Raw genomic sequence first — 576,443 nt, forward strand, 5'->3', positions numbered from 1 at the left:
CCAACTTCTTTTCACACACACACATGAAGAAGAAACCAAGACAGTATCAAATTTTTCTTTTTATTGTTCCAATCAAAAAAAAGAGGAACACCTCAATATGTAAACAGTTTCCCTAACACAGCGAGTTCTTAAAGATATATATTTTTTATTCTAAAAAAATTTGGCATTGTCGTGATTTCTCAATACATAATTTGTGCTTTCGCATTTAGCATGCTTCTGTCTCACTGTCCGTGCACAGACGTACTTGGAGTTGAGGAGAGGGAGTTACAAGAGGACCAAAAGTTGGGTCAGGAGCCAAACTAGTACTTGAGCCCCACCTGGCTTTCCTTCTCAAAAAACACGATGGGAAGTTTGGCTACGCTGACTTCAGAAGCAAATCTTAGTTACTTATCATGAGGAAACGTCAGAAACCTTGGTAGGATTTTTTGAAAGGTGCATTTCCGAATTTTCTTTCTGTTCATCTCTAAAGGATCGTTGGTTTTGCTCAGATAAAACTTTATTTTGTGTATTGTGTTAATACCTATTAATCTCTTCTGTAATAACCTTGGCTTTCTGATTTTGCTGGACGTGTAGTTTGCTACTAAATGCTATTGAAATTCCGCTAAATGCTATTGAAATTCCACCAATGTTTTATTCTGTTTTGCACAGATTCACTGAGCCATTTCAAAGTGCTTGACAGTTTTGTCCAAGACATTTTGCTTTTTTCTAGTGAAAGTTCTTTTTTTTTTTTTTAAATTCAATCCCAAAGACTTAAGGGCCTTTTAAGTGCTATGGTGGGTTTCTTAATAAGTGCTCCCATGCTATTCCTTCCTTAGGCGGTGTTTCTTAGCCTGGAATCCCGTGTCTTCTACAATTTAGCACCAGTTTTCAAAATGCATATTGTATCAAATCCCACAGTAAGCCATCCCACCCCATCTAGGCTGGCTTAGGTACCACCCCCTTCAGACTGAAAAGAAGGCCCTCCCTCCTGAATCTCTATCTTCCAAATCCCACCCATCTCAAGGAACGCCAGCACGAACGTCCCTTCCTTCCCCAGGAAACCATTCCCGATTGCTTGCATGGAAGCCGATCTGCTTTCCTTATATTTCAGAACAGTTGTTGTATGTTATCTATTAGGTTGTCTTATTCCTAAAACTAGAGTTAGTTAATTTCCCTCTTTATGCCCCAGTTTCTTCCTTTGTAAAGTAGGAGTCAATATTTGCTCACAGGGCTTTTGTGTGGTTCGTTGCACACAGCACAGTGTTGTCACGTGATATGAGCTGGTAGCCATGAGGTTGTAGCCTTGTTGCGGGCAGAGGAAGATGTCACTATTTATTAGAGTCTTCAGAGTAACTTGCCTAGGACTGTATCACAAGTGTTCATGGGCCGATACTCAGTCAAGCAAATGTAGATTTAGGACAATAAAAGAGATGGCATCAGCCAGCTTTCAGATTATTTTGAGTGGAGTTCTGGCCTGGTCTAGTTTTGGCAGGCAGCTTAGATCCCCGAGGACAGAAATACAAGTGTGTGCCTGCTCCCAGTACTGGTGAACTTCATGGTTTTTGGAAAGGAAACATTTTATTTCTGTGTAGGATGTGAGCATTTTATCAAAAACTCAAGTTCTTCAAAGAATTTCTGGGGACAATGTTGAAGATCAACCATGTCTGTGCCTCATCTCTTTTTGGAAGACTTGTATTCTCTGGAAATGGATCCTGGAACTGGAACACCAATGTGCACCCCAATGACACCCCAGCCCGATGACCTGCTCCTGAGAATGACTGGACTTAGTTTTGCTTAAACAGTTCCTGACAGTTCTCTGTGATGGTAAGAGTGAGAACTTCCAGGTCAATGGAAACATGAATGCATGCAAATACGCAACCCTCAAACCAGGTTAAGATTTATCAGTTTCACAGATTCAGGGTTAAAAAGACTTGAGGTTTAAGGCAGTGCTGTGGACTTTGAACTAGTGAACTTTGCAGAATAATTTTCTTTCTAACTTGGGAAACAGCTCACAGAACAACCTTGTATCCTATTGGGTCATAGTAAATATTTTGGGCCTTAGTATTGTGCCATTTTCTTAGGAAAGGCAAATACAATGAATTATCTTTCAGTTAATAGTGGAAAAGAGTGATATGGCTGAAATAAAGCAGTTGAATTAGAATGTTATTGTGGTTTAAGCTTTTTGCCTCCCTAATTATGTTCTGCTTGGTTTAGTAGTAGTAGTATTTTTTGCCTGTGGTCCTAGATGCAGACTTCAGGGAAAATAGAGCTGTATTCAGGTTAAAGCGAGTTGCAGCTCCTGGTGGAGATGACTGAGTGTTTATGGATGAGTTGGCAAGATGTAGCCACACGTTTGTTTTCCATCAAAGATATTAACCTTCCTTGGGCCTTTTCTGCTGTGCAGGAGACTATAGTACTTGTTTAGTAACACTTCGTTTGTCTAAAAGGTGCCTAACTCACAACTCGTCTAGTCACTGTGGGGTTCAGTGGGGGTAGAGGAGAGGAGAGAAGGATGTGGTTGGTGAGGGGATGCTGAAGACAAGCTTATGGCTGGTAGTGAAGTTTCACTGCTGCCCGCAAAGGAATCAGTGAAACTATTAAAAAGAGCTGAGACTTAAAGCTAAAGTGTCTTGGGCCATTTAGTGTAGGGGTGGTGTAGACTAGAACTGATGGTGGTATAGACTGGAACTGATATTGGAACATAGAAGCAGAGACTGTGGGATTCAAATGTTTGCTGAAAAAAATGAGGAAACTAATAGCAGACACATTTTTCTTACATTCATGTGGAAGATTCACCAAGATAAACCACATTCTGGGCCATAAAACACACCTTAAAAACTTGACAGAATGGAAAGCATACAATATCTGCTCTAGACCACAGTGGAATTAAACCGGAAATCAATAAAAGAAAGAGAGATGGAAAATCTTAAAATACTTGGAGATTTGACAGCACACGTCTAAATAACACATTGGTCAAAGAAGAAATCTCAAGAAAATCAAGAAAAATATTCTGAACTAAATGAAAATGAACATACAATTATTAAAATTTGTGAGATGCAGTGAAGATAGAGGGATTGAGAAGGAAGACATAAAATTGTCTTTGTTTGCAGATGACATGATTGTCTATGTAGAAAATCTGAAAGACTCAACCAAAAGAACCCCTGGAACTAATAAGCCATTATAGCAAGATTGCAGGATACAAGATCAATACAGAAAAAGTCAATCACTTTCCTATATACTATCAATGAACAAGTGGAATATGAAATTAAAAACACAATACCATTTACATTAGCATCCCCCCAAATGAACTACTTAGGTATAAACCTAACAAAATATGTGCAAGATTTTCTGAGGAAAATTGCAAAACTCTGATGAAAGATGTCAAAGATGAACTAAATAAATGGAGAGATATTCCATGTTTATGGATAAGAAGACTCAATATTGTCAAGATGTCAGTTATTCCCAAGTTGATCTATAGATTCAATGCAATTCCAATCAAATTCCCAGCAAGTTATTTTGTGGATATCAACAAATGATTCTAAAGTTTATGTGGAGAGGCAAAAGACCCAGAACACACAACTCAATATTGAAGAAGAACAAAGTCGGAGTACTGACACTATCCAACCTCAAGGCTTCCTCTAAGGCTACACTTATCAAGACAGTGTGGTATTAGTGAAAGAACAGACAAGTAGATCAATGGAACAGGATAGAAAGGCCAGAAAGAGACCCCTATAAATATAGTCCACTCGATTGACAGAGGAGCAAAGACAATGCGATGGAGCAAAGATAGTCTTTTGCAAGAAATGGTGGTGGAAAAAGCCTTACATTCACATACAAAAAAATAAATCTAGACACGGACATTATACCCTTCTCAAAAGTTAACTCAAAATGAATCATAGATTTGTAAAATGCAAAACTATAAAACTCCTAGAAGATAATATTTGAGAAAACCTAGATGACCTTGGGTATGGCAATGACTTTTTAAATACAACACCAAAGCCATGATCCATGAAGGAAAGAATTGATAAGCTTGTCTTCATTAAAATTAAAAATTTCTGCTCTTCAAAAGACACTGTCAAAAGAATGAGAAGACAAACCACAAATGGGAAGAAAATATTCGCAAAAGACACATCTGATAAATGACTGTTATCCAGAATAAAGAACTCTTCAAACTCAACCAGTGTGGGTGTTCAGGTGGTGGAAAGTTCTCCTGTATTCTCTAACTCCCCATCCAGACACCGCCAGCTGACCAGGTAAGCTGCACACTCTGGGATCTGATCTGGCCTGACTCGCACAGTGTGGGCATGACTCAGAGACTGAACATTAATGTCCTCATCTTGAGCCCCACCATGTCCAAAATTTCCCTGATTGGTGTCCGGTGGGATTGCTGCAGAGTAGTTCCTGGTTAGCGAAGTTTAATCCTACAGAATTCATGGGCCCAGTCTGAATTTAACTCTGAAAGCCTCAGTGCTGAATTCCACTTCACCTTTTAGCCAACGTAAAGGAGTCTATGCTCAGGTTCAAAGTCAGATGGAAAATGGCAAGTTCAAGGAGAAATAGTATTCTGGAGAATTTGCATCCTGGGGGCAAAAATGAACAGCTCTGATTTGAAACCAGGTTTTCTAAGAGAATTTGTAAGCAAATTTTTAAAATCACTTTCGTCTGTACTTGGGCTTATTATTGAAACATGATTTAATGATTTGTTTTGGACCAATCAAGTTTTAGGCAGCATTTATTTAATGATTAATAAAAGAGTAGCTCTTTGGGCATCCGTTACCTCAGATAATGTGAATTTAGTTTTGGAATCTTTTTTTAAAAGGTGAATGTGGTTTGGGTGTGGGGGTGTGTGTGGTATGGGATGATGGCTTAAAGAGTAGCTTTTTTTAGGAGCACTTTGACCACCTAAGTCCACACCATCCTAGGAAGAAGGGATAGGAATATCCTATACCTGGAGTGCTGAATGAGTACCTATTTGCCTAGGCACTGCCCCATATCTCCTCTGTTTCCTTCAAGGCCTTCTGCAGGTGGAGCAGCCCTGGGGAATGTCAACCCCCTGGGGCCTCTGCTGGTTCTCCTTGGAGACTCCATGGAGAGGTCCATGCTGATAGGCTGCAGGTTGCCATGGCAGCAACCATGCATTGTCCTGGGTCACCAGGCACCACATGGATGCTAGTACTTTTTGCCCGGAGCACAGTTTGTGCTGACATTGGGGTAGGAGACCACATTGCCAACACAGGCAGACATTTGGGTCATCATTTCAGAATCTGATACACATGTGAGAGTTCACCGTTGTCCTTGTATGGCTCTCATTTTAGATGTGGAACCACTGGGCTGAATAAAGATATTCAGGACCATCTTTGGCAAGCTGGCTAGCTTAATCACATGTTGCAAAGGACAAGAAGATTCTCCTGGAAAAGTCCAGTTGTCCCTTTGTCAAAAGACCTCACTTTATGCTCTGCTCAGCTACGGGCTGATGTCATAATGCCCAACCATCACTCATGGGCTTTCAACGTGTCTGTGGAGCAGGAACAAATATTCTACATTTTTGGTCTCAGGCAGTCATACTGTGAACATATTACATGCTCGATTAAAACTGGTGGTGGACAATTGAGTGGTAAGAGGTAGGACGAGCCCCAATAATAGGTCCTTGGCTGCCACTCAAGAATGGAATGAACACTCAGAAGAAGGTGCCAGGCAAGATAACTTTTGGTGGTGAGCCAAGGCATGAAATTAAGGAAGAAGAGCTGGGTAGAATACTTGGATGATTACCTGAGGTGATGTGAAAGCTGTGTGGACACCTGGGGACAGCATAAGTTGTGCCTCCAAGTGTTGCGATCCGGAGGAGTTCCTTGCAATTAAAGAGGAGACTCTTGATGCTGCTGTTCTCCTTTGGTGGCTATGTCAGAAGAAAGGGAAGGGATGTGAAATTTCCTGACCAGGATGGCATTCGTATTGGTTGTATGTGTATGTGGGGGGTTGAGCAGACCAATCCCCTTACTTAAAGAGAGGGAACAGAGGTCATCTAGAGAGATAGCTGGGATTGTCCCATGAGCCAACTGAGTTTGTGCTCATGGCATCATGATACCAAAAAGTGAGAATTTCTAGAGGTTGAAGAATTAGATATGTAGAGGAAAGAAGGAATGAAGTAATCAGCACAGGGAAATGAGGACTTTTTTGGACTTCCTTATGCTTACTCCATTTATGCGTTAGTATTGTTTGATTTTGACTTACGTATGGCAGGGGCACCCCATGCCTAGGGGATTCAAGAGGTCTTACTTCTAGGGAGACTCATCATCCCTGACCTGGTTGGGTGCTCTGTGGGAACAAGAGTGCTGGTCAAGATAAGCTTGAAAGACACAGGGTTCCAGCAGACATTTCTGGAGGATCATTGTCTAGATGGGCAGGAGCCAGACCTAGAGGGAGAGGCTCACCCAGAGAGGTGGGCACGGCCAAGACTTCTGGACTATCGAAGGCTGAGGCAATGGAGGATATTGCTCATACTCTCCCACAGGCAGCAATGCTGAGAGATGATACCAGAACAGCACCTTCTATGGCTGGATCTGAGAAGAGTGCTCCTTCTCCTTCTCTGAGAGAACTGACTGAGGACCCAGAGGTTCCAATCACGCACAGCTATTGGGAACCCAGCTCTCTGCACTCCAGTTTATCCAGTTCTGCTAGTTGTGTTTAGTGGTGATAGACCCAACACTGATGTACTCCATGAGGCATTCAGCCTGGACTGGTGTTTTAGTAGCCAAAGAGGTCTGATCTTAGGCTCATGGGATATCTTGCTCCTTTGGCTGGATATTTTATGATTTTTATCAGAATTTTGGAAATGATGATGAATCACATGTTTATTTCACTAGTGCCTGTTGGTAGCAGATATTTACATTGCCTGAGAAAAACAGCCCTTCATATTCTTATAAAGATTGGCTGGTTGATATCACAGTATTTATGATCACTGTTAATGCAACAGGTGCAAAATCTTAATCCTGAAATGGTCAATTACACTTCGACAATAAGAACATTTCATTCTCTGAAATGAAGATCTGTTGCCCATGTAGTCACAGTTCTCTGGCTGACTACAGAGCACATTAGGATTCACATCTGGGGGGGTGGTGTCTGAAAAGAACTATAAATGCCATTTTCACTGGTGAAAAATTTCCATCACTTAATCATGTTGACCACCTCAATGAGCTAATCTTGCATGCCTTAAAGTATTTTGCCCTCCTTTGCACATGACTCTGCTATTTGAATTAGGTGGATGTGTGAAGATTTCTTTTACCAAGGCAATGAGGCCAAGTAAAAGTTTGACTCCTTTTACATTTATTTAAGTTTTATGGTGTTGAACTTTGAAAATTTTTTTCCTCCCACTTAGTTATTATGCTGTTCCATGCAGTTGAAGTGTCGCAAGCTTTTTGCATGATCTATATTTCAGGTACCGTTACTACTTGGTCTCAGACACAGGACCAAATCCATCTCAATTTCCATCATTTATGTGTCGGCAATACAACATCACAATGATTTATTACAAAATTTTGTCTTTTCCTCCTAATTTCCAGGAAAGCACTCATAAGAAAACTTGATAAATTTTTCAATAGAACTAAAGAGATAAAAAACCTCGCTCGGCTGACCTATGTCTGGTTTTGGAAATGCTTCCTTAGAACGCAAGTGAATTCAGCTTAGTGTACTAAAAAACATAATTTAATACTGACTTATCTCAAAACCCCCTTGTCTGGATGTCTTCCATCCAGTGTTTCTGTAATTACCAAGCTGCTTCTTGTGCTTCCGACTCAGAAAGCCGCAAACAACTCAACAATCCTTTACTCTTCTTCTGTTTCTCCCTGAGCTCTTTTCAAAGAACCTGTTGGTTTTCCAAGAGAAGCATTTAGTTCTTTATTTGCATGTTAAACTTTTAGCCGAGTGGCTAGAGGGAGCCAGAGTTAGTACAATTAAACATGAGCAGTAGTTCAAGATTCATCCTATGGTGTTGATCAACTGTAAGCTAGAGGAAGCTAGCAAGAAAACAGAGAGAGACATCTCAGCAGTCTATTTAGTTCTCCTCCAACAGAGCATAAGAGAGAAGCCAGCTCGGGGAGGGGGAGCTGGTTGGATGTGTGACAACCATTGCAAGTTAGTTCACCCCGCTAAGCAGAGACTCCTGTCCCAGCTATCCACGTATTTAAATGCCTGTGGGTGCCAGCGGAGCACTAGCTCGGTTGCTGGACTGGGAATTCCCATGTCTTTTTTGTTCATGAATGAGTAGTTTTACTCGATCACTTTCTGAGTTGACTACCGAATCCTGGCTGGCTGTTTACTTTATTTACCCCTCTGGGGGAATGGTTTTCAAAAGGGAGGAGTCTTTCTTTGAGACCAAACTAGATGACTGGGCTCTCAGAGTCCTGTGAAGCAGTTGTCCCTCTTACCAAAAACTGCCTTAGTTTTCCCCGAAGAGACCCATGAGTGACTGCAATAGATTTATGCTGGAAAAGGACATCATTATTCTAAGTTACCAAGCAATCTCTTAACAGTACAGTACAATACTTAATAGTTAATTAGTCCTTAAAGGTAGTAATAGTACTTAATAGTACAGTTAAGGGGTCAGCAAATATATCTTAATAAAGGACCAGATAGTAAATATTTTAGTCTTCTGGCCACGTGGTCTCAGTTTTAATTATTCAACTCTGCTAGCATAGTGTGAAAGCAGTCAGAAGCAACACATAATGAATGGGTGTGGCTGTCTTCCAATAAACCTTTATTTATGGACACTGAAATTTGAATTGCATATAATTTTCATGTCACAAAATCTTCTTCTTTGGCTTTTTATCCCCCAACCATTTAAAAAATGTAAAAATCATTCTTAGCTTGCAAGTGGTTCAAAAACCACAGTGGACCAGAGTTTGTGAGCAGATTTGGTTTGCTGACCCTTTTTATAGAAAGAAGATCCTATGTCATAAGCCTCAACATCTGGATTTGAGACCAGGATCTATGATTTACTGGCCTTGTAGCCTTGGGAAAGTTACTCAGTTTGCCCAAATTCTAGTTTTCCATCTATAAAATGTAAATTATAATATTGAGGTTCTCATGGTGGATTAGAGTTAAATGAGAAAAGTTGTGCAAGTGCTCTGAATGCTCCACAATACCACACAATGTAGGATATAATGTTGTTTTGTTATTATTGTAATACTGTGCTTTGTCAAGACTCGGAGTAGGCTGATAGAGTTTTGACTTCTAGATGACACTCTGCACCAGAATCTCTCCAAGATATTAAGGTCAGAAATATTAGGAAGAGAGCTGTTTTACTCCATTTTAAGTTAAAGGATAACATTTTCTTAAATACAGGTTGGCCGTAAAGTCTAGAAACAAGATAATACTATTTTGCTATACTGTAATGCAATGTCAATGAATCATCTATTATGCATATGTTGCCTATGTTTTTCAATTTTGTAGTCATCCATTGAAAGGAAATCATAGAAGATAATCTTTACCACATACCCATGGGACAATTAATTTTCAACCATATTTTTGATTCTTCTGAATCTCATAGAGCGTCATCCAAGTCAAAGAAAGAACGACTTAAAACTGGTCAGACTATTGGCAAGCTGTCTTGGAAATGAGTATGATTATTTTAATTTTTTAAAATCTTGAATTACTCAGCTAATCAAATGATTTCACATGCTTCTGGTGAGTTCAAGTAGCATTTTTATGGTCTGTTACTCTGTCCATCAGCTCCCAACTTGATAAACAGTTTCTGAACATTCCAAAGATATTGACTTAAATTTAAATAAAAAAGCAAGGGGAAAAAGTAATAAAATGTAGGGAGGGAAGACATAAGAATGCTGCTCTGGACACTTCAAAATTTAGACTTTTAAAGGAAGCCATAAATAGTCTTTTAATTAGAGTGCAATGAAAAATAGACATTTCAGAGCCCTAGTTTGGTTAAACCTGCAAGAGAAAATTGTGCTTAAGAAATAGGTTGACGTTTTTGGAGACAGTAGCTGGATTTCTGTTAGGGAACATAAGATACTGACTGAATCAATGGATCTGCAACTGGAGAACCGGGGAAACAGCGAGAGAGGGACAGAGGGAGGAAGGCAGTGGGGGAAGAGAGAGTTCCTTCTCCTGGATACAGAGTGGCTATATGTTGGACCAATCTGGCTGGAATGCCATGTTTTGAAGGAATGAAAAAGCAATGACTGGACATTACAGTGATTGCAAATGTGTTAATCCAAAAGAGTATAGTTCACCCAGGGGACAGCCAAAAAGGTAGACAATTTTATTAGTTACATAAAGTTGACATATAAATGAATAGGTGCTCTTCCAGTTGGAAAGCATGTTGGAGTGGGTGGAAGTGAGAATCTGAGGGTCTCAGCAGCCCTTGGGAAGGTCAAGCTTCCAGCTGAATCTGCCTTTTTCTCCAGATTGGGGTCAACTGTGGCAAACTGCAACCCTTTAGTTTGAAGTTCTTTTCTGGCTAATGGGTCCCACCATATTTTTATGGAAAAGGGACTCAAATACACCAACCAAACAGACCAAAATGTCAAGTTGAGAGTGATCCTAATTTGTTATGGGTATTCTTGCATTAAAATAGGCTTATTTATTTTCACAGCACTTAATTTGATAACAAAGTGACTGAGTGAATGAAGACTGGATATTGTGGGATAGAATGGGTAGAAATTGTGGGGTCATCTTTGTTCAACTGTCCTAATGAAAAACACTGTTCAGTACTTGCTGCTTAGAAAATTCAGTCTTCATAAGCTTCTTTCAGTTCCAAGTTTTAACAGTTGACACAAAATACACTGTTAAACTGTGTTATCAATACTTGTAGAAAAATAGACATGTTTGAGAGGGACATTCTAGTAAAAGGTTTTTCGGGAGCATCCTTGTTTAAAGATTCAGAGGCTCACGTTACAAAAACAAGATTTGGTTCATATTCTGTCTCCAACTACATTGACACTAAAGACAGCAAGAAATAGGGAGAGACTTCATGGCCACGTGCCCTGTCACAGATACAGAACTAACGGGTGTGTGACCAAGGGGTTGTCAAAGCTCTTCGTTCAGTTGTGCTAAAGGGCCCTAAGTTGCTCTTCCAACCAGACAACAAGGTGTGTGTTGTCCTTTAAGCCTTAGTAATGAATTAAAAAAGGCCCACTGAGTCTTCAAGAGCTAAATTAGCAGACTTTTGCAGCCCCTGCTTGATCGTGCTTTGTGCTACCATGCCTTGCCCTGAAACTCTGGTGATGCTGCAGGGTTAGTGCCCCCCAAGCCAAGAGTGCCCTTCATAAGGCTACAGCAAGGTAAGGCCACGGTACCTCCCCAAAGCTGGCAGGAAGGGGATGGGGGCTGTCTCCTCCTCCTTGACTACAACCTCTTCTTTAGATTGTGTGGAATGAATAAATGATTCAACAGATATTCAATGCAAAAAGTGAAATGTTGGCAAACAGGAAAGGCTATGGCCAACAGTTTGTTTTCCATAAAGCGTGTTCCGTGAAGCAGTTGTCCTGATACAAGGTGTCAGAAGTGGGAGAAGGGAGACCTCCACGTTAAACTGAGGGTCCGCTTTCCTTATCACTGGGACATGCTTTTTAGTAGTCAAGGTCCCCAAACTACAGCAAGGCCTATGTGACCCAGTCAGGGAAGGCAAGGGCACAGGGACGGACAGCTAGTTTGAGTTCTGCGGCCTTTGTGGTGCAAAGCCTCAAACTGAGCACAGCTGTAGGAGCTGAAAATGAACTTGGATCTGGTCAGTGAGTATTTATGATAGACGACCGTGTTAGGAAACAAACAGCTTATAAATGTGAAATTAATGTGAAAGATCTGTTACAGTGCAAAATCTCCACCTGCCCCTGAGGTTTTGTCTAAGATTCTCTTTCTTTTCTTATTTTTTCATTTGAATTTTTTTTTCATATTGGAATTTAGATTTTCAGTACAAAAATACTCTCTCCCTCCTTCCTTCCTCTCTCCCTCCTTCCTTCCTTTCCTCCTTCCTTCCTTCTTTCCTTCCTTCTTTTTTTCTATGTTTATCTTTGCAGATTGAAATGAATTAAGGCTGCAGTTTTTTGTTTTCTTTTGATTGGGAGACATTTTGGATTTGATTTCTAACTTGTAGCACACTCTAGAGAAATTTCTTAGGCGGTCACAAGATTGTTGGTCTGGTCTTTGAATATTGAACTCCGGCCATTTCGTAATAAGAATAATAATAAATACCTATGCAGGAAATGCTGATGGATAGGCCCCCAGGGACAGGAAGAGTGCCAGATGGAGTCAAAGTGTGTGAGGTCCATGATTACAATATGAGTTGCCCACTACCTGCCTTCAGGAATCTCATGGATTTAGACCCAAACCTTCTTCTGTTAACTTACTATGTCTCATTTATTTTTCACAGTCTGTAGTTTCTCATGATTACGGAATGGAACAGCTGGAGAATCAATGGTTTTGCAGAAGAAAAGTTTCTCAAACTATTGTACTACAAAGGGTGAGAGCTCATGTGAAAAATATAAACACATTGGTGACATGCCAGAGAATGTCCTCCTCCTAGAATTCTCCCCCAGGCTAGTCAGTGAGGCCCTTGTTATCTTAAAAAAGAGACCTTGGTTTTGTAAACATTTCACAGTATATCAGTGTACTGATGGTGGGTTTTGCCATCTACTGGACCTCCCGACTTCCCCCAGACCTATGGCTTGTTAGATTCAACGAAAGGATCAGCAAGGGAACAGTGAGGTACTGGAACGGATTCCTGTCTGGGACTTGGAACAAAGGCCATGCACTAAAGGGCCAGAGGTCAATGGGACCAACAAAATTTGGAAAAGACATAAGAACAGAAATGCCTACTGTACTTTGGGAATCTTTTTTTTTTTTTTGCATCATATTTCTAAAGTTATGTATCTAAACCTACATTAATTATACATCTATGTACATTATTTAGAAGTTCTGTTCTACAGTACTTTTGTACATGCTGGGTTTTATTACTAACTGCAAAAGAAAATAATTACATAAGGCATATATATGTACAGGCTTTGTCTTCACCTCACCTGGGTCTTATAACAGCAATGCCCGCATGGGACAAGCACCTCGCCCTGTCGATGAAATTTAGAGGGATCTACAAAATTGAGGGCTGTGTTCTACGTCTCACGGCATGAATGAATAGGCACTGGAGACCCTACTGATCATTTCCCAGGTAAAATCTTTGACGCACTCTTTTGAGTGATCTGGTATTGGACAAGACATGCAGGTAAGTGGGTTAAATCTCTAGGAGTTGGATGTATGGTTTTTAGGGAGGAGAGCAGGCTTGGGCCACCGATGAGGGCACATTGCACCTTAACCAAATCCGTGTCTACCTTGTCAATCTGAGTGACTGAGAGAGGGCAGGTAGATATTTTACACCTTGAAGATTTGCTTTCTGGTAATGCCAAAATTAAATAGAAATCAAGAAAGAACAAAGGAAGAGAGACAGAAAAGAAAGAATGAGAGACAAGGAAAGGTTGTGTCGGGGGAGGGGAGAAGGAGTTGCCCAGCTCGGGGACTAAACTTTGGATTCGTTCTCTAGCTTTGCCACATCACCATTCCTTTCTGTCTGTTCCTCCAGGTTTTTCTCTTCCTCTTCGGTCTCCAGTTCTGCATGTTGGTTGAGTTTGCTGGATACAGACCAACTCAGGGGCAGCTCTGCCCTGCTGGCCAGCTCAGCCAGCTCTTTGGCACTGAGAGACGGAGTGCTGGTCTCATAGGTCTCATGGAAGCTGTTGTAGTCGACTTCGTAGAACCCGTCCTCCAGTGTCAGGACGGGCGTGAACCGGTAACCCCACAGGATCTCACTGGTGACGTAGGAGCTCCGAGCTTGGCATGTCATCCCTGCAGAGAGGAGAACGGAGGCTTTAGCACATGCGAGTGTGAGCTTTCCATCGCCGAGGGGACTCAGTGAGCCGGGCAGGGCTGCTGCATGCGGCTCTTCAGTCTGAGACCTGCGTAGGGTGCCACGACTAAGCAGGTGTCCTTCATGCTGTAGACCTACACTAACATGCACAAGAGCGTGTGGTGGAGGTTCCAGGTCTCCCACTGGAGTCCCGGGGAGCACTGTGAGAGTTCTGGCTTGCATCAAGCCACACTCGCCTGCAAGTTCACACACACCTACAGGAAAGCAGTTGTGTACATGCACACAGGTACACACTCATGTGGTTGTACCTCGTCCACTCTTTGCTCTGGGAGAACCCTGAGGCTGTGACTCTAGCCTCCCATTGCTTTCAGAGTCTTTGCCTGACCCTTCCAGGGACTTGAGCTCTACTGCCATAGACTTAGAATGAAGTTTGGCTTGTGGAACTACCTGTAGGATGCCTTTAAACGGGAGGCTATGGATTAGCATTACCCTCCCACCACCCCACCATGCAGACCACGACTGTGGCTCCCAAATGAGGTTGGAAGGGCTGCCTGCCTGAGTTTGCACTTTCCCCAGGCCCAGTGGGGACAGTTGTTCAGAATGTGCAATAATATAATCCTTTAAAGGCTTTCCCCCCTCTTCTTAAAAATAAGAAGCTTTTTCCTAATTTGCACAAAAATCCCGTATGAACTACTGGCAGCCCAGGAGTCAGGAGTAGCTTTCTTTTAAATGTGAAATGACAGAATGAGGGAAACTCCACCAATCTCCTTAGAAAAGAAAACTAGGCAGCAGGCTTGGTATAAAAAATGGGGAGTGTCATTGGTGCATTTTTTTCCTGAGATCAGAGTTCTCTTATGAAACTTCCCAGGACACAGAAGCATTTGTTCAGTCATTCCTTCAGGGCTGTCTTCTCCACTAGCTGGGTTGGCCCGGTGCCTAGACCTACAATTTTTTTAGGGGCCCATGAAAATTTTAATTTCTTTTAAAACCAGAAGAAAAAAATGAACTTTTAGGTAGAAGAAAATGTTCATATATTCGTGTTTATACTAGTACAGTTGTAAAATATAATTTTTAATTTTTTTAGATGGAGTAAAGGGCCCACAAAGGTAAAACTACCTAGGACTCAAGAAAGTCATACTGTGGCCCTATGGTCATCCATCCAGGAAAGCAGCCAGCCAATCAGTTAGTATGTTATCTGTTAGGACAGCCAATAAGATATGTCAGGCAACTGCTTTGTACCAAATGCAGGTGGGGTAGGGAGAAGAGGACACATGTGGGTATTTACACAGAAGAGTTCAGATCTGCAAAATGTTCCCACAGCATTGCACTTGCTCCTTGTGGCTAGAAGAAGAAACTGGGATGGCAGGAATTTAGGGGATGGACCCAACAGCAGCCATCAGAGCCTGAGCCAGCACTGCCGCCCACCTCACTCCAGTCCTGTGCTTTTCCTCTTAATCCCCAAACTGAATACTCCTCTCTCAATGTTTTCCTGGGTGACCCAGAAAGGCCTCCCCTGCCCCATTCCTTATGCCCCTGAGACAAGTGTTACAGGGTGTCTAAGTATTGAAAAGAAAAGAGTGACACTGCCTTGGTTTTATTTCTCAAACAATGTTTCTTTCTGAGTTACCAGCTCTTTATCTGTGTTTGGGAGTGATGGGGGAAGGCAGGTGATGGCAGGGATATAAGGGATCAGAATAAGGCAGAAACAGGAAGTCAAGGGGAAAAGGTGATAAAATAACTTTATAACTTTTTTTTCATAAAGGAAGTACAGGTTATTTGTAAAGTGACTAGAAAATAGAGACAGGAAAATAAAATCCATCTACATGTTCATTTCTGGCCTTATATATAACCAAACAGAGCTAGAAATTTAAAAAAATACAATTATTAAAATTAAAATCAAAACGGAGTTTAACACCAGAAAGGAATTAGCTGAAGAGAGAATTAGAAACTTGGAATATAGATATGAAGAAACAACACAGGATGCAGCCAAGACGAGGACATCATCAGGAAGAGTAGGAAAAGGACCTCCCGGAACCCTCTCCTCCATAAAAGCAATGAGAACACTGGCAAAAATGGACAAAAAGAGCTCTTTCAGAACTCTGTAAATTAGTTCCAGGTGTGTTTACTCAAGTAAAATGGATGAATCTCAGTAATAACTCTGAGCTTTGTGGAGTTTTCACTAACCCCCCTCAGCTTCATGGTAGCCTTTAAAACCAAGAGTCTGCAATCTTGGTGAAAACCAGCAGCCTAACAACCACTGGAGGGGTCATAAAAGAGTTTTGGAGCTCTTTCAAAGCCCCATTCTCAGAACTGTCATTATCGGACGTGTCTGGCAGTTCCCTGGAAAACCCCACTTGCAAGGCTTGTCTTTGTCATCCAATGCAAATAGCTTTCTCCTTTGGGTCATTTGTCAGAAACAACCAGTGGCAGTTGTTTAATCTTGCAGCTTCTTGGAGGCAGTGATAACAGTTGGGAAAAGCAACAAGCTAACCAGAAAACAAAAGGAAAAGCTAGAGAAAGATGCCTGAAGGAGACTCTTTGAAAAACTCTGACATATTCCTGAAAATCTAGAAGACTACATGCATGTTTAGGGCTATGCACATGCCCAGGAAAGACCTGAGAAAGCCTTGAGCTCTCACCTCTGGCTGACCTTGAGGCTCTGAGCAAGTAGGAAGTGAAGGTTAAGGCAGAGTTTTAAAGTGCCTGCCTGAGTGTCAAAGGCATCCCCCACCATGCACAGAGAGCCCATTAGCAAAGACTGGGAGACTTATTGGTTCCAAGTATTTAAGGAAATCTTTGTTCAATCATTAGCTAATTACTGAGCTAAACAAGCAGAGACTTCAGGACCTATACACACAAAGTATATAGACCTTACAGAATCTCAGGAAAGTCACTAAACAAGCAAACAGCAACAACAACAGAAAACCCTGGAGAGGAGGAGAATCTGATTTTCAAGCTTGCCACACTATATTATTTAAAATGCCAGTTTCTAGAAAAATTTAAAATACATGTGAATAAACAAGAAAATACAACCCATATACAGGAAGAAAGGCAGTCAATAGAAACTGTCCAGGAAGAAGCCCAGACATGGGATTCACTAGAAAAAGACTTTAAATAAGTTATTGTAAATATGTTCAAAGAACTAAAGGAAATTATGGGAATGATGTCTCAGCAAATAGAGAATATCAATAAAGAAATACAAATCACATGTAAAAAACCAAATATAAATTCTGAAGTTGAAACATAGAATAAGCAAAAGGAAAAATTCACTAGAGGGACTCGATAGCAGATTTGAGCTGGCAGAAGAAAGAATCAATGAACTTGAAGACAGTTCAGTTGAGATTTTCAGTTGAGAAGAAAAATGAGCTGAGCCTCAGGGACCTGTGGGACACCATCAGGCAAACAACCAGATGCATGATGGACGTCCCAGAAGAAGAGTAGGGAGAGAAAGGGGCAGAAGGTATATTTGAAGACATAATGGTTGAAACTTCCTAAATTTAATAAAAACCATTAATCCCCACATCCAAGAAATTTAACAAGCTTCAAGATTAACTCAAAGAGATTCATACTTAGACATATCATAATCAAACTGTTGAAACACATTGACAAAGAGAAAATCTTGACAGTAGCAAGAGATAATCAACTCATCACACACAAGAGATTCTCAATAATATCAACAGCTGATTTCTCATTAGAAACTATGCAAGCCAGAAGGCAGTAAGAGGACATATTCAAAGCACTGAAAGAAAAAGACTGTACCAAGAACCCTGTATCCAGCAAAAAAAAAAAAAAAAAAAAAAAAAAAAGAAAAACAAAACACAAATGAAGGAGAAATTAAGACATTCCAAGGTAAGCAAAAACTGAGAGAATTCATTTCTAGCAGATCTGTTCTACAAGAAATACTAAAGAGATTCTTTCAGGCTGAAATGAAAGAACATCAGATAGTAACTCAAATCTAGAAATAAAGGGCATTGGTAAAAGTAACTACCTAGGTAATTATAAATGTTTTTGTCCAGTATAATTTTATGGTGACTTTATTTTTATAGCCATTGTACTATTCCATTGTATGGATATACCATAGTTATTTATTCAATAAAACAAGGTGATTCAAAGGTATGTGGGGAGTTATTTGTTGAGGGAAATGTTCAAAATATTGACTTGGTTTGTGGGAGTTGTCCTTGTGTACTGCTGTGGACTGAATTGTTCCCCTCAAAATTCATATGTTGATGTCCTAAGACTCAGTATATCAGAATGGGTCTATATTTGGAGACAGGGTCTTTAAAGAGGTAATTAAGTCAAAATAAGGTCACAAGGGTGGCTCCTAATCCAATATGACTGGTGTTCTTATAGGAAGAGGAGATGAGGACACAGATATGCAAAGAGGAAAGACCATATGAAGACACAGGGAGAAGATGGCCATCTAGAAGCCAAGGAGAGAAGCCTCAGGAGAAACCAACCCTGCTGACACCTTGATCTTGGACTTCCAGCCTCCAGAACTGTGAGAAATCAATTTCCATTGTTTAAAATACCTTTCCACTGTACCATTTTAATAGGATCATTTAATTTATATAATAAAAAGATGAACAAGCAAGATTTAAATAAATGCTCATGGATGCTTTTCCAATTTTTATTCATCTTTTGGTGTTGTAATTCATTTTAAAAGGGGTGAAAAAGAATGTTAATGTATTTGTCTATCAGTACAATATTAAAAAGTATTCCTAGGGTAAATTGATAATTTTCGTTTTCTTCAGAAAGATTCTTGTCTTCCATATTGATGTTGGTCCAAGTCCATTTTTTAAAAATGTGATTTTTACTGAATTTGAAAAAGTAACAAAGTAAAACCAACCGGGTTAACATCATAAGAAAGGCGGAGCTGCCAAGATTATATCAGTGTGTATGCATGTTGTGTTTGTTTTCCATGTCCAGAAGGATCATCATACAGTCCCTCTGAGGTAGGTTTTTTTCAGTGAGTAAAGTGCTCTCTGGAAAAAGAGATGCTTCTTTTGGTGAGAAGCAAAACGTGGAAAATCTGATCTCCAAGTTCTGGTCACACCCTATTCTTTGGGCGTGCTGGCTGTCTTTCCATTTGCATTTCTATTTTTGTGCCTATCTTCATATTGTTTGCTTTATCTCAAATACCCTTCCCCCAGTGGAATCCTGCGCATCTTTCAAGAGCTTGCTAATTTATTATTCCCTTTCTAAGGCATTCTGTGACCCACCAGTCTCTAGCTGGAACTGTTGAGCCCAGGGCCACCATAACGCTTCAGTGACACTCTATCACAGTCCTTATTACATTGTTTGTAGTTAGTGCTGTGCATCTGTTTTTCTTGTTGAATTGTGAATTCCTTGGGGTTTATTTGTTTGTTCATTTCCGTATTCCTGGCATTTAGCACAGTGCTTCAACTTTGGAGGTTCCCAGTACAAAGTTGTTAACTGCAAAAAGTAGACTTAGGAAATGACAGAGAAGCAGCTTAATACTGTTGATTGGAAATGTCTGAAATGAATTATGAAAGAAAAAGATGGCTTGTGAGTCCTTAGAAAGGAAAGTAGGAGAGTTCTGTTTCTAGCATTCTGTCAGACCAGCTATGAAGGACCTCAGCTAAAATACAAACGGGATACTGGAAAATGACAAAATCTGTAATTTGAACCAAAAATAATTTTTTTTTTGAGGAAGGTTAGGCCTGAACTAACATCTACTGCCAATCCTCCTCTTTTTTGCTGAGGAAGACTGGCCCTGAGCTAACATCCATGCTCATCTTCCTCTACTTTGTATGTGGGACACCTACCACAGCATGGCTTGTCAAGCGGTGCCATGTCCTCACCCGGGATCTGAACCGGTGAACCCTGGGCTGCCAAAGCGGAATGTGCGAACTTAACCACTGCGCCACTGGGCCAGCCCCTGAATCAAAAATAAATTTAATAAGAACCAAGGGATGGGACTTCTGGTGCTGGTGAAGATGGAAGAAGTGCAGCCTTTGTCTCCCGCTGATTACAACCAACGCCTCCAGACAAAATACAACCACCTGAAGCCTCTGGAATGTGAACATTAGCAGGAAGATCGAGGAGAGGTACCCAAACTTGAAGAATGAGTTGTTGGGGGTAAATCTCTTCTTTTTACGTTTGTTTTTTCTCCTCTTTTATCATCTGACTTTAACCTGAGAGTGGCCCCAGTGCAGAACTGGGCAGCAGGTGCTGACAACAAAATCTCAGAGAGAAACCCTGTCTTTATGAACAAAGGACAGGGACAAAGTGCCCCTCTGAGCCAGGGAACAGGAGTGGGAAGGCCCTGTTGATTTTTTTCTCTCTGTACCCAGACCTTAGTGCTGCCCTGTCAGGAGCTGCTCTGCAGTGCAGTCGTGGTTTAGCCACTTAAGTCCTGGGAGAAAATCTTTCTGATCAGTGGACTTGGAAAAGGAGACTCTGTGGACTAAAGAGTTCGTGGCTGTGTTTTCCTCCCTTTTCTCACAGGTCGGGGTCTGAGTGGGACCCCCAGTGTGTGAAACCAGGCAGCAGCATGAGTGGCTAACATGCAGAGAGGAATCCTGTCTTTATGGACAGAAGATCAAGCAGAGGCGGTCTGGGAGCTAAAAAGGATGGGGAATCCTACAGAGGACAGAACTGGAGAAGAGGATCCCCTAAGTCTGGGGATGACTTGATACAAGCTTTGCATGCACAGGACAGAAAACAAAAAGAAAAGATGAACTTAAAAAATTACCATGTGTTTCGTAACATGTGATCACACTTCAAAACAACTTCAGTCAAAAAAGAAACCATAATGGAAATTCAATAATACTTGGAATCGAATGATATAAAATTCTAAATGTCAAAATTATGGAATACACAGAAAGTGAGAAGGATGTATAGGCCTAGATGCTTATATTAGAAGAAAAAGAAAAGAAGAAAAGAAAGTCTGAAAATTAATGTGCAGAATATCCCACTTAAGAAATTAGAAAAAGAACAAGAGGATGAATCCATGGGAAATAGGCAATAAAGATCAGTGTATAAATCAATGAAATAGAAAACAAATGAACAATAGAGAGGATCAATAAAGCAAAAGTTGGTTTTTTGAAAAGTCTAATAAAATAGACAAAGCTCAGGTGAGATCAGTCAAATAAAAAAGGCAGAAAGCAAAAATAAATGGTATTGGGAATACAAAGGGGGACATGACTATAGAAACAGCAGAGACTAAAAACACAAGAGGATATTATGAATAACATTAAAGACTTAGATAAAATGGGCAATCTTCTAAAATCATATAACTTACCAATACTATTTTGAGAAGAAATAAATAGCTGAGACATCCTATTACCTATTATGAAATTGAGCCAGTCATTAAAAATTTCCCATAAAGAAATTACAAAGAGCAGATAATTTTAAAGATGAGTTCAATGAAATATTCTAGGAAGAGGTCATGATGATTTTGCAGGAAATAGGAGAAGGATCACTTCCCAACTCATTCTATATAGCAAATAATCTTGATCATAAAGTCATACATATTGTCCAAAGGAAACAAAGGAAAAAACAAAAAAGGAAAATGACAGGTCAATATCATTCACATGTGTAGGTACAAAAATCCTAGATGAAATGTTAGCAAACCAAGTCCAAAAGTTTTAAAAACATTGATATATCAGGGCCTGGCCCTGTGGCCAAGTAGTTAAGTTCATACGTTATGCTTCAGTGGCCTGGGGTTCACGGTTTGGATCCTGGCCGTGGACCTACACAGCACTCATCAACCATGCTGTGGCAGCATCCAACATAGAAGAACTAGAATGACTTACAACTAAGATACACAACTGTGGACTGGGGCTTTGGGGAGAAAAAAAGAAAGAGGAAGATTGGCAACAGATGTTAGCTCAGGGCCAATCTTCCTCACCAAAAAGCATACCTTAAAAAAAAAAAAGATACATATGACCAAGTTGAGTTTATCTCAGGAATGCAAGGATGGTTTAACATTAAGAAGCCCATCATGAAATTTTATCATATTAACAGATTGAAAGATCATTTTAGTATATGCAGAAAATAAGTTTGATACATTCAATACCCACTCATGATAAAACTTCTTAATAAACTTGTAGTATAAAACTAATAGTATATACCAAAAACCTAAGCAAACGTTGTTGTTAATGACCATGATCAAAAGTCAAGATTATTTCATTTAAAATCAGGGCCAATCTAGAAATGCTTGCTATACCTTTTCTGTTCAACACTATACCAAAGGCTCTTGCCAGTGGAAATAGGATAAAACAAGGACATAAAATGATTTAAATCTGAAAGAAAGAAACAAAACTTTCCTTATTTGTAGATTGTACAATTGTATACATGGAAAATCTACAGGAATAGTCAAATTTTTAGAGTTATTAAGAGTATTTAGCAAGGTAGCTGGATTATAAAATCTATACAGAAAACTCATTTATGTTTCTACATACCAGCAACAAACAGAAAATATAGCAACAACAACAAAATCTCACCATTTCCTCTAGCAACACAAGTACATAGGAAAAAAATCCAATAATAGAAGTATAAAATCTTTATGAAGAAAATTATAAGATTTACTTAGACAATAAAGAAGATTTAACTAAATGCAGAGATATACCATGTTCACCAATAGGATGATTAAACATCTGAAAGATGTAGTTTTTCCCAAATTGCTTTGTAGATTCAATGCAACTCCAATAAAATACTTCTTAAAGACTTTTTAAAAACGGAATTTGACAATGGATTAATAAACTATGAAGGAATGCAAAAGTGCTCTAAGGGAGTTCAAAAGAAATTCATGATCTGTCTCCTACTTTTCAACTAATTGTTCATGCTTTTTTATTTCCTTGACAGTGAGTTAGAAATTGGGTGTAAGTGGAATAGGAGACTGTCTACATGGCAGTCTTGACCGCTTTCTATGCAAATAACCATGGAAAATTTCATACCTGTGAGTCAATTTAGAGGCGGACAGGACTAAACTGGGGAGGGTGTGGCATGTAAGACCTATGCCATGAATGATATTCCCCATTTTTCTTCTTATTCTTCAGTATCATTGTCGAGATCCTCTTCATCATCATCTTCATGTGGTATTCCTAAGTAGTTACTATGAGTCAGGGACTTTTCTAAGCCCTTTAATTTCTTTGTTTCATTAAATCCTTGTAACAACCCCATGAGTAGATGCTGTTATTAAGTCCCTGTTTCGTGGATGAAGAAACTGAAGTGTAGAGACTCCCCAAGTCACATCCCTGGGGAATCTGGCCTCACAGTCTCAAAAGAAATGAGTAGACGTTGAGTGGTACAGATGTCTTTGCAGGATAGCATTGAGGCTAGGTGGGGCTGGGGGAAGAGGGACCTCTTGGAGTGTTGTCAGGTCCAGGCATGCCTTTGACTTCATGCTTGGGGAGGCTGCTTGATTTCCATAGCAGCATTGTCTGGTCTAAGTTATTCCCCCAAAGCCAAAAGGTGTGTGTGTACATGAGTGTGTGTGTGTGTGGTGTGTATGTGTGCATATTTTAAAAATTATTTCATTCCCTAATCTCCGCTGAGAGCTTCTCTGTTTGGATCTCTGGTAAATCTTCCAAGTGTTTACCTTGCAAGGAAGTGAATAGGAGCAGCTCATATTTTTGGTGGCATTTCATTCCTTGAGTTAAGACTGTGTAAGAAGTAAGGAATGGGGGAGGGGAGCGCATGTTATTGGTTGTGAATGCAAAGCCCATTCCACCCAGAAGCCACGAAACCAAGCTGAGGCACAGCTCAGGAATCTGTAATAGGCAGTGAGCAAACACAGGGTCAGGCCCCGCAAGATGGGGATGTAACAGGCAAAGCCCTATTTTTAGATTCACAGCAGCAAATGACGACGGGAGACGTTTTGTGCAGAATATCAATACTCTAAAAGCCGTTCTCAAGAGAGAGCCCCTGGATAAAGCCAGAGATCTTCACTCCGTAGGCAGATAATGTATCAAAATTGCCTGGAGAATGTGCTTCCCATAAAATAAAATGGCTGTAAGTGACCCTCAACATTTTTTGAGTACTGTAAAATTAATCTATGTTGTCAATATTCAGAAGCAAAGAACTGACTGTAGACGCTTTGCCTTTCTATTTCAAATACCAGGCTACATGATGTGATGTTTTCCTTTACTCCTTGTTCTCATTCTTAACAAGAACTGCGCTGAATTAGCACAGTAATAAAGTTGTGTTTAGAAGCCCTATGTTTATAAGTCTTCATGTGGGAGAACAATGTTGGTGATTTATCAAGCCCAGTGTCAAAAAGAAGCAGTAGAGTGTCATCTCTGCTGTAAGATAATAACGATTTTCATTCAGTAGGTTCAGCCAACTGCTGATCATTTCAATAACAGAGAGCCCTGCTTTATGCTCAGGTTAAAAATCCCTTTGCTACACCATTGTTCTTCTTCTGTACCCTAACACTTATTGGAGGACCAGTGAGGTTTTCCTCTAGTCATGCAAAAACATATTGAAATGTGCATTTTTTTTAATGTCTAAGAAAACACATTCTACATGTGTACTCCTAATTCTATTTTCACCAAAGTAGTTGATAAATTCACAAATTAAGTATTGAATCAAGTAATAAACATTATTTATTAAATGTTTGTTGTGTACCAGGCACCAAATATTTTAAGCACATCAACCATCTAATCCTGACAACAGTCTTCTTAGGTGGCTACTGTTATGATCCCTATTTTACCTATATGGTAAAATTTAAAATTTCTTTCCAGTTCTTTTTAATTCTAGAATATTCCCAGTGAAATAGGACAGTCAAAGGAGTGTCTTCAAAAGTTCCTTGGATTCATCTTTTCTGTAGCTATTTTATAGCTAGTTAGGTTCATTTTTTTCTATTTGTATTTCCTTTTAGGATTTGTTTTTGTCATCTTTTAAAAATAATTTGTAAACTATTTAAAAGTTTCAAAAATTAAGTCAACATAAAAAGGCGTATTCAGAAACGTCTCTTTCCTATCTCTACCCATTCTAACCCATTCCCAGTCACCTCCTATATGTGGCCATTTTCATTAGTTTCTGCTTTATCCTTCCTGTGTTTCCTTTTGTAAAAATAAACAGACATAGACATACACACATTCTTATTTCCCATTCTGACCCTGTGGAGGGAATATGTTTCAGGACAGGAAACAGAATGATGGTTTCCTTCTGGCTCAAGTAATTTGAAATTACGGGGTGTGCTCATTTCCTTTTATGGTACACGGGCTCCTTAATGTCACAGTGGAGCCCAACAGCGGGTGTGGGGGTCAGACAGGCCCAGGTTTGACTCCAGGCTGCTCAGAGGTGCGGTGTGACCTGGGACCGGCTGCTTAACTTCTCTGACCTCCTCATCTGTCATAACCAGGAAAATAATGACCCGAGTAGAGATATGATGACGGCTACAAGAAATTTCATATGTGAAAGCACTTAACACAGGGCTCTGCCAGAGGACATCACTGGCAATTCTTTGAGTTCCCTTCCTTTCCTTGGTCCTTATAAAAGCAATAAGAATAAAGGCTGACGTTTCTTGTAGAATCAGCAGCATTGATCACTAGCGTTTGTCCCTCACATCAAGGGTTTTGTTGTTTGTTGATTCTTTCAAATGGAATAAAAATCCTACAGGCAAAGATCTGGAGATGTCATGTTTCGGCTTCCTACTGATGTCAGGGTTACTGTTTGCATTATTCTTCTCTGAACATTTCAATATACTCTTTGGTGCTAGATATTTGAAGACACTCTTTTCTTCAGTGTCCCCATTATTCTGCATTTTTCAGGCTGTGGTTCTTAACTTTTTTCAGTCAACAACCCTTTTGGGAATCTGATGAAATTCACAAATCCTCTTGTCTGAAAATACACATACATACAAGAATTTGCAAATGATCAGGTGCGCATGGACTAGCCAGAGCCCATGGGATCCCACGTTCAAACAAAAGAAAAAGAAGCAAAAACAAAAGAAGGAAACAATTCTGCTTGAGGGGGAGGTGTGTGCAGGCATGTGAGAGGAAGAAGTTTAACGAAATACAGGGAAGAATAGGAAGAGAGGACTTATTTAAACTGCAACTGCATTATAGACTGCTAATGTGCTTTCCCAGTGGCCAGTGCTCACCCTACCAGAATCTTCCTCACTGAATTGCAATTGTCAATATTTGTTCATCCCTTCTCAAGTCTGGGGATGGGGGTTCCTGTGGGCAGGAGCTCTGTCTTGGCCACCACTTTATCTCCATCCCCTAGAACAGCATTTGGCAACAGTGTTTGGCAATATGCCCAACAAATACTTTTTAGTGGCTAAATGAATAAAAGGACCCAGGTGATAATAATTCATTTATTCATTCACCTTATATTTATTGAGGGATCTATTATGTGTGAGGCCCTTTGATGGGTTCTGGGGGTATTATGATGACATGGTCCCTGGGTTCATTTGATTTACAGTCTACTGAGAATGAAATAAACATCTAAATAAGTGTAAAATCACAGCTGTGATAAATGCAATGAGGAAAAGGCAGTTCTTCTTTAAGGCCATGAAAAAGAGACCACACTTAGTCTGGTGTGGCAATTAGTGAAAATGTTTCTGAGGATGTGACGTTTGAGCTAAGATTTGAAAGATGAGCAAGGGATGGGTGAGGTAGGGATAAGTGTACCACAGCAGAGGAAACAGCCCTGGCAGAAGGAGGGCCCCTGGGGTGTCCAAGAAACCGAAAGAAGACTAGTGTGTTTGGGGTCTGGGTGAGGAGAGTGGGGTACCAAATGAAAGTCTTGCTCTGGCTGCAGAGGGAAGGAGGGCCAAGTCTATGTAGGAAGAATAGTTAGGAAGCTTCTTCAATAGTACAAAGAAGAAATTACGGTATCAGAACTAGAAGAGAACCATTGGACGTGGGAAGACTGAAAAAGACTCAAGATATATTTAGGAGGCCAAATGGATAGACTTCTCTAATGAATTATTCATGAGAGTGAATTAGAAGGAAGAGCCAAGAATGATGCCCAGATTTCTGGCTTGGGCAATGGGATGGATGATGGTACCATTGGGAATCCTGAGTGCGGAAAGATCACGTTTTTGGTTTTGGGCATGTTAATTTTATTGTGAGTTTGAGACATGCAAGAATATAGATTAGGCCAGTCTCAAACCCACAGAAAAGGTCTGGATTGGATATATAGATTGGGATGTCAGAGACATATGGATGGGATTGAAGCCTGGGGGCAGATGAGATTACCAACAGGAGGACATGCAATGAGAAGGAAAGGCTGAGGATGAGACTGAGCCTTGCAAAAATTTCACATTTGATGGGCAGGTGGAGAAGGATGAGCCTACCCAGGATGCTGAGAGAGAGTGGCTAGAGAGATAGGAAGAAAGCCAGAAGAGTGGAGGGGGCAGAAGCCCAGTGAGGAGAATTTTTCAAGAAGGGCAAGCGGTTAATAGTGCCCAAAACAGATGAGATAAAATTGCCAAAGACTGAAAAATGTATATTGGATTTCAGATGTGGTAGTCATAGTCAACTTAGTGAGAGCTGAGGGTCAAACGAGCCAGTGAAGTGGTTTGAGAAGTGAGTTTAAGGCGAGGAAATGGGGTGAGTGAATTTAGAAAGTTTTTCAGGAATCTGACCATGAAGATGAGGAGAGAAGGCAACCATCAGCGAGGGAGATGGGATTGAGTGAGTTTTAAAGATGTGAGACACCTGACCAGGTTTAATTTCTGATGGGAAGGCTTTGGTTGAGTGGACAGGGCTTGACCTATAGGTGGGAGAAGAGGTAATCAATCACTTTCGGTTCTGGAGAGATGGGTGAGGCTGGGAAAGCAAGGTGGAGGGGCCCCTCCTCTGTCCTCACGGACCATGGGTGCTGGTCATATTTGTGACATGGTGGCAAAGAGTTGAGGGAATTTCTGTCTGAATGTCCCTATTTTCTTCACGAAGTAGGAGATGAGGGGGAAGGGGAAAGATTTGGAATTTTCTGCAGAGAGTGGGTTGATCAGAGAAACAGAGAAGGATTTAGACACTTGGATGATGATGAATTTGCAGTGAATATTTGTTGACTATATACCCCTACATCCATTTCCTTTCCCCCTTCCTAACAGTACTCAGAGTTTCATTAGGTGCCTCCCTCCACTGTAGCCCACGAACTTAGAGGTCCCACTTGGCTTAAGCTTATTGATATAATCCATTTCTTTGGCCACAGTCATTGGTTCTGGAAGGTACAAGAGGCTTTAGTGGTTTGGGGTAAATTTAAAGACGAGTGATTGGCAGAAGTGAGCTCTCCCTGCGATTGTGAACCAGGCACATACAGTCCTGATGGCTGCTGGCGGCCATATTGGGACTGTGAGAGTAGAGAACCAGGGAAAGATGACCAGGACGTATCTGTCCACGGACCTGGCACTTACAAGAGGCAACAAACCCCATGATTGTTCAAATCTGGTTCTCTCCAGCATTCTAAAACAATCCATCTGACCCCAGCACCAATTTACCTTCTCTAGCTAGACTCCTGGGGTGAAGGCATGGGTCCATTGACCTGCCAACTAGACCAAAACCAAATGGAGATTAATATATTCATTTATTCAACAAGAACTTACTTAATGCCTTTAAGGTGCTAGACTCTGTGCTTGGTGATGGGGATCCAGTGGTGAGTCCTTAAACTCAGGGAGTCCACCATTCAGTGGAGGGCTATAATAGGTCCAACAACCCAGCACCATTGATGGTAAATACTCATTACATTGGGATGAACGAACGAATGAATGAGTGAATGAGCTTCCCACTGTTTCTAAGACAATTCAGGGTGATTGGTCCATATTCTCCTGAATGACATATTGCCTTAAAAAAACCCCAAACTTCAATTCCTCTTCAAAGCTCTTCTTGATGTTCATTTCAATTTACTTTTTGTCTTTTTTTTTTTTTTTTGAGGAAAATTAGCCCTGAGCTAACTCCTGCCAATCCTCCTCTTTTTGCTGAGGAAGACTGGCCCTGAGCTAACATCCATGCCCATCTTCCTCTACTTTATGTGTGGGATGCCTACCACAGCATGGCTTTTGCCAAGCGGTGCCATGTCCGCACACACCCAGGATCTGAACCGGAGAATCCCGGGCTGCTGAGAAGCGGAACGTGCGAACTTAACTGCTGCGCCACTGGGGCGGCCAGCCCCATACTTTTTGTCTTATAAAAGTACTGATTTTGAGCAGGTTGGGAAGGAGATAGGGAGAATTTCCTCTGGGTCTCACCCTACCTAGAGATGACATCAAACACCCAAGGATAAACCTGTCCTGATGCGGGTGTCCACAGCCTGGAGAAAACCCCCAGGATTCACTGGCCTTGCTGTTGGTCAAGGTAACATCACTTTAGAGATGATTCCTGCCGTCTGGATTTTCCTGGTGGGACACGTGGACATGCAGAGGGAAAAGAGTTTGGAATGTTGATGGATGTATTTTTACTCCTGATGATCCGGGTTGTTCCTGGCTGCCCGTGTCTTCACACCCACTGAATCAATGCTTTTCAGGGCTTCCTCGGGGTGGGGGTGGGTGGAGAGAGGCCGGAACAAAGGGGTCTGCTCTCAGCTTTGACACATTGTAAATTACATGCTTTATGTCCAAAGTTGCAGCCATGGTCTGGAAAGCAGGGCTTTCATTTACAAGAGCAAAACTTTGTTGGGAGAAAATAAAAAGGATTTGGGAATTCCACAAGCCACAGCTATGAGAACTGAAGTATTCCTGCACTGCTGGGGGAACAGCAAAAATGAGAGCAGCTGGGGAGAGGGGCAAGGGGGGCTGGGAGATGTGACCAGGGTTTGGATGCTGCCCAGGTTTGCAAGAAGAGGCTCAGCAACCCTCTGCCCTGAGCCTGACCGAGGTGTAGGAAGAGGGCCAAGATGAAAGGACCACAGAGAGTTTGTGGGGGAATCAGGGACGTCAGGGACAGGAGGTCCCTTTCCCGTGGAGCAAGGGCCAATTTCGGGCATCACTGAGCAGCCCCAGTTGGCCAGGCTCCAGAGCAGCCTTGCCACCAGCACTGGATGAGCATTGTGAGGGGAGTGTCTGGATGGTGGCCAGGGATGGGCCCCACAGTGAGTGTGTGTGTGTGCATGTGCCATGTGTGTATGTGTGTGTGCACCCTGTGTGTGTGTTAGCGATTTTGTGCTTGTGCGAGCTCCTCTTGTGTGTGCAAGTGCATGTCTTCATGACTGTGTATGCAGGAGCGTGTGTGAGCAGGAATTCTCATATCCTTCCACCGACAGGACGGAGGTGCTGGCAGGACCAGTGGTGAGAGGCAATGAGCAACTTCTAACCCAGGAGCCTGGTGGGCACCTGGGCATAAGCAGTGACACCATGTGACGCCTCAAAGACCTTGAGGGGAGCTGCAAGGAGACAGGATGTCCTTGGACCACACCTCCTCTCCCCCATGCCAAAATGAGGTATAACCCATTCCAATTCAGATTGCTCCTAGAGTGGGAGAGGGGTACATCTTGAATGAGAGTTTAGATCTGTATTAACCACTTTTAAAGATGGAAGAGACTAAGTTACCTTTAATCGGCAAATTTAAGTTTTTTTCTACTAGGAAACAGAAAGAGAGCTTACGAGCAGAGTTAATTTCCATTGCAGAGAAAGTCAGATCTATCTCTACTTATCTGAGTGTCGTGTCTATAAATTATAAACTCGCCTTGAACATATTTTTAAAAGTTGGCTTAAAATTCTTAGAACTTGTCTCACATAAAACAAAAAATGACATTTGTAACTAAAATGGCTTCATCTTGGAGGGAGAAAGCAGAGCTGGTGATTCTGAGAGCCTCTTGCGAGTTCACCAGCTTGGGAAAGCCCATGGGATTCCATTACTCTTTGCATAGCTGAACAAAAACATTTTATTTCAACTGACTTTAAGATTCTAGTAAAAAAACAGATCTCCAAGTTTTGAGTTTGAGTTAGACCAATATAGACATATGGGGAGGTGCTGAGTTTTAGCAAGAGATTTGGGATCTTTCTGATGGTAAAGGATGTCCAGGTGGCCATTTCGATGGCCCTCTGGCTCTTGTCCCAGCATGTTAACTCATTGGTGTGCGAAGCGAGTATTATGCTTTTGAGAAGACTAAAACTTACGGCAACCACTGACCACATTGTCTCTGTAGTAGAGGCGAACTTAGACACTGACCTCATTCTGCTTATGTAGCTCTTCATAAAATCACAAATTCAGGGGGAGCCGTACCGTGGGCAGGCAGCAGACTGGTGATTATGTCTTGTAGGAATCAGTTCAGGGGTCTTGGAGCTCTGCAGCTGACTCTACCGGCCGTCTCTCCCTTCTAGGTCCTCTTGGCCATCAGGGCCCTCTCTCTGGGGCTCCAAGGTCCTCTGTCTACACTCTCTCCCTCAGGTGATCTCATGTACTGCTGACTTTCAAACCTCCAGCCCATCACACGGCTGATCTCCAGATCCATATGTTCACCTGCCCACTGGGCATCTTCCCTCCGATGTCTCACTAAATGCCCCCTGAGTACATGCGACATGTATCACTTTTCCCTCCACACGTGCTCCTCGCCCCAGGTTCCTGATTCCAGTCAACAACACTGCTACCCGGACAGAATTCTCTCTCTCCCCAACATCCACTCCCTTACACACGTGGTTGAGCCTACCTCTGAAGTGTTGCTTGAATCTCTGCTTCTCTCCCCCCATAGCCACCATCCTGGTCCATCTGCCCTCATCTCCAGCCTTCAGCTTTCCCACCCTCCTTTCTTTTCTCCTCTGGCCACTAGAATGGCCTTGGAACAAAGCAGATCTGATAATATTTGTGTCTGGCTCAGAGCCTTTCAGTGACTTCCTATTGCTCCTGGAAGAAAATCGAAAATTCTTACGGTGGTCTCTCTGAGTCTCTGCTCCCCCTACCTGACACCCATCCTCCTTCCACCTGGCTGACTTTTAGACCTTCCTCAGAGGCCTTTTCACCTCCTCCAGGGGTCTTTGCTGATCCCGCACTGAGTTTGTTCTCCCTGTCACACATGCCCACCACACCCCGCCCGTCCACTTCGAGACTCCCTCCCAGTGCATCTGTAATTCTTTATAAAATGCCCGTATTCCCTGAGACAATGTAGACGCCATGACAGCCGGTGCTGTGTTCATCTTATATTTCTGGAACTGTGCCCAGAATGGGATATGACAGGTGCTCAATAAAATTTGGGGAGCGAAAGATGTGAGAAGAAATTGCAAAATGTAACCAGCATTTCTTACACTGGTAACCCTTACAACATGCAACTCCAGTGGGAGAGAGAATGCGGTCACCTGTGAAACACATAATGGATAGTTAGAGGCTGTGCATTTTCAAGGCTAACGCAGGCAGCCCAGGGAGAGTTTCCGAGTTTAAAAGCCATGGGGTTCACTCTGGGCTGGGCTGGCTGGGAAGGCTTCTGGGTAAGGATGTCCTCAGCTGGGCCCTGAAGAACGGGCAGGAGGGCGCTTTGGGGTAGCAGAACCCACAGTGTATCTTGAAGTCTCCATCTGTCTCTTGCTAATAAACTCTGGACTCAAGTGATACCATGTAGAATTAGACACTTCAAGAAAAGCTAAATTTGGCATCTTGTGCACCTGTTGGTATCTTGGTGACCCAGGTCTCTAGACCACTATTTGCCACAAATATGCATCTGGACAGTTGTCTGGAAAGCTGAAAGTGAATAGGGTCTGGACAAAGGCAGCGCATTGCTAGGCAGAAAGAATGTCGGCCGCTTTGCATTTGATCTGGCAAAGAATACGAAGCCATTAACACCTATTAAAACAACTTTTAGTTCCCCAAAGTGAGGTTTGTCTCTGCCTGTAGGATGCGTGTGTACAATGCGATGGATCTCAGTAACCGGCTGATTTACGGGTGAGAAGGGGACAGAGCTCGGGCCCTTCCTCCTGGCCTTCCTTTAGGTCTGTGAATCCGTCTGCTCTTTCAGGAGTGTGCAGACCCTGGAGAACCTTAACTGAAACTTAAGTCTAGCTTAGGCCTGGCCTTAGATGTAGTTCGCTTTTCTTGTCTTTTCATAATTGTTTATGTTTTCATTCATTTTGTACCTCAGGAGCCAAGTATGATCAATTTGCAGAGTGACACGCTTTCCATGTTCTCAGAGGACCAGTTTGTACGCTGCCTTGTTAATAACTTGTCAAAAGGAAATGCCTTGGGAAAGACAAATACTGTGTGATCTCCCTTATATGTGGAATCAAAAAAAAAAAAAAACCCAAGCTCATAGAAAAAGATCAGACTTGTGGTTACCAGAGGAGAGGCGTGGGGGAACTGGAAGAAGGTTATCAAAAGGCACAAACTCCCACTTATAAGATGTAATGACAGCATGGTGACTATAACTAACACCACTATGTGGTGTATTTGAAAACTGTCAGGCGAGTAGATCCTAAGAGTTCTCATCACAAGGAAAAAAACATTTTTTCTTTTTTTCGTATCTAGATGAGATGATGGATGTTAACTAAACTTGTGGTAATCATTTCACAATATATGTAAGTCAAATTGTTATGTTGTACACCTTAAACTTAGACAGTCCTATGTGTCAACTATATCTCAATAAAACTGAAAAAAAAAAGGAAGTGCTTTGACGATGTTTTAAATTCTTCTCAAAGTCGATGGCATACTCTCAAAACAATAGTCAAACTCCCTGGCCCTCCTCTTCTCCTCAAAATCATTTCCAAAAACAGTCAAGGGGGCCCTTTCCGCAGGGGGTGGAGACCTGAGGAGCAAGTGAAGAAGCAAGTATAGGAACTGCCAATGGCAAGGAAACAAGGGTTTTTCTTTTGAAAAATGGACTTTAAAAGATTTTTAAACAAAAATGATGGACTTTTAAAAACAAATAAGACCTTTACAAATAAGACTGACTCACAAATGCAGGGCCAGCAAGGTAATACAACAGAGACAATGTATTTATAAAAGCAAAGCCTTCTTCTTCTTGTTCTTGTTCTTGTTCTTGTTTTGTTCTTCTTCTTCTTCTTTTTTTTGCTAAGGAAGATTTGCCCTGAGCCAACATCCATGCCAATCTTCCTCTATTGCTTAATATGTGGGCTGACAGCACAGCATGGCTGCTAACAGAGCCGTGTAGGTCCATGCCCAGGAACTGAACCCAGGCCGCCGAAGCAGAGCGTGCTGAACTTAACCACTAGGCCATGGGACTGGCCCAAAAGCATCTTCTTATAGGCTACCTAATAGCTGTGATCCTAGGTTGCAATATTGGGCAAATTTTGGAAAAGCGTAGTTTGCATCCCACGTGTTTGTAAAGGTTTGGACCTCGGTAACAGTGGATTGGTTGAACCATGTTCAATAAGTCAGCTTTTGTCTGGGGGAGTCCAAGCCCTTGCCTTCTCGGCTGCCCCTGGACTGCAGAAGCCCTAGGGGGCACCCCGTCATCTCCAAGGCACGGTTCCTCGTGTGGCAGCTGCTGGGCTCGCAAACATCATGTGGAGAGGCACCTGGGAGCCTTTCCGAGAGCTTCCCCATGAACAGGATCCTCTTTTCCCGTTATAAATGTCTCAAGATGTCCATGAGTCTTGCAAGAACACACCGCTTTTCTTGTGATCTGTTGGAATTTTCTCGTTTTTCAACTAAGAGTGAACAGTTGATGAAATCGGAATAAATTCTTCTGACTCTATTAAGGAAACCGCATCCTTTCTTCAAATTTGGAATCTTTCCTGACTTGTCAAAAATTTGGTTCGGTTTGCAGAGCGTGAGGCCAGGCTTCTGGATGAGTACAGCCTCGTAAACGTATGTCTAATACTGTTGGAAATGAGAACATGTTTTCATTTAAATCTGACTTTGAAGTATTGATTTAAGGTAAATATATAAGTAATCTCTACAGGACTCATTGCAAACCATTCATGGTGAAAAATGTAACCCAGGACAGATGGATGTTTCAGATACGGGCTTTTGATGTTTAATGAGAATCAAACATCTCCAAGGAACAAAGGAAAATTTGGTGTGGCAAAATAAACCCTCGCCACCCTTCATCCTTTGGCTCGAGAACCACCACCGGGCGTCCCAGTTCTAGCCTGGCTGTTCCATTTGAGTAGGGACAGGATCATCCCACCACTTTGTATTCACACCTCCAGCTTGTTTTCAGCCTGGGGTGATATGATATGCTTACAGCTTCATCATTTATTTGGCTCTGCCTTTTAAGGCAGGGAGAAACTGAATACCAGCACTGTGTTCCTCCCGGATTTATCTCTGCCATCGCATCTTGCCGTTCCTTCAGGAGGGAGGGTGGTGTGTTCCAGCCGGTGTGCCGGGAGATGTTCAGCAGAGTCCCCGAGAGAGCAGGAACAGCAGGTACCGGGATTCTGGGTCACAGCATGTTTGCAGTCGGTTCAGACTAGCTGTAACAGCAACGCTCGCACAGCAGTGGCCTAGACTGGTGCATGGGTCAGAGTGAAGGGGAGGAATAGGACTGCTCATCTACCCCGGTTGGAGGAAGGCAAGTTATGTGTCACATGGAATAATGCATGAGTGTCTGGCACAGTGCAGAGCACATGTTCCTCTTCAGTGACACCGTTTATTAGGCACAGACTATTATAGTTATCCTTATTGTGTCCTGAAGGTGCTGGTTTCATTCTTAATTTTTGGTTCATTTCTTTGGATCCTGTGAGTGTTTTGGTCTTTCTAAGAGCATCCTATTAAATGTAAAGACCTGGCCAAGGGCTGTGTGTATGAGTAGGGTCAGGGTGGGGTGGAGGAGCAGTATTTCGTGGCTGTTTCAGAAATGGCTTGGTCCCATTAATGTATTAACCACGTCTTATTACTGTGGTCTGATGTTTTGACATCTGGGGCCTTGCTGACCCTGGAGGAACTGTCCCTCCCAGGGCTAGCCAATTCTTACAGAGTGCAAAGAACTTGCCTGGGGAGAGTGATTTTCAAATACAAACCAAACAGTCCAGAGCCCACACCCCCAGCAACCTCCCTTATGGGGCTCTCACACTCCTGGGCACCATTCACCTGCCCTAATCACCTGGGGGCCAGGTAGCAGACAACCAGGTCCAGCTCCTATGCCCAGGGTCCACTGCAGTTATTCAAACTGGCTGATCTTAAGGCTGCCTACTCTGCCTTGCCCCTTCCTTCCCTCAGAAACCACAATAAAGGCTCTTGACACAGTTTTCCCTTCTCCTTCTGTCCCTGACCGACCCTGGTGCTTCCCCGGGTGGCCCTGAGCAGTGTGGTGTGCCCTCTCCTCTCGGGATCTGTGAGGCACAAACAGTCTTTTCAATGACAGTCATCTCCTGATCTGCTGGCCTTACTGGATCTCGCATTTTCTATTGATACGCTATATTTGAAAAGAGTTAACATCTGGTAGCAATAGAAGATGGGGTCTGTTGCTTGGTTTACATCGATATAGGAGGAGGAAGTGATTATATTTTCCTAAACTCCAATTTGAGATGTGTGGTCTGAGCCAGCATGATGTGTCAGATGTCATGTGTGTCATCTATCACTCTTTCGAGGCTGCCAGGAGGCCCCTCTGGTCTGGAATAGTCAGAGGTGAGCTGGGTGGCTGCTGCCACAGACCCTCTTCAGACAGTCCTGGGAGGATGGCAGGAGCCCAGAGGGGTGGCATCTTTGAGCATAATCCTTTCCCAAATCCTTTTGCAAGAACTGAAACGGTCCCCAAAGGAGCTAGGACTGGAGGTTCAAGGCCAGCAAGGGCCACAGGGAAGGGGCGTTGCCTGTGAGGGTGGAGTCTGGAATTGCTGAGGTCGGGCGGCTCTGTCTACAGAGCTGCACACTGCAGTCTTGCAAGTCGTGGCTCTTCCTCACTCACACCTCCATGAGCTGCCACCTGCTTGCCGAGCTCTCAGAGTGCTCCTCAGAGGAGCGATGGGGGAAGCCGCCAGCCTTTGAGGGTCCACCTTTCCTCTGGGAAATGCTAGCGGCACACATCGTGGGCATCAACATTTGAGTTTCTAACCCTGGAGAACCAGTCCATGGTCTCAGGGGGTTGTCATCTTGCTAACATTTAGTTTGGGGGATAAACGCCAGAACAGTTTCTTTTCTGGATAATTTAACTTCTCCCTTCTAGCATTTTCTCCTAACTGAATTGTCAGTAGGTGCACGTTTAAAATAACTTCTCTTGGAATAGATGGTCTTGATTTCATTGTGCTTCCTCCTGGACCATGGATGTCAAGGGACATTTCTCAGCCCAACAAAATGATGAAAGTCAACCTCCTTCCCCATTTCTTGTGATTTCCCAGGGCTGGTCATTTCTAGAGTCACAGCAGACTGGATTCATTACTTTGGGTTTTTAAAGTCTTTGTTTTTAAACTGGAAATATTTAAGTCAGGTCACCTACGAAAGGAAGTCTATAAATCACTGTGTTTCTCCTTTCTTCTCCTTGACTTATATTTCAGTTTTGCAGGCTAACCATGGTGGGTTAGGGATGAGACTGGAGAAGTTCTGACCCAAGGAGTCTTAGCATTTAGATTCCTAGCAGGAGGATGTGAGGCGTCTTTCCCTCTGGCACCCACCTCCAATTTCCACTGATTGTTCAATATTGTCCCACAGGTTCAACATTCATTACAATTGTATACTTCTGAACAGAAGTATTAAGGAATATAGAATGAGAAATTGATGGAGACGTAGAGAGGGATTTTTTTTTGTAAGTCGCAAAAGCCCTCCACAACAATCCCATGATGGCATCAATTAGAAATTGGGATTTCTGTGGCCGAGTGGTTAAGTTCGCGCACTCCACTTCGGTGGCCCAGAGTTTCACTGGTTCGGATCCTGGGTGTGGACATGGCACCGCTTGTCAGGCCATGCTGAGGCGGCGTCCCACATAGCACAACCAGAGGCACTCACAGCTAGAATCTACAACTACGTACTGGGGGGCTTTGGGGGGAAGAAGAAGAAGAGGAAGAGGAGGAAGAGGAGGAAGAGGGGGAGGAAGAAAAAAGAAGGAAGAAGAAAAGAAGATCGGCAACAGACATTAGCTCAGGTGACAATCTTTAAGAAAAAAATTAAAAAGAAAAAAAAGAAATTGGGATTTCTGTAGTGGGAGGCTGTGGGGATGACAGTAGCCCGTTGCCGCAGACTGCAGCACCCACAGAGATGCAGCCATAAAGCCCTGATCACCTTCAGGAGGCTGCACCCGGCTGACGTTTCTGAAGAAAAGACCAGGTTCCGATTTAGCCCCATTTATGATAAATATTCTCTTTGATACCGAAGCACAAAACGGGGAGAAGCTGAACTTCTTCACTTCTTTCCTGTGTTTATTCTACATGTCACTGAATAGGAAGGTGACAGTGTGGCATGAACACGATTCAGTAAGTGCTTTCTATATGTGTCAGGGACATGCCCCTACCAAGAGCTTCATGAGTGGTGCAGCCCTGCTTTCCTTGGATGGCCTTTGTGGCTTTGTTTGTGTCTCTCTGGTGGCCCTTGTGGTGGAGAAGGGTTTGCGGACTATTTCTTAGTTCATTGGAGGTCCTGTATTCCACTTTACAACTCACGACACTTTGTAAGGACTCCACTGTGAAAACACTGAGAATGGGCGTAAACCAATGTATGTGAAAGTAATAAATTATGCCATGACCTACATTAACCGGAAAATGTATAGTGGAAGGCCAACTTTGGGAAACGCTAAAACGTTTGCATAGAAGGATGTCAGCAGGAGCGTTAAACCTGAGAAGGAGGTGGAGACAGTGCCGAGAGGAAGAGCATCCGTAGGCATTGCTATCAGTCAAGGCAAAGGCCCCAGGCGCAGAAGGCTGAGCTGTGGGACCCCCGCCTGGGGACAAGGTCCTGATGGCTTGGCTGTCACTTCACATTCACACTTATATCCATTGAGTAACTGAGCCATTGGCCAATGGCCATTTGCTGGATGTCTTCCACACAAGGATTTTGTACAAACCATCTGTCTCTCTGCTTCTCTGCCCAGGAAGCCAGGATGAGGCTCAGACATGTTCCGTCATCCCGGGAGGACTCTCATATTCATGGGCACTAAAAGACTCAGCTGGCTGAGAAGTCCTTCCCTCTGGGTGAAAGGATGGGGGAGGAGGGAGAGACTTTAAATGCACGAAGCCCTGAACCTCCATTTTCGCTCAGGTTTGCCTGTAGGTAACAAATGGGGAATATTAGCCAAGCAGAAAAGTTAAGGAAAAACTTAGTTCAAGTTTTAAAATTCAGACCCATCATGGCCCTTTCTCATTTCCTGTTTGTTCTTGCACAGTGATTTGCATATCTTATTTTCCCTTCCCGATTCAACAGCAAGCTTTATACCTCTGCAGTATTTACCCAGTGCCTTGGGAATGGTAGGTGCTCAATAAATTAATGGCTGGATGGAAGAATGGAGAACAAGATGAGACAGGTAATCGAGGAATGGGCCATAGAGGTCTGGAGTGGATGTGAGTTTGCGCTGATGTGCACAGCGTTGGTGGAAGAGGGGTCAAGAGGAGGTGCCACTGGGGCTCCTGCAGGTGCTCATCCTAAGCCTGGTCCCAGAAGTGGTGCACAGATGGGCTCCATCCTCTCCAGGCTCTGGGGAGCCCTCCTGCCCGCAGGGCACACCAAATCCTCTGGGTCATCTCATTGGGTGCCTTCGCTTTTGCAAAGGCTTACCCGACTCTCTCTGGGGCGGTTTTACCTATGGAGAGTCTCCGCAGTTTGAAATGTTGACGTTGGCCGGCTCTCCCTTTTTGCTCGTTTCCAGCTCTCTTTTTTAATGACGAGGCAGAGCAGACTTTTGGTTGCATTATTTTTCACTTGACCATTTTATAGTGTCTTTCCTCAGCTACGTGTTCAGAGCAAAGTCTTCACTTTGTTTTTGTTAAACGTTTAGTTGGCTCTGAACTGTGCACGCATTCCTCCATCACGGAGGTGGAATCCATGCTTTAGCTGGCAGTTCTTCAAATGTAGTTTTAAGATTTTAATTATCAAGCTGGCCTGGGAGCTCTCCATACCTCACTGATTTAGTGATTTTATAAGAAGTTTGTGTTTCACAAAAGCGACAGTGTTACTCTCTCTAAGAGGAAGAAACAGAAGGAATGCTTGCTGGGTCAGGGAGAGAAGCCACTGGCTTGCTTGGTTTCCATCGACCCGCTCTCTCTCTCCCTCTCTCTGTTAGCCCTTGGATCCTTGTAGATTGAATATCTTCAGGCCACTGGGGGAAGCACAAAAATATTGCCAAGATTCATGGCACGGTATGAAAGGGAGATGTCTTTCTACTTGATCTCTCTTTGGACTTGGCAAATGAAAGGGTGTCCTCACTTGTGGAAATAATCAAGGAACTTTCATTCCAACTTTTAAACACAATCAGTCTGTTGTGTTTGCATTCTAGAATAGTAGTGCGCAAAGATGTGGCTTTGATCCTACCTGGCCTTTAGATGAGCCTGACTCCATTTCAGCCCCACCTGGAATGCCGTTCCCTCCTGTCCTCTCTCTGAGCAGCCTGCTCCAACCAGGGGGTCTGGGCAGGGACGAGGCATTGACAGGCCTTGCTGGGAACTTGGGCTCTGGCGGTAAGCTACCCCTATCTGCCTCTCACTCGCTGTGTGACTTGGGACAAGTAACTTCATCTCTCTGAGCCTCAGTTTCTTCATCTGTAGAAGAAGAGTAATAATACCTCCTAGGTGTACCAATAAGACATGTAGTGAGTTTCACCTGACCTGTTGTAGGCTCTCAATAAAGATATAAACGGGATGGCAGCAGCCTCCACACTGTTGGGCTTGACCTTCCTCCCTTCTAGAACATCTTTTCTCCTCCTGCATCCGTCAAAATTCTATCCAACACCCATAGGAGGTGCTCTGAACATTATAGCCAGCTTTATTCTTAGGAATCCTGATGCATTTATTATCTGTACTTTTCATATTCTGCCTATTGCTTTTCACATGATCATTCTTTTCGATTTTATTTATTACTGTTATTTAAAAAATTGAATGTAAGCCTTATGTCCTCAACTAGGCTATGTGTCCCCAGAGTTTAGTAAATATGTATGTTTCTCTACCCCCACTTTTATCCCTTAACCAGTTAACCTGAACAGGATTTTATACCTTTTGCATATCATAGACTCCGTAAGTTCTTGATGATAATATCTAAATAATACCTCAAAAATGGGACACTTAATTGATCTATTGGCACTGCATGACTCTTGTTATTTTGAAATGTGTCCTAAATCAGGTGCTATATGTATAAGTCAGAGGATGCTCAAAAGCATTCAGAAATTCAGCAAATGTTAGCGCCTACTGTGTGAGTTGGGCGTTATGTTAGTTTTTGGAAAAAGAATGAATAAAACCTTCCAGCAATTGCACTTCTGGGTGTTCATCTGAAGGAAGTGAAATCTTTATCTCAAAAAGATATCTGCACACCCACGCTCACTGTGGCATTATTAGAGTGGCCCTAACCCAATACGACTGGTGTCCTTATGAAAAGGGGAAGTTTGGACACAGACATGCACACAGGGAGGACGCCATGTGGAGGTGAGGGTGAAGGTCAAAGATCACCTGCAGACCACCAGGAGTGGGAGAGACGAGGGAACAGGTGCTCCCTCCCTCCCAGCCCTCAGAAGGACCCAACCTGGCCCACACCTTGATCTCGGACTTCCAGCCTCCAGATTGTGAGACAGTCCATTCCTGTTGGTTAAGGCTGTGGTGCTTTGTTATGGTAGGAAACTGATACCCATGGGAATTGGGGTTTTCAGTCCATATTTGAGATGTTCCCCTCTTTCAGCCTCTCCCCGATTCCCCTATTTGGGATTCTGAGCAAAGTTTTCCTATAACTCTCTTGCCTTTCTTATTGTCTTATGTAATATTTTTCATTCTTAACAGACTACACTAGGTGAGACTATATGACCTGTTTTAGATACCAGAATACTTGTCACAGAAAGTCAGAGACACATATTCTTAGTTATATCGACTTCTGGAAAAATTAGGTGAGCTGACTCCATACTGTGAAAGATGGTATTCAAAGCATGAAGTAGCCCCACCCCAGCACAGACCCCATGACCATGAGCTGGCTCAGGCATGGAGACCCCAAAAGGGTCCAGAGCCAGACACAAGAGACGCCTGGGTGGGACGTCTGGCAAGGACATCCTGAGGCAACTGTCACCTCCTCTCAGAGCCTGATGTTTTGCCTTGTGGCTTTTTTTTTTTTTTTGAGGAAGATTAGCTCTGAACTAACATCTGCCGCCAATCCTCCTCTTTTTGCTGAGGAAGACTGGCCCTGAGCTAACATCTGTGCCCATCTTCCTCTACTTTATGTGTGGGACGCCTACCACAGCATGGCTTGACAAGTGGTGAGTAGGTCTGCACCTGGGATCCGAACTGGGCCACCGACGTGTGAACTTAACTTCTGCGCCACCTGCCGGCCCTTGCCTCATGGGATTTTTATGAGGGTTAGAAATCATGCATGTAAAGCATTGAGCCCAGTGCCTGGTTTGTTAGCTCGTCATCCATCTTTTCATTTTTTCATTCATCCATTCGTTCGTTCATTCATTCATGGGGTCAGCAAGCAAACAGCTCTCAGTGTAGCTGTGTTCTCGGTACTGTGAAGGTGCTGGGAGCATGAATGTGAACCCAAGTCCCCCGTCCCCTCTCAGGGCACTCTCCAGACCGAAGCTGCTGTGAGCTCTTCTCTGCTGCTCTCTGGCTTCTTCTACCTTCCTGATTTAACATTCCTCTGTAGGTTTGACAAATTGGAAAAAAAGTTTGGCATCTCCTAAGAACTCCTCCTGCCTTGCTTTCCTTCAGTGACAGTCTCAGATCTCTGTCCCACAGTCCCTGAATGCAACTGGTGCAGGACAAAGGGCACCGGCCGGGCATCAGAGCCCTGACGGATGTGTCCGTGGGCAGGTCACGTGGCCTCTCTGGCTTACGATCAGGGCCTGTCCACACCTCCCTCCCATTTTCATTTGTCTCCTTTGATCTTCTCAGCTAGGCTGGGAAGCAGCAGGCTAAGTAGCTCTTGTCACTCCCATTTGACTGAGAGCAAGCATATGATGAGATTAAGGGACTTGCCTGAGGGACTGGGGAATTCCCAGAAGAACCCGGATGTAGTGGGCATTGGTGGTTCGCCTCCCCAGCATCCACATCCTCACCCTCTCCACCCAGCACTGCCTGCCTTTGTTTGGGGCCGCAGCTCTCTCCCTGGGGCTTGGGCAAGGAGTCAGGACCAAGCCTACGCTAATCTGCATGGACACTCCCAAGGCCATGTGGGACCCAAGTCAATCCCAGTGGTTCTCAGAATTTACCAGAGCGCCAGGAAAGAACTGTAGCCCTTTCCCATTGAACTTGAACCTGAGAAGGTGTGAGAGAGGCTGGCAGAGACAGAGACAACACAGAGGAAGTGGAGCTGAGAGGTGGAAGAAGGGACAGTCCCTGTAACACCATTTGAACTCTTGGGTCAAGCCATATCTTAGTTAGCCCTGCTGGGCATTTAACACATCGCCTTTGTGTACCAGCTCATTTGTGTGTGTCTGAGTGTGTGTGTGTGTCACTGGCAATGAAGAAGGTAAGTGATTCCTAGTGCCAGATCATGAACTTCTGAGCTCTTGGACCAACACCCTCCACAGTGGGAGCCAGATCACTTTCTGAGGAAATTACACTTTCCAAGATTACATCTCTGAATGTGACGTGCAGATCAAAGCTGCTGTTATTTATAAAGAAGCTGAATGAACTCACTGGCTGTTCTTTCTGAGAATTTCAACAGTCTGTTTATCCCAAGGAAGAGCTAATTCTAGATTTTATGTGGATGTCTATGCAGGCTGTGTGAGTGTCTGAAAGTAAGCGTGTGAGTGTGAGAGTGTATGTGTGTCGTGTGTGAGAGAGAATGTGGGACATTGGTGGGGTAGGATGGACAAGAGGAATGGTGTGAAAAGTCTTTGCAAAGTTAAAAGTCTTACTCAAATATAAAGTGCTCTTCACGCCGATTGGTTCTTGGCCTCTCAAGGCTCCGTGTTTAGTGCAGGGGCCTTCCCCTCGTTCTTAGTGATGACCGAGGAGTTCCTGTCGGCAATGACTTACATCGTGGGCCAGCATTTCTTCCGCGGGGATCGTGCCCTAGAGCCTGGCCTTGAGGTGGAGCTGAAACAGGATGGAACCGGGAAGGAGGCCAGGCTCACACGGCAGTGCAGTGTTGGGAGTAGAGTTCTAGAGAAACAACCTCCTTCCACCTGGCCTCTGCTACTGTCACCACCTTCTTCCACTCCTGTTTCTGTGGTTGGCTGACACCACTACATGGACCCAGGTGTAGGTCTCTCCCCTAACACACACTCACACACACACACGTGCACATGGCCCTGGGAGGACCACATAGGACATCATGTCACACTGCCACCTTCGTTAGCATTCTCATGGCACGTGGGGAGCCCTCGCTGGACCCCCATGTGATGAGGATTTTTAGGCTGCTTAATTTTAAAATGGTTTATGATGAGGATTTTTAGGCTGGTTCCTTTTAAAACTGCAGATGAGAAGCAGGTTCCGAGGACTGGAACTTTGCTTGCCCTTTTGAGAGACATTTGCGTTTGTGAAGGAAGGGGGGGAGGACCTTGTAGGGACCTGAAATTGCCCACCCCAGGATGAGTCTCTTTGGCATCGGGACTGTTTGGGGCTGATTGCTTTTGATAACAGGGACAGGGAAGGAGGCTCTGGGGAATGGAATTTGCCCTTGTTGGGACACATTTATATTTGTAAGGTAAATCTATCTGTAAAAGTGCCTCCCTCTCTGTACCAGGAAGAAGAAGAGAGATGACCTTGTCCCTAGAAACTCTTAATGGGGAAGGCAAGAACTTAAGTTGGTTTCTGTCTGGCAATCTCATGTAACTGATTTACTTAATCCGATTTGATTCTTGTCTAAAAGTCATGGGATCACCCAATGACCAGACTCCACCTGCACTGATACCATTTTAACTTTTTTTCATGTTCTTTCCTTTGTCTTGTGAAGAGATGACTCACGTACCCATGCCTTATAAAATTAGCCCTAACCCTCAACTCAGGGCAGCAGCAGGAGCTCTGACTACCCGTGGGTCCTGTCCCCACGCACCAGCTCTGCCTGCCCATGCGTCCTGTCCCCATGCCAGCGGGGGCAGCAGCAGCGGCTCTGCCTGCCCATGGGTCCTGTCCCCATGCCAGCAGGGGCAGCAGAGGCAGCAGCAGCAGAAGCTCTGACTGCCCATGGGCCCTGTCCCCGTGCTATTCTACACTATTCTCTAAATAAAAGAGCACTACTGCCAGATCTTAAGAGTCTAAGAAATCTTTCTTTCGACTCCTCGGCTCACCGACCCCGCATCACCACGGACTTAAGGGTTTTGCTGTGATGGCCATCATCATGGCACGGCTGGCGGGGGATGGGGCAGGCACAGCACATGCACATTGCATGGGTGGCAGCAGGAAATGGCGCGTGGATGCAGTGTGATGTGGCTGTGCCCTCCCCAAACGGTGCACCCCTGCTCCCTACACCGGCTTCCACTGCCCACCACTCCCTTCTCCTTGCTCCTGCATTACGGGGGGCTGACTCCTGGAGGCCAGAGCCTTCATCTGATTGTTCAGGGGTCCTTCCATGGTGTGTCCAGGGTCTAGAGGATATTGAATAACTCCCCCCAGGAAGACGCTGCCTAGTTTGAGCTCGCCAGCTACAGACCCCTCACGACTGCTAAGGGGCCTACCTTGATGTCCCCGCTGGCTCGCCTCTCTCTGATGAGTCCTACTGAAGGTGCAGCTGCAGGCCGGGCTGACTTCAAGTGATTGGTTTGTGGTGTAGACAGTGAGCTCTTGGCTTGGCTGCCCTCCACCCAGGCTGACATCTGGCCCCAGAATTGCTGGGAGCGGTCTAGGAGGAGCTCGGGGCAAAGCTGGCATTGGATCCAAGAGCAATTTTCATCTTTGCCCTTTTGCTCGGCACACCTGAGTGGATGGTGGCCTGGAGAACAGACCGTTGTCCTTGCTTCTGGCTGGATACTGTCCTGGTTGAGTGTGGGGGTGAGGATAGAAGAGATGCTCACGCACCACTTGGCCCCCAGGCCTCTCCTCTCCAGGCAGGTACAGGTGGCTTTTGAGTTTTCTGCTCATCGCTGGAAGAGACTGGAAAGAATGGAGGTGTTTTCCTCTCCTTCAGCCCTAGGGGTTGTCGATGGTACTTGTGCTTCCTTCTGGCCCCACAGAGAAGTTCCAGGGAGCACCGAGGATGGCCCTGCTCTGCTCTGCTCGAAGGTCCAGGAAGATGGAAAGAGGCTGCTTCTGGGGTTGAGGAGGTGGACTGGGTGCCCCTGTCCTGGGGCCCGCACTGGCCTTCCTCCATTGGGTGAGGAGGCGTAGGGCTCCATCCACCCCATCCTTCACCCCCAATCAATCCCCAGCTGCCCGGGACCTGGGCATGTCCTCCCTGAATGGCGCTGATCTGGCTTTGAATGTGTGCGCAGGCAAGAGTTGCAGCGTTGACTGTGTGGGTGTCCCTGGGCCTCAGGGGCTGTGGGTGGACTTGGATATACTTGTTGGGGTGAACCCACATGCACCCCCAAGGACCCCTACTGGATGAGATATGAGATGGGGACAGAAGAGAATAGGAATGCCCTGGGGGATCCATTTGTGCTCCTGGTCTGGCCCCACAAATCTTAGGGGTGGGCCTGGGATGAGGCCCAGCCATTGAGGGCCTGTGGAATCCCCTCTGACACAGGGATCGGTGGTTCTGAAGTGGGCGAGGGTCTGCCCTCGTGTCCCCAGGAAATAGCCCACATCTCTGTTACCAGCAAGAGAGCCTGCCCAAGCTCATGGGAACCACAGAGCCCTCCTCCCTTCCTTCTCCTCTTCTCCTTCCTTTAAAGGGACACTGTCCACTGGGCCAGGAGTCTGTCGGGGTGACCATCACGAGCAGGGGGCTCCCTAACTTTCTGGATTTGGCAAAAATCACACACCTCTGGTTTTGCCATATAGTTCCTGATGAAAAGATAGTTAAATGCAGTGACCATTTCTCATCGTGACCCATCTAGGCCACCACCTGGTTTGGAAAAGTCCCTACAACATGGGGGGAAATGGCAGCTTTAAATCTATATTTTATGACAGTGTGTTTCCCATGATTGTTTCAAAAGGTGGTGAAGCAGAAAGTGGGGATTTGAACTCAGATCTGTAGGCCATGCAAGTTCAACACACTGTGCCTGGCTAGACGTAAGTTTTTAGACTCATTTTTATAACTTGGGTGCTTTCTCTTAAAACAAGGCTCCTGTTCTTGTAAATATACAGATTACTTTATTCCACATGGAACAGAATTGCTTCGAATGTGGTGAGGGCTGGGGACACAGCCATCTGCAGTAAGGGCCCAGTTAACTGATTTCGTCGCAGCCACAGCATGACTGAGGCATTCATTGTAGAGATTAAGAGGAAAATAAAAGCGAGATCAGAGCATCGCAAGCAGATGGCAGGAACGCACAGTGAATTCAACGGAGAGACGGAAGCATTTGGTCCCTGAAGACAAGCGTGACATTGCAATTTAGCTTGGATGAGAAAGCCGAGATCTCTTGGAAATGCCTTCGCACGAGTGTCTCTGTCAAGTTCCCGCTGCTGTGCAGCCATTTTAAATTGCTCCTAAAATATCTGCAGTGCAGAACATTTGAGAGGAGCTTTTCATTTGCTAAAATGTTGCAGCAAGCCAGCAGAAGTGATGTTCATGTGCAACTTTCTGATGGTTTAAAAAGCCCTGAAGAAGTGGGCGGTGGTGATAGAGAATGTTGGTTTTTTTTTTTTTTTTTTTGGCTTGACTGCAGAATGGATGGAAAGAGAAAATGTATCCCAATACTGTGCTCATTCCCAAGGGCACACCGGGCAATGCAAACACCAGAGGCAGGACCCGTGGAAGGGGAAGGGATACTGAGGCCAAAAGAATTCCCTATCACGCAGAATCCTGGCTCGTCCGGGTGGAAGCACCTTCAGAGGTCATCCCCACTCCTGTTACAGAAGGGGAAACAGAGGCAGCAGCTGCTTGCCCAAGGGCTGTCCAGCTAGCTAGCGGCTGAACCTGGGCCTCATCTAGACCCTCTAACTTCCAGGTGGGTCTTCCTTCCATTCTGCCCCCTTGAAACATTAAGTAACCATCTAGAAATGTTGCCTGCCACACGCCAAAACATAAAACTCTCTGTTCTTGCCTCCCAAGTGAGTAATTTGTTTTCAGTGTTTACATTAGGTGCAAACTGACTTGGGAATACCCTTAACTCAGTTTTCAAACGAGCTGTATTTTAATAAAGTTGCCCAGCCTCCGATGCTTCGCTGCTCTGTTAAGGGCTTAGGCTGGTTAGAACTCACTTCACCAAGGTTCTCAGAGCCCCAGGTGGAACTTGGAGGAAGAGTTCCGGGCAGGCCCAGGGTCTTGGTTTTGTTTGGACCTCCTGGAAACTGCAGCACCATCGGCTCACGTTGTTCCATAAGAAAAATGTGTAACTGTGAGGTTGCGTTCCTGACCGTGAACTCGGCACCCAGTAAGTCACCGATGTGAACCAAAACAGTGTGACCAAGAGGGGGCAGAGGACGCTTGAAGTGTACAGGTAGGTCTGAGATGAGGCTGAGAAGAGGAGAATGGAAAGAGGGAAGCGTGAGGAAGAGGAAGAGGCAGGAAGAAAAGAGGGAAAGAGCAGAAGGAGGGTTGGAAACAAGCCCACTTTGAGGGGGTCGGGGGAACCTGCTCTAACCACTTAGTGACCCAGGACTGACCCGGGGGAGGGCACTGAGCGACACCCTCAGCTTCCTCACCGTGCAGGACTCAGATGAGCCAGGGTTCTCCAGCCTCATCCCGTGCCTGGACCATGTTCGTAAAGAACCCACGGGTGTTCTCATGGAGATGATAATGCTTCCTCAAGTTTGCGACTGTGCCACTCAAGCTTGTACACTTTTGGCTTCTCCCGGCCCTCCCCGACGGGCAGGGATTCAAAACCTTTGGTAAAACTACTTAAGCACTTTTGTTTCCGGCAATACCGCTGTGTAGAGAACCCGAAAAACTGACCCCCTCTGAAATACTTAACACGTTGGATGCATGATAAAGATGTAGGCGCCAGGACAGGAGGAAGCTGGAAAGAAAGGGAAGTTCCAAGAGGCCAAGAGAGGAAGTGGGAAGGGAAGAAAGTCCAGGTGCTACAGGAAGGCTGTGTGAGGCCACGCTGGGGGAGGTGCTGACCCTGTGCTTCCAGCAGCTGTGCTGTGACCATCTGAGCGTGTGACCCTCCCTGGGGGCTCGGCACAGCATCAGTGAGCTGCAGAGCCTCGCCATCCAGGCAGCCTTTCCCACATGCGCCTGCCTGGGCACACACCTGCATTCTCTTTTCCTCCCTTCCTTCACAGCTGGTCCCTTTGCACTTAACCAAGAAGGGCCACGTTTCACCCCCATCAGTGCCCCAGAATTGAAGAATCTCTTGAGGCCCCAGACAAAGGGGCGATAGGGAATAGTGCCCGTGGACACCCTTTAAATGGGGGCACTGTGTGCCACAGGTGGGCTTCCATGCACTGCCCTGAGCAGGAGGCCCCCAGGGCAGGGTGTGCTGGCCCGGGTTGCGATGTTCCGAAGTCATATGTGTGGGCTACCAGATGTGATGCCAAGATTCCCTTAGCCACCTTGCTCCTTCCATCCCTTACTTTGGTCACAGAATCTATTGTTCCCACGAAGACAAAACAAAGACTCCTAGACAGCAGTGCCTCGTGTCACCCAAACTGCAGACAAGTCTTGACACCTCACTGCTTCCCTGTGTTAGAAATATTCTGGATTGGGAGAAGGCATGGTGGGAGATCCCAGTGGCTTCAGAGCATGCCCTCTCTGCGTATTCACCATCCTTGGAAACAGAAAGAGCTTGTGAGTGACCAAGCTTACTGTACACTGGACACTGGCACCGGGAATCACCCACTTTGCCTTTATTAACTCGCTAATCTCGGTGAGTCCTGTCTGTCATTGGTGTCTCAGTCTGTGGACCATTTGTATGATTTTAAGGACGAGAAGGTGAAAATGTCCACATTTAGCAGATCATTACAGTGTTGTTGAGTGTGGGTAACATATCTCAGAGGTATGAGAGTGTTTTAGAGTTTTTTCAACTTTCATTCAGATTTATAGGTGAAACATTTTCATTGTCTTTTGTCAAAATACTATTGAGTACCCTATTCAACTTTTCCTTGCCCAAAGGTCTATTGCAATGGATAATATTTCTATTTTTCTAAATTCTTTTGGAAAATATCGGGCTAAAAGAAATGCTTCTAACTATAAGAGTAACTGATATAATTAGTAGCTATTCACTGTATCTTGATAACCACCCCTCCCCCGACCCCATATAATTCCTTCAAACTAAAGAATATGATCGACTAGAACGATGAGTGACAAATCCTTTTGTAAGTTGGCTGGTTTCTAATGATTTGCTTTCAACAAAATGGAAACAGCACTTAACTCATTTATCAGCTTGTGGATCATTTAAAACCATTTTTGATGATTAATCAGTATGAAATTTTTAAAACAAATGACTTCAAAGAAGTTCAAAGAACTGAGATTGAGTGACACGCCATATCAATACTTATTCTGTCCCTTTGTGTATTTACAGGGATAATGTTTATCAGTAATTATAACTAAACCAATAAAAAATTGGAATGAAGTAATGCCGAAACCTGTCTCAGATCACCAATAAGTAATCTTAATCTATAGCTACATGTAAAAAATAAAATCTCCACCCATGACCTTGAGAGACGTATTTTTAACAGAAATTGTTATTTCTACCTAATAACTATTTACCAAAAATTAATGTATTTATGTTTTTATCTTTGTGTTCTGGTTATGTTATAATAACTGTCTAAAACAAATAATTTAATCTTTGCAGTTTTATGGTTAGAGGAATTTTTTAAAAATTTAAGTTGATATACATATTCTTGTTGCAAAGAAGTCTGACATTGTGATCAAAAAAAGATTTTGAAACATAAAAATGTAACACATTCGTATAAAATTCTGTGGAGGAGGTGAAATGAAAATATAAGCTCAAGGAAAAATAGGACCTTGTAAAATTTGAGATGTTTAAAGAAAAGCTTGTCTTGAGTCTTTAAAGTGGATGAGTATTGAATTGCTAGGTATTTATACTCCATGGGATGTATTTAAATGAACTATGCCATCATTTTATAGTTAATGTCAATGTTTACAATATGCCAAAGAATCATTTGCAATTATTTAAACTTAGGATAAAAATCTTAGGTGTCAAATTAAAATTATGTGAGAGGCCTAATAGTTTGCCAAAATTTTTAAGGAGTATGTGAGCAAAAAAGTCAGATAAAGCCTGCTTAGATCACTGACCAAGAGCCCTCAAATAATTCTCTAGTAAAAAGACAAAGATAGTCTTCCTGAATTTTTAAAAAATCCAACTACATCCTGTTTATAAGAGACATTCCTAGAACAGAAGGCAAGAAAGGTTGAAGAAAAATAATAGTAAGAGATATATCAGGCAGATAGTAACCAAAAGAACACTTGTGTAGCTCTATTAATATGGGACGAAATGGATTAAGGCAAAAAGTATTGCAAGAGGTGGAAGATCACTTCACAATGATAAAAGTTTCTACTCATCAGAAGAGATAAAATGTTGAATTTATGTACATCTAATAATATAGTTTCAAAATAGAAACAGAAGAAATGGATACATTCACCATCATAATAAAGGCTGTATCAGTAACTGAGAGATTAAACAGACAAGAAATCCGTGAGAAAACATGTAAGTATAAAAAGAACACAATTAACAAGCTTAACATGATGAGCACATGGCAAGCACTGCATCCAACGGCCGGGACTGCATCCTTTTTAAGCATGTACAGAATATTTATGAAGTTGACCATGTACAAAGTCAGCAAACAAGATTTGATAAATTTCAACGAAATTATCATTCAGTTCACATTCTCCAACCATAATGAAATTAAATTAGAAGTCAATAATAAAGAAGGCTAATAAAATGCCATACTTTTGGAAATAAAGTCATGTCTAAATAATTTATAAATTTATGGATAATTAATAATCCAAGATCACAGAAATTAGATAACTCTCAGGATTGAACAATAATTTTAAAAAACCCTACATATCAAAACTTGTGGGATGAAATAAAGGGACAATTATAAAATTAACCCTAAATTATATTAGAAAAGAAAAAAAGAAAAAAAATTAATGGGTGAAACATCCACTTTAAGAAATTAAGGGGAAAAAGTAACAGAATTAAACCAAAGAAAAAAGAGGAAAGGAGACAATAAAGATGAGGGCGGGAAGTAATTAAATAGTAAACAATTATAATGGAAAGGATTAAAGCTGATTCTTTGGAGGTTAATGAAGTTGACCAACCCTGATGAAATTAACACAGTCAAAAAGAAAGATAATTTAAATAAATAGTATTAGGAGTTAAAAAGTGTACATAGCTAAAGATACAGTAGTGATACAAAAATATAACAAGAAATATTATGAATTTATACCAGTAAATTTAAAAATTTGGATGAAATAGACAAACTCCTAAAAATTATATAACTTCCCCAAACTGATTCAACTAAATAGAAAAACCTGAAACTAAAAACTATTAAAGAAACTAAGTTAATAGTTAAAAGATTTCATAGAAAGACTAGTTGAAGAAAACCAAATGGTTTTGCTGTGGGTTCTTTTAAACATTTAAGGGATAGATAACTCCAATCATACAGGGATTGGGAAAAGAGAGAATACTCTTTTTAAGCCTTGGTTTAGTCCTCTGTTGAATGGGATAACAACAGCACAAACCTCGTGGGAACCTTGTGAATGTTAAAGGAGATGATGAAAGAAGTCACTTGGGGCCGTATGCATTAAATAATGGTAACTATGATTATTATGGATCATGCAGCAGTAAAAGAGGGTGTTAATATGGAGAGGCTGTCCCCAGAGAGCCCAGGTGACAGGCAGTCCACGGTGGGGGAAGTCTGCAATCATCAGGAGAGGCGTTTCCTCGAGGATGAGGTGGTCCTTACTCACTCTAGTTTTACAATAAACCTTTAGCAATTGGCGGGTTGCAGACAGACCTCATGGGAACCAGAAGTAGTTCAGAATTGTAAGGGGAAACAGCAAGATCAGGTGGAAAGTAATTTTTAATTATTCCACCTAATTTCAAAGGAGATTTCCCTCCCAGTGGATGAGCTTCATTGCTAGTCAGAGTCATAGCCGGGATTCCTACAGCTCTGTCTAGGCATATGACTCCCGCCTGCCTCTCTTGGTGGTTCAAGGAGGGGAGGAACAAGATTAAAACAGGGCTTGAGATGGACCCACGTGTCTGTGGATGGAAGCATTTATCCATCCAACAAGCATCATGGACAGTTTTGTACTTCAAAGTTACCGCCTTTTAGTAATTTAAGAAACAAAATATCTATCTAAGAAACAAAATCTGCCAACAGAGTTGGACAGCAGTTGAGGGTGAGGTGTGAGCTCGTGCTACAGGTTTGGCGGTTTAGTTACTCCGAGAACGGAAGTGTCGGATGCGGTTAGGGAAGGCTTTGCAGAGGACACGTGAGCTGAGTCCAGAGAACGGATTGATGTGAATGGAAGCAGAAAACAGAAATGAGCACACAGGAGTGTGCCAACGATGCCCGGGGACTTAGCTAGTTGCTTTTCATGTGTGATCTTACTCCATATCCCACGGCCAACTGGAGACCTCAAGAACAAGATATCATTGCTCTCCATTTTGTAGGGAAGAAGACCATGGCTTGCACAGGCGGATTCTCCACAACCAGGAGCGGAGAGATTCTAACCCAGGGCAGAGGCTCGGAGGAGAGGGTAAACGATGGGGTACAAGGGTTAGATGCTCCAGCGAGCAACGTTGGCTTCTGTTGACCCAAGAGCCCCTAGTCTTAACTTCCTGTTGAGTAGTGCCAAGTCCCCACCCCAGGATTCTTTGGGCTGACCCCAGGCTGAGCTGGACCCGTGAGCTGGACAGAATGGTGCACCCTGGGCTGTGATGAGGGGAATTAGCTGCTAACAAGGTGCTGGGACATCCAACTCCACCACACTGCCTGGGTCCCCTCAGGCAAGTCACCCTACCTTTCAGAGACACAGTTTCCTCGTCTGTAAAGTGGGGATACAATACTAGCACTTCTTTCATTGTTTTCCCCTTAAAAGTCAAATGAGACAACATAGGCAGGGCAGCCAGATCACAGCTGGGTGTTTCACAAGTGCCAATGAGCGTTAGTTTCTTCTGGGTCACCCCTCCGAGCTCCAGGAGGGTTCCTTAACCGAGCACCATGGGCATTTTGAGGTGGATAATTCTCAGTCGTGGGGAGCACTTGGCAGCTTACTCCTCTCAGCACATGGAGCCCCAAGCTCTGCCCATCGTCTCTGGACCAGGAGGTCCAGCTCAGCATAGGGGCAGCTCAAAGAACTCCCGGGGAAGATGGCAGAACAGGAAGCGGAAGGGGCTGTTGGGTCAACACTGTAGGTTGTTGAGCAGCATCCCAGCCTCTGCCCAGCATCCCTCATCCCCTAATGTGACAACTAAGACGACTCCAACATGGCCAAATGTCTCTTGGGGACAAACTCACCCCTGGCTGGGAACCACTGTTCCAGGTCCATCTCATGCAGCTGGGCCAGAGCCAAACTGGCCTCGGCCTCAGAGAAATAAGCACAGCTGCTGGGGTGGGGGTCTCACCCTCGGACGCACATCAGAGATGCTGGGAGCTTCTCAAAAGAAGGGGTGCCGGGGCTCCACCGAGATTCTGATGTCATTGCCTGTGGGTGGTATCTGCTCAAAGATCACCAGATGGTTCTGATGTGGTCAGAGCTGAGAACCACTGTGACAGGCTCCCTGTGGAAGAGAGCCGGCACTCCTGGCAGCCTGACCTCAGCTGCAGGTGTGCTGGGAGTTCTGTGCGTGCTGGAAACGTGGTGAGCCCCTGATGCTGTTAAGACACTCCTGAGGTCAGGAGGGGTGTTGAGATGGCTGCTTCCTTCTCCTCCTTCTTCAACTCTGCTTCTTTCCAGGGAGTGGCCCCTTGAGCTCATCCATCCTCCCCCCTCGAGTTACAGCCTCATTTTCTCAGGCACAGGGTTCATCTCCAAGCCACAGCAATGAGGATGTGTCTCAGAGCAGTGCTTTCCCTGGTTCAATGACGGGGCCTGCTTGTTTCTGTGGTTGAATCCAACTCACTCATTACTCTCCCGTTATGGACTGGACACTGTGCTGGGGATGCAGGGATGGTCAGACACGAGGATGCAGACACTGATGTGCATAGTAACCAGACAGATAGGTGCATTTAATTTTAGAGATGTGTCAGGGCTGGAGGGGGCAGAGAGAAGGACTCTCTGCCTGCATCACTCTGGGTGAGAGTGATGCAGGGAAGTCTTCAAAAGAGAGGGGCTGGGCTCTGAAGGATGAATAGGAGTTTACCAGGTGGATCAGTAGAGGCAAGAAGGGGAAGAGGCTCTCGCTAAGCCTTGTCCTGGGTGCACATTGGAGACACTTGGAGGAGCTTGGAAGAGAAGGTGGCTGAAGAGCAGGGTCAACCTGTTCACTTTCATGCTGTGGTTTCCACACTGTGGTTTCTCTTTAGTGATTACAGCATATTCCACCCATGTGAAGTCACCTCCCCTGTTGCCAGAGGCCATGGAGACAGTGCAAACAGACCATTCTGGAGTGTTGGGCTGGGAAGAACGCATGAATCCCTGCATATGCCCATGTGCAGGCTACGGAGCTCACTGGCATCTCTTCCACCTTCCACTCGACCTGCCCCAACATGGCTTCCCACCTGAGTCACTGAAGAGGACCTTCTCCTCTACTAGCTGCCACCCACACAGGGGTGACCAGCTTGTCCAGGCTTCCCCATCACTCTCCCAGATTTAGTGCTGAATGTCCTACCGCATCCCGGGAAAACCCTTGGTCCCAGGCAAACCTGCACGCTGGTCGTTCTAGCTCACACACCAGCCAGATGATCTGTTTGAAATGCATGTCGCCGCCTGCCACTCCTTGCTCTAACTCCTTCCCGGCTCCCCTCTCAGAGCAAAATCCACAGTCCTTACACTGGCCCATGAGGGCCCCCCGGGTCTGGTGTCCCGGTCTGGCTCTCCTCTGCTCCACCCACTGCCCTCCTCACCAGCCACACTGGCCTCCTCTAAGCTGCCTTGGCACTCAAGTTCTCGCTGCTGGGAACACTCTCCCTCTGCTCTCTCCGTGGCTCACACTGTCTCCCTTTCAGGCTTATTCTAATTTTACCTCCTCTGAGAGAGCCTCCCTGAGTCCCTGGCCCCACACACCCCACCCCTCCACAGCCCTGCCGCCTTTTCCATCGTGCATGTCCCACCCCTGACATATTGGCTTCCTGGCTTAGTCCCTCTCTCCTGCTCCCTTGCATGTAAACACATGAAAGCAGGGACGTGCTTACTCACTGCTGTGTCCCCACATCTGGAACCCTCTATAGCATGTGCTCAATTCATGAAGAATGAATGCATGAATAAAATCTAGACAATTTGCCCAAGTAGGGTGGCTCAGGAGGGGTAACAGCGGTTCTTTGCAGACAGCCCTCCCCCACCCTCCCAGCCCCCAGGTGGGCTCAGGTGGGCCTGCTGGGAGCTCCCGTGGTGCCCTGGTCTTCCCTCAATGGACGCCCTTCGCCCCACTTTCCGAGCGTCTCGCTTGGCCTTAGCCCTCCAGCCATGAACTGTGGGCTGTTCATCACTGTCTTACTGTGTCTGGAGATAGAAGGTGGTCAGCGTAGGAACTAAGGGCCGGTGCAAACCGTGAAGTCCTTTCCTTTTGCTTTGGAGTTCCAGAGATGATGGCACCACCTCAGATCAACCCTCAGAAGGGGAGGAATAAAGTTAGGGCGTGTTTTTTTCCAGCCAGCGACTGCGCTGGTTTTAGACACTGCCTGCCCGCCCCGGCACCCGGAGTCCGCGCCGGCTCGGCCCGGCTGTATGGCCGCTGCACCACGAGGTGGCGCTGGCGCTCGCGTCTCTTTCGGGGACGGGCGGACCTCCCGGATGGCTTTCCTGTCCCTGCTGACGGCGCTGGGGGACGAGCACCGGCCCGCATCGCGAACACTGTGTAGGAAAGGTGCCACCGCCCGGACGCCTCGCTGCCCCTCTGCTCCTCCGGTCCCCACCATCTCTGGGAGGGGTTGCTCCTCGTTCTTTCCTGGGACCCCAGACTTGGGATGCAGTGATGACTCTAGCCCCAGGGGTGCGCCTGTGTCCCTGAGGGCCTCCGCTCTGCCCCGACCTGAGCAGAATTTTCGAGCCCTGAGAAGAGGACGAGGAGAGGACGTGTGATAAGAGCGGGGATCCTGCCCCAGCAGACGTTTAGATCTGACCCCGGGGGCTGTCATGAGGGGCCTTTGCTTCTCCTAGAACAATTTCAAACCAGCAAGCCGACTCTTACTCGAATTCGGAGGTCCGCCCCTGAATAGTCCATCACTGGGTTACCTGATCCCCAAATTCCTACTGCTGGGGACATCTTTAGGGTGAATGCCCCAGCCGTCCCCACGACCATGGGAGGCGGAGCCCTAACCCTGCTGGCGTAGTTGTCTGACGTTCTGACTGTAGCGCAGCCCTCCATCCCTCCCTGCGGTCCTGTCCAGCAGCATCAGCATCCGCTGGGGGCTTGTTGGAAATGCAGAACCCACACCTACGGAACCAGAGCCTGCATTTTAACACCAGTCGCGGGTGATTCGTGAGCACCTGACAACTTGAGACGTGCTGGCAAGAGATGGGCGGGAGGGCCTGCGGTCTGGGGCCAGTGAGCCAGGCTGGTGAGCTCCACGGTCTGGGGACTGACCACCAGCCAGTGGCTGAGAGGGAGTGCTGAGGGGCTTTCCTCTAGGACGTGGTGCTGCCGTGGGTCAGGTGGGTGTCTTGTGACCTCAAGACACACATGGTTGGGTGGGCACAGTGAGCTCTAAGCTCCTGAGGGCAGGCCTTCCACTTTGCTCACCATTGTACCTCACTACTGGACACCTGATAAATTGTTTTGGAATGAAGCATGAACGTGGACAATCCCAGTGCCCTGTGGAAGGGCCACAGTGGGGAGGGCCAAGGGCCCAGGGCATGTGTATATATGGTGCTGGGCAGCTGAGGGCACTTGCACATTGGTGAAGGGGCTGGGCCAGGGCCAGCCCATCTGGGAGGTGGGAAGTGCATGAACAAAACACGGGAAAGCAGAGTGGTTGACGTTCCTGCCGGAGCAGTGGGGCAACCTCGCCCACCTGGGGAAATCGGCCATGTCTGGAGACGCTTTTGATTGTCACAATTGAGGGAGGGGTGTTAACTGCTATCTAGAGGGTAGAGGCCAGGGACGTTGCAAAACACCCTGCAATGCACAGTTCGGCCCCACAACAAAGACGCCCCAACGTCAGCGATGCCAAGGTGGAGGAATGGCGAGAGGATGCAGAGGGGCTCTGTGCCTGCTGTGGGAGATTTCTAATCTCACAGTGGCTCTGCGTCCCCTTCGCGATCTCCACCATCCCCAGTGCTGGGACCTGAGACCTCGTTAGGAGTGACTGCAGTTCTGATCCTAGTTGACTGTAGGGACAGGGCTCCCGGCCAGGCTGATGCTGCGCTTGGAAGCTCTAGCCATCCAATGGCAGAAACCCGTAATTGGTTCAAGTCCCCATCCCCAGATGCCAGGATGCCCGCGGTGCCCACTGCCCCTTTGGCGTCAGACTGTTGCCTCTGACTGCAGGGCCCTTCCCTCCTGTGGCTTAAGGCAGGCTGCGCCCTGCTGCAGTGTGACAGGCTGGGGGCGGAGGAGGGAGAAGACTCCTGTAAACACAGCTCAGAGATGATGGCTTTTCCATGGCAACAGCTCAGGGCTGGGTCTGCAGCCCCCGCCCACCCTTTTCCTGCTGCACACTGGGCATGCGCAGCCCCTGTGTCCCACCCCGAGAGCAAGTTGGCCAAGGGAGTTTATTTTTAATCCTTTGGGGGAAAAACAAGGAAAACAATCTCAAATAGCCCTACTTTGCCCAGGAGAACCAAATCCTTGGGTTTGCAAAATACTGGTGCTTTTATTTGCCCTTTCCTTTCCTTTCTTCCTCTTCCTCTTTTGTTGTTGTTTGTATTAAAAAGTTATGCTTTGTCTTTCACATGGTTTTATCCTGATTAGGCTGTTTTCCATAACATTTTTCTTTAGGAAATTTCTCCAGAATATGTAGTTAATCTTATTTTTATTTGACTGCTGTAAGCTCCATGAGATCAGAAGCTGGGTCTCTCCAACCATCTACCCACCCACCTATGCATTTACCAATCCACCCAACTATTCATCCATCCAACCATTCATCCAGCCATCACCCATCCATCATCCGTCCATCCATCCATCCACCCATCCACTCATCTATCTACCCCCCCACCCACCTATTATTCATCAACCCATTCATCCACTCATCCATCCACCCATTCATCCATCCAGCCAACAATCCATCCATTCTTCTGTCCATCCATCTGCTCACCAGCAGACGTTTGGAGTCCCTGCTGTCTGACCAGCCCACAGGTCTTACTCTTAGGCTAGAAATACACAATACAAAGTGTTAAATGCAATTTGAGGGGTACAAAGTCCTATGGGACCAGGGAGAAGCTGCTGGCTAACTTGGGGGATAGTTAGGAAGATCTCAAAGAGGAGGGGGCTTATCAGGAGAACCTTGGAGAATAAGTGCAGGGCAGTGGGATCAGCATTAATCTAGAGGGACCAGCTAGTGTGTGGTTCATTGGGACTGAGGCATGGGTTGCTGAAGTGAAGGTGAGGGCAGGATAAGATACTGCACAGGTAAGTTAGGTTGATATTGTGCAGGGCCTTCAATGACACACCACGGAATTTGCGTTGAATCCTGTAGACAATGGGGAGTTATCGAAGGTCTGAGGGGGTGAGCCATGTGATCAGCATGTGTTTTAGTTAGATAACTCTGGGAGCAGGAATAGTAGACTGGGAAGTATGGCAGGAATAGTAGACTGGGAAGTATGGCTTCTCCACAGCAAAGTCACAGAGAGTGAGGATGCTCTCTTAAGTGTCTTGAAATTCTTGGGGAGCTTTATAAACTTCTATTCTGGGGTCATGGGCTTGTTGACCATTCCCAGCAATACCCAGAACATGACACCCAGCCTCCATGACAGGTGGTGGTGCCTGGCTCCAGAAGGATGTACTAACTGTACTAGCCATAGAATTTTGCACGTGGCGTTGAGCGATCCATGCTATCCAGTAAACTCAGAGATCACAACCATAATGGTGAAGCACGTGGCGTTTGGAGTCAGCCTGAGTGATCCACATCCCAGCTCCACCAGTTCCATGCCCTGATACTCCTCCTTCTAGAGGTGGAGCCTAATTTGCCTGGACTTGGTGATTCGTTTCTAACAAATAAGTAAAAGCAGAAGTGATGGTGTGTGACTAAAGATGAGGTCATTAAGGGCACTGTGGCTTTCTCTCTGTCTTTCTTAGATCACTTGCTTTGGGGAGACTTATCTGCCGTGTTGTGAGGACACTTAAGCAGCCTATAGAGAGGCCCACGTGGCAAGGAACTGAGGCCTCCAGCCAACAGCCAGGTGAGGGAGCCACCTTGGAAGTGGATTCTCCAGCCCCAGTCGAGCCTTCAGATGACTGTGGCCCTGGCTGCATCTGCAATCTTATGAGAAACCGGGAGCCAGACCCACCTAGCTAAGCAGCTCCTGATTCTTGACCTACAGAAACTGTGAGATAACACAGGTTGGTTGCTTTCTGCTACTAAGTTTTGGGGTAAGTCCTTGTGTAGCAATAGATAACTAACGCAGAACCTTTGTGCCCTTGGACAAGTTAATGAAATCTCTTGTGCCTCTGTTTCCTCACCCATGTAATTAGGGTGATAATGATGGTGTCTACATCATAAAAGATCAGTAAGGATATTGTGAACTAATACATATACAGTATTTAGAACCATGCCTGGGCATGCAGTAAGTGCTCAATAAATGGTAGTTAGTTTTTTTTTTTTTTTGTGCTGGCATCATGATGGTCTGTGCTTTCTTTTTTTATGTTTTTTTCTGGTGAGGAAGATTGGCCCTGAGCTAACATCTGTTGCCAATCTTCTTTTCTTTTTTCTCCCCAAAGCCCCAGGACATAGCTGTATATTCTAGTTGTAGGTCCTTCTAGTTCTTCTATGTGGGATGCCGCCACAGCATGGCTTGATGAGTGGTGTGTAGGTCCATGCCCAGGATCCAAACTGGTGAACTCGAGTCCACCGAAGTAGAGCTTGTGAACTTAACCACTTGGCCACCAGACCGGCCCTAGTAGTTAATTTTAACTATTATTGGTGGCAATTACATGAATTCAGGCAAAAGCAGAAGAATGAGAAAGAAATAGAGCTCTTGCTGAATGAATGGAAGATGGAAACCAACACTCATCATAACCATTTGGCAAGCTCTGCCAACCCAAACTCAGCATAAGGGTTAGGATGTTCGCTGGCCAGTGGGGTTCCAGGGTACTGACCCGCGCTGTGAGGGGACCTTCTGTGCACGGGGATTGCACTAAGCTTGGCCCCCAGTTATCTCAGTGAATTCTCATCCTGCCTTTTGCATTGATTCAAGACATCACACTCATCTTTCTAACCTGATTGAAAGAACCCTATATATTAACCATAAAAAGCTTTAGCAAACATCCTCATCACTCATTTTTGAACCCACTGAGAGGATCCATGAGCATTGGTGCCCAGGGAAGCCCTGAGGCAGCAGAGCGGCCAATGACTGTCGTGACTATTTATATTTAAATTCTTATTTGATGATAGCTAGATATTTGTATATAAATAAAGGGCATACAGAGAATCATGCTTTTTTTCTCTGATACAAAAGCTGGATGTGTAGATCCCATTCGCTTTCTCTCAACTGGTTTCCCCTACTGGCCAGGAGTATATGGAAACAATAGCTCGTTTTTAGTTGTTTACTCATTTCTTTCCCTTTTGGAGTGAAAAAAGGTTACGAAGATTCTAACTCAGTGCAGAAATTCCTAAGAAAGCCTGTCCTGTCAGGACAGATCAGAGTAAACTACACGGCCAAGAATGACGTGCTTGAAGGTGACGGAACTCTCCTCTCCACACACTGTGACCTGGTTAGACTCGCCAGGGCCCAGTGAGCAGTGACCCATGCCTCTAGGACCTCACTGCTCACTGGATAGTCCATTCTCCAGAGGGGCAGCACTCATGGCCACCAGCTGATCTCATGTTTCTGCAGAGGTTCCCATCAAGGGCGCTGGGCTGAGGATCGCATTGATTGTGGAGGCAGCTATGGCCCCGAGAGCTGACTGCAAGATTTATAACTTATCTCAAGGAATCTGTCTGTTAGCTATCGAGGAGTAAAGCGCTTGGGTCTCCATGGTCCCATTAGAAATAACGATGTCAAGGTCCACCTTTCCTCTTGTCTCTCTAAGTCTCCAGGGGTCGAGAGCTCTTATGCTTTGCTTTTCCTGGCATTTTTCATTTGATGCCAGCAACTTGAAACTCTCAAATTAGAGGAGGAAATCCCAAGGTGTAGGCAGGGATAATCTGATCTAACGAAGGATGATCTAGAAATAGCCAGATGGTAATTTGATAACTCGCCAAACTTCTCAACATAGTTCTTGTGTCGGTTTTGGTCTGAGAGAAGAGTGACGGGTGCCTATCAGTGAATTTAGCACAGGACCCCGCATTGTCCTGAGCTGAATATAAACCTGTAATTTGATCAGAAGCTTCTGACAGGTGTGTGCGCACGCCTGGTAGCTTTGCTCTGATCTATCCTGAGAGGGCTTGTCTCCTTAGGAATGTTTACACTGAGTCCGATTCTTCATAACCTTTTCTCATTCCCAAAGGAAAAAAGTGAGCTATGTTTTCTCACCTTGCTGTTCATTAAACTTTCTTTCTGTGAATGTATATATGGCTGGTGAATTATGCTAGTGAAGTCAGCTGGCAACAAAAACAAAAAGAAGAGAAGAGAAAGAGGGGTGACCCAAATCTAGTTTTCTGGAAGGCCAAGATTCTGGGCAGCCACCTGGGCCCACTGAGGCTGCCCACCCTGATGCTCCTGTGCAATTGTGGTCCAGGTATGGATGCTGGCCTTGGCTGACTGTGGAAGGTAATGAGTACCCATTGCTCTATTTCTTTATTAAGGAGAAAGAGTTCTGGTGTGCCCACATGCTGAGAGACCGGCCCTGGCCTGCTGCTTTACTGTCCTGCTACTTCCTTCATTCCACGAACATTATTTGTTTAGATTGTCTCTGAGGAAACAGCAGAAGGTGAGGGGTTACTTGGAGGGATGGTGTATTAGTTTCCTGTGGCTGCTGTAACAAGTTACCACAAACTGGGCATCTCAAAACAGCAGAAATCTGTTCTCTCCTAGATCTGAAGGCCAGAATTCCAAGATCAAGGCATCAGCAGGCCTGTGCTCCCTCTGAAGGCTCAAGGGGAGGATCCTTCCTGCCTCCTCCAGCTTCCAGTGGCTCCAGGTGGTCCTTGGCTTGTGGCTGCATTGCTCCAGTCTCTTCCTCCATTTTCACATGGCTTTTTCCTCTGTGTCTGTGTCTCTTCTTCTATTTCTTATAAGGACATTTGTCACAGGATTTAGGGGCCACCTGAGTAATCCAGGATGAACTCATCTCAAGATCCTTAACTTAATTACATCTGGAAGGTCCTTTTTCCAATAAGGTCACAGTCAGAGGTACTGGGGCTTACGACGTGAACATATGTTTTTGGGGGCTACCGATCAGCAGATGGGGTTGGTGCCTGAGCAGCCCCAGAGTGGTCCTCTGTCTACCCAAGAACTACTGAAGGGTGCTCCATCTCCCCCTGCAGCCTGCTGGGAGGGTGCTGCCAGCCCAGCAGTTGCCACGAGCTGGGGAGTGATGGGGAACAAAGGCAGGGCTGCCTCCAGAAGCAGCAGGCCCTCGGGAGCAGCGCTCCAGCCAAATCGAAGCTCCAACATTCAGGCCCGCCTTTGTTTTCCCAAGCAGATCCAGCTTGCTCCCACCCACTGCTCTCGGTCCCTGGCATCAAGCTAGGGAAGCGTTCCTGGAAAAGCATGTCCTCTGAATCATATTACCGTCCTGATTTACATGATAATTTCTTCAGCTGTGTATTCCCAGAGGGAGGAAATCGACTGCAAGATATCACCAAAAATTCACACATAAGCACAAAGCAAGCCTGAAAGAAAAATCCTATTTGCGGAAAAAGAAGGAGGCAGTGTTGCAAATGTGGGTTCCCCGGTGACAGAAGCAGCTGTGGACGCCAGTGCCATGGGGCAGCTGAGAAGCCCCCACTCCTGGAGGCATTTTTTGAGGTGCTTGCTATTTTAAAAACAGCATTTAAAGAGAGCAGCTCTAATCCATCCTTCTTCAGGGCTCCCTGAAACTAGCATCTTTTCCTCTCCCTCCCCTTCCACGTTGGCTTCTTATAGTTTTATCAGCACATTGCAGATAACCCTTCCCACCTGAGGAAGCTCGGGTGCACTGTCTCTTTAAGGGTCTGTTTTCCCAGCTCAGCCTGTTTGTTTGTTTGCAGGAAGAGGAGAGGAAAGATCAAAACCTTTGGACCAAAGCCCGCCCCAGGAAGTGTGATGGGCAGAGTTCTGGTGTGGGTAGCTGAGCGTGGCTGGGGAGGGGGAGGCCTTCTCCCAACCACAGCGGGTGGGTGGGTGGCCTGGACCTGGGGCCAGGGCTCATTCCTGATGTACCACGGGCAGAGGAACCATTACTTGGGTAGGCGGATTATGGTGAACTGGCTGCTTGCAGGGCCATACTGTACGGGATGGCTGGAAGCGAGGCCTGGAGTGCATTCCACTGATGGCCTGTGATGCACAGTGACCACGTCTGTGAGGCTGACCCACATCCGGGAAAGATATTCTGAATCCTACCTTCTCCAACAGCAAACGACCTGGTCTCCAGTCATAATAAGAAATCATAAAACCTTCCTTATAATTATTGTATTAGTTTGCCAGGGTGGCCGTAAGAAGGTACCACAGACTGGGGGCTTAACCAACAGAGAGTTATTGTCTCACAGTCGGGAGGCTGCAAGTCTGAGATCAAGGTGTTGGCAGTTGGGTCTCTTCTGAGGGCTGTGAGGGAGGGATCCGTTCCAGGCCTCTCCTCTCAGCTTCTGGTGGTTTGTTGGGAGTCTTTGGTGTTCTGTGGCTTCTGCTGCATCACTCCGATCTCTGCCTCCATCTTCATATGGCGCTCTCCCTGAGCACAGGTCTATGTCCAATTTCCCCTTTTTATAAGGATGGCAGGGCCCACCCTGCTCCAGTATGACCTCATCTTAACTAATTACATCTGCAATGACCCTATTTCCAAATAAGGGCACATTCTTAGGTACTGGGGGTTAGGACATCACCATGCAAATTTTGGGGACCACAATTCAATAATAACAATTTTGAAAAATTGTATTGGCATAGGCAGCTTAGGGCTTTGGGGTATGGTGACTGATATTTGAAACTGTCACCGTATCCCAAAGGTCCGTGTTATTTATTGACTTTTGCTTGTTTTGCTGAAGAGAGTTGTGCAAAATCATGAAATTCAAAGCTGATGAGCACTCAGTCCATAGAGAAAAAAATGGATTATTCGGTGGACAGTGTTCGAACCATCAGCTGGTTATTCAGAGCAAAACGCAAGCTGGCTCCCAGCCGAGTCCAGCTGGATCAAAGATCTTAGTCTAAACAGCAAATTGTTAGAAGGACTACAAGAAAACAAGGCAGAATGATTATATATTAATAATATAGGAATAAGGAAGGCCTATTCTTATAACAAAAACGACTCCTATATTCCTAAAACACAAACATTCCTATGACATGAAACTGATACCTCACAAAGGAAAAACTGATAAATTTCACTACACAAAATAAAAATATTCTGCAGGCAAAAGATACAGAAAGAAAGCTACAATAAACGAAGAAAGCCATGAGACAAAGGACAGACAGCGAAAAATATTTGTAAAACATGTAACGGACAGAGGGCTAATTTCTTCTATATAAAACAAGCCTTTCCAAATCAAGAAGAAAAAGCTAGCACAACTAGAAGGACCTGCAACTAGAATATACAACTATGTAATGGGGGGCTTTGGGGAGAAGAAGAAGAAGAAAAAGAAAAAAAAGAAAAAGCTAAAAATCCATTAGAAAATCGGGCAATGGGCAGAAAAAGAAACACCCATAAATATATTAGAAGGTGCTCAACTACGCTCTAAGAAATGTAAATGACACCTGCTTTTCGCTTATCCAACTGGCAAAGATCAATGAGTTATTCGTGTCCAGTGTGGGTGAAAGTTGTGTTTGTAGGCTGGCTCCCCTCTGAGGCAGAATCATAAATCAACGCAACCCTATGGAGGGCAACTTGGCGATATCTTTCAAAGCAAAACGTGCACATCTTCTTAAATCCCATTGACGTCACTTCTAAGAATCTATCCTGTGGAAATCAGAGTCTCCTTGTCGTTATATGGAATGGAAAAAATATAGGAAGCTATTCAAATATTCATCAATAGAGCACTAGTTATACAAATGATCATACACCCGTAAAATGGAATATAGTTTCGCAGTTTAAAAAATGTGTTAATATGGTAAAAAAGATTAGCAGTATATATTACATTTTAAAAAAGCAATAAACCATGGGCCAAAGTGCACGCTCCCATTTGTGTGACAAAATATGAATGTGTAATAATGCGTGTGTACATATGCTTGAATAAGTATGGAACATTTCTGGAAGGCAGACAAGTGACTGTGAGCTGTGGTTTTCTCCCGGCAGAGGGATGAAGAACAGAGGGTAGGAGGGAGAGGTATTTTTCATTATATATTCTTTTATGCTATTTGAATTTCTTACCGTGTGCAAGTATTACTTTTAATGTCAAAACATCCAAATTACAGTAAAAAATGAGGAACAAGAAATTGATTCTTCTCTGGCAATAAAGAGGTGTTGCTCTGGGCTACTCATGCTTTCCCTTAACACACAGCTGAGGACAGTGACAGGCAAAATTTCATTTCTTTTGGCTGAAGCAAATAAAGAGGGATTCATCACCCAAGTCAAACTGGCTGTGTAGGTGCAAGATGAAGGTGGCTATCATCTGGGAAAGAAAGACCCACTACGATTTTAAAAATACGCGTTGAATCTGGTGTTTCTAACTTGTGACCTCCACATAGGCCCTCTCTTGTGTTAGATGCTAATCAGGACACAAGTGCAGACATGGACCTATGCATTTGATCATAAGCCTCAAACTCCTGTGCTCCCAGGTGCCCTGACACAGACATGATGGGAGGGGAAAGGAGGAGAGGAGTGTGACAATGAGCGCTGGGGCAGGGGTGGGGTGGCCTGTGGCAAAGCCCAGAGTCCACGCCCTTCCTAAAGGCATGCAAATTCAAGCTCCTAAGAAATTCTCTGCCAAATAAAACTCCTTCCTGTGGAAAGGGAGGCCCAGAGTGACTCATATCACTGGTAGTGCCAGGGCTGCCAGCAGGAGCTTTCTCTTCCAGTCCTCTCACTGCATAGGCCATGAGGGGCTGGGAAACACGGCAGCCGGTAGAGTTGTCACTGCATGCTCACTCCAGGGAGCCTGCACCCTCGGTTCCCAGAAGGGCAGGGTACCAGGAGCATCCTTCAAGGACGCAGGGAGGCCTCTTAGAGCTGAGGGCACCAATTGCTCACAGCACTTAAAGCAATGGCTCCAGGCCCTTAGAGGTGCTTCAGTTGTTGGCTTGGGTTAGAACAGAGTGACAGGAGTGTCCTCACTTGGGACAGCCTGGGCTGGAGAAATTGGCTGCTGGAACCACAGAAGGTTAATAGCTGGGCCCCAGGGAATATCTCAGCAGCAATGTGAGATTATATGCCCCACGATAGATTTTCCAGATGACCAAGGTTTTTCTCTTTAAGTTGCAATATAAATAGACAAACTCTTCTCAGCTGAGCCCAGAAATCTTTCTACATCATGGCAAACACTTTCCTTTCTTGGCGAGCAGACTACACTGAGTATAATTTAAGCGTGTTCTTCATGTCTCCATGCCATCTTGCCATACCTCCATGCCAAACCTCAAATATTGCTCTGCTCTTCAGTGCAGACCTGACATCAGGAGATTGGCAGGTAGTAGGAATGTTAGCTTCTCTTGTAAATAGTTCCAGACAGCTACACATTTGGGCTTTTTTTTTTCTTTGACTTATAGCTCCGGGCTTTTTTTGCTCACTGCCAGACCCAACTCTCGTTGCTTTCAATGTGCCAGCTCTCAGCAAATCCATCTCCTCCCGTTCTGTGCTGCTTCCAGTCTGCTCTGGTCTGGGAAGCCAGTCGACTGAACTTGCTAGGATTTCTTCTTAGAAAAAGAAAGACACAGACTCTGCTTATCTTCACATCAGTCTTAACTGCTGTGTTAAAATGCATGATGTTTAATTAATGGACATTGTGGTATCCTTTATGGTTGCATTTTCCCCCTAGTTGTATTCTGGAATCTAGATGGATCAGGTTGCCAGATAAACAAGTGTCAGATGATAGAAAAGTTTCTTTGTTCTATTTATAGCATATTCAATGATTCTGGGCGACTTAATTTTTTTGTTGTTGTTCACTGTGTCCTATCATCCAAGATGGAAGGCACCCCTCTTGTCTGACCTGTTATAGGTATAAAACACCTGAATGAGAGAGAGAAACCTCTCCAGTCTTGTTTAGCTGATTTTTTGGGAAGGGCTTGGCAGACAGGTATTTTTTTTCTCCTTATAAAAATAATTTTAAAGTGTTCTAAAATATCTGAATTATATGTGATGGTATTCCCAGCTCATCTTGTTGAGATCCAACCTATGAAGGAATTGGCAGCTAATAAGGAGGATGATCGCTTTTTCTAACTTGACATTTTTAGAAGTTTGAGCCATCTGTCATTTTATGGGTGAGTGGAACCTCTGAGCGGTAGAGATATCCTGGTAATTTAAAAGCAATGTTTTTTTTGTTTGATTGCCTACTACATTTCAGATTCTATGCTAGTCTCTTTCATATCAGCTCACTTAATAATCATCAAACCCAAGGCAGGCAGTTCTTATCCCCTCTCATCAGATAAAGGAAGCGGGCTCCAGGTAAACTAGATGTCTTGGTCAAGGACATGGCTAATGAGCAGCAGCGTCAAGATGTGGACACTCTTCCAATTACAAGTCCAAGGCTTTCCCTGCTGTATCTTACCCTCATTTGTCAGCCTAACGGAGCGTGTAACATAACCCATTGCTGGTGACAAAGATTATCCTTGACCCAACTTTAGTCAGGCTCTTCTAAACCCTTTTCCCAACGAGGCCTTGACCTTTGGACTTCCGTGTTTGTCTTTGCATGGCCTGATTTTAGCAGGAGTCCTGCTGAGGGGGTTTAGCCAGAATCCCCCACTCTCGATATCTGATCACCGGCAATATCTGATCAGGTTCCTCATCCTCTACCACCCCCCAGGGGATGTCTGATCACCCTCTTCTGCCTTCAGCAAGAATCCTGTGAGGTCAGTATAGCCAGACACCCCTCCTCCCCGCCCCAGACCCCTGATGTTTCCTCTTGGTATTTTTCCACCCACCAATATCCCCAGCGCCCCCATGGCTGTAAATCCCTGCTTGTCTATGCTATATTTGAGGTTGAGCCCGGCTCTGTATGGAGATCTCTTTTCCTTTATTGCAATGGTTCCTGATTAAAATCTGCTTTCATTGCTTTAACTACTGTCAGGCTCTGGTTTTTCTTTTGTGCCAGCAAAGCTTGTTCTGGGATATTGAATTTTAATGGCCAAACAGGTGGGGAAGAGGCATGCTGGTGTCAGATGGGAGACTAGAGATTACTCACTAATGAGACCTGTCTGTGCAGACACCTGGCTGGAAAGCAGACTTGGTTGCTTAGTAAGTATTTTCTCCTAGTCCTACTGTTTTGGAAAGGGTATTTAATAGACACAGTGATATTATGGATGGAAATGGTGGCTGAAACATCAGATCCAAAGAGAGCATGATAGAGGTCAAATGGAGGAGTCTTTGAATATATACTGAACTAATATAATTCAATTGTAGTGAAGATATCATTAAATGTATGCATTATAGATATACATAAATGTGTAAATATGTATATTTGTATGTGTATGTGTATATTTGTGTACACATATGTATGTGTGTCTGTGTAATATGTATTTCTCTTCTTCTTGAAAGTACAATTAAAGTGGAGGAGGGGGTGAGAAGTCCCATTTACAGACGAACTGTCAAGGTCTACAGCTTTTAAAAAGCAGTCCTTTTCTAGTGGACAGAGCCCTGTAATGAAGACAATGATGCTCTCCTGCCCTCTACCATTCTCAGTGAGATGAACTCTTGATGGATTTTCTGCTCTGGAATCACTTCAAAATCACACATATTAAAAGGTCTGATGGGTTATAAAGGAGAAGGGTGACAAGAAAAATTGGTAGGCAAAGTATGTTTTCCTTTTCTGTCTCATTTCCCCTATCAAAGGGGTTCCACCTTGTTTTCCTCTTTCCTTTTAAGGGGCTCAGTGTTCTCATCCTATTTCTTTGTTATCAAAGCCTCCCAAGAAGGAGGAATTTATAGCTTAGGTTGAATTTTTCAGGGTGTTACTTATTATTCTTTTTGGTGAGGAAGATTGGCCCTGAGTTAACATCTGTTGCCAATCCTCCTCTTTCGTCTTGAGGAAGATTCTTGCTGAGTTAACATCTGTGCCAATCCTCCTCCACTTTGTATGTGGGACACTGCCACAGCATGGCTTGGTGAGCAGTGTGTAGGTCCACCCCCAGGATCTGAACTTGTGAACTGCAGGCCACTGAAGTGGAGAGAGCAAACCCAACCACTATGCCACCAGGCCAGCCCTCAGGGTGTTGTATATCCATACAGCCAACCACAGTCCCTAGTTCACACAGTAGGAACTCAATGCATCCCCATTGTCCCTCCCTCCCTGCCTCCCTTCCCGACTCTCAAGATAACAATCTGTTGGTAAGAAAAAGAAAACAGCTACCAATGAGTGTCAGAACAAATAACATGTCGCACTGGGCTATTTGTGTGTTGAACCTCACACCTGATTGTGACAGAGAAGTTTAGTCCCTTCCTTATCTCATGCCCAGCATCGAGAGTCGGGTGGGAGGAGTCAGGGGGCTGGGGCTCCTTTCCTCACACCGTGTAACTCACATCAGGGAGGCAGTGGTTCCTGCCCATCAAGGAGGCTGGCTCGAGTCTCAGGCCAAGAGTCAAAGGTTGGCTCTCAGATGGCCAAGCCACCAGCTTGTTCATCATCAATGGCCCGTGCTGTTGTATCTTTACGGAACTTAATTTTGGATTAACAACTTGGAAAGATGAAAGACAATCAATGAGAGATCCCATTGCAATCACCTAGAGACCGTCCTTACAAAACTGCTTCCTTCTCAATATGGCATTATGTTGTTAAAACTGGGTTTAATCAACATACAATATAACTGCTTTAAAATATCCATGTATATGAAAAATTACCAACTTTGCGTTTTTATGTCATCATTATAAACTATTCTATGTCCAGAGGTCTATCATTTTCTGTTTATTCTTAATATTTTTTACATCCAGGCTCCCGACTCTACAGCACGCACCTGGCAGTAACTATTTCTCCCTTGAATCTTGCTTAAGTTTGTGAAGGTTTAAGGACTCTTGACTGTAGGACTTTTAATAAAATGTCTGTCTGCAGTGAAATAACTGGGCACTCTGGGGGTAAGTTTTTTTTTTTTTTTTTATTAATGTTATGATAGATTACAACCTTGTGAGATTTCAGTTGTACGTTTTTGTTAGTCATGTTGTGGGTACACCACTTCCCCCTCTGTGCCCTCCCCCCACCCCCCCTTTTCCCTGGTAACCACCGATCAGATCTCCTTATCAATATACTAATTTCCACCTATGAGTGGAGTCATATAGAGTTCGTCTTTCTCTGACTGGCTTATTTCGCTTAACATAATACCCTCGAGGTCCATCCACGTTGTTGTGAATGGGCCAATTTTGTCTTTTTTTATGGCTGAGTAGTATTCCATTGTGTATATATACCACATCTTCTTTATCCAATCATCAGTTTCTGGGCATGTAGGCTGGTTCCACGTCTTGGCTATTGTAAATAATGCTGCGATGAACATAGGGGTGCAACGGACTCTTGAGATTTCTGATATCAGGTTCTTAGGATAGATACCCAGTAATGGGATGGCTGGGTCATAGGGTATTTCTATTTTTAACTTTTTGAGAAATCTCCATACTGTTTTCCATAGTGGCTGTACCAGTTTGCATTCCCACCAACAGTGTATGAGGGTTCCTTTTTCTCTACAACCTCTCCAACATTTGTCGTTCTTGGTTTTGGATGTTTTTGCCAATCTAACGGGTGTAAGGTGATATCTTAGTGTAGTTTTGATTTGCATTTCCCTGATGATTAGTGATGATGAACATCTTTTCCTGTGTCTATTGGCCATACTTATATCTTCTTTGGAGAAATGTCTGTTCATGTCCTCTGCCCATTTTTTGATCGGGTTGTTTGTTTTTTTGTTGTTAAGCAGTGTGAGTTCTTTGTATATTATGGAGATTAACCCTTTGTCGGATAAGTGGCTTGTAAATATTTTTTCCCAATTAGTGAGCTGTTTTTTTGTTTCAATCCTGTTTTCCCTTGCCTTGAAGAAGCTCTTTAGTCTGATGAAGTCCCATTTGTTTATTCTTTCTATTGTTTCCCTCAACTGAGGAGTTACAGTGTCCGAAAAGATTCTTTCGAAACTGATGTCAAAGAGTGTACTGCCTATATTCTCTTCCAAAAGACTTATTGTCTCAGGCCTAATCTTTAGGTCTTTGATCCATTTTGAGTTTATTTTGGTGTGTGGTGAAAAAGACTGGTCAATTTTCAATCTTTTGCATGTGGCTGTCCAGTTTTCACTGGGGGTAAGTTTTTGACTTCAGGAACTGTCTACAGTGGAGCTACACGTCTTTGCATTTGTAACAGGCATTGGTAGCCTAGAAGGCCTTTGCTGTGGGAATCTTAGGAAACCCCAAGATTTTTGAATTTGCCAAAGGCCTTTGAATATTTTCCTGACTTTGGGGACAGAACCACAGTTACCAGCACCTGGCCCAATTAACAGCCTACGGCAGTAGTCAGGACACAAACATGAATTTCAAGAAATCCACAGAGTCCTTTCTTCTCCAAACAGAAAGTGGATCAGAAGCAGGCATAAATCAAAGCGGGTTCAGGCTGCTTTTCAATTTCAAGCCAGGCACTCTTAGGCTGCACCTTTGAGGAGGAAGGATGGAGAGAGACAATTGCGTGGTGGCTGAGAGTGCCACTTTATTAGCCCTTTAACCACTTTGGGGACGGCTGGTCAGGTATGGGGGGTGAGGTGGTCTCAAATCGCACTCTCTAATCTTAAATTTCTGATTCTTTGCTTTTGAAGTGGGTGAAAGAGTTGGGCCACCAAACTGGGTTCTGATCGCTTGCTTTGTGCCGCCTGCATGGAGCCCCGCAGCTCTTGGTGGAAGATGGAAGGAATTGACACCCATTGGATGGGAGCACCAGCCACGCTTGACTTCTAAAGAGTCCTGTTTGGATGTCCTGTTCCACATCTGATTCACAATTTTGCCTCTGGCTGAAACAGCCTCCAGGAACGGCTTCAGCCCACTGTGCTGTGCTCAGTTTTTGGCACAAGTTGAAATCTGATAATGTTAGTGGGGTGTAGTGAGACATGGCTGGAGGCCACTTAGCAGGCGTGGAATCTGTACAGTTGCTAGCACTCCTGTGCTTACTGGGAAAGCACAGCCATTAAAACTCCATGGACCCTGCAGGACCCGTTAAGTCAAATAGCAGCAACGTAAAGGTATTCATTCATCCAATGCACTTTTGCTATGAGCTGCCACCGCGGATCAAATACCTCTTTTGAGATGTTTTGCCATATAATTAAAAACAAGTTTCTCTAACCTCAGCTGATTGCCCCTTATTTCATGAAATTTTTGACATAGCTGAATTCTAACACACTTTGACAGTCATCGGTGTTTGCGGCAATGGAATGAGATATGTGTCCACTTCCAGAGATGAAAAAGCATCGAGTGGCACCCACATTTCCATTTCACTTTTGGGTTTCAACTTCCTCTCTCTCTACTTCTGAGAAATAAATGCACTGTACTTTTTCTCCCCTTTCAGAATAATTTCCAAGGAGCTGCATACGGGGTTTGAATTGTGTTTAAAGCTCTTCGGTTTAAACAGAATAAGAGCAAGTACAACCTCCTCAGCTGGAGCAACCCCTCTTCCTGCACTTATTGGTTGTAACAATAATGCCCTTGTCCATGACACCCTTTTAGTAGAAAACTCTGGAAAATGATGGGAGTGTGGGGACCAATATGAGCCATGTCTTGATTGGACATACTACCTTCTCCTGGTTCTGACAGGACTTTGGGGCTCAGTGGTCAAACACTTCGGTCTCCCCAAAATACAGAGTTTAGACTCTGGCTTTGGAGTGAATTCGGCAGATGGGAGAGCACTTACAATTCACTTTCAAAGAGACACAGCGTATGGACAATTTGACATTCTCTAAGAAACGCATCTCCCATTGAGATCCACTATTACCCAATGACATGCCAAGAAACCATCTATTTAGCCCAAATTCCCAAAGTCACTTCCCTCAAATAAGTGTTTATTTAGTTGAAGTTAGAATAAAAGAGCTGGACTAGATTTGTTAAATTTTACTCTTAATATAGATACTAAGAAAGGATAGCTTTTTATACAAGTCTTTATTTGTGTTGTAAACAACCACAATGAAACTAATTCTGTAAGCAACCTTGTAAAAATGGTCTCATTAATGACTAGCCACACTCTGTTTATGTTCCTTCTTGTTTTCCAGCGTTTATTAAAAGATTTAATGGATAGGGAGAAACATTCCTGTGATACTTTCTATTTTGACAGCAGGAAATTAATAACATTAATCCAATTTGGAAATCTATCAGATCAGCTCTTTAAATGTCATAATTTTTCCTTTTGAATTAGATGGTACTGAGGGCTGTGTTGTAGGTATTTTCTTGCTTCTTGAAGATAGAATTGATATTTGAGGCAGTACGTAAGAAATGACTAGTTTAACATATATAATGGGGAATAAATACTGCTGTTTCTTGATTGATGTCACCCATTGGGAGATGGTGTCTCAACTTCCTCTTTGACAAGGAGGTGGCCCGAGGGTCTGCCTGAGCTGGAGAATGAAGGAGCATGTAGGTCTAGGCCATGACGGATGGGTCCACAAGACATAGTCCTGACGGAGGGCTTGGGAATTATAGCGACGGTCCAAATGGCCAAATCCCATGGGCAAGACACAGGTCTGAGAAGAGGCCGGGCAAGTCAGGCTGCGCGGCTCTGGGGCTGGACAGGAGATGGGCAGGGCAACCGCACGGGTGGGTGGGAGCTTTGCATGGGGCCATTGGGCCTTTCTGGGGGCAGGTACTTGCCCCGAGAACCTGAAGCACCTCAGACAATAGTAGGTGGGAGGGATTGTGGGAGGGTGGATGACGTAGAACAGTTAATAATGCAAAATGGATCGATGTGTGATTTACGATAAAGACAGAAACATTATTGGATGAATTGGAACAGAGCTCCCAGACCCGTAGATGAACAATGCTACCTAACAGCACCCCTCCTGCCAGAGGGGCATGAAAGGTAAGTGTAGAGAAGGTTCTGGAAGGAGAAAGGTCCAAGCCGGGGAACAGATGTGACATGCCCTGGATTCCAGCCTTGGGTAGCCGTGTGCCCTCAGGCTTTTCCTGAAGGCATTTTCTTTGAAGAAGACAACTGGACCCACAGATGGCCCGTTGTGTGTTTCTGTCATTGGTTCTCACCAGGACAGTGACTTGGCACCTCTGCACAGACCCTTGAGCTTCCCACCCTGGATGGCTCTTTGCTCAACGACAAGTTCAGATGGTCCAACAAACATAGAAGGAGTGTGGACGGCTTTGGGGACGGTACGATGGGGCACTTCAGGACTTTTCTATGCTGCCTGATTATGGAATAGCGAGCCAAGCACATTTTGCTTTACATAATTGTAGATAAAGGGCAATTAATCAAGTCATAGGTGTGGCCCTTATTCCATTTCAGCCCACAGAATGGTAGGCTCTGCATTCTAGGTGTCAGTGGAGTGTGGGGAACATCTGTGAAGGCTGAGCACTCCTAGCGAGGATGAGAACACTGTGTCCATTTATTAAGACTCTGACTTGGTCCACTGAGGATATAAGCAGTTTACATAGTGTAATGGACGGAATTGTGCCTCCTCCAATCCAGATGTTGATGCCCTAAGCCCCAGTGGGATTCTACCTGAACACAGGACCTATATGGAGGTGATAAGGTTAAATAAGGTCATAAAGGTGAGGCCTTAATCAGTAGGACTGATGTCCCTCTAAGAAGAGGAACAGAGCTCCCTCTCCAAGCACACACAGAGGAAAGGCCACGTGAGGACACAGGGAGAAGGTGGCCGTCTACAAACCAGGAAGAGAACCCTCACCAGAAACCCAGCTGCCACCACTTTGATCTGGGACTTCCAGCCTCCAGATCTGTGAGAAAACACATGTCTGTTGTTTGAGCTGCCCGGCCTGTGGTATTTTTTATGGCAGACTGGATGACTAATGCAAATAGCATATAAATGGCAACCGTCATGATGGGGGTGATGCTACAAAGGGAAAACCACCTTGGGAGGGGTCATCAAAAGCACCAGGAATGAGGCATTATGAAAATGTACATCATAATGACGTGCAGCCTTGCTATACGAATGGCAAATTTGGTTCTAGGCATTATTGCAACAACAAGGGAGACATGGCTAGTTACAGAAGTTACACAGCATCCATTGTATGAGCGGAAATCAATTGCTAAGCAAAAGTTCAACTATTCTTGGTGCTATGACTCCTGAGAGTTTGTAATGAGGTAGTGGGGTGTTTGTGTCTGTGGGGGTTGTGAACTGTAGTCAACACCGCCTTCTAGCAGACATGGGTCAGTTTCACGGGGCTGGTTTTACACCATGCAGCTCAATAAAAACCTTCTGCAGTGGGCTGCTAAGTACAAGGGCATTCTCTGCTCCTCTGGTGGGTGCAAAACCTGGGTTTTAGATGCTCTGGAAGAATATAGGGACCGTGTGACTGCATGCAGTTCTCCCCAAATGTCTCACTCCAGACCAACTTTCTGATAAATATTGGAAGTGATGAGCCTGAGATTTCTCCCTAACAAGTTTCTGGAGTGCAGTGTTTTTGAGCCACTGGTTTAGTTTAGATACATACACTTAGCAGCCTGTGGAGCTGGGGAAGAACTGACCTTCTCTTCTGTAACTGGAGGAGCCTAATAGGAATATGTGTTCTGCACACCTAGGACCTGGGTCTTAGCTCTTAAAGACCATTCTCTACCAAAAGGAATGAAGAAGAGTCTTTGGAGAAATGTCTGATTCTACAGCTGGGACTGGTAAATTACCAGGTGAGCCTGGAACATCTTTTTGTGCCAGTATGGAAAGAAGAGCACAAAAAATCATGGGGAAATATTCAAAGACAAGAAGTGTGCCTGAAGGGGATCCCACTGGCCAAATCTGGGGTAACTGGAGCATCACAAATAAATAATGATAGCAGCAGATTGTAATTCATTGAATAAAATAAGAGTCAACGAGTCCATACTGATATAAATAAATAGATAAGTAATGGAGGGAGAAAAGCACTTCCTTAGGTTTGAAAGCTAACACACGAATATAGAAAGAACTGTGGAGTTAGAAAATCACCTATTGGCAACTATCTTAGTAATAGTTGATTCAGGCAAGAATCAGCAATGGATGCTGAAACGAAAATTTGAGGAGGGGAACAGGATGTTTACACCATCTCAAAGTGTCTACCCACAAGATACTTTTTACAAAGTGAAAAATAACAACTTTACAGTGGAGAACCTTGGTAGGCACCCCCTCAACCAGTGGTTGAAGTTAACATCACCCCCATTGGGAAAAGCAGGCATCATGTGCCTCCTGATATGAGGCACTGAGAAGGACACAGCATCACTTCTATTGTATTCTTGACAAAAATGCCTAACCTGAATCTCATCATGAATAAATGTGAGAAAAATCCAAATCGAGGGACATTCTACAAAGTGCCCTATACTCTTCAAAAAAGTCAATGTCATAAAAGTTAAAGACAGACAGATGAGCTCCCTAGATTATAGGAGATTAAGAGACATGACAACAAAGTATGATCTGGGATTTTCTTTGACAATAAGAGAAATTATTTGGAAAATTGGTAAAATATTAATCAAGTCTGTAGATTAGATAATAGCATCATATCAATATCAATTTTCTGATTTTAATGATTATACTGTGATTTTGTAAGATTGTTTTCACATTTACAAAATATACACTGAAGAATTTAGGGGTAAAGTGGCATCATGTCTACAGTTTGCTTTCAAATGATTAAAAAATCTCAAATGCATATACACGTATGCACACATGTATCAATGTTGGTATCTGTACCTAGCTCTAGAGAGAATGGTCAAGCAAATGTGGCAGAACGTGGGAGATTGTTCCTGCTGCCCCTGACATGATATAGCATGAATGACAGGATCGATTTGAGAATCTGAAACGGGTTAGCCATGTTGAGCATCTATAACTAAACTCATAACCAATTCTGGTTCCAACACTTGTCAAATTGTCCCCCAAGAATTCCTGGCATGGTTTGGATCCATAGAGGCAGGTGAGGAGGTACACTGACAGGTCTCCGAGCCATCACCAGCATACGCTGTGGTTTTCATGTGCTCAGAATGGTGCCAAGGGGACGAGGGAGAGAGAAGACCAGATTAGAGTCTTAACAGCATGTATTCCAGTCTACTTGGGAGATGACAATGACACTCCGGAAAGTAGGAGACAGTACAGGACCTGATTAGAGATGAGAACACAGGCCTGGCTTCACCATGCGAGGGCCTCATGGAGGAGGTGGCATGTGTTGGACTTTATAAGATGTGGGGAATTCTGATTGGTTGGGGAAAAGGAGCCGCAGAAAGCAGTATGAGAAAGACAGAACAAAAGCCAGCAAGGAGAGAACTTGAGGCTTCCCTATGTCGGTTTTTCTAGCAAAATCCATTCTAGGGAAAATGATTTTTATTAAGAAAATTTCCTATGTGCTACTGTTATTCAAGAGTTTGTTACAACTATTCTGATCCGAGATCCTGTGATTAGATAGAAATAGAGCCAAAGCACATCTGTGGGTCTTTATAAGGTCTTCCCACCTCTCATAGTTGGTTGGGTCAGTGACTAGAAAGGTTGAACAATATCACTTGAGCGCCTTGTTGACAGCAAGCTGTTCTGGATGAGTGGAGGCATTTCTGACGAGTTTGTTAGGGACATCTTTCTGTGAGGACAGTCCCATAACTGCCTGATAGAGGGCAGGGCTGTGTTGTGTTGTGTGGATGTGTAATTTATACCAAGGTTTGAGTGCTTTCATTGATGGCCACGTTGACATTCCACTCGGCCTCGGAAGAAAATGGGGGTGGACGCAGAGGGGAGTTTGGACAAAGAAAGTCTCTTTCGGGTTGGAATGGGTTTAGTACCTTCAACCTCCAAATGAATTGATTTAAGAATAATGTTGGGACCAGCCCCAAGGTGGAGTGGTTAAGTTTGAGTGCTCTGCTTTGGTGGCCAGGGGTGCAGACCTACACACTGCTCATCAAGCCATGCTGTGGTGGCATCCCACACAGAAGAACTAGAACGACCTACAACTAAGATATACAACTATGTACTGGGGCTTTGGGGAGGAAAATAAAAAAGAGGAAGATTGGCAACAGATGTTAGCTCAGGGCCAATCTTCCTCACCAAAAAAGCATACCCTAAAAAAAAAAAGAATAAATGTTGCTGTGAGAAGAGTTGGGAAATTTAGCTAGTGGGAGTGCTTTTCACCCAAAGGAGAACTGAGCAAGCAAAAAAGGAAGAAGGAGAGGCAGTGCAAACATTCATAAAACAATAACACATTCTTTAATTTTTTTTCTTTAAAATATGATGTTAATGATAGTACTGTTTACCGATGAATCTCTGCTTTGGAACAGAAGTTCTATTTTTAGCTCTCTCTCAAAGGTCAAGAAACCTCTGCTCCCTGTTACATTCTCATTCTGGGGCGAATGCAAATGCCAAGGGCAGATGCAAATGATTTCATTTCTCCGTGGATTGTGGCTGCCTCCCCTTCTCCTGGGAGGTACCGTGCTCATTGCTGTCACTGGCAACGATTATGCAGAGTACATCTGAAGTGCAATTCTGGCCGAGAGTATGAGGGGAGCGCTCCTGTACCCAATGGCCCACCTTCCCATTTAAAATGCTCCCTTTATAGAAATTATTCCACTTTCCATTGTAATTTGCTTTCATGTCGGTCCATCACCTAGAATAGGAGAGAGCTAAAAGCGCTTTTGACATTTTTAAATGGTTGAAGAAAAACCAAAGAAGGATAATATTTTATGACACGTGAAAATTACAGGTGTCCATATATAAAATTTTATGGAGACATGGCCACGCTCGTTTTTAAACTTACTGCCTGTGGCTGCTTTCGCGCAATGTCGGCAGAGTTGAGCAGTTGTGACAGAGACTGTCACGAAGTCTAAAATGTTTACTACCTGGCCCTTCACAGAAAATATTTTGCCAATCCTCTGCTCTAAAATGCAAGTTCCCTAAGGGCAGGACTGTGTTTTTGTAACTTTGCACGAATGCCAGGCACATGGAAGGTTCTGGAAAATCCTTGCCTGCAGACTGAGTACACCTCAGCCTCAGAGGCCTTGCCTGTGGAGTTTTTACCCTCAGAGAGGCCTCTTAGAAGGCCTCAGAGGCATGGTGGTGTCTGGATTCAGCATCCGCCCTCATCTTCCATCGCTGCAGTGGGTGAGGGTTATATAGTGAGAGACTCTGCTTTATTTATGGATTAGAAGCCTAAGTCAAGGGGTCTCCCTTTCTCCACTCTTCTGAGAGATTCGCTTGTTTCTTTGGCAGAAGGGAGGAGATCTGTGAGCAGAATCAGACATCAGAGGGAAATTTCCCCGAAAGCCGGGAGGGACACTTGCTCCAGGAGTCCACTTCTGGCCTCGGCGAGTCCCCAGTGGACTAGACCTCTTTAAAAAGGGCCACAGGGCTATTTCTACTTGGCAGAGGCTCTTGTGTGATTCGAGACCGAATTCTGGGACATATTTGCCTTTGGATCTCTGCTTGAAACTATCTGTATTTATGTCGGATGGAGTTTATAAGATGCATGGTGAATATTGGATGGGGGAAGAATCCTGTAGTGTAAACAAGCTCTTTTAATCAAACATGTCTTTAATTTACAAATTAAATGGCATGAGAACCTGCATGGGGAAGGCGGGTGCTGCCCTTGGCTCCTGGTAGAGTCCAGATAACATGGCGCCAGGTGACAAGAAAATGCTTCAGAGGGTCGGAGACACATCCAGGAAGTCAGAGCTTGCTGTTTAAAAACCATTTATGTACTCATCCCTTTTATAGAGCACCCACCACGTGCAAGATTGTGCTAATTGTCAGGAATAGAAAGAAAGACATAATCTTTGTCCTCAAAAATGTAGAGTCTGTTGGCAACACCTAGCCATGTGATCAATCAGACACAATACGGTGAGACGTCGCAGAAATTTGTAAAAAGGCAGGGGAAGCAGAGAGCGAGGCCTCTTGAGCTTGCCAAGCAACCAGAAAGATTTCAAGGGGGACAGCGTTGGCAGGGGGACTTAGTGGGTGAGTAGGAGTTATCGGGAAGGGAAACCGGGGAAAATATTCTAGGCAGAGATAATGTCACAGCACATGGGCAGGCCAGAGGCACAATGACCCATGGTGTGTTCAGGAATTTCAGCAGCATATGCATGTAAGGGGGAAAGTGACAGGGCATCTGGACAGGTGGCATGGCTGTGACATGCAAAGAAGATTGGTCTTTATTCCTCAGCTACTCAGAACCTACTGAGAATGTCTGAGCTGGGGAGTGAGGGCATGGGATTTGTGGGTTACAGAGTTTATTCTGACAATTGCGAGGAGGCCAACTGCGGAAACGGGAGTCTACAGTCAGGGAAGCTGGAATGGAAGCAGTGTGAGGCAGGCGGAGGGAGCGGCTGCGTGAACCAGTGCAGTGGCCAAGATGCTGGAGAGGAGAGGATGTTTGGATACCAGAGACAAGCGTGAGATGGAACAGACAAGCTTAACCAGGGCTGCCATATACGGTTGTGCAGATTGTCACTACTTCTAAAGGGTAGAGATTTGTATATTTATTACATGAATTTCCCAGCAGATGGCAGTAGAGTGTCTTGAGGAGGGACGCCTTTTCCTCATTTGCACAAAGTAGCCCTATGGGCAAGCAGCGGTCCAGCGCTTGGGGAACCCTTGGGAGTAAGACTGCAGAGCCCAAGGGAGGGAAGAGCATTAGACGACAGCCAGGTTTCTGACTCGGGCAACTGGGAGCCTAAGTGGTTCCATTCATCAAGGTGGAGGGAGCAGGTATGAATTTAGGACAAGTTATAATTAAGGCACCTGAGAATCAATTAGATGGAGACGTCCAGGACACAGTTAGCTGTCTAGTTCTGGTGCCAAGAGGCAGGGTTGGGTTGTTCTGGGAGGATGTGCAGAAGGAAGTGAGGAGGGCCCTGGATAGAGTCCTGGGAGCCGCTGAGATTTTCAATGGCCACTAGAGGAAGGGAGGCTTGAAGGAGATTGAGAAGGGGTGGCTGGGACTGGTTCCTGGGGTGATCCCCTTGGAAGGAGGGAGAGGCTTCAGGCTGACAAAGACCAGGTTGAATTTTGTGTGTGTGTAATTTTAAATGACTCCAGACTCTTTCTCTAGTGCTTTAGGGACCAATCTGGTCTGTGACCATATAGGATGTCTCACTCATTCCTTCTTCTATTCATTTATTCTGCATGTACATATTTATTCAGTGCCAGGGACTGTTCTGGGAACTGGGAACACAGCAAAGAGCAGGGCAAGGCACAGCTGTCATGGAGCTTGCATTCTAACTGCTAGTAAAGAAGTCAACAAGATAACTGGTGACAAGTTCCACACAGCGTGATGAATGCACGGTGATCGGAGCTGGTGTCTGTCAGGTGGTCAGAGAAGAGCTCCCTCAGCAAGAGCTCCGTGCTCACGATGGAAAGCCTGTGTGGCTGCCGCCTGGTAATCAGGTGGGAAAGTGGTTGGAGCTGAAATCAGACAGGCCAGAAGGGCCTTGTAGGCCATGGCAAGGAATCTGGATTTTCCAAGTGAGTGGGAATCCACTGGAGGGTTTTAAGCACGGGAATGACTTGCTCTGGTCCACATTTATTAAGAGCACCATGACTGCTCTGTGCAAAACGGACTCTGTAGGGTGGTCAAAGTAAAGCTGGGGGACCTGGTTGAACGCCATTGCCTCCACATTATGACGACTTAATCTGGGTGGTAGCCATAGAGGCAGGCATATTTTAGAGGTCATATCTATGGAACTTCTGGATGGTAAGGGAGGGAGGTGAATCAGGGATGCTGCTGCAGTTTTTGATGTAAATCGCTGCGTGGTTGGTAGGACATTCATGAACATGGGAAAAATGGAAAGGGGAACAGATTCTAGGTGATTCTGGAACCTCTAGTTTCTGCTTTGCCCACGTTAGTTGTACAAGCTTGTTGGGCATCTAGATAGGCATGCCAAGTATGCACCTGGATCTTTAGGGAGAGCTCAGGGGAGAGGTTAGGCCTAGAGATAGAAATTAGATGTCACATGCAAAAAAGATGGTAATGAAAGCCAAGAGCCTGGCTGAAATCTCTGAGAGGGAAAACGGAGAATGGGAGTCTGGATGGAATGCGCTCTGAGGATTTGGGGAAAGGAGAAAGAGCTTGCAGAGGAGATGGAAAAGAGCTTTCAGTGGAGGAGGAGGGAAATCAGAAGAAGTGAGGAACGCTGGAGAAGAAAGGCTGGGGAAGGAGGCAAAGTCGTCAACTGTGTTAGTGCAGAGAGGCCAAGTAGGACAGGAATAGATGCGTGGCCTTTGGAGGTGGCAGGATGGACATTGTTGGTGAGTTTCAGTGATGTGCTAGGAATGGAAGCCCATTTGGATGGGAAGCAAAAAAGTGTCAATGGAGATGATCCTCAATTCTTTCTAGAAGTAATGTGGGAAGGAGAGTCGAGAAATGGATGGTACTGGAAAAGGACACGATGCCAAGAGAAGAATAGTTTTGTTTTTGTTTGTTCTTGAAGATGGTAGATATTAGGGAATGTTTTTATGTTGATGGAAATAAACTATTAAGAAAAAAATTGATGATGGAGGAAAGAAAGAAGATGGTGATGCCTAAAAGTTGTTGTGTAGGTTGGAGGATGGGATCCAGACTTGGCCCTGGATTGAACGGGAGGGGAGACAGACAGGGGTTAAAGGCCCAGGTGGGGTGGGAATACGGCCCTGTGAGGATGGCAATGCTCCAGTCTGATTGTTTCCATTTTCTCAATTAAGTGGGAAGCCAGGTTGTTATCTAAGAGGGAGTGTTGTCGGAGGATTGAAGAGAGAGGAGAAAGTGGAAATCATGATTTTGGTGGATGGGAAAATAAACCCACTAAGCATTTAAATTTAAATGCATACTCCTTGGATGCATCCACGGATTTAGTTTCATCATGAGACCCTAGGGTGGGACTTGTGAGAGGTACTGAATTTTTGTCTAACATCTTCTCTGTCTCCTGTCCACTGGGCTGCTGCCTTACCAGGTTATGGATGCTCATTGTTCATGACATCCCTCCTTCCACCTGGCTGAGCATGTATCAGACTGAACTCAAGGGAAGAAATGCCACTGTGTCATTCTACCCTTCAATGTGGCAGTAGAAGACACTTTGCTGACATGGCAACTCAAAGTGCCCTCATCTGGCCTCTTCACTGCCAGGAATGGGCATTTCCAGCCATAGGTGAGGCGTTTGCTAATTCATCTACCAAACATGGGGTGTGACTCTCTGCCCAGATCCCTCCAGCAGTGCAGGCTGTGATGCTGTATTGGAAACATCCTTGCCTTTCCTTGCTCTTGGCCTGATTTGTTGATGGCCAATCAATCTGCCTCGTCACATGTAATCTTGAGCCATCTGTCATTGGCCTAGTGAACGTGACCACTTTCTTCCCCTGGCGTTGGGGGCTGACATGGGGTCTGCAGGTTAGGCTGAACCCACTGAGGTCCCTCTGGGTGAACACAAAGGAATCATGCTGGAAAGACCAGAGAATTGTTTGGAAATCTTTTTTGCCCACGTTGGTCCTTGTGGATTCTTAAGAGCTTCTGCAAGGATCACGGGCCACATGATTTTTGTTCCCCTTGGGTTTTACACTTTTTCCTACTATGCTTGGGGAGACAGAAAATATATACAACCAAGTATCTAAAGCAAATAAAGGACTTTATTACCACTTCAGCTCTCTGAGTTGTACTAAATGTACTTAATTGCAGGCCTGTGTAAACGTAGCCTTAGTCCCCTTGAGCTTCAGTCTTTAGTCTGTCTCCTTGGTGCTCCCTACTGTGTGTTCTTCTCTAATGTCATTACCCATCAGCCCCTCCTTTATCCATCAGCTTTCACAGGTTTCTATCAATATTCATCCTGTACAAAATATGCTTGAGGCAATGTAAAAGGAAATGTATTTTCCTAGAAAATATGCTTTATTAAAAGCTTCTAAGGATGGCCTCAGTGACCAGAGAAAAATGATCACCCTCCTCAAACACAATAAAGGGTCTTGGATATTTTGCATTGAAATAGAAATCCAAACGGGGTTTAATTAAGCTGGTCAAAGCCTAAACCCTTTTGTTACAGTGCTTTCTGACAGGGAGTTCAGAGTTAAAATTGATTCTTCCCTTTTAATGGTAAACTTTATTTTTTCCTCCCCTAAGGGTTTGCAACCTGGCTGTTTGGTTGCACGTTGGGTTATACTTGGCACTGCGCCAGGCCATTTTGGATGGGGTTGGCCCAGAGCGTCAGCTGGCGCTGTCACCGGGTAGGATTGAATTGGTTAGAATCTGAGAGGATGAGCCAGCAGGTGCCCGTTCAAGAGACTCAGTGCCAACTGTTACGCAAGGGCAGCGGCCCCTGCCCGTCTCCTGTGGTCAGGTGAGGTGAGCCTCATGGAGAAGCAGAGGCCAGTGACCAAAAGAGAATATATCATCGAGCCGTAATTGTCAGTGCACTAATGAAATGTAATCAATAACCCGACTTTAAGTGAGCTTTTGTGTGCTACGCCTCCTCTTGAGAGGAACAGGAGCAGACGGATTGGGAAGGTGGGCAGCCCTGACGTGGAATCCTGGCTTTACCACTTCACCACCTGGGTAACCCTGGGCAAGTTACTCTCTCCCCAGCTCCCCACTCAAGAGGCAATCTCCTCGTTTGTTAAATGAGGATGGTACCTACCTTTCAGAATGGTTTTGAGGATTGAAAGTAATCTATGTAAAGCATCTCATAAAGTAATTGGCATCCAATAGACTCCTAAGGAATGATGGATGAGACTATTATGATCCATAGAATTACTGACTCACTCTCTAAATTTATTGAACACTTACTGTGTACCAGCCCCCATGATGAGTGACTTGCATGTATTATCTCACAGAATCTTCTTGTAAATATAAGCATCATTCCCATTTTTCAGAATACAGAAAGAGGTTTGGTGAAGTTAGGGAATGTGACGTGCCCAACCACAAGCAGAGTCAGGAGTGGGGACAGAATTTGAATTCAGCCTGCCTGACCTCAAAGTCTTAACCAGTGAAGACAGGATTTAAAGGAGGGACGAGAAGTTCTGCAAAGTAGCTACCCACAGATTCAGTTCATGGCAAGTCTGGAGCTAGTAGCTGTATACAACTGGCAACTTGTCAAAATGTTAGCATGATATTTTGTACAGGCAAGTAGACTAGATTTCACCTTGGTAATGAACAACCCAAATTTCAGTGGCTTAACCCAACATAAGGTTATTTCTCAGTCATGCTACATGTCGCAAGTGACTTGACAAGGGTCCACTCTTCAAAGCCAGTCAAAGTCCAGGATGACGGAGGTTTCACCATGACATGTGTTTTCCTGAGAACCGTAGAAGAGGGAAGGGAACATCACACTTGAGCTTGTAAAGTTTCCACCAGAGTGATACTAATGGCTAATGCTTATGCTGCTGGGATGAGTGTGTCACATGGCCATGCCCAACAGGAACAGGGAAATGTCATCCTAACATGTGTCTGCAAGGATGGAAGCTGGACCTATTTGGTGAAGAACACTAATGACTACCGCACATTTTAAACCCTGACTTGCAATAAGTTTTTAATTCAATCTGCTGGTTTTCAAAACCACTTGGGTATCTGTGGTAGACTGTACTATTTTGTTCTCAATTATTTATTCCAAGTCTCTGGATAGAATTTGTTTCCCCATTCCATGGACATCAGGCACCACTGTACGACTTGCTATGACTAATAAATGGTGAGCAGAAGTAAGGCATTCTGCCATTTCTCTGTTTTCTCCCTGCCATGAGAATGGCATGTTCTGCATAGGGCTGCTCCTTCAGTCTGCATCCTGGAGGAAAGAGGATGTGAAAATAGCCACAGCTGACACGTACTGTGAATGAGAAATAAACCTTTGTATTTTAAGCTCTTAGAGTTGTTTGTTACTGCAGCACGACTTAGCCAAAGCAGACTGTGACAGTATCTTTATCATTCTTAGTAAGTAGAGAACAACGGAATTGGCTACATAGAAATTCACCTTTACTGTCCACTTTGTTGAGAAGTAGATCTATACTTTAAAGCAGAAGTATCTATAAGGACTTATTATGTAAGTAAATCATATTCACTTGAGTTAACAGCACAAAAATACATTCTGCAAATTGGGGCATCAACTGATACCTCAGAATTCTTATGGAAAACCCTAGGAGAAGAATTGGGAACATAGAAATATTGTTTTCAAATGCAGTCCTGTCCTCACTGAGCAGTTGCCTTGGAAGACCCGAGAATAATCTATATTCTTGTCTACTTTGGGCAGAAATTATAATGATGAAATGTTACTATCTATAGCAACGCAAAGTCTTGTCTGAGTCCGGTGATCCTCATTAATTCCAGTCCCATCGATTTGCAGTTTATGGTAGGTAACTGGGGCAGAGGCCAGGCTGGCATTTACTCTCGTGTTGTGAGTGTGCATTTCTTCTACTGGCTGTCACAGGTTAGCATTTGCCATTTTGACTCTTTAGAGCGCCTTCGGAGGGGAGTCATTTGTCATTCTATGTGGAGGCACCAGCTGCAAGGTCCCTGGAAACAGTGGAGCCACTCGCTGGGATCGTCCATCCAGAATGCTGAGTTTCCCATCCTCACAAAGCTTTGCTCTCCATCTACTGCCTTCCACCTGTGCAGTCTATGGGGGAAGAAGTAATCTGATCTAGTAGAATGGGGGACGTTGAAAGGTCACCAGTGAGGTAGGTATCATTATTGTTCTCATTTTAGAGAGACAAAAGGGAGGCATAGAGAAATTAATTAAGCAAGCCAGGAAGTGTAGCAACTGTGGTTTGAAGCCAGGATGGTTTGATACTATAAATGACACAAGGAATCGTAGTTAAGCTGAGCTATAGCTAAGAGAGATTTCTTTTAAAAAAAGAGGTGTACTAAATAACCAATATAACAAACCATATTTGTAAGTGGGTTGGAGTAGGACAGAGGAGCAAGGCATACTTAACTGGGGAAGAAGCACCTCTGGCTGTTTAGCTATTTAGCAGATGTGTGTGTGTGTGTGTGAATAATTTACATGGTTTTCCCCAAAGAGCCTCTTCTGGTCATTAGAAATTGTTGGGCAGAACTGCTTAACTGGTGACAAGCTGTCAGCACTCCTATTACTGAATGCTCTACAAAATAATAAAATTCTATTTGTTTAAGAATATGCTAATTAGAGGCTTCCCACTCTTGGCCACTCATCTCTTAACTTGAATGGTGCAATTTCTTCCCAATACGCGTACTGACTTTAGAATTTGAGCCAAAGCTAACTTTTCGATGCTAGTCCAATTTTCTTCTTGGGTTTGAATTCTACTTGTGTATATCGTGTGACCATCATTGCCCTCTACGGAACACCTGTTTTAGTAGCTCCTCATGGCCATTTGGAGAAGGAAGGGCAAGGGGTTTCCTGGTACTGGTGTTTTAATAATGAAAATGTTCTCATTATTCAGTATTTTGGTCTTTTCAAACACAATAATATATGGTGAACTTGATGCACTGCCTTCTAAATTATGGGACTCTAAATGACTTCTAAATTATGGGAAACATTTAACAGAATTACTGTATTCTTCCTTTTAGAGGGGTGGTGGAAAAGTTTAAAACTGTATGTGTGCTTTATAGCCTCCAGCCTTAGATTGTTAGCACATTTGGTGAACCAGAACACAGTGTCCCCAAACTGCTGAGGATCACAAAATGTTTACCATATTTGGGAAGCAGCTGTCATCAGTTTTCATCCAGCCAATGACACTACTAGGGTATATTATGTTGAGGTGGACATTTTAGAAGGGAGCCTTGAATAAATCACTTGAACCTAATGCTCAAGGAGGAAAGGATAGTTGGATTTCTTGATGTTGATGAGTGGTAGATTTCCATCTAGGAAAAAATTAATTCATGTGTTTTGAATTTTTTTCATTACTCCTCATAGAGATTTGCCAGGAGATTTTCACCCAAGTTCTTAGCATTTCAGATCTCATCAGTTAACTCTCTTCCCAGGCTAGGTAGTTGGAGTTATAACTCTTAAGAGAAAAATAGTAAATCCAGAGATAATGGCTTGCCAATGGAGGGATTAGCAGTAACTTCCCAAAAGGAGAAAATAAGATTTGAAAAATATAATGGCTATGAAATATCATTGCTAGAAACAGTTTAAGAGTACTATAATGCCAACCCTCAACCATTTTACCTGAGAAATGCCACTTTTTCAAACTCTGTGATCTCATGTTCTCCCTTATTATAGTGAAGAGGCATTTTGATTATAGCAAAAACAGGTACTCGGAAATCAGATCTGACAGAACATTATATGTCTTGTAGACAATGCTTACTTAATTTCAACTTCCGAACTATTTTGCAACACATCTCATTTTAATAGATGGTTGTTAAAAATTCATGTGAATGCATAAAGAATTTTAAAGTGAATTGATAACATTGGCGACCAACAGAGAAACCTTAAAGTAAAAGAAGAACTTATGGTGGGAAAAAAGAGAAGACAGCCTGTCCGCACCTTCAACCCGGTCATATTTTTTTGGGTGCATTTCTCTACAGAATCCTCATCAACCAACAGCATTCATGATGCAAAGAGCATGGAACTTGGAGGCTGGACAAGATCATCAGTGGTCTTGGGTTTCAAGTTCCCACTCTGCCAGTGGCTATTTGACCTTAACCAAGTCACTAGTCTTGCTGGGCCTCTATTTCCTCATCTGTAAAGCAAAGGTTGGGTGAAAACTCCTTCAAACTCAGAAATCCTGTGATCTGTGATGTGATTTATGTGACTAAACTCTCTTTGTGTGAATAATGTCATTCTATCAATGGAACCGAGCCTTCCTTTGGTGAAGGACAGTCTGCCTTCTCTTACTTCCGGTCTGATGTACACTCACCCTCTTTCTCGGTAGCTCACAGACATGACTCTTGCAGAGTCAGCTGTCTCCTCATCTATAAAGTGATATCTACTATGTCTTCACTAAGTTGGTTTCCTTCCATCCTCCATTCTATCCAGTTTTCTACGCAGTATTTAAATTTTTCAGAAGTTCTCTTCTTTGATAAAAACTTAAAAGAAAAGAAATAAAACCAAAACAGAGATGGAAGGAACACACAAATTAAGAGGCTTAAAAGAGATCTCAAACAATCACAGTGCGTTAACTTCACCTGGATCCTGATTCAAACAAGCAGATTTGAAAAAAATTAAAAAAGACATTTATGAGACAATTGGAAGTTGGAACACGGTACATATTGGATCTTAAGAAATAATCATTAATTATTTCAGGAGTCATAACGGCGTTGTCGTTATGTTTTAAAAACAGTTCTTATCTTTTAAGGACACATACTGAAATATTTGCAAAAAAATGATCTCATGCTGGCGGGTAGTTAGTGAGTGATGTTATAGAGGGAACAAGTTTGGCCGTGAATTGACAATGACAGAAATTGAATGATGGGTATATGGGAGTTAACTGTACTCTTTGGTCTACTCTTGTGTTTTATAGTTTCCTTAAAAAAAACTGTAAAGAAAAAAGGCTTAATGGGGATTCATCCTAATGAGGCACATTTGCTGAGGTGTTAGAAAGAGCTGCTTGTCATAGTTGCATAATCGTTGGGGGTAAATATGGAAGTTCATCAATCAGAAAGGCTATGGTGAGGAGCTGTTGGCAACGGGCCCAGCTCTGTGTAGCTGTCATCTAGCCTCTAGGCCAATTTGCCCTCTATAAATACCAGTCTTTATGAATGCTTTACTATTTTAATGCACATTTGCCACAGCTGCGGAGCATGTTTGTTTACGTAGCTGTGAACCCTTCTGTAAACATCACTGTCTCAAAATTGCCCATATGTCAGGAACATAAAGGGCTCCCTTTAAAAATATATTTGCAAGATGAGACATGGCCAGTTCCCAGATGTCTGAGTGGCTGGTGTCAGAATTTTCTGGGGTTGGATTCATTTTCAAAAATAGAATCGCATGACCGGAGGGTTCTTGAGAGGTCACCATGAGCATCCTTCTGACTCTGGGCAGGACCAGAGAGAAGCCATCCACCAAGGATGTGGGTCTGTCTTTTGTGGGTGTGAGTCTGTCTTTTATGAGGCCAGAGAACTCACTGAGTGAAGGACTGGGGCCAGGACCCGCAAGGCATCAAGGATGGGCAAGACTCATATCCTGCCTTCAAGGAGCTTACCTCCATTTTCTAGAAATGAGCCTGACTCTGAGCAATGTGACAAAGCAGGCTTGCGTGGTGCAGCTGGCATTGGAATATAGTGCGTCAACAGAGCACCAACTGGCTGGTGCTGTGCCTGAGCACCCAGCAGAAGGACCCCGGTGGTCAGCCTACTGCAGGATAGCTCAGCTCTCCAGAAAACACCATGTCGGATCATTGTGTGTCCACACTGTGCACGACAGGAAGAGGGCACCTTGTAGAGATGGCAGTGTGGGGCTCATCCTTGAAAGAGGCCCACTAACTGAGATCACTGATAGTAGTTTAAGGTCAATTAAGACACTTTTGAAAGAAGGGAAGAGTAAGGTGAAGCCATTTTGTGTCAGTTTGCTGTTTCCATGGCTCCTGACTTCCCATCTAGCCCTACAATGAATAATTAGATCCCTGTGAGTTTATTTTACTCAATGTGCATTCTGTCCACTTTTATTTTTTTCCTGCGGTTTTGACTCATTGAAGCATTCTCCCCCAACAAGGGCCTGTTGAATGCCTATAAATCCCAAGTGTGCTTTTCATTGACAACGAAAAAGCATCCTGCTGAAGCTTGGGAGATCAGACGTGCTGAAAGTGCTGAATTGTATGAATCCTATCAGGAAAAGATCAAGACATGTCCAGCTTCTAGGTAAACCCAGAACTTTCTAGAACACTCCTCCCTCTGCTTTCCAGAAATTAAAAAAAAAACTACTTTTTTCTTTTAGAAAATTAATAGTGGTTGCCTTTTCCCAGGAATGAGGTTCGGGGGCGAGGGGAGAGAGGAGGGGTAAGCCTTTTGATTCTTTTTGCTGGCGACTACCCAGTTTTCTGTAAGAAAGCAGTGGAAAGGCCACAGAATGCTCGAGGGAAGTATCACTGTTAATTACCAAGAAAACAATGTTCCTCTTTTTGGAAAGGCTCGCTCATTACAAGCTGTCATCAGAACGACAGGGTCTGCCTCAGGGAGAATTCTCATTCGGGGACATCACAAAGATAATTCTCTTATACCAGATTTGTTTATTTTTTGAGATTGGGCTTTGGTTTGAGGGAACATGAAGCTCCTGCAATTTGAAGCTCGAGTTAACACCAGCAACCAGAGGGTACATCTTCAGAGGCTTTTGCTTCTTGAGCTCAGAGACCCAAAGGTAACGAGGCTTGTCCATTGCCCTCTCTCATGTCCTAGTGGGAGAGTTTATAGTGAGAAATCTAATATTAAAACTGTGTCAGGAGTGGTCAGTTTATGCCTCCAGAGGCTGGATCTCAGTGGCCACCACTAGGGGGATCACCAGAGTCCCTGTGCTCAGCGAAGGTGGGCGAAGTTTCCGGTTTGTGGGAAACCGACAGGGCTCCCTGTTGCAATTGTTCCTCCCCCTCCCCCGTTCCTCCTCTCTTCTTCCTCCCACTCATGCAACTACTGCCTCAGGAGTCCACTCAAAAGTCAGGCTCAAGGTACAGACAGCCCTGTTCACAGGCACTGCACCTATTTAGCATCTCACAATAATTATTCTGTTATTCTTTAAAGCCATTTTAGAATTAGGTCCATATTCCTTTTGTTCTATGGAAAAGAGCATACTCATATCATTGAGTGCCATGCAAAGTTGTTTACTCATATTTTCATTGTTTGCTGCATTTAAAAAACCTATTGCAGGGGCCAGCCCAGTGGCCTAGTGGTTAAGTTTGCGTGCTCTGCTTTGGCAGCCCAGGGTTTGCTGGTTTGGATCCCCAGTGTGGACCTACACACCGCTTATCAAGCCATGCTGTGGCAGGCGTCCCGCATATAAAGTAGAGGAAGATGGGCATGGATGTTAGCTCAGGGCCAACCTTCCTCAGCAAAAAGAGGAGGATTGGCGGCAGGTGTTAGCTCAGGGCTATCTTCCCCCAAAACAAAACAACAAAACAAAACAAACCTATTGCAAAAGTTTCTACCACCATAAGAGAAATCTGTTAGAGGTTATGACCTTACCTTTTGGGTACAGAGACATGAGACCAATGACTTTCATTTGAAGGGATGACTAGGGTCAGGTTACGGGTTGATGAAGAATTTGGGGCCAGGCAGTTGGCCATGTGTTTTCAGGTTACATAAACCAACCCTGAGCCTCAAGTTGAAGACTTCAAAGCACAGGAGGGCAGATTGTATAACTAAAGAGGATCCAAGGCTCACATCAAGAACTCAGAAGAACAGTGAAGAAAGTCATGAATTAGGGTTCTGGGTTATACTCCTCCTGTGGGGCACTACTGTTAGCTTAAGTCAGAATTTATGGCTCTGTTTTGTGGAACGTTACAGATTAATGTGGCAGAGCCTGCTTTACTTTTGGGATGTATAACACGTGTCAAGTTCAGATATGAGTGAACACTTCAATAAAAACAGACCATTTCTCTATTCTGAGAACAGATCATCTTCCCTCAAACACACCAATGATTAGCCATTAGCAGCAGGAGGGTCAATAGGGTTTTCAGGGTTTTTTTCTTGCTCGCTAGAGTTATTTACTGGGTCTACAGTATTATGCCCACTTGGGGTTCAGCAGGTAGAGTATGGAGAAGGACAGCAAGTGCTCACTTGACAAAAGAAAAATCAATGCTGTGGGTCTTGCAAATAGCTCCCAAAGAAGGGGTGAAATCGCATTTTTATTAAAGCAATTTGTCAGAGTTCCTTTGAAAGGCTTAACTTCTTCCTTCTGGCTTGGTGATTAATAACCTCAAGTATTTAAATTAAGCAATGTTTTAGAGGTATTCATAAAGTGCTTTAGAGACAGGTCAAATTTTAATTTAATTTAATATTTGGAAATTTAAAATATATTAAGTGGTGTTTTAAAAAAATTGTTTATTAATTTATTTTCCAAAGAACCTTCAAAAAACTAAATGGTTAGACTTCTTGGTGGATATGCTTAAGGTTATAGGACACATAGACATATTGTTTCATGAAGCAAGGGGATGCTGTTAATAGTAGTGAGTGAGATTCAGTTTTCCATATTTTGTCATAAATAAGATCATTGGGTTTAAGTGAGTTTTAAACATCCAGTTTAAAATGAGCATCGATCCCACAGACATCACAGGATAGAGCACACCTTACCTGTGGCTTCCACCATTCCTTCTAGGATGACCACAATTTCCAGTTCCTCCTTGGGTAGCTGGGCCTTGGAGATCTCCCAGAAAGGACTCTGTTGGTTAATTTCGTGGCTGATGATGAGTGGTGACACCAGAAACAGACGGTCATCCCCGGTGTAATAGCCTACGTTGATGTCCGTCTGGTTCAAGGGGATGAACTCCCCCTCCGAGGTCTGTTTGGATTTGATCAGCTTGGCTCTGATGGAGGCCTCCACAATGTGGGAATTCCTAAGATCCCCGACTCGGAACATCAGGCACAGTTTCCCATCCCGCATGGAGATTACCGCGTGGGTGGAAAACACCAGGGTCTCTGCCCTCTTCTTGGGTTGCGATATTTTTACAAACATGCATCCCACCATGAATGCATTGACAATGGACCCCAACACAGATTGGATTAAGAGGAGAATAATTCCTTCTGGGCACTTGTCCGTGATGACCCGGTAGCCATAACCGATGGTGGTTTCTGTCTCTATTGAGAATAAAAAAGCAGAGACAAACCCATTTAGGTTGGTGACACAGGGAGTCCACGAGGGGTCCTCTATGTGGTCCATATCTCCTCGGATGTATGCGATTAGCCACCAGATCATCCCAAAAAAGAGCCACGTCACTGTGTAAACCATGACGAAAATCAACAGGTTGAATCTCCACTTGAGGTCTACTAAGGTGGTGAAGATATCAGTCAGGTAGCGGTAAGTCTCCCTGACGTTGCCATGATGGACGTTGCACTTCCCATCTTTCCGAACGTACCTCTGGATTTTCCTTTTGGTCCGGTCTCGGCTGATGTGTCTTGGCAGGTCATCCCTGGCCTGCTTAGGCAACTTTGGCTGGTGAATGGCCACAGGGCTCTCGACATCCTGATCCATGGAGTCGCCCTCCAGGACGTTAGCTGGTGGTTGGGAGAAAAGAAAAGAAAGAGCGAATGAGATGCTGGATCTTTGGGGACCATGGAAACTGCACTGTGTATGCTATACGGTAGTGAAACCAAATGCCATATGTGTAGCTATAAAGAGAGTAGATGAAGCCATTTTTATTTGGTGTCATCTGGACAGGCTCTAGTTGACTTGGACTCCTGTGCTCTTCTATCTACTTTGTGTAAGTACTTCACCACCCTTCCCACCAGGACAGAGCTTACTGCGGTGAGACTGTTTCCCTGCCAGCAAGCTCTAAGAGGCAGCTCTCAGAGCGAGACGTCTCCCCCCTTTATCTGACGTGCCATGGCACTGGAGAGGCAGTGCAGTCTGGGTGCTCAACCGTTTGCATTCAGACAGTCTTGGTTCTACCACTTAACAATTGTGGGCTCTCGGACGCTATATGTTGTGGACTGAATTGTGACCTCCCCCAAATCCATATGGGGAAGCCCCAACCTCCAATGTGACTGTTTTTGGAGAAAGGGCATTTAAGGAGGTAATTAAGCTTAAATGAGGGCATAAGGGTGGGGCCCTAATCTAACAGAACTAGTGTCCTTACAAGAAGAGAAAGAGACACCAGGGGCATGCACACAGGAGAGGCCACGTGAGGACACAGTGAAAGGTAGCCATCTGTAAGCCAGCAAGGAAGGTCTTCCAGACCAACCAAGGTCACCAGAAACCAACCCTTCTGGCGTCTTGATCTTACACTTCCAGCCCCCAGAACTGTGAGAAAATAAATTTCTGTTAAGCCCCCCAGCCTGTGGTATTTTGTTATGGCAGTCTGAGTAGACAAATACACTATGCAAATTCATTGACCCTCAGTTTCTGCATTTGCAAAATGGCGGCCACGACACCTAATTTGTGGGGTTGTTAAGTGAAACCACATGTGTGATATGTGCCCACGTGCAACAGACAAGTAATCAACATTCCTTTGTAACAAATTTTTTCTTTGCTACTCTCCTCGTATCTGGGGAAAAAATTTTGAGCAAGGTCTTTAAATTGTCAGTCAAATTTCAGAGTTAAAAAAAAATTCTGGTTTTTGTTGGTAAGTGTGTACCCATTATACTCTGTTGGTTGATTCAATGCCAAGGTTAAAAAAATAACCTTGTGGGGCTGGCCCTGTGGCCTAGCGGTTAAAGTTTGGCATGCTCCACTTAGGCAGCCCAGGTTCATGGGCTCAGATCCCAGGTGTGGACCTACACCACTCGTCAGCCATGTTGTGGTGGCAACCCACATATGAAATAGAGGAAGATGGGCACAGATGTTAGCTCAGGACAAATCTTCCTCAGCAAAAAAAAAAAAAAAGAAAGAAAGAAAGAAAAGAAAAAACCAAACAAACACCAAACAAAAATAACCTTGTGGGGAAATGTTCTCTCTCTTTCTACGTGTTTACACATTTGATTTGGTTTCTGCTTCACCATGTAACATCTGCCATTTTGGCTTGTGGTTGTTTTCTCTCTGATGGCCTTCATGATTAATGCATCGGTGCAATCATTAGTTCATGATGCCTTAGGAAAACTGTCCTACAATCTGAATGCAAAGGGAAATTTGGAACTGATACTGCCGTTAAACACATATACACCGCTGTATGAAATTACTTGTTCAACCAATAACTTTAAGGCTTTCTAAAAGTTTGATAAGCAGTTCCCTCCCCCAGGCTTTCATTCTTTGTGCCTTGACTCTGCCATGCGTTTCTTGTGTGGTAACAATGCTTTCCCCCTGGTTAATGGAGAAATGTAGTTTGCTGAGAAAGCATTTCTCTGAATCAGAAAATAGCTGGGAATGGGTCCGGAGTGGTACCCACTTAACTTATGCATTAACCTTGCTCACGGTTGGTTAGCTTCCTTAAAAATCAGTCCCATAGATCTGTTTTTGTATCTCGGCACAAGGAAGAGACCACATCTGGTCTGTAGAATCTGCTGTTGAGTTTGACAACTTTGACTTTTAGATCATTGCTCTCAATAGCCCTTCGTGTGCAAATGAGAAACTTTCTTTTCCCCCCTTCTTCTTCTTAGAACAGACGCAGGACAGGAGTCAAAGGGAAGCAGCTGAGGCGGGGACAAGATGGAGGTGCGTGGAGTATCTGGATGGAGGTCAAAGGCAGTGTCCCCGCTCATCGCCAGCACTTGCTACAAGGCGGGATATTTTTGGCCCGGAGTGGTCACATCTGAGCTCTCATTGCTAATTTTGCTCTGAGTGGGCGTCTCCAACGATGACTTCATGTGGGACAAACTCAGGGCTCAAACCCTGCCAGGTTGGAGAGGCCTTGTCTGCAGGCTTGGTGTATGGTCTGGCCTTGACCCCGGTGGTAAGCCTGGCGACTGCAAAGCCACCCTGAACCCTTGTCTCTTCCAGTCCTTCAGTGGAAGAAGAAGATTTGTCAGGTTGGCTGCATTTTTACAGTCTTCCGTGATATTCCATACTTAAAACGTCCTGGAGGAAATCTACACTTCCACCCTTCCCAACCCCCCCAACTTGAAGCTGCTTCCCAGCTTTTCTAGCTCAGCAGTCACCTTCCAGCTCCAGGTGTTTGTCCTGAGCTGGAGAAACCTGTCTGAAGGGTTAATGAGAGAGTAGAGTTAAGGCGTCTGGGAAGTCCTGGGAGCCTGCCAGTTGCTCCCCCACATCAGTTTTTTCCCTTTTTCTAGCTCAGGACTGAAGCACATTTCTGGCCTCCTTCGCATTGGGGGCGGCCATGTGCCGAGTCCTGGCTCATCTGGAGGGGGTGTGCCCTTCCGGGCCAAGGCCTTGGGTAGTGGATGCGCCCCCTGCTATGCCCTTGCCCCTTCTATGGGAAATGACAGAGTCACAAAGCAGAGGCTCTGAGTCCCCAGTTGATGGCAGAGAGCTGCTATCCAACTAGAAACAAGGAAAAAATCATTGTGTTTGAGCCATTATGTATTTTGTGTCTGTTACCAAATTGACCCATATCTCTAATGTTACTGGCAGCAATACCGACAGGAAGAAGCAGAGAGAAGAGTGACTAGGGGGACCAGTGTGGGAAAGAGCAAGGAGAGAGGAGGAGAGTGAAGATGGAGTGTTGAGTTGGTGTCTATAATGAACGAGCAAGTGGGTAATCGAATGCTTCTGTTTGGTGTTGGGGGAGAACGTAAATGCATATGCTATTAAGTGCCTTTTAAATACAAACAAAAATGAAAGTGAACAAAGAAAGCCAAACCTCCTCGGGAGTGTGGTGGGAAGGTGGCCTCAGAGGTGCTCCTGCAGGTGAGGCCGTGGATGCAGGCACAGTGCATCCATGGGAAAACGGGAAGGGGCGCAGAATATGTCACCCCAAATACACCTCTTTGGCATACTGGTTATTTTGAATTAAATGTACTCAAGAAACAGCTGGTGCAAGAAGGACACCTGACCCTCCTTTGTCCTCCTGAGAGCAGGGGATCAATCTCCCGTGTGGCAGCGACCCTCCCTGGACCAGGAGGAGAGAAGGCATCCTCATCAGCAGAGGCAGGGAATTGAGGGCAGAAAAGCCTGTATATAAAACACCTTGTTCACTAACCCACTTCTTCCTAGTCACTTCACCATTACCCATGGCCCAAACCCCTTCGGCTTGCCAATTCTTCAGAATTTAATGTTTCTGTCTAAAAGATACAAAAGCTTCCTGCTCTGGTCACTTCTTTGGGTCTTCATTCTCTTATGAGGGCTCCTGTGTACACGTAAAAATTCAATAAAATTTGTATGCGTTTCTCCTGTTAATCCGTCTTATGTCAGTTTAATTCCTAGGCCCAGCCAGAGACCCAAAGAAGGGAGAGGAGAATTTCTTCCCCTCTAAGATGGGGAGATAAGCCTGGGGGTCCAGCGTAGGAGTGATTGGTGGGGAACAGGCACAGAGTTGAGAGAAACCAACCACAGGACCAATGGCCTGTGAGAGCGCCGCGAGAGAAGAGGCTGAAATAGGAGGCCCAGGGGGCAGGAGGGGCGAGGCCAGGGAGGAGGCGGGGGCAGAAGAGGGGACGGAGCCTCGAGGCTGTGTCCAGAGCGATGGCAGGGAGCCATCCAGGTCTGAGCCGCGAGCAGCCTCAGCATCCGGTTCGCACGCATGCAAGTGCGTGCCGGGGAAATACAGAGGGAGTGTTAAGGATGACTCGGAACGTTTCTTTCTTTCTTGCAATCCCAGGTGTGAATTTGAGGGGGTGATCTGAATTGCATTTGCAAGAGCATTTTGAGCTGCTCAGCAGGGAAGCTGCAGCTGCGGTTGGAAAAGCAGACTTTTCTCCCTATGTTCCTTCACAGCCCGTGGCACAAACAGCTTTCACCACCCTCGACTCCCACGGCCCGCACGCCCTCTGGGGACCTTGCCGTGGAACTCCCGGCCATGCGCATGCGCGTTGGCCACGCAGTCAGACCGTCGCCCCTCTGGTCCTCCAGCATCGTGCACTGGCCTGGACCAGAGATAATGTGGAAGAACTCTCTGCTAACTGGGACGTGCTGGGCAGCTTGCAAGAGGACCGGAGGAGAGGCGCCGAGGATCTTGATGATTTAATTGACTCGAGTTGCTGTTTTGGATTTTGGCTTTGAGTAAATGGAGCCTTTGTGAAAAAGCCAGTTTTTTATTTTCTCCCTATCTGGTTTCTTTTTTCTCTTTTAGAAAGATGATCAGTTTGCATAAAACTAGCGAAAGTGCGAAATAGCCTGGTGTTGAAGTTTAACCTGAAAGAAGAAATAACACATGAAGATTCACAAGCTGGAAGGGGCCTGGCCCTTGAATCATGTCGTGGAATTTAGGGTGCAGAGCTTGTGGGGCAAGGCTGCCTCTGTGCTGGCCCTGGCCGGTATACTTGTTCTCCTCATGGGAAATTCTTGCATTTTGAATTATATATGAATTTTATGGGTGAAATTACCAGTATCTAAGAAAATGTTCGAAGGATTCTTGGAGAATTTTTAATGTCATGGGAATAACCTAACAGAAAAACAGATCTCAAAAGCACATACAAGGTCAAGGATTGGAAGGAAATGCGTGCAGGTGTTAATAGGGTCCTTCTGGGTGGGGGGGGGGGGGTCTTATGGGCACTTTTAATTTTCCTTTTAAACATTCTGATTTTTCCAGATTTTCTTTTTTTTATTTTTTAAGATTTTATTTTTTTTCCTTTTTCTCCCCAAAGCCCCCCAGTACATAGTTGTATATTCTTAGTTGTGGGTCCTTCTAGTTGTGGCATGTGGGACGCCGCCTCAGCGTGGCTTAATGAGCGGTGCCATGTCCGCGCTCAGGATTCGAACCAACGAAACACTGGGCTGCCTGCAGCAGAGCGCTCGAACTTAACCACTTGGCCACGGGGCCGGCCTCCTCCAAATTTTCTAGAATGCATTTATGTTACTTTTATAATCAGGAAAAAAAAATGTATTTTCAAACAGAATGTTGAAACTCTTCTGGCCTGTGGTTTATGGAATTGAGCACACAAGGAGCTAAATATTTATGAAGTACTTGATCTGAAGGTGTCCCATCCCATATATCCAGCAATTGAGAAACAGACATTTGTTTTACTTTACCTGAATCTGAGAAAATCATAACTAAACCCTGTGGGCCCTTGTGGGGGAGGAGCGGTGGGCATACAGAGCGTCTGTGGGTCTGAGACCACTTGAGGGGCAGGTGTGGAGTAAATTAGAGGCAAGGTTGGCAAACTTTTTCTGTCAAGGGCCAATAGTAAATATCTTAGGCTTTGCAGGCAACATAGGCCTTGGCTGCACTTTTTAGTACCCTTTGAAACGTAAACTTATTCTTAGCTCGTGGGCGGTACAAAAAGAGGCTGCGCGCTGGGTTTAGCTCTCTGGGCGGTGCTTTGCTGGACTCTGGATTGATTAGAAGGATGCAGGTAAGAAGGAGAAATGGGCTAGGTGCTGAATTAAGGGAATAGCCATGAGAGTGAAGAGGTGGCCATGGATTTGGGGCCAAATAAGGCAGAAGTAAAATAATTTGGAGATTAGCGGCTGTGGAGGGGAGTGGGCGGGAGAATGTCTGGGGCATGGCAGGATGCTTGGGAGAAGGAGGGCCAGGGGTGATGGCGGTTTGGGCTGGTGCAGTTTGAAGTGTCTGCAGACACCCAGGTGAGCTCTCCTGTGGGGGATCAGGTGTGTGGGGCCGAACTTAGCAGTGACCTGGACAAGATTCCCAACTTGGAGGTTGTCAATGCAGATGAGCGGAAGTGGTAACTCTGGGGGTGGAGGAAAGTTCCCTGGGAGACTGCAGAGTGAGAAGAGAATATAGAAGACGGAATCCTGGAAAACAGTTACATTAAGAAGTCAGAAGTAGGGGAAGAGCCAGAGGAGGGGCTGAGGAAGGGATGAGAGACATGCGGGGAAGGAGGAGAAGGCTGGGGCAGGAAGCCATGTGGGGCCAGCATCTCAGGGGCAGACAGAGGGGGTGTTATTCGGCCTATGCTGTGGGGCAGCCACATGCTCCCTTGGAAGAAGAGCGATGAGTCTATTCCATATTCCTTGTATCAGAATAACTTCCAAGTGGATTAAGAATTTAAATGCAAAATAATAAAAACTCCAGAAGGGGTAGATATGAGTATTTTTATAGTTCTAAAAGTTGAGAAAGCCTTTCTAACCATGATAGGAATCCAGAAACTATTTTAAAAGGCTGGTATTTTTGTCAACAGAAAAATCTTAAATGTTTGTAGAAAAAGTAAGAAGAAAAACCAGGAAAAATATTTGTAACACATAACATATAGAACCCTGATTTACAGAAGCAGTCAATACCCCCGATAGAGAAAGTGATCAAAGGAAGTGAGTGAGTTCATAAGAGAAGAAATATGCAGAGCTCTTTTTAGCTAAAAAGCCGTGTATTTGGAAATATGGGAAGACTGTTCACTCACAGCAAAGTAAAAGCAGTGCAAATATAAGAACGTTTCTCACCCCAAAGTTGACAAAATTAAAAATAAACAAAAACAGTATGCAGAGTGTGTGTGTTGGGAGAGGCAGGGGAATTGAGAACTCATATGTATTATCAGACGTGTAAACTGGCAGAGTCTTTCTGGAGGGCAGGGTGACGGTAGGTATCTCAATGTAGAAATGAGTAGATGCCTTGGCTTAGCAATTCAGAGTCTAGACATTTATTCTAAGGAAATAATTTCACAAACATTCATCAACTGTATGCAGAGGATGTATTGCAGCCTCTTTTATAATAGGGAAAAATTAGAAATGGCCTAAATGTCTACCAACAGAGCACTGGTTCAACCAGTTGTTACATACAGAATCAATGGAATACTATGCAGTCATTAAAAATGATTTTCCAATATTTTGGGGTCTTCACGTCTTTGTCCAAAGATCACGCTCTTAATGAAGCCTACATTTAACCCCCTTTGGAAAATTGCAATCACGGCTGCCTAGTACTCACATTTTCGCTTTTAACCATTTTTAAGTTGTAATTCTGTACACTTGGTGTTAACTGTATTCAGATTGTTGGGCAGCCATCACCACTATCCATCTCCAGAGCTTTTCCATTTTCCCAAACTAAAACTCTGTGCTCGTTAAACACGAACTCCCCATTTCCTTCCTTCCCCAGCCCTGGCACCCACCGTTCTACTTTCTGTATCTACGAATTTGACTACTCTCCGTACCTCATAGAAGTGGAACCATGTCGTGTTTATCGATTTCGATAAATTTGGGTTATCACATCACTCTCGTGCTATTTAATTCTTCTGTAGCACTTTTCACCTTCCGGCATGAAAGAGGTTATTTGTTATGTTAATTTTTTATGATCCGTTGGCCCCTGTTGTCAGAAGGTAAGTTCCCTGACCTTCTATGTGTGTTTCATTCACTGATGGATCTCACTGATGGAAAAATGCCCGGCACAGAGCAGGCCCCCAGCACCTATTCATTGAATAAATCGGTATGTGTTTGTCGGCGTGACGGTGGTCCATGCCACAGTGTGAGGTGAAAAAGCAGAATAAGAAACGTGTAGTTTACTTTGCATCTATCGCCTTCTTGCAATAACGTGTGTGTTTGTGAATGTGTGTGTGCGTGCGTGTACAATGTCCTCTAAAGTGCTAAGTTTGATCCATCTCTGAGTTGCAAATTTGTGGGTGTTTTTGCTTTCTTTTTCGATTTTTCTATATTTAAATTTTCCCTTAATATGCTTCTATCATCTAAAAAACCAGTAGGAAACATAAAGCTATTTCTGTTTTGAGTAACCAAAACAAATGCTGTATAGAGCTACTGAGCGATGGCCGCTGGGCTTGGCAGCTGGGATTCACTAGTGTGGGTTGAGTAGTGTCTCCCCGCAATTCGTGTCCACCCCAGACCTTTCCCGACTTGCAAAGAGGGCCTCTGCAGATGCAATTACAAGAAGGGTCAAGGTGAGGTCATACTGGACTAGGGTGGGCCCTAAATCCAATGAGGGCATCCTCATAAGAGACAGAAAAGGACACAGAGACACAGAGAAGGCCACGTGATGACAGAGGCAGGCACTGGAGAGATGCTGCCACAAGCCAAGGAAGCCTGGAGCTACCAGGACTGAGAAGCAAGGAGAGATTCTCTTCTAGAGCTTTCAGAGAGAGCACAGCCCTTCCGGCCCACTGATCTCAGACTCCGGCCTCCAGAACTATAAGAGACTACATTTCCGTGGTTTATGCCACCCAGTTTGTGGCAGTCACAGGAAACAAATCCAATTGCTGACTTTGACGAGGATGGTGTCAGCTGAGCAGTGGAGGCTAAGGCCGGATGGCAGTGGGGTGACTAGTGATTGGTCTGAGGTAGGGGATCAGGGAGAGGACATGCAGGCAATGTACTTAAAGACAGAGGGCGCTGGAGGGAGTTGACAGGGTGGGACTCATGGGTGTGTGTGTGTGTGTGTGTGTGTGTGATGGCTGTTTATGTGAACTGGGGGCGTTTTGAACACATTTACATGCTAAGAAGAAGCTGAAAGAGAAAGGTTGACCCTGTAAGGAAGGGGCACTGCTGGAGTGAGGTGTTTGATGAAATGGAAATCAATACAAAATACTGTCAAGAACAATATTTTGATGGAGGGTTAGGCAAATACAGAAACCGGAGAAACCTTCCTCCCGAGAAGTAGGTATGACGTGGGGAGGAGGGGAGGAAGACGGGAAGGGAATGTTGGAGACAGCTCTCTCAGGCTTTGTGTCGTGAAGGAGCTTCAAATTGGCTCATTTTCCAGTGTGAATTTCAAGAAAACCGTATTTCAGCAGACTCATTGAATTGGGTCTGCATCTAGCAATGCGAATCCGGAACCCAGCACAACTGCAGATCAGGCAAAGCCTCCCCCATCCTATCTGGTCAAGAAAAGCACATGTAAATGGATATTTATACACCCATGTTCACAGCAGCGCTGTTAACAACAGCGGAAGGGTGGAAACACCCCGAGTGTCTATGGACCGATGAACAGACAAGCAAAATGTGGTTCATACACACGATGGGAGAGTGTTCAGCCTTAGAAAGGAGGGACATTCTGACACGTGCTGCAACATGGATGAACTTTAAGGACGTTATGCTGAGTGAAATAAGCCAGAAACGTAAGGGCGAGTGCTGTATGACTCCACTTATATGAGGCACCCGCAGGAATCAAATTCACAGAGACGGAAAGTAGAATGGAGAGCACCAGGGGCTGGGAGATGGAGGAAGGGGGAGTTCGGGTTTAACGGGTACAGTCTCAGTTTGGGAAGATGAAGAGTCCCGTGGATGGATGGTGGTGATGGTTGCACAACAATATGAATATACTTAATGCTACAGAACTACAGGCTTAAACATGGTGAAAATGGTAAATTTTATGTATGTATATTTTACCACGATAAAAAAGTAAATTGTGTTAAAAAAAGAAGAGCAGATATATTTTATAAATTAGAGGAGAAGATTAGCTTCTAAAGGGTATTCTTGTCTTCCTTCTGGAAAAGGTTTACAAATAGCAATGGATTGCAGGCTCTGATGCTACAGGCTGAGGACAGGGTGGGACGTCCCCGTTCTATTCTTTATGTGTTTTCCGATATATGCTCCTATTTTACCGCCGAGACACAGTTGAGAGACAGCTCAGAGCTGTAGTTACAAGTGGTGCCTAAAGTTCAAATCAATAGCTTCCTTTTGGCCTCTCGCTCTGATGTGCATCTTTCTGCAGAAGCCCTTATCTGAAGATTTCCCTCCTGGGAGACTGGCAGGATGCTTGTCATTTATGTCTGAAGTGAAATGGAAGGTGAACTGGTTTTTATTCGTCCTGTACCTTGAGCTGTTGTGACTGTGGGAGACCATCGTAATCAGAAAGCCAGACTGGGAAGCTCAAAGTCATAGGTGGGTGTGGAAAACAGCTCCCACATTCCCCTGAGAACATGTGACAGCTACTGAAGGGCAAAGACTCCTATTGAAATTTTAGCTTGGGGGGTCCCACAATGTGAACCTAAATTTAGAACGTCTAGTACCCACTGCAAGGTCAGAGGACCAATGTTGCCTGCTCTGCGTGCGGATATGACTTTGTAAAATGTGCGATTTCAATGCTCAAAGGAGAGAAATGACAGGTCACTTTGGACTGGATGAAGGAGACTGACATTCAATACTCTGATTTCTCTTCTCAAAGGATTTCAAGAACCAGAAATTTCGACAGAATCATTAAGAACCTCTCAGGAGCACTGAATATAGTTGTGTAGGTTGTCCACTGCACAAGAGTGCCCAGAGGAGGGGAGCAAGAGGGCTGAAATCTAGTCTGTGCTCTGCCAGACAAACCACGTGCCCTTTCACAGGCCTGAGCCTGCTCAGAGGAAAGGGCACATTTTGAAATTTGCTCAAAGTCACGGTACGGGCTAGCAGCAGTGGTCCAGGAACCGTGGGCCACATTTATTTCATCCTCCTCCTTTTTTTATTACACGTGAAGAAAGTGAGGCCCAAGGAAGCCAACTGACTTGGCAGGAGAGAGCGCTCCGAGACCTTGAATTCCAGTTGAGACTCACCCACCTTCCCTGTTCTCTGAAGCAGTGGCTGCATTGGGCTTTTTCCTCCCTCAGAGACCTTGGACATGGTGGTTTTCTTCTGGGGCAGGAATCTGTTTACTGCTCTTGATGACCCCAGTATGGGTGTGCAGTCAACCAGGTCTGGGGTATCCCTGCTCTGCTGCCCACTAGCCCGGGGGCCTGGAGCACAGCTTCTTCATTTGCAAAACAGTGAAATGCCTACCTTGCTGGGGTGATGGGAGAATTCAATGACAGAACGTGTGTTGGGCAGTGTATCCTGGGGACAAGGTGTGGGGCTTTGGCGGCAGGCAGACCTGGATAGGAATTCTGCTCTTCCACCTCCGATCTGTATGCGTTTGTTCAGGCCACTTCTGCCTCTGAGTCTCAGCTCCCTCCATTGTAAAATGAGGGTAATAAGACCTTCCTTGGAGGGTGACTCTGAGAAAGAAACAAATCATGCAAGTATAGCGCCTGGTGCATGGCGGGCTTTGAACAAATGGCAGCAGTTATGATAGTGTCTGGGTCGAAGAAGGTACACAGTTTGTAGCTATAATAATCACTATTTTTATAACCTCAGCATTGTGTCCTGGAAACCGTGGGAAATTCAGAAGCAATCTAAGACACAGATGGGTAGACCCATCTGGAAGCTGAGAGCCTGCTTGGTAACACAGGACCTGCATACGGTCCTATATCAACTTGCAGTTGCATTCCACATTGTGGACAAAGACCAAGAATGTTCTAGCATGTCAGAGACAGAGGTTGGCAGTGCCTTGACTGATTGTCAAAGGCATTACGAAGGAGGTGGGAAGTGGTTGTATCCTTGAAGTGTGAAAGGCAGAAAGCCAACCCTCACTGACCGTCTACTGTTTGCCAAGTTCTGGGCCAGCACAACAGCCCACAGGGGAAGTGTTGACCCAGCTCGCAGATGAGGCAATGGAGGTCTGTGGGGTCGAGTCATTTGCAGAAGCTTACTCATCTAACACGTGGTGGAGAAAGGACTTGGTCAGGTTGGCCTGATTCTGGAGCTCATATTCTCTCCCTCTGCCACTGCAGATAGAGGAGAGGAAGTGTGTGCATATGTGCACGTGTGTGTGTGGTGTGTGTGTACACACAATATGAAGGAGAGGGTGGCAACGACAAGGATCTTGCCTCGCTTGTGTGCCAGTGGTGTGGGTCACCCCAGTGGAGTGGAAGAAGTGGAAATAAAGAGTGCTGGATTTGAGGGGTTGTGTCTGGGGTGAGGGTCAGCACTAGAGTGGGGTTGGCGGAGGTGGGGGAGAAGGGACTGGTAAAAAGGAAGACCTTCTAGGACAATGTGTCAGATTACAATCTGGTTAAGTGGGAAATTCTGGTGTCTTTTATAAAATCTTAAACTGGGAAGGGGACTGGCAGTTGGAGGGTGGATGAACATTTCTTGAATCCCTACTGTGTGTCAGTACTGAGCTCTGTGGCTTCACATGATATTTCAGTTTATTCCCGTCCTTAATAAACCTGTGTGGTAGATTGCATCGTTGATTTGAGAAGGCTGGACACGCTGCCTGAGGTTACACAGCTAGAAGTGTGTTTGGTCTGGGGTGTTTGACTCCAAGTCTGGGCTCTTTCCATGAACCAAACAACATAGAAACACAAAACACTCTAGTGGTGTTGAGCAGGATGGATGGGCTGTCCTGGAGGATGAGAGTGTAGAGGGACCACCGAAGAATCAAGACCCCAGATATGGAGGGGGTCAGCCACAGAGAGTGCTGGGAAGGAGCAGAGGGCACAGGAAGGGAGAAGGAGGAGTTAGAGGAGGTGAGAGGGCCCTGCTGTCAGGGATCCAGGTCAGGGAGGCCAGGGTGGTGCATTCAGCAGAGGAGAGGCCCTTGGGTTTGGCAGCCAGAAGACCACTGGTCACTCTGAAAAGAGGGGTCAGGATGAAAGTCAGGCTGCGGGGGAAGAGGGTGACGATGGGCTGACGCTCCAAGAGGCGTTTTGTCTACAGGCAAAGGAGGGAGGTGGCAGAGAGGCTGGGAACAATAGCACAAGACCTGGTCTTTCCAAATGTGGGAGTGAAGGAGCTAGTGGGAACGCAGCGATGGGAAATGTTGGAGGGAAGCCCAGGTACCGGGGTGAACAAGAGCTCTGGGGGTTGGGAAGGGATGGAATGCAAGGCCCAGGCGTTGCCCTCAGAGAGCAGACCAGCCCTTTCCTCTCTGCTGATGGCACCGCGCAAGGCGCAGAAGGGGTAACAAGGCAGTGCCCAGCTCAGAACAGCGATAGCCATTCCGGTCCTTTCTTCTTCCTGTCTATGGACCATGGTCATCCACCCTGGAGAGCCCACAGAATAGAACTGATTTTCCAGTCTTGAGGAGGGCTGAGGAGGGGATGAGGGAGGTGAGAAAGAGGTTTCTTAGTTCCCTAGTAGAGCAGAGACACAAGAACCCCTCCCTGGAGTTCTAGAACTGTGGGATGTCAGATCTTCTACAAAGGTTTGGTTAGCTCTTGAGTGAGGAGAGGGGACGTTCTTTCAGAGTAACCAGTCCCTCCCTGAACGATGGGCGTGACATTTACTTACACGTTTCCTGGGGCGAGACCGATTGGGCTTGCTCAGACCACACCACATCGTGGGTTTCCACAACCGAGGAAAGAACAGTCCAGCCACCCCCCACATGAGCCAGAGTTCCAATTTTAGACAAACGTTTCAGCCCACTGCCCACAAGCCCCTTTCTGTTAAGAATTCTAGTGAGTGGAAAATTGAATTTCATTTCCTCTGCCATCTCTCTCCTGGGGGCGACAATGACTGGGTTTCGGAAGGAGAAGGGTCCTGGATCATTCACCCTGAGCAGTGACCACGTAATTGAGGGTCGGGATAAGTGATTCCCACAAGGAAACACCTGTCAGGCCGCTTTGCTTGCTACCAGCAAAAAAAAGATGGGGCCCGGAGAGCAGGCATTCAGGGTGTTTGCTCTGCTCTAACAAGGTTTGTTTAATTTTACAAGAAAACTATTTCCCCGCACCATTTCCCCCCTTGACTTCACCTTTAAAGCACCATCTATAGGCATCATGTTTAACTTGAAATGTTAGCATTTGAACGCTGACTTCCTCTTTTCCTACAAGGCTTGCATCCTTGGAATGCATTTCAGTGATTGCATTAATTCCTGCATCAACAAAACAGAATTACTTTTACTGAGACGTGGTTTCAATTCCTAGCTAAACTCAATTGGAATGCAAAAGGCCTACATTTTGCACGTCATTAAATCTGTGTTTTTCCGGAGAAAACTGCAGAGCGTGTTTCAGGGTCTAAAGGAGAGAAGTCTGTCCTCTTCAGTCATTGTCTTAGCCCTCAGAAATGGGCATTTCTAGAGCCCGCGTTCTGTGGAGGGGAAATGCACTGGATTTGGGCTCTGAAGACCCAAATCCTCAGATAACCACTTCGTCCCTTTTCTTGGGCCATGACCCAACTTTTCTGCACCTCGGTGTCTTTGCTCCAAGGACTGTTGGCAGACAACTTACCCTACCCGCTTCCACTCTGATAAATATTCACTCTGTACAATTTGTTTTAGGAGGAAATAAGATATTTCTTCTAAAAGGAAGCTTGATGTATTTTTGAATGGTCTCTGTCCAGTAAGTAAATTGTGTCTTATTTTCTCTGGAAAGTAGATGAAGTATAATTTTGGCCATAAGTTTTGACAAGGTTTTCGGTGGATGTGAGAGTGCTGTTTCACCGTCTGCTCACTATGTGACTGTGCTTCACGAGGCTCGTATTTCCTGCAGGTTTCATAGAAGACGATGACTTTCTCCTCCTGCATCAGACGTGTCGGCGTCAGCCGGCTCTCACCTCCACCTTACCTTCTGTGTAACTCAGTTTTCTATAAATGTGTACTTCATTCTGGGTTCTCTTCAGAACGGCCCTTGATTGAAGCCGGCCTCTGCCGAGAGGGAGGGCCTTCGATCTCGCCGGCTTCATTTTCAGCAGTCTCTTGCATTGTAAGTGTTTTCCGAATTTGTTCGAGTCTGTGTGTGTTGCCCACCCCAGGCTCTGAGGTGCTAATGAGCAGATGTCGGAATCTTCAGGCTGGATGTGGGTTTCTGGTTTTCTATTTTCCCAGGTTCCAGGAATATCATTTTTCTTCTCAAAATTATCTCACTGGCTAGGGATACTTTATAAACAGCGTGTGGTGGGTTTCCCCTCACTAGGGCTGAGAGTAGGGGGATGGTTTCAAGGTCTTCCCACAGGGGAGGAGTTGCATGGAATGTGGCTCCATGCATGTCGCTCCCCCCTTCCTCTGAGGCCTCAAAAGCCTCTACAAAGGAGAGCTGGTCCAAGGATTCTCTAGAGGAGAGAGCAAGATGTGAGGAATCCCCAGACTCCCTGAGGCCCCCTCAAGTCCAGGAGACTCTATAAATTGGGCTAAGTCCAGTGGTGTGCTGTTAAAGTGGCTCTATAGAAAAATTTTTAAAAAGCCCTGATCTGAGCGTTTGCCAATTTCTGTTTTGTAAAAACTTCTAACAGGACTGATTTCAAACTGTCAATTGTTGACTGGCTCTCAAAATTCCCGAACATTTCACTATTGGCTCCCGTGAGCTGGTATCAGGTAATTCAGCCCCCCACTGGATCAAATCCTACATCCTAGAAGTGGGGGTGAAGGGATCCTGTTTTGTTGGGAGGTGGTGGGGAGTGAGGGTGGAGGGGAAGGGAAATAAAGGGATAATAGGTTTAGAAAAGCTTGCCTACCCTCCCTCTTGGAGAGTTCTAGAACAAGTTGGTATATTAACTTGTATATATACTACAATTATATATATATATATATAAAATATAATTGCTCAAATTTGTTTCCCCCAGAATTCCTGAAGCTCATGTAAGCTCAAGACAGCCTATGCACATCTGGGTTCCGTAGAACATGTATCTGAAATACACTTGGTTCGGTGGTTCCTGGAATGAAGACGGGAACCGGAGACTGTCAGGTCCACACTTTGCCTTCCTCACCATCTGCTCAGGGCTGGCCCACCTTGCTCTCGGTTCCCCTGACACAGCCCAAAGCTGCAGCCTGTGCAGACTCTTGGCGTCCCCTATTGTTCTCGTACCCGTGCACCCCACTCCTCCCCTCGCCTGGCTTAGTAAGGAGATACGTGACTCAGTCAACCGGTGACGAGCAAAGACGAGAGTGACATATTATCCAAATAGAGGAAGATGCTCTGACACAAATGGGAGGTTAGCTTAGACTCTGTTGCTAGACTCAGAGGGTAGGAGGAGGGAAAGATTCTAAAATAGAATCACGTAACCAGAAGTGGGGGCAGCCCAAGGCTGGGAATTACCTGCAGACTCCTCGAGGTGCTTTGTACTTACACCCAGGCCGTTTTCTCCCATGGGTTAGAGAAAGGACTCATCCTAGGTCCGAGTGTGGTGCTGCCCCTCAGGACGGCAGGGAGCCCCCAAACCTCAGCACCCGGGCTTTGGGTGTTTTGTGTGTTTATCCCCCTCCAGCCTTCTCCCCGAGCTCTTGTCTTGGGTGAACTATGATTTGGCAACCAGGGAGGCTGGTGCCAAGGCCAGTGCGGTGTCCAGGCTGGGCCCCACCCTGGGGGCTCAGCGCAAGTCCCCCACTCTCTCCAGAGAGCAAAGTGTGGGGGCTGCGGGAGGAAGGGGCACTGAAAGACTGAAGCAACTTAAAGTCCTTGAAGTGACTTGTTCTGTGGAAACCCACAGCTAGAGGCAGAAGGCAAAGGGACGTTAGCTCTGAATGAGGCCCAAAGCATCCTCGCTGGTGGAGGCTGAGGGCAAAGCCCCATCTCTAGAGCAGCATCTCCTGCAACTGTGGGAGCCGGATGGAATTCTTAGAGGAAAAACAGGGCGCAATCAAGTGCCCTTCCCTGAAAAATGCTGCTGTCCCCGCGGTGAGGTTATTCCCATCACAATGTCTCATGGGCCACCGGTGGCTGGGTTTCCAAGGGGAGAGGGAATGGTGTCATGGAGCTCACCTATGGGACGCGCCATTTGGGATGCACTTGGGGGTCTGGACTCTATAAGGGAGGGTGCCTCCTCTCCTCCTGGCTCTCGGTGGCTTCCCAGGGGGCTTAGGCCCTGGGTGAGCCTCACATGGGGTCTGGAGCGAAGCACAGCTTCAGGGCTCACCTCAAACCACATGGGCTATAATATGCATCCTGGCGCCTGAAGAGCAGGCTTAGCGCCCTGTGGCTACCATTTTGTTCCTGTAACTTCAACTGGGCGTCCACCATGTGCCAAGCACTGTGTGGGCCCTGGGGGGGTCCAAGATAAATAAAACACCACTCCCTGCCAGGGGAACTCCACGTTCTTTCCTGGCTGGAAACTGGTCTGAGCTCAGGGTGGGAGTAGGGGAGAGACTTTTTGGAATTAGATAAGACGTTCTTTTAAAAGTTGTTTCGAAAGAGGGGGTGACAACTTAATGGGTATGAGGTTTCTTTGCGGGGTGATAAGAATGCCTGGGAACTTGATAGAAGCAGTGGTTGCCCAATGGTGTCTGTGCACTAAATGGTACTGGAGTATACTTTAAGATGATTAGTTTTTATCTTATGCAAATTTCACCTTAAACAAAAGTTGCTTTGTCTGGTGAAAATCCAGAAGTCTGACCTCTCTGGAAGGTCATGAACCCCCATCTGCCTAAGCCTGAGAACCACATGGGCAGCTGGGAGATAGAGCATGTTGGGACATGTGCCCCCATGGGGAGATGGAGAGAGGCGAGGGCACCAGGCAGGTGGACTCGTCCATCACCAGCCTGGAGAGGCTTGCTCCCTGTTCATGTACCATTCACCTCTGCCATCCACAGAGCCAACAATCGCGCCCAAAGCCAGGCTAGAACATCTGGTAAGTCATTAATAACCGATAACTGTGATGAATGCTTATGAGCTTCCACTGACTTTAACATTTCCTGGTCACTTGCCTGGAGATACCATCCTTAACAATACTCTTGTACAAATTAGATGCGAGTTGCCACACTCAGCTGACTGCGGGACACAGAGCTTTTCTTCTGAGATCAATTTCCCAACAAATACTTTGGGTGCACCATATTTTCCCTTTATGAACTGGACTTGAATTTTTATTCCTCAACACTGTTTTCCTGGGCTGGCATTGATACGTCACCGGGGGAACTGCAGTTTCCTTAGAAAGCACAGCTGGCTCTTTCCTTGAGGGCACCCCCTACGTCAGGACCCGATGCCAAGAGGAGACCTGTTTCATTTTGACTCTTTTTGGGTAGGTTTGCTAGATGAGGAAGTCTCGCGTGGCGTTAGAATGGCCAGAAATAAGCTGGATTTGTGCCTATCATTCATTCGCTCCTTGAGGCGATTCTCGGCTTTCACCTGCAGTACTTTGTGGATTTCCACCAGGCATTGGAAATATTTGCATTTTCCTTCTTCTCTCAGCTCAGGCATTGTGTTTCTCTTGCAAAATGAAGTGCATTTGTAAAGTGAAGCAGAAGGAAAGTCAAGAGGGCGATCTCTCTGCAGTTCTTTGCTAGTTTTTTTGTTTGGTGTCATCTTGCTAAAAGGAGGAAACAGTTTTCCCAGCAATAACCTTGCATTTTGGAAAAACTTAAGACAGCTCTGAGCACAGTTGATCTCACATTGAGTCCTGGAAGGGAAAGACCGCATTGAGTCCTGGAAGGGGAAGACATCTGCAAAGAGGATTGTTGCTTCCTTCCTGTCCACTCAAGGCCTAGTGAGGGCGAGGCTAGAAGGCTCTGGGGTCAGGATCTGAGCACTAGTAAAGGCTCCGGGCTGGTTGTCTGTCCACTGAGCCATGTGCCCTGGAGTGTTTCTGTACAGAAAGGGGCAAATTACTGCATATCAAGCCAGAATAGCCCTACCATGGCCCCGTCTGGGGACTTAAAGCCATTCTTGTCCTGGGTTTTTCAAGTCTACGTTTTAAGCAGATTGTGAATGAACTGGGCCAGAGACAGAAGGACCTGTGGCTGAGACGTGCTTCTCATGGAAGATGGCTTTGGAAGAAAGGGAGAAAACGCTCACCTTCTGCGTGAGGAGCTTCTCATGGGGCTCGGCACCTGGTCAGCTCTCGGGAAAGCCTGAGTGGAAAGATGGGTTCCGGGACAGTGGTTTCTGGGGCATTCTAATGCTGTATTTTCAATGCTCAAATGTTCCAAGAGCATCATGCTCTTTTTACACAGTGAGACTGAGCTCTTTCTGATTCTCTGCCCACACAGACAAGTGGCATGGTGACAGGTGGCCCTTGGGGGTGACTGTGATGCCCCATTTGGCATTCTGTATCTCTGGGGACCAACTTATTAATAGCCCCTAGATTACAAATGGCCCCTGTGCTCTGTCTGCTGCAACGCTGTTTGGGTTTCATGCATTTGGGATGTGGTCCTTTTGAAATTACATTTTCTCCTGCTTCTGCGCTCCTCCCCTGGGGCCCATTGGCACTGCTGTGTGCTTTGCTCAGCCTCCCACTGAATCATTCTTGCCTTTCAGTTCTCCAGCAAAGGTTTATTTGATTTCTTTAAAGTCACTTGATTGAATTCTCAACGCAAGTACATACACTGAAGTAATTACATCTTCTCTTTTTTAAAGGAAAGATAGAAATCTGCGTTCTTCTCTAGACTTTGCCTTGCCTGTGGAACGCAACATTTGCAGATGACGTGTCCTTGAAAAGTCACGTTTTATCCAGTTGTGCAAACTTCTGGCTTACATCATAAATTCAGAGATGCTGGTGCTCCTGACCTTGAACCTGATACTCTTATATATGTCCTTTTTCCAGAGCTCCAAGAAATAGTCTTCAAATAAATTCTCAGGGAGACCAGGAGAGGTTTTGTTTGTGTGTTTGTTTTGACAGACCCTGCGTTGACTTGGATAATGCTGTTGATGACACAGTAAGGCATGATGGATTGGGTACCAGCTAACTGTCCTTCCAGCACCAGCCCTTTCTAATAACTTCCTGATACATACAAAACAAAGACGTCCTCTCTAGCCTGCAAGTTCCTCCTTGGATGGGCTGACAAGCTCATTTTGTCTGGAAAAAATGAGTACCTTTTGCTAGAGAGAATTCTGTGGTGGTCACCAGAGGAGGAGACAGGAAGCTTCTTGGTCTCTTGTGATCTCACAGTTCTGTGCTAATAGGGCAGCCTTTGGCCGTGTATGGCTACTGAGCTCTTGAAATGAGCCTTATCTGAATTGAGACGAGCTGTAAGTGCAAACTTGACAAGAGACTTTGACAATATAATGTGAAAAGTAATAGTGTGAAATATCTCATCAACGGTATTCATATTTATTACATATTACAATGATAATACTCTGTATGTATTGGGTTAAATCAAATATATCATTATGTTAATTTCACCTGCTCCTTTTTACTTGTAAATGTGCATACCAGGAAATTTAAGATAATACATGTGGCTGGCATTATGTTTTCACTGGACAGATTGTTACAGAACATCCAGTACTCACGAGTGCCCACTCTTTCTAGTGTGTTGGAAATGGAATTGATGCCAAGGAGTAGCCAACTCACTGACCTAAGTCAGAAAAAAAGGAGCTAACTTGAGGGCCCTGTCATTGGGAACAAAATTAATAAAAGTTTGGAACTAGTACAACTAATTGAAAAGGGTTGGGAGATTGCTGACATCCGTGCGTAAACAATTTTCCATCTTGGTTTGGAAGCTGTGGCCATTTAGCCAGCTCATTCAGGCGTGTGCTGGCTTTCTGCACACTGACAATAACCTAATTTGTGCCTGGCTGGAGAAACTAGGCATTGACAGCATCTTACATTGGTGCTATGCACAACAAGGGAGAGTGGATAGCTCATGGAACAATGGACCCCTGCAAATGGAAAAAGTGAGGTAGGAGAAGGTAGTATGCCTTTTGATTTAGGTAAAGGTATGTTTTACCTATTTATTTTTAATCTTTTGTCCTTTAAAAATTCCTCAGAGATTTCTTTTTTTAAATAACAGTAATTACCAGGCATGGGAGTCCAGTGCTGAAGGAATGAGTCAAGGTCCCAGCTTCAAAGTACCCGTGACATTGCCCTTGTTGACAATCATGCAGCTTGTCACCCTGCTCTTTCCCACCAAGTCAATGACTCCAGAGTGGCTTGTCAGGCACTCTGGCTGGGACTACTTTAAAAAGTGTATGCAAGAAAGTGCAAACCCTGTGATCACCAGTAATTCTTCTCCCATTGCCCTTTCCCTAGAGCCCCAAAGACCATGGCCTTCAAGAGTTGTCTGTGCTTGGTTTGAGTCTATATCTTTGGTTTAGATCTTTGCCTAATCTACTGGTAGACCACTGCCGAAAAGTATGACTGAAAATATGATGAACATTCTGGATCTTGCCTCTAGGTCTCTGACCCATTCTCCTTCTCAGTGACTTTCCCTGACCTCCTCTCCCACCTTCCCACTTCAATGTTGGGTCCCCCACGGTTTGTCCTCAGCCTGCTTCTCTTCTCATCTCTCACTCTTTCTTGGGGAAAGGTCATCTGTGGCTGAAACTCTCCTTATATTTAGATGAATCCCACATCTAGCTCTCCAACTCAGATCTTTCTCTCAATTTCTACACTGCCATATTCACTTGTTTGCAGGACATCTCTACCTGGATTTCTCGTGGGAACCTCAAAATGAACATTTTCAAGATGGAGATCAAAGGCCCTATTCTGTCTGGGATAAGTATTATCCATGTGCCCCCTGCAGGGCCTCCTTGAACCCTTCTTGATTCTCTACATCCCAGGAGAAGGACTTTTATGAGCACACTAGGTCTCTCATGTCCTCTGCCTTCTTGGCAGGTTTAGCTCATGGGAGGCACTGGCAGGAGACAGGAGGGCAGGTGGAGAATGGAGCCTTCCTGTAGGCCCCAGGATGAGTTGAAATGGACTGAGTTCCTCCTCCTACCACCACAGTCCCATATAGTGGCCCTCTCTCCCACAGCTCTTTTTCCTCCCTTTGCACCTGTAGGCTCAGAGTGGTGAGCCCTGGGGCACCTCTGCATCTCTGGTTGGTTTCCCCTAGTCTTTCCCACACCTCCACAGAGTGTCTCTTCTAATCCTCCTCTATCCCCTCCACCATGTTTGCCTTCTGTGTCCTGCACACCCTGACACATACCTCTCCCCTGTGTTCCTTCCTCCACATGACTCCATGGATGGCACCAGCATCTCCTTAGAATCCCAAGCCAGAAACTAGAGGCATCTTTGCCTCTCTCTCCTTTATCCCACTGCCAGTAGACACCAAGTCCCATGGCATCTTCGTCCTGAAAGTTTTTCCTCATGGCCCCTCTTTACTATCCTCACTGTCCCAGAACTATCTGGATTGTGAAAATAAATGAAGACCACCCAAATGCGAAAAGCAAAAGCTATTTATTCTGAGCTGGCTGCAGCAAGGAAGTTGGCCACCATCCCCTCATCTTGGCAGAGACTCAGAGGCAGGCAGAGAAATGAGGGGGATCTTTCATAGTGGAGGAAAGGGGAGGCTCCGGGTGGGTCCCGATTGGAGGCTGTGGGCCTGGGGAAGCTGTAGGTGGGCTCACTAGAAGTGGGGTGTCCTGTGTGATTGGTTTGGGGAGCATCTTTAACTTTCTCTGATTGGTCTTAAGTTGGATGCAGAGACAGAAATTAACAAAGCTGTTAGTTATTAATCATGTCCTGGCCATTTTGAGCTGATTGTTATGGATGTCATTGTTTGGCTTCCTGGATTGTTACTGGAGATAGCAGCCTGGCCTTCTCCATGTCTGACTGATGCAGGCTGGCTTCCTGGGTCATTTATTGTAGATAAGGGGCTGGTCTCCTGGCAGGTTGCTGCAGATTGTGGGGCAGAGTTCTATATTTATATATGGTCTGGCCATTGTCCCTCTGTGTATTTATTCTCTTAGGGTCATCGTCAGTTTTTAATAAGCAACCATGAAGCTTTCTTTGTCTGGATTATAAAGATAATATATCTTCATGTAGAAAATTTTAAGCAACCCATAAAAGTATAAAGAAGAAAGCAAAAACTCGCCTGCTACCCTGCCACCAGAGGTAACCACTGTTATCATTTTAGTGAACATCTTTCCAGCTATCTGTGTGCATCAACACACATTCACACACAAGAGATCAGCCCAGGCATACTACTTTGGTGCCTCTGTCAGTCTCACTCTGCGTCACTGCAGTCACCTCCAGGTCTAGATCACTGCTCCAGTCTTTCCTACCTCCACTTCCTTTGTCACAGAACTTCAGAACAGACTCTCTCCAGTTCAGATCTGATCATATTCCTGTCCTGCTTTTAAATCATTCAGTGGTCCCACTGATAAAGTCCAAGCTCCTTAGCAAGAGCCCCCCATGCCACTGATGATGTGACCTTGGCTGTCCCTCTGCCCAAACCTTCCATCTCTTCTCCATACTGGAAAGAACTCAGGGTTCTCTAAGATGCTGAGTCTTTTCATATGATGCTTCCATTGTCTTCCATGCTTTTCCTCACCGCCCCCCCCCCCAACTTACCTAAATCCTCAGGACTCAGCTCAAACTTCCCCTCTCCAGGGAGCTCCCAAGATGGTTGGTTCCTGTCCTCACCACCCAGTGCCTGTCCAAGGGCAGCACTCAGCATGTCGTATGACAGTGGCTGGCTTCCATGTCTCTCTGCCCTGACAGACCTGGAACTCTTAAGGGTAAGCAGCTATGCGGACATGCCCAAATGAATAAGGTGGTGGATGGATGAAGTTATATGAACGTGTGTGTGTGTTTCTGTGTATATATCTACAGATGGACAAATCACGTCAGGTTGATTGACAGCAGTGAACCAAAAATGCAATACCTACTTTCCACGGGGCAGCCACTTAAACCATTTACCAAGAACATCTCAATTATTACCTTTGAATGTGGCCAGTAATTCTTCTATATACTTTGCCTCCATTCTTGTTCCTTCTGCCTATAATCCCCCAAAGACTTTGTGAGGAGTAAAATATTATATTCATGAAAATGCTTTGGACTTTTTTGCAGGAAAATTCACTTTTCCCCACATCAGTGAGGGAGCCACACTACCTTATAAATAATGGATGGCGCAGATTTTTCCAGATGACAGGCCTCAAGGAGGGATGACTGGGAAGCAGTGCAGATGATCTATGAGTCATCGGGAACAGAAAGAGTTAGAGGTCCAAGGGCTAGGAATGCAGGTGAGGTGTGGGCCTCCTCCAGGGTTCCACTCACCAAGCCATGACCTCTTGGGAAGGGGGAAGGGCAAGAAAAGTGGCAGAACCCCATTTCAAAGCCTTTCTGGAAAGCCTATACTTCACTCACAGTGATAATTCAAGTGAGAGAAGTGGAGGTTAAGTGGTTGCTGAACTAAAGACCAGCAAGAAATAACTTGCTGGTTATCAAGCATTGTAGGACTGGTAATTTATCTCCTGTACAAAGTTTTTCAGAATAATTTCCTGAGATATTCAAGACTAGACAGCAGCTTATTGGAGATATGTGTCGTAAGGGATGGCAGCAGAAAGAAGGCGTTAGGATTTTGCTGATTTGCATGCATCACAAATTAGGATCTAGGCTTTTCCAGATCTCTTTGTATGGCATGTAGTGGGCAAAATAATGGCCCCAGTGATGTTCACATTCCCATCCCTGGAAGCTGTGATTATGTATGTTACATGGCAAAGGGAAATTGAGGTTGCAGATGGAACTGAGGTTTTTAGTCAGCGGGCAGATTATTCTGGGTCCTTAAAAGTAGAAGATGGAGGACCAGAGAGATGGTAGCATAAGGACTTGGCCCAGCATCGCTGATTTGGAAGATGGAAGAAGGAGCCACAAGTCAAGGAATGCAGGCGGCCTTTAGAAGCTAGAGAAGGCAAGGGAACAGGTTCTCTTCTAGAGCTTCCATAAAGGAGAGCAGCCCTGATGACTCCTTGACATTAGCCCAGTGAGACTCATGTTGGACTTCTGACCTCCAGAACTGTAAGATAAGACATTCATGTTATTGGTCTAGCAACTTTGTGGTGATTTGTCATGGCAACTACAAGAAACAATTCAGGGCAGCAGGCAGAGTCAGTGTAATTCAACAGAAAAACACTGAACACTTGCTACATACCAGATCCTGTGATGGTGAATGAGGACACAGCCCCACTCTAGTGGGCTCACAGCCTTGAAGAGGAGATAGGTGCACACGGCCATGAGGGCAGTTATGGCGATCCCTGTGTTATGGCGTCTCAGTCGGCTTGGGCTCCTACAGCAAATTCCACAGACTGGGAGCCTTAAACAACAGACATTTATTTCTCTCAGTTCTGGAGGCTGGGAGTCCTAGATCAAGGCACCAGCTGATTCAGTTCCCGGTGAGGGCTCTCTTCCTGGCTTGCAGATGGTTGCTTTCTTGCTGTGTCCTCATATAGTGGAGGGAGAGAGTGTGAGAACTCTGGTATCTCTTCTTATAAGCACTAACCCCATTCATGACGCTCCATCCTCATGACCTAATCACTTCCCAAAGGCCCCACCTCCTAATACCATCACCTTGCAGGTTGGGATTTCAACATACGAGTTTGTGGGAGATGCATTTCAGTCCATGGGATCAGGAATACAGAGATGGTGGACTAATTGTCTGGGATGTGGTGTGAAGGGGGGGGCGTTAAGGAAAGCAGAGAATTTTGATGGAAAAGCAGAGTCTTAGGAACATTCCAGATGTAGGGAACAGTACAAACCAAGCATGGGGTTGCAAGGAAGGCACTTCCTTCTTTCTGCACAGCCATCTAATGATCTGGGGTTGTTGAGTGTGTTCTCTGAGATGAGAGGGGAGAGGAAGAAATGGGTGTTTACTGAGTGTACTCTCCGTGTGTAGTTCAATCTGCCCCAAAACGCTGTGAGAAGATGCCATTTTTACTATCATTGTTCTTTTATAGGGGAGAGGAGTTTCCAGAAAGTTCAATAACTTGCCCGGGGTGTCTGATCTCCTATTTCATGTCAAAGCCCAGATGCTCCATGATACTCACTTTACTCAGAGTAATTCCCCCTCCGATTGAACTGTGGAGAAGCAAGAAAGACCACAAGGTCTCCTGTGACCCTAAACTTGGTGCTTAAAACAGAGCCTGGCACATAGTAGGAGCTCAATAAATGTTTCTTGCATAAATAAATGAGTAGTTTCCTTTCCTTCAAGACTAAACATTTGGAATGGTTGTCTGCAACCTTTACGTGCTCCTTAAACATCCTTCATTTTCTCTGATTGCTTAAGGGGATTGCCTAAAGGCTTTGTTTTTTTCTCCTTAAAGAAAAGCATCCTAGTACTATGTCCAAATAGACCCCAAGCAGAAGTTTTAAGCTTTCCATCTATAGGATTTTGTTGGCTACCAGAATCGAAGGTGAAGTCTTACATTCTTCTATATTTTTGATGACTTTTGGAGCCTTGCCTACATAAAGCTAAAATCTCTACCATTACATGGGTTGGTGTGAAATCAGTGGAATGTTTGAACATGTGTATAGAGCACTGCGCAAGCCCTGGTGGAAGTTTCTAGAGCTATAGGATGTGGTCCCAGACCCAAACAAGCAAAATGAGAGGAAGAGACACACTGCAGGTGAGCAGACACAAGAAGGCAATTGCCAGAAAGACAACTGAGAAGTTGGCTGTCTTGTCTCCCTCCCTGAAAGGGGCAGGTATTTGCCCCTCTGGAGAGGGCCAGAGGATTTGTTCTTGCCTTGGAGGAGTTCTTTAGGGTTTTTTTGTGTTCCAAAGCCTCAGCTGTAGGAGACAAAGAGCTGGGTTGTTTTAAAGGAGTGAAGCTTTGGGGTTTAATCAGGAAAAGCTGGCAGAGGCCTAGCTAGGGGCAGGGAGGGATCCCCAAGACCAGGAAAAGGAGGCTGGATTTGAAGTGCTGGGACCTGAGCATCCACACACTACACAGGGAAGGGCAGGATCCCTGAGGGAGTGGGTGGTAGGCTTCAAGGATGGGAGAAGGGAAAACTTTCAGAAATGGACATCAGGAGTTCATCTCTAGAAATCTCAACAGTGTTTTAAGTTTTCTTAGAGCCTGGTTTTATGTTGATGAGAATATGAGAAAATCAGTATACTGGCGGAAGAAAATGGAAGGGTTCATAATGAAAAAGGTCAGTTCTCAGCAGAAAGTTTCAAAGGTCCAGTTTCTTTCAGTATTAGATAGGGTCTTCTGCCCCTCCCACTGGCTCTTGAGTCCCAACAAGCTTTGTTGAGGTTTGACAGCTGTTGCAGGAACTTGAAGTTTATTTTTTGTTCACTTTAGTCAAATTCATGCCTGGCTTTGTAGTACAAGGGACGAGTCCAGTGGATCTGAGTGCCTCCACTGGGGTTTTGTTGACTTGAAACTTGGGAGCCCAGGAAGCTGAAATGACCAGGGAAGGGTCTGGGGATAAAAATGCGGGAGAGACCAGAACATTCTATATTCTGGGGTGATCTTCGCATTGTGCTATTTTACTAGAGTAATCAATCCTGAGTAGGCAATGGATACTGAACCCTCTAATTTCATCTCTCTCTATCTCTCTCTCACATACAGCCCCCTATAGACACAGTTTTTGATGGGAGACACTACTTTTAGAAATACATAGGTTAATTTCTATAATTTCTAGTTTTTGAGTCTCAACACGGGTGGTTTAAGTGATAGGTAGGAGGTGGGCTGGGTAACACAGCAGCAAGTATACAGACTTCAACTCGCTGATCACAGAGCATCTTTGCCCAGGGAGATGGTATTGGCACCACTTCAAGGAATCTGGCTTTGCATCAAGAGGAAATTTGCTTAGGAAACGGTTGATCAGAGAATGAGTATGTGTGACTCAGCCTGGGCAAACACCAATACGACCTGAATAAACATCAAAGGATGTCTGTGTGCCAGGGACCCTGCGAGAGCTGCTTAATAAATACACATGGACTTGACTTGTCACCAGGCTGTGTGAGATGGAACTTTTAGAGTCCCCATGTCTAGAACCTGGCTGTGACTCTCTGTGCTGTGGAGACAAAGTAGAGATGTCAGGGCTGTCCTGGCCACCTTCCAAGAGGATTTAGACTCTAGCATAAAGGGAAGCTTCACATTTAAGCTCATCATATCGCAAGGAACTAGAAAAGTTATGTTTGAGGGTCATGATCTTGAGTGACTTCTACTCTATTAGTTTAAGGATTGAATCTACAAGATGTTGAAGGATGAAAAATGGCTTTAAGCAAGTCCTCTAGCTTGCTGAGAGGATATAATCTATTAAGGCGGCATGGAATGCATCACCCACCACTGCCTCTGGAGCCAAACTATCAGAGAGCGCATGACATTTAGCAAAGGGCAATAATCCTACCTGCTTGATCTTTTGTCAAGAGAGCCCCAAACCAGTGTGAGCTGATTCTCAGTAGGACTTTATTTGGGAGAAGGCAGAGCTAAAAACAGCACAGATCTGAACCTTTATCTGTGGGATAAAACATTTGGATTTATATGTTAAAAAAAGTTTGCTGTCTTATTGGTAGCAGAGCATAGAAACCTACATTTATGCAATAGTTTTACTAGAAAGTAAAACTTGCTAAGAACTGGAAGATTGCCTAAAGCTGCAATCCTGTCACACACTCAAAAAAGCCCTCGTTATGGGTTTAGGGTTTGTAAAATTAGCAAAACTAACTACGAAGCCTCTGACACGAGAGAATCCTGCTTGTATCTGAGTTTCACGAAGAAGCCACTAAACAACTGAGGAGAGAACATCTTTGAGAGCTGTGAAGGAATAATCTTTTTTGAGGGAGTTGCTTAAGCAAGTTCAAGAAAAAGCAAGACAGAGCTGGACACACAGGGAGACTGCAATGACATCTGCCTCCAATCTCATGAAAATTTGCTAATCGTCCAATCTTTCATTGGAGTTCTTCACACTTAAAATAATTCATGATGTGGCTGTAGCATGAGCCGTTCTGGACTGCTGGGCATTTTCTTTCGCAAAATGTGGAAATGTTACCTGCCGAATTGCTAAGGAGCTCCGGCCTGTTCCCATCTTTCCCCTTGGCAGTGCTGGACCCAGGGAGGGCAGGAGGGCAGCGGGACACATGGTTGTTGTGCTGCTGTGCCTATTTTCACACTTACACATAGGAGCGCTCTGGGACTGAAGTGCAAGGTTGGACACTCCTGTGTTTGGAGTGAGTATGCACTTGCCAAGTGCAGTGAGAAGTTCGAGAAGCTTCTTTGCTTAGCAGACACAGCAGGCTTAGGAGTTGCAGAGAATTCAGCTGTCCCAGGTCGCTTCAACTGGGAGGATGAGCTCCCTTTAAATGTCATGTTTATGGTGCCACAAGAGGGTCCTGACTGAAAACAATTCAGATATTGCATACTAAGTTTAAAAGTGTGATTCTGGCACCTTTTAAAACACTTCCTCCCAAATCCTCAACAGAAGGGAGAATGATGTGGAAAAATGATGAACACATCAGAAAACAATTAATTTAAGCTCTCTTACTATTATGAGGTCTTTGAAGACAGGAACTGTGTTTTCTTGAGTTCTGTATCCTTAGGCCCCAGCACAATACTTGACATATAAGTCCTCAATACAATCTTGGTAAATAAAGGAAGGAAGGAAGGAAAGACGGAAGGAAGAAAGGAAGGCAGGCATTTCCACTGTGTAACCAGAATCCATCAAGGTCAAAAGAGTGTATCAGTGCAGTTAAAGAATGGGCAGCGATGGAAAGCTATCTGTAATGTACAGCACTCTTGTTCCTTTGCAAATTCAATTCAGCCTTCAGTGGCTACTGGAGGTGATGCCACTTAAAGAAGAGCCCTCCAGGAGTCGCAAGGATCTGTCCTTCACCAAGTGGGAAGCAGAGAAGCAGTGCACTGCAAAACGGGCTGCTCTTCGTCCTCACAGGACCTCCACACCAGAGCCTGCCACCCCGCACCTCCTTGGGTGGGGTTTTCCAGGATAAGCAGCTCTGATTCACCCCAAGTGGTCTTGCTACTCTGCTCACAGGTGATGGGACCAGAGGTGGACACCTGACCAAAAAGGTAACTGTGATAGGCTCACCAGCAGACTATGAGGTGGCAAGACATGGAGCTCTGTCCAATAGGAGATGACTATACTTGATGGTGGCCAAGACCCAGTCAAATCTTCTCCCCCTGGAAGACTGAATGTGAACTAGAGAAGTCATAGGTGGCACCAAAAGCTGAGAGGAATACAGAGTGAAGACGATAAGCAGAAGCTTCGAGGGAGGAGGAAGGAGAGGAGAGCAAAGCCAGGAGCCTATGAGGGCAGGTAGAGGAGCAGAGGTGGAGAAGCTGGGTCCCAGACATGGCAGACACGTGGCTACTGGGTCATCAGAGCCAACAGAACCCAACGGTGTGGTTAAATTCTGGTGACAAATGAGGCTCAGTTCCCAGGAAACCTGGCTAGATGGCCACAGGCGTATTGAAACAAACTCCATGACCTCAGGCAGTCTGATGGGCCTCCTCCAACCTCAAGGAGCCTCGTTCCCGCATTTCACTTCTCTGGGGTTGGGATCTCTGCCATGAGCCAGGCTGGTCCAGGAGAGGCTGCACCAAACCTGTGATTTTAGGGGAAGAAAGGGGACTCCAGGAATCTGTAAGGCTTTGCCTCTGCCTGGGAAGGAATTTATACTCCAGTTGGGGATGCAAGAAAAGTGCAAGGTGGTATAAAATTGCTGAAGTGGGCGGGGCAGGGAGCAGGGGGAGGCCTCTGGGAGGGCCATCCCTGAGCTGGGGCTGAGGGTTGAGTATGGATGGGAGGGCAATGGAGAAAAGAGGCTTTGCAAACACATGCTTGGGAGTAGCAAATGCGTGCACCGTGGTGAGGAAGGCCGCCTCGGTCTCTGCACATCTGCAGGTCTTCCTGATGCCCAGAGGTGGAAGCATGATGCTCTGAACTTCTAAAACAACCAGAGTGAACAATTAGGGCCCCAGATGGCATTTCCTGGCTTGGGCGACAGCTGTGATTTTGGAAGTTCCCCAGTGTCCTGTAATCAGAACATCGAGGGCACGTCTGTGTTGCTTCCTGGGAACCACAGACTTCTGATGGAAGATAGACTATGTTGTGAGAAACTTCAGCCAGGCGTAAATTGCAAAGGGCTGCAGAGTGTTCTGTTCACACAGGGGAGATATGTCCCGAGCTTATAAGCAAAGTAGGACCAGAGGGCTGAATCTGCAGAGGGGGACAGGGGCCTGCCGGGTGGGAATCTGGAGAAAGAGCAGGTAAAGACCTCTTTGGGACAATGTTAAGGACATTTTGGAGGGTTCTCTGTTCTACTTTCTCCTATTTCTTGTCACCATTTGAAGTGCCTGTTATCTGGAGAACAAGGGAAGACTGGCACTGTGTTGTGTTTTCTAGGGGAGCCCGTGTAGAGTAAGAGACTACGCTCAAAAGAATCACAGGGCCCTCCCATCATCAAGGCAAGAGCTGGTCTCAGTCCTCACTCTCCTCGGCCTCTGAGGCATCTGATACCATTGCCCTCATCCTGTGGGATGCTCTCGTCTTCCTTGACTGGTTTTATTCCATTGGGAACAGGGCTGGACCCTGGAGCATGTGCTAAATGACTTCGGAGCATAGGGCCACCCCCTTGAGTCTGAGATCAAAGGTGGTATGCCTGTAGACAGTTTCATGAATGTTTGAAAACACCTGCGGCCAGGTAAAACAGGATATTGCAACCAACAGAGAGTTAAACGTGGATGTCACCTATAAGCTCATCCTCTAGGTTTCGCCTATGAAACGGACATCATTAGAGGAAGAGAATCTCTAGGGCAAGGAAGGCCCATGCTGGGCAGTTACTGAGGATGCGTTCCTGGTTTTCTTAGGAGAGTGAGTCTTCCCCAGAAAGGAGGCCTTTGGGATCCCAACGAGACACAGCCTTCTGACTCTCCAGGGCTGCTTGCTTGAGCAAAACGAAACAGGCTTTGTAAGAGACCAGGAGGTCCCTGAATAGGTAAGAGGCCTTTATCAGGGTTTTTCTAGCTCCGTAGCTTGTTAGCAGAACGCAGAACTGGTCACGATAGCTGGAAGCCTGTGGTATGGACTGATGTGTCTTTCTAGTGCTTGGTACTTGGTAGGCATCTGATCAGTGTCGCTTTGTTGAATACAGAAATGAAAGTTTAAAATGAAAGGAGAAACACAATATGTCTTTCTCTCCTGGGGTTCTGGCTTACATGTTTTATGACCGCGCTGTAGTGGATAGGACACTGGACTTAACGCCATCCTGTGCCTCAATTTACTCACCCATACAGCGGCTTGTGTCAGATTCCAGTGATGATGCGTGTGAAAGGGCTGTGCACACCTGGTGTCACAGCACACATGGGAGGTGCTATGTTGCTGCGGGTTGAGACATCCTGGGTTTGCCTTACTCCTAATTTTGGTGCATTTCTTGCATAAGGTGTTTGTGATGGTGGAGGAAAGGCCTGGATTTCTTCCTTTAGGGTTGGGCACAGCTGGTTTTCCTGCTGGGGGCTGTCCCTGGGACTTCAGCCACAGGCTCAGTGCTGAGGGTTACAGGGTCGCCGACCACAGGGCTGGATGTGTGAGCACATCTGAGCAGCGGTGCGGCTGGGATGGGAGCTATTTAAGGTATCTTAGGGCTCCCAAAGGTTCCTGAAGGACTGAGGCTTCTCAGCCTCAGGCAGCGAAGTGACAAACTCCAGCCAATTCTAAGGTGTGTTCCACAGTGAAACACCTAGACTGCAAGTCGGCCTGAGAAACACGTCTTAATTCCTCAAAGAGCCACGTGAGACCCACTCGTAAATCTAAGACAAGAAGTGTGTAACTGGCTTAGCTGATTGAAAGTCAAGAAAAACAGAATTTTCCAACGCCATGGAAGGAACAGAAAGATAAAGAAGAAATAGAATCAAAAAGAACTTGGCTGACTTTTATAGTCCCTGCCTCCCTATTTCTGGGATGTCTGTGTCCAGTGGCATAACTGGAAAAAAATACACAAACACACATGCAAAGGCTCTCAAAGAAGGCAAGAAAAAGCTGTGCCCCAGGGAGAGAAGGTCGTTTTCTGAGACCCTTTCTTTGTTATCTAAGTCCTGCAAATCTTCAAATGCTCCCTGAGAGCTTTTCATCTCTGTAGTTGAAAGTCTTTTTTGTTTTTATTTTTTTTTTAAGCAAAATCAAAAGTAAAGCAGAGAGAGGCCACATTCTCTTGAGAACAAACACACTGGCTTTAGTGAAGCAAGTCTGTGTACACTTTGTCAGGGGCAGCAATTAAAGAGCAGAAGGCCCTGCTTTAGATATTCATAATTGAGAGAACTGCAAAGGCATCCTCTCTCTGCCTCGGACCAGAAAGGAAGCGCAGCTACCTTAAGTTCCTGGTCATTTCATGAGAAGCCATGTCGGGGTGAGGTGGGTGCTACCAAGGGGGCCGCCTCGGATGAGAGGAAGGAGCAGAGGATGTGGAGCAGGCCCTGGAGCCCAGCGTCTAACCAAGTGGAGGCTGCTGGTCCACCCAAGCACATCTCACTCACTCTGCACCTGCTGGCCCTTGGTGGAGCCATCCACTTCTGGAGACCTCTGTGTCAGGTGGACGCTTCATGCAGAATGCACAGACTATCTGAAGTCTTTACTCAGTGGCTCTCAATGGTCACTCAGTAGAGACTGAGGGGGAAAATAAGTACCCAGTGGGGTTAGTTCCATTGAGATGATTTTGGATTAAAGCTCTTTTGGGTTATACGGATGGAGAGACGGCGCCACAGCTTCCTCGTTTGGAAACAGGGATGGTGGCATCCATCTGCAGGCTGTGCCTCCAGAGGGTTTAGTGAGACATGCTTGTCAAGCTCCTAGCTCTCGACTCAGTGCCTGCTGGCATCCTTGATGACCTGGGCAGAACCATCATTAAAAATGAACAAAAGTAGAAAAATCAACTTAAAAAAATAAAAAGCCCATAGATCATTGTTCATTCCATATCAGAAATGAAAGGCTAGACGTTGTTTTAGAATAAACATGGGGAGCAGGAGACCATCCCTTGAAAGACAGGGATGGTGTTGGCCACAGACCCCACTCTCAGAGAAGACGTCCTTGGAATAGGGCTGGTTTGGGGCCCTGGGAGAAGACAGCTGTTGTGCACGGAAACAGAGGCCCAGTCTGGGGTGTGGGGCTCCAACCCTCAGAGCTGCAGCAATGTCTGTCCCCACCCTGTACCCAGGAGGGCAGCCTGCTGGTATCTACCGCCCCTGTCCTGCTCTGCAGCTATGAGCCGGGTAACCACCGGGTGGAGTGTCCAGTGAGCTCTCAATAACAGGATGATAATCTCGTTTATGGTCAAAACCATCATTCCATATTACACAAAAGAGAAAAGTGACCTTGACTTGAATGAGATCACACGTCTGATAACTGGATGGCTTGAGCCCAGGTCATCTGACCTGGAATCCAATTCTACCACAAAATGCTTCCCTTAGCAAATGATTCCTCACTGAAACAACAACGACAGCAACAATAAGGCTTCAGCATCTCAGATCTTGGGGTCAGATCAGGTTTTGATCCCATGCCCCAGCATTTGCTCACCCCCCTGTGAATGACTCGTCAGCATTAAGTCCTGGGACGTTGCAGGACCTAGGTCCTAAAGGAGCAGGAAGAAGGTGTGGGGGTGGTGAGGGAGGAGACCGAGAACAGCCCAGTGTGGCGGGGCATGTTCGCTTGGGTGGTGGTGTGTGTTTCCAGGAGGCTGGCTCCAGCTGTCTTTCCTCTTAGTGCCCCTTGACAGAGTCAAAACATGAGGGTGCAGAGCACGGGGCTGCACAGAGGTGGCAGTTTGCAGATATCTGCAAGACTGGTGGAGTGTGACTTCCCGGAGGTCCTGTATCTGTGTTGTCTTTAGACTCAAAAGCCGTCCTGAGGTCATTGCGTTTGCGTTGGTGAGAGTGTGTGTAGACTAATAGCGCCTGTTTGGGGAGAAGCTATCGTGTGCCAGGTGCTGTAAATATTGCCTCCTCCTTCAGCTCTTCCAAAAAGAGCGTGGACAACAGCAGGCCAGTAAACCAACTCTCTGCAGGGAGGTATAGAAAAAAGACCCATTTGTAGAGTTTGCCGATTTCCATGGTATAAATGCTTCCACCACTGCTGATTTCAAGCTTCTCAGCAGTTTAACCACCAGTTCACAAAAACCTTGACTATTTACCAGGCAGCTCTTATGAGCCAGAGGAGCGGCTCCAGCACGGATGAGATAAGTAAGGGATTTTACAGATGCAGGAGGTAAGTGTTAGAGATTTCATGGGCGAGGAAATTGAGGCGTAGAGGTCACATGGCTCACCCATGTGGGCTGGGCAAGAACTGAACCCCAGTGTGAGCCCTCTTTGTCACTGCCCCCGGCCACCATCGGACCCTCAGCCCAGTGGTGAACGGGTCCGCACTCAAGGCTGGGGAGGAGGTTGTCTCTCAGTTCAGCTTCCTGCTCCCCCAGGTCAGGCGGGGCCACCCAGCCTAAGACACGAATTCTTCCAGTCACATCCCATAGCTGGCTTTCGTCTTCCTCCTCTCTGCCTACTCTAAACTAGCTTGCTGCTGGGGCTTCTGTCCTGTCCTCAACGATCTTGATGTCTCCTGGTGCCCCCTCCCTCCTCTTACTGTTCTGAAATACGCAACTCTGTAACAAGTGGTGAACCTGCACCAGGTGGCAGAACATTCCAGAACTTGGAGATAAAGTTAGGGGGGAAGAATGCCACCAGGAAGAGAGTTGAAATGCTGCTTCCGTATCCCTCTTCCAGCTCATGGGGCTCCAGTCCCCTGACCTCACAGACGTTCCAGAATCCCCCAGATCTTTCTCTCTGTGGGACCCCTGAGCTTGCTGTTCCATTTGCTGTTTCCATCGCTGGCTTCTCCTTGTCCTTTAGGTCCCGTCCTGTAGAAAGCCTTCCTGGATCATCCCATCCAAGTTGCTCTCCTGGTCTTCTCCACATAGCACCCTATTTCTTTCCTTCCTGCCATTTGTACTTAGTGCCATATCATGTATTCTCCACCCAAAGTCACTCTTCCAGTGGCTTCCTGGGGAGGAGGCAGAAACCTGGCCCACGGAGAGCAACTCATAAAAGGAACGGGTGAGAGGCTTCCTGCCTGCGTTACCATAAATTTAAAAAACTAAGGATGAAGCGATTAAATAAACCCCACACCCCAGAATGGGCCTCTATTTCCATCAGTTGACCATAGGGTCTCCGGTTCTGGGTTGACAGACTGGCTAGGCCTGAGCCCCAGGGTGGGAATGGGCCCCTCCTCTGGGCGCTGACCAGACGGGGCTGCTTGCTACTTTGCGTGGAAGCCCAGCCTGCTGCTCTCATGGGTCTCCTAAATAAGAGGCCATGAGGACCCCAGCGAGATAGACCCTTGTGTGCCACCGATGCCCACAGCCCTGTGCACCTGTTGACAAGAGCTGTGAGGGCTTGCCACAGAGATGCAGAATGGGCCCCTGAGAAGGCCAGCGGGCAAAGCCACGGCCTTGGGCACCTTTTGAGGCCCAGTGTGGAAGAGACTCACCATCCTTGGATGCTTGGGGACCCATGAAGCTGCATTTTATAATTAGTGCTGCTCAGCTGTGGTCCCCAGCCCTGTGTGCACATTAGGAACCCTGGGGGGAGATTTTTAAAAACTGCTGCATCTAAGCCACACCCCAAAGCAATTAAACCCGGGTCTCTGGGGTGGAGCCTGGGCAGGGCTGGCTGCAGAACTCCCCAGCTGCCACTGATGGGTGGCCAGGGGTGAGCAGCAGCTGAGGAGATGGCGCTCAGAGCTCCCTCAGCAGGGGAGCTCTCTCTTCCGCGGAATCTGCCGGAGGAATCAGCGTGGGCAGATGAGGACAGGGCCGCTCGGAATGACGCGCAGCTCCCTGTGGTTCCCTGGGCTTCTGAGAAGCCCCGAGTCATCGAAAACCACTGATCTGCGGGATCCAGGGACGGATTGAAACCATGAGAGAGGAATTTTCCAAAGTTTCTGAAAGAGCGCAAGGCTGGTTGCCACCCGCTCTTGCCTGTGTGCCATTCCTGGGGGTCAGAGCCTGCCACATCCACCCTGCCCGACACTGCTGCCCAGAGGAGGGGCCCTGCAGACTGCTTCTCCTGCCCTCCAGGACTTGAAGGCAAGGGTGGGGCTCTGGGGGGATGCGATCCAACTGTCGTCGTGTGATAACGAGAGGATTGTTATCTGAGTGGCCAGGGAAACATCATTGCTGCTCCTCTTACACCCTCCTGCCTGGCTTCCCACTCCTGATTTCAGAAGGGCCAGGGAGCCCATCCTGGCCCCTCCAGGGGCTCTCTGTGCTCGGGCATGCCAGCAGGGCAGGTGGCTCTGTGTGTCATGGGGTTCTTGCCAACCCCACCCCTGGGACCTTCTTTGACCACCGGCAGAGGAAAGACTAAGGGGGCCCATCTCCTCCCTCACTTCACCACACCCCGGTCCTGACTGGGGGATGGTGGAGCCCGAGGCAATGGGAACCCACAGACTGAGCCCCAGCACAGTGAGGCCACCTGAGCCCCTGTCCCAGGCACCCCGGGCCCCTCTGCTGGAGAACATTGCAGATAGGAGTGACTGCTGGGCACAGGGGGGCCGGGCAGTGGTGTGAGCACATTTCCCAGCTCAAAGCCCACTGGCTCTCTATCTTTCGGAAGAGCCACCCTCTTCATTTTGCATCAGAGTTCTACTGCAGACCAACACGCTACTCTTTCTCTGAAGCCAAATTCCTCAAGGTAGGGCTGTTGGTCTGTCCCCAGGATGACCACCGTGCCCTGCCAGCCTCCCAGGACTGGCAAAGGAGGCAGGTCGAGGTCTGCGTGTGGCAGCAGCTGAGCGGGCTGAGATTCAGGGTGAGCACGTGTTAGGGGGTGAGGTCTGGAAGAGCTGGCGGATGGGTCTGCCCAGGGATGCCACTGTCCCTTTCTGCTCTGTCCCCATAGTCCCTTCAAAGAGTTGAGCCTGGCCCACAGGAATTCCTGGAGGCCCAGTATCCCATCATACCCTCCAGGATGCCACTGTGACCCCTGTGCTAGGTGAAGAGAGGCTGGGTGACTCACAGAACTGCTGCGCCCCTCGTCCCTGAACACCCCAGGCACCCGTGCCTTGGACCTGTGCACACACCACTTGCAGGATGGAGGAAGGCTGAGCCTGTTTCCAGGAAGGATGCGCTTGCAAATGGCCCTAATATACGTGGCTGCTGTTTTTCAGAGCCCAAACCTAGGCCATACTCCGAGCTTGACAACCCTCTGGACAAAGAGGCCACTGTCACTTTGGGCATCTCTGGCCTGGTGGTCATGGACTGACCTCACCATCTCGGCTGGCCTGGAGACCTGTGTGGTCAAGGGTGCCAAGGCTGGATCCTGGGCCAGGTTCTGTCCTACCCAGCCAGGCTGTCTGCACAGGGTCCACAGGGGGTCTGCAGGAGGAACAGGGATGACCAGCCCCCTCGGAAGAGCCACGCCCACCTTTGCCGTCTCAAGAGGGGAGGGAGTCTCCAGATCCCTGTCCAGCAGCCTGACGCTTGACTTGACCTCCTGCCTGGAACCGCAGGGCGAAGCCGCCCTTTCATGCGCCGTGCCTGGAGGAGCCAGCAGAGACCCCGCCCACCCTCTGCCACACAAGACGAGCAGCCACGTCCAGGGTTTTATTTCTCCCCTGGCTTAGGATGGCTGAGAAACCCATTCCTGCCGGGACAGACCAGCCGACTGGCAAGCTTTCCCTGAGCACGAGGCCACTCTCCCTGCACATGAGTGGGGTATAAATCAAGGCCGGCATAGCCAAGTTCAGGCATCTGAGACTTCCCTGAGGTCCTCCAGGGTCCCCTGGGAAGGGGCAGAGGGAAGGTCAAAATTCCACCCCAGGACTTCCTGGCTAGATGGTTCTTTTTCTGTGAGTTGCTGAATTGAAGTCTCTCCTAGCAGATATGACACTGAGGGTCTTCCCATGTGCCTCCAAAATCATCTCCTTCCCATCACCCCCTGCGTTACTTGTGATGATGTGTTTGAGCGGTTCTTTGAGTGACAGCTGGCCCACCCAGTGGAGTATCCCCTGCAGGAAGGGAGGGGTGCGTCCCTGTGGCTCACGACTGCTTCTGTGGTGTCTGGTATCTGATGGTGCCCAATGCACAGGAAGTGTTTGATGTATGTGTTTTAAATCCATGACTGGTCTTTGCTTGTTTGAAAACATTTGATTACTCCCAACTCACGTTATATATTGCTACACACTCAGAGACCGTGATTGACTGGGAGTGCAGCCAAGTCCTTGATCAACAAAGTGGGTTATTATAACATGGGTTGTGTTTAAAATGAAGTTGGATCATAGGTCAAATGCCACCCATGGAAACTGACAGACGACCCTATCCCTTTACGAAGACTCTGGTAAGTGGGGTTGAGGGCCTGGCCTTGCAAGAGGTGTCTTGTCATCGAAATGAGGAGAGAAGCAATTGGCTTGATGGGACTTTCTCCTTCCAAAGAAACAGGTGGAGAAAACGGAAGCTTGTGAGCCATTAGCAGAGTGTCTGGGAAGCATGACAGATGAGGGAGGGAGGAAAGGAAGAGGGAGACTTTAGCCTGGGATGTTCAGAAGAAAATTTTGTTACTTTTTTTTTTTTTTTTTTTGCTGAGGAAGATTTGTCCTGAGCTAACCTCTGTTGCCAATCTTCCTCTTTTGTTGTGTGTGAGCTGCCACCATACATGGCCAGTGACAGAGGAGTGGTGTATGTCTGCCCCTGGAAATGGAACCCAGGCTGCTGAAGTGGAGTGCACCAAACTTAACCACTAGGCCACTGAGGCTGGCCTGGGAATTTGCTACTTTTTTTGTTGTTCTTGTTGAGGAAGATTCACCCTGAGCTAACATCTGTGCCATTCTTCCTCTATTTTATATGTGAGCTGCCACCACAGCATGGCCACAGACGAGTGCTGTATGTTCATGCCCAGAAACTGAACCTGGGCCACTAAAGCAGAGCATGCAAACTTAACCATTAGGCCACTGGGCTGGTCCCTGAATTTGTTACTTTTTGATGAGCCTTTCCAAAGTGAGTTTGCAGGCAGTCTGCCGGCCAGTTGTGTCTGTAAGGGTGGCCGTGTGCTTGGTCATCCCATGATCTCGTGCATTCAGAACATGCCTCAACTAAGGGGAGAGCTGGGGAGAAGCACATTGTGCAAAGAGACCAGAAGCTCTGCCCCAAGGCGCAGGCCTAGAGGCACCACAAAGATTTCACTCCAGAGCTGCACCTTCTCGCGGGGTAAGAGTAGTAGTGTGCTGGAGCTGGCTGTACTGGCTCGCGACAGCTGATGTTAAGTTTTCAAGAATTTTTATGAGCTGATTGTCAAACACAGTCATTGTTAAAGATTAAGTTATGTAAACTTACCATTAAATTAATTATGTTAAAGGCAAAAGTCATCAATACTCAAAACTCAAAACCTTCCTCCTGATTTCCTGTGTCCCTGTTCTTGAGGTGATTTACGTCTATTATGCCCGTACGGTAGAGACACTGCATAGTGGCAGCTACTGCACATAGCCTCCCAGTCTTGCATTGGTGATGTCACTCTGAGAGCTGGAAATTGGCCATGGTGGGAGTATTTATACGATGGAAGTAGTCAAACATAATCATTCAAGGCTTGGTTTATTGTTTTGTTGCTCAAAAGATGAGTGATTTTGAATAGGGGGTAATTTTGGCTCCAGGGGACATTTGGCAATGTCTGGAGACACTTTTGATGGTCACGAATGGGGGCGGTGGTGATGCTACTGATATCTAGTGGGTAGAGGCCAGGGATGCTGTTAAATATCCTGTACTCACGGGACAGCCCTCACCACAAAGAATGACCAAAGTCCCTGGTCCGAAACGTCAATAGTGAAGTTGAGAAATCCTGGTCTAGATTCAAGGTAACAATGTAGATTAAACATAAAAGTGTGTCATGTCCATACCCATTTCATTGTGAATACCACAAAAAAACCGAGGAAATAGTCTTCCCATATTAGAAAACCATTTTTGGATTCAGCAAAGAAGTTGCTCAAGTCTTTAATGAATGAGTGAAGTTCCGACGTGCATCTTTATTTCTCTGTTTCCCTAAATGAAGACGTCAACAACATTCATGTTGGAACTATACTCATCTGTCAATTGCAACCACAGGCTGGCTGCAGAAACAACAGCTCGGCAAAATTCAACAAAAACATCCTGTAAGAATCAATTGTCTATGTGGAATTTACAATAAAAATTATTACGTATATTATTCTTTGCAAATTGTGTGCTATACATCCTTTAATTTCTTATAAATGTGTGTGTGTCTGTGTGTCCATTATTTTTCTTGGAGAGCCCGTTGATAAGTATTTACCAACACACCATTGGTGAGAAGCTGCAAAGTTATCTGACGTGAAGTGTAACGCTCTCATTCGGCGTCCTACACAATATGTTCGCGAATTTTGCATCTAAAGAAAGCGCAGTGCCATTCTGGGCGGCCCTTTTAGGGGAGGGGTTGGGGAGGGATTAATGCGAATGTGTGCCGGGCTGGCTCCAGGGGTGGCTGGAGTAGGCTGCTCTTGCGGCATGATTGGGCACAATGAAAGCCCACCTGCCAGCCCTCAAGCGTTCACTCCGGGGGCCTGTCTCCAGTGTTTGACATGGGCCTTTTGAGACAGGTGGGCTGTCACTAGGCTAGAAAGGGATAAGATCAGGGACCAAAGGCATGGGGGTGGCCAACACAGTAACTGCCTAGATTTTTGGTAGAGTTTTGATCACACATTTAATCCATTAGATCCCATTAGAGTGCATCTGGGGCAGCAGGCAGAGGAAATGGCAAACTGGCCCGGTGAACTTTGATAGCAGGAAGGGGATGGGAAACCCCGGGTATAAGATGTCAGTGTGGACACTCTGATGAGACCCAGAGGAGGCCTCTCAAGGAAGGGAAGAGGCCAGCTTCACCTGCTTTTCTGTTGCACCAAAGGAGGTGAAGACTGAATCTGGACAAATGGGGTACAGCTCTCATAAGCCAACTTCGATCTCCTGAGGGTCTCCCCTCATCCTCGCGTGGGGCACTCTGTGTATGGGGTCAGAATCATTCGGAATCTCATGCCTGATAGCTTTTAGAATTTGTGGGACACACATCTGTGTCCAGGCGACAAAGAAGGAACATGAAGGGATTCAAGTTGCCTTGTCCTCACTCCAAAGAACTCCTAGGTGTGTGTCATCATTTGCGCTCACAGATTGGCTTTGAGCTCTACGAATGACAAGGCAGGATGGGGTGGAAGCACCAAAAAGAGAGTAGAATTGGGGTATGTAAGCTCTGCAAGGGACCCGCAAACCCTCTAGTTCAAATCTCACCTTCATGGAGAGGGAATCAACCAGAGCAGTTTAGCGACCTGTCCCAGGGGAGAGGCTGGGCCACCCTCTGGAGTTGTGGCTGCCAACCCTACCCTACCCTACCCTCCCACCACCTTCCAGCCAAGACAAGACAGATGAGGTGAGGCAGAGCATTACAAGCCCAGATGAAAGAGATGGTGGCCAATAGGTCTGTTTTTCCTCTCCCCCCAAACATCCTGAAGTTGCCTTTTTAAAAATTCTGAGATGGGAATTTAAATTTAATACTCGCGTTCCTACTAAAAGAGCGCATTGATTAGATTTCAGCTTAAATCAGCATGTGTACTTTACACACCAAAGCTTGGAAAATGATCTGTACTCAGAGGGAGGCACAGACGTCTAAGGTCTGGGGAATCGTAGGTGAGAGCTGAAAATCTTGTAGAAATGTGGGCTTCCATGCAAATCCTATTTCCAAAGGACTTGGGTAAAATTTTTAAATTAAAATACTGTAGGTGGCTGTGTATGGATTTTTTATTTTCAAGAGTCTGGATGAGTCATTGGGTTGTCTGACTTTTCCTTCCCGGCCATGTATCCGCCTAGTCCTCCCTGCTGAGCTGGTTGGTTAGTAGGGTTGATTCGAAGGCCACCCCATCCAGCTCACTGTGACTTTGGCTTCTGAATTTGCACACAAATAACAGCACAGTAGAAAGACATCGATGCTAGTTCAGGAGTTACTGCACTTGTATCTCTAAAGTTTCTGGCAGGCCCTTATTCTTACCAAATTATCCAGCTAAAGGAAAAAGGGAGGAAGAAGAAAAGTGAAAAACTGAGCAACCAAAATAAAACAGTTGAAATTACAAGATGGAAGGTGGCATTGGAGTTACATAAGGCGCAGAATCACGAGCCCTCTCGATTTTCTTGCTGTTTTGTAAAGGGTGGGGACAGATCGTTAAGATGTGCCACAGGCACTGTGTTATGAGTTTGTCACACAATTTAATTCATATACACTTTTTGATGTAGGTGTTATTCTCTACTATGCATGTGAAGTGACAGGCTCAGAGTGGAACTGTCCCAGGGCTTCTAGTATGAAATGGCCTGGAATTCGTTAGTAGGACCTTTCTCTATGCGTTTTAAATTTTTTGGTGAGGAAGATTGGCCCTGAGCTAACATCTGTTGCCAATCTTCCTCTTATTGCTTGAGGAAGATTGTCTCTGGGCTAACATCCATGCCAATCTTCCTCTATTTTGTATGTAGGATGCCACCACAGCATGGCTTAATGAACAGTGTCTAGGTCCATGCCCAGGGCCCAAACCTGCAAACCCCGGGCTACTGAAGCAGAGCATGAGAACTTAACCACTTATGGCACTAGGCTGGCCACTCTCTATGCTTTTTAATTCAACTTCCTCTTAGTAGCCATTGGTGGACGATGCAGGGAAATGGCAAAACACATTTGAATGGAAATGAGCATTCATCTTTTGAACTGGTGTGAAAACATGTTTTTGGGAAGCCCAGCTATTTGAAGGTAAATCCACAGTTCAGGTGGAAGTTTGCCTGCACTCAGGTGTAGTATTTAGGAGAAAAGACCAGCCATGATGAGTCAGCCAGAGGAACTCCGTCCTAGGAAGTGATTGTGAATGTGGCATAGAAGGTAACTGATTTAACTGCATTTTGGTTAAAGACACTGCTCAGCCCTTCATCTCTGGATTCTGGTTTCCTTTGCATGATTAATGTAGCTACCTCCTCTGCGGGGACCTGGGATCATCAGGCCTGACATAGTGCACAATGCTTGGGTTGTTCCAAGGTCAGACCAATGCTGACCAGCTGACTAACAGGTGGTGATGTGGTCCCCAAGGGCATGGGACGATGTGGGGTGGAGTGATGGCACTAGGCTGAGGTTAAGCTGCATTGATGCTGTCTCAGTTTGGACAGCCCTGCATGCAAACGTTGCTTCCCCTAAGAGCTCATGCCATGTTAGGGATGAAAACTGAAATCTCTACTCCTCCTGAAAATGCCTGGTCATGATCAAAGGCACTAAGCTTGTATGCCAGCCTCTGACTGTCAATGAATGCCTCCCCAGATGTCCTGCCTTGCTTTCAGTTCCACACAACTGTAGACTTTCTTTGCTGAGAAAGACTTAAGACCTGATTTGGTCCTGTTTTCAATTTTTCTTTTTTCAATAGCAGAACTTTTTTTTTTCAAATGCAATTTTATGTAGAAACCCAGTGTTTGCAATAGATAAAAGCCAAGCATCTCTGGCTGAGATGGTAACTAGGACCCAAGGCCTCATCTCTTATCTCTCCTTTCCCCCTGAGAAATGCTGGAGCTCTGAGAACAGAGTTTGAAAATTGCTGCAAGTTAGGGAATTGATTGGGAAGGAATTGGATTCCGAAAACTGGAATGGGGATGTATGAGCAGATCCTTATGGAACTGGGGCTATCAAACCCCTAAATTCTGCCCAGTCTTCTTTGCCAGCAGAAGCAGCCCTTCTACCACCGTCTGACCAGGTCTACTCTGCTTTCCAGAAGAACTGGTAATGGCCTCCTTCAAGGTAGTTGCCTTGTAAGACGTTGCTGATTCTCTTCAAGACTTATGCTGTCATTGATATAGGCCTACTAGGCAGACATTCTGGATGCAATATTTTATCTTCAGGGTTAGAAAGCACTCTCAAAGTTTATTTATTTGGTTGAAATATGGACTCGAAAGTGGCCTAGATGAAATGAAGTTGAAATGTCCGAATTGCCTCAGTCTACCGTCAGGGAAGCTAACCAAAGGTTTAGAGAGACGGGATTGGTAGAGTGGAATTAACATATCAGATCAGCTCCCTCACTCAGGGAACGTCCATGGCACACATCTTTCACCACAAGCGTGAGAAAGAGATTGGCGCGGGGATCTCCAGCATCCTTGAAGAGTTCTGCGCTTGCTCTTCTCTGTAGGGCAGAAATTATAGTGGTAACTGTTTCTGTTGAACTGAGATCCCTAAGTGCAAAGAGGATAATTGGATCCCAGGTGGCAGGGGTCAAGTGTTGGCACTTAATTGCAAAATGCAAGGCGGTCATGGTTACTGTAATAGATAGTGGAGTCAAAGCAGTAATCATTATAGTCTGACTCACAGAAGCCTGTGGCCTTGGCTGGTTGGTCATGGTGTCTCTAGAAAAGAAATGAACAGTCTACTAAATTCTTACTTGATCTGTATAAGTGGAAGAGTTTCACGTATAGTGAACAGAAGTCTAACTTGACTCACCAAAACCAAGAGTCATGGCTCCTCAGTCAGTTCCAAGATTTGGGCCAATTTATAGACACAGAACCTCTTTAATGAGGGGGAGACTAGGTCCCCTTAAGGAAGGATCCCAGCACGTTGCCAAAATTTTATACTGTTAATCTTTCTCCCCACCTTCTCCAGAAGGACCTACAGCCATTTACCAGAGTTATTATGCATTAGAGACAGGAAATAATTCGACATTTTAGAGTTTACTGGACCCTGGGTCTGAACTGACACTGATTCCAGGAGACCCAAAACATCACTGTGGTCCACCACTCAGAGTTAGGGGCTTATGGAGGTCAGGTGACCAACGTCAGGTCCATCTCACAGTGGGCTCAGTGGGTCCCTGACCCTATCCTATGGTTATTTCTCCAGTTCTGGAATGCATAGTTGGAATAGATATACCCAGAAACTGACAATCTCCACACTAGTTCCCTGACCTATGGAGTGAAGGCTATTATAATAGACAAGGTCAAGTGGAAGCCACTAGGATTGCCTCTACCTACAAAAATAGTAAATCAAAAGTAATATTGCATTTCTGGAGAGATTGCAGAGATTAGTGCCACCATTAAAGGACCCGAAAGATGCAAGGGTGGTGATTCCCACCACACCACCAGTCAACTTGCCTATTTGTACAAAAGACAGATGGATCTTGGAGGAAAAAAAAGTGCATTATCATAAGCTCAACGAGACAGTGATTCCAATTGCAGCTGCTGTTCTGGATGTGGTTTTGTTGCTTGAGCAAACTAACATGTACCCTGGTACCCAGTAGGCAGCTACTGATCTGGAAGATGCTGTCTTCTCTCTATCTGTTAATAAAGACCACCAGAGACAGTTTGCTTTCAGCCAGTAAGGCCAGCAACACACTTCCACTGTCCTACCTCAGGGATATATCAACTCTGCAGTCTGATGTCATAGTACAGTCTTCAGGGGCCTCGATGCCTTCTCCCTTCTAAGAACATCACACTCGTTCATTGTGATTGATGACATCGTGCTGACTGCACCTAGTGGGCAACAAGTAGCAACTACTCCAGACTTGTTCCTAAGATATTTACATGCCAGAGTTTGGGAAATAAACCTCACAAAAAGTTCAGGGGACTTACACCTTGATGCAAGTTGAGGGGTCCAGTGGTGTAGGGCATGTTGAGAAATCCTTTATAAGGTGAAGGATAAATTGTTGCATCTGGCCCCCCCTACAACCAAAAATGTAGCATAATGCCTACTGGGCCTCTTTGGATTTGGGAGACAACATAGTCCTCACTTGGATGTGCTACTCTGGCCTGTTTACTGAGTGACCTGAAAAGCTGTTATTTTGAGTGGGGCCCAGAACAAAAGAAGGCTCTGCAACAGGTCCCGGCTGCCATGCAAGCTGTTCTGCCACTTGGGCCATATGATCCAGCATGTCTGATCATGCTTGAAGTGTCAGCGGCAGAGAGGATGCTGTTTGACATTGTGGTCAGGCTTCTATAGTTGACTTGTGGTACAGATTCTTCCATTTGGATAACTATACTCCTTTTGAAAAAAATCTTTTGGCCTACTACTTGGTTGAGAAGGAACACTTAACCATGGGTTACCAAGTTACCAAGTGAACTCAGCTGCCCATCATGAATTGGTTGTTGTGTAATCTATCAACCCATAACATTGGGCATGCACAGCAGTGCTCCAGTATCCAATGGAAGTGATATATGTGGTGGGTATACACGAGAATGGTATAAACTTCAATCAGTGTGCCTGGTCGTTTATTTTGTCTGGAAGGAGAAATGGCCTGAGATTCATGGGCTGTGGCCAATAGTGTGGCTACATAAACAGGGGCTTGGAAGGAACATGATAAGAAAGTTGGTGATAAGGAGGTCTGGGAAGAGTAGTGTAAATAGATCTCTCTGAATGGGCAAAGAATGTGAAGATATTTGTGTCCCAAGAAAATGCTCACCAAAGAGTGATTTCAGCAGAGGAAGATTTTTTTTTTATTATTATCATTATTTTTTATTGAGTTATTGATAGGTTACAATCTTGTGAAATTTCAATTGTACATTAATGTCTGTCAGTCATGTTGTAGGTGCACCACTTCACCCTTTGTGCCCACCCCCCACCCCACCTTTCCCCTGGTATCCACTAAACTGTTCTTGGTCCATAGTTTTAAGTTCCTCATATGAGTGGAGTCATACACAGATTATCTTTCTCTCAGCAGAGGAAGATTTTAATAATCAAGTGGATAGGATGATCTGTTCTGTGGATACCAGTCAGCCTCTTTCCCCTGCCACTCCTGTCATTGCCCAATGTGCTCATGAACAGTGGCCATGGAGGCAGAGATGGAGGTTATGCATATCAGAAACTCACAAGGCCAACCTGGCTACTGCCACTGCTGAATGTCCAATCTATGAGACACTGCTTGTGTGAATGCAGATCCCTCAATATGGCACTTTTCCATGGGGGTGATCAGCCCAATACCTGGTGACAGACTGATTACATCAGACCACTTCCATCATTGAAGGAGTAGCACTTTGTTTTGACATGATTAGATACTTAGCCTGGATTTGCTGTCCCTGAGTGCAATGCTTCTGCCAAAACTGCAACCCATGGATTTAGACACTGACCCATCCACTGTCATGATATTCTACACAGCCTTGCTTCTGATCAAGGAATTCACTCACAGTAAATGAAGTGTGGTAAGGGGCCCATGCTCAAGGAATTCACTAGTTTTACAATTTCCCCATCATCCTGAAAAGCTGGCCTGATAAAATGGTGGAATGGCTTTTTAAAGACTCAGTTACAGCACTAACAAGGTGGAAATACCTGGCAGGGCTTGGGCAGTGTCCTTTAGGATGCAGTATATGCTCTAAATCTGTTTAACGTATGGTGCTGTTTCTCCCATGGCCAGAATTCACAGATCCACTCACATTACCCCTAGTTTCCACTAGCAAAATTTTCGCTTCCCATCCTCTCATCCTTGGGCTCTGCTGGTCTAGATGTTTTAGTCTCAAAGGAAGTAACGCTTCCACTAAGAGACACAACAATTGCGTTGAATTAGAAGTTGTGACTGATTTTGGACCCTTTGGGAATCTCATGCCTCTGAATCAACAGGCAGAGAAAGGGGCTAATGTACTGGCAGGGGCGATTGATCCTGATTACCAAGGGGAAATTAGATTGTTACTACATAATGGAGGCAATGAAGTATATGTCTAGAATACAGGAGATCCTTTACAGCATCTCTTAATACTACAGTGCCCTGTGATTAAAGTCAATGAAAAATTACAAAACCAATACTTGCAGAACTGATAATGGTCCACACTCTTCAAGAATGAAGATTTGGGTCATCACCCTAGGCAAAAATGGTGATCTTTTACACATATTAACATGGCTGAGCTACAGTCTCCAGTTATTCACTCAAGTACTAATCTTGAAGTTGCTGTGAAGGTATTTTGTAGATGCGATTAAAGCTGATAATCAGTTGACTTTAAGTAAAGAAGATCATCCTGGATAATCTTGTCACGTGACCAGCTGCAGCAATGAGGACTGTAATAGTCATGAGTATTTCTTCCTCATTGTTTTACAAATGTATTTGTATATATATTAACCAAATATATTTCTTCTTTCTCTTCTTATTCTCTTATCATCTAACACAAAATATAGTAATAATAGTTTACTTTCTAGCTCAGCATTTAAAGTATAGAATATCAAAGAAGACAGAACATCACTCAAGGGCTTTGCATCTTTTTCTGGAGAAAAGGTGAGTGTGTTTTTGGTTGTATGCAGGATATTTGTTTCATATTTGGTGGAATTATGACTTTGTTATTGTCGTTATTTGGAAATTAAGTATGGTTGAAGGAGACATGTATGGTTTCCAAGTTGACAAGGAATGGACTGTGGTGGCCTTTTAGATGTATTAACATGGGGGAACTACAGTATCCAGTTATTCAATCAAACACTAATCTAGATATTGCTATGAAGATATTTTGTAGATGTGATTAAATTTCATAATCAGTTGACTTTAAGTAAAGGAGATTATCCTAGATCATTGGATGGGCCTGGTCAATAAGCTTTAAGTCCATAAAAGCAGCACTGAAACTTCCCTCAGAGAAGAAGAAATCCTAGGATCTCACAAAGATGGTGGTGTAGGTGGACTCTGAACTCACTTCCTCCCATGAACACAGCCAGGTTACAACTATTCTTGGAACAATTACCCCTGAGAAAGAATTTAAAGCTAGATAAAAAGAACCTCCACAATAAGGGACAGTCCTGACTGAAGCAGAAGAGGCAGAAATTCCTTCTGGAGAGAAAAAAATGCCACATTTGTGAGCCACAGAGCTTCATAGCAAGCTGGATGGGAGCCACCCTAAGGTATGCAGCCCTCCCTGGAGGAGTGGGGTCCTGTGCGGGTGCATGTTACTGCTATAAGCATCCTTTGGACTCGGGACAACTGAGATGAGTGTCATAATATCTGGTTTTGCTGGCTATTAATTGCAACATGGAATACCCACAGAAAATCTATTGACACAAGCATAATAAAGCCAGCTCTTTAGGGCCCATGCACAAATTCACCCATCTCAGAGAGCAATGTAAAATCACCAGAAAGAAAGGTGCACAGTCCTTTGGTGAAAAGAGACTCGTCTGGTAGGCCCTGGATGCTTCCTGGTGAGAGGTGAGACCTCTCCAGAGACTGAGACTTTGGTGGTGGCCTTCATTGTGACCTAGTACAGGCATGCTGACACAGATGCTGGCAGACACCATTGGAGTTCTTCCTCTGGCCTGTTAGCTCAGGGGTCTGCCCCACCCACTAGAGTACAGATTTAATCTAGTTCAGCCAAGGCAGGCAGCCCACCCTAGGGACTGACTCCACCCAACAGCAAGCCCTCAGGCTACTTGTTGGCCTGCATAGACTGGGTGCCTCAATCCTCTACAGGCAGGCAAGTTTGTCCACCTCTGTAGGGCAGGGCCTGCATGAGGAGCAGGTGAACTGCGGGGGGTGTTGGCAGAGATGTGGGGGCCTCTGCAGCAGGGCAACTGGGTATGCTCCAGGGGGTTGGGAAGTGTGCATGGACCAGGACTGTGTTGATGGTGTGTGTGGACCTGTGGGAGGTTGGGCTTGTCAGTGGCAGAAGACCTGTGCTTCACAAATAGCCACCTAGGGGATTGGCCCTGCTTTCCAAAGACTGAAACAATTGGGTGCTGTCATGCCTTGGGCTAGCCCCACTTAGCTGCAATCCTAAGAGAGCTGACAACAGCCCTGCAGGCCTGAGGCCTACAGCAACTGCAAGCCCCTGAGCCTAGCAACCAGTTACACTGAGGGCCTACTCATTTAACAGGAAAACTGCAACAGGAGTGTGCTATTAGACCTTGCAGCCAATGGTGCTGGGGCTCCCCAAACCCAATTTACAAACAGCTGGCCAGGGAGGGAAAGACTGGGCACCTTGGGTACCTGCAGCAAGAGCAACCCTGCCACAGCAGAAGCACACAAGTAGCCCTCACAGGGATCAGTCCTGGATCATTTGGACTGGTGATGAGAGGGAAGCACACTGCTGGGCCTCAGAAGGCATCTCTTACATAGGGCCACTTCTCCAAGGTCAGGAGACATAGCTGACTCACCTAATACATAGATATAAGCACAGAGAAAGAGACATAATGAGGAGGCAAAGGAATACGTTCCAAGCAAGGGAACAGGACAAAACCCAAGAAAAAGAACTAAATGAAACAGAAATAAGCAATCTACCTGATAAAGAGTTCAAACAAAAACTCATAAGGATGCTCACTGATCTTGGGAGAAGACTGGATGAACACCGTGAGCTCATCAACAAAGAACTGGAAAATATAAAAAAGAACCAATCAGAAATGAAGAATACAATGCTGGAAATGCAAAATTCAATAGAGGTACTCAATATCAGAGTAGATGATACAGAAGAATGGATCCGTGAACTGAATGAAAGACTAGAGGAAATCACCCAAGCTGAACAGATAAAGGAAAAAAGAATTAAAAAGAACAAGAACCATCTAAGGGAAGTCTGAGACAATATCAAGTGCACTAGCATTCATTTTATAGGTGTCCCAGAAGTAGAAGAGAGAGACAAAGGGGCGGAGAATCTACTTGAAGAAATAACAGCTGAAAACTTTCCTAACCTAAGGAAGGAAACAGACATCCAAGTACAGGAAGCACATAAAACATCAAACAAGATAAACCCAAAGAGGCCCACACCAAGACACACTGTAATTAAAATGTCCAAAATTAAAGATAAAGAGAGAATCCTAAAAGCTGCAAGAGAAAGGCAACAAGTGACATACAAAGGAAACCCCATGAGACTATCAGCTGAAACCCTACAGGCTAGAAAAGTGTGGCACAACATATTTAAAGTGCTGAAAGGAAAAAATCTACAGCTGAGAATACTCTATCTAGCAAAGTTATACTTCATAATGGAAGGAGAGAGAAAGAGTTTCCCAGAGAAGCAAAAATTAAAGGAGTTTATCACTAAGAAACCAGTTCTACCAGAAATGCTGAAGGAACTTAGTTAACTGGGAAAGAGAAGACCACAAATAGGAATAAGAAAATTATCAAAAAAAAAAAAAAAAAAAAAAAAAAAAAAAAAAAAAGAAAAGAAAAAAGAAAAGAAAAGAAAAAACCAAAAAGGGAATAAAATCACTAGTAAAGGCAAAAACAGAGTAAAGGTAGAAGATCGACTGCCTATGAAGAGAAAATGAAGGTTAAAAGACAAAAGTACTAAAATTACCTATTTCAATGATAAGAGAGTAATGAATAGACACACACAAAATAAGAGATTAGATATGATTTCAAAAACATAAAATATGGGAGGAGGGGAGTAAAAGAGTAGATGGAGCTTTAAGAAAGAGGCCAAACTAAAGAGACCATCAACTCAATATAGATTGCTATATACATAGAATATTATATATGAACTTCATGGTAATCACAAACCAGAAACCTATAATAAATGAACAAATATGTAAGAGGAAATAAAACATATTACTTCAGAAAGCCATCAAAACACAAGGGAAAAAAGCAAGAGAAGAAGAAAGGAACAGAGAAAAATTACTAAAACACCCAGAAAAAAGTAACAAAATGGCAATACATACATATTTATCATTAGCTACTTTAAATGTCAATGGATTAAATGCTCCAATCATAAGGCATAGGGTAGCCAATTGGATAAAAAAAACAACACCCCTATATATGCTGCACACAAGAGACACATTTTAGACCTAAAGACACTCACAAACTGAAAGTGAAGGGATGGAAAAAGATGCCTCATGCAAATGGCAAAGAAAAGAAAGCTGGGGTAGCAATAGTTATATCAGAAAAAAAGACTTTAAAACAAAAACTGTAACAAGAGACAAAGAAGGGCACTGCATAATGATAAAAGGAGCAATCCAACAAGAGGATGCAACACTTCTAAATATCTGTACACCCAACATAGGAGAACCTAAATATATAAAGCAATTAATAACAGACATAAAAGGAGAAATAGAAGTAACACAAAAATAGTAAGTGACTCTAACACTCCACTTACACCAATGGATAGATCATCCAAACAGAAGATCAATATGGAAACATTGGCCTTAAATGACACATTAGATCAGATAGACTTAGTAGATATATATAGAACATTCCATCCCAAACCACAGAATACACATTCTTTTCAAAATCACATGGAACATTCTCCAGGATTGATCACATATTAGGCTACAAAACAAGTCTCAGTAAATTTAAGAAGATCAAAATAATACCAAACTTCTTTTCTGACCACAAACGTATGAAACTAGAAATCAACTACAGGAAGAAAATCAGAAAAGTCACAAAAATGTGGAGATTAAACAAAATGCTACCAAACAACTATTGAGTCAATGAAGAAACGAAAGGAGAAATAAAAAAATACCTGGAGATAAATGAAAATGAAAATACAACATACCAAAATCTATGGGATACAGCAAAAGTGGTTCTAAGAGGGAAGTTTATAGCAATTCAGGTCTACCTCAACAAATAAGAAAAATCCCAAACAAACAATCGAACAGTGTATCTAAAGGAACTGGAAAAAGAAGAACAAACAAAACCCCAAATCAGCAGAAAGAAGGAAATAATAAAAATTAGAGCAGAAATAAACGAAATAGAGACTGAAAAAACAATAGAAAAAAAATCAATGAAACCAAGAGCTGGTTCTTTGGAAAGATAAACAAAATTGAAAAGCTTTAGCTAGACTCACCAAGAAAAAAAGAGAGAAGGCTCAAATAAATAAAATCAGATATGAAAGAGGAGAAATTACAATGGATACCTCAGAAATTCAAAAGATTATATGAAAACACTATTGACAGCTATATGCCAACAAATTGGATAATCTAGAAGAAATGGATAAATTCTTAGAATCAGACAACCTTCCAAAACTGAATCAAGAAGAAGTAGAGAATTTGAATGGACCAATCACCAGTAAGGAGATCAAAACAGTAATCAAAAAATTTCCAAAAAATAAAAGTCCAGGACCAGATGGCTTCCCTGGGGAATTCTACCAAACATTCAAAGGAGACTTAATATTTATGCTTCTCAAACTCTTCCAAAAAACTGAAGAGGAGGGGTAGCTTTCTAACTCATTCTATGAAGCCAGCATTATCCTGATACCAAAACCAGACAAGGACAACACAAAAAAGAAAATTACAGGCCAACATCACTGACAAACACCAATGCAAAAATCCTCAACAAAATACTAGCAAATCAAACACAACAATACATTAAAAAGATCCTACATCATGATCAAGTGGGTTTCATTCCAGGGATGCAGGGATGATTCAACATCCACAAATCTATCAACGTGATACACCATATTAACAAAAAGAAGAATAAAAATCACATGATTATCTCAATAGATACAGAGAAAGCATATGACAAGATACAGCATCCATTTATGATAAAAATTTTAAGTACAATGGGTATATAAGGAAAATAGCTCAACATAATAAAGGCCATATATGAAAAACCCACAGCTAATATTAATGGAGAAAAACTGAAAGCTATTCCTCTAAGAACAGGAACCAGACAAGGATGCCCACTTTCACCACTCTTATTTAACATAGTATGGGAAGTCCTAGCCAGAGCAATCAGGCAAGAAAAAGAAATAAAAGGAATCCAAATTGGAAAAGAAGCAGTGAAAGTGTCACTATTTGCAGACAACATAATTTTATATGTAGAAAACCCTACAGAATTCACTAAAAAACGTTTAGAAATAATAAATGAATACAGTCAAGTTGCAGGATACAAAATCAACTACAAAAATCAGTTGCATTTCCATACACCAACAATGAAGTAGCAGAAAGAGAAATTAAGAATACAATCCCATTTACAATTGCAACAAAAAGAATAAAATACCTAGGAATAAACTTAACCAAAGAGATGAAAGATCTGTACACTGAAAACTATAAAACATTGTTGAAAGAAATTGAAGAAGACACAACAAAATGGAAAGATATTCCATGCTCCCAGATTGGAAGAATTAACATAGTTAAAATGTCATACTCCCTAAAGCAATCCATAGATTCAATGCAATCCCTATCAAAGTTCCAACAACATTTTTCACAGAAATAGAACAAAGAATCCTAAAATTTGTATGGAACAACAAAAGACCCCAACTAGCCGAAAGAATCCTGAGAAAAAAGAACAAAGCTGGAGGTATCACACTCTCTGATTTCAAAATATACTACAAACCAAAACAGCATGGTACTGGCACAAAAACACACACACAGATCAATAGAACAGAATTGAGAGCCCAGAAATAAACCCACACATATACGGACAGCTAATTTTTGACAAGGGAGCCAAGAACATACAATGGAGAAAAGAGAGTCCCTTTAACAAATGATGTTGGGAAAACTGGACAGCCGCACGCGAAAGAGTGAAAGTAGACCATTATCTTACACCATGAACAAAAATCAACTCAGTGGATTAAAGACTTGAATGTAAGGCCTAAACTATGACACTTTTAGAAGAAAACATAGGCAATATGCTCTTTGACATTGGTCTTAGCAACATTTTTTCAAATACCATGTCTGACTGGGCAAGAGAAACAAAAGCAAAAATGAACAAATGGGACTACATCAAACTAAAAATCTTCTGCACAGCAAGGGAAACCATCAACAAAATGAAAAGACAACCTAACAATTGGGAGAAGATATTTGCAAACCATATATCAGATAAGGGGTTAATATGCAAAATATACAAAGAACTCATACAGCTCAACAACAAGGAAACCAACAACCCAATTAAAAAATGGGCAAAAGGTCTGAACAGAGATTTCTCCAAAGAAAATATACAGATGGCCAACAGGCACATGAAAACATGTTCAACATCATTAACTAGCAGCGAAATGCAAATCAAAACTACAATGAGATATCACCTCATTCAGGTCAGAATGGCTATAATTAACAAGACGACAAACAGTAAGTGTTGGAGAGGATGTGGGGAGAAGGGAACCCTCGTACACTGCTGGTGGGAGTGCAAACTGGTGCAGCCACTACAGAAAACAGTATGGAGTTTCCTCAGAAAATTAAGAATAGATCTACCATATGATCCAGCTATTCCACTGCTGGGTATTTATCCAAAGAACCTGAAAACACAATGCATAAAGATACATGGACCCCTATGTTCATTGCAGCATTATTCACAACAGCCAAGACTTGGAAGCAACCTGGGTGCCCATCAAGGAATGAATGGATAAAGAAGATGTGGTATATATACACAATGGAATGCTACTCAGCCATAAGAAACGATGAAATCTGGCCATTTGTGACAACATGGATGGACCTTGAGGGTGTTATGGTAAGTGAAATAAGTCAGAGGGAGAAAGCCAAATACCATATAATCTCACTCATAAGTAGAAGGTAAAAACAACGACAAACCAACACATAGCGACAGAGATTGGGTTGCTGGTTACCAGAGGGGAAGGGCGGGGGGAGGAAGGTGAAAAGGGTGATTACGCACATGTGTGTGGTGGTGGATTGTAATTAGTCTTTGGGTGGTGAACAGGATGTAATCTACACAGAATTCGAAATACACTACGATGTACACCTGAAATTTATATAATGCTATAAACCATGTTACTGCAGTTAAAAAAAAAAAAGAGGAAATTCTGCCTGTGGATAGAAGCTCCAGCAGGCGCCTGAGAATACTAGCTTGCTGTTCCCGATGGCATCCTGTATGCATTTCAGAGTTGCCTTCACAATTGTGTAAATCAGTTCCTTGCAGTAAGTATCTTAATATATGTTTCCTACTAGCTCCACTTCTCTGGTAAACCTTGACTGTGACACTTGATCTAACCGTCTAGTGGATGTGTGGATGGGTTTCTGCTCATCAGTCTTAGAAGTGGGGCTCGAAGCATCGCTGGATCCAGGAGAATTTCCAGATGGTTAATTCTGATTTATAGTACATAATGTTATAATGACCATCTAATTCAATCAGATAATTCAGTTTATAACGAAGGTTTTTGGGTTGAGTTAGATGAGTTCTATGTGCATCACTTTGAACTTCCCAAAGTTTGCTTTTTGGGAAAAAAGAGGCAGAGATTTCTCTGGGTAAATAAGTTTGAGAAACGATGTTAAAGAGATCTCTCTATTTCCGGATTTCGCATAGCCTTTACGATGCCACTGGGCATGGGAGGTCCAAAAGGGGATAGAATATGAGGTGTCTACTAATCTCATTTGAATATGGAACATTTTTTTCCCCGCTGGGTATTGCAAGACTAGAATTGCATGAGAGTTATTTTAGGAAACACTTATCCCCATGTCTATGCTTCATAAATAAAATTCTGAATGGGCATTGTCTTATCTTATTAGCGTGCCTTTTACTTCACCTGGGGTAAATGATAATTAGACCATGATCCCACTTTTCAAGACATTTTATAATAAAAACAAAGAACCAAAATTTAAAGAGTGCTCCAAAATTATATTTGAAAGAATTTTCATATCCTAATCTCAAAAGGATGCCTAGCAGAAACAGAGCATGCTGAGAGAATTTATTATTAGTTATACACATTATGTTTATACTCAGTGGAAATCTTCTAGTTTGTACATTTAGAATTCCTTGATACACACACATGCGCACACACGCTGTAGTAGAAACTCAACCAGTTTACAGGTTCCAGCAGATGGAAATTATCTCTTTTTTATTCAGGCACTTAATATTGATTTCAGAATCATCATCCTCTTAAATTCTCTATGATTTTTGCAACAGTGAAAGAAAGAAACTAAAGCAACGCTGTGAAGTTAAATATTCTAAATTAGCTTAATTTAAAAAGACTAAATTATAAAGCCCAAGAGACTTGGGTAGAATGGCCTATGATGATGCTACCACCTTGGTATTTTCCAATTTTTATCTGTATAGCATATGTTTCTCTTGCTTTTCACTATCTTCCAGCCAAAAATTTTGGGCAGTTTATTTGGCTTTCTTGCCTTTGCTTTTACATTTTACATCTTTTACTTTACATTCTAAAAATTTTTATTCTTACTAAATCTGGTAAAGTACATTTAAAACAATATAAATATGTATTTTACATATTTCAGTGTATGAAGTTATCTGCCATCATTTCTTTATGCTATGCTCTATATGCGGTATATAAGCTATGCCACAGCATTAACTCAACAAGGATACTGTGAAATGATTGCATCTTCTCAGGAAAAGTGATGAGTTTGTCTGAGGTATCTTTTTCAGCCTTAATACATTGGTGAATTCATAATTAGTGAGAAAACCTATCTTTGTCTGTGCCCTTCTATTGCTCTAATAAGCTAGTTAGCCATGCCTGGGCAGTCTCAGAGCCTTATGGGTTTCTGTGTCCCTGGGATGTTGTTATTCTGTGGATTGTATGTAATAGGCACTAAATGACTATAGAGGATGGGAGCTGTTTGTTGTTTCCTTCAACTCATGATGGCTAGGAGGGTTGCCTTTGTGGGATGGGCCTCGAAAGCTTGGGAGGTGGCAGGTGGGTCAGAGGTTTTGGGTCTCAGCGGACACTTCTGTAGCATGCTGGATTCCAGCCTGGGCACGTCCTGGGCAAGTCACTCCACCTTCTTGTCTTCATTTTCAAGGGCAGGCACCATGTCCTATTTATCTTTTTCTCCCCAGTACTAGGATAATTCGCCCTAAGACACACGTTGTGCTATGTCCTCCTTCCTGTGAGTGAGGAGTAGAGGGAGGGTGTGAAAGCACTAAGGCTGTCCTTTATCCCACCCCCATCATCTCTCCTCTCCCTCCCCAGACGATGCAGGACCGTGCGTCCACGTGGAGGTGGGTTCTTTGGAGGGGAGGATGGATTGTCAACTTTTCTTTGTAATTTCTTTCTTAACACAGAAACTGGAGTTTAACAGGTTGCATGCTGAATTTATCATCTGTTTCTCTCCAGCTGCCCCATGTGGGCACCAAACAGCCCCTTGCCCAACACCTGCACCAAGGCTGACAGCCCTGGGAATATGATCCCCTCATAATCCTGGGGTGACTGATGCTCCATCCCTTCCGAGTCCCCCAGTTGTTCTTGGTTTTCTGTAGCTCCAGTGTGCAGCATCCCCTCCCGGTGGGCTTCCTTTCCCCTGGCCATGCCCTCTTTATTTCACACTGGGGCTTCCAACTTTTCTGTATTCTCTGTCCCCCTCTGTGTCACCCTGGTGTGGCGATCTTCTTAAACACTGTTTCTACCACACCATTCCTTGTGTATCGAACCAAATCTTATCTCTGTGGCAGGAAAGATTTGGATTATCTGTGTCTTAACATTGCGTATAGCATAGCAGTTACCTGCAAGCATTCTGGAGCCAGGAACCTGGGTTTGAAACCCCGCTCTGCCCAGATAACTGTGTGACCTTAGGCAAGTTTCTGAATCCCTCTGGGCCTCAATTTTCTCATCAGTAAAATGACAGTAAAGCATTTATTTTATAGGATTGTTAAGATGCTAATTAGTTGTTCGTAGTTAGAATTTTAGGAGATAATGGCAACTCACACTTATACAGGGTAATGTTTTTATACTCCTGGCAAACAACAGTCATGCTGCTGCCACTCCTTCCCCACATTGGCTCCATCCATCCTCTGCTGTCCTTTCCCAAAGCTTCCCCTTCCCCAGGTGCTCTCCGATTGACTGTGCTCAGCAGTGACCCAGCTCTCACACTTCGACCTTTAAGACCTGTGCCTGGTCTGTCTTCCTTCATCCTTGGATTGCTGTATCACTGAGACTTGCATTTCGTCTCCTCAGAGACATTGTCTGTGCCGTGCATTCCAGCACTTAAATAGAGCTAAGTGCGTGGTTAGCATTTTTTATTAAGAACTAAGTACTAAGTATTACCCTTAGTTAATTAAAAGTGAAGAATTGGCATCTTTTTCTATAAGCTCAATTCCATTTTTAAAGATTAATATAAAGCGGAGTTAACGGCCACATATCAGCTGTCACTTTCGGGAATCCCATAACACAAATCTTGTCTATTCGTTTGAAGGAAATTAAGCATTTGGTGCAGACTTCGCACTCTGGCTCTTTCACCAGTGTTCTTGGTATCCGTTCATAGAAAGAGATGCTTCATGGGGGCTTGGAAAGGAATCTTAACCTTTACAGAAGAAAGGGAAGCAACGGGTCCCCATGCGAGGGACCAGGAACTCCACCCCTGACAGGAGCCCAGCACACCTAGAGCTCATTGTATCAGGAGCCCGGGGCATCGTTGCTCTTGCTGGTCAGAGACGCAGGAATGACGCCTGCCTGCGAAGAATAGAAAACATTCCTGATGTGCCTAGCCATCAAGCTGGTAGCAGATGTTTGAAAAGAAGAAGGGAAAACCCAATGACCCAAGGCAGTAAGGCCATTCTGCTTTTTCCATGCTGGAAAAAGAATCGTGTTTGATCTATAGCAGAGGTTTCATTTGAGTGGAAGCTTCCTAGGGGCATCTATTGAGACAGGATGCTGATCGGGTACGATTTTGTATGCCAGGGCTTGCCTGAGTAAGAATTTCCATAGGAAGAACCTATCCCCACACCCAGTGCTACTTCGCTTTCTGAAAGCCGTTATTTGCACATACCTGGCTTTTGAGTCTCCTCTATTTCTAAGATTGCTGTACTAGCCCTGCAAACACAACTACCTCTTCCTAGAGAACGTCTCTTCCTAGAGAATATGGAAAGAGAACGTATCACAATCCTGGAGGTGTTTCTCTGTTTCTTTTTTGTATTTTTCCAATTTTACAGAACGAGCTTGTGTCATCTTTGTGATGGAAAAAGAAGTCTGTATAGATAGAAAGGCAGCCACAGCATTGCTTCTGGTAACCAGTTCTCGCTTTTGAATTGATGTTAGAGACTTCTGTGCTCGAGAAACTACTCTGGCTGTCACGTCCATCCCAAACTTCCTGGGTGAAACTTTCAGGTCCCCAGACTCTGGTCCCTTCTCACCATCTTTCTTTTCATGCTTCAATACTCATCTTCTGTTTGAATGCAGAAAATCTCTCCCCATCTCCTGCATCCCCTCCCCCCAGCATGAGCGTCCCTTTGCTGTCCCTCGTTTATCCTTGGTCCCCTCACCTGGAGCACCCCATCCTCTCTCCCACCTCTGTAAACCTGACCTGCCTACTGAAGCTCAAGTCTGATTCATGACACTTTTGTGAAACACCCGGGTCCATCCAGACACAGCAGTCCTTTCTCTGAATTGGCACCACCCTTATTATCTGCAATAATAATATATTCATAGTAGTAGGACCTCGCACTGGAACAGCTCTTTGCAGTTTTCAGGGCACGTTCACACCTGTTACTTCATCTCGGGGCCGGGATGCGGGTGAGGAGAGGAAGACACTCACTCTCAGAGTCGTGCAAGTGCTGGGTTGGATCCTGCCTTTGTTTAAAATGTTGACATTTTGTTCACCATGAATTTTTTTTGCATTCATTTTAATTTTTAAATATATTGCATTAAAATAGTATTTGTCCGGATTCCTGAGTCTTTTGGTGCCCTCTTCGATTTGGCACCTGAAGCCAGTGCCTCACTTGCCTTGCACTAATCCCGTCCTCTCTTCATTCAGTCCTTTAACAGGACTGTGAGGTGCGCATGGGGCGTCACAGGCCCATTTCACACGTAACCAAATTCCTCTCCCGCTGCATTTGTGAGGGCAGTTCTGTAGCCCTTCCTCTCCAGCCTTCCCAGGTCAACAGGTTGGGGTCCTTGCTGATTGGCGTACTTACAGGGGTAGCCATGTGATTGGGAGGAGCTGGTTATTCAGCCACGTGGGGACCATGAACACGTAAAAAGCCCGGTCACTGCCCCTGACCTGTCCGCGAGCACGTCTGCCTGTAGACCACACTGTGCGTCGAAGGAGTGAACTTTCTCTGCTTCAAAAGTTTACCCCTCATTCGATGGGAGAGTCATCGAGGTTGTCTAAGAGAAAGGAATTTGACCGAAAAAACCCCACTCCAGGGACCTGAGGGAGTTCAAAGACTGGCTGGGGCCCAGGAGCTTGTGTTTCCAGCGGGAATGAGCTCCTTACGAAGAGGCCAATGTTTCTATAAAAGAGCATATGCTATTGATCCTGGGATGACTAACCTTCGAAGGTTTGCCTGGACAGTCGTGTGGCACTGAGATGAACTTTTGGGAGTCACAAATGAAATGGTATATACTTAGAATCTTCTACGCTTGAAATAAAAATGTAACAGTGGACACCTTTGAAGGTGGTTCTGTTGGATTTGGGGTGATTCAGGTCGGCTCATGGCTGGATTCTTATCCTACCAGGCGGTGGAGACTTCTCATGTCATCTCACTGCACAGGTGTCTGTAGGTGTGTCGGGGGGCCCTGAGGGAGGTTTGGGGGTTCCCTGACTATCTGCTCTTCCTCTGTTAAGCTGCAGTCATTCTGCTGTTTGAGGAATGGAGACAGAGTGTGGATCAGAATTATTACCTTGAGAGAATAAGATAAAGAAAGAATGTGAATATTATTCAGCGCTAAAAAGAAATGAGCTATCGAGTCATAAAAAGACATGGATGAATCTTAAATGCGTATTGCTCAGTGAAAGAAGCCAGTCTGAAGAGGCTACATACTGTATGATTCCAACTATACGACATTCCAGAAAACGCAAAACTATCAAGACAGTAAAAAGGTCAGTGATTGCCAGGGGCTAGGGGCGGAGAGAGGGGTGAACAGGTGGAGCACTGAGGGTTTTGGGGGCAGCAAAATTAATCTGTATGATACCATAATGGAGGATACCTGTCATTATACATTTGTTCAAACTCACAGAATGTGCAACAAGAGGGAACGTTAATGTAAACTGTGGACTTCAGTTGATAACAATGTCTCAATATTAGTTCATCAATATTTTTACAGTTGTGACAATGTACCACACTACTCCATGATGTTACTTACAGGGAAACTGTTTGTGGTGGTGTGAAAGGGGGTACAGTATAAGGGAATTTTCTGTATTTTCTGCTTAATTTTTCTGTAGATATAAAACTATCCTAAAAAAGAAAGCCTATTAATTAAAAAGAGAGACAAGAAGAAAGAAAGAGAGAAGAAAAGACAGAAGCCTGTTTGTTTCATCTTCCAGCAAAGTGCCTTAACTCTGAAAAGCGTGTCAGGGAGGGAAGTGCGTCGGGATGGGGGAGGCGCGGCTCCTTCACTAGTCGGGTCTATCACCCAGCCAGTCATGCCTGGAACAGCCAGATTCCCTTTTCCAACCCACCACCCATCTTGCATTTTGTCAAACGGAGTTTTCGATAATGTGGGTCGTGACAGAAGCCTCTTGACATGGTGATGGTTCCCCTGGGGATGTCAAGTTTGATGCTTCTCTTTTGCAGAGTATCTGAGCTGCCTGGATTGTGTGACAAATATTTTCATGCACAAGCAGAATCCAAACCTTGGCAGAGGCTGGGGTGAGCAGGCAGACAGGGAAGTGTTCTCAGAGCCTCAAAGCGTTAGATTTAGAAAGAAGGAAAGCGTTTACATCCTTGACACAGGAGTAAGTACAAGTCAGAGCTGGAATTTACTGCTAAAGAAAAAGGGCTAACTCATATTTACAGAGGGGCCTCCAGCACACTAATGAAAACCATGATGGTGAGGAACATGATTATAGTGACATCTGCCAATGGTTCCCGTGAGCACCGGTCTAAGCACTTTACAAACATCCACTTATTTAATCATGATAATGACAAAGGTCTATCATTATCCCAATCTACAGATGAGAAAACTGATACTAGAAAGATTCAGTCACTATGCAAATAAGATTGCATAGTCAGTAAGAAGTAGAACAGAATTCAAATCCAGTCTTCCAGCTCAAGACTCTGTCGCCTTTCCTCAAACCATGTAGCGTCTGATTAGCTCCTGCTGACGGGTGACAGTTGTGAGCCCAGCACTGTCGGGGGCGTGTGTGTGTGGGGGGGGGGGAAGAGAGCACACGGCTCTGGCCTGGAAATACCTATAGACACAATGCAAATGTTCCCGCTGAGGCAATTGGAATAAGGGCCTCTTGAAGATGTCTCCATCCTAATCCCCAGAGCCTGTGAGAATGTGATCTTGCTTGGCAAAAGGGACTTTGCATGTAGTCAAGGTAGGGACCTTGAGATGGGAAATTGGCTTATCTGGGTGCACCCAATGTAATCCGAAGGGTCTTTGTAAGAGTGAGGCAGGAGGGTCAAAGTCAGAGAGAAAGAGAGAGGGAGTAAGAGAAGGCAGAAGCAGAGGTTGGAGTGCTGCAAGGCCACAAGCCATAGAATGTGGGCAGCCTCTAGAAGCTGGAAAGAGTAAGGGAAAGGATCTTTCCCAGTAGCCTCCAGAAGGAATCAGCCCTACTCACACTTGATTTGAGGACTTCTGACCTCCAGAACTGTCAGATACTAAATCTGTTTTGCTTTAAGCCACTAAGCGTGTGGTAACTTGTTCCAGGAATGACAGGAAACTAATATACATAAATAACACACAGACACACATAATCCATGCGCACATATTTACAGACACGCAGGGCTGTGCTCGCTGACTCTGACTCCCAGTCCTCTCACTGCCCTCTTGAAGTCCGGCTCCCCAGTGTGGCTGGCTTCCCTTTATGCTCGTAACTCCTCTCCCTGCCCCCTGGGGGCCCTGATTTTGACCTGGTTTGGATGATAAGTTATATAGTTTCCCCATCTTGACCTACCTCTTGGTCACCTGTATGTTACTTAGTCCCTGAACATTTTTAATTCCAAGCTGACTTCTTCCTGCCGCTGAGCACATCCCTGATCCTTCCACCTTGAATGATGGGATCGCCCAAAAAACCTTCAAGCCCAGTCCCTTAATTTTACAAAGGAGCACCCAAGCTGTAAAGAGGTTAAGAGGGCCGTTCAACTACTCTATATCTTTTGATTGAAGAATTTAGGTCATGTGAAGTTAGTGCCAAAACTATGCCTTGAGCTCCGGAATCCTCCAGTAATGCTTCCATGAGAAGAATCTTCCCCAATGATTCACAGAACTCCATGCTTGCTGATGAGGGTGTTGGCCCAACAAGATCCAACCAGGAAGGAGGGCCTGCATCAGACACCTGTGTAACCTGCCAGGCCTAACACCTGAAGGCTTAGAATTCGTGGTCTCTTGACTGAAGGCATTGTTTTTCCCTGATCAACAATGTTTGCTATTGTTATGGACTGAATGTGTGTGTACCCCTCAAATCCATATGTTGAAACCCTAACCTCCAGTGTGGCTGTATTTGGAGATGGGACTTCTGAGGAAATAATTAAGGTTAAAAGAGGTCATGGGGGGGGGCCCTGACTGATAGGGTTAGTGTCCTTATTAGAAGAGATGCCAGAGAGCTCTTTCTTGCTCTCTGTCTCTCTCTCCTCATTCACATGCACCCATAGAGGAAAGGCACATGAAGACACAGCGAGAAGGCAGCCGTCTGCAAGCCAGGAAGAATGGTCTCACCAGAAACAGAATTGGCTGGCACCTTGATCTCGTACTTCTAGCCTCTAGAACTGTGAGAAATAAATGGCTGTCGATCAAGTCACCTGTTGTGGATTTTTGTTACAGCAGCATGAGCAGGCTGATACAGCTGTCTCTCTTGGAGTTGACAACTGCCGGGCATCTCAGCCCTTCAGTGTGTGTCCCTTACTTTCCAGCTTTCTCTCATCCTCCCACTCACAGCTTTGCTTCAAAACATAAACCCTTCACCACAGACAAACAGAGCACCAATGTTTCTAACTGTGGTCTGGCCTGCCCTGTTCTTGCTGCCTGTCAGTGGTTTCTTACCCCAGAGCCCCTGCTCCCAGCTCCATAAGTTACATTCTGATCCCCTCTGCAAGGACCTGCTGGAAGATGCTGTGTTCCTGGACCTCCCATCCTCAGCCAGACCCACGCTCCGCCTCTGATGCAGGAGGGAGTTCAGGCTGCACAATGGCTGTGTGTAGGGGGAGGAATAGTGTCCCCCTAATTCATGTCCACCCAGAACCTCAGAATATGACCTTATGGAAATAGGGTCTTTGCAGACATAATTGACTTAAGGATCTTGAGACGAGCTCATCCTGGATGTAGAGTGGGAAGAAGCCATGTGAAGACAGAGGAAGGGATTGGAGTGATGTGAATATAAGCCAAGGAATGCTTCCACCAAAGGCTGGAAGAGGCAAGGAAACATTCTCCCCTAGAGGCTTCAGAGGGAGTACGACCCTGTTGACACCTTGATTTTAGACTCTGGCTTCCAGAACTGTGAGAGAATAAATTTCTGTTGTCTTCACCCACCCAGTTTGTGTAATTTGTTATGGCAGCCAGAGGAAACTAATGCCACACGTTTTACAGGTATGTGATTTTCCACCTGCCTTCAGGACAGGCACCTCATTCTAGTTAGCATGGGGCCTCCCTTAGCATCTCAAACCCCAGTGAGCTCGCAAATTGTTGCGCCATGCTGAGTCACAGTGGATGTCCCCAGGCTGCTCTCCATCACTTGTCCTGCTGCTCAGATGTCCAGTGGCTGGGTCTGTGGTTCTCAGCACAGAGTGTGTACCTGCCCGGCTCTGGGGATGTGCGAATTGCTGGTAGAGCCGGATGTTAAAATTCTCAACCAGCACCTCAGCTTCTCCATCTGCTTGTTAAGACTTGTCTCTTAGAAATCCTCTCAGGATTCATAAAATGATTCTTCCAGGCGAATTTAATATTTTCCTCCGGAAACTTGCTATATGTTTCTTAGCTCTTCTAAGCCTCAGCCATCAAGGGGATGTATGACGCTGAACACAGTTGAGACTATCCTATGGGTGTATCTCCTAAGAAGCCCCACACTCATATCTACCTCTTTTTGAGAGCAGATGTTTTAGTTAAACTAGCGGAGCAGAGGAGCTGCCTCCTTAGACCACAAGCCCCAGGGCAGCAATTTCCCCCGAGATTGTCAACTGTCTTCTGGAGAGCCCGAGGGGCACTGATGGAGGCTGAGGTCCAGCATGGGGGCCTGTGGTGAGAATCAGTGCGTTCAGGCTCTCATTGTTAATATGGCTCTACATGCACCCAAGAGCGGGAGGACCAGGAACACTTGGGTTACAAGTGAGTTCTGAGCATTACAGATAATGTTCAAAACTCACTTAAAAGATTTTAGACTAGCTCTGTGTAAGCCAAGGGATGCCTACCCTGTTCATAAGGAAACCACAGGGTGGTTTCCAAAGACCCCCGTCATACTCCCATGATTAACAGGCATCCAGGTCTTAACATCCCGGAACGACAGTGCACAGAAATCGCGTTATCTCAGTGCATTGGGTTTTCGCCATTGTTACATTTTGTTTATATGCTGTTAATACAGGATAGCACGTGCATTAGTCAGAATGCACTATTAACAAATAAAAACGATGGTTATCGTTGTTGAGTGCCCACACGAGAGTGTAGAAAGGCGATGTGCAAAGTGCTGTCTATATCTATCTTAGTCCATTTGGGCTGCTGTAAGAAAATACCTCAGACAGGGTGGCCCAAACAACAGACTTGTATTTCTCACAGTTCCAGAGGCTGGGAAGTATAAGATGAAGGTGCTGGCTGATTGGGTTCTCAGTAAGGGCCCTTTCCCTGACTTGTAATGTGTCCCCTTCCCATTGTGTCCTCACTGGCGTCCCTTCCTCTTCTTATAAAGCACTAATCCCATCATGGAGGGTCCACCCTCATGACCTCCTCTAAAGCTAATCATCTCCCAAGGGCCCCACCTGCCAATACCATCACATTGGAGAGAGGGTTTCAACACAGGAGTCTTGTGGAGACGCAAACGTTCAGATCACCTGACATTAGTTTTTTTAAATCTCCAAAACAAATCTTCGAGGAAGGTTTGTTCCTTTTACAGGCGAAGAAACTGGGAGTCACGAGGGTTGAATTTCCTAGCTGAAGATCACACAGTTACGAAGTGGTGGGGATTTGAACACAGGTCTGGATGGCCATCATCCTAACGTCATTAACTAGGCAGTACATACGTATGTGACGATTCCCTTTTCCCTCTTCCATGCAGACATTGCTAATGATATGCCAGTCTTTCCTGACGAGCCCTGATGTGGCCCTACAGCTCTCTTGAGCCCTGCCCTCCAAGCAATCAGTATTGACCAGCGGGAGTTGGTGTCGACATGGGGGATGGAACCTCTGCCTTCCTGGTGACATAATGCTTCCCATCTTGATGTGATGCTGGCCCATCGCACTTAAATCAGAAAAATGAGCTGCCACAGGGAGGAAGAGGTAGGGCAGGGGGTCTTCTTTATTAAAATTTTTTTAAAATTATTTTATTGTGATCAGAACATTTAACATGAGATCTACCCTCTTAACAAATTTTTGAATGTATGACACAATATTGCTAACTATAGGTACAATGTCACACAGTAGATCTCTAGAGCATATTCATCCTGCTTCACAAGGGTCTTCTTGAAATGTGGCCAGTACTCAGGTGGACCAAGTCAGAGGGGTCGGCACCTGGACCTCACATGTTCCTTCCTGTTCCACTTAAGACATCAGACTCTGGTCACCTTGGCCTGCTTCACAGTTCAGTTGAGCAATAGTCCAACAGGTACAGGGCAACCGCCCCAACTGTGGGGGCTTCCAAGGCCACGTGCAGAACCTGGATCCACTTCTCCACCTGCGTCTCCACTTGGCTAATGCCACCAGTCGTTCTAGCGTGGAGGAAAGAGACTGAGCTTTTGAATGAGATTAAGCAGAGTTTGGTTCTTGGATCTGCCACTTGCTAGCACTGTGGCCCTGGATATTTCACCTAATTTCTTTGAGTGTGGTCTCTTCATTTTAAAATGAGGCTGTTGTGAAGACTAGAGGGGACGATATGAATCAAGTGCCCAACACAGATCTTGGCAGATGGTACGGACTCAGTAAATGATGGGCAAACATTTTAGCTATGATTTTTGACAGTTACTGTCTCTGTGTCTATATTTTATTGCTTCGAGTAGATGGTAAGTTCCTTAAAAGTAAGGCTTCCTTTGGAGCACCTTCCAGAGATTGCTTCACACATAGTAGGACTTAAACATCTTCCCTGAATCATGGTTGATATACTATTTTTTAATTCTGGTCTTAGTTGACCTGGATTCTGTTCTTACTGTCTTCAACCTTGAACCCAGGCCAGCATCTCAGCAAACAGTTTAAAAAGCAACAAATGAACAGGGGGTTAGAACTTCAACATCGCCCGTCATCTGTGTATGAAACGAATTGTCTGAAGCTGTATAAAAACTTGCCTGGGAGCCTCCAGGGAGGAGCTGAGCCTGGAGGGAGCTTGGGGTGCAGGGTGGGTGAGCACAACAGCTTCACATTCTGCACGGAGCTCAGCATCCCTTGATGCAGTGGTTCCAACGTCACACCTTTTGGGAGGCAGGCCTGGGGAACGCCTATCCTTGCTCTAATGGGGGTTTTGTAAAGCATATTGACTGTTTTCACCTTGAGGAATACCAAGGAATGTCAAGAAACTTCATTTTGTTCTTAAAGAAGGAGATGGTCTTTGACGGCCTTCTCCATTCTAAGCCACATACATGGAATTTTTATGTGGCACATCCAAGAAGAGGGTCTTCTGGTCTATCTTGGAATCCCCAGATACATGAAGATATTTGTTTGGGAACTTGCAGTGAATTTTAATGGACACAGTCATGTTAGGAATAAAACAGAAAAAGTGGCGTCTAATGCCCACGGGAACCTAATACTGATCATTTTTGAAAGTATAAGGGAATTGGCCCACAAAAAAATCAGTGCACGAATCTGAAATGGAGTTAGAAAGAACTGGCAGAAGAACTAGGAGGAATGTTAATTAAAGTTACAAGTTTGAGCCCAGTCATAGAAAGGTCAGAGATGTTTTCCTTAAGGTCATGGGTCCATCAGCAGTGACTTTAATTAAGGATAATGCAGTTGGAGAAGCTCGGCCCTCATCCCCGTGTCATTACCATCCCAGGTGAAGAGACCTCTTCTTTCGGGTCATGGACAGAAAGCTAATGTGATTATGGCCTGGATTTCACATCTCCCAAGTACCAGAGAAGATGAGAAGAAAGATCCGTTATTGCTTAAGGCATCTGCTCATGCAGTTTTAATAACATTCAGTGCTTACTGATCACTTAATGAAGCTGTTCATGGATTTCGAGTTTTCCACCAGACTCCTGCATTAATTTTAGACAAATAATATTCATCAAAGTGCTTGTCATTTTTACTTTGATGAAAGGGGAATGTATGAAGATTTAACAGAGCTTGGGCCCAATTCCAGTAGCTAGTCATGGAAGATTGAGCTTCTTTTTGATATAGTATAGAACGTTCACTTTAATTTGCTTTGGGAGTGGTTGTTAACATAACTCAACAAAATACTGATTTGGAACATCCTTCTTATTCTCACCTCCGCATTTGTTCAGCATACTTCCTATAATGTGACCAATGTACCTGCGATAGATTGTAAAAATGGCCACAATCCTCCCCGTCTCTGTTTTCGTGATCCGTTCAATGTGACTTTGCAGCTTTGTCCAATAAGAGGTAGTGTCTGCTTTCCCGCTCTTTTAATCTGGGCTGATCTTGTGATTTGCTTTGGTCAATAGAATGTGGCAGAAGCAAAGTTGAGCTACTTCTCTTTCTCTCTCAGAAACCTGCCTGGGGGACATGTGAGGAAGCCCAGGCTATCCTGCCCATGGATGAGAGCCCATTTGGAGCAGAGACAAGCCATCTCAGCCAGCCTCATCCAACTTGATAGCTGACCTAGATGCATGCGTGAGTCTTGCCAAGACTAGAAGAAGAATCATCTAGAGGAGCCCAACTCAAATTGCCAACCCACTGAACTACTAACTTCTGGGGCGTCTGTTGCACAGCAAGAGCTAACTAATATAGTGCCTAGGAGAGGTTCTTTTGTTAAATTATCATCAAGAATCCCTTAAAGAAAATAATGACCCTCATTGTAGCATCATCATCAAAAAGATTGAAGCTTCTTTTGGAAACTTTACCATTTCACTAGCCTCAAGAAAATCATGGTAAACAGTCACATAACCTTGGCATATGTGTATACAGCCAATCTGGCCTCTTCCTCCCCAGTCACCTCCCTCTCAATTCTGAGTGCTCCTTGCAGCTAGGGATGACCATGGGACATAACTGAAAGTCAGTCAAAGAGTTCTTTCCTGAAAAAGGGACATACATTTTCTGCACTCCTTTTCTCCTTCTTTCTATCAGAGATGTAAGGCCTAGATGATGGTTGCCACTTTTCCCCCTGCTGTGAACTGAATTGTGCCCGCCCATAATTCCTGTGTTGAAGTCCTAACCCCTAATGTGACTGTGTTTGAACATAGGGTTTTTAGGAGGGAATTAAGGTTAATTGAAGTCAAAAGGGTGGGGTCCTAATCTGACTGAATTAGTGGCCTTATAAGAAGAGGAAGAGAGAAGCCTCTCTCTCTTTCCATGAGCAATCACCAAGGAAAGGCCATCTAAACACAGAGCAAGAAGGCAGCTGTCTACAAGCCAGGAAGAGGGCTCTGCCCAGAATCCACCATGCTAAAACCCTGATTTTGGACTTCCAGCCTCCATAACTGTGAGAAATTTCTGCCATTGAAGCCACCCAGCCTATGGTATTTTGTTACGGCAGCCCAAGCTGATTAAGACATCCCCTGAGATGACAAGCTTGAGGATGAAAGGTTAACTTGCCAAGGTTGGCAGAGATGAAAGGAAGAGCCTAGGTCTTTGGATGGCATCTTTGAAAGGCTGGATCAATACCAATCACTCCTGCCACCAATTTCATATGCAAGAAAAGCATATTCTCTCCTATGGTTTAGTCCACTGTCCACAAGCTTCTCTGTTGTTTGCAGCCAAGAGCATTCCTAAGTGATGCGGGTAGGCATAGCTCTCCTCTGGCGGAGGACTTGGGTGTCTTGGGCCCTTTGGCACATATCCATTGGTTTACGGTCTGGATGGAAGACTAATGGCTCTAAACACTTGTGCAACACTCACAACCTTGAAGGCCACTGCGAATCCAAGTGTGTGAGTGATGGGGTAGCAGAAGGGCCGGAGGTCAATCCAGGGTGGGGAAGGACCACCTGAGGTTCTGGTGAGTCTGGGCTGGACTACAGCCTAGGCTCAACTATGACCAGTTTCGTTTTCCATCTCTGATGGCTGCATTTGAAATCAGTGTCTCTCTTGGTGGCTTCCTGGGGCACAGGGTTACAATTCCTTGAATTGTGATGAGCAGACATGTCTTCCTACAAATTCCCGAGATGTTCTTATCAAAGGGTGATGAAGGGAAATGGGGAAGCAGGAAGCAGGGAGTGGTTCCTGTCTGCATTCACTGCCAAACAACACTGGAGAACAATAACTAGCATTGCCTGTTGCCCTCTTTTTGCCAGGCAGCATCACTGAACATTTTACCTGGATTCTCTTGTTTAGTTCTCAAAGCAGCCCTCTGCTCCAGCACGGTTGTTATCCCCACTTTATAGATGAGAAGCCTGAGGTTTAGAGAGATTAATACCTTGCCTAAGGTTGTGCAGACACCAGTGGAGGAGTCAGGATTAAACCATCTAGCACCTTCACACTGTGTAGGCTTGTACGGCAAAACCAAGTGATTTACAACCAATGAGGATTTCTGATACCTTTAGGGCGGCCTAATATGACTAGGTGGATTGTGGCTCCAGTCCTTTCAAATCGCAAGAGTAATATTCTGCTGGATAATGTCTTTGTTTTTTCCCCCTTTTGCAAGCATTTGGAGAAAACTTTGTAAACACGACAGAAACGGTGAGGCTAATCCAATCAAAACCATCATCCCCCTTGAAGGATCACACTGGTGTTTGCTAATGTGAATCCTTCCTGTTCAAGGTTTAATACCTCATCCGAGGGCTCCACAATTACATTTCCATTTCTTCCCACTGTTCATCACAGCTGGACGGCAAAAGCCAATTTATGTTGTGATTTCTCCTTTGCTGGATCTTTCCTGTCTATTTTTAAATCCAGTTGGGTGCCTCATCACAGAGTGTTGGCTCTGCGACGCTGTTGGAATGCCGGCCCCGAGAGGGACCTTGTCCTCCGGCCACACCGCGTCCTCCGGACCAGCCCTAAGGTCATGGGAGGACTCTGTCCTTGAAACACCACCAGCTCTTCCTCACTCCTCCAGGGCAGTTTCTGATTAACCTTATGCTAAAAAAAAACCCCAAACAGATCTTCTCATGTATTCTAAAATGAAGAAAAATGGTAATGTTACTCCCAACGCCTCCAATCTCGGGTTTGTGAACCCAGACTCACCCCGAAGCAAGACAAGTGCTTTTATCATCTGACTGTCCTTCATCGCAGCTCTCCCAGTCCACGTGGAGGGACCTGGGCATTGAGCTGGAGGCCAGGTTTGCTAGGGCTCTGGAGGGGACCAGCATATTATTCTCTGACAAAAAGAAAGAAAGGTTTTGATTATACCTTTAGCGATGGGCCAGCAGCCTGGGTCAACAATATTTTTATTGGCATAAATTACTTCTAATAAAAGAAAGAACCAGGGTACATAAAAGGAAATATAATTCTAGAATGGCTTTGACCACAGCTGTCTCATATTTGAAGGAGTTTTTCTTGATGGGACATTTTATTGCCCAGCTGTCTTTGTTTTTTATAGTTCTCTAAGGTGACAGGCAGATCAAATAGGCCTAGCAGCATTGTTTTTCTAATCTGTTGGCAAAGGTTGAAGTATTTTCTCTTTTGAGCCTATATTAAAAAAGTCCCTATTTCCTCTCGCCTTCTTTTCTTCTTATGAATTGGGCAGGGGCCTTTTGTTGATATTCGAGAAGTATGACTTTATCCATCAGTGGTTGAGTTGTAATGTGGTCTGTTTTGTCCCCAGTGAATACACGGAGCTGTGCATCCTCCTAGGCCAACAGGTTCATCAGAAGATGGAATAAGAGAAAGCGAGGGAAGAAGCAATTCAGCCTACGAGCCAAGGATGCTGTGCATCAGCTGCCACCCTCCTGTTCTCTGCTCTGTGGTTAGTGGACCTTTGCGATGGACCCTGGATCTCCAGCAAACCCTGCCCAGCTGTAGCTGGTCTAGTTCTGTGACCTCATCTCCTACACTGGCTGAGCCACCAGCTGCCTAGATCAATCACCAAGTTAATTATTTTTGTTTCCTTTGAACAGCTCCCCTCTCTGCTTTTATCCCTGTGGCCGAACATGAAAAGCACAACACTGCCTCTCTTTGTCTGTCTCTTTGGAGAGCATAATGTCAAAATTTTGCAAGCAGCAAAGCAAACCTTTATGTTAACATTGTGGGAAGAGCACCGATTCTGGAGTCCGGTAGGGTAGAGAGAGGGAAAGAGAGGGAGGAAGCAGCTAAGATTTATTGAGCACCTGCTACCTGCAAAGTTATCTCATATAATCCTCACAATAGGTGTAGTTATTACTGCATTTTGTGGATAAAGAATGTGACTCCTGGTAAGGGTAATTTGCCCCAAATCACACAAGGACACTGAAGCCCCTGCTCTTGTTTCTCTTCCTGCGCCCTTTCCATCTTCTCGCCCGTGAAAGTATCTGTCTATTTTAACCAAAGGGCATTTTTCAGTCAAGGTTACATGACACAATCCACACAAAAACATACTTGTAAACTCTGAAGCACCCTACTAAAGCTGCTTGCTGTTGCTTTCTACACGGAAGTTCTCCTGGTTCCTGCTGGTTCGGCCACTTCTGCAAAGTAGGCTGACCAAGGTCCCCTGAGGTATGAGGCCTGGTCAAAAGGCAAGGTCATGGAGCCATGAGCCACTTCTCTGAAGGTGCCGACTGTCACACGAGGTAAGGGTGTCTCGTGGGGAACTTCACTTGTCCCTTCTGGGATCTCTAGGAGCCTTGTTAGGGAAGTCCAGTCAATGCCACATTGGTATCCCATTAGAACCTGGAAAAAGTCATTCTTCCCATTTATCAGGATGGGATGGCCCAATCCTGAGGAGACTGGAAGGGATTTAGGGTGAGAAAGTCTTCACGGTTTAAGACATATCTAGAATGTTCCTCATCCATTAAGGCACTACTCCTTCTTTTTGAGAGGCTGGTTTCTCATGACTTGTCAAACAAAGTAGATTATTTCATTTATATATGAAGGAATGGTGTAGGCTTGAATGGGTGTCAATGCAATCAGAGGGCTACCTCGGGAAGGTGACCATATCTGTGACACTGTGAGTCACCCTTCCCTCCTGTGCTCCAGCAGGGGGCTGAGAGGCGGGGGGCTTCGCAGGCAGACACTGCAGAATTCAAAGCCACCGCTTCCCGGGCACATGCGCTCTGGAGTGAAGAGTGTGGATCACGGAGCAAGAGCAGAGAGTCTTGAAGGCTTCTGAAGTCCAGGCTCGCTAGGAACATGTGAGTGCATGATCTCATTTACTCCTGGCTGGAGCCGTGCAAGGGAGGTGCGAGGGCCAGGGGAACTGATGCTCAGGGAGTTAAACAGTTTGCTCAAGGTGTTCGAGAGCTGGGTTTAAACTCAGGTTAGTCTGATTCCAGACCCTAAGCTCTTATACATGTTGCCACCCAGCTTAGGCAGGGCTGGTGCCTAACTTGCCATTTGAAGTGGAAGTTTGCTCAAAGTAAATTAATACCACCCTCCCTATCATAAACGGAAGGCAGGAAATGATACATGTACGAGGCAAGTAAAAGGCAGTCCATCCTTTAAAAAAGAAAGAAGTTATATAGTTGAGTTCATTGCTTTTCAAGCTTTTTCCACAATACCTCACAGTAAGAAATGTATTTTTCATGGTGACTCAGTGGACACACTCACATTTATGGTGTGCATGTATGTGTGTGTGTGCAGACCCAAACCAAAGTTTTGTGAAATAGTCCTGCCTTCTTTACCATGCACTCTGCACTGAAAGATTTTAAGTTCCTTTTTCCTCTATTTCATTTTTTTCAGCGCAGGTTACATTCACTAAACTCATTTCATTTCACCATCTGTAGGCTGTGACCCCCAGTCGTAGACACTGGTTACTGGGGGCTGTGTTTCCGGAACAGACTGTCTCAGTTGGAAGTCCACATCTTCTATTTCTTAGCTGTTTGGACTTGAGAAAATTCCTTAACCCCTCATGCCTCAGTTTCGTCATCTATAAAGTGGATATAATAAAATAATACCCACCCCCAAAGAGCTGTTATAGCAACAAGGTAAAATACTACAGACGAAGTGCTTGAATCAGAGACTGGCGAAAATAAATGCCCAATTAATGTTAGTTATTGTTTCCTAATTATCACAGATGACTTTTCAACAATGTATTTATTTTGCTAAGTGGGGTTCTGTATCTGCTGATCAATAACCTTTTAAGAAATGAAGGCAGTGGGCATCTATGGGGGGGGATGCAATTCTGTCTAGGAGTGAGTTTGAGGTCTGGGTGATGATAATGTAAAACCCCACCTTTCTAGGACTTAGAGGCAGATATGGCTGATATGAAGTAGGAAATAGCAAAACTGAAATTCAAACATGACTCTATGTCTTAGATTAGAGTACGTTTATGGTACAGACAAGGAGTCAGAGAGAGAAGGTTAAATTATACTCAGGCTAAACTCCATGGAAAGAAGATGGGGAGACATGTACCACTTTTTAGAAAAATTTCCATCGAGATAATAAAATGAAACCAAAGTGTTGGTGCTCTTAAGGGATATATTCTCTTCTCTGGAATACAGAATCATGTGGAGACATTCTCCTCATGACGCCTGTGGGAAGGTGGAAGCTCGCCTTATGGAAACTTTTCCGTTTGGGATTTATAGTTTGTATAACATGAGACACTGGGGTGAAGGAAATGAGGACAAGAAGAGGAACACTAACCCCCAGGGCAGGCCTCCCTTTTTAACAAGGACAAGGGAATTTCCTTGCGGTCGGCTGTTGAGAAGGCGAGATCACCACATGAAATTCAATCACAATTATTCAGGGCTTAAAAAAAGAAAAGAAAGAAAATTGAATAACCTCGTTAGGACTTGACTAATCTCTTGGAGTGGGTATTATTTTATTATGTCCATTTTATAGATGAGGAAACTGAGGCAGGAGGGGTTAAAGAATTTTCCTTAGGCATTAAGGTACATCTCAGGCCTCAAACCTCTGGGATTTCTCCCCGTTCTGATGTAGTATGATAGTCTCATCCTGCTCCTTGCATTGAGGATGTAGAAAATTATAGTTTCTATGGGAGGCTGAGGGGAAGGGTTGACCTTTTAGGAACAACATGGGAAAGACCAGGAGTCTGCTGTGACAGAAGAGAACTGTGACTGGCCACTATTTGTGTGTTAGGGCCAGAAAGTGTGGTTGATGTTTGCTCTTGTTAACCCACGGTTGCATCTAGATCTTTCTTCGTGTCTTTTTTTATCGATACTGCCCGGAGGTGAAAAGGCTAGAATGCTGCCAAGACAAATGAGCAAACCTGATGTCATTTGTTCTTAGCTGGATCAATGGCCTTTGCTTTGCCGTTTCTTGGGAGCGTGGTGTGTTGGAAATGAAGCAAAATTAAAGTGATTCCATTAAAATGGATCAATCCATTAAAATGGATTAAGCCTGTGAACCCAAGGAAAGATTGACTTCAGTGTCAAGGGGCAAAGTGGCTGGCTATTTGGAAGTCTTAGTTGGCAGGTTCAAGTCCAGTAGCCTGACCTGAGTGCTGAGTGGCCACAGACAGGACCAAGCTTCATTTCACTTTGAGGTATTTGGGTCTAGTCCTCTTTCCTATACAAAATGATGCACTTGGATAAGATGCTCTCTGAGATCCCTCCTGTTCTGATACTGAGATTTAAGGCAGTCAAAAGAGGGTCCTCCCCCTCCCCCCCCATCCCCAGCCTCAGGCAGGTTTCCTTGGAGATCACTTGCCCACAATTGGCTTTCATTATCATACACCACAGTCCCTGTGTTATTTGTCCACATGGTTTCAGTTGAGAGTAAGGTGGCCTCCAGGGGTTCTCCTGTGTGTCTTTTTGTAGCTACCATGCAGAAGGATTTGGGTGTGGGTTACAAACTTTGAAAGAAGGGACATTCCCTGTGTAACTATGACAATCTGTAAAACCCACCACCTGCGATCAATGCACAATAGAATACCAAGTTTCAGAGCCAATAATTTGTCTGATTGTGTTCCCATGATACAGAATTATAACAACAATAAAAACAAGATGGCGACACTATTGACTTGCTACCAACAGGCATTCCTCCACTTGTTTTTTTTCCTCCCAGTCCAACATCCACGACATAGTTTGCGAGTGCCAGATACTCACCTTTCCAGCTTCCCTCACAACTATGGGTTGGCTGTGTTTTCCAATCCTGAGGGGAAGTCAGCAGAAGGAGTGGGTGGAGGTGAAATGAGGAGAAGACTATTTCTGCTCCATCCTGCCTCAGAACCTGGCTGAGGCTGGATATGATGTGTGGAGCTGTGGCAGCCTTCTTATCTCCAAGAGAAGGCCAAGAGAAACAAAGGGAAGTTAACCCACCATAGCCCTGAGAATCTAGAGTTGATGAACTGGTCGAGGTACCTTGGGACTTCTTGTAGCTGAGATTTATTAGCAATCCTGCAATATTCAAGTCACTTTAGTCAGACGTTGTCTCACTTGCAGTTTAGAGCTTCCTAATTGAGAACCTATAGGAAACTCTTATGAAATTACTCCGTATTGGGCTTTGTGCTCATGGGTCCCTGTTTTATCACTCTAATAAAACAACAATCCTATGAAGTACATCTATTATGAGCCCCATTCTAAAGAAGGAAAAGCAGAAGCATAGAGACAGAAGTAACTGGCCTTTGAACACACGGTCGGCAAACGATTGAGGGAGGATTTGAACCTGTGCTTCCAAACCTCTTACTCTGTGCTTGTGGCACAGGTGGGGCGGCAGCCATCCACAGGGGTTCTGGAGAGACCCAAAAAAGGTCTGTCTGCCTTGTCTGCCTTGAATCCTCCTCCCCACTGGCCTGATATCCATGAGTCCCTGGTATCTCCTTAAAGAGACTTTTGGGGATTTGTGCACTTGAATGTGGTTAAATCATAGCACTGCCCCAAGGGGAATTAAACACTCACCCATACAAAAACCTACATCTGAATGTTCACAGCAGCATTGTTCCCAATAGCCAAAAGGTGGAAACAACCCAAAGGTCCATCAACTGATGAGTGGATAAATAAAACGTGGTCTATCCATGCGACGGAGTACAGTTCAGCCATAAAAAGGAAAGAAGCACCGATATGGGCTGCAACCTGCATGGACCTTGAAAACATGCTCAGTGGAAGCAGCCGCTCACAAAAGACCACGCATTGTACCATTCTACTCATATGAAAGTCCAGAATCGGGAAGTCTGTTGAGACGGACAGTAGGTTAGCAGTTACTTAGGGCAGGGGGAGGGGACCGTGGGGGACAGGAAGGTGATAGCTAGAGAGTATGAGCCTTCTTTTTGAGGTAATAAAAATGGTCTAAAATTGACTCCAGTGATGGCTGCACATAACTGAGAATCTACTAAAAACCAAGGAATTGTACACTTTTAATGGGGGAATTTTATGGTATGTGAATTATGTCTCAATAAAAGCTGTTTAAAAAATCATGGTGCTTCCAGGAGGGGAAGCCCTTTAGCTAATCATCCATTGTAGGTGGCTCGGGCTCTGGCAACTTTGAGATGGGGGAAGCAGGAGAAGAGAGAAAGGAGGTGTTCAGGAGAAGCTGGAAGCAGGGAGCCATGTCAGCCCAGTGGACAAGGGTCTGGGCAGTGACAAAGAGTCTCTCTTGGACCAAACTCTACTCAGGCTTCTCTGAGCTCTTGAAAATGTGTTTTTTAGTAAGAAAGGCACCAAATGCCCTCATCTGTTAAATCTTGGACTCCTCACCCCTGCAATAGCACCAAGAGCTGCTGACAAATTTATCCTAGGCCTTGGTAGGAAGAGGCTCATTCCTTAGCTATAATCCTCAGCTAAGTTCTAGAAGAAATTAGAAATGGAGCATTTACCAAGAGCAAAAGGAAGATGTGGCTGGAGCAACGTGTGCTCAATTTTGCAGGAGTAGAGACTTCTTCAGAGGTACCTGGGCAGAGTGTGAGCTAGCGGCTGGCCAAGGTGCCCACTTATTCCACACTGGATGGTGAAAAGGGAAGATGGAGTGTGGAAAGCACTCATTAGGCTGGGAAGAGGCCACAAGGGATCCACTTGAATAAAATGGGGACCCAAACTTCATACTGAAGAGTGAAAAAAAAAAGCTATAGTTGTTAGACTTTACCTTGAAAACGGAAGCAAAAACTATGAAAATAAGTCTACATCATCTTTTGTTGAACATGCTTTTGGTTGTAATTACAGCTATGCATGAGTTCTGAGGAAAAAAGCAGGAATTAAGTGTTTATTTTTCATCTTGATGATTTTTCTGACAACACTGCATGTTGGTACAATCAGTGAGACTTCATTTTACACATTGAGCTTATCAGCAAGGTCATAAAGAGGGTCAGATCTACAAAAATATGCAGGGGCTTTACTTCCCCAAGGGCCTCTGATAACCTTTTGATGCTCAAATCATTCTCTCTGAAAGCACATCCTACTTGCCATCTTCCTGATCACTTCCTCCCCTTCTGTTGTCAAGGGCCCATCTTTGCCAGGTCATCATATATCAACAACTTCTCCCAAGATGGAAGGAGATCCCTGACTTGATCACTGTCAATGGATTTCACGAAACCCTGCATTTATTGCAAGATTTCACAAATCACTTTTTAATCCACTTGTGATGGGTTACCAGGCAACCCCTGGGACTCAGAGAGAGACTGCCCCATAAAGGATTTCATGCCTTGGTGGGGCGTTGATGAGGGGTGGAGAAGAGAGACTTTGGTGACAAAGGAAGAGCTATGTTTAAGAGAGAACAGTTGTAAAAGTAGCCAGTTCTTTGGGGAGCCTTCTGCTTCCTCACTCAATCTTCCCACTTCTCAGATAACTAGAATCCCTTCTATATTATCTGCATATTTAAACCTAACCCTTTGGCCTCAGTCTCCTGGATATTTTGGATCAAAGTACACCCCCATTTTGCTCGAGTAATCTAGCGAACAGTCCCAATTTTCTTCTTCATTTATTGTTGGTGGTTTGATACCAAAAGAACATTTTTTGAGCATCCACTGCATACAAAACTCTAAGATGATAACTAGGATTCTACCAAGCCACGTGTTTTCTCCTGGGCGCCGTCTAGAGAACGCCATGCTTCTCATATTCAAAGCAGCACTTTGGGAAGCTTGGTTGTCAGTCGCCCTGCCTTCTGTGTAAACTCAGCCCTCAGCACAGGGCTCACTTGCCTCTCCAACTGTGGTTGTTCATGTGCAAACATCCCTCAGCCCCAGCACCGTAGGCAGAGCTCCGGAGGGCTCACCTCCACCTTGGCTCCATAAGTCTTGTGCTTCTCTCCACCACTGAAGTGGATACGCTTACCCTCTCCCCATCTCATAAGGGCGTGGTCAGGACAAAGGTGGTAACTAATGTCTAACAACCTACATTTATTTGGCGTTGACTTCTAAAAGCCTCTTCATGTAAGTGATCTCAAAATTACTCCTCCCAGACACCTTTTGTGGTAGGTACAAAAGATACTGTCCCCAAAATGGGCTAATAAAACAGTAGCTGTAGAGGCTATGCTCAGAGAAGGTGTGATTCGCCCAAAATTACGCAGCCTGGGGGTGGTGAAGCTGGAGTTGATGCCACACTCTCGGTTCCTTTTGCAGACACAGAGCAGGCCTAGGGCTTGGACACCACTATATTTCTGGGCCTGTTACCGCCCCTGGTGGGAAGGATGAACCCCGGCAGGGATGAAGTGTGTGGGCATCCTTCCATTATTCACTCATCAGGTGGTTTTTCTCAGTCTCCTCCCTAAGCAAGAAGCGAACTCTTTTTTCAGGAGAAAAGTCCCTGATTCCCTGGTGTTCAGGTCAGGGAGACTGTGATGGGCTGAGCAATGGCCCCTCAAAAGATACCCACGTCCTAATCTCCAGAGCATGTGAATATGTGACCTTCCACGGCAAAAAGGACTTTGCAAATGCGATTAATTTAAGAATCTCAAGACGGGGAGATTGTCTCAGATTATCCGGCTGGGCCCCATGTAATAAGGGTCCTTATAAGAGGGATGCAGGATGGTCAGAAAAAGGAAAAAGTGATGTGATCAACAGAGAGAAAAAGAGAGAGAGAGATTGGAAGATGCTACACTGATGGTTTTAAAGATGAAGGATGGAGCCACGAGCCAAGGAGTGCAGGTGGCTCTAGAAGCTGGAAAACGCAAGAAAATGGATTTCTCCCTAGAGCCTCCACAAAGAACTCAGCCTGGCCAACCCATTTTTAGATTTCTCACTGCAAGAACTTTAGGAGAATAAATCTTTATTAGCCTTGTGCTGCTTCTGTAACAAATTACCACGAATATACTGGCTTAAAACAACACACACTTAGGCGTTTTGTCGCTATCCCTCTGGAAAAGAATGTTTTAATCATTCAGAGGTTCACATGAGACCATTGCAAGGAAGACTTACCCAGAAACAAACAGAGACAAGAGAAGAGGTGTCTACAGAGTTAAAGGACCAGTTCCACACTGCAATAATAATGTGCACGTGCAGACACTAGCCAAAGACCAGTGGGGTCCTTTGCCCCTCACCCCCCCACACACAGACCCTTCTGTCCTGACTTGTTTTACCCAGGAGTCTCAGCAGGGCTTTCCACTCTATCAGACTCTGTAAGAATTTCGAAAACCTTTTGAAAGCAGTGAGTTTCAAATAGGTGACTTTCTTGGTTCATTATTGTCATAGCGGAGGGACCATGTTAAGCTTCAAGCCTTTGACTCTTACATTGAAAATTATGTTTTTCTCTCCACGGCGAGTTGGAAGAGCAGGAATGCGATAGGGAGCAAAAAAAAAAAAAAAAAAAATCAACCCACAGCCCTGCCAGGGCTGTCCTTCTACCCCAGTGGCCACAGAACAGCTGAATAGACTGTGAAACTTCATTTCCTGTTTTAGTGTTTTCCTTCAGGCAACAGTTCTGGCCGAGAGGCTATGACCTCAAATTCACACTTCCCATAACACAGCATTTGAGTGATCTCAAAATGTGCTTAACAGAACAAGACACCATTCCACCACAGAAATACGTCTGTAAGACGCCGGGGCCAGAGCGGGAGCAGAAGATTCATGGGTTATAGTCAGTCTGCCTGAATCATAATGGCAGCATTTGTCATAATTCCTGCCACTCTAATTGGCTTAAGAGTCTCTTCTTAGAACAGCGTCGGACAGAATCTCATCGTGGGAATTTGCTTTTTGAGGTGATTTTGTGCAGACGTGACCACTGTGGCTGATGATTGCTCCCTTGTTGGTGGAGAAATGCCCCCTCCCCCACAACCCCCTGAGCTCTGGGGGAGTTGGAAATCCCGGAGCCTGGATTTCTGAGCTACATGTAGCCAACAGACTAGAGAGAGAGCAACAAGAAAGTGGCATCTTGTTTGTTTCGGATTAAATGAACAGATGACACCTACTTGCCACTGGAAGAAATAACAATATTCTACCTACATCTGTTGCCTTCAGAGTATTTGTGCTGGCTCATCTTTTGACTGTGTCCTCTCCACCGAACTCCTGACTCCATGGTGGCCAGGGGCATGGAGGAAGAACAGAGGCCTCAGTGAGTGGGGATCCTTTCAGGGGGAGAACGCTTGCTAATGTTGTCTGCCCTTCACTTCTTTCCAAATCTCCCTCTTTGAATTTTATTTCTGGGTTCAAAATCTGTGTGAACAAAAATGCCCTCTACCCAATTAAAAAGTGGGCAAAGGATTGGGATAGTCATTTCTCCAAAGAAGATAGAAAAATCTCCCAGAAGCACATGAAAAGATGCTTAGCATAGCATCGTTAGTAACTAGGGAAATGCAAATCGAAACCTCAGTGGGTACCACTTGATGCTCACCAGGATGCCTATAATCAAATAACAAGTGTTGGTGAGGATGTCGGGAAGTTGGAACCCTCATTCATTGTTTGTAGGATTGTAAAATGGTGCAGCTCCTTTAGAAAACATTTTGGCACTTCCTCAAAAAGTTAAAAATAGAGTTACCATAAGACCTAACTATTCGACTCCTAGGTATATATCCAAGAGAACTGAAAACGTACGTCCACACAAAAATTACTACATGAATGTTCATAGAAGGGTTACTCTTAATAGCCAAAAAGTAGAAACAACCAAATGTCCATTGACTGATGAATAGATAAATACAATGTGGTATATGCATGCAATAGAATATTATCCAGATACAAAAAGGAATGAACGTGGATGAACCTTGAAACTATTATGCTAAGTAAAAGGAGCTAGACATTACAGGCCATATATTGCAAAATTCCATTTATATGAAATATCCATCATAGGAAATCCACAGAGACAGAAAGTAGATTAGTGATTTGCAAAGGAGGTGGAATGTGGAATAATGACTGCTAATAGATAACAGATATAAAAGATAGTTTCTTTTTGGGGTGATAGAATATCCTGGAATCAGATAATGGCGATGGTTCCACAACTTAGTGAATATATTAAAATCACTAGACTGTACATTTTAGAAGTGTGAATTTTATGGTATGTGAATTATATTTTAATTAAAAAATTATATGAGGGGCCACCCCAGTAGTGTTGCAGTTAAGTTCACATGCTCTGCTTCGGTGGCCCAGGATTCGCAGGTTTGGATCCTGGGCACAGAAACGGCACCACTCATCAAGCCACATTGTGGTGGTGTCCCACATACAAAGTAGAGGAAGATTGGCACAGATTTTGGCTCAGGGTCAGTCTTCCTCATCAAAAAAAAAAAAAAATTATATGGGAAAAAAATCACCTCTGAGGAGTGACATTGGGGTTCGAATGTGGTCCCGTTCTTCTGGTTGAATTTTGAAAATTATGTTATTTTAATAAAGATAATGATGACGTTAAAAGGAAAAATATGCTTTGCCAATCTCAGATGTCACCTCCAATCTGTTGGCATTCAGTGCCCAACTGTCACTCCCCAAGTACACAAGCCAAGTGCCTCCTGCTGCCCTTTGCACTCTGAATTTGATCCGCTTGTTGTCTCAGCCTGTCTCTGACTGCGAGCCCCCTGAGGGCCTTGGGCACCACTGTATTTCTCCTTTGTTGTGGGTTAAATTTGTCCCCCCAAAAAGATATATTTCAGTCAGAATTCTCAGTGTCTGTGAATGTGACCTTATTAGGAAAGAGGGTATTTGCAGAAGTAGTCAAGGTAAGACGAGGTCATCCTGGGTTAGGGTGGGCCCTAATCAGATACTGGTGTCCTCAGAAGAGGGAAATTTGAACACAGAGACATGCACAGAGGGACGACAGTGCAGGGACACACAGAGAGAATATCATAGGATGTGGAGGCAGAGCTCGAGGGGCCGCCCCTACAAGCCAAGGGACGCCAAGAATTGCCAACAACCACCAGAAGCTGGAAGAGGCAAAGACTGGCTCTCCCCTCCAGGTTTCAGGGGGAGCACAGCCCTGCCGACACCTTGAGTTTGAACTTTCAGTTCAAATTTCTCTAGTCCTCTAGTGCAGAGCCTGGCACACAGAGACCCAGGCACGTTTGTTGAGAGAATGAATATTCTCTTTCCGCTTGAGCTGTCGTGCCTGAGATGGAAGGAAGCCCCAGCAACCGGCTGGTAAAAAGGTGAAATCTTAGTCCTCTTTTTACAAGTGAGGGATCCAGAGAGAGATGAAGTGGTTTATCCCAAGCAAGGGGCAGAGCGGACGACCCAAAATTCAGTTTAGATCTCTCAACCCTTAGTTAATGAAAGAAGATGGAAAAGAGAAATGAGCCTGATTAACAGTCTGATTGGAGTCAGAGGCTGTGTACGTGGTCTAATTTAATTCTCTCCACAGTCCTGTGTGACCAGAATTCTTCTCCGCATTTCTGAAAATTAGGCAAGCGAAGTGAAAACAGAGATTAGGACGTGTGTCCAAGATCGCGAGCACAGGACAAAGCCAGAACTCCATCCCAGGTCTTCAGGATTTCAAGGTCTTGCTTCCCCCTGCTCTTGCTAAGAGGATCAGACAGCTTTGAAACCTCAGAAGGGCCTTGCTAGTTGATTTGGAAAATGATCAGGATCTACTTCCCTTATATACTCAAGTTTTGAATGAAAAATTCAATAACCCCATTTTCTAGTCACTGACTCTAACGATTTTGATCTTTCAAAAAAAATTCACGAGTATGAAAATTTTCTCTAATCAATACAACGAAGATAATTTAATATATGCAATATATCTTTGCCTTTTTGAGAGTAATAAAGTACTAAGATGAATACTATAACCAAACAATGCAACATGAATAACTAAACCTTAAACTAACTAAGGGGTTTCTGTATTCAATTCAGGTGAAGCGGCTGACAAACATTTCTGTAAAGGCATATACGGCATTCGTAGGTTGTATTGTTTTATTGTTTGGGGAATAGTAAATGGAAATAACTTTTAATAGGACGTGAAAGCCTTTTTCTTTCGCAGCACTTCTTTAAAAATATTCTACCACAATTTAGAAAGGTGGTTTTTCAGTTTCTCTCTCCATTTTCCTAGGAAATCTTTATGAAATTGGCTTATTTTGAAGTTCATAATATATCTGTGCATTTGGGGACAGATTTTAACATCTAAAGACCTACACTTAGCCAACATGTCAGGAGCATTGAGTGTAGTTAAATTAATGTTTTATAATCTCAGGAAAAATTGCTTTCATTAGAGCGATTGCTGATGCAGTTGGGGATGATTTAGTCCATATTCCCATGGCCTTGAGAAAAATGAACAGGAATCCATGCCATAATGAAATTCAACCAGTAAAAAAAGATGCAACAGCTTAGCCCTGGAATGAGTTTCTCAAATCTAAAAGTTACAACTATGTGACCCTAACGGTCAAGGTCAAGGATTGCGACCTTCACAATCCTTGGGAGATTCAATGGCAGTCATCCCATTTAAGAATATTCCCGTTTGATTCTCCCTTCTGCAAAAATCTTTTCCTCTGGGGGAAAAAAATGTAGTCACACATTGGCTATATGATATGCTTAGCATGAATTGCATGAATTCTTCCATGAATTAAATAATAAACAACAACTTGCTAGTCAGATGGCCTTAGAATACAATTTAACAGAGTATTAAAACCCATGGAATTCATCCTATCGTAGGGCATGGGAGCATTATGTCGAAAGTGTTAATCATAATATCGTGTGTGACCTCAAATGGGATGATTGTTTTGGTCACGGGCCATCAAGTGAGCTTTGCTATGTGATTCTGAAGATGGAGGTAAAGGACCATAACCTGCCTTAAACGAGAGTCATGAACAAGAATAACAACTGAAGTTTGGATGGACTTGAACGGAAAGCTTTCCTACCGACTCAGCCTAGAAGTACAGGAATCATTTACGTTATGAGATTATGTCTGGTCTGGTGTGTATTTTTAAAAAGACAGAAGCAAATCCACTAATAATGCAGTTGACTTCTCCTTTTGTTAAAAATCAAATTCAATAATGGCACCCTGCTTTGTGCCCTAGAGATCTAAGATGTTAGAAGAGAAAGTTGACTTTCTGGGGCTAAGATCATTCCACTCTCCAAGCTCTTGTTGACTGACATTGAAGGCAGGGGCACCCAGAGAGAGAGGGGACCTGTCTCCTGGGACCAAAGAGCCAGATACACAGCTACATTGTGTCTGCCCCACTTAGAGCCCCTGTGTTCTCTTGGACTTGCTCTCCCAAATTGTCTTGATTCATCTCTCTCTCTTCCTATCTCTCTCTCCTCTGTCGTTCCCCTCTCTCTCTTTAAAGATACCGTCGTTCTTAAAAAGGAAACTTGCTATAATTTTTTTCTGATTATAAAAATAATAGCAAGCTCATTTGGAAAATTTAAGCAATACAGAAAAAATGTGAAAAGTGAAAATCTTGGTATACCTGGGATTTGGGGTATTTGTCCTACTCCCTTCCTCTTCTCTGTGGAGACACAACTGTACTGACATCCCAACCTCCCTCATAGTTAGGGAGACTGTGAGGAGAGGATGTGGGTGCTTCTGGGCCTGACTCATGACAAGCCTTCCTTGCGATGTTTCATAGGCTTTCTTTCTTCTCCCATCAGACCAGAAGGGAGAGATCCCCCAAGGTGACCTTGGGGTCCACAAACTGAAAATGGCAAAGCACAAAATGGTGGGAGCGTGCATTCCCTTCACAACCAACCACCCCATCATTTGGACTTTACATGAATGAGAAATAAACTTCCATTGTACTGGATCATTACATGCCTGGGCTTATTTTTTAATGCAGTATAGCTTATCCTACCCTGACCAGTGCAATATTTTACCATCAGAGATAACATTTTAGTATTTTAGTAGACATAACTCCAGATATCTCTTTATGAGCAATGCCTGTGCAGGTGTGCCCATGCACAAACACACACACATGCACACACACACGCAAACACAATTTTTTTCCTAGTAGGATCATATTATACATAATATCTGTTTCACTCAACTATTTCTTGGGCAGATATTTTCACATATTGTGTTCATCAATATACATTATCCTTATAAAGGCTTCATGCTATTCTACCGAATGATTGTATCACACAATTAAATTAATGAAGCTTTCGATGATGGAAATTTAGGCTGTTTCCAATTTTTAACTAACATAAACGACTTTGAGTCGAACAACCATGCATACACCTCTTTGTGCACTTGTCCAAGGATAGCATCCGAATAAAGTGTGGGTAGGAGAATTGCAAAAGTGAGGTTTGAGCCACATTGCCACCCTGCTCTCCAAAATTTATGATAATCCACTTGTCAACTAATAGGCAGGGAAAAGCACCTGTTTACCCACTTTCATCCGCCTGATATTGTCCAACTTTAGAATCTTGGCCTATATAACAGGCGGAGAGGGACCACATTGGTGATTTCATTGGCGTTTCTTTTATTACTGTTGCTACTGACCTTCCATTGACCCTGGAGCACTTGCATTTCCTCTACTGTGAATGATCTGTTTGTATCTTTCGACAATTTTTCCGCTGGGGACTTTGTCTTGTTCATACTCATTTGCAAGCGCTTGTCTTTTTCGCTTCAAGTTGGTAGGTTTTTTTTTTTTTTTGCTCGCGAAATGTGCTTGGAAATTGACATCGCTACCAAGCGCTGGAATTTAGATGATCTATGTGGGCTTAAGACAGCTTCCTCTGGACTTCAGACTTGTCAGAAAGCAGCAAATTATAGCAGTTTTGTGGTTAATACAGCAGTGCTCCCCTAGGGAGGCCTGAGAGGTGATTATGCAATGAAAAGGGGAGACACGGGAAAACCAGCCAAGACACATAACATTGGTCAAACATTTTGCAAATAGAAAGACGTCTCAGAGGGATAAATTGCAACACTGCCAACTCGCCTAGACGATTAAATGGCAGGACTATTAAATTGCTCAGGTGGAGAGAAGAGAATAGTTTCCCACATTATAAGAGCTGAGGGACTGAAGGAATTTGACCACTTTGGGGTCCCTCCTCCCCCCATGAAACTGGAAAGGATGTAAAATTATCTTCCGAACTATAAATATAAATGCTTCATCGGTACCAAACTTTCTGATGAAATCACATCAGGGCTTGTCGCTCTACCACCTGAGGAATCCTCCTGGCTACAATTACTCCCTGAGCTCGTCAGCAGCCTCGGTCATGCTGGAGGTTCACACCCCGGGGTTCCTCTGAGAGTCGAGAGTGTTGAACACAGTAAGGCATTATTCAGTCTCAGAGTCTGGTTAGCTGAAGAAGAAAAAGAAAGTTGTCCATCTAACCTGGCATTAGAGCTGGGCATTTAACCGAAGTCTTACTCTGCATTAGGGAAATGGATGTGACAGTCAAGGAGGTGCTGGCACCCTGCGATGTGACCCCCGATCTCGCCTTCTCAGTCCCACAAGCCACAGGGGGCAGGTAAGGGGCTGAGTCACCAGCCCTGGATTCTGTGTGTGTGGGGGGATGGGGGGAGGGTTGGTTTTCCAGAGGAGATCACAGAAAGTTGATCTTGGTGCTATAGGGAGGTCATCGAATCCACTCCCTTTGCCTGAAACAAAGCAGGTCCTTAAAGCAGCCCCAGGAAGGTAAGAAACACAGCCGCTACGTGTGCATTCCGCTCCCCATAAATTTGGGGTCTGGATGGATGGTGAGGGAGCAATAACAAGGGCTCTGGGCTCCAAACAGGCAAGTGGCTTAGAGTGGGCATGGTGTGGTCTCAGGTGGAGGAGAGAGGACCCCTTTGACTATGTCTGGCAAGGACTCCGAAGAGCCCAGATTTTGCGGAGCAGGGACCGTGGTTTTCTGAACTGCTCCCCTTTGGGGGTCCCCCTAAAAGCTTCGAGCCCTTGGCTTTACCCGCACCATGTCAATAAACATGAGCACACGCAACGTTTCCGGATATTTCAGGGGTTTCACAGGGGCCAGAGGGACCCCCCCCCCACCCCACCCCGGATACCGCATGGGAGGCGGCCGAGAGACCCCGGCAGGAGGGAAATCAGCACGCGTAGGGCACAGGCGTCCTGGTGAACAGGGGCTCTGCTCCCTGTGCGCCCTCCTCCAGCCTCCTCTCCGATTTCCTCATTGGAGGTGGCCGTAGGAATAGGTGGAGGCCATGCTGGCCTCCGAAGGGGGCAAAGCCAGGCAAAGAGGCCAAGCGCTGGCCTCCGTGCTGTGCCCGCCAGGCTGCAGGGTCTCCGGGGAGTAGCCGGGGCTGGAGGCCCAGTGTCAGACCCCGGACACCTTCTTTGTGCCTTGCTCTGGGCCAGGCACTGTGCTGGATGCCCCGGGGACCAAGGACAGAGAAGGGTCCTTGTGCTTCAGGAGAGCGGGCTGACATTTGTGATGCTCAGCTGTAAAACCCCTGGCAGGGAGTTGGGGGGAAGGTATAGCGAGAGCCTGGGGGTGCTTCTATGCACTGAGCCCCATCTGGAGATCAGATCAATCACTTTCCAGTCCATGTCTGTGCCGCTCTGGTTCCCCGTGAATCTACGCGGTTGTGGTAGCAATTCCACCGTCAAGGATCAAGCTGGTGTTCACGTTGTGTCCTAATGTATTTTCTCACCTTTCCCACGCTCTCGCGGGAATTATGAACTGAGGTTATTAAGTCATCCTACCACTGGAAAAGGTTAGACATCCGCCGCCTAGACCCTGGGGGGCAGGGATGTGCTGGTGGTGGGGGAGAGGGGTCGAGCAGTGAAATCTACTGACGATGGATCCCTTAACCCGGGAAGGGAGGGGAGGGTGGGGAGGCACAGGTGGGACTGTCCCCAGGCGCCGTGGACTGGTCCACTGCTCTCACCCCGAGAGAAGCAAGCCCCCCCATCCCAATCTAACTCACACAACTGCCCTGAACCCAAAGATGCCACTCTGACCCGGGCCACTGGCCACATGTGCTTCCATAGGCTGCTCTCTTTCTGGAGGTGTCTTTTGCCATCCTTTCAGATCCTTGATCCTCATTGCTCTGGACCCTGAATGCAGGAGTTCAAATTCCAATCCCTTCACATTCTAGCTGTGCAGCTTTGAGTAAATTATTTTACCTCTCTGTGCCTCAATTTCCTCATCTGAAAGTCTATTACCACCAACTTCATAGAACTGTTAAGATTAAATACACTAATCTATGTAAAGCACTTAGAATGATTCAGTACCTCCTAGCATTGCAGCAAGGCGCTACAGCGTGGAGGCTAAGCAACTGGGTTTGGAGCCAGATGGCCCAGGTCTGAATCCTGATTGTTCCTTCCTAGCTGTGTGATCTTAAGCAAGTTTCTTAACCTCTCTGTGCTTTAGTCTTCTCACTCACAGCACTGGGATAGCACTGCATTTATCCTAGAGGGTGTTGTGTGATGAATTAATGAGAAAAGAAAGTGCTTGGAAAAGACCCTGACACACACTAAGTGCTATACAAATACTAATTTACTAATTTTGTTTTACAGATTAAAAAACAGAGAGATCAAGTAACTTCCCTGAAGTCTCGCAGCTAATGAATGGTGGTGTTGAGACCATGGAGAGATCAGATCCCCACGTCAAGGGGGAAATGCTCCTCCGTTTCTCCAAGTATTTTCATATTTCGAGAACTAGAGGAGTTTCTGCCACTGGCCTGACATGCCCGTTAGCCTGTGCACAGCACTTTCCAAACCAGGCGACAACGGCGCCCCATCCTGGCTCAGCAGTCATCTGCGAGGCTGGGCCCCTGCTGCTGTGGTTTTGGCCTGATGTGGCTTTGCTGAGGTAGCAGACGGCCACTCTGGGAAGGGGCTCCCTGGCTCCCTGGCTCCCTGGCTCCCTGGCTCCCTGGGGACGGTTGTGGCTTTTGCTCCAGGCCAGGCCAGGCCCTCCCGCCCTCAGAGGAAGTCTTGCCCACTCAGGGCCAGCAGCCTTTTCAGAAGGCCCAGCTGCCTGGGGCCAGGATGCTGACGAAAACGGCGCTCTCTTTTCATGCTCAGCCAAATGCATAATTCAGAGCTTATGAGGCTTAAAAAAGGGCTCTCCCCGTAGACCTTCTCCAAACCTGTCCTTTTTCTTCAGACTCCAGTAGCACCTTTCAATTCTCTGACATTTCTTGCTCTATGTAACCAGTTCGTCTAACTGGAAAGTGTGCATGAATGTGTGTGCGCGTGTGTGTACATGCTGAGCACCGGGGCAGTTTCTTTCCCTTCTGTAGGAAACACCAGCAAAGCTGCAGAATATCTCCATGGAAACCAGCCTCTCCATCCATCGGGCTTCTGCCGCGTGGAATACATCCTCTGAGAGGCGGAGGGGCGGGCACTGAGGAGCCAACTTAAGGGAACATATGACATGCCAGTTTAGAGGGCAGTGCCCCTTCTCCAGGCCTCCTAACAGCTAGTGGCACCCCGCTGACGAAGGCATCCCATGATTATGCCGCATGAAGGCTTAAGCGTGCGCAAGCTTTGGTCTCCCTGCAACTTTTGGTGGGTTCTTCCCCGCCCCCGCCCCCAGTCATGCCATTAAATGAAGATCTCTCTAGTAAGCTCCTATGCAGTCAATTTCTCCATCCTAAGACTCCTCCCCACCCCACCCTGACCCCAGGTCTAGTGTGGTCATAGCATGCTTTCTTTCACTCTTTTGTCACAATGATCTTTTTCAATCCACTGAGCAACAAGAGAAGTGATTTTAAGAGGATTTTACTCCTGATTTTTTTTTTTTTTACCTTTCCCTTACTTCTTCTACTTTTTCTCCATGAGAGGATGGATATTAAGACCCTAAACCAAATATACTCAATCTTTTTGCATTTTGGACAGAGATGCAAATAGCCATGAATCCTGCTGGTAAGAGGGGTATATTGTTGGGAATTAGACTTCAAAGTTTTCTTAGAAACATATAAATATGAACGGATGGGATAAAACAGATATTTGATGAGCTAAAAAAAATTAAGTCCGCAGACATTTTCCGCAGCTATGTTACCCTCCCTTCATATGAAAGCTCTTTTTTCTATCATTATAAATTGCCTGGATTTTGAACCATTTTCCAAACAATATGATCTCATCCATCCTGGGCCAACTGGTTATTTGCCTCAGCTGTGTTATCATTTTACTTTTTGTTTATAGTTTCTTTTGTTGTTCTAGACCCTTCTGGCGGCAAATAGTGAAAGATTCCAAATCTCTTTCCATGTGATCATTTTACCTGGAAGACTGGGAAAAAAATGTAGAACGAGATCATTGGAGAAGCAAATTGTACTAAGTTGTCTGTGATTCTAGAATTGAAATTGGAAGGTCATTACCTCCAAACCTGAGGCTGTTACTTTGTCTGCTTCTTAGACTTGTCAACTCCTGGCATTTAAAAACCATCATTCTTTCTTATTAAAGTGATTATGGCAAGAGACTGCAGTTTGAGAATGTTTGGAGATTCAAATTCCATTCAACAAATCTGAAAGGAAATCAGACATTTAAGGAAAAACAACTGTCTGAAACCATATTCCCTCTCAAATAATGTACTACTTACAAAATTACGTGGTTATGTTTTTTAGTAAATTTGTCAGTATAAAACTTGGCCTTTTCTTGTATTTTTATGCTCCTACTTCTGATGTGAGTAAAGGCTTCTAAAAGAAGGCAGGTTGACCTCCCAAACTGCCAAAAGTAGATTCATTGATCTTTTATGTTTAGCTGTCAAGAATGCCAGGTCACCAAGAAGGCATTAATTAAATTCTAAGTAATTTCCCTACCAGAAAAATCTGGAATAAATGATGAGAGGAAAAATAGACTGAAAAATCCATCTACATTTCTAATTTCATGTGAATAGAAGTGATATTTTTTCTACCTGAAAAAAAAAAGGGCCAAAGATAGCATTAGGACTATATAAGAATTCATAATTATGGATGAAAATGAATTGCATAGTTCTAAAGGAGGTTTCCTGTTTTGGTTCCCAAAATTAAAGTGTCAGAATTTTACCTGTTTGAAGGTGTTTCTCACTGTTTGCTAAGGGAGAAAATGAAATATTATATATATATATATATATACATATATATATATACACACACACACACACGCATAACATCTATTTCCACTCTAACTGGCTGTACTGCAATTCCATTCTGATACCAACCACTTGGTGATGGTGTTAGACCCCACAAGTTAAGGGCTCAGTGCTCCACAACACTGCCCTTACTTCAGATGCTAGACACACTTCAGGGGTCCCCAGACCACCTGCACTTCCGACCTATGTTTCTGACCACACTTCTGGCTGTAAATTCTGGGGTTCCCATAACCCCTTCAGGTTTGATAATTCACGAAAATGACTCAGAGAACTCAAGAAAACGTGATACTGTGATTACAGGTCTAGTATAAAGGGTACACATAGGTGAAGTCTGGCAGGCCATGCAGAAATTCTGTGCCCTCTCCGCATGGATCCAGGACACACCACTCTCCTGGGATGTCCATGTGCTCATCCATCAGGAAGCTCCACTGAGCTTTGTGTCCGGAGTTTTCACTGGGGTCTCATTACATAGACATGATTCGTTCAGTCATTGGCCACACAATGGGATTCAATCTCCAGGCACCTGACTCCCCCAACCACGGTCGAGCTTGGTATTTCTGGTGACTAGCCCCATCCTGAAGTTACCTAGGGGCCCGTCATGGGTCATCTCATTAGCAGAACAAAGACACTCCTATCACTCAGGAGACTCCAATGGGTTTTGAATCTCTGCGCCAGAACCAGGGAACGAAGACCAGCTATAGTCTGTATTATACCACAGTACATAGAAGATTGACAAGACAAGTCACTTACAATGTCTGCTCTTACTTCCCCAATATCAGGCACACGCTGCTTTGTGTACATCATCACCAAATTTCTCACTTTCCCTCTGGCATTGTTGTCAAGTACCTAATCTTTTGTCTGGTTATTTGTCTTGATTTCTGCCAAAATACATCAAAATATCATGACACATGAGTTCTGCCCATCTTCCAAATTGCAGTTTTAATCATTGTTATTCTTCTACTTCACCTCTGCCAACTCTGACTTTTATGTAAAAAAATTGTTCCCTCAACATAGATATTTGGAGGCTTCTACTTCAGGCTCCTATCTTCTGGTTTTTTTTTTTTTTTTTTTGAGGAAGATTGGCCCTGAGCTGTCATCTGTTGCCAATCTTCCTCTTTTTGCTTGAGGAAGATTGTCTCTGAGCTAACATCTGTGCCAGTCTTTTTCTATTTTTTATGTGGGATGCCACCACAGCATGGCTTGATGAGTGGTGTGTAGGTCCTGTACCTGGGATCCAATCCCGTGAACCCCGGGCCACCGAAGTGGAGCTCATGACCTTAATCACTATGCCACTGGGCTGGCCGCTTTTGATATTTCTTAACCCACATCCTGGGCCAGTTTACTGTAGTGTCCTCACCAACAAAATGTGATGTCTTTCTTATGAAAAGAACTGTGGTGGCCAGGAAATTTAAGGACGTAATATTCTTTGTATTTTGAAGACTCCAAATTTACAGGAAAAGTTTCAAACACTCCAGACTCAAAAAGGGATGTTCTAACCTAGAAGGTCACAAATTGATAGGGCAGATGGAATTTTCTGGAAATACTTTTGTTTCCTCAAAGAGTCTGGTAGCGTAAAGGCTTTTCACATACAGTGATTTGTTGGCCTATGGACCTTTCTGCTTCTTAGCACAAGCCCTGTTGCATGGTTTTGCGAAGATGAGACTAAATTTATTCTGTCCCCACTACATCAGGGCATAATATGGAAACGAATTACTTTTTAAATTGAGGTGAAATTCACATAACATGCAATTAACCATTTGAAAGTGAACAGTGCAGTGGCATTTGGTGCATTCACGACGTTGTGTCACCACCACCTGCATCTAGTTCCAAAACATTTTCCTCTCCCCAAAAGGAACCTTGCACTCAGTACGCAGTTACTCCCCTTCGGAGGGTAATCATTTTTCAATGAAATCTCTATTTTCAGTCATCTACTTAATAAATACTTATGCCTATGTGATGAGTACTTTTTTTCCCTTGTCATTTTCTCATTTTTCCTAAATGTATTGTATTTGGTTGTAGGAAGATTCTAGTCAATAGGGTCTGGCTAATCAACTGGTAAATTCTGCTCCACAGATAGAGTCTATATTCCCCATTTTATCCAGCAGAAGGGCAGACACACAGCAAACACATAGGAAGTGGTGAATGGCAGAGTTTTGCTCCAATCGTATTGGATTAGAATTATGTTATCAAACAGTTGTATCATCTTAAAGATTTCTTTAGGCAAGCGTAAGTCAGGAGCAACCAGAGATGTGATTTCATGTCTCCAGTCAATGCGAGGATTCAAATAGAGGAGGAGAATCAATGCACAGGAACTGTCACATCTATTTGTTAAAAATGCATATTATTCACAGGGTTTCAAATGAGACATTTTGAACCAAACTGCAACTCGCAGCTGCTATTCCTGGAGGAACCCGTCACCTGGAAGTTGCCCTTCTGAGAGGCAATTCTAAGAACTATCGGATGCCCAAGGTGGATAATACGTCCCTTGTTATATAAGATCTGGGAGTTGGGGAGTGGCCCTCAGACGCCATTTCACAATGAAGAGTGTCAGGATGTGGCAGTCAACCCACTCCTTGTGGGTGGGGAAGGCGGGGCACCCACGTACCCAGTTCTGTCCCCCCAGCACCCTTGGACCAGCTCTGGGGCTCCTACAACCTGGGAACCCTCATTTCTGAAAACCCAGAGGGCTCTCTGCTCTATAGCCTCTGAATGACCACTGGCAATTGCTTTACATGACGTGTTATCCGTCTAAAGAATCTCCTTAACTGTGTTCTTCTCCTCAGCACTGAGAGGTATCTTTTTGCTGACAGGATGCTTGAAATGAGAAGGAAATGCCTTTCTTCGCTCTGGATGTTGGAGTCTGGGGCTTTGCTGGATCTGGGTCATGTAGACCACCCAGTAGGGTATTTCTCAAAGAACTCTAAATCTCCGTGAGCTCATTTCTCTTTTATAAGGATGTGAGTCCCACCCCGGTCTTGGGTTCACTGAGGGATGGCTGCTCTGTCAGGAACCGTAGGGTCAAGTCATTTCTAATGAACATTTAGATTGTATCTTATAAGACATCACAATTACTTTAGTGGAATTGACATACAAAAAGAGGCCCGTATACAAAATAGTGCATATTTTTATTCTGGTCAATTTAGAGGGTCAGTGAGTATCAGGACATTTCAAACTTCCCAATTGATAAATCCACTGGATCTCCTCCAGGCCAGATCTTTTCTCTTCTTAATCTCACATCGAAAACCTTTATAATCTTTATAATGACATAACTGTTAAACAAATGGAATTCTGAAGCAAAACCCTCATTCAACTAACATCCCTCCTCGTGTTTATTTCCTGGGGCTGGCATAACAAATTATCCAAACCTGGGTGGCTCGAAGCTGCAGAAAGGTATTCTCTCACAGTTCTGGAGAGGGGAGGTCTGAAACTAGGGTGTCAGCAGGGCTACACCCTTTCTGAAGGTTCTAGAGGAAAATCCTTTTGCCTCTTCCAGATTCTGGGGGCTGCTGGCAGTCCTGGGCTTGTGACCACATCACTCCAGTGTTCAAGGCCAGCATCTTTAAATCTCTCTGTTCTGTCTTCACGTTGCCAACTCCGTCTGCTCTGTATGGTCAAATCTCCCTCTGCTTCCCTTTTAGGAGGGTAGATGTGATTGCATGTAGGGCCCACCTGGATCACGCAGGATAATCTCCCCATGTCAAGATTCTTAACTTAGCTGCATCTGCAAGACCTCTCCCTACTTTATCTCCATAGAAGGTGACATCTACAGGATCCAGGGAGCAAGATGACCATCTCTTGTGGAGGTCTAGTTTTTAGCCTATGGCAGAAGTTAAGCAGATTTCTTTACTACAAGGCATCTTAAAACCTTTATGATACAAACAGGCATTGGGAATCTCAAGAGGAGAGGCAAGTACTTCCTAAAATTACTGAATCACCAATACCTTGCATCAACTCTGGTTTTGAAAATGTATTCTGAGGATATTGGAGGGCAAATGTCCCTGAGGATATGCTTCAGAAAATGGCGGTCTACAGGATAAGTCCCAACTCCAGCTTCCAAGGCCTGCCGACCCCATCCACCATTCCTAGCCTTTTCTCTTACTATCTCCCGACTTCAAGTGTCCACCTTTAGTTGATATGTCCTGGTCATTGTTCCCCAAGCACACCTGTGCTCTCCTGCCCCGAGTGTTTTCTCCTAGGAGAATGACCACCCACCCCATCCCGACCCCCTGTGCTCTCCACGGCCCCCCCTAACCTGCACTGTTACCCCCTTCTTCTCTCCTTGTTAGAGGCCTGTCTGTCCTCCAAGGCCCAGCTTCCCCAAAGCCTTCCTGGATCCCCCAAGATGGAGTCTTTCCCTTTTCAAATCTCAGCTTCAGTGTTGAGATACTCTGGGGTCAATAATAATCAAAACCAGAAATGTGCAGATCACTACTTTTTCGTTTTACCATGAGCAGATTCAAGGCTATCCGTATAATGATCTTGTTGTTCTAATGTGGAAAGACAGGGAGCTGAATGACAACACGAACCTGGGGTTCTCCAAGAAGTGGGAGGTTGTGAGTTGAAATTCATTTGATATAGTGTCTTGGTTGAAAAAAAAAAAAAGAAAGGTGGGGTCTGCAGGTGTGCCCCACACAACTGGAATTTTATCGTTTACTTCCTTTCACAAGACAAGAGTTGTCTTGTTGTCCAATGTAGTGTTTAACTTTTTATGTCAGCCTTAAGGCCATGGCTCTTGTTTTATAATTTACCTCCTTTAGAAGACGTTATTCAGATTATGGCTCTAGCCGTAACTCACTGTGCCTGCTGGCAAGTACTGATTGATTACTTATTCTTTATTGGTTATATTGGTAATTACTTATTCCTTACTGGTAAATTATTTGTGATGAACTCACCCTTGAATTTTTAAAAAAATTCAGATGACTTTTACGAGGATGCAGGGAAGAATCCCGTAAAATAAATTTGAGGAACACCACTCTTGATTTGCTCAAAAAATTATCTCTTCCTTTCTTGATGCTCATGGAGTAACACCTACAAGTCTGGCAGGAAAAAATGTAAGAAAACCTTCTCCACAGGAGAGTCTTGGAGATGCCTCTGACAGCTTGCCTTTTACTAAAGCCACGGAAAGAGAATGTGGAATATACACAGGGGGACAGCGTTTTGGATTAAAAAAAAAAAATCCAGACTAGTATCATGGTTAAAAAAAAATCCAGATTTGTTTTCTTCCTTATGAAAGTACTCTTGCTGAGAATGTGTGCTGGAGGAAGGACTGCACAGACGTGTCCCTGTAGGTTAGGGACTCAGCGACTTGGAGGAGAAAATAATGTAGGGAGGAGGATTATTTCAGAAGCTGGGCTTTCGTTTGACTTAACCGGACATTTCCTCCTAGGTGAGAGCTAGAGCTGTAATCTGAGTAAATAAACGTCTACTAAGAAAAGTCCCTAGTGACCAGGCAGGGGATGGTGTTTGGTTTGGGCTTGACTTCAGGAAATTGAGAGCGAGGTTCATCTCTCTTAATTCTGTGAGCCGGGCCGTGGAGTCCGGGGAGCAAACACCACCACCGTGGCACCTGCGCAGGGGACGGCGTCTGACGTTGGTGGGGAAGCGTCTGCACACCGAGTCGAAAGGATTACTGATACTTGCAGTGAAACCCTTAAGTCGACTCTTTGGCAAGGATGGAAGTTCAAGTGCAAGGTGCAGAACTGCTTGTCGGAACAAAGGTACTACAGGTCACAAACAACACATAAAGTCCCCAAAGTAGCAGAAATCCATCAATAAGAATTTCTTAGTATCTAATGCCAACCTAGAAAATCACAGAGCCACGCCATAACCCTTGGATCTTTTAGAGAGTCGAATATATACAAGGAGATAAAACTCGGCAATATGAATATTCTTATAATGGGCTTAAGAATAGAACATAAAATAAGTTGTGGGGATAGTAATAAGTTTTATTTTTGTTTTTGGTTTTGAGTGCCTCATATGGGACAACTGCTATGTTATATGCTTTATCTGTATTATATATTAGCTTTCTATACATGAATATATATTCTATATATACATTAGCTTTCAACGTTCCTATTAGCTTATACACCCACATACATATTCAAATGCAATTATTTAGATATATTTATGTACATAAATATACATATTATCTTGTATATGCATGTACATTATTTACATGTATTATATATTAGCTTTCAGTATGTGAATATATATTCTCTATATATACACATTAGCCTTCCATGTACCTATTAGCCTATACGTGTATACACATACTCAAATGCAATTATTTACATATATTTATGTACATAAATATACATATTAATTTGTATATACATATGCATTAGCTTTATGTATATTATCAAAACACGGCCAGGTAGTTGTTACGCTCAGTTGCAGAAGCTCAGAGAAGAAGGGCTCACAGCTGGGAGGCGGCTGAGTGGCTGCTGGCAGACCCCCAGAGGAACACCGTGAGTGACAGACCTCTCCCTAGAAGGGCTGCACTTGTCATGCATGTCGGGGATGTTCTGTTAATTGTGTAGAAACCTTTACGAATGCAGGTCTGGGCTGCAGAGCAATTCTCTGAGTCAATATTTAAACCTTGAGATGCCTCCCCGTTTAACGCCTTTGAGCCTGAAATTTAATATCTTGTGAGGGAGATGAAATCAAAGCAGAACGGCACAAGAAGTGTAGGCAGCGAGGTCCTCACCGCCGCACATCCCCCCCAGCCCTCTCCTCTTGGTGAAGCCAAGACTCCGTGGAGCCTGGGAAGTGACTTGCTCCCCCAACACCACCCACCTGCGCTTGGCTTTAACCTGCCCCAGCGCCAGAACCCGGGGTGCTTCCCCTGCCAGTCTCCCATCCCCAAATTCAGGGGGGCTCGGGGAGGCGTGGTGAGCCCGTGGGCTGTCACAGCTCACACACCTGTCACCAGGAGGAAGAGCAGGGCTGGGGTGGCGGGAGGGGACAGCAGCCCTGTGCAAGGGAACAAGTAGGTGACAGATGATTGATGGAAAATCCCCTGAAGGGATCCGTTCTCTTTCGCTGGGAATATAAATGAAGCAAAGAAGGCTTCATGGGTCAAAAGCAAATCCGTCCACCAGGGGTTCGCATCAGCCCAAGTCTGAACAGACACCCGTGTGCTCCGCTGCGGGGAGGGGGAGACAGGGTCCCTTCTCCAGCCCGGTGCCGGCTCTGGGAAGCTCGAGGCTTCAGAACTCAGTGTTCTCGGCTGCTCCCTCCCGCCATCTGCTCACTCACATCTCCAGGGCATTAGCTTGGGCTCAGCGCCTCCTAAACATGTGCACATCACATTCTCCTGCCCTGGGTTGGCCACACCTGCTTGCCCAGGTGGTCATCTGTCCCCCACCCTCCGGCCTTTCTCATAGCCACAGCTCTGGGCAAGGGACCCTACTCTCTGCAACCTGAGGGCACAGATTCCATTCCCCAGTCCACTCTGGGGCCGCCCCATCCCTGTGGGCACATCTTCCTGTTCCCTCTCTGTCTTCCTTGATGAAACCTGTTGTTCCCAGAGGCAAGGAGAAGGGGTCTTTGGATGCAGGGTGGGGGGAGGTGGGAGGAGGGAGGGGAAGGATCACAAGGACAGTGGCAGGTGGTGGGAGGGTGGAGCAGAGTCTCAGAGCCAGGTGGCAGCCCATGGGAAGAGGGAGGGGAGGGACAGTGAGCCCGGGTGGCAGTTGGTGGAGGAAGGCTGAGGCGAGAGTTTAAAAAATGTGTTTGTTTACTCTTTTACTTTGGGCTTTAGCAAAGGCAAGCGGGGTGGGCATGTTTCACGTTCCCTCTGGGTGCTGTGTCCCCTGCTTGGAGGGTGGCACTGCACTTGGGTCTGGAGTGGGAGTTGGGGCTCCTCCACAGCCCTGGGGTGTCACCTGAGCTCCTCCATTGGTTTGGCAGAGAGGGCCTGAGGAGCCCCGCCTACTGCCGAGTTCTGTGTGGGCTGGGGGAGGGGGTTGATGGAGACAGAGAAACAGAGGGTTTTGGAGTTCATCGCCCCAGTGGATAGTGGTGGCAGCCTGGCTTGGGCGGCTGCCTCCAGGTTGCCAAGCTGGGCTGGTAGCACGGTGACTCATGCCTTCAACATCCGCTTTGCATGTAATTGCCTTCTGTAAAAGGAGTGGAAAACCAGGAAGGACCAAAGTCCCTGTGACCCCAAAGGAGAGAGGAAGACACTCCAGTGAAATGCTACTGACACTGGTGGCCCCTGAGATGGAAGCAAATGGACCAGGTGAAGCAGGGCCGAGAGGATGTGGCTGCCCCAGAGCTGGGCTTTCCACTGTTAATGGCTCAGAAAGGCAAAATGAGCAAGAAAAATTATTATTGAGGAAGCCATTGGGCAGGTCTTAAGAACTACGGTTGTGGAAAGAATGACGCTCCCACCAGCTTCCGTCCCCTCTCCCCACCCACATCCCACCTCTCCTGTTTCTGCCAGTCCCAAGGGCTGTTGTGGTATTTCCACCTCCCTTCTTGAACACAACCACAGGAGAAAATCACTTCATCTTTCTGAGCTTCAATTGCATCATCAATAAAATAGAAATACTAATGGCTTGGTTGTCTCCAAAGTCAGGTGGCTGAAGCAGTCGACTCTCTTGGTGGTCGCCAGGTGTGGTTCAGGTTGACCATTCCTGCATTAAGTAGGTAGTGGTGGGAGGCCATAGCATGGACTGACATTGGAGACCGAAGCTTCAGGAGGGTCTGCGATTGACTAGCAAATCCCTCCATTGCTGCAGAAAAATAAATGATTAGCATCTGCTTAGCCTTCCTTCTTCCTTCTCCCTCACTGCCAACCTCTCGGCAGAGGGTCACTTTGCCCCCCCAAGGCAAATTTAATAATGTCTGAAGGCATTGGTTGTTACAACTGGAGGCAGGTGCTACTGGCATCTGGTGAATTGAGGTCAAGGATGCTATTCAACAACCTACAATGCACAGGACTTCACAATGAAGAATCACCCAGCTCCAGATGTCAATTGTGCCCAAGTTGAGAAATCCCATCTAGATCTTCCTAGTGCCAGAGAGAAGGTGTGGGTGTCAGAGATGAGTTTCTCACCAACCAAGTCAGGGACATTCATCAGAATGTGGGGGTCAAAGTGATCTTCAAGATCTTAGAAGGATGGGAAATGAGTTTGAGAAAACAGATCTAGCCCTATTCCGTGTGCATGAAGACCAGTAATAACCTACGCAAATGTCAGGCACCCTAAGCTGAAATTTACCTACTTATTTTGCCCCTTTGAACATTCTGTGTGTTTCTACCAGTACATGATAGCCTTGGAAATGGCAAGAGAAGAAATTGGATTCTTATTCGGAGCTGGCCATTAGGGCAAGGGTTGCAGGAGGCAGCCAATGGAAAGCATAGAAGCAAGGAAGTCCCCACCCTGAGGGACAAAGGAGGGAGGAGATGGTGACCAGGCAGGGCATGAAGCCCAACCCCAAGGAGATGTGGCTCAGGCCATTAAGCTGAGGGAGGATTACGGTCCATACAGGCCCGTCAGCCTCAGAGCCAAGATCTCTGACTCCAACTGAAGACATCCACCAAGAAACTCAACCAGGAAGCAGTTATCCTGGAATTTGAAAGATGTTTTCCAGTAAGGACAAGCATGGGGAAAAAACAACAGATTTTCAGAGGAGCACAGGCAGGAGAGAACCTGTTGGCTCTCCTCTGCTTTGGATCAAAGGAAGCTTGTCTGCCTAATGGTGGGACTGAAATGATAGACCGTGTGGGGACCAAATGTGCAACACAATCTTCTGCAAAGATCTGCATCCTGCTGCCCCTCCAAGCTGGCACCTTTTGGCATCCACTCTTGTGCCTCCCTCCCCTCGTCCTGCAAATAGCCCAGGAAAGAATGCACAGAAAGGAGGCTGCATCAGTCAGAGTTACGAGTCGAGATGACAGAGCCAGTCTGGTGAGTGTGAGCGAACGGGGATGCTTAAGGAAGATGACGGAGTCGTGGGAGAATGAGAGAACCAGCCTGCTGGCTGGGCTTCCAGAACCTATTCCCAGAGCACACGGCAGGGCAGCTCGGTCAGGGAAGGGGGCTACTTTTGTCTGTACCAGTGCTGGCCTGGACCCAGCCCTGTGGCTCATCTGTATCAGACAACCTATAGGTGGGAGGGGCTCACGGACTCAGGTTTGCACTCCAGTGCAAAGGAGGCTGGGAGATGTGAAAGGAGGGGAGAGATACCTTAGAGAGATACTGGGCGATCACAATGACACATGCCCTCTATCCAGGAGGAGGGCAAACCAGAAGATAGCCTTGACAGGAGGGAGAAGGAGAAGACAGCAAGGCAAGGTCAAAGGCACATTACCAGGAGGAGCTGACAGGGGCAGGGTCCCGGGGCTCAAGAATACTACTCAGCCATGAAAAAGACAAAATCATGCCAGTGCGACAACATGGATGGAGCTTGAGGGTATTATGCTGAGTGAAATAAGTCAGACAGAGAAAGACAGATACCATATGAGTTCACTCACATGTGGAAGATAAACACATGGAAAAGGAGAACAGACTAGTGGTTTCCAGAGGAGAAGGCAGTCGGGGGAGGGCGGAAAGGGTAAAGGAGCACAGATGTATGATGATGGATGAAAACTGGACTGTTGGTGGTGAACACGATGCAATCTGTACAGAAACTGAAATATAGTGATGTCCGTCTGAAATTCACATAGTATTGTAAGCCAATACAACCCAGATAAAATAATTAATAATAATAATAATGATAATAAAAGACCCGAAAACTCCCTCTTAAAGTGACCTTTTGCCCCTGGGTCCAGACGTTGTTTCCCTTTTGTCACCGATGAGCTCATTTAGATAACAATCAGAGGTGCCTGAGCGACGATTTGGGTCTTGTAATGGCAGCAACCGAGCAGCCAAGAGCGATGAGTTTGACTGTTAGTCGGGTTGCTTTTGAGATGATGCTGTGATCACCTGTGTGAACGTGAGCCTGAGAGACAGAATTCTGTATTCAGAGTGTATTTAGACTTTTATCGGAAGGGAGAAGGTACGTTTTAAAAAGCACCATCTGGTGGACCACATGTGGCTTTAGTCCCCGAGGATAAAATGTCGTTTAGCTCCCTAACAACCCCGTAGAAAGAATAGCCATGCTCTTCCTGGAATGGTCCCCATGGCCCTTAATTCCCAGTCCAGCTTCGGGGTCTGTTACCAGCCATGAACAGAGTCGGAGCCTGGGTGCCACATCTGCCCGGACCTGCGACTAGTGTCCTTTCCTATTGTGGGAGGGGGTGGCAAAAGTGTGCTATGTTGTGTTAAAATCCCACACACCTTGCCCAAGAGGCCTGGAGTGAGCACCGGCAACAGTGTGTTGAGAGAGTGGGTGGGCATTTTCCCCGTGGGGATAAGCAGCTTATAATTCCCAGCAAGCAGGACAGGCCGCATGGGTTCCACACGAAAGGGACTCGTGCTTCAGCTCTCCCACTGTCAGGGACCCTAACGCTGTGGGCCAAATGGGCTCCCAGAGAGAGTTCTGATAGCTGCTTTCCTGGGCCCCTTGTCTTGCTTGCTCCAGCCTGAGCTTCCTCTTCTTAGGGGATGGTTCTGGAGCCACAGGGCCGGTCATTCACGCCCTCGTGGACTATTCTGGCTTTCCCTGGGCGCATCCTGGCCAATTTGACCTCACATCACTGCCTCACTTGCCGGTCTCAGCTCTTTATCACAGGGGCCCCCACTGGCTGTGCTTCCTGCTCCCCTGCCAGCTGACTTCCAGACAGGCTGAGCTGATGGGGGCTCTGCTGGGAGCCTGGAGGTCAGAGGGAAGGGAGAAGCCACGATAGTTCTCTCCCTCCTCTCAGCCTCAGGAGGAATCCCTGGCAGCAGTCATACCTGTGGCTTCAAGCTTTTACTTTCTCTCACCCCCTTGAACTAGAGGTGGTGGTGTTCCCCTGCTGTTGCTAGTAAGTGGATTGTCTCTCTGTCCCCCGGTGTGGTTTCCTGGCATTTCCAGCACGCAGTTCAGTCCTTCTGTCTTCTGGTTACAGCTCACCTTATATCCCCCTTCCCAACACAGGACAGAAGTGTACATCCCACCTTTGGAAGGCAGGCGTGGCTATTGACTTGTCTTGGCTAATGCAATGAGAGCACAAGTGACATGTGTTACTTCTGGGTGGAACTTTAGGGTGCAGTGTCAATATGCCATGTTCTCTGCACCCCGTGGCAGTGGACATGAAAAAGCAGGTGGAGATGAAGCCTCTGACTGTTGGGGACCCAGGGTGATCTCAAAGTGCTGATGCGTGGCTGACCAGTGTGGACAAGTGACACAAGGGAGACATAAATATATGCATGCACGTATGTGTGTGTGCGTGTGTGTTAAGCTGCAGAGATGTTTTATTGTTACCACAGTGTGACCAGCCTCTCCTTCCGATACCCTCACACCTGCTCCCTTTGCACCCTGGAGAGTGGGTGACTCTGTATAAAGGTGGGCTGATGGAGTACTAAAAATGACTCCAAACAATGGAAGCCTGTACCCTACCATTGTGCATTTCCTCAACTCAATGCATTCAAATTCGAGCCCATTGTATCAGCCCCTCAAATCACCCTGCCTCCCATCTGCATTTCCAGCCTTGGGGGCTCCTGGAAGCTTCAGCCATGCCCCTCCACTAGGTTCAAAGCATGGGGGGCATCCCCACGTCCTTCCTTCCCATCTCCACCACATCCCACTGGTCCTCTTTCACGCGTTTCAGGTGCACCCTCATCTGGCTCTCCGAGGCACCCAGCTCGTTTGCTGTACCAGCTCCTGGCTGCTTTCGTCCACTTTGCCCCAACCTAAGGTCTGCCCCATGAGGCCTTTGTGTGATTGTTCTAAAATGCTAATCTGTTTAAAAACTTTAAGTGCTGCTCCATCATCCACAGGAAAACCCAAGTGGGACACTGGTCCTTCTGTGACCTGACTCTTGCCTCTGTGCCCAGCTATCTGCAGTCTTGCTGCCCCGGCTCCTTGCTGCTGTCATCAATGCTCTGTTCTTCCCCCAGCCCGCCATGTCCTCACACCTCTGTCCTTCCCATGCTGGTCTTGGGTCCTGGGTCCTGGCCCTCACATTCCCCTCAGCTGTCTGGTGGAACCTCTGCATCCTTTGGGTGCATTTATGGTGCACGCCCACGTTGGAAGTCCATGGAAGGAGAGTCTTGCTGGGCATGCGCCTCCAGCTGCAGTACTTGTCAGGCGGCCTCTGAAAGAGCGCATTTCTCTGTGCTGTAGCTGAGTCTCCTGCCTCCTTTGCCCCAAAACGTTCACATGGTGTGGGCAGGAACCTCGTTTTCTTATCTTTCCATGCCTTAACACAATGCCAGTTATAATAGCGGCTCCATAAGGAGGGGATAAATGATTAAAAAACCATTGTGCTTTCATGGAGCTAATTTAATGTGTGGGGATTGTAATTGGTTCTCCTCATTTCATTTGACACTAGGACATTTCAAATCTGGGCTAAATTTGAGCCATTTCTTTAATCATAGGAGGAATTCCCTCTACATCGAAGGAGACAGCCAAGACCTGAGACAGCAGACAGGTCCTTGGTTCTGGGCAGGGGGAGGAGCCAGGACCCACTCCCTCTGCCCTGACTAGGAAAGGACCACCCTGGAGCTCCTCAGGGTACAGCTGCCCTTCTGCTGTTTGTTTGAAAATGATGGTGAGTAACTCCTCTTTCTCGTGTAGATGTATTATGTGGTGATAACCACAGGGATGGCCTGGGTAGGGTGACTGGTGGGGAAGGCTGGAAGGGATACTCTCTGGCTGGCAAAGGAAAAGCTTGGGCCATGCGTGCCCAAGAGAGACTGGACAGGTGACAACAGAATGCAACCGTCGTGCAGGGAATCAACTCCTCCCACAGCGATTCACAGTGAGCCAGGGTGGGGCACATGCACCTCAGGGGCCCACCATCTACCACTACAGTGATGCACTGAAAACATGCGACTGATGCGGAGAAGGAGGCAAAAGTGCCACTCCAGGAACCCCTGCAGAACCCTGGGCAGGGGGCCTCCGGAAGGGGCCTTGCAGCCGGGAGAAGGCATCAGAGCCAAGCCTCTCTACCTGTCCCACCCTTGCTACTCCATCACCAGGCATGAGGCCAGGTAGTTGATTATCATCCGCATCCTGAATTGACCTGTGTGGAGAGAATTCCTATGCTGCATTGGACACGTTCCCGGGCGTGCAGGATGACACATTAGCAGGCAATGACCACGAAGTAAATGACCTACAGAAATTGATGTAAGAACAGCCTACAAAGCTACCTCATCCAGACCATGATTCCAGAGCCCCGGGCTACTTGCACACCTCCTATTTGTCACCGATTTCGATTCAAGTGGCCAGGACAGAGCCCGCCTGCTCTGATATGTCACTTCTAATGACAGCACAGTGCAGGATTCGGTTTCCTTGTTTGGGTCACCATACATCTATTTATAGACAAGGTCAGAAGTCTCCACTTGGGTAAGGCTTTCAGTTCGATTTCGGTTAGCGGATGGGGTAATAAAGTGCTGGTTATTGACGGGCAAGCTCAGAGTAACTCCCTCCAGCGTGGGGATTTTGGCTGTCCCTTTCTGGAGGTTTAAGGATGAAAATATCCACTTCCAAGATGCAAACAGAGATTAAAATGTCAGGGGGTGGTGGAAAAAAATCAATAGGCTTTGGAAGATTGAAAGTCCGCAGCCAGTAAATGCAAGCGTGCAGTTTACTAATTTTAGACCCTGTTCAACCTCCCTCTGTCTTCTCTTTGCTCCTTGCAATTTTCTTTCTTTCCTCCTCAATGGCTCCTTCTCTGACTCTTTTTTCATATACGTTTTTTCCTATGTACTTTTTTTTGTGTGTATTTTTGCTGTCTCTCTATTTCTTCCTCTGCATCTGTTTTTCTACCTTTTTCTGCTTTTTTCCCTTCCATATCACGTCCCCTTCTCCTTTCAACAATGTGACATAAAAATATTTTGAAGTATTATCTTGTGTTTATTAAATAAAGTTGTTTTTAGTTAAACATTTAAAAAACCTGTTACTATTTTTGTGTCTCTTGCTTGCCTTTTTAAAAAATAACTAAAATTGATTTTTTTGAGGTGGTTGACTAATGGAATGTGATAGAAAGAAATACTCCTCATCCTTGCTCTAGAAGTTGAAGAAGATACCCCATCCGCCTTATGGTACTTGAATAGCCATCGACAGCATTTGGACCCCATGGTGATTCAAGAATCGATATCAGTTCTAGTGAAACATAGAGACATTCTAGTAATCAGATGGGTTTTGCTTGGCAGTTTAACAAGTAAAGTGTTTACTGGCTCTGGAAACCCATTCAGTGCACTGTGCCCTGGGCATTTGTGGTTCCGTTTATGTCCCTTTTCTCCAGTGGTCATGCATTTGCTATTCCTATCAAATTTATTGTGTAGTGATTATATGTTAATTCTTTGCTTAGCCTACTGATAGAATCTCCTTAATTGTGTTTATTTCCTTGTAGATTTCTTATGTACAATGAATGTATAGTTGTATATAACATTACTTATGAATTTACTTTTGATGAAACATTTATTCATGTTGACCACATGATTAATATTCCATAGCAAGCACCTAGAAGAATTATAGCACTTCTTATATTTTGTAATGTTCTTTATCTTTGTAAGAATTGGTGAATTGAGATGTTGGGTCTGATTCCAAGGTCTGTTCTCACACTTTAAATTTCTTTGTGTGTTGAACGTGTCTATGTGATCTTTTCCATAAAGACAAAGCAAATTAAGAGAATTCTGTACCGTTTGATCTACCCAAGGGTTTGGAACTCAATTTTGACAGATTTTTATTAAGCCAATGGAGTCATACATCAAAGTCATTAGCATTCTTTCAGAGGCGAACCTGAAACCTAAACCCAACCAATCAGTAATCCAGTGACGGGCTCTGATTTAAATGCATCTGAATCCAATAGAGATGGAAAACTAAAATACCTTTATAGGAAATATTGACCAGTAGATCTCTTATAGTGCCCTTAATTCAATTAATACAATTCAGGTGAGTTAAAAAAATGTTCACTGAACTAGAATATCAATTTCTAACATGAGCCTTATTGTGAAAACTGTTAGCATCACAACTCACACGCAACACTATCTAGTTTAACCCATCCACACACTCCAGACTCTATTCATTGACAATGATGCTAGGTTCCAAGCCATTGATCGTTCTAGCATTCAGAGAACCTGTGGGTTATTTGCGCTGGTGACTTATGATTTAGAGATTAGAACTAAATCTGCTAATATGCTGTGGATTGTGAATTAGTTGGTGTTGTCCAGGTTAGCAGACATTTGGTCCATGCTAAAATGTCCTTGACATTTGGTCTTGTCCAAAATGTCCATGAGCATATTTGGTCCATGCCAAAATGTCCTTGATATCTGGTCATATTTGATCCTGTCCAAAAAGTCCCTGGAGACATTGGGTCCACACCTAAAGGTCCTTGATATTTGGCCTGTCCAAAACCATTTGTCATAGACTAAATATGCTTGTGGACATTTTGGACAGGACCAAATGTTAAAGACCTTTTGACATGGACCAAATGTCTGATGGATGCCTTGGACAGGACCAAGTGTCCTACAATGACGACACAAGCATGTCAGTTTTGCAATGGTATCGGCAACCTCACTATTTCATTCCAGGTCTGAGAAGAACGCATTGCATGACTCTAAGATCCTTTCCCTTACCTACACCATGGGGATGGCCCCACCAAGCACTCCATCTTTTTAATAATTCTATCTGAAATTTCTGAATTACACTTAAAAGGTTTAACAATGATAAACCACTTTTTCTTCTCTGTAGATTATCCAGCCTATGGAATATCTACACATAAAACTTCAGCTGACTTTGACAAGTCTCACAAGACAAGTTTGTGGACCCCAACCCCCAGGGCAGTGTTACAAACAAAATCCATTTGGATTCTTCAGCTCCATACTTTGGGTAACAATTTCAGGACAGAATTTGACCCCATACAAGATGAATTTTGAATAATGCATAACGTAACATCAACACAATGCGGTATGTGTTAAATAAACCTTGGCTATTGCAAGAGTGAAAGAGAGAGACTGGATAATCACAGGGGGATGTGGTTTTTGCAAGATTTTGCAGTTTTCCTTCAAAACCAAAAATAAAGAATAAATTTCAAGTTACTCACTCATGGATTCTGTCAACTTGGCCATCGTCATGGTTTCTTCTTTGTGCTTTTTCTGGAGATGAGAAGAAAAGACAATTATGTATAAAACACATCTTAGATATGAATTGACACAGTGGGACTGTCACAGCTCTCTCTCCCTTCTTTTTCCTACGTCAGAATTTGGTTATCAACGATGAAATGAATTTAAAAGTCTCACATTATAGCTACATGATTAGTCAGTCTCCAAAAACAGATTTTTAGGACATTAAAAAACTTGCCACTGGTCTTGGAAATGAGTGTTGTCACACTGATATTGGATATATATAATTGGTGACGCACGACCCATTCTCAAAACCTCTTTGACACTGGATTTTTGACATCCATATGCCAATCTTTTACTCCCTATTTTCTCCTGTTGAAGCTTTTTCAGTATTTTTGGAGCTGACATTTTTGTCATCATTTGATTTCTTTTTCTCCTAAAAGCTAAATAGATTTTATGCATTTTTCTTTGTCTTACTTTTGTGAGTTCCTGGAGTGTTTTGAAGGTCATCACTTTTGACGGGAGTATAACTTTTTCTATTTGGGGCTGAAAATATTTTGTTTCAATCAGTTTATAAGTTATAACCCACTGAGTTTGAGAGCCAGAATGATAGGTGCATATGTTGAATCTGTCCTAATTAAAAAATTACTTTGGACGTATTAAGAATAATGGTCATCTCTACTGAAAAGTTCTCTTCAATTTCTTTGGGTTCTTAACAGGTGTAGTAACTGAAACATTGGCCACTATTATTTTACTTTTTTTCAGCCTTATTGTTTTTTGATTATGAAATTAATACATGTTCACTACTCAAAAACTCAAAATGTTAAAAAATTATAGATTAGAAAATACAGTTCTCTCATAATGCCACCCCCAGAGGAGACTACTGTTATATTTTGGTAAACAACTTTTTATTCCCATTTCTATACCTGTGAATAAATACAGAAAAGGAAGTATGATCCCAATTTTATAAATATAAGCATTTATACAGTAGGCCCCTTTCCTTAGTCAACTGTGGTCTGAAAAGAACTCTGTGTCACAATGGGTATGTCATCCACCTCTCTTGATCTCACCATGAAGGCATCGTATCATCTCATACCATCACAGGTAAGAAGGATGAGTATTGTACAATAAGATATTTTGCGAGAAAGAGAGAGAGACCACACTCACATAACCTTTATTACAGTATATTGTTACAGCTCTATTTTGTTATTAGTTATCATTGTTAATCTCTTACTGTGCCTAATTGATAAATTAAACTTTATCGTAGGTATCTATGCATAGGAAAAAACATAGTCTATATAGGATTTGGTTCTGTCTGCAGTTTCAGGCATCCACTGGGGCTCTTGGCATGTTCCCTTATTGCTAAGCAGGGACTACTGTGCTCTACGTACAATTTTTTTTTCAAGAAAGGAGCCTCCCTGAGCTAACAGCTGGTGCCAATCTTCCACTTTTTTTTTCTCTCCAAAGCCCCAGGGCATGGTTATATATCCTAGTTTTAAGTCCTTCTCGTTCTTTTATGTGAGCTGCCACAGCGTGGCTACTGACAGACGAGGGGAGTGGTTCTGTGGCTGGGAACTGAACCCTGGCAGCTGAAGCAGTGAGAATGCCGAACTGTAACCACTAAGCCATCAGGGCTGGCTCTACATACAATTTTATAAGCTGCTCTTTCACTTAATACCATGTCATCCATCTTTCTTTGTCACTAGAGGTAGAATATATCATCACTTTTTTAAAGACTGCATGGCATTCAGCACGGGTTATATGTAATTTCCTTAACCAGATTCCATTTAATTTGCTTACATATTTCCACTGTTTTATAAAACGTGGTGATGAGCATCATTGAACTCCCATCTTTGTGCAGTTGTCCTGTTAACTGAGGATAAATCTTAGGGTTAGGCATGATTTGGTCAAAAAGTAGGAATATTAAATATTTTGACACACACTGCTCAGCTGTTGCTCCTGAAGTTTGGATCCAAAAGTGTATAAAAGTGTGTATTTCCTTACATTCTTGCCAACCTGCCAATCGCATTAGTGTTTTTTGTCCCTCAATCTTTGCCAAACCGATAGGCAAAAAACCGGAATCTTCTTATTTTATGCTGTCATTTTCCTTTCTCTGACCTTTTGTGTATGAACAACCACAGCAATCCTTCATACGTCGTCAGTATGTCATCGACTCTTAGTTTCCTGATGCTGTGCTCCAGCTCCTCTGCCATCAATATTTTAGTTCTTGGAAGCCAAAGGTGGCATTTATTTTTCCCGTTGGCCATAGTATAGTGCTGAGCACGTTCCAGCAGCTTGGCTAGCACCTGAGTGGCTGTGTCATGGCTTGGGTGTTGAAGTACGGTTGACAAAATCATTATTCATCCTTCTCGTGCCACTATTCCCAAACTGAGAGAGTCTGCTCGGAGTGTCAACAGACAGCTTTGCACATCACAAGTCCACTGGATTTTCCCAAGCTGAGTATTTATTCATAGCAATGAAATCAAGGCGCTGCCTCTTACTTAAACTAATAATTGCCCTTGAGAACAGAAGGAGCCAAGGAACCAGAATCTACCATTTAACCCATGATATTTAGCCTGCCATGTGGTTTATGTCAAGATGCAGAGAAACAGCAGGGCTATTGGAGAGGCTAAGAGTATAGCAGAGAAAATCAAACAGGCAAAGGGGAACTTATCATAGCAACAATAGTTCACAGGAGTGTGCACAGAGACTGCTTCAAAGATGAGTCACCCCTAGTGGTTTGTGACAATTCAAGCACAGAAGCCACTCCATGGTGAGAAATCTGTGAAATACATTCCTGACCTGTGGGAACCTCGTTCTGTCGCTGCCTGCTCCATCATTGGCCCTCCACCTCACCTCTTAGCCTAGCTCTGCTGCTGGCTTAGCCCCTCTGGTTCCATTCTCTCTCCTTGTCTGTGACTTACTTCCCTTTCAGTCTCTGGTTCTGCGCTTATCAGTCCTCACTCTGGATCATAGACTCTGATCATTCTCCTCTGATGGCCCCAGTCATGAGATTCTCCAAGCCACATGCTCCCAGATTGCAGCATTATATCCTTACAAAGCCTTGTCAAGTTTGTCCATCTTCTTGTGTGTGTGTCCCTTACTTTACCTCTTGTGACCCAAGGACCCTGCCACCTTTTGTACCCTAGTCACGCTGGTGGGTGGTCCTTGCAGCTATTTTTATTCAGATGTGTTGAGTACCCTAGTCCTGGAGAAATCACATACAGCCTGTATCAGCATTTTTCTCTTCCCCATAGTTAAGTGAAAATTTCTGACATTGAAGGGGATTTTTAAGGGGGAGGGGCCCTTAAAAATCCTAAATTTGGCTCTCTTAGTTTGATTCATATATCTCACAACTTATGGTGGAAATGGCACATGTTTTTCTGTAAGCAGTTTAGTCATTCTATGAGGTGCCTTTAAACTCCTTATGTCCTTCCCTCATTATCAGAAAGTTGAGGTTTGCAATCGCATGGCATGCGTCCCTGATAAAGCATTTACATGCCATTCTCGATCCCAAGAAAATTCTCCTCCTTTTTCTGAAGCCAAGAGTTTCCTCCAAAGTAAATTTGCTGGTTATTGGATTTAAAGTACTGAGAAGAGACTTAGAATTATAGCATATTAAACCCGGAAGAGATTCTTTTAGAGATGTCAAGTCCAACCCTACAGGGATGCAGTTGATGAAACTGAAGCCCATGCCAGGAAAGGAATTTCCACCAAGCTGGTCTCTTCCTCTTATCAACAACCTCTACTCTGCCAGAAACCTCAGGGTCCACTGTACATAAGCATATTGAGACAGGACTTCTCATACAGCAATCCTGGTGCTGTTGGAGTTTCCCAGATTTGCCTTCTCTGTGTTCCTTCTTCAAGCAGTCTCACGCACAGCAACGTTTCTAATTTCCACAAACGGCTGATGACTTCCTAATTTGTATCTCCAGCTCTGACCTCTCCATTGACCTCCTGCTGTCAACTGGACTGCGCCACCCAGATGCTCAATGGGTGTTCCAAAGCAACATGTTCAAAGCTAATTTCTATTCCCGAGACACTTTCCACCGGTCCCCCTGCCCAAGCCGCTCACACCTGGGCTTCCTCTTCCATTCTCTGTCTTTAGTATATGGGATCACTACACACACTGTGCCTAAGCCAGAAATGTGGGACACCTCACCTCCTTTTTCTTTCTCACTTCCGATATTTCACGTATTTTAAATCTGACCTCCCTTAGCTGTGGTCTTTTAAAGGGACTATTGATGTTGCTTCTACTTGCCTCCAGTCTTACCCACAACACTGAGGAGTTATCTTGAAATGACCCTGGGGGATCCATCTAAAATGCAAACTTGACCTAGGCATCCCCTGTTTGAAATCTTTCAGTCCCTCTCTAGCAAGTAAGCATGTGATCCTTGTCTTTTGGCCAGGGCTGGTTATCTGAATGGCTCTGTCTTTTTCACTCACACCCTGGTTACAGGTATCTTCCTGCCTGGCAACCACTGTTCCCTCTGCCTAAACATCCCTATTTCTATTTCCTCCTTGTGCTCCAAATTCACCTCTAAGAACTCTGCTGGATACCACTCAGTCTCTGCAGTTTTACCCGGCTCTTCCTGACCATCTTTCCTGAGTTTTATGTCTAGACGTGTTCATACTCCAATGTGTCCATATATTACACTGCATCATTTATTATGGGTGTACCCTTTTCCAAGACCTTCGGAAAAGCCAAGTCCTGCCTCCCAGTTGCCTCATCTGGGGGCTCCCATTGACACCACCATCATGGCTGGGAAGCAGTGCCTGGTAGACCAGAGGTCTCTGCCACTGAAAAGCCCCATGGGCCTGAATGAGAAATTTTACTTTCTTTGGCGAGTTTCCTGGTCCGTTCGTTTCAGACATGGTTTGCTGTTTGCTGAGGGGCCACCAGTAATAGTCAGTCACAGGAAGAGGCTGCCTGTACACTCTTAGTTTGGGAGAAAGTGTGAGTAGTGGTGATATTTTAAGATGAAAAAGACTTGTTTGCTTCAAGAAGTTTCACTAAGAAATATCTTTCTTCCGGGTGCCAAGGGTTTTGATGTTTGAGATAATCAACTTGTTTTCTCTTTGCAAAATAAAAAGAAAAACCAAGAATATGGGACTCTCACCAGTCTGGAGAAAGGAGCTTACTTTGACCTGAGAATTTGTCGTTCTTATTTCCTGTGTCTGTGCTGCTTAGATGTTATTATTATTTTGAGAGAGAGCAAGAGACAGAGAAGTCTAGAGGATGGGAAGTCTGGAAGGAAGCCGTGTCTAGAAGGGTTTTGTCTCAGCCTTACCACTTCTTTATCACATACTAACTGACTTCTGGGAGCTTCAGTTTGCTTATCTGTAAAGAGGGATAGATGGTGTCTATCCTCTCATTCACAGGCTTGTTGTGAGGAACAAATGAGAAAATGTGGACTAATACACTCAAGTGTTACATCTGTGTGCATGTGTGTGTTTGTAATCATTATTCTCTTTGGCTGCTGTGTGGGGGCTAAGGGCTACAGCCTGTTCTTGCTATTCAAGGGCAAATACTGACTTCTGGCATTTGTGTCAAAAATAACAGAGCAATTTCCCCTGAATCTAAGATGACCCAAGGCTGCCTGCCTCCCCGGGGACTACTCATCATGAGTGTCAACAGCTTGTGACCAGGTACTGCACACTCCCATTTCCAACATCCTCTATCAGAATACAAGCTTCTGGAACCTTGGCATGCCTCTTGGAAGAGCTGGGTTCTTTTGCTCTAGGAGGCTCTCCACTTATAATTAATGGGATAAGAGAAAAATTCAAAGTTTGGGGGAATCGTGATGACATGTTTGAGCAAAACATGCCCACAGATGCTGAACACAATCCTAACTGCCTTGTTAAAATCAGATTGAACTCCTTGGGTAGAGCATTAACCCTTGGGGCAGTGGGTATTTCATTTTCATATTGTCTGACTATCTTCTCTCTACCATGTCTGGGAATGTAAATAACCGCTCAGTGGTTTCCTTGGGGTGTGTGTGTGTGTGTGATTTATGTCCACACTCTGTTTCAGGTAAAGAGAGGGTGGCTTTCTGTTGGGACCATGGCAGATATATACTTCTCGCTGACTGTCTGAAATGACAGAGGAATTTTTAATGAGGGCAATTGTAACAGTCTGACTGTGGCTCAGAGCTAGGACTAAGATACTCTGTGCGTGTGTGTCTTATAGAGAGAGAGAGAGAAAGAAGGAGAGAGAGGGATTCAGGACTGCAAGACTTCTAGAGAGCATGGAGGAGGTGCTTTTGTGCTGCGTGGGGCTCCCTCCCACACAGAGGGCAGGAGCTGGTGGGGCTGAGTGAGGTCTGCACGTTTGGCACTGTGGCTGCCATACTGCCTGCTCCCCAGAAGTGGGCTTTGAAGGATGAGGAGAAAACTCATCATAGTTGATGTATTTCAAACCAGTCATATTTGCATCTCGGATATTTTTATCTCTCTAAAATGTGTGTTTATATTCATCAGAAAACTGCTTTTTTTCAAGTTACAACCATTTAAAGAACATTTATATAATGTTGGAAGTGAAAATTTTGTGAACTTAGATCCTCAATTGGACTTCACCTCGCAATTCTCCCACAGGGGACCCCTAGTCTCCCACCTTGTTCTTAGGGTTCTCTACAAATGGGCCAGCTGTGGCCCTTTTCCTCTTTCCTGACACGATGCCATAGCAGGTCACCTGAGGGCTGACTGAAAAGGAAAATGCCACATCCTCAGATGGCCAATCAAGTAAGTGTTCCTATAATATGGTGCCATATATATTGTCTTGAGTTGTTGCTGAAAAATATAGGCCGGGGGATTTAAGATCCACTGATCAGCTTTTTGCCTAATGAAAAACTAATGGAAATGAGTGGTCAGCATGCAAGTATGGTATGAGAAAATGAAAATAGCAATCTCTAACATTTATTATAGCCTGGCACTATAAATGCATTACTAGACTATCTAATTTAATTCTCACAATGGCCTATGAAATAGGTAGTGTCATCCCCATTTTGCAGATGGAAAAATGGAGGTACAGAGAGGTTGAGCAAATTGCTCCAGGTCACAAAGCTGGTAAGGAGTAGAGTTGGGTGTCAAATTCATGGAAGTTCTAACTCGTGGAACCAGAGCAGCCTCACAGAGGAAGAAGTGCAATGTGTGAAGAAGTGAAGGAGGGTGATGGGGGAAGGGAGAGGCAAGCAGAATATTCCAGGCGGAGAAGCAGCACATGTAGAGGTGGGGAACTTTGGTGCCTGAGGAACAGCAGGTGTCAGGTGGGCTGAGGCAAGTGTGAGAAGAGTGGCAGAGGGCTAGCTCAGAAAATCAAGGCATAAACTGCGGCAGGCTATGCGCCAGGCTGAGCTGCTCAGGAGGGAGACTGGGACTGGAGCTGGGGTGATGTCTGAAGCTGTGGGAAGAAGAAGGGGGCCAAGGCCTGAAGCTGTGTGAGCACCTTGGGGAAACCCAGAGAGTGTGCTCTCTCCTGGAAGCCAAGGGACACGGCAGTTTGAAGAATGAAGAACTTGCCCATCAGAATGTGGTCCAATTTTACATAGGATAGGTACTTCTTATCCTTGGTTTACTGAGTGAAAGACTCTCAAGGTGATCTGAAGTTTTCACAATTTTGGGTAAAAATGTCTGCAGGGGAGTGTTTGAAGGAGCAGGTGAAATTCTCACTGGGCAGGCCAATGCAGGATGCTCTTGGTGATATGGCCTCCTTGGCAAAGGGCTGAGAGGCGCCGCCTCACCCAGACCCCATTTGTAAGGTCTGTTATGTACACATCACCAGCTTTCTTCCCTATAATGCCCAACTGTGGCCACGCTGACCTGACTAGGGAGGGTCCTGATGCACTGAGGATGTCTTACAAAAACAAATTAAATCAGGTTCAAGGTTGCGCTTATCCTAATATCTCCTCAGTTCACCTGTGCTTCTGGATGAGTCTTAGATGGGAGGAAAGGGTTTGGAGCATCTCCCTGGGTGCTTTCTTGGAAGCAAGTTGAGCACACCAACTTCTCCTGCCAAGAGGAATAGGCTGCAGGGCTAAGAGTTAGAAAACTGCTGGATCACAGGGCTGCAGAATTTCTCCAAACCCCACCTCTGCATGTGTCCTCCCCTGCTCAAAACCCCATGGACTATGCTCTAGACTCCTTGCATCAACATCCAGGCAATGTTTCATGAATGCCCAGTGTGGTTGGTTTCTTGGAATTTTGATGAGTGACTCATTCCTCCTTTCCTAGAGCTCCTGGAAATATCATAAAATATAGGACAAGCATTATCACCAAAGTCATATCAAAAAATTTCCTTTAAAGAAAGCATTGACCTAGACTGCCGAGAGGCACCGAGGATATCTGGGCAACTGAAGCATGCATAGCCTGTTTATGCTACCGGCAACTATCAACAGATCTTTTCTGAGGCAGGCATTCCTGTTCTCAGGAGGCATCTGGTTAGATTTGGCCTCTGGCGTCCCAGGACTCCATGGCAAAGTACTGAGTCTTGGAAGCAATGGGGAATCACCTCTCAGTCTCATTTCACTCAATTTATTGCCTCCCTTCAGGGCCAGCATCTCTCTGAGGCTCTTTTCTTGACTTCAGGGCTATCTTCCAGAAATCCTAAACCTTACCTGGCTTCTCCTACCTACTTTCATCCAAGGCACAAGCTTTGCTAAACCCTCTCTGTTCACAAGAGGAAAGGAAGCAGATGACATATTATTTCCCTTCTTTTCGCTTTCCATCTCTGGTTTGCCCACAATCCAAGTTCTGGGCACATGATCTACACTTCCAGCTCTGCCTCATTCCATAGTAAGTCAGGAGCCTTCCCTTCAAGACCTGGCTTCCACCTACCTCTCCAGGCCCATTTCCCATCACTCCTTGCTTCTAAACTATGGTCCAGCCAAATGAGCCCCTTTGGTAACAGAACAAATTGCATTGCTCTGTCTCTCTTCCCCCCTTCTTCATCTGCAAAGTTAATTCCTACTTGTCTTTGAGAACTCAGTTCAGGTTTGACCTCCTGTTTAACATTGTCCCTGGCTACCCCTTTCCTAGTGACCATTTTCTCTGCACCCCAGCATCTGTGCAGACTTCTGTTGTAGGACTTGTCATTCTTGGAACCATGACTTCCAAAGTAACAGAGCAAGCCAGAGTCAATAGTCATGACAACATCAGGAATAATTGGAAAACTGAAAAAGATTAATCCCTTTGTTTCCCAAAGAATAAAAAACAAAATCCCCAAACATAACTAAAGAATGAATAGAATAAATAGAGTTTTCTTGAGCAGTCATGAGTTTCCTGACATAGGATGCTGACTGATCATTTGTCTAGAATGTTCCAGAAGGATTTCTGTTCCAGGCAGTATTGTAATGAAATGACCTGTAAGAATCCTTCTAAGATTTTTTCAGGGTCATAGTTCAAGGAAAAAAATCATCGATTCCTTTTGTTTTTGTTTATATGGAGGTTTTTTTATTCAATCAAAGGTGGGTGATGGGGGTAGTGGTGGAAGGGAACTGGGAATGATGATAAGGACAGACTGGCAAAATAACTAGTAACTGGTTAGTTGCTTTGACATATAAGAGATGTTTAGAAAATAATCACTTGACCAAGCAGGTTGATCCTATTTGAAGAAGTCACTTAGTTCCAATGGTTAGATTGGTATGGTCACTGGAATGCCTTATGTTTGTCTAATGATGCAATGTGGTATTAGGGAGCCCTGTGCAAAGGTACTGTGGCAGGCTCTTGGTTCCCCAGAGAAACAATTTCTCAGTACCCAAGACTTTCTTGCCTTTTAACTTCTGCCTATAGTTTCCATTGGCAGGAATGAATCTGCTTCCTCCCATAGGGCTGTGTTGTGTTGCCCTGAGACAATTTGTCATGTTCTCCCTCAAGAACTGGTTGAGTTGTAGCAAAGAGCAAGGGACTTGTTCATTTGTTCTTATGCATGCAAGAAGGATATAAGGGACAAGGACATGTGGTTCTTCATCCTCTCATCTGTGTCAACAGTTATTAAAGATACTAAGTCAGAGGAATCTTTTCAAAGTGTTATTTTGCAAAATTCCATTTCATAACCAAATGTGACATTTACTGGGCTGGAGAATGAGGAACATTTATTGATAGAAATCACATCATTTTCATGTGCTTCTTGCCACATATTTGCAGGTTGAACTCCTATTTGGGCAGAGGAGTGAGGGAAGAGAAGGTGACCCCTTCATTAGGTACCTCACAACTGATTCTCAGCAGCACAGATGTCTGATAAGGAAGGAAAACACCATTCCCATCTCCTTTTTATGTTGTTCTTTTATCTCTTCTTTCTCTCTATCTAAAATTAATTTCCTGACTTCAGCTTCTGGGAAGATGAAATAGATGTACTTTTCTCTATTCCTCCCACTAAGTACAACTAAAAATCCCTAGACTTTATATATAAAACAAACATGAAGAGTAGAGAGAAGAAGGCAGACCAATCAGGGACCTTGGGACCTGAAGAACAACATGGTGGTGGGTTCCTTGTTTTTTTGCTTCTTATATCCCAGACTGGATACTGGAGAAGCTGGTAACTTGGAAATGTCAATGTGTACAGACAAAAACTCTAGCCAAAGGACAAGGAAAGAGGCAGCCTAGGAAGACAAAAAACTTTTAGACAATAACCACTCTACTACAGCCAAACACTACAGAAAAAACTTCAACGCCACCCCAAGAGCAGAGGATGAGTGGGGAGCCTAGACTACCACCCTTGCCAGCCTGTAACAAAGCACCCCAAACCTCCTGCCATGGTGGTGTCAGAGAAAACAGAGCAGGGAGCCCAGATTTTCATCCTTGCTGAGAGGTAACGAGCCCTCCCAGAGACATGGGAAGCCTGGACTTCTCTCCAAATTCAGCAGTAATGACGCAGCCCACCCCAATGCCTCAGGGTAGTGTTAGAAGAATGTTAGTGTAGAGTCAAGATTTCCACTACCGCTCAGCAGTAAAAATGCCACTCCCTCAAAGTGTAGTGGAGACCACATGGGAAGCATTAACAAGATGCTCCTCTTGTCCTAGCCAGGATGGTTTCACCAGAGGTCCAATGGTGAGTCTGAATTCTCATTCTCATGTGGCAGTAACAAGCATCCTCCCCAAGCCTGGTGTCAATGGAGACTGACATCCACTAGGCGGTTATGAGGTGGTACTCTCCTTCACCCACCCAAGTGGTATCAGCGGAGGCCTTCTGTAATATGAGATTTAAATAAGATCCAGAGACTTATAACACAACACCCAAAATGTCTAGATTTCAATTAAAAAATTCATTTGTCGTGACATGAATCAGAAAGAGATCAAATTGAATGAGAAAAGACAAACAGTGACATGACACAGATCTTAGAATTTAAAGCGGTCATCATAAAAACATTTTAACAAGCAATTACAAACATGATGGAAACAAATTTTTTAAGAAAACTCAGCAAAGAAATAGTAAGCCTCAGCAAAAAATTGTGGATGGCATGGAGAAGAACCAAATAAAATCTTTAAAACTAAAAATTACAATAAGTGAAATGAAGAAGTCAATCAATAGGTTCAGCAGCAGAGTGAAGGGGACAGAAAAAAGAAGCAATGAACTTGAAAATAGGAAATAGGAATTATCCAATCTGAATAACAGAGAAAAATAGACTGAGAAAAAATGAACAGAGCCTTAGAAACATGTGGAGTTATAACAAAAGGTTTAACATTTATGCCATAGAGTACCAGAAGGAGAGAAGAGATAGCGCGGGATTGAAAAGTGTTCAGAGAAATAATGGCTGAAACCTTGCCAAATGTTACAAAAAATTAACCTACAGATTCAAGAAGTTGGGTGAATCCCATACAGGATAAATCCAGATAAACCCACACAAAGACACATCATGATCAAGCTTTTGAAAACTAGAGAAAATCTTGAAAGAGTCCAGAGAAATGACACATTACATGTAGGGGAAAAATAATTCAAATGATAGTGGATTTCTCATCAGAAACCATGGAGGCCAGAAGGTAATAGGACAATATTTTTCAATTACTGAAAGAAAAGAACCATCAACCTAGAATTCTATACCAGCAAAAATATCTTTCATGAATGAAGAGGAAATCAAGGCATTCTCAGGAGGGAAAAACGAATCTGTCATAGCAGAACGGTGAAAGAAACATCTATACAAAGAGGAAATGATAGAAGGATTTTTGGAACATCGTGAAGGTAAAAAGCACATGGAAAGAGCAAATATATAGGTAAATATAGTAGATTTTCCTTTTCCTCTTGAGTTTTCTAAATTATATTGATGGTTGAAGCAAAAATTATAACATAGAGTAATGTGGTTCTCAATGTGTGTAGAGGAAATATTTAAGACAATTATGTTATAAATTGGGGAGGGTAAATGGTCATAAAGGGAGGTAAGTTTTATACACTTCCCTGGAACTGGTAAAATGTCGACCCTAGTGATGTTATGTATATACAATGCAATGCTTAGAACGACCACTGAAAAAGCTAAACAAAGACATCAACTGAAAAACACTATAGATAAATAAAAACTCAATTCCAAAAAAATGTTCAAGTAGACCACAGAAATTCAGGTAAAAGTAACAGAGAATCAAAAAACAGAAAGAACAAACAGAAAACGAAAAACAAAATTGCAGACTTAAGCTTTAACATGCTAATAATTATATTAAATGTAAATGGTCTAAATATACAAACTAAATGAGTGTATAAAAAGCAAAACCCCCAAGTATATGCTGCCTTAAAGAAATCCACTTCAGATATAATGGTATTGTCACCAGCAGACCTATCCTAAAAGAACGGTTAATGGAAGCTATCTAAAAAAAGAGGAAATGATGAAAGAAGGATTTTGGAACATCATAAAGGGATAAAGGACATGGAAAGAGCAAATGTATAGGTAAATACAATAGACTTTATATTTCCTATAACGGTATAGGTAGTTTTAAATTAGAAGTATGGAAAAAGATATGCCACAGAAACATTAATCAAAAGAAAGTAGGTTTAGCTACATTATATAGAGTAGATTTTAGAGCAAAGAAAATACCAAGGGTGGAGAGAAACATTACATAATGATAAAGGGTCAACCAATCAAGAATACATAGCAATCCTAAATGCATATACACCAAACAATGAAGATGCAAAATATGCGATGCAAAAACTGATGAGATTGAAAGGAGAAAAACACAAACCCACAAATATAGTTGAACACTTCAGCACCTCTCTCTCGACAATTGCTAAAACAACTAGAGAAAATCAGCAAGAATAAAGAGGAACTCAGCACCACCATCAACCAATAGGATCTAATCAACATTCATAGAATACTCTATGCCACAAAACAAACCTGAACAAACTTAAAAGAATTGAACTCACACAGACTATGTTCTCTGACCACAATGGAATCAAACTAAAAAAATAAAAACAAAAAACTTAATTTTTCTCTACTTTTGTTTCTATCTATCCATTTTTTCTATTCCTCTTTTTCCATTTTGTGCCACCACCTTTCTATACCCTGCCACTCTGGCTTGCCCTCACTCCAGTGTTGCAGTGAGAATGTAGTTCATGGGACATTTTTGGAGTGGGATGTGGCTTTTATGCCCCAGGGCTTTAAAGGAAAGAAGAGAAGGGACTTTCCGCTTTTTTTTTTTTTTTTTTTTGCTAGGAAGGATTTGCCCTAAGCTAACATCTGTTGCCAATTGTCCTCCTTTTTTTCTCCCCAAAGCCCCAGTGTATGGTTGTATATCCTAGTTGTAAAGTCATAAGTCCTTCTAGATCTTTTATGTGAGCTGCTGCCACAGCATGGCAACTGACAGATGGGTGGTGTGGTTCCATACCTGGGAACTAGACCTGGGCCACCAGAACAATGAGAGTGCCAAACTTTGACCACTAGGCCATAAGGGCTGGCTCGGACTTTTCATTCTTGTAAGTCTCTCTTTTGGAACCCTCTCTCTCTTGGAGAATTACTATGACCCCTATCTTGCTCTGTTCTGACTATCCTGAGTCCTTTCTATACAAAGCCAGAGGAGACAGACGGATGGCTGAGATTCTGAGTGTGTGCCACTGAAAATGGGTTTGCATCGTTTGTGCAATTTAAGCAGTTTCGTGACAAAAATTTTAATGGAGCAGAAAAAAATAGCTTTCCTTATGCTGTAGGAGACCTAAACATTCAACCGTAAACTTCCAATTTAAAAGGCAGAAGTTGAGAGTGACTGCATCTGCTGGGGACCCTCTCTCCCTGTGGACCAGTCATTGCATAACCATGCGCTGTGTTCATATGACTCTGTCAGCGCTGCTGAGCTATGAAACCCAGCCCTGCTCAAACGTTGTGAATCTCAGAACCATGCATTCCCAACAAATGGGCTGCTTACTGACAATTCAGTGTCCCCAGTTGTTTGCTATTTCTCCATAAGAATGGAAAAATAACTTCGGCCACCATTGGTTACAAGATGGGCTACTGGCCAAGCATGGCTGGGAGCCTGGCTCTCTCTGACAGGCAGCAGCTGTTCAGGCTCCTTGTCCCGGAGGACAGCAGAAGGCAAGGGGGAGGGAGTGGAGGCAGGATTCAGGCAGCTAAAGGCAAGAATTCTTTCCTAAGGCTTGATCCTCTCTGGGACTAAGGTTGGGGCAGATGGTGCTTGCTTTCTCCATCAGTCAGGGAGCCATGGCCAGGAGCATGGGGGATGGGGATGTCCAAACATCATTTTTTGAACTTCTTTGGGTTCCCTGCATTTTAAAATCATATAATTCTGCTTTCTAAATATTACAGAGGCAATTATCTACAATGTTGTGGCATTCACTGGGCCACATTCCCTAGTGTGGGTGTGGGGATAGACATTGTGCCTAAAGAACAACCAGCTTAAACACCTTCATTTCCTTCTTGTGGGTTGGACTCTTCTCCTGGAGACCTCGCTACCATCTCTCTTGCCCCCTCACTACTCCTTGCTTTCACGTCATGAACTCAGGGTGATTTGAGTTTCTGGTCCCTACATGGGAAGCAGTTTAAGTATGAACAGCCTCTCTGTTCCTGGCTCTCTATCTCTACCTAGATAAGCAAGTCAGCCCATGGACGAGATGGACTTCAAATCAGTGTAGAAAAAGTCCTTGTCCCCAGGACATACATGCTCAAATACTTAGGGGTGAAGGATCCTGACATCTACAACTCTTTCTCAAATGGTTCAAAAGGGAGAGAGACCACACAAATAAGGCAAGTGTGACAAATGTTAACAGTTGATGAATTTAGGTGAAGGTACAAGTGTGTGCTTTGTATTAATTTTGTGACTTTCCTGATGGTTTGAAAGTTTCCAAAATTAAAAAACAAAATGGGAAAAATAAGCTCAGTGAGGGCAAGCCACCTCTCTTAATCCTCAGGTTTGAACAGTGGTTTCTGCATGGAGGTGGGGGGGGGGGGGAGTGTGGCTAGGGTGCTGATGGGATTAAGTACAATGGCAACTTGATTTCCTTCCAGTTTGAGATACTCTCACATAATTCATCAGTCAATACTCTGGATAGGAATAGCATTGAGTGGCATCCTAAATGTTTCAAATTCATTGCCTGTGGGCTCTGTCTAAGCCTAGAGGTGCCTATACTCCATTGCAGACATACTGCATTGAAATCTCTGGGGACAGAAACAAAGAATAGGTATTTCTTTAAACCATTCTCTATAGAGATATCTAATTTTAAGATATTAGGGTGAAGGCTTCTCTGCTTCCTTCAGAAAATAGCAAAGAGATCAGGAAACAGAAAAGAATTCTTCATTTTGGTAAAACTGGGAAATGTCTGCAATGCCAAATCATCTGTGTAGAGGGACATGCACCATATGCAGAAGAAATTGGGCCAGGATGAAGATGGTCAATGAGAAAGGATGACTGACACTGGGGATCTATGGCAGGGCTGGCAGAGCCCAGCCTTCTCCATCCTGGGGGAACATCCATCCCAAGGCAAGATCAATGTTTATAACAGTAAGATGAAGGTGTAGGACGGACTGTGGGAGTATCCCTGGACAGTGTGTCATACCACAGAGGGGCCAGGAGAAACAGGAGGAAAAGAGAAAATGCACAGATCTGTAAGAAGCAGTTTCTCTGTGTGACTGAATGAAGGAGAAACTGTGATGGTTAACATTTCTGTGGCTGCCAATATTTCTTAGCTGTAGCAATGTAAGAACTAAACCCTCTAACAAAACCCAGTATTACAGCTTCACTTTGAGCCAGAAAGACTCCTGTTAACTTGCAGGGGTCTCTTGGCCCCTCTCAAGACTGACTTTTCACAGATAGCAAATCCAGGAAGAACTCTCCTCATTCATGAGAAATGAGCAGAGGATCTCTCCAAAATATTGCCAAAAAAGAGACAAACTAGAGGCTGTCATGGAAAAACACAAGGAAACATTTTGTAACAGAGTAGATGAAAAAAACAACAAAATGATTCTCCATAAACTCAAAGAACTAGTGAAAATATAACCTCCATCTTCCAAGAACTAAAAATAGAGACTCAAGAGCTGGAGGAAGAAATAATAGAACAACAGAATGAAATTAAAAATGATCTAGAAGATTAAAGTAAAGTGAATCCACTAATAGAAGCCACATTGGATTTCACCAAAAGAGGTAAGACACTGATGAAAATACAATCAGTGACATGGAGTACAGACTTGAGAAAATGGAGCAAAATAAAAAGAAAACAAAAAAAAAAACCCCAAAAAAGTTAAAAAAAAGATTGAACAGAAGATGATGGACATGGAAGACAGACAAAGATGACAACATAATTTGTGTCCTTGGAGAAGAAAACAGAACAAATCAGTAGAAAAACATTTGAACATGTCATTTAAGAAAATTTTCAGATAAAGCTCGACTCTTAACACTGATAGGGTGTACTACATCCTGGAGGAGGAAGGAGATCCATGGACATTGATACAAAGAACACACTGAGAAGGAGAAAAACCAGATCATCTTGGACTTCTCTCTGGAAACTCAATGGTAGAGGAGAATTGAACATGATCTAACGTCCTTGGGAAAAGAAAATGAGAGAAAACAATTTTATACACACCACGTTAGTGTCCAAGCAAAAAGATGCCTGAGAGATATCTTTTAAAGGGGCAAGCACTCAAGAAATATAGCTCTCCGTGAACCTTATTTGACAACCTCATGAAGATGCCAAACCTCAGCTGCCTAAGAAAAAATGGGGAAACAGTGACGAAAGGTTGTGTGAGTGATGAATCCATTTACATATGGATCTAAGGATTATATAGCAGTCATGGAAATTATGATTACAAAAAGAATAGAGAAGTGGAAATCATGGCAAAGTTAAAATAATACTATAACTAGCAAAATCCAGGTGGTCAAGAGGAAGAGAAGATGAAGGTAGTGAAAGAGAGCTAAGTTCCTTACCTTACAGAGCAGGAGGATCAGATACGTTTGAGCTAAAATGTCAAGTAGAGAACTATAAGAATATATTTAAGGAAATAAAGATAAACACTAGATGGACTAGGAGTAACAGCATCGCCTGAATTTAAGTATTCTTTACAGTAGGGAGGCAATAGATTCTGTCTAAAGAACAGAGATATGAGCATATTATATATTATAGTAGAACAAAAGAAATGATTGGTCTGCCAATCACAAGGTCTACCACTTGTGTTTAAGAAAGTGCATACATATACTTTAAATTTTTACAGGATACGTAACTTAGCACACATATACATGCGCATTCGCACAGATGTGTGAGCATGTGAATAGAGTATCTATGAAGGATACACTGGAAGCTGGTAACTGGTGGCAGTGGTTGCCTCTGGGACAGAAGGTTGGAAACTAGCATCTAGGGAAGATTTTTACTGCCCATGATTTTGTGCCTTTTATTTTAACCATGAGGTTTTATTACTTTTTTTCAAAATATATATAATACTTCTAAAGCTCCACAGGTAATTCCGACTTGCTTCGAGGGCTGAGCAGTCCTGGTTTTTTCATTTTAGGGCTTCTGACAATCCAATGACTATTTTATTCTATCTCAGTGGTAGGGATAAAGATGGTGATTGCTGTCTCTCTATTTCATGTGGGGTTTTGGCAGACCAGCAAATGGTCTTATTGATTTACTTGCGTCTGAAATTTCCTGTTTGCAATAGACGGTTATAGCCAACTGAAAGAAGGTAAAAACAAACTCTCAATTACGATGGTATAAGGTACTGGGGCGTCGGATTCTCTATGGTACCATTTATACGTTTGTCTTAATGTTAGAGGGTTTCCATTTCCACTCCCCTGAATTAATAGAATGGCTTCTTAGGTTATCTCCTGGACTTTGTCTCTTAGCCCCTTCAATTCTCACTCTTCCTCATTTTTCACCCTGCTGATCCCTTCCACCGTGGAGGCACTCCATCAAGCACACTCTACTCCCTGGCTCTGAGTGCCCAGGGTAACATGCCCCCAGTCTATCCATCACACTGACCAGGTGGGCTGTTTGCTACATGCGTGATCCTTATTTCCAACTTTGCTCTTGTGCCTTCCCAGTTGGGAATAATCCCAAACCCAGCCGCTTTTCAGTCCTGTGTTGATTCCTTTCTCTCCTGAACTCTGTTATACTGAAGGTTAATATCTCCCAAATTAGCCTTTCACTGTCCTCCAATGACCTCATTTGTGATCACTTTCCCCCCAACTTGAGAGTAAACCCTTCCAGGTAGAGACTGTGGAGTTCTATGTAGATCCCACAGCTGACCATTTCCTACCATCTTCACAGATAGTACCTTAGTTCAAGGTACCATCACTTTTTATTTTATTTTATTGGGGTACTACTGGCTTATAACATTGTGTAAATTTCAGGTGTACATTATTATAGTTCAGTTTCTGTATAGACTGCATCGTGTTCATCACCAAGTCTAGTTTTTATCCGTCACCATACATATGAGCCCCTTTACCTCTTTTGCCCTCCCCTCACCCTGTTCCCCTATGGTAACCACTAATCTGTTCTCCTTATTTATATGTTTATTTGTTTATCTTCCACATATGAGTGAAATCATACGGTAATTGTCTTTCTCTGTCTGACTTATTTTGCATGGCACAATACCCTAGAGGTCCATCCATGTTGTCGCAAATGGAATGATTTCATCTTTTCCTTCTAGCTGAGTAGTATTCCGTTGTGTACATATGCCACATATTCTTTGATTCATCTGTTGATGGGCACTTGGGTTGCTTCCATATCTTGGCTACTGTGAATAATGCTGTGATGAACATAGGACTGCATAAATCTTTTTGAGTTATCGATTTCATGTTCTTTGGATAAATACCCAGTAGTGGGATAGCTGGATCATATGGCATTTCTATTTTTAATTTTTTGAGAAATCTCCATACTGTTTTCCAAAGTGGCTGCACCTGTTTGCATTCCCGCCAGCAGTGTATGAGGGTTCCCTTTTCTCCACATCCTCTCCAATACTTGTTATTTCTTGTCTTATTAACTATAGCCATTCTGATGAGTGTGAGGTGATATCTCATTGTAGTGTTGATTTGCATTTCCCTGATAATTAGCGATGCTGAACATCTTTTCATGAAGGCACCATCACTTTTTGCCTGGTCTATTGCTGGCTAGTCTCCTTGCTGTCCTTCTTGTGCCTTCTGTAGTTTGGTCTCTACATGGCAGCCGGAGCCATTGCTGGCTTTGAGCGTAAGTCAGATGATCTCGCTCTCAGGCTTACAACCCTTCAAGGGCCATCCAGCACACTTGGGATACAGTCTAAGCTTCAGATGACCTACCAGTCCCTGCGAGATCTCCAAGCACGCTCCCCATAAGTCAATCCCTCATTCTCTGGTTTTCTTGCTCTTCTTTCCACATGCCAAACTCATTCCTCCTGGCGGCACTGCACTTGCCAAGGAAGCTCTTTCTCTACATCCTTGCATGCCTTTCTCTGTGATATCATTCAGGTCATGGTTAAAATGTCACCCTCTCCGAGGCCTTCCCTGACACCTCAGAGTAGAGCTCTTCTCCACCACCCATCACTTTTTAACCCTTTTCCTGCTTAATTTGTCTTTGCAACTTTCATCTTCACTATGTATGAAAAGGAAAAATATAACCTGGGGTCAGAAGGCCTGTGTTTACATCTCAGCTCCATGACTTAAGCCACGTGACACTGGGCAAATCCTTAACTTCCCTCTGCCTCATTTTCCTCATCTGGAAAATGACGGTAGTGTGATACCCAGCCTATGAGACAGTTGTGAGGAATGAAAAGCACTTAGAAGCCTGTCAGGACTACATAAGTATTTATTATTGTCATAAAATAGGCATTTATTTACTTCTTGTTGCCTGAGTCCCCACCTTAGACTGTCAATCCTGGTGTATCAGTTTACTAGGGCTGCAGTAACAAAGCACTAAAGACTGAGTGGCCTTAAATAACAGAAATTTATTGTCTCACAATTCTGGAAGCTAGAAGTCTGAGATCAAGGTGTCAGCAGGGTTGGTTTCCTCCAAAACCTCTCTCTTTGGCTTGTAGACAGCTGTCTTCTCCCTGTGTCCTCACCTGGTCTTTCCGCTGTACCCGCCTGTGTCCTAATTTCCTCCTCGTACAAGGACACCACTCATATTGGACTAGGCCTTCCCCAAAGGACTTCATTTTAACTTCATTACCTCTTTTAAGACCCTATCTACAATTCTGGTCACATTCTGAGGTATTGGAGGTAAGGACTTCAACATACGAATTTTGGGAAGACACAACGCAACTTATACCATCTGGAGGGCAAGGATTGTACCCTGGTGACTGTGTCTCGGGGGTTAGAAATGTGTTAGCACATTTCAGTTTCTCAATAACTTTCTCTTCACTGAATGGGAGTGTCTCTTACCTCCTCTCTCTTATTCCTTCTGGTGTATTCAGTTTCTCCATAACCATCTCTTGAAAGCATGGGGGCGCCTCCTATCTGCGTCTCTTGCTCTGTTCCACATCCATGAAGCACAGGGCAGCCAACCGCTGAGTAGAAGGAGGCCCCTCACGGTCCAGTGGCAAGTAGGGGTCCACCAGCCTCACTGAGGAGCTGAAGTTGGGCTCTTTGACAACATAAAGACTTGAAAGGAAAGGGAGGCACAGAGTACTCTGAGCTTCTGGGCGCAGGGCTGCAGGTCAGCACACAGTTAAGTAGGTGGTTCAAGGCCCACAGCAGGGCAGATCTTCATTCTAATCAAACAAACAAACCAATGTCCATTCCTTGGCCTTGCTCCTCAACACCTTGACTGGAACTGGCTTCCAGTCATATGTAGCGTGTCAGAATAACCAAAGGTTGGAATTCTCCTGTGAGTGCTGTAGAAAGGGCTATATTTTACTTATTTACAACAGGTAAACCTCGCTCTACACTGTAGTTAAATTCCCCAAAGATTGTGAATTTTAAGTCCAAGTCCACCTTAAGTGCATAATGGGCAGGGCGGGAGGGGCCACTATTTAAAGTAAATAGCCAGTGTGCCTTTTTGGCAAGCAAGGAAGCCTTCTAACATATCTTTTCTGTTTTGTAAATGTGACTTTTATGCACGTATACACACACACACACACAAACACACATTTTTGTCTTAACTCTGTGAGGACCAGTATCTAACTCAGATCTAAAAAAGGAAGGCTTTTTTAAGTAGCTCAAACTGTGGAGAAAATTGTGATCCTAGTTTAAGCTAAAATATCATGAGAAGCCTGGAGACAGCATCTGCCAGCTTCGGGAATCCAGCTTGAGTCTGGGCACTAACCTGGTAAATTTTGACTTTGCAGCAGCTGTAGGGAGTGGGGGCCAGGTGTCAGGCATGGATTGTCAGAGAAACGTGAAGAAATCGGCTTTCTTCCTCTTATATTTGTGCTGTGTGGTAGGTTGGTTTAGTTGAACATATTTTGGTGGTTTTGTGAAAGAGTTTAATGCTCTAAAAATGTAAGTTGCTGAGTCATCCCCCGAGGCGGCCTGGGAGTTTAATTGGAAAGAGTTAGGGCACATATCTGACTGGCATGTGACATCATTTGTTGCCACTGTAAAAATAAGCAAAGTTGAAGCAAAGAGGAAGGGGGGTGGGATTTACACAAGAATAACTACAGTCGGGAAATTTTCCAGGAGGGAAAACAGAGACTCTTAAAAAGGCGAAAAAGATTCTGACAAGAATTCAAGACAACCAGTAGTGGAGCGGTACCCATGAGGAATCAGACACTTGACATTGACACTGGGAAGAAACTGTTGTAGAGATCAACTCAGTAAAATTGAGGGATGAAGTAAAACATGCTTTGTATTCTTTCCTTCAAAAAATTTGCTTTATTTACTATTACTTGATTCATTGATATTTTAGAGGAATAATTCCTGATTTGTTAGTTTGTCTTTGTTTAAATTAGTAAGAACATGAGCTAATAATCTTTTAGGTTCAAAGTTTTTGAAATTATTATGCTGGACCATGCCTTCAAAAGTAACCAAGACAGTGGCCTGTGATGATGAGGAGAAACTGAATGGTTTTTTGGTCATATGCTACATATACCCTCTACTTCTTCACTTTGATGGAGGTATTACAAGTACCAACTTAGATTTACCGTAGATCTGGTCTAGCGTGGGTGCAGAGACTTGAAAAAGGCTGTGTCTATTTTATTATTATGTCCTTGAGAGTTTATTCTTCAGGAAGTACATCTGGTGCCAGACATTCACATTTTTAATATTTTGGACTCAGTTTTGCTTTATTCACAGTGTGTGGTTGACATCTAAAATTGTTTTTTGTGCATAAGGAAATAATATTATTAAAATAGGTTTTCTTAGGCACTTTGCTACGCATGACAAAATGCATAATTAGCAGGAATTAAGAGCTAATGGGTCTATAAACCCATTATACATAAAGGCTCTACTTCTAAAATAATGTTCAGCTGACACGTGCATTGCTGTGACTTGTGTGAGAAGCAAATTGCTCTATGGTTCACAAAAGTCCTGTTGCCTTGTATTCTTTCTTTAAGCAATTAAAAAATATGGAGCTTGTTATTTTGTTGGCAGGGGAAGGGGAACTTATACTATATTGGCAGTTTGTAGGTGGAGCATAAACTGCCTGAAATGACTGGAGTCCGGGAGACCCTCTGAAAATGTGGGCTTTCCGTGGTCAATGAGTCACCCGGCATCCCAGCCATGTGGTGGGCTGAGGCTGGTGTGGAACAGGCTGCATCAGCGCATCGGCCCAATCCTGACGTTTGACAGAGACGCAGGAGAGGAATGTCTTACTCTTTAACAGTTTTCCTGTTTAAAATGTCAAGTGTTCAAATTACATATTTGTTTGCCCGTTGTTCAATACATTGCAAAACAAGTCAGGGAAGAGATGAAACCTAAAAAGAAGTAAACAATTTACCCAGACTCGTAAACTCTGCTTGTGATTAAGTATCTTAAAATACAAAGATCTGAAGATATGACAGGGTGGATTCATGGGTGGGAGGGAGTCAGAATCTTCTGCTGAGGTCATGTGATTGAATTGCCTTAATTCGGACTGTCACAGGAGAGGTCTCTTTCAAGGCACGCGCTCCCAGCAATTCTTCCTCTCAAAATGGAGAAGATACTTTGTTTTACTGAAGTGGTGGCATCAAGGAGTGCTTTCGGGGTCTTTAGCATCCTCATGATTCTGTTAGCCTACAATCTCCCCCAAGTAAACAAACAGAAAAGTCAAGCAGAAAAAAAGACATTACCTCTGCCCATGAAGCTTCAAGAACGCTGGTTTCCTTGCCTTCACTGCTTAGATCGAGACCCAAGTGCCTCCTGCATAGAACTCTAGCCCTAACCCCAAACCTAGCTTGTGCACAGAAAATCTCTCTAAGAGTGTTAGAAGAGCTGGAGTCCCCATTGATCGGGTGAGTCATACATAATCTGAGTATTTGAATTCCAATGTACATTGAAACTGTTGTAAAGTGTATGTCAGGTGAGTGACAGCTGCACCTTCAACGTGATGCTGAAATAGCTAAGACATATTCTACTTCAGTTGACATGAAAAACAGAAGTGATCGTTGTCCAGAAAAAACGTGGAAGGGGCCTTGTGCAAACATTTTCAGAGAACTGTGGATTTTCTTCTGTGACACCCACCTGCCACCCAGGTCTACCTCCAGTTCTTGGCCATTTTGCAGGGGACAAGAAGAGAAGGGAAAGAGAAAGGTGCAAGACTGAGGAAGAGCGACATGGCTGATCTTTCAGAACTCGTTAGTTCTGTAGAATTCGAATCCCAGCTCCTATGTTGGAAAACCAGAGGTGGAACCAGCAACCTTAGCTTATTGAATGAATCATTCCATAAATGGGGGAGCCAGCTTAGAAAGAATCCATCCACATTATCTTGTAGAGAGTTAGATGGGCTTTAGAGAATGCTCTCGCTGACCATTCGTTGTCTCCTTGGTTTTTTGGTGTGTCCCATAATTTAGCAACTGAGTTAAAAACCACGGGGCTGTGTTGAAGGGAGTGATGCTATTTATGTTGAGGGTAAGTGAATTTTATCAAACTAGGACTTATTTAAACACTGGATTTTCTCAATAAGTTAGAGATTAATGCGTGAATATCCTCCAATTTGATGAAACTCCACTCCCTACTCACGCAGCCTGATGAGGTTGGTAGAACCGTATGGTGGAAGTGTTAGCTGTAATTTTTCATAATCAAAGAAATGGAAAGTGGAGAAAAACCCCTTCAACCCAACTGTGTGGAAACCAAATTTTACAACACGCAGTTCTCTAAATTGCAGGATGAGTATTTCCCCTTCTTAGGAGGCATATTCTTACAATCTTTGAGCTTCAGTATGGGGGACGTGGGGAGCAAGCTCCTCTCTCTCTTTGGTTGGTATTTGTGTGTCATGGATTGAAGTGAGCTTCCACAAACTTGGGTTTAGAGTTTCTTCCTAACTCCATGTAGTGCTGTTCTTATCGTGGACATGTCAGAAGACAAAGAATACAATGCATCTGCTGCTGGACCTTCTGTTCTTGCCCTCTCCTGCCAAATCTAACAGCAATGTCTTCTCTACTAGTCCACTCCTACTGTGAGACAGGTTACCTTAAGGTAATTTGTTAAAACTTGAAGATGTTTTATTAAGAGTAAACTTGAAGATATACACTATGTTTCCAGTTAGTTTCCAATACAGATATCAGTAACAATGCCTCACAAATGTAAAACATCATGCCCTGACTAGCTCAGTAGACCAGGGATCCCACTCAAACCAGGTCTAGCCATTTTACAAATGCAGGAATGGATGTACACAGAGGCTGGGTGGCTCCAGTGTTAGAGCCAAGTCTAGAACACAGAGTTTGTGACTATTATGAATCAAGTTTTGTTTCTTTTTCACCAGAGCACAACTTGATTTGTGTCATTAACTCGATTGTTCATTTCCCAAGTGGTGTGCCAACTTGGCTAGGCTATAGTCCCAAGTTATTCACTCAAACATCAATCCAGGTGTTGCTGTGAAATTCTTTTGTAGATGTCAGTAAAGCCCGCAATAGCTGACTCTATCCTAGATAATCTGGGTGGGCCTGACTCCATCACTTGAAAGGCCCTAAAAGTAGGGCTGAGGCCTCTCTGAGCAAAGAAATTCTACCTGTGGATGGTGGCTTCAGCCCATGCCTGAGAGTTTCAGTTGTCCCTTCTTGATGACCTGTGCTTTAGATTTCTGACATGCCTAGCCAGCCCCTCAATGACGGAAGCCAATTCCTTCCAATAAGTCTTTTACTATATATCTCCTACTGGGTCTGCTTCTCTGGTTGAACCTTGACTGATACGCCAAGGGAACAACTGTAATTAAAAAGTAGGTCTGATGCACTGGGAGCAGATCATGAGGTTTCCACACATAGATGGAAAGAGAAAGTAAGGTTCTGGATGGCCACAGGCCACTGGTTCTTACTACTTCATGAAACCAGGAGCCTGATTTTTCAAATACTTTTGTGAAGCTCTTGTTGAAGGAGAAGACTTGGCCCTAGTTGGACATTGAGGCCAGGGTTGCATTCTGATGTAACGACTGATTGGATGTTGGTTCACAGCCCACCAGCCACTGGGTGGGAGAGGGAGAGTGGGCAGGAGATGTGTAGATCAGAAACTCAGCACAGAAAGGAGTTCAAAGAGTTGATTGGTGACTCCTGGGAAACAAGAGCATCAGCAGGTTTACCTGCCACTGTGCCATCATCAAGAAGGGAGGTCACAGGATGAGCTGGAGACAGCCATGCTGCCAGAAAGAGAATGGAAGGTACAGGACGGGAAGCCAAGCTCTGTGTGGCAACTTAGGAATAAGCAATGAAGATACTGCATGTTTTCAGTGGAAAACTAGGCATTATTTAGAGCACACACTTCCAGGTTTTCTGATTCTAGCTGCTGATTGCTATGAAGCTACTTTTATGATTTGTAAATTGTAGAGAACTGACGGCAAGGCAATTATAATTACCAATGCAAAATAGTGCTTGTGTATAGACCTGCAAATAAATTCTGCCAGGTGGAGTTTTGATCGCTCTTCCTCCCCATAGAAAAAAGCATTTCAAGATTCCTTTATTCCATATAAATTTGTGGTTCTTTGACTTCTTCAAAACTGTTGTGACATCTGTATGATTTCCTTATTTAATTAATGGGTTAAATAAAATCTTTGGCACTTGTTCATTTTATGTTTGTATGAGAGTCGTGATTTTACCCTATGTTTTTTTAAAAAAATTATCCTTTAACAACAGCTGAGGTGTCTTGGGTACACATAGGGAGGGGTGTCACAGGCTACATCGTCTTCAGAGGCAAGGGACCAGAATCTGCGTGGTCAGGAAGGCTGAGGGGTCACAGAGCCTCAGAAAGGCCCATGCAGCTGTGCTTGCAGCGGGGACAACATGAATGAAAGTCAACTTTTCATTAGGATAAAATACGCATCCCTAATCTTGCCCTTTGAGATTGATATCAAGAGATGCTTTATAGTTTTTTGAAGAAGGGTTAAATGCACTCTCTCTCAGATTTATACAAACATTTGTTTGTATATGTGTAATTCATGTCTTACTGCTTCCAAAAACCACATTTGAAATAGATCAAACAGTAAAAGGACAGAGAATAATAGATTGTGTGACAGGCCAGACCTTCCTTTGCACAGAGCAGATGGTGAAAAACCATATGATAAAAATAACAGAAGGCTACATGGTAAATATATTACAACAACAAGCAGAGACTGACGAGCAGAAAGGAGAAGCCGGGGGAGGGGGTCAACCGAGGTCAATAGCTGTGAGATACTAACGCACCTTGCATTTTGGATTCCTGTGTCACAGTCTCCAAAGAGCCAAGGGTGGTTTGCTTTCATTAACACTGGGCCTTCCTATTGGAGCTGGCAGGGATGAGCGTGCAGGCCTGGGGCAGCAGAAATTGCTGGTTCTCTTGTGTGAACTGAGGCAGGGATGGGGACTGTCCCTTCCCTAAGACCTCATAGCCAACTGGGAGAAGGGAGATTGAAGCCCAGGTCTCCCGCTTGCTTGGTGTCCTTTCTAGCTGGCCATGTTGTCGCCAGCGCCATGGTGATGGTGGGGATGGCAACGTCCAGGGTCAATGAGTGCTTTGTGCGCAGCGCACTAAATGGAGCGGAGGGAGCCATATGCTACTTCTTCTTAATGTAAGTGACTGTGACTAGAGAGCTAATGACCGCAAATTTCAGGGTGAGTTGTAATGAGATCTGTGATTACAGAGATTTATATGGTCCAGATAATTCTAAAAAAAATTTCTGACTGCACTTTGTAAGGAAAATATCACAGAATTAAATGGAATGTGTGTATCCTCTATAAAAAAAATAGTGTACCTTCAGGAAGTAAATCACACCCTTCTGTCAAGAAAAGCATTTGGGAAACTGAGGTAAACTATTAACTCTCTTACTATCTAGGCACCACTGCTAAGAGAAGGATCCAGACTCAAGCTGAGCTCACACAAAGGAGGAAGAGCACCTCCCTGGGGTTTATGGGGAAAATACAAACGGAACTTGAAAAGTCCTGAGGCAGTGGTGGTCCACGTGTCTAGACAAAGGGAAGAAGGAAGTGGGCATGAATGTTGGTCAGTTGGGATATTTAAAGGACCAGCCTCAGCGCCCTGGAAATGGACCACTCAGGGAACCACACGGTGTGAATTTGCACAGCATGAGACCCGCGGACTACCCTACGCAGAATGACCTTGGGCTCCCACAGTGGGCAGGGACAGGGTGGAGAGCGAAGAGGAGATGGCAGTCTTCAAATTAAACAAAACGTCCTTCAGGATTCACAGTACAGAAGATCCTTGGAAGTTATTTATGTGGGTGATGAGCTGTGTGTTTGGTGTCTCACTCACAGTTTAGAAAAGGAAAAAATGAAAATAGGGAACAACGATGGAGGGCCCCTTGCACGTTGTGCAAGAAAGTCACAGTGGCCCTGGGATGGTTTTGTGGATCCCTCAGCTGAGAGCTAGGCGGTGAATTGTTTCTTGGGATTCTCAAACCAGCCTGAGTCATCGCCTGGAGGATTCGGGAGTAAATAATGAATCACACTCTGGGGGGGACCCGGGAGGCACAGGCATTCCTGCCCGAGAGGAGCTGCTACTGATGCAGGGCTGCTGGTGACATTTCCCTGGCCTCGAGGGCACATTTCTTATACGGTGACCACTCTTCTAATCTTAATAACAGCTAACACTTATTGAGCACCACTATATGCCAGGCATTGCTGTCCACATATTAATTCGTAGAGATAATCCAAGAGCTGTTTTTACAGGCTGGAGTGGAGAAACTCGTCAGGCAAGTCAGCCAGAGTCTGTGTTTTAACCGTATAACCATTTTCCTGAGTTGTCATTTTCAATAATTCTTGGACCTGGTTAGGCTGGATTCTGATGGGAACATTTGCCTTAGGCCTTCACAAGTTTGTGCAATTTGGGTTTAGCTCACTCTGCTCATTTCAAACCCCGTCAGGAGTTGGAACAATTTATACGTAATGATGTAGGTGGTTGATGACTTGTAGTGATTTGGAAAGAAGTAAACAGGTTTTATCTACTCCTTTATAGCCTCTCCTGCCCTTTAGGTAACGTGGCATCTTTACCCTTCTATATGCTTTAAGTCTTCTGTGCCATTCATACTTCCAAATGAGGCAGGAGAGTCTTATTTAGGATCCTGTAAGGGTCGAGCCTGGAAAGCCTACTCCTCCTCTTCCACTGGCATGTTGGTTGACCAGATGGCTGTGGCCCCTTTAGTAGACACTAAGTGGAAAAGTCTGAGCTCTGGGACACGGCAGTTTAAACGAGGGACCGTGTTCTCCCAAAGTCAGGCATGAGGGGTGAGGTGCTATGGACAGTAGGAGTCAAAAAGCAAAGAATCAGCACAGGCCGAGGTGAGCCAAGACAGAATCCCACAGGTCCCCGGAGAAGATATCGGGGAGAAAAAACGAAACTACAGTTCTCCAAAGTGGGCCTCATACGTAGTAACTTCTTATACCCTGGGAGGGTGGGAGGCAGGAACCTCCCCTGGATGCTAAGTTATCCTTCCTCTGGCTCACGTGTGTTGCAATAACTTGAAGGGCAGGCAATTGCTGGAGTTTCTCTGGCCTGCTGAAACACAGATGGACATGTGGCATTATACGTCTGGTGAGATAAATTAAAGATTTGAAAGCAATAGTGTCAGCAATCGCCGCCATTAAACAGAGATCTCAGGAGCGGAACAGACCTTTTAAGCATCTGTTTTACTTGAAGCCCAGTATTTATCTCTTTGGCTCAGGCCCAAGTACCTAGCTGGCGAAGACCCAAACCCATCCCAGAGTTGCCTCTTGGGATCTTCCAAATCCAGTCTGCCAGAAGAGAAAGCTGTCTCTCTGGGTTTCAGAGCTCTGTTAGAATAGTTTCGAGCTATTCCAGATAGTGCATTAAAAAAATGGAAAAAATTCAAGGATTTTTGTTTTGTTTTGTTTTGAGAATCTGCTCTTAGGAAGGGATTTCAATGGGTTATCAATCATTTCAGAGAGAATGTGGACCCAGTACAACGTATGCCTGAATGTTCTGGGTTTTTTTTTTTTTTTTTTTTTTATCATCAGATGTTTATATTGATACAGAACTTTGTAAATTTTGGAGTGACTCTTCAAGGGTGTCATCTCACCAAAATCAAAGGGTGATCTGATGATGCCATCGTCCGTCATGCTTCCTTCTGCCCCCGTGTCTGCCACACCTGATGCTCAGCTGTGTTCTGCTTCTGACACGCAGCTTCAGCGGACTCACGAGGGCCTCGCAGTGTGATGGGGGGAGTTCCTTGTCCAGCTCATAGACTCAGGCACCAATTCCAAGTCTTGGGAGACGTCCCATTATCTCTGTCTCCCCAGATCTTTTGTCCTACTCAGGGCTTCTTCCTACTTTGCCAAATCTTCTGTCCCATTCACTTCCTTCCATTTCTTATGTTCGTGTTCCCTCCTAACACTGAGGCCTCCACTGACTGCCACTGGCTATCCACTGACACCTGAGATAGTAAGAGTGGAGGGGACGGTCTTGAGTTGATGAGAACAACCATGGAATGACAGGATGGGTGGGCTCAGGCAAGCTGTGGGTCCTGGACTGAGAACATGGCTTGGGGACAGCACAGAATGTCATTGGATGTGAGTTGTGTCCACTCCTCTGATCCTGGCGTTCTGCTCTACCTTGCACCATAACTCAGACTAATGCCAGAGCTCTAACCAAAGTCTGGGGCTGAGTGTTCTGGGTGGATGTGAAATGTAAGGCTGGTGTGGGCCCTGTGTACCCCACCCACCTTCCTAGCAGAATGTTCAAGTGGAGGACCAGGAGAGGGCCAGAGGCCAACTCGACCCTCAACAAGAGGACAAGAGTCTGGGCACTCTCGCATTCTGGCCTCTGAGACTTTTTCCCTATTGACAGCCTGATTTGTATCTTGGGTATTCTTCATACATGACTCATGGCTCCCTCCTCAAGCCTGGAAGAAGCCTTTCAGAGAGCAATGGCTTTCGCAGACTGATGAGTGAACTGGCAGACAGACGGAGGGACTGCTAGATAAACAGTGACGGAGAGAGGCGAGTCTGTAGCATGAAACGTGTCCTGAGCAACAGAAGTCTGGTGTTTGGATACATTTCCCATTCACAAAGTATAACCACCTGTTTCTTCTTTTATTTTTTAAGCAAAAGCTTTTAAAAAACCTATTAAGAAATATCAAAATGATTCTTGGGCATTAGGCAGCTGTTAAAATGTTTTGATGCGTTTAGAATAAATAAGTTGGAAATGTATGGATTTCATTTTTCTTAAATTAGATGTCGAGATTTTAAAATAAAAGGCAAATTCCCCATGAAAATATAGTTTAACTTTTATTGGGGGGTGGAGTGGGGGAGTTTAATTACTAAACAAACAAATGTTTACATACAAATCAAAGTAAATATGTACAAGGCATGAACACCCTAATGGCTGCTTTGATCAATCAGTAGAGGGTAAGGCAGAAATCTGAGGCTGTCCTTTGAGAGCTAAGCTGGTTAATTCATTACCTAGTATGGGAAATAACATCTGCAGGAGTCATTAAGAAAGAGTGTATCTTCCAGGATAAAGCAGCACAATGCCAGCCTAGAAGCCTGATCAAGGCTGCCCAGATGCTGAAGGGGCCATAATGGATAACACCCTTAGACAGGATATGTGGATGAACCTAAGTGAGCTGGCTGCCTGGAGTCTGAACCATGAAGCTCAAAGGGCAAGTCTTCCTTTGTGTCGCCGGCATCAGTTAGGGAACGGGGCACCCTGGCTACTCCCAGGAAGGTTTCAGTCCACCTGAGTGACACAATCTAGAGGCACGGGGTAGATGACTGATGACTGCAGCCTGATAACACTCATTCGTTCACTTCACTCAACCAGACTCTTGGGCAGGTCTCCTGGTTATAACTTGGCTTCTTCAGTAGATTCTCCTCCTGGCACTGATGTTTCCTCAATTGGCTTTGTGATTTACATATCAGTCTGCTGTGAGTTTAGTTCATGTGAGTTTGGCTCCTTGGGGTCAACCATCTTTACAGACAGAATCAAGTTGCTGCTCCTGGCGCCTGTGGGCCAGCTCCTGGAACATGGTGGTAATTCCAATCATCATTTGCTAGTCCTGTCCAGGACAACATCACATCCCAACTGTGTGTGCACTGAAGTTATTTATATAATACCAAGAGTGATGATGACGCCTACCATTTATTCTTGGCTTGTCCTGTGGCAAGCACTTTTGTGAATCCTTTATTCACTTTACAAATCCTCCCAGTAACTCCTCACAGTGACTCTATGGGACAGATACCATTATCAGTCTTAGTTCACAGATGAGAAAACTGAGACTAAGTCAGGTTAATGACTTTTCCAAAAATCATGTGGCTGGTCGTCAGTGGGGATGCTTGGGTTGAGGTCAGCCAGGTGGCACAGCGTCCACGTACCCAACCACACACTGACCTGGCCTCCCAAAGCAGCTCGTGAAACACACCAGCCCTATACAGCTAGGAGGGCACTGTTAGGGTATGCAGTCACTTAATTCACCTCGATTTATAAGTTTTTCATTTATGCATTCAAGAACCTTTATTAAGAACCCACTATGTAGGGACTAGAGGTAGAAAGATGAGCAAATTATCCACTTTCCCATTCTCCTTTTGCTCTCTCCTCAAGCTCCAGCACCTTCTCCCCATCCTCACTCTCAGCTGAAGACCCCGCTCCCTGTTTCACTGAGAAAGCTGACTCCTGATGAGGAAGCGTGCAGGGTTACCAAATCCTATTTGGCTCCTGCCCGCATCCTTGCCTGTCTCCTCCACCCTAGGTCCTGTTACCGCCATGAACTCCCCAGGTCCCCATCCGAGGTAGTCCATCCCCACTCTACATTGGATCCTGTCCTTTTGCCTTTTAACAGACACTGTGGCTCAGTGTTTCCCTCATTTCTTAGCATTTGCCAGCTCTTTCTCATTTGCTGTCATTACTCCATCCTGAAAGAAAATCTTTTCCTGTCCTCCTTCCCCCATCAGCTTCTACCTCCATTTCTTGGGTCACTTTTCTAGCCAAACTTCTGAGAAGACTGACCCATGTTGCCAATTTCCTCGCCTTCCATCTCTCTTAAACTCATTCCCATCAGGGCGCTGCCCTCTCTCCCACCTGCTCACGGGAGCTGCTCCCGCCCGGTGGAAGTCACCACTGGTCAGCGAATCCCCCTCCTGCTGACCCATCAGAGTAGGCTACACACTGATCCCTCCCTCTTCCTGGACACAGCCTCTTTCCAGGCTTCTCCCTCTTGTGCTTTTTCTTTCTTTCTTTGCTGGTCCCTCATTCTGTGGGATGCCCCAGGGCTCAGCCCTTAGATCTGCTCTCTTTTCTATCCTCACTCTGGTTTTAAATACCCAATGATGTGCCGATGATGATGGCCAAATTTGTAATTTACATCTCCAGCCTGGACCTCCCTTGAACTCCAGACTCATATATCAGACAGCCGCAGCTGCTGGCTTCACCACTGCTCTCTCCTGAGCCGAGCCATCTCTGCAACCGGCCTCTGCGTGTACGGTTGTTCCTGAAAGTCTGCTCTACACGGCGGCCACAGTGGCCCTTTCAAAACGTACATCTGGTCCCGGCAGGCTTCTGCTCGATACCCTCCTTCTGCTCCCCTTCTCCAACAATGCCGAAGTCACACCAAAGCCCAGCAGTCCCCTTCCACTGAGCCCCATGGGCCCAGTGAGCAGGGACCATCTTGTGGGAGATGGGTGCTCCTCCCACGGCCCTCAGCTCAGTGTGGGGCTCAGAGCGCCCACTCCATCTCTTCTGCTAATTCTAGAGATGGACGTGCAAGGTCTGTGGAGCTCTCTTTGCACATGGTCCCCCTCTCCAAAGTGAATCACAACTTTCTCCAATGAACAGGCACTATTTTTTTTTGGTGAGGAAGACTGGCCCTGGGCTAACATCAGTGCCAATCTTCCTCTATTTTATGTGGGATGCTGCCACAGCACGGCTTTGATGAGTGCTGCTAGGTCCACACTTGGGATCTGAACCTGAGAACCCCAGGCCACCAAAGCGGAGTGTGCGAACTTAACCTCTATGCCACCGGCCGGCAACAAACAGGCACTATTCTTGTAAGAGAAAAAAAATCTTAAAAGGAAAAGAACCTAAAAGTAGAGGTCTGGTCTGCCTCGTTCTTCTCCCCAAGCCCTGCTCTTGGTGGGGAGTCTCCGCCTTTCCTATGAATTCCCAGTGCCAAGCTCTCCCCTCCAGCCCCATGCTTTTGTCCCTCCTCAACCTGGAAAGCCCAAAGTTGGGGGTGGGGAGTAGACGGAAGATGGAGGGGCCTGGTGCTGTCCCTGGGGGCCAGGCCATTCCAGGCCCCCCACCTTCTGCTCTGGACTTGCTTGGGGTTGAACTGCTGATCATTTACGCTTCTGAGGATCCTGCTGGCTCTGCGGCAGTTAACAGCTCGTTGTTTCGATTTTCCCTTATTACCAGGCTCACACTTCAATGCTTATGTGAAAGTTACAGCTGAGTAATTTTCTCTGACCCAGGCTCAGAAGGTCTGAAGATAACCTTTGTTCTTTCCACAGCAGCCATCTCAGGGCCCCTGCCGTCAGCAGCTCGTGCCCCATCCTCCAGCGGTGCTCTCAGATCTTAACTTATTTTTTTATTACTAAATAATGCAGAGCCGTAATAGTGTTGCTGGTGGTTTATATAGTTAAAAGGTAATTAGTATAGATCCATAGTTTTGACTACGTGTTGAGCTCGGAAATAATGAAGAACCAATGAGGATTATCGATCATATCAACTAACATTTACTGGGCTCAGGACCAGCTATGTAATTTGTGGGGCCCAGTGCGAAATGAAAACCAGGGCCTCTTGTTCAAAGATTGTAAAGAATTTCAAGATGATGACAGCAGAGCGTTAATCCAGCATGGGGCCTCTCCTGACAAGGGGGTCCTGTGCAAACGCATGGGATGGTGGCCCATGACTGGGCACCGACCGCATGGGGAGGCTCTGAGCTTCAAGCTTCACACAAACGATCTCATTTCATTCTTACCAAAACCCTGCGGGATAGAAACTCTTCGTATTTCCACCTTACAGATGAGCAAACTTAGGCTCTCAAGGCTGAAGTTACTTGCCCAAAATTGCCAGACTAACAATCAGGAAGGCCAGGATTCACATCCAGGCAGTGACCCCAGAGAACAATCCTCAAAGGTACATCTATCTATCTATCTATCCATCATCTGTCTGTCTATCTATCCATCTATCTATCTATCTATCTATCATCTATCTGTCTACCTAGCTAGCTATCCATCTATCTATCTATCTATGAAAACTCAACACCCCAGTCACAGTTTCACACGTCTGTGTCTCGGTAACTGAACACACAAATAAAATGTACATGCGTAGACCGTGTGGGTGTGGACACAGTCTGGATAACCCAGTAGCAAATGGGCAGGTTGGCCAAGACCAAGTACAGAGTAGGGTTTGGGATAATTTAATCCATGAAATCATCTGTTTTGGAAAGACTAAACAAGAGCCCAAACACATCAGACCTGAGGCAACCTCGGTTCAACTCCCTCAGAAATCATCAAATGCCAGCGCTCGAAGGTTGCCAGCCCACCTGTAATTCCCAATAGAGTCAAGGTGTCGTTTATCTCGTGTGGTTCAAGTCTGAGTAAACTTCACTTTTATTCTTACAAGTCATGTTCCAAAGTGCTCAGCCCTTGAGGTGACGTGGCATGGTTTAATAGAAACTGTGTTGCACCTGGGTGCAATGCAAACACTATTTGCACATACTATACTCTACAGCCGTGACTCCACAGTGGCAGGATGAAATAAAAAGGCAACTAGACCAAGGTCTCGTTTGAAACACACACGGATTCAGTTACAATGATGAAACCATGAGCGCCTCTCTCACTCGCCTTTCCTTCCCAGGTCTCTCCTGAAAACTCTGAAAGTCCAAAGCTGGAACCATTGGCATTGGCATTGGCATTCTCAGCAATTTCTACCATGTGCACGCCAGTCAATGGCTGACAGGACGACTGACTGTATGAGAATATTCCTGTGATTTTTAACTAATGTGTCAAAACGGCTCTCTGCAGGATGCACAAGGATAAAACAACGCTGATCTGGGACATGCTTCTTCTCCCAAACATGAAAACTTGAGGCTCAAGTATGAAATGCAGATGAACAAATTGGTTTTCCAAATGAAAGGAAAAGAGCCAGGATATTTTGTTAATTCATCATACCCAACGTGGAGTAAGTGACACTAAATTCTGGTGAGGCTAACAGGCCACTGAGATTTAAACCCGCAGTGAAGTTTGCTCTTCCGTACAGAAGGTGGAACAGAACTGTTGCTGGACCCCATGTATTTCCACCCATCCCCAGCCAGATCACCCAGAGCTGTGCTCTGAGGCTGCTTCTCTCCCTTCCTCCTCCCTTCTCCAGATGCTTGTTTCTTGGGACTGTGAATTTGGACACTGTTATTTTGGTTTGAACTTAATAGAATACCAGGTTTTAGAACAGAAGTGGGTGTATATTGTCTGTCTCTTTCTCTGGAATGTACCAGAAGTTCATAAACTTAATTTTGTTTGACATTTTGCAAGGTAAAACACAACTTGGAGGCGAGAAAATTGAAGAGAAAGAAAAGGGATCATGAGATTTTCTTGAAGAAAGCATAAGTCAAAGAAATGATGGAAGTCTGAAAATACCCTCCATCGGAGTGGACAGCTAAAGGGTTTCATTTCGTAACTGAGCTTTTTGGATGATGTCCTGTCCGCTGTCAATCGGCATGGTAAGAACAATAAGCATTCGGTTTTGAAGAACTGGAGCTCGAGGGGGAAAACACAGCTCAGTGCCAGCTTCAAACTAAGTAACCTTTGAGGATAATTGAATTATTCCTGGGCATGGAGTCATAATGTCATAGCCCATTGTGACTCTTGCTGTGTTTATGGGGATTTTTTAAAAAAGAATTACCTTCTTCAGAGAGGAATGGAGCTAACAAGTATTTCTTATAAATATGCTCTCATTCTACCTCTTTCCTTAAACAGCGACTTGAAATTCAAAGCAAATTGCTTGGTGGGGTTGCAATGATTTGATGAGCAGCATTATGAGTTAGGCAAGTGGCGAAGCAAGGTCAGTACATACAACTCTGCAGATACCCTGAATTGGTCAGGCTGCCCTCTAGCAGGCTTGCTGGTCAACCAGCCTCCTCCTTACCAAGCAGAGCTCAGCCCCACAGAAGATCAGGATGATGGAGAGTGTCCGCATCAGGCCCTTTCCAGGGGGAGCACCTCAAACCAGGAATCCTATTTGTTCTGGTCATATATGTATTTTTTTTTTTAGTTGAAATCCTATCAGGGCACTTAGTGTGTCAGGTAAACTATGCGTTCCATTGAATCACAAAGGGATGGTGATAGCGGGTAGGGAAGAAAAGGAAGGTGGAAATAGCATGTTGGAAGGAGGTCAAGGGAATATGGAGGACCACCACTAATGCCATTGGAGGGCTGTCTTCTCTCTCACACACCCACTCTGAAAATGGCAGTCCTCCATGATGCCCCCCGTGTGCTCACTTTTGTCATGCACACCACCTAGTTTTATGATTGCTTGTGTATACACCTGAGCCCAGTACTAGAATTGAACTCCTTCAGGGCAAGGACTATATATTAATCGTCTTTAATGCTCACATATGGCTCTTCACTAAGGTTTGTAGAAGGGATAACTGAGAAATCAAAAGGAATCTGATCTTCAACAGCAAGTCAATTCAACAAATGTTGACTACATCCTGCTATGGGCCAAGTACTTGAATTGTTGAATTAAGTGTGTACTGAGTGATAGGAAGTGAGCAAGAACAAGAAACTTTCCCTTCCCTCAAATTGTTCACAGTCTAGATCGGGTCGGAATAGGTTTATGACCAGTTCTACAGAAAATTTACACAAGTCAAGATGTTAGCCACCATTGACTAAGAACAGGGGAGCATGAAACGTCTCCAGAACAAAGTTGAATTTCATTGTTGGACTGTGATGGCACTTATATTCCCAGTGGCTTCCTAGTGATGCTCTGTTTAATGGGCAGTGGTGAGAGAGTCAGCTACCACAAATACCGGCTGCTCCCAACTCCACGGCTGGGTCATTTAAGTACAGGACAGCTTTAAGCTCATTGTGCTATGGTTCACCTGAGGTCACTTCTAAGTACAGAGAAAGACCTATTGCCCAAAATAACACCTCCCTCTCTCCTTGCTAAGGCCTGGGCTCTGTTGCTAGTTTTTTAGTGTTACAGACAAAGTGAAATCATAGATCTTGAAGCCGATACCCAGTTGTCGGACAAAAAAATCAATGCCTGCCTTGCAAAGAGGTATGTGTGTGTGTGTGCATGTGTGTGTGTGCTCATGCACACACCCATGTGCACATGTTGGTTTGGGAGGAGAAATGGGCAGTAGCTCCAGGTTGGATAAGACCACACTGAAAGAGAAACAGACCTCTCACAAGCTTGGATTTGAAGGGGGCCCAGTCCTTGTAGAGCCCCAGGTGGCAGCTGAATGGTGTTTTGACTAATGTGTAGGCTTCCTGGAGTCCTGCAATTTATATCCTCATTTCCTACTTCAAAAGGACAAAATATAGGCATTGTCCAGGACAAATGAGTCACACCAAGTGTTCATCAAGCACCTCGATATTATCTCCCACTTCTGGAGAGAAATGATGAAAGTTAGTCCTGGTTTGAGGGAAACCCAGACCCTCACATACAGGGAGGGCTTGGACCACTCCACAGCTATGAGCTAACATCATTATCTTCTTCCTACTCAAGGGAAGTGGGGGAGAAGGGAAAGATGCTTCTCTGGACTTTAACTCCCCCTCCAACCACCCTCCCCACCCCCCACACCCCCGCAAAAGTAGGCCTGATTGGAAAACTCATGGAATGCGGTCCTGTCAATGGGAGGTTTGCAACAGTAAAGGAAGATGAAGGTACGTACAGTCAAGCAAGGGTTAACGAGACTGTTCCGAGTTCCATGTTACACCAGTCATTCAAAGGTTAATAGATTATCCACCACAACAAATTCCTTGGGCAAATCAATTTAGAAAATCCTGAGTTCAACAAAATAAGTGTTTTTACCTGGGCCTCTCCACTCGTGGAGCCATTTCCCAAGCTGGTTGGACTCTGAAGTCTTTTTTGTGAAAGACTTGTTGATAGCTTATGGACCTTGTGCTCCAAGGAAAATAGAGCGAGAACCCAGCTCTAAGTTTTGAGAAGGCAAATGCCAAAAGAATTCAGAGAACATATGGATAAGAGCCCACGGGCAGAGATGGCTCGGGAGAGAGGAGGGTTCTGACAAGAGATACTTGACTGACGTAGACGAGGAAGAAGATTTAAAGACAAGATTGTTCGTGAAAACTAGAGTTAACTTAGAAAGCCGCAGGGGAAAGCAGGTTATCTTCCCTCTGTACTTCTCTTTTACAGATTCATTAAATATTTATTAAGCCCCTTCTCTGTACCAGGTACTAAGCCTAGCGCTTGAGACACATTGTAAAGAGGCACAATTTCGTGTTTGCGTGTGTATTTGTATACATATGTGTGTCTGCATGTAGCCTCAAGGAGCTCCTGGTCTGGTTGGGAAGACAGAGTAGGAAACAAGGAGTTTACTGAAGCAGGTGTCACTGCTGGTGGAAAAATACGTGTGCATCGTTGGCAAGCTGGAGCACATCCAAAGGAAGGCAGCCGAAAGGGGAAAGTTTTGGGATTCCGACGTGGAGAAAGGTTGTAGAAAGTAAACACAGTTAGTCTGTGTATTAGTCAGCTTGAGCTGTCATCACAAAATACCACGTGAGGGGCTTAAACAACATACGTTTATTTCTCACAGTTCTGGAGGCTGAGAAGTCCAGGATCAAGGTGCCTGCGGGTTTGGTTTCTGGTGAGAGCTCTCTCCTGGCTTGCAGACAGACAGCTTCTCACTATGTTCGTACACGGCTTTTACTCAGTGAAAGAAGGTGAGCTCTCTCTCTCTCTTCCTCTTCTTATAAGGCCACCAGTCCCACCATGAGGGCCCTACCCTCATGACCTCATCTAACCCTGATTGCCTCCCAAAGGCCCCACCTCCAGACACCATCACGGTGGCAGTTAGGGCTTCACCATAGGTGTTTTGGAGGGACCCACCCTTCAGTCTACAGCAGGCCATGCAGGAGAAGACACTTGGATCCTGAGATTTGTCTTTGGATAAAGAGCGATAGCGCAGGGCTAAGAGAAACAGGAAGAAGTTTCAGAAATGTGCTCTGGGGGGTCTCACAAGTAAAGCTGTAAAATAAAAGGGCTTCCTCATGAAGCAGCAAGCCCCGCATCTTTGGGAGCATCCAACCTGAGGCTGGAGGTTTTCCCATGATTTTTGCAGGTGGGTTTCCTGTACAGGTGAGAATTCAGTTAGAAGCTCCCAGACGCTTCACTTCTAAAATTTTATCTGGGTTCACTTTATAAGCTTTTTCTTCCTTTTCTATTCTCCACTGTGTGTCCAGGTTTCTCCATCCCGTTTCCAAAGTGGAGGGGGCAGGAGGGGGTTGCCGCATTGGGCCGACAGAGTGTGCTGTGTGTGCAACATTTGTGCTCAGAGTCCACACCACAATCAAGGTTTCTTGGTGACAGAAGTGCTGGGGAAATGGGGCTGTTCTGTCAAAGGCTGAGGGCGATGAAAGCTACAACGCATGCTGGCATGGTGTCTGAAACCCAAAGCACGCCCCACCATGGGTTTTGCCATGTCTTCAGTGCTCCTGTCACTGTGTGTCTCCCCACGCCACCTATACTCAGAGAATCCCAATCACTCTCCCTCCTGCTCTCCGTGGAAACAGGTGTCCCCAGTTTTCTCTCTTACAAAGCCATACATTAATGGAAGGGGGCAGACAGGGGCGGCCTCGCCTTTCTTCACTTTGATCAAGCTCCTTGTGGTTTGTAGGAAACAGCAAGAGGCAAGGCTTGTGAGGACAGACGAGCTCCTGCTGACAAAGGAATCTGTCGTGGGGAGGAGGCGAGGCAGTGACAGGGGCGGTCACCACGACACTGCCAGTACAGGTTCTCTGGCCAACACTCTGTTGGGACTACTCTGCAGAAGTCTGACCATAAGCAAAGTAGTCTCTGCCTGAGGGCATCTCACAGTTTGCACACTGCCTTCGTGTGTGGGAGATTTCCCAGTCCACAAAGAAAAAGTCGTATCATTATTCCAGAATCCTAGGTCCTGATGCAAAGTCCTTATGGGGTCTACGGGGCATGCGTGTGCATGAGTGTGTTGTGCATGCATGAGCGTGTGTGCATGCATGTATGCAAATTTGTGTATGTGAGTGAGCACACGTGACTGTATGCATGTGCGTGTATGTACGTGTTTGTGTGTTTGTATGCATATGTGTGCCTGTTTGTGCATAAGTGTGTGAATATGTGTTTACATGCTTTTACTCCGGAGTAGGCCCTTACACTAGAGAGTAGAAATAAGACGCTTAGGTCCTAGTTTCCTGCTCTGTCTCCAAATAGCTGGGAAATCTTCTAGCTGGCTCTCCACCTCCCTTGGCCTTTGGCAAATCTTTGGGAAGTCAGGCTTGCCCTGGAATCTAGGAGTTGGCAAGTTTCTTGTGTAAAGGGCCAGCTATTCCGTATTTTATTCTTTGCAAGCCACATGGAGGTTCTATTGCATATTCTTCTTGTTTCCCCCCAACCTTTAAAAAATGTAAAAGCAGTTCTTAGCTCAGGAGTTGTAAAAATAGGTGATAATATGGCCCCAGCATAGCTGCGGGCCCCTGCTGATGACCCCATTCAGCTCTAGCATGGCTGGGTCCCCTGGCCGAGAGAATTAGTTGCCAACAATGTGGAGGTTTCGTCCTACTGGGGAGTTTGCCAGCTGATGGTCCTGCTTGACCAAGCAGTCAATACGGGGGTGGTGGGGACACGGCTCTGATTCGGGGGCCGGGAGGCAGGTGCTGCCTTTGCCTCTGTTCCTGGCAGAAGAGGTTGAATGCTCATTCTGCTGCTTCCTAGTTGCGTGGCCTCGGGGAAGTCATGTCACTTCTCTGGCTGTTTGGACGATTGTGTTCGAAACTGTTTGAGTTCCCTGCAGATTTGGAATTGTACGATTCACCCTTGTGAGGCTTGATAGCTAAGCAATTTGAGTTCTTGTGTAGATGAACATTGAGCTCTTCCAGTCCCTCTGACTTTGCAGCCTAAGTGCAGCCCTGTGAGCTGTCCAGGCCTGGGACCTCAGAAGGCTGGCACCCGAGGATGCTGCCTGTTGGCTGGAAGTCAGGCTGCAATCAACAGGGGTGTAAATGCTCGTGGGTCCACCCGTCCTTCACCTTTGTGCATCATGGGATGTCTGTAGCAGAAAGATTTTCCAGGAGATTGACATCTATTTAGAATGTCTGAAGCAATGGAGCCACGTTGCTGCTGTGCTGGTGTAGAAACCTTTCTATTCTGTGAACCGCTTGTCAGAATTCTTGATTCTCAGCTTGTCTCAGCTGAACGGGGGCTCGAAGTGTCAGAGCCAGAGACGCCGGATGTGTTGTCATGGCTCTATTATGTATTTCTACACCTCGCCATCCATCTCTCCTAAGAAAGTGTCCGGAAGCGCAGTGATGGAAGTGCCCTCTCTGGCTCTGGAGAGTCAGCATTCACTCATTATTGCCCTCGAGTTCACGGGCACGCTCGACAGACTGAAAAGTCACCTGCACGTGAGGCTTGGTGTCCGCCTCCACCGCCTCTGCTCTCAGCTTCTCTCTGCATTGCAGCGGCCTCCTTCCTCTCTGCTTCCGTTGCTGCCCCACATCCTCCAGGGAGCATCAACTCTCTGCCCTTGTCTTTCATCTTTTTTCTCTAGTCCACTGTCTACTCTGTTGCCAGATTAACCTTTTGAAGGTGACAATTTGCCCACTGATGTCACAAGTTGTCCTTTACTCAGAAAACTTTCATGACTGCCCAAAGCCAAAAGTAAAGTACCTCTCTCTCTGTTTATCTCAGAATTTCATCATAAGTAAAGACGTCTGGGTCTTAGCTGAGGGACCTGGGCTCAATTGGTCAGAACTGGAGTCCAGTTACCAGGCTGAGAACCGCCGCCTGCTGGAAGCGTGCTCCAGCCAAGCTGGTCTACTCATCAGTCCTTCAATTTGCTAAATGACAACGTGCGTCACTTGCAGAGTCAGAATCAAATAGTGAAGGTCATCAATGATAAATAACCCAAACTCTGCTATGTGCCCTCCTGCCTCTCAGCCTTCTGCTACAGGCTCCTGCTCCCTTTTTCTCTTTGTTATTCTCTTCCTCAACACCAGGCTAGAGTTTCTCATCCTCAGAGAAAACTCCCTCCTATTCATCTCAGTGCCCGTGGACCTTATTTTCTCTGCTACGATTCCTGAGCAGAGTAGATGGTACCACGTGTTAGGTTCTGTCTATCCAGTGTATCCATCTCATTCTGCCCATCCCAGGCCCAGCTTGACTGCACCTGCAGAACTTGGCAGAGGGATGGGTTAGAATTAATTCTAATTAATTGAATTGAGAACTGGTTCCTGGAAAGGGCCCCTTCAACACACAGCAGGGCTCACTTCCATCTAGGGTGACACTGGTGGGGAGCAGAGGGGAAGTCTGAAACAGGCACCATTGGTTGGTACCCCACTGAAACCTAGAAGGTGTGGACAAAGGTGCTTACATCTTATGGTTGGCAGAATTCCCAGGTGGTCCCCAAGATCCCTACTCTCTTGTATATACACTCTTTCTCCCAGTTGTCCACTCAAATGCTAAACTAGATGCCTCTGTGAAGGGGGTTTTGCAGATACAATTAAGATGAGAAATCACTTGACTATAAGAGAGGGAGATGGTCCTGGGTGGGCATGACCTAATCAGTTGAACACTTAAAAGAGACTGGGCTCTTCCTTGCAGGAGAGATTTGAAGCAAGAGAAGGATTCAAGTGCAAGAGGGCACATGGAGGTGGCTACACGGCCAGGAACAGTGGGCAGCCTTTAGGAGCTGAGCACAGTCCTGGGCCTACGGCCAGCAAAAGAATGGGAACCTCAGTCCTAAAACCTCAAACAAATTCTGCCAACAATCACATGAATTTGCAAGAGGACCCAGAAAGGAATGCAGCCCTGCTGACACCTTGATTGCAGCCTTGTGCAACCCTGAGCAGAAGACCCTGCTAAGCTGGGCCTGGCTTCTGACCCATGGAAACCATGAGATAATAAATGGGCGGTGGCCTACGCTGCACAGAGTGTGGTAATTTGTTACACAGCAATAGGACTACGGCATTCTTTCTCCTCTCCAAACCATCCTTTCTCAAGATTGTTTTCCTTTGTGATTTATTAACACTCTGCCACCGCCAGGCTCATGAATCGTGGTAAGGAGTCCTGACAGTGCTGTCATCTCCTGGCAGATGAAATGACCTGAGGGGCGTGGTTTATTATGGATAAGACATTCTCCCAGAACAGAGTGTGGTGGAAGGAAAGAGGGCCCTAGGTAAATTCTAAAGACTCTTTTTGCAATCTGCTGCCAAAATTTCTAACCTGCTCGCCACGGCAAACCAAAAAATTGAAAAAAAAGGTTATTGAAAAAAACACGACACTTTATCATTTGTTTTCAGAGCTTCAAGGCAACCTAATGCAACATCAGAGCCCGGGGCATGTTTTAATGGTGGACTAGGGTATGCGGCTGCTCACCCTCTTATGGCCCTTCGTTCCTGCCTGGTGACACCCAGCCACCTGGGCATCATCTCTAGTGTCCCCACTCTGCTGCAGACCAGTGGCTTTTCTGAGAGTGAGAGCAGAGAGTCAACAATAATGTGGTATAGCCACTGTGGAAAACAATATGGAGATTTCTCAAAAAGTTAAGAATAAAACTACCGTACCGTATGATCCAGCTATTCCTCTGTTAGGTATTTATGCAAAGAACAAGAAAACACAAGTGTGTAAAGATAGATGCACCCTTATGTTTGTCGCATTCTTATTCACAATAGCCAAGACTTGGAAGCAAACTAGGTGCCCATAAAGGGATGAATGGATAAAGAAGATGTGGTACATATACACAGTGGAATACTACTCAGCCATAAGAAAGGATGAAATCCGGCCATTTGTGGCAACATGGATGGACCTTGAGGGTATTATGTTAGGCGAAATAAGTCAGAGGGAGAAAGTGAAATACTATATGATCTCACTCATAAGTAGAAGAGCAATCACACAGAGACGGAGATTGGGTTGGTGGTTACCAGAGGGGAAGTGGGGAGGGAGGAGGGGGCAAGGGGTGATTAGGTACATGTGTGTGGTGATGGATGGTGATTAGTCTTTGGGTGGTGGACATGATGTAATCTACACAGAACTCGAAATATATAACGATGTACACCTGAAATTTATACAATGTTATAAACCTATGTCACTGCAATAAAGAAAAATAATGTGGGTTTGGGGGTGGATCACCTGGGTCTTTTCAAGCTCCTTAAAGAATCTCATGTAATTAGAGCTAACCTGTCCCGATTTCAAATCAAAAGGTAACATGATTAATATCCTCTAAAAATAGCGAAGGCACGTTTAATAAGGCATCACGCCTATAGGCTACTTTTTAAATATAACCTATGATTAAGTCTGTGAAGGCGCCGCTGGAGGAAGCTGCAGGCAGAACCTGTCCCAACAGAGGGGAGCTGCTTGCCGCCTCCCCGTCTTCACTTCGCCTCCTTCAAAGTCCAGCTCTCATTCTGCTTTCACTGCCGTTTCTAGAACCTCTGGCTTAAGCTTCTTGAGGACTGGAATCGTGACTTTCAGGTGTCTACTCCCCAGCCAGGAGCACTGTGCTGGCACACAGCAAGCACTCAGTGTATGTTGATTTAATTAATTAAAATTCACTCTTTTTTTTTCCTTTTTCCCCTGCCTAATCCAACCTTGGGTTTCTATTCTTCCCTAAATTCTACTCCTCCTCTGTCCAGGTTGATGGACAGTAGTGTGCACCCCCTCCTACCCTCCCCCCAAAGCAGGTTCTTCCATCTGCCACCCTCTCCAGGGCCCTGATGTTCTGGGCCTTGCTTGAGGGCTCAGTTGCGGTCTCCTTGTGACCAGGTCGTTTCTGTCCTCCTCCGCAGGGACCTTTGGTGAAGTTCTGTGAGTGAGACTGTTTCGAAGGGAAGTAACTCGTATGCCACCTTTGAGGACTAAGGGAGGATTGTTCTGTCGTGCAATCAGGTCCTACCCCAGCATCAGCACAGGGTCCTGTGTTTACTAAGATACCCTCCCCACTCAGTTCTTCATCATAAGTTGGCTTGTTGTAAAACCAAGCTGCATTCAAGTTTGGTTATAATGTTCAGTGGTTGCTGTCACCATTCATTCAACGAATCTTTATTAAGGGCCTACTCTCTGCCAGTTGCGGTTGCAGGTCCTGGGAACGCAGCATTGAACGAACGGGACAAAGTCCTCATCCTCATGAAGTTTACATTTTGTTGGGAGATGAAAACAGGAAATTATAGCTGCATGTTATAGATGGAATGCATATTTCAGGAAATGGTATGTGCTATAAATCAAAGGAGGATAGGGAGATAAAGAATGATGGTGTAGTGGTGGCTATTTTAGGGTGAGATTGCCCCTCTGATTAGATGACGTTTGAGAAGAAATAAAATACGTATTTCCTGGAAAAAAGTGTGATCTAGGCAGAGGGAACAGTAAGTGCAAAGATCCTGAGGTTAGAAGTAGCTTGCCTTCAAGCACTTGACCACAATCAATGGCTTGATGATTCGGTTACAACTTCTTTTTTATTTCCCCTGAAGACGTGGAAGGAAAGTCAGGTGAACTGGAATAAAATAATGGAAGGCAGAGTCCAAGGAAGGTTAGAGTCCCAGGAAAGTTGAGTTCCCACCTGTTCAGCCATAAATGGCTGCCTCCACTGGGCAGTCCCTCTGTGACAGTCCCGTGAGAGACAGGGTTGGCCCTTCTGGGCTCAGCTGGGTTTGAGGGGGAGGAGCGGTGAAGGCATTGCAGGCAGCCTCCCTACAGGGTGCTGGTAAACCTTTGTGACTTCCCCCAAACCCCTCCCTCCCTGCTCCTGATGCTGCCACGGCCTTCTTAAGTCGTCCTTTCTCACCCTTTGCCTTCCCCCCAAAGCCACAGGTTGAAGCTCCTTGGTCCAGGGGACGATGACACAGAAGAACACTGCAAGAACAAACGGCAGCATTCTTGGCGCTGACATCCAAAACAGTCTTGGGAGCGAAGGCTTTGGAATGCGAGAGCCAGACAGAGTGTTTTTTAAGTTCTCCAAAATTTGGCTTCAGAAACCAGGCACAAAGCCCGGGGGACTTGGAGGAGCATAAAGCTTATAAATTCCAGATTTGGAAAGAAGATGTGATGACAAAGGAGATGTGAACCCTTACTCTGGAGGCGAGAAGAAAGTGTGGGGCCATGCCCCACGGTGTCCTTGAGGTTGGAACCCTGGAAGGGGCAGAAGAGAAGTTTGTAGATTGCAGTGCAGAGGAGATTTTCTCCTGGTTTGCTCAAGTTTGGCCCAGAGGACTTGCAAACCTCCCCGAGAGTCCCACGCCTATTCCTAGACAGGCACTGGGAGATGGAGGGCCCGGAAGGTGTGGGCCGGCAGAGACCATGTGGTTTGGACGAGGAGCCAGGCCCCATGGGGACCAGGCAGCAGACGCAGCCGAGACCGAGGTCATCGCTGTGTCAGCGATGCCCAAACCCACGTGCATCAGCGAGGGAGAGGGAGGAGCTGGTGGGCAGTAGCCCCAAGCACAGACGCGAACCCTAGTGACTGAGGTTACCATCAATGGCAAGAGTTTTTCTGCTACGTCCCAGACACGGGGGCTTGTGTGACGTGCAGGTCTAGGGAAGTGAAGTTTCGCCCCTGAACGCTTTAAGGTTTGTGATTTTGCAATTTATATCTGTGCTTCCTTACAAGTTATTTCAGCAGGCAGAAGAGCCTTCCATTTCTCAAAGAGAAACAGGGCTCAATGTGCAACAAGTTTGCTAGTTATCATGTTGGGGTCCTTGGGGAAGGCGGGCTTAAAGCAGAAGGAGGGGCAGGGCTGTGGGGATGAACGGTGTGCTGACCCGGAGAGGAGGGTTCTGGCTAGTGTATCTGTTTCCTAGGGGGCTGCTGTAATGAAGTTCCACAAACTGGGATGGAAGGGCATCCTCTGACAGTTCTGGAGGCCAGAAGCCCAGACAAGGTGCCGGCAGAGCCCACTGAAGGCTGTGGGAAAGGATCCACTCTGTGCCTTTTTCTCAGCTTCTGGAATTCCTAGAAGTCCTTGGCGTTCCTTGATTGTAGACACATCACTCCAGTCTCTGCCTCCATCTTCACATGACCTCTTCTCTCCCTGCCATCAGATGGCCTGCACTCCTCTTATAAGGACACCAGTCCCATTGCATTAGGGCCGGTCCTCATGACCTCAATTTGAGTTGACTACATCTGCAAAAACTCTGTTTCTAAATAAGGCCACATTCATAGGTACCGCATTAGGACTTCCGCATGTCTTTTCGGGGGACACAATTCAACTCACAACAGTGAGCTAGATGGCAGAGATCCGTTTGCTTCTTGATGCTGGATGCAAGGTTTAGAGAAATCAGACTGTGGAACTTGCATATTTCCCAAAAGTGTTTTACAATCTGCTCACATGTCTAAGGCAAAGATCTCGAGAGCTATAAATCTGTTCAGAAACTCGTCAGGAAAAGCTCATTGCTTCGTGAGAGTAGTTAACCGACAAAGTACTGGCCTTCTGCTCCCAGGCCCCTCCTGTTGTTCTAGAAGACACAGCTGCAAGGACCCTGACCTGTGGGATGTGTGTGTCTGTACAAAAGCCCACTCACGACGGACACAAACCTCCCGGTGTGAAATGCACCCCGAGACTCCTGATTTTGGGGGTTGAAAAGAACCATGCAAATGTAAGTCAGGTACAAAGGAATAAAATGTGGCAGCTCGGTGTGTCAAAAGGTTTTCCCTGCGTGTCCCTGAGTCATGGGGAGCCTCCCGTGTGGGCACAATTCAGGAGAATGCTGACTAGAACTCTACCCACGTCCCCCATCCAAGCAAGGAGCAAGCAGCGGCCCTCTCGTGAGGCTGTAACCTGCTGTGTTTACCAAAAAGCTTTGCAAAATCGAATAAAACAAGATAGCACATAGGGGCAACTTTACAAAAATGTTTCCTCTAAAATAACGTGTATTGAAAGTCTGTTAATAAATTCCAGAAATTTCCTCCTGAAGTTAAATGCAAGGAATTCTGAGGGTATAGTCTGATCTCCAGAATCTAAGTAAATGATGTTAACTTATCCCAGGAAGGCGAGTTAGAGATGGAATGAGACGGACGGGAGACACGGGGCAGGAGGTTTTCCTCCTTTTTCTTTTCATAGAATAGTTTCCTGGACTGGAGCTCTCAGCAGTATGCTGGAGAGATTAAAAGGTGAACATCAGTTTTCAAAAGCAAGTTAGGGGAGCTTACACACACACACACACACACACACACACACACACACCCCACGCTTTCTCTCTCTCTCGCGCGTTCTCATTCTTTCCCTCTCTGTTTCTCTGTCCACCCTGAACAGTATGCCATTTTAGTTGTAAAAAAAGTACCTTTTCTACATCATTCAGAATTTGGCCTCACACCTATGAAGCATTCATACTAATTGGAACACCAAGGATTATTAAGCATTGCTTAGAAATGTGTTCCTGAAAGCTACAAAGTAAAAAAACTTTAATACATATTTTAATTTTGTGTAAGGGAGCTTGACGGGTTGATTACTTAGAGGCTGTTGGATAAGAGGGACTATTTCCGGGCTTTCCTATACCCACTCAGAGCTACAAATACCCCTGAGAGCCCGAGTTGCAGCTGTTTTAGCTCCCAGCTACCCTCTCCCCCCCCCCATAACTCTCTCTCATGTGAATTTAAAGGTTTAAATATCCAAATACAAAAGTTGATAATTTCAGGTAAGTCCCTCAGCTCTGGATTTTACCCTTGTTTCTTGTTGTTGTTAGTGGTGGTGTGACAGTGGTGGGTGGTGGCAGCGATGGTGGTAGAGATGGTTATGTTGATGGTGGTGGTGGTGATGGTGTTGGTGGTAGAGATAGTGATGATGACTGTGATGGTGGTGCTGTTGGTGGTGGCGGTGGCAGTGGTGATGGTGGTGGCGATGGTGGGGGTGGTGGCAATGGTGATGGTGGTGGTAGTGGTGGTTGTTATTGGTGGTGATGGTGATGGTGGTGGTGGTACTGATAGTGGTGGTGGTGATGGTGGTGGTGGTGGTGGTGGTAAAGGTGATGGTGGTGGTGATGGTGATAGTGATGGCAGTGGTGGTGGCGGTGACTGTGGTGGTGATAGTGACAGTGGTGGTGGTGATAGTGACAGTGGTGGTGGTGATAATGAGGGTAGTAGTGATGGTGGTGGTGGTGGTGGTGTGGTAAAGGTGATGATGGTGGTGGTGATGGTGATAGTGATGGCAGTGGTGGTGGTGGTGGTGGTGACTGTGGTGGTGGTGATAGTGACAGTGGTGGTGGTGATAATGATGGTAGTGGTGATGGTGGTGGTGGTGGTGTGGTAAAGGTGATGATGGTGGTGGTGGTGGTGATGGTGATAGTGATGGCAGTGGTGGTGGTGGTGGTGACTGTGGTGGTGGTGATAGTGACAGTGGTGGTGGTGATAATGATGGTAGTGGTGATGGTGATGGTGGTAATGGTGGTGGTGGTGGTGGTGATAGTAATGTTGGTGATGCTGGTGGTTGTGATGATGGTGGTGGTGGTGGTATGGTGGTGGTGATAATGATGGTGGTGCTGGTGATTGTGGTGGTGGTGGTGATGATGGTGATAGTGATGGCAATGGTGGTAGAGATGGGGTGGTGGCAGCGGTCATGGCGGCAGAGGTGGTGTGTGGGTTGAGGCTGGTAGGTGTGGGATAAGGAGGAAATATAGAATAGTGAGGATGGGAATACATGTGGCTTGACTTGTTTTAGATAGTACTTGGCAATAAGAAAAAGATAAAAGATTTTTACGTTGGGAGCTTAAGAATTTGTAGTTACCTTTTTAAAGCATCCTGATTATTATTCGTTAAACCAAAGGTCTTAACCCTGGCGGCTCAGTAAAACTGTGTGTGGAGCTTTTAAAACACACCGATGCAGAGATTGCTCCTCGCTGCCGCTCTGATTTAATCAGTTCGGAAGAGCAGCAGACCTGAATATATTTTAAACTCTCCCCAGGAAATGTTAATGTGCAGACAGGGCATTGAACCACTGCAGGACGGACAGACCACCCCAATTAGGCAGAGGTAATGGGGAGAGGGAGGTTGGTGGTGTCGCCTCCTCTGAAGGAACAGCTTTGTCATCACTGGTGGGTAATAAAGCCACCCACTTCATTTCTTAATAGATATTACAAAATATTTCAAAAATTCCAGAAAGGACACCTAATACCCATCCTCTCACCTCCAGATTTAATGGATATTAGTATTCTGCCTTATTTTTTCTGTATCGGTTTTGAAAATGTGGCTTCTAAAAAACATCTGGTAAATATGAATGATTTGGGGAATGTGCCGTATATTTGGGCAAATGTACTTGGAAGGCATGTTGCTCATTTCGGTTCCCTCTTGGTCATCTATACTTGAGAATAAGGGAGGGAACTGGGCGGAGGCGGTGGTAGGGACTGAAGGCTGGGTAAAGATGGGGAGACAAGTCGGGAAAAGGGGTACAGAACAGGCACAAGGCTCAGGACATATGAAGAAACCCTCAGTTTGTCTATTGCTGGCCCTGGCAGTGAGGTTGCAATATTTTTATTAAGGAGTCTTTTAAGAGGAAAATTCTATTTGGGAAAGTGAGCAATCCCAAGAATTTTAGCTTTCTTTGTCACCTATCTAGTTCCTTTGGTAGCTTTTCATTAAGTTCCTGAGAATTCTTTTTCATCTCATCCCCGTTTTGCAGAAAAATGTTGATTTCTTTGGTCAGAACCTACTCCAATACACCCCATATAAATGGCAGCCTGTGTGCTCTGTCACCAATGGCAGAGGGAAGTTTGTCTTTTTTTTCTTTTTTTTCAAGATTGGCACCTGAGCTTATATCTGTTGCCAATCTTCTTTTTTTTTTTCTTCGTTTTCTTCTCCCCAAAGCCCCCAGTACGTAGTTCTATATTCTAGTTGTAGGTCCCTCTGGTTGTGCTATGTGGGACGCCACCTCAGCATGGCCTGATGAGTGGTGCCATGTCGGTGCCCGGGATCTGAACCGATGAACCCCAGGCGGCCAAAGCGGAGTGCGCAAACTTAACCACTCGGCCACAGGGCCAGCCCCTAGGGAGGTTGTTCTTTTGCTCTGCTCTGCTGACTGCCCTCCCTTCTTTGGAATTGCTGCTTTTTGACATTTCCATCCAACAAGTACTACCTCGGGTTCTGGATTATATTCCTAGCACAGCAGCTGAAATTTCCTTCGTACTTCCATTTGAAGATGTTTATTTTAAAAAGATGGTAGAAGGTAGACTTTAATTCTAAAATACTTCCATAAATAACCTCTTCCAAGTTCCTGTAATTCACTTTGGCAGAGAGATGCTACATACATAACCCAGAGAAATGTCAAAAATAGATACAAACAAGCCGAGCTCAATGCTGGCCTCTTCCTTTCTGTTTCTTCTCTCGGATTCTCTCCAATATCATGGCCTCTGAAATCTTAAAATGATCTGTTAAATTACGCTGTAATCAAAACCCTGTCATTCTCTATCACTTTTTAACTTCAGGAAGCCTTATAATTCTTGCTTAACCTTTTGAAAAAAAAAAGATATAAAAGGGATGGTCTGGCAAGCTCAGTTCTAGAAGCTTATTCATCCTTCCTTGATGTCTGTCTAAACTCATAAAAGGAACAAGGCACCCAGAAAATAAGTGGAAGTTACTTATAGCCTTGCAGCATCAGCAGCACCGGGGAGCTGCTTGGAAATGCAGGCTCCCAGGCTCAGCCCCACACCTACTGAGTCAGAATGTGCATTTTACAGCACACAGTCAACACTCGTGCCCCTCTACTCCCACACGCAATATCGACTTACCTCCTGGAAAATTTGCCTTACAACCTTTGAGACCACTCTTGGGTCCCCTTATATGTAAGATCATTTTAGGAAAAGACTTGCCAACCGATCAACACTTTCTCCAAATTTCTTTTGTTAACATGGGAGTGATGATTCCAATTTCATGTTTTCCAAGAGAATCTAGAGACTATCACCTTATTTTTAAAATGTGCTCGCAATGTCATATTTACCATTTTCTAACAAAAATTATAGGCGCTAAGCAGGGAAGAGAAATACACACACCTTCCTCGTTATGGCAGATCAGCTTCTTTCTAAAACCCAAATGACAGTCCTGGTATTTAGAGATGAGCAAGAGAAGGGCTTTTCCTAAGGGTTCATGAGGTAACGTGGCTTTGTCCTCAAAGACGCTAAGGATCAAGACCCAGCACGTACAACTACTCCAAAGTGGGAAGGGCCTAGAATCAGCCAGGAGAGAGTGGGAAGCAGGCAGTCTTAATGTAACCCCATTAGTAGCCCCTTTGGGGATGTCTGCACCCAGTGGGGGAGCATTATCAGACTCTTGAATGGACTCGGTTTTGTTTCTGACTGAAGACGGCATGCCCACTTTGGTAACCCTTCTCCCCAAGACCCCCTCCCATAACCCAACATCTCTACCCAATTACCCCCACCCTCCCCACCTTCCACTGGTGCTGACCTCCCACACCCTGGACGTCACTCTTTGAACAGCGTCTGTAGTTAGAAATGCACAGCCCTTTCTGCCTCCATCCCTCCCACCCCCTGAGAGGTGGACCTCCCAGTACATTGTCCTTCTGATTGCTTCTATAAGGGGGTGGGGGGATTGGAAGGAGGGTATCAGGGACAAAGGGGCTGTGAGGTGGAGACAAAGGGTGTCAAAGAGCCCCGCCCCAGGCCTGACAGTGAAGCCCTGGTCCAGATCCCTATTTGATAGACGGAAATACGAAGGGAAGCCTCAGTGTAGAAACTTGCAGTTTCTAAGGTGTTGCCGGGGTGAAATCATACCCTTAAAACCAGGACAGAAGTCTCAGCTTCTCACAAAAGTCTGATAAGTGCCTGTTGGCCATAATAACAGCTGATGTTTCTGAAGCACTTGTGACAGCCAGTGACCTCACACACCTGTTTTCACCTGACACAATGAGGCTCGTTTGGGGCTTGGGGCTTCTTGCTGGCCTGACAGAGGGGTTCAGTTGTGCCTCAGCTGGCTAGTGGCTGGGGTGCCCCGGTGGGAGACACACATTTTTTTGTGGGCCATGAAGGCGCACAGGTGACCCTTCTTGGGCCTCAAGACTGCGGCATGGCTAAGAGGGCAGAATCCTGCCCTGCCATGTCCTGGAGGAGACTCGAGGGTGGCATGGGGTTTGGGGGTGAACGCACCCGTCCAAAGCCTTGTAGGAAGACTCAGGATTTCTGTCTAGCAGGAGTCAGCATCTGTCAGGGAACAGACAAGCTGACGGCCTTCGGAGAGAATAAAGCTGGGCCCCTGTGGCAGCGGGAACACCAGGCTGGCAGACACATCCCTGCCCCAAACAGAGGCGAGCAGAGACAGTGCCTGGAGCCCAGAGTTTGCCTCGGAAAATGCCCTTGAGCTTCAAAAAGAAAAGAAGAGACTAGTGTCTGCTGCTGGGACCGCGGGGAGTTCACCTCGGAGCTGAGGCACGGGTACCCAGGCTCTCTCCGAGGGAGGGCCAGTGGGCTGGGATCAATCCCAGAGCCGGGAGGGAATCCGGTGCGTGTGGAAGCTGGAGACTTGCCTGTAGGAACCCACTCTGTGGCTTCACCTTGCTAAGGGATTCAAACAGAATGTCTAAATGCTGAGACTGACAGTTTTGGGGGAGACCCGGGTTCTCTCCACTCTGGGAGGCTGCCTTGGCTTTGAAAAGCTTATTGCAGACCTCTCTAAAAGGAGGCCCATTCAACTGTGACCTTGCAGACCCCCGTCCTGTCTCTGTGTTCAGTCCCATCCAAGGTGTTGCCCAGCAAAAAAGGGGAACAATCAGTCACAGGAACAGGTGAAGCGAGTAACTCCTCCATGAGAGCCAAACCCGTGCTAGATGAAGCCCTAGTGACAGGGAGGGAGGAGCCCAGGCCAGCACTGCCCATGGTGGGAGCAATGACCTGCCACGCCACTCTGAGGGCGCTCCCACCTCGAACCACTGCCTGCATGTTTTGCTTACTCACTTAAGCCCAGTGAGGAGGCTGTAGATATAGATGACGTAGAAACGGCCTCCTGGCTATGGGTTTGGTAGAGGTGGGGCCAGCTGGGGGCGAGAGGAAATGGTGGTTTAAAAATAAACTCTATTATTCCTCACAACTGCCTATTTAACTGATAAACTAAGTGTTGTGATTGATATCGCCATCGGATAAACACAATGATCCTTTTTCTAGAAGCAAAGTTGTCCATTCCACTGCTTTGTCTAAAATCTTGCTTCGGCTTCCCATGGGAATGAGATCTAAGGTCCTGGTCCCGGAGCACCTGGTCCCTGTGGTCTGTCCCCTCGCCCCTTCCTCATGCCTGTTTCCTGGACTGCACCTCCTTGTCACACTGCTCCCTCAGCCTGCCAAGCCTCCGTCCTTCCCTACTGCTCCCTCTACTGCCTGTGTTCATCGAGGTACATCTCTGCTTTTAACCCTTAGCTCTGCCACAGGTCTGTGCAGACTTCACAGCTGCATTGTAGCCATCTCAGGGACTACCCATCTCAGCCCCATGGCTATGGTCCTCTGCCCTACCCGTCACTATGAAAAGCCCTTTTCAGTGGCTCCAGAGTGTTACCACAGGACCTAGGACCCAGTAGGACTCAGCCCGTTTGCTGTGGGAGTGAAGATCAAATGAGATTACAGACGGCAAAACCCTCCCTGAGCCGGACCTCGTGAGAAAACAGAAGGAAGAGTCCTCTTATGGCCATTAAAGCAGACCTTGAACACTAGGCTGCAGCATTTGCTCTTGTGGGTTCTCAATCCTGGCTGCCCTTTAAGTTTGCCTGGGAGGCCCTGAAGAAGTCCCAGTGTTGGGGTGGGGTACCACAGACCTGTTAAAGGTGTATGGCCAGGGCGGCCAAGGTTGTCCTAGAGAATCGTTTGTCCAAGTCTCTTCGGCTGCTGATTCCAGCCCGGCATCCACGGAATCTGCCCTTTGTCCTTTGAGTGGTCATCAGATTGGCTCCAGGTCTTTACTGGTCATGGAAAATTCCACTCCAGATGGGCCACTGCGAAGTGCCTTTCAAGACTTGTTCCTAGTGGATTTCACGTCAAAATTTTAAAAATGCCAATAATGTGCTACCATTTTTTGTTGCTGTGGCTCTAGAAAGTCTGTAGATGGTGGATAGAGTTACAGATTAGAATCCACAAGCTTCGTGCATTGCTGGGGGATAAAGGATATTTCCTTCTGAGCTCCATCTTCCCATCTGTAAGATGTGTGTAATGCCAAAACACCGGATATCAGAGATGTTGGAAGAAGTGAATTGTTAAAATATCTACGAAATCCTATTTTTTAAAAATGAAAGGCATAGCTAGGGAAAGAGATTTCTTTTTCTATTAGTCCATGCATAATTTACAGATGTTAATGATGATTGCCATCTCTTTTCTATTTCTTTGTTGAAGTTTTGAATGCAGACAAAACTTTTAAAGACCCTATTTTGACAAGAAAGTATTTTTCAATGTTTTAAAATAAGACAGGTAAAAATCTCACGCAGTAAAAAAAAAAAAAAAAATCGAGATTTTATTTTTCTTCTGTTAAGAAGCAAAAACTTTCAGACTCTAATGAGTATATTCTTCTCATGTTTTAAAGCGGAAATCAGCTAATAAAGGGACAGATGACTCCGTCTACTGAGAAACACTACGCTGTGATGCTCCTGGGTTGGAGCGGAATGATGGCGGCAAAGAGGAGAGTTTTATTTTTGTGTATAATCTCAGTGGAAATCACGACATCTCTTTAATGATATTCTTCCACATGTGAAACTAACACTAGTTCGTGAATTCAGGGGGAAAAACTGTCTTGGCCCTGAAATACGGCCAAGTAGACTGTGGAAGCTATTGGTGAGAAACTGGCCTTAGATGGATTGTTCTCTCTCACTCGCTCTTTCTTCCCCCAGCTGCGCTCTCTTCCCTGCCCTCACGTCTAAAAATTATACCTTTATTTCAAGAAGCTAATGTACTACCACAGTTTTGCTAACTCTCTTAAAAACTTCTTCTAAAGAACATGTCTTGGACACCCACGGCCAGGTGAATATTGATTGAAGACTGGATCTTAAAGAAGTCTGGGAGAATGCTGAAAGAGTAGAGGTGGGAAGAATTCAAGGCCAGATGTCCAGACTCCTGACTCTGATTACAAATCTTGGTTATTTCACATGACCTACCACGTGAACTTGGCTTTTGGTTCACTATCTGTTAAATGGGACTAAAGGGGACAACAGGGTGGGCCATTCTTTGCAGGGTTCTTGTGAGAATGAGTTGGCTTAATGACTGGGACATTATTTCTGAAAACTTGTCTCATCTGAGTTCCACCAATAGGAAAGTTTTTGCCCAATGTCTGATATCAATTCCTTCCATGTAACTGGTCCGGTCATGCAGCTGAGTGGCTCAAGTGAGCACAGGCTCTCGTAGCTGGGAAGGACCTGGTCCAGTTTCTTTGAACATCCTTGCCTCCAGTTAGGTTGCTTACGTGGTCAGTGGATCAGTGGATTAGAGGTTGCTCTCTTTGTTGAGCTCTGGCAGAATGTAAATAGGTGCAGACTTTCTGGAGGGCAATTTGGTGAAATGTAACAAGAGCTTTAAAAAAGTGCTTACCCTTCTGCTCAGTAATTACATTTAAAATACTTTATACTAAAGAGACATTCTGATAAGGTGTTGTACAAAGATATAGTGTGTGTAGGATATTTACAATAGCAGTGTTGACAACACAAAAAAGCAAAACGACCCAAATGTCCAAAACAAATGACGTAATAAATACACACTACATATGTTTTCTAATTACTTACAGGGCAGCCATCACAAAGACATTCTATATTTATTCAACAATATTGAGTGCTTACTACGTGCTGGGCAATGTTTGCGATGCTAGGGATACACCAGTGCGATGGTTAATTTTATGCATCAACTTGACTGCAGTACAGGGTGCCCAGATTAAACAGTCCTGAGTGTGTCTGTGAGAGTGTTTTTGGATGAGATTGGCATTTGAGTTGGTGACCTCAGTAAAGTAGATTGCCCTCCCCAATGTAGTAGACCTCAGCCGATCCATGGAAGGCCTGAATAGAACGAAAAGTGGAGGAAGGAGGAATTTGCCCCTTTTCTCCTGCCTCACTGCTGGAGCTGGGACATCTCATCTCACCTTCTTCTACCCTCAGACTGAGATTTACATCATCACCTTCCTTGGTTCTTAGACATGCGGACCTAGACTGAATTACATGACCAGCTTGCCCTGGTCTGCAGCTTGCAGAGAGCAGCTCATGGGACTTCTCAGTCTCCTTAATTGCATGAGCCAATACCTTATAATAAACCTCTTCGTCTATATATCTATTGTGGGAGACAGAAAATAACCAAAATCAACATCTAATTTACGCAGTATGTCAGAAGGTAACAAAGACTATGGAGGAAATTAAATCAGAGGAGGGTATGGCAGAGAAGGGTGGAGGATCCGGGCAGTCACAGATGTAAAGAGAGTGGAAATGGAAGCCCTCCATGAGAGAGTGGCAGTTCTGTAAGGATTTGATGGAAGAAAGAAGAATATGCAGGACAGAGGAAACAGGGAGCTAAGAGGCCTTGATGTAGCGAGTGCCTATCATGGGCAAGGAACAGCCAGGTGCCATCAGCAAGGTGGCTGCAGTGCAGGGAGTGAGGCCCGCAGTAGAAGGAAATGAGGCCAAATAAACCTACGCCCACCCGTAGCTACTGACTTGGAGAGAAGTCAATGATGTACTATTGATAAGAAAAGTAGGCCAAGGAATAGTAATACGATGATCTGATTTTAGGTAAAAAATGTAAATAAACCCATATATTTACCGTATGTGCTGTTTCCTTCCCTCTCTCCCTCCTTCCTTCTTCCCTTCCAGCCTTCCTGACTTCCTCTTGTTTTCTTTTTTTATAGATTATTTGAATTTTCACATTTTTCTACCTTGAATATAGCTTACTTGTGCAACAAATAGATGAGAAATGTCCAGGTCAAAGAAATGACTATGTTTTATTGTCTTTAGTCAAGCTGGATGAGTACAGGCTTCATGAACGTCAAAATTGGTTTACCTTTCTGAATTAGCAGCGAACATTCTTGGCTCTGTAGAATTGTTGAAACAATGGGAGAGTTGAAATTGGCAAGTTACTTTAAAGGTAAGTGTTATCTCAGAGGAAGAGAAGATCCGTTTCCAGAAGTCAGGCCAACCAATGATACACTTTCTCTACATTTCCATTGGTAGAAGTTTCACCAGGGTGGATGTGAAAAATGCCGTTTGTATGGAAACCACACCTATGACTATACGGTTATGAAGATCTACATGTGGAGTGCTCTTCTCATTCACACATATAAACCTACATAGACTTTGAAACTCATTTGTCCTCATAAGATTCAGTGTTGACTTTGCTGTAAAACTTTGATGATTGAAAGTGCTTCAGGAATGGGATACCCTGCTTTAACTGAATTATTTGGATTTTTTATTCAACCCAGAAGCAAAAAGAATTTGCACCTAGAATTCCTAGGATTTCAACTTCAGTCATTACAAGTCTTACTAAGCCACGAGCTTGCTTCCTTGTGTTGGTGAGTGTACCACGCTGGACATAGTTCAGTCTCTGATGATGTGGGCGCCTGTGGTGTATCTGGGACATTATTCCTCCTGTAAACTAATTTCTCCTTTAAAGATTACAAATGAAGCTGTAAGTAGCATCTGTCTCCTGAACATATACACTTAGCATTTTAAATAAGTATAAACTTATTAAATTACCTATTATAATTTTCCATATCTTCTTAGAAGCAGAGGATAGGAAAAATAGCTTAGTAATTTATTGAGTTTATTTCCCTGAACTATCCCTATTTTATAGCTGGAAAACCTGATGTAGAAAGAAGTTAAATAACTCATCTAACAGAACTTACTGTCTGTCAAAGTTCATTCTTCAGAACCTCGTGACTCAAAGTTAAGGCCAATCTCTCAGGCTTTTGAAAGTAAGTGTGGTTTTGGCTAACAGCTTGAGGGTGTAGGTTTTGATCTTTAAAGCAACCCGGAAGGAAAATACCAACATGGACATATCAGAAACCAATGACCCAGAAATGACTGAGCTCCAATTTTTTATATGACCCAGAGAAGCGAATGTTACCTTGTCCCATCTGAAACACACATTTAATCTTTTCCTCCGTCATTCAAAAGTGCATTTGAGTGACGTCTACAATGGATGTTTCCACTAGTACAAATTACTAAGAGAAGAAAACAGCTCTTTCCCTATTATATCTCCCCTCTGACCTCCATACATAGAATTTGAGTGTTTTTATTTCTTTCTCAGTGGGTCCTCGCTGAACTTTTAGAGATGGCTGCAATTTGACTACATGGAATAAAACAGTCTGTGTTCATTTTACAAAGAAAGCTATTTTTTAATAGTTTTAACAGTTCCCAACAGTTCCATTGGAATCAGAGCACATTAGGCATTATAGAAACATTAATCAAACGCCATATATTGAATGGCTCTCCCATGAAACTCTTGGGGAGAGAGGGTGCAGTGATGTCCAGGTCTAGCCCTGTTGGCAAGGGGGTTGGACCTGGCAGGGAGGCAAAGCACGCAGGGATACATCAGCATGCGAGGTGGCTGCATGACGAGGCCCATGGAGAGTGCCCATGGTAAGAAGGAGAAAGCTCAAGTGTGAGAACAGGACTTTGAATTTGGGTGGCATTTTCAAATATACTTGAATTGACATCTCAAACTTAGTGACCTGGACATTTAACTCAAGGAGTCACCTAGTTTATCCTTTTGATTTCTCTAAGACGACAGTAGAGAAATGATCTTCTCTTCCTTTTAAACCTATTCCAGGGTGTCAGAATCTCTGATTTCAGCAAGGCCCTCTTGCCTGTATCTCAGGCCCATTTCTCTCTCTCCTTATTAGAAACTACTGTCCTTTCCCCCTCCCACTGTCTGAGATTCTTCTCTTGTGCTAAGGGCTTCAAGGCTCTAGTCAAGTTTTTCCTTTCTTTGCCAATTCAAGGGGATTTCTCTTGTCTTTTCTTATGTAATTGGTCATTTATGAAATCTTGGGGGTGCTGAGGGGCACAGAGTGCCCTACAAAACAGTGTCCTACAAAACAGATTTGATCTGTTTCGTGGTTAGAATGTGAGGCACAGATGACTCAACCAGGTCCACTACGTCTGAAACCGGGCATGAGAAGAAGCCAGGATGGGTCAAGAAGCCCGCACTTGTCACTTAGGTGAGCGTTCTGTTGACTGCCCTCCACATATCCAGCGTTGCTTTATTGTAGCAAAACCAACAGCTCATCTGGAAATTTAACAAGGAAAGAAGTAACTGGAGTCCAGATTCCTTACATGAAGAAAGAAGTGAACTAGAACAACACTTGCATATTGCGAGAGCTCAAGCAGTCCAGTGAAGATCATGATTTCTCACAAGGACACCCAGGGTCCGTCCTCCGCACCAATGGCCTCTTGATACTTCTTTTGCAATAAAAGGGCAATCTACTTTGGATTGACTGGGGGTAACCAAAAAGGGTCTAGAATAGTTCAACAATTGCTTATTTTAAGAAAATCTTATTAACTCAGTGATAAAAATTGGAGGTTTATTTGAAAATGATTGGTAGATTTTAATTAAATTCTCCTATCCCAGACTAGTTTTGTGTGTCACCATAACCACAATGCTGTCTTCTCTATCAGTTGTTCTAAAATCTAGGTTTTACACACTTTATGGGTGGGCTATCATGGATGACTTTGGTATGGTTTTGGTGATTATTTATAACCAGGAATTTTCAGGTGACATATACTTTCTGATCTGGGAACCCTACCTAACAGCTATTATTGACCCCATGCACAATACAACCTCTTTGTTCAAAAGATACAGTGCTGCTAATTCAAAATAAACTCCACTTATGCACATGACAGAAATAAAGAATCAAGACTCTCATCTCAACGGTGTAAGCCAAATAAACTATTTCCCTGAAAAATAAAAATGCATTGAGAACAAGGTATTTTGGCTCATTATTTTTATTTGGAAGTCTTGTAAAAATGATCTGAACGTGTTTTGCCATTCTAGATCTGACCCACACCTCACATTGTGCTGAATGCACCTTGCCTTCGAGGTCTTCCCAGAGTAAGGCGGGTCCACGTAGCCCATTATATATTTTCTCTGATGGTAGCTCAGTGGGAGCTGTGGGTTAGTGACAGTTACTGAGAAGCCTCATCTATGACTCCATGTTTCCTGGGGCCTCAGTTCATGTGGTTCAGAGCCTGACTAAATCCCCATAGATTTCCATAATGACTTAAGTGAGGTTTTCTCCGCGGGACAGAAAATGTTGTAGTTTGACATACATGACTGGGAGTGACCATGAGATAAATATCAAGCAACACTGTTTTTGTAAATGAGAAAGGAGTCCTGTCTCCTCTCTGCTCCATATCACAAAGCACATTGGTTCCACCATCTTCAGTATCAACCAGCACCCCATTCATAACCCTGGGCACACTTGTCCCCCCACAGCGCCTCAGGAAGGACAAATCCCCAAAGACGTGCTCTAAGATGCTGGCAGCCAATTGCTCGCACTAGAAGGTGACAACAAGCTGCAGCCCTAACCTCAGCTCTAACAACCCTCACTCAGCCTTCTTCTCAATCACAATGTTTATTCACTGGAACAACCTCGACACTCCTCAACTGGACTATGGCCATGTGCAATTCCTCTTTTCACGGAGTGCGATGTTAGAGCGAGCTTTGGGCTGAATCCATCATCAACCTGGTCTTTCAGCTTATGAGCGATCTTCTGATGACAGCACCCCTGAAGGCACTAGAGCAGGGCCATTTTCTGTTGCTGCGTTACTACTCTGAGCATGCTTTGGTCTCCTTTTCTTCTTATCAGTCTCCAGCTGTCTCCTGATCCCAGCATTTCCTCTCAAGTCCCCCTTGTCAATGGCCGCCAGATTAAAATCTCTGGTGTAACCACCCCCTCACCCCCAATCAAAGAAGTTTCTTTTAAAAGATTTACAATCTCAATGCATGATACAATACAATCACAATTCCTTGTCAATGCATGGCTCTCTGTTTTCTCCACGGCATGGTAGACCATATTTCTGCCCGACGGAGTATCATCGCCCGTACTCCCTGGATGCACATGGATTCCTCATTTGTAAGACCCTCCATTTCCTCTCTCCCCACCAGAACTCTACTTCTTCCAAGACTCCTTTGCCTTCCACCACATCCTCAGATGTTTCCTACTGATGCCAGCCCTTATTCATGTTCCTCTCCCCACTTAAAGTCTAGCACTCTCTCATCTAACGCTATGCTTCTTTGAGTTGTACATCATTGTTTCGTTGATCGTCTTATTTTCTTAAAGTCTAACGCCTCTCAGGGCTGGAATAAGGACATTTTTTTCTGTTTCCGTCTCTGTCTTCTTTACATAGTAAATACTCATTAAAGATTTGTTGACTGACTGGTCCAAGGAGCCACGGAGATACAGGATGTAGCTACTAAAGGTCAATTTCTGGAAATATGCAGATGGTCAAGACATGTTTTAAATACAAGTGAACGTTATATAACTGTAATTATTCTTCACTTGACTGCATGACGGTTTGCCATGATAAGCCCTCTATTCAATTTTTATAATGTGGCTTTTCTCGAGAGTACACCATTCTTATTTCACTGGTAGCGTCTTCTATTTAAAGGATAATAGATGAGACTATTAATTTCAAATAAGAACTAGGAAACTTCTGGAGGATTAACTGGAATTCTAAAAGACTAAGCAGTTTATTTACACAATGAGAGCAGGAGAGAAGCCTGCTTTCTGCCCGTAATCTTTGCCACTTGCTGTGATTGTGCATATCTCATCTGTTGGAACAAAAGCCTTTTGTTCCCATCTTTTTCTCCTAGACACTGAGTCCAGGTTGAATCTGCTTGTGCAGTGGAAAATAAGGGCAGGCCCTCCGTCACCAGCTGTGGCTTTGCGTGGCTTTCAAGTGAGCACACACTGGGAGGTCTTCACCCTGGGAAAAAGCCTATGAGATTGGCAGCTGCCTCAGAGTTCCTCCTCAAAGCAGATTTGAGGAAAACCTAAGCCAGTGGTTCTGGAATGTCAGTGTGCATCAGAAACCCTGGAGGCGATGTGCAGATGGTGGACCCCACCTCCAGAGTTTCTGATTCAATGAGTCTGGCGTGGGCTTGAGAATGTGCATTTGTAACTAGGTTCCTGGCGATGCTGTTGCTGCTGGTTAGGGACACACTTTTGGAACCACTGACCTAAGCTGACTTTGGTCAGCTCAGATTCTTTCTTCTGCCCACGTACCCACCTGTGGCCAGAAAGGAGACAGGAGAGTGTTGGGTCTCAGTGCTCCTCAGCTGCTGATAAGAAAGGCGGCCACCTAATTCAGCCTCCTTCTCAATGAAGGAGTCCTTTTTTGACAGCGTATCTATAATAGGTTCTTTATTTGCCTTCCTATTTGTGTCCTCTCTCCTTATATATTTCACTGCGGTGGGCTGGCCACCCGAAGACGACTGCTGAAAATTCAAGAGAGTGAATCTATATTTAGGGTATTCATTGGCAAGACTTCAGGACACAGCTGCAAAGGAGGGGATCCATTCCTTCCTTGTTATTATTGAAACTGGATACCTTAAGAGTAGGAATTCTATCTAATTAGCCCATATTTTGTGCATAAGAGATGTCTACAAATCCGAAGTGTACTCTGGCTGATGTGTCCTGGAGTCCTGATTCTAAAAGGAACAGGGGCTATTTACAAATAAGAAAGTTCAGAGGCCGTGAGAAGCCTTCAAGGAAACATTTCCTTCCCTATTGATTGATGGTAGAGTTGTATTAACAACACGAAGCAGAAAGGTAAGCCTTTTCCATGGGGGAGTCCTATAGACCTGCAGCCTATGCATGTGGTCACTACGTTCCAGGCCTGCTCTCACTGCCCCATTTCATGTATGGACCAAAATGTCATTTTGGTGAAATGTGACATTTTCTTTATAGAGAAATGATAGTTCCCTAACAATAAAACCATTGCCTCGTAGAGCGATGAGGAGCCATTTGATTTGTTGACTGAAACTGAAGGTTGTCACTGCCCTCATGGGGGGACTGGGAGCTCTTTGTGATGTCAGAGACTCTAAAAACACATGCACACCAACCCCATTTCTTAGCTTTCCCAGCTTCTTTGTGCTTTCCAGGGATGGGGAATTCAGAGCCGTGCAAATGGAGAAGACAGATCCTATTACCTCTGCCCAGCTCTGACTACAGAAAATTCTTTCTTATATTGAACTGAAATATGTCACATGTAGCTTCTACCACTAGGTTCTAGTGTATCCCTTAGAGCCCAGCAGAACAGTTCTAATTCCTCCTTCATCTTCCAATATCAAGACCCCCGAAAACAACTACCATGTCCCCCCCCACCAAGCATTCTCTGGGGGAAACACCCGCCCAATTCCTTCATCTATTTCTTCTATTACATGATTTGGACTTACCTACCATCTTGACTGCTCCCTTTTGCACGTGACTCAGTTGGGTGGTATCCCTTTTAGGCTGAAATAGTAGGAGGTAGCAGTGAAATAAACTGTCTTCTCAAAAAAACTCTCTTCATTAAGCAGAAGTCCTCTATAAGACAATGTTCACTTTGGAATGGCAAGATATTTGAAGTGTTCAAGAGTTCTCTAATCCAGTATCACTGCCCCATGGAAGGATTAATGCATATTAGTGTTATTGATTATTTCAGGTTGGGAACCTCGGGCCCTGCATGAATGGTCTGTGGTTTTGGCACCCAAGTTAGAGGAGTGGAAATGGCACAAAAGAACTAGCAACATTATGCATTGCAACCATATTTCTTCTGACTCTTTCTCTCATAGCTTTCTCATACATCTCCCCCTGACATTTCTCTTTTCTAAATTGTAAGTTTAGCATTAAAACTCATCTCTCCCTTCTAGTGAAAAAGTATAGATTTTAGTTTCCAAGGATACCTGTTCTCCTTGAGGTAGGCAAGAGTTCTCAAAGAGCACTTACAAATTACATGGTCTGTTTCCACGAAAACATGGACTATTATTATACTAATTCAACCCAACCTTAGAGCATGTGTCTAACATATAGATGTTTATGTGATTCAAAATGCAAAGTGCTAGTCAACAGCAAGTACTAGATATTGGAAGACAGCATCTAATTCTTCAGCATTCTTAGACACAACGTGGGTGTAACTGTCAGGATTGGAAACTCGCTCCTGAGCATGAGTTGTGAAGTCAGCTCTTCTTTGTGTCAACTTTAATGGTTCAACTACCAGAAGTCAAACAATATGGATTTGCATCTCTTTTGTAAGCATCAAATACACCCACTCCAAAAGTCAAACATCCCAAATGATTTATTTTAAAAAATATGCTACTGAAGAACAATTCAAGGGCTCAAGAAAATAGTATTTCTACCAGGGATCTTTTCACCATTGGGGCAAATCATTTGCTCTGCCCTACTCTATTCCTGACCCACGCTAGCTATATTTCTTTGACGCCGGACATTTGTATTAAAGTGGTCAAGTGGGCAAGTTTAACACTGGGCAGATATGTCAAAGACTCAGGTATGTTCACCCTATCATTTTACCTTCCTCCTGGACACACACTATTTCCAGCTACCCTTGCAGTTAGGTATGGCCATAGAATATGGGCAGAAGTGATATGCATTACTTCCAGGCCTGGATCATTAAGAATCTCCTGCATAATTATCTGCTCTCTCTTCTCTACCTGCTAGCTGGACATCATGGAAACCAGGTGTTAAAGGTGATAAAGTGTCCGTCATGCCATACATGATCCCTGTATGGCATCAGCCAAATAGGGTTACTGGAATGAGAAATAGTTTTCTATTTTGCTAAGCTGCTAAGATTTAGGGATTTTTTTGTTGTAGCAGCTGTCTAATTAATAAAGTCCATATAGCCTCACCGAGGACCAAACTTAATGAGACATTGTAACAAATGAATAACAGCATCTATTGTTTATAAAGCACATACTTTGTGCTGGACATTGTGCTAAGAACCTCATATTATCACATCAATCTTCATAACATCTCTGGGGTAGACATGATTATTATTTTCATTTTATAGATATGCAAACCAAGAGCTTAAAGTATATCGAGGTCACACAATTAGTGTGGTGGATTATAAGAAAGTCCCCAATTATTCACTTCCCTCTCTGTAAGAAGTTCTGTGTCTCCACCTGTTGCCTTATGACTTGCAGTGCCTCCCTGTGGGACAAATATACATCTCCATCTCATTGACCATTGACATTGGTGTGACATGTGACTTGTTTTTGGTCCGTGGAACGTGAGTGGATAACTTGTGCCATATCTGAGCAGGATTTTCAAGAGCCATTGCTTAATTTGACATTTTCCCTTCCCTCTGACACCAGAATGGGATGTCCTAGACCAGATTGGTCTTTCAGCCTGGATTCCAGAATGAATAAGACAAAGGAGGGCAGAGCCACAGCTGACCAGCAAAGCCATGAAGCTTGAGGGAGAAATAAACCTTTGTTCTGTAAGCCACTGAGATGTCGGGATTGCTGTTACCACACCAAACCTAGTAAAAGCTAACCAATACACCTAAAGCTTGATGCAAATGCAGTTAGTTAGACACCAGAGCCTGCAGTCTTTATCACCAAGCGATACCTCCCAAGCGCACTGTCACACTTGCACAAATTCCTGTTGGATGATATGAGAGAAATTTAAAACATCATTTAAAAAAAAAGTCACTCTCATCCTTGGTAATAAAAAAGTGGATGCCTGTAAGTTTAAAGAGGAAACTGCCACAGCACCAGGATTCAAATTTTATTTAGAGATTTGTCCCTCATTTGCATATAATATGTTCAGATTTAGTCCCACAAAACAATTGTCGACAAGGACGTGGATCTTATTGTCTATAGATTCACTTGCTTGCTTATTTTGTAGTTTTCACAATGGAAACCACAAGTCTGTGAGTGGGAATATGACTGGTGGTGATATTAGCCACAATCTATTCACTAAAAGAACCAACAGTACTATATAGCCCCTAGTCCTAAGCACAGCCATACAAAGGAAATGTGACATGGGAAGGGGTTACTGGGATTAATCTGTTGATTTGTAAAGACATGAGTTAAAGAGCCATTTGGTTAAAATGTAGGGTTAAATTTTCAAACGTTGTAAGGGGGAAAGTTGACTGATGGTCTCAATGCAGCTGGACAACATAGAGATTTGAATGGCCCTTTGAACATTGTGCACTGAGCAAAATCATCCTCTGATGTTTTGTTTAAATAACTATTTGATTCAGTAATACACAAATAAATGAATACCTACAATTGATTAGCACACAAACTTAGATCAAGGCTGCAGTTTGGTGAATACTGAATATTCTTTTTAAAAATGACATTGTCCTTGTTTATTGAAGGGAAATAACTTTGTGTTATTAATTAGTGCTAACAAAATGATATCAAGTATATGTATATTATAGTACTTTGTGAAAGCAGAGTTGGAATAACATTACAGCACTAACTGGAATTATGCTGATCTCTTCTTTCTATAGGATCCTACTCATTTCTAGAACTAATTATTTAAAATGTATGTTTACTTTGACTGCAAATTACTGCAGTTTATTGTCTATCTCCCACAACACTTTAACTACAACTAAAGAGAAAACCTTCATTCAACAAAGAATCTTGATGATTTTTCAGCTTAATTACTAATTCATTTTTTACTGATATTACCAAATTTAATACTTTTTCAAAAATCCAGAGTGAATCAATTCTCTTTTGGTACTTAAATGACAATTATTGAAAATAAAGGAAAGAAACAATAAATGCCATCTCAATAAGCAATAAAGTTAAATTTGTTGAATTTAAACATCTCAATTCCACCCATAGTAAAGTTCTGATGCAATGAATTAGAAAAAAATCTTGCTTTTGAAAAGTATCATCACTTTAAAACTGATAGAAATAAATAACTGCCTTTTTCCCAGCTTCCTTCCTTCTTCCCCCTATTCTGACCCTCTCTGGTCCATTTCTCTTATTAATCTACATATTACTTACATATCATTTGATTAATGAAGAGTTAGTGAAAAGGAGAAGAGCTTCACCTTGCCTACTTGCCCATTTTGATAAAGAGGGTTCATCTTGTTTTCATGAAGATTCACATGGTCAACATTCAACCCTTGAGGAAAGCAGCACTTTCTACCTGTGAAAATCAGTGAATGGGGTGAAGCTTCCATAAGGCTATATTTACTTATTTTTAATCTCCAATGAATTGTTTCTATTTCTTAATAAACATCTATTCTCGTTTCTTATTTTCTTTTTATCACATAAAAAGATAGTTTGTGAGATACTAGAGATAGTTTGTGAGAAGGTAGGGAGGAACATGAAAGCAAAAGCATTTCTGTATACTCAAGGAAACAGCCTAGGAAGCCGCAAGTATTAAATAAAGGCTGGGTCATACAAGTGAATATATTATTTACTGGTGTTTAGGAAATAACAAGGTGAGATATCAAAATGATTTTAAAAAAAATTACAAAATGGCTCCAAGTGCACAGGGATAAATTTTAATTGTTCTTAACAAATCTTACTTGAAATGGGTAAAGCAATTATTTTGGAGTATGTTATTGACTGCTTAGGGGATATAATGACACTTTGCTCAGCAATTAGCCACCCAGGAAGAAAGCAAGTCTTAGTCTGATAAATTAGCACTGAATACATAAGCATGGAATCTGCCAGAACCAAAGACTATTGATTGAGCAATTTCCTATAGCTAGGTTATTTACATTCCTGTCTTTTAAAAAAATATTCATGAGAGAAATTGAACTTTAGAACTCACAAACGCATTACTTTGTTTATTTAGTAATCTATAGTCTTGTATGACTTTATCTTCATAACTAACCTCTACTTCCCTTCTGCTGATAATGTCAGATGGAGAAAAGCCAGGGTGCAGCGGTTTTGTTTAAGTCCTAACAATACCTCACACATCCTTCTTCTCTCTAGTTTAGGTAGCAACTCCTCTATAAATTAAACCAATGGATAAACTTATCACTATCCATCAGGAACTAAAATGCAAGAAATAGTGTAATATCAAACTCTTTCACCGAAGTCTGGAATAGATTGGTTCTGCCTTCATTAGTGATCAGGCACACACAAAAAAAGACTAGAAGGTATAAACACACTGCTTTAACCAAGTCCTGAGTGCTCTGCATGAATCATCTTTAGAAAGCAACGACATGCCCACAGTTGGAAAGCCCAGCAAAGAAAACCAGGATACATCTTGTTTACCTTCATAAGTAACAAACCAGAAGCAGCTCAAGACCACATACGCATAAGTGCATCCTCAAAAGAGAAAAGCAGCCAGAAATATTGTAGAGGCATTGTTAGCGTTTCCAACCAGTTGCCAAACCCTGGGCACTCCAATTCAAACCGCCTTGTAACACCTGGATGCCACTCTTAAAAGCTGTCTACTCAAAACATAACTGCCACCGTCCTCTATTATTTGCCTTCATCAGTATCAGTTTGGGGGGAAGGGAGATGTAGGGATCTACAACCAAAGGTGAGGAGAGCAGGACAGAGACCACTTCACCTAAGGTGAAGGCAGAATTGGTGAGAGCGACTTACCTGTTTTCCCAGTATCAATGTTGAAATGGAACTCGAGCGATAACAAATCCTCCCCTCTTGCACAGTTTCTTCCTTGCTTCTATTAAGAGAAGTGACTCCTCCTTTCAGTTTCCTACGCCTGCAACCTTGGAAATGCAGCTGCCCTGCTCACACGCGGGCTCAAAGATACAGTCACTGGGTCTCATCTCGCTAACACACCCTCTTCCCTTTCCTGGAGCTCGTCAGTGCTGCTCAGGAGTCTGTCAGGTCTGGACTAAGAATAAACTGTTTCTCCACCCTCCCGGGTCTCAAGACCCCTAGGCAGAACTTGGTTGGCTTGTGTCTCGCTGACCAGGGTGCTCCCACAGCGCCTTTGATCTGCCATCTGTGCCTGACAAAAAGTTGAAGAGAGGAGCGCGATAGGGTGAGAAACGAATGGATGCTTTGGAAGCCAAAAGGACTCGGTTGAAACTAGACAACTCTTATCAGGAACTGATCGGGGCGTGTGTGTGTGTGCGTGTGTGTGTGTGTGTGTGTGTCTTTTCTCCCCTGAGGACGGGATCTTTCTCCAGTCTCAGTTCAGCTAGAATCTTTTGCTGTTTCAACGTCCTTGATTTTGAATAGCTACTCTGATGCACCGCCATGCGTGACACGGATGATTTGCAAGCTTCTCTGTCCCACGCAATTCCGTAGATAACAGATACCCAGATTCTGCAAGGACAAGGGAATCGTTCCTTTGTAGAAAGTGACGACTTTTCCCGCGACCAAAGGACCTGGTCGGGGAGCAGACCGGGACGGGGGAACCTCGGCGCCTGAACTCTGGCCTTGGTGCTGAATCCGGAACCCGCTGCCCTAACCCTCTCAGCGGCCCCTGGGTAAGTTTGGGAGGTTTGCGGGGCACCGGCCAGTTCTAGGCGCCCCCTCGCGGGTCGCCGGCAGGAAGCTGGGCAGAGTCGATGCCCTGGGACCCTCCACAGGGTGCGCAGCTGGCTCATTTCTCTGCTTGGAGCTGGGAAAGTTTTGTCCAAGGTTTTTTGTAACTGCAGCTGCCTTCTCCCCTCCCACCTGGGTCGCCATGGAGACTCGAGCTCTTTCTCTCTCTTTCTCCAGGCAAAATGGGCGAAGCTTAGCTCAGCCCTGGACTGGAGCAAGCCCCTTTTTCTTTCTAAGCAGCTTCTGGCTATCCCCCTCCTCCGTTTTTAAGCAGAGAAGAGATAGGCAGGAAACGGTGCTAGCAGGAATGTGGCATTGCATCCTGTTCTGTGGGGGCTCCCTGGGACCATCAGACTTTAGATAAAAGCAGGCAGGAGACACTCTAAACATATAATGAATCTCCAACTCCCAAACACTGGAGATTTTTTTTTTCCTCCCTTCCTTTTTTGGGAGTGGAGGCGGGATTCTTTGGAAAATTCTGGTATTTTGTTTCTCCACTAACCTCACCCCATTTCTGTGGCTGTGTCTATTAAGATATGTTTCCTTCTTAAGAGTCTCTCCATACTGAGCTTGGCACAAGAGATATACCTGTGGATCCACCCGAGGTTTTATTGGGTTTGGGGAATACTAATGTTATTTCCACTAAAAACTAATTCAAGCTTAATGTCTTGATGCAAATAAAAATATACCCGAGAGGAAGCCATCAGCAGATTCATCCAAACCCCGAAATGTGGTAAACATCTCATTTTATCTGAATGGTGCTTTTTTCCCCTTTTCTTCCAATTACAAAATAATTCAGTTTACTTGCAGAGTTTCCTAGTCACTGTTTGGAGTCATCATATCACATCTCTGGTTTTATTGACAGAGAAGAGTTCGGAAGTATTGTTCCCCATTCTCTGCCTCTTTCTCCCCACCCTTCGCTTTTCCCTTTTCCTCCTTCTCCTGTTCTCTCTCCCCACCTCCTCTAGGCAAAGAAGAACAAGGATACAGCTTTCCACAAAGACAATGGGCTTTTCCCAACTGTAAATGACTACATGACAAGCCGCCCCTGTCAGTTAATCAGTGCATTTCATCTCCTCCAACGGATGTTGAAATGATGTCTGCAATAACTGACTGGGTTTCTCCGAGCCCAGGGCATGCAGACCCCTCCTCTCCCTGCCCGCCCCCCCCCCCCCCCCCCCCCCCCCCCCCGCCTTGCGAGTTTTCAGTTGCTAATGAAAACCGTATGAAACAGATTTCCCTTCTGTTATGTAACCGGCTTCTCCCTCGCCTTTCCCTTGACTTGGGCATCATGTTCTCGTCAGAGTGGAGATGCATGCAGCGGCGCGGAGACTGAGGAGGGGGCGGCGGGGACCCGAGGGCACGGAACATCTTGCCCAGATTGATGCCAGCTTCTCGCCTTCGAGCAACTCGGCGCACCGCTTACCTTGCTGCGGACGGGGTGGTTTCACTCAATCATGATCTCCTCTCTTGGAACGGAGCAAGATTTAATAACTCACTACACGATGGATGGCGAGGAGAGGAAATTAAAAAAAACAAAAGGAAAGAAAAACTGGAATCAGATGGCCAAATTTCACATCAGCCCCGGGAGGCTGTTAGGAGACTCCATTCTCCTCGCGGTGCATCCAGCTCTGGGTCTGGCTTCCCGGTTCCCGCGGATCCCCACCCCTCCGCCTGGCCAACCTCTCCGGCCAGGTGCGGCCGTCTTCAAACTGGCTCCCTCTGGGCGAGAGCGGAGAGGAGGGCTGGGCGCGGGGGCCAAAGGAGGGGCGGAGGGGTGTGCGTTTGGGCAGGGACCGGGGAGGGAGATTGAGTGGAAGGAAGGGGGAAAAGGCAAGAGTGGCGGAAAAAAAAATCCCCGGCTGGGAGAAAAGTGATGGACCACGCAGGGAGACGTCATGAAAGCCGCAGATTCAGTGAATGCTACTCAATTCCAGCCGACTGGCTGAGCCCGGCTGTCAGCGCACGAACCGACGCGGCTCGGAGGATAAAAGCGAGCGCAGCGCCGCGCGCTGGAGAAAAGCGGCCGCACAGTCGGTTCTAGAGAGGCAGGGGGCGGGGACCGGGAGGGATCCAGCGGGAGACCAGGAGACGCCTACCTGCCGCCCATCCTCATCATTGTGGCGCCGGATGGACCAGGTGGGCGGGGCTGGGGAACCCTCCATCAAACCTCCCTGAACCCGAGCTGGCGCAGAAAACGACAAAGCCAACCCCCACCCCTCCAAGACGAAACTGGAAACGTGGAGAGCTCCGTGCTAGGGGAACGTTTTTGGGTTTAGCCTCCCGGTTCCCACCTTTCCCCTCCATGTGAGTTATTCTCGGAGAGCAGCCTGGAAAGCAGGCAGGAGCCGAAGCTCGGGGATCAGGTTTTGTCTTCTGGTTAGAGGGCTCCTTCTTTAAGGTGTGACACCACGAGAAAGAAGGTCTTGTCGCTGTCTCCGTCTGGGCCAAAATGAGGGAGAGTCAGCCCAGGGCGCGGGAGCTGGAGCGCGACCGTCCACGTGGCCGGGAGGGGGCGCAGCGGCCCTCTGGGTGGGAGGAGAGGAGCTGCGCCTCAGGGCTTTGCTTGCACCCTGCTGTTCCATTTAGTCCGTCCTGCCCACCGCAAGGGGGACCCGGTCCCCGCTGCTGCTCCAGTCCCACGCTAACCGTAGTGTCGGTGTTCAGTGGCGCTTGGAAACAGAGAAAGGTGTCCCTTTTCATGCATAATTCAGGTTGCCTTCAAAGTTGACTTTGTCAGGCTTGGACAATTGCTTACTCCCTCCTTTGATTTTTAACTTGCTTTGTATTGTTATTCTAGGGAGCACCTCACAGTGCTCCCCTCTGCACCCCCTCTTTTCCTTATGGTCATCGGAAACAATATTTCTACATTTCCAAAGCCTTTCCACAACTTGCTTCCACCTCTGTACAGTCCACTCTTTTATGCCATCTTTCCTCTGGGGTTAAATAAGTTGACAACCAAATTAGAAGAGCAATAAATACCATTGGTTAATGATTTTGTAATTGCCCTTTTCCATAACTGCTTAATCTGTGCCACTTTACTTCCACAAGGCACAGAATCTCCATCTCCAAGAAGGTGACCCTATTCCAGAGGAAGGGTTGATCCTGACCTCTTATTTCCAAGATTATTTTATTCTACGTTCGCCTTCTAATTATACAGCAATTCAGTCCTTCAGGAATGCTGTCTGCTCTCTAAAGACATCTTTGGTATGGAGAGGTGTTTGCCTCAATTTGCGTCATCAGCTATATACAAATCAACCACACGCACAGCCTGTGAGCTCATGTTGTTGATTTTCCCTGAGAGGTTGTAATCTCACTTGCTCTTACTTCTGAGTCACATATCCCATATTCAGAAGATATTAGTGTGTGGAATATGCAATTGTTATGCTCCATAGTGCTTACTGGACGTGGTAACTGTGTCAGAGATAAAGATAAACAAAGGACAACTGGACTCAAGAATTCCTGAGGGATGCGGAATAAAGACTCAAGATACAGGATTTCGGTGGCCACAGCCATAGGGCATTAAAAGAACTCACATTGACTGTAGTTGTCTAAAGAACATTCTATTTCATCTATGAAGCTGCTAAGGATATGCCCACTGATTTTGATTATATACATTTCTACCGGTAGAAGAATGTCGCAAAGTTTCTTTCTGACAAGAGGTCAGAAAAAATAAGTCAGTCAAGAGAGGACCACAACCTATTTGTCTCCTTTGAACACTTCGAAAGCTCCCCTAACTTGAAACAGCTGCCAGGGTGAGGCGGGCTGCAGGTCTTCCTGGATGGGGTAGGAACTTGTGTTGAATGAGATGGATCATGTAAGCATGGCATGGGATTTGATTAATGCCAGAGACAAGGGCAATTCATTTATTCCCAAGAGTGCTTAGACAGTGATGGGCATGGGAGTACCTAGGAAGAGACTCAGCATATCCGATAATCGGGCAAGCTGTGCTTCAGAGATGAACATTGCTGCTCCTCTGAGCTCCCAAGAGTCCTGTGTCTCAGGCTGCACTGTGTTTAACATGTCTGGATTCTCACTTTTATATGTATTTTATGATTTCAGATGAAGGCAAGGCCTTGGGGGTGGGGGCTCTCAAGCCTTTAGCTCCTTCCATCTCTGGGTAGGTCCCTGCTGCAAAGCTGACAAGGACTGTGGCTTCCAGGATTGATTGATCCTTTTCTATAGATGAGCTGGATCCTCCCTCACGTATCAAACTGTAATGGAGGCTTATTAGCTAGCAGAATTGACAAACTGAATTACCTCGACCGGGTGTCATTTGTTGCTGGTGGTCTCATTTTTCTCCATCGTTGATTGGGGCAATTTACAACCCAATCTATCTCCTTCGCCTGCGTGCAGCTCTGGCCCTGCTTTGAGCAGGCTGGCCCTAGAACTGAGGTGGGGGGCTGTTTCTGGTCTCTATCTTGTTTTACTTCGGTTCACTTGTTTTGTATTTAAGACCTTAGGCTGTTGTGGAGATGCAGTTTCTCTTCCACTTCACTTCCGCTATCCACCCACTACCCCAAAAAAACCCAAGACAAAAAATTCTTTAAACTGCAGAGATGGGTGTATAATTTTTAAATAATTTGTTTTAACTATATAAGGACATCTTTAACAGCATCAAGAAAGAGAAATTTAAAATTATTCTCTTCTACAGCTCCAGCTCCACTTCCAGTGGACTAGATCAATTTCATCCATATTTCTCATTTAGGGAATATCTGTAAAGAGCAATTAGATTTTTGTTTTGGATTTTGATTATGAATTTAGAGATATATTCTTAATAAATGCCTTCGTGTATAAAAAATTAAGTACTTTTGCTAAGAAGGGGGTTCCAGGTGGTTTTCAGCTCCATAGCTTGCTAGGCATTTCAGTGCTGATCTTTAGCACTTTTATTTTCCAATTATTCAGTTATTACTTCCCTTTTGTGGGATGCATTTTCATTCATCTCCTACATGTTTTCCTTACTTTGGAACTCCATTCACTATTCCTAGTAATCTTAAATTATAAGGGCTTATAAACATTTTGAAACTTACACTTTAATTTTTGTTCCATGACCTGATAAATGAGTGCAATCTGAAGACTTATTTGATAAATTCTTACTTATCGAATGTTTTATTAGTTTATCGTTTACTAGGTATCATTCTTTTTAATCACAGTGTCCCCCAAGGAATTCAGTAAGATTTAATTCTTATGAAGTCGTAATAGCTTCAAATATAATATTTCAAAAGACCACGGGAGGTGATGACTATAAACAATTGCATAAATTAGTTTTCCTGTACCTCTTACTGGAAATAATTTTAATTAACATGAAATCTGTGCAACAGAAATATTGAGGGCCAAAAGAAAGGAACTGAATTTATAAGATGCTCTTTCTGTGGTTAACCATTTGCTAAGAGGCCCAGATTCTTAGGTTTTTACTGTTATTCTTAGCAGAGGCTATGAGTCGAAGAGAATGAGATAAAGTTCCTTCTTCTGTATGCAATTGTCTGTGAGTCATTTCCTACAGCCACCCTGTACACCAAACAGTCATTAACGGATTGGACGTGGCTTGCTTTCAGTAGAGATGGAGCTCCCACCCGGCATGGTCAGGCTTCCTCAGCTCTCCCAAGGGGGCCTTACCAGCCTTCCTTCTTGGCGATGCAATCCAGATCCAGTTCTGAATTCCAGATCAGCCATGGTGGTCTTAGCAAGATTTATAGTCAGGCTGTCTCAGCCGCCAGTGTACATGCCAAGTGATGGGTTTAGCCAGAAGTCTCCTGCTTTACTAATTTCTCTGTAAAATGGTGTTGTAGGTGGGTTCTTTGGGAAGCAGACTCTGATACAGAGTTTAGTGTGTTAGGTGTTTATTAGGGATATTTCTAAGGGATCTTATGTCCATGAGATGAACACCTATGGAAGGGAGGGAGAGGAAGTGTGAGTGGGCAGAAGAGGAAGCAAGACTGATACCAGCTTTGGCTGATCCCACCGGGAGCTCTGAAGCTAAAAAGTACCATTAGGGTTGTCCTGTATTGAGTCAAAATAGCCCCTGCCTGACTGGTCCTTGGGTGTGGGTTCTAGTACTTGTATTTCTAGTGCTTGCATTTGATGGCTAAAAATTGTCTGCTACCAGACTTCTAGAACCTAGGCCAACAAGTTCTTTCTTGAAGGAGGATCTTGTTGACACATCTCCATGTCCACCACAAGTGGAGATGATGGCATTACCTACTGCATAGGGTTCCTGCCACTATTATATGACATAATCCATATAAAAAGTGGAGCAAAGAGTCTGGCATATAGTAAATGCTTAGTACATGTCAGGTACTTAATAATGGATGATGCTTGTCATTTTTATGGTTAAGTAAACTCAGGATTGTGTGTTTTCAAGTAGCTCCAGATTTGTACTCACCTAGTTTCAAGTCCATTGGGACTTCAACATAGTTTCAAATCCCCTTTCAAGTGCCAGTAAAATGCTGAGAATGCTTCTTATTGTCTCTGATTAGTCAATGAGCTCCGTCCCTGGATCAAGTACTGTGGCCAGGAGGATGCTATGCTAGATTGTTGGTATCTAGCATCTATTTCCATCCACATCTGGTACTCTGATTCAGGAACAGGGCACATCAATTAATGTTCAAGGACATAATGTTCAGAGAAGTCAGGACATCCCTGTTGTACCACTCTCCAGAACAGGAGGAACCCAAGGCTCTGGCATCAATTGCTTCTCCTCCAGACTGAAAGGAAAGGGGTCTAGAGGACAGTAAATGTTATACAACCTTCTAATTACAGCACAAGGAAGTTTGCTTCTCTCTTTGTTGAAAACAGATAGTGGTAAGAATTGTCTTTTGTAGGCTCATATCGGAGACTTTGGTAACCACAGACGATGGGTTCGCTTTCCCTTGCTTTAGTAATTCTCAGCACTCAGTGATTTATTAAGGTTGCTCTTTCCTCCTATTTTCTCTTTATTTAGAACTAAAGTAGAAGAATGGAATAAAGAGTCAGTAAAAATTCCAAAGAGTCCGCAGGCAAACAAGCATTCCCTCCTGGAAGGTATAGTGATGCTTCAACTTAACGCTGGGATCCGTGAAATTGATTGCTTGTGGCAAACCGAGGAGAACAGATCTCATTTGCAGCCTCAAGTCCCCATGTTGCTGTTACTCCTTGTATTTATTTGCTGACTCAGGACCCACCCAGTGGCAGGAAAGAGAACACTGGTAAAAAGAGACAACATAAAGATGACAGAACCGCAGACGATAGAAATTGGAAAGCACCTTGGGGATTAGCTTGGAGATTGGTCCCTTTCCAATTTCCAAGAACCTTTTGAGGACCCCAATCAAGACCACCTAGGCTGCCTTTACCATCTAGACATGTTGATTCATTATTTCCTCTTTCCAACTGTTGGGTCAGCTGCCCTTTTTGACCCTTGACACTAACTCTCAGATCTTTAGCTTATTTCTTACCTTTGACCTCACTGGAATAATTTCCCCTCTCCTTGAAACTGTACATTCTCAGTTTTGACCCCTATTGCCTCATTCCTTGTCCTAGTTCCTATCTTCTCAATTCTGTTTCATGCATTAAAACGATTATTTATAGTACTGTAAATATGAAAGGCATAAACCTATTTCCCATAGCATTATATGATCCTTTTAAAACAAATATAATTCAGGAGATAAAAATGATATCATATCATATGATAATACCAGGATGGATTTTTGCCCAGATGTTTCATGGGTAACAAAAGAGTAATAGGACCTTTAGAAATTTAAGAAATCACGGGCAAATTACTTAAATTTTTTAGCCCACTAAAATAGGAATAATAACAATAGCTTGTATTAGTTTTCTATTGCTACATAATGAATTACCGCAAATTTAGTAGCTTAAAAAAACACCTATTTTTTGGCTCATAGTTCTGTAGGTCAAAGTCCAGCAGGGTGTGAATATATTCTCTATTTAGGACATCACAAGACTGAAATCAAGGTGTCAGCCAGGCTGAGTTCTTGTCTGGAGGCTTTGGGGAAAAATCTCATCCAAGCTTACTGCTGCTGCTGTTGGCAGAATTCACTTTCTTGCCTTGTGAGACTGAGGTCCCCATTTTCTTACCGGCTGATTTGAAGGAGGCTGTCCTTTCCTCCTAGAGGCTGCCTGCATTCCTTGTCGCACGGCCCCTCCATCTTCAAGCAAGCAATGGCACATCAAATTCTTCTCATGTTTCAATTCTCTGATTTCTCTTTCTGCTGCCAGCCAGAGCAAATTCTCTGCTTTTAAAAGCCTTGTGTGATTAGATCAGGCCCACCTAGACAATCTCTCTATACTAAGGCCAACTGATATAGGACCTTAATTATGCCTGAAACATCCCTTCACAGCAGCTCCTAGGTTAAGGTCTGCTTGACTAACTTGGAGAAGGTGTGCGTACACCTGGGGCCAGGAATCTTAGGGACCCTCTTAGAATTCTCCCTCACGCATACCTACTTCATAAAATTTTTATTAAATGAGATAATGCGCGGGTAAGCAGTATATTGAAAGAGAGATTTTGACGGGAACACCAAGAAACGCATGGTTTTGCTGATCTGGCTGATTCACCTCTTGGAGCGAAGCAGCAGCTGAGCCTGCAATTGATCCGCCATTCCCTGCCTCCTCACCCAGCGTCTCTGACTCCTGGGCCTGGTCTGTATGTTCAGTTCTGTGATGAAGGACCTCTTCATCACCCGAGCAGGACACTTGTGTCACCAAGGACAGAGGTGATAAGAACTGACATGAGATTTGGTTCATCCTTGTGAGTTCCAGCCTGTTTGTACCATATCATGTCACTGCTACAGTCTCCACATCTCTAGCTGGTCTTAAAGGCTAAGATCTTCGTGGTGGCTTCCTTTTTCTATCACCGTCTTGTGTTCCCTTTAGCCTCTGTCAGCCCATCCACAGAATGGACTTTACCTGGACAGGCAACTCCAACCTTCATTGGTTAGAATGGGGGGCGTTGGTGGCGCTATCATTATTAAATTGCCACATTTTCCTGGGATTACTGAGCAAGGGAGTAATAAGAGGCACCTCAGTGAATTCCTGGATTCAAAAGTAGGCCTCCTTCCCCATGCTATGGAGCAGCAACTCGATTTCTCTCTGGCAATCAGGATTGATTACAACAATCAAGGACTCCTTTCCTGCCTGTTGGTTGAGTAGCATAAAGAGTCCCAAAAGGCCAGGGTGCCATTCCAGCTTCCAAAGCATGAGAGCTGTTATTATGTTTCTTGGGAGATGACTTCCTCCTTGGACACTAGGACCTCTAAACCCCTCAAGCCAAAGCAGTAGGGATGAGAAGCAAACATCATTTGGTGAAATAGTGATGGGGCCACTCCCTCCCCTCACCCCATGGGTTATTGAACATACATCCCATGCCTTCTGGCTCTGGCAGTGACAGCACATGTGTTGGTTTCCAGTTTAAGGCATTTACTACATCCTATAAGACAGAATCTCAACCTCACAGGGTGCTGTCTCCCAGCTGGTGCAATGACAGAGTCTTCAGAAGACCATTCCACCCTTCCACCAAGGTAGCTTCTTGGTGATGAGACACACGGTAAGATCAGTGAATTCCATTGGCACAAGCCCATTGTCACACTTAATTTACCACAAGAGTGACCCCTGTTCAGAGGGACTCTATGGTAATGGATATGGGAGAAGTTGTTCAATCAGTGAAGGCTTGACGGAAGAGATTCAGGGTAATGAATCTACTACCAATTGACTTCCTGGTTCCCTCAAGGAATGGTGCCACATCAGGTCCTCTGCAGGGGATAGTGGCCTTGGTATAAGACACAAATACCTTCACTCTGTGCTCATTCACTGAGGCCCATACATGTACTTCTTCCCCAGACCTCAGTGTCACCAATTTTCCAATCCTGGTGACATGAATCAGGGTATAGTCATGCACTGCATAACGATGTTTCAGTCAACAACAGACTGCATATGCAATCTTACGGTAGTCCCGTAAGATTAGTACCATACAGCCTAGGTGTGTGGTAGGCTATACCATCTAGATTTGTGTAAGTATGCTCTATGATGTTTGCACAATGATGAGATCACCTAATGATGCATTTCTCAGAATGTATCCTGGTTGTTAAGCGATGCATGACTATATATCTGTTCCTCGGTCCACCTTTCCTTATACCTAACATAGAAAATTTAAAATGCTGCTCAAATACCTGCCCATGGAGGGATTTGCCTTCATAATCATCTTTTCTGAGTGGCTGTCCACTTCTGTCTGGTATAAACCCATCAGGTCCTTGGTTTTTCTTCCTTCTTTAACTGGTCACAAGAAATTTCCTATTAAGCCATAAACACGTGTTGATGGGAAAGAGGCAGAGTGGTAGGCTCGGGTAACATGGAAATCTGGCCAACTTTCTTGTGCAGTTCACTTGGACTTTCCATTCTGTTTGCACCCCAGGTCCTGTATGCCTCTGCTCGGTCGTTATGCTAATGAATCGTGCCTCTGGGTGTCCAAGGCCTTCTACAGTTCCCTCTCACACTGACTCTGCTTGGACAAGTGACTTACGTTGGCCAATGGAGCATCAGCAAATATGGTAAATGCTTGTGTCTGGTGCTAACCTCCTTGTAATGCTGCCCTGAGACTGCCTGTCTGGCCTCCTTGAGAAGAAAAGACCACAGGGAGAGAGAGGCCCAGGCTTCTCAGCTGTCCCAGCTAAGCCCAGCCCTCTGCTGACCCTTCAGCTGGAAAACTAAGGAAAAACAGCAGGAGAACCAATCATAAGAAATCAACAGAATCATAAGAAATAATAAATCATCGTGGGTTTTTTGTTTGTTTTCATTTTAAACCTCTGTATTCTGGGGTGGTTTGTTATTCAGTAATAGACAAGAGAAAGGAAAATCAGTTCCTAGAAGCAGGTGCTGCTGTAATAAAAACCTAAAACATGAAGCATTGACTTTGGGACCAGGCTGTGAGCACAGGCTGGGGAGGAAGTGGAGAAACTGCTATTGGAGGCTGGAAAGAAGGCAATCTGAGTTTTGATGTTGCTAAACAATTTGCAATGCTGTCACCAGCTGTAACTTGAAAGATAGAAAATGTACCTAAACTTAGGGATCTGGCTAAAGAGCTTTCCAGGTAGAATGTTGAAAGTGCCAAATGGCTTCTTTTAGCTCCATATAATGAGGAACTGTTCAATAATAAGAGAGAACTGTTCCATTTGTAAGCAGAATTTAGGGGAAATATAAAAGAGACAGAACTTGCTGCTTGGAAAATAAAACTTTCTCATCCTTAGTTTTTCCTTCTGGCAAATGGGGTCAAACTAAGGACCAGTCACAGGGTAAGGGTCAAATGAAGGATGTGACTGTATTGGCCTCTGAAAGATTTAAGGTGGGGCTTGGTTACTTCTTCAGCAGACAAAAGGGCTTTTAAGAATCTTAAGGGCATTATCCTCCAGAAGTTCCATGTAAGGCCCAAAGTAGAAAGCATCTGTCTTGAAAGAAATTATGGTTTTAGCTTGGGGCACAGGGTGAATCCCCACCATGTTAGGAGCTCACGATGTTTTTAAAGAGTTTTGCCAACCTGAACTAAAAGAGTCAGAGTTGATTCAAAATGCAAAGAGGCTCTGGATCCTCTAACTTTCTGTGGGCAGGAAACAGACTGAGAGCTACTCATGTGCAAACACGAGATGTCTGAGAAGGCAGAGCTAAGGCCCCCAGAGAGAGGAGCCCAGAACCATGAAGAATTGCCAGGGGGCAGAACTGGACTTTGCTTGTGGAACTTCTGTTGCCCCTAGAAGGCCCAGACGACATGTTTTTGGATATATTTCAGAATTGCTGTGGGCCAGTGAGTGCTATATACCTCTCATTACTTCAGTTTCGAATGGGAGTACTGATTCCAATTATCCTATTCTTGTCTCAACACTGTATGTTAAATGTATGGGGGAGAGTCTAGATTAGGAGTCTTGGATCTCAAGGAGCCTCATTTACATTGGAATTTCATGCAGATAAAGAGATCATGAGCCTCTTACCTGACTGGGTAAGACTTTAGGAGTCTTGGGAAGGGGTGAATGTATTTTGTCCATGGGAAACACATGAATCATTGGGTCAGAGGGTGAGGGACAGGGGCTGTGAAGATTGGTTACAGAGAATTCAGGCCACAGGTGCCAGTTGATGAAGAGGTGAAGAGTGGTATCAGCCGTCCTAGTCGTCTTGGTGATTTGCTTGGGCAGATCTTATACTTTCCAGACCTGATTGGACCCATCTCATATATACACATGGTGCATTGTTACATCAGTAGTCCCCAGTGAGTCACACCTGTCCTTGTGAGCCGGGGAAAGCCAGCAGAAGAGTGCAGCAATGGAGAGCTGATACAGTGCCGTTTCCATTACAAGGAAATGCTGCTATGAACATCCAATTTTGGATGGTTCAATGGATGAGGTAACTCCCAATTAATGAGCAATGGTTTGAGTTGCATGGTCACTTGGTGATCCATGGTGGACATTTCGTTGCTACCAGAGCCCCAAATCATGCAAGGAGTTGCTTTTCAAATGGAAACTTGCTGTTAGCAGAGGAGAGCATGGCTTTACTCCTAAAGCATAAGAGTCTGTTCTTCAATTCTCCTATAGGAATTTTCCAGAGTCTCTATACCCTTCTCAGTTTGATATCTGTAGCTGCACTGCAGTTCTCTTCCTCAAAGAACCTGACCTCCACCTCTTCTATCAAGGGGCTTTGGGTCTAGAGCTGACTTAGATGTAGGAACTGGACAAGAGGCTGTGAATCTCCACCAAGATAGCTTGGGTTAGGATTAGACCCACTCTCCAGATTAGAGTTTTTCTGATTTTATAGGCAGAGCAATAACATCAGGAGGAAGCATCTATTTCATTCCTAAGGATTCCATCACCAATCAGATCCCTGTAGGCCGAAACATTGGTCACCACTCCATTCCTGAGGCTTATGACGAAATGGAAGTTCAGGTTACGGCTTTCAAAGCATTATTATTCCCACGTAGGTTTACGATTTGCTTTATCTTGGATCCTTTATAATTAATGGATTCTGAGAACTCTAGATGAGTTGCTTATCTCAGTAGGAACAGAAGGAATCTTGGAAGAATCAATTCTTACTTATGAAATGACTAACTCAGAAGACAGAGAGTTGCAAACATCAGGAGACACTAGGTAATGAACTCTATTATAGTGATACTGGAAATGCTGAAGGTTTGGGGACATTGGGTTCATGCAGCTACAAAAGCAGCTAGACTTTTTCTCATAACAAGGCAGTCTTTAAAAGTGCTCCTTGCTCTTTGTTTGTCTGTTTATTTGTATATTTATTTCTTTTTGCTTTGTTAGCCTTTATGCCTGAGAAGGGAGAGTAATAGGATACATCTCTTGCTTCTTTTATGTGACCAGAGTTCTTAACTCAGAGTGGGACTCCCAAGGGTATTCAGACCGTACTTATTAACAAATAAATTCAGACCAATGAGAATACCTTATAATAATGGAAGTAACTTTGGAGCATATTTATCTGAAGAAAGTGAGAAGCAAGAAAGAACCCTAGTCTTTTAGGTAACTGTTTATAAGCCAAATAAAATGGGAAATACATTGCTAGAGGGTGAAGTGCCCCGTGGACTCAGGCTCACATCAGTAAATGACTTTTACTCATCAATGACTTGCAAGGATCTAGGAACTAGGACTAAATCAAATGGGTGGCTTCTGCAATGGTACTACAGTTCAAGATCTCAGACTCTGTGTTGTCACCATCATAGCGACACAGATCCTGACTGTCCAACTCCTGGAAGAAGCATAAAATTATCTCTACATTTTTATTTCTCTTCCAATTTATGTCCTTTTCCTTTACACAGACTTCACAGCCACGGTTGTATGATATGATTTGAAACAGTGGTAGCTGTAAATCGCTGGATTTATAGAAATGGGGAATTCTAGTGTGTTTTCTTTTTCCTTGAAATGAAACAAATCACTCACTGTTCCTTTACCTTAATGACAAATTCTGTCAGAACAGCAAAGGAGTTTGAGTTATTAATTGGTCTATTGAAATATTCATGGTGTTTGGGGATGAAAAAATATACTTGGGGGATGTGTTTTGAAATAGCCGTTTTCCAGGTAATTGAAAAAAGCAACACAGTTAAAAAATATGCATGCAGATGTATAAGAAAATTTCCCACTCCTCTCAAGCAATTGACTGCCATCTATCAAGCAGTATTTTCAGGTGGAATTTAGGTGCTGTTATAATGTTATATTTTTAACTGGAATAATAGGTCACAGCTTTCCTTTCTTCCAAGTGTGTCTATGAAGAAACAAGACTCTTGGATAAGAACTTAATCAAGCCATTATTAGAAAGGTTCTTTCAGAGAGTCTCTTGTGCACTGAGGGAACAGCTGTTTCCACGGGTGTGGAGCCATGCTTACTGTGCAAAACCCCAGGTAGAAACCAACTTAGTGACCTCAAATAAGGGAATTGTTCATATTGCTGGAAGGTTTCCTGCCTCACTCTGTAATTAATGTTATCTCCAAGAATGAGTGTTTGCCTCAGAGAAAGGTGTGTGTGTGTGTGTGTGTGTGTGTGTGTGTGTGTGTGTGTAGTATTCCCACAACAGATAGATGTCAATGAGAGAAGCAAGTATGTCTGCAACTTGAGCTGACACCACCCCTGAGACCAGTCCTTGGGGAGCCTTAACCCCTTCCGTCAGATTAGCTGTGGAACCTGGAGGGCTGAGGACCAGTACTAACATCTAGCCAGTAGTGACCCCCAGGCTGAATGACTCAAGTTCAGGAAATGCATTAATGGTAATAGAAGAATTGATGACCTGTGGTGCTGCGTGCCGTTAGGTGATTTCCTTTGGGTAGGGGTAATGTTCTCCAAGAAATGGGAGGGTATTCAAGAGAGGAAAGTTTGACAAGAATTTTTGGAGTGAGGCACTCCTCTGAGGACAAATAAATAAACCAGCTGAGACCCACCCATGAGGACACCATTGCGAGCAAACCACAGATGCTTTCCCTGTGAATTCTGGGAAACATCTTATTTAGCACCTACTGGCCCCTTCCTCCTCATGTGTAGTATTTTCTTTTGTAAATTATCAGTAGAAATTCATATATGCTGCCATAGTTGTCTCACTTTTAGACAGATGAAAGGACAGTTTGACCATGAAAATGGTCGCTGGCTCTATCCTCTTTTGACGTCCATGGAGGAGGAAGGAGCAGTCTCCAGTTGCAGACCGTTCTCCTAGTCCCTGAATTCTACATGGAGATGGCAGTCCAGACATGGTGGCCTTGAGGAGTGAAGTTGCGGTGCTGAGGGACTGCTTTTGGGGACAGCTCAGGAGGATTCAAGACTTGTTCTTCCCCTTTCCAGCCAGGATATACGAAGACATAGGAAAGAAAAGATCTCTGAAAGGAGTGGAGAGTGGAAAGTAAATTGGCTGATGTTTGTGTTGGATCCAAGGTAGCTAAATCAGTCAGCTATTGTTGCACAAAACACTAGTGGTTGGTGATATGTCTATGTGAGGATCAGAAAAAGACTCAGTTGGACGCATTTACAAACTGGTGAAACTATGAAGTGTACCGCAACATTTTATGTATATATTCTTACTACCACTGCATAATCATCATGTCAAAATAATAAGTGGAGAGAAAAGTTAAGTTTGATTGTGGATTTTTTGTTATTGAGCTAGATGGCAAAGCGTTGTGTGTGTGTTTTTTTAGACAATGAATATAGTGGTGCCAAAAGAATACAATAGGCGTCAATATCACCAGGCTGAGCACTCGAGTGAAATTTGACCCCTTCTAAAAAGTATTCCATTTTTCTTGTTTATATGCTCATATTGCGGAAAGAATTGTACCCAATTATTAGTATTATATTTTGAATTTTGTCAATAAAACTTTTTTGGAAATTTGTTTTCTCTCTTATATAACTACCAACATAGTGTCCTTGGTTTTTCTTCTTAGCCCTCAAGGCACATAATATTTCTATCTAGTTCTTTGCATAAAAAGTTTGGTGACTCCTGACCTAAATATATATAGATATATATCATTCTTATGAATTGGGATAGTCAATATTTTTAGTATGTCAGTTCTCCTCAAATTGATCCATGGGGTCAACGCAAGCCCAAGCAAAATTTCAGCAGGAATTTTTGTGGAAATTGACTAGCTGACAAGTCAAAGGAACTTGTCACCCAAAACAAATACTGAGAAAGAAGAAAAAAGTTGGAGTATGTATACAACCTGATTTCAGAACTAACTATAAGGCTACAGTAATCAATACAGTGTGACATTATCAAAGAAATGGCATATATATCTCCATGAAACAGAATCCTGAAACAGACTGCACATTTATGGCCAATCGATTTTTTTTGGTGAGGAAGACTGGCCCTGAGTTAACATCTGTTGCCAATATTCCTCATTTTTCTTGAGAAGATTGTCCCTGAGCTAACATCCATGGCAATCTTCCTTTATTTTATATGTGGAATGCCACCAGAGCATGGCTTGGTGAGCGGTGCCTAGGTCCATGCCAGGGATCCTAACCCGTGAAGCTTGGGCCGCCAAAGTGGAGAGCACAAACCTAACCACTATGCCACCAGGCCAGCTCCTATGGCCAATTGATTTTTGACAAAGATGCAAAGGCAAGTCAATGGAGAAAGCATAGTCTTGTCAAAAATGGTCATGGAATAATTGAATATTGTTGAATTGAACGTGTACTGGTTATCAATCCCAAGGAAGTAAGGTACTGTGCACCAGTCACCAATCCCAAAGGAGGACTCGGAACACTTCTAACCTGTTACATCTTGGTATTTGAGTCACCAAGAACACAAGGCAGTCAAACACTGAGTGTAACAATGCTTTACTGACCTAGAGAAGAGATGAGGAAGATGAACTCCAATAGTGGGTGTCAGCTGCCCACGGCCAGAAAGTCTCACCCCGTGGATGACCACAGGGCAATGGGCCTAAGCACATCCCTCTTGTGCTGTAGTGGAAGGAACCCTGGCCCCTCCCACTTGGAGGACAGATGTAGCAGTGGAATCCGCCAGGTGCCATATGACACACACACTCTAAAGAGACAAAAGAACACTCATTGAGCCTGAAACAAAGGAAGATATTTCCACACAAGGTGACAACCCCATACAGGCTGTGTGGGCTCTTGATCTCTTGGTAAGGAGGTGTCCCTGGTCCAAGACCCATTTTTATGCAGCTGAATGGAGGAAAGACAGCTCATGAGACCGCCTTTCCCAACAAATTCCCATTGGGAAAAAAATAAACCTTGACCTAACCCTTGTACCATATACAAAAACGAACTCAAAATAGATGACAAATGTAAAATCTAAAACTCTAAAGCTTCTAGAAGAAGACATAGAAGAAAATGTTTGTGACTTTGGATTAAGTAAAAAAAATTTTAATATGATGCCAAAAAGCCTGAACCATAAACGAAAATATTGATAAATTTGAATTCATTAAAATTAAAATCTTTTGCCCTTTGAATGACACTATTAACAAAATGAAAAGGCAAGCCACAGACTGGGAAAAATTCTCGCACAGTGTATATATATGATTTAAAAAAGCTGTATCCAGAATATATAAGAAACTCTCAAAACTCAATAATAGGAAAAAAATCTATTTTTTAAAAAAATGGACAAAGGTTTCAATAGAAAATTCATTGAAGAAGATATATGAATGGTAAATTCACATAAAAAAGGTTCTGACACCATCAATCATTAGGTAAATGCAAATTAAAACTACAATGAGATACACCTACATATCTATTCAAATGAAAAAAAAAAACCTGACAAAATCAGGTGGAGAAATTAGAACACATACGTTTTTGTAGGAATGCAAAATCTATAACCACTTTGGAAACCAGTTTGACCATGTTTATATAGTTAAACATACTCTTACTATCATAAGACCCAGCAATCACACTAACTGGTATTTTCTCAAAGGAAATGAAAAGTTGCATTCACACAAGAATCTGTATATGGGTGTTCAGAGCAGCTTTATTCATATTAGCAAAAAATTGGAAACAATCCAAATGTCCATCAATAAGTCAATGGGCAACTGTTTTCATCCATACCACAGAATGCTATTTAGCAATAAAAAGAGACAACTGTGATGCATGCAACAATGTGAATGAATCTTAAATGTATTATGCTAAGTGAAAAAAGCAACACTCAATGGCTACATACTGTACAATTCCATTTATATGACAGTCTCGAAAAGGTGAAACTATGGAAACAGAAAATGGATCAGCGATTGCCAGTGCCTGCGGACGGGAGGAGAGATTTACCACAAAGAGGCCCCAGAGGAAATTAGGGGAAATAGAACAGGTCTATATATTGATTTTGACAATGGTTACAGGACCGTTTGTGTCTGTCAAAACTCAAAGAGCCGCCCAAATAAGAAAAGGGTAATTTTAAATGTATGTCAGTGACACCTTGGAAAACCAGACTTAAAACAGATAAAGACAAAATTAAGATATTTCCAGATAAAGAAAAAACATTGAACACACCTGTGTTCACACCTGTGTACATTGTGTAACACACCTGTGCTGCATGCTTAAGGAAGTCGTTCAGGCTGAAAGAAAATGACACCAAAAAAATGGTAACTCAGATCTATGGGAAAGAATCAATAGAATTGGAAATAGTAAATGTGTGTATGTACTTACACATTTTGTTCTATTAATTCATAAGACATAAGTATATTTTGGGGTCTATATTGCATATTTGTGTGATATATACAATAACATGGGGGCTGTGTTTGAGCTAATATATTGGCTCAAGTTTTCTATCTTCTACTGGGAGTAGGTTAACATAAACTTGAAGAAGATTGTGATATGTTAAAGATGAATATTTTAATCAGGAGATTGACAATTGAAAAGAAAAAAAGGCAAAGAAATATAACTAAGATGTCATTGGAAAAATTAAAATCGTATACTGAGAAATATTTGCTTAACACAAAAGAAAGTAGCAAAAGAAGAACAAGGCAAAAAAAGATGACACAAATAAAAAACGATTAGCAGATTGGCAGGTCTGAATCTAATCTTATCATAATCATTAAATATAAATGCACTAAACATTGTAATCAAAAGATAGACATTGTCAGACTGAGTCAAAAATCAAGGTCCAACTATATGCTGCCTATAAAAGATGCACTTTAAATTTAAAGGTGCAAATTGGTTGAAAGTCTAGAAAAAAGTATACCATCCAAACAGAAGCACAAGAGGACCTGAGTGGCTGTATCAGACAAAATAAACTTTAATGTAAGGAATATTTCTAGAGACGAAGAGGGACACATCATGATAAAAGGTTTGATAGAGTAGGAAGATACAGCAATTTAAATGCACGTGTATCTGACAGTGAGCTACAAGATGCACGAAGCAAACACTGACAGAATTGAAAAGAGAAATAAACAAATCACAGTTATAGTTGGGGATTTCACTAATCCTCTGTCAGTAATTGGTGGAATGGCTAGACAGAAAATCAGTAAGGATATTGACCGCTTGAACAACATTATCGCCCAACGTAATCTAAGTGACAACTATAGGACACTTCACCAAACAACAGCAGAATACATATTCTTTCAAGCACACAGAACATTCATTAGGGTAGACCATGTGTTCAATTGTAATACAGATCCCCCCAAATTTAAACATATTTAGATTATACAGGGTATGTTCTGTGATCACAATGTAAGTTAGAAATCAAGAAGAGAAAGAGAGATCTGGGAAAGCCCCAGGTATGTGGTAATAATAAAATAAATGAATAGGTGAACATAACCAAATTTATGGGATGCAGCTAAAGTATAAAGTATATCATTAGAGAGAAAATGCATCTTTAGAAAAGAAGTTCCAAAGTCTGTGTTTGAAGTTTCCACCTTAAGAAGCTAGCAAAGGAAGGCGAAATTAAACCTGAGTCAAAAAAAAAATCAGAATGAAAACCAATGAAACAGAAAATGAATAAACAATAGAGAAAATCAATAATAACAAAGCTAGTTAAAAAAATGATTAATCAGAATAACCTTTAGAATAACCTAGAATAACCTTTAGCTCATTGATCAAGAAAAAAGGAGAAAAGACACACAGTATCAGTACCCAGTTGATGGGGATCACTACAATCTCTCCAGACATTAAGAGGATGACAAAAGAATATTATGAACAACTTTATGTCAACAAATCTGGCCTCTTATACGAAATAGATAAACTTCTTGAAAAAGGTACATTATCTTGATGACTCAAGAAAAACCAGAAAATTTGAATATTTCTGTATAAAGTAAAAGAATTGAATTAGTAATTTAAAATATTCCTACAAAAAAATCAATGCGAGTTTGGTGGTGAATTTTATCAAACATCAGGGGAAAAAACAATATCAATTCTCTTTCAGAAAAGAGAGGTGGAAAGAGTAATTCTGAACTCATTTTATGAGGCTAGTATTACTCTGATACCAAAGCCAGACATCGTAAGAAAAAAAAACTAGAGAGTAACGTCCTTCGTGAGTGTAGATGTAAAACTTCTTAAAATTTTAGCCAGTCGAGTCTAACAGCATGTAAAAATGATAATATACCATGGAAAACTGGGTTTTATTTCAGGAATGCAATGTTGGTTTAAAATGCCCAAACCAATTAACGTAATACATCACATGTGGTAGGCACAATAACGACCCCCACCGAAAGGTGGCCGTGTTCTAAATCCTCTGAACTTGTGAATTTGTTACCTTACATGGCAAAAGGGACATTACAAATGTGATTTGTGTTGTTTAAGCCACTAAATTTGTGGTAATTTATTATAGCAGCAATAGACCGTATTAATGAAATAAAAGTGATCATCTCCATAGATGCAGGGAAAAAAAGCATTTGATAAAATTCTACACACTTTCATGATAAAAGTTCTCAGCAAACTAGGTACAGAAGGGAACTTCCTGAATCTGATACAGAGCATCTTCCAGAAGCCTACTACAGGTAGCACCATGTTTTGTGACAGACGACTGAATGTTTTCTACCTAAGATCAGAAACAAGCCAAGGATGTCCACTTACCACTTCTCTTGAATACTGTACTGGGGGTGTCCCAGCTAGAGCAATGTGACAAAGTACAGAAATGGAAGGCCTACACATTGAAAAAGAAGTTAAGCTGTCTTATTTGCACAGCTCCTGATTTAGTACATAGAAAATCCTAAGGAGACGACAAAAAATCTACTACAACTCTTATGCAGATTTAGCAGGGTTGCAGGATGCCAGAACAAGATACAGAAATCAACTGTATTTCTATATGCTAGCAACACATAACTTAAACATAGAATCAAAAAGTTTCATTGGTGGTAGTATAAAAAACAAAATACTCTGAAGTCAGCTTAACAAAGGATGTGCAAGACCAGTACACCGAATACTACAAACCATTGCTGGGGGAAATTTAAAAAGACCAAAGTAAATGGAGATTAGGCCATGTTCATAGATTGGAAGACCTGATATTGTAAAGATGACAAATCTACTCCAATTGACATAGATTTCATGCAATCTCAATGAGAATTCCAGCAACCATTCTTAGAAATTGACCAAGTGATTCTAAAGTGTATATAGTACTTTATACGATAAAGTACCTAGGACAGCCAAAATGATTTTACAAAAACAAAGAGGAATTACCCTACTTTATTTTGGAACTTACTATGAAGTTACATTAATCAAGAAAGTATGGTCATACAGATAAATGGAATAGAACTGAGAACTCCAGAAATAGACACTTACATAGTCAATTGATTTTTTTGACAAAGGTGCCGGGGGATATGCTAGTCTTTTCAGTAAATAATGCTGGAGTAAACTGATATCTGTAAGGATCCTACCTCACACATACATACACATTAAGTCAAAATATATTATATACCTACATGCTAAGATGTAAAGCCTGAAAACTTCTAAAAGAAAACTTAGGAGAAAATTCATATAACTTTTGGCTGGGCAATGATTTCTTAGGATATAAAGAACACAAACCATACAAGAAAATATTGAAAAATTGGACTTCATTAAAATTAAAAAATTTGCTCGTCTAAAGACACCATTAAAAAATGAAAAGGCAAACTTCAAACATATATCTGACAACAGACTTGTATGAAGAATACATTTAAAAAGTTTATAACTCAATAGTAAGACACACAGTCCAAGTACAAAAAAAGGAGCAAAATATTTGAATAGATGCTTCACAACAGAATATATGCAAGTACCAACAAGCACATGATGAGATGTGACCATCCTTGGTCATTAAGTAAATAATTTCAAACCACAAAGAGATAAGTAGGTAAAAGTGAAAAGACTCACCATACCAAGTGTTGGTGATGTGGGACAACTAGAATTCTCCTATACTACTGGTGGGAATGTGAACTGTACAACCATTTTAGAGAACATTTCACAGTTTCTTAAAATGTTGAACATACACATACAGCAATTTCACTCCTAGTTTCCTATCTAATAGAAATGGAAACATATATCCACACAAAGACTTGGACACGAATGTTCATTGCAGCATTGTTCATAATACCCCCTAAATGGAAACAACATCAACATCCACCAACTGGTGAAAAATGAATATGTGGGATATCCATACCTTGGGATGCTACTCAGCATGAAAAGAAATGACCAACCAATACACGCTACCACATGGATGAATCTCAGGAACGTCGAGCTGAATGAAAGAGGTCGGCATAAAAGACTCCATACCATGTGATTCCACTCATGAAGGTCCAGGAAAGCCAAGCCCGCGTGTTAGAGAGCAGATCATGGGTTACCTGGGGCTGGGGGTGGGAACAGGAATTGACTGCAAAGGAGCACAGGGAAACTCCCTGGGGCAATGAAAATGGTTTAAGTATTGACTGTGGTGATATTTGCACACCTGTACACATTTAGCAAATCTCATCAATCTGTACCTTTGAAATGGGTAAATTTTAATAGATCTTAATATTTATCATCACCAGAAAAGAAAATTTGTAACTATGTGAGGTGATGAATATTAACTAAACTTATTGTAACCATTTGGCAATATATACATACATATACCACATCATTGCGTTGTACACTTTATACCCATACAATGTTATGTTTCAATTATATCTCAATAAGACTGGAAAAAAATAAAACGGGTGAATTTTATTGTATGTAAATTATACCTAATAGGGCTGTTAAAAATGTAAACATCTCTAATAAGATAAAATAAGCAAAAGTAATAAAATAGTTCAGCAGTGTGATGGTCTTTTGACGTGTCAGCCTTGCTAGGCTAAGTCTCCATTTATTCGTTCAAGCACTAATCTAGGTGTTGCTGGGAAGGTATTTTTTAGATGCGATTAAAGTTAGTAGTCAGTTGACTTTAAGTCAGGGAGATTTTCCTACATAATCTGGGTGGGTCTGACTCAATCAGCTGAAAGACTTTAAGCGCAAAGCTGAGCCTTCCTGGAGAGAAGAAATTCTGCCTGTGAATGGCAGCTTCAGCCTGTGCAGAGAGTTCCAGTCTCTTCTTTCTGAAGTTTACTCCAGGAGAATTCTAGCCTGCCTACAACCGTGTAAACCAATCTTTACAGTAAATTCCAAATGTTCTATTATTTTGTCCATGAAACTTATCAGAGTGGTAATTTTTTTTTTTTAAAGATTGGCCCTGAGCTAACATCATCTGTTGCCAATCTTCTTCTTCTTTTTTTTTCTCTCTCTCCCCAAAGCCCCCCAGTACATAGTTGTATATTCTAGTTGCAGGTCCTTCTGGTTCTGCTATGTGGGACCCCGCCTCAGCATAGGTTGATGAGCGGTGCTAGCTCTGTGCCCAGAAGCCAAACTGGTGAAACCCTGGACTGCCAAAGCGGAGTGCGCGAACTTAACCCCTGGGACACAGGGCCGGCCCCTGGAATTATAATTTTACTTTGATTTTTGATTATGTGACTGGTGTCTGTCTTGAAGGTCAGGGATTCCTAAGTGCTACTCATCTGGTGCCTGACCTATAGTACACACTCCATAAATATTTGCTGAATAAATAAAGTATTATCCTGGGAATACATTGACATTTGTTAGACTATGAGTTCCAAATGTCAGCTTGGAAAATATTGTCATGATTCATACGATAAAATAGGAGCTGGCAAAATTTTTCTTAAAGGGCTAGATAGTAAATACTTTTAGCTTTGTGGGCCCTACAGTCTATGTCTTTATTACTAAACGCAGTCATTACAGGGCAAAAATAATCATAGATAATATGTAAACCAATGAGTGTGTCTGTGTTCTAATAAAACTTTATTTATAAAGACAGGTGAGCAGCCCATGGGCCATAGTTTGCCCACCCTGTATAAAGTTCTGTTTATCTAGGATAGTTGAGGAGTGTTGTGTGATAAATCATCTGGTCACCATGTAAACTGTTATAGATCAAGGAATATCATAATAAGATAAACTTATAATTCTACTGAAGATGATTAATGTAATTTATCTGATGGTTCATAAGGTGCCCTAGGTTTGCCTCCTCCCCACGTGAAAATTCTCATTGCAAAATACAGTGACTATAGATGCAATAGATGCAAATCAACATCAAATCCGGGACAGTCTCTACAAACTTGTTATATTCCATAAGCATCCGAATTTCATTTTTTACAGGCCTTTGGTTTTTTTCTCATAAATATATAGGCTGTGGTCAGAGATCTAACGCTCAGCAGGGAAACTGTGACTTTAAAGAATCACTTACTTGCCTCAAGACTCGGTTTTGAGAATTAAAGAAACCACTGCATGAAAATCATTTTTATTATAAAATTCCAGGAGACTATTGTTGCTGTTATATTCCCTATATCCCATGTATCTGGTGGTAATATGCCTTCCATGCATATCAATTTTCTAGAATCTAACCCTAAATGGGCAGATAAAAGGCCTTTAATTTGGGGAATAATTTTCCCAAAGCCTTTGGTGTTAAAGATGTGCACTTTACCCTTATTCCTTATTGACTTGACTTTAAATACAATCCTAACAAACTTGACTATTTAGACATCCAGCCCACAGCAAGTGAGAACAAGTGAGGTCTTGGGAGAACACCCACTAAGAGCAGAAATACTGCTGATAAAAAGCAGTGCTGTATTTAGTTGATGTACTGTATTAAATAACTGTGACTCATCAAGAAAATTCTAAATTATGTTCATTCTTCTCTTTTTAGAAAGAAGGAAACCATGCTGTGCATTTTAGGATAATTTCCATTAAAATAGCGCCATTATTCAAATTAATTCTGATACTAGATGAGAAAGTCTTGATTACCTGTAGATAAGTCATGTGTAACAGCAGCTGATAATGCCAAATGGCCAAGACGTTAACGAAGGACGCATACCTCTTTTTATCTTCACCTCTGTAAACATTTTATCCATGTTGTTCAATTTCTTTGCGTAACATATATCTGCCTTTAGAGCCAAGATTCTGGGAAGTATTTTCTGCAATAGCAGGGTCTTTAGGTCTTCTGCAGAGAACTCCCTCAGACAGTATGTGGATTTTGAAATGAAAGTGTTCATAGAAAACATTAACTGTTGCTCCTGCTTAGAAAATTCCAACCAGAGAAGGGCTTTTGTTCAGGAGACAGGAGAATCGTAAATGCCAACTGGAATCATCAGCTTAGATGTGATTAGACACATTACCAAGGTAATGTGTGAGAGACTGCTTGTCGTTAGTCCTCTGTGTTATAAGCTGCAGGCTGGCTCGCCAGTGTGTTGAGACAGGCAGGAGACCACACCTGTCCTGTTGCACAACAGCAACTTCAGTGATGCTCTGGGAGGCTCAGAGCCCTGGCCTTGGGCCAGACGCCTCTGTGAAGGCAAAAAAAGGACAAAGAAGCCCATGGTGTAAGTTGGCTACCTTTCTGCTGGGAACGAGATCCCTGAAATGTGTAGGGAGCCAGAAGGATAGATAAACATCCAGGATCTACTAGATCCGATTCTGCAACCAGGCTACATATAGGCAACGTGGGAGGTGGTGCTCTCCTGGCCCGTCCTTCTCCAGTCTTTGAGAACAGGTATCATCTGCCTGTACCTGTGTGAATGATTCCAACATTGTGAGGCTGAAGAGTGAGGCAGGAACCCAACCAGACAGGGTATACGCCATGATTATTTAGTTGGTCAACAAATGTGGTCTACTTCCTTCCCTAGGGGGTTCAAAACATAGATCTTACATCAGACCCAAGCTCTACTGCTGTAGATGGGTGACTCTGGCAAGTGTCTTCACCTCTCTGATTCCAGTACACTCATTTGTAAAATCTGGTTCATAATAGTACCTACTAATGGGGTTGCTGTGTGATCTTAGAAGAGACAATTTCTTGCCATGTTGAGCACTTAGCCCAATGTGTGACACAGAATAAACACCCAATACATGGTGGGAGCTGTCTGCTTGTGTGCGGGTCTAACTCTGCATTCTCTACTCTGTTCCATTCATTGTCTATCTTTATACCAGCACCACGGTGGTTTTAATGATAATTCTTTGTTCTTCTTTTTCCAAGTTGTTTTGACTATTCTAGGTTCTTCGCATTCCCACACGAATTTCAGAATCAGTTTATCAGTTACTGCAAAAAAACTGTTAGGAATTTTGATTGGGATTGCATTGACTCTATTGATTAATTTGGGGAAAATTTACCTTTTAACAATATTGACTAAAAGAGGCTCATCTTTCCATTTATTCACCCCTGCATCCTGCCTCCTCTGAGCTCCTGGTGGCAGGGGTGGAAACCCCAGCACTGGGAGACGGCTGGATCTCCTCTTCCAGCGTGGGGCCTTCAGAGAACCGGCTTGAGTTGTTAGTGGTTGTTACCGCCTGCTGCCTTGGTTGTGACCTCTGGCCCTTGCTGACACAGGGAAGGTGGAGCCCAGCTCCAGGGGTTGGGATAGGCAGGCAAGAGCCCCACGAATGCCGTGCCTGGGGCAGGGAGGAAGGGTCAAGGGCTTTGGCTTAGCATCCAGAGTTTCTTCATGTCTGGCAGCTGTCACCGAGAAGGACCACACACAGGCCCCCAAATGGGCCACCTGGGCCGTGATGCTGTGGTCGGCCCGCTCCCTTTACAGCACAGACACCACCTGTTCCTGCTTTTATGAACTGGCTACCAATCTCTCATTTCCCTTACGCCTTGTGAGATGCTGAAAATGTCTCAAAGGAGATCCTACACCTTGTGTTCTAGAAAGAACTTATTCTATATATACTTAAAAGTAAACCCCTTTTATTCTGACAACAAAAGTCAAACCGGGCCACTGTTCCAGATTACCTGGAGTCCTTTTAATTTTTCAATTCTTTTCCAGTTCACTCAGGAAGCACTCAGTGAATGTCTCCTGAACACTGGACGCTGTGTTGGGGAATCAATAAAAGAGTCCGTGACCTCAGGCAGCTGAGGGAGCCCACAATCTAGCCAGAGAACTGGGCGTGGGCAGATAGTGCTGCTGTGATATGCAGGAACGACGATAGGAGCAAGTCCAGGGAACTCTGCCGTGGGAGCACAGAGGAAAATCGAACCCCGCCAGGAAGGCTGCTCATAGAAGGTGGTCCTTGAGATTAGCCTGGAAGTATGAACAGGATTAGCTAGTCCACAATGGGGACAAGACATTCCAGGGAGAGGAAAGAGCATGAACAAAGCCATAAAGGCAACAGTGGTGTGGGCGGCGTGTGCATGCATGCGGGTGTATTTGTGTGTATGTGCATGTGTACATTAGTGTATGTGTGTATGCATATGTATGCATTTGCGTATGTGTGTATGCACATGTGTATGCATGTGCACATGTGTTGTTTCTGCATGTGTGTCTCTGAGTACATGAGTGAGAGTGTGTTCATGAGTGTGTGCGTGTGTCCACACGTGTGGGTATGCATGCATATGTGTTTGTGTGCATGTGTATGCACGTGTGTGAGTGCATGTGGGTGGGCTCATGCATCACTGTCTGGTGGAACTTGCAAAAGAGGGACAGAGTAGGGAATATGAGTGATTCTACATTTCTGAAAGGTCAAGTGCAAGGAGTGGCAGGAAGATGACCATGGAACTGGTCACGGAAGACCTTGAACACCACACTGGGGAGACTGGCTTCCAGTTCTCCTTCCAGGGACTCTCTTGGTGATATTTAGGGAGTGAGGTGTGTGATAAGAACAGGTCAGGACCGGTCGCTTCTTATGCCTTTGGAAAAGGTTGAGTTCCCTAGAAGCAGAGCCCAAGGCAGGGATGCAGGAGCCCTGGTTTATGGAGGCTCTGCTCTCAGGACAGGGAAGCAGGACAGGACAGGGGAAGATGCTAGGCAAGACTGCAGGCTCAGCCGGAGGCCCGCTTCAGAACTGAAGGGAGGGGCAGTGTCTCCCTCCCAGGCTGGCTAATCCTTGGGGGTGGTGGACAGCTTACTTGGAACATGCCTGTCGTGAGCAGACCAGCCAATCCAAGGTCACGCCTCCACCCACATTCTTATCCAACCCTCAGACACCCAGCCTGTGTCCCCCTGCCCTATGTCAACCCAGGGCCAGCTACCAGACAGCTAGGGCATCCACAGCCAAGATCCTGCTGATGTTATTCTGCCAACCAATCCTAAGCTGTTTACTCTGCCCTGCCTTGCCCTGACCGTGGAGACCCCAATAGAGGCTGTGGCCTACGTCTTCCCCTCTCTCCTGCTTCTTCTCCCTGACCCAAACCTGGTGTCCCTCCTGTGTCTCCACGTGTTGAGCTGTGCCCTTGTTCCCAGGGGCAACTGTGAATAACATTAAACTTTGCTCTCATTGGCATTGACCTCTCCATGCTGTAACTCAGCCACCTTTATAAATTAAGACCTGGGCACAAGACAGCAGGATTCTTTGCTAAAGCCGGGCTGGGCAAGGATGGACATGAAGGCCAAGATGGGGCCCAGTAGGGAAGTGGGCTCAGAGGAGCCTGACTAAAGTTTAGTCAAAGACAGTGTCTTTGTCACCAACATGCCCCACAAACGTCCCGAGAATACGTTTCTGAACCTTGAAGCTTAAAAAGAAATGGGCTAATAATTAATAAGCACAAAGTAAATTAGCCTTGAGATCTTAGAAACATAATATGAAGCAGACAAAACCTAAATGCATAGCAGCCCTGACCCAAATGACTTTGACAAAAAGCAGGACTCAGACAGCCTTCTAGAGTACCAGAGACGTCACAGTACCTCAAGCATTCTTCAGAACAATGAGGCAGCGTGAAGAATTAACGTCTACGGGGGTTGAAATATACCATGATATGGGCTTTCAGGTGTATAGGATCTTAATTTTTTAAATTCCCAATTTTAATCCCATGTTACGTCCTACTTTACGTATTTAGAGAAGCAGGGTTTGCTTGTTAAGTGGGGCACAGGGCGTTGATGGCAAAGGGGCAGCCACAGTCTTGCTATGGGGAGGAAAATGTGCTCCAAAGAGCCACGCAGCTTTGCTGAAAATTTCCGGGGAAGGCTTAACTTTAAACAGCAAGAAAATAGTATGTTGTAAATACTATCCACCTCTTCCCCAAATCTATTTAAAAAAAAAACAGCCCTGAAAACTCTATCTTAATCTTCAGTTCTTTTTTAGAAATTATCCTCCTCAGGTTGCGTGAGAAAAATAACTCATACTGTACTTAGTCCATTAGAGTCAGAGCCTGCGATGGGGTTTATTGGCTGCTTTCTATTACCTCTCAGCCAAACGGGCATATTGTCAGTTGTGTACCCAAGGTCAGGTGAGTAATCACCACCAATTCACTCAGCTAGTGACAGGAAAATGTTGAAGTTAAGCATTGATGTTCCCAAAATGTATGCAGTGATGCATACTATGAAGGGAAAGAAGCCAATCTGAAAAGGCTGCAGAATGCATGACCCCAACTAGATAACATTCTGGAAAGGGCAAAACTGTGGAGACGGCCAAAAAGACCAGTGGTTGCTGGGGGTGCGGGATGGGGAGGGATGAATGGGCAGAGCACAGAAGATTTTAGGGCAGTGAAATTATTCTGTATGATACTATAAATGATGGGTACATGTCATCATACATTTGTCCAAACCCATGGAATGTTCCACACCAAGGGGGAACCCTAATGTCAACTACGGACTTTGGGGGATTACGATGCGTCAATGTAGGTTCATCGATTGTAACAAATGTACCACTCTGGTGGGGATGTGCATAATGGGGGAGGCTCTGCAGGTGTGGGGGCAGGGAATGTATGAGAACTCTGTACTTTCAGCTCAGTTTTGCGGTAAATCTGAAGCTGTTCTAAAATGCAAAGTCTTAAAAATAATGTCCGCAGTGCATTGTGTCCATGGACACTGGCCTGTGGAAGAGGGTGAGATGGGCCTTGGCTTAAGCCCACAGGAGAGTTCCTTCTTGTCCACCTCCCACGTTCTCACGCATGGACTCGATGACCCAGCGCATCTCTTCTGGCACAACTGATTCTCATTATCCATGGTAGTTATGTTCCCTAACGTTGTTGCAGATACTGAATTAGTGAATAATCAATCATTGCTCCTAAGGGATATATAGGGCTGGGTACCTGTGAGCCTCTGGTCACATTTTCATCAACCTTGATTTATGTATGTTTATGCTGAAAGACACTTCACTTCATGTAACATACATTGTTGATTCATTAACATTGAACTCATGGCCAACAGCACCATCACTCTTGCCTCAATGAAGCTTGTCTAACACATGTTTTCTACATAAGGCACATCACAGCCTTCTTCCATCTAGGGGCACTAGACAGCACTTCAGCACTACACATGGGGGCCATTTTCAACAGCAAAACCACCAGCCAAAAGGGACAAAAATGCAAAACAAAAAAGTGGCACTAAATGGTTCAAGAAAAGGACACTTGTTTATAGCATGAGTGCTGCAACAAGAAGGCAGAATGTTACTTTGTTCGACCTCCGCTGGGAATGTGCTGGTCAGCCTACTATGCAAAGTTTCTGAAAGCCTACAAATTACCACTAAAGCACCACAAGTATCAATTTTGGGGCTGCAAATAAATTTTATGGAGCAGACAAATTTGCAAATACTGAATCTGCAAATAACGAGGATTGATTGTCTATTCTTTTGGTCCATTAAGGGCACCTTGGCATGACCCTAGCTTGGAAGACCTAGAAAACTTGGGTAACTTGAGAATGAGATTAGAACATTGTGTAGGGGTTTATTCGGAGATGAGAATGTTTTAGCTCCATCTCTCTGTGGTCCACGGGAGGAAATCCAGCCCACAGCCTGGAAAGGTCAAGGCCACATCTTGTATTGACACAGGTTCCTGCTCACTTCCCTCTCTGGTTAACACTAGTGTCCAGATCTGAGGGACATCACGGTGCTTCTCTGACTGCCCCTCAGCCCTTGACATGGCCCCCACCCCTGTACGCCTTCCACCTCTTGCTCTCCAATTCTTTTCATTTATTGGAGTCTATTTCTTTCTTGACCACTGGGGAGCTTTCTTGTATACCGGTAACCTTTTCTTTGTCTTGAAATGTGGTTCTAATCCACCTTATCCAGACTCTGCTTATCTAGGGTGGCCAGGAGAGCCCATCTGTAATCCTGGCCTTCCATTCCACTCTGCCTCTCAGGAAGACGTGAAGCAAATACACCCAGAATAAATTGAGGCTTTGAATAATATACATTGATATAATAAATTTCAATCCAGTAAAGGAACACAAGGAAACTTTTGGAGGTAATGGATATGTTTATTACTTTGATTGTGGTGATGGTATCATGGGTGTATGTATATGTCCAAACTCATCAGGTTGTATACATTAAATATGTGCATTTTTTGGCATATCAATTATGCCCCAATAAAACTGTTAAAAAATTTCAATTTTTTTTTTGTATTTTTATGTCCCATGCAAATTTGAGACATTCTTATATTGAAAACTTATTCATTATTTATATGAAATTTAAAGTTAACCAGCTTCCTTGTATTTTTTTATTGGCTGAGTCTGGCATTTCCTGCTGATATCGACCCTGATATCAGTTTCCCCACGTTAAACCCAGCATATATGGGGTTAAAACCAAAGCACTCATTCCCTGGCTTCCTCGCTCCAGAATCCACTATCCTCCATGGAGACAGACACCACCAAGGACAAGCACCTGGGTTCATTATCTCCTCCCCGCAAAGAGATACAGGCTGGTGGGAAAGCTGCTGACCAGCAAGGTCACGGGCTCCCTCCTCTCCACACGTAGTCTCAAAGCCAAAGACAGGCTGGTGGGAAACCTCCGACCAGCAAGGTCATATTCTCCCCCTCCCCTACCTAAAACCCCAAATAAAAACCCTTCCTTTTAGCTTTTCGGAGAGTTTGGGATTTCAGTGTTAGCTGCCCTCTCTCCTTGCTTAGTGCTGTGCAAAAAATAAAATTTCTACTTTCTTCCACCACATTGGGTGTCAGAGATTGGCTTGCTGCGCAACGGGTGAGCGAACTCACTTCAGGTTTGGTATCACTCCCTGTCAAGAGCCCTATGGGGGCACGGGCTGGAGCTGGCAGTGGTGTGAGAATCAGGAAACCAGTCTGCCAGTGACCAGCTGTGAGGTCTTGGGAAAGTTACTGCCCTTCTGGGCTTTAGTTTCCCCATCTGTGTAATGAACTCGATATCTCGTATCTGCAGCTCTATCCTTTAATGAGCTTGTCATGATGACCAGAGTCTGGGCCCAATTTTCATGTTCTTTCTCCCTGCCAGGTAATTTAATAGTTTATAAGGTCCCAAAGAGAGCTCAGCAAACAAATGTGAAGGTACCTATTTATTTCTGAGTAAAACTTTTCTGTGGCTGAAAGAAAGTCCACCCATCTGGGCCAAAATACAGTGCTGCCTTGGCAGGAAAATAAATTTGCTGAAAGTCCTTAAACAGCTTTTTCCCTCCCCTCCCTACCAGGGCCTGATGCACAGGCTATTAACAGCATGTTCTGAGAAAACAGACGGCGAGGTGCAGGTCCGGGGCCATAAATCACCCCTTTCAGGAGAGTGACAGCCTGAGTCCCCATGCTCCACGTGCTCAGCAGACTTCGCTCCTGTGTAGTCAGGGTAGCTCCAGAACTAGGTCTCCGGGCTGTGGGATTTAGGATGGCAACAGCAAAAGATTGGTTCTCTGCCTCTAGCAGAGCAAGGCAAACCCAGGTCAGGCCCCTATGTCTACCTTCCAGCTGTGGGAAATGTGTTTCCACCCCCACGATATTCACAGTTGGCCACCTCCGAGATGAGCTGCGCTTTCCATGGAGGTGGCTTGGGGACCCCTGGCAAAGTCACGGTCTGCACTTCTGTATTTGAACAGAAGCATCCATCTGGCGAGTGGCAGAGGCAGAGTGGAACTTGAAATGGGGGGGAGGAGTAAACGCTGTGATACGTGTGTTCCGGCGGCCCTCCCGTGAGAAGCCTCAGACAGCGCTGCCCTCCAGAGGCCCAGCTCCTCTGGGAGGATTTTGAAGCTGGGTACCTGAGGGTTACTCTAAATATTCAATAAGAATATGATTACCATTTGACCTTGTTCCCAACATAGACACAGATGAAAAGGAGTTAATCTTACTAATTTGCTGTTTTCTTGTTTAACCTGAGAGGTGACTCAAAGGTCACAAGGATTTATGAGCTTGTTTTGCAGAAGAAAAAGAATGTCTTTAAGGAAGTTATGACCACCGGGTAACCAGCTGACGCCTGGAAGTCTGGTTGCCCAGGGACTTATCTGGAGCGAAAGGATCAGGGACTTCCCCTTTGTTTCTCTGAAACTCTACCTCCCAAGCCCCTTAGCTCTATAAAAACCCCTGCTTTCTTCTTTTGTTAAGATGCATTTGAGGGAACTTATCTTTCCGCCTTCTCTACCTCCAAGGACCGATGTCTCGGCATTTGGCTTACTGGCATCGGGTGCACAAACTTGAGATTAAGAGGTTCCATATCAATTTCTCCCAGCTGTGGTCCCCCAGAGCAGGCATCTTCTCCAGCTAGAACCCCCATCTGTGGGTGGGGGCTGGGCATGGAAACCACCCAACAGTGGGCACCTGCCTCTGCTTTTGTTGGCTTTGAACCCAGTTCCAATTGGGATTTGAAGTCCACAGGCTCCCTGCAGGCCGTAATCAGCAAACACTCTCTGAAATCTTGTGTCTCTTGTTCATCTTAGGTAGTGAACAGGTGGGGTGAGATAAATAAATAATTTTGTTGAGATAAACAAGGAACTTTTTTAGTTTGTCTTGTGAAATATTTGGAACATACTTATGCTAAACAAATTTTTTTTATACCAGAAAATTAAATTTAACTGGACGTCCTGTAATTTTATTTGGTAACTCTGGCAACTCTGTGACATGGACAACAGTGGCTGTTTCAGCAGAAGGAATGGGCTCCGGGTAGTGAAGGAAGATTTCTGAGTGGGTGTTAAGTCCTGTGTGTCTGCCTTTGGGTGGGGGTTTGGGATGCGTTTGTGCCTCCTGCAAAGAGGCAGCACGGCCGGAATCAGCAGAAGGGCTCTCTCTTCCTTCCTCTTTTACAGTATTCAGCCACATGGGATGAAACAACAGAGACAGATTGAGAAGAACAGGGCAGTTAAGGGACCTGTTGAGAGTGACTGCAATCTGGCCTACTCCTGGTGAAAAACAAAAGCAAAGAAACAGGCTGCTTTGTTCTGGGAGATAAAGAAAGAAAAAAAATCCACCAGCAGCAAAACAAGCCCACAGACACATTTAACCAGAAGTGTATTTATTCAGTCCTCCGCAATGTCCTAACATGGGGCTGGAAGTTCTGCTTAGAAATCTGTAATTACAAGTCACTGGTGTGGAAGCAATGATGAAATGGCAGGAGGTTTATGTGGGGATTCAAGGGCGTTAATTGGAGAGTGGAGCCATGAGTACCAGGTAATTAACCTGAGAACATGAGCTTCTGTTAAAAATCCACTGCTTCCAGGTAAGCCTGTGTTCCAGGAACAGTAGAGTTTAAAGATTTAAAGGCTGTAAATTATTGATGGCAGAAGTCGGTATTTCTGACAAGCAGTAAACTGGACAACTGAGTGCCGGGAAGTTGGAAAGCTTTTGATCCGTGTAGGTGGAAATGTTCAGAGCAAAAATAGAATTGTGGTAAGTTCTTCTCCAGAACTGTAAGACCACCAGGGAGAGAGACCTCTTGCCAGCTCCCTCTGCCTCTCCTGGGATCCTTTCTCCACCTCTTCCCTCCACACCTCCTGGCCATGTCCACTCCCAGGTCATCAGCTCTCTGCCCTGTCACAGGGAGGGAGGAAATCAAGCCGGCTGAGAGTTAAATGGACACCTGAGCAGAAGCCATTTAAGGCAGAAATGAAAATTCACAAAGGGAAGCTTACATTTCAACCCCCTCTATTCTTCTCTTTTCTCCCTATTCAAATGGGGATTTTGTTTTTAAGGCTGATTTTTTTTCTTCCTCGCTGGAATTGTCTTATGAATTTTAGCTAGTGGAGTAGCTGAGCTTAATTTGGTAGAATGAAAAGAAATGTGCCTTTGTTTTCTTAAAAGGAACGAACGTTTGCCATTTCTTATTTATGAACACAATAAACCAGGCTCCACCGGGGAGAGAAGCGGAGGGGAAACAGCAGATGTGCGGGAAAAAGGACGTGATATTGATAACGTTGCGAATGGAACATTAAAAACGGGAAAATTAAAGCAATCCTTCAGCAGAAGGGACATACGTGTTGCTAGAAACTGATATGCACGTGTTCCAGCCTCTCCTCTGCAATCGTGCTGGATGCCGAGCTGGTTGGTAATGGGAGATTTGATGTGATGCTCATGTTTTTAAATGAATCATCGTATGTGCTCATACATGAGTAAAATGCAAATGAGGAAACCGTGCAGCATCTCACTTCTGGAAGCATTTTAATCAGAAAATTCTATTCTAAGCCTGTCTCATAGGGTGGAATCAAAGGAGAGGATGTTACGACTTTCACGCATAATGTGAATCCCCAGGGATTCCATTCTTAGGTATTTACCCAGAGCAGTGAAAGCCGTGTCTACAAAAAGATGGGCTCAAGGATGTTCACAGCAGCCGAAACTCAAGAAACGACTTGCGTGGCCATCAACTGGAGAATGGAGAAGCAACTCGTTGTAAATTCATACAGTGGAGTATTATGCAGCAAGAAAAAGAAATAAACTGCTGACATCCAGAAAAACGTCAAATCTTAAAACCATTATGCTGAGCAGGTGAAGCCAGATACATGTCAAATAAGAAACAAATCTGGACTTTGCATGGAGAAACTTAATTCAAGAGTCTATTGCAAGAGGGGGAGGGACTGTTGCATAGGGAAACTCTTCAGACCGTAAATTTGGTGAACATCTCAAAGGTAGGTGTGAGCATTTATCTTTACAGAGAGGAGTCAATGAGGCTGGGAAGAAGCAGGTGTGGGGAGGTGGTGTGGACAGGAGTGAGTGGTAGATCAGGAGTGTTTGACCCTGAGGCCGGCTGTTTTTAGGAGGGGCGGCGAGGGCAGGGCTGTTTCTCTGGGAGGGCCTGTCTGCTGGCTCAGGCTGAGGGTGGAACAGAGTTCACAGGCCTGGGGAAGGAGAGACTCTTAGCCCAAGTTCGGTTAATAAGCATTCTGTTCTGATTGAATAGTGGGCACAGGCAGTCCAGCTAATCATTTATGAGGCAAAGAAAGGGAATTTGCAGGATCTGTGTCTGGCCCCATCGTATGTAAATGAGGACGGCTTCTGGGAGTCTTATTAAGTCGTTTGTGGAAAGGTGCTTTTTACAGCACGCTGTTTCCCAGAACACAAAAGGGTGGCAGACTCCTTGAACCTGTGCTGTTTTCCAGGAGCACAGAGCTCAGGTGAAATTCAGCCTTGTTAGAGGAAAGAGTATCATTCCGTTTATATAACATTCTAAAAAGGCAAAACTAACTACAGCGATAGAAAGCAGATAGGCGGCTGCCGGCTGGGGGTGGGCATTGACTGCAAAAAAACGCAAGGAAACTTTTGGGGGTGACAGAAATGTTCAAAATCCTGATTGCGGTGACGGCTGTATGATGTATACATACCCCCAAATTCATGGAACTGTATACTTAAAATGGGCGCCTGTGGTTGTATGTCAACTATATCTTAATAAGATTGATTTTAAAAACTGTAAGGTGGTTAGATTGTAGTGACCGTGAACTCAGGCCTAGGAGCCAGGCGGGTCTAGGTTTGAATACCAAATCCGTCACTTATGAGCTGTGAGACGGGTATCGGACAATTGTTTATCCTCTTTAAGCATCATTTTCTCCTCTGATGCCCACCTCTTAAGACTGCTCAGAGCTTTAAAGACGTGCACCTGGTGACAACTCCGCCGTATCAGCCATGATTACTGTTACAGTGGCGACTGTGCATTTCTCTTCACGTGAGTCTCCAGGGCAATGTGATACCGTGGAGAGCAAACGGATTTTCCAGGCAGAATATCTGGGTCAGAGGTTCTCTAGCTTCGGTGTCTTCAGCTGTAGAACAGGGAGAGACAGTAATCTCAGCTCAGCTATATTACAGTGTGCTTATGCAACTCAAGTGTGAAAATGGGTGTGAAAGTGTGTAGAAGCTAACACAGTACCACAAGTGGGAACAAGCTAATAAATGGGGTCCAGCCTGAGTTTTTCTTCTTTATGCCTTGGTATTTTCTGATTTCTTTTTCACAAAGTATTTTCCTATCCTTATAATTAGGAAAAAATGTAAAGTGATTTCCATTCAGAAAACGATGCTGTAGACCTGGAATAAGTACTTAGATATTTATTTGAAAAATAGGTCTACAGAAGAGGTGATTATATACTTTATCTTCCAGGGAGGTCATGTTTGAAAGTGACAGAGGATGCTGTCATTAATACACCGGGATAGCTCGAGTAAGCCGGAACTGTCTGGGGAAAACTGAGGTGTTTGGTCATCTGTCTGTAAGGGATGTGTAAGCAAATATTCACACAAATGCCTCTTAAAAATAAATAATGTACCACTTGAGGGTGCTTTTTAAAATATCCAACGTCATTGGATTTCAAAGTTAAGGAAAGCGTCTTGCCTTTGGGCAAGTGTTCAGAGGCACGTTTGTTAAGCAAGATCTGCTCACTTTCCAAAGGGCAGGAGGCCAGTCCCGATCTGGGTTTTGGGCAAAGTCGCTTACTGTCTTCTCAGAAGGCTTCTCCACCTGGGGACACTAATACCTCTCAGACTCCAGAGACCCCAGGCAAGGCCTGGAGTCCAAAGGTCCAGAAAGCACTTCCTGGGGAAGAAAAAAGGCTGGATGATTCTATGTGTTTCTTTAGTCATTAAAAAAAAACATCAAATATTCTTCTTCAGACTGTTGATTAAAAGTTGTAGTTAAAAAAACTTTGAAACTTTTGCATCTTGACCATTGTAGTGAAGACTAATTTGGACAAAAAGCAATGGATGCTAAATTTGTGGAAGAATCTTTGCAAGGTCTCCAAATGTTTCCCATTCAATTGCTTATTAATTGCAAGGGTGAAATTGTTAGGTGTACAATGGAGATATTAGAAAGCTCGTTGTCTGGGCAATCAAAATAAACATCTTCCCAGTCTTTCTTAGTCTGGAAGCTCCACTGAACCCTGTCTACCATGAGTGACCTGATAGTATTTGAAATACCAGTGGTGTAGCTTTTGGCATCACAGCAACATGGAGCCACCACAGTATGACAACTGACAGGCAGATGGGTGGGGTGATTCCCTGACCAGGAAATGAACTTGGACTGCAGTGGTGAGAGTGCTGAATCTTAACCACTGGACACCAGGGCTGGCTACATATACATAACTATGCACGTATATATTACATATGCAGGAAAATATTGTATGTATACACATATACATATATATGTGTGTATATATATACATATATATAAAATGGTGAAATTTATTTGTGGCTAGAGTAGAATGAATCTATTTTGCATGATAGACAGTGGAGAACATTTAGCCAAGCTTTAAAAGGAATTATACATTGAAGGGTGACTTTGGTTAACTGTGGAAATGGACTGTTCCTGCTCCCCAGAAAACATACTCATCAAGGTTAAGTTAACTCACTGTGGAGTTAAAAATGGATACTTCCCTAAGGTCAGGAAGTGAGAACTGGAAGGTTGTACAGTTTAAGTTGCTGACTCTGAGTGCACACACATGCACACGCACACGAACCCAAACTCACGCACGCAGGAATCCCGAGCTATGCTATGTGGGGCTGGCGCCATGATTCTTTTTAAAACCTGGTCTCTTCCGGGCTTCTCTTCTTCCCTCTTTCTCTTTATATTCTTCTCATATTTTCCTTTTTCTGTTTTGTCCTTTTCTCGTGTTTACCTCTTGGTGTCTACATTTATTCATTTGAAAGTCTAAAAAAAGGTAAGAAGAAAACTAGTTTGTAACCTTGAAGTTCTTCTTTATGCTGGAACCATCTGCCCCTCTTCAGAAATAGCCATGAAACTTGGTCCATGTGAAACATGGAAAGACTGGGAAAGGTCTATTTCTACTTAACCTGTTGATGGCGACTCTGCAGGTCACCACGTCAATGAACCGCTGAAAGCAGAAGAAAGGGTCAGCAGCGAGGTATGGAACTACTGCTGTCCACCTTGAGAGAATTTCTGGCATATTCCATGGCCATCGCCTCCATCAGGGCACATGAGACTTGACTCTCCATCTCCCTCAAGCCTGCTCTGGGCTGAAATGTCTTCCCCCCACTCAACTTCCACTGCCAAGCTCTCCGAGTGTGCTCCAGCCCGCCCTGGTGTGCTGGGGAATTCTGAGCACAGAGAAAGATTTCCAGCCTTGGTGAGTTCATGGAGAACTTGGTCACGTAGGATAAGAAATGGAGCCTATTATAAGCTGATACTAATGAAAATGGCGATTTTGTTGTTTTGTAGGAAAAGTTTGCAAATCTTACATCAGAGTGTTTGATGGGGACTGCAATGCAGCAGAATGACAGACCCACACGCGTTTTTGTTTTTTTTCTTCAGAACAAGTTTGACGTAAGATGTACTTAAATAAATTGGTGGATTTATTTGGAGAAAAAATTCCACATACCAATTTTAAAAAACCATAGATCTGAACATGGAATGTAGGAAGAAAGGAAAAGTGGAAGAGGTACTTTAGGATACTTTGGATTCCAGTAACTCATATTTTGTACATAAAAGAGAATTGATTTTTAATTGTTTTCTTCTATCATTATTATTATTCTTTTATTATTCTCAAACATTGATGACAAAGAGGCAAATTTGGTGGATTTTACTGTAGTATAGAAAATGAAAATCTTCTAACTATCTTGTTCTTTTTATTTACTCAGTTGCTACCTATTTATATTCATGGTTACAGAACTAATTTTGGAGTTGACTGAATGTGACACTCAGTTCAAAATGATAACTTGAGTGTCTACAAGTCTGATCATTGCGGCATAAGGCCATGTGTAATGCCTATTATTCAAAACAGTGTGCAAGGAAACCAGTTATTCTGCAGACGTAAGTCTATGTTCAATGTCTTCATATGAATGTCATCCCACGTCTAGTGACTTTCAAACACAGTTGTATTAACATCAAATGCTTATGTTTGGGAATGTGTTTGAGGCATAACAGCTATCATTTTCTTGAAAGTGCTGGCTTTCCTTCGATTGCTTTTCCTTAAGTGTGTTCCAGGGTCGTGCTCACAATTTTTGATTTCCTGAGCATCCACCCTGAAACCGACTTTTCCACCCATGTTTACGGAGCGCACATAGCTTATCAATTAGTGCTTTACTGAATAACTGGGGCAGGAATACCCTGCACCTCACTGTGCTAGGTGACTTGTCAGACACTAGATATCTGATCAGGAGACAAGTTACTTGTGGCCGGATGTTGGGAGGACATCCTGTGTCTCTCTGCTCTTCACACCAACTCCCATTGTCTTTAATGTGGACGGCATCTGAGTGTATTGGGGATGCTGGAACTGGGCTGGACAAGAGAGTCAAGTCAGGATTTAAAGTCTGAATACCTAGGCTGGAAATAATTATGACAACTCTGTGTTAAGCTCTTTGCATTTTTATCTTATTTAATACTCACAAAAACCCCATGAGGCAGCTCCTGTTATTAGAATAAGAAGACCTCAGGCAAGCCAGAGACTGAGAGCCAGATAACACAGAGATAGAACGATCAGGCAAGTGTGCGGAAGTGAGGCAGAAGGGAATGGCGTGCTCCTTCAGATTTAGAGTATCCGGGTGCATGGGCCAAAGGATCAGAGAGCCCTCAAGAAGAAGTGTGAGCAAGGAGGGACCCAGTGCAAATTCTGATTCCAGGGCTGGGTGGTCCACTGAGGGAGGCTTGTAATGTTGGAGTACGGGAGCTGCTTCCAATGGGGTAATTGATGGATGCAAGGGTGGATGGTGAAATCAGCAGGCCATTAGCTCCCCTGAGGGGTGGCCAGGAGTCACAGGGTTATGCATACACCCTAGGCTCTGGGAACAATAGAGCTTCCCAGGTCTCCTCCATGAGTCTGACCCAGCCATCCTGGGACTCCAGCTGGCTCATCTGCTGGGCCATGGGGCCCCATTCGGAGGGGTCGATGAGCAAGCAGACGCTGGATTCTGTACTGCCTCACCATCTCAGTGCATCACTGCAAAGCCGGGAGCTAATGTCCTCCACATTCGAGAGATAGCGGACCCTTTCCAGGAACAATTATGCTATCAATACTCTTTGGCGATGATGACCTAACTCCTTGCTGATCGAGATACAAGATTTCTAAAGACTATGTGTTTGTGTAACTGCTTTTCATTTCTGAATTGTCTAGGACGGGGATGACAAATCTGTGGCATGATACCCCCTATTCTTACAGTCACCTGGATAACATGACTAAATGGTGATGTCGCTCTGACTCAGCCTCAGGATCTTTCTCAATAGATAACTTTGGGCAGCCACTTCCTATTGATTGTAATAAAACCCACTTGTCGCCTGCTGGTCTGGAGAATGTGATGACAAGATCTGAGTAGCCAGAAATGGACCCCTTAAAATTGTTGGCTTGCAATGGCTTCTTGGACTATAGCATTTCAACAATTAACTGTCAGTAGATATTTTATCATTGATGTGAGCATAGTTTCTTGAACATACTATTCCTGTTGATTGTGCTTTTCCTTAGGACATCCTTCACCTCCACAGCAGTTCTCATTTCTCATGTAAGCAAGGGCACGGAGCTGGGTGTGTGTATACAGTGCAGGTCAGGGAATTGTCACCTTGCCTTTGCTGGTCCGGAAGAGGTAGCTCACTCCATCTGTTGTGCTGTGAGATCCAGCAGGTTCTCTTACTTTCAATGCCTTTGTCCTCACCCCCAAGCAGAGAAGATTCAGAATCAACTATAATATTATTATAAAAGCACTTCTGTGCTGGGCATTCTGCTAAATGCTTCAGATTCATTTTCCCATGTATTCTCCAAAGGAACCTTGCAAGGTGGGTAGCAGGATTATCTTCATTGAAGAGATGGGGAAACTGAGGCTTAGAGAAGTTAAACAACTCACCCAGAGTTATAGAATAAGTGGCAGAGGGAGGATTAGAACCCAGTCTATCTGACTCCGACATCCATGATCTGTTCTATAATCTTAAACCCAACTTGTTTGAAAAATTCACCCCTGTGCTGTGGGAGGAGACTGGGTCCTGCCTTCAGCCATGTGGCCGATCTGCTGGGATAGCCTGTTTTCCTTGAGTCTTCCTGCAAGCCAGGTGTCCTGAGGGTGGTCCAGGACATCTGTACCTATTGGCTGGGTTAGAACTGGTACAAATAGACCCCACCAGAACAAGAGGTGGGTCTAACTAAGTTTCGTGTGATGGAGTGTGGGGAGCAGCAGACACACAGCTTCGGAAACCCCTGGCTGCTGCTTTGTCTGGGGCATGCTTACTTTGCTCTGTTTCATGGCAAAGGAGCCCATTTTGGTTTATTTTAGGCGGGGAGGAATTGAAGGACCCGAGGGTGGCTGTGAAGGGGATTAAGAAACTTAAGGTTAGGTTTAGTTTGGGCTGGATTTTGGAATTCAAGAGGTTAACAGAATCTGAATTTAGGAAAATCGTCCTCTCCTCCTTGCTCGAAGTATTGTGGTGTTGGTGGTGTGTGTGTGTGAAAAAAAATCAATGTGAAGTTACCAGTGTTAATATTTATAATAAAAGTTAATGTCTGTGAGGCTGTAATGGTCTGGATTCCCTTTTTTTTTAATTATTAACATCAATTTAACCCTCAGAGAAGTTATTAGACTCGACCTCCTCTGCCACTGCTATTGTAATAGGAATAAATGCTGTTTTTCTCTGGTTGTAAATTCAGCTTTTAAAAACAGAGCGTCAGTAAGACCCAGCCTGTAAACAATCCCAAATACTAAGTGATCACAGCCTTGGCCAAGAAAATGAATATTAATGAGACTGTGTCCTGGCCATGGGTACAAATGCCGCGGGCTTCAGGTAGAATTACTATTAATGATCTGAATCATAAGCTTGGGTTGGAAACAAATAATTTTACTCAAAACCTCATTGCTGAGATTATGAGGAACATTCTTCATTTTATTTAGGACGTGTTGACAGCCTGATAAAGGACTTTGGATCTGATCAGCACCTGACCCTCAGGAGTTTTCTTGGTCTGCTGGCAGAGGGGCTGGTGTGTCCACAGGACCGGTAGAGAAACAATTTTAAACCCTTTTAATTTTGCTGTGGCCCCTGAGTTGGAAAATGCCTTTCAGCGTAAGCCGATCTGGGCACCTGTGCCATCCTCCTCGGTCAGCCCTTTGTTTCCAGAACATCTGCTAACGTGTAGCTCAGTGACCTCAGACTAGCACATTAAGTGCTAGCCAAAGATTAGAGGTGACACACTTCTTCTCGGGTATATCCAATTATTTTTAAGCCTAAACATTTTTAAATACCTTGGTAGAATTTCCAGGACACCAAGAGTCTTGACAACCATGAGAATGTTCTTGATTCCAAATAGTAGTACTGTTGGACAGATGTGGCTACATTAATTGCGGCCCTCTGCTTGAGAGATTATTTTTTCAAGTGTTTGGTTGGACATGGGTAGCTGTCCTACAGTTTTAGGGGACGCATGTTGATGGTTTTGCCCACTAGTGGGTGGCAGCTCCAAATGGGCGATGTCCTGATTCTGTTTTTGACCCACCTTGGGATAAGATGTTGAACCTGATCCTTTAGGTCCCTTTCCTCCCTCAAGTTGGTTCCATTGGAAAGCCTTCTCTTCTGTGGGGTGCGCTGTAGTCATAGGGGAAAGTTCAGCACTTTTTTGGTAAGCCTCATTGAAGCATTAAGTGATTTTTTGTGTAGCAGAGTGTGTACATTATCTTCTGAAGAAAGGACTCATATCTCAGGGTGACTTAAGTACACTCTGACAGTTTGCTGGTTACAACAGCTCCTCAAAAGAGAGAGGAGAGCAATCATGAATTGTGCAGCAAAGATTAGGGCGCTTTGGAACTATAAAGGGAATTTGAGCAGGGATCTCCTGGCACACCAAGCCAAGTCATATGTTGTCTGGTCCTCTGAGAAGCATGGGTCAAGATGGGATTAAACGTGCATGGTTTTTATTAGGGGAAACTACTGCGTGAGAGAAAATGGAGAGGGAAGCAGGGAAGGCTGGGAGGATCCATCCCAGACTGCCATGTTTTAGTCTCTGGAAGGTTCCATAGGGCTGTTGGGGAGCACCCGTATCCCAGGAACAAGCCTGCATGGGTCATTGGCTGGGAGCAGCCCAGGGGGAGTGTGGCTTTATGCAAACACGGTGATGATGGATTTCAAAGTGCAACATCTCAAGGCCTTGGTCAATTACTTGCCCTGCACGTGGACATCCATGAGGCATCTTCCAGCACCTGCCACAGTTTACTTCTTTGAGCTTCCATCTCCTTAACTTAAAATGGAGAGTTTTCCTTCATTAAATGCCCATTTTGTTCCAGATGCTGGCCACATTCTGGAATCACAAAAGGCTGCCAGAGGGAGACTGAGGAGGGGGCCGTGTGGCCCACAGCCCAAGGGCGCCTCCCCTGCCAGCCTCCTTCTACGGACCAGCATTCTGCAGGCTTGCCAGCAAGTGAGTGGCAGAGCCAGTTAGAGCCCAGGTCCACAGATGACAGTGGCCAGTGGTCTTTTCATGTTTTCTATCTCACTGTTGTTGGTCAAGATCACAGGTGGTGGCTAAAAGCCAGCTATTTGCAGCTCCCGTTGCTCAGGAACGGCTTGTCTCCTCATTGTCTCCTCTTGACAGTGTTGTTCTCATCCTCCCTTGACAAGGCACAATTCAGGCATTTTCTCTCATGTTTCCCTGCCAAGTTTGCAACAGGAGTGAACGGACATTCACACCTCGTTTAGTGACAGTGCAGTTCCCACCTGCCATTTTGATTTGTGCAATGGTGTTTCCAGTGTCCTGTGGTCTCTTTGTTTTGTGAGGATCTCATGCTTCTTGAGGGACAAGGTCATGCTTGTAGGGGCTGGAGCCAGCCTGCCTACCTGTCTCTGAGGCCAACTTGCACCTGCCGGCTGCATGACTTGGGGCTCATTGTGCAAGCTTTCTGTGCCTCAGTCCTTATTTGTAAGCGAGACAGTAGATCCCGTGCATCAGGACGATGCTGTTCCAGCCCCTCCCAGTCCTGCAAGCTGCCCAGGTGAAGGAGCCAGTTCTTCAGAACTTCTTTTATCCTTTCCAGACTTTTCCATGTCTTTACCCTATTTCTCATTTTGCACCCAAAATTTGGCTTTGTTGAGATTGATGAGACCACACACACCAAGAGCTACAATGAGTTTATTACTCACAGAGTGAGGCTTTTTGGCCTGGGGCAGGCTCCTAAGCAGGTCTGATAAAGGCTTGAGAGAGCAGGATAAGCTTTCGTGGCTTTTATGCTGGGGAGGGGATGGGGAGGGAGTGAGGGTCTTTGTTTATGGGCTAAAGATGCATAGTTTGGACGTCCCACTGGCACCAAAGGACCAAGCACTTGGACTTTCTTAGCTGCCCAGATGTGGGACAGAAGGGAAAGAGAGCTGTCAGAAGTCGAACACCAAATCTGGACTCAGACAGTATACACCCGACCTAACCTCTCCCATTTTCCCCTCTCTGTCCCCTTCAGCATCTAAAGAATCCTATGAATAATCTATTCACACGTGCAAAGGGATTGAAGACATCAAAAGGCATTAAAATTTCTTATACTCAATGTTTGTAAGAATTCAGTAGAAATACTAATATGTAGTACTAATTTTAGAAACAAAACACTAAAGTATGCTGTGGTGGACAGACCCTAAGGGGATCCCCATCGACCTGTCTTCTGATATTCCTGCTCTTGCATAATCTTCTTCCCTTGCGTGTAAGCAGAACCTACAATTTCTAGGTTATGGCAAAGGTCAAAGTTTTTTTTTTTGTTTTGAGGAAGATGAGCCCTGAGCTAAAATCTGCTGCCAATCCTCCTCTTTTTGCTGAGGAAGACTGGCCCTAAGCTAACATCCATGCCTATCTTCCTCTACTTTTTATGTGGGATGCCTGCCATAGCATGGCTTGATGAGGAGTGCCATGTCCACACCCGGGATCCGAACTTGTGAACCCCGGGCCACCGAAGCGGAACGTGCAAACTTAACTGCTGTGCCACCAGGCTGGCCCCCAAAGGTCAAAGTATTTTGAGGATGTAATCAAGATCCCAAATCAGTTGATTATGAGTTAATCCAAAGGGAGAATCTCATTGGTGAGCCTGACTTAATCAGTGAAAACCCTTAAAAGAGGGACCAGGTCCTTCCTGAGAGAGAGGGAGACTTCCCTTGCTGGCTTTGACGAAGTGAGACGCCAGGTTGTGACAGAGTCTATGGAGAAAGCCACATAGCAGGGAACTGTGGGAGGCCTCTAGGGGCTGAAATCGCCCTCTGGTTGACGTTCAGCAAGAAATTGGGGAGCTCAGTTATACAACTGCAAGGAGATACATTTTGCCAACAACCTGGGTGAACTTGGAAGTTAGTTCTTCCCAGTCAAGCCTCCAGATGAGAATGCAGCCCAACCAACATCCTGATTTCAGCCTGGTGAGACCCTGAGCAGAGGACCCAGCTTAAGCCATGCCCCAAATTCTGATCCACAGAAACTGTGAGCTTATAAATGTGTGAGTGTTCAAAGGCACGCCACAGCCATTTGTTATTTAGTAATAGATAACTATACATATGTATTCAAGTAATGATTTATTCTCCCAAGGTAAAGAATGGAAACTTACTATCTCAAATTGCATTAAAAACAGAAGAATAATGTCAGTTGGTGTATTTAGTGTATTGGAAAGAGCGGCCTTATTATAAAAAAATGGTTTGGACCGCTATTTCAGTACCCTGTACATTTCACTTTCTAAGGAACACTGTCTCTCTTGATCAGCTTTTCCCTTGCTGTCCAAGTCCTCATTACCTTGCCTGTGAGGCAGGTAGGCAGCCAGGAGCATCTGGCTTCCTGACTCCATTCACAGATGTCACAAAGATTATCTCCCTGCTATGGGAAGACTCTCTAATTACACACTGACTGTTGGATCCATTCCAGTCTGCGACTTTCCAAATTATCTGCATCAGAACACAACCCCTAAGAACCATCTCCATGTATATGGCACCATAAAACATAACCTAAATTAACTTGGCCGACAGCCTCATACCCTGCAGCTGAATATTTGCTAGCTAATGTTTGTACAACTCATTACTACCCATTTTGTGTGTTTAGATAGCTTATCACTCATTTTCCCCTTTAATTAGCTTTTTTCTTAGGTGCTGTCTTTTCTCTGCTATCTTGCACAGCCCTTCAGGCAGGGGCTTGGGGCAGCCTCTTGCTGTGTACTGTTTATGGGGTGAATGAGTTGCCTGTGGCTGCCTTCCCGGTTGCCTAAGGCAGTGACTATGTATTCTGGAACAGGTTATAGCTAAAGATTTTCTTGCTCATAAGACTCCCTCCACTCTCGGGGAAAAAAGTAAGCTCTTCCTCTTTCAGATTTTTTTGGAGTTTGCGAGGGCAGCCTTATCATGCTGCCCACAACTATTGTGACAGTTGCTGCATGAAAACATAGCTTGAAGCTTCCTTTGCCTACGGGAAATTGTATATACCCTTACTCTCCTTCAAGAGAATCACTTCTAGAGAGGCTCTAGGGCAGGACACGTGTTCAGTAAAATTATGAGTAAGCTAAAGACCACCATGTGACAAAGCCTGTTTTGTGACAATTTATTCTCTGTGAGAAGCCCTTTGGCATCTGTATTAGTCTGTTCGTGCTGCCATAACAACATTGCACGGACCAGGTGGCTAAACAACAGAGACTTGTTTTCTCACCATTCTGGAGTTGGAAGTCTGAGATCATGGTGTCCGCAGGTTTGTTTTCTTCTGAGGCCTCTCCCCTTGGCTTGTGGATAGCCATCTTCTCGCAGTGTCCTTCCCTGCTCTTTCCTTTGTGTGCATACGGGTGTGTGTCCTAACCTCCTCTTCTTTTTTTTTTTCTCAAAGATTGCCACCTGAGCTAACATCTGTTGCTGATCTTCCTTTTTTTCCTTCTTCTCCCCAACGCCTGCCCCCCCAGTACGTAGTTGTATATTCTAGCTGTGAGTGCCTCTGGCTGTGCTATGTGGGACACCGCCTCAGCATGGCCCGTCAAAACCCTAGGCTGCTGAAGTGGAGCAGTGAACTTAACCACTGGGCCATGGGACCAGCCCTGATCTCCTCTTCTTATAAGGATACCAGTCATACTGGATTAAGACCCACCCTAATGACCTCATTTAAACTTAATTACTACTTTAACCCCGTATCTCCAAATACCTTCTGAGACACACCTGGGCTCTCTGGCTTCCAGGAGTGATCTTATTTCTGTGCCGAAGGGCTGGAGTAGGAGAAATCCTTTAAGGAGGGGAGCTGCCTGCTTTCCTTCATAAGCAGAGGAAAATCATTTCTCTTCATCCCTCACCTATGCGGTGTCAGGCCACCAGTAGGAAACATTCCCATCGGCTCTTATCAGGCTGCCTCTTGGGTAAGCACTGGGGCCTGGGGGCCCGACACATAGTCTTTGCTGCAAGGCATTTAACAAGAAATCTGAGTCTGACCCAGAACATCTCGTGTACATATTTATAATATAATGGATAAAAACGAATACTAAAAACCCAACAGTAAGGCGCAATCTCTCCTCTATCTCATTCTTTCCGTCTCCTCGTGGAGGAAAATCTGTTTTAGAAACCTCTCTTGCAGAATTTCCTGTAGATCTCATTAGCCAGAACAACTAGATCTAATCCTGATCATCGTAGCTGAGAAGGTGAACCTCTGGCATTTGTAGCTCCTCTTTTGGAGACACGGTCGGCCAGAAAGGGGAAAGAGCAGAGAAATAGCTGTGGGACAGGCAATCAACATCATTTCCACGTATTGTTGATATGAACAGTGACAGATGCGGTCTTTCAATAAAATCTATGTTTTTAGTCAATTTTAGAAAATTCATTGCTTTTTGTGCATGGCTCGACAATACTACATTTTATTACTGTTCCAATTTAATTTGTATTACATTGAAATTTACATGAGGAAAAGTTGCTGTGACAGAGGAATACAATATTGATGGAAATAGCGGCGACACAATTACTCTTCTGAAAAAAATCCAGGCTGGTTGTGGTCCTTCTGGGCTCTGAGCCTGCAAAACCAAGCCAAGGGTGCACTTTCTGTCGCGGCAGCTGAGTTCTGCTTGTAGCTAAGGTCAGTTCACTGACCCAAGATTAACTTTTAGCAATTAAAATACCATTACTGTGTAAGTGAGACACATGTCGCCTCATAGATTATTTATGTCTGAGGGAGCTCCAGAGGGTGCTATAATGTAAAGATCTGGGAGAGTCTCGCTGTTCTTTGATTGTGATCACAAGTGCATGCAAGTCACCAGGTTTGCATCATCCTTGGTGATGGCCGTGTTTTTTACAGGGAAGACTAGAGAAGGTTTCCCATCTTCTCCGAAAAACTAAAATAAAGACATTGTTAACCTAGGAGACACACACACACTCACGCACATTCTCTCTCACGTACACACACTCTTATGCACTCACACACTCTCACCATATTCCAAGCCACCATGAGAAGGACAAAGCTGTGGCTTGATGTATTCAGTTTGAATATATGCTAAATTTCTCCAGCTTCTTTGTCCCTCATTACGCAGATCTGAATATAGTATACCAACTGTAATTGGGACAGATTAGAAGAGAACAGAACTATTGTCTCCTTTTTCTTAAAAATATAATTCTGCTCCTACAACTTAATTTAAAAGTAATTCCTGGATGCTTCATATTGTGTCTGATCTCCTATGACCTTTAGGTTGGGATTTTTAACCTTATTGCTATTGTTAAGCCACGTTTCACAAGTGACGTTCAGGGAGGTAGTTGGGCTCGGGACTCTGGCATAGGACATTCTGTCAATCTCTCTCCCTTCAGGTGAGTTCTCCTTTATCCCTCTCCTGTGCTCCAGACTCAAATTCACCTCCTAAACTCACAACTCCTTTTGTATTTCTAATTGATATCTACAGGATCGCCTGTTATAATTATTGCTCACCAACTGCCCGTGTGCTCATTTAGACAGAGCTCCTGACCACTGTGCTGAAGGAGGAAGTAACGGGTGTCCGTTCTAAGCCAAAGCTTATAAAAGCTCGTGCCTAACCTTCTCGCTTTCCCTACAAAGTGACCGTGGGTCCCTTGTCTTCCAGAAGCCCAGAAGCTTTGAGTGCTGGTGAGGTAATGAAATTTCTCATCATTTGAATAGTTTTATATGTGTCTATAGTCAAATATACTAAAATGCTTTATATTGAGCCTAATTGTTAACCATCATATATCTATCTGGTCTTTTAATAGTCACACATATAATGTGATTTATTCTTAGTAGAATATTTTAAATGAATATTGATATCTAATTAATGCCAAAGGAAGTTTTCTTCTCCAAATTGGAAATGTTTCTGGTGTAGGAGTTGGATACACGTATTAAGCAGTAGATGATTTTTTTTGGATCTCCTCCGTTATAGCGAGAATTCCCCTGGACCTTTTTGACTGTCTACAAAGAGTCATGAATTACAAGAGCTTAAGGGTCAGCCTCTTTCACTTGTGATTATGATTCATCAATAGAAATGCTTTAGAGTAATGTTTTCCAGATTGATTAGCATCACATAAAAGACTTTATTAGGTTGTGGTCATCTAATTACGTCATGTAGTGTGAAGCATTGCTTGGGCAAAAAGGTGACAATTTCCAATTTTCTCAAATCGTTGGGTGTGATATTCTTTGACCTAAATAATTGCTCTCTACATCAGGAGAAACTAGGAAGAAAAGAAAATAAACTCAATACCTAGCTTATTATCCAAAGTTGCATCATCATATTTATTTGTGGACTGTCTATACAGAGTCCTCTTTTTTATTTCTAGTCTATTGAAGATGATAGAACTGAATTTGCTGAATTGATGGGATAGATGAAATATGAGGAAAAGTAAACAATGACTTTTATTGGTTGTCTTTGAGGATCTTCATTGGGCCATTGCATAATGGCTAAAAACTGGTTAGGAATAGTGTTTTGGAAGATTAAACTTTGTAAGGCAGCCATCAGCGTTCTATATTTCCATCTCATTGTATTAGAATAAATTAATAACCTTATTCACCAAAGTAAGAGAACTACACTTATTGAGTATTTAATCACTCTTCATGTATGAACTCATTATTCTTCAGCAAATCATCTGGCTCTGCGGCCCGCTCATCCCAGCGGTGGTGATCTTGCTCCAGCTCCTTCCCCTGTTACACCTACCTTTCATGCATTGTCTCTGGCTGTCCTCCTGCTATGATGGGCAGCGTTGAGTCGTTGCTGTGAACATCATATGGCCACAAATCCTAAAATATTTACTCTCTGGCCTTTACAGAAAATGTTCGCCAACCTCTGGTTGAGGTAAAATTCATGGAGTCTAGAATGAAAATTGGTATTATTAGAGTCACTCTATTTCCTAGTTTCCATGAAATGCCAAAAGACTTTCCCCCATTATCTTTGACTTCTATAAATCTCAATTCAAAACAAATATGCTCCTTACCATGGAGCATATTGTTCCCAACTCATTCAAGCTTGTTTTGAGTTAAGAGAAGAGATAAATGTCTAATTACCACAGGGATGAATACTATGGGAATTTTCAAAAACATACAAGAAAAATACCATTAGATGGTAGCAGTTGTTTTAGGTTTAAGCCTGTGTAATCTAGGACCAGGGCAGGGGAAGAAGTTCTGATGCACATTCTTGGAAATAGGTTTTGAAAATGACTGAGTCATAAGACGGGCCATCCCAATTTGCCTTTACTGGAGAACAGGGAGCGTTGCCAAGAAGCTCTCAGCACCCTCCCTCTTTTCATTCCCCTAGACAAATTTAGCCTAATAAAAATGGCCTAATTCCCGCATCTATACTGTATTACTTTTCAGCTTTCTTTTTCCACTGAGAAAATAGAATAGTGATTTTTTTTGCTACTGCTTTAAAAAGTGAGTCTGATGGCAAACTCTAAAACTGAATGATTTTTCTTCTCTTAAAGTCATTTATAAATGATCTCCTCTTATGATCACAACTTTTGCATATTATTAGCAAAATATATGGTTTAAAAGGGTGTCTGGAAAATGAGGAGGAGTTCCAGAGACTTCCACCACCTTGGTAGAAGGGGTATTCAGTGCAGCTCGGGAGGCCAGAGCTTGTTCAAGCTGGATCTTCTGAAGGGTCTGAAGAAACCCTGTGAAGACGGGCATGGAGCGATGGGTCTAAGGAAGAAGTTACCTGAAGGACAATGTCTCTCTGGAAAGGACTGCAAAGGATATCTAAGGATAGTTGGGGGACTCTTATCTTAAAAGTTCTCTCAAAGTAGGATCACAGCCACCTGCCTGGGGAGGTTTAGCTATAGATTTTCTTAGAGTCAGGGTAGGGATGCAGTGTTTGGGTGCTTTCAGTGGATGGCTCTGGATTAAGCCTTGGAAAACAGACCCAGCTGTCCAGATGTGTTGAATTTTTTTTTTTGAGAAAGATTAGCCCTGAGCTAACATCTGCTGCCAATCCTCCTCTTTTTGCTGAGGAAGACTGGCCCTGAGCTAACATCCGTGCCCATCTTCCTCTGCTTTATATGTGGGACGCCTAGCACAGCATGGCTTGCCAAGTGGTGCCCTGTCCGTACCCAGGATCCGAACCGGTGAACCCTGGGCCACCGAAGCAGAATGTGCGAACTTAACCGCTACGCCACCAGGCCAGCCTCAGATGTGTTGACTTTTTAACAAGAAGGTATAGATACACCTTGGCTCATCACCAATGGGAGAGACACGGTCCCTGTGTTGGAAGGTGACTACTGGAGTGGATTTAACTCTTTTTGTTGTTGTTGGTTTGTTTTATTTTTGAGCTTTTATTTATTTTTTTTAGGTAACATTGGTTTATAACATTATATAAATTTCAGGCGTACCTCATTATATTTAACTCCTAATGTCTCAGTTTCCTAGAACTGCTGTAACAAGTTACCACAAAGTGGGTAGCTTGAAATAACAGAAATTTATTCTCTCACAGTTCTGGAAACCAGAAGTCCAAGATCAAGGTGTCAGCAGGCTGGGTTCTGTTTTGAAGGTTCTGGAGGAGAACTTATTCCATAGCTCTCTCACCCTTCTGATGATGGCAGCAGTCCTTGGAAGTCCTTGGCCTGCAGATGCATTATTCTGATATCTGCTTCTGTTTTCACATGGCTTTCTCCTCTCTGTGTCTGTGACTGTGTCCAAATTTCCTTCTTCCTATAATGACACTGATCGATGGAATATGGCCGCCCTAATCTATTATGACCTCATTTTAACTTGATTATACCCACAGAGACTATTTCCAAACGAGGTCACAGTCATGGGTCCTGGAGGTTAGGACTTGAACATATGTGTTTTGGGGACACAGTTCTACCCACCACACTTAGCATGGCTTTGTCATGGAGGCCTCTGCTGGTGAGCCAGGCAGTTTATCCTATAGCTTCTGTAAAAGCCCCACACACATCGTATGCTGTGTGTGTTCGTGCCTCTGGGACCCAGTACAGTCCAGGAAGTCCCTCTCCCTTCTTCCCTGTGACAGCCTCTGTGTCCCTCTTTCCTTCAGTCTTCCCTGACTTCTTCCCCCCACAGAGCTGGCTCTGGGGTCTGACTGGAAGCCCCGAGCTGCCATCAGCTGATCTCTGTATGTTGCCCTCTTGACCTTAGAGAGAGCAGGGGAAGTGAAGGGTGGTTTGAAATTCTAAAGAGTTTGCTAAATGACTTCAAATCTTACCCCGTGGGTTGTGGTCTATATTTTGCAACAATTCAAAAAGGAAATCATGAGTGGTGGCAGAAAGTCTAGCACGTGTCTCCTGTGGAAGGATGCATTTGGGTTTCCACACTCTGAGTCTGAATGAGGATAAAGAAAGCTGGGAGGAGAGGCAGCTGCAGTGAGCATCGACAGAGTGTTCCAGAACCTGTGATGACTCCAAATGGCACAGCATACACAAGGACACCAAGCCATCAGTCAGCTCTTTACACAAGGCACTCAAGGAGAGAACAAAAGAAAGGTTGATTTAGAAACCCTAACCAGTGGATGAAGTCAGCTCCCCAGGCAAAGCCTGTGATGGGACAATGTGAGGAGAGTTGCTGTAGCCTTGTCCTTCAAAGAAGAAAGAACGACCTTAAATTCTAGACTAATTAAAAGTTGGGATCTAGAACCAGCCCTGATGGCTTAGTGGTTAAGTTAGGCACACTCTGGCAGCCTGGCTTTGGTTCCTGGGTACAGAACCACACCACTCACACATCAGTAGCCATGCTGTGGCAGTGGCTCACACAGAAGAACCAGAAGAACTTATGGCTATATGCAACTATGTACTGGGGATTTGGGGGGTAAAAAGGAAGAAAAAAAGGAGGAAAATTGGCAACAGGTGCTAGCTTAGGGCAAATCTTCCCCTGCAAAAAATAAAAATAAAAATAATAAAAATAACTGCTTTAAATATCAACATTAAAAAAAATTGGGGACCTGGAAGCTGGTGTAAGCTCAGCTCTACCACTTATCGACCGTGGCTTTTGGAAAGGAGCTGGTGGAGATCTGCCACAGGCACCTCACATTATAAATGGAGTAAATGTAGAGAAAGGTCTCACCAGGGGGTCACTGTGGGAATGGGACTCCCTGAGTGGGAACCCCTTAGAGCTCTTTCTTTCCTCTTGCTGCCTCATTTCACAGGAAGAGCTGGGGAGGCCACGGACCTGAAACTCCTGCTTCATCACACCCATCTCGATTCTTAGGGTAAAACAATAAATAGCAAGGCAGCATTAAACAGAATGCTTTTTAAAGTTGAAAAATGAGAAATGCAGACTAAGCATTTATTGGATTCCATGGAAACTAAAACACAACCAACCCAAACCAAACAAGTGGAAAACAAAAAACTAGACCACCCACCAGTTCCTTCCTTGACCCCATCACCAAGCAAACAACATGAAGTTAATTATGCTGACGTCAACCTGTGTTTGAAAAACTGAATTCAACCAGATGGGTTAGCAAGTAGACTGAGCCTGTGAATGTTACCCTTGAATCAGCCTGACCTGCTGCCCACTCTGTTCTTTCTCATCTGTGAAATGGGCCTGAAAGAGGTGTTGGCCTCACAGGGCTTTTGTGCAGGTGAAATGAGACACGCACAGAGCTCTGAGAGTGTTGCTTGGCCCATAGTGAATACGTATTGTTGTGGTGGTTGTTATTAAGTGGAAAATCTCTTTATATTCCTCACATGTCCCAGACCCTCTTATTTAAAGGATTCCTACCCACACTTCATTTATTACATTTGTTTTACACACTGTAAAGGCAATATTGGCTCTCAGTGAAAAATCAGGAAACATAAATATAAAAACAATTGTGCATATGCACGGTTCTTTTTGTTGTATTTTATTTTAACCTTTTAAAAATGCATAGACATTATTTTTATAAAATTGGGATCTTATGACTATTTGGCGTGCCCATTTTAGAATTCAGTATTATGTTCTGAAAAATTTTCTCGGTCATGAAAAATCCTTTGAAAATAAGCATGATTTGACGCATTCACAGGGAGGACCCATATGAAGATGAGGCAGAGATCAGGCTGATTCAGCTACCAGCCAAGGAACAGAAGCTAGGGGAGAGACTGGAACAGAGTCTCCCTCACAGCCCTCGGAAGGAACCAGTCCTGCCCATCCCTTGATCCAGGATTTGTAGCCTCCAGAAGTATTTTGGTTCAAGGATAACAGTACAGCACAAGATCACTTGAACACCATGATGATGGGGCCTCCTAAGCACTGAATGGATGAGGCATCGCGTTAACCTCTCTGTCAATGACTTCAGGTATTATCTGTGATACTGTCTGTCCAGTGCACACCAACCAAGAAAGTAGACACTAAGTTAGTGCGTTCTTTATCTTCTGTCTTCCTCTCAACGTAGACAGCTTTTATAACTAGAGGATCACACAATCAAACATAACAACAAATAAGCAAGCAGATGATCAAAACCAAGAATTGCCAGAGGTTTGGAAGGGAACATCTGGATGATTTGGAGAACCCTGATGAGAGAGAGAATTTTGTGGCGGGTCCCGTTGCATTTTTCTTTTTTCCACATGACTTGATGACTGTTTAAAATTCCATACTCTCCCTCTTTCTGCCTCCTCTGATGTGAATCCGTAGTCAAATATGATGTATGCGTCTTTCTGAGCTTTTTAGTCTTTTCCACTCTGTCCTATAGAGGTTTTACATATCTTCCACAGATGTCTGGATATTTGATTGTTTTTTATTAATACATTTAAATTTTATTTTGAATCTCTTCATTACTCATATATAGAAATACAATTGAACTTATATATTCAAATATATATATATGTATATCTCCAGCAGATCTTTAAAGATTACCAATCCTATTAAATTATCTGTAGACTTATTTGGATTTTTTACTCATCTTATCATCTGTGATTAAGGAGGATTTTATTTCTTACTGCACCATTCTTAAAGCTTTCATTTCTTTCTCTTGTCTTAATGCAGTGGATGAGACTCCCAGTAGGATGCTGAATAGAAATTGCAACAGTGGACACACAAGTGTTCTGGATCCCAAAACAAACTTTTCAATCATTTATCATTAGGTGGTTCATAGAAACACTTTATCAGGAAAAAAAGATGCTGCCTTCTTTTGCTAATTTACCGTTACTTTTTTTTTTTAATGACTTGATATCTATTTCATTGAGAGTTTTTTTCAGCATCTGCTGAGATGATCATACTATTCTTTTTACATATTGATGTGGTCGATTACATTAGTTGATATACAATTGTTAAATTGAATTGTCAGTCCTCAAATAAACCAATTTGTTCATGATGTATTAAAAAAATAAGCAAGATTTTCATCGTTGCGTCGTATTCCACTTTGTAGATTAGTGTTTCTCAAACTTGAGCGTGCCTACAAATCCTCTGGGGTCTTATTAACATAGACATGCTGGTTCACTAGGTTTGGGCTGGGGCCAGAGATTCTGCATCCAGTACCTCTGTGATCCTGAAGCTGGTCCATAGACCACACTTTGAGAAGCAAGCCTATAGATATAACATAATTAATGTAAATAATCATTTATTAATAGATATACCAATTTAAACTCTTTTTGGCTCTTTTAATAACTCTCTGATGAGTCTTATGTTTAAATCTTTTGCTAATTTTCTGGACATGAAATTGGTAGTTCAAAAACTCTTAAAACTTATTGTCCCATACTTCTGATAAAGGATGTGTACATTATGATCCCACCAACAATATTAAGAACTCCTCTACCCAGCAACTGGAAAGCTTCTAGAAGCTGACTATAAGTCCTTCTGTTTGTAAGTCCCCAGCGATATTAGTTTTCTATTATTAGTTTTCTATTGCTGCATAATAAATTATCACAAACTTATCAGCTTAAATCAATGTGCATTTATTAGCTTGCAGTTCTGGAGGTCAGAGGTCACACACTGTGGCTGGATTCTCTGCTTAGAGTCTCATGAGGTCAAAATCAAGGTGTTGGCATGACTGGGCTTTTGAATAGGGGCTCTGGGAAAGAATTTGTTTCCAAGCTCATTCAGGTTGTTGGCAGAATTCAGTTCCTTGGGACTGAGGCACTGAGGTGGCCATTTCCTTGCTGGCTGTGGGACAGGCTCTATCCTTAACTCCTACAGGCCACCTGCATTCCTTCTCATGTAGCCCCTCCATCTTCAAAACAGCCATGATTGGTGAGTCCTTCTTGTACTTTGAATTTCTCATACTTTCAACACTATCAGTTGGAGAAAATCCTCTGCTTTTAACAGCTTCCAGGGTTACGTTGGGCCCCCTGGGATAACCCAGATAATCTTTCAGTTTTAAGCTCAACTGTGCCATGTAACATAACATGATCATTGAAGTGACTATCTCATCACATTCGCAGGCTCTGGGGAGTAGAGTAGGGCATCTTTGGGGGGTCCATTTAGAAATTCTGCCTACCATACCATCCACGTAAAATTTGCCATTTTCTTTTCACTTTCTCTACTTTAACTGGTTCTATTCCTCCACAATAATTTAATGCCTCTGCATTCCAACATTTTCAATCTTGTTTTTGCTTTTGTATTTATCTGACCTGTTGGGGCTGATGACGGTTCTAAAGCACTCAAAATAAGAACGGAAACTCAGCAAACAGATTATAAGCTAAAAATTGATTTAATGACCAGGACCATCACTGTTCTGTACCCTTGCTAACAGTCTTTAGTAGTGAGCAAATTGATGAGATTTTGCTCTGGGGTTTAATTCTTCTATTTAATTTTGAAGGTTCATTAAGGTGAAAGTTTATGCATAGGATGAAAGATCATTTTCTCAGTCTGCCTGGGATCTGATTTGTTTCAGATGAATGACAGTTCCAGATTTTTGGTAATCCAAAATAGTGAACTCATTGATTCTGTTACCCACAAAATCATACAAACGCCCAAGGAAACGTTGTCTGTTAGGATTCAGGCCGTGCTGTCTTGACATCCCCAACTGGAGGTGGCATCACCTCATGCCACTCACTAGAAAAAAGTTCCTCATTGGTAAGAAAGCCATGCTTTTCTGAATGCAAGATTATAAAATTCTCTTTGAAATAGTTCTGTTAGCTAGACATATTTGTTTTGGCTTCCAGACAAGAAGGAGCTTCTCCATAAAAGTGTCTCTATTCTATCACAATTTCACCAACTGTTGAAATTATGACTGAAAGAAACTTTGTTAGTTTGATAGATGATAAATGATCTCTCAATTTGAGTGAGGCAGAACATTTTACGCTAAGCTAGTAATTTATATTCCCAATTCTGATTCTGTTCTTGTCTGTTTTTCACTGGATTGTAACCACTTTATATATTCAGTGTATTAACATTGTATCTGTGATATTTCTGACATACATCTTGTCTCATTTTTTTTTTCTTTTTTTACATATGGAGGTTTCTAATTTTTTTGAAATAATTTTTTTCATTTGTGACTACTCCAATCATTTTTTTCTGCTCAGAAGATCAGGTACATTTTCCCCAGGCTTTTCATTATTGGCATTTTTTTTAATCCACTAGGAATTTTTTTGGAGTATGGTATGAAGATTTTTTTCCTACATTTTTTTCTCTGAATACTTTACTGTTATTCTAAACAACTTATCAAATAATTATGTTTCTGTCCGCAATGATTTTTATGCCATCTTATAAAATATACTGAATTCTCCATTATATATTCAGAACTACTTAAGGATGTCTATTTTGTTCCATTGATCTGTCTGCTGATTCTTCAGCCAGAATCATTACTCGTTAGTTTGTAACTTTATAAATATTCTCAAATATCTGATAGAATATAAGAATCATTCTTCACTATTTTTTGTTTTTCAAAAACTACTCATTTTTCCAGATGAACTTGAGAATCAGTTTTCAAGTTCCATTTAAAAAATTCTATTACATTGAACATATGAATTGATTTGGAGAGTTGATGTGTTTACTATGTTGAGTCTTTCCATCCAGAAATATAAAGAACCTATGTAGTTACTTAAATCTTTTTGTGTCCTTCCATAAAGTTTAAACATTTTCCTCATATGAGTCATAGATTCCTTATTAATTTATATTAATAGATTTGTTATTAATTATTGATATTTTAAGGTTTTTGGCTATTATGACTGAAATCTTTTCCCAATCATGTTTTTGAATTGCTTATTAATGATGTGTAGGTAAGCAATTGATTGTAGAAATTTCTTTTGTATCACATGTTTATCTTTTGTATTCCTTTCTCTGTATTGACAAAAGAAAAAGACTAATTCCTGCTCTTCTGTTAAACATAAATCGAGTCGTAACCCTGCAGATTCTCCACTCCGGGATGTGTTTCTGTTTTCAGGTAGAACTATCCTCATAAATATTACTTAAGGTCTCATTTGAAACCTTCATTCATTCCCTCACCCGGGTATTTATTAACCTACTACTACCAATTTTCGTTAGGACCAACTATGGGCTGAATAAGGACTTCCCAATGTTGTCCAGGTCCCAATCCCTGGGACCTGTGAATATGTCAACTGAGGTGGCAAAACAGACTTTGCAGATGCGAGTAAATTAAAGATCTTGAGATGGGGAGGTGATCCAGATCATCAGGTGGGCCCAATGTCATCACAAGGATCCTTGTAACAGGGAGGCCAGAGGGTCAGAGTCAGAGGTGGAGGTGGGACCACAGAAACAGGCAGATTGGAGGATGCTACACTGCTCGCTAGAACTGTAAAAGAATAAATTTGTGTAGTTTTGGATCACTAAGTTTACGGTAATTTGTTACAGCTGCCATAGGAAATTGATACAGGAGCTCACTGAGGAGGCATAAAGGACTAGAAGACACAATCCATACCGTAAATTATTTACGTAGTTGTAGCTCCAAAAACAACACGAAAGTACAAGCATTTAAGGGGAAGCTAACAGATGACAAGTGTGTGTTTTGAGAATAATAAGTGACTTGGAAGTCTGACTCTGGGTTTTAATTGCCTGCAATTCTTCCCGTGGTCATGGTCACAAACCCGTTCCTGCTCCTTAAACAATGCAAAGAGCCAGCGGGGAGACACGGGGCCCTTCACGATTCTGCCCCATCCTCCTTCAGGCCAGTGCTGGGCTTGGGCAGTGGTCTTTGTTCAGTGGGCCTGTCTTTGGGGGACCTCAGTGCAGTGTCAGGAAAGGGAGTAGGGGAGGGTGGGTCACCTGCTGCAGCCTTCAGCTTCTCCAGTGGTCTCGAGGGATTCTGTCCTGGTCCTAAACACGCCCAAATCCGTACAAGGAAACCCTGCGGATAAAGGCACCCAGCATCCTGGTGGGGTTTCGTTTGCCTGCACCTGGGGTGTCATGTCCACCTCACCTGTCCCCCAACACCTAACCAAGAACTCCTTTCAGCCATGCATGCTGCTCATTTTGAGAAGGATTCTGATAAAGTCAATTGTCATTTCCTGCCTTTCTGGAGAGGGTCGCCTCCAGTGATATTTGGTGCCCCATGTGGATCGGAGCTCCGTGTGGCTCCCTACCTGGCCCACCACATCCCGCGGGCCTGCTGAGGATGCAGCTCTGCTTGGCCAGGTTAGATCCCTTCAAAGTCTCTACAGGTGCTGGCAGCTCGGGCGGTGTCAGGAAGCCCACAACAACCCTGCAGCTGGGAGCCTGTGGCTCGAGCTATTGAAATAAGAGCTGGATTTATGAACACCATAAATCAAAACTCTACATTCTCTGTCATTTTTTAATGGGGCAGAACTGTGTTTCCAGAATTTGTGTGTCTCCAAGCAGAAGAGTTCGTACATTTTCACGTCCCAATTCGCTACCAAGGCAATATAAGTTATAGCATATTCCTCATATGCTCATGACTGTTTTCACAGGTCCCTCATGCTTCCAGATTAACCACATACTAAGGATGCGGTTATTAGTTTTTACATTTTTATTTTTAACTAATTATGGGTCCACAGGAAGTCGCAAAGATAGCGGAGAGAGTTTCCGTGTATCCTTTGCCCAGATTTCCCCTGGTTACATTTTACATAAATTTAGTTCATTATCAAGTTCTGGATACTGACATTGGTACAATGTGTGGGTGCAGTTCTGTCATTTTATCACGTGTCGATTCTGTAGGTCACCACCACAGTCAAGATGCAGAATTGTTCCTTCCACACAAGGTCCTCCCTCACACTATCCCTTTATAGTCACACCCCCACACCCTCTCCACCATGCCATCCCTAACTCCTGTAAATACTAATCTGTTCTCCTTCTCTATAATTTTGTCATTTCAAGAATGTTACACAAATGAAATAGTACAGTTTATGACCTTTTAAGATTTTTTTTTTTTTTGAGGAAGATTAGCCCTGAGCTAACATCTGCCACCAATCCTCCTCTTTTTGCTGAGGAAGACTGGCCCTGAGCTAACATACGTGCCCATCTTCCTCTACTTTATATGTGGGATGCCTGCCACAGTATGGCTGGCCAAGCAGTGCGTAGGTCTGCACCCGTGATCTGAACCGGTGAACCCCAGGCCACCAAAATGGAACGTGAGAACTTCACCGCTGCGCCCCAGGGTCAACCCCAAGATTGGCTTTTTTCATATAGCATGTGCCCTTGAGATCCATCTGAGTTGCAGCATGCGTTAATATTTCACTCCTTTTAATCGCTGAGGAGCATTCCATGCTGTGGATGTACCATGGTTTGTTTAACCATTCACCTATTGAGGGACATTTTGGTTGTTTCCAGTTTTTGGCTATTACAAATAAAACTGCTATGAAAATTCAGTTTTCTTTTTTGTGTGGACATAACTCCTCATTTTTCTGGGATAAATGCCCAGGAGTGCTACTGATGGATTATACAGGAAGAATATATTCAGTTTTTTAACAAACTGCCAAATTATTTTCCAGAATACATTTTACATTCGTACCTGCGATATATGAGAGATCTAGCTTCTCCATGTCCTCACCAGCATTTGGTATTGTCACTATTTTTTCTTTTGGCTGTTCTGGTAATGGTGTAGTCATAGCTCATCTCGGTCTTGATTTGCATTTCCTTGGTGGCTAATGATGTTGAACGTTTGCCATGGGCTTATTTGCCATCCTTATAGTCTCTTTGGTGAAACGTCTCTTCATGTCTTTCGCCTATTTTTTAAATTGGATTGTTTGTTTTTTTACTGTTGAGTTTTGAGAGTTCTTTATATATTCTGAATATGAGTCCTTTATCAGATATGCGGTTTGCAAATCTTCTTCTCCCGGACTGCAGCTTGTCATTTTGTCCTTTTAATGGCAACTTTCACAGAGTAAATGTTTTGAATTTTAATGAGATCCAACTTATCGATTTATTATTTAATGAATGTGTTTTTGACATCATGTCTAGAAGTCTGCCTATCCTTCATTCATGAAGGTTTTCTATTCTTATCCTCCAAAAGTTTCACGTTTTAGGTTTCAATCTACGTCCATTTTAAGTTAATTTTTGTGTAAGGAGCGAGTTTTAGTTGGGGTTCATTTTCTTTCGCCCATGGATACCCAAGTTTTTCCGGCACCTTTGTTAAAAAGACCATCCTTCCTCCACTGAATTGCTCTTGCACTTTTATCAAAAGTTTTGAATTTTGCCTCTTCTAGAGCACACTGCCCAAATCCAGATGCAGTGAAACCATCAGTACTGTGCTCTCCAATGTCCCATCCAGCGAGAAGCCACGCTGAGCCTCAGGGGCTGTTTCTTACGTGCGCTTGTCGATGCTCAGTGTGTCAGGGAGAGAATCTTACATCGAGAACAAGTTGCTATCAATGCAGAATACAACAGGCAATTTACTGGCAGGCTGAGCAGATAGGGAGAAATAGAGAATTATAGGCCATCAAACAGCCAGTTTGGGAATGCTTAGTAGATTCAGAAAAATGCTGGTGCATCTTTGAGCCAGTTCTCAAGATGCAACTTAAAACTGGTGAGGCTTCAATGTTAACAACACTTATCCTCCTGGTCCAGAAAAGACAGAAGTGTGATTTGAAAATGATTCTTGCCATAAAATCTCCCCAGAGAAGTGACAAAAACAGGCAACTCCATTCCTTTTTGTGCAATGTATGAACTGATGCCAAAATCACAAGCAAGAGCCAGTTCATTTGCTTGAGTCAAGGGACCCTGAATTTTCTGGGTGATAAGATGTGGCCATCATAACCTCTCCCTGGGAAATCACTCCTTCTAATGAGACTGAGGTCGACTTCCCCTCTGGTTGACTTCCTCTCCTTTGCACACATGCCCTGCTCTAGACTTGGGGACACAGGATGACTGCATAGGGGCAGGACTGGCCAAGGTGAAGGACCTGCAGACTTTCTGCTGAGGAACTTGACTGGGTGTAAAAGGAAATGGTTACCAGCTGGCCTCTCGAGTCCACCAGCACAGTCGGCTCCATGGCAACCACCACCAGCCTCTTGCTCAGACCCAGAGTGGGTATCTGTTTAAAAGAAGCTCTGAGCAATATTATATGTGGCTGGAAAATTAAAAATGTTTATGACCTGGCAGTGGTCAATTCAAGGACCCAAATGAAATTGAATTCCCTATGAAACAAAAATCTAGAAAATAAGAGGGAGAATGTCCACTGGAGAAGAAGAATAAATATGAAGGACACTGAAGGAGAAAAGCAAATCGTAACGACAGCTGCTTCGTCTGATCCACTGAGGGCCCAGCTCGTTGTCATGGGCTCGCGGGGTGCCATGCTTACCTGTCATGAATAATTTGTGAATTCATGCAGGACCCCTGCTCCACCACGTCTCTAGCAGCTTGCAAGTGTTCACCATATTATTGGGTTCACTCCATGGATCTAATGAGCAGACTCTAGACCGTAAGGTAAAGGGATATTGGTGTGAACAGGAAAGAGACAGCCTTTGAAGACCAAACTAGACATTTTTTTCCTGCACTTTCTCTTTTATTTTGGTAAAATACACACATAAGCTTTACCATCTTAGCCATTTTTAAGCGTTCAGTTCAGCGGTATTAAATAAATTCTCGTTGTGCAACCATCACCATCAGGCATGCCCGTTACTCTTTTCATTCTGTAAAACTCTACCTATAGGAAGCTGTATTCCTATTAAACAGTAACTCCCCATTTTCTCCCTCCCTCAGCTTCTGGCAGCCACCATTCTACTTTCCGTCCTTATGATTTTGACTACTCTAAGTACCTCGTGTATGTGGAATCGTACAGTATTTGTCTTTTTGTGACAGGCTTATTTCATTTAGCATAACGTCCTCAAGGTTCATCCGTGTTGTAGCATGTTGCAGAATTTCTTTTTAAGGCTGTATAATATTCCGTTCTATGTAGAGACCACATTTGGCATATCAATTCATCAGTTGATAGACACTTGGGTCGTGTCCACACTTTGGCTATTGTGATGACTAATGCTGCTATAAACACTGGTGTACAAATATCTCTTCCACACCTTGCTTTCAGTTCTTTCAGGTACATACTTGAATCATATGCTGAATCACATGGTAATTCTATTTTTCGTTTTTTGAGGAACCACCATACTGTTTTCCACAGTGGCTGTACCATTTTACCTTCCCACCAACAGTGCACAAGGGTTCCAATTTCTCCACATCCTAGCCAACACTTGTTATTTTCTGATTTTTTTAATAGCAGTCATCTTAGTGGATGTGGGGTGGTATCTCATTGTGGTTTTGATTTGCATTTCCCTAGTGGTTAATGATATTGAGCATCTTTTCATGCGCCTATTGGTCATTTGTATATCTTCTTTGGAGAAATGTCTGTTCAAGTCCTTTGCCCATTTTTGAACTGACTTGTTTGTTTTTCTGTTGTTGAGTACCAAGTTAGACTTTTAAATGGGATGCTAGGACTGTTTAAAAAAACAATAACTCTGTAAAAACTAGTGTGACTCAGGAAGCTAGGCCTGAAAGGGGAGGTTAAAAACCTGTGCCAGCCTCAAAACCAAGTAGTCTTTTGAGATTAAGCCAATAACGTGGCTTCTGTGAATTTCAGGTTCTTTAAAGGCAAGCAGATGGGGACTTACCTTGTGTTGCTGTCTGGAAGTAGAGGGATGTTCAGTGGTGTCTGGAAAACAGCCACAGGGAAAGCAGCTAAGCCCCCAAGTTTAATGGAAATCAGACTACAGCCTGTCCCAAATGGAATGACCCACTGCCTCAGCTTCCCATTCGTTTTATAGCTTCAATTGAAAAGATATTGCTCCAAACTCTACATACATCCCCCACATTTCTGTGACATGTCACAGGTGAGTCTGAAGGAGTGGGGGATGTGCAGGGGGAGGCAGATGGCATTGGTGGGTTTAGTTCATCAAAGGTCTGCTGGGTACCCACTGGGAAGCTGGCACTGGGCCTGATGGGCACTCTGATGGAAAAAACAGAGAACGACAGGATGTCAGAAGGATCAGAAAACCCTGAAGAATTTCCATGCTCGCTATGGAGAGAAGATGCCAGCCCAGGCACAGTGGGATAAAAACTCAGTGGGGTGTAATGAAAGGACAGGCAGGCAGAGTTGGGAGGGTCCATGAGTGTTGTCGTGCTGGTCTGGCTCACAGAACTTTAGCAGGTTGTACTGGCCTTCAGGACAAGTGTCAAGTAAGATATGATGCTCCTTCTCATTCTTATAGTTCACTCGCCTCACTCAGTTCCCATCCTCTGCCAGAGGGTAGCCGGGAGGCGGAGGGAGAATTGGGAGGGGTTTGTCACTTACTGTTACGGTAGCAGCTACTCATTCAAGGAGCTCTCCTTTTGGGACAGTCTGTTTAGCATCTTGACTGGAGGGTCCTTCCCCAGGGTCTAGCATCAGTGGAGCAGAAAAGTGTAAGTGCCGCCTCTCAGCCAGGAAGGCGAAGGCAAAGTATCTTTAATTCACAGGAGTTGTACATAATCCTGGAGGTTCTTTTCAATAGTTAAGCAACGATGGGGCGAGGGGCTGGCCGTGACGCCCTCCAGCGCTGAGGCACAACAGGACTATTAATCCAAGCTGTTTTAATTTCAGTCCCCGGTCACATGGATTTTGAAGCCCGGTTTAGGTTCTTCAATGCTCAGTGCAGATAGCCTCTAAAAGATGACAGGATTGGCGGGGCCAAAATACAACTGACAAACTGGACTTTTACAGACTTAGAGATTTTCAAAATATTTGTAAGATGGGTGTCTCCAATAAAACTTTCATCGTTCCCACTGGTCAAATAAGAGTTGTTCCCTGCAAGATCTTTAAATAAACCTGTACCTTCAACCCACCCTACTGCCAAAGGTGAAGCCTGAAAGAACCAGGCTGTGGTCCTGTCCCCCAGTTGGGTCTCCTTTATTTCCCACCAGTGTTTTCTGAATCACCAAGGAAGAGAACCAGGGGCTACATTCTAGTTCCTCCATGGTCAAGTTTCTTCGTGCTTCCCTCTGGCTGAGGGTCTGTTGGAGGTGAGCCCAGGATCCTAAAGGCTGTCCCAGTTATATCTCTATGTCCCTTTGATGTCTGCCTGGCAGATGCTGTTCACAGGTAAATGCATATCAAAACCCCAATGAGATACGACTTCATACGCACTAGGATGGCTATAATCAAAAAGACAGATGGTCGCAAATATTGGCAAGGATGTGGATAAATTGAGACCCTCAGAGATCGCTGGTGGGAATGCAAATTGGTGCAGCTGCTTTAGAAAACAGTTGAGAAGTTCTTCAAAAGGTTGAACATAGAATTACCATACAATCCAACAATTCCACTCCTAGGCATATACCCAAGAGAAGTGAGAACATGTCCTCCTCTATGGTGTTGGAAAAGCTACTCAGGAGCCGTTGTAACTGTTACCCATGTAGGCAGCCAAGATGTGTTCATTCATGTAATTCATTCATTCAATAATATGGAGCATCTACTATGTATCCGGTGCTGGGAAAGAGTAGTAAACAAAATAGACAAATAGTCCTGCCCTCACTTACCCTACAGGTCAGTGGGGAGGAGGACACAGGCTGTTAACTATGTAAGTAGAATATGTAATAAGTTAGGAAGGGGTGTGGCATCAAGGGAGATATTGCAATTTAAATAATGATGATCAAGGAAGGCCTCGCTGAAAAAGATATAATGTGAATGAATACCTGAAGGAAGTGTGGGAGAGAGTCAGACAGGTACCTGGGAGAAGAATGTTCCAGACAAAAGGGCAGCAAGTGCAATGGTCCTGAGGTTGGACTATGGCTAGCATACCCCAGGGGCAGCTGGGCCAGAGAGGCTGGATGTGAGTGGGTTGGCAGGTGCAGCTGCTGTATGTGTGATGGCTTTTCTTTTACAATGAAATGGGGTTCTGTGTAGAGACTGGGGCAGAGGAGTGACGTGGTATGACTTGGGCTTTTAAAGGATCGTTCTGACTCTTTTGTGGGAAATAGAGTTGCTTGTTCCCTGGTCCTCGGGATGAAGGGGGAAGCAGGAAGAGCAGTTAGGATGCTGTTGCAATAATCCAGCAAGAAACAATGACATCTGGGACCAGAGATGGCAGTGCAGGTGGTGACTTGACGGATTTCTCCCAATGCCCTTGGAACAGAGGAGGTGGATGAAGGGGTGCGAGGTTGCATGGTAGAGTTTAAGAGAGAGAATCTGGGTGAATACAATCAGGATAGATCAAGGAATGGTGAGAGAAGATACGAGCTTCCAGGCAGGTTGCTGGGTATTTATACAGGGCAGAGGGAAATGGCTAGTGCCCTATCAAGGGATTGAAGCTGCTGATCTACCATAAAATTGCAGAATTAATCCAGTTGCTGGGTTCATTATAAATGATGGCAGAAAGCAGCACAAGTAAGTTAAGAGGATAAAACAGCCTTATTGGTTTGGTTTCCAAATCATGGAGAGAAAAACATCTCATCAGTTCAGTGAACAAACACACGGAGGTGCTTCTGGACCATGCAACAGAAAAGCATTTATGTTTACATTCATAATTGGTTTTCTGGATTGGCTGAAAATATAACACCATCCTTCCCTTCCATAGCATGAAGGAAAATTAAGACTCTTTCTGTCTTATGTGTTCATTTTCTTCCTCCTCCAATTTTTTTTTTTGATGAGGAAGATTGGCTCTGAGCTGACATCTGTGCCACTCTTCCTCTATTTTGTATGCAGGACACTGTCACAGCATGGCTTGCTGAGTGGTGTTTAGGTTTGTGCCCAGGATCCGAACCTGTGAACCCCAGGCCACTAAAGTGGAGTGCACGAACTTAACCACTGCGCTACTGGGCCAGCCCCTCCTCCACTTGCTTTTGATTGTTATAATTGGGGTGGTTCAGTTGTACTTGGTGGAAAATAAAGCAAAAAAAGTAGAAACTGGACAGGTCTGGAAGAATGTCTTTCTCTAAGGACGTGTCATGAGAAAGACACGTTTACTTTAGGAAGTGTGCTCCTTGATGGAATTTAAAACTTGTTTTGAATATTGGAACTTCGTTTTTTTTGCAAGTTTTCAGGAACTCAATTATTACCTCAAATCCTATGAGCCTGTTGTAGGTGATGAGAGTACCGCTTGATGGAGATAAAACCCCAACCTGATGGAGTTATAGCCTAGTTGGCGGAGACAGGAAATAGACCAATAAATAAGTATGATATGTAGTATGTCATAGCGATGAGCTCCACAGACACAAAGCAAAGGCGGAGATGAGGAGCTCCAGGGTAGAGAGGTGGTTGCCAATGAAATGGGACAGGCAGGGAAGGCTCCTCTGAGACACTGTCGCTTGAATAAAGACCTGGAGGAGAGGAGGGAGCCATGTGGATAGCTTGGAGAAGAAGAAATAGCAGATGCAAAGGTCCAGAGGCAGGAGGACTGTCCAGGAGGCCTACATAGTTGGAGCCGAGAGAATGAGCTGAGTAGTAAGACATGAGGTCAGACTGGTGGGGAGGGGGCAGGTCAGAGAGGTGCTCGTCAAATCTCAGTTCTCCTCACAGCCTTCTCTAACGAGAAGGAATGCCAGGGAGTCACAAGACGTGTTTAAATGGATTATCAAAAACAGAGTGGGCAAAAATATTTGCAAATCATATATCTGATAAGGGACTTATATCTAGAATATATAAAGAACTCTTATAAGTCAATAATAAAAAGATAAATAACCTAATTAAAAACGGGCAAAGGATTTGAGTAGACATTTCTCCAAAGAAGATGTACAAATGGCTAATACATATGGCATTTCCCTAATGGCTAATGATGTTGAGCCCGAAAAAATGCTCAACATCGTTAATCGTTAGGGAAATACGAATCAAAACCACAATGAGATCTCACTTCGCATCCATTAGGATGGCTATAATGAAGAAAACAGACAATAGCAAGTGTTGACAACTATGTGGAGAATTTGCAGCTCTCATAGATTGCTGGTGAGAATGTAAAATGGGACAGCTGCTTAGAAAACAGTCTAGAAGTTCCTTAAAAGGTTAAACACAGAATTGCAGTATGATCCAAAGATTCTACTCACAGGTATGTATTCAAGAGAAATGAGAACATATTCCCACACAGAAGCTTGTCCACAAATGTTCACAGCAGTGTTATTCACAATAGTCAAGAAGTGGTAACAACCCAAATGTCCATCAACTGACGACTGGGTAAGTAAAACGTGGCGTATCCATAGAATGGAACATTGATTGGCAATAAAAAGTAAGGAAGTGATAAATGCCACAGCATGGATGAACCTTGAAGACATTATGCTAAGTGAAAGAAGCCAGACACAAAAGGCCACGTCTTGTCTTATCCTATTTATACGAAATGTCCAGAACAGGCAAATTCAGAGACAGGAAGGAGGTTAGCGCTTGGGGAAGGAGAGAAAGGGGTTAATGACTACAGAGTGTGGTGTTTCTTTTGGGATAATGAAAATGTTCTAAAATTGATTGTCATGGTAGTTGCACGACTCTGTGAATTGCACTAAAAACCATTGAACTGTACGCTTCAAGTGGGTGAGTTGTATGGTACGTGAATTGTATCTCTATAAAGCTATTAAAAAAACACACACACACATACACAAAAGACTGCTCTAGCTTCTCTCTTGAGAAATAGGAACGTAAGCAGGGAACAAGGATCCCAGCGAGGAAATTGTTACACTAAGCCAGGCACAGAGATGACCATGGCTGGACCAGGGTGCTGGTGGGGAAGGTAAGTTAGATTCTGGTTTATTCATAGTAGAGAGGAGAGGCTTTGCTCATGGACTGGATATGGGGTGCTGCTACTGTGGGAATAGACTGTGTTATTACTTCATTGTGAGGACTGGGGAGCACTGAGACAGAGAGGAGCCAAAGATGCAGAGCAGACCCATGGATGAGCAATGCCATGGCCCACCTCTACAGGTAAGGCAGTGCAGTAGGGACTCCCAGGATATACAGAGAGACCCCGCTCCTCACCTCAGCAAGCTTGCAGTCTGAGAGTGCAAATTTCAGCACAGGAACACAGAAAAAGGAAATGAGTACAAGGTTTTAATAAGTGCTGCAGACAACACAAGAAAAAATATTGCACAAACCAGTTCCTAGCATAAACTAATAATCGCCATAGGAATTCAAATATGACTCCGGGCGGAAACAGCCCCCTGAGGCAGGGCTGAGATGTGGGGAAGAATGGGACCGAAGAAGAAGGAGGGAGTCCCAGGAAACCGTGGTTTTGGGAGTCAGGAAATAGAGGACTGTGTCTGAAGTCAATTTCACATGGAGATGTCAAGGGAGATAAGGTTGGAAAAAGGAGAAAACAATTCTCCTTTAAAATGCAGAGGGGAAAAATCCTTTGTCATCATTTGACTGATGGTAAGAGTGAGCCAAACAATTTTGTTCCAGATCATAAACCAATTGCCCTCTTGCACGAGATTAACTACTAGAAAGACCTACTGGCTTTCTCCGATGATGGGACGATAAACAACGCACATGGCAGACTGCCTGGAAAATGAGACGTAATGATGAGGGTCAAACACTGTTATTAAATCCATGTGGAAGGAGAATCAGGAGGAGGGGAAACCTCTGTGAATTGTGGCGAGAAAGCTGGATAACAAAAGGGCCAGAGGGGCTTTTTTACAGATGTTAGAATTCAGTGCATTATGAGACTTGTCAAAGAGGAGCATTAAAACCATTAAATAGATTCAGGCCACACCGGATAAAAACCGCCTGCTCTTTTCCCAGAGGACAAGAAAGATGGACAGCCCGTCCTCAGTCTTGGAAATGATCCTCATGACAGCCCAGACGTTAGGAGTCTGTGTCTTACAGAGAGGCTTCTAAGGGGCGGTGGGAGGATTGATCAAGTTTCTGTCCGTACAGCAGTTTGTCAGCACTCCATCATGCCGGCTGTGAACCCGACAGTCTGCTTTTCGACCTGTTCCTCACTTTCTGCTCACTTTTATTGCAGCTAAGCAGTGTGTTTCTTCTTTTTTACAAACTTCCCTGTGCCTCCATTTGCAGGGTCCCCGTTCCTTCTGGGAGGAGGGGCTACTTTTCATTTCCAGCAGCCTGATCGGTGGCTGGTGGAGGGATGGAGAAACCTCAGACAAAATCCACAGGATGCACACAGATGCTGGAGAGGGGCCGCGGGTTTATTCATTCACCCACAGCGCATGGCTCAGCGCAGCCCCCAGGAGCCTCCTGAGTATCGACTGTGACAGCAACTGCTTAGAGCTGGAGCCACCAGGAACAGTTTCCAGACTCACTGGGTAAATCATTTTGATCGACTGTTAGGTTGAATTGTAACAATTGTCATTTAAATGGCTCAGAAATGATGAACATTAGCAATTGTGTATGACTCAACCTAATATTTCAGGTTTCCTACCTCCTTTGATGAATGGATATAAATAGTTATATCATTTATGACTTTATAGCTGGAGCTTCCGATGTCAGCAGACCACATTAGTGAGCCCATGGGGAATAAAAGGACAATTCCATTCTATATCCCACTTCAAATCCTTGATTAAAGTACCTTCTGCAACTCAATCAATAACATTTACTAGATGCCTCTGTCTGCCGGGCATGAGACAATATGTAATCACCTGGTATGCACAGTCTAAAGTCATTTAAGGTTCGTCGTCATCATCATCATGATGTCATATATAGAAACACTCAGCCTGATGAGATGGCCTACCGGAAATATCCCCAAGCATTTTGAGAGGTCATAAAAGGACTCCAGGTAGACTATGAAGTGTAGGAACGGTGCCAAACTTATGTACAGGCTGACTTTGAAAGCATCTGGGATACGATTTGGATATGTGGGGAAGAAAGAGGAGAGCTAAAAAATCTCCTTGACCCAAATGTCTCTTTTTGTCTCTGGTCTCACTTTGGGAGCAGCAAGTTCCAGGCAAACCATAATTGGCATGATAGGGGAACTAGCCTCTATTCTAGTCCATTCTAAACTTCTCTTGTCCACGAGTACTGCTCTGGGGATCCTCTTCTGTTCACATGCCGTTCTTGCCTGAGGCTGTTCAGCCTAGAATTGGTTGTTTCTCCCTTCATGGCCCTTGTGAATAATTGCAGAGAGTTTTCAGACTTTGTATCTCAAATGGTGGAAGCCTGATTTCTTCTTTGACAATCATCTTCTACAGAAGGTTTCACCTCCCTTTGAGACACGGCCAATGCTGGATAGCAGATCCAGCTTTAGTAACGGATCAGTCAGGCTCGGCTAGGCTATGCTGCAATAACAAACAACTCCAAGATCTCAGAGACTGAAACAGCAAAGGTTTATTTCTTGTTCACACTCCACGCCCATTGCAGTTCAGCGGGGCCTCCGTGCACACTATTTTCATGGAGACATGCTGGCTGGGAGAGGCTCCAGTTCTGGTCTTCCACAGTGGCTTAGGCAGGAGAAAGGAAGTGTGGCAAATTGCACACTGGTTCTTAAAGCCTCCATCTGAAAGTGACATGGCTTTGCTGCAAGTCACACAACCACATGTAACTTCAAGAGGAGGCAGAAAAGTGGAATCCATCATGTATACAGAAATTAGAGGGCTGGTATTGTCTAGTGAAAAGCAATAAAGACCGCCACCAATGGACTATGGGAATGCATGCACGGTGTCTTGAGCTTTCTCTCGCTACCCTAAGCATGCCATCCTACATCCTTGTTTGTTCAACTGGTTGTGCTTTCTTTAGGTTTTCTGCTAAGACAGAAGGAGTTGCCTTCCATTTCCTTTGTTGGAAAGAGGAAAGTGGAATACGACTTCTGACTCTGGCCTATGAGACCATAATATTTCCTGTGCGATTCCCTGAAACATGAATATGCAATAGCAATATCTTTTGTTTATGTATTTTTTATTGTGGTAAAATATGCATAACACAAAATTGACTTTTTACCATTTTAATGCGTACAGTTCAGTGGCACTAAGTACATTTACATTGTTTTGCAACCATCACCACCATCCATATCCAGAACTTCTCATCTTTCCAAACTAAAACTCTGTCCCCATTAAACAACTCTCTACCCTCCCCGCTCCAGCCCCGGGCCACCAGCATTCCATTTTCTGTCTCTATGAACTTGACTACTCTAGGGACCTCATATAAGTGGAGTCATACAATATGTGTCTTTTTGTGACTGGCTTATTTCACTTGGCATAAAGTTTTCAAGGTTCATTCATGCTGCAGCAAGTATCGGAACTTCCTTCCTTTTTAAGACAATAATGTTCCATTGTATGGACACGCTAGATTTTGTTTATCCATTCATCTGTCAAGGGACACTTGAATCGCTTCCACGTTTGTCTATTGTGAATGGTGCTGCCTTTGTCTATTGTGCTTGAATTCCCTGCTTTCAGTTGTTTTGGGTGTATGTCTAGAAGTGGGATTGCTGGGTCATACGGTAATTCTATTTTTGACTTTTTTGAGAAATACAGTAGCAATATTAACCCAGTGTTTTTAAAGCTATTTTCTGTGGAACTATGGCCCTATCCTGGTGACTCACACTGCGTTTTAGCCTAGCAAATTCCGAGAATTTCTACAGGAAAGAAATCTCTTTTATCGTGGATTAACACAGCATTTACCAAATTTATTTAACCACAGTATCCCCACTCTGTTTTTGATTGGGATAACTGTTAAGACCCCGTGGAATATCATGCAGTGTGGGAAATATTAATTAACCATTCAACTCTCAGTATCGTGTATGCTGCATGAGAAATGGCTAAATGATCTAAGAAAAAAATCTAAAATGTGGAGAACAAAGATGTCACAGTGTGACTGGTCAGCTCCCTCACCAGCATTCTTGTTGGCTAAAAACTACTAAAATGTCTCATTCCACCAAAGCTGAAAAACACTGTTGAGGAAGAGAAATGAAAAGTTCGCAGGAGGCGAGGAAGGGGTGGAGAGCGAGGGAAGGGGGAAGAGAACGCACGTCTATTGAAGATCTACACCTGCTGGAGCTGTGCCGGCTGCATTCACCTCCCTTGCTCATTCAGTCTGCACAATAATTTGAGAGTAGATATTGTTATTTCTGCCCTTCCAGGTGAGGAAACAGGCTCACGACCACACAACTGGTTGGCAGTGGTGTTGGGACTGGGCTTGTTCTTGTGACGCTGAAGCCAAGAGAGGGCCAGTGGTTTTCAGTGGATGCGAGGTAGCACAGAGTTGCCTGCAGAGGAGAGCCACACCTGGCTGCAGGAGGGACATGGTGGCCTGGGGACAGTCAGTGTGCAGACAGGTAGCCCCCCCCCCCACCAAAATGCACACTCATGTGGTCCATCTTAGATGGAGCTTCCCAACATCTTTTGGATCATAGTGTGTATAGAAAATGATCGTATTTGTATGATAACCTGAGATGAATGGGGTAAGGCTTCTTGAGGCTGGCCACAGAACTGGGGGCCCCCAGACTCTCCCAGCTTCCCTATGGGCTGAGGGGGTCACTCTCTAGGCGTGTCTGTACCCCAGGGGCTGCACTCTGTTGGGAAGCTCTGCCCCAAGTGTGTTCCCTATTACAACACAGAATGTGGAGTTGTGAGGAAAGCAGTGCGTGTTGGGAGCGGGGAGTTGGCAAAACTAAGATGCCAACTGCCATGGCAAGGCTGGGGGCACCGTTCTATCTATCCCATAAGAGGTGGTTTCATGTTTTCAGCAGTGGCCTAAGGAAAGGACTTTGTGTTACTGAGGTGTGGAGGAGAAAATGGAGATTTGATTCCCTTTAGTGTTGGGGGCCGTCTGTTCCCCAGAAGTCGTGGCCTCTGAAGTGGAAACCGAGAACTTCCATGCCTGAGAAGGGACTTGCTGGCAACATGTGATGACCTTCTAGTATAGGATTGTCACTGACTAATTGCCCCAAGCAACTCAAGGGTGGGTTCAGAAGCATTTAACTGTTTGAGAGATGCACTCACCGACCACCCTGAACTAGACCAAGCCCCACCACAAGAGGGATGCCTAGACCTTCGCCTCATTTTTAATGCTAGGATCTCCTCTCTGGGAGGAGCTTAGGCCTTCTTACCACAACCTGCAGTGTGTGTGGAAGCATGTTTTCCAACTGAGAATGTGCAAGCAAATGCCCACCTCTCCCTTTTGAATATTCATTCCTCATCCAAAATAAAAGGGTCCTGCTTCCCTTCGTTCCGGGACGTCCACGACTTTGGAAATGATTCTGTGTGGCATCCTATTTGCTGCAAATAAGTTCTGCTTTGTGTGACAACTACTTGTGGGCGTGGGTCTGATTTTAACTCTGCCAGGAGGAGAACCCACTTGGTTGGGTAACAGGATGAAAGAGCTGGTGGGGGTGGAGTTATGCCCAGTGATGGACATCCATTTATCCACCAGAACTGTTTCTGTTTTTAAACTAAAATTGAAATGAATTTTATCATAAAATATAACGTCATTATTTTCTTCTAAGAGTAGTACATGTTTACTGTCTAAAACCTAAAAAGGAGTCTAAAAATAAAGCAGGAAATAAAAAGATTGGTGGATGTTTATAAGAAGCATCCTTTTAAGAATGACCTTCCTGAAAATTAACTTTAGTTCAGAACACTCTGATTTCTTAGACATCAATGTGTGAATATAGCTTAAATAATTAATAATGAAAATTGTTAAAATAGAAAGGTTTTATTTCCATAGGCTTAGTTGTTTTTAATAAATAAAATTTAAAAATTTGAGATAATTATAGATGTACAGAAAAGTTGCAAAGATGGTATAGAGGGTTCCCCTGGGTATCAATTACTCGGTTTTGGTTTCCCCACTGGTCATCACTGACTCTTTCTGCAGACCCCAGGAACCTTTGATCCCTGTGGCTTCCCTCTGCCAGTGGCACTTGGCCCAGGCATCCCAACTCAACAGTATCATTGATACCAGCTCAACACAAGGTTGACATAAGGGAAGCCACATTGTAGAAAAGAAACCATATTGTAATTATAAATGACCTCTGATTAACTAGCCCAGATATGCTCTGTAGATTTTATGGCCCCTCCCAGCTGCTTTAAGATGATAACTTCGTTCTTTTGAGTTCCTTAGGAACGTGATGACCCCTGCTGGACAGAGAGCCTATGCTGATAGCCATCATCAATGACAACTGAAAGATCAGGGTATAGGGTGTTGCTCGCGTCTCTGATGCATACGCAGTAAACAAAGGACTATCAGGAATTGGGACCAGATGTCTGCTCCCACCAGAGACCAGCCCCCTATATAACTGGCCTGTAGTCTTTGTTCTGTAAGATGGTTCCTTTGGACATTAGTCAGCCATCTTCCCTCTTGCTAGCAAGCTGTAATAAAGAAACCCTTTCTCTCCTACCACCTTGCCTCCTGACTATTGGCACGTCTTGCAGCGAGCAGACAACCCCCTTGGGCAGTAATGTCTTGGCTCCCTGAAGGGGTAGATGGAGCCTTATCCAAAGTTTGTTTTGGATGTCTAGACTGATGACGCCACACACACACCAAGAGGGTACGGGAAGGTTTATAACTTACGTAATTGAGGTCTCTGGAGAGAGCAGGGCAGGCCTCTCAAGCAGGTCCCAGAGGACTTGAGAGAGCAAGGAAAGGAGACCAGCCAGGCTTTTAATGTGTTGGGGGGATCAGAGTGAAAGTTCTCTTGGGGCACGGGCTTATACAGTTTGACCCTCCCTCAAGTGCCAACGCAGGGACCCCCCAAGCTTTCTATCAGCTTGTCCAGGTGTGAGACACAAGGGAAAGAGTGGGGTGAGGCTTGAGGGAGGTCAGGAGTTAGACGCCAAACACTGAGTCAGCTTCCTGTTTACAAACAGGTTCTTCACCAGTGCATCCTGGCCCAAATCAGTCTAGGGGAGTCCCACATGCAGGCATCCTTTCTCTCTTGAACTTGGGAGGTGGTCAATCCCAACACAGCCACATCTCTTTAGAATTCACTGTGGGCAGCCGGCCAGCCAGTGCCCAGAACTTCGGGAGTCTCGAGACGGATCAGACATGCATCTGCCCCTCACTGCACCCAGATACAGGGGTCCATGGCAGGCTTTTCTCGTGACCCCTTTGGACTCTCTCACCGGGTTCTGGGGGAAGGGCAGGCACCCCCACCCCTCACCCTTGAGGTGAGACTCACAGTGTAGCTCATGCCCAACAAATTCTCTTCAAAAATCCTTCCTGTCTCCACTCTCACCGTCCACCTTTTTACACCCGTGGTGTTGAGCGGTTCATGAATATTGCATCTGCTTGTAGTTTGGGGCTAAATCTATTGAGATTTGCTTCTGGCATTTCAATATGGAGCCGCACATCTATTGTACCTGGGGGACATTTAAGCATCCTGCTACATTTGTGTGTTGCTTATTATTCACTCATTGTATGTCCCTCTCAAAGGGATTTGAGAAGATTGACAGTATAAATTCATGTTCTGTCAGCCAGTTGCAAATACAGTCAGACGCTTTATTGCTTCAGTCTTAACCCCTTTCAAAAGCACTGCATCCCCACGTCAAACGCCTTTGATGTTCCTCATGGTTTCTCAGAGACGCTACTGAAGGTGCCTGAGAGGGTCGAAATTATGCCTATAGAAAATATATTTCTTAAAGCATTCTTTAAGAGCAATGCTTTTAAACTAGGTATATTCCAGAATCATCAATGAAGTTTTAGAAAAATCCATGTGCTGTAATCTACACCCTGGCATCCTGTTTTAGTCTACCTGGAGCATTTCCAGCATGTCTAGGTATTTGCACTGAAAAACAAAAGCTGCACAGGTGATTCTGATGCGTGCCCTGGTAAAAACCCATCCCTCCCAAACCGTATCCCATCTATTTAATCTCATCTACAGGACCAGTCTTCCTTATCTTCTTTTTTTGTTTTTAAATCTAGAATTCCACAAATAAAATGGAACATCTCTCCCTGTGTCTTGCACATAGTGGGATGTTTATTTGTTCATCCAATATTTACGGTGTTACTTACAGGGTCCCAGGGCCTGGGCTAGGGGGACATCAGAGAGATAGTGCCTCCAGATGAAGTCAGAGGCCTTGCTCCAGTGTAGGCTCCCAGGGAAATTCAGTGATTTGTAATTCATCTCTGGAGTTAATTTACCCTCCAGGTTGGAGCGGCCATGCAAAGGGACAGAGCATAAGAGACCCTACAAATATGCGTCCCACTGTAGAGCGGAGAATTGCTAATTTGATTTTTAAAAGACAGTCTTTAATTAAGAGTGTACTGAAATCCAGATGGAGGAAAGCTGGAGGCTGAAGATGAGTTGGTTACCTTCCAGAATCATTCGGGTCTCAGGCAATGAGGCTCTGTTCTAAGATGAGGGAGGCAGGGAGAGACCCAGGGTATGGGTTCCACATACATCGCAGAGGTAGATTACCCAAGTCTTGCAACGTTTCTCACCATCCAGGGTTTCTCAGCTTTTCTCCATTTGTTGTTAATCAGTTTCAGCTTTGTGCTTACACGATGCCAAAATAAGTCAATTCAGTTTTTTTTTAAGTGAGAAACATATACTAACAGAGCAAAAAGTACAATATAGAAAGAGACTCAGAGAGTTGACGGGCTGTGCTGTTTGTCCTGGTGAAAGGTTTTCTGAAGATGGTAAATAAGCCGGGGACTCACAGAGTGATCAGGATAGAACTATGGAGTTGTAAGCGAAGCGCCCATTTTGTATACTTCAGTCCTTATCCAACAATCCTAATGAAAAATGTCCTCCTCTCAACTGTGTTATTCTCATCTCTGCTGGGCTGAGTTTTAGCTTCTTTCTCAACACTTCCATTTCTTTTCTCTTGCAAGCTTAATTAAAGTTGAGGCTGGGCAGACATTTCTAAAGACAGAGTGATCTCTTTTTAATGACATGTCACAGTTGGAAACTGGCCTCTTAGGAAGCACAAAACTGGGAGGCATTTTGTCTGACTCTTTCCACTTGGTGAAGTGATTCAAAGACCAATTTAGATTTTGTTGAAATTACAGTAACATTTTAGAAAATGACACACATAAATGCAAATGACGCACGCAAATGCAGGCATTAGCATGCAAGAGTCCTTGGCCATCTGTGTTCACCAAAAGAAGTGCGCATTTCTGTGACTATAATGGATAGCATTAAAGATGGGGAATGCTGGAAACTCTGTGTTGGATTAACGTCTAGAAACTTCTGATTATTTTTAAATACTGTAACTTAGAACATAATAGTTTTTTCCCTTTGTCATTTCATTACATATAAAGTCTTCACTGTAGAAAAATTTGAAAACGTTAAAATATTGAAAAAATTGCCCCAATACCACCACTCACCAATAACCATTGTAAATAATTTGGTTGATGTTGTTATATAATTCGTTAAAAGTGTATTGTATTATGTATTATTTTTACCTGTTTAGTTCACTGACAACTCATAGAACAGTCCTTTTAAAATAATAATTTCAGGGGGGCCGGCCTGGTGGCATGGTAGTTAAGTTCATGAGCTCTGCTTTGGCTGCCTGGGGATCACTGGTTCAGATCCTGGGTGCAGACCTACACACCACTCATCAAGCCATGCTGTGGCAGCGTCCCACATAGAAGAACTAGAAGGACTTACAACCAAGATATACAACCATGTACTGGGGCTTTACGGAGAAAAAAAAATAGAGGAAGATTGGCAACGGATGTTAGCTCAGAGCCAAACTTCCTAAAAATAAATAAATAATTCCAGATTTATTAATTGAGCATCTACTCTGTACCAGGCATGTGAGATACTAAGGATGTCTTGGAGAGCAAAACTGCTCTCCCAGAACCTACAGTGTAGTGGAAGAGACAGCCACTCAGGAAAGTTCATGCCATACATTGCTACAAACTCGATGACCATGTGAAGGGAGCACCTGGGCTTTGATGAGAGGCTGATGTGGCAGTGAGGCTGGTGTAACCTGGAGAGTCAAGGGGCTTCCCTGTGGGGAAGGGAGCTTTGACCTGATATTTTAGGAATGCATGGGAGACAGCGAGAGCCAGAGCTGGTCCCTCCAGATGGTGATAATCTCATATTGATCTTCTGTGTTTCAGGTGCTGTTTCCCACTCACCTTGCTACAATCTTCGTGTTGCAAGAAAGCCCCCACCTCTGTCTCTCCTATCCCTCTTTACTTCTTTCCTTTTTTCCTGGGTAAGGAGGTTTGAGATCCATGAGTCCAGCTCTGCGTCTTCTTTGCTGCACTGACCTGACTCCCTGCTTCGTGCGTTCCTGCATCTCTGTGCTATTATGCATCCTTCTCTTTCGGACACAGGTAGCTCCAAGGCCAGGTCCTTTCTCCATAGGGGATCCTGTGTTGGGAGGGAAATTGTCTGTTCTCATCGCCAATTGCAGAGGAGAAGATAAGGTTGTTTGATAAAATATGTGGTGCGAATGTGAGGCCTCCTGGATTGCAGGTTAGAAGAACATCCTTCCAACAGAGCAGAGTCAGATTCACCCAGCTGTCCCCATGGACGCTGCCTTTGGGAGAACAACCTAAGAGAGTGAGAGGTAGGGCCCAGGCCCTCCAGGGTGCTCAGAACAGCACATGTCACATGGTTTGGGAAAACCCGGCTCTTCCTCTTGCTAGACGTGTGGCTCGGGGAGGTTACTGGAACTCTGCTAACCTCATTTTCTCACTGATAAAGTAGGGACGATGACACTAGTTTGGCTTCTATTGTTTTGTCTGCTTGGCATCTCTTTCCTTGGGGAACAGTCCTCACCATCTGGTGTTGGAGGAAGCTGTCAATCACAAGACCTACCTCTCTGGCCACGTGGGTGGACACGTTACTCAAGCTTGGCCAATGATAGTGACCCGTCCTCATAACCATGGAAACCAGCCCCAGGCTGGGAATGTGACCCAAGTGAGGTCAATCAGAGTCCTTCTCCAGGGTCTTATTTATAGATAATGAGAGAGACAAACCCTGTCATTCTCCTTGCATCAGGAACTAAAGTGAGCTGTGGACAGCCATGTTTCCTGTCACACAGGGGAAATCCTGTCCGGAGTAGGAGAGAATAAACCAAAGAGAACCAAGTGTAAGTGGGAGAAGGGGAGAGAGAGAGAGTAAGCGGGAGAAAGGAGGGTGGGTACCAGGCTGGTGACACTGCACGAGACCTTTACCCTTGTCATTGTTAGGGCCACTTTCACCCCTAGACTTCCCTGTTATGTGTTTCTTTAAAACTCTCTTTTTGTTGGTATTAGTTTTGGTTGAGTTTTCATCATTTGAAACTAAAACTAAAAGTCCTGGATAAGTTAAAAATCTACTTTATAGAGTTGTGAGAATTAAGTTAAATTTTGTACTTTGTTAAGTGCTTAATTAGTGTAGTATCTGGACAAAAGACATGTACTTAAGAACGTATGGCTAATAGTATTGGTAGGACATACCTACTCCTAGAACCTGGCCAGTAAAGGGTGGTCCATGTGGTCCAGCAGCATTGGCATCATCTGGGAGCCTGTTAAAAATGCTGACTCTCAGTCCTCACTTCGGACTTGCTCAATCAGAAAATGCATTTGGCAAGGTCCGCACATAAGTTGTATGCAAAATAAACTGTAAAAAGCACTGGCCTGGGTATGGCAATGAGATTTTAGATACAACGTCAAAGGCACGATCCATGAAAGAAATAATTGATAAGCTAGACTTCATTAAAATTTAAAATTTCTGCTCTGTGAAAGACAATGTCTAGAGAATGAGAAGGCAAGTCACAGGCTGGAAGAAAATATTTGCAAACTAGACATTTGATAAAAAAACTGTTAACCAAAATATACAAAGAACCCTTAAAACTTAGCAGTAAGAAAACAAATGACCCGACCCAAGACCCAAGACCTTAGCAGATACCTCACCAAAGAAGATACACAGATGACAAGGAAGCATATGAAAAGATGTTGCACATTATAAGCCATCAGGAAAATGCAACTTAAAACAGCAATCAGATACATACCTATTAGAATGGCCAAAATCGGGAACACTGACAACAGCAAATGCTGGTGAGAATGTGGAGCAACAGGAACTCTCCTTCATTGCTGTTGGGAATGCAAAATGGTGCAGCCACTTTGGAAGACAGTTTGGTGGTTTCTTACAAAACCAAACATACTCTTCACGCAAAATCCAGCAAGTGAGCTCCCTGGTATTATGCAAAGGAGCTGAAAACTTATGTCCACACAAAAACCTGCACAGGGAAGTTTACAGCAGGCTTATTTCTAATTGCCAATATTAGGAAGCAACTAAGAGGTGAATGGATTAGTAAACCGTGGTCCATCCAGACAATGGAATGTTATACAAGATTAAAAAGAAATGAGCTATCGAGCCATGAAAAGACATGGAGGAATCTTAAATGCGTATTACCAAGTGAAAGAAGCCAGTATGAAAAGTCTACATACTGTATGAGTCTAATTATATAAGATTCTGGAAAAGGCAAATCTATGGAGACAGTATGATCAGTGGTTGCCAGGGTTTGGGGGTGTGGGGAGGGATACATAGGCAGAGCATATGGGATTTTCAGGGCAGTGAAAATATTCTATGTGATACTATGATGATGGATACATGTCATTACAAACTTTGCTCAAACCCTTAGAAGGTATAACACCAAGAAGGAACCCTAATGTAAAATGTGGACTTTGGGTGATGGTGGAGTGTCACTGTAGGCTCATCAGTTGCATCACTTGTGGAGGATGTTGATAATGGGGGAGGCTCTGCATGTGTAGGGGCAGGAAGTGTATGGGAAAAAAATCTCTGTATCTGCATCTCAATTTTCCTGTGAACCTAAAACTGCTTTAAACAAATAAAGTCTTAAAAAAGTAAAAGCACTGGCCAGACACCAGAAGCACAGGCAACAAAAGTAAACTAGACAAATTGGAGCACATCAAAATTAAAAACTGTGTGCATCAAAGGACATAACCCACAGTGAAAAAGCAGTTTATGGGATAGGAGAAATTATTTGCAAATCATATATCTGATAAGGAGTTAATATCAAGAATATATTAAGAAGTCCTATGACTCAACAACAAAAAGCCCCCTAAATAACCCAATTAAAAATGAGCAAAGTACTTGACTAAGCACATGAAAATATGCTCAAGAACCCTAATCATTAGGGAAATGCAAATCAAAACCATAATGAGATATTGCCTCACACCCATTAGGATGCTACTATCAATAAAACCCCACAAAACCCCTGGGGTCAGCCCCATGGCTGAGTGGTTAAGTTTATGCTCTCCGCTTTGGTGGCCCAGGGTTTTGCTGGTTTGGATCCTGGGCGCGGACATGGCACCACTCACCAAGCCATGCTGAGGCGGAGTCCACATAGCACAACCAGAGGCACTCACAACTAGAGTATACAACTGTGTATTGGGGGGCTTTGGGGAGAAGAAGAAGCGGGGAGGAACAAACAAAAAAAAATCACACAAACCCCAGAAAATAGCAAGTGCTGGTGATGATAGGAAAAATTGGAACCCTTGTGCATTGCAGGTGGGAGTGTAAAATGGTGCAGCCAATGTGGAAAACAGTTTATTGGTTCCTCAAAAAATTAAACATAGAATTGTCATATGATCCAGCAATTCCACTTTTAAATATAAACTCAAATGATTTGAAAGCAGGGACTCCAATTGGTATATATAAACCAATGTTCATAACTACATTATTCCCAATAACCAAGAGATGGAAATAACCCAAGTGTCCATTGGTGGGTGGATGGATGAACAAAATGTTGTATAGCCATACAACAAAATATTCTTCAGCCTTAAAAATGAAGGACATTTTGACATATGCTACAACCTGGAAGAACCTTGAGGATATTGTGCTAAGTGAAATAAGCCTGTCACAAAAAGACAGATACTGTATGATTCCACTGATATGAGGTCCCTACAGTAGTCAAATTCATAGAGATGGAAAGTAGAGTGGTTACCAGAGACCGGGGAACAGGGGTGAGAATGGGGAGTTGCTATTTAATGGGTTTTAATTTTGCAAGATGCAAAAGATCTGGAGATTGATTGCACAACAATGTGAATATACCTAAATGTATTGAACTGCACACTTAGAAATAGTTAAGATGGTAAGTTTTATGTTATGCAATTTCTACCAAAATAAAAAGTAGAATAAGATAAATAGCAAAAAAAGAAAAAAAAAGAAAAAGAAAAAAGAAATAATTAAAAGCATTGACCTTGTTGACAGAGGGTTCTTTGATGGAAGGGTATGAGGAATGGAGATATTACAAGCGTTCATCCTACTAATTCCAAACACACTCAGATGTGTGCCATGGAAGGTGGAAAGTCAGTGACATAAATAAAGACTTCATAAACAAGTTAAAAGAGTTGGCCGCGACAATATCACTAGCAAAGACTTTACAACTAGCAGCCTTAGTCTGTCGCCTGGCTTTCACGGAGCTTAAAAAAGACTGTTTGTAATTTAAGTTTGATTTGTCTCTCTGATAACTGTTACCTTGTTCTTTATAGTAAATGTAGTCAGAATTCTTTTATACTCTAACTAGGGCAAGTTCGTTTCTGGAATAAATACAGCTCTCAAAATATAGAAGGGCTTTGTTCCGGAAAAATTCATTTCTAGGTCAGTTGAGTCAAAGTTTGAACTCATTTGTAGTTTGAAAACAATTCCAGAAATGGTCTTCATCAGTTCTTATGATACAAATCTTATGAAAGGACAATGATTTGCAAGTTCTTAGGACCAGCTCATTTCATTCACCAATTTCATTCCCAGCCAACGGCCATTTCTAGTAGAACCTTCTGCAGGTCAGTCAAGGAAAACGGATAAAGATTTCTAGACTTGAGACTCCTCCCTTCCTCTAGGATTCTGGTCAATGTCATAGAGACACAAACATGACTTTCCAAATAGAGGCCAAAATATTATATGAACGGCTAGGCAAGTGCCTGACGCCCACTCAAATGTATGGCTTCTGGGAACCATAAGGATTGACCTGTGCTCCAAGTAGGTCTTCTGTGGGAGGCTGAAAAAAATGGCTCCCCAAAAGTTGTCCATGTCCTAATGCCTGGAACCTGTGCATGTGTCCTTGTATGGCAAAAAAGGGCCTTTGCTGATGTAATTTAGTTAAGGATCTTGAGAAGGGCAGCTTATCCTGGGTTATCCGGGTGGGTCCTAAATGCAATCACATGTATTCTTTGTAAGAGGGAGGTAGAGGGAGATTTGACAGCAATGCAAAGGAGAAGGTGACTTGAAGACAGAGCAGAGAGAGGTTTGCAGATGATGGCCTTGAAGACTGGAGTGGCGCGGCCGCGAGTCAGGGAAGGCAGGCAGCCACCAGAGGCTGGAAGAAGCAAGGAACAGACTCTCCTCTAGAGCCTCTGGAGGGAGCGCAGGCTTGCTGACACCTTGATTATGGCCCACTGATCCTGATTTCAGACTTCTAGCCTCTAGAAGTGTGCGGGAATAAATGTTGTTTGTTTCAAGCCACTGAGTTTGCGGTAATAGTCGTCACAGGAAACGGATGCAGCCCTCTACCTGCCACCTGCACCCATCCTTGGCAGTCCAGTGTAGGGGCCCAAATACAGGCGTTTGCAGGTGGCTAGCTGCAAGGAGACAGGAGCAGAGACGGCAGGCACACAGAAAGCCTGCGGCATTGATGAGGAGGAGAAGGGAGACCCCGAAGTGAAGGCACAGTGACCCTGCCCACTAGCAAAATACACCCTAGGAATTCCATGTCTCCACTCCCACTGCCTTTGGGAGGAAAGAGCAGAACGGTAACAAGGGATTGAAATGACTGATTACAAAATGACCCATCCCTGCCCCCACCACCTCCTTGCACCCATAAATGGGAAAAGGAGCTTGGGGCACAAAGGGGTCCACCTTTCCCAGCCCCTGCCATGTCCCCAAACTGACCATTATCTCTTCTTTTCCCTCTCTACCCCTCTCGACTTACTCTGCTTTCTGTGCCCCGTTTCAGTTCGCAGCATCATCACATACCGTATACGCACCCTAGAAGAGTAGACCACCCCTGACTCGCCTTCTTCCACCATACCCTCACATCCAATTAGAAATGTAAGCCCTTTCTATTCTCCACTAAAAATGTTTTATCAATAGAATCTCCTTTTTCGTTCTCATTGTCAAGTCTCTAATTTAAGTCCTCTTTCACCTGAGCTTTACAATACCCAGATTGGGTCTATTGCTCCCCCAATGGAATCCCTCAGTGTCTTCCCCTTAGGTTTAGCGTAAAGCCCTAGCTTGCTACAGTTCAAACCTACTTTCTGTTGAACTTCAGCTTTTTTTCCCCGCACTCTGCCCTTCCTCTAAACCGTAAGCTGTGGTAGCCACGTTGAAGATGTTGGCGTTTCCTGACCATGTCGCATGATTTCAGACTCCAAGTCGCTTCCTCAGTACGATCTTCCATGGCTTCCTCATCAGAAGTGGGGAGAAGGAAGGTGTGCAGGCCTCTGTCAGTGCCTCTCTAGCACCGCAAGGAGGAAACACAGAATGAAAGCTTCCAAGAGGACAGGTCACCTTGGGGGCTGCCCATCAGCCTCCTCATCGCCTCAAGTCTCAGCATTTCCAGCAAGAGTCTCAAAATCAGTACATTTGCTCCCAAAGTTTCCAGATCACCACCTAAACTGAGCTGATTCACCTTCTTGTTATTATTCTAGAATGTATATACATTCATTTCTTGTTTGGGAAAACTGTTTTTTTTGTTGCTTTTCTTTAATATGCTCTAGTTTATAAGGTGCCAGTCTCTGCACTTAATGATTTTTTTGTGGTAAATTAGAGGAAACAATGCTTTCGCTCCAAATCTGGACCACCACCTCCTTCCGCTCCTTCTGCTCGCCTCCCCCCATGTGTGAGCTTTGGCAGAGGAGCTCCTCCCAGCTCCCTCCCCAGCACCAGTTGCTCAGTGCTTCCTTCCCTGCTGGACCGAGTGCAAGGACTTTGCTTGATGTGTAGTCGATGTCTTGGAAAATAGTGCATTCCCATATCCAAATGGATCTGATGATATGCAGCTGTTGATTAAGTACCAAAACTTTGAATTGTCTGAGCATTTGCCCAGAAGTTTTAAACCAGAAGTGAGTGAGCTGCCTGGAAGAGTCAAGATTACCTATTTTTTTCCCCACCACCAGAAGAATGAGGGCTCATGAGCGTGGTGGACTCAACTATGGACAAATACATGTTGCATCTCTGCACACGTAAATTTTAACCTACTAACATCTCGCTGGGCAGAAGCCATGCCTGTCTCCTGTGGAGCAATTGGCCTCCCTTCCACAGGAACCACACTTTTGCTTCAGGTCAATTTCTGGGCTGAGGTCCAAGCTGTTGCTTCTTGGAAAGCAAGTCTATTTTCACCAAAGCACGCTTCACGAGCTATAGCCACTCTTTCAGGAAAAGTCTATACATGTGGTTGAGATCGATAGTCCAGCCCACGTATGTCCCATAGAAGAAAGCCCTTCTGTATCCTGCTTTTCCTACTGTTGATTAATTGGCGTTTATCACACCAGCTATCTCTAGGTCGGGGTAGCCTACAGTTATAGCAGCTTCTTTTAATAGATAATATAGAAAATTTTTCATACTTTATACAAATTTGGTGGCCATTTTAATGTATAGACCAATAGAACCTAAGATTTAGGTCTTCCCTGCACTTTATACTGGACTTACCACTTTACCCACACTCTGTAAATGCAGGAAAGGAGATAACGATGATGAAAAAGCCTTGGAGCTTCATAGTTATAACTTTGAAAGGGTCTGCTCTATTGAAGATCATTGGCATTCCCAGCTTGTATCCTATTTGGGATCACACTTTGCAGGCAGCCATCGGTCAGACAGCCAACAGACCTGCCTGCTCTCTTCACCAGGTAGAGGGGGCTGCAGCCACAGTGAGTGACACTTGCTGAATGCTTGCAGTGACCTCCCCTCTTACAGAAAAGTCATGGAGATCTTCCTGGTCAGCTTTGTGAAAAACTGCTAGCCTGGCAGCTCTGGGAATATCTGCAGTGTGCCCTGGGTTCACCTTTTGGGCTCTGTAGCACCCTTGGGTAACATCTGAGGGAGCAAAGCAACCTCTCTCTGCCCAACTGGACAGGCCAAATTGTGCTTTAATTTGCTTATGTAGAAAATCACTGGAATTAGAGCCACAGGCCCTCCCTGTTCCAACCTAGTCCTTCATCCAGCCAAGATCAGTAACCGCAGGAAAGAATAGCAACTGAAAGTCACTGCCTTTCAGAAAGTTTTCCATCTTCTTGCAAAGCCACCCACGTCTGTGCTATGACCACATTCCTGTAATCTGGTCTCTCTTTGCAATTGGACCCTTTGATCTCCTGTTTCTATTTTCAGTGTGTTCCCCACACTAACACCTAGGATAGTGCTTCCATCCATGAAAGGATAATGAATACTTATCTACAGAAGTTCTGGACATCTCCAGAAATGTCAGGAAGTGAGTACTTGATAAACAAAGCCCAGTTTCCTATTAATTATACTCAGAAATACGACTCATGTAGAAGGAGCACAAAACTAATTGGAAAAAAAATTAGACATGAGAAAGTAAGGGAGTGAAATCATAAAAAGATAATAGGAGAAAATAATAGTCATGGTGATGAGACTGAATTAATAGAATAGATAGTGTCGGGGGATGATGCACCCAGGAAATGATTATAGAGGGTAAGAAACTTGGAGATTAGCACCAACAAATGAGTCAGAAATAAATGGAACAAGTTTCATTGTGTGAGATGAGCTGTCCAACCGATTATGTCCACCAAGTGGTTTTATTGTTTTGTTTCCCCATGGAATCAACTGGTTGTCAAACTCCTCTTTCCTCATTAAATTGCCTGGTTTACTTTAAGAGTACAACTACCCCACTCCTAAAGACAGATTGAAGACGGGTGCAGAGAAGATTCATGTCCTGGAAGCACCACAGAATTTTCTCAGGTAGGGTGGCAGAGGGTGTTTCAGTAGCATAAACAGGGAGGGAAAGGTGACAAAGAACACTGATAGCATTTATAGACTGATGAATTAGGGTGCTCCTTAGACTGAAAGATTCCTCACCCAAGGATTATATCTTTCTGTGTACTTGCCCTCCAAGGTGGGAACCTGAGAGTTAGGCTACCCATCTAGTTTGATTCCACAAGAAACAGGAAAAAAAATAAAAGGAATAGGGAGCAGACAGAGAAGGAGAACCCAGGAAACCAGGTCTTCCTGGCCTGATGGCCAGGCTCCTACTTCCAGCGGCTGGTTCCTTCAGCAGTGACAGCTCACCACTGAGTGCCCAGGGTTTTCCCAGTGCCATCTTGGGTCCTTTGGCAGCCTGAGAGGGTAGGTCATGGTAGGGTCCCTCCTAAGTCCTGGTAGGGTATTTATTGAGTGGCTATCATACTCCAGGCACTTTACATACAGCCTGCTAATCCTTACAGATGAGAAAACAAAAGATGACAGAAGTTAAGTAATTTCCCCAAGATCTGGTAAGTGGTGAAGTCATGCATTGAGGCCATCTGATGCTCAAGTCTGCATTCTTTCCAGCGAACCATGCTGTCTCCTCCACGAGATGACATGTTTTTCAAGAACTTATTCAGATTGTATAGTTGCTTTAGGAAAACAAGTCTATCATGATGCACAGTGTAACACTGCTAGGATGTTTTTTAGTTTCTACTTTGAGAGAGAACCAAGGTTTGCTGACCTTTCCCTGGATCACTTTCTAAGTTTTAAGGCAAACGTCTTGAAGGATATTTCATGTAGACCCTACATCTTTTTGAAAATTCATTCTGCAGCTCTTCTTGAGTATCTACTAAGATCAGTTTCCATGTGAGGTGTTTAGAGATGATAAAAACACATCCCTGCCTACAGGATTCTCAAGGTTAAAGGAAGGGGGCAGTCATGGGCCCAGGGAGCTGTATATAACCTAACGAGTGCAGAGGTGCAGGCTGAGCACCAGAGCCAAGAGAGAGCCTCATGCCTTCAACAACTATTTATTGGGTACTTACTATGCCTCTTGTTTTTTTCTCTTTCTGTCTTGCATGCCCAAATATGCTATTTCCAAGATTTGGATTTTGGGGTATAGCGGATACCTGCTACTTTTCCTATTCTGCTTTTCCCACTCTTTGTTGGCACGGCACCATTTTTCTTCTGGGGAACTGTCCTTTCTCTGCTCCTGGTCCCATGGACTCTAGTGTGGCTTGACCCATTTCCCGGTACGGACACATGAGTGAGGCCTGGCCAGTCAGCATATTCCACACACTCCTGTCCAGTGACACGTTTGGGAATGGGCATGTAATCCAAGTCAGATCAGATCAGAGTTAATCCCAGGATGTTCACTGCGCCTATGGAGAAAGAACACTCTCTTCTAGGGTAGCTAGGCAGGTGGGATGTACGCCTGAATACACTGGGCTCCACAGTAGAAAGCCCACCTGAGAATGACACTGAGCTAGAAGAAAGACAAGCAGGGGCTCTGGTGATAATTTTGCATCCAGGGCCCAGCCATTTCTGATCAGATGCGTGAACGTGCAGATATGCGATCTCCCAAATCTCCAACACCATCATCATGCTCGGTCGTCAGGAAGAGCTCGAGCTGTTAATAACATGATTCTCTGACCTTCATCTGCTCTTGTTCTTGGGTGGATAGCTTCTTTGGGAGGCCCATTGGAGTAGGGGTGGCTGGCGGGGTAGGATCCAGGTGTTCTTGGTCCCAGGTCATAATCGCAATCATAATACTGTCAAACATCATCAAAACTCTTAGCAGAGGCCACACAGTCATTCCTCATTTGTATTCACATGGAATTTAAGTTCTCTAAGAGCTTTGGGTCAACAGCATCAACAGTAATTTGCAGGGTCATGTCAACAGCTTCCTCATCCCTGAAACCGTTAATAAACTGAGGCTACAAAAGCTGAAAGAGTGTGAAATGGAAAAACATCCACACCTCTGCCTCCTGTGATGTCTGCATACAACCAATTAATTGCAATCATCACCAAGGACTTTAATTTGAAACAAAAACACCCTTCTGTTGTACTTTAAAAAGTACGCAAATACCACCCGTCTTTCAACTAATATAAAGCATTAGTTGAGGAAGTAAGCTTGCTAACTTTCCACCTCATTTGCATAGCATACAAAATACAAGATATTGTACAAAAAAAACCTAAAGATCCATCTAAAAGTTCAAACCACAGATAATGCTTTGGCACTACTGGCTGCACAAGTATGGGAAAGTGTCGTTTTAAAGAAAGATGACAATATACATGAAAATATTTCAGCTATGATGGCCTAAGTCCTTCTGCTATAAATTATGTCACATTTTTTTTCTGCTGGCTTAAAGAAATCGCAGCCCTGAAATGACTCTAGATTTAATTTTCGCCCTTCTACGCAAACTCCTGAGTAGAAGGTCTATTTCTTCATAAACAAGAACATCCGCCTATGCAAGCTCTCCCTTCGCCAGGCTCTGTGCCGTGTTCTCTGCCCAGTGGCAGGAATAACGCTTAAGCCATTAGCATCATAAATTGCTTAGGGGACAAGGTGAGGGTGATTTGAAAGATATATTGAGTGGAACTAAGCAAATTAAGCCTGTTCCTGTTGTTTTATCTTAATTTATTAATGGAATAATTCTGTCATAATCTTATGCACAGCAATTTGTCAATTACATGGCATGTAAAGCTCTTGAAAGCATTTTCGTTGACTTCATCCTTCTTCTCCTGCACAGGCAAAGATGCAGATGGCTCTAATTCCTTAGAATGAGGTCATGAGGTCAACAGATTCTTGGGTTAAAGGGTGTGGAGAGATTCATCTTCTCCTCCCCTGAGCAAGAATTGATAACTGACAAAGTAAGAAATAAACAGATCAAAGCAGACCAAGGTGAGTCACTTTAAAGACAGAGAATGGTTTTCAGGCATAGGGATTGGTAACATTAGTTTTGTTGAAAGGATGAGCATGTTTAAAGAAACAATGTGTCTATCAGAAGAAGAGGGGCCAGTCATCCCCGCAAGTAATGAAAAGAAAAGTGAGGAGAGGAGTATGGGCGCTGTGCATCCAAGCTCTGCGGCCTGAGGAGGCGCCAATCGGGTTTCCAATTGTCTGGTTCCACTGCCCTAGCCCTAGCTTCTGAGGAGATGCTTAAAGGGGTAAGGAATCAATGGACCCATTGGTAAGACCATTTCTACTAAACATTTCTCTCATCCTCCCATCCTCCTCTCTGGTCCAATGCCATGGTGACCCAGCAAACTTCTGATTATGAAGTGGCTTTTTATGGACATCTTCAAACTATAGAAAGAAATGGTTTGGCCGCATACATTTTGAGTTTCAGTATTTTTGTAATATGATTTCTTCTTTTTAAAAAAATTTTTTTTATTGTGGTAATATACTCATAACAATATTTACGATTGTAACCACTTTTAAGTGTACAATTCAGTGGCATTAAGTACATTCATCTTGTTGTGCTGTAATCACCACTATCCATCTCCAGAGCTTTTTCATCCTCTCAAACAGAAACTCTTTACCCGTTAAACAATAACTCCCCATCCCTCTCCTCTTACCCACTGGTAACTATTATTCTACTTTCTGTTTCTGTGAATTTACCTATTCTATGGTCCCTCACATAAGTAAAAAAAAATGCAATATTTATCCCTTTATCTCTGGCTTCTTTCATTTAGTATAATGTTTTCAAGGTTCATCCATGTTGCGGCATTTATCAGAATTCCCCTTCCTTTTCAAGGCTGAATAATATTCCATTACATGTATATACTACATTTTGTTTATCCATTAATCTTTTGATGGGCATTTGGGTTGTTTCCACCTTTTGGCTACTGTGGATAATGCAGTTGTGAACATTGGTGTACATTGGTGTATCTGTTTGTGTCTCTGCTTTCAATTTGTTTGGGTACATACTTGGAAGTGGAATTGCTGGATCATATGGTAATTCTACGTTTAACTTTTTGAAAAACTGCCAAAACTGGCTGCACCATTTTATATTCCCATCAGTAATGCACCAGGGTACCAATTTCTACTCATTCTCACCAACATTTGTTATTTTCCTTTTTTTTTTTTTTGGTAACAGCCGTCCTAACTCTCTTGAAGTGGTACCCCATTATAGTTTTGATTGCATTTCACTAATGATTAGTAGTTGAGCACCTTTTCATGTGCTTATTGGCCATTTGTCTGTCTTCTTTGGAGAAATGTCTATCCAAGCCCTTTGCTCACTTTCTAAAGTTGGGTTGTGCAATGTAGTTTTGTAATGTGAATTTGCATAAGTTCTTTTTTTAATTATTTAACTCTTGGTCAGTTTGGCTGTAGGGAGAGACTGTGCTGATCATGTTGACTCAAGAAGCTTGGATTACTGCATGGTAGTTACTATTATAAATTAAAACAACCTTTTGGTTTTACACTTCAGTCTTTTGAGCCTGACTAAAGGGAGTTCATGCCCAGGAGATGGATTTGCACTTGAGATACTGGCAGATCCGATTCTGCACTTGCAAAGCAGAGGCCTAAACCCAGATCACTGTGATGAAAGACATTCTCTGAGGTTTTGGGGAGAGAACTATCGGCTCTCCATGTTTTCTAGATCTGTCTAAAAGCTGCACTGTCCAGTGTAGTAACCAGTAGCTAGATGTGGCCTTTTAAAATTAAATTCAAATTAATTAGAATTAAATAAAGTGAAAAATTCAGTTCTATAGTCTCACTAGCCACATTTCAACCACTTGGCAGCCACACGTGGCCAGTGTCTACTGTATTGAACAATATGGATATGGAATTTTTCCATTATCTCAGAAAGTTCTATTGGGCAATGGTGATTTAGAAAATAAACATTTTAAAAAGAGCACTGGAAACAGATAAGTAAAACAAAATAAAACAACAATAATCGAAATGTGACTTTGGTTTAAGGAATGATATTAGAGTGGAATTGAAATACATGCTATATTTTAACTACTAGGAAGGAATCCCTTAGTGTTCTCTGTTATGGAATCATTTGTAAAATGAGCTTAATACTACTGCTCACATCATGAGGTTGATGTGAGGACAAAGTGAGGATTAACAGCCTAGCACATAGTAGGCATTATATAACTGTGTGGAGACGATGAAAATGCACTGCTCGGATTTCCTGCTGCTGGGAGTGAGGTTGACTATGGTGTTCACACTGAGGCCGTGCATTCTGCAGGCAGCTCCTAGCCAACGACAGAGTGTGGCAAGATGTTAATGCACCCCCATTGGGCAAGATGTGGGATTCTTCTAACAGGTGACTTTGACTTGAAGACTCCCCATTGGCCTGGCCAAAACCTACGGGAAGTGTGTTGCAGTCCAAGACGCTTCCTTATCCAGTTCTTCTTCCTTCCTGCTCTCCTTCCCCGGGTGTCAAATCTGAAACATGGTTTGAAGGTATGTTCTGTTCTCCCCATCTCCATCTTCTTCTGTTCTTTCCCTCAATACATCTGGCACATCTAATCCTGTCTTAGCATCAGTGTCATGGCAGACTCAAACTGAAAGAAGTGTTTGCTACGATGAGTATCACTTTCCAGGAGCCATTTCTTCATCTTTTTGCCACGTGAAGCTTCTCAGCAGTCTTCTTGCATTAAAACTCCCACATCAGCGGAGCGAACACTGTTTCTTCCATTCTTCTGAGACCCGAACAGTGAGAAGCTCCTGTGAGCGCCCCAGCTCTGCCAGCACAGGCTGGTAAGAGACCTTTTTGGTGTCCTCCAGAGGTCACTCTACTTCTGGGCACCTGGAACGGACATTCTCTATGTTATATTCAGCTCTCTGAATCATTCAAAATCCAGGTATTATTTCTGCCTTTTGGTGTAGGTTTCCTTATTTCCAATGTCTCTGTACTAGAAGAACACCATGCATTTTTAATCATCAGTTTCAAGGAAAAAGGTGGAGATATAATTTTTTTCCCTAGTTCCAGAAGATTCTTTCAACCTTCTTGTCTTCTTCCTAAGCTTGACAAAAACCCAAAACAAAACACTTGTGAGCCCTTGAACTGAGCTCTCCTTTTCAATCTGTTGCCCGGTCCGTGCTCAGTCCTTTCCTTCTGCAGAATTTTACTCCTTCAGGTGTTCCCATCTCCTCTCCCAGGGCCATGTCTATCCAAATCATCACCACTATTTACCCGTACAAAACCTGACATAGATGCCAGTGTTTCTCACAACCCAAAACACAACCTATGTCTTCTGCAAGGTCAAAAATGTGTTTGTATCTGTGCAACCTGCATGTTCTGCAAGGAATAAAAGTGTAGCAAATGTTGGTGGCCCGCCAATAGCCCCTTGGTCTTACCATTGTAGTAGTCTGTCTTCCGACTGCCAACATCTGCATCTCTTTGCCAGAGGGCTTTTTCTTGCCCTAAGCTCCCTGCCTATGTGGGCTGCAGGCCAGACATGATTGAGGAGACTCATGCTCTACACAGGCTCTCAGATCCCCAACAAGAACCGTGGTGGTGACTTGCTTGATGACGCACTCTTTACTGGCTGCCTGCCCTTCCCCGTCTCACTTCCCACTCTCATATTGGTGTTTCCTCAGATCATTTCCCGATAAAGTTCTTGTCCTAGAATATCAGGGGAACCCAAGCTAAGATACTGTTCTATTAAGAAAAGATGTCCCACTGCCAAATATATTTAGGAACTGCTAGGTTCAACAAATTGAGTAGGTTTCCTAACCGTAAGACTTCAAAGAGCATTTGATATGTTAATTTACTTAGTGCATCTCCAGGAATGAGAAGTAGACAGGCTATCCAAAGGCATTTGGTGTTATCTGGAATACAGGTGTGTGCAGATGGGCATTTCCACAAAACGGCTTGAGAACAGCTACAATGTGGTAACTGAACCAAGTGCTCTGGGAAGGACAAGCTTTTTGGTTTTTTTGTTTCCCCTTATAGTACTATTTCACACAAAAGGTATAAAACTCATTAATTCAAGGGCGTACAAATGCTAAAAGCATAAACATTTTTAAGAAGCAGTAGACAAGTTAATGAGCGGTGCTAACTTTGCGTTATGGGTTACTATGAAGCAGAGGCGTCTGGGGGGTGGATTGGAAGGCAGGACGGCCCACTCATCCAGGGGCTGATAATGGAGCTTCGCCCGATGATTAATTAAGCGGTTCTGATTGTTCTCCAAGTATGAGAAAATGCATTTGGAGATTCATGCTGCTGGTTCTGCCCTCCTAATTAATCCAGTTACAAATAGGTCCTTAGCCAATTCACTTTTCCATTATTAAGAGGACAACGCATAACATAGCGTGAAGTAGAACTAATTTAGCATGGTAAATACTTTAAAACTTGAGTGGAGTTGAAACTAAGTTCATTTAAACCCCGAGAGCAAATTTACTTCCTGTTTCAAGACTCTTGTGTTTCCCGGGGGCTACAGGGGCGCAACTTATTTGGTCTCCAGCGTGAGCCTCCTCCACAGGTTGGTCACCTCTGGGTCGGGGGGCTTCAGGTTGGTCTCACCCAATCCGCCTCTGCCCCTGATGCTCCAACTAAAAGAGCGAACTGTGGAGCTACAGATTTAGGTCAGATTTAGCCTTTAACTGTCTTTATTGGGGGACTAGTGTATGTGTTTGTGTGTGTGTGTGTTTCTCCCTCTCTCTCCTTCCTTCCTCCTTTCTCTCATTTCTCAGTCTCACTCTTCCCCCTCTCTCCTTCTTTTCTCCCCCCACCCTCTCTCTCTCTCTCTCTCTCTCTAGGTCTCTCTATTCCACTCCTGAGAGAGAGAAAGAGAGAGGGAGCACCCCCCCAATCATATCTAAAAGCTAAATTAAACAAATATATATAGTTAAATTAAATAAAATATGTATTTAAATTTAATAAATCAATTTAAAACTCACTGAACTTCTTCATTTAAAATATTTTATTTCTGTGAAAAACATTGGAACTTTGATAGGGATTGCATTGAATCTGTAGATGGCTTTAGGAAGTATGGACATTTTAACTATGTCAGTTCTTCTAATCCAAGAGCACAAAATATCTCTCCATTTTTTGTGTGTCTTCAATTTCTTTCAACAATGTTTTATAGTTTTCAGTGTACAGATCTTTCACCTCTTTGGTTAAGTTTATTCCTGGGTATTTTATTCTTTTTGTCATAATTGTAGATGGGATTGTATTCTTAATTTCTTTTTCTGTTATTTCATTGTTAGTGTACAGAAACGGAAGTGCTTTTTGTATGTCGATTTTGTATCCTGCAACTTTACTGTGTTCATTTATTATTTCCAAAAGGTTTTTTAGTGGATTCTATAGGGTTCTCTCTATATAAAATCATGTCATCTGCAAGTAGTGACAGTTTCACTTCTTTCTTTCCAGTTGAATCCCTTTTATTTCTTTTTCTTGCCTGACTGTTGTCAGGCTGAGACTTCCAACACTGTGTTAAATAAGAGTGGTGAAAGTGGGCATCCTTGTCTGGTTTCTGTTCTTAGAGGAATAGCTTTCTGTTTTTCTCCATTGAGAAATTTCCTTTGTTTGTTTTTTATCTCTACCACCAAGTAGATTTGGAAAGAAATTTTCTCTTCCTGTCTCTCTTCAAAACATAAACAAATGCAGATCCCAAACAACAAAAGTTCTTTTCATAATTTGTTCTTTTTTTGAGCAAATTATAGATTTATTTTCTAAGTTTGGAGAGCAGCCATTTGAGAAGATTTCTGGATTTGAGTTCAAAGCATCTTCAGATGGTGGAATGAGGATGACAGTTCAGTCAGATGGATTTTTCTGGTTTGCAGTTTGACGGTCTTTGATGATGTCATTAGCTGTTCTGTTGAACTTTCTTAAGTGACCCATACAGCAACAGGCATAAAGGTCATCCATACATAATCTGTTGTGGTGGTTTTCTGAAGGTTACTGGTTGGTTAACACCTCAAATACAACTAACAAGACTAGAATCTGATAACTGGTACACTATAGTTTTCTACTGAAACATAACTTTTAGTCATCCCACTTTTATCAAATATATTTACAGTGAAACTAATTTCTTTGTAAAATAAGCCTAGTCTTAGTGAATTTGACTTGATTATTTACGTAAATGTGGTAAGAATAGCAATTCTCTGCATATTCTCAATATGATGTTTCAGTCAAAGTTTTGGTAATATCCAAGGGGCTTTATTGGCTGCATAGAGTCAATCTTAGTTCTTTACAACTTGTTTGTAAATATGTATTTATTGCCATTTTGTTACTTTTTTTTCTGGTTGTTTTAGTAGTTCTCTGTTCCTTTCTTCCTCTCTTACTCTCTTCCCTGTGGTTTGATGGCTTTCTTTAGTAACATGCTTGACTTCTTTCCTCTTACTTATTTGTTTATTTATTATAGGTTTCTAGTTTGTGATTACCATGAGGTTCCTATATAATATTCTATGTATATAGCAATCTATATTGAGTTGATAGTCACTTTAGCTTGACCTCTTTTTAAAAGCTCTACTCTTTCACTCCCCTCCTCCCACATTTTATGATTTTGAAATCATATCTAATCTCTTGTTGGGTGTGTTTATCCATTACCGTCTTATTATTGAAATAGGTAATTTTAGTACTTTTGTCTTTTAAGCTTCATATTATTTTCATAGGTGGTTGATCTGCTACCTTTACTATGTTTTTGCCTTTACCAGTGATTTTATTGCCTGGTTTTTTGTGTGTGATAATTTTCTTATCTGTATTTGTGGTCTTCTCTTTCCCAGTTCAGTAAGTCCCTTCAGCATTTCTTGTGGAACTGGTTTCTTGGTGATGAACTCCTTTAATTTTTGCTTGTCGAGGAAACTCTTTCTCTCTCCTTCCATTCTGAAAGATAACCTTGCTGGGTAGAGTATTCTTGGCTGTAGGGTTTTTCCTTTTAGCACTTTAAATGTCATGCCACTCTTTTCTAGCCTGTAGGGTTTCAGCTGAGAAGTCCACTGATAGCCTTATGGGATTTCCTTTGTATGTCACTTGTTGCCTTTCTCTTGCCTCTTTTAGGATTCTCTCTTTATCCTTAATTTTGGACATTTTAATTATCATGTGTCTTGGTGTGAGCCTCTTTGGGCTTATCTTGTTTGGAGCTCTCTGTGCTTCTCATACTTGGATGTCTGTTTCCTTCCTTAGGTTAGGAAAGTTTTCAGCTATTATTTCTTCAAATAGATTCTCTGCCCTTTTGTCTCTCTCTTCTCATCCTTCTGGGGCACATATAATACAAATGTTAGTGTGCTTGATGTTGTCCCAGAGTTCCCTTAGACTGTCCTTGTTCTTTTTAATTCTTTTTTATTTTATCTGTTCAGCTTGGGTGATTTCCTCTAGTTTTTCGTCCAGCTTGCTGATCCGTTCTTCTGTATCATCCACTCTGATATTGAGTCCCTCTAGTGAATTTCTCATTTCCAGTATTGTATTCTTCATTTCTGATTGGTTCTTTTTTATATTTTCTGATTCTTTGTTGATGTTCTCACTGTGTTCATCCAGTCTTCTCTCAAGATCAGTGAGCATCCTTATGACTTTTAGTTTGAACTCTTTGTCAGGTAGATTGCTTGTTTCTGTTTCATTTAGTCCTTTTTCTGGGGTTTTGTCCTGTTTCCTTGCTTGGAATGTATTCCTTTGCCTCCTCATTATGCCTCTTTCTCTGTGCTTATATCTACTTATTAGGTGAGTCAGCTATGTCTCCTGATCTTGGAGAAGTGGCCTTATGTCAGAGATGCCTTTTGAGGTCCAGCAGTGTGCTTCCCTCTTGTCACCAGTCCAAATGATCCAGGAGTGATCCCTGTGAGGGCTACTTGTGTCCTTCTGCTGTGGCCGGGTTGCTCCCACTGCAGGTACCCAGGGAGTCTAGGCTTTCCCTCTCTGGCCAGCTGTTTATAAATCAGGTTTGGGGAGCCCCAGCACTGTTGGCTGCAAGGTCTAATAACACACTCCTATTGCAGTTTTCCTGTTAAGTGGGTAGGTACCCAGTGTAGCTGGTCCCTAATCTCAGGGGCTTACAGTTGCTGTAGGCCCCAGGCCTGCAAGGCTGTTGTCAGGTCTCTTAGGAGTGCAGCTGAGTGGGGCTGGCCCCAGGCATGGGAACACCCAATTGTTTCAGGCTTTTGAAGGTGGGAACCATCCTCTTTGTGGCTGTTTGTGAAGCACAGGTCTTCTGCCACTGATAAGCCCCACCCCCCACAGGTCCACATACACTGTCAACACAGTCCTGATCTGTGCACACTTCCCGATCCCCTGGAGCATACTCTGTTGCCCCACTGCAGAGGCCCCCACCTCTCCACCAGTGCCCCCCATAGTTCACCTGGTCCTCACACAGGCCCTGCCCCACAGAGGTGGACACACTCACCAGCTCGTAGAGGATCAAGGCATCCAGTCTATGCAGGCTGACAAGTAGCTTATAGCAGTATCAGCCCCCGCTCCGGACCTCACTCCTCCAGGGAGGGCTGTGTACCTTAGGGTGGCTCCCGCCTGGCCAGCTGAGAAGCCCCGCTGCTCCTGAAGTTGGCTTTTTTCTCTCCAGCAGGAGTTTCTGCCTTTTCTGCCTCAGTCAGCACTGTCCCTTGTTGTGGGGGTTCTTTTTAATCCAGCTTTCAGTTTTCTCTCCAAGGTAGTTTTTCCAAGAATAGTTGTAACCTGGTTGTGTTCATGGGAGGAGGTGAGTTCAGAGTCCACCTACGCCGCCATCTTGACGAGATCCCATAATTTGTGCTTTGAAAGTGGTAGACGATATTTTGTTGCTTTTGTTGTGTTGGTGGGAATGAGAATGGAGGACTTTTTTTTCCCTCTCTTTTTTCCCGTTTACTTTCACTTTTAAATTTTATTTCCTCCTTCTTATCCTCATGGATTTAAATTTATCTTTAAAAAAATGTATCAAACATTAACATGCTTCTAAAAGTCAAAAGTGTTACATAAAATTAAACTCAGAGAAGTGTTCCTTCCTCCTAATTACCTCCATTCTGTGTCCTCTACACCTTGTAGATAATCAACTTTCTTGTTTTCCAGTTTATCCTCCCTGCATTTCTTTGTAGTCATTAAAACATCCTCTTTATTTTCAAAGGGAACATTGACTTTCCTTTTTCAAAGCATCTGCTAGGTAGTATATCTCTGTCAGTTATTTTTCTGGAACACTTGTCATTTCATAAAGAAAACATACTTGATTGTTTTTTAATTTTGACAACTCTCTTAAGTATTTTGTCATAAAATAGCCATTGAAACTCAATGCTAATGAATGATTTTCCTTGTCATTCCTGACTCCTTACAAAGTGTTACAGAGATCCTCTTACATTTTACAGGTTGTGACAGCAGGCTCTAAGATGGCCCCTATGATCTTGGCCTCCCAGTACACACTCCATTGTGTGACTCCTCCCCTTGAGTGTGGGCAGGACCTGTGACTTGCTTCTGGCCAACAGAATGTGGCAAATGTGATGGGATGTCACCCCCATGATTATGTTATATAAGATTGAAATTTCCGTCCAGCTAGTGACTGTCTCTCTGACTCTCTCCCTTGCTGGCTTTGATGACTTCAACTGGTATGTGGAGAAGCCCATGTTACCGGGAACTGAGGGCAGCCTCCAGCTGACAACTAGCCAGTTACTGAGGCCCTCAGTCTTACAGCCGGTGAAGAACTTAACCATGCCAACAACAGATTTTCCCTGGTTGGGCCTCAGATGAGACCGTGGCCCTGGCCTTCACCTTGATTGCCGCCCTCAGAGAGACATGGATGCATTCGGCCCAGCTAAGCCACGGCTGGACTCTTGACCCCAGAAACTCTGAGACAATACCTGTGTGCTGTTTTAAGTCAATAAGTTTGTGCTAATTTGTTATGCAGCAGTCAACAACAATTGTGCAGATTTTACCTTTATAAATGCAACCTGTCTTTACCGCAATAGCTTGCTTTCAAAGAGTGCAGTGCATGAATTTCACATGTGGGGCTATCTCTGTAATCTTCACCTAGAAATTTGTTTCTAAAATTCCGGTCAAAGCAGCCTCTCCATCAGGGGTTCCACTACATTGTTTTTCCATCAAATATCTTTATTTTAAAAATTACTCTTATGAAGATGTTTTCTTGAATAAATCTTTCAGTTGGTGGCTCATAAAAAATGTTGTTTATCATACATCTCTTTACTGGAATAGAATCCAGCAAACGCATATTGGAAACATCTTCTTACTGGAACAAAACCTAGCAAATACATAAGCTTAAGTATTGGAAACATTTGTGCTTTCATCCAACTATATAGCTAATATTCTCCACTACATAATTTAATACTTTTATCTCTAAAACTTTAGTGATGTTTCCTAAGTCTCTTCCAGATTTGTTGACAAAGGAAAGTCTTTTAATTTGTTGGGACATATTGCTTCCTATATATCAGTTTAGCCATTTTTCCTCAAGGGGATAAATGGATATTTTCCTAATGAGGGTTTTGGTACTAAGTAAGAGGTTTCAAAGGAAGCTCTAGACAATTATCTTTAAGCTTAGCGGAATTTTTGAAGTATTGAGTATCCAGTAAGTTTAAACGTAACAAGGAAAAAATTAGGCGGTTGTCTTTAAGTTCCGGTTTTAAAGTGTCTTAGTTTTTTAGTTTTAATGCATCTTGCTAATTGTGACATCATCAATAACTACCAGCTCGAGCCTCAGTTATACACCCAGAATGAATGTCGTTATTGAAGGAACGTGGACATATATCCATGCTGCAGTTGCGGGGGCCTCCCTTTTGGTCTTCCTTCTTCACTCTCACTCCCTGTTTGTCGATTCTCAGCCAGAGGACCCTTTAAACACCCTGTCACGTCCCTGTGCAGACGGTCCAGAGCCTCCCAGCTCACTCACGGTACAAGCCCAAGTCCTCATAGATCCCTACGTGACCTTCGCCCTTATCAGCCCCACTGCATCACTCCCTACTTTCCTTCTCACTCACTCCTCCCCCAGAACGCTGGCCTCCCAGATTGAGCAAGCAAGCTTCCACCCCAGGTCTTTGCCATTGTACTTCTTCTTGTTGGAACATTGTCCCTTCAGTATTCATAAGATAATTTCCTCACTTCCTCTAGGTTTTGCTCAAATGTCTCTTTATCAGAGAGCACTATATATACATACACACATATGTATACGTATATATGTAATTCCCCAGACACTCCTGTCCACATCCTACTTTTTTCCCCTATAGCATCTCACATCTGACATTTTCTATACATGCTTGATGTCTCTACATCAGAGCAGAACTGTTCTGTTCACTGTTTTATCCTCAGAACATAGATGCTGCCTGGCATATAGAGGGCGCTCAATAAATATTTATTAAATGAAAGAATACATTCTGATAGCCTTCTTGATGACATGGAATTTTATCAGTTGTTTTCATGTCAATTTGGATTAGGTTGTCAGTGTTTTTATCCTGTAACATGGTGACATAGAGGTCACACTAGGGGTAGACATAGCTGTCATCGTGTTGTGGTCCTCTCATGATTGCATTTTTAGTATTTTTTTTTTTTTTGAGGATTGATTTTTAAGACAGTCACTCATTTTGTTGGGGTTAGTTTAGCTTAAATGAGATAATTTAGTCCCTAAATTCACCTAGCCGGGTATGTATAAACGCAGTCTGCTGTAACACATGGAATCAAACTGTGAAAGAAGGACTCTACGACAGGCTTGCTCCCTCAGGACATCTCACTACTGCGTGTGACACAGGAGACTCTGACGTTCACTTAGAGGGTAGGGTGCATTAATCGTGGGAGATGGGCTATGCTGCAGTAGCAAGTAACCCCTGGATCTCAGTGGCTTAACACAAAAAAAGTTTATTTCTCACTCTCATAAATATTGCTGTGGATCAGGCGGACTGTCTCCACATTGTTGCTTCAATGGTAGGGTCACTGCAGTAGAAAAAAGAAGGCTGTGATCGACCCTACGTGGCCAATCCCATTGGCCAGAGCCTAGTCACATAACTCCAGCATAACTGCAAGGCAGGCGGGGAAATACAGAGAAGCCCATGGGTATTTGATGAAATTAAAAAATCTCTGCCACACAGTTTCAATCCATATGCATTAAATATTAGTAAAGTATAATTTTTTCCTTGTTCTCATATAAAAAATAAATATACATATTTCCTCTGCCTACTTCACCATTTCATTTTGCATGTGTGTACCATACTCTGGAGATCACAGCTCAGGTGATCATGATGTAAAAGTCGTATTTAACCAAAATGTGATATATTATCTTGTTTTGTCATTTTCTTCTTTATTCTAAAATGGAATAGAAAAAGATATCTAGTTAGTAATAGTGTCTTTTAAGCAATTTTCTGCATAATCAGGATCTATTGCCGTGTCCACACGACGTTGCTTGTCACCCGTGTCTCAATAGCTGGTCAATAAAATGAGCCAAGTTCATCCTTAGTGAGATTAACAAAGAAGGTAGAAGGCGAAGGCCATGTTCGTGTTTACGTATTGACGAGGCTCTGTTTCAAGATCAATTCTGCAAATTAGAGATGGGAATAACTGCTAAAAGCTTTTATTTTTGGATGATTCTGCCTGACAAGGGCAAAGGGGAGGAATTAATAACATCCTTCTTCTCAAGGAAACAGAAAACAACAAACCGAGAAACTATTTGCTGAAATACGTGCTAAGTGACTGCCAAGTGGAGGGGCTGGGTCCATTACAGGCAGCCCCAGTCAAAGGAGAGAGTGGCCAGAGATTGAATGGGTGGCAACCAGAGCTGAGAGTAAGTAGCAGTTGGTGAAAATAGGACCGTGCCCTTTGGTAGAAAGGGTTAAGTATGGTGCCCCACAGCCAGTGTGGGCCTCATGGATCTTTGAGGGCAGCTGACCCCACTCCCTCAATGCCAAACTCATCCATGGGCACTTTCTCTTTCACTTAGCTTTCCAGGGTCACAGACTTTGGTGATGTGATCCTCTCTATACACGGCCTCCCCGAATATACCCACAGCCTAACATGTGACTCGGCCTCCAGCCCCCAACGCCCAAGGGGATCCACATCCCTCAGTTTAGACAACTTCTCCCATTAGCCCTGTTTCCTTGTGGAAGGTTTGGAGCCTCCAAGGCTTGGCAGAACTCCCTTCTAGGGAATGGGGCGTGGTTTTGTGCCAGAAGGCTGATTTACCCTCCCAAAGAGGGCCCAGGTGACTTGATCCTGATCGTCTTCAGAAGGACTTTTCTCTACCTGAGCTTCTGGAAGAGTGTGCTTCCTTGAACTGGGCATGCCATGTCAGCCTGTTCCCGAGATGTGCAATGAGGTGAGTAGAACCATCTAGGATCTCATGAGCCAAATGCCTCTCTGTCTTTTCTGTATTAGGGATGTGCTGGTATAATAACAACCACCACCACAAAATCCTCACCTTATCTCAATAAAATGCAACTTTTGTGGTCACCTAACAGCTGTGACCCTGGGTTATTAATGACCTGCCTCTCCAGCCCCTCATTGCATCACGGGGCCCAGCCTGTGGTCTGTGTTTGCATTTCCTACCTACTGACTCCTCTGGATTCTGTCTGACAACTCTAAGTATCTTCCCACTGGCCTCTCCCAGTCTGTGTGTCCTCAGGCCAGCTAGGCTGCTACCTACCACCCTCCACTGATGGCATGTTTCCTCTTTCCAGTGGCCAGATCTGCCTTTTCTAACACTACGTGCCATGGGTGAACCGTAATTGAGCAAAGCTGTAGTAAGCAGAGAGAAGGGAAGACACGACTCCTCCTGGGCTATCGCAGACCCCTATCCAGAGAACAACACTGGGGCTAATGGTTCCTGCACAACGGTTTACTAACATTATGATTTTGGATAAGTCATTTAGTATGTCTGAAGTTCAAGATTCCTCATTTATAATCGTGGGTAATAAAATCTGTCCTGTTCCCCCAGGGTTGTTATAAGAGTCAGAGTGAGTCCACAGTGAAATGCAAAGGATCCTGAAAATGTAAACTAACACCATTGCTCTATTATTAAGAAGGTCTTCGTGCTGGCTTTTAGTTCTCTTACTTTAATGTTTGCTTATTATATTATTTACATGTATTTATTATTTCTGTGTCTCCTAAAAGCACGGGTGTCAACTAACCTTCCAGTTACACTGTGTTGTTACTGTAAGCAAGGTAGATCAGCTGACCACCTTCCGGGTATCAACCTGGCACACAGCTATATGCCTGGCACAGTCCTCACCATTCCATTCTGCTGCTTGTAAGAATACAAAGTATTCTTCTACTCTGCCCCTCTGTGGTATGAAAGGCTCTTCCAGTGAACACACTTGAGATGGCGGGAGGTCTGTAGATTTCAAGTTTAGGGGAGAAGTTAGGCTCAGCTGTCAGGTTGAGGCTACGCGTGACCATAACAGCTTTCTGCAGACACAAACTCTGCATACTGAAGATAAATGTCACTGGGTACAGAATCTCACATTTTAATGATACATTAATATTGATCTTGTGTTTGTATATCAAATAAAAATGACTGAATAGCATTTTAATGCAGTGGAATGCTTTTTGATTCTCCACACTCAGGGAGGTACATTTCTTTAGTCTTTGGGATTCATTAGAGTAAACTAATCTACACATAGAAGAGGGGAAGTGCAAGTTTAACTTCTAGAGTAAGAGACAATCTCAAGCATTTATTAAGCTACTACCCCCAGTGAGTAAGGGAATCCATCTTTATGCAACTTCTCCATTGGTGGAATCGCTGTCCTTACCCCACACAAGTCTTGGAGCTCTGCTCTAAATGACAAAAGCCAGTGAAGAGAACTGGTTGCTAGATTTCTCCTAAATAAGTATGTCAGGCATTTGGTTCTTCACCAGTCAGAGGAAGGAGGTAATTTCACAGGAAATTAGGGCGTAGGGTGTGAAATTTAAAATGAATGCCAACTTACCTGTCATTGCCCAAAACCACCATTTTGAAACTTACGAAAACTACTCATTTTGCATATCCACTGTGGTAAGAAAAGTTAAACAAGTTGGCAATAATGTTCAATAAGTATTTGTAGAATTATTGAATTGAAGTGAGGGTTAGAAGCGAGAGAATGTGTAACCATCACAGACCAATTCATACCGGCCCTATGGATTGTATCAATAAGAAAATATCAAAGTTATCTTGCAGAGGCAAAGAGCAAAAACTGTAAGTCATGTAGCTGGAGTATGTGCTGAAGATGGAAACCTTGACTTCAGATGACCTTGAGCTGCCTGGGAACCCAAGTTTCCCTAACTACGGAACTCAAAGTGTTGTGAAAGCTGCGTGGGTAACTTAGTAAGAAGTGAGAGATCCTTTGATTTTCTTGCACCCTGGACTTAAAGACCCTTACACTTCCACTGTCCAATCAGATTCCACCAAGATAGTAGTTTGCGTAACCTCTCCTACTCCCAAATCCTTAAAAGTCTGCCCCTCCTTCAGCTCGGGGGGACAGATTTGAGCCCTGCCTCCTGTCTCCTTGCTGGTCGACCTTGCAATAAATCCTTCCTCTCTCAATAGCTAGTGCCCTTGTATTGGCTTCTATGTGCATTGGGCAGCAAGCTCTTGATCAGTAACAAACGGAGTAAGAATATAAGAAGCATTTGTTTCAGATATCCATTTGTGCCCATTGTCATTTTCCTTTTCCTGTCTGCTCAGAAAGCACTGAAGATCTTGATCTTCCAGAAAAGGAGGTCCCAGAGTGATCTGAAGCCCTGGATGGGGTCCTCAGGCCCAGAAATCAAGCATCCAGGGCTTCTCAGACTTATTTGCATGTCTTACCCAATGTCAAACATTGATTTAGGAAAGAAATTTCTTATTTAGGATAAATGTTTTGGATACAGAAGAAAGACCTTGATGTTTAAGAAGACGATTTATTAATTATTTATTAACCAAATGCATATTCTTTTCAAGACATTGGGCCACGTCCGTGAGAAACATGGTGGCTCATTCTTTCTACTTAGTAAGTTTTCAATTTGCTTTATAACATAGAATAGGGTTATAGGAAGAAAAATTACAGAGGAAAAATGATTAACAATAGTCAGTACTTAACATTGAATCTCTTTCCTGAATTAACACCTGATTCTTTTTGTTCTTTATTTTTAAATTAGTTTTACCATTTTTTTCTTTGAAATTGTTTTTTCTTTTAGAAAAATGGGAATTATTCAAACACGGTACAAAATTCAAGATGGAAAAAGGGTCACAGTGACATTTCCCTGCTACCTGTGTCCCCTAGCCCCCATCACCTATCCTTGGAAGCAATTACATTATCAGTCTTTTACTTATCCTCCCAGAAGTATTTTCTAAATATTTTAAAACAAAATGAAGACACAAGAGAAGACAGCTCTCAACCATAGTTCTGCAGTACTTCTTTCTCGCATGAGTTCTTTGTGGGGTCTTAATTGTCTTCTCCAGGAGTCTTGGGTGGGCAAGCGTGTCTAAAATTTGAAGCCTCTTAGGCACAGTTCCTAAGATAGCACATTTCCCCTCCTCTTCTGGGAGCTCAGGTCGGTAAATGGAAGGCAGAGATGGAGACAGCGGTGAATATGAAATTTTGGGGTCCATCAATGGCTCTGAGAAGATGAAACCTCTTCCATGTCCAGGAAAGTCCCTCCCCAGCGTAAGTTGAGGGTCAAGCAACTTGTGCCCCAGGGGCACAGCTGGTGGTATAACGTCTTCCAGCTCTAGGGCTTACAGTTCAAATTCTAGGGTCTGAAGATAAGAGGGCCCTCTTTTTCCTGTTGGTAGATTCCAAGCAGACTTTCAGATCTCACTTCTGATTCAGCTCTCACCAACACCACCCAGGAGTGGCAGCCAGGTAAGCGTGAAATGCCCGGGACACACAAGACGTGTTATCGAATCTCCTGGGTCTGTCAAGCTGATTCTTTTTCATCTATTGGAATTTTCACTGCACAGATTGTCAGAAATGCCGAGGTGGCTGCTGACCGTGAACAGATCTAAGGTCAAGCGTCCTTGAAATTTCGTCATCCTTGGGTTCATGGCAGACCCTCCGTCAGCTGGGGCTGCAGCTCCTGGATTGGAAGGCTCACTATAACAACTGGAATCAGGCTCAGCTCTGATCTTGGAAAGATCTCAGGACACTGGGGGCAAGTCACCCTGGAAGGTCTTCATCTCCAGGTGGTCCACAGAGTGGTGGCAGAATTTGTGTTCCCACACCGTGGACATAAGTTTCAGGAGGTGGCTCAGGGAGATGAATTAGCTCCAGGTTTCTCGCAAACTTTCACTACCCTCAGGACCTACATATCATTGATGAAGTATATTTTATATTTATTTACTGTAATCCTAAGAAGGCATTATTATTATTGCTTTATGTAGTTAATACATAGGCAGCACAGGCATGTAGGCAGAACATTAATTTTTTGTTGAAGTGTTTATTTAACCAATCAAGTAAGAACTATTATTTTTGGAAAAAAGTGGATTTTATTTATTTATCCCACAAATGCTTATTTAGTGCCTCCTATGGGCCAGAGATTGGGAATAGAGGAGGAAGCATGGCAGACAAATTCTGCAAAGCACAGGTGACAAAATTGTTCAACTGAGTTTTAGTCTGGAGAGGATCTCTGAGATTACCTGGTGCCTCAAACATTATTATGCTGATAAGGAAACGGAGGGTTAATGGGTTGAATGACTTTCTGTGCCTGAAGGCCACAGAGTCAGAACACTGGGGTCCTTACACTCCCAGGCTAGTGCTCACGATTTCTAGAGTAGACATGAACTCCCAACTCAGTGGCTGCATTTAAAGCAGACAAGGCTGCATGGGCATCTAAGAAAGACATGCAGAAAAATGTTGCTCTGTAGAGCATCTCCACAGTGCATCTCCACCCCTTGGAAACTCTCTCATAAATGTATATCTTTGGTCAAAATATAATACCCATGGCCAATTCTGGAAAAAAAGACAAGATCTGTGAAAAGTTTTAGTAGTGGAAAGCTAATGTGTTATCAGTAATGATAATAAAGGTTAGTATCTCTTGATCACTTACAATATGCCAGGCATTGTGTTAAGACTTTCATGGGGGAAAAGAAGCCCATGTAAGGGGCCAGCTCGGTGGTGCAGCAGTTAAGTTTGAGCTCTGCTTCAGCGGCCTTGGGTATGGACCTACCACTGCTTAGCAAGCCATGTTGTGGCAGGCGTCCCACATATAAAATAGAGGAAGATGGGCACACAAGTTAGCTCAGGGCCAATCTTCCTCAGCAAAAAGAGGAGGATTGGCAACAGATGTTGGCTCAGGGCTAATCCTCTTTAAAAAAAAAAAAAAAAAGCCCATGTAAGTCTCATGGCAGTTTTATGAAGTTGATGTTACCATCCTCATGCCCCTTTGAAAGATGGGGATACTGAGGCACCGAGTTCAGGAACCTGCCTGTTCAAGGGGTGATGTGGTGAGTGTTGGGGCCAGGATTTTAGTGTGGAGAGCTGAGCCCCTCCTACTCCAGGCAGCCCCGGATGTGGGTGCTGAGCCACAGAAGGAGCAGCCGTCCTTTCCTGGAGTTCCCTGTGGAGCCCAGACCGTCTCCCAGGACCACATCGTTTATCCCACGGAGAGAAGGGGACAGAAGAGTGGCCAAATCCTTTTCCACCTCACCTACACCTCTCACTAGAATACTGCTATTGATGGTTCTTCTTCATGTGTGGGGGAAATAACTACTATTTTCCACCCCGAACATGGCCACTGTGTCAGAAAGAGGGAGAGCTGTGGGTATAGTCGATGTGTCACATGCAGTTTGTCCACTTGCTGCTGGCACAGTGACACAGTGACCGGGGATGGATTAGAGCAAGACAGCTGGAAGTGTCCTATTTTAACAAAGTGTTCTCTCTTTGGAAAAGATTACCTTATACTGTTTGCTTTGCAATCAGGCAATCACTTGTTAAATACGCTCATATTTCTAAGAGGCATTAGGAACTGACAGAAACATTAAGCCACCATGGCTTGTGAAGAATATGAATGAGAAGGAGCAGGAGTTCTAAATGGCTCCATGCAGACTCACCGCAGTGCGCCCGACATTTGACAAGCTGGTTTCCGAGGGGAACTTCGGGGCACGGGCTGGCAGTTGGTGGTGACGATGCGGAGCCCCACTTGGGACCGGAATCTCAGCATTAGTATTCTCTGTAGGGAGGATGCCACTGTCATCGTCTAATCACAAAACCATATGGGTGCATCTCAAATGTCGTTTTGGTAAAATGAATTCTGATTGATCAGGCCTGATTCTTGCTTTTAGTTCTGGAGTTGCTCGCTCTGTCTGTAATTGGGTTGAAACGTACACAACGGTATTGTGGGAGAGGAGGGTGGGTTGGCTTAGTCATCAGTGCCCTATAGTGTGTCCCCCTGCGTTAGGACCGTGAATAACATTGCGTATCTTCTGGGAGGGACACATAGCAATATTATGGGCACTATCTTTTCTTTCCTTCACCTTTTCTAAATTAAACTTTGTAAAATAAGCTTTAAAATGTTAAAAAGTGAAGTTCCAAGAAGTTGTGGGACTCTTTTTCCTTTGTCAATGAGAGAGGCTGGAGGCAGCATCTGAAGTCTCTTCAAATCCATTTCTATGACCCTACGACAGGCACAACATCTAAAAGTTTGACAGACGCTCATTCTACATCATAGAAGAACAGTTATGAATGCTTTCCCTGTTGCTTCCTCCTCTGAAAACTGTTAGAAATTAACAGTAAAACTGACACATACCATCTGAGAATTGAAATGCCTTAAACCTTTTTTTAAAATTCGAAATATTACATACAAATGATAACAACAATTGTTCCTTAACACCGCTGTGAAACAACTTGAAACCCAGAAGGTGAGAGGCCTGGGCGAGAGGGACCATGAAGAACACTGCTACTGTATCAGTTAGCTTTTGCTGCATAACAAGCCACACCAAAATAAGTGGCTTAAAACAGCACCCACTTATTTGCTCACAGTTCGGTGGTTTGGGGATTTGGTTTAGTTCAGCTAGGGTGGCCTGTCTCTGCTCTATGTGATGTCAGCTGGGCTCACTCATGTGTCTGTAGTCAGTTGTTTGTTCTAAGGCCATTTGGCAGCGTAGCTGAGGGCTGGCTGGTTCTAGATGGCCTCACTCACAGGGCTTCCGATGGCAGGGCTGATGGGGGTAACTGGGTTGTATGTTATTGATCATCCAGCAGGCTATTCCGGGTTTGTTCACATGGTGGTGGGTGCAGAGTTCCTCTGAGCAGCCAGAGAGGGCTCACCTTCACGCACAAGAACTTTGCAAGCCTCTGCTTACATCACCTTTGCAATATTCCTTTGGCCAAAGCAAGTCACATGGCCAAGTCCAGGTTCAAGGGATGAAGTAGACTCGGCCTCTTGATGAGAAGAATTCTTGGTGGTTCTAAAATGTGTCCAAAATTCTTTGACAATTCTCCTATCAAGAGGTGGAGGCCAATGACACCCTCCTTCTGGAAACTGGGTTAATTTTAGTAACTTGCTTGTGGTCTTAACAGTTGAAATGATGCTGCATAGTTTTAGAGGCAAGTTCAGCACGGGCTATGCTGAGACTGACTTGCTAAAGAATCCACGTGTGGGCATTCTGGTGCATTGCCCAGCTGAGCTCCCTCCTGACAGCCAGCATCAGCTGCCAGCCACGTGGAGGAGCGGCCTTGAACATCAGCCCAGCTGAACCTTCAGAAGCCCACAGCCCCGCTGACATCTGACTGTGACCACGCAAGAGGTTCCAAACAGCAACTGCCCAGCTGAGCTCTTCCAGAATTCCTGACCCACAAAATCACGAGAAAGATTAGGAGAACGTTATTTTAATCTACTACATTTTGGGGTAACTTTTTAACTTAGGAATAAGAACAGAACTAATGTTTCAAAACTTTAAATGTAAATAATGTAGCAATAAAAACGTTAGAAGAAAATCTATAAGACTAAATATACAATTTAGGAATTGAGGAGATCTTAAGAAAGCTGGGATATACAAATGTATCCTATATATATATACCTACAGGGAAATGTATTTTTTTATATGTATATACAAACGTATGCATGCATACAGATAAATACATGTAACTCATATTTGATTTTAAAAAAATGAAAAACTATATAATGATATATAGTATAAGGAGAATTTTAAGAAGCTATAGATTGGAAAATATATAATACATTCAAAAAATCTTAAATTGGTAAGAAAAGATAAATAATGTAATAGAAAATTAGGCAAATGATATGAGAAAGTGGTTCACAGAAAAGCCAGTTCAAAGGAGCACCAAGCATGGGGAGAAAGGTACGTGAACTCAATAGTAATTAAAATTACAGTGAGACAACTTTAGACTGACAAATATTAGAAAGCAAAGACCCTCTTGTGTTGAGAATGTGGAGAAACGAGATCTCTTTAACATGATCAAGGGAAATATGAATTGGTTCGTCCTGTTTGGAATGTGATTTGGTATCAGCTATTAAAATATGTAAAACCATATATGTATATGTATTGTAAAACCATTCTACATCACGTGTAAAAACATATACCCTTTAACCCACCAGTCTCAGTCTTGGGAAACTACTCTAGAAAGAAAAAGATCAGTATATATGGACATATGTACAAGGACTGTTAATGTAGCTTTGTTTCTATGACAAAACATGACAGTCAAATGAATGCCCATTAAGAGAAGAATGGCAGAATAAACTATGGGTTTAAGCACACTGGGGACTTCCGTACAGTTATTAACAAACAAGGTAGGTCAATGGTAGTTGACTTGCAGGAATTCCTTGTGGCATCAATGAATAAGAAAAACAAGGTGTGTGGGTATGTGTATAAAGCGATTGCATCTAAAACAAAACAAAGACCATAAAACAACTGTGTGTATTTGCATATGATTAAATGAACAGGGAGAAAAGTACAGAAGGAGATATGACAGGGGTGGGAGAGGCAAGCACAAAATTTTAAAAAGTACACTGAAAATATCAGCACATATGATGTGCCTATCCTCATATAAAATTATTACATATGTGTATATAGATGCATGAAGTAGTGAGAAGATGAAATATAAATCTATGTCCACTTACTGTGACATTTTTGATATATTAATCAAAAACACAATTTGGTGAAAACAAAAATCTCTAAACTGTGTATAAATACTTAGAAAAGATTTATAGGAATAGGAAAAACTGTGACAGAAGTGTGAGCTATCAGCAATGGGCCCCCAGGAAGGCGGAGTGGGAGAGTGGTCTAGGGGAGAAGATTCTCTTTTTGAAACAACATCTTTGCATTATTTTGGTTGTTACAACAAGCGTGTGTTACCTCTGCTAATGTCAAGACTTAGAGTGTTCTTGGTTTTCAGTAATTATTTGTGACATTGCCCATTTTATAGCCTGCCTTAGTGACAATGAGTTTTGAGAAGGTACAAATGAGATCTAAAGCTGCCTGCAATGCTTGGAGTTGTTTTGCTGAAGATGACCCCTGGCTGTTGGACTTAGTTGGACTTTTGGCCAATGGTGAAGGACAGCTTTCTCTCCTGCCCTTCCCGCAGGGGGATTGATCATTGTGTCAGTCCCTTTGTGGTCATCCCTGGGGTTGAGATGGCCCTGTCTTCATCTCCATGGACGTCCCTGGGTCTTAGCCTGGGCCATGTGTTCTGGCTGATATTGGTATTTGGGCCAAACACCTTTCAGGCTGACATTTAATATACACATATTTAAACTCTGCATATGGATGGGGAAAATTCATGTAACCATGATGGAAAAGTCAACTTGATCTCTCTTTGCTGGTTGTGGGCTTATTCCTTCTCATCTTTCCTCCACTTCTTCCTTTCTTTTGCACGGCAGGCAATGGGGTGACTCTATATCCTCAGAGGGGTCCAAAGACCCTAATGTCAACCAGCAGCTCTTCACTTCTAGAGTCCTACTGTGATGGTCAGTTTCAAGTTTCATCAGCTTGGCCAGGCCATAGTCCTCCGTTATTCAGTCAAACACTAATCTAGGTGCTGCTGTGGGGGTATTCTGCAGACGTGGTTAACGTCTCTCAGCGGTGGACTCTATGTGGAGGTCACCTCCATGCTGCGAGTGCACCTCATCCAGTCAGTTCAAAAGCCTCGAGAGCAGAACTGAGGAAGAGCGAAGTCCACTGCATGCCGAAACCCAGAGTTTCCAGCCTGCCTAACCCCACAGTCGTGTGAGCCAATTCCTTGAGATAAAAGCTGTATGCATCCTACTGGTTCTGTTCCTCTGGGGAAACCCTGACTTCAACTTAGCCTGAAGATGGGATCTTTTGAGTCCTCGTTTCAGGAAGAAAAGGAGAGGCAAACAGCCTCCCACACTCCAAGGAGGAAGGGTCTGTCTGTGCCTTCTCCTGGATTCCCTTGCATGGATCTTGCTCTCTTGCAGGCTATGGGACCAAGACTACCCAGCCAGGGGACCCTCAGAGCATGCTGGGAGGGTGAGCTGCAGCTGAGCACCGCCCCTCGGCCTGAGTAGAACCTCACTGTCCTTTCAAAGTGGGCATGGATGGAGAAGTAAGCGGGGGACACTGATCTCTCTCAATAGCATTGCTTGGACCAAGAAACCCAGAGGAATGGTGATAAAGGCCTGAACTGGCACTAGCAGTGAGAAGGAAAAGTAAGGAATACATGATAGAAATCTCATTATTTCATATCTTTTTTACAATAAATGTTTAAATAATATTGCCAAGAATTCTGTAAGTACCCCCAGTAGTGTTATGGAAAATAACTGGATGACAGACATTTCCTGGAGAAGAGAGTTCCCCTCTAGATGTAATTAATTCATACCACACAGTATTTCTCGGTTTCCTTCTCTTCCCAATGCGCCCCCCGCCCCCCCCCCCCCCCCCCGCCCTGCCCCAGTTCATAAGGGTGAGAGTTTCTGGCTTCTCTCTCCACTGCCACTCTTCTGCTGAGGCAGAGAGTTTTCCCCATCTTTTGTGTCTGCACTGTAACATCATCCTCCAGGCTCCTTAAGACACACACACACACACACACACACACACACACGCCCCTCCCAACCAACCGGCTGCTCTCTGTGAGTCTGCCAGAGTCTCTGCCCCTCGGGGGCCCCCTCGGCCTTAGTGAGCAGCTGGTACCAGCAGGAGCCACAAGAAACCAGCATGACCTCGAGGCCTGAGTACCAGACGGCTCCCTGGTTGCTCTTGCTACCACATCATTACTGTTGGTTTTCCATATGGGTCCACACGGCCACTCAGCAGGAGACACACTGATGGGGTGTTTAGAGGTCTGTAAATAACACCCCTCTCTTTCCACTGGAGTTGTGAGCCAACTGAAAGGCAGACACAGGAAGCAGACAGATGGAGATCAAAATGTCAGCTTAGTTGCTGGTCAAAGGGAGGTCATTTGATGCACTTATGCATTTGCCTGGTGGGCTTGCTACCTTTCTGCCTGTCCCTTCTCCCACCTGGTTTTTGGAGCAGCTCACAAAGGTAAAGCTAGAACCTCCAAATCAGACATTTTACCCAAGATTGCTGCCTCTCATTGGTCCTGGGCAGAGAGGGGAGAGAGGAGACGGAATCCCTGTTGCTACAGTCTTCTCACAGATCAGCTCCATGTACCCATGGAACATAAGCCCAGGGCGGTCACCCACTCCTCCCTGGCAAGTGCCCAGTAAGACGGGAGCAGGAGCCCAGAGAGTAAGTCAAGTGGCATTCCCTCCACAGGTGAACATGATGGAGAATTAAGAGTATTCCTGTGCTTTTTGTTCCCTTACTGCTTAACTGTTGGATTTAAGCATTAGCCCTGGTCGGCCAGCAGGCACGGTCCTTCTCTGGTGGGCTGACCACCAGGCCAGTCCTGCTCCTGCCTTCAGCAGCCCACTGCCCCTTGGGGCACCTTCCTGGGACTGCCACTCGGCAGTATACATTTTGCTCCTAAAGGCTGTCAGTTGGGTCAGAATAGTGAAATATTCAAATTAACTTTGAGCCACACTGGAGCCAACACTGGAAATTTATTCTTTTTTATATTTCTTTGCATTTTTTCCAGCCATATTGCCCAACGTAGCTTCTCTGAGATTCTGCAATGTGATTAAAAGTCAACACTAAGATCACCTGGGAATAAAATGTCAACCACCTAGAGCTGACTCAAAGTGGACTGTAAAGCCCTCTTTTATTAAATTTTGTTTTAGTGGATAGACCAGGTTATGCTGCAGTAACAAACAATTTCCAGTCTCAGTGGATTAACACTGCGAAGGTTTATTTCCATAGATTTCACTGGTCACCTGGGTTCTCTGCTTGCGGCCCCGAGGTCTTCACTCCTGTACCCAACTGAGAGTGTGGCCACCACCTGGAACATTGCTGACCATGTGCCAGAGGGAATGTCAAGCTTAGCCAAACACACTGGTGCCTAAATCTTTTACCTGAAAGTGACAGTGTCCCTTTGCCCACATTCCATGGGCCGAAGCAAGTTAACGTGGCCATGCCCGAGTTCAAAAGGGGCACAGAAGCCCCATTCTCCCACATGCTTTGAGGACAAGAGCTGGAGTCATGTAAACAGCCCTAAGAACCAGCACAAATTTTCAGGGAGAAATGAAAAGCCACAAATATTAAAAGTTCTTGTAAGTTAAAATTCAACTAGTTTTGTGTCCAAAGTAATTAAAGTCCAAAATTTAATTACTCTTACTCTTGCGAAGTCAGGTCCAAAGTCTATAGTTCCTAATTTTAAATTAATTTCAATAAAATGACAGCCCCATCCATTACTTTTTTTGTTCATTAGAGTCTGGGTTTCCTCGACAATCATGTGTGAACCAGGCTGCCATCTATCACAATGGATTTAATGCCTTTAGGACTTCAGACATTGAGCTGGTTGATTTCCCATTCCCCACTTTACAGTGTAAAGAGGTTGTAGGACCACAAGATTATCACGGCACTGACCTTCCATCACTAACTAACCTCAATGCCTAGAGGAGCTACCCCAAGTGAAAAGTTGTTTTCAGGGCATCATATGTGGTAAAATCTTGACCTGTGTTAGTGATGTCGAATATGAGGTGGAGGCTCAGTGGGGACTGAGGGCACATTGGTAGACAGAGCAGTAAGATCATCCTTGGTTTCACGTCTGCATACCATTGGTGCCAGAACATCATGACCTAAGAAGTTAACTCCATTGCAAGAAATCTCCCTTCGAGAGGTCAACAATGGCACTGTTTAACCCATATGTATTGTCTCCTCTATTAGAGGATGTATTTTTGATGAAATATTTGAGACGATGCCATCTTCTTACAGAAGGCAGGAATTTGCAGCGGTGACAGCCTTTCTCTCTCATGTTAGTTTTCATCTCCCCTTTGAGTCTGGTGTTTGGAGTCCCTCGGGCTGCTTTGAGGATTGACTCTTTCCAGTGGCATGGCTGCTACCGAATCTTACGGGCATGCATTTTCTGTCCTGTGACATAGTGACGTGCTTCCTCTTGCTGTGCAATTGTGAAGGTCTGGGAAATTTAGCTTCTGGGAGCGATTTCTCCCTGGTCCTCACATTAGTTTTCAGCGAATCAAAGAAGATTCTTTGAATTGAAGCTGCTGTTGATGCTTCAAATGTCTGTGCACCCACAGTATGGCTCTCACCTTTGGCTGTCCTTTAGAAACTTGAGGGGATTTAAAAATCCTGGGGCCTAGGCTACACTCCAACCAATTACATCATAGTCCCTGGGGTGGTGTGGTGGTTAATTTTATGCATCAACTAGGTTGGGCCATGGTACCAAGATATTTGGTCAAACACCAGCATGGATGTTGCTGTGATTTTTGGATCAGATTAACATTTAAATCCGTAGGCTTGAGGAAACAATATGGGTGGGCCTCATCCAACTAGTTGAAGGCCTTAATAGAAAGAGACTGACCTACCCTGAGCAAGGAGGAAATCTGCCACCAGGTGGCTTTTGGATTTGAACTTCAACTCTTTCCTGGGTCTCCAGCCTGCCTGCCTACCCTGAAGATTTTGGATTTGCCAGCCTCCACAATTGCATGAGCCAATTGCTTACAATAAATCTCTCTCTCTCTTTCATCTCGCTGGTTCTGTTTCTCTGCAGAACCCTGACCCATTCAGGTGGCGTTGCTATGTCAGGCATTGGTGGTTTTTAAACCTCTCCTGGTGATCCAGTGTGCAGCAGGTGACCGCCACCTCCCAAGGGGATCTGGAGAGGACCCTCTTCCCAGTGCTCCTCAGGATGCTCTCCTCCCTCTTCTGGAGGTTGCAGGCCCCAGGAGCACTTCTGTCTGCCGCATTTTTTCTGCACTAGTAGGAGTGCCTCCCATGTGTCACCACCCGCTCCTGCCTCTGCTGCTCTCAGAAAAGCCCAGCTGCCTTTCTGAGAGTTCAGTCTACTTCCGAGATTGTTTTTTTCCGTCTCAACCATGCTCTTCAACACCAGCAGTATCAGCCTTACCTGGAGCATGTTAGAGATGCTGAGATACTAAAGCTGAGTATCTGGAGGCTGATATCCTGAAATCCTGAGTCTACAGCTGCGCTTTTCTTTCTGGGCCCGTCTGCAGCCCCTGCTCACGGTCACACCTGCCCATCCTGGCTGCTAGGCTCTCATCTGCCCCTCTCTGCGAGCCCAGGCTCTCCTCTGAAAGAGATGCTTTCCTCCTAGTGGAATCACTCTCTCTCTCTCTGGTTTAATTAACCCGGCTTCCTTCTTCTAAAAAAATTGTTCCATAGCTCCTCCTCTCATAATAAAACGAAGCACACTTTCAGGCTCCCCCTTGACTCTTCTAGTAAACCCGACCCTTACAGAGCAATCTAGACATGAGACATTTCACTGTACTTCGAATCCGTGGGCTTACAAACACTGAATTAAGTTGTTTTTTTTCCTGCTCCCCTGCAAAATGGCATTTTTTAAAAAAAAGCGCTGCCATTCCTTCATTTTATTTTGAGGGGAGATTCATTAAACAGTATGATTTCTTTGTCTATATTTTAACTATAAAAATAACACACGACCTTATTCCTCTTTTGTTGGAGAATCACATTTTTCTGAATAAAACCAGTCTGGATCTCTGAAATACAAATTCAGAATTAGAGTTTGTATAACTAAAAATTGCAGAGCCAACTAGAGATGCCATGGTGTAGCGGGGTAATGCTGGCAGTAATGTGGTGATCATAGCAGTGGTGGGGTGATTGTGGTGAGGGTGGTGATGGAGGAGATGGTGGCAATGGTGCTGATGGTGGAGGTGATATGGTGATGATTATGGAGATGATGGTGATGGTAATGGAGATGATGATAGCTGTGGCGATGGAGGTGGTGATGGTGGTGGTGGAGGTAATGGTGGTGGTAGTGGTTATGGTGATGGTGATAGAGGTGGTGATAATGGTGGTGTTGATGAAGATGCTGGTGATGATGATGGAGGTGATGGTGATAGTGATGGTGATGGAGGTGAAGATGGTGGCCATGGTGGAGATGGTGGGCATGGTATGTGTGGGAGGGAAATGGTGATATGACTCTTAAAGCCTCTGGACAAGGAACATGGTAAGGAGAGATTAACCCCTCACTTTCTTCTCGATGCCTGAGTATGCCTAATGGTGTTTGGGACAACAAAGTTGCTGCTCCCTTGGTCTGGCACTCCCAATTTAAAACTGGATCCCAGTCCCCAGCACACAGAATTTGCTGATGACAATTTAAAATCCCTGGCTACAGACCTGGCTGAGATAGTCCAGAAACCAGCAAATATTGTTCCATCACCATTGCCAAGAAAGCATCAAATGCCTGGGCAAGGGGCCCTCTCGTAGTTCAGGATCAGACTGCACCAGTCTGCAGAGTGAGGCCTCAGTTGCCAGCTTGACGGAAGACGGGTGTTATTAAAAGCATTTCTGTCCCTGTAAGCACAAGCTGCTGGCCATGAGTCCAGGCCATGTGGGAGGTGACAGAAGTGGCCATTTGCAGCAGTTCCCAGAAGATACTTGCCTTGACTCCACAAACAATTTTTTCCATTTCTCCAATTCTCATTTAGTACTCAAGGTTCCCAGCTTGTGTACCAGACATCTACACCAAATGCTCTGTATAAATTCCCTATACCAAATGTGGGGATTTCAGGGGATCAATAAGGATCACCCTTCTTTTGCTCACATGATTTCTGAACCAACAGAATATACAGAGCCTGACTCACAGGGATGAAAACGTCTGTTTATCAGCAATAAGTGTCAGGTTGGTGGACCTGACCCAGATAGGCGATCAAATGGGCTGGTCAGCAGTCTCTGCTCCAGCCGTCTCTTAGCTGGGCTGTCTGGCCCTTGGCACAGCCCACCCCACAGCTTCATTTGTGTCTCTCAAACAGATTCACTTACCCAGGATTGCTGGCTTCCACTGGCCAGGCAAGGACGCAGAAGAAATTTATTCATTTATTTACATATTCATCCATTAATTTACTTGACAAATATTTATTGAGCACCTAGTAACTGCCAAGTGTGAACAAAATAGAAAATAATTCTGCTCTCATGGCACTTTTATTTCAGTGGAGAAAAAAAATCCCCCTTGTTTATTGCCTTTTATTGGATTTGTTCTCACGGAACTCACTTTTTATCTGGGAAGAAAAGTGAGAAAATGGCACTAATGGAGCTTCCTTCCTATGAAGAGTGAGGTACACGTACTTCTCCCTAATTATTCTGCAGGAGTAAAGGGCAATTTTTCTTTGGTAAGTGATGGGCAGAGTGCGGGAGAGCATTCCCACCTCTCGTGCTGGTTGGGGCATCTCACGTCTGTGGATAAACAGACCCTTCTGAGTTCTGCAGCTGTGGCTCGTAGCACAGTCTGTGGGTTTGGTTTCTGACTTCCCCACCAGGCTGTGAGCTCAGTGCTTAGAGGTTTGTGAAATGAATGAATGACTTTGAGATTCCAAGCTTGGGTAACCTGGGCTGTGATAGTGTTTGTAAACGGAATAAAGATATTGAAAAGACATGTGTTTTTGAAGGATGACCTGGTGAGTCCAGGTTTTGACCTTGTGAGATGTTTAGAGGAAACAACATTACTCATGTCATTGGAGTTAATGGCAATTTTGCATCCTTTTGCCTTGTTGAGTTGATAGAGCGGACCCTAAATGCGCTCTGATCCAGTGTTAACAGTCACATCCTACATCAGTTAGTATATATCTTTGTGACTCCACCTTTTTTTGAACCAATTTCACCCTTTGAAGATTTTAACCAATCTTCAGTCTTTTCAATTCCTCATTATTCCTTCAACATACAAATGTTAGGACAAATACGACACCCCCGAATGGACGCATGGATATAATTATGCTGTCACTGCAGGCAAGACTCACCCTCTAAATTGTCATTAGAAAGATTATAAATAAATCCAGGACAAATGAGGCCTATTTGATACCAACAAAGACAATCTGAACTCTGAGTAAAGGAAAATTGGGAAATATTGCTGATCTAACAGCACAAAGAGGAATGAGAATGTGTCCACATCTGTCTCTCTGAGGCTCGGGCTCCTTTATGTAACATGATTAGGCTGTGACTTCACTTCCCAAATGACTGTCTCTGTGCTCACCCTAAGGATCCTCGTGTAATTAACATCTCTGAGAAGATGACATTTTGTCATCTAAATGTATATATTTCACTGCTAAATGGGAACGAATAGCCAAAGAGGATGATTATTATGGCTTCATATTATGAGCTGAAAATGTATGTACATTTGAGCCTTGCCTTGGTGCCATTATTTGAGACACAAATTTAGTTCTCTACAAGGCAGATGTTTCACAAAAGGATGCGTCTTGTCAGGGTGAAAAGGTTTCTTTGGGGTAAAAATTTGCTTTAAGTTGCAAATTCCATCTTAAATTTCTCCCAGCTCTCTGCAGGCAATGGCTTTGTCTTGCACGCCATTCCGACACACTCTGTTAATCTATTAAACAGCAGCAGGCTGAGCGAAAACAGACTGCTACCTTCTAGAGAGAGTTGGGTCAGTTCAGGTCAGAATTTTGTTGGTTTTGGCTTAAAAGGTATTGGAAAAACTTGTAGAATGAAGAGTAGTTACAGTGTGATCTTTAAAGCAGATTTCAAAGATGAAAACAAAATAAAATTGGTTTATGATTGTAAAATGTTATTCTTTTCAAAAACCTATAAAGTTAAATCTGCACACAGATAGATTTCCACGCTTTTTAAACGATTGGGTATAAAGTGATCAAACCCCTAAATCTTAAAAAGAAAGACTTTGCAAATATTTAAAACTCTTGATTGTAGTACGGTTCCTCTGGGGTGTTAGATAAGTAATGTTTTCCAGGGGGGTCCAGAAAGAATGATAAATAAAATTATCCCTTGTTCACACCAAGTTGGGGTTTGTGGCAGCCATCCTCTCAATAGGGCAGGCCACCCGTAGCCATTTCCTGGGGCTGCTATGATAAAGCGCGACAAACTGGGGGACTTGAACAGCAGAACCGTCTTGTCTCACTGTCTGGAGGCCAGAAGTCAGAGGTCAAGGTGTTGCAGGGTGGGTTCTTTTTGAGGACTGTGTGAGAGAATCTATTTCATGCCTCTCTCCCAGCTTCTGGTGGTTCCTTGGCTCGTGGCAGCCTAACTCTAGTCTTCACATGGCGTCTCCCTGTGTGCATGTCTGGGTCCAAATTTCTCCCTTTTATGAGGACACCAGTCATACAGGATGAGGGCCCACCCTACTCTAGTATGACCTCATCTTAACTAATGACATCTTCAAAGACCCTTTTTCCAAATAAGGCTACGTTCTGAGGTACTGGGAGTTAGGACCTCGACACATGAATTTTGAGGGACACAGTTCAACTCATGGTGATGCTTGGGCCTCTCAGGAAATGCCAGATCCAAGCTCTGCATCCCGCTCCCTCACCTGGCCTTCTTCACTTGGTCTTGTGCCTCGCATCCATCTCACAGCCTAGACCCCCACACTGGCACTTGGGATGGACTGTCAGCTTCTAATTCTCAGGAGCCCAGGCTGCCTGAACCCAGGCCAGAGATCTGACTCCAGGCCCCCACTTGTTAAGAAAGGGAACGCATGGGCCCTTAATAAACCACTCTCCTTATTCTAGACACATAGGGGAACAGCAAGTCTTGAAGAAAGAGCCAGGGACAAGGGACACAGACCCCCCCAGGCAGGATGGCTTACAGTGGTATCCAGGGGCTTTCACTTTGGAACATGATTTGGGGCGTGTATGTGGGCTCATGGCTCTAAGGGCCCCTCAGAGGCTAGGAAGGTAAGCTGGGTAAGATAATATTTTGCTGAGATCACTTTGAATCTCTCACACCACCTAGGAAAAGAATCCTGTCTGAAATATCCAGCCTGTCAGACAAAGAGCTTTGCCTGAAGATGCGATCGCTCCACAAACAAACCCTCCTGGCAAAGTGAGCTGTGAGAGCTCGGGGAGGGGAGCGCGCGGGAGGCGTCGGGGGATTTAAAACCCATCTTACACTTTGAATGAGGTGTCATTTTTGACAGGAAGTTCTCAGTGGAGTCTACCGTTTTTCTTAAATTTCTGATCAGGGCCTCATGGACTTGGGCTCTAATGGGGAGGAATCCACCTCCTCTCTGCCCAGTGCTCGTGGGTAAGTGCAGCGTGTTTATGGGTCGCTGTTTTACAAGGTCTCCAGGTCCTTATAATGTGCACTCTATCCGAACAGCTCCCTCTGCTCTGTGAAGAAACTGGTCACTCTTGACTATGCAAGGGTTTAGTCTCAATATTTAGGCTATCACCCCTACTGCTGTAATATTTTGGTGTTTTCTATGATTTCAGAGGCTATGATCTTTAATAATCTTAGCATATAATTTCCCAGAAAGGGTTTGCTTAAAATAAATATCTAGGTGCCCAAATAGAGAACAGCTGTTTGCATCAAAATCTCCACTCTTCAGTGTCTCCTGGAAATAAGTCCTTCTGGAGAACCAAATTAACCAGACAGCTGAAGGGTAACCCTCTTATTCCCTAGAACCTTAAAATCTAAGTTGCACTTTTGTTTTATTTCTGCTGGACGTGTGTCCTATCTTTTTAAGTAGTTGATATCAATCACAGTGTGATCATTTCCTAATGGTTTATCATGCTTACGATGCACACCCATTATTTGACATGTTTCATGCGTCTCTGGTTATACTGACAGATGCTGGCTGGGCTGTAGAAGGTGTGAGGCACAGAGCTTAGTGCATACGTTCATGGAACTTGCTTTCATGGGAATTCCTTGATATTGCTTTTAGGTTATTTGTCTTCTCATCAAGTTGGATTGAAACACACAAGGGCCACTTGGTGGAGGTCATGCACCCGGCTTTCTGCAGACTTAGGGAATTGAAGCCTGAGCTCGTCTCTCATTGAGTGTTCTTTTTTTTTTTTTAACCCTCCCTGCAAACCCTTGTCTTCTCATCAGCTCAGACGCCTTTGATTTGTTGGAAGCATCCACACCTGTATCTCTGACCTAAATCACATCAGTTTGCATCTGCTCTGCCATCCGGACCACATCTTGGTAAAAGCTCCAGGAGGACTTTTTTCTCCCCACTAGAGTAAATTGCGCTGGCAGAGTATACAGAGTAAGTGTATTTACTCTAAAGCGATGGTTCTCAACTAGGCATAACTTTGCCCCTCCTCCCAAGAATATTGGGCAATATCTAGAGACATTTTTGATTGTCATAACTGGGAAGGGCTTGATTGGCATCCAGTGGGTGGAGGCCAGAGATGGTGCTCAACATTCTACAATGCACAGAATAGCCCCGCAGGACAAAGAATTATCCAACCTCAAATGTCAGCAGTGCCCAGGTTGAGAGACCGTGTTCTAAAGGAGATGACACTTTGGCAAACATGACACCAGGCTAAATCTCTTCCAAGCTCTCTTGATGTTTGATTCATAATTTAAAGTCTTGACTTCTATTAAAAATTGCTCCTTAATATTAAAGTTCGTATAAAACTCCTCTGTGATGGATAAATTTCTTCATACAGTCTCTTCTCTAATACATACTTTGAAGAACATAATCCATAGGTTGGATCCAGTAAAGCCAGGGAGTGAAAGTAGGAAGAACGTTAAAGTAAATATACGTGATATTGATCCTGCACCTGAAAGGTGAGCTCAGCTATTGTCCGGCTCTAGTTGAGGCAGCTTTATCCAGGGAGCAGTCTCGTGTCTGTATTAATTTCCTAGGGCTGGTATAACAAATTGCCACCAACAGGATGGCTTAAAACAGCAAAAATTTACTCTCTCACAGTTTTGGAGGCCAGAAGTCAAAAATCAAAGTCTTGGCAGGGCCACGCTCTCCTGAAGGCTCTAGGAGAGGATCCTTCCTGCCTCTTCCAGCTTCTAGTGGCTGCTGGCGATTCTTGGCGTCCCTTGACTTGTGGCAGCATCACTCCAGTCTCTGCCTCTGTCAGTACATAGCCTTCTTCCCTGTGTGTCTGTGTCTCCAAATCTCCTCTCCTTATAAGGACACCAGTCACTGGACTTAGGGCTCACCCTACTCCAGTACAACCTCATCTTGATCACATCTACAAAGACTGTATTTCTGAACGAGGTCTCGTTTACAAGTACCAGACGTTAGGACTTGAACATATCTTTTTGGAGGGCACAATTCAGCCCACAACATTCAATAGCCAAGACACGTGAGGCACTTTGCTTCTGCACACCCCAGAAGCTTTCTCCTCTCAAGGCTTAGTTGCTGTCCGCTGGTACCTGGTGATGGCGTTTTCGTTTCTGAGTCGGATTGCTGACAGCACAGCTGTCTTGGTGCTTGCCCGTCTTCACCACTTTCTTTACCTTCCTGTGTCTTTTTTCCTCCTTTCGTTATTTTCCCATCAATTTCCTTGTCTGCCTGATTTTACCACTGGTGGCTAGTCATACCCCACTTTCCTTTCTGGTAAAGATGCCCACCCCCTTCACTGAGCATAGTGTCTGAGTCGTCGGATCCTCCTGGCAGTATTCATGTGCTGCCAGTTGCTCAGGAGCGCCTTCTGAACTGCAAGAGATATTTTCTTCTAAGTGCTTAAATGCCAGGAGTCCTTGGGGGAATCTGATACTTGTAGAAAAGTGGGTTTTAGGTGGTAAAACTCTGTTACATTAATAGCTCAGGGAGATGGCGGTTGGGATTGTTTCATCTTCGGATGTTATCATTTTGGTTTGTAATTTATTTATGAACAATAGCCTTTGGGGAGCCCGAAGGCAAAAGATAGTAAGAAGGCATTATGTAGAGAGCAGAGAGTGGAGTTGCCAATTGAGGAAAGAAAAACGCTGGGCCACAAAACCTTTTAATTAGGCAATGCAGTAGAGTCTTTGAGAAGAGGTGTAGGATACGGGATCACTCCCACCCTCAGTCAGCGCTGAAGATCTCACAACCTCAGTCTTCATCTAACCCTGAAGTTGCTGGAAAGATGCTCAAGCAGAAATAAAAATGACCACCAATGCTAGAGGCAAAGATTGGCAGTCAAGTTGTGTTCTGTTGATGGAACCAAAAGCTTTTAGTCGGTTGTAGGAAAGCTGCTTAAGGATGTGAAAGAGACACTCTAAACATGCATAAGTCACGCCATGAAGAGCTGAAGAATGGTTGACCATTGATCCCAATGCTGTGCAGAAGCAGGTGGTTGGAGGTGAAAGAAGTGGGCTGATTTTCCTCTAGATTCCCACCAGGTCAGCATTTCCCGCAACTTGGGGTTTCACACACAGGGTCCTTCAAGAGATGGTTTCCTAGCTCCTATTTTTGCCCCCTTGAAATATTGACAGGTCACTTCTCAATAGGAACACTACTCTTATCCATTTTGTTTCAGCTTGCTGCTCCCCTTTTCTCCCTGCCTAAATCCTCATCCCCCTTCCATGCTTTATTTCCTTCCCTAGCATAATCGCTTTCATATATAGTGTATATTTACTCATTGATCTTCTCAATTATATGTCTCCCCTCCCTAGAATATCAACTCAATGAGGGGAGGAGGTCTTGTCCCTTTGTGCACTGCTGTGTCTCGCATACCTGACACAGCCATGGACCACACCTATTTTACCAGCCCCAAACGTACACAGGCTTGTTATTATGTTGAGTGTGATTTTACAAGAGGGAACCAACTGATGTTGCAGCCATAAGGCATTTGTACAATGGGAATAGCAATATTTCGTGTGGTTATTTTTAATTAGTACCTGTGAAGTCCTAGAACAATGGCTAACCCAGAAAAACAGCTCAGGGATGTCCCCTCCACGTACTGTGCCCTCCTGGCTGTGCTCGCTTGGATCCTTGGTGTCTTGCTACTAAAAGGAATTCATGTATTGTTTTCCATCAAATCTCAAAACAAATGAGCATGATATAGAACACTTTGTCAGTGTTCATTTTTCTGCCCCCCAGTTTTGGTGCTCAGTCTTTGCTTCTCTGTTAGGAAAACTATTAATGGAAGAGGAAAATAAAACAGGCAAAGGGAAACGGTAATTCTTATTTCAACAACTTGCATTTTCATAGACTTATGTTTAAATATAGATTGTGTTCTTTAAAATTATTCTGATTTAATTTATCCCTATACTTAATTCAATTAAATATGTCAGTGGTTCCATAATTACATCATGACCTCAAGCTCTCAGTCAATTCACTCACTAATTTAATTGATTGTTTGGCTGTCTGGGCAGACTCATGCCCTGTGTGAGCACTTACTTCTTTTTCAAGGGCTATAATCTCGAAGGACTGTGCTATGGGTTATATGTTTGTGTTCCTCTGCAACTCATATGCCATATTTTCATTTTCACTTACCTCCAGGTATTTTTTGATTTCTCCTTTGATTTCTTCATTGACGCATTCATTGTTCAGTAGCATTTTGTTAATATCCATGTATTTGTGGCTTTTCTGATTTTCTTCCTGTAGTTGATTTCTAGTTTCACACCATTGTGGTCAGAAAAGGTACTTGGTATTATTTCAATCTTCTTGAATTTATTGAGACTTGTTTTGTGGCCTAATATGTGATCTATCCTGGAGACTGTTCCGTATGCATTCAAAAAAGAATGTGCATTCTGCAGTTTTTTGATGGACTGTTCTGTACATAGCTACTTAGTCCATCTGGTCGAATGTGTCATTTAAGACCAATGTTTCCTTATTGGTCTTCTGTTTGGATAATCTATCCATTGGTGTAAGTGGAGTGTTAAAGTCCCCTACTATTATTGTGTTGCTGTTTGTTTCTCCTTTTATGTCTGTTAATAATTGCTTTATATATTTAGGTGCTCCTATGTTGCATGTGTAGATATTTAAGAGTGTTATGTCCTCTTATTGGATTGTTCCCTTTATGATTATGTATTGCCCTTCTTTGTGTCTTGTTCCAGTTTTTGTTTTAAAGTCTACTTTGTCTGATATAAGTATTGCTACCCCAGCTTTCTTTCTTCTTCTTTTTTTAAAGATTGGCACATGAGCTAACATCTGTTGCCAATCTTTTTTTTCTTCTTCTTATCCTCAAAGCCCCCCAGTACACAGTACATAGGTGTATATTCTAGTTGTAGGTCCTTTTAGTTCTGCTATGTGGGATGCCGCCTCAGCATGGCTTGATGAGCATTGCTAGATCCATGCCCAGGATCCAAACCTGTGAAACCCTCAGCTGCCAAAGCGGAGAGTGTGAACTTAACCACTTGGCCATGGGGCCGGCCCCTACCCCAGCTTTCTTTTTGTTGCCATTTGCATGCAGTATCTTTCTCCATCCCTTCACTTTCAGTTTGTGAATGTCTTTAGGTCTGAAATGTGTCTCTTGTATGGAGCATATATATGAGTCTTTTTCTTTTATCCAATTGGCCACCCTATGTCTTTTGATTGGAGCATTTAGTCCATTGACATTTAAAGTAGCTATTGATAAGAATGTACTTATTGTCATTTTGCTACTTTTTTTCTGGCTGTTTTAGTAGTTCTTCTCTGTGCCTTTCTTCTTCTCTTGCTCTCTTCCCTTATGGTTTGATGGTTTTCTTTAGTATTATGTTTGGGTTCCTTTCTCTTAATTTTTTGCCCTCTATAACTCATACATTGAAGCCCTAATCCCTAATGTGATGGTATTTGGAGATGGGGCCTTTGGGAGGGGATTAGGGTCAGATGAGACCATGGTGGGGGGCCCCCATGATGGGATTAGTGCCCTTATAAGAAGAGAGGCCAGAGAGCTCTCTCTATCTCTGCCATGTGAGGACACAGCAAGAAGGTCACATCTGCAAGCCAGGAAGAGGGTCCACACCAGAACCCATCATGCTGGCACCCTGATCTCAGACTGCCAGTCTCCAGAACTATGAGGAAATAAATTTCTGTTGTTTCAATCACCCAGGCTATGGTATTTTGTTATGGCAGCTGAGCTGACTAAGGTAGATTGTAATATGGTGTTCTGCTTTCCTCTATCCAAGGGGCAAGTGTGACCCAATCCGATCTAAGTGGACACATTATCCCTGAAAGTGGATCTTGAACAGAGGGAAGAAAATAAAAATAGTTGGAGTTCATTCATTTGGGATGGAGGTCCCCTGACCAGGCCCCTCCTGCTGTGGGACATCCCTACTATTTCTACATTCTTGTCTCTAAGAGCTGCCCATGCTCCTGCCTGTTTCCAAGCCTGAGTTTCCAATCTCCCCAACTGATACTGTAAGCTCTTGATGTCCTTCCAATAAATGCACCCTCCTTGTGTAAGTTAGACAGAATTCAGAATTCTGTTGCTTACTACCCAAGAATCCCGATCAATATATCTACTTACTATGCCAGTTAATGAGTAAGCCTACATACTTTATCAGTTCTCCCTTTATAAGGTATTTTAGTTACATTTTTATGCTTATCATTGGTTAATAGACTTCTGAGATGAAGTTGATTATTTGATGACTTTTGACATATTTGAGTCATTGATTATATCTTGATGGAGTAACTCAAATATATTCCTAACTAAAATTTTATTCGTAAAGGAATATTTGAATAAATCATCAGAGTCATCCTTCCCTGTGTCGGGTTGCTCATTTTATTTGGGGGAGGGGAGCATGGGGAATGGTAGGATGGAGAAATGGTACGTAAGTAAGCTTATGCATAGGTTAGCATTAATAGGTATTGGATGCTTTCAGTTTTGCTATAGATTTTAAAACTAATAACGATTTGTATAAATGAGTCTGAAGCTACACATTACTTTATGGTTAGGAAATTCTGAAAGATCCATGGTATTGACTTTCACTGAGACTATACAATTGGAAAAAATGAGGTGATTTAAGATAAGAATTGATTTACATAAATATTTATCATCGCTTTTATTCCCATGGAGAAGGGCTACTCATGTATTACTTATATTTTCATTTCAACAAGCCCTAGTAGACATTCAACCTTCACGTCATACAAAAAAGGATTGTAGCAAGTTGGATGTCAAGCGAGAGTGGTTGATGTTTCAGTCCCAAAGATTGGCTGGGCCGAGAATTGTTGAGGTGTTTGGAGCAAAGTAGATGTTTATTCAATTAATTAACTCAATAAATAATTATTGTGCCAGCTCTGCTGCTGCTGCTGTGCTTTTTACTAGGCATACAGTGTACAATATGGCCCTTTGCCACCAAAGAGGATATTGTCTAAAAGAAGACATAGAGGTATAGAAATAAGAACAAGAAATCATAGGCACCAAAAGGCATCTGAGAGGCTGCTCAAGTGGAAGGAAGGTGGGGAATATCCAGGAAAGGTTTTAGAGGAAGTCTGAGTGTGTGTGTCTGTGTGTGTAATAATTCCGGGTAGAGATCACAGTGTAAGGAAAGTTTATAGGCAGGACAGGTTGGTAAATGCAAGAAGTTCAGTGTGAAGCAAATATTTGGTGTGAGGAGAGATGAAAAGAAAATCACGGCTGGAGATGCAGGCCCTGTATGCCAGGGCTATGCATTGGAAATTGATCCACCAGGTACACAGAGAGCAATTAAAATGTTTAAGTGGTGGATTGAAATGATTAGATTTTTGTTTTAGAAAAGTCACTTTGATAGATGACAGGAGCCCTGATGAGAAAAAGGAAAACTGGAATCCTAATGATCCACTAAGAGATGGCTCTGGTGATTGTTGGGAACGTGGTGGTCTCTTGAGTGAAGGCAATGGCAATGAGGATGAGAAAGGAGGAGAAGGAAGAGGAGAGACATTAATGAGAAAAATTTGACCTCACTTGATCCTGATTTGAATTGAGGTTTGGAGTTGGTTGCACAAGAAAAGGGTGAGGCAAGACTGACAACCAGGGTTGGGTCTTGGGTAGATAGTGATGTATTCATTAGTACAGAGAAGACAAAGCAAGACTGTGGATAGGAAGGAGGGTAAGAAGGTCAATGTTAGATGTATTAAATTTGAGATGCTTAAGGGACATTCACATAAATGACCAGGAAGCAACTGGACATTGAAGTCAGGAGCCCAGCAGGGGGTCTGGCCTAGATGTGTCCTTCTGAGATCTCCCAGCATACAGGGAGAGTCAACAATATAAAGTGAATGCAATTGTCCAAGGAGAGAATGTGGAGTCAAGAGATGTTACCATTTGTGGGTGGGCATGAAGAGACTAACACACAAAGGAGATGGAGAGGAAGCGGCTGAGGGGGGCACCACGAGAAAATGTACCTTGAGACCAAAGGAAGAGGGGCTTCAGGGAGGAAGTAGTCAGAAGCATCAAGTGCCATAGAGAGGGTCATAAGGATTTCAACTGTTATTATGTGTTGCTTTGGAATAAGGATAAGTAAACTGTTATGAGTTATTTAGGCTGAGGATGCTAATCTTTAAATCAGTTATTGTAAAGAGGAGTAAAACTCCAGGGCCCATCTCTGAGTGGCCAAATGTGCCCTTGCTGTGGTAGTTTATTCTGCCCCTCTCAGCTCTATGTTATGCCGCCAGGATATAATGGAGCTCATGACTGAGATGGTCCTTTCTCCCTCCAGCACAGGATTTCTCAACCTCAGCACCAACAACATTTTGGACCAGGTACTTCTTTGTCGTGGAGGGATGTCCTGTGCACTGTAGAAGGTTTAGCGACATCCCTGACTTTTACCCCCCCCCCCCCCAGATGTCAGCACCACCACCCCTTCCCCTATGTTGTGACAACCAACAATTTCTCCAGGCAACGCCAAATGTCCCTTGGGGGGTAAAATTGCCCCAGTTGAGAGCCATTGCTCTAGGTCTGTAGCAAGGGAGATCAAGCTGCACCTTCTGAAACATTTGTCAAGATAGGATCACAGAACGCAGAAACTGATTTTAGATGAAAACTGACTCAGCCATAAAGCTGTCTCAGGAAAGATGCGTGTGGTGATGGAAGCCAAATAAACAAGCAATATAGATCTTAACTGTTTGAGTAAAACAGATATTTTTTCTGAGGCAATGAACAAAGTGTCTGTAGAAGGACAATACAAAACTGTAAAAGTCAACAATAAAAAAATTGTGCACAGTCACATCCACATGTTCTTGTAGACCAAGCATGGAGAAGCAAGAGCTCATGGCCGTAACCATTTATTGTGGGCCAGCGGTGAGCAGGAGCCATCTGTCCGCTTGATAACAGGCCTCATAGATCTTCAGGAGTTGATTACACTACCAGCTCAGAGTCATGCGATTCTTGCTCTCTCTCACTTCTGCTTTCCTCAAAGCAAACCATTCAGGTGCCCTTAGCTCTTAAAGAAGAAACAACATTTTCCCCTGTCTATTTGGTTTGCTTTTCTGCTTTCCAGAATCTGGGCGATATTCATGGTTAATAGCAGACTTATTTTCTCTTGCTTACTCTCATAAACCAATGGCATGAATAAAACCCCTAGTGAGGATTTTCCTTCTCTACTGACTATTGAGTTGTGGCGCACACTCAAGTTTTGGTGAGTGTCGTAATTCATTGGTTCATTCAGTTAGTCAACAAGAAATTGTCACATGTCTGCTGCATGTGAGGCACTGCGCTACTCAATGGAGAGAGTGGATGACACTACAGATAAAATGGTTGCCCTCCATTTTGTTCAACTTGGGGAGAGAGACAATAAACAAGTCAAATATAAAAAAAGATTAAATAAATACAAATTTTGATCATTGTTATGTAGAAAATAGAGTAGTGAGATGGTAATTGGAACGGGATGAGATCAGAGGCCTGGTTTAGATGAGATGGTCAGGGAAGGTGGAGCTGAGGAGATGGCATTTGGTCTGTGCCTAAAGGATGAGATTCAGTCAAGCATTTAAAGAGCTGGAGAAAGGTAAAGAATCTTCCAACAACAGGAAGACAACAGGCTAGTGAGCAAGGGGCTGAGTGGAGGGAAAGAAGACTAGAGAGGGAGGCGGGTGCCAGACACAAAGGCCTTTCTGCATCTGAAGTCTAGTCTCAACACAGTAAAGGGTTAAGATAGAGACGGGAGAAGATTGTGTGTCTAAGTTTTTATGATATCATTCTGCGTACTGTGTGTAATGTGCGTGGGAAAGAATAAGAGTGGAAGCAGAAAGAACAGTGAGGCCCCAGGCTCAGCCCAATGATCAAGGATGGTGGCATGGCTGAGGGTGGTGGGAGTGGAGACAGAAAGGTGAACTGATTTGAGATGTGTGTTGGGTATAGAACCTACGGGATGTGGTAAGCAGAATAATGAACCGTGAGGATGCCTATGCCCAATCCCCAGAACCTGTGACTATGTTACCTCACGTGGAGAAAGGGACTTTGCAGATGGGATTAAGGGTACAGACCTTGAGATGAGGAGATTTTCCTGGATGACCCAAGTGGGTCCAGTCTAACGGATCCTTCAAAGCAGAGGATTTTCCTCAGCTGAATCAGAGAGATGCATGGAAGAAGAAGAGATTCAAAGCATGAGAGGGACTCCACCCACCGTTGCTGGCTTTGAAGATGGAGGAAGGGTGCTGTGAGACAAGGAGTGTGGATGGACTCTAGAAACTGGGATAGGCTCTCAGCTGGCAGCCAGAAGGAAATGGGCTCTCAGTCCTGCAACTGCAAGGAAGACAAGTCTGCCAACAACCTGAATGAGCAAGGAAGTGGGCTCTCCCCTAGAGGCTCCCAAAGGAGCAGGGCCCTGCTCACACCTTAGCTTTAGCCCAGGGAGACTCATGTCAAACTTTCAGCCTCCACAACTGTAAGATAATACATTTGTGTTGTTTGAGACACACGTTTGTGGTAATAGGAATACTAATAAGAAATTACTATGTGGAATAGGAAACTAGTAGTTTCCTTTTAGAAGCAACAGGAAACTAATACGTGGGGCTTGGTGGCTGATTGGATAGGGAGGGTAGGAAGACCACAGAGTGGACTTCTAGGTTTCTAGCTTGGTTAATCAGTGGTCAATGATGCCATATACCAGGGTGTGGAAAACTCAGAGAGAAGCAGACTATGGAGAGTGGAAACTAGACTGATGTTTTGGTCATATTAAGTTTGAAATGCTCACAAGATGTTTAAGTCGAGGTACCAAGCAGGTCATTGGTTATGTGAGTATGGTGTGCAGAAGAGAAGTCTGAACTAATGATAAACTTTCGGACTAGAAAGAGCACCGGTAGTATGTACAAACGGGGGTCTAACTGAGCAGACCTAAGAAGAGAATGTAGAAGGAGAAGCAAGACTTAATTCCAATTCCAGGACACTGCAACATTCAGAGGTTGGGTAGAGAAGGAGCAGGAGACAGCAGAGGTAACAGAGAAGGAACCCCTGTGTCCTAGGGAGAAAACCAGGAGAGCCCAGCATCAGAAAGTCAAGAGAAGAGTATGAACTCTAAAGGAGGAAGGAACTGTGCCTAACGCTGCTGAGAGGGCCCCATCCTGTGGGAGGGTGGCAGGGAAGAGCCACTGAATTTGGCACTGTGCGGTGGATCACGGACCTTGGGAAGACCACATTGGTAGAGTGGTGAGAACAGATTGGACCAGGAGGAAGAGGTGCGGAGGGGATGAGAGGATTAAGTTCAGTCAGAGAGTCATACAACTTGTTTAACAGGAGAAGATGAGCAAAGAATGGAGAGGCCTCAGCTGGAGGTGGATAAGGGGTAAAGAGGTGCCTTTCAAAGACAGATCAAGTTTGCGTACTGATATGACTGATCAGTAGGGAGGGAGAAGTTGATGTTGAGGAGGGAGAGAGAGAGATTGAGAATAAGCAAGGAGGAGAGTATGTGAGAAGCGAACAGGGGATGGGACCCAGTGCCCAAGCAGAGGAATTCACCGGCTTTGTTCACTGTAGTAAGAAAGAAAGCAGGGAAGATGGATGGAGACGCTGGTATGTCTGTAGACTTTTAGTGGGAGGATGAGGAAGAATAAAAGTTCCTGGCAGCACAGCAGGCTGGCCTTTCTACATTAGTATCTCCTTAACGACAACTTGGGAGTAATAACCCCAAAAATTCAGACGTGGGGAGAGTAATGGCTCTGTGTCACATCGATCCAAATGGCATTTTTATGATTGTACTAGACATGTTTATGACATCTGTAAGAAGAAAGTCGAGAACGCTGAGCAGAATGACGTCTTTAGGAAGGGACGTTAGCATTTTTACTGACAACAGTAACTGCCATACTTGCCTCTCCTCCCCTCCTGGGCCTTGTGCTTCTTCTAGGCATTTTATTATAAAGCACCTGAGAGGTGGACCAGCAAGCCAGTCAAGGGACTAGGCTCTTTGAGTTGTTATCCCAGGAGAGGCAATGGCATCTTTCTGGGTCAAACCACTTGTTCTTCCCAGGTGGATTTGAAACTAGAGATAGTTATTATTCAGCTGATATGATAGTGTTAAAGGGGATGGCTTGGATTCTAGAGGTGGTTTTTTTCCTGAGACAGGTTAACTGGACCGTCCGGAATGGTTGGTACCATGCATGGTCTTGAGGGGTCCACAAGGAGAAAGAAAATACTAGAATTTCTATGATAGTAACTTTTATATCATTCTTTTAAAATTTTTGTATACTGTAGTACATATAAAATATTAGTACAATAATATCTAGTGAAGTTTATGGCTAAACCAAACTCCGTATAGTGGTGGCTGTGCTCAAAACATTTATCCTGAAGGAGGAAAGTTGCCACAGTGTGTGGACCACTAGTCTAAACGGCTGAGCCAACTGACTCGCACATTTTTCCACTCCTTTTTTTCAAGCTCAGAAATCGTGGCTGACCTTACGTTGAGAGGTGATTCTTTAACAACCCCAAACACGCACTCCTGTGCCTGGTGGTTGTGGGACGGTAGAGGAGTGGATTTTCATCTCTGCTACCTTTGTTGGTGGCTCCCTTCCAAGACTCCCGCCTGATGGACTTGGATCACAGAGGACCTTCACCGAGATTGGAGACACCTTGCCCACCTTCTGAGCTGAGCCATGAGGGGCTGGACCCTGGAGGAAGGAGGAGAGGACTGGGGGAAACCAGGCGAGAGAGGGAGAAGGGACGCCCCTCCCCTGTCCTGGAGGGTGGTGGGAAGGATCACAGACATAGAAAGGACACTCCTCTTCCAGGCTGAAGTCCTGATGGAGAGAAAGGTGGAGGGAGAGAGCCAGAAGGACATCTACATGGCCCCCCAAGGGGTGTCGCCAGTCAGCACCTGGAAGGCTGGTGGCTGGAGAGGGCACTTGTGGCTCTGCTCCTGGTGCCTTGATTTGTACAGAGAGTGAGAGCAGAGGCTGTGGACCAGCAGAGAACTGGGACCAGATAATGAGGCTGCAAAAGTTTCTGACTTGGCAAACAGCACAAACAAGGACCACTGACCTGATCAGTCAGTCCCAGCACAGGACCTAAGGAGCAGACGGGATCAGTGGACTTCGTGGGCTCCATGCCAGGCTATGCCAGCCAGCCTCCCCCAGAGGGTGATGGTAGCACCAGGCTGCCAATCTGAAAACCTGAGTCTTCACCTAAAGGGGAGGGAGCCATCTCACTGATTGAAAACAGAAAACACTGGATGCTTGTTTGGCATGTTTAAAGCTTATCGCCTTGTGCCTCTCCCCAGCTCACAGGGATGATATAACAGTTCTAGAAAAGGAAGAATGTTTGCACCTCTGCATAGCGTTTGAGCTACAATGATGATCCCACAAGATTAATACTGTGTATTAAGTAACATGTGATGTTATATATTCCTACAGGTGCCTTTCTTTACTGACTGGCCCGGAGAGATGGCTTCTCTGCAGCAGCTGCCCAGAGGTGGGGGAGCTGGCATGCATGGTGCGTGGCTGGGTGCCTTAGGGAGACACTACATATTCCCAGGGCCCTGCACTCCCTGCTCCTCAGCACGGCCATTCGTGAAACGAAGTTATCAATATCCCACCCACCTAAACTCAAGGTGCCGCATCCAATGACTTCTCAACGGTAGCGGCTAGTAGCCATCATGCCTTCCTCCGTGCCAGGCACTGTTCTGCATCGATGCTCAGAACAACCCCTGGAGGGGTAAACTTATCTGAAAGACAAGGAATGGAGCCCAGGTGGTCACTATTTGCTCCCAGCTAGTAAGTGGTGGACTCGGGGTTTGGTTTCATTGAGGCTGTCTCCACAGCCGGCATCCTGAGGCACGTGCTCTAACGCTTCATGCATTCCAGGCAGCTTGCAGGCCCACACACAGTGATTCTGGACTCACACAGCCCCATACGTTAGGACATCTACACTTACATGATGATCGAAGGAGTTGCTGATGTCTGGGAAGAAGCGTTCTGCCCACTTGGATTTTTGAGATCGTGGTCTTGACTTTTCATTTCATTTACGTGTGCACCTATTTGCAGGTAATTTCTACAAGCTAAACTATCCTGTCATGTATTTGAAGGATATAAACAAAGGAGCTTGTGGCTTTGCTTCTGCCTTAATGCTCAAAGGAAGGAGATTAGTAAGTGAGTGCACTGGCTTCACTTACCTGCATTAGGAGTGCTTTTTTTTTTTTGCTGAAGAAGATTGGCCCTGAGCTAACATCCATTGCCAATCTTCCCCTTTTTGCTTGAGGAAGATTGTCCCTGAGCTATCACCTGTGCCCATCTTCCTCTATTTTGTATGTGGGACGCCTGCCACAGCATGGTTTGATGAGTGGTGTGTGGGTCAGTGCCCGGGATCTGAACTTGCCAACCCCAGACTGCTCAAGCGGAGCATATGAACTTAACCATTATGCTACTGGGCCAGCCCTAGGAGTGTTTTTGGAGAAGTATTTTCATGTAGCCGTATGAAACCAAATAAGGAATTTGAAATAGTCTTTTATTTTAAATTAAGATATATGTTGCATCCCTTATTTGTTTCACTTTATTTACAATTGAGTTAGCTCAAAATAAAGTAGGTTTATTTGACTAAGTGGCCTGCGTCAGTTGCCTTGATGAGTTTTTTCCTGTTTTTTATTTCGTTGTGATAGGAAGTACTAAGCCAGCAATAAGATAGGAAGGAAGACACACAGAGTTTCCAAAGATTATATGCGTGGGTCCTTGGGCAAGGCCCATTAGATGCGAGCTGGCTTGAGGTCATGAGCTTTCAAACTAAGTGATAAGCACTTAATAGTAGTCTTCTGTTCATGACAAGGATGAAATACAGAGTGGATTACACATGGTGAACTTGGGCAGGCCTGGGCCTGAGGCCATGTCTGACTCATGTCAGTGATGTCCTTCCCCGGAGACTTGTACGGTCCTCTTGGCCCCTCTCTTTGACCTGGCTTGGTCGAGCCATTGCCGTAGTCACTCTCATAACATGCCACACATTCCCATTCATCCTTCTCTTTTCCTGTACTCCTTCAACTTCCATAAAAGAAATTAGCCGAGGTGGGGCCCTGCCTGGAGCCCCCAAAAGGCTCTGGGAGCAGAAAGCTCCAGCCCTTCTCAATGGGTTATGTCTCCAGGCTGTGCATGGCTTCTTTAGGGATACATAATTAATCAAGGCCTAATAACTAGAATAACATAATCTGAAGCATTAAAAGTGGGACTCCTACTATTCGTTCTGTATAGGATGCATATAAATACCCTATTGTCCTCTTCAGCTTAGACTTAGTTGGGGAGAGTTGGCAATCCCAAAATACTCTCTAGGAGGGGCTTACGAGCAGGTACCTGGCTGCGTGGACAAAGGTACCAGGGGAGTTGTCTTGAAGCTGTGTTTGTATAGCAAGCACATTGGTTTTACTTAGATCATATGTTTATTTGGGTGGCTTGGAGAAATGCCCACTTGAACTACCCCTCGGCTTATGTCCTGATGGAGGCGAGAGGGTCCCTCCTAGAGAATTTGATGTGGGACAATTAAAGAAAAGCTATTATTTCAAAGCCTTCAGAAGTGCAGGCCCAAGGTTGATGACTTTGGTTTAGGACGTTCCCCCCATGGAGCTTTGTATGTATGCAAAGGTAGGCACCTGGTACCTACCCAGTCTGGAGGCGGAGTAGTTGAAACAGACTTTCAGTTTTCTGTTTTCACATGGAGGGTCAAGGAGTTTGTGGGCTCAGAGAGGGAGAGAGCTGAGAGCTGAGTCTAGACCCAGAGGGTGGGACCCGGCCACAAGGCAGAAAGTGTCAATGCTATCTGTTGCTTCGATGATGTACTGTTGGGAAACAAAGCACCCAAACCTGGTAGCTTAAAATGACAACCATTTCATTATGTTCACAGACTGCAGGTCAGGCGATGCTTCTGCTCCACGAGGCATTGACTGGGGTCACTTGATGGGATTCAGCTGATTGCTGGTTTGGTCTAGAGGGCCCAAGAGGGCTTTGCTCACCCGCTGGTAGGCTGGGTTCGTGTCACCCTCTCTCCTTCTCCTGAGTCTCGGGGCCTCTCCACATGGTCTTTCCAAAAGAGCAGTTGGATGTCTTACATGGTGGCTCAGGCTCCAAGCACAGTGCTCCAAGACATGGGAAATGGAAGCTGCCAGCTCTGGGCTGGAATCTGGCAGAGGACCACCTCCCCCGTATTTTGTTGGTCAAAGCAGTCACAGGCCCACCCAGATTCAGTGGGAGGGGACAGAGACGCCACCCCCATGGGAAGAATGTCAAAGACTGGCCATCTTTAATCTGCCGTATCTGCCATTCAGTTGAAGCTGGCTTTTGTCTAATACTGTGCTTTAGTCCATCTCTCTCTTCCCCAGTACTTAGCAAAGGTGAGCAGGAGAAGGAGAAGAGGCCGTGTTCTCGTCTGGGATGCAGTGGCGTGGAGAGGAGGCTCGGCCTCAGTGGGGGCCAGGAAGCCATGGGAACAGGCATTGAGAGAGAAGTGACCAGAAGACCCTAAGCACCTGAGGGATCTTCAGGAGTATTTGGGAGAGGTCTGGATGCCCCACAATATGTAAGATGGGGGTGGGTGTCATAAATTTGGATATTAGTAGAAGACTGGAGGGCTAGGGGATACCTTGCTCCTACAAAGAGGACAATAGCTATCACTTATCTTTTCTGCTTCTTCCCCCCCAGAAGGTGCACTTCACAAAAACAGGGATTATATCTGTCTTTTTCTCTGCCATGCCTCAAGCGCTCAGCAAGTGCACAATTACTGCTTGTTGAATAAATATACAGCTGTGAGTTTATTGCGTGCTGTGTGCTATTCACTCTGTTGGGATTGTACATACACTACCACATTTAACCCCATGACAACACTGTGTTGTTAATACCCCTATTTGACAGGTAAAGATAATAACCTACCCATGATCCTTCAAATCTGGTCATGTGCAACTTCAAGCCAGTTAGGCACTTTGGCTCTCCGTTTGTTACTGAAAGTTTGGTCTCTGATCCTGATGTCAATACAAATAACGAGAACAGAGCCTTGGGTGAAAAAGGAAAGGCTTCACTTTGCCAGGCAGAGAGAGCAAAGCAAGGGCCCGTGCCCCCAAAATTGTCTGCTTCCCATTAAGCAACAGGTAGGCATTTTTATTTGGAGTTTTAGGTAGGGGAGGGGTCCGTGGCCTTCTTGGCAGCATTTTCCCATGGGCCTGTGTCTGGGACTGCTTCCAGTGGAGGAGACAAAGGGTTTCTCAGATGAATGTCCTTGGCTGTTTGTCTCCATGGTGGAAGGTAGACTCTCATGTCAGGAAGGCGAGGAGTGGGGCCTGGGAAGCTTCGGTTTCTCCATACTCTCTGGACACTGGTTTCTCTGTAAAAGAACATCAAGGTTTGGGATTAGCCAGCACTTTACTGGGAGCCCAGCTGGAGGCCATCTGGACTTTAACAATTTGTAACTTCTATTTGGCTCCATAGCTCAGCGAGTCAGAGGTTAAAGAAACAAACATTTATGTATGAGTGTAACTAAAGACCCGGGGAACTGGGAATGTGTGCTTTTAGTTTTAACCCGCATATGCTGAATTCACTGTAGGGGAACCAATGTCAGGGCTGATATTAACTAAGAGTCAGTAAGATGTTCATAAACATTTATTCAACTCCTACAATACACACAGCACTGGATCCATCCCTAAGGACATTATGGTTTATTTAACTGGGGAAGTGAGGATAAATTCACAAAGAGTGAGATGGCAAGAACATAAGTAAACAATGATTGAAATATGTCAGAAGGCAGTGCAAGAGAACCAATGCCCCAAAACGATAAGGATAGTAAGTTCTGTGAGCCCAGAGGACCCAGAAATTTATGGACTGCCGAGGCCTGAGGAAGCTTCACAGACACGCTGAGCCACCTAGGATGGAGAAGATGTGACCGATTGGGCGAGGGGAAGGATCGGCCACAATGTGCGGGGAGAGGGCAGGGGCAGGGAGAATGGTATGACTGAGGATGTGGAGGCAGGAAAATTACAAGGCACACTGGAGGAATGGTGACCAGGTTCAAGAGCAGGTCCACGCTAGGTTAAAAACCTCCCCACAAATAATACTGACATGAGAGGTAGAACTCTAAGAAATGGAAAGCTGATTATTGTAATGGGATTCTAACATTAAAAGACTAACTCCAGTTGACTATGTGTAATCATGGAATATATACTTTAAAAACTTACCTACGGTAAAGCCCACCCTTTTTCATGTACAGTTCTGCGAATTTTGACAAATGCACAGAACTAGGCAGCCACCACCACAGTCAAGGTGCAGACCCACTCCATCATTCCAAAACAGGTTCATTGTGCTGCCCTTTCATGTCAACCTTAATCACGTGATTGTGACTATACATCAAGTTATAGATTTGTGATGACATTCAAAATTTCTTTGCATAATTTTTTTCACTATCCTTCATAGCTTGGTGGTATTCAGACTCCTATTGGTTTTAAGATAAGCGATAAAAAAGAGAGTGGCTTTGAGTTTCTGAAAGGGAAAAGTCAAAACAAAGCAAAAACTCTTGAGTGAGACTGGAAAACAACCATTGTGTGGTTCACTCTGTTCCTTCTTCCAGGAAAACATGAGCATGCTCTTTCAGGAGAGAACAGGAGTGCTCCCATCCAGTATTCTAACAACTTAAATTATAATTATTATGTTTCAACAGGGAAGACATGGCTCAGGCTCATTTTATGAGAAGGATTACCGAATTGCCATGATTCCTTCCTAGAAAACTCGCTAGTTAGTTACATCGCACACTTATTTTTCACTTTTTATCTTTGGACTTGGGAAACGGTTAGACAGAAGCCAGACCAGAAGCCCTGAAGCCTGAGGCTGGGGCGTTGACAAGTTTCAGGACCCAGAGCAAAACACTTAACTTCTTTGGGCTTTCCTTTTGGTCTCTGCAAAATGTGGGCATTTGATTAGAGTGACTTCTAAGTTCCGTAATCAGGAACAAGAACTGAATGGAGGATGTATTTTGGGCAACATCTCACAGGTAGTCCTTTGGCTGTCCCCTTCAGTCTTTATGATCTCTCCCTGTCCCAGTACCACCCTCATCCCTATCTCTTACTTTGCGTATCGCCCCTGCCTAATTTCTAGCCTACTACTTACTCCTTATCCCAGTTTAATGTCCTGATGAATATTCCACCCCTTGGGATCTCTTCCCATCCTCTTTCTTGGTGTTGGCAGCCCTCCCGTTCCATTTGACTCATGGAAGCCGTTACCATGACTGGACTTCCCCACTGGGCTATCATCAGTCATCTCCCTCCCATCTTAACTGCTCCTGGCTCCCCACTGATACGACTTTTCTCCATGTTCTACCAGAGAAGCCACTCTTTCTCCCAATGCTTTGCTCCTAGGCTGACTGGTAGAGGTCAACAGAGTTTGTTTTCATGATTGTGGTGGAGGGAGACCACCAATTTGAAATTTGTAAAACTTGTTAGAAAAAATTACCCCAAATTTGGAAACACAGCAAAAACGATGGGTGGTATGTTCTTCAATATCATACAGGGGCAGAGATCACTCAAGGATTGACTCAAAGGTGGCACTGAGTTCATCTCATTGCTTATTCCAAGTAATAAAATAAAGTTACTTGTTAGCTTTTTTGGTCTGCTATAGATGCAAATAATTTCTGTCTGATACAACAGATGACCCTAAGTTATGGCCTATTGGACATCCACCAGTTTTATATTCAACTCAACAATCTTATTCTAACGTTGTTTGCTTAAGTTCCTATAAATATCTTAGCTTCTCAGATGATCTTTGAGCTGGTCATAACATCTGACAGGATCCCTCATTAATTAATGAGTTAAATAAAATCTCTAACACGCGTTCATTTTATCTTTGTCCAAGAGTCTAATTTTGCCTTTTTAAGCTCTACTCTAAGAAAGTAAAGCCCTGGCAGCTGGAAAGTGCTAGGCATTGCATTTGGGAGGCCACGTTCATTTAGCTGAGCACTGGTGTATGTGGGAAAAGGGGAAGATAAAGCTGAGGAGAAAGGCTAGGGTCCAAAGACAGTCTTCTGTTGAGCAATCTGTGCCTAGTTCAATAAGCAATGGAGAATCGCTGCAGTTTTTTAAAAAGAAGATTGCCTTGGTTGGGTCGTGTCTTCACTAGGTTTACCTGCCAGGCATACGGAGCACCAGCTGAACTGAAGAGGAAACAAAGGGAAGCTGAGGAGGGGATTGTGGAGGTCACTCCTATTGGCGGGAAAGAGGGCCTGGATTAGGCAGTAGCAGTGGGATGTCGTGGTCAAGAGGACCAGGCAGATACCGCATCAGACACTGGGCATCCTAAGGTTAAACTAACTTTCACTGACTCTTCATCATTAGCCTTGGTACCATGACTTTGGTTTTTACCATTTCCAAAATTTTCTATTTTTCAAGCAAATATTTCAACTCTACCATGTTTTCAAACGACTACTCCATGTTTCTGTCATGGCTTAATTTATTGAAGATGTTAAGTTAAACATGTTAATTTCAATGACACATATTCATTTTGACTCCAATTTACCAACATGTGTCAGTTAATTTCCGTGACACATGTTTATCTGGGGGTGGTGAGGATGAAGAACAAGTTGAGTACGAGAGGCTAAAAACGTCATCAAGACACCATCACAGGAGACAAAACAGGAAGGAAAAGGAAAGGTCTGGGCCCCCAGTGCAAAGCCAGGGAGAGATGGCAAGCCAGAAATCCTTAGGAGTTCAACATGGAGTCATATAGCATCTCTATTCTTACGGAAAATATTCCCAGGGATTCCATGTCGACAAGTCCTGGGTATCTATGACTCACTTATGCTGGTAAGAGAATCCTAACTTTAATAGAAAAAACAGATTAAAATAAATATATTCCATGTGGGCCTATTGGCTTTTCTTGTCTCAAAAATGGAAATAACTCAATACTATTGCTAGCCTTTCTTGTTCTGTTCCTCAGAAATTTCAGGTGGTTGGCTATCCAGGCACTGTATTCCAGACCTCTTCCTCTCATCCTGCTGGATGAAGGCACAGCCTGGGTTCTGTCTTCAGTATAATAATGTCATTTTAAGGACGATCACGTCATCCGAATGTGTTATTAATTTGGTGCAGCCTTTAAACTGAGTCAGCCAGCCAAATGCTGATAAAGCAGCACGGCTGAACTCCCCACACTTATTCAGAACCCAGCAGCATTTACTCTTGTCTATTGAGAACATGAGAATGATAACAGTAGGACACTTAAGTCAGAGACTGCTGTTTCCTATTTCCTATCTCTAGACGACAAAAGATTGCATTTGGATTTAAATGGAATCACCCTGAGAACATTTAATTCCAGCAGTTTGAGGGAAGTGCTTCTGTGATCAGGACTATTTCTCATAGTTTTATACGTGATGAGTGACAATGACTGACTTTTGCATTTCTCTTCTCAGCCACCTGACTCTGCAGGATCGCGTTGTGGTCACTGTCAGAGGAGATGCCACCAGCAGCACAGGTCTCAGAGCTTCTGAATGCGGCGGGGAACAAAGCTACCGAACCGCCATGATTATTAACAAGACAGTGGGGATTTTTTTAATCTTCTAAGAATCTTAGCAGCATATTAAATATGAGATGATCAGGACTGTGCCTTTGGAGAGGTGAGTTAACTGTTTTCATGACAAACCTAAACATCCTGTGAGCTGCATTTCTCACTACTCCCGTGGTCCCATGCATCTGGCACTTCACGGCATTATCGGATTGTTGTGTTTCTCTCCTCCTGGAAGGTTCTTCCCCTTCTTTTTACTTGTAGAAATCTTATCCACTTGTCACAACTAAACTCAATGCTACCTCCTCCACCCTGCCTTCTTTCCTAACGCCTCCGTCCCCTACTCCGGAAGGAATGAGTCTGTTCTCTGGAAGCTTTGCGTATCCTCTATAACTCAGTGTTTCCACTCCACTGGCACAGGGGTGGGCTTGCATGACTGTCCTCCACTCCGGGCTAGACTGTCATCCCCTCGAGGGCAGAGCCTCCTTGTCAGTGGAAACCAGAACAGCACTTTGTGCCACTTTATGCGTTCAACTCATGTGGGATTGAATCTGTTGACACACGTTTACCGAGTTCATTGACCTCCCTACTTTCTAGGGACTCCGGGCCCGGGCCCTACTTGAAGGAATATGTCTGGGCTCAGGTCCAAAGATGGCCACTTGGGCCTTGACTCTAAGGCACAAGTTACAAAGAAAATGTCCTGCGTCGTGTTCCTTGTCTGTGCTGAACACCCTGACAGGCACCTGACTGGGCTTTAGAAACATCCCATCCATGGGAACAAAAAAGTTAGAAGCACCCCATCTGTGGAAACAAGAAGAAAGAACTCAAAGTATCCCAATGTCTGAAACCCTGAGTCAGAACCTAGAGAAACCTTAGGATAAAAGGGAGTCCCAGGCATAGAACAATCGGAAGTCTCACTGAGGAGAGGACACTTTGCCTCAGACCCTGGCAATTGGTACTCCGGCCCGGCGTACAAACTATTGGGACTTCCCCGGCTGATTGTGGTGTGGATGTTGTAAGTACCGATTTGTTGTTCCCCTTTGTCCCTGCCCCTCATTCTGTTCCCCTTTATCAATAAACTTTGATTGCTTAAACAACCAAGTAGCCTTGGCGGTACCTGTCATTCCTTGCCCTTTGCAGGTGCGGGCAACAACACGGATGGACTTTCCTGCTCTCAGAGCCACTCTCCAGGCTCCGGCTTCTCCCTCTACGTGTCTCTGTCCCACCCATCAGCCTGTAACAGATGGTGTAGACTTCCCTGAGTGGCAAGAGGAAAGATAATGTTTCTCTCAGCAAGTGTAGAATGTGCAATACTTCTTCAAGTGGAGTGTGTGTGAGTGTGTGTGTGTGAGAGAGAGAGAGAGATAGAGAGAGAGAGAGAACGTCTTTGTGGTACTGGACACATTAGAAATAACTACTTATTTCACATGACTGCATATTAGACTTGAATGTTATTAACAGAAGTTTTTAATTTTTTTAAAATTTTTATTTTCCTTTTGGGTTTGTCATCTAACAGACCTCACCTCCATCCCCCAGCACACATGGCTGCTGTTAATTTGTTCAGACCGGGGGCCCAGACTTGGAATCGGAAAGTCAACATCTCTGTAGAAAGGCGTTACGGCAACTCTGAGGGACAGTGGCGGGCGGTTAGCTATTGACAGGAATTAGACATTTCTACTAGAACTCTGCTCTCTGTGGCTTTACAGAAAATAAATGTGGCTTTTTTTAAACTTTTTTTGCAGAGAATGAAGACTCAGTCACACTTTAGGAAATCTTAGACGTCAAAATGGCAAAGCTTTCTAAGCTTTCTTACTTACAGCTGTGACGATGTGATGTCTCTGTTTTACCTTTTGTCCTTGTGTGAGGTGGACATGTTCTGGGGGCAATGAAAATGAAGAGAAATGCATAATTTTATTTGAAGAATTAAGATTTCTAGTTTCTCATCATCTTTTAACAGCAAGAACGATATACTGAATTCCAGTGAATTCAAAACTGCCATCATGGATTTACTATACCTGTAGAGGTCTACTGACTATTTCAATTTCTCTTATTTTAAGATTTTCCGCTAGCACAAGTGGCATCTCTCAGTGTGTCAGATATTCCCTTTAACTTCAGGTCATGCTCCTGGCTGGGATGCACCACTAATGCCCATCCTGGGGACATGGCAGGTTTTAGGGGACCTCTTCATGATTTATGATGGGAGGGATCACTTCCCATGTGTCCCAAACAAATATGGGCAGAACTCAATGTGTTGGCATATATGCAAATACATAAAATTAGAAAACAAAATGGACATTTACACATATTTACAGGGAACCTGCTGCAAGCACAGCCCAGCACTAGCTGCCAGGAGAGAGAGTCAGATATGCTATCTCTGCATGAGCTCAAATACGGAGGAGCTTCCCGGTCAAATGTTCAACTCCATTTGACTTGTTATAGATTCTGAGCTGAATGCTAGTGAGGAAATCAAACCTTGGATCCTTCCTTAATTTGTAAACATTATTATTGACAGTTTTCGGTCTGTCCTCTAATTTTCACTCAAGTTCTACTGTTCAAATCACTCTGCTCTGCCCGAGAGCCCATCCTGGACATGGTTAAGAGGCGACGACAAACCAGATCAGCCAAAAGGTGGCGCTGACCAGGTTCTGAAATCCTGACCCAGAACGCATCTTGGGCAGAAACAAAGGCTCCCTCAGTGCTTTTTCTCTCCCCAAGATGAGCCTGCTTGTCAACTCGGATGACAAATCCTGGCAAACCTGGGTGGAGCATGTTGCACAACTTGACTGCGTCATTTGCTGTTTCTATTCCTTGGGTAGACCAGAAGGACTCAGCAGATCGATATGGCCTGTTCCTCTTTGTTCCCTGTCAGTCAGCATCCATGCATTATCAGTAATGCTGCTTACCTCCACCCCCAGTACGCACATACACACCTGCACCCCTCTGCTTGGGTGGTGTCTACGACTTGGGGAAAATCCAGAGGAGTTCTTTATAACACAAAGTGCCTTAGGCTGCATAGACCTATGAGAAGGTGAAGATTCTGGCTTCTGGGCTCAGGGAATAACTCCACACTCTCTCCCTGACTTCCTCCCCATGGACACCCACACTGAGCCAAGCAGCCTTTGCTGTCTGATACCAGCCTTACCTTACATAGAGAAGGAGACTGTGTTTGTCAGGGCTGAAGTCATAAGCATGTAACAGCAATCACGAAAAGAGCTGGATTTTGTGTTGATCCCTCTGAAATTGGGTTTTGAATCTCCTTCACGCACCCCTTCCCAGCAGACAGAAGTGTAATTCTGTCTGAAAGTTTTAATTAAATGACTCCCGAACTACCTGATTTCATGAGACATAACAGCATCTATTGGATCAACAGCTCCATTGTTTAAAAAATAAGGACTATAAATAGGAGCCAGGGAACGTCAGCATGTTTGGTGTGTTTGCACGATGGCGAACATGAACTGTGTGCGCACTGAGAGAACAACAGAATCTCAAAAAGGGAAGAATGTATTTGCCCATGGCATTAATCTGTCTCTACCCGCTGGCAGGAGAAAACCAATGTGGCTTCTGGAGAGAGAAGGCACTCCACCAGGAGATCATGAGCTTGAAAGAATTAGGACATTTATAGTGAAAATTTAGCCATATCCTTTAAAAAAAACTTTCAACTTTGAGATACTTTTAGACATGCAGAAGAGTGGCAAAAATAGCACAGAGTTCTTGTATCCCCTTCATTCAGTGAATCCTAATGTTAACGTCTAACAAAATCATAGTGCGGTGATCACAACAAAGAGATTAACATTTGTACAATTTATTGTTACTGCTGGCGAGTCAATTCCAGCTCCTAGCGATGCTGTGCGCAGCAGAATGGAACCCTGCCCAGTTGTTTTGCACCATCCTCTCCCCTTCCAGCCCTCTATCAGGCAATGTTCCACTGCTATTCACAGGGTTTTCATGGTCAATTATTTTTGGAACTGGGTGGTCAGGTCCTTCTTCCTAGTCTGTCTTAGTCTGGAAGCTTGTCTGAAACCTGTCCTCCATGGGTGACCCTGCTAGTATTTGAAATCTCCGTGGCACAGCTTTCAGCCTCACAGCAACATGTAGCTGCCACAGTATGACAAGTGACAGATGGGTGGGTTGTATGGTTCCCTGACCAGGGAATGAACCTGGGCGCTGCAGTGGTGAGAGCACACAATATTAACCACTAGATCACCAGGGGTGGCTATTTGTACAATACTGTCAACTAAACTGAAGACTTTATTCAGATTTCCCCAGTTTTTCTACTATGTCCTTTTTCTGTTTGAGATCCACTCTAGATGTCTTCTTGCATTTCTTTGTCATAGGTCCTTGGTCTCTTCCAATCCATGACAGTTCCCCATCTTTCCTTGTCTTTCATGACCTTGACACTTTTGAAGAATCCTGGTCAGTTATTTTGTAGAATGTCCCTCAAATTGGGTTTGTCTGACATTTTCTCATGATTACATCGGGCTTGTGCATTTTGGGGATGAATATCACAGAGGTGATGGACCTTCCCAGGGCATCATATCAGCAGGTACATGATGTCTATCTGTCTTGCTACTGGTGACATTAACCTTGACCACCAGGCCAGAGGGTGTTGACCGGGCTTCTCAATTGTAAACTTCCTGCTTTTCTCTTTGTAATTAATAAATATTTAGTTTGAGGGAGATCTTTTGAGACTGTGAAAATAAGCTGTCTCTTCTTAAAATTTTGCTCTCTAATTTTAGCATCCGTTAGTGGATCTTGACTGAAATTTTTACCGAGGGGTTCTAATGGTGATTTTCTGTTTTCCTCATTCTTTCAACATTTACTAACTGAATTTTCTTTAGAAGGAAGAGTTATTCCTTCTCCCTCATTTATTTATTTATTCCGTTATTTATTTAAATCATTATGAACTCAGAGTTATTTATTTTATTCTTTGGGTTATCATCTAATACTCTATTTACTTATTTTCTTGCTCAAATTGTTTCAGCTTTGGCCGTTGGGAGCTCTCTCACGTTGGCTCCTGCATCCTGGTGCATGCTCTCATCCTTTTTTTTTTGAGCACATCCTTACTTTGGGGCACCACAAAGCCTCCACTTTCATCTTGTATGTTCTTTGCTGCAGCTGTGGAATCAACCACTTCTCCATAAGCCCTAGTTTCTTTTATTGCAAAATAGGACTTAGGAACCAAGATCTGGGCCCTAGATGTGCTCATTGCTACTGGAATGTCTTTTCATGAGACAAAACCAGGAGACACATGTGGTATATGAACCCACACATACACACACATCTCTATTTGTTTCTGCATCTATTTATCTGTACATGTATTTTATAAAAACCTAAGCCCATATTGATTCTTCTGGCTCTAGTCCAACACAACACGGTTCCATCACACCCCTTCCACCTTATTTGTAACTTTTCTCTCTGATTGTGAGAAAACGGATTGTCACTGTCTACATTTCTTATTTGTTCAGTCCAGTACACACACGAAGGGGTTTAAAACTGCTAACCCATGACCCAGAGAAAAACAAATTTACCAAGTAAGTACAGTGTCAGGTAGAGTTCTTTTTGGCTTTAATCTTTTGGTAGCCAGTCAAATCAGGTTTCCCACAGATGCAGAGGTCGGCTCTTTTCTTCCTCGCTCTCAGCAGGAAGCTCACAGGATTCGTTTCTCACAGTCTGCATTCCCTACTGAATCTCTCCTCCACCCAACATGCTGATTTTTAAAATGTAATTTACAGACAGAAAATTCACTCTTTATGATGGACGATTTTATGGAGTTTTTGACAAATGCATAGTCATTTATTGACTGCCACACTTCCTTAGAGAACAATTTCATTCCCAAGCTCCCACATTCTTCACGATTCTCATTTATAGTCAACCCTTTCCACCATCACCCAACTCCTGGCCACCACTGATCGGCCTGCCATCTTTATAGCTTGGCCTTTTCCAGAATTTCACATAAATAGAGTCATACAATATGCATCCTTTGGGGCTGGACTTCTTTCACACAGCAAAATGCATTTAAGATTCAGCCATGGTGTTGTGTAAATCAATAGTTGTTCCCATTTATTCCTCAGTAGCATTCCACTGTATGGGTGTACCATAGTTTATCCATTCTCGTTTGGAGGTCGTATGGCTATTTCTAGCTTTTGGAAATGATGAATAAAGCTTCTATAAAAATCTACAATCAGGTCTTTCTGTGAGCACAAATTTTCCTTTTCTTGGGAAAATAACTAGGAGCGGGATTGCTGAGTCATATGGTAGGTGTATGTTTAACACTATAAGAAAGTACTCAACTGTTTACCAAAGTAGTTTATCATTTTGCATTCTCACCAGTAAAGCAACAATGTATGACAGTTCTAATTGCTCCGCATTGCTGCTGGCATATGGTATTGTCAAGTTTTTTGGTTTTAGCCATTCTAATAGGTGGGCAGTGGTGTTACATTGTGGTGCTATTTATATTTCCCTAATGACTGATGATGTTAATCATGTTTGATATGCTTATGTACCATTCTTGATGATATACCTGTTTGGATCATTTGCTCACTAAAAGAATATATTTTACAGTCAGCTTTTCAATTGCTACAAATAAAGCCTTTTTGGATTTTGATTGGGGCTGTGTGGAATCTATAGATTGAATTAAGGAGAATGACATCTTAACAATACTAAGCCTTTTAATTCTTCAACATAGTGTACCTCTCAATTTATTTAGATCTCCTTTAATTTTTTTCATCAGTTTTGTAGTTTTCAGTACACAGATCCTGTACATATTTTTTTTAGATTTCTAAATTTTTAAAAAACTTTTGAAATCCAATGATTCATTTTTAGTATATATAAATTGACATTGTTATGTTGACTTTGTATCCTGTGACCTGGAATGGAGGAACTCACTTACTAGCTCTAGGAGGTTTTTTTTTGGTAGATTTTTGGAATTTCCTATGTAGACAATAATGTCTGTGAATAGAGACAGTTTGATTTCTTCTTTTCCAATCTGTATGCTTTTTACTGAGTGGACAAGGAGTCCAGGACGACATTGAACAGACGTGGAGAAAGAGGACACCCTTGCCACGTTGATCACTGCAGGGGGAAAGCAGCTAGTCTTCATGATTAAGGACGACGATACTTCATGCTTTAGATATGCCCTACTGGTTAACGATGGGTTCCTACGTTGCTAAAAGTTTTTATCATGAATGGATCTTGACCTTTGTCAAATGCTTTTTCTTCATATATTGACAGGATCACATGTTTTCTCCTTTCAAGTCTTTTAATGTATGTATTAGATTGATTGACTTTTGAATATTAAATTAGCCTTATAGTCTTTGGAATATACTCCACTGAGCCATGGTGTTTTTTATGTATTGTTTAGTGGAAAAAAATGTTGGTAAAATAGATACCCTGTTGACTGTAAAGATCTCTAATGCTCTGATACAAACCAAAGACAGGGCTCACAGTACTGCTGGGAACCAGACTTCTCCTCCCCGGGAGCCACACAGAGCAGGATCACTGGAGCAGAGGGTTCTGGGAGAGAGGAAGGCTGCACTCTTTCCTGCCTGGCCTGGACATATCCAAAACAATGCCAGTGCCTGACGTCATTCATTGATGACAGTGGGCAGAATTCTAAAGCTGTCTCCCCATGATGCCGTCCCCTGGCTATTTAATCAAACGCTAATTCAGGTAGTGCTATGAAGGGACGTTGCAGATGGAATTAAGGAGGCTAATCTGCTAAGTTTAAAACATGGTGATTACGTCGTGGATTATCCAGGCGGGCTCAATGTGACCCCATGAGCCCTGAGATGCAACTGAGGAAGACAGGGAGATGCAGCACAAGGGGTGGCTGGAGGAGCACGAGAAGCACTTGTGTAGCACTGCTGGTTTTGAAGATGGAGGAAGGGAGCCACAAGCCGAGGAATGCTGGCAGCCTCTAGGAGCTGGGAATGGTGACCAGCAAACAGCCAGCAAGGAAATAGGGACCTCAGTCCCACGACCCAAGGAACTTAATTCTGCCAACAACCTGAACCAGTTTGGAAGCTGACTTCCCTCTCAAACCTCCGGGAAGGAACACAGCCCTGCTGATACGTTAGTTTCACCCTAGGAGACCCAGAGCAGAGAAGTAGCTGAGCCACACGTTTCCTGCACTTCTGACCTACAGAATCGTAAACGAACAAACGGCTGCTGTTTTAAGCCACTGAACTTGCGGCACTTTGTTACAGCCCCAATAAGAAAATCACGCTTTCACTTACCAAACATACACTGAAGACCTTCTATGCGTCAGGGCTGCTAGGTGCTAAAGACACAGAGAAGAGGACAGTCTCTTTCTCCAGGGAGCTCACAGACTAGAGGGAGAATCTACCCGCAAAGGGCACATTGAGGTGTTCTGCATAGATACTGCAAAGGAGGGTTTCTCTTGGTTACAAAGAACAGAAAGTGATTTTGGCCAACTTTAAGCAACGACAACCAAAAAAGGATAGAGAGCACAAGAGAATTCACGCTTTTAACTTTGGAAAGGAAGAGACTGGAGGATTCTAGTAAGTTAAGGAAACTTTAAAGATAGCAGATTTGTGGAAGGAAGGACCAGCACAGTCCTAGGACCTTCAACAATAGAAGTTTGAAGAGTTTCTGCTGTTACTATGACTCTGCCCCCGCAATTCTTGGCCTTCGTCTCTTTTCCAAGTTTCATGTTATAAGGGAGAAAAAAACATGGCCTAACTTGTGTCAAGTATCTATCTCTGGATCAAACCGCTGTGGACCGGGGACAAGTCTTGTGTGTGTGTGTGTGTGTGTGTGTGTAGGTGTGTATGTGTGGACCTACCCGCATTATGGTGGATAACCTGCTTTACTCAATGTCCACTGATTTAAATGTTAATCTCGTGTAAAAATATCTTCACAGTGCCATTTAGACTGGTGTTTGACCAAATATCTAAGCGCCGTGGCCTAGCCAAGTTGACCCATAAAATTAACCATCACATCTTGTGGCAAATGTCGTCACTGGGGGCCTAGCTCTGTGAGTTAGGGTCTCGTCCTTAGAGAGGGGTCTCTTCAGCAGCCCCAAAATCTCATCCAACAGCTTCTCACTCCGACCAGCTCTTGCTCTCACTTTCCTCACCCCTAAAACGAGGACGGCAATACCCACGGGCTTTGTTGCAGTAGCAATCGATCATGAAGGTAAGATGACTTTGCTAGCTGTTAAACGAGATGCACGTGGGAGATTGCAGTATGTGTTTTGAATTAAAATTCAATGAGAGCTGGTAAACTATGAAATCTCCATTTTGCACTTGCTACGTAAAACGAGCAATTTATAAGGGAGACTTTAGGAAACCCCAGGGCCCCTTGGTGATTTCAATGCTGTCAGGAACTCCTCAAAGCAAAATTACACTGTGTGCACTTCGAATTGGAAAGCGAAATCTCAGTTAAACCGCCCTGTTAAGAGCAAGCACGGGCTGCTGAATTGCACAGGCAGTCAAGGGGTCCTGGCCCAAAATGTTCATCACTTTGTCCCTGAAGGACAGAAGAGGCAATGAACCTAAACAAAAATTACAGGCTGAGCCAGGGATGCTTGTGACCAAACAGAATAAGAGATTTTCATTTTCTTTTATGCCTTTCTAGTGTTTATAGAGGGAAATGTCAGGGTTGTGTACACTGACTATATTTTGACCAAACTAATGGAGGCCTTAATGAGTCTGGCCAACTTTGTGGACTTCTTATGCCTCACACAGTCAGCTCTTGCTTCACGGCAGGCTGAGCGCTGACCTCATCTCGTATATTTTTTCAATTAGAATTGGTTAAAGTTGAAACCCTTCCCCCATCCCTCTGTCTTCCCTTTCTCCCTCCCTTCCATCCTCCCTGCAGATGTAAATTAGGCAGAATTCTGATCTTTATGTATCTGCCATTGTCGGCATCATTGTGCTTAGTGCTCATTATCGTTTCTGAGGGGTTGCATCAGGCAAAGCCTTCCTCATTCTGCAAGCAAGGAAGCCCCCAGCCAGACGGTTGCCAGGGCAACAGAAAACGCACACTGTGAGCTAGCAGGAAAAGGCCCTTGCTGGCTGCTCACAGTCTGCACAATGTGGAAGCGCAAACTTAATTTTCAGGCTTGGCAGAAAGATCTCTTTTATGGCTAATTATAAAATGTACCCAATGTTATTAGACTGGGTGATAGATGGTTGCCTGCTAAACGTGATGTGAAAAATTAAGGTAATTTTCAAAGTGGAGGGACCTAAATTAAATGTGCCTAAAGAATCAATCGTTCATTTTTGTCATTCTGCATAACCCGAACAGAACAGCTGAGTGTGTGCGTGCGTGTGTGTGCGTGTGTGTGTGTGAGAGCTTCCAAACTCATATTTATTTGAATCTCGTCATCCTTTTTTGCCTCCCAATGTATTCAAAAGAAGGTTGGCGGTGCCCTGCCTGTATTTAGATCTCTTGGTGGAGGGAGACTTTAAGTTAAATCTCTGTTGATCGGCATTAAGAGTTTGAAATTACTTCCAGCAGGTGAGACTATAAAATCAGAATTCACATGCTAATTGCAGATGGTTACTGATATTACATCTCCTCCTTATTTTTTTTTTTGCCTGCTATTATTCTCTTCCCACATACTTGCTTGTCAACAAACTTCAAATAAATGCTAACATTAATTTGATAAAAGATGCGTTGCCTTGGGATTGAAGGGGTCAGGGTGAAAATGTGGATCATTAGAAAATACTTTCTTAATAAACATGTTCCTTTGACAACAGAAGGTCTTTAAATCCAACTTTATATGAACCACTGATCCGAAGCCTGACGGCCAGTCTGAGAGTGAATGCGAATTCAACGCATATAGCTGAGTAATGTTGAATACAGTTGAATGATCTGATGTAAGTATTCAGTTTTTTCTTTCTTAGGTGAGCCCACTCTTTGTAAACAGGGTAAACTTGCACTGAGGGTGACATGATAAGGTATCGAAAAGAGGAAAGGGAAAGTGAACTTCCAGCCTTTAGAAGAGTAATGAGACTTACCCGAGGGAGAGGTAGGATCTTCCAGTCTTGTAGACTCAAGAGATTGACCGTGGATTAAAATAGTATTTGTAGTCCTCGTGCACATACAGACAGCTGTTGAGGCTGATCTTCTAGAAGATGAAAGTGTCATGGGGACTAATTATGCTCCAGACTTTAATGCATATGGCATTTACTCTTACATGGGGAAGCACCAGTCTCTCTTGAGCCTGAAATGCTGCTGGGACTGCATTTTATAAACTAGGTGCATCTTTACAGGCAAAGGGATGAGGAAGGCAATGATTTGCTCAACAGACACGTCAACCAGCCTTGCCTGGACAACTTAGAGCAATAAACCCAGTTCTTTGTTTCTCCTATAGCTTTTTGGGATATTACTATTTCTCTTGATAGCATTTCCACATGTGTTTAAACAGGTCCTATATGTAATTGTTCAGGCTGTTAAAACTAGAGCTTCATATGGGACTGAGTATAATTAATTCTTGACTTAACTCCTTAACTCCTTTTCTGTTTTGCTTCTGTCTCTGGTCTGGTAGTGGGAAGTTGTGAAAGGGAAGAATGGCCCAAAATAAAAAACTGAAATGAAATGAAAGGGCTGAAATCTGTTTCCCAATAACCATGCTTCCAAAATTGTATGTAAAATGGAGGATGTATACATACGCTTCCTAAGGAATGGATCAATAGCTTTCATCACTTTCTCAAATGAGGGCTCAACCCCCAAAAGATTAATGATGAACACAACCCAAGACTTTGTAAAATATGCAAGTGGACTATAGAAGCCAGCAAAAAGCACTATTTTAAAGGGGGCTGTGTCTGCAGCGTGCCAGCTGAAGTGAGTAAGTGGGTGAGTAGTGGAGGAGGAGAGAAATGTCTAGGCTGACGTGATGCCCCTTGTCCCTCAAGCTGGATGTCCAGCAAGGCTCTTCTTGGCTCCACCCAGTGCCCCCCTTTAGCCTTTCCCCAGTATCTACTTCCATAGATGATGGTGAGAATCATAGGAAGTAACATGAATTGAGAGTTTGTAAACTCTAAAATGCTCCACAAATGTTTAGCTATCACTTCAAAAATGAGGTTTGGCAGCACAATTTAATGCCCCCTAAACCTTTATCCGCTCTGCCCTTCTCCATCGGAAATACCTGTGACATTCCAAATGCTTATTGATGCCACAGCTCACTAATCCTTTTGCTAACGAGTTAGCACATGAAATTAACACGCCTCAGACACTGAGCTCTGCCATCAATACACGCTGACACTTTCCTCCTCACTCAGGGCTGGGTAGGATGCCCCCCGAGATGACCATGATGGATGGTTGAATGACTCAGAGGTGGGATATGGAATGTAATCCAGTGGCACTATAAAGCAATGCAGTCAGTTAGAAGTAACATCCAGCTTCCCAGGGCAGCTTAAATGATGTTGAATTAGCCGCAACGTGGCAGCACAGTTATGTCTCCCCAGCGCTATGATAAATCCAACTGGGAAGGAAGTCCTGCGTGCAGACAGCAATGGTAACAAAAAGATCTAAGAAGATTTGTCAGATTTGTTTGGGAACTGAAAAAGTCAACACATTCTATAAATTTGAAAAAAATCTGCCATCCCCTTTGCAGCTAATTTGAGAAATGCAGGCACATGATTTACAGCCTAGGTAAGAACTGGGTTTGGAGCTATAGAACTGGTGACAGAACTGACAGGATCACATATGAAGAGATGTTCACTGATGATGAAGTGGATGGCCTATATTTAGATTTCCGAGATGAGGAATAAGAAAGAACCCTCTGGGAAAAGGGTATAAAATAGCCAGGGGTGATGGAACTCTATATCCATCAAAGATGACTGAACACATTTTTATAAAAGGCAGTTTTTAGGAACATGCTGGAACAGAAAATTAAAATGATTCCTTTCTTAAATGTGTTATTTGATTAGTGACCTCAAATCAGCAGAGGAAATGAAAATGTTAGAAGGATTGAACGTGCCACTATCACTTTTCCGTTGTGAAGATCAAATGAGGAGTGTTCTAATGACAAAGGAAAAAGACAAAAACCAGTAAAGCAAAATAAAAAACCAAGGCAGGGTCGTGCAATGGACTGGGTGTTTGCATCCTCTCCCCAAATTCATATATTGGAAACCAAACCCCAATGTGACGGCGTTAGGAGGTGGGGCCTTTGGGAGGTGACTAGGTCATGAAGTTGGAGCTGTCATGATGGAATGAGTGTCCTTATAAGAGGGGCTCCAGAGAGCTCCCTTGCTCTCTTTTCGCAATGTGGAGACACAAGACGACAGTCTGCAACCTGGAAGAGGGCTCTCACCAGAACCTGACCTTGCCAGCGCCCTGATATTGAACTTCCAGCCTCCAGAACCCTGAGAAATAAATGTCCACTGTTGATAAGGCACTCAGGATACGGTACTTTGTTATAGCAGCCAGAACTGTCTAAGACAGGTGGGAGTCAGACCCCCAGACTCTCTGAGTCCCAGCCCTGGCATTCAACAGCTGTGGGATGGCGGATGTGGTGCTCCGGAGGGCTGCCCCGGGACTCCTAATGTAAAAGAGAATGAGTGCAGCTGCTGCCGCCTGCATTACACGGTTAGAGATCAAAGATAAAATGAGATAATTGCACAGAAGCATTTCATTAACTAAACATTATATAAATAATTCATTTGGATATTATCTTAAAAAACGTCTATGGGGGCTGGGCTGGGTTCACGTGTTCTGCTTCGGTGGCCCTGGGTCCATGGTGTGGATTCCAGGCACAGACCTACACACTGCTCATCAAGCCGTGCTGTGGTGGTCTCCCACACACAAAATAGAAGAAGACTGGCACAGATGTTAGTTCAGGGCCAAAACTTCCTCACCAAAAAAAAAAAAAAAAAGTCTATGGAAACTTTCTCTGCTTATCACCATCTCCTCCTGCTACCCTTATAGAAAGCTATTTCATGAGCTGTTTGGTTCAGAGTTTAAAAGACAGAGGCAGAGTGAGTAATTATTCAACCATAATTGATGGCTGACAAAGTCAGAAATACATAAATTTATAGGAATCTAAATGCCTTTGGTTACAAAACTCAAATGATACGTTGCATGTGAAAGTGTTCTGTCAATTCTAACGCTCAACGCAAATGCATTTATTTCAATTTCTCTCTTACTAAAGCCTGTTTTTCTAATCTTTCTGCTGCTGGTATATTTTTGCTCTAGTAAAAAAAAAGTTCAAAAAAATTAAAATTCCTTATTCCTGGATTCAGATACCTCCCTGAGAATTCTGTATGCTTTTCCTGCCAGATTCCAAGCATCTCAGTTGGTTTACGCCCACCCTAACCGTCTATCCCATGAGCTTGCATCCTTCCCTCCTCTCAGCTTTTGCATTAACTTTGCCTTGGAAACACCAGTTCCATTCCCATCGAAGCCAAAACCAAGATCCAATTTTATGTCCATTAGGGTAATGACTTGTGATTCAAAATACACCTCAAGATTCTCCTTGCTGAGAAAGCTTATTTCAAGGTCTCTGGAAAAGTGATGAGGATGTAATTTATTAATAATTGTAACTCTTCATATTTAGAGAATGCTGCAGTTAAAAACTGAAATGCTTCCTCATTCACATAAGACCTTATTTGATCTTCACTTATAGAAAGAAGAAAGTAATACCCATAATGAGGTATTTTCACATGTATCCTTCCATCCCTTACATAAGGGAGAAAACCACCAATGTTTAAAAGAGTTCAGTATTTCTTGGCTAGTAAGCAGGATGGCTAGACCTGCACCAATTTCTGCCAAACCCCAAGTCTCTTGCTTTCAAGATTTTCTCTTTGGTTTTCTGCAGTTTGAATAGGATACGCCTACACACATTTGTTTGTTTGTTACTTATTCTGCTTTGTGTTCTCTGAGTTGCGTGGATCTGTGGTTTGGTATTTTTCATTACTTTTGGAAAGTTCTTGGCCATTGTTACTTCAAGTATTTCTTCTGCTCCATTCTCTCTCTCTTCTTCTTCCTGTGTTCTAATTGCATGGATATTGTACCTTTTGAAATTGCCCCATAGTTCTTGAATGCTCTGTTCAGTTCTGTTTTTATCACTCTTTTGTCTCTGCATTTCAGTTTGGAAAGCTTTTGTTGACTTATCTTCAAGCTCAATAAATCTTTCCTTGGCTGTGCCAAGTCTACTAATGAGCCCATCAAAGGCGTTCTTCATTTCTTTTCGTGTTTTTGATTTCCAGTGTTTTCTTCTGCTTCTTTCTTAGAGTTTCCACCTCTCTGCTTGCATTGCCCATCTGTTCTTGCAGGTTCTCTACTTTTTCCATTACAGCCTTAACACCTTAAACATAGGTATTTTGAATTCCCTGTCTGACAGTTCCAACATATGTATCACAGCTGAGTATGGTTCAGACGCTTGTTTTTTCTCTCCAGACTGGGCATTTCTTGTCTTTTGGGATGCCTTGTATTTTTGGTTGAAAGCTGGATATGCTGTATTAGGTAATAAGAATTAAGGTAAATAGACCTTTAGTATAAAAATGTATGGTCATCTGGCTAGGAGTGTGGCTGTGTATAGTGTTTGCTGTAGTTGTAGTTACCAGAGGTCTCAGATTCCTCTAGTGTCCTTGTTTTCCTCTCCCCTCTTGACTTTGGGCTCCCTGAAATTCTCCTCCTCAGAGAGTCTGTGTTAGCTCTTTCAGCTGTTATTATACTGGAGCCTGTTGATGTGGTGGTAAGCTTGGGGGAGGAGGAGCATTCTGTAATCTCACGAATAAATCAGTCTTTTAATGGGTCTGTGTCTTGGAGCTGTGGCCTTCACAAGTGTTTCCTCTATTGGTATTTTTCCATCTGCCTCCTACTCTCTTTTCTGGCCAGTGTTCTCAGTCTTTTTCCTTGAAGCCGTGATCCTTGTTGACTATGGTTTTTTCTCTCCTATTCAAGTATACAGGAAGTCTAGAGGGTACTAGAGTGGGAGGAATATTTTCCTAGCTTGGATATGGCTCCAACAAGTCTTTTCCCATGGTTAGGCTTTTGTTAGGGAGACATTTCGCAAAGATTACTCTTCCCCTCCTTCTACCAGAGCCATGAGTGGATCTCTCACATCTTCATCTTGAGGATCTGTGAGTTTCCTGAAGGTAAAGCCCATGAAAGCGTGGGGCCCTCCTAAGACTGTGGCCCTTGGGAGTTTCTCCCTGTCATGCTAGTCCCCCCTCAGGCCCAAGCAATTCATCAAAATTACCATTTGAGGGTCCCTACCAGTTTATGGCTCCAGTGACTTCTGCTCCAAGTGAGCAGATCTAGCTTGTGTCTCTCCAGATTTTGGGGTGGCATTTTGCATCACAATCTCAATTCTCTCCTGAGTCCAAGAAATGTCATCAATTTTCTAAGATGAAGTTCAGCTTTATCTTGTTGAAAGGATAAACTGTTTCCAAACTCGTTACTGGCCAGACCTGAAACCAGAAGTCCCAAGTCTTTCTCCTTGCTTGAGAGCTTTCACTGGGTTCTAAGAAAGAAAAAGCAAAGTCTACAAATAATCCAGCATCCACTTGTTACTAGTTATGAAAGCCATTTGTGTCCCAGTAAAGAGGAGGGAAATGCCAATGTGACTAACTTCTCTATCTGCCCATGAGCCACGGAGGAAGGAGGCCAATAGAAAATAGAAATAGCTTTGGGGCATAAAAACTTAGGTGTACCACACTAGAAGGGGAAAATAATCCATCTAGCCCAGGACCCCGTCTGACTGTGGAAATCAAGGGCATTTTTGGAGGGAGTAAGACCTTCAGAGGTTGGGGAAACCTCCAAACATTTGCTTCCTGGCCAGTTATGGATCTATTGTCTGCAAAACGACGGCAACTCATAAAATCACAAAATCATAGTATGTTGGAGTTTGAAGGAAGACAGAAACTGATCCTTTATGTTGTTATTTAAATCCTGTAGATTTTTATGTGAATGTCCAAAAAAGGAAAATTGCAGCAGTAGTCAGGATGAGAGCAAGAAGGCAGGAAATATCTATTTATTTCCTTTCTATCTTGTCTTTGAGGCATTTGTGGATGTGTCATAAAGTATTTACCTCATAAAACTACCTTTACCATCGTTACCCCTCCAATTCACCTCAGACAGTGTCAGGAGAAGAAACGAGAGGACATTTATGCCCTTCTTGTTCGTGGGTTCAAATGATGAGGAAGACTGTGCTGAGGTGGGCGGGAAGAGGGCCGGGGCACCGCAAGGAGAGTAAACTGAAGTGCGTAATAAGAAAATATTTATGCAGGGCTTCAGATTCCTCAGCATGGGTCTTCTGAGGATACCTTTGAAAATGGCACTCTCGTTTTGTTTGTCTGGAATGTTATATAATTTTCGTCTTATGCTTGGCTACCTTGGAGCTCTAGCTGTCAGAGTAGAAGGGACCCCAAAGTCAATCTGGTTTAACGGTCCTCAGGCTGTGCTTGAATCCTCTGACTCACCAGGGACTAGTTGACCTGTACTGACCACCCCAGTCCTGGGAGGCTTGTTAACCCCCAATCAACTTACTTTATATTCCAGAGCTTTGATTGTTAGAAAGTTCTTTCTCTTGTTGCACACAATACCATCTTTTTGTAAATCCATGACTTTGTCTCAATTATTGCACAAAATAGATATACTTGACAATTGAGCTATGAGCCCACATATAAAGTTTGTACTTATTGGACAGAGTGTTTTTGAGGAGAAATCTTGGATGAAATTTGACAATCCTTTCTTTCCTTTTTGTGAAGCTCAAAATAGATGAATCAAAATGCCTGGCCTCAGTCATTCAAGGAGTTCAGTAAACTGGCCTATAAATAAAGCCAGGGGAAGGAAGTTTGGAGCATAGCACATAGAAATCTCTTCATTTCTCCTCAAGGAATGAATGAACATGTGTCCCTGTGGGGCCCACAGGGCAGGAATCTGCCTCCAGTTTGTGAAGAGGAGAGACCACCTTCTCATCTAGAGTGATAAGTGTGTATTAATTGGGGGAAAGTGGTGAATTACATAAAAGGAAGCATTTCCAATTCCAACTGTTAATATACACATGAAATTTGGCATCTGTGAGTGTATTGCACTAAATATTAGACAAAGTGTCATATGAAATTGTGACAGGTGGGATAGAAATCAGCTCTTTGAATGTCGCTTTTTCAGAAGGACACTGGATCTTGAATAAGAAAAACCTGGAAAAAATAAAAGGCGTAGAGATATTATCGTACTGAATGTGATTCCAGGCAGGCTATTTGTTCTAACCTTGGCCCAATTCTGACCCCGATGGGGAAACAGCAAGCTGGGAGCGGAAGGAGGCAGGTGGAGAGAGGAAGTTTGGATGGATCAAAGGGAAATGGCCCTGGGAAGCAAGGCAGAGGTTCTTCATCTCCTCTGATCGGGAACAGCTACGAGTAGGGACAGAAGCAGTGACAAAAGGGAGCTCCAGGGCCCAGGAACCAGCAGGAAGAGCTGAGGAGGAGTCTATGAACCCAGTGGTTTTATTGCACATATTTAGACCGTAGTACCTGAGCCCTGTGTATATACAAAAGGGAAACACAAACTGAGTACCAAGTGATTAGACATCCACACACGTACGGGAAAAGAGAGACAGCCGATCTACAGTGCAACGACATCACTAATTAAAGAAAGTCAGGACTGGGAGGGGGACCTTACTCTGGGAGACTTCCAGAATCTTCAAGTTTGTTGATTTTTAAAACTAAAATGTGAGTCACTTTGTTTAAAATATGAAATGTGATATGAATAATAATGTCTTAGTGATGATTCAAATTCAAACTTACTTGTCATAAAGAACGCCTAGAAAGATCATGTTTGAAGAAAATAATGATTAGATGACTAAAGCTAGTAATTACTTTCTGAGAGAGAAAATGGTCCATCTACCTGTAAAATCTTCTGTCTTCCTGGAAATGTATATGACATAGCCTTATTTCATTCCCTTGAGCTCACTTTTGATTGGACAAAGCAAAAGTAGTCTTTCTCCATCGACTCATTCGCTTTAGTAAAAAGGCATCTGGAAACATTGGAAGCAAAACTATAACAAAACCTAACTGATCTTCCATTGAGCTGTTTTTCAAATGAGATTTTTCCATCTTATCATTTTCAAAACTTTCATAGGCAGAGAAAAAGGAAAGTTCTTGGTGCTTTACTTAGAAAAAAAATTCTTGATTTCAAATATGTTAGGAAAAAAAGATCTATGTGTATTTTATGTTATCACATATACATACAGCGATTACTTAGTCTCCTGGCAAACTTCAGAGCTGGAGTTATGGACAGATGGTCATTTGATGGACCACACTAATTTCAATACAGTTGCCTAAGTGAGTTATTTAACTCACAAATGTATTCAGAGTCTCGAATAGGTTATGTACTCATTCTCTTGGTCAATCTGCAACAGTAATGCAAGGCTTAATGTCGATGAGTTTGGAAGTTTCTTGGGAGGGTGGACAGGGGGCAAGAGGCCCTTTGGTTTCTCACAGAGCTGAGCTTGTAGTGAGAACTCAAATTTAAATAATAATAATAGGTTACAGAAAATTAATCTCCAATTTCTAACCTAGCTGCTGACCAAATTATTTAAAGTTTTGGTCTCTCTTTGTCCAATGTTGATATAGTAGTCACTTAGCTTTGCCTCCATCATAAACAAGAGCAACCGTTTATAGTATGCTCCTCCAAATTAAAAAGCAGAGGACAGCACATCCCTCACCCCCACCCCAAATAGCAACCACCCAACTGGGAATGTCTCCACATATCCTTCAAAAAGCATACAGATCAATGAGGATTGAAAAAATCAACTATAACCTTCATCTACAATGAAACTAGGTGACAAAGAATCATATAAACTGTACGTGTAATGGGGGAGAACAGTCTAAAACAGCAGAGCCAGTTCCAGGTTTGAGGATTGACTGGGAGAGACAAGACTGCAGTGAGGGTGTAGCACCTGTGGGGGAGGAAGTCATTTTCTCCATCCTCTTGGGGTCCCAGGGTGGGTCTGAAAATTAAACTGACAAAGACAGAATAATGAAAGCAAAGCATACAAATTTATTTAATAGAAGATTTAAGTGTCGGGAGAACCTTCACAAGGAAATGAAGGCCCAAAGAAAAAGAGCTGTGTACTTTTGTGCCAGGTATGGTGAAGAGTGGCTGGTTGTGGTGGAACAAGACAGGTTGAGGAGCTTGAGGTCAGTGTGGGAAACTGGGGGACACTTGGCAAGACCTGTTTGTTAGGATTCTTCTTGGTGTCCCTTTGTCTTCAGAGATCCTGATGCTCCTTTCCTCCGGGCATCCTCCAGATATGCAGAGGGCACCTCTCCCAAGAGAATTTTACGACCTGTTTCAGGCGAGAAGGCCAGGGGAGGAGGAAATCAGTGAGCTTCCTTCTTCTACCATTTTCTCAAACTCTGTCAGCTCAAAGTAGTCAACGTGCCAAGGTGCCATATTTTGGGGTAGTGTGGCCTGAACCCCACCACAGTGATGGAACAAGAAAGCACCCCCAGGTGAAGAGGGCCTGAGCAGGGAGATACCAGAACAGGGCTGAGACCTCGGGGATTGGAGCACTGGCCATCGTGGGATTGAATGAAGAGGGTTGAAATTTCATAGGACCAGAGGTGCAGGTCTTCTGGGAAAGAGGAGGCAATGGGGAGGCCTGGGGATGAAGGAGAAAGATAGCCAAAGGCAGATGTCACAGGAAGAAAGACTACTACACAGCAGGAGGCACACTGACCACCCCTACCAATTAAAAGAAGACAATGAAAAAGGAGACCCCACTTACAAGGGCCAAAAAAAAGAAAAGAAAAGAAAAGAAAAGAAAAATATTTAGAATGAAATGTTATAAGAAATGGGTAAAAAACAAATGAAGAAGATTATAAAACACTCCTGAAAGACAGATAATAGATGTGAACAATAGGGAAGATGCTCCCTGCTCAGGGATAGAACAACTCAACCTTAGAAACCTGTCCATCTTCCTAAATCAAGGAACAAACAGAATACAATCATAGTAAAAGTACTAATGTGTGGTTTTTTTCTTGGGCTAGATGTTTGATTCTAAAATTCGTATGGAAAATAAGGATGGAATAACAACTAAGGAAATTCTGAAAAGGAAGATGAATGGGGTAGAGGGAGTCTTAATCTTATGAGGCATTACAACTCCCGTTGAAGCTTCTGCAACTGAAGCAGTGTGGGAATGTTCCGTGAACAGACAGACCAGTGGAACAGAATAGAAAGTCCGGAACGAGATCAAGTGCATGGCAAGTTTGTATGCAATGAAGGATAGATCTCAAATCATTTGGGGAATTATGAATTTTCTTGTAAATCATGTCGGAATAGCTAGATTCCTTTGTAAGAAGATAAAATTAGATCTGTTCTTCACATAAGAAGGAAATGATCAGTGTTCTAAATATAACACTGAAACCATATAAATACTCAGATAAAACGTTATCTTGGAAGGAAGAAAAATCTCGAAATCCAGATGGAAGAAAAGATTGATAAATTCAACTTTGGGTGTGTATGTGTGTGTTTTAATGTTGCAAAGAGAAAATAAGCAATTATTAAAGTTAAAAATGAAAGAATTTCATTTCACCTGAATAATTTAAATCTGTGACTCAAAATGCTTTACCTATTTTCAGGTGAATAAAAAAAGAGATCAATATCTAGACACAACCTTGTGAAATGCATACATTTCAAGGCAAAAAGCCCACCCTCTAGGTATTCAGGCAGAAAAGTCAATTTACTTACACAGTAAGAAAAATAATCCTTGTCTCAGACTCTTCCGTGGTAATGAACGTCAGACATAAACAAGAGTAACATTTACAGAGCTTTAAAGGGGAAAGGTTATAACCCAGGAATCTAGACTAAACAGGTTTGCCTTCATCTGTAAGGCAAAGTAAATAGTCAAGGCTTTAGAAAGTAGTTCATTTCTGTGCCATTCCTGAAAAAAAAAAAAAAAAGAATATGTATTGCATCAAAGCAAAGCAAAAAAACTTGAGAACGTGGAAATTGTGGCAGATAAATTAAAGAACATTCAGATACTTTTTAACATATTGTAATAATTATTTGAAATATTGTTGAAACATAGTGTTTATGTTTAAAAAACGTTCCTGAAAATGAAAATAGCCTTTCTCTTTCTCTCTCTCTCTATCTCTCACACACACACACTTTTAAAATCCCAGATCATTGCAAAGTTAAAAATTAGATGGAGGAGAAAAGCAAGGAAATAAAAATCTAACTAATTTTCTAATTTTATGTAAAGAAGCATCAGTAGAAACTATCTTTCCTTGGCAATAGTAATTAGACAAATATCAGTTCAAGTGCATGTTTTAAGATTTAAAGGAACTTATTAGATAATTAAAAATATATATATTCAAGTTTCTAGTTATTAGATGTAAAAAACATGAAAAATAGTCAATTTACAAAAAAAGCAAAAACAAGAGGAAAAAAGCAGGTAAACAGGAAAACAAAAATATAAAATGCCAACTCCCTAAAGTTTATTTCCTCATCTATAATGCGGATTATTGCAAATCTAACTCATAGGCTAGTTGTGAGGATTAATAGAATATGTTCGAAAAGTACTTACAGTGCCTAGTTCACAAAGCTCAAACGTTGTTTATTATTATTATCACTGACAACAAAGTATGACAGTACATATCAGCTATAAAAATGAATTTAAAGAGGGGCTGGCCCGGTGGCATAGTGGTTAAGTTCCCACTCTCTGCTTCGGTAGCCTGGGGTTCACCGGTTCAGATCCCGGGTGTGGACTTACGAACTGCTTACCAAGCCATGCTGTGGCAGGTGTCCCACATATAAAGTAGAGGAAGATGGGCACAGATGTTAGCTCAGTGCCAGTCTTCCTCAGCAAAAAGAGGAGGATTGGCGGCAGATGTTAGCTCAGGGCTAATCTTCCTCCAAATAAATAAATAAATTTAAATAGATGAAATTTGATAAAATATTTTTACTTCCCTTATTAAAAGAAAAAGATTAATATTGTTAAAAGATAAACTGAGTCATATTAAAAATTTTGGGGCCACCCCATGGCCGAGTGGTTAAGTTTGCGTGCTCTGTTTCGGTGGCCTGCGGTTTGCTCGTTCGGATCCTGGGCAAGGACCTGCACATCACTCATCAAGCCATGCTGTGACGGCGTCCCACATAGAAGAACTAGGATGACTTACAACTAGGATATACAACTATGCACTGGGGCTTTGGGGAGGAAAAATAAATAAAGAGGAGGATTGGCAACAGATGTTAGCTCAGGGCCAATATTCCTCACCAAAAAGCAACCCCCCCCCCCCAAAAAAAAAGCTAAGAGTTCATTTGCACAAAGACCTATTCCAGTCAGGCAGTGCCAAACTGGAAGTGGTTGGGAGTGCTCCAGTGACGGGAGCTGGGGAAAGACTTATATAGAGAAAGCACAGAAGCAAAGTAAGGATATTATTTAATTGGCTACAACTTAAAGCCTAGGTGGCTGTTCATGACTGGGTGTCCTTAGCGTTTTGATTTTGCATCCTTGAGGCATTTACAGACTTAGGTTTTGGTTTGCTTACATAGGCTGCCATGACATTAGAGTCACCTCTGTCCAATGGCCTCCTCGTTTAATTAATTTAACAATAGAATAAGTAAAATAACCAGGAGAATGGAGAATTAAAACATGTGAAAAGATATATCAAACAAATATGAACCAAAAGAAACCACAATAATGTAGAATCCAAAGTAAGAAAGCATAGAACAATGCAAAGGTGGTCATTTTATACAGGAGAAATAAAAAACCACTCTGAAGAGAAAATTCTCATAAAATTTAATGCATTGAAAAATGTATGTTTAAAATAAATCCCACAACTAGAAGGACCTGCAACTAAGATATACAACTGTGTACAGGGCGGGTTTGGGGAGATAAAGCAGAAAAAAAAAAAAGAAAGAAAAAAATAAATAAATAAAATAAAAGCATTTGGAAATACAAGAAAGAAGCGAAACTTAAATACATTATTCTCAATATTCATGTTAATAATGTAATTAATAAGATTTAATTAACAGATATTAAACATTTTACCTTACAAAGATTCAATACACCTTTCCTGGTTTCTGAGAAACATTGACCCAAACACATATCTTATCTTTATAAGATTTTAAAAATATTTTATTTGTACATGACACAGTTTATCATCGCAATATGATAAAAACAAAAATTAATGCTGGTAAAACATTCAAGAAAATCTAACCATTTGAGAATAAAAAGTAAGCCTTTCAAATATTAGCTCAAAAGGAAACAAAAGTTACTGACTATAAACTATTTATAAAGTACTAACCCTGAGAAACTTTAAGTTAAAATTAGGTGCCAAGATAATTCGAGGGGAAAGTATAGTTGTTGGGACAAACCGATATCCATGTGCAAAAGAATGAAACTGGAGCCCTATCTCACACAAAAATTAGTCAAAATGGATCCAGACCTAAATGGAGGAGCTGAAACTATAAAACTTCTAGAAGAAAATGCAAGTGTAAACCTTCATGACTTTGGATTTGGCAATGGTTTCCTAGATGTGACTCCAAAAGCACAAGCAACAAAAGAAAAACTAGATAAACTGACACTGTCAAAATTAAAACCTTTAGTGCCTCAGAGCACGCCATCAAGAAAGCAAAAAAAAAATATCTTGCAGAATGGGAGAGAAATTTTCAAATCATATATCCTATAAGGGACTTATATCTAAAATATATAAAGAACTATTACAACTCAATAGTAAAAAGATAAACAACCCAATTTTAAAAATTGGCACAGGATCCCAATAGATGCTTCTCTAAAGAAGATACACAAACGGCCGAGAAGCACAGCAAAAGATTCTTGACATCGTTAGTCATCAGGGAAATGCAAACCAAATCTGCAAAGAGATCCCACTTCATACCCACGATAATGTCTACAATCAAAAAGACAACGAAAACAACTGTTGGCAAGAATGTGGAGAAATTGGAACCCCCACATGCTACTGGTAAAAGTGTAAAACGATGCAGCCACCTTGGAAACAGCCTGGCGGTTTCTTGAATGATTCAACACAGAGTTTTCATAAGACACAGCAATTCTACACCTAGGTATATACCCGAGAGAAATGAAAACACACATCCACACAAAAACTTGTATGTGAATATTCATAGCAGCATTTTTCATAGTAGCCCAAATGTGGAAACAACTTAAATTCCATTAACTGATGAATGGATAAATACAATGTGGTCTATCCATGTAATGGAATATTACTCAGGCATAAAAAGGAGTGGAGTACTGACACCTGCCACAACAGGGACAAACCTTGAAAACATCATGCTAAGTGAGAGAAACCAGTCACAAAGAATCCCATATTGAATGATTTCATTTATATTAAATGTCCAAAATAGGGGAAATTTATTGAAAACTACATAAAATAGTGATCATCTAGGACTGGAAGGAATGAGAAATTGAGCGATGACAGCTAAAGAGTTTGGGTTTCTTTGTGGTATGATGAAAATACTCTAAAATTGACGTGATAGCTGCACAACTCTGTGATTATATTAAAAGCCATTGAATCATACACTTTAAATGAGTGAATTGTATGACATGTGAATTATATCTAAATAGAGCTGTTAAAAAAAAAAGAACTGCTTGTGCTGTGACTTCAGCTTCCAGATAAGATGCAGATGTTGCAATAGGCCAGTGCTCCCAACACAATGACTAGAAAAAAGCCAGATAAATCACAAAAATCATATTTTTAAAGACATCACAGAGTTGTGGAAACAACAATAATTTGGGGAACTGGAATTTCAGGGAGCAGGGTGCTCCTAAGGCGGGGCGTTTTCCACTTCTCTGTAGGGACTGACGATCAGCTTTGGCCCACACAGGCGGACAGAGAACTGGAGCAGATTTTGGTGGTCGCTCAGAGCTGGTGCTGCCAGGAGAGATGTTACAACTTGAGAAGCCCCAAGCACAGCGGGCATTTTCCACAAGGCTCTTCCTGTGTTCTGCGGCTGCACACGGATGATAGAGGCGCCAGGCCAAGGTTTGTAAACAACAGAGTAAAGTCTGCCTTAATCTGAAGGTTCTTGGGGGATTACCTTTCCCCAGAGGGACAGGGATGACCAATTGTCCCCTGAAGAATTTTGCCACATTTTAAAGCTGCAGGGAGTGAGGGCTGAAGAACCGAGCTCGAACCTACAAAGGTAAGACATGAGTTTGTCCCAGTCTTCTGTGGTTGAAGAGACGGTCACCCACCAGGCTTTCACATCCCTGAAGGGTCCTGCCTGACAAACAGGGAAGAACCAGAGTGGGACTGAATCTTATTAAAGCTGCACATGTCTAACGGGGTACCGGGAGAGAGGGGGCAAGAGAGAGAGGGCAAAAGCAAGAACTGAAGAGACAGTGGGCAAAAATTTGACCAAATGGATAAAATACGTCAATCCACAGATTCAAGAAACCCCAAGTAGTTCAGCAAATCTCAAGCAGTATTAAAAAGAAAAAGAGAATCATACTTCAGTATATTACAGTAAAACTGATAAACTTAGCAGATGTAATCAAACTTCTTTTCAGAAGCAACTTCATATCCTTATATGTCATTATTAAAGAATAAGTATCAAAATATTTTAAAACTACTTATTCATCATAAGAAATTAAGAAAATAATATCAAAACAATTTTAGAGTTCCCAGGAGAATGGATATAATAAACAGAAAAGCTGAAATTAAATTATCAGTGAGGGAAGACATATGAATGGCCAGCAGGTTCATGAAAAGATGCTCAACATCACTAATCATCGGGGAAATGCAAATCAAAACCACAGTGAGATATCACCTCACCCGTTAGAACAGCAATTATCAAAAAGACAAGAAATAGCAAGTGTTGGTGAGAAGGTAGAAAAAGGAGAACCCTTGTGCACTGTTGGTCGGATGTAAACTGGTGCGACCGCTATGGAAAACAGTGTGGAGATTCCTCAAAAAATTGGAGGACTACCATATGATCCAGCAATTCCTCTCTGGGTATTTGTCCAAATGAAATAAAATCACTCTCTCAAAAAGATGTCTGCACCTCTCTGTTCATTGCAGCATTATTTACAATGGACAAGACATGAAAACAACATAAGTGTCCATCAACAAATGAATAAAGAAAATGTTATATGTACATTTACATATATATACAATGGAATACTATTCAGCCGTAGAAAAGAAGGAAATCCTGACATTTGCGACAACATGGATGGACCCTGAGGGCATTATGCTCAGTCAAGTAAGTCAGACAGAGACAGACAAATACTGTATGATCTTACTTTTTCGTGGAATCTAAAAAAAAACCCCAAAACTGAACTCATAGATACAGAGAAAAGTTGGTGGTTGCTAGAGGCAGGGGGTGACCCGGTGGGTAAAATGGGTGAAGGGGGTCAAAAGTATCAAGGAAAATAATCCATAACCAATCTATAAATGAAAATTGGGTTGAGTTTATTCTGAGCCAAAATGTGAGGACTAGCTTAGCCCAGGGCCTTCCTTCTCCAAGGAAGGACGGGCACCAAAGAAGTGGGTGTGCAGACTGGTTATATACCCTCAAAGAGCATGTTTCACATATGATTGAAATGTTCCTTTTACAACAGTCCCAAGACTGCTCTGTCAGCACAGCGATTGATGGACACAGCAGTTGGTAGGTCTGCTGTCTCGGTGCACACAGCAGGGTGGCAGGTCTGTGTCTCAAGCTGGGCGGTCACAGGTGAGTGGAGCAGTCAGTTCTAGCCCAGGGAGAGATGCTTATCCTTAAGGAGTTGCCAGTGGGGGAAGTTGCACCTTTACCTTAAGGCCATTTGTTCTTGTCTGTGGGACACAGCAAATACTTAAAGCAGATGTACAATGCATGCTCAATGGCCATGTCAGGCCCTTTGGAAAAACAAAGTCAGGCCGAATTAGGTTTACACCCAATGGCTTCCTCATATACTCCCATGTATCCTATGCTCGCCATTTCTATTTGTCAAAAGGTACAAACTTCTAGTTATAAAATGTCGGGAGGATGTAATGTACAACATGGTGACTGTAGTTAACAATACTGTCCTGTATATTTGAAAGTTGCTAAGAGAACTTAAAATTCTCATCACAAGAAAAAAATTCGTAACCATGTGTGGTGATGGATGGTAACCAAACTTATTGTGGTAACCATTTTGTGACATATAAATATATGAAATCACTTTGTTGTCTATCTAAAACTAACACAGTATTATACATCAATTATATCTCAATAAAAAAATTTATCAGTGAGAGGTATCAGAATATGCCACCCCAAGATATACCTCTTTGACAGAGGGATTATTTTGAGCTAAAGGCCACTGAGAACCAGCAGATGCAGGAGAAACTCTAAAAACAACAATAAATTTACATTTATAAAGGAAATTTCCATGTAGAGATGTCTTCCTCTCCTGTATCAGGAAGAGGGGACAGTTTAAGGATGGAGAAGGCACCAACTTAAGTCCACATGACAAACCCTACTAAACAAGGCTTGCCGGCCACACTTTTCCTGGTCACCTTCCTGCAATTTGCCTGCCCCGCCCAGTAGCTCCCTAACCTCTTTCCATTGCTGCTATCCAAAGCAAGTCCTACCCACCCTTTTGGGTTATTGACTGCTCCCATGTACACACGTGTGCTGTACATCTCAATAAGCTTCTGTTTGTTCTTCTCTTGTTAATCTGTCTTGGGCTCTTCTAAATCACAGCACCCCAGCTGGAGAGCCTAAGATGGGTGGAAGAAGAGATTTTCCTCCCTTACATCAGGAGAGGGGAAAACAGTTGAACTGATAGAAGAACAAATCTGAAAGCGAGTTATTTGAATAAGGAAAATCCAACAAATGACATGCATTCACTTTTAATTTTTACTATTTTAATTAACCAAATTTGATTCAAATAAAAGTACATAAACGTAGAAGAGAAGAAAAATGACACGTCTACAGATTCAGAGGAAACTACAAAAATAAGGGTAACTTTAAAAATACACATTCTATAAATAAGTTTGATATTTTTATGAAAAGGACAATTTTCTGGCCAAGTATAAACGATATAATTTCACTTAAAAAGAAGCAGGAAACCCGAATAGGCCAATTACTATGCATGCTACTGAAAAGATTATTCAGAAATCTAAAAATTTACTGCAAAATGTTTAAGTTTAGGTGGTTTCATATAAAATACTTTATACTGTATGTAATATAACACATATGCATAATGTATAGTTATATTTAAATCTCAATTTATTTTTGTGAAGTTAGACTAACTTGATACCCAATGCTTGAGAAAGACAGCACCAAAACCACTCCAGTAAAAAAAAAAAAATGGCATATGAGACACTCTCACATATGAATATAGGCGCAAAAGTTCTAAATGAAATTCTAACAAATCTATTTCAGTGCTAAATAAAAATAAGAACATACCATGATTAAATAGAATTATTCCAGGAATACAAGAACATTCCACACTGGGACATCTGTCAATGTAATCTATCAGATCTACGGCTGGAGGGAAAAGCTACACAATTATCTCTACACGTGCTGAAAATGCATTCAAAAATTGACATACATTTCAAAAAAATTAATAGAATATTTTTTTAGAGCAGTTTTAGGTATATAAAAAATTGAGTGGAAAGAACGGGGATTCCATATTTTCCCTTCCCACCACAGTTTCCTCTGCTATTAATATATCTCGTTCCTGTGGTGCATCTTTACACTTGATGAGCCCATATTGGTACGTTATTATTAACTAAAGTCCATGGTCTACATTAGGGTTCACTCTTTGTGTTGTACCTTCTGTGGGTTTTAACAAATGTCTAATGACATGCATCCACCATTGCAGCATCACAGAGAATAACAGCTTCACTGCCCTGAAATTCCCCAGGGCTTCGCTTCTTCATCTCCCTCCCCCTAAGCCCCCGATCCTTTACTCTCTCCATAGTTTTTAATTTTCCAGAATGTCAGATGGTAGTGAAGGGTACTAGAATATGCCACCCCACAATGTGACTGTAGGACTTCAGGGCATGCCGCCTCAAAATATGCTGCTTTAGCACCTTGATTCTTTGGAGCTGAAGGCACTAGAAAAACAGCAAATTCAGGGAGAGGCTTTCTCCGAACTCCCCTTCTCTGCCTAAAGACATTCTCCAAGGAACTCAGTTGTCATCAGTCCCCTTCATCAACCAGGGAAGATGGACTCTCACCACGGGAGAGGAGACTCGAAGTTGGCACCCCACCCAGACAAAGGTTGTCATCAACGGTTATACCTCCCATCTAGTCTTCTGAGGGCCCCTTCAGCTTTCCTAAAAATCGTTTTCTCTCCCTAAGAGTCCAACATCCCCCACCCCTTTCCTTGTTAAGGTGGTATTTAATTCTGAATTCTAAGCCACCTCAGGAAGTTACTCATTTTTCCCTCTCTCCCATGTGTACATGAGGAAGACCTGTTAATAAACATCTATTTATTTTCTCTTGTTCGTCTGTCTTTTATTACAGGAGTCTCAGCTAAGAGCTCAGAAGCCTAGAGGGAAATTACTGCCCCCTCCCCCCCAGCAGGAATCACACAGTGTGATAGCTTTTTCAGATTGTCTTCTTTCACTTAGCAACACGCATTTAAGGTTCCTCCATGTCTTTTTGTGGCTTATACCTCATTTCTTTTTATTGCTGATTAATATTCTAGCATCTGGATGTGCCGCAGTTTATTTACACATTTGCCTATTGAAGGATGTCTAGATTGCTTCCACGTTTTGGCGATTATAATTAAAACTACTGTAAACATTCACGTGCAGGTTTTGGTCTGAATGTGAATTTTCAACTTATTTGAGTAAACACCAAGGAGAGTGAATACTAGATCATATAGTAAGAATATGTTTATTTTTGTAAGAAATTGTCTAACGGACTTTCAAAGTCGCTCTACCGTTCTCTATTCGCACCAGCAATGAATAAGAGTTTCTGCTGGTCCGCATCTTCATCAGCATCTGGCATTGTCAGTGTTTCGGATTTTGGCCATTCCAATAGGTGTACGGTGTTATTTCTTAGTTTTAATTTGTAATTCTCTATGATATTGAGCAGCTTTTCATATGCTTATTTTCCATCTACATATCTTATTTGGTAAGGTATCTGTTAGAGCTTTTGCTCATTTTTAATTGATCGTTTGTTTTCTTATTGTTGACTTTTAAGAATTCTTTGCATATTTTGGATACCAGTTCTTTATCTGATATGTTTTGAAAAAAGTTTCTGCCAGTCTATGGCTTGTTCTTTTTATTCTTTTAGTGTCATTCACAGAACAGAAGTTTTTAATTTTAATGAAGTCCACCTTGTCAATTTTTTCTTTTACTGATCATGCTTTTACATCTAGGAAGTCATCATTAAACCCAAGGTCACCTAGATTTTCTCTTTATCTTCTCGGAGATTTACAAGATACATTTTTTAATAAAAAAAAAAAGTAGAAGCTCTGAATTAGTCAGGGTCCCCATCAGATTCTTCAAATAGAGTCTTTAATGAGGGACAACTTAAAACAGGCTTGCCAAGGCTAAGGAACAGACAAAGTGGTGAGGCGTCTGGAGACAACCCAAGGGCAGCTATTATCACCCGGAGGGCTGACGGGAAAAAGACAAGAGAGTGCTGGAACCTAATTCTAAAGCTACAGTAAAAGAGCTACTATTGTGAACTCAACTACTACTGAAGATTTCATGCCTAGGCAGGGAGAGAGCAGAGGAAACATCCTTACCTTCTCTCCTTACCTTCCAATGTCATGTCAGTGACCCTAGCTGGCCAACGCCAATCAGAAGACAGCCAGCAAGGGAGGCAGGGGGTACAGTCAGCAGAGGTTATCCTCCCGGGGCACAGAGCAGAGCAGAGCAGAGATGGGTGGGAAATCCATGTGGGAGAGGGCACTTGAAGAATAACAACCATGAGCTCTTTGGATAACTCTAGACTATTACAGACCAGCGTTCAAAGCCAATCTCTAGCACTTAGCAGTTGTGTGATGAAGGGCTGGTTAGTTAACATCTTTAAGCCTCTGTTTCTTTGTGTTTAACTGTGGATAATAACAACCATACCTTGTAGGTGTTGAGACGATTATATTAAATGCCTGTAAAGTATTGATCAGCGCTCAATCTATTCCAGCCACTGCTACTGCTACTATTACTATTTTAGTCATTATTATTAGAGGGAGAGGAGAAGCAGGCAGCATAACCAGGAATGTCAGCATTGTTTCTCAACACAAGAGAGGATCTCTAAATGAAACTAACAGCCAAAGCCATACCTGCAACGGAATACTGACATGTTCCCACCAAAACCAAGACCCAGAGAAGGATGATTTCTACCACCATTATCATTTGATGCTGTAGAAGTTTTAGCCAACACATTATGTGGCTAGACACATAATGAATATATAAGAATTAATGACTTTTCTAAAATCCAGGAAAAAATCCAAGTATAATATTTAATGAAAATATTTTCCCATTTATAATGGTAACACAAAATATTAAGTGCCTAAATAGCCTCATAAAGAATTTTGTAAACACTGTGAAGGTAGCCAAAAAACTTGATAGTTACATGAAAAAAAAAATGTCTTAAATGAAAATCACCCTAAATTAAATTCCCTGTGGGATTCATTTTGAAACATGCTCAAGTAAAACTAAATTCATCCGGAAGAATAAATTCATGAGTAGGGCTGAGAAGTTAAAACAGAAACAAAATAAAAAAAGATTACCTTGTGATATTTGTCCAACCAGATATAGAAACATAATTTAATATTAATATAATCAAAACAGGTGCTGATAGCACAGAATAGATTATTGGAAGAATGGAATGAAATATAAACTCCAGGAGCGGAATAAATACATTAATCTGATAAAATAAACTTAGATACGCGTTCTGACACATTACCCCCAAATAAATACCAGGTGGATTAAAGATTTAAATGTTAGAAATCAGCTACCCTAAAAATCCTGAAAGAGTATGCAGCAGAATATTTGTTTATCTCAGAATGGAAAAAGGCTTTATGAGTACAAAACAATACAAAATAGTTGCAACAGAAAACTGATATAACTACATGAAAATAAAACCCTTTGTATTTCAAAAGTCAGCCACCTTCGGCTTTTCCTAAAAAGGACCCTCAGTGCTAACTATGGGGTCTATGTTTCTGGCTTGAATTGGGGCAGGATTAGAAAGTGTGTTATTCTACGGATGGGTTATCATGTAAACGGCCTCCAGGATGATTTCCTCTTGGAATGAGATTTAGGGTACCATAGTTCCACTTCCATGGAGCACCGATGCATGAAGTCATCGATAGCGTTTCCCAAGGCTCTGATGCAGACAGGTTTCTGTGTCTTCAGGACGTTGCCCTTGGAATTCAGGGCGCCCCAGTTCCAGATGGGCATGGGAGTGGCTGGTCCAACAAATGTGGCCAATATCATCCCCATTTGCAGAGCAGGAATATTGTGTCCCTTTATCAACCAACATTTACTTTCTCTGCATGAGGTTTTACGTGTTTCTTATTCATAGAAGTTAGAGATTAGCTGGACAAACTGTTTCCCGTGGTTTCCAAGATTGTGTTATTATATACAAAAGAGTTAAATTACACTCAGTCTACATTAATCCATGTTTCAATAAGAACATGAATGCTTTATGTCTAAAAATTAAAGACAGTTCATTCTGTCGTGCTTTCCATTCCATTTAAATGTTTTTCCTAAAAAACAACGCACACAAAAAAAACCCTTATATCCTAGCAGTCCATTTAGCTTTCATTGCATGCTATTTGTAAAGTTTAAGCAACAGAGACCCACATGAGGCATCTCCCAGTCCCAGAAGAACTTAGACGACTATGGAAAGGCCCAGGGGCAGAGCAGAAAGCCACATCTTTGTGGTTCGATCTGTTGAAGGCAAATGTCATCACCAGCACTTAACAACTGTATGACCTTGGGCAAATGTGCTGGCAGGTTCTTTTGTGTGGCAGCCTCACCCAAGTCGTCAGGACTGCTGTCAGAATACAATGTCCACGGTGCTCCGGAGCTGGATTCTTCATGTGCACTCGCTCTCCCACCAATGCCTCCAGACTCAGCCAAGGCCCAGGTGTTGCCTTTGGTCTTAGGTCACTATTCTCCCTGTTCTTCGTCCGTTTATATGTCACGTTCTCCAATAGCTACCAACTCACCCATTCTCCATCTTTCCCTGTTCAGATCCTAGTGGGAGAGAGGCTGTTGGTCTCAGAGTCAGGGCAATCCCTTTCGAGCAGAGACTTGGTGTGGAGGTCAGGCCACTTTGCAGGCCACAGGCCACCTGATGATACACTGGCCAACCCTGGTTCGGATCTCTGACCACACCTTTCTCAAGGATTGCTTAATGCTACTTCCTTCAACAGGCTGCAGAGGGCAGGGTTTCCCTTAGAAGAGCTCTGTGGGAGGGCAGCCACAGTGGACAGCATGCCTAGTGCAGCAAAGCTAATCATCTTCATCATCAAAGGGAACATTTGCAGGGTCTTACCACGTGCCAGACATCGCGTTAAACGTTTAACGTGCCTCCATTCATCAGAGTCTCACAACCAGACTGCGAAGTAGGTGTTGTTGTTGTTAGCATTACCATTTTATACACAAAGAAAGAGAAGCTTACGGTGGTAAACAACTTGCTCAAAATGGTAAGCCCAGTAAGAGGAATAGTCTATTGGCTTCCAAAGCTTATGCTCTTGGTTATTAAGCTGTACTATATCGGGCTTTCTCTCTCTGAGCCTGATTTCCTCATCTATAAAATGGAAACTACATTGCAAGGTTGTCTTTAGATTTACAGGCAACATATCTAATGCATTTATCACAGCAAATGACATCCAGTAAAATAAAATGTGGAAATTAAGAAAATAATGAAGAGCAATGATAAGAAAATACATATGGGTAAGTCTAGATAAATATTAATTGTATAAGTGATAACATCAATGTCATGAAATTTAAAATAGAAAGTTAAAATATACAGCAAGAATAACACTTTAACAAGTCAAGAATGCATGCTGTAATCTCTAGGGCAAATATAAATTATTATTTTATTTTATTCTTTTCTTGGTGAGGAAGATTGGCCCTGAGCTAACATCTGTTGCCAATCTTCCTCTTTTTGCTTGAGGAAGATTGTCTGTTAGCCAATATTCCTCTATTTCGTATGTGGGACACTGCCTCAGAATGGCTTGATTAGCAGTCTGTAGGTCCGTGTCTGGGATCTGAACCCACAAACCCTGGGCCACTGAAGTGGAGTACACAACTCAACCACTATGTCACTGGGACAGCCCACAAATTTTTTTTTTAAATATAATCAACAATCAAATAGTAGGAGAAATGTAATTATAAAATGCTAAATAGACCCAAAAAGTCTTAAGAAAGGGCAGAAGAAATCATAGAACAGTCCAGGCAAATAGAAAATAAATAGTAAGATGGTAGAATTAAATTTAAATTGCAATAAATATAAATAGACTAAGTATTCCTATTGAAATATAAAGATTGTCAGACTAGATAATAAAATAAAGCTGATCGTGCTGCTTATAAGAGACACACTTTATATAAAATCAGAGCTGAGTGGCTCATTTCAGAATAATAAAAGTTTCAAATTTAAGATGAAACAATCTTAGATTTGTTTGCACCTAATGACATAGCCTCAAATTATGCGAAATCATAATGCACAGATCTACAAGGGGAAATAGACTAATTTACAATCATGGTGGGAGACTGCATAAGTCAGAGTTCTTCAGAGAAACCGAACTGAAAGGATATATCTATATGTTAAGAGGTTTATTTTCACGAATTGGCTCACACAATTGTGGGACTGGCAAATTCAAAATCTCTAGGGGAAGCTGCAGGCTGAAATTCAGTCAGGAATTCATGTTGCAATCTTTAGGCAGAATTTTTCTTCTCTGGGAAATCTCAGTTTTTGCTCTTAAGATCCTCAGCTGATTAGATGAGGCCCATCCACGTTACTGAGGATAGTCTCCTTTACTTAACGTCAAGTGATGGTGGATATAAAACACATCAACATAACATCGTCACAGCACCTCTGTCACTTCCCTGGGTCTTGAATGTGGAGTAGAAATGCTCTTCTATCAGCCAGGGGATCTCCTCTTGGCCCACAGTCACTTCGTAGAACTTGCTTGGTACCTGGAGGGACCATTGTCAGCTCTCCCCTGGATCTGAAGTGTGAATTATGGAGAACCAGAAAAGCATGGTTGTTAACATAATTTGCTGGATGATTTATTCTCCTGTTTCGTTAGCTCCACCTCGCTGAGCGAAATGAAGAATCTTGGACTCATCTCTTTTCCTGTGAGAAAGGGGCTTCATTCTTCAAGGTGGCATTTGTTAAGCACTTACTGTGAGTATACGCTTTCCTTCCTTCCCAAAGACAGTTAACCACTCCTTAGAACAATGCTTCATTTACGGCCGTTGGTGATGATCAATTCACGTTCTCTTACTGTAAGGCTTCCTTGGAAACTCATGATGGAGGATACAAGCTGGCTCGTATATTTCCGTGACAAGAGTTTGGCTGCCAACAGGGAATGGTGAGCAACTAAGAACTCCAGATGAAGAACGCGATAATGGTGAAATTAAAAAATATGTGAGCATGGTAGTAAAATATCCATGAAATATTTTGTGCAAGCCCAGATAACTAGTCATTTTCTTTGTAGAGTTCTTATTCTCAAACCATTTAGAATACTTTGCCCTTTATGATGTGTGATGGGCAACTACGTTATGATTCTCCGAGTAACTCAATTCTCTTATTTATTTTCTTTTACTTTTAATGACTTTATTTCTCCTAAGTAAGCATAAAATACTGTATTAGTCAGAAAAAGAATCAATAGGAGATATGTATACATGTATATATATCCATATATGTGTATGTATGTAGAAAGAGAGAGAGACAGATTTATTAGAAATCATTGGCTCACAAGATTATGGAGGCTGAGAAGTCCCACAATCTGTGGTCTGGAAGCTGAGACTCAGGAAAGCTAGGGGTGTAGTTAGAAGGCCTGAGAGCCAGAGATGCCAGCCTAGACTCCAGTCTGAATCTGGAGACCTGGGAACCAGGAGCACCAAGAGCAGGACATCAATTTCCAAGCACAAACAGTTAGGCAGAAAGCAACACAACCTTCCTCTGCCTTTTTGTTCTATTTGGGCCCTTGAAGGATTGGCTGATGCCCACTCACCTTGGGGAGGGCAAAATGCTTTACTCGATTTACCCATTCAAAGGCTGATATTTTCCAGAAACCCCTCACAGACACACCCAGAAATAATGTTTAATCAGATATCTAAGCATCCCTTGATGGAGTCAACACATACCATTAACCGTCATAGATACAAATTGAAGTTCAATGATAATAATGTAGACTTTTGGTAAAATGTATTTTGAAACATAATATGGGGGCCAGCCTCGTAGCCTAGTGGTTAAGTTCGGTGCACTCCGCTTCAGCGGCCCGGGTTCGGTTCTTGGGTGCAGACCTACGCCACTCATCCTGCCAAGCTGTGGCGGTGACCCACGCACAAAATAGAGGAAGATTAGCAACAGATGTTTGCTCAGGGTGAATCCCTTCCTCAGCCAAAACAAACAAACAAAACATACTATGTTATGAACTAAGTTTAAGATATTAGTTTCAGGTAAACAACACAATAACAATGCATTGGGCATTCTGTGTTTGCCCCTCCAGATACACTTCCACGCCTCCCCACCGTGTTTTGAGCCCCAGAAGACTGACCTCTATGAACGGCACCAACTGGGCTCCTTTGCCCCATGGCTTCCCATGGGATTTGGCCCATGGAGGCACCAGAGGAAGCTGGGCAAGAGGACAGGGTAGTTGGGGTATCTGTGCTCCTCTCAGGCCACATGTTGGCAGTGGCTGCATTCCTGTGCTAAAGGCCACTGTCTCCCAGGCCTATCCTACAGCTGCAATCACAGCTCTCTCTGGGTTCTGGTGTCCTCTCCTGACTGTCCCCTCAGTCCTAGGGGAAATCATGGCTCTCCCGTGGTTGCTGCCCATGGATGTTTCAACATCCTTGTTGGTTTCCCATTGCCCTACCCACATCTCTGTAAACAGTCCCCTCATTAAACTCGGCTCAGTGACGAGATTTGAGTGTGCCGTCTGTTTCCTGCCAGGCCTCTGACTGATGAAGGATTTTCCAGTACTGGTCTGTTCCACATGCATTTACCTTATGACCCTCTCTATTCCTCATTGATTGGAATTGGGAATCTTTTCTTCCCACAGCACTAAATTGACTTTAATAAAGCTTATTCACCCTAAAATTCAAAGAGGGCAAAATCAGAACTAGTTTCAGTTTTTGAGGAGGACATTACACAAAAAGTTGGGAAATATTAAATACGAACATTCACATATGTTCTCCCTCCTTCTCCACCTCAAACAAACAGACACACACACACACACACACACACACACACACTCTCACTCTTCCTGAAAACCTGTGTAGCCCCACATTGTTTCTCATTCCTAGAACTGGAAGCTTGATTAGAGCAATGAGCTCTGAGTCAGCAGTTTACTGAAATCAACATGAAGTGTTAACGTCTCTCATTAACTCTGGTTTCCTTTTTGCCTTTGGGTAAATTGAAGTTTTTCGATCAATATAAGATTTAGAGGTTTCTGTCTCACAGCTTCCCAAGATTGGCTACTGTTATCTGCTCTTATTTTTATCTCAAAATCTGGATTTATTTATAATTCTAAATATTTGACTTGAATTTTGCTTTTATCTTCCATTTCCCTGAGTGGGAGTAGGGGGGGAGGTGCCGAATTATGGTTTATTTTACATCCATCTTTCAAATATAATAGAATATCACTCTTCCTGTGTACCTGGAACCGTTTTTTAAATTTTAGTTTTAATTTTTTTAAATTGTGGTAAAACATATATAGCACAACATTTATCATTTTAACTCTCGCTAAGTGTACAGTTTACTGGCATTATCTACCTTCACATTGTTGTGCAAACATCCTCCTGATGGAGAACTTTTCCATCTTCCTAAACTGACACTCTGCACCCATTAAACCCGTACTCCCTACTTTCTCCCACTCCCAAGTCCCTGGTAACCACCATTCTACTTTCTGTTGCTGTGAATTTGACTACTCCAAGTGCCTCACATAAGTGAAATCATACAGTACTTGTCTTTATTTCACTTAGCATAACGTCTTCAAGGTTCATCCGATCTTGTAGCATGGGTCAGGATTTCCTTCCTTTGTAAGGCTGAATATATATACCACATTTGGTTTATCCATTCATCCGTTGACAAACATTTGGGTTATTTCCGTCTTTTGGCTATTGTGAATAATGCTGCCATGAACATGGGTGCACAAATATCTTTTCAAGACCCTACTTCCAATTCTTTTGGGTATATATCCAGACGCGAAATCCTGGATCGTGTGATAATTATATGTTTAATTTTTGAGGAGCTACCATGCTGTTTTCCGTAGCAGCTGAGCCATTTTACATTCCTATCAACAGCACACAAGGGTTTCAATTTCACCCTATCTTTGCCAAAACTTGTTGTTTTCTGGTTTTTGTTTGTTTAATTTTTAAATATAGAGCATTCTTATACATGGTAACAAATCCATCATGGCAGTCTTCATCAAACTGGAAAAAGCGTTCACATCATTCGTTCTTCCAGGAATAGAGACATTTGTAAAATATCAAATTGAATGAACTCTGCTAAATATCTTCAACTTTGAGGGGATGACAACTGGATTTTACAACTGTGTCTTATACTTCCAGATGAAAAACTCCTTTCCCCTTGAATATTTTAGAGAACAATTTAATTCATTTCAACCAGTATTTATGAGGACCGCTGTGTACCAGGACCTGTTCTAGGTGAATGGGTACAGCAAAACCTTAAAAAAATTACAAACCATCTGCAAGTCCAGTGTTACCGTGCTTTCTTTAGAGATGATGCTTTTTCCCCATATGTTAACTAGGAAGTAAGCTCCCTCCTGACTTTACTGTTACATGTTATGGCTCAGAATGAGTTCAAGGCTCAGAAAGGTGAGGGTGAGACAGGAGATAACAGATGGGCCCTTCTACAACCCATAATTTGTGCTCATCTATGGTACCTACCACTTAGTATGTGTGTACATATTTTATTTTCTTACCAGACTTTGAGTTTCTCGAGAGAAGATTTCATCTATATTTGATTGCCCACAATTATCCACAGCGTTTTGCATATAAAGCCTTCAAAAGATGCATATTTTTCATTTGCTGAATATTGGTCAACTGGCCTGAGCCTCCACAATGTTTTGGTCTTTTCTAAAAAGTTGCAGCGCCCATGCCAGGGAGAGTGTTGATTCTAGACCTCCAGAATGATGGTGAAATGGGAGGTCCAAGTCGCCTTCCTGCCTGCTCCGGATTTGGGTGGCTCCCCCTGTGGGTAGGGCTGTTGGTCTGCACTCTGGTGCCCTGCAGGGGAGAACGCTGCATAGACCGTCTGGTCTCATTGCTTCAGTTTGTATTTTTGTAGGAAAGAAAATGAGCAAGCCGCACTCTGTCTTCAGGAACTACAAGGGAAGCCCCCTCACTCCTTCGGTGGGCTTGGTTAAGGCTCCCCAACACCCCCACACACGTGTCTTTGCCAGTAATATGATGCTGCTCGCAGACACAAAGTGTGACTGTGGTGAGTAAATTCACTTTTGTGAAATGCAGCTCCACCTTCCTCTAACTTGGCCTCTGATGTTGTTTCGCTGTTTTATGAGTCTGAATGTAATTCGTCACAATTAAAATCTGAAATCTCTAAGTATCTTTGCAGCTCAATTTCATCTGAGACAATAAAAAATAGATAACTCACAGTGACTTTATCACCTACGTTTTTTGGATTTGAGGAGGTAGAGTAATGAATCGGGTCTCTTCACAGCATCCATATGACATGTTGGATCTGCAGGGGCTTCTTCAAAGTCCCCATAGCTCAAGTTCATTTTACCTGATTTGTCACACTCTGTGTAAACATGAGTCAGGTCAAGCCTCATGGTAGGAACGTCCCAGGGGTCCTTTGGGAGTGAGGATTTTATTTCATCCTTCTCCAGGATAGGAGAGAGGCTGACGTTTCAGACAAAGGGCTCCCAAACTAGTTGTTACCGTTCCGCCTCCAGTCCTGAGCTCTGATGTTGCTTATTTCATTTATTTGTATTCCAAATGCCGAATGAATATGAGATACTGTCTGAGATCTAGTAACACATTTCCAGTTGATTCTTGAGAATCAAGAATGCATGTTAAGTGTTATTAACACTGAAGACTTAGTCTCTCCAGAAATGGTTTCCCCTTCTAAATTCCTACCTAACTCCCATCCTTTCTCTCTCCCTCCCTCTGTAACCTCACGTGGTTCTCCCTTTCCCCACAGTCTCCTACTCTCTTCTGTCCACATTTAATTGAAAGCCTCATACTGAGGATGGATACAAGACAATATGGTACCTCTGCTCATGGAGCTTACATGCTAATACATCGCCTGCTACAAAAACTATCGAGCACTTGCCCCGTAATAAAGAGGTTTTTTTCTCATTTAGAAACACCCAAGGCTCACAATCTACATCATTTTCTCCTTCCCATCACTCAAAGCCACTTCAAAAGAACCAATCAATTCTGTCCTCAGAACACCTTTTCATCTCTCCCCATCTTTCCTTTCCCACTGACAGCCCTTACTCCAGACTTTCATCAGGTCACACCCAGGGTTAAGGGTTGAATTGTTTCCACTAAAAAAATATGTTCAAGTCCTAACCCTCCATACTTGTGACTGGGACCTTATTTGGAAATACGGTCTTTGTCAATGTAATGAAGTTAAGATGAAGTCATACAGGATTAGGGTAGGCTCGAATCCAATGACAGTGTCTTTATAAGAACAGGGAAATTTGGACACACAGAGAAGGTCGTGTGATGATAGAAGCTGAGATTGGAGTGATGTTGGGTCTACAAACCAAGAAATGCCAGCAATTGCCAGCAACCACTAGAAGCTAGGAGAGAAGCATGGAACAGGTTACCCCTCAGAGCCTCCAGAAGGAAACAATGCTGTGGTACCTTCATTTAGGACTTCCAGCCTCCAGAACTGTGAGAGAATACATCTCTGTTGTTTCAAGCCACCCAGTTTATTGTGCTTTGTTAAGGCAGGCCTAGAAAAGCAGTAGACCCAGTCAGCTCAACAACTCTTAAGTAGTTCTTCTTACCTACAAACACCGCATCCTCTCCTATCATTGATCACTGTGGCATCCTGCAGATTGCTTTCAAGGATGGGTCACTGCCAAGCAAAGAGAACTTAGTCGTGGCAGGGCAGATAAGAATTTGGAGAGGGGGATTCTGAGACTGGAAAGAGATGATGATCATTGAAACCACTGGATACTCTCAGAAATCTTGGGGTGACCACAGAACTTCCCCCAGACATGAAGTGGGGGACTCAAAGCATAGAGAGGCTATTGCTGCCATCTGGGTGACATACACACCATCTCATTGAATCCTCTCTGTTACTGCATGAGCTGGACCACCACCTGCACTTACAGTGAGGGAGCTGAGGCTCTGTGGGGCCAAGCTGCTGAGCTGGTCAAGTCCAGTGGTGACTTTGAACCCAAGACATTCTGCTCTATGACAAGTATTCTTCCTTATCATGTCTATCCTTCCACATCAGCATACCAGGTTATTTATTTTACCTGGCCCTACCTTGCTGTTTACTTGTCTGGATTCCTCTCTTTTTCCCTCTGCATCTGCTCAAAACCTGCTCATCCTTCAAAGTCCAGTTTAAATCTAATTTTATCCATTATATTTTTTTCCCCAAGCACCTCCGAACTAGCTCCAATGAACAAAACGTAATGACACACATATAATTCTATTTGGCATGATTGAGCACTTCCTGAGTGATTGCTTCCATTATTGTCTTGGTCTCTTTGCATCTATTCTTCTTAGTTAATTTTTTCAGGGTTATTGTGAGCTCCTTGGACAGAGTTCATAATTTATACTTATTTGGATGCCTAGCAGGTCTCCGAACGGTGCCTTGTACAAAGAAGATGCTCAATCAACTCAGATTATTCAACTTGTCTTGGTTCTCAAGGCAATCATCACTCTGGCTTTGTTGACTCCAGGACATCAAGCGAATTCTTTGAAACATCCTCAGTCTCAGTTCTTTCCCGCTAACACAAAGCATTTGACCTGACAAATTTTAGTCTCTTCCAGTCCCATTAGGCTAGGAAGCTGCTCTTTTGGCCTAGAGCCATGTCAGGAAGATGGAATGTGGGACACCTCTGGCTCAATTCCCAGGCACATGGGGCCTCCCCAGGCTTTACCTGCACCAGACTCACCAGATAGCTGGGCTGCGGTCATGACCTTGGTGTTGGGAGGAAATGAAGGCCAGGTGTGATGTTGGCAGTGTCCCTGTGTGGCTCAGGTGTCTGCCTGACATTCTGTCTAGGACACATGTTGGGAGATGCTAGATCTCAGCAGGACAGATCTATCCTTCCACTTGTGCCCAGAAAGGATTTGACGACATATTCAGACAGGAACTGTGGTCCCAGGATTCTGGGGAATGATACTCTGAATGTAACAGTAATAAGTGCACCTGTCCTTGTTCACAGTGCCTTCTCATAAAACAGATGACATAAGTGTGTTAGTGTGTGTGTGTGTTTGTGTTGGGGGGGTGTGCTGGAATGGAAATTTAGAGGGGAGGTTTGAAAATCTGTTTACCTTTTCTTATTGGAATGATACCCACCCCCGTGCTTGTGAATGCCTTCCCCAGTGTAGGCTCATAAAACCCCAAGTTCTGCAGATGAGAAGGATGGGCAACTGAATTTTTATAAATCCACAGAAAAATTTTTAAAAGTTTAAAACATAGCTGTGTGTAGCCAGTTGCTGGTGGTCTGTGATGGTTTAGGAAGTCAGAACATTTCCTTTCTGGTGTAGCAACTCTCTTTATTGAACATCATTAAAATCTCACAAGCAACCATATATTCCAGAGAGAACCATCTAGACATGGATAGAAAAAATTCTTAATTTTGGCTGCAGTTAGGAACAGCTAGCAGTACCCACATAATATTATAGCCAGAGAAGTGTGAGGGGAGAGCAAGATGGACATTTCATCCTTCAAGAGGAATCGATTAATTGATAATCATGCGTAACTCTACGTAGAATATATAGAAAACAGGCAACATGAGACAGTTCATTTATTTTTATGGGAGATCAATTTTATTTTATGCTTATTTTACTGAAACCAATTCCTTCTTCTTTTCCTAAGAAGTAAAGCAAACACACTCATCCTGTGTGCTGTTAGCCAAAGAATTCACACTTTATGTCTTTGTTTCAGAGGCAAGTGCTATCAATACTACCATATTTCAGAATGACTTTTGTAATAGTTGTAAGTATAACCATTTATTTGCAAATACATTAGAAAGGAGCAACAAAGGAATATTTGGAGATATGAATAGTATATTTCTAACTTTATCTATTCCATGTCTTTCACATTTATTCAACTTAAGGCCACATTATTCTAGACCAGTGGTCCTAACCCAGGGTTGATTTTGACCCATATCCCCCCTTCCAGGGGACATTTGGCAGAGTCTGGGGACATTTTTGATAGTCACAACTGGGAAGGACCCTACTGCCATCTCAGGGATAAAAATCAGGGGTGCTGCTAAACACCCCCTAACACACAGGACAGTCCCCCACACCAAAAAATCATCTAGCCCCAAATGCCAGAAGTGCTGAGATGGAGCAGCACAGCTCTAAAGAAAAAGAAATTATATTTCTCCTTGATGATAACCCACAGTTAACCTTTGCGCCCCATTTTGTCCAGAACAGCTGAGATGTCATGACCTGAAAGTTAATTTCAGAAGAATTTCGCATTCTCATTTGGGCAGAACAGAGAATTGTGTCCAGGGAAGCGTGACTTTTTCCTTTGACACTCCAAGGTAGGTTGGCTGACACTTTATGCTTCATTGCCTGAAATGCTCCCCTTTCTGTCTGCCTGGCTGGCACTTTGTGGGGACTCTGATTAATCTTTCACTCAAGAAGCTCAAACGGTGGCCAGGTTTTATGCTGAAGGCTGCTACCACCTGGAAGCAAGGAAAAGGAAAATGGAGAAAGAAAAGAAAAAAAAAAGCATATTTTCATTTCAAACATCTCCAAAGCTGGACGGGGTTCAAATAGGTTGTTATTGATTATCTCAATAGCTGAAAAGATCATGCAAATGTTAAAAAAAGACACAGCTATCAAATGTTAGAGGATCTGGGAACCCTGGCTACTGGCTACTTAAAATGATTTTCCAGGATAATTCTATTGTATTTCAGCATAGTAAACCAGAGAGATGTTAGGGAATCCCACATCTACTTCCCCTCCGGCCTCACCCTCCCCTGGGAAGAAGCCTTAAAGTGTCTAATACCACACTGTAGGAAAATAAATCCAAACATCATGCCCATTATTTGGCAACATTTGATTGCTGTGCCATGGGACATCATTGGTTAGAGACCACAGCATGTCACTAAGCCTCTCGCATCCTGGGTGGGGAAACTGAGCTACACGGGGATGGTTAAAAGAAGAAAGAAGTCGGATGACATCTGATTCCATGGGCTCCTGGAATAGCACTTACCTTAGGAAAAACGATCCCTCACTCACAGTACACAGAAGGAACACGGTCCAGACTTCTCGGTGATAAGCTTCGTTTCCTAACAGTGTGAGGTTAATGAACCTCCTTATTTTGGCAGGATGAGTAAGTGGAAAGTAGGGAAATCTATCTGAGAAAGCCCAGTTCAGAGGCTTTAATTGCTTTTGTGACAGTTAAGAAGACAGCCCCTTCCTTTCCAAGCAGAAGGATGCAGATCTCTGAATCCAAATCTGGCAGCTATTCTTCAATTATATAAGGGAGAAGGAAATTAAAATTTGATGGATTAAATAAGCTGCCTAACTGGTACTTATTTCCTAGCTGGAAATTACCATTTTTGCTCTTTTGAATTGATAATTATCAGGAGCATATTTTATTCACTTTTGTAATGAGGTCCTTCTTTTTAATTAAAATTGATATGCTTTCCATTTCTTGCCTTCTCTTAGGAAAATCTTTCAAGTGTTTAAGTCCCTGATATTGGAAAGCTTTGATTACCGCCTGGAAACAGCAGAGTGGAAAGAGCTGGAGGGGGCATGTGCCTCCTCATTTCCTGTAAACATAATCACACCAAGAACTCAGGCAGGTTGGGAGAATTTGTCAGTTTGCCAAATACTGTGTTCGTTAGAGACCAGAAAACATCCCCAAGAGACCATGCATGTGGGCTCCTTTCCAATCATTTTCCCCACTCTGCCTAATTTCAGAACCCTGTCAGATCATCACCAAACTTCCCATACTGTCCGGAAAATGTGCATAAAAATTGTCATAAAAATCAAGCCACAACAGACACCCAGATACACAGATACATGCCTGTATCCGGCACCAGCGGGAAACCTATTTATATGGAAAGGAGGCACTGTGTCAGTCAGAGTTCTCTAGAGAAACAGAGACAATAAGAGATAGATAGATGAAGGATAGGTAGACAGATAGACAGATGATAGGTAGATGGATAGATAGATGGACAGATAGCTAGAAAGATATTTTTTACATTTTATTTTTAAAATTTTTAAAGAGCTTTATTTTAAGGGGCTGGTTCATGCAATGTGGGGGATAGCAAGTCCAAAGTGTGTAGGTCGGGTTGGGGGGCTGGAAACTCAGGCAGGAGTTAATGCTGCAGTCTTGAGGCAGAATTTCTTCTTTGGGAAACCTCAGTTGTTGCCCTTAAGGCCTTCAACTGATTGGGTGAGACCCATCCGTATTATAAAGGATAATCTCCTTTACTTAAAATAAAGTGATTATAGATGTTAACTGTGTCTAAAAAATATCTTCATAGCAACACTTAGATCAGTATTTGATTAAATAACCGTGCACTATAGCTTTGCCAAGTTGACGTGTAAAACTAACCATCACAAGCATCAAGGCTGAACATTTGTTAGGACAGCAGACAGTGGATCAATGCGTATTTCACTGAAGACACCCAAAGGCCTGAGCTTCACTACCAGTCTTGTTCTGGTCTTGACTCTCCTTCCGTTTGAAGGGTCCGGCCCACTTACACTGGATCAGGAGTAGAGCGGCAAGCATGTTGAATTGGAGGACAGAATTCACCATTTCTTGAATGCCTACAGCTACTCAAAGTCTATGTCCTATAATTTTTCACTCGATTTCCATTTTGATAGTTTGGTTCATGCGGTTTAACTTGTCTCTTCATTTGGACTATCGATTCCTGTAAGGTATAGAATGTTTTCTCTTTTTTTGTATGTGTAGTTCACAATCAGCGTTCAGGTAGATACTCAGAAAATCCATTCAGAACTTTAGAGGTGTACAGGATAGAGAAATTAAGAAAGTGTAAATTGTTCATTCTAAATGATTAACTCATTCATTCATCTATTTTTAGTCCATCCATCTATCCACCCATCCATCCTTCCATCCATCATCCATTATCCATCCATCTATTTACCCATCCATTCTTCCATCTATCCATCCATTCATGTATCTATCCATTCTTCCATCCATCCATCCATCCGCCATCTATCCATCCATCCTTGTACTTATTCACTCAATAAATATTTACCATCTCCCTTCCTTTGAGAGGAATATCACCTAAACTGAGAAATATGGAGGTTATATGACTTGTGGAAGACAGGACAATGTTTTGTTGGCAAGACAATGCCTCTCTCTTAATTTTTAGTCCTTTTCTTCCTTGCATTTCATCTGCCTGGGTGGTTTAGAGGAGGTATTCTTGTTATACTTTGAGCTCAATGTAATTGTTAAAATTTATAACTCACATAAAAATGCATGATTTCTATAATGTGTTTCACTTTCTTACTTCCAATGTGGATGTCAGTTTGGTTTTCCTGCTACTATGCTTGAGTCGAGATCACGAAGAGGTGATAATAGTTCATCAGAGATGGGACATTTGCAAACAAGTTTGTGAAATAATTGGGACAGCTGATTGAATAGTCAAGTCACAATAGGAGGAAACTTCTTAAATTACCCACATAATTTTCAAAAGGCTGGTTTCATTTATTTAACTATACTAAACTATACTAACTCCTTTTGCTTCCAGCTTTGCTTTGTCACTTGAGATCTGGCTTAACATCCCTCAAGGAAAAGTGGAGAATTTAGGGAAAGTGTATTTTGAAACCATGCACTCATATTCATGGGTTCACATCCAAAAGGATAAAGTTTAAGTAGAAGGGTGCATTTTGTGTATTATCTGTTTAATTAGCACATCCACCGACCTACCACTGCCTTCAGAAAACATCTTTCTGACGTAATCAGAAAAAAGTAAAGAAGACAAGTGGGTAGGGAGGAGAGAAGTTAGGTAGGTAAATCTAGGCTGTTTCTAGTAAAAGCAGACTGGGACCCCCCAGGTCTAGTGCAGCCTAACGCCCATGCCCTTCTTCTGAGGCCTCTGAACAAAGACGTAAATGGAGCAATTAAGCTTTACTTAATTTAGAGTGCTCTGGCAAAGACGATTCTTTAGAATTCTCCACCCGCTCTTGGCAAACCTTCAGAGAATCTCCTCCTGCTATTCACGCTTGCGGTAACTTGCCAAGAATAAATTCCATGAAGAAAAACATGTTTATTTTTTCTAGAAATTGAGAGGATGGGGAGGTAGTGCAGGACTATAGCAGGAGCTCAGGTTCTGCCTCCCACTGCCAGAGGACAAACCCCGCCAGGCCCCTACCTGCAGCTGTCGGCCTTGGCTAAGGCTCTGAGCCTCTGCGTCCCCATCCCTGAAATGGAGTAATAGGAATGAGAACTCTCATTGGCAGGGTGGCTGGGGAGACTATATGAAACTGTGCTGAACAATGTTCCATGCATAGTAAACTGAAGACACACAAGCTCTTGTTCACATGGGCGGGATGGAGACACGTGCAATGGATGGCAACATCACATGACCATTGAAATCGCCATCACACCAATGATGATTATATTTCCGTGGCTTTCTTTTTAACTCATAATACCTTCAGCTATTTAGCTGAAACTCTCCATATATTTTACAAAGTAGATAAAGTAGGCTGCTCTTTAGTAAAGATATTTATTTTGTTTTCTTGTCTTAAAATCAAGTGGGGATAACTATTGGTCTTATAAAGTTAACCCAGTCTATAAAAAATTCATATGCCTTTATAATGATTCCAATTGTCTTCTCCATCCTACTTTATTCATTGGCCCTGCCGAGGATGCTCTAAAAGTCCATAAAACATACAAAAGTATATTCATTACTAAATATCCATCAACACAAGGAGAAAATTTAAAACAACTTATCCCTTATCCTTTCATCCTGATATATTTTCTTTGAAGCACCTATCGCAATCTGAAATTACATTGCATATTTTTTATTTTCTTATTTATTGTCTGTCTCTCTTACTAAAATGCAACCTTGAGGAAGGCAGGGACTATTTGGTATTATTTACCAGCGAACCTCCCGTATCCTGAGAGTGCTCCATAAATACTTGCGGTGTGAATGTTGAGTCAACGAATTTGGAAAACAAGTATTTATATTGTCGGAATCACTATGTGTTCGTGGTTTCATATAATACCTACCTGCTTTTACTATTTATCTTGCTGCGTGTGACATTTCCAACATAATCTATGCCTTATTGAACCCATCCCTTGCTGAATGTATAATTTTCATCAAACTGTACTCTAATATAATCAAAATGAAAAGAATCCTTTTTTAAATATTTGTTGACCTTGAGCTTGTATCATGTTGCATAATGACGTTTTTCAAGTAGAAAACATTTTAAGGTGCCCAGAACTATTCTCTTTTACTCTATGTCGTGGACAAGATACAAAAGACAGCTTCAGATTAATGAAAGAAGACAACTGAAAATAAAGAAGACAAAAGATCAAGAAAACTGAAAAGGTAGTTTTTTGAAAAGTTTAATAAACTGGACAAACCCTGAGTGATATTATCCCAGAAAAAATAATAGATAGGACATAAAAAATAATGTTAAGAATGAAAAGGACGTATAACTGTAGGATCTAGTATATATTTTTAATATCACAAGAGAACACAATGCCAATAAATTTGAATCTTAGATTAGACAATTTTCTAGCAACTATTATTTTACAAAATTGACTCAAAAAGAAATAGAAAATTTGAATAAACCACTGTTAAAACATTATATACAAACTCATTCTAAGCTTAGATAAAATCAGAAAAGGTCCTCAACTCATTCTGTGAGGCTAGTCCAACCTAGATATCAAAACTTGACAGCATAAAAAACATAGATTAACCTCTCTTTATAAACGTAAATGAAAACAATCCTAAATAAAACATTAGTAAATTGAGTGTAAAAAATCAAATACATTATGACCCAGGAATGAGGTCTGCCTAGACATGGGAAAAATCTATTAATGCAATCCACTACATTAATAAAGTAATGTAGGAACACCATATTACTGCCTCAACAAATGCTGAAAAAGCAATAAAATTCAATAGTCATTCCTCATAAAAACAAGAAGTCAACTAAAAACAGATGGGGACTTTTCATCTGATAAAGAAGATCCACCAAAAACGAAAATAAAGAAAATATAAAACAAATAAACATACAAAACTACTGTGAAGTTGTCCCTCTCTGGCTGCAGATGAAGAAATTCAGGGTCTTTGGCATCAGAGACATCTAAAACAACGCTTATCCTTTAGTAAGACTTTGAACTTGAAGTACAAAGGTTCCAGATAAGTTTGAACAATTCAAAACCAGCTTTAAAAGACATCGAGCCTTTATCACGACCATCTCAGGTTACCGAATAGAATCTTGTCACAAGTTCATTTTTTTAAAGGATAAAATAACAACTCTCAGATAATATTAAACAAACACATGTTAAAGATTTAGCTCATTTAACTCACTAATGAGTGAGGGAGCCACTAAGATATTACAATCAGTTCAAAGAAAAATTCAATACACACACACACACACACACACACACACACACAGAGGAAATCAGAGATGGCAAAATGAACGCACAAATAAAAGCAAAATTGGTTAATATTCCCAGAGCAATAATAACCTGCATCTCCACTGGACACAATTCATTTGAGTTTCTACAGACAGCATCAACTGTATTACAGTCAGTTTTCCACAACTTACAGAGTTATAAAACAGCTCAAAGGCAATGACGGGCAGAGCCAGCCAGACAGATGCACCGGACAGGACACTCAGTCGTCTTACTGCACTTCAAAGTCTTTTAGAATTTGTCTTGACTGTCTGAACTATATTTTGATGCTGACCTCCTTTAAATACTTGATTTGGGAATAGCCTTCTTTATTCTTTGATGTTTCTTATTGCCTAACTTAATAAAAAGTTTTAATTTCCTTATTTTTATTTTAAATAAGACATCAGTGGACGAGTATACCAACACCAGTGAGATAGTTTATGGGAAGCTAGACCCCCTGGTGACCTGTCACCAGTTCATCTCGATTGCTAGTAAACGCTTGCAAGAAGATGTACGGAGACTGCCCCAGCTAAAGAAACAATCTTCTCTTCTGACAATATAAATTTTCAAAACAACATTTAAACAAAATATAAAGTAAATCTCTACAGACTTTCTCCAAGCCCATCTTACTCCCAGATCTTGTCTTTGTCGCCTGTTGAAGTATACCTCAAACGTCTGCATGTGGGAGCATTCTCTGTGGACTCCAGTTACATATCTAGGAGTCTCCTCTTTTATGAAATGCAAACGTTCTCTCATAGCCGTGGCAATGTCACCAGCTGTGCTATTTGCCTAATGTTTTCCAGGGATAAGTGGCTGAGGTCAGAGCCCTGAGGTTGCAGTGTGCAAGACTTGGCAAGCAGGAGACTGGAAGGGTAGTCAGGTACCCCACCGAGGAAGGGCGGAAGGGCGCAGCAGAGAGCCAACAGCATTATCTGAGGAAATGAGGACCTGGCGGTTAAAGATAGCGCACAAGAAGAAAACAGAGACCCTAAAAAGAGATGGGAAAGTGTAAAGAAAAGTTCATCTCTGCATCTGTTCCCAGCCTGATTCATGACTGCCAGAGTGATCCAGTTCACTACTTTCAACGCCAAAGACAATGAGGAAAAGTTTTGGGCTGGACTCACCTAGGTTGTTTGTTTAGACACAAGACGTTAGTTCTCTGGACCATTGACCTTGTATAGAACAGGTAGCCGTTGCTGCTTGCCAGCTCTAGATTCTTCCAACAGGCTGCAGGCATCAAAGAGTTAGCCTCTCGTAATAAAATCAGCTCTTTAAACCACTCAGAGGACCTACGATAGGGATCACTACCCAGATTAATTTGCTACCAAATAAAGAATCAGATGCCAAGATAAACAAGAAAGAACAGCCAGCTGGTAGGGTTTGAAAAAGAAATGCACGCCTTTCATTCTCCTTTTGTTCTGGGATTTTCAATTGAATTAGGATGGTTCATCTTTTCTAAACTGATATGTGCTAAATTTTTAATGACTTAAATGTGCTCATTACATTTCTAGGGAGTGGTTCTCTGAACAGCCAGCTCCTGTCAGGGTGCCACGATGGTGCTGCCCAATTCTCTAGGCAACCTCCCAGGGTGGCTGTTGACCTGGGTCATGCTCTTTATCCACGAGCCAGTAAATGAAGGTCTCCAGGATTGGCCACACTGTTTGAGGGGCCCAGTGCATAATATAAATGTGGGCACGTTGTTCAGAACATAGTAAGACATTCAAGACAGTAGAGAATTAAACCAAGCATGAGGCCCTTCTGAGTACAGAGCCCTGGGTGCTGCACAGGTCACACATCCATGAAAGCGACACTGGTGATCTCACTGAGGGGACAACCAAATCCTTTCTCACTATTGATTTGGTAACTTGTCATGCCAGAGACATGAGGTTTTGCAATCTGGGGGCTGGACAAACTCTTTAGTCCAGGAAACTGACTTTAATAAAAGCTGTGCATCCAGAAAAAAAAGGGTCTACTTATAAAAAAGGCTTCACCTTGGATTTCTTGGAACCTACAAAGTGATCTGAATTACTTGATGACTTCATCCTTGGGGATCCATGGGGATCTCTCTTTGAGAAGATTTTTCTCTTGTGGTTTCATTTAGATTCTATCTACCTTTATATATTTATATTCCTATTATAGATTATTGGATAACAGCCCAGTGCATTTCCATGATGTTTCAGGGCCCCCATTTGTGTTAGGGTTTATGATTCTGTCAGCAGAAAGCATTGACCTCAACTGACAGTGTTTAATTTTGAATGTAGTATTTCTCAAACTAGATTCTGTAGGGGTGTTCTTGGGTACCCTAGCTTTCAAATTTGGGAAACACTGTTTTAGATCCTTGTCAAGTTCTGACCCAACGGTTTTGAAACCTTAATGAGTAATGAGAAGCTCTGTGCCCTTTCTAATGCAAATCAAATGTTTAAAGAATAGTTGAGTAAAGGGGAAAATGGCAATCTTCATTCAGATAAGATTTGGCTTACTGGTTAAAAAAAAAATCCAGGCACCCAAATATTGAGAAAGAATAATAGTCCCAACAACAATAATAGTTTTGAAAGTTCGTTGTATGACACACACTTTTCTTTTTCAGTGAGGAAGATTGGCCCTGAGCTAACATCTGTGCTAATCTTCCTCTACTTTGTATGTGGGATGCTGTCACAGCATGGCTTGACAAGCAGTATATAGGTTAGTCCCTGGGATCCAAAGCCAAGAACCCTAGGCCACTGAAACAGAGCACGTGAACCCAACCACTACACCACCGTGCCAGCCCCTATGATACACTTTTGATGTATTTTTTCAGTCCTTTGACATGGGTACTAGTTGAGCTTCTATTCTGAAGATGAGGAGATGACAGCACAGAGAGGTCCAGTAATCACCTAGCTCTCCAGCAGCAGAAGGGGCAGAAGTCAAATTCAAATGCCCAGAATCTGATTCTAAAGCCAGTGCCTCACTCTCTACCCCATTTCTTTAACACACTTGTGCTAGAAAATCTTTAATGCTGAAGGTTTGTGTCATTTTAAGGATCTGCAGAAATTATGGGGATGGGACTGTTTTAAAAGGTAGGTTTTATTATTATTAGATATGGTGGATCCAACAGATCAGGAGATGTGTGCCGAAAGGTAGCTTGTTACTTACTTATGGTTCCCAAGAGATGGGGGGGGGCGGGGCATGTCACACCACACAGGCCCACACGGAGAAGCACCAGGGTGAGTCAGGAGGCAGAGAGCGAGGGAGGAAAATGTGGGCAAGAGCCTTTGCTGCGGTTTTGTGGGAGGAAACAGAAGAGGCAGGGTAAGCAGGCAGAGGGGAGCTAGTTTGAATACTTAAGCAGTCTCTGGCGTGTAGGGGCCATCCCTAGTGGTCTGGTACTTGGCCCCAGAGTAATTTAGGCAGGGGGATAGTGGCTTGCAGTGCGAAAGCCCCATAAAGAAAGTCGTTTGGGTATGGATTCTGGATTGGCTGGTTTACATATGGAAGGTGTGCTGGCAGGTGAATCATTTAGTCTAGGAATTGGTTCACCCCGGGAAGGGCAATCTCTCCAGGCCAGCAAGGTCCCAAATTTAAAAGCATCAGACTAGAAAGACATGCTAATACAGACCTGGAAGACCAGGCTGACGAGAGACCCCCAGGACCGCTGCCTGGTCTGAAGAGTCACCTCTTGGGGGCAGTGTCCTCTTCTTTGTTAAGAGAAGACAATAAGTCCTTGAAGAATGATGACAACGAGACAATGCAAAAGTGTGCGTGCAGCTTGCAGAGACAGCCCCATTCATCACAGCTGCAAGCACACGTCTCGAAGACGGAGACTTGTGAGTAAATGACACTGGAGACAGAAAGAAAATGTGGCAGAGATTGTATGTAATCATGATGATGCTTCTTTGTAATCAGGTAGAGGTGATAAGCAACTTTACAAAGTTTCAAATGCATGTTACTTTTGATTATCTCTTCTCTGTTAGTTTCCTAACGTCATAAACAGAACGAGCGTCAACGAGACACAGTGCAGACTTGAGTTCCTTGGGCCCCGCAGTGGGGGCTCACTCCACTAGTGCCCCACCCCAGTCCACCTGCTCTTGGGTAACTAGTCCTTGAACTGGACCTCCAACTGCTTTCTTGACCCCTCTGGGAATCTGAGAGTCCTGGGAGCTGAGGACTTACGGCACCAAGATGTCCAGGCTCAAAGGTGAGGAGTCTGCTGTTCTAAGAAGGGGTGCTAAGGGACAGGGAAGAGGAGAGAGACCAGCATGGTGAACAGACTCGGCAACCAGCCAGCTCAGGTCTACAGCTACAGGAGGCCCAGAAAACGGGGGCCAGCCTTTGTAAATGCAGAGACCCAAGGAGTGAGTCTGTATCAGCCCAGTGAGGCTGTCTCTTCCTTAATGGGCAGGAGAATGTCGGAGTGAGCAGCATGCAAGCGAATAGCTTTTAGCCCCCAGGGCATGTCAGATCTTGTGATGAAGTCTCCACCCCAGGATCTCACTTAGTCTTTACACAACCCAGTGAAGGCTTCCAAAAGATTGGCTGCAAACACATCGCTTCTCTTTCATTTTCTTTCCCAACTGAAAATAGATTCACCCTTCAAGGTCCATCTTAACTGAAAGTCCAATATCTCCCCCTGGAGATCCTCTCCTCCTCAAATTGTCCAGGAACCTGGAGGGTTGATGTGGTCCAAATGGGCCAGGTTTCATCAAACTCCGCACACAGAGCTGGGCTTGGGTTCGTGCTAACAGCCACAAGGCTCAGGTGGAGCCCTGGTCTCGTCAACCCGAAGGACCGCTGGGCAGCTGCTGACCACAGTTCCTGCCCAGGCCATTGTGCTTCTTCAAGGGTGGACGACACTCACTCAGAGGTAAGCTCAGCTAGTGGGGTGCCATGATCTGACTCCAAGGGTCTCAGCCTTTACTGCTCAGCTCACCATGAGAATGAGTCTCCGCCTGCCCCCTCCTTCTAAGACTGTACCCCCTACTGCTGCCAGGGATCCCAGACCCTCAAAACCCAATTGTCTGATTAGACCCCTTTCCCCAGAAAGTGGAGCTGCCCCTGCTCACCCACAGGCAGCCACACCTGCCTTTTGAGCTCTTCCAGCATCTCAAATTTGCTCTACTCTCTTTGCAAAAGCAAGGTGATATTCCGACATCAGTATTGCTAGAACAGAGAAAAAAAGAAAAAAACCAGAAAGAACATTGACTCTTCTCCAGGGCATCGTCCCACTCGCACATTCTGAATGGTGCTAGCACTTTCCTCACTGCTCTGCTTTCTACTCCCAGCACAAATACCCTTAAATAGAACTTGAGGTCAAAGTCAACGTCACTTTGTTCCATATGCACACCCCAACATCTGGGCTGCCTGTTCTCTGCTGCTTAAATCCACTTGTAAGTGGAGATAAGGTCCTTCTCTCCAGTCTTTACTTAATTCCAGCTTCGTGTTATGGTAATAGAAGTAACATGTTTCACTGACAATTCTTAGACTCATCCTGCAACTCTCTAAAGCCAGAGCCTGTGATGGTCTTGATCAGGGGTTGGCAAACTACAGCCCAACAGTCAAATCCAGCCAGCTGCTTGTTTTGCATGGTGCACAAAAAAAGTCTTGTTCATAAAAGTCTTACTGGCTCACAGCTCGTCCATGTACGTCTTTTCTACGGCTGTATTCTTGCTACAACAACAGACCTGAGTAGCTGCAATAGAGAGAGTATTGCCCACAAAGCCTAAAATATTTGCTAGCTGGCCCTGTACGGAAACGTCTGCTCCCCCCTAATCTAGATGATGTGAGGTTCAGTTTCTGGCTCCAGTGCCTATCGGTGGAGCGACAGTGAGCTAGTAACTTCACCTCTCGGCATCTCGGATGCCACGTCTGTAAACTGGGCATAATCATACCAACCTCAGGGACGTATGAGAAGAAATAATCAATGCTTGGAAAATGCTCAGCGGTGTTTTGCACCTAGGAAGTGCTCCATTTTGTAGCTATTGGCATATGAGTAATGTGACACCAGGGGTCTTACAGAAGAAAATGGTTGACTTTGGATAAATTTCTTGAACCCCTCAGTGCTCACAGACAGCCTGGTGACATCATCTCTGCACACACAGAATCTGCCCTGAGGCTTCTCCTGTCCAGCTTACATCTATACACATATCTTCCATGTCGAGATGATGAAACAGTGCCTTTAGCCTTGAGTAAAATATATATTTCTGAGCATCTGAGTTGACTGTCAATGCTATACCAAGTGCAACATTTGACACTTGCTTTGGTAATTTCACGAGTGCAACACGAGGCAAGGGGGGAAAGAAGAATCAAGAAGCCAAGGAGCTCCTAAGATAAAAGAAGCAACTAAAACACAACTTTCAGATGAGGCCAAAGGTGTCTGTCTCCCATTCCTCGTCATGGGTTAGATCCAGGCTTTCTCAACTGAGGGCATCAAACTACAGTTCTCATAAACAAAAGGGATCTGGCGTGGGGAAGTAATATACCTTACTGGTTTTAAGCCCTCTTTTGTGCTCCCTGTGTCACCATCCACCTAGACAGTAAATCAGAGAACATTGCTATTTATAAAAACTTTTACTGGAAGCATCAACCTACCAAAGAATTCACAAGAAGCAGCTGAAGTTCTTTTATGCCCTTGCCAGGTGACAGCAGTGCTGCAAGAACAGGGGGTCTTAGCTCTCTCCTTACCCCTTCCCTTGGGGGATGCAGATGCTCCTCATGGCTTCACAGGGAGGCAGTGTGTTGTGGTCATGCTGACTGGGAAACCAGAGGATCTGAGCTCTGGTGTTGGCTCCACCACACAACCCTGGGCTACTGAACCAACCTCTCTAGGACCTACGTTCCTGGAGGGTTTATTGTACGTGTCAACTTAGAGGGCATTTTTGGATGAGATTAACGTTTAAATCCGTGAACTTTGGGTAAAGCAGATTGCCTTTCATGAGATGGGTGGGCCTCATCCAATCTGTTGAAGATCTGACTAGAACAAATCAACCAGTCTTTCTGAGCAAGAGGGAACTCTCTAGCAGACTGCTTTCAGACTTCTTCTGCACCCTTGGTCTCCTGGGTCTCCACACTGCAGATTTGTACTTGCTGGTTTTCATAATCTTGTTAGGCAATTCCTTATAACCTCTTTCTCTCTCTCCCTGTCTCTCTGTCTATCTGTCTGTCTATTTGTCTCTCTCTCTGCCTCTGTCTCTGTCCATATATGTATATCTATCTATATCTACCTATATGGATATAGATATATATGTATTTATATCTATATATGAATACCAATATAGACATAGATATAGATACAGATATGGAGAGATATCCTCTTGGTTCTGTTTCTCTGGAGAACCCTGACTAATGCAATTCCATTCATCAGATGAGACTCTTCCTTACACAGGCAAAGGCCTTCTCATCACGGGAGTGGTTGAGAGTATAGGTGCTGGAGTCAGACTCCATAGGTTTAAATTTGAGCTCTGCCATTTGGTAGCTTTTTTGGCGACCTACTTAACCCCTCTGGGTCTCAGTTTCCCCATCTGTAATGTGGAGATAATAGAGGTACCTACCTGATAGGATTACCATGAGAAATAATGAGTTAATACAATAAAGTGCTTAACAAAGTGTCTAGCACCCAGTAGAGCTTGTCTCAGTTAGGCTAGACCTGGTTATGCTGCAGTGATGAAGACATCACTTTTGCTTGGAACTTGTTGGCTGGAAATACTTAAATGGTTAGTGGGCCCTAAGGGAAGCAGGAAAAAAATCACCTGTGTGCCTGGAAGGGGGAAAAACGAAATATTTGAGAACAGAATTAATAACTTCCACAGTTATTATTTTTAATACTACACATTTATATGTATTCATATGTCTTCATATATATACACATTTAATTAATATTACATATTCTGTGGTCAACTTCACTTCACTTCCTCGCTCAGGGCAAAGGACATCTTTCAACATTGGACAGCTGCTTTCTGCAGGAAGCATCTTCTCCGCCCTGCTTAGCAGAGGTAACATGGTACCGCTCCTCCAATAGTTACAGCCCTGAGCTATGAGATCATCAGTATCCAAGCAGAAAGACAGAGTTTAGCATCTTGGGCTGATACCAAGGAGCTTTCATATGGAAGCAATTACACCATTGTTGGTGGTGGGGAATAGTTAAGATGCAAATATGCCATTATTTACTAGCTCTTGGAGGTCATGCCTCATGCATTTCATTCTGAGCTTCTTGCTCAATGCCTTTCAAATCTCCCCTGATTTTGGTTCCTCAGAAATAATTCCACCGAGGCAGGAAATTGGCGGTCAAATAAGTTTTATTGGCCTTTAGATCACTGTATTTCTTAACTTGTAATTTTCCATTGCTCTCTGTTCTCCACTGAATTTCCATTGCCCATTACACGTGTAGTGGGCAGCATTGATCTTGACACACGATATACAGTCGCTTATCAAGGGTTGATCCATTAGGTGGACTCCTCCCAGGAAAATGTGGGCTGTGTCTATCAATTTAAGAATGTTACATATGGACACACCATGGTATTATAAATAACATTTTAAAACCCATGCACAGAGAAAATGCTTCTCAGGAACACTTAAAATGGGTTTTCTTGATTTTCAGCTGAATCCCCATTAAGAGTTTAGGTATATATTAGGTAAGTGCTCTGTGCCCTCAATAACCTTGCAATTTTAGAATTTTCCTTTTGAGTTTGCTAGGGTCTTATGATTATAGCTAGCTAAGGGAGAGAATCTCCTAAGAAAATTAGCTAACTGTGCCTCTTGGAAACTCAAGTTCTCTGAAGAGAGGAGCAATTCAATCCCCTTTGATAGAATGCCCACTATGTGCTAGGTGCAGTCCTAAGCAGTGGAGTAGAGCGGTGAACTTGCTGACCAAGCCCCCTTGGAGTGAACATTCCAGTAGAGGACGTAGATAATCCCAAAGAAATTTGATAAATAAACAAGAAAATTTCAGATAGTGACAGGCATTATGAAGAAAAATCAACAGGGTAAAGGAAAGGAGTGGTGTGAGGAGCTATTTTAGATGGGCTGGTCTGGAAAGTCATATCTGAGGAAGCCATTTTTGAGCATCTAAATGAGCTGGAGGAAGAAACCATGGGAAAGTATAGAGAGAAAGCTATGTAGGCCTAGAAAATGAGAAATGCTTCTAGCATTCTGAGAGTTGAAGTTGGAACCTGAAGTAAGCTGCAAGGAATGGCTTAAGTTTCTAGTCAAGAAAACAGGATGCTTAGATGTCAGGAAGAAGAGCAGATACCAGCCTATGAGACTGAGAAGCTGGGGAAACAATCCAGAGAGCGTGGTCCTCTGACAGTTAAGTGGAAGAGGGAACATATCTGTGTCAAATACTGACAAGAGCTTTAATAAGGTGGAGTATGAAAATTCAGCATTGGATTTGGTCAGATGGAAGTTGTAGGTGACCTTAACCAGAGTAGCTTCTAAAATCCTGAATAGGACAGGTTGGAGGGAGAATGCACAGTGAGAAAGCAAAGAGTGAATTTACACAATCCATTGGAGAAGTTGTGATGTAATATAAAGACAGCAGAGAAATAGCCTAGCCGTTGGAGGTGATGCAAAGCCTGGGAAGGAATTTTTAAGGAAAGACCATATTAAAGCGTGTTTGTGTGTTGATGAGAACGACGAACCATCATGGAAATCAACTTTAGAATGGCGCAATCAAGAGTCAAATTAATTGGCAGGTCATGATCAGTATGATAGGAGTCTCTATTCTGATTCCAGATTATACGTGACATTGTGATTTTTTAACAGATGACACAGACTTGGCTTTCAAAGAAATTACTAGACAGTTAAAATCCACAGATATGCAAAAATTGAGGAACAATTTGCAATAAAATGTAAACAAGCTCAATATTTTATTTTATAAATTATTTCTATAAGTGCTGCAGGCAATAAGTAAAGAACACATTGTAAAATTATGAAGGGGAAGACAGAGGAATACTTTTTGAAATCTCTTTTCTCTCAGATCTTAAAGAAGGTTAAGGACATGAATTTGCAAAGAAGTGACAGGTGAGCATTCTTCAGGGAGAAGAAAGTATGGCTTAACGATGCAGAGCAAGGAATCAAGGAATCGGCATGGCATATAGGAAATATCAAAAGAATTGAGATAGCTGGGGCAGGGGGGAGACAGTTGGGGGACCTGAGTAAAAGGCGTGGCTTTCACCCAGTGGGCAAGAAGAATCCCCTTAATGGGTAACAGACAATAGGTTCTTGAGTTGGGTAACATAATGACTTGCTTTGCCTACATCGGTGGATCAAGGAATCATTTGCTTTAAAGAAACGTTGTTTCGTTTTTCAGACACACCTTGGAAATCAAGGAAGTTCTTCTGGAATAATGAAGCTGTCCATGCCAAGACTTAAAGTTCCAGCCCAGTATGAGCCTTCCAGTTCGTTCTGAGGCAGTTCCCTCAGAACTCTTTATTCTTAGCTCTCATTTGTTTCCATGCTTAGTGAACACACACATAATTGCAAAGCTGCCATCAATAAAAATTCTTATAGTATCTCACTGTAAAAATATCTTTCATGTGTGCTAGACATTTTCAAAAGCTTAATAATTCTGCATCTGATTTGCATCATCTTATTTAAACAAAGACAGTATTGGCCATACTGCCTACCAAGACAGATTGTAAGAAACTGCAATAATTTTGCAGCTATGTAGTGACAATCTATTTCTTGGTTTCCAGAAACATTTCTGCTTTACATGCTCTTAAGAAAACTGGGACACCAGGGTGGGGAGACAGTGGTTGAGAAATGCTTCTAGGATTAAGAAGGTTGAAGTTGACACTTGAGGTAAGCTTGAAAGAATGGCTTAAGTACTTCTGTCAGGACTTCAGAGATAATCTCATTATAACTATCGCGTCCTCAGGAATCTTCATCCCTGTGGTATAGCATCCTTTGATTCCATTTTCTATCATTCCGGGAAGGAACCCCACCCCCGGGGCTCACACTCGTGATTCACCAGCCCATTTCATGTTACGTGGCAGCATCCTCTGGGCAAGTTGGTGAACAAGCAGTGACTTGAAAGAAAGGATGGTTGTACAGCCTGTGGGAGAGCTCAGCAAGAAGGTGATCAACGTTCGTCCTTTCTTGTTTTCTGTAAAGCAGTGGAGAATGAGTCCTCACCCTGTGGCATTTTGTGTTGCCAAACAATCGTAATTCTTCGGGCTTCTTGAAGGATGGGATTTTCTGGAAGCTTAAAATTTTGGAAGGGAGAAGAGTGGTTGAGCAATCCAGAGAAATACAGATGCAGGCTCAGAGAAAGGAGAGGAAAAATGCTTCAGGGGGAGGAAGGAGAATCTCTACAGAGAATGAACCCCGCACACCTGTTAAATAGCATTAAAACAAGCTGGAGTCCGTCAATCCCCAGCGCACGGAGCTCCGGAACGGCATTCTGCTCCCTTTAGGGAAAGGCTCGTCCTCCATAATGAACACAGTTTCGATTCTTGCGGCTACTCAGCTACTGTGCTCTAAAGATGTCTTGCTGAACTTGAGGATATTTGGGGCACAATACGCTGAGCTTCCTGACCCCGGGCATTAATTCCAAGGGAGCTCACAGTGCTGCCCTGCTCAGTTTTAGGACTGTTTTAATGTTGCAGTTTTATTCCACGTCCAGAGATTTAGAAAATACAGTTGTGAGTTTGGGTTCTATCTAATGAGTCCACCAGTGGTTGTGGTGGGTTTGTTGATGTCTCACTGTTGGTCATTGGTCTCGTTTCTGACACTGGCTCTGTCTGTGGTTTACGGATCTGTATGGACTTTTGTTTGGCGTGGGTCACTCAGCGAGATCTCCTCCAGTTTGGGGTCTTAGCACGGTTTGCATTGCCTTGCCTCATTCCGGGTGTGGGATGAGCTTGGCCGCCTCTGAAAGCCCAACAGCCACTGGGTTCTCACAAATATAACTGAATGAAAGATGAATCCTTCAGATGCAGGTTTTCCTGCCCTGCGACACACAGTAGAAAACACCCCTCATTGCCTCCTTAGCATTAAACCCTAGTTTGGCTCTGGCCTCCTGTGAAGCCAAACCATAGCTTTTCAAGCAGGTCAGTCTGTGTTGTAATGCCATCATCTTTCTAGACAGTTCTACCTGTCTAGAACTAGAACTCATAGCAGAGTTATGCCCTGTGCTGCTGAAAGGAGCAACAGCTTCCCGGATGTGTCTGATTTCTCTGTGACTTCCCGAGGTGGGACACGTATCCTGTGGCTGCTCCTGGGGACTCTGGGGCAGGTGGTGCCTATGTGCTCTCAGCCTATGTGGCCTCCACCCATCCTGGAGCAGGTAGACTCAGCCAGCTCCCCTTGGTGCCCTCCAAGGCACAGCTCAGCACAACCAGTACCAGGATGTCCTCAGCCTCAAATATGCCTGTCCCATCAAAACATAGTGATGCTGGGGGCCAGCCCAGTGGTGTAGTGGTTAAGTTCCTGCACTCTGCTTCTTTGGCCTGGGGTTCGCGGGTTTGAATCCCGGGCATAGACCTACACACTGCTCATCAAGCCATGCTGGAGTGGCGTCCCACATGCAATGTAGAAGAAGATTGGCACAGATGTTAGCTCAGGGACAATCTTCCTCACCAACATATATATATATATACATATATAATGACACTGGCTCACTTTCCAGCGTTTTCCTTCTGAAACTAAAACTTACTTATGAAAGTAGATTTAGGATGACTCTAGAGCAAACCCCAGAGTTTTATGCACCATTTGCCATTTGGACTTAGTTCTCACTGTTTAAGCCTCTCCAGCTACTTATTCTCCAGTTTCTACACTAATTGAATGAAACATCTTTGTCCTCACCCCTTCTATCAGGGTGGGTCAAGTGAAGCATCTTATCAGATTCCCAGTGTGCCCTAATCATAAATCAATGGTTGAAATCCAATGATACATGGGCCTGCCCCACCTGTAGGTTTCAGTGTGAAAATCAATTTCCATGTACACATAGGCCATCAAAGGGGTTACCATAGGGATATCAGGAATAACTCATTGTATGTGACCAGCAATGTGGGAAGGAAAAAAAACGGAGAAAAGTCTCTCTACGGGCGGATTTTTTTTAGAAGGAGGGAAAAACAACCCTGATTATCAAGTCCGCAGGTGCTGAAAACAAAATGCTGCCAGCGTTTATCCCGAGGGAAACCGAGCTCTGAGCGTTCTCCGCTGCACATGTTCTCTGAGGAAGTCCGCAGCTCTTTCAGGAAAGAAGTGGGAAAGCATCAGGAGCCTTTGGCAAAGGGGGAAACTTGCCAAGTGCGCTGACTGATACAGGGGCACCCGCAGAAGCCCAGTCCCCGCGATGCGCTCACAGCACCCGGCTCTTTCCCATCTCTTCCCTTCTGGACATCTTTCCAGCGCACTGGGGTACTCAACGGTACCGCTCTCGTGGATTTCTAAGGATTTAATGAGACAATCCATGGGAGATGCTTAGCACGCAGTATGCCCACAAGCCAGTGAAGTTGCTTCCACTCCCAGTCAGCCCTCAGTCCCTGGTGGTCTCACAGGCAATCGAGGGCACACCTCGAAAACCCGAATTCAAGAGACAGAGTGAGTGGATTGGCTCCGCTGCTGAGACCATCCACTTCCCGGATGAGGGAAGATCCTCTCGGCCACTAGGGGGCACCAACCACATGGAAAAGAAGGTTGAACTTGGAAGGCTTAGTCCATCGCTCTGTGATGGAAATCACACAACTAATGCATGTTTTTGGAGCAAAGTTTGGGGATGGATGAGGAAGAAAGGGGCCCATGACTTCTGCTGGGCAAGGTGGCTACACTTTCATGTCGTTTGAACCAAGTTTTTTATATCTCTCCTGTGTGACTCACCAGCTACCGTGGGTGCACACACTTTTTTTTTTTTAATTCAACCCCTTTTACTTTCAGTCTTTTTTCTTCTATATTTATACTCCAGTTGAAATAGACAATATTCTTAGTGTGTGGAAGAGATATGCGGAAGAAAGAAGGGTCTTGACCTTAAAATGTTCCAGACTTCTTATGTATCGGATCTTTCAATCTGAAGCCCTATGTTTTCTTAGCCCTTTAAACCTGGCTCGCAGTGGACGCAGTTACTGAAATGTTCCTGAGATATCCGAGATGCAATGGGCTTCTGGAATCCAGGCAAGAGGGAGGATAAGGAGAGGTGTGGAGAATTTACCTGCTTAGCCCAGGGCACAGAGTATGGCCAAGACTGACAGTTGTTTCCCAGAGGGGAATAATTGATACTCTCCCGCGCTGGTGGGGAAAAGGAATCTGTGGGCTTTGTTAGGCGTCGCTCAAACTTCTCCAATGTGGCCAGGCATCCCCTGCTTCAGAATTCGGCCCGGTGGTGGTCATGACTCCAGGTCCTGGACCCTAGCTCATAGCTTCTCCATTGCACTCTTGATGTACCGCTCAGGTACGTGCAACAAATTCATGCACAATTTTACATTCCTAAAATTTAAGCACCACTCTTCTAGAAGATAGTAATAATCCTGTCTCCACTGATTGGGAATGCATTTAAGGATGTCTCCCTATGATGTTTGTCACAGGAAGTTGCCACCTTCTAGAAGAATGTTTGAAAGGTCTTATTGCTATGAAAGGTCCAACCCAACAGCAAAGCCCAGAATGACCAGAACTGTTCGCTCTGAGACTCTTCACGGCCCCAGAATCACATGGTGTCCGCACCCTCTGCCGGGGGGCCTTCCTTTGGTTTGTGACTCTCCAGTTGGTGCGCCGGAGGGCTCAGAGCTGCGGACCAGCATTGTAGGGCTGCGATTCCATTGGGCGGCATCTCAATCACAAGAGGCAACAGTTCCAAGGAGCCAGAGGGGGTGCGGGGTGGAGGGGCTGCCATGCACCCCTTGGGCAGCATCGAGTGAGCAAAGACACAGGGCGCGAAGGATATGGTGCCTCTGACACCATTTCCATGTTGAATGACTTCTCCAGGAAAACGCCACTGGAACTCAAGGGGAGCTCAGACAGATTAAAGCAGGATAATTCCAATGATCTGGTAAGGAAATAGAAGTGGCGCTTTACATTGGAAATAGGTTCTCAAACATCCTGTGTCCGTTTTTGCTTCTGGAAACCGCTTCTAGAGGAACTTTGGACTCAGGTCGTCTTCCCTGTAGCCACCTTCTCTGGTCTCCAAGCAGCAAAGCAACCAGGAGGTACTTCACTGGACAAGCCCCTAACCTGTCAGCAAAAACTGAGAAGCAAATCACCCTCCGTGCGCTCAGCGCCTTGGTGCATCGGCACTTTGCGGGCCTTCCTCTAAAGCTACGTCTCTAAGAACACTTCTTTTCCTGCATCCACTCCATGCTCAAATTTAATTCTTATTGAGAAGAAATCCATCACAGATTTGCAAAATTGTGAGCGAGCCCTAAAGCATCTGCCTTCTGGAAGGTATTCTAGGGGTAAGTCTTCCCCCCGCAGGTAATGCCTACACTCACTAAGGAAAGGAACTTACTTCAGGTGTGTGATGTGGTTGGCTGCAGGGCTGACTTCATCAGTGTGCGATCTGTGCAAGTGTACAAGGACCCGCATTCAGAAAGGCCCTGTGTTTGCTCTAAGGCTCTGCTTTCGCCATCTTGAAATTCATACTACTGTTTGAACAAGGGGTCCTACATTTTCATTTCGCCCTGGGCCCCCAAAATGACGTAGCCAGTCCTGGGAAAATGGCTCATGGTGGGGCGAGAAAAGTTCAGGATTTGAAGCCAGGCAGATCTGGATCAAATTCTGACTGCCTACTGAGTAACTGTGTAGCACGTGTTAATATCCTCTCAGCCTGAGTTCTCCCGTCTACAAGACAGATTCACTAACCTTCCTTGTGGGATTGTTGTAAAGACCTAGTGAGTGCATCTAGTATATACACCAGCCCTTGGTTCTGGCACCAACCCAATCAATGCAAATAATTTGCACCCAAACTAATGTAAGTAAATTGCACTTAGTTCTTGAAATATATGGTATATGTCATTTAACAAAACAAAATATGTATTTCTTGAATGACTCTTCCATGCAATACCTAAAAGTCCATATTTACAAAATATTATCTTTGCTAGATTGTAATTCTGAGGAAGCCAATGAAATAAGTTAAGGTTTGGAGGGCAGAATCAAAGTCTTGTCCACGAATGCCCTCTAGGCATTTCTCATGGAGAAACCGGATGGTCCTTGATAATCTCTTGGGTGTCAGAGCCTGGCCCAGTCTCCTAATGTGCAAGAACAAGTGTGTCTTGGCTAAATGAATAAGAGAGTAAATGGAGCCCTCAGGAACAGAGGCATTTCTGCTCTTTGTGTTAACCTGTACACGCCCTGTGACCAGGGGAAAGTGTCAGGAGATGGGGGCCTTAGCACCGCCTCTCCTCCTCCTGAGCCATCTTGACAAGTCACTTCAACGTTTGAACTTCAGCTTCTCTATCTGTCAGATAGGAGGTGTAGGGGCCATAAAACCTCCTTCATAGGACGACAAGGAAGACTAACTAAACTTATAACAGGTGAGCCCTTTTTGTATACAAAGGTGAGGTGTTATCTTTCTGCATTGTTGCTCATCCACTGATTCCCAAAAGGTGACCAGGGAATCCCAGTTGCTCAGGGATAACAGACAAGACAGTATCTTTTTTAGCCTCAGGACTTCTCGGTGCCTTTCTGTGCTGATCAGCGCTCTGACTCTGTAAGAGGGGAATACTGTTTGCAGCATTTCCCAAACACAGTTGTCCAGAATCTTTCCTGGTAGAACTCCTGGAAGGATTGATGTGTTCCCAGGGCATGCACTGGAAGTGCTGGGCTAGCCTTTTCCACGTCTGCACCAGCTTATTGGGCAGATTGTTTCCTTGCTCACTCATCCGCTTGGTCTCTGCCTCACCCATGCAGACAGCGCTCCGCAGATGAGTAACAATGAGGAGACCCGAGGAAGCTCACCATCTGGCTCTTATCTGGTTCTTCATCTCTCAAATGACCTTCCTCCTTTGGGCATCTCTGCACAGCTCTCTCTAGATTTAATGGGGCTGAGGGCAATATAATTGACCCAAGTTTACTGCTGCCCTTGTTTCCCTTCCTCTTATTCTTTCTTCTTCTTTGTCTGCATCTCCTCCTCTTCCACCTCCTCCTCTCCTCCTCCTCCTCCTCCTCCTTTTCTTCTTCTCTTCTTCCTCCTTCTTTGTACTTAACAATTTGAGGATCTATCCATTTAGAACAATTCATTATCTCACTTTGGCCATAGTTTACAAATTATACATGAAATAAAAACCCCTACAGCTGAAAGCCTTGTTCTTAGAATTTTTAAAAATAGACTTGTTTTAAAGGCAAGAGGCTATATTAACCAATTTAGATTTTTTTTCTTGCCTTTAGGGACCAGTTCAGAACGTGATAATATTGACAACCCAGGATGGGCGTAGCACAATGTGGCCATTGCAATAGCTGTTAACTGCAAGTCGACAGGCATAGTACGCCTGCCACATTTTTGGGACTTTCATGACATACCCTGTCACCCTAATAAGGCTGTGTGGCAAAAACTGGGGCCTAGAGAGACTAAATAATTCACCAAAGATCGCATGATTAAGAAGTAACAGAGATGGGAGCCAGCCCTGATGGCCTAGTGGATAAAGTTCATCACACTCTGCTTTGGAGGCCTGGGTTCAGTTCCTGGCCATGGAACCACACCATTTGTCTGTCAGTAGCCATGCTGTGGTGGCAGCTCACAGAGAAGAACTAGAAGAACCCACAACTCAAATACACGACTATGTACTCGGGCTTGGGGAGAAGAAGAGGAAGATTGGCAACAGATGTCAGCTCAGGGTGAATCTTTCCCAGCACAAAAAAAAAAAAAAGAAACAGAGCTGGTATTGGGACAAAGGTTTTCAGAGTCCAAGGCTGCTCCCTACAAGTAGATGGTGTTGGGAGCAACCCCTTTGTCTGTGACCCCACAGCCACCTCCAGTGTCCCCTCTGTTCACTTCTCTACTTTTCTTTTTTGTCTTCCGTCTGCTTCTACTTTTCTTCTCCTTTTGACTCTGATCTCCTGCCTTATCCTTGCTAGAGATGCTCTCTAAGCTGAGAATCCTGCCTCCCTTAGTTGTTGAAAGCATCTTTTGCTCTGTCCGAGGCTGAGGGAAATGACATTTAACAGGTCTAGCATGATGAGACTATTTCTGAGCTGCTTTGTCCAAATCACTGAGCATCTGGCCCCTCAATAAAGAGGGAAGGAAACCTGGCAGAGCGAGAGGAATTGAGGTTCAGTTTCGCATTTCAGAAATATTTTTCCTGAGAGGCGACGTCCTAATTTAGTTCTATCAGAGCCCATTCTTCCTGATGGGATATTGATAAGTGATGATATCAAATCCAGAAGACTTTGTTGGGGACCCATCGTGTTGCTCTGCGACGTTCGCTGTCTGGGCCATGAGTTCTCCTCTTGAGGAGCCATCATGATTAGCTTAGGCTACTGAGAAGCGTGGTGGCACCTTTGCTCTTTGCCTTGCTCTGCCTGTGCATGCACTTCTAGACTGAGTCTGGAGGAATTTGTGAGTAGAGATGCGGACCCCATTTCTCTTTGCAGAATGGACAGAAGCCAATAGATGGACAATAAGTAGCTGGAAAGGGCATGCCGAGGACTTACTGTCTTGCAGGTTCAAAGGCTTTAGGAGGACAGGTGGATTCACCTTTATTCCCCTGGAGGCCGTGCTGGGGGCTAGAAGGCCGGCTCTATCTTTCAGGCCTTTCTTTCCCATCGCTCTGTCATGCTTCTCCTTAGCTAAAGAGGACGTGTGCCCTGTCCTTGACGATTGCAGCAGGGACAAAGTGTTGGGACAGTCCTCTGGAGCCCACCTGGGCCCTGGCACCTGAACCACAGGCTGCTCAGCAGGCCGGGGGTCCTCACCCGCCTGCTCTCTAGTTTCTTTCCCTCCAGGGCCATCTGTTTCTCACCTGCCTGACAGCTGCAGCCTGGTTTCCATCTGGTCCCCTTTCCAAAAACATGGGATGCAGAATATGACAAAGGTGAAAATGGAAAGAAAGGAGCCACAAAGGTTTCAAAGTTGATCATCCACAGATTTACCAGCAATTATAAAATTTAGCTCCTTTTAATTCATTTTCATCTGCATGCCAAAAGCGATCGATTGTATTAAAGACCAGCAATGTTTGTATGTTTTACTTGCCAAGTCAGTTGGAGCCCAGATGGTGACACTGACCTTCGATGAGCTCCTCATTCTTCCCAGGAATTGTATATTCAAGGAAAAGTCAAACCTCTTACCATTGGGAAACTTGGATCTTTTTTTAAATCGCACACACACATACACACACACGGACGCCTGCGTGAACTCTGCAGGCTGCGACATCGTGCTTGCTCTTATCATGAAAGTGCTGTAACTTTGTACCTGCTGAAAGACTAAAGTTCCACTTAGGGAAGCCAATCCTTTACTCTTTTGTCACCTCACCCTCCCTAATGGCAGGGCAGCTGCTGGGCAGCTCTCTCCTCTTCAGGCTGTCACTGGGGTGGAGCTGATTAAGTCACATTAGCACCGAGGGGACCTCTGAGCATCTCACGGACACCTGAATTCTATGACTCTCCAGTCATCCTCTCAGGCTGGTGGGTACTTTCCTCGTCACTCAGGGTCCACTGAACGCTGTGCTAGTCCCCTGCAATCCCATGAGAATGCAACCATTAGAAGAAGAAAGCTGTGATCTTGAAACTGAACCCACATTCTTAGATTATCAGAATTTTCCAGTGAACATGAAATGGTGAAGCCATCCTGTGGCTGCGTATGGTTCTTTTCAATTGTTTGATTCTGCTGACTGTCAATCAGCATAGGGTAATGAGACTTTTGGCCAGAGGGCGACGAGGGAAGGTCTGTGTAAAGATAGACCCTGGAAAAAACCTCATGTCAGTAATTATAAAAAATGATCAAAAGATTTAACATAAACTGAAGCAGCTATTTGCCAAGCATTACACATCTATTGTCTGATAAGCACTCTCTTGTTCTTGAAATACTTTGTTTTCGTAAATCTGATTCTAATTCGAGGAAGATGTCATTTCACGTGCACTCCACTGGAGTACAGACACCAGGGCTTTCTGGCTAAGAATCAAAGTACATGTTCAGACTTTCTCATCCTCGTGCTCTTTATTCTCACTTATTTATGGGGGCAGAACTTCCTTGCCTTTCCTTTCCATTCTGTTTCTTTGGGGATTTAGAATAATAAGAGCTAAGCTCTTACTTTATGCCAGATCTGTAGCAAATGCTATACACATCTTAGCTCATCTAGTTCTCAGAACAGACGCATGGTGTCGGAGCTGATATCACCCCCATTTTACAGATGAGTACATCAAGGCACAGAGAGGTCAATTTGCCAAGCTACTGTGTGGGGAGTCAGGATTTGAACCAAGGCCATCTAGCTCTGGGATCTGTGCTCCTAAACTTGTTGCTGTGCTCTCCCTGAGCATGTAGAGCCGGGCTTCTCAGCTGGCTGTGATTTCACACTTGACAGGGGACATTTGGCAAAATATCTAGAGATTTCTTTTGGTTGTGACAGCTGGAGGGGTGCTACTGGCATCTAGTGGGTAGAGGCCAGAGATGGTGCTACACATCCTATAAGGCACAGAACAACCCCCACAACAGAGTTATCTGCCCCCATATGTCAGTAGTGCTGAGGTTGAGAACCCTAGTGAAGAGAAAGCATAGGACACACACTGCATATAACAGACACGTAAATAGTAAATCTATCATCTGTCTTTCAGTCAATCATCTATCTATCTATTGCCTATCTATCTATCATCTATCTATCTATCACCTATCTATCTATCACCTTATCTATCTATCTATCTATCTATCTATCTATCTCTCATCCGTCTGTCTTTCTATGTCCTCCCTGTGTTCTTAGAAGACAGCTGGAAGGTCTAGTCTTTTGAAAGATCCTTTAAAGTATTCATTATTTGAAAGCCTTTAAAAATAATTCTTTATCAGAGTTAGAGGGCAAAGTGTGTTGCAAGTTATTGTTCCTTGAAAATACAGTGTCGTGTGTGTGTGTGCATGTGGGGGTGTGTGTGTGTGTGTGGGGTTGGCTCACGTTTCAGTTCCTGTGGACTTTCCCTTTGGCTGTGGAAAGTCCAGGTCTTTCCCTGAGACCCTGTTCCTGTGACTTTGCCCCCATTCAGCCTTTGAGAAAAGACCTGGGCCAGGACAGGTCATCCGGGGGTGTACCATGTCCTCACAGCCATTCTAACTCTAACTACATCCAACTTACCTTCTACATCCTGTTAATAACACATTCATATTACAGCAATACACATTATCTGTTATGTTATTACACTTTACATGTTACATATTCTGTTATTAATATATTTTACACATTATTTTAATTTGCATTACATATTACATTAATACATATTTCATTAACAGTGCACATTACATTGAGATACATTACACTTTACATTGATAACACATTACATATTACATTAATACATTTTGTACTACATTAATAGCACATTACACATTGCATTAATAACACATCACACATTATCCTATCTTCTATCCCACACGTTACACATCTCAGTGATGCACATTGCATATCACACAATTAATACCCTCCATATTACATGATTAACACATTGCATATTACATTAATTCACTTTACATATTACACAGACATGTACATCTTGATGTCTGGCTAGAGGAAACCTCATCATTTTCAGAGTCCTTAACTCTAATATTCCTGCTCATCTCCAGTCTTGGTTGTCCCCTGCAGCTGGTCTAGACAGTGTGGTTGCACTAAGAGCTGACGGTTCCCCAAAGGGCAACTCCTCCCCTGGCCCGCACAGGGTCCCCTCGGCTGTCTGCAATTGGCCGTCTGGAGGGCTCGTCAATCTCTTCACGATAGCATGCAGTCATGGCCACCAGACATGCCCTTGAGTTGTGCCTAGCCAGTGGGACCCCAGCCCTTTCAATTCACTCCCCTACCACTGCTCTGCTGGAGCCCATACACCTGGCCAGGGAGGCAGGTGACAGGTGTCAGTTTTCTTCCACACTGGGGACTGTCCAGCTATGCTGGGGTGCCCATCATTACCTACAGGGTACCAGACACTGCACTTGGTGAGGGAGATTGTGTGATGAAAAAGACAGGGTCTAGCCCTCGGGGAGCTTGGTTCTAGCTGGGGAGGAGGGTAGAGGTAAGACGTGAACAAAAATACTCATTAACTACTTAGAGTTGAGGGCAGTGCTACGGTCTATCTGGCTGGGAAAAATAATCATTTGGTCCCAGTTCCTCTGCCTTGGTGATGGATTTGGAGAAGCTTGCTTGATTCTTCTCTCCTTCCTGGGGAGTTCTGTCCCAAACCCTCTCCTGTCTCCTGTTTGTCCCTTCTGCAGTGTGTTCCTGTGAGCATTGCCTATCCTTCAGACAGGTCTGGGTGAGTCCAACAAGTAAAAGGCGCTTAAAGCTGTTCTCTCCGTAGAGCTTCCTAGTCCCGTGGAAGCCAGCAATGGAAGTGGGCGTTGGGGGGAGGGACTCGCTTTACACACATGCAGTTAGATGCTCCATTTGGAAAGAGACTGCCCCAGTGTCCATATAAGTGCCCCCTCTTGCTAGACAGAAAACTGCCACAGGAGCTGGTTTATGCTGCTCCCCATGGAGGGACCCCATGAGGGCCCACCAAGATCTCAAAGGTTACACTCTAGGTTCAGCCATGGTATCTGCAATGCAACAATATTAGTGGCGTAATGACGTTAATCCAGGCTGCCTCGCAGGAAATCCACCAAAGTGCTGAGCAATCGAATCTGAAACATGCTGTGTCCCTTATCTCTGGTCTTCCTCCAAGCACTGCAGAGATCTATCAGGATTCTCCCCCGTGTCTGCCTTGAGGCAGAGCTCACAGTCTTTTCTCTGCTTCTTGTGGAATTTTGGCCATCACATCCTGAACAACACATGGTGCCTGCCTGACATCCCCCCTCACTGCGATGCCAGCCCTGGGGTAATCCACTGCACCTGCCTTGGGCGTGTGCACCCCTGGCTGCACCAGTGGGCTGGCGCTGGGCAGGGAAAGAAGGGGAAGGGGCGACAGGTGCTGTTCCACAGCCAGGTTCATGCAGGGCTCTCTGAACAGAGCCTGGCTCTGCCAACGGACCCAGGTGGAGACCTACAGGCTCCAGCCCCGCCCCGCCCCGCCCATGGCCACACCTGAGTATGCTTTCCAGCTGTAAAGTTTCAGGAGGCGCTAAATGTAGGATGAATCATAGAAGTCATCCTCCAACTGAGGCACTTTTGAAAGTAAAAGGGGCTTTGTTAATAATTGTATCAGAACAGCCGGTGGAAACTGGACATACGTCATCCTTCCCAGTTGGCAAACTCCTGTCACCTCCTACCAGCAGAGGAGGCTATGAGACCAGAAGACTTCAAAGGAAGGGACAGGCATCAAATGTTTCTAAGGGAGCCAGGTCGATCCTGGTTTTGTGTGGTTGTGAGGGTGGAAGCTGGCGGTCCCCAGTCCTGGCAGCATCCCCATGTGGAATGTGATGGAGAAGGGAAGAGACGATACTTTCTTCCCACTGCCCATACTGTCCTCAGGGGTTGCCATAGGGCCACCTTTCTTCTTACCAGGAAGGGAGCAGGACCAATGACAGGTCACCATCAGCCTGTCATTTCTGTGCGGTCCTGAGTTCAACCAGCCTGGGAACGCAGGGCACTGTTTGTGCCACTCCAGGCTGGCCAGTCCTTGAGCAACTCCCTCACCTCCCCAGGCCTCCGTCTCCCCAGGGCTAAAAGGGGCTGTTAGATTTCACCGTCTCCACACTCCTTCTAGAACCTTCTCCAGCATCAGCCTTCCTCCTAAACAAAACAAGAGCATTCATCTACACCCAAGAGAAACAGGAAGAAGCAGAAACACAAGTAGAGAAAGTGACATGCCATCTTGTAGGAATAGTGAAATTCTCCAAGGAAAATCTCAGGCAAAATGATGCCGCTGGACCAGAGTTCAGTGAATTAAACTTCCAGCAAAGCTCAGCTTAGTCTTAGATTCTGTGTTTCAATCTTGTTGATGAAAATCCCTTCAAGATGTGTGCTGCTTGGAAAGCCAAGCAAAGTGGATCTCATGGTGCTCTATCTGCTGGTTCTGCATGAGGCATGGCCTCCAGGGCCAGCATTTGGGGCCAGCATTATTATTACATAATATCAGATCGTGGATAGCAGCAGAAAAAAGACCATTGACTCACTGTTACAGCTAAAAAAAAAGATCTTAGGAGTGATCCATAGACATTGAGGCAATATTAACAAAGGCCGGGCTCTGCTCTAAGCACCTTATAAATATTTATTCACTTTGTTCTCACAACAACCCTATGCATAAGTACTATTATTATCTCTAATTGACTGATAAGGAAATGGAGGCACAGAAAGGTTAAGTAACATGCCCAAGGACACAAGCTGATAAGGAGTCACACCCACTTGGCCTGGCTCCAGAGCCGCAATATCACACCCAAGGTCACAGAGCAAGGACTACAAGCCGCGTTGCCTTTACGCAGAGATGAGAGTGACCACGAATAACGCGGGACTTTTGCTTTTACCACCCACAACTTCCCCACCCCTTCCCCCTAAAAAGTAGAATATTTTCTATTTCCTTTCTTTTTACTGGAACTTGCCTAACACACATGTACAAAATTGTGAGTAAGGCACATTACATTCAAGCTCAGGCCTTCAGCGTTGACTCAGTTCTATCATGACCTAGAAGTATATTTTCTTTCCTTTCACAGAATCCTTAGATCAGTTCATTTGACTGATCTTTACTTTTTTCTCTTGAAAGTAAAAATTAGGAACACACACCATGTTTATTCAGGATTTGCCTATGTGACAAGGCAGTCTTGAAAAGGGATGACAATCAGCCAGCCCCTGGGCTGTTGCTTCCTCCCACCCACGGCTAGAGGTCAGCCAACTCAGGGGTGAATGTAAGCAATGGCGCCCCCTGGACCCCAGCGCAGCCTTGTTCACGTCCTGCCTCAAGCTCCTAGGGAAGGCTGGATTTCTAGATCTAGTGTCTTGAGTTGTTTACAGGGCAGACCCACAGGCAGGCAACACTGGCAAGCAGGGGGCATTTATACCTCCTTGAGGAAGGGACAGAAGGTGGGTCGAAGTGCCCACAGCTCTAGAAACTCAGCCTCCTCATGGCCTGCCACCACAGGACAAGCTTCCCTGGGTGGAAGTAACACAGCACTGGGCAGGCCCAAGGGTTTGGTTTAGGACACAGTTTCTCAGCCTTGGCACTAGTGACATTTTGAATTAGATAATTCTTTGTCTTGAGAGGCTATCCTGTGCACTGTAGGATGTTAGCAGCATCCCTGGTGAAGGGAAAGGGAGGTACTATGGACAATCAGACCAGAATGGCTTCCAGGCAGATGTGACTCAGCATGTCTGCTGCAGGCAGCGCATGCGCCAACCGTGTATGTAAACACCTTATGTAACCTGCATAATGTAAACATTGTCTGCTGGCTGTCTCCCACTTTTGTCTAGTAGTCATATAAAAGCGGCCCCAAGGGGGAGATGCTGCGCTCCCACCGTCTGTTGGCCAGAGTGAATAAATAGTACGTCTGCCTTACCATCAGCTGTTCACACCTTTTTTCAGTTCCCCGAGCCCCGTGGTCCAGTGCTCGGCTGTTTCTCTCCTGCATATACTTGGTGTAGTTGGCAGGATTCTGAGTTGAGTGGACCTATGGCTCCTGAAGCTGATGGGACAGACATGTGGCCACACACTAGTATATGGTTTCTGGTGGCTGAGGTCCTGTTGAATTGGGCCCCTGTGGAAGGGTGGGAGTCCATGGATGGTACCAAGGTTGGCACTGAGATGGCTCTACATAGCCTAGGGGAACAGGTACCAGAGAAGGCCCAGCCCGCATGGGGCATGCCAGTTGGCTGTTTTTGACAGCCTTACACTGCAACATGGATTCTGCCCTGCAGGAAGCAGCGTGCATATGGGAACTCGAAGCCAAGAAGGATGCCCTGGAGGCGCAGGTGTGGCAGTTGGAACAGGAGCTGGCAATGGCGCCTCGCAGCCAGATGGCGGAGGATGCTGAGGACGGGCACGTGGAGGAAGCACGCCCCCTCCATTCTTGGCCAGTAATGCAGCAAAAGGTAAAGCATGAGCAGCCCTTGAGTCCAGGAGGTGTCGCCCAAGGAGCCCCGATCGTGACAGAGTTCACGGCGTATACCCCTTATACGCCAGTGGAACTGCAGGACCTGTGTAAGCAGTGCAGGCAACGGCTGCTGAGCCCATACTGGTCTGGCTCCTGCGCCTGTGGGATGAGGGGGCGGATAGCATAATCCGTGCCCCTGACAAGATGGAGAAGCTGGCCTCCATACGTTACATCTTTCCCTTTGGCAGCGGCTCCAGAATAGCCATGAGCTAGGCCAAGGGCAAGGAAATCATTCCATGATGGAGTGGGTGACGGCTGCCGCCCGGACTGTGTGGGATAACGCTGGGGAGCTCCTGGCGACTGTGAGCCAATGCAGACCTACGCGGAACTGGTCCAAGTTATCCACAAATTGGGAATGCGGCAAGCCATTGTTAACCTGAATACCTGGGGGCCTGATGACAAGCACTTTACGTCCGGGATGAAGGACTTGGTTCTTCACTCAGCCCCATCCAATGCTTTTGGGTCCTTGGTGGCCATTTTGGCACCTTATGTGGGGCACCGGATACATGAGGTAACCACTGCAATGGCCACTTTGGGGGATGTAGAAGGTCAACAGAAGGAGAAAACCATGTATGTCGCACGGCGGGTGGCGCCCAAGCAGAGAGCAGGCACAGCGGAGAAAGGGCCCAAGCGAATCACATGTATGCAAATGTGGATTGACCTGCTAGCCTCAGGCATTGATCAGACAAAAACAGACCGGCAACCGAATGCTGTCATGGTGGCGCTGTGGCACCAGTTGAAGCCTGAGCAACAGTTCCAAAAGACTGTGGAAACGGGAAAGAATCCCGTCAGAGTAGGCAAGTGAGCCTCCGGGACTTTATGCAGCCCTCAGAGAGGGAGCCCGTGTACCTCTTTGACGAGGGGGAAGGCTGAGGTGCCCGGCTTGGGGGATCCCTGGAGGACTGGAGGCCACATGTGGAACTTGCGATTTGCTGGTCCCCCACCGATGTGCAGTGTGTGCTGGCGTTGGTAGATACTGGAGCTGATTGCAGTCTGATTAACGGCAACCCGGATAAGTCTCCAGGGAAGCCGGCGTATATTGACGGCTATGGAGGCCATACCGTGAAAGTGAATCCAGTGTCCCTGTCCCTTGGCATTGGCCGTTTGCCACCCCAAGTGTACACAGTGTATGTGTCTCCTATGCCCGAGTATGTTCTGGGGGTGGACGTCTTGCAAAGACTGTGCCTGCAGATGACCATGGGCGAGTTCCACCTATGGGTGCATGTGGTTAAGACTGTTGTCCGGGGGGCATACACACCACCTGCCGCAAGTGTTGCCTCTGCCACGATGTGTGTTGACCACCTGAGAGTATTGCCTCCCGGGTGGACATGAGGAGATCACACAGACTGTTGTAAAGTTGGAAGAGGTTAGGATCGTGCCATCCACCCACAGCCCTTATAATTCCTTGGTTTGGCCAGTGAGGAAGCCTGACAGCACGTGGCGTATGACAGTGGATTACCGGGAATTAATAAAGTGACTCCTCTGTTGCATGCTGCTGTGCCCTCGGTGCATGACAATGGATCAGCTTAACAGTCCGATTGGGACAGTACCACTATGCTGTGGACCTCGTTGATGCCTTCTTTTCCATCGATATTGCTGCTGAGAGTCAAGATCAGCTTGCCTTCACCTGGGATGACAGACAGTGGACTTTCTGTGTGTGGCCACAAGGAAACCTGCATGGCCCCACTATTTGTCACGGGCTCATTGCTCAGGACTTCGCTGCCTGGGCTCACAGTGATGCAGTGCTTGTATTTCACTATACTGACGATGTTACGTTAACCTCTGACTCTTGCAGATCTAGAGCATGCTGCTGATTCCCTGCGGAAGCATCTGGCAACATGTGGTTGGGTGGCCAACGACACCAAAGTCCAGGGACCTGGTTTATCTGTCAATTCTTAGGGGTTGTCTCGTTGGGTAAGATGAGGGTGATATCTGAGGCGATCATTGACAAGATACAGGTGTACCCCGTGCCAATGACTGTAGCTCAATTGCAAACATTTCTGGGCCTGTTGGGGTACTGGTAAATGTTTACTCCTCATTCAGGCCAGGTGCTGAGACCCCTATATGCGGTGGTAAAGAAGGGAACCCTGTGGGACTGGACAGATGCTGCGGACCAAGCATTCAAGGCTGCCGGGCGTGCTGTGCAGCAGGCACAGGCTTTCTAGATGGCTGATCCAGGACGGCCATATGAATTGGACATCCACGTTACCCAAGAGGGTTTGGCTGGGGCCTGTGGCAGCAGCACGACCGGGTGTGAGCCCCTGTTGGGTTCTGGTCCTAACTGTGGAAAGGAGCAGAAATACAATATTCTCTAGTGGAGAAACAGTTGGCAGCCACCTATGCTGCCCTGATGGCATGTGAGGCTATCACACAAACGGCCCCTGTCCAGCTTAGAACCACATACCCCATTCAAGAATGGCTCCGGTCATGGGCTACCCGTCCATGGTCTGGCACGGCCCAGACCCCTACCTTGTCAAAGTAGGGGGCTTATCTGGAACAAAGGAGCTCGGTGAGCTCCAGCCCCTTGAGCGTGGAGTTGCAGCAGGTGTTAGGGCTGGTTGAGTTCCTCGCTGTGGGGGAACAGACTCCTCTAGAGATAGAGCCCACGCCCTATGCTGAGGGGAGGCCCCTATCCCGCAGGATGCCTGGTATACTGATGGTTCTAGTAGAGAGCCAGCTGCCACGTGGACAGCCACAGCTGTGCAGCCAAGCACTGATACTATTTGGTTTGATACTGGCACTGGCCAAAGCAGCCAGTGGGCAGAATTATGGGTCGTCTGGATGGTTATTGCCCGTGAACCAGGGCCCTCAGCTGTTTGTACAGACAGCTGGGCGGTGTACTGGGCATTGACCCTGTGGTTATCCGTATGGTGGGCTCAGCAATGGTTGGCCGGGAACCGCCCCTTGTGGAGGCAGGCCATGTGGCAGGAACTATGGGCCTTGGGCCATGAAAAAGAGGTGACAATGTATCATGTTCACAGCCACATGCCTCTGACTGCTCCTGGGAATGACGAGGCTGATACTCTGACCCGTGAGGTGGCTAGAAAGGGCCCTGTCTGCAGATGTGGCACACTGGCTACGTCAACGCCTAAATCACGCAGGGAGCAAGACCATGGGAACAGTGAGCAAGCGCTGGGGGCTACCCCTCACATGGCAAGAAATAATGACGGCATGCCAAGAATGCACAGTGTGTGCCCAGGCCTTTCCTAATAGAAGGAAAGTAGTGTCCACACAGCAGCAAGTACCTAGAGGGCGTGTACCCTTGGTCCCATGGCAGGTGGACTACTCGGCCCATTACCAAAGACCAAAGGGGCCGTGTAAGCCTTTTTGGCTGTTGATACGGCCACTGGTTTACTCTTTGCATGGCCCTGTGCGGCCGTAGACCAGAGGCGGACAATTCAGGCCCTGCAGGTACTCTGTGCCCTTTATGGTTGACCCTTGGTCATGGAGAGTGACAAGGGGACACACTTTACAGGACAAGAAGTCCAACAGCAGGCCGGCACTGTGGACATCCAATGGACCTTCCATACTCCTTACAACCCAGTTGCTGCCGGGATGATAGAGAGGATAATGGGCTTTTAAAGCAGGGCCTACGCACGGCCGTAGAGCCCCCGTCGTTGTGAGGCTGGGCAACTCGGTCGTGGCAGGTACTGATGGTGTTGAATGAAAAACCTCAAAAGGGAGAGCCAGCCCCCATGGAGGCTTTGCTGCATTGCAGCCCCTATACAGCTCCAAGTGTAACTACTCATGAGTTACTGAAGCCTGGCTATAGCCGAAATGGAAAAATTCTTTTGCCGGCCCCAACGTTTCTTAACATGGGGGAGGTACAAGAATGGGAAAGGCCTTGGAAGATATAAGCCCCTCACTGCAGGTGGCTGGCGCTTTTAGCACCCTGGGGACTTGGGGAACAATGAGACTTACATGCCACCCCGTGGGTGACCAGCACTTGGCCCCCTCGGGTAACTGTCAGGCTGCCATGGACTGATGCTGGTTCTGCCCTGAAGGGAACACATGTGATTTCTTTGTGGCCAAAAATGAGTTCCTCTGTACTGCTGCATGTGGAGCCAGCGCTTGCAGCGCCTCTGCAGGCAGAAAAGGTGTGGTATCAATGGCCGGGAAGGCCCCTGTTGGCAGACACCCTGTTGTCCCAGGAAAGTGACTAGCCTGCGTTCTGTCCAAAGGATGTGATTTGCCTCTCTTAGTTCCTATCACTTCTTTGTCCTTTCACCCATAGATGGAGTGTGGCAAATAGTGTTGTGGATGGAACGCACACCTTTGCTGAGGTGGCCAATGTGTCTAACTGCTGGGTGTGCACAGAACTGCCCACCATCGTGGCAGTAAGCTTGCCGTGGCACATCCACCCTGCTTCAGAAGGAAACCGGACCTGATTGCGTTCCTGGGGACCTGCCAATGCTCAGTGGGACCAAAGAAGGTGCCCAGTGGACCAGAAGCTGCACTGACAACGTGGACCTAAACGGCCCCGGGCAACCCCAAGCCTGTGGGGTGGCTATGGGTGGTTACCCAGGGAGGCTGTTGCGCTCCGCACATCTGTGCCCCTATGCATAGAGCAACAAAAGGGGGATGTGATAGCAGGGTGGGTACCCAAGGAGCTGTGTCAGAAGATCCAGTGAGTGACCCAGCCCAAGTATTGGTGGAATGTCTGTCCCTATGTGGGAACGATCTCCACAGACAGTGTACCCATGGGCAGTCTCTGGGTATGTGGTAGTTATGCATGGCCTTATCTCCCAGCCAACTAGACAGGGCGATGTACCCGGGGGTGGCCCTATCTTCTGGCTACTGTTCGGAGAACCTTGGATGTCCGCCCCAGCAATTGGGAGAGGGTAAAAGGGCGCTATCAGCAGGAGAAATGAACACCCTGGTGGGTTTACCAGCAGACTGTTCTTAGTCTGTCCGTGGGGATGATTGCTGTGGAGTGGCACGTTACTGCCTTGGCGCAGCATACTGCCCGGGCCCTCAATCATACAGCCCAGGCCTTGTCTCTCTTAACTGATGAAGTAGACCAGACCGGGAAGGTTGTGCTGTAGAACCGCAGGGCTCTAGACATCCTTACTGCAGCACAAGGGGGCACCTGTGCAGTCATTGAGGTGCAATGTTGCACATATATACTAGATAAAGCAAGGAACATATCACAAGCCTTGCGACAGGCCAAGCAGGAGATCTTGAGGATCCAGACGTTGATGGGAGACCCCCTACAGGAATGGTGGTCTAAGCTGTCCTCCTCATGGCAGTGGGCTCTCATCACATTAGGAAGTATAGCTTGTCTCTTGGTGGTCGTTTGCTGTTCTCTGTGTTGTTGTTGTGGAATGTGGGTCCAAGGCATTGGGCTGTGTGCCCCTACCTCCCACAGGCTCCCCCCACTGCTGAGGTCCCATGGGGGTGGAGGGAAGGGAGATGGAGGTTCTGTGGACCATCAGACCAGAGCAGCTTCCAGGCGGATGTGACTCAGCATGTCCGCTGCAGGCAGCACATGCGCCAACCATGTATGTAAACACCTTATGTAACCTGCATAATGTAAACATTGTCTGCTGGCGGTCTCCCACTTTTGTCCAGTAGTCATATAAAAGCGGCCACAAGGGGAGCCGCTGCAGTCCAACCATCAGTTGGCCAGAGTGAATAAAGAGTATGTCTGCTTTGCCATTGGCTGCTCGCACCTTTTTTCAGTTACCCAAGCCCTGTGGTCCAGTGCTCAGCTGTTTCTCTCCTGCATACACTTGGCCTCCACTGAATGCCAGGAGCACCTCTCTAGTTGTGACACCCAACAATGGCGCCATTGTTTACTTTCACCTGAGTTGGCTGACCTCTAGGGCTGATTATCATCCTTCTCAGCACTGCATTTCCTGTTCCATAGGCAAATCCTGAATAAGCGTGGTGTGTGTTCCTAATTTTTACTTTCAGGAGAAAAAGGTAAAGATTGGTCAAATGAACTGATCTAAGGGATTCTATAAAAGGAAAGAAAATATACTTTCTGGTCATGACAGAAGTGAGTCAACGGTGAAGGCCTGAGCTTGAATGTAAGGTGACTTACTTTGCCAAATCTCACCTTAGGGGCAAAATTACCCCCTATTGAGAACCACTGGTTTAGTCTGACAACTCCAGAACCAATAAAAACTTTTGGAATCGAATTCACTCCTCCTAGATCTGTGGATTGGGCCCAGCATTGACCTAATTTCCCCAAATTATTTGAGATAAATTATGAAATGGCCTCTCATATTGGTTCAAGGATGGAGTGAGGGGGACAATGCCATTTGGGAAGAACCATTCCGACACGTCTTATAAGTAAGTACAGATTTTCCTAATTCATTCAGTGTTCTTTATAGGAGAGTTCAGAAAGAGCCTAAAACAACATTCCACGCTTTGAATGCAGCCGTCACAGTGAGGCCCTGGAGTTCTGGAAGCAAAGCTGAGAAAGATTAAAACTCTAAATCTTCAGCGCAATAAATATGAGCATGGACTGGACACTCCCCATTCCTCCCATACTTCCTTTTTTACCACCTTTAAACTATTCTTAGCAGCAGACAGCCTGAAAATCCATGATGATGGACCATCAAAGCCCCAGAGTTTGGATAATTTATGGAGTTTGAGATGCGTGTCTGGGAACTCCAGAGAGAGGGGGAAAGAGCCACCCTGCTCAGACCCTCAGTTACCTCCTTGTCATCTTTCACATGCCCTCTAAGGCCTGTTCCACTAAGTACACCCTTAGGACCTGTCTTAGAACCTTCAAGCTGCTATAGCAGAACACCATAGACTGGGGGGCTGAAACAACCAATATTTATTTCTTACAGTTCTGGAGGCTGGGAAGTGCAAGATCAAGATGCCGGCAGGTCCAGTGTCTGGTGAGGGCCTGCTTCCTTGTTTACAGATGACTGTCTTCTCATTGTGTCTTCACACGGCTGAGAGATCTCTCTCTGTCTCTCTTGCGTCTCTTCTTATAGATCACTAATCCCATTCACCCCATATTCTCATGACCTAATTACCTCCCAAAGGCCCCACCTTCAAATACCATCCACGTAGCTAGGGCCTGAGGGTGGCCTGTGGGTGCTGAGAGAAACTCTAGGCCAACAGCCAACAAGAAAATGGGGACCTCAGTCCTAGAGCTGCAAGGAACCGAAATCTGCCGACAACCAGTGAATTTGGAAGAAGACCTCGAGCCTCAGATGAAGTTGTAGCCTGGGCTAATTGGTTGATTTCAGCCCAATGAGACTTGGAGCAGGGGACCCAGCTACTCTGTGCCTGGACTCCTGACCCATGGTCACGTGAGATGACAAACTTTTGTTGTTTTAAATCACTAAGTCTGTGGTAATTTGGTATACAGCAATAGAAAACTCATACATTTTCACTTCATTTTGTTGCTAAATTATGTATTACTTTGTTTTCTTATTTTCTGTATTCTTGATGCCCTGGCATCTGAGGACTTGTTGACTGGGGAGAGACTGCCCCTCCCGGGGCTAGAAAATTCTTAATAGCAAACAACTTGCCAGGGGCTGGGGGAGAGGGGAGGAGGGATGAATAGTTGGAACGCAGAGGTTTTTTAGGGCAGTGAAAATACTCTGTATGATACCATAATGATGGATACATGTCATCATACATTTGTGCAAACCCATAAAAGGTGCAACACCAAGAGTGACAGTAATGCAAACTATGGACTTTGCGTGATTATGACGTGACAATGTAATTTCATCAATTATAACAAATGCACCACTCCGGTGGGGGATGTTGATAATGGGGGAGGTTATGCATGTGTAGGGGCAGGGGCCTTATGGGAAATCTCTATACTTTCTGCTCAATTTTGCTATGCACCTTAAAGTGCTCCAAAAAGTAAAGTAATAAAAAAAAAAAACTGGTAGGGTCATTTTGGTTGTATTTTCTTCTACATACGCCCTACTCTGATCCCCTCAAACCTCAGAAGTGTAAATGCTAAATGCAGATGATAAATGTTGAGCCTGATTGGATTCAATCAGAAATTTTTTGGAAAAATTTTTCTTGTATTAAAAAATCTTTCACAAAGGAGAATCAGCACATCTTGGCTTTCTTCCCTTCTTACAAATTTTTAGTATAAGCTGAACGAGAAATAGAAGGCTAGGAGAGATTTTGCCAGACAAAGCAGAACAAAAGGCAGAGTTCCACGTGGAACGCCTGGTTGTTGCAGGCAGTCAATCTCCTCTGATGGAAAAATTCACGAATGTAACAAACATAAGTGGCACTTCATATGATGCGTGTGTCAATGCCTTTGTGATGATTTTATCCTAGAACGCCATCCAAAATGCTCTTGATTGCCTAATTTTACACCCCATGCTTTAAGACCAACCTTCTATATTTTCCTCAACCCCAGGAGCTTCCTGAAGATCTTTTGCCTCATTTCTCTCAAAGAAAAGTGAATTCCTTCTTCTCTTATTAATTATTTAGGCATTTCCTTCTCAGGAAACAAATATTATTTAAGCAAGTGATCCAGCACTACACTGTTTTTTTTTGTTTGTAATATAAAAGAGCTACTACTTACAGTCGAACTAGATATTTGTAAATAAATTTTTATTGCTAGCTTACTGTTTCTTTACAAGTCCTAATCTTTTTATTGATAGCTCCAGTCATGTTGACATTTTTTGGTTTTATCTATGCATGACATTTTCTCTAAGATGCAGGTTTTAAAGGTCAGAGAAGCAATTGGATATATGAGAGGGAAAAATGTTTTAAAGTTTTACAAATAATGGTATCACGGAACCCAGCATCTGGTGGTAACTGCTATAGATACAAGAAACACATGCACCCATCACGCACACACAACTGTATCCTTATGTCTTGCCCTTTTCTATAAACACTTTATACATGTAGAGTGTGTGTGACCCTCAAATCAATTAAAGGTGCAGTAGTTTTATATTATGGCAAAACAGTCCTTGAGAAATAGACAAGCCTGTGATTAATGTCAATGTTACAGCATACTGATTCCATGATTGTAACTTTGGATATTTTAATATGTTTGAACATCCTTGTTTCTTTTCAATAGGAATAATAATTCTTATCTTGTAAGTTTATAAGAGGATTAAACATGGCTCCCCCTGCCTGAAATTCCTTTTTCCTCTGACCATCCCACAGTGGTTTCTTCCTGTCACCCAAATGTCACTGCTTTAGAAAGCCCATCCTTGACTAATTAGCATAAAGTACCCTCCCAATAACTCTGTTCTATTACTTGATTCATGGCACCCATTACCATCTGCTTTGTGCATATTAATTTGATTAAACATATATCTGATTCCCTCTGTAACAGAATAAATACCATGAGAGCAAAAACCTTTTCTGTCTTGTTCATCACTCTAACATCCAATGCCTGAAAACATGCCTGGCACATAGTAGCCACTCAATAAATATTTATTAAACAGAATGAAAGAAGGAGGGGAAGAAGGGAAGGTGAGGAGGGATGAAGTAGGAAGAAATGGAGGGAGGGAGGCAGGAAAAGTTCCAGTTCCTAAAACAATGACTAGCACATTACACAGGCACTCAATACACTTCAAGTTTTTTACCCTTGATTTTTGGCAAGTCTCTTAAACTTTTCAGGCCTCACTTCTCTTATCTATAAAATGTTAACAATTATGCATACTACCTATCTGATAGGATTGCTATGAGGAATAAATAAAAAACAAATGAATAAACACAAAGTTTATAGCACCACACAGAAGTGTGACATGTGTCCATTAACTATGAACTATTAATATTGTTGTTACTACCCTTACATGACATCACCTGGCATGAACTTCTGCATTTTCATTCCATTAGAACTTATAGATTATTGGTAGAATTTACTGAAATAGTGTTATGTTTTCTTTCATAAAAGCAACTATTTGTGATATAATGAATAAGTAAACCAGAAAATACTCACCAGATTTGTAGTTATTAAGTTATATGAAGTTGTATGATCAAAGTCAAATTTTAACACAAGGACTGCATGACTCTTTAATTAAAAATAATCACCTTTGACTGTTTGACGGCGGAATCAAACAAACTGTAAGAAAATCGTTAGAAAACTATACTTAAGCTGTTTTGAATCCATCTTTGTATTTCTGAATAGACGGAGAAATTGTCTTAAGTTTTAATTAAGGACAGTTTTCTAATCCATACAACAAGATAATAAAGCAAAGTGCCACTGGAAAATGAAACCGTGGGCAATGGTTTTCTTTCCATTGCTTGAAGGGTATATAGTGTTATTTTTCCCTCTAGAGGGTAGCTTAATTTTTTTATTTCTTATAATGAAATTCCTCAAGATACTTTAAGGAAGATTTTCTGCGAAATAGATTAAAATTTGAAAAGCGATGACACAAATCATGCTTTCAGCTGGGAATTGCCTTTTAATTGGCTAATACAATGACAAGAGTGGAGGAAGGGAAATGAGATGCCATTTTTGGCATTTCCATCCCACTGTTTCTTGTTCTCAGAGCTTACTAAGTGTGTAACCGCTGCGAGATTTGCCAAGTGTTCACTCTCAGATCGACAGCTCCATTCAGAATCCCCAAGGATAGAGACGGAGACTCGTGCCCTCTAATAGCAGAAGCAGAGAAACCACTGCCTTTCCCCAGAGGCCGTCACGAAGAGATCAATGGGGACTGGATTTAGTACCGACCTGGATAAAAGGACACTTTATCACAGCAGCAACCTCCTGGGAGGAAATAGACTCTGCTTTGACTGCTGCAGGTGCCTGCAAAGGATCTTTCCTTGGTGTGATCTTGGTATTTCTTTCTCTGCAGCTACACTAAGCGGTCAGGCATATCTGTGTACATACATTAACCACCTGAATTCATTCTTGCATGTTAAATAATGAATTTCATCACGTGAGCATCGATGCCTCTGGTTCCTCGAAGTGAGAAAATAATAATAAGAGCAGTAATGCTGTTTAACAAGAGCTTACCATGTTCCAGGCTCCAAGCTTGTCACTCCAAGTAAAGAAAATGGGGCTCAAGAGGTTATGACACTTGGTTAGGAGTGTGCTAGAAGTGAGGGTGTGTGCAGATGTATGTGTGATGTGTGTCACGGGCAGACTGACCCAGCAGGGAAACCTTCATCCTCAGAGGGGATGGGAACCACATAGTGCTTTTCCATCCTCCAGCTTTCTTCCCTTCACAGTCTCCCCGTAACCCCCACTCCCAGCCTCTTATCTGAGTTTTTGGAAAGTAGGCCATCAGTTCAACAAACAAGAACATAAAACAAAACTCTTAGAACAGGAGACTCTCCCACAGTTTGAGTTTTCTCCCAGGAGACTCTTTGATCTCTCCTGTCGGTTGTCTTCTGTGCACTTGACAGTTCGCCCGACATAGTGAACATGTCTGCATTCTACCCAGCAAATGCCCACACTGAGGCTCCCCCACCTGCTCACACAGATCCAAGAATAGTTGCACTTGGTGAATAGTGATGTGTTAAGTCTAAGACTACAGTGAATAGTAACACACAAAACGTTTGTCATCTGATAAGGGAGTTGGATAATTCCAGGAATAACTAAAATGCAGTATATGAAGGACCTGCATAGAAGGGTCACAGAGACTGTGAGAACACGAGAGGGACACTTAAGTTTGCTTAAGTTAAGCAGGTGACCCTGAATTCAGACAGTAGGATGTGTAAGTGCTATGCGAGTGAAGACGAGAGTCAAGAATAGTCTAGCTATAGGGAAAATGACGATGGAAGGCTCCAAGGCTGGACGTATTTGGGCAAATTCAGAAGGTCCATCTCATTTAATACAAGAAGAGCACGGAATTCTACAAGGACCAGTAAGAGATGGAGCTGTGACATCCTCAGGACCCTGAAAGACATACCAAGAAGATTGGAGTTTGGACTGAAAGAAAAGGGATCCCCCAGCAGACTTGCCAAATATTCTCTCTCTCAGATTGATGGCTTCATTTAAGACCCCCAATGACAGAGATGAAGAGTTCTATCTTCTGGGCATAGATGCTATCAGTGTCATACTGAATATGCACTTTTGGAAGGTTTCTCTGGTGGCAATGTAACAAGAGGTTAGAAACTTGGGGGGACCTATTAGTGTGGCCATCAGCTAAAAGGCTACTGCAATAGTCCAAGTGGACAATGACTTGGTTTAAGCTATGACGAGGAAGGGAGGAGAGACAAAGAGAAGAGTGGCAGATAGCAGAGCCAGATGATGGTCTAAGTGGAGAGGTAGAATCGAGATTGCACAGAATAAATGATTGAACCTGACAGGACTGACTGGAGCTGCCCTTCTCGGGGGATGAGCAGAGGAAGGGTTAAAACTACATGTCTCAGGGTTCTTTGCCCATGTCCTCAGGAGGCAGGGAGTGTGGCCTAGGAAGCTTCAGGCTCTAATTAACCAAGACGGGATCCTGCCGATTTTAGAGGGCTTCTAAGGGGCATGCTTCAAGGAAGACTTCCCCTGAGCTTAAGCAGTGAGTAAAGGTCTGTCATCTCAGGGGCAACATCTCTATCCATTGGATCATGCCAGGATTATGTGCCATTGACTGACCTTCTAAGGGTACCTAGAACATGATATCTTTCATCTCATTTAATCTTCCTCGAGACTCTGGTAGAAGCAGTTACCTCATTTTACAGATGAGGAAACAGGCTTCAAGAGAAGCAAAGCCATTTTGTTCATAGCCGATGTCTTAGTTTGGGCTACTATGACAAATTACCATAGATGAGGTGGCTTAAACAACAAACATTTATTTCTCACCATTCTGGAGGCTGAAAGTCTGAGATCAGGTGCCAGCATGGTCAGGTTCTTGGTGAGGGCCCTCTTCCTGATTTACAGATGATCTTTTTCTTGCTGTGTCTACACATGACAGAGAACAGAGAGAGAGAAAGCAAGCTCTCTCCAGTTTCTTCTCATAAGAGCATTAATCTCATCATGAGGGCTCTGCCCTCATGCCCTAGTTACCTCCCAAAGGTCCCATCGTCAAATATCATCACACTGGGCATTAGGGTTGGTACAGATCCTGGATGCATGAGCTTGGAATAGAATTCATGCATGGATGGCCTTGGGTAAATCAATTGACCTATCTGATGGCATTTGGACTAAGACACCTGTAAGCAGAATTCTAGACGTAATGTCTTATGACTGTATAAAATTTGAAAGTCATTCATTTACATATTATAAGAGATTTTTTTTTCTTAAAAAAATGATGAGTGACTTCAACATGTGGTGCTGGAACAACTGTATATCTGCATGAAAAGAGCAAAGGTGAGCCTTTTCCTTACACCATACACCAAAATTAGCTCAAAATGTGTCTTAAACCTAAAAGTAAGAGTTAAAATTATAAAACTCTTAGAAAAAATATATGAATAAATCTTTGTGACTTTGAATTAGCAATAGTTTTTAAAATATGACACCAAAAAACACAAGGGACAAAAGAAAAAATAGATAAATTGGACTTCATCAAAATTAAAAACTTTTGTACTTCTTAGGACAATATCAAGAAAGTGGAAAGATAACCTATGGAATGCAAGAAAATATTTGCAAATCATATATCTGATAAAGGACTTGTAACTAGAGTATATAAACAACATTTTCAAATCAGCAGTCAAAAGACAAATAACTCAATTAAAAATGGATAAATGCTTTGAATAGACATTTCTGCAAAAAGATACACAAATGGTCAATAAGCACCTAAAATCATGCTCAACATTGTTAATCTTTCAGGAAGTGAAAATTGAAACCACAATGAGATACCACTTCAGTCACTTCACACTCAGTGGAGTGGCTAAAGTAAAAAGAGAAAAGATAGACAATAACAAGTGTTGGCAACAGTATGGCGAACTATCTGGAAAATCCCCAAATATCTGGAAGTTAAACAACATACTTCTAGATAACCCATGGGTAAAAGAACAAATCACAATGGGAATTAACCATATTTTGAGCTAAAGAAAAATTAAAACACACTTATGAAAATTTTTTCAGTATTGTTAAAAAAAATTTCCAGCTTAAGATATTAGAAAAGACAAAAAAAAAAAGAAAGAAAAAAATTAAATCCCAAAATAGAAAGACAGAATAATAAGCATAAAAATAGAAATTAATGAAATACAAAACTTAAAAACAAAGAGAATGAATCCCACAACTGGTTCTTTGAAAAGAAAATCTATGACATTGATAAACTACTAGCTAGACTTATCCAGAAGAAAAGAGAGAAAACACAAATTATCACATCAGGAAGGAAAAAGAAGCATCACTACAGATCCCATAGACTTTAAAAGGACAAAAAGGAAATACGATGACCAACTTTATTCCAACAACTTTGATGATTTGAAGTAAATTCTTTGTCATAATGTTACTTTGGTTGTATTAGAGAATTTCCTTATTCTTGGGAGTTACATGCAGAAATATTTAAAGTGCAACTCACTTTTAAATGGCTCAGCAAAACGTTAACAATTGTTGAACCCAAGTGGTGGGTCTCTGAATGTTCATCATATTCTTTCTTAACCTTTTTTATATGTTTGAACATTTTCATAATAATAATTGGGAAAATAAATCAGGCACAACCTCCTGTCAGTGGAGAGGCTCTCACTTCAGTTTCATGATTTGAAATAGCCTGATGATGCGAAGGACAGCATCATGACCTTTTGACCCAGACAGTGATGTCGTGACCCTCTCTCTGTGTCAGGATGAAGCTTCTCGGTGATGGTAGAGGGTTGTGGATCCTCCCACAGGATGAACATGGAGAAGAAGCTCCTGGATCACTGGGTGGACAGTCTTGCCCTTTCATCAGCAGCAAGGCCAACACGGAATACTGAGCAGCTTTTTCTAGACGTCCAGTATTAACATCAACCTATAAAACGCCTGGGGCAGTCAGCGTTGGGCCTTGCTTTGTAAACAGAGGCCTGACCTACTTAATTCCTCCCAGAGGTTGGAAAAGAGGCCTTGACTCACAGATGTGAAACCATAGCCTAATTCAAGAGTAATTACTCCTAAGAGCTTTGTTTACCCAAACTTCCCATAAACCGAGTTCAGTATAAAATGAGAGCATACAGGAAGAAGCAGAATCCCTGCTTTGATATTGCTAATTGCACGAGAGTAAACAATACAGGGGCTGACAAATCCCACATTCAGGGGCTGAGATTCCTAAGGAGCCATATATTTGATAATGAGTAAAACTGAAAGTAAGAGCAATTGGCCATCTAAAGCCAAGTTGGAGGAGACAAGCAGAATGTCCCGTATTTTGAGATATCTCTTTGTGATTAGAGTATCTGTAAAGGAAATAAACTACTGTATGTTTACGATTTTAGGAATGTGCAAGGAAAGGAGGCCTGATAATGTGAGTTTCCTTTTGGCCCAACCTCAATCACTTGTGGCTGACAATGGAAGAGGCCTCCTTCCCAGCTGCCCCATGTTGACCATCTTTGGTCTCAAGGACTGGAGAATTCCCTCCAAATGAAAACACTCCTGGTGGGATATACGTTCATTGTCCACATTAACTTTACATTCCTTTTGGAGAATGTGTCCATCTTAACAAGTCAGGGCCATTTTTCACGTAGCCTGTCCTGGCAGGCGACACTCCGCAGGAGAGCAGAGGGACACAGGGCTCTGGGCTGCCGGGCGGCACTGTCTGCCTGCCTCCCAGGGCAAATGTGGCGGAGGACAGCTCTTCTGGTCCACGTGTCAGAGGAAGACTCCCTGTGAGAACAGAATCTGATCCCTTAGGGGCCTGCGGTAGAAACGTCGAGGGCTAAGCTACAGCAATGGCCCCATACCATAACCATAATGTGTCCCAATTTCCACAACATGCCAGATGATTAACAACACAAGACTGGACCCCAGAACTTACAGAAAACTTGCACAAATCAACAAGAAAAAGACAAACAGCCCAATTTAAAAATAGGCAAAAGCCTTGAGCAAATGCTTTACAATAGAGCAGGGGTCCAAACGTTTAGGTCCCCCAGGCCAAATCCAGACCCACCGCCTCCCCACCCCCCCCTTCCCCCCGACCCCCTCCACCCCCCCGGCTGTTCTATAAATAGTTTCACTGGAGCACAGTCATGTCGTGCATTCACATCCGTCTCGGGCTGCTTTAGCTCTGCCCTGGCAGCTCAGTGGCTGGGGCAGGGACCACATGGCCTGTGAGCCAAGGACACTTACATCGGGCCCTCGCAGAGGCACGTGCAGCTCCCTGTCACAGAGGAACTCCAAGTGGCCGACACGTACATGAAAAGGTGCCCAACAGGAAAACGCAGATTAAACCCACAGTGAGGTACCATCATACCCCCTTTGCAACGGCTAAGATCACAATGACTGATGAGGGTTGACACTGACGGGCACAGCCAGACTCTCCCGAGTCGATGGCGGAAGGGTAAATCGGTGCGACTCTGGAAAGTGGTTTGGCCATCTCTACTGCAGCTGAACAACCAGCGTCCACGACCAGCCATTCCTGGGTGGACCCTCAAGAGAAAGGAGGGCTGTGGCCACCGCAAGACACGGAGGGGAACAGCTGCCTCCCCGTGTGTCTCAGTCTGTTTGCTCTTCCTGGAAGGACACAGTTGGATTAGGGGCCCCCAACCCAGTATGACCTCATTTTAACTAACTACATCTGCGAAGACCCTAATTCCAAATAAGGCCAGGCTCTGAGGTTCCAGGTGGACATGAATTTGGGGAGACACGATTCAACCCAGCGCAGGCACTGAACACCAAATGCCTCTATCTACCGCCCCCTCTGCAGACGGGCAGAAAACCCTGCCCGTGACCACATCCTGAACAGAACTGCAGGACACACGTTCTGGAGAAGGGTCTGGACCAAGCAGAGGTGTGGAGGACAAGGGTCACACAGCGGTTGCCACGGTGATTGTGCCTCACGTCCACCAGGACCCTCTCAGCTCCACAGGGTCCTGTCCCTCCCTCCAGGGGTCTGGATCATTCGCAGCCAATGCACCCTGCACACAGGGGTCTGTGGGTGGCCAGCAGCCCATCCTTCTAGCCCAATACTTTGGGGTCCGGCGATGGGGCCGTGGAGCAGTTGCATAGCTCTGGGAGAGGGTGGGAAAGGCCTGCCCTTCCAGGGCGTGCCCTGCTGTGGGAGTCCTGGGCACAGGAGAAGACTCATGCGTCACCCCAGCAATGGGCGGAGGACACTTCAGGTCTGACTAAGACCCGTTCCCACGGCTTCCTAGGGGCTTAGCCTTGGGCGGGCGGGAAGGCAGGAGTTCTGGTTGGTGCTTTATGGTGATTGATGGCAGAGCCTTCAGGATTTCACGTCCTCACTATTACATTGTGGAGCCTGAGGAGTGGGTGGGGTTTTGCTTTGAGAACGCCCCCTGGGAGTGCCTCCTCAGCGTCCTCTAGCAGGCTGGGGGGGAGGGTGGTCTAGCCTGTGTTGGGGGGTCACAGGTACTCTTGCAAGTCTCAAGTTCCACAAACACTGTCCCCTGCACCCTTCGTCCATCTCAGAAAGTCAGTGGATGTAACTCGGCATTGCCTTTGCCCGGGAGAAGAAAAAATGTACCTTTTATCTCCAGCTTCTTTTTTAGAAATCTTATAGATGGGGTAAGAGCTGCCTTATCACCTCCTCCCATTCAGAGAGCCCGACGATAGAGATTGTATTCCAGTGTAAAGATCCTGTGTGGTGCCTGCGCTGAGATCTTCAGGGGGCGTGGGGAACAGAAGTGCCTGTTAGCTTCCATCTTACAATCGTTCTAATCTATCAGGTTTCACTCATCCTGACCTTACGATTCAGAGTTGAAATTTTATCAGCTGAGGGAACAAGAGAGAATATTTAAATATAAAACCAGCCCCAAATTGGCCATCATTGAAAGTAATGATAAAATTACCCCAGTGCATATCTGCAAAGGCCGGTGATCAGAGGCTGGAGCGGGATGAAGCGGCCGGGAAACGATGCTCCAGGAGGACGCGTGAGCTCCACAGAGCTGCTGAATCAGGCACCTCCATTTCTGGCGTCGCTAATAACTTCTGGGGGGGTCCGAGGATGGGGGCTCCAAATGGGACCAAGTTCCACCTCTTCCCTCCTGGCCCTGTGGGGGCTGGAACAGCGAGGAGGGTCGCTGGGCAGGTGGGGGCTGTGTGCGCAGCCCCTCTGGCCTCAGCCCTCAGGGAGCACAGGAGAGACGTGGCCTCAGGGCTGGATTTCGAAGGTGCAGGAGGAACCCTCAGTCAGAAATCCAGAGAGTGCATCGCCACCATCATTGTTGGGGACAGAAAAGCCTGAGTCTTGCCCCTGGTGGCCCCTTTCTTCCCGAGGGGAGTGGCAGCACCTCCCCAGGAGTTCACCCAGGAGGGAGGTGCCCCCTGCACACAAAGGAGCATGCCGTGGGCCTGACAGTTTGGTGGCCGAGGCTGAGCCCTTAGCTTGTGGTCCCTGCTGTGCTCCCTGGTGGGGGTTGGAAGCAGGGAAAACGGCCCCACTCCCCAGGGCCTTTCCTCAGGGACAGGGCAGCAGTAATGGACAGAGGTGACCCGGAGGGAGAACCTTGTAACCTCGTGAACAGGGCAGCCTCTCCCTGCTCTCGTTCCTATGAGGTAGGAGGCCAGGGGTGGCCCAATGAGCCTGCGAGCTGCCTCCACCTGTCCATTCTGTGGACTCTGGCTCTGGACAGAGCGTTTCACTTATCACAGAGTTTGCTTATTGGCAGAATTATCACAAAATATAACCAATAGGCTCCTTTCACTTGCAAGAGGCAGAAACTTAGCTCTAACTGGCTTAAGCCTCAAAGGGGACTTGTCGGCTCAGGTCAATCACGAGACTAGGATATGAGGCTTCAGGAATAGCTGGATCCAGGGGCGAGCCATCAGGATTCTGTTTCTCCCTGTCTTTTGTCTCTACTGCTTTCTTTTTGACAGCTTGGTTCTCAAACAGGAGATCTCCAGAAGGGACGAGATGGTCACCAGTGCCCCAGGATTATAGCATTCTTGGTGCTTATGACTTCAGAAGGAGAGAAGTTCTCTTTCTTAGCGTCTGTATTAGTCTATGACAGGGGACAGGACCTAGGCCTGCTGGGGTCTCATGCCCATCCCTGTACTGAGGGGTTGGAGGTTGTTCCCAGGTTGACGGGGGCAGTTTCTAGAAGACAGGAGAAGGGGGCAGAGACGTGGGGCGGGCCCAACACCGGGCTCACTACCAGGCGTTGCGGGAGGAGACGGGCCTCCCTAATGAGATGTATTATGGGGCGTCCGGCAAGAGCTGAGAGATGGTGGCAGCAGAAGCTGGAGGAGAAGAACGGAGCCGCGCCCCCAGCTCTGAAAGCTTGAAACCGGGACCCAAACACCGACAGTAAGGGGCCTCAGGTCCCTCCGCACCTGCCACTGCGCGGGGCTGCTGCAGGCACCCGGAGCCTTCTCGAGGCCGCGCCCGCTGTCATCGGATGTGACGTTTCAGAACTGTTCCGCCCACGGGCTCCTTTGAGACGAGAATCCGAGCTGACATGCAGTAAATGAGGAGACTGCGGGGAGATGGCCGCCTCTGAGACGCTGTCACTCGGCGCTGGGTCCTCAGGAGAAGTGCCAGGAGGCCAGCCAAGTGCAGAATTCCGCTCTCACGTGCCGTCTACACCGTCCCTGTGGTTCCAGCTCGGAACAAGATGGGAGCGCTTTGCAGCCCCGCCCCTGCTCCGCCGTTGGCGGTCACCGCGGAACCCGGATTAGGACTCTCAGCCTCCACGGAGGAACTCGGATGGGAACAAACTGCCTTTTTATTTTCACTGGCTCCACCTGAAATGTAGCATTTTCTTCAGTTATTGAAAGCAGGCAACAAATTACAGCGGCATTACAGCGGTGACCGTGGTCTCGGTACCAACTGAAATCGCAGGTGTTCATACCACATTAATGCTGCTGGGGAATCTTGGAACACTGCTTCCGCCCATCGCTGCTCAGAAATTACAACCGTTATCAGACCTGCCACCGGATCTTATTATGCAAGGTGTTAATAAAGAAGCACGTCTGTTACTTTTGCACAACTGTAACTCAATATGCCTTTCAATATTTGGTTTCCTTTGTCATCCTCTGAATTTTATTTTGTGTGTCTAAAAGCGTGATTCTGAGATGCAGTCTGTCTGAGTCTGCTCGGGCAGCCATAACAAAGTACCACAGTCTGGGGTCTTAGACAGCAGACATTTATTTTCTCACATAACTGTCTGTCAGCTTCACTGGATTGCTGCAGAGAGGCACAGCACAAAAAGGTGGGGACCCCTCCCAGAGAATGGGTGGAGTTACTGCCTGAGAAAAATTCAGAAGGCGCGTGCTGTGTAGGGGACACCAGGGGGCATGCAGATTCCGCTTGGGGTTCCGCTTCCGGACTGACTCCATGGACAAGGTGGTGTTTTCCTCTGACCTCAGTTTCCTCTGGTGTAAATAGGCCTGGAGAGAAGAAGGGTGTGAGCTAGCTCCTCCCTCCACAATTGCTCTTGGCACTCAGATCTGATGTCCCTCTACTGATGCAGCTTACTGTGATGGCAGATGCCTGTCTAATGCAATAGGTGTCATTTTGACTGAGCTCAAAGAACATAATCATGGTGAAGGCAGAGGTCATCTCTGGGCAATTTAAACTCGTGGCTGGTTTCTCCCCACCATTGACCTCTCCTTGTTTTCCAAGAAAGGCCTACTCAGGACATGAATGTGAACCTTCATGTAAGCTACAGCTTTCTCATAAAAATGAGAAAGACAAATAATGTATGATATCACTTAAATGTGGAATCTAAACAAGCTGAACTCCTAGAAACAGAGAGTAGGATGGGAGTCCCCAGGGGCTGGGGGGTGGGGGAATCGGGGAGATGATGTCTAAGGGCACACACCTGCAGCGAGTAGATAAATAAGTCCTGGACATGGAGTGCACAGCACAGTGATTACAGCCAACAGTATTGTATTATAAACTTCAAAGTTGCTGAAAGACTAGATCTTAATTGTTCTCATCACAAAAAAGAAATGATAATTGAGATGTGACAGAGGTGTTAGCTAACACGATGGGGGTAATCATATTGCAATATATAAAGGTATCAAATCAACACTTGCATGCCTTAAATGTACACGATGTGGTATGTCAATTGTATGTCAATAAAAGAAAATGATGAAGTTGTATTTGTTACCAAAAATGCATAGCCATACCCAATCTAAACACATCAGTTTGCATTTTCCATTATTTGTGGGTTATCTGTCAAGGATTAAGACCTCCCAGCATTATTAAAGAGCAGAGAGGTACCTTGGGCATGACCTACACCCATCAGAACCCACACTGGGTTTGGTCCCAGAGGGAACCCACCTGCAGTGGTTGGAAGGCAGGGGCCATAAAGAATGAGTGAATTGTCATTCCTGGGATTTCTGCCCCTTGCCCAGGTATTAATGCCTTATCCTCACCTCTGAGGCTGGACATGTCTCTCCCACATGTCACATGTGCAAATAGTCTAGAAGTCAGAGAAATGCCCGGTCTTGCCTTTGCTTCTCGAACATTCACTAAGAAGTAGGAAGGAGCTTCGGATCTTCCCCTGTGGTGGTTCTTCAGGGCTGTCCTTGAGTCGGAAGGTCCAGACGCATCCCAGGCTTTCAAAGGGACCAGTGTGGAGCGTTTGATAGCTGGGGATGGTGTGGTGGCTCCAGATTGCCTTGACAAGTCGTTTCCAATGTGTATTTTATTTACAAACAAAAACAAGAAAAAACAACCTTCTTATCCTCATTCTGACCGCCTTTATTCCTCTGGAACCTGGAAAGGACACAAAAAACCAGAGTCAGTTGGAAAGACCATCACCCATCAGTGTCCCGTCCTTTGTGCCTAAGGGTTCTCTCTGTGCTCACTCCCTCCCAGGTCACATGTCCCCCTGACAAGGGGGCTTCCTGCAGCCTTGAGCCATCCCATGTCTAGTTAAATGCCAAATGGAGAACAAGAGGCAGCAAGTCCCAGAAGCCCTGATTTAGGGAATGGACAGGATCTTGAGTGAGGCTGGCTAAGGGCCACTTCATTGGCACAGTTTTAGGATGGGGCTGTCCCCACCCATTCCTTCCAGTCCCTAGTGGCTCTTTACCTCCCTCTGGCGTGTGAGCCTTTGGACTCCGTGGAAAGGCAGATACCCTACAAGGGGGGGTGTTTGAAGATTCCAGTTTCAGGATGTTTGAAATAGCAGGGACTTTGTCCTACACACACACACACACACGCACAGCTGTACAAATAATAAGAGCTAGCATTTCTCAAGCCCTTTCCCCAGGCGGCCCTGCGCTGGGAGCTCTGCACGTGTTCTCAGGGGACTCCCCACAACCACACTGTGATGCAGGTATTAATAATCCCCATTTAACAGATGAAAAGATCGAGGCTCGTAAAGTGGATAAACTCCCCAGGGAAACAGAGCAGGTAAGTGGCAGAGTTGGAATTCAAATCCAGACAATCTGGCTGGGAGCTATTCCTCCTGGGCCCTCAGTTAAACATCGCACTGTGGTCCAGCGAGGGGGCAGGGGACAGATCTGTTCCAAGGCCACTGCTGCCCCCAGGGAGGTTCAGAGAAAGGTGTGAACAGAGCAGGTGCCCCGAGGGTTACCAGGAGAGGGATGGACAGGCACGACCAAGAGTCTGCTTTGGGGTGTGCTCAGAGACCATTTGGTTTTCCAAACTCTCCTTCCAATGTTGCCCAAACATTTTTTGTTTTTTTAAAGAATGCTTTCTTTTGGTGAGGGAGATTGGCCCTGAGCTAACATCTATTGCCAACCTTCCTCTTTTGTTTTCATTTCTCGCCAAAGCCCCAGTACATAGTTGCATATCCTAGCTATAAGTCGTTCTAGTTCTTCTGTGTGGGACGCTGCCACAGCATGGCTTGATGAGCAGTGTGTAGGTCCACACCCAGGATCCGAACTGGTGAACCCCAGGCTGCTGAAGTAGAGCATGCAAACTTAACCACTATGCGACGAGGCCAGTCCTCCAAACTTTGAATATCTGTGATCACATAATAGATATTTGACTTACCCTTAAATAATCCATTTTAGGTAATTTCTTTTAAAAAGGAGTCACCAGAAATTTTTTGTTGTTTTAAAACAATAAGGAGGAGTGCAATGTTCCAGGCTGGTGATAATAGTATCAGTTTCTCATCAGCGAGAGAAGTGATATTTTCACTCTCCCACCAGGATCTCTCCATCTGTGTTGAAGACAGAGAACCTGACCCATCCAGAGGGTTTCTTGTCTTAGTCTTTAAACTAGAAAATCCCAGCTTAGAGTTAAAGGACGTAGGGACCAGCAGTAAATAAATAATTGATGGCTCAGAGAGGACTTAATCCAAAATGGACCCCAAAATTAGGGAGAGATTTCCCACTGAAGAAGGCTCTGCTTTCCTCAAAGATGACAGGAACTTCCAGAAAGCCTGAGTTCACACTAGATTTTCTTCTCTCCCCACCTGTCCCTGGGTCCATGCTCTGTCTCTCTCTCACCATTCACAACCTCACTGTGTGGCCCTTGGGTGTGCCGAGAACCCTCCAGGACCTGTGAGTAATAAATCCATTCTTCAAAGTTCTTTGATGGCCTCACAGCTCCAGTAACCCCACCTTCTGTCTCTGAGCTGGAGACTGGAGACCTCACACAGACCCTAGGGAATCGGCAGGAGGGCTGTCACTTCTGTGTGCAGACACGGAGCAGGGCCCAGCCTCAGTCAATGAAAACGCAGATGATGTGGCCCTGACATCGTCGTCCCCGTGAGGGCTGCCCACTGGGCTTCGAGGACAGCACCTTCTTCACTGTCCTGGCTCAGTGCTGTGTGCCATTGGCTCAGTGCTGTGTGTGCTCCCTGCTCTCCACCTGCTCCCCATGCTGAGACCATCACCGTCCTTCTGGACCAGATGCCTGCAGCCGCCACCAGCAAGGGGCTGCAGCAGCAGGGCTGGTGGGGAGTCCCGGGGACACCCAGGACAACCCAGCTGCCAGCCAGCACTTCCCTCCTGAAGCTTTTGACCCAGGGAGTCTGTGCCCCTTTGTCCTCTGTTGGCCCCAGTCCCATGGGCTCTGACTCGGGGGTGTCGGTGGTCAGGGCCCCGTCATTTCAGCTCACTCCAAGCACGTTCTCAGCATCTTCAGAGGGACCCGAAAATCGCAGAGAGTGTCCAGACTTTCTACACTGTCTTCCTATCTGGGGCTGAAGAGATGACTTGGGTTTCCCGTTCACTGGCAGCAGTGTTCTTACCAAAAAGCCCACCCCCTCCGTCCCTGCCCATCGCTTCCCAGCATCCTCACTGCACAGCTTAGAAACGACAAATAGCGTCCCTTTTCCAAACACCCTTCGGTAAACTATGCGTGGCCCCGAAAACAAGGCCACCATCTTCCAGGAGTGGCTGGGGAAAATTACCATCTCTGTCCCCTGTTCTTAATAACTGGCTTCCGGGCCTGGCTACAGATTCCTTGACCTGGATGTGTGGCTCCTCCTCTGATTTCTGTGCTGGCTGCCTGAAGGGGTGGGGGGTGAAGAGACTGTCATTGCCACAAGCTCAGGAGGGAAGGCATGTGGTCCCCCAGACCAGTGGGCAACCGGGCACAACATCACTCCTGGGTGACTCACCCAGACTCCCCTGGATTCCTGCAGTAACTGGATACAAGCGGGTCCCTGGAGGCCCAGATGGGAGGCAGGGTTTGCACATACGCATGGCTGAGGATGGATGCTGAAATCGCAGCCTAGGCTGCGGGGACTGGTGTTGGAAGGCTGGCAGAGGCTGTTTTCAAAAAGGGACTTACCTGTAACCTCGGGCTGGATGTGGCCCCATATTAGGATGTGTTATGACTCTAGATTAGCCAAGAAGGGGGAGCTGGAGAGAGGCGGGGATTCATGCTCCCATGGAAGAGCTATCACACCACAGCTTCTCCGTGGACTCATCATTTCCCTGGAGATAGAGAGGTGGAGCAGCACAGGGGAGTGCCCCTCCACCCCTCCCCCCCCACCCAAGAAAGTGTCCGGTCCCACCAGCAGTGGTACCCGCGGGCCTGCTGTGCGCTGGCTTCGCATCCTGGGCCAGCAGCTCAATGAGGAGACCCATCCCCTGGCCCCGGGTGTGGATGAGGGTAGAGGTTGGCGCAGGGGGAGGGGAAAGGCCAAGCACACAGACACTCGGGACTTAAGACAGAGACCTGAGCCCTGGGAGGCTGGCCCCAGCTGCTGGGGGCACCGAAGCTGAAGTCCCCCCCGGGAGGGCTGTCCCCGAGGGGCCCTGGGTACGGGTAGTCTTCAGACAGGATGTAGGGAAGAATCATAGGAAGATGCAGCCATGTCGTTCCTCAGGGTTTCCCGTGTGGACCCCACGGGAAAGTGGGTTGACAGCCGAGCCCTGAGCCAGTCTCTGCTGCTTCTGGAAGGAGATCTCCTCCTGGTCTTGCTTCCCTTTCTGCCTGGCCCAGAAGCTTGGGGTAAATTTGGGACCAGCGTTGTGAATTCTTGAATTAACCCACACAGTGCCTCCCGACCTCCTCCTTTCTAGTCTTTCTGACTTTGTTCTCTTTGTCCTGATCCCTCGGCACCCGCGTTTCCAGGGTGCAGTTTCCACGCATGTGCTCCTGTGTGCCACCTCAAATCCCGTGGACAGAGGTTGAAGGGAGGTTCACACTCCTCCGCCCGTGCTGCCCAGCCGGGGCCAGCAGTGTCTGCATGCGCGGACTCGCCATGTCCCCAGGGGAAACCCGCTCTCACATTCCTCCCTGGGGGGCAGGGTGGGTCGGCACCGAGCAAGCAGCCCTGGGAACAGCCGGCCTGGCCCGCAGCGGGGGGACAAATGGGGACCCTCCTGCGCTCGGTGCCCTTCAGCCTCAAATCAATGGACTAGAGCTGCATCTGTCATGTGAACAAACCTTCAATACAGACGATGTTGTGTAAAAACAAGAATACGAACAGGGTGATGTTATTCATAGTGTTTGCTAAACTGTGAATGGTTTCCGGCAGTTTGTTTTGTTAGTTAGATGGCCCTCTGGTCGCCAAACTGAGGATGTCTGGCTTCTGAGTGGTTGGGGCCTACCCAGAAGGACCCTGTCTTTCCCACCTTTCCAGTGATGTCCCCACGGCTGCAGGAATTGCCCGCTGGGCCCAGGGATACTGGCCGTGGTCTCAGCCAAGCACCAAGCCAAGCCAGCAGGTCCAGGCAGGGGCACAGGAAATCCCCTTTGGGGAGCCCCCTGATCCATGAACAGGGATGGGGCTTCTTCCTGGGCCACTCATGGGACATGGGGACACCATGACCAGGTGACGTGAGGGAGGTGCTCACTGTGGGCACAGAATCTAAGAGAGTGCCCTGCTTCACACCCATTAGGATGGCTGTTATCAAAACCCAGAAAGTAACAAGTGTTGGTGAGGATGTGAGAAATTGAAACCCTTGTGCTTTGCTGGTGGGAAGGTAAAATGGTGCAGCCGCTGTGGAAAACAGTATGGCGGGTCCTCAAAAAGTTAATCATAGAATTACCACATGATCCAGCAATTCCACTTCTGGGTGTATACCCCAAAGAACTGAGAGTGGGGCCTCAAACAGATGTTTGTACATCCACGTCCGTAGCAGCACTATTCACAATAGCCAAAAGGTGGAAACAACCCAGTGTCCATCGACAGACGAAAGAGGTAAACAGAATGTGATATATCCATGCAGGGGACTATTATTCAGGCTTCAAGAAGAATGAAATTTTGACAAATGTTACAACACGGATGAAGCTTGAAAAGGTCAATGCTGAGCAAAATAGGCCAGTCACAAAAGGACAAATACTGCATGATTTCTCTGAAATCAGGTATCTGGAGAAGTCATCTTCATAGAGACAAAGGACAGAGGTGACCGGGGGCAGCAGGCAGGGGGGAAGGGAGAGCTAGTGTTAATGGACACAGAGTTTCTGTTTGGGAAGACGAAAAAGTTCTGAGATGAACAGTGGTGATGGTTGTAAGATGGAACTGTACTTAATGCCCTTGAATTTTACGCTTAAATATATTTAAAACGTTACATTTTATATATATTTTACAATAATAAAAAAATTAAAGAGTGCCAAAAAACTCAGGAGTCAAGAGAAATCATATTTGAATGCCATATTTTCCTTCTGCCCCAGGTTCCCCCTGGTGCTAACAGTGACCAGCACTGATGTGTTGGTCACACACAGGTGTGGATTCTCACTCCTGTGGCAACCCTGCAAGGCAAGAAGTATTGTTCTCATTTCACAGATAAGTAAACTGAGGCTCCTTGGGGGTAAGTCGTTTGCCCAAGGTCAGTCCTGTGCCTTTGGCCTCTGCAAAGCTGCCTCCCAGATGCTCACAACTGTGGAAGAGGCGGCCATGGGCTCAGGCTGGGAGACTGGCTCAGCCTGTTCCCGAGCAGAATGCCTGCGCAGGTCGGAGTCCGAGGTGGAGACGTCCATCCTGGAACTTCTTCCCTGAGACTCCTGTAGGAGCCGGGTGAATGCACGGCTTTTCCTTCTATGAGTTTGCTTAATCTCCTTTTTATTTCATTGCTCCTGTAACGATGTGATTCTTCGGTTTTGTAACCACCCTAATAAACTCTGTAAGTTCCCCTGACTATGATCTGCTGAAGGCGAGTTAACCTCCCTGACTTCCCAGAAACTGAACCAGAGAGGGATCTTGGCCAGGCGTGCTCTGCGCTCCCCACCTGCCTCTTGGTCAAGTTCAACTCTTTCAAGTCAGGGCCTTGTCCATCTGTTCACAGCAGTGTCCCCCAAATCTGCCTGGTGCCTGGCACATAGAAGGTGCTTAACAAATTTTTGTTGCCTGAATAAATGAAGGAAGGAATGAATGAAAAAATAAAAGGCTAACCAGCCTATAACCCTAGAAAAAGGACACGTAATCTTTTCGGCAGCTGCCCTTGAAACTCGTCCCTGGGGTAGTGGTCCAATGAAAATTTGATAGTTCAAATGCCATGAGAGCATGTATAGATTTTGAGATGCTTTAAAAAAACCGTATCTTAAATATATATGCTACTGAGCAATGGGCTTGCTCTGCTCACTGCGATCTGAGGCAATTACTCACAAGGAGTTCGAGATCAAGAAAGGAAGTTTAATTAGATTAGATTAGCTGGCAAATCGGAAGATGGATGACTAATGTCTGAAAAACCCATCTTCAAGGATTAAACCATGAAGATTCAAGAATCTTGAGGCAGTTATGTAGGGAAAATGGGCAGTAAGGAGGGGTGTTAGCAGTGTACATTGTGGACTCCAGGATCTCTCATTGTTCTTTTCCTCTGTCGATGATGATGAATACTCTACAGATGTTCTTTCTTCCTGGAGGCCTTCTTGTTCCCTGGGAAAATTCATTAAAATTGTTAAGAACAAAGCTATCAGGGTGCCTCAGCAGGCGTATGTGCACAGGATCAGGGCCAGGGAATCATGAAAGAGCGTAGCAATTTATAATGATCACATGCTAGAAAGATTTCAGCTAGGAAAGGGTTACTTAGTGTGACAAGATGGCTTCACTTATGTCCACTTACAAGACGGTCTTACTTATGTTCACTTACATATATATTTCTAACCTTCAGGGAAATCATATTCTTTAACCCCAAAGGGGTAAATGTATACTTTTGTCACCAAATACTTAGACATAAGGTGTGTTTGCATTTGGTGTGTCCACTAGATGCACAGACAAATGAGCTGTCAGACATCTGCTCGCTAGACAAATGAGCTGGTGTTTGTGGTCTGAAGCCATTGACTTTATTTTCAGGAGAAAGAGTGTTGTTCCTTGCAAAGCTGTGTCTGTGTCTGGGCAGAGTGGTCCACCATGGCTGGCCTCCCCAAAGGTGACGTCAAATCTGTGATTCATCGTGTTCTTCTGAAACGGGCATTGTCCTAGGGACAAGATTCGCCCATGGTCGTTAGGGGCAGTGGACAGGATACGTGGGAACAGTGCGCGTGCAAGTTGTACATCTGTTCTGCCTTCTCGTCCTGCCTCCCGGCTGTGAGTTTCTGGGCTCCAGAGAGCTGTCTCCTCACCCAACCAGGCTGTTTGTGCCCTTGTGTTCTGGCCTGCGCTGTGCCTTCTGCCAGAAATGCCTCTGCCCGCCTCAACTCCCCCTACTCCTACCCCACAATCTCCAGAGATCCTTGCTATTCCAAGTCTGGTCCCAGCACAGCCATCACTGGGGGCGGTGCAGGGACACAGGCCCACCCAAGACCTGATGAATAAAAATCTGCTTCGTAACAACATCTCCAGGTGATTCATAAGCCCCTGAAAGTGTGAAGCACTGTAGACAACTCATACTCATCCTTCAGGACTCAACTCAGGGGCCACCTCCTCCAGAGAGCCCTCCCTGACCTCCTAGCCACCCCAGCCTGCTGCAGGGACAGTCAGAGGGGGCATGGCACGAGCAATGGGTATATACGCCACGTTCACGAGCACTTCTGCTCTGTGGGTCTTTCTCTTCCACTGGACATGCACGCTGCTGGAGTCAACTCATTGTCCATCTTGATATCCCCCACGGATCATCATATCAGCTCAGTGGTGAGTGGACCACCCTGGGGAATCCTTGCCCTGCACTCGGCCCCTCCTAGACCTGCCCTGGAGTCCCTGTGGTGGGAGCACGAGCGCCTGCAGGTGTGGCAGGAACCACGTGGGAGTGCAAGTGGACACGTGTGATCCACGCTCTGTTCCCCAGGAAAGTGGGCTGTCACCGGGTGTAATACATCCACGCCTTGCTGATGTCTTCGGATTCCCTGCAGAGATTTTACCAAGGTTTACCTAAACTAGTGCAGACAATACACACTTATTGGAAAAGGCCTGAGTCGTCTCCATTCCTCTTCTCGGACCCCCCAATCCAGGCTCGTGTGTCCTCCTTCATCTCGGTGACGACCACCCCAGTGCCAGCCCCCCTGCTCCATGCAGACCCCTGTGAGACCCTCCCCAAATCCTGCCCTTTCCCCACACTCCACCCCCCCACAGCCGCAGATCTGTGTGGAATACACGTCATAGCACGTCCCCGGCCACCAGCCCTCCCCCTCCAGGTCTGCACCCTCCGGCGGGGTCACCGCACTGGACACACAGCTGTGCAGCCGCTGAGCCCTGCCCCTCCCTCCCCCGGTCATCTCTGCCCGTTTCCCTGCCCCAGCGCCCGGATCCCAGGCCTTTATGCTTCCTCTTCTCTCTCCTGGAACATTCTGCCCCCTGACCTCCCAGGTAACTCTTCTTACTTTAATCTCGGGGTCCATGTCCCCTCCTGGGTGTTGCCCCGTCACCGGTTACCCATCGCCCTATTGGAACTGTCCGCAGAGCAGGTATTGCCCTCCTTGTCTCTTTGTTCCCTGTGCTCTGACCTTGCCCTCACTGGATGTAAGCTCTGGGGTCCGCGGCCGCAGCGGGGGTTTGTCCATCCTGCATCCCAAACCCTGGAACAGTGCGCAGACCTCGGAGAAGCTCCACAGGTCGTCACTACATAATGGACGTGAATGAAGACAATGGAGCGCCCACGCACTTCGGCTCAGACAGAGTCAAGTCCGCTGGTCCTTTCCCGCAGTCCTTCTGGGCCCTTTTCCCGCCTGCTCTGTGCCGGGGTCGCGCTGCCCCGCCTGCACCACCCAGGCCTCTGGGGGGCTGCCCATGCTCCTGCAGGAAACGGGAGGACAGGACAGCGGGCGCGGGCAGTTTCCCCTGTTCCCGGGACAGCCCCTCGCTGGACCCTGACGGACAACACCACTTCCCCTCCTCCCTCCAGCCCCGGGCTGGGAACAACTCCCCCTGTGGGTAGCACTGGGAGCGCCCACCCTTGGTCCTTCCCTCCCCCCTGTCATGGCCGGGGAAGCGCTTCATCTCCGGAAGGGAAGCGCGTCTCGTTGGAATCCTTCTGAGACGCCAGGCAGCTCTCCTCCCCTGCGCCTGTGATTTAGGAAGCTTTTTCTGTGTATCAGTTATATGCACACAAGTTTTCTTTTCATTTACTTATTTATTTAAAAATATCTTTTAAGATTTGCGACCCTATTTTTACATTTTCCTCAGGTACTCCCAACACAACTAAAGGTGGCTTTAATCTGCATTGAGGTGTGTGTGAGAGAGAGTATGTGTGTGTGTGTGTGTTTGCCATCAAGAGAAAACTTTTTTATTTTGACTGCATAAAATTTAGAAATATTAAACAACAAACAGTATCTTAAACAAAAGAACAAAGATTAAGAAAAAATACAAAGCAAGAAAGAAGTGGTTGCAAAATCTTAAGTTTTCTAAACTATGAATTTAGGATCAAACTAATAAAAATCTTGTGTAGTTTGAATAGGGCGTTGCTTTGTTTGGGTTTTTTTTGTGTTGTTTTTAAAACCAGCCAAAATTAATTCAGGTAAATATTAAGCTACTTCTACAGACTTGCATTAATGCCATAGCATACAGAAATGGTCTGTATTGTTTTAGATGTCTTTATCCTCGTCGGACTTAGAGGATGGTTTAAGTAATAGCAGACATTTAATTTAAATCAAAATGTGATACACACAGTCTATAATTCTAAAAGGTCTGAGGGGGAAATGATGTATTCACGAGAGTTATATTAACAAATCTGTATTTAAATAATACTCCCGTAAAGTCGCAATGCTCTGCTAACGAGAGGAATTGTGGCATCAGTCTAGCAACAGCAGCTTAACGAACAAGAGATCAGCCAACAGAACTCTAACAGAAACCCGTGCAGGTGGTCTGCGTGGTTGCAGGGGTTCAGGACCCAGCTGCAGTGAGCCGAGTCAAAGCCACAGGTGACCCCAGATCTCTGCGCGCTCACGGCAGGACCCTCCTCCTTGCTGGGGGCCCTCATGACCCCGGGGATCCCCCCACCCCTCCAGGCCTCTGGGGGCTGCAGATGGAGCAGCTGGAGACAAAGAGCCACTTGGGAAAGCCCGAGACGTGGACTCGACCTTGGGCAGCATTTGCCTGGTGCGGTCATTTTCTCTTCTTAGCTCCTTGAGCTCTCTAGGTCAACACGGCTGCCATCCAGCTTTCCTGAGCTCTTTTCCACCAGAAGAGGATCTCCTTGCGGGTGGAGGCAGTGTTTCTCTCCACTTCTCTGTGCGTGTCTTCCTCCATCTGCTTGTAGAGGTTGCAGGTCTGACAGGTGGAGGTCATGTTTCTATACACACCAGGGAGAGTCTTCTCAATTTCTAAGCAGCAAGTTTCCACCTCAAACAATTTTTTTCTGAAGTTGCTTTGAATGATCTTCATGGAATTTAGGCAGATTTTGAAGCTTCAGCTTCAGCAACTGAATCTCACTTTCAAGCTTTGAATTTTCATGCTGCAAAGATGCTTCCTCGGTTTCAAGACTCGCTGTTCCTTCCATAAGCTCTACATTCATTTGCTCCTCTTCCCTCAGTTGTCTGGCTGTTCCTTGACGTTGCTCTTCAGGACTCTGAAGGGGCACATCGAAGTCAGCATCATCAGTGGTTCCCTTCACACCAACTGCTGACGCACGGATGGATTGATCTCCAGTTCTGCTTCCGTCTTCTGCTCCATATCCGAGTTCCTGCCATCCACACGGTCTCCCAGGAGATCCGGCGAGAGGATGCTCTCCCGCAGGCTTTCAGCCACGGCCTGTAGTCGGCTGAGTTGGTCTTTCAGGGCCTGCTTCCTTTGTGCGTTCGACCTTTCCCACCTTTCTTTCTCCTTCTCCTTTTCTTGGACTCTCTGCTTCCATCTCAGAATTCCTTGTTCAAGCAGTTCCACTCTTTCTGGAAAATGAGTGTTTTCATTCAAATCATCCGTTGTTTTCTTATGAAATTGTCCTGCGTCCTTCTCTGATGCTTTTAAGGTGGGTCTTTCGTCAGTCACTCGGGAAGGTTTAGGAGGCTGGCTCTTCTGTAGTTCTTCCAGAAGGTGGACAGCGGCCTGAAGTGACCACTTGCTCAGGTCTGTATTTATTGCTGATGTGCACAAGACTTGTAACGAGAGAGCACTGGCCTTCATCCCAGGCGGCCTGTGGGTGTCACAGGCTCCTGTCGTTGCAGAACATCTTTTGCCCAGTGCCTTCACACTCCGTAAAGCGTGTCGTCTCTGTACTATCAGCACCGGCACCACGGTACCCACCAGGGTCTCCCAGGGGAATGCAGGGAGAGCCAGGATGTGTCTCACACTTCCAGAAATCCCCTGCAGAGCCCCCCACAGGCGCCCCAGAATCAGCTGGACAGCAGATGCCCTGGCAGGCAGCAGGCCCCCCATAGCTGGGGAGGGCTCCACTGCTCTGCCTCCGAGTACCAGTGTCCTGTGGCCACAACTGACCACTCAGAACCCTGTGGAGTGCTCCATCTTTAAGGTGAACAGGCGCCCGGTAACCAGGGCTGGTTAGTTGAGCTGGGGGAGGGTAGACCAGCAGGTTCTAGCAAACAGATTCCTAACTTAGCTCTGAAAGTAGAAATTGATCTCGCTTGTCCAGACACTGAAGGAGGTGGACAGGGCTGATGGTGGAGAGAAACATAGTAACTTAATGAAGAGATCCATAGTGTGTACCCTCTTAATCCACTGATAAAAGTTGACAGAAATAATATTGGGACAGGCCAACATCACATGCCTCCTGATATGATGCACAGAAAAAAACACAGCATCATTTCTGTGGTTTTCCTGCCAAACATGCATAACTGGAATCTAATGATGAAGAAATACCACACAAACCTGGAGTGAGGGACATTCTACACAGCTACTGCCCCCTGTGCTTCAAAACTATGAAGGTCATGAAAGATAAGAAAGGGAGAGGAATTGTTTCAGAGCCAAGGAGACTCAGGGGACATGACAACGAACTGCGACACATGATCGTGGAATAGATCCTGGGCCAGAGGGAAAATTAGTTAGAGATGACAGTATGTGAAAAATTGACAAAGTTTGAATATGGACAATGGATTAGATAAGCATCGTGTCAACGTTAAATTCCAATTTCCGTCATTGTACTATGGTCAGGAAATACTAAAATGTTTAGGGAGTCAAAGGGCTTTATGGTTTCAACTTTGTTAAAATAAAGAGTTTTACCAATAATTTCTCAACCGTATCCATTTCCTCCCATTGTAGTCAAGCTGTGGTTCAGGCTAGGTCCTTCCTCTTTCTGGCCGTTGTAATGTCTGAACTAGCTCAGTGCTTGAACAGCTTCTGGCCCTTGAGGTCCCCCATAGGTTTCTGTGAAAAACTCTGTCTCTACATTTCCCAAATCTGGTGGCTTAAAACAACAGAAATTTATTCTCTTATAATTCTGTAGGCCAGAACTCCAAAATCAAGGCAACAGATGGCCATGCTCCCTTCGAAGGCTCTAGGGAGGGCTGCTTCCTTGCCCTCTCCCAGCCTCTGGTGGCTCCCAGCACTCCTTGGCTCGTAGCTGCATCATGCCAGTCTCTGCCTCCATCTTCACAAGGCTTCTCTATGTCTCTGTGTGCTGTCTCCTCTTCAAGGATACCAGTCACTGGATTTAGGACCAATGCTAATCCAGTATGATCTCATCTCAGTTCTTAATTAATTACATCTGCAAAGACCCTGTTCCCAAACAAGATCATCTTCTTATTTGGTTTCCAATGGACATGAACTTTTGGGGGACACTATTCAACCCATTACACTGGGTTTTGCTGTCTCAATTCCTGTGGAGTCTCTGGGCGACTTGAAAATCCCCAACTTAGTCTTGTCTCGTCTTGATTCGAGATTTTACCTGGGCAGAGGGCTCTTTTCCTCTACCCACCTCTCACAGCCCCTCCTTGAATCCCCTCCCTCCTTCAACTTCCTTTTTCTCTATTCCACAGCCCACAGAGATGGGAATGCCCCTCCTATAGCCAGCCCTGGTCCCTAAGACCCAGGCATATTAAATATACCATGTGTCTCATGTGGATTCTACACAGGATTCTGAAAAATGAAAACTTTGCGTAGCTCTATTTTTCCAGGCTATGGTATGGCCATAAAGGATAAGTCGGGGTGCCTGTTCCCAGGTTCTCTGTTTCTTGTGGAGGACTATGGCTTGTCGAGTAACTCAGAACCACTGAATTTTTCTGTTCAACGTCATTCTAGTTATTTTTGGATCCAAGATAAAGAAAAGTTAATTACTTGCATATTCGATCAACTGAAAAAGTCCAGACTGTATATTTTGAGTCTCGATCAATTAGGACTACTTGTCTACAGGAACCAAATTAATGATTTCCTTCACTTTCAAGTTGTGTGGAAGAAATTCTGGCTGCCTTTCTCGTTGTACCTACGCAAAGGCCAGACTTTATAAAAATAACAGTGATGATGATGATAACTCTGGTACTTGGTAATCAACAAGTCTCTGTTCCAGGCTTTGTCTCAGGAGAACTTTGCAACATGAGGTGTGGATGGGGCCATCCTTACATACAGATGAGGAAAAGATCCTACTATTTGATTTTTGGACTGGTCCTATATGAGCATAGTCTGGGCACAGGTATGACCAATTCGTTCATACCCTGTTACTATGGCAGTGCTGACATCACAGCAAACTTCAGGCCGGTGTGCAAACACTCTGATCTGGCCGTGTTGGGATGGGGTGGGCATGTGGTGGTATGATCAGTGCTCAGCAAGAGAAGAGGTGGCCTGTCCTCTGAGTTTTCAGGTCTGACCATACTTTGCCTCCTGGAAACTCACCTCCCTTTTTGTTCTTGGATTCACTGCCTCCAAATGGGAGGAAATCCTCATCTCTCTCATCGTACCACTGTAAAGAATTGTTGAAGACGATCGTCCTAAAAGTATTTTGGGAGAGAAAATGTTAAGCAAAGACAACCGAAGCCTTGCTCACAAATCTCAATAAGAAAGCCTGTTTCTAGTTAACAAGATCCCTAACTAGAAGGATTAAACAGATCTTCTACAAGTGTGCATTACTTAATTTCATCACAAACTCAAAGCCAGCATTTCAATGTCTGGTCCTGTACCAACATCTGAAATACCTTTTTCCTTAATCCCCATCATCCAAGAATAAATACTCTTGGATGAAATGAAAGAATAAACACTCTTAATGAAAGTCTCAAGAGGAGGTAAAAAGGAATTTGTGTTTCCAGTTGATTTCAACCATCTCTCCTAAAGTAGGGGGCTGACCCTGGTGGGACTTTCCTCATAACACCTCAGTCAAATATGGCCACTGCCACTGCTTCTAGCAAGTTCCCTGGATGAGAGACCTGGCACCCGGGATGAGGAATGGGCGTCAGAATTTGGTGGGGGGGAGGGGGGGGTTACAATTTAGTAACTATTCTTTACTCTTTAGGGGAGCTCACATTTTAAACCTTGCCAAGAAAGACACACCCTTGAATGCCACAGTCCTGTCCCACAGTGTAGAAAGCTTAAAAGGGATCAAATACTTTGTTATTTTGAAATACTAGAGCAAATATATCTGAGACTATCTAAAAAAGCTCCTTGGAATTAACATCAATTACTCACTATATGATGAAAGAGTCATGCATACATGAAGGTCCTTTTAGCTAGAGGAGTGTTTGCAGGGAATAATGCAAACAGAATTTGAGAGCCAGATTAAGGAGGAACATAATAACAGATCTCAAGATGGGAAATGGTGTTCCCTTGGCAATAGGACTTGTTGACCCTGAAAAGCTCTGTTTATGGTTTTGCCAGAAGCTTATAACATCAGGTAGAAAATAGATTTATAAATGTAATTAAGTAAAGTAAACAGAAAACTGCATGGAAAATTTGGCAGTGAATTATATATTTTTCCTGATTACACAAGTAATACACATGTTCTTTGTGGAAAATATGAAAAATAAAAATATGACATGTAGAAGAAAATAAAAATCACCCAATTCTACCATCAAAGGTAAACATTTTATGATGTATATATACCATTTCCTTTTCTATAAAATAGTTTTCAGGCTTTATTCATTTTTGTCCTGTGCTTTTCCACTTAATGCAATCATATTTTTATATTGTAGCATCTGAGTGGCAGTCCACTCTAAAACATATCCATCTTTGTTTAATATAAAATATGTGATATATAAATATAAAATGTAAAATTTATTATAGCTAAATAAATATAATATACATAATACAAAATAAAACACAAAATTGTAACATATGTAAACACTATAAAAATAAAATAAATATACTTAGCGCTACATAAATGAAAACTGCTATTTTCCTGTACTCTTTGAAATTTTAGTTTTATACCATTTAAACACTCTGCTTACCTCATGCCTAAGAATTTCGTTGCCCAATTTTAGATAACTTTAAAATACTCTGTGCCACTCTAAAAAACTCAGTGATAATTCATATATCGCACCCCCCCACCCCACCCGCCCCACACGCATGGAAGAATTAGTGTCTATTTAGGGACTTCCTGGCCAAAATTTCAAGGCTTGAAGCAAGTGGATTTCCTCAAGAAAAAGGAATCTCCAGCCCAACTCTAGAGTTTTTCTGAGGTGTTCCTTCAGCAGACATAAATGTATCAATTTATAGGAGAAAAACTCACTGGGTTCCAGTTTTTCACTTCAAAATTCTCTCCACTAAATTTCGTGCACAGGTTGGGCATCTGTTGCTGCTTGCTGGCTTGTGAAAAAATGAGTCACCATGTGGCAAAAGATGAGCCATAGAACCGTTCAGAAATAGTCACTCGTGCTTGACATGGCACGTTGCTTTCCATGTGTTCTCCTAGTGGTTACTTTATATTGCGTATAATAAAGTCCCTTTTTCTCTGGGCACAGGGACGGTGTTTCTAAGTGGAATTAAATGCATCAGTACTTCATAGCTCATTTCACAGAGCGTCATGATTCCCCACCGTGCCTCCTGACCTAGACTAACAACCACGGTCATAGGGGACCATCCTGTAGACTTGGGCATTGGAAAGAAACATGGACTGCAAGAGAAACAACTGTCCTACCCAATAGCTTACCATATATTGGAGAAATGAGCCCAGTCAAGGACCTGTTTGAGGAGGCATCTCTGCCATCCAACTCACCAAACCTCACCTTCCACAGTTAGATCTTCATTCCTTTGGCTTTAGCCTGCAGAGGTTGTATTGCTTCCAAAACTGCGGATATCACAGAGGTGAAGCTGTGTGCTTTAATTAGTTATTTGCAACAGTGTTTCTCAAAGAGGTTGATCCGGTCGCCTGTATCTGTATCTAGGGGAGGGGAGGGGACGAAGGGAGGATGAATAATTGGAGATTTCTAAGTCCCACTCCCAAAGACTCTGATTCTGTAGCTCAGTGGAGGGCTCTGGGAATCCGAATTTTAGCAAAGCTTCCAAGAGATTCCTATGAACATTAGAATTTGAGAACCAATAATTTATGCCCTGAAATGAATGCAATTATGAATCCTTTCTTGAGAGCGGAGGAGATACTTATGATCTTTGGGGGCAATTCAGTGACCATCATTAAAGGATGCAAGGGGAGTCTGGACAGGGCTCTGAACAAGTCCTGCTTCTCCTGGAGTTGTCATCTATTAAGTGCTTTCTCAGACAGAGTATAATAATTGTGAGTCAAATTGCACCAGGTTTCTGGTTAATGTGGCTTTTATTAAATGTTTCTTAATAAGTTGTGTCATTGTCTCTGAATTTAGAAACAAATTATATTCATGTCTTTGGCGGGATATTTAGACCTCACCTCTAGGTCTTGCTCAAGAAAAGGTTAAAATTCGAATAGGGAATGATCAAAGACTTCACATTTCCCGTAGAATAATTGTCACCCAAAAGAATGATGACAGTGACAACAAGAAGCATCCTTAGGATGCCATGATGTAAATTTTTAAAAATTTTTGTACAAAAAATTGTATTATCTACTTGTCACCTCAGAGGAAACTGAAAAGAATATGATTATGAGCCCTCAAGAGGAGGAGGAATTTCCCACTTTTCATAAGGTACCTGACCTACTTCCTGTGATCGTCACTGTTCACATCCAGAAATACCCAACAGTCTTCAAAGTCTCTCCTAGCTGGACCAGTTGATCAAGCCATCGGCTTCTTCAAATCACGTCTATACTGGCGCCATGATGGAGCTCCTCTGGCCCTGCAGGGTCACAGATCAACCTTCTGGTAGTGCGGGGAAGGGTGGGTGTCCCCTCTGCTCCAGGGCATTGCTGGAGCAGATTTGGCAGCAAGACACTCAGCACCAGAGATAAAGCTTAGGAATCCAATATGCGACCACGTGCTTCCTGTTGTCTAAATATTAGGAAACACTACCCCAAATCAGTGGGCTTGGATGTGTGCTCAAGGGCACAAATCAAAATGTGATGCTCTCCACTCTGGGTGAGCTCTCTCCACTTGAAACCCTCTTAGGTTTACTGGAAAGACTCATTCCCAGGAAGTCGTGCCTATTTATTCTGCTTATTAAGCAGCGTAAGACACCTTATCCAGCCTCTGTGTGTGTGTGTGTGTGTGCATGCGTGCACATGCATACACATGTTGATGGGAGGAGGCAACCCTGGGTACAACCTGAATTGATCTGGAAACAATGTTTAGCCAGGAAGCCAGACAACCTGAGTCTTAGAAACGATCAAAACTTCAGCAATAATTAGGAAACTACCAAGCACCGAGCCCTCTTGTGTCAGAGCTAGACGACAGGGGACCTAAGCTGGACAGGCAGACCAAAGGGACACGGATGTGAACAATCACTGTGTGTGCTGGCACTACCCTACGAAGTGCTCAGAGTCAAGACAGGGTGGCAAAGTATGTTCTACAGAGCCAGGCAACAAGTCTGGGTCAGGAGTGCGGAATCTGCACTAAACAGCATCAGAAGCCCATGGCGTTGGAGCGTAAAGCTGGAGCGATGGTGAAATGAGAGGGACCTGGCAGTCACCACGAGTGAGCCTCATGCCCAGTGGGTTCCAGCTTTGCCCTTGTCCTGCAGCAAAATGTCCAGCCCTTTGCCGCCATCAGTTATGAATCGAAGCCATTCCTGCAGGATTAAGGTGTCTTGGAAAGGGCTGAGCCCTTGTGGTCAGAGGCTCTGAGGTCCACCCCAGCTCAGCTGCACTCTGTCGATGTAATCTTGAGGTAATCACATGACTGCTGAGTTTCCCTTTCCTAATCTGAAACCCAGGGGTAATAACGTCTCCCCCACAGGAGGTGAATGGCTCTCTCGGGTGGCAGCGCTCTGCACACGTTAAGCATGTAATTCATTTTTCCTGAAGTGGGTTAAGCTTTTATGTGTTGAGCTTTGAGGTGACCTATAATCATGTACCATTAAAAAGCCGGGAGGTGTGGGCATTGTGCTCTTGTGTGTGTCTTGAACATTTCTCGACTTTGTAAACACCCTGACAATTTCACATTCCATACTGCATATGGACGATTTTCTCTTTCTGCTGAATGTTAATGCTTTTTTATTTTTCTGATTATAAAAATAATATTATAGAAAAACTGGGAAAATGCAGAATCTTCTAAAGAAGCTTCACTGAAATCATCTACCTAGTGAAAATCACCATTTATATTACAATATATTTCCTTTCAATGTATATATAATTTATTTCCTTAATAATTTTCTAAGAGGAGTTTTCTGGAGATGCGGTTAGTTTCAGGAGTGGTTTGAAGTCTTTGGGCAGTAATCCCACACCGTCTTTAGAAATATTGTACCAATTTATAGACCTGCGATGACTGAGGGAGAGTTCAATTTTTATCATCTTTTCCTTAACATTAAATATGTTCTTTAAATCTTTGATATCTTTGATAGGTAAAAATTATAGCATAGTTTTTCTTATTTACATTCTTTTGAGTTTTAGGAAAGTGGAATATCTGTGTATTTTGGTAATTGGCACTTTTTTTCCTGAATTGTTTATTCATGTTCTCTTACTTTTCTTTTCTTTTCTTTTTTTTTTTTTTTTTTTAAAGATTGGCACCTGAGCTAACAACTGTTGCCAATCTTTTTTTTTTTATTGCTTTTTCTCTCCAAATCCCCCCAGCACATAGTTGTATATTTTAGTTGTAGGTCCCTCTAGTTGTGGCATGTGGGACGCCATCTCAACATGGCCTGATGAGCGGTGCCACGTCTGCACCCAGGATCTGAAGCAGCAAAACCCTGGGCTGCTGAAACAGAGCGCGGGAACTTAACCCCTCGGCCACAGGGCCGGCCCCTCATGTTCTCTGATTTTTCTATTCATGATTTGTATAAGCTCTTAATCATGATATTTTCAACTGTCTCATATATAATACAAATATTTTCTTTGGTTCATTTAAAAATTTGGTTTGGGATTATATCTATGTTGCATAACAAATTCCCCTAAAACGTAATGACTTAAAACAACAAACACTTAGTATTTCGCAAGTTGTGTGGGTCAGAAATTGCAGAACAGCTTAGCTATGTACTTCTAGCTGAAGTCTCTCATGAAGCTGCAGTCAAGATGTTGACTGGGGGGCCTGGCCAGTTCCTGAACAGTTCAGGAGTTATCAAGACAATTTGGAAGAGGAAGGGGGAGACAGAGAGGAACAGAGACAAAAATGGGAGGGGCGTTCATATTCACTCTATCAGGTGTTAAGTAAACTCTTACAAATCAACTAAAGGAGAACAAATAAGTGATAACATTTGTCAAACAGTCACAGGTAAACCACAGATGAGACAACTTGACAAGTTGAACAACCCGGGAAACTCTTGTCCACTTTTCAAGATTGTTTAAAATAACAGCTTTATTGAACTTTATTCATATATCATAAAATTCTTCTTTTTAAAGCAAACACTTCATCCCCACTAGTTAATTTCAGGATATTTTCATCACTTCCCCCCAAAACCCCATACCCGTTAGCAGTCACTCCACGTTCCTCCCTCCCCTCTCCCCTTAGAAAACCTTAATATACTTAATTAGAAAAACTTAATATACTTTGTATTTCTATGGGTTAGCTTATTCTGGACATTTCATATAAATAGAATCATACCATATGTAGCTTTTTGTGACCAGCTTCTTTCACAGAGGATAATGTTTTCAAAATTCATCCATATTGTGTTTTAGAGCAATACTTCACTCATTTTTAAGCCTGCATAATATTCCATTGTGTGGATACACCACATTGTGTTTATCTATTCATCAGTTGATAGACATTTAGGTTGTTTCCCCTTCTTGGCTATTATGAATAGTGTTGCTGTGAACACTCATGCACAAGTTTTTGTGGACATGTATTTTCCTTTCCCTTGGGTATTTACTTAGAATTGGAATTGCTGGATTACGCATAAATGTTAAACTCCACTTTTAACATTTTGAGAAACTACCAAACTGTTTTCTAAAGTAGTTTCACCATTTTACAATTATCCCAGCAATGTGTGAGGGTTCCAATTTCTCCACATCCTCACCAACACTTATTATTGCCTGCCTTACAGGGCGAGTGACGTCTCATCGTGGTTTCTATTCGGTTTCCCTAACAGCTAATGAAGTTGTGTGTGTTTTCACGTGCTTTTGGCCATTTGTATGTCTTCTTGGCAGAAATATCTATTCAAATCCCTTCTCCATTTTCCAACTGAATTATTTATCTTTTACTGTTGAATTGGAAGAGTTCTTTATATAGTCTGGACACAAGTTAATCTTTTCAAACTTTAGTGGAACAATTGAAATAATAGTGAGATGTTTCCTTACACCCATGAGGTGGCCAAAATTTAAAACACGTGAGAAGCATGCAGGAATATAGTCTTAACTCCTTCTTCTGAGAGCGTAAATTGTTTCACATACGTTGAAAAACAATTTGGTAATATCTGGTAATGTTGCAGATCAATTGACTATGGGGCCCAGCCATCCTCCTTCGTGATATATAAAATATAGAAACTTTCTGTATGTCCAAGGAGACCAATTCAACTGTGTTCATTGCAGTGTTATTTGCAATAACCCCAAAGTGGAAACAACCCAGACGCCTATCAAGAGCAGAATGCATAAACCAACTGTGGTAAAGCCACACAATGGAACACTATGTAGAAATGAAATGAACCAACTCCATCTACGCAGACCAGCATGGATAAAATATGAAGTGTGTAATGTCAAGTGAAAAAAGCAAGTTGCAGAATTATACTTCAGCAGAGACTGGCCAGTTGTGCACTAAACCCATTTCCTTTCCTGAATTTCTTGGCATCCTTTGCAGTTAAGGAAAGCCTGTTTCTGAGCTACGGCCAAGGACATGTGGGTGGAAGTGATCCATGCGGCTCCAGGCCTGGTCCCAGAAACCTCCTCTGCAACCTCCACTCTCTCTTTGTCCCGAATGTTGACCTTTGGGGAAACTTTGAGTCTTTGTCAGCCAGGATCCCAGAAGGACTGTGAGGAGCCGAGTCCTTCCCCTCCCCACCCCTAGCCCAGCTACCCCTCACTGACAGGGCAGTCCCTGAAATAAACTTCTATTGTGGTAAGCCACAAGATTCTTGTGTTTACATGTTACAGAGGCTGTCAATACCAAGTATATAACATTTATAAAACATGAGAAATACAATTATTATTTATGTCATAAAAGCATTAAAAGTGTGGTCAGGAAGGGTGCCTCTCGATTTCAGATAGCATTTCGCTCTAAAGAGTGACACTTAACACTGTGGACTTGGGCAATTCTCTAATTCAGGGCCCAGCACACTTTTTCCATAAAGGATTATCAAGAAGGTAGGTGCTTCCGGCTCTGTGGGCCATGTGCACCTCATGGCAACCACTCAGCTCTGCCAGTGTCACATGAAAACAAATGGGTGTGGCCTGATTTGCCTGTAGACTGTGGTTTCTGGCCTCCGATTTGACCCCGTGGGTCCCCAGTTTCTTCATCTGTTAACTGGGCATGATAATAATAGTAACTAACCAAAGTGGTTTTGGAGGGCGAGTGAATGAATTAGTAATACATGGAAACTGCTTAGTGTCATACCTGGTGTATAATATTCCACAAACATAATAATTATTATTGTTGCTGTCATTATTTTTATTATTGTTTGTTATTACTTTACGACTGCTGCTACGACAACATCTATGGAAGTAAGGGAGTGCGATTAATACGAATGAGCATCAACACCAAGCTGAGCATCTTACGTCTGCAATTTCACCCACAGTAATCGCCTAGGAAAAGGATCGGTGTTATTCTGTTTCTACAGGTGAGGAAACCGACTTGTAGAGCAATGCGACTAGTAAGAAACAGAGCTGGGATATGAAGACGGGTCATTCTGGCACCTCTTTTCACTAACCACGGGTCTAGAAGCTTCCACATGAGCATAATTTGAGTGGAGGATTTTGTGCATGCCTTTCCTTTACTAATTCGGAATACACAGCCTTGCAAATACTTTTCTTATCATGCTAGGTATGATGAGGTTATTTTCAAATGAAACTATTGATCACATTGCAAGGATACGGAACAGTAGCAAGAGAAAACGTGGACCATAAAAAAGTGCCTTGAGTGTCACAGAACAGGATATCGTTTCGCTATCGGGGTTGCTTCAACTGTGAAAGAAAAATCCTAGAAGAAGAGAGGTTCTTTAACATGTAGCATGAAGTCCACATCAAACTGTTGTCAGAGAAGAGAGTGGAGTCTCCGTTCTAGACGTGCCCCACCTGAGGGGCACGGAACACATCAGAGTTCTTTCCAAACTCTCAGCATGGTGAGATAAACAGTTTCTCTTGTTAATTTTTAAACTCATGGGTATTTCAGAGAAAATAAAACGCAACTTCTAATTCATTTATGTTCACGTTATAAAAGTGTTATTTTATGTAAACATCTCTTGGTTTTTAGAAGCACCTTGAGCATATTCAATCAAAATAGGAGACTTCGGGGTATAACTCAATCATTTCCAAAATTGAGGCCTGTCTATAAAGAAATTTTCAACACTCAAGGGCAAAATGTGAAAAATAAGAAAAATGTGGTTTTTTTAATAAAGATATATTTATTCAATTTGTAGGACTATTTTTTATTCTGATATAATGTCCTTTCTCTTTTTTTGGTGTTAAAAATATTCTTTTAACTTAGTTGATATTGACTACTCTTTCTTCATTTATCATTTCATTATTTTGGATTTTTTCCCCTGTACTACATGCTTTCTGGTTAGGTCTAGTCTTTCTAACTTCTCATATTGACTGCTTAGCTCATCAATTTTAAGACCTACTTTTTTTCTTTTCTTTTTTCCTAATGAAGGTGATATATAGTCTGATCAAGTCTATATATTCCCTTTTCAATACTGCTTCATTTGGGGGTGTAATATTTTTATTTTCATTCATTTCTAACAGTCTTCCCTTTTTACCTGTTCTGTGACCCATATTTATTTAGAAGTGTGTTTTTAAACTTCCAAATATTTTAAAGCATGTTTTTAATTAACTTTAAATTGCTATTTTCTATATTTTAAATACTGTGCCAAAAGAACATGGTCCCATGATATAAGTTCTTTGCTATTTTAAAGATTTGCTTTGTGGCTTGTTAAGAGGTCAATCTTTGTGCGTCCCATTGGAGCACAAAAACTATGTTACATCCTCATTAAGGGATAGGGGTTACATAAATGCTAATTAGATCAAAGTTTTTAATTTTCTCACTTAAAAATTCTATATACCTAATAATTTTTCTATCTGATCTGTTTTTCTGAGGTAGATGTGTTAAAATTTTCAATGCTTATCGTAGATTTTTTCAGGTTTACCTGATAGTTTCTTTCCCTTACAGCGTTTATTTTTAGGTTACATAATTAGATGTGCATAATTTCAGAATTTTTGTATTTTTTTCTCTAAATATTCCTCTTTCATGATGTGGTGACCCTCTTTATCCCTAATAATGATTTTTGTTTTGTTCTTTTACCTTAAAGCCTATTTTCTCTGATACTAATAACAACTATATCAATTTTCTTCTGTCTTTGTTAACTTTTTTAAAAAAGTTAAATACTTAACTTGATTCTGAAGTTAGCGAATATCTCAGTCATTCTCATGAGCTCACCTCCTCCCACCTACTATGCTATACTGATCTAATAGTTCAGCTGACCTTCATTTTTTTTTTTTAAAGATTTTATTTTTTCCTTTTTCTCCCCAAAGACCCCCGGTACATAGTTGTGTATTCTTCGTTGTGGGTTCTTCTAGTTGTGGCATGTGGGACGCCGCCTCAGCATGGTTTGATGAGCAGTGCCATGTCCGCGCCCAGGATTCGAACCCACGAAACACTGGGCCGCCTGCAGCAGAGCGCGCGAACTTAACCACTCGGCCACGGGGCCAGCCCCTAGTTGACCTTCATTTTTATATTTTATATTTAGTGGCAACTTTTTTAATGGTCTCTAAATAATTTGTAGTTATTTATACATTCAGTTAAGTTTGTGGTTCTTACTCAGGTTTTATATGAATAAAAATGCTGCTTTTCATCCTTACTCTTGAATAATAGCTCAGTTGTATACAAAATTCCCTATCAATATTGATATTGAACTTCATGTTATTTCATTATCTTCTGATCTCTATTATTGCTTTTGAGAACTCTGCTTTACACTAATTGTGGTTCCTTTGTAGTTGATCTATTTTTCACTCTGGTAGTTTTCAATATTTCATCTTTTAAAAAAAATATTCTGTAGGTTCTCTACAGTGTGTCTAGATGTGGATTTAAATTCATATTTTCCTGTTGGGGACTCAATATGCTTTTTGAAGCTGGATATCCCATTTTTGAACAGCTCTTGAAGAAATTCCTCAGTAATTATCTCCTAGAATTTTGCCTCTTCCCTCTTTTTTTTCTATTTTCTTTCTGGAACACCTGTGAAATATATGTTAAAGTTATTTATCCTCTCTTATCTTCCATCTCTTTATCTCTCTATGCTGCATTCTTAGCAATTTCCTCATATCTGTCTTCCAGTTCACTGATCTTCTCTTCAGCCATGTCACTTCTGGTACTTAGCCGGCTAATTGAGTTTTTAATTTCAATGACTGTATTTTATTTCTCAAAGACACAGTTTATTCTTTTTCAGTCTATTTATTCCTTTTTACTAGTATCTATTTTTTTAAACTATATCTTTAATCATTTTCAACACACTAATTTTATATCCTCTTTCCATTGTCTTCCTATATCCCAGGTACTGGAGTTCTAATTTGCTATTTATTTTACACCTGCTCATGCCCATGTGAAGTGTATTGGGTCCTTGTATATTTTAACCTTCTATGAGGTTAACTTTTTCCCCATGTGGTCTGTGTTATCAGGGTGTTTCTCAAGAGAGGTTTTTATCTTTCCTTCTGCTTCCAAGGGAGCACATTGATCTGGAACAATTGTAATGCTAATTTCTAGGCTGGAATTCCTGGAAAAAGTGAGGACTGAAAATTTGCACCATAACTCTGTGATTGGAAAAGGGATGTGCTAATGGATTCTTAAGGAGATTCCTATCTTCCTGCCCAAGTCCAGGCAGAAAGAGATAAGCTTCTTTGCTGTAACCCTGCACTAAATAGCAGGAGATTTTCTGGCTCAGCTCTCACAACCCTGTCCTAATGGGGGAATCTCAGTTCTCTCTTTTGCTTTGTGTGGCTCCAAGACCTCAACTCCTGCCCCTATGTGAGCATTAAAAAGTTAGCCTCTTATGTTTCCAAAACCAAAATCCACTCCATTCCCATCTGCTTTAGCATCAGATCATATGCTTTTGACACCTCTATTGAAAGCTCAGCAATGCATTTTTTAAAATGCTATGCAGTATTTCTAATTATTTGCATCATGAGGCTTTTCAGGTTATCCCGGCTGCTGCAATGTTGGCCACATACCCTGACATTTCAAGACGAATGTTTACGACCTGACCTAAGCTATTGCTCAAGCTGATCTCAGAGTCGTTTCCTTAGCTTCAACATCAAGGAGGACTGGAGAGTTCAAATATGGGGAACAGATCCTTTTTAAAAAAATTACTTCTAAAAAACAAAATGAAAATCTCAGGTGTCCCTCTTGATGTTCTAAATGATGAATTATATATTTGTGTTTCTTTAATCTGTCCATCAATGCCTAGGCCTCCAGTTTCTTGGAAGCCCTGGGCATAGAACAGTGATACTGTGGCTTACACAGCAAATGCAGTTCCCCCAGCACCCAGAAGATGGTGTAAATATAGGCAGCCTCCAGGAAAGGGCCTCAGTGCTGTTCTAGATCAGGAATAAGAAGGGGCCAGCCCAGTGGTGCAGCAGTTAAGTGCACATGCTCTGCTTCTCATCAGCCCGGGGTTTGCCGGTTCAGATCCCAGGCACGGACATGGCACTGCTGGGCAAAAGCCATGCTGTGGTGGGCGTCCCACGTATGGGGTGGAGGAGGATGGGCACGGATGTTGGCTTGGGGCTGGGCTTCCTCAAGAAAAAAAAAAAAAGAAGAGACAAGAGGGGCCAGCCCTGTGGTCCAGTGGTTAAGTTTGCGTGCTCTGCTTCAGCAGCCCAGGGTTTCACAGGTTCGGATCTTGAACATGGACATGGCACTGCTCATCAAGCCATGCTGAGGTGGTGTCCCACATAGCACAACCAGAAGGACCTACAACTAGAATATACAACTATGTACTGGGGGGCTTCGGGGAGAAGAAGAGAAAAAAAGAAGACTGGCAACAGATGTTAGCTCAGGTGACAATCTTTAAAAAGTAAAATTATAAACAAGAATTTGCCAGCCCAAAATCCACATCTTTGGCATAAGGGCTGTTTAAGAAAAACAAAAAAAGAAGAAACAGGAAGAATCCTTTGTCATTTAAAGGAGAATTTTGATGGAGGGCTGGAGTTGTGTGAGGCTGAGGCAGTCAGGGAAGATGATGCACCTTATTCTGTCCCAAAAGACATAGGAAGATATCTTCTGCCAACACAGCTCTATTTAATTTCATTCAATTTTCTCAAAAGAAAAAAAAAGTGGTTCTTAGAAGAGCAGAGCAGGAGGACAAAAGGGAGAAATATGCAAAGTGGGGGAGCAAAGTCTGCATTTTATAGCACCTTTTCAATGGGTGCTTCTTTCTTTCATGGTAAAGCACCATTTGTTTTGCTTACCCCGGTTGATTAAAAATGGCACTCCCCCCCAAAAAAATACAAAATAAACAAAAAACAAACCATGCTCAGTTGGTTTTGCCACAGCATGGACTTTCCTCTTCAGAAAAGAAACTCTAGGCCCTTCTGACCTGGCAGCCACACCGCTGAGGGAGGAGAGTCCCAGAGGATCAGAACACGGACCAATCTGAGTGGTAAGTGTTAAAGCAGAGAATGGTCCAGAATGGCTTCCCACAAGAGATGGCTGGGTTGCTAGAGACCTCTCCTCTCCATCGCACACGCCCAAGGTCATCTGGGCTTTTGAAACTAGAGGCTCTGCGTGAGTGATAGGGCAGGATTCAAGAGGAAAAAGTGCAGAGTAGTATTTACTCATGAGAAGAGAAAAAATAGACATGACGCAAAATATTCAGGTCAGGGTGTGAGTGTGAAGGGAAGGACAGGAAGATGTCTTTGATGGCGTCTGTCTCTTTGAATTGGATAGATTGGAAAATAAAACGTAAGCACTGGGTGAGGCAAGACAGCACAATGAAACACAAAGGAGCTGAAAATATGCTCTGTTCTGGGGCGCTGTGGAAAGGCAGGATGCAAATCTGGAGACCACCTCCCCCCAGCCTTCCCATCCTACTGCCCTTTATGGAAGTTCCTGAGGACACGGTGGGATATTTCATCAGCGTACCACCTCAGTCATGGAAAGACATTATTTCCTCATGGAGGGAAAGTCACTCACTGTGAGACATCCAATTTTCATAATATGAAATGAGCATATGACAATGAGCATTACTACTCAGTGACGAGTAATGTGTTTGTGAGTATGTGTATAAAACCAAGACATTTTCCCATTACGTTGGATCTTGGCTTTTCATATTTTTTCCTATGGCTGCAACTTTGTGAGAGAAAGCAATACAGTCCCTTTTAGCAGTGACTGATTCAACACGCTCTTGTCACATTTGTCACAGTTTTTTCATTTTTTTCCCCAGGACTCACAGTTCTGATTCTGGTTTCTCCTGGGGTTTCAACATGGTTAATATTTCTCATTTGTTCCTTTTTAGCTTTTGTGTTAAATAGTGGTAGACTACATCACATACCGTCTTGCTTTCCTCGGAAATCAACTTTTGCCTTTTCCAGTCACTGGAGTTTCTGTTGAACCTCTTGAATAAACATTTTCATTTAAATCCCCATGGGATCCGGCTTGGTTTTTTTCTTCCTTAGCATAGGTATTAATAATATTCATGCTATCACCGATCCAACACTGGTAAAAGATAAATACATTTTTACTTCTCTAAGTATTTTCTTATTTAGGAGTTCTCTCTACTAAATGTGTGGCAATCAACTTTAAGATTTTCTTGGACACTCACTGAAGTTACAATATCTAGCGTGATAGTTAAATACAGACATGGCACAGGCCCTGATCTGTGGAAAGTTAGAATTGTACCTAGACCATTATCCTAAATGGGCTCCCCTTGAGCCTCAGGATTGTTGAAACTAACAAATCAACCTATTCTTTAGTTTTATTGTGAGACAAGGAGCAAGTGGCACGCATTTAAACTTCTAGAAATATAAAGTGTTAATAAAAGCTGATGCCTTTAGATTTTATCCAGTTACTGCTATTAAACGTTGTACGCAGTGGTTCTCAATCAGGAATGATTTTGCCACCCCGGTGACATTGTCAATGTCTAGAGACTGTTTTGCTTGTCGTTCTGGGAGAAGGGATGCTCATGGCATCTAGTGGATAGAGGCCAAGGGTGCAGCGGAACATCCCACAATGCACAGAACAGAGGGACCCCCCCCCCAACAACAAACAATGCTTTAGTCCAAAGTATCAATAGTGACAATGCTGATAAATGCTACTATATTAACTGATTTTTCTAAAGAGACCAAAACTCATACTATGTGACTGATTTATATGGATTAGATTTTTTAAATACTTTTATTGAGCTATAATTCATATACCAAACAATTCACACATTTGGAGTGTCCACCTTAATGGTTTTTAGTTTGTTCACAGAATCATATGATCACCACAATCAATTCTACATTTTCATCACCCCAAAAAGAAACCCCGTATGCTTCAGTCATCATCTCCCCACTCTCTCTTTGTCCCCTCCCCAAGCCCTAGGCAACCACCAATCTACTTTGTATCTCCATAGATTAGCCTATTCTGTACATTTCATGTAAATGGAATTACACAGTATGTGACCTTTTGTGTCTGGCTCCTTTCACTTAGCATAGTGTTTCCCAGGTTCATTCGTATTGTGGCATGTGTCAGTACTTCATTCCTTTTTACTGAGGAATAGTAAACTATATCTTCCTTTTCTCTGCACTCATCAGCTGATGGGCATTTGGGTTGTTTCCACTTTTTTGGCTGTTTTGTATAGTGCTGCTATGAACATTCATCATTCACGTACAAGTTTTTGTGTGAACGTGTTTTCATTTCTCTTGGGTAGATATCCAGGAATGGAGTTACTGGATCATATGATAACTCCATGTTTCCAATTTTGAGGAGGTGCCAAACTGTTTTCCAAAGTAACCCAACCACTTTACATCACCACCAATAATGGATGAAGCTTCCGATTTCTCCACAGCATTTGTTATTGTCTGTCTTTTTCATTATAACTATCCTAGTGGGTATGAAGTGATATCTCATTGTGGTTTGCATTTGCATTTCCCTAATGGCTAATGATATTGAGTAGCTTTTCGTGTTTTTATTAACCAGTTGTGTATCTCCTTTAGAGAAACGTCTATTCAGATCACTCATTTATTAATTCAGTTATTTATCTTTTAATTATTGAGTTGTTAAAAATTCTTTATATAGACACAAGCCCCTTATCAGATACACGATTTACAAATATTTTCTTTCATTCTGTGGAAAGAATTCTCATTTCACTTTCTTGATGGTATCATTTGCAGCACAAAAGTTTTTAAATTGAATAAGTTCCAGTTTAGTTTTTCTTTTGTCACTTTTGCATTTTTTATGTCATATCTAAGGCTCTGCCCAACCCTAGGTCACAAAGATTTACTTTTATGTTTTCTTTCAAGAGGTTTATAGTTTAAACTCTTACACTTAGACCTGTGGCCTATTTCGAGTTAATTTTTCATATAGCATAAGGAAGGCATCCAACTTAATTCTTTTGCATGTGGATCTCACCTTGTTCCAGCACCATTTGTTGGCAAAGACTTTTCTGTCCCCACTGAGTTGTCTTGGCACCTTTGTCGAAATTAGTTGACCATAAATGTGAGGGTTTGTTTTTGAACTCTCAATTCTGTTCTATTGATCTATGTGTATCCTGATGCCCTTACCACACAATCTTGTTTACTGTAGTTTTACAATAAGTTTTGAAATCAAGAAGTGTGAGTTCTTCAACTTTGTACCTTTTCAAGATTGTATTGGCTGTTCTGGGTCCTTTAAATTTTCATATAAACTGTAGGATCACTTATCAATTTCTGACAAACAGCCAGCTTGGATTTTGATAGATATTGCATTGAATCTGTAGGTCATTTCAAGGAATATTGCCATTTTAACAATATCAAGTCTTTTTTGTGTGTATGAGGAAGATTGTCCCTGAGCTAACATCTGTGCCATCTTCCTCTATTTTGTATGTGGGATGCTGCCATAGCATGGCTTGATGAGCAGTGTGTAGGTCTGTGCCTGGGATCCAAACCCACAAACCACAGGCTGCTAAAGTGGACCACGTGAACTTAACAACTATGTCACCAGGCTGGCCCTTTTTTCCATCCTTTTATTTTCAACCTACTTGTATCTTTGAATTGAAAGTTTGCATCCTGTGCACAGTGTATAGTTGAATCATGTTTTCTCATCCAACCTAACCATCTCAGCCTTTTAAATGGACTGTTTAATCCTTTCACATTTAATGTTATTGGTATAGTTGGATTTACTTCTTCCATTTTACTGTTTTGCTTTCTATGTATCTCGTGTCACATTTTGTTCCTGTGTTCCTCCTTCACTACTTTCTTTTGCATTAAGAGAATGTTTTTAGTGTAATATTTTTATTCCTCTAATGACTTTTTTTTTTTGGTGAGGAAGACTAGCCCTGAGCTAACATCTGTGCCAATGCTCCTCAATTTTGTATGTGGGTCACTGCCACAGCATGGCTGATGAGTGGCATAGGTCTGCACCTGGGATCTGAACCTGTGAACCCGGGACACCAAAGCAGAGCACACGGAACTTAACCACTACACAATGGGGCTGGTCCCTCTAATGACTTTTGACTTGTTTTTTTAGTTGTTTTCTTAGTGGCTTACAGTAAGTTATTTTCTAGGGCTTTAGTATACATCTTAATTTATCATAATTGACTTCAGATTTATGCTAACTTAATACAAGTGAGATATAGAAACTTTACTGTAACATAGCTCTATACGTTCTTCCTCCCTTTTCCATGATATTATTGTGATATATATTACCTCTATATATTTATTACAAACCCAGCAATGCATTGCTATAATTATTACTTTATATAATTTTATATCTTTTAAGGAAACAGAGAGAAGAAAGGAGAGAACGTATATGTCTAAAGACTTTGTTATATCAATCTTCTTTTTTCTCACTTCTGGTTCTTTTCATTTGTTCCTATAGATTCGAGTTACCATCTGGTGTCATCTCCTTTCTTCAACAGAGCTTTGCTCCCTCCCACCTTCTTTATGCTGTTATTGTCAGCTATTTACATTTATATATGTTATAAGCCCTGAATCACATTTGGAATAAACGTTCTACACAATATAGAAAAGTGCTTGGTTGTGGCAGCCCTGGATTTCTTGTAGACAAAACAGAAACACTCAAAGGAAACAGCTTCTTCCTAGCAAGATCTAACAATGGCAATTAAGAGACTTAACGACCGTGATCTGTTCCAAGGGCTGACCAAGGCTGGGCATAAAGAGAGCTTCAAAACTGGAAGCCCTTTGTGAACAGGCCAATGATGCCCTGATGCTATCACAGTTGCACTGATGTCTGACATCCCTGTGGTTACGGACTTCCCGTTTGAGTGTGTCCTTACTGTTATTACAGGGCTTCTTTTGTCTATGTAAACATTTCAATAAATATTAGTTTATATATAAAGACATCTGCTATTTGGGGAAGCTGAATAATGAGAAAATGTTCTTTACAAGGTTTTATATTTCTGAATTTTAAAATTTGTCCGCATCCTGAGTCAGACAAGTGTGAGAATGAAATAAAATGCAAAGCTGGCAAGAGCAGCATTTTCTGACTCATGAATAAGCCATCCAGGTGGAGGAAATACCCGTCGGGCGGGTTAGGTGTGTCCCTAGATCGTTTTCTCCATGTTCAAACAGAGAGTGATGTCCAGACTCCCAGGTAGGATAGTTTCCTGCTAAAATCAAGAAATGCTGGGAGTTCAACCTTAACTTTCGAGAAAAATAAATACAGTCGACAAACAGTTTCAGTAGATTTAATAGCTTTTTGGAAACAGAAAGTCTTCTTTGGGGCTTTTCCTGAAGCAGCATAAGAAGTTTCTTCCCTTTTCTTTTCACCTTTGTTAGAAAATCTTTCAACAAACTGGCTCTGGTTTTGACCAAACTCTCTCTTCTTTTGCCCAAAAAGTTGAGCTGAAATTTAAGCTTATTTGTTGCTCCTGGAAAAGAAGGTATAGACACTCGCTGTGCTGCTCCAGGGAGCGCTGTGATGGGAGCCCATGAGGGGAATTTGTCCTCCTTGTTTTCTTTGATTGCACTTCTGTTCCATCAACAATATGGACAGTTTGTCTTTGAAGTGTGGCCTATCAGAAATAAGAAGACACTGAGACCTTAAACTACGTGTAAAACACCGCTTGGAGACGTCCGTGCGTGCTGGTCTGAGAAGCACTCAGGAACTGGTTTATTAACTTTTACTGACAATGAAGAGAAGTGTCCAGGTAAAATATTTGAATCTTTGATAGCTTCAATCAGAGATGATTTTCTCTAGAAGAAGTATGTTATTTTTCTAAAGATCAACGATTTACACTGTGTTGATATTTCTATTCTGCAATTGTATTGTTACTTTCTTTTGCCCATAAACTTCTTATTCATTCATTTCTTCAAAAAAGAAATACTGTGTTGTTTCACACAGTGCTTATGGGGGAAGGCCACACCGTCTGCAGGCTCTGCTCCCAGCTCCTCCTCTTTCTGCATTACCTACCGACTGTTTAGCTTACTGAGGGCAGTGACAGTGGATCGGGCTTTGGCCACTTTCCTGTGTCTGGCTCCCATAACTGTCTTCGTCATCACTTGCACTGTCTACTTGTGTCCATTTACAAAAATATAGACATACCAATAGTTTTGCACAAATAAAAGTTTCATCAAATCACATTGTAATATTAGAAGAAATCTGTTGTCATTCTCTTTATGGGTTTTTAGTGTTCCTACACTAACATCACCCACCAGAGATTAAGGGGAGGAGCCTATATTCTGTTCTGTTTGCATGTCTAGTATATTACCAGTAGAATAATTGGTACTCAATAAATGGGTTCTTTTCTTCCTGACACTTTGGTTCTCTTAGGCCCAATAAGCAACAAGAAAGATATATAGGTAGCTTCCCCACCAAGATGCTTGGTTCTGAACCTATCTTCAAATTCTACCATAGACCAATTTTCAGATCACTTTCCAGCTATGAAAACAGGCTCCCTCTGTGAGTCTATGTAGCCTTGTTTCCCCCAAAATGAGTTCAGCCCAGAAAATATCCAGTGACTGCCCTCAGTTACAGGGGCTCTCTACTGAGAATGGCTTAGTCCTCGTGTAGTACAAGTATTATAATAGTCACTTGCTCACATCCTGGCAAAAGTACTAATTTCTACTTATGAGGACAAGAAACAATTCAGTTGTAAGCCCTGTTTGGAACTGTCTTTAGTCACGAGTGGCTGAACAACTTGTGCTGTTTTTCATGACTTGAGAGGTCCAGAAGCAGGCATTTAGGGATGGGTGGGTTACTCAATATCATTAGGGACCCAGGTTCCCTCTTTTTTCCTACTCAGCCATTCTCAGCACAGGTTTGTTGCTCCGTGTTATAAGACGACTGGATGGTGTACCATTAGCAGGAAGAAGGGAAAGGGTGATGGGTAAAAATGAGACATCCAGTTAAGTAAACTCCCGTAAAGAGATTTTTCCAGATGCAAGATAGACCACTCACCCAAAATTCCGTTCAGATGTTGGCAATGATGATACCACACGTGCACCCTCCGAGAGGATACAGAAAGGTTTATTACACACATATTGAGGCTTTATGGGGTGAGCAAGGCAGGCTCCCAAGATGATCCAAAAACAGCTTAAGAGAGAGAAGAAGGAGACGACCTCTGTCTTAATTGTGGGTAGGGAGTGAGGCTGGGCTGAGCGTTCCTGCATGTGCGCAGGGGCTTATGGGGTTTGAACTCCTCACCAATGCCAAAAGAGGGAACCCCCAGGCTTTCTAATCAGCTTCCCGGATGTGAGGCAGAAGGGAAAGCGGGAGTGATGGGACTTGAAAGCAGTCAGACATCAAAAATAGAATCCGACGCTTTATTACACCATCTCAGAAATCTTGTGCCTGTATCTCACATATCGCCGAGAAATGTGGTGTTTTGGTTCTTGGGCTGGAGGACTGACTGTCAGTGCAGAAAGAATTGAGGATGGTGATGGGCTAGGCAAGCGGCCGGCTCTTCGCTCCTGCTGCTCTTCATTTGAGCATGTTCTTCATTTGAACGTGATCCTGGCTGTCCACCGGGATCAGAGCTGTTCAGACACTTTGCTTGTTTTCAGTAGATGACTAGGTCCAGTGAACTACAGTGGTGTGGCTTTTTCTAAGGCACAGAAGAGCAACAGGAAAACTGTAAGAATGTGGCGCTAAGAGTTACCCTTGGGCCACAGCAAGACTCAGAGCATGTTCTCAATTATACATACAGCATATGAATACAGGCATCCTAAAGCTTTAACAAAATGCTACATCCTTTTGTTAATTGCAAAGACAATACGAACACACTTTTTTTTTTTAAAAGCCAGCCTAATTTTGACTTTTACATTGGAGTTTGTAATACTTTAAACTCTAGGAGAGAAGTCTTCTGAAAGATTATTCCTAAGAGGAAGAAATTTTCCCTAGTGGAAAAAAAAAGAGGGGAGAAATAGAGTAATTAGATGAAAGTGTTTTCCACCGTTCTCTTGTCTGGGCTTGGTGTGGAAAAAACAGGGGTATAGGAAAAAACGTTTCTCGCCTTCAGTTCTCTACATGCTTTTTACATATCCTCCCCTCACAAAGGGTTTTTGTATTCAGAAGTTGCTGCCTGGCTAAAAACGACCCAGCAACTGGGAGGCACGTCACTCAGGAAGGTCCACAAGTCGAAGTCTCGCCAGTAGGTTTGCAAATATGACGGTGAACATCTAGGGTGCTTCCGGAGGAAGTTGACTTGCAGAAAGAAGCCACTTTCCACGGCACGATGGGAGCTGTGGCTCTTGGCTTGCTGTGATAGGAGAGAGAAAAGAGCTATCTGCAGGGAGCTGAGGGAGAAGAATTCAGAACTGGTTTTTTCGTTCTCAGTATCTCAGGGAGCCAGATGTTCCTGGAGGCGTGCTCACACAGCCTTCTCAGAATTCAACCAGAAATCTCTTTGAGTTGACATTTACTCTACGACTGTGATGTTTGTAACCATTGCTCAGGGACCACAAGGTTGCTATCTGACCAGCCCAAGGTCACAAAGCCATCAAGGCAGAAAGTACATAAAATTCAATAGCCATCGAGAGCACTTGCTGAAGGCATCCTGGTTCCCAGGGGGTCCTCAGGCAGCCCATGGGACTCTCTCGGCAGGAAATCAGAACACGTGAATTCTGCAAACCTCTTCTGGAGACCTGGTTTATCTTTATTTCTTCCCTTTTTTCTTTTGAAGAGCTAAAAAAAAATAATTTCCAATGTAGCTGGAAAGACAGTAAAGGTACTTAACTTTGACCACATTTTTGGTACCCTGTAAAAGCTAAATACAAATAATAGTTAAACAGTGAATGAGGTACAACATAGATGTGAAAGAGCTTTGCAGGCCAACGAGCAAACCAGAGGTATGAAAAGTTCAGCTCCTCCGACCTGATCTTAAACCAGAAATTAAGGTCACAAAGGAAATACAAGTACTACTGCTCCCAGCGTTGGGGGTTCTGCTTTGACCCTCCCCTCCACTTTAAGTGAAAGCAGAAACCATTTCTCTGTGTCTGCCTTGCTGGGACTGCCCTACAGTGGAAAAAGGACCTTTTTGTTGTGACTTTATCATTCAATGCAGATGTTTGGCTCAAGTCTCCTGATCTTGTCAGCAAAATTGATGTTAAAAAATTAGAACAAGAATCTTGGTTTATTTGTGTTTTCTTACGAGGTGTAAATTTGCATATATGAGCATTATTTTTACTGCAGTTCCTTCCAGATCTAGGCTGTACTCCCTATTCTTTCTCTTTGTTATGGATAGATTTATTACTTAAATTTACTGATCATTTCTACCTCCCCTAACCCTATTTCTCCAAGGTCCACCCTAGGAAAGTACACTTTCTTACATGGAGTTGCTGTTTTCCCTTTTTTGTGATATCCATTAAGAAATGCTGACTCCCACCATAGCGTTGCAGATGGCTAACCCTCTCTTGACCTCTAGATTTTTCAAAGTCTGCAAAGCACAAAAACAATAGGGAATTCTCAAAGTTCATCGAGTGCAGACTTTCCTCAGAAGGCCTAATGCCTGGATTAGAAGTGCTCTGTCCAGTTTTCCTGATCGAATATGGTTAAAAAGTAGCTAGGAAGTTCTGAAAAAGCAAAAGTGGTTATGATAACAAGTTAAGCATTATCATCAAGGAAGTTGTTCCTTTGAGCATGAGTCTTAATGCGCGGTCTGGGCTTATGAGTAACCTTATACCCGTTGTCTGTTTTCCTTTTAGAGGTGGTCGGAAAGTTGTTCTCAGAATGCATCTGAGTTGTTAAATATCCATCATGTTTCAGGGAAGCAACTTCTTCTTCCAAAACGATTTTAATTTTTATGGAGTCTAAGTTAAAACAGGAACATTTATTTTCTTATGGGTAAAGTTCTTGGAATGCTCTATTATGAGGATTTAGACTATTTCTTGACCAAATAACTCTTGACCAAACATTGCTTTCTCTTGACTTCTCTGAAAAGAAAAAAAAGATTAAAAAAATGCAGGCATTTGTCTATCAAACTGTTTTCCAGGGACTCAGTTTCTCAAAATGCCCATCACCCATGAAAGATTTCCACAGTCAACAGGTGTTACCAGCCACCGGTGTTCTGCTTATAATAAAAAGTAACGTATGTGTATTATTATCGCTGTTGAATTTAATAAACACACCCTAATATAATTCATTTGTTCAAATTATTGACAGATTCTCTGTGATTTACTGTGATTAATGAGTATGCAAATAGAATTAAAAAAGGGTCCTGGACAGAGAGCATCATGGAACATATTGTGCCTTATTGTAAAATAAAAATAGCCTTGGACAGCCCGTGGAATGTGTTCTAGCAGCATAATCAGTTCTTTACTGTGGTTTTCCTGCCAGCCGGGGAGCCCTGCGTCACAGAGAGTGGGTGCCAAGTGTCTGGTTTGAGCTTTGGTAGGACATGTTTTTCTTGCTCAGAATTTTCAGATTTGCAATTTCCCCCCGTGCAAGGCAGTCAGGTCACCTTTCTATGCAGTGGGGTATTGCTTTGGTTCCAGATGTCTCACCAAATGTCATGATATTGGAGTTCAAAACTCCAGTGGGCAGGGTGAGTGTCAGCCTCTGTGGCAAGGCTTGCCGGACGCCTCCCGGTTGGTGACTGAATGGCAAAGGACTGGGGCAGCTCAGCAGAATTTCCGTCTTGTACCAATGAACTCTCTCTCCCAGATCCAGGCTCTTTGCTATGAATGGTAAATTTGTGACAGTGCGTAGAGTTGAGGCAATGACCTAAATAAATTTGGGAAAAACATATTATTGATGCAACATGAGATTTCCACCCTCCTGGATCATCCCCTTTTCTAAAGTTTTCAAGACTGACTTATTCTTTTATTTCCCTTTGTCCACGTTGACCCAGTGTTAGCGTGTGATAAACTTTCTTCTGACCAGAGAGGGATTGTCCTTAACAGGAGCATGAGTATCTGAAGCCATGGCTGCCCTTCTGGGCTCTTGTCACCTCCACCCCACACCATGTTCACTGCTCTTTGTTCTGTGCAGGCAAGATTTGAATGGTGCATTTTCCACGCTCTCTCTTGGTTATTTACCCCAACAGAAAATGTAATCTGGGAGCCGGCACTGTGATGGTGATATGCCTCCCAGATCAACTCAAAGTTGGTCCTACGTGCTGTTCCCATCGCTGCTTCTCTGATGCTTGTTTCTGCCACATGACAGCAATCTGGGGTTACGTGAGCTCTGAGATTTCACATGGGGCTGTATGGGGAAAAGACCCCCCCATTCCTCACCCTCTCTCCGTATCCCCACATACACCCTTTGAGGCCAAACCAAACAAAAACTCAGGGCGGGAAGGAGTTTGAAGATGGACGGCCTCTTCCAACGTTTGAACCATTTTCAATGCCCTGAGTAGCTTTATTTCAAATTTGTACAATGGTCTGCAAAGATTCCTTACAATAAATTCTTCCTCCAAGTCCTCATCCCCACACCTCTCCTGCCACATACGCCTTTCCTTCTCCAGGCCTTCCCCTCTACAGCTCTTTCTGTCTATCTGCTTGGCTGACTCCTCCAGCCCTATAGGTCTCTGTCCCCAAGTAGCCTCGTCAGGGACAACTTCCTGGCCTCCCATCCACCTCATTAATTCCCATCACACTCACTTGCTGTCTTTTCTCCTGCACCGGTCCTCACCTGACAAATGACACATGCATATGCTGACTTAGAAGCTCAAGGTCAAGAGAGAGGAAATTTGACTGGGTGGGGGGTCTGTTTTGTTTCCTGCTCCCTCCATGGCCTTCAGAAGAGAGCCCGGCCCAGAGCAGATGCTTAACTAATTTGGCAAATGTTAAATAAAACAAAATGATCAAGCCAGCTGATGCAGCGTACAAGGAGGAAGCAGGTGGCAGGGAATCAATTCTCTGCCTCTCCACCTGGCTGCGAGACCTCAGCCCAGACATTGAACTTCTCTTGTTCTTGATTCTCTTGTCTGTACAATGATTGAGACTTGAGCTAAATCTTTAGAAAGTTCAGACTTTGGATGGTTTTTCAAGCCATAATGTATTGGGATTATTTATCTTCTTTCTAACTTATTCTACTGGACTATCATTTTCTTAAGGGCAAGATTATAAAATATGCAACTTTTATTCTCTGATATTCACAGGGCAAACTTTGCACACAGTCGGTGCTCAATAATTACTTGTTGGAAAGAACTTGTTTTTTTCTGAGACCTCTTTACTCACTGTGACTAGGAGGGTTGTTTGAAATGATACATTTTATAATGTTTGATCTGCTGGATCAAGGGTTAGCAAGCTTTATCTGACCAAGACCAGATAGTGAATATTTTCAGTTTTGCAGGCCATAGTTCTTTGTCACAACTATACAACTCTGCCACTTTAGCATGAAAGCAGACATAAAAATTTGTAAGCAAATGGGCATAGCTGTGTTGCAATAAAGTTTTATTTATAAAAACAGGTGGCAGGGGGGCTGGCCCCGTGGCCGAGTGGTTAAGTTCGCGCGCTCCGCTGCAGGGGGCCCAGTGTTTCGTTGGTTCGAATCCTGGGCGCGGACATGGCACTGCTCATCAGACCACGCTGAGGCAGCATCCCACATGCCACAACTAGAAGAACCCACAACGAAGAATACACAACTATGTACCGGGGGGCTTTGGGGAGAAAAAGGAAAAAATAAAATCTTTAAAAAAAAAAGAAAAAAAAAAAAACAGGTGGCAGGCCGTATTTGACCCGTGGGCTGTAGTTTACTGGCCTCTCTGCTAGACTGTTACTGCCATAAAAGAAACAGTCGTAAAAACGAACTTTTTGGCTCTATTGTGCTTCTGAGTTAGACATAAGCTACATGAGATAATTTTAGTTGCATTTCTATTGTCGTCCGCTTGTTACTCGAATAAAGACTTGCTAAGTGACTCCCCAGCTTGAGTCCTTACTTATTTCATTTTTAGATTATATAAAGCTTGTCCCACTTAAGGCATGTTCTGAGACAGTTTTTTTCTTTCTTCTTCCTTTTTTTCCTTTATTAACAATATCCCATCTTTGTGACCACCTTGTTTACGCAAACTAAACCTGAGACAAATCTTCTGGCGCTGGCTCACTAAGCTCTTTGTGGTTAAACTGGTTTCGCACCCACTAGACTCTGGAGGAGAGAAAGAAAGGACTGTACCAGATTAGACGTATTCTGAGGAGGATTGATATGTAATATAAACCAGATTGTTCCTCCTTCATTCTCCCCAGGCCCAATAACAAGTAATCCCTGTACACAAGTTGCATACAAGGGAGGACAACTGTGTGGACTTCGGTCCCTTTAGTTGCGACTTTAAAAGTACCAAGGAAACAGAGAGGAGTCCACATTCCAGGCTGGCGCAGAAACCCGACCTGAACTGGGCCTTAACACCTAAATATAGAGCTATTGTCTTTCCTCATCTAGCAGTTACCAAACCGACTTCCGCATAGGTGTGCGCCCACACACTGCCTCTATCTGCTCTGGAGTGGGCCAGAGATTGTCTCTAGGAGAATCCCTAGACTGTTGACTCCCCTGGCAGGAGGATCCCCCAGGGCCCCCTGGTCTCCAACTGCCCCCTCTAGACAGAACTAAGTCCCAGCTGGAAAGATCTTTCTCTCTGGTTCCACCCCAGTCTCTACATACCCTAGAGTTTAAAATGACTTAGATAAGTGGAGAGAAGGGGAATATTTTCCTTTGACTCCTGGAGAGCTGTCTCGTCTCAGGCCCTTTGGGCAATGGCATTGGCAGCTGATGAGACAGCGGGGGGTTGTCGTGTTGTGACATTTATGGTATTTATTCTACAGAACTGATGGGTGCCAGTAGGTAGTCTGGACTAAAAATAGCCTCTTCTTCTTAATAAGAAATAATCAAAGAAACCAGAGTTGTGGACTAGGAGCAGACCAAAGGGCCAGCTAAGGGAATTGGGCGCATCCTGAGGTAGATGACCACATGGACATTGTGGGTCTCAGATGCTCTTTTTGGGGTTGGTGACTCATCCGTGATGTGCAGGGAAAGGCACCACCTCCTGCGGCCATGGAAGGTTTCTACAGGCGCCGTCATCACAGGGTCTGAATATAGGAGGAGGTCCCGGAAAGGCTCAGTGGGAAGAGATGAGGGGAGAGAGGCTTGGATTCAAAATCTGAGTTTACCTTGTCCTGGTTCTGTTCCCAATGTCCTCTCTCCATGTCCACCTCCCTGATTCTCAACCCTGGCTTTATTCAAATCACCTCAGCATTTTAAACACAATATTGACGTCCACGCCTCACCCCAGAGCAAATAGATCAGGATCACTCGGCTGTTTAAAATGTCACTCTGTGTGATTCTAATGTGTAGTTGGGGTTGGGAACCACTGCTGCGCTTCACTATCCTCATGATGCTAAAGATGCTACTGGAAAGAAATAAGGAAGGCTACCAGCCACCCCTCAATCCCTTCACCTAAGAACCTCCTCATAAAGCTATGTCTGAAACCAGACTATGAAATAATTTACAAATTATTCCATTCATATATTTTTTAAAAAGATGAAAGGTGTCTACAGCTGGAAAACAAACAGGACTTGGGTCTGACAGACGTGTTAGTTTTTGGCCATTTCAGCCTTCTTTGTGGTGTAACCCATTCACCCCGAGATGACGCACACGGGCTGTGATTCATGGGTGACTGTAGAATGCAGGATTCAGCATGTGGACTTTGAAGCGAGACCAAGATTTGAACCTCTGTGCCTCAAATCACTGGCTGTTGACCTTTGCAAGTGACTTAATCTATACTTGGTTTTGTCACCTATAAAGTGAGAAGAATATTCCCTTTCTTACAGGACACTGATTCGCTAATATGATAGTAAATGTACTATTAGAATAAATAATGTAATAATTAATAATAGTTAAAAGAGGTAGCGGACATAAAACACCTAATCAAGTTCTTGACCCACAGTGAGACTTCAACAAATGGCAGTTCTTGTTATTAGGACTAAAATGAACTGTGCATCTGGGCCAGAGTCGTGATTCCTCGTTGGATGGGATAATGACTCAAGAATAAGAATTGAGCCCGCTAATAAGCTCTTGATTTTTCTTGAAGCAATGAGCTCACTAGAGTTTTCTTGTGTTGCCAAGTTCAGTCAGATCCAAGAGTGTTGCTTACTCTCGGCATTCAGTGAAGACAAACTTCTGGAGGAATCTTTCTGCAGAATGCAGGCCAAAAAAATAAACATTCCAGGGCTGCCTTTGATTTCCTTTGGATCCACAGCAGTTCATGTGAGGGGTGAGGATATTTCCGTATTCCCGACTGTCTGCCGGGAGTCAAGAGACACGTTACGGTCACCTGGAGGGAGCATTTTTAAATTCTTCATCAAAATCAGCATTAAAGATTTAGGCGAAGTATGAATCTCTCCAATGCTTGATTTCAATAAAAAATAAAGAGGAAATATATTAGAAAGCAAGCAGAATTCTAACAGACTTCCTCCAATTTAGGAGATAAATTATGTTTCATGCTGCCCTGTGTTATGGTCACAATACTTGCTCTCCAGCCGGGCTCGTCCCGTGTGTGTGTTGAAGGGGCATGTGTTTGCCTACTTATCTATCAGACTGGTAGTAGCCAGTCCTATTCCACGAGTTTAACATCTGGGATTTGCTCTTCACAAATAGCAAGTTTGGGAGCCAAACTTGAACTTAACTCTTCTGACAGGAAATTTTTGAAGTTGGAAGTTATTCTGAGCTTCAGTTTCAAGAAAAAGGCAAAGTTACATAATAAAATCAGAAAATAAAGATGGTTGGATGGATGGATAAATGGATGCACTGATGAATAGGTAGCTAGATAGGTGGATAGGTGACAGATAGGTAGATTTAAGAGAACACTGGAAGTAAAAGAAATCTTTGTTACTCCATGTACCCATATATTCTTCATGGCCACTTGTACAATTAGCCTTCTGGTGGAAGGCTGGTGTCACTGTTGTCATTTTTGTTTCATCTTGCACCTAGGGTCTACGTTTTCCCATGTTCCTCATAAACATCCACATGATTTAGCAAGTACAGCTGTGGAAAGAAGCTTTCCATTGCATGGCACCCCCCTCACTGCAATCTGAGGAAGAAATCCAACACCTAACAAACACGAGAAGGAACCTTCCTGACCTAAGCTTCCTTCTTAACTAAAATCACATCTCTAGGACTCAGTGAACTGACAAGCATCATTCCTTCCAAATTTGGCCCATCTTGACCTTGCCCAAGTGATTTCTACAATTCAGCTGGATGCTTTCACTGTATACTTATTGCTAGTAAGAGCACATTACATCACAAGGAACAGCAATCACCATACAAACACCCCTCACCTCCTTATATTTTCCTCTCCACACCTGCACACATCAGCAAACTAATTATATCTGTACTTAGTTCAGTGTTGGGCCGTGTGAGTGCTTCCAGTAAACCAGGAACAGAGGGGTGTGTGAGCACCATCAAATATTACTGTAGGTTCTCTAACCAAGATAGGAGGTAGATGCTCATGCGCGATTGCTGGGAATGCTAACATCCTGTAAAAGTCAAGAAATAATGCTTAACTAATGGCATAAACCTTACAGCTTATCACAGCCATGCAAGGCACTTCAGGAACATTGGCACCATAAAACTCAGTTTCCCAGGAGCAAGCTAATTAAATTCTATTTATTCTAGTCATCTAAACTATTTGACTACTCAAGTGGTTTGCAGTAAATGAGATAGAGTAAAACTCAGAAAACCCTCGTACCTACACTGCTCTCCTTGGAAGGAACAGCAGGACTTCCAGGAAATGCAAATCATTTAAGGTGTTTTAAGCCAGCTCAGGGTCTTTGCATAAGGACTGGTGAAAACACAGCAGATCTTGAAGGAACGGGAGTACCCAGCTTATCTGTCCACAGTTCAAACACAGAAAAAAAGAGAATGACCATTCCTGAATGTGAGTTCAGGCAAAACAAGGGAGGGTCCTGTCCCAGTGGCCGAGCACAATGGTCAAGAAGAGCGAGTCTAACCGCCTTCGCCATGGACCTCTGCTCCCTAATGTCCTCTGGTAGTACCCTGGTGGGGCAGGACACGCCCCACACTCTCCCTCATCTGAACCGTGTAAGGACCCTGCGAGGTAAATTTGCAAAACCACTAGTTCACTAGTGCAAAAACCAGCTCACAGGAATCAGTTGACTTATTCCAGGTCATGCAGTTAGTATACACCCATTCCAGAGTCGAATCCACACCTATCTGAGACCAAACAGACACTTTTCCCCCATTTACCGTTCTCCTTACCAGAAAGAAATAGTAGAATGATTCAGAGTTTTGAAGCCAGGATTACATTTTAGGTTTCATTTTTCTGTTGTTCTCCACACTGTAAAGCAAGAGTTGACTAGTAAGATAAGGTATACCATTAAGCACTTTGAAAAACAAAGCATAACGATTTGCCCAAGAGATCGCCATGAGTCTAAGCTGATAATCTGAACACCCTTGTGGGTGTGCATCCTTCACTAGGTGATAAGTATTTACTGACTGATAAACCAGAACTCTGTGCCTTGGGAATCACTGCTGCCTATTAAGTGAACACAGATTTCAGGAGGGAAGTGAGCTGTGACAAGTTTTTAGTGAGCAGTAAAGGTCCCCAGTGAAAGTAGTTTGAAGAAGAGCAAGTTGTAAGTCCACAGTCACTCTGCATTGGAGTGACCAAGGTGGCAAACCAAAGCAGGTGGGACAGCACAAATGACAGAGACAGAAAATATTCCCAAGCATGTGATCAAGAATAAACACCTGAAGGTGAAATAACCCCAGGAATATTTCTTAATGAGGGTGTAAAGGAAATCCAGTGGCTCCATTTCTAGTCTGTAGAGGTGTTATCCAACAGCAAAGAAGTTGAAGGCTGTTTCAGGAATTATGACTTGCCTCATAATTACCCGGCTTCTCTTCGTTAGGTTGGACAATCAGAGAGGAGAACAATAAGAAAAAAATATCCATTTACTGGCATTCTTTATCATCTCTTTGTTCTGCTGGTGACTCAGCCGTCTCTACATGTGTACTTGATAAGGTGACGGGAGATGCTAGAACAAGAATGACCAAGGGCAACTTTCCCTTTGAGTTCATTTTCTGGTTAATAAATTTGTGGAGCTTTGGGTAATGCTGCAAATTCTCCAGGTGGTGTTCGCTTAACTAGCACCTACAATTTGCTAAGTTAGACAGGACTAGAAGGGGTTTATAGCTGAGATTTCGAGTGCCTGCACCCTCCTTCTCTTCTGATGCTCCATCGCCAGTGTGAAGTCCTTTAAAGTTTACGACAACTCAGCTGGGATCTTTCACTTCACATAATTTGGCCAATTTGCATTGCTCAGTTTTTCCACAGTAACTAGAATATTTGGCAAAAAGGTACAATTTTGCAATGGGAAAGATCCCAAAGTAGAAAAGCTAGTTGTTTATCCAGTTCTACTAATAATAAATATCTAAGATGAGCCCTGAGAATTCTCCTAGGCTCTCTTGCATTTACGCTATGTAGGAATAGGGGTACTGACACAGAATCAGGGTTTTAATGACATTCTTTTATGTGGTTATCAGAGATAGAAACTATATAGACTCATAGGGAAGTGATTCAGGACATAACAAATGAGGGAGTTACAGCATAATAACACCACTAAATGCTAAACCAAATAAAGGAACAGAAAATATACTATGTGCACCCAGTGGGCTGTGCTAGAGGCCAGGGACCGAACTTGGGAAAAATGGGAAAGAAGCCTTATCTGTGCTCAGGAATTGAAAGTTCATGGCAAGAAATGTCAGGGCCAGTGAGGCCTGTAGAGAAGGACAGTTTGGTGGAACTTGGCGATGAAGGATATTGTCTGCATCCAGCAGATAAATCAGACACGTTGCCTGCCCATTGATACTGCCAACCCAAGAGGAAAGATACCGCATCCCAAGAAGAAAGATACCCCCATCGATTTAGTGATCTTTTAAACCTAAAATATGTGGTTTATCCCTAACCAAAGACCAGTCACTAAAATATGAAAACAAGGGATAACCTAGAATGATTCACTACTTTTGATCATGAAAATTATTCAGGGTGATAATTGAGTTTTCTATATTACTCTATTTTAAATATTCTGAAGGTGGCTCTTGGAGTTTTGGCCTCAAACTCAATTTACTGTGTGCAAAATAGTGTGTTTGGCCATCTGCCGGAGACAGGGTCCGTGGCCACAGGTATCTCACAGTCTGGCCTAAGAGATTACCTGTATAGTTGATTCCAAATTAAACAATAAGACAACAGTAGAAGAGGCGAGTTGATATAAGCCAGCAGGTAACACATTGCCAAATGAATGACACAGTTTAGCTTTGAAAGGAAGGTGGGATCACTCTGAGTGCAGTGGCCTGGAGATGGAAATTCTACCCTGTAGATGTTGTTTTTGTATTTACCAGCCTATGTCATCAACGGTGAAAAACCGTCATTAGCATGTCCCTTTCGTTGATGAAAATTGCTACAGAACAGTTCACTTAGGAAAAGTGGGTCTGAAGTGAACCAGGAAGAAATGGTGTGTATTTAACTTGCGGTGTAAAATTGCACCAACAACAGCTAAAGCAACAAAGTCCAGTTTGAATAAGGCGAGAGGAAACCAGATCACTGTTGGGTTAATGTCAGTGGTGTTTTGCAAGCCATACTGTAGGTAGGGATCAAGAATCATCAACTAACTCCAGTGGAGGTTTAAAGCAAGGGGGCCGGCCTCTATGTGGAGTGTCGGGCATTTCCTGCATCTAACTTTTTAAGCGTACTTTTTTCCGTTTGACAAAATTAGGTTGTACATATGCCCTAGCGAATGTCCAGTTGGTGCTAACCCATTAGGATATCGTGCCTGTACTAACACTTTAAACATTTTTTAAAGTGTTAAAATTTGACAGCTGACTACAAAAGAACTGAGGACACACAGAGAAGCAGGGTGACCAACCATGGTGTTTTGTCTGGGACCGAGAGATGTCCCAGGACATGAGACATTCAGTGCTGAAACTGTGACAGTCATGAGAAAACCAGGATGGTTGTCCCCCAACACGGGGAATAACTTGGAGGTAACATTTCTATTAAGCAACTTCTGCATTTTGGGGTCATTTTTGTACCAGCCCATTAAAGAAGAATGTGAGCAAGCCTTGAAACAGCCTCAATGTTTTCCTGAGGAGGAATTCCTTTTGTTGGGAATGATGGTGGAAAGATGGAAAGTCTCCAGTGGGAGACCGCTCTCGCTCCCATGGGCTTATTCCCTGAGAACCCCAAGGGACACGAGGAGACAAGTAATTGGAGATCTGCTAGAAGAGTTCACAGGCGGATGATCTGTTACTGGGGGTGAGAGAGGTGGGTGTTTGTCCAGTGGGACCTGGTTTAAAAGCCAGTAGATGAAAACAAGTTCAAGACCATATGAACTTGTAAGGAATTCAGCAAGAGCCATTCACCTTTCCTTTGCAAGAGGTCTTCCCTCAGCCAAACAGAAGTAACAGGCCTTGTCACAAGGTCTAAGAAACTCAAAAGCCAGCTCAGTTACAAAGCCAGGCATTCTCTTTGGTTCATGGGAGGATGTTTACTTGGCCTCATTTATTCAGTGCTAGCCCTTATGACCTCAGTAGTGGGCTTCTTAAACTCCTTTCAGAATTTTTTTTTGTTGTTGATCATTTCAAAATCTCTCAGGTCTTTCACAGAACGCAAAACAGCCATATTCCTCGCCCCAAATAATGCCCTAAAACTTGGCATGTGGTCATGATTCTGTATTCAACAGAAGGGGGCCACACACTTAATTATTTGCTTCCCTATCTGTCTGAACTTCCCATTAGGAAAAACAAATTAAGTAGCTTATGAGTTCTGGGTTGAGGCAAACGGAGAGCAGGAAGAAGTTAATGTGGCAAGGATCTTGATTTGGCCATATGGATGCTATAGGAAGGAGCAAGAAAGAAGGAGAAAATGCTAGAACTGGTCAGCATCCTCACAAGGCAAATGAAACTCTTCTGGGGGTGAGCTCTTCTATTCTTCAGAGATGTTCCAAGTGTCTTCAATGATAAGCCACTGAGGCACCAAAAGCAAAGGACAAGCTCTGGGGACAGGGGCTGGCACTTCTTCCATGGTGAGTGAAGTCCCTGGGGACACGGTTCTGTTTCTAGCCTAATCTGGTGCGGTATCCACTAGGAGGGTTCTCATGCCTGAGTCTTTGGAGTAATTATTCTTATTGCTACGCTAAAACTCCATTGGCGTGAGTCTCCAAGGCCATCAGACAAGTCTGGGGGAGACAGCGTGTCAGGCAACTGGTTGTCCCATCCTGACAGCCCCAGATTGGAACCCACAGCTCTTTTTACACTAATACAAACTTTACATAGGTTTCTGCCACTTGAGTAACCTATATGGGTACAAACATGTATAAATGTAGGGACTACTATAGCACAGCACAGTGTATGAGAACCTTCAATGAGGGATTGATATAGGTTCTGGGTTCCTGGCTCTGGGGACACCGTGAAAGTCATTCTCTGGTCTTCAGTGTCCTAACTAGAAACAGTACGAAACTGGACAGGATGACCTCTAGGTTCCTTCAAGTTCTCACTAAGTCTCTGTGATTCTTCTCCTTACTTCCCTTCTGGACCACACCTACTAGTCAAAGATTCCCTTTCCTTCAGAGCCAAGCCACGAAGAGGAGATGTAGAATGGGACACAGCTTTAGGGTGGAGCGCGAGATGACGAAGCACGGAGAAGAGCTATTTGAACGTATGGAGAGCTGGTGAGCTGCCTTGATAAAATGGATTTGCAGGGTTAGTTCTGGGCAAGCTCATTTCTGCTTGGTGACTTAAAAGTCTGAATGGAAGGTAGGAATGGTAGAGAACAAATTTGAGCTCTGATTTCTTAGTTTAAAAAGTTAATAATATTAACAAAATTTTAATGTTAATAAATAAAATATGACCTTTATTCTACAGACGTTATTAAAAGAAGGGTCACTTTCTGTCCCATGAGGTCATACTAAGGCAAATTGGACAAACATTCTTTCATATTTAATGAAACATGCTTAATGATTCTATAAACACATCCAGTTTTTCTCGTGATTTTTGCCCTCTAAACTGTGAGGCTGAGGTTAGAGCTACAGTGTTAGGCTGCCCCAGGAGTCAGATTACTTGGCCTTTCAATCTTCATCATTATTTGCTCTCTTCCTTTTCTTTCTTTGTCCCCACCCATGAAAATCCTGTCAGTTGAACTCAGTTGTTCCCTCCTCTGGAAGCTCACCTTCAAACTCCCAGGCGGAGTTTATTGCCCTTCCTGTGGGCTTCTAGAATACTTTGATCATATAGCACCTATCATACTGAATTATGGTCAGCTATTAACTCGTCTTTCTGCTGAACTGGAATTTACTCCATCTGGTACAGGGACCGTGCAGTCTTTGTAATCCAGCAGAGAGCAGGCACCCAATTTAGTTACTAATCAAATTACACTGACACAATACTGATAACAAAGGGTTCTATTAGTGCTAGAAGGCTTCGCTGGGATCCTCCCTGGCATGTTGAGGAATTGATGTGTGTGCAACAAGACCTTGTGCATCTTAAATCGAATTCCAAATTTTAGTACTGAGATTCCCAATTTTATTTTGATTGGGAACCTGATATAGTGGAGGAGGAGGATGGGGGATGCTGGCAGAGTGAGGGGGCACAATCAGGGGAGAGTACCTGTGTCAGTGGAAGGGAATCATTCCAGCATTCACAGAATTAGCGATTGTAGCAGATGCTGTTGTCGTCTGCCTGGATCCCCTTGGATCCCCTTCACGGCTTTTGGGTGCCCATTCCTATGCTTCTGTGTTTCACTTCTGATGGCCTGCAGCCCCTCTACCATCCCCGTGAGACTGTCCTTGGGTCTCGGGCCATGGGAACCACTTCTTTGCAGATGCAAAAAGCTGGAGCTCTTGGGAGATTGCATCCCCGTCACACCTTCTAGTCTTAGCAAAGGGGGACTGAGGTGGAGCATGAAGGCCCAGCTCCCTTAGCTAAGATGCTATTCTGACTCCAGAGCTCCCTCCACAATCAGGCAGAGAACTGGCCTTGGCCTGAAATCACACTCTTACTTGACTTTCTCCCTCTCCTGACTTGTTTCCCCCTCTCTGCTTCGGATTCCCCCCCAGGAGCGTTTCTTGAATAAATTGCACATGCATCCTTGTCTCAGCATCTGCTTGTAGAGAGCCTGCTCCAAGACAAGTTTTCACCTTTATGGCTTGGCTTCTCGTTGGAAAGGCCAAAGGCAAGCAGATGCCTGCTTCTGGGTTTCAGTCTTGAGAGGATTAAAATGGGCATCCTCCATTCTCCATGGCTCACCCCCATTCCAAGGGGACATTTTACATGCTTCCGGGACAGGACTGTGGGAACAAACTGGAGAGCACTGACCGAGTCCTGCCTAGCCTGTGGAAGATGCTTTTAGCTGGTGGGGCCATAGGAGGCTTTGATGAAGTTTTAAAAACTGACTTAACCGTCCATAAATGGTCCCATATCTGACTCAAATACATCTATTCAAAGGTAAAAATCTATTTTTTCCCTCTCATCACACTTCAAAGTCTTTTACATCTCAATTCAAGCCAAGATGAGAATTGGAAGCACTGCATTACTTTTTTTTTACTTTTTTGGAAATTATTCTTGAAAAAGTTGGTTCTTGTGATCTTTTCTGCCCAGTTTTCAGACATCTTTTTAGAACTTTGGATAAGAATCCAGACTTATGTATATTCTACTGACACATGTAAGAGTCTTGCTTTCAATTAATTGGGCAAAGAAAGATGATTTGCTGAATACTCATTCAGGTTTGGTTTTTATTTTAAGCTAAAAGATCAATAAGATTGACCATCTTCAATTACAAAATGATTAGCTGTGTTATTGGAAGTAATCTTGTGTGGTAGATTCCAGACTTTACTCTTTAGAAACATATTGTGAAGCAAATTTTCTCACTGGGTGAGAGGGAGATTGAGTGACACAAGATATTTTTTGTCAAAATTAGTAGTTTGTCCTCTTTCCCTCACTTAGCCTCAAAAAATTCCAGAAATACTTAGATCACTCAATTATTAAAACGTGAAGGGTAAAGTCTGTTCCCTGTGACAGAAATCTCATAGATGCTTATTCTAGAATGTGCCCCCCAAACACTTTTATTTATAATGCATCACCTCCTTTCGTGAATTCTGTCAGATCTGCCACCTCAAGATCTAATTGTTGAAATAGCCCCAAAAGAAAAAGAATAAAAACAGACAAACATTACCAAAGTGAAGAATATTGTCTTAACATTTAAATTATTTCACATATTCATATTCCTTTGGACTCATTTTCTTCTTTCATCATTTTTTAAAAAGATTTTATTATTTCTTTTTCTCCCCAAAGCCCCCCAGTACATAGTTGTGCATTTTTAGTTGTGCATCCTTCCAGTTGTGGCATATGGGATGCCGCCTCAGCGTGGCCCGATGAGCGGTGCCATGTCCACGCCCAGGATTTGAACCGGTGAAACCCTGGGCCACCGAAGTGGAGCATGCGAACTCAACCACTCGGCGACGGGCCGGCCCCTTTCATCATTTTGAAGTCTGTGTTATGAATGAATATGAGCTCTTCCATGTCCGCTCCTGCAAAAACTAAAGCTTGCCAGAGTATTAGACTATGGTTATAATTCATGTAGTGTATTACTTGATACTCAAAGGAATCTACACATGCATATGTATGCCCACAATAGACTAATTTGAGAAAAATGCAGTCTAATGAAAAATGCATGGACTGGGAGTGAGAAGGGGTGTTTCGAACCTCAACTCACCTCTTTCTATTCTGTGACTTTAAGCAAATCACTGACCCTCTCTTGCCCCATTTCCTTACTCTTAAAATGCGACTAATCATACCTTTTTGGTGTGAGCATCAAATTGATAACATTTCTGAATGAGCTTTATAAATTGAGAAAGAGTATTCAAATATTAGTTTACTAATTAAAGCCGAGACTGGAAATACTCGTTAAAGATAAGAAGTAAGTTCGATCATTACAAATCATGACCTCCATTTATAATCTTGTATTAATCAACTGGCCAAGTATTTTTGTGAGGGACCGTGACGTGCCAGCTGTCCCTCGAGGGGCACGCATGAACACAGCAGTGCCGTCAATCTCTGAAATGGAACACAGACAGTAAACGGTGAAGAGTTAGGACCATTTAGACAACGCAAAGTGGCTTTCCAAGTAAAAGGGGATATTGACGTTCAGAGTTGGATCGGGACCTTACGAAATGAAGACCTTAAAAATGATGTCCCTGAGGAGGTACCACTTGTGGTAAGACCTGAATGGTGATAAGCGGTTGGTGGATGAATAAAAATGTGAGGGAGAATGTTCCGGGCTGAGGCAACAGCCTGTGAACATCACCTGAGGTAGGATCTGGTCTGATCCAGAATGCTGGGTCTCCCCTTTTTTGTTTTTCTACACCTCTGTGCTCACCTGTTCTATGTGGGACTTTTGTCATATCCTCCTAGGAGATCGGCTGATTTTACAGTTCTGGAGGAAGACCATCAGCTTTAAGAAGTCTGAACCTTGTGTGGCTTCTTCATTCTCTCAAGCCCTGAGCCCCTGGGAGCCCAGCATCTTCTCTCAGGGACCACGGTGCTCTCCCCGACTGAAGATGAAACCCTTGCTTCAAGGGAAAGAGGAGGACAACAGGGACAGATTCCCTGTGTCCCCAGCGGGAAACTGGGAAAGGAAATGATTTATGCCCTGGCTTTGAGTCAGGGGAGAGGAGAGGAAGAAACGGGGAGGTCTCAGACCTTCCCCCTAAAATGCAGACTGACACACTACCCCTGCCTGCCCCCACCTAGTTCAAGCCTCCGGAGCAGACGCAGCC

At 44.0% G+C, this 576,443-nt stretch overlaps 2 protein-coding genes and 2 long non-coding RNA genes across 5 annotated transcripts; 2 read left to right on the top strand and 2 right to left on the bottom strand.

Moving 5' to 3' along the window:
• Positions 1-11,844: 11,844 nt before the first annotated feature.
• KCNJ6 (potassium inwardly rectifying channel subfamily J member 6) lies at positions 11,845-280,167 on the bottom strand. 2 transcript variants are annotated; one of them, XM_014736374.3, is made up of 4 exons: positions 279,593-280,167; positions 206,676-206,727; positions 94,523-95,443; positions 11,845-13,824 (listed from the first exon to the last, which is right to left on the bottom strand). In XM_014736374.3, the coding sequence occupies exons 2-4, from the start codon at positions 206,704-206,706 to the stop codon at positions 13,499-13,501; spliced, it is 1,278 nt and encodes a 425-aa protein (XP_014591860.2). In that variant the 5' UTR covers positions 206,707-206,727; positions 279,593-280,167; the 3' UTR covers positions 11,845-13,498. The 2 variants fall into 2 exon arrangements, with proteins under 2 accessions (XP_014591860.2, XP_070108300.1); XM_070252199.1 differs by lacking the exon at positions 279,593-280,167 and adding an exon at positions 277,255-277,897 and having other exon boundaries at positions 11,846-13,824.
• LOC138920893 (uncharacterized) lies at positions 277,804-294,009 on the top strand. The gene is made up of 2 exons (XR_011432866.1): positions 277,804-278,108; positions 288,569-294,009. It is a non-coding gene; the product is annotated as an uncharacterized lncRNA (long non-coding RNA).
• A 34,496-nt stretch (positions 294,010-328,505) lies between these two features.
• Positions 328,506-338,005, top strand: LOC138920894 (uncharacterized). Its single transcript, XR_011432867.1, has 2 exons — positions 328,506-328,661; positions 334,007-338,005. It is a non-coding gene; the product is annotated as an uncharacterized lncRNA (long non-coding RNA).
• A 194,612-nt stretch (positions 338,006-532,617) lies between these two features.
• On the bottom strand, positions 532,618-539,155 carry LOC111770810 (uncharacterized). The gene is made up of 2 exons (XM_023630151.2): positions 539,109-539,155; positions 532,618-537,378 (listed from the first exon to the last, which is right to left on the bottom strand). Exon 2 carries the CDS (start codon positions 534,875-534,877, stop codon positions 534,113-534,115), a length of 765 nt encoding a protein of 254 aa, XP_023485919.1. The 5' UTR covers positions 534,878-537,378; positions 539,109-539,155; the 3' UTR covers positions 532,618-534,112.
• Positions 539,156-576,443: the final 37,288 nt, after the last annotated feature.

The sequence above is a fragment of the Equus caballus genome, chromosome 26 (genome assembly GCF_041296265.1).
Source record: "Equus caballus isolate H_3958 breed thoroughbred chromosome 26, TB-T2T, whole genome shotgun sequence".
Taxonomy (NCBI): Eukaryota; Metazoa; Chordata; class Mammalia; order Perissodactyla; family Equidae; genus Equus; species Equus caballus.

What these genes read in the sequence shown, in the direction of transcription:
- KCNJ6 (XM_014736374.3), bottom strand. Translation starts at nt 206,706, where the DNA reads ATGACGATGGCCAAGTTGACAGAATCCATGA. An exon ending in CAAGTTGACAGAATCCATGA is followed by an intron (nt 95,444 to 206,675) that starts GTGAGTAACTTG and finishes CCCAACCACCAG; the next exon opens with CTAACGTCCTGGAGGGCGAC. An exon ending in AGGAATGGTGGAAGCCACAG is followed by an intron (nt 13,825 to 94,522) that starts GTAAGGTGTGCT and finishes TCCTCTCTGCAG; the next exon opens with GGATGACATGCCAAGCTCGG.
- LOC111770810 (XM_023630151.2), bottom strand. Translation starts at nt 534,877, where the DNA reads ATGGGGGGCCTGCTGCCTGCCAGGGCATCTGCTGTCCAGCTGATTCTG.